The 504,056-nt window shown below is 47.1% G+C and overlaps 1 protein-coding gene and 1 long non-coding RNA gene across 2 annotated transcripts; both read right to left on the bottom strand.

Moving 5' to 3' along the window:
- Nucleotides 1–74,047: 74,047 nt before the first annotated feature.
- Nucleotides 74,048–76,541, bottom strand: LOC119169478 (uncharacterized). The gene is made up of 2 exons (XR_005109629.2): nt 76,184–76,541; nt 74,048–74,612 (listed from the first exon to the last, which is right to left on the bottom strand). It is a non-coding gene; the product is annotated as an uncharacterized LOC119169478 (long non-coding RNA).
- An 89,076-nt stretch (nt 76,542–165,617) lies between these two features.
- Nucleotides 165,618–412,711, bottom strand: LOC119169130 (serine/threonine-protein kinase RIO3). The gene is made up of 10 exons (XM_037420230.2): nt 412,573–412,711; nt 412,231–412,439; nt 396,787–396,956; nt 365,029–365,272; nt 333,572–333,725; nt 273,898–274,025; nt 224,495–224,677; nt 198,809–199,139; nt 196,291–196,395; nt 165,618–165,898 (listed from the first exon to the last, which is right to left on the bottom strand). Exons 2-10 carry the CDS (start codon nt 412,413–412,415, stop codon nt 165,728–165,730), a joined length of 1,671 nt encoding a protein of 556 aa, XP_037276127.1. The 5' UTR covers nt 412,416–412,439; nt 412,573–412,711; the 3' UTR covers nt 165,618–165,727.
- Between the last annotated feature and the right edge of the window lie 91,345 nt (nt 412,712–504,056).

Raw genomic sequence — 504,056 nt, 5'->3', positions numbered from 1 at the left:
CCCCCTTTCTCTCTCTCTCGTTTTGCCGTGGAGCGCAGTCCGTGAGAATACACTGGGGGAAGGGTTCCGAGAGAGCGGTTGATATTATGGGCTGTCCTCTGTATGTGCCACTACTCGAGTAACAACCTCCTCCTCCAGTTCGGCTGGCTTTCAAGGATGGATGTTGCTTCAAAATTTATTTTGTGATCCAACGTCTCAGCATGTTCAGCGACTGCGCTGCGCTCTTTGTAGAACTTCCGCACATCGTTGGCATGTTGCTTCAGTCGTTTTGGTAGGTTTTCGTTCTCGCCGATACACGACGAGGGGCACTCGGCAAACGGAATTTTGTAAACGACACCGGGGCGCCTGTCCATTGTTGGCCGATCTTTCGGGCAGCAGAGGAGGAGGCCCAGCGTACGCGATCGTGTACGCTGGGCCTCCTCCTCCCCCGCCCGAAAGGGGTTCGCATCGAGCACGTGCCTTCGAAGGCGCGTGCGCGAACGTGCGGTATGGAACCGGTACGCGTTTCGGGGAGCTGCCAATTGAGGTTGATGGGTGTTTTCGTATCCTCTGTTGCTCTGTGCGGCGGGTGGTGGATCTAATAAAGTTTTTGGGTATCCGTTTTTTCTGAGGTCAGCAATTACGCAGGCCTCCTCTTTCTTTCGCTCGGTGTCATTAGAGCAAAAGTTCCTAGCTCTCTTGTGTAGCGGGGTGACAACCAAGGCCTTGTGGCAGGCGGGGTGGAAATAATCGAATTGAAGGTAGCGGCCAGTGTGCATTGGCTTCCTATGAACGGAGAACTCCAGGCCGTTGCGCTTTGTTGTCACCTGGACGTCGAGAAAGCGCTGGCAGTGGTCGCTTTCACACTCGGTCGTGAATTGTATGGCTGGGTACACAGAATTTAGGTACTCTGTCAAGTTTTCAACTTCAACCGTCTTAATGACGCAAAAGCAATCGTCCATGTAACGCAGAAAAAGCTTGGGTCGTGACGAGAAGCTGAGTGCTTTCTCTTCTATGTACTCCATGGTCAGGTTTGCCATCGTGACGGAGATGGAAGCTCCCGTCGCGGTTCCACTGTTCTGCCTGAAAATAGTTCTGTCTAGGAGAAGTACGTACTGGAGAGGCAGAACTCAAGCAGACGACAGAGCTCGTCCACCGCCAAAGGAGTCCTTTCACTCAGGCTTGCGTCTTCCTCAAGTGCAACACGGGCAGCGGAGATAGCTAAGGGAACTGGCTCATTAGCGAACAATGAAATGACGTCCAATGAGACCATTCTCTCGTCATCGCCGATGCTCACATTTGACGCTAGCTGCACGAAGTGGCTGGCGTAACGGACATGAGTTGGTGTCTTCCGGTTTAGTGGGGCGAAGATTTGGTGTAGAAAATTTGAAAGGGCTCGGCATGGTGAGGAAGTGAAGTCTTCAATCGGTTGGAGAGGGATGTCAAGCTTGTGAATTTTTGGTAGTCCATAAAAACTCGGTGTGGACCCGTTATGGCAGATTAGTCGCAGGTAAAGTGTTCTGAGATCCAGCTAATGCTTGAAAATTTCCGCGAGTAGCTTGTTTAGCTGTGTCTGGGTTTGCTTCTTTGGGTCCTTTACTAGCGGCGTGTATGCGTCCCCTTCTAAAAGAGCTGAAACCTTCCGATCGTGGTCCCCGCTGTCGAACACCACCGTCGAATTGCCCTTGTCGGCGGGCAAGATGACAATGCTTCGATCTCGACGTAGTTCCCGATGTCTGGTTCTCCTCCGTGGTCAAGTTCTTTTTTTCTTTTTGACGGTATTTTTGAAAGGGTCGCAATTGATTTCAGCCTAATTTCCTCTCTGGTGCCCGGCCGCACGCTTTGGACGGCTTCCTGTACAGCCACGACAAGTTTCGGTCGACGGGGCGTCCTTGACATGTTGTCGCCATGTCCCTTTGCCAGGACAGAAGTTTCCCAATCAGTGAGTGGATGAGATGAAAGATTGGTGACAAAGGTTGAATTTGGGGTGCTTTGGGTGGAACTCCGGTCCAACAGGTGGGAGAGTTTCTCATCCTGAGTGGTCCGGTGCTTTTTTGCCGTCGATGCCACAGCGTATTCTGCGAACGCGTCGACCGCAGACATCAACTCAGGGATGCGGTCCTCAAGTTCACTTGAAAGTAAACAGTCGACAGAAGTCTGTCTGGTCGTATGAAACTGGGATATGATTTAGACTCCAACCAAAGGTTTTGAAGAAACCCTACGTTTCGGAACCGACTTGGTTCCTTCCTCAGGGGTGACTGTGGAGGCTACATAGCAGCGTCGTCTTCAAAGCACTCGCGGGGTGGCTAACGCCCCCTCCCTCTCTCTCTCTCTCTCTCTCTCTCTCTCTCTCTCTCTCTCGTTTTGCCGTGGTATGCAGTCCGCGTGAATACACTGGGGGAAGGGTTCCGAGAAAGCGGTTGATATTATGGGCTGTCCTCTGTATGTGCCACAACTCGAGTAACAACCTACTACTCCAGTTAGGCTCGCTTTCAAGGATGGCCGTCGCTTTAAAATTTATTTTGTGATCCAACGTCTCAGCGTGTTCAGCGACTGCGCTGCGCTCTTTGTAGAACTTCCGCACATCCTTGCGTGTTGCTTCAGTCATTCCGGTAGGTTTTTCGTCTCGCCGATATACGACGAGGGGCACTCGGCAAACGGAATTTCGTAAACGACGCCGGGGCGCCTTTCCATTGTTGGCCGGTCTTTCGGGCGGGGCAGGAGGCGGCTCAGGCACGTGCGCCGAACGAAGGCACGTGCGCGATGCGAACCCCTTCCTTCCTGAAGATTCCCGCTAACATCTCGCTGGTTCCCTGAATGTATGGAACCGGTACCCGTTTCGGGGGGCTGCCAATGGAGGTTGATCGGGTGTAAACTTGCTTGCCGCCAGAGGAAACACCTCATGGGTGTTTTTGGATACACCCTTCTGCTAACACCTTTCTGAAAAGGTGTTAGCTGAACGCCTTAGCCTAAGGGTGTCTAGCAAAATTAAACTTATAAGGTGTTAAGAGTGTTCTTATATTCTAACACCCTTCTACGAGGGTATTGGTAGGGTGTGTGCCACCTGCTATAAGAAGCCAGCGCTGCCCAAGGAGCGCGCCTACCATTCCTCTTTGCGCGCCCGGATGGATGGATGGATGGCCTACAATTTACATGATGCGCCGCCCTGGTGAACTTGCGAAAAACAGCTAGTCGCACAGCATGAGTATAGTTCTCTAAATAGGGGTATGGTGGCTAGTTCTAGCCACCATAATAGTACAGTGTACTATAACCTATTCAAGTACACTGTAATAATAGGGGTAGTAGGGCAAGCGGAGAGCGGAAGCCAGCAGCGGCGGTGAGGCGAAACACGGTAATTTTCGTGCATCGCGTGGTGGCACCACTGCGCCTTTCTCCTGAAGCTTCTTCCCTCACAGCAACGTTGTAATCGCTTGTGCGTGATATTTTTTGCTCGTGTGATTAAAGTAACGCTGAGTTAGATAGAAAAACCTTCGAAGAAGAAGTATTCTTTTGCGCCAGGTTGTAAAACTGGGTATAACAATGAAACTACTGCCATACGGACTACACTGAAAGACTGCGGTGGTCGTTTGTACCCTTCCCTCTAAAAAATATCGAGTAAAAAGGGTGTCTTTTTGTACCACAACAATAATCGTCATCAGGCTTGCGTGCGCTTCCTTTCTTGAAAACTCGGCGCTGGCCGCTTTCCTATCGAAAATGCAATGTAACCCTGATAATGGACATGTCGATCGTGACCGGAATGTACCGGGCACGGGGCGATAGCGCAAAGATGGAACGCAATATAGATGACGATTATTGTTGTGGGAGAAAAAGACACCCTTTTTACTCGCTCTTTTTTTAGAGTGTTCACGAAATTTGTAGTACAGGGCTGGAGAGTATCGCGATGCAGTAGTACCCCAGAGATACTTTTGAGTTCCAATACCGAGATATTTTTGAAAAATGTATTTGTAACGCAGTAGTGAATTACTTTTTCTTTGTATCGAATGTATAGAAATACTGCGAATACACGGTTATCCCACTACTCCTTTGTCGGAACTGAGCCGACGTACGTGTAGAGAATATACGCATAGCTAGGCAAAAGCGCCCCGCTAGTCAGCGACACATGGAGGTTAGCCAGAAATCATCCATACGCACAGAATGTTCTATATGGTTAAGTGTTTGACGCGACTTACGGCAGAATCCAGGGGGCAGTCTTGGACCTCACTGAAGGCTGTGAAGCACCGTCAGTTTTATTTTCGGTGACAATTTCGGTAATTAGTAGGTATAACACGAAGTTGTGTTCACCTACAATAATAGAGAGTTTTTTCTATATATCATATCGCCAGTCTTGAATTGAAACTTTACCGGCGCTCTGCCTACTGACAGTCTATTTTAGAAGCTTCTGTTATGGTATTAAGTGTAAACCTTCTCGGCAAAACAGGTCGATTATGTGTGGGAAATAAGGCCATACATTACTTCTCATCAGTGCTTTCTTATTGAATAGAGTGATACGGCTGACACCATTTTAATTATCTGCAGCATTATCGACAACGGTACGGTACACTTAATCAGTATACATGCGGAACATCAATACCCATGTAACTCTAAATATTTTAGTGTCTGTATTTTATATGTATTCCTGGAAGTGTATTCCAGGATACTTTTTTTTTTCATCTTTTTGCAAGACAATCTCCGTAATATCCCGCTATGCCTTCTATAAATATTTTGCAGTACTTGTATTTTTATGCTTGTTTTATATTTGTACTTTCAGAGTACTTTTATGAGTGTGTCTGCCCAGTCCTGAATTATGTGCATGACGCGCTCCATTGTCTCGGAGCTACTCAGGAACAGCATTCGTATGATTGTGGCTCTTGTGAAGAACAAGTTGGTTTGCTCCAATAGTTATTCTATGCGACACTCACTAGAGAGAGAAAAACGTGAGAATTTATTTCATCTGTCTCTTCACGCCCGTGCGCTTGAACAGAGAGCAAAAAAAAAAACTCAGCCGAACGACCTAGAAGCCTGGGTTTGTGTTAGCACATATAGTTGTGGTAGAGTGTTTTTGCGTTAACATGGTTTGATCCATTCTTTCAATTGTTTATCTGTCACTCTCTCTCTCTTAGTTTTTTTTTGCGTCGACAGCGTTGGCTGTGCAGGGCTGCACCCATTCTGTATGAGTAGCCATGCGCAGTTCCAAAAACTTTCTCACTGACAGGCTTGTGCCTAAAATCTCACGTCTCGGAGCTTCCAAGACCAAACTATTTATTCTCCTTTTGTTGACTCAGTGTACAATTTAGGCAATAAACACTCTGGCATCAATGTTAAACATGTCGCACTCGTCATTTGACAGTGCGGCAAACAAGCGCCCACTGCGGCGTGCTTCAGGACGGATGGATGGATTGATGTGGCTGTACCCTATAGATCGGGCAGTGGCTAACGCCACCTAGCCGCAATACTTAATGAACCAACAACTAGATTTATATTTTTTCCTCTTTAAATAGTGAAGTTGAGGACTGGCACTTTGCAGTGAAGGGTTTAATTTTCACTCGTGCCTTCACTTTAGCCACCAATCAGATAACCTCTTTCTAGTTAATTACACCCGCTTAAAGTCTAATTTGCCCTTCCTGTCCCTAAACACCAGCGCTTTGAAAAACTCTGCGCCATCATCCTGAACTATAGGGTGAAGCCATTTGCAGAACGTTATCAAGTGTTCGGCAGTTTCCTCCTCCTCTCCACATGTACTACATACCGTGTCTACCCCTTTGTAGTTGGCCCGACATATCTTGGTTCACAATACTGCCGTCCTGGCCTCAAACAGTAGAGAACTACCCCGAGTAATATTATAGTTCCTTTCCTTGGCAATTGCCTGCTTGAAAGTTCGATTGATCTTTAGTGCGGACTTCTTAATCATGCCGATTCTCCGCATGCTGGTCTCCGTTTCCTTCACCTTCTTCTTCACCTTCTTCTTCTCTTTTTGGTTTGGCACCCTGCTGTTTTCTAAGTATTTACCCGCCAATTTGCTGGTTCGCTTCCTAAATTTTGTATTGACATGTACAATTTTATTCTTCATGTATAAGTAGCTGAAAACCTTCCTAGCCCAAAGCTGCTCCCACATTTTTCTCAATCGCTTCTCAAATTTTATCTTGCTGCTAGTTTCCCTGCCTTCAAATGACGTACATCCCATATCACCTTGTACTCCTTGATTTGGTGTATTCCGGTGAACTCCTAAAGCAAGCCTACCTATTCCACGTTGCTTAATTTCTAAGCTTGCTTGAACTTCTGATCTCATGCACAAGACCGCATTGCCGAACGTCAGACTAGGAATCATGACGCCTTTCCGTATTGCTCTCACAACATCATACCTATTGTAATTCCACAGGGCCCTATTTTTCATTACTGCTGCATTCCTGTTACCTTTAGTCCTTACGTATATTACGTGTTCCCTTAGGTACTCGGCCCCATTGCTTATCCATATGCCCAGATAACTGTATTTATCTGTTATGTCTAGCGTGACCTTCTGTATTCTAAGCTCACTATCTTCATTGTCATTAAAAATCATGACTGCTGATTTTTTCTTTCTGAATCTGAAATCCAACCTATCTCCCTCATTACCGCAGATGTCCACCAATCTCTGCAAATCTTCTTTGTTATCGGCCATTAGCACTATATCATCTGCGTACATCAATGCTGGTAGTGCCTGTTTAATGAGTTTTCCTTGTTTGACGAAAAAGTATACTCGCGCAGTATACTCGTGCAGCGCCACCATGCGGCAGCAGCGAGCAGAGGAGGAGCGCGCGCTCGACGGCCTGAACAGAGCGTTCACCCGGGCACTGAAAAAAATAGAGGAGGCGCGACATGCCTTAAAGCAGTGATGTCACCGAGGTCTTCTGAATTGAAGCAATTTTTAGAGCAGCAGAATTTTCCATTTCGAACACTTTGGAGGAGCAAAATTTTCAATTTTGGAGCCCCTGGAGCAGCTAAGTTCAAATCTTGCTTGAACTTCTGATCTCATGCACAAGATCGCATTGCCGAACGTCAGACTAGGAATCATGACGCCTTTCCGTATTGCTCTCACAACATCATACCTATTGTAATTCCACAGGGCCCCATTTTTCATTACTGCTGCATTCCTGTTACCTTTAGTCGTCACGTATATTTCGTGTTCCCTTAGGTACTCGGTCCCATTGGTTATTCATACGCCCAGATATTTGTATTTACCTGTTATTTCTAGCGTGACCTCCTGCATCCTAGACTCACTACCTTCATTATCATAAAAAATCATGACTGCTGATTTTTCCTCTCTGAATCTGAAATCTTACCTATCTCCCTTATTACAGGAGATGTCCATCAATCTCTGCAAATCTTCCTCGTTGTCGGCCATTAGTACTATATCATCTGCGTACATCAATGCTGGTAGTGCCTGTTGAGTGAATTTTTCTTGTTTGACGAAAGAGAGGTTGAAGCCAAGTCCACTTCACTCTAATTTGGCCTCTAATCCTTGTAGGTACATCATGAATAACAAGGGTGACGGAGGACACCCTTGCCTAAGCCCCCGTTTTACCTCTGTGGGCTTGGATACCTGTTTTCCGCACTTTATAGCTACCTTGTTAGTTTTATAGATATCCTTTAAAAGATTAGTGACTCCTGCTTCCACACCTAGTGTGTTCAGTATTCCCCTCAAGTCCTCTTGAACCACGCTATCGCACGCCCCCTTGATATCCAAAAATGCTAGTCACAAGGGTCTGTGTTCCCTTTGTGCTATTTCGATGCACTGCGTCAGTGAGAATAGATTGTCTTCCAACCGCCTGTGTTTCCGAAACCCATTCTGCAGTTCCCCCAGCACCCCTCATCCGCAATCCATGCCTGCAGTCTTTCCTTTATAATCTGCATCACCAGCCTGTAGACCACTGAAGTCATTGTTATAGAACAATAGTTGTTTATGTCAGCTTTCTTCCCCTTTCCTTTATAGGTCATGCTCATCCTGCTAAGTTTCCATCCCCCGGGAACTTCACCAGTGATTATTGTTTTGCTCGCTGCCTCTCTCAAAGTCTGGTTAGACTTGGGAACCAATGTCTTTATCAGCATAATTGAGATGCCATCCGGGCCTGTTGTTGTACTACTAGGAACGCTCTTGTCAGTCCTTTCCCACTCTCGTTGTGAAAATGGAGCTATTGCGCCAGTTGATACATCCTTGTCTATTTTGGTGCATAAGGCACTTCTTTGTTGAAATTTTTCTGTCACCCTTGTTTTAATATATTCAATAGCTTCGCCCCCTACTAGCCTAATACCTTGAGCTGTAGTTATAAAACTCTGCTCTATGCTTGTCTCATTTCTTAGGGAGTTTAGATGATTCCGAAGTTTCGCAGCTGCCTTTCTATCCTTTTTATGTATTTCTGCCAGCCACTGAGCCCCCTTCTTCTAATTTTCTTATTGATCAGAACGAATGCCTCCCTTCTACAGCTCTGAAAGATGTTCTATTTTCTTTTAACACCATGTGTCGATTTACCTCGCTGCTTAGCATGTCTGTGTTCCCTAGAGCCTTCCTGACGTTTTGCTATGGCTCTCTTAACTCCCTCATCTCACCTACACTTGAGTTTGGGTCTTTTTTTCCGGGGTGACTTGCCACGTGCCTTAGCAAGCTCTAGCTCAAACAGTCTAGTTAGATTCGAGTATTTCCACACTGTTTTATTATCCTCAGTGATGACTTTATCAATTTGTATAGTAGCTATTTCTATTTGTCTTTCTGAATAAAAATTTTTCTGTAGTTGCTCATCTTGTCTCCTTCCTATATTTACTGCTCTTACAAAACTTAGCTTGATATTTTTGTGATCACTACCCAGACTTCTGGAGCCACATTCATCTATGTGCACTCTCCTGAGCCTATAATACATCCTATGTGGCATCATTGCATAATCTATCGTCGACTGCAGCCTTCCTACCTCCCCCGTTATTTGCCCTTCACACTTCTCAGTACTGCTGCAAAGGATCAAATCATGCCTTCCACTCAGATCCATGATCATTTTGCCTGTTGGGTCAGTATACCCATCTATATATTCTATGTGCGCATTCATATCTACTAGTATAATTATCTCGCGCTCTCCTCCTAATTCCTTAATGTCCTTTGATACACACTCTACCATTGCCTGGTTTTCCTCTCTGGCCTTTGCTCTCGTCCACAAGTACACCAAACCATGGAGTGTCATCTGCCCAGATGCTTTTCCTCTTAACCATAAATGTTCCATGCATCCCTGCTTGGATCTTTGCCAACCCATACTTTTATGTATGAATGCGCCAATTCCACCCCTCTTTTTGCTGCCTTCTGTTCTATTGCAGTATTCCCATACGTAGTCAGGATTGCAAGGTGGTTGCTCCATGTCCCGAAGATGTGTCTCCACAACACCATATATCATCAGGTCTTCCTGTCTCAACTGCTCTTCTATCTCTTCCCACTTTAACCAATCTCTGCCACCCTGAATGTTAGTATTGTTACGTGGAAAATAACAGTAGTCAGTCTACAGCCTCAACGCAGCTCACCGACAACCTACACTTCTTCATCCTCAGTCCGAGGCACCTTTCTAGGGTATGCCCCACTATGCCCTGTTTCAGTCAGCCGAAATCACGTAACACGACCCCCAGCGGCAAAAGCGCCGACCTGGCGAGTTTACGGGCCACAGCAGGAGCAGTGTGGTAATTCTTGAGCCTTGATACGTGGACGATGTCCCTTGACAGCAGAGCAGAAGAGGTTGATGGATTATCAGGGACAACTTCATATGTAGTGTCGGTCACTCGTCCAAGCACGCGGTATGGGCCCGTGAAACGAGAGAGAAGTTTTTCTGAAAGGCCTGCATGTCGCGTAGGGGACCAAAGAAGAACGAGGGAACCTGTTGGAAAGTGTTCGTCGCGATGCCGCTCGTCGTAACGATGCTTATGCGAGTCTTGGGACGCCATTAATTTGCTGCGGGCAAGATTACAAGCATGGTCAGCTCTGGTAATAACGTCGCTTGCATATTCAGAAGTAGACTGCGCAGAGGTTGGCAGGAAGGTATCCAACGGCAATGTTGGTTAGCGTCCAAACAGAAGGTAAAATGGTGAGTACCCAGCAGTGTCATGCCGGGAGGAATTGTATGCAAACGTAACGTAGGGTAGTGCAAGGTCCCAATCACGATGGTCGGCCGAGACGTATTTCGATAGCATGTCTGTCAGGTTGCGGTTTGAACGTTCTGTAAGCCCGTTTGTCTGGAGATGGTACGATGTCGTGAGCTTATGTTGGGTAGAGCAGGAACACAGGATATCGTCAACCACTTTCGAAAGGAACGTACGGCCTCGTTCTGTCAGCAGTTGACGAGGGGCTCCATGCACTAAAATGAGATCGCGTAGTAGAAAATCAGCAACGTCTGTAGCGCAGCTTGTTGGCATGGCTCGCGTAACTGCGTAACGGGTCGCGTAATTCGTAGCCACCGCGACCCACTTGTTTCCGGAGGCGGATGTTGGGAAGGGACCGAGAAGGTCCAAACCAACACGGAAGAATGGCTCCGATGGATGTCGATGGGCTGAAGATATCCGGAAGGGAGTCCCGACGGCTTTTTGTGACGCTGGCAAAGTTCACAAGCGTTGACATAGCGACGTACAGAGCGTGAAAGGCCAGGCCAGTAGAAGCGGTGGCGCACACGGTCATATGTGCGAGAGACACCAAGCTGACCGGCGGTTGGCGCGTCATGGAGCTCGAGTAGGACTGTGGAGTGCAGGTGCTTTGGTATGACCAGAAGTAGGTCGTGACCCATTGGGCGATAAATTACGCCGATATAAGGTGTGGTCCTTTAAGGTAAACGGGCGAACAGAAGCGTCTTGCAGTGAAGATTCGAGCTGCTGTATTAGGCGGCTGATATCCGGATCGCGACGCTGCTCGTCCCCGAGATGAAGCAGCTCGGAGATGGAAAGGACGCAACCCCCATAATCAGTGCTCGTAGGATTGCAGTCGGCCACAGGGTAGCGTGACAGACAATCCACATCTTTGTGCAGTTTTCCTGATTTATACACTATGGTGTAGGAATACTCCTGGAGGCGGAGTGTCCAGTGGGCGAGACGACCTGTGGGATCTTTGAGGGAGGCGAGCCAGCAAAGAGCGTGGTGGTCGGTGAGAACTATTATTGGTCGGCCGTATAAGTAAGGGCGAAATCTCGCGACTGCCCACACCAGCGCTAGGCATTCGCGCTCTGTGATGGAATAATTACGCTCCAAGGGGGACAGCAGCCTGCTGGCATAAGCTATCACGCGATGCTGTCCACGTTGTCGCTGAGCCAACACAGCGCCTATTCCGTAACCGCTGGCATCGGTGCGGACTTCGGTCGGTGCCGTAGGGTCTAAGTGAGCCAGCACAGGAGAAAAAGTGAGCAAAGTGGTCAGGTCGGAGAACGCTGCTGCTTGTGAGGGACCCCAGGTAAACGTCTCATCTGGTTTGAGTAAATCTGTTAGGGGCCGAGCGATTTCCGCGAAGTTCTTGATGAACCGCCGAAAATAGGAGCAGAGCCCCACAAAGCTACGGAAATCTTTGGCAGTTTTTGGCACAGGAAAGTCCTTCACAGCTCGAACTTTTTCTGGGTCAGGCTGTACGCCGTAAGCGTCAACAATATGTCCAAGTATTGTAATGCGACGGTGACCAAACCGGCACTTGGATGAATTCAGCTGAAGGCCGGCGAGACGCAATACATCAAGGATTTTCGACAGTTTCTCAAAGTGCGCTTCAAAAGCGGGAGCGAACACGATCACGTCATCCAGATAACAAAGACACGTAGTCCACTTGAATCCATGGAGCAGGGAGTCCATCATTCGTTCAAAGGTGGCGGGGGCATTACATAGGCCGAAAGGCATGACTTTGAATTGGTAGAGGCCATCGGGTGTTACAAAAGCCGTCTTCTCTCGGTCTATGGGGTCCACGGCAATCTGCCAATAACCAGAACGAATATCGATGGAAGAAAAGTAGGCAGCACCATGGAGGCAATCATGGGCGTCGTCAATGCGGGGCAGAAGGTATGCGTCTTTCTTGGTGATGTTGTTAAGGTGGCGATAGTCCACACAAAATCACCACGATCCGTCCTTCTTTTTAACTAATACCACCGGGGATGCCCAGGGACTGGAGGATGGTTCAAGAATGTCCTTCGCTATCATCTTGTTAACCTCCTTCTGAATTATGCTCCGCTCAAAAGCAGACACTCTGTAGGGACGGCGGTGAACAGTGTTGGCATCACCTGTGTGTATGTGATGCTGGACAAAGGACGTCTGCCCTAGAGGTCGGTCGCCAAAATCGAAAATATTCTGGTAGGCCTCGAGAAGATGTTGTAGGGCTTCAACTTGCGGAGGCGGAAGATCAGTGGCGATCATGTCCACAATTTGACGGCTGCCCAAATGTGTTGCGAGTGATGTGCGCTGCGGTGAAACAAGGGTGTCTAAGGCAAGCACTTTAATTTGTGAATCGAGCAACGGACACAGGTGGGCCACGGAAATGCCCTGTGGAAGCACATGATTCATGTAGCCGAAATTTACAAGTGGTAGACAAGTTCTGTTATCTGTGATGCTGAGCACCGTATAGGGCACTGCAACATTGTGCGCAAGGAGTACCAACGTTACTAGAATAGCTTCAGTTGTAAAACTCGACGGAGCTGCGCGGAACCGCCGCTTGTCCGTGTGCCTCGTGGCGCTGCAGTCGCATCGAGCTTCACCTCTCTCCTGCCGCCGGCCGCGTCGACGGGCGGCACCAGCGCCAGACCAGCGCAGCGTTCGCTCGCTCGCACGTGGTTTTCCGTTACTGCAGCCTTCGTCGCACACCAGCCGACGTGCTGTGTTCCCGACATCCATGCCGACGTGCTACGTTCCTGGCTGCACGAGCGGCTACAGGAACGATGCGAATAAGTCAGAACGCCACTTATTTTCTGCTCCCAGCGACGCGGCGCTTCTCTCGGCGTGGAACAAAGCGATTCCGCGTGCCCACCGGGAACTTGCGGAAAAATCAAAGGTGTGCGATTTGCATTTTTATGACCAGGACATACAAAAGTGTTATGTGCACACTATCAATGGAGAAACAGTCAAGGTGCCACTGGGCAAGTGGACGCTAGTAGAGGGTGCGGTGCCGAAAGTTTTCCCAAACCTTCCCTCGTACCTGTCGAAGCCACTGGACAAAAAACGGAAAGGAAGGGAACGTAGTACAGGTCAAACAGTTATCCCTTCGGTTTCGCCTTCTGATGGAGTTCAGGGTGAAGATGCGCAAGAAACTCAGACCGCTTAGAGCGCAGATTTTGAGGAAGTTACTTTGAGTGACCTGGAAAGCGTTCAGCTGCCGTCTTTGTGGCGAATGCTTGCTCTCGAGGACAGTGATGGAAAGTATATGGTGTGTTTCACGCTTGCAGCCCAACGAAGGCTCTCTCAAATTGAAAAATGTGTTGTGGTGGGGACTGACAACATAGCCACCGCCTGGCGCTCTTAAGCATCCATCTGCAGCTTTAACGTGCATGTTGTCAGGCATCGAGTGCGTCATAGAGCGGCACACTAAGTCAAACCAGGTTTTTGGCGACCTGTTCTGGAGAATTCTAGAAGAGTTGTCAGAAAATACGCTTAGTCGTGTTGGGTGCCCCTTGCACTTTCAGGAGCTCAGTGCACGCATTATTAAATTTTACCTTGCAACACGCATGCACTTCTACTCCAGATTTCTGGAGCAGCATCGAAGTTCCAGTGCTCAAGTAAAGGCAGCGAGAAAGCGGGCAAAGCTGCTGTAGGCTTCCACCATGGGGGTACTTTTCTTTGCCAGAAATTATATTGTACATAGCTTGTGTGAAGGAAATTTCATTGTTTGTCTGTTTTTGCTTAGGTGTTATAGCTATGTCCACTATATATATATATATATATATAAAGAACACAAGCGAGTACACGTACGAAAGAGCAATACTTTTATGCCAACGTTTCAGCCGTGGCACGGCCTTCGTCAGGGAATGACGAAGGCCGTGCCACGGTTGATTCCCTGACGAAGGCCGTGCCACGGCTGAAACGTTGGCATAAAAGTATTGCTCTTTCGTACGTGTACTCGCTTGTGTTCTTTATACGTACCAGACCCCTTGAACTTCCTGCTGAATATATATATATATATATATATATATTTATATATATATATATATATATATATATATATATATATATATATATATATATATATATATATATATATATATATTTGTGAAATTCTGGGATTGTAACCTGTAGTATTTGTCAGTTGTGCATTACTTCCTCTCTCTCTCCTCTTTCTTTTTATTTTTTTTTCCTTGGCAGTAAGTGTTCCTGCTCCGCTGCAGCCTGCCATCTCTTTTAGGGCCAGTCAAGTTGCGTACCCACAACCTTTTCCCCTGAATATCTCCCATAGAATAGCGCTTGTTTTTTTTTTTTGAAATAGTAATTTCATTTCAAAACGTGAGTTGTTGATTCTTAACGGTAGGGCTGTTCGTTTTCTGAATCGTAAAGCTAGTTGACAATTGACCCAAATAAGATTAAATCAAAGGTGTTTTCACTAGCTAGTTGACAACTGACCTCAATCACATTAAGTCGCAGTGTAACATACAGAGAACAAAAAACTCGCGAACCTTTCCATTCACGTAAAGGTGGATGACCACGAAAGCTTTTTAACACACGACATGGGATTGATACGGAGTATAGGAGAAAGGTAAGAACAATATTTCGTCGTGATCGTGGATGGCGATAATTTCTAATATAGAAATGCGTGTGCGCACGCGCACACACTTTTATTTCAACAACTTTGAAAATAGTGGTTACTAACTGTAATCACCTCAAAGTGCACATCGAAGGGTCAGTAGGTTAAAATCTAAGTCACATTGTAATGTTGACGGTGGTGCATATCCTGTTGATTAGCCGTATACGCTCGGGTTCTAAATCACACTTTTAACGGCGTGCGGCTTTGGTGGTGACCGCGTGTTATTAGCAAACACATCGGACGTTCCTTTTCCAACGCATCACGCGCTTTAGAGACAGTGGGAGCCCTCGTCCCCGGAACCGTAGCCATATAATCTCCGGAACCGTAGCCATATAATCTCCGCTTTAAAAATAGGGACGGAGATATTTTCCCATTACTTCTCAGGAGTGAATTAACCACCATTTGATAGTGGCGGAAACAGGCGAACGGCCGCACATCTTTCACAGGCACGCGATACCAGCCTGTAAAGAATGAAGTGTGAATTGGCCAGAGTGTAAACACTTTTCGTGCGCCTTTGGCACTTTCACAAACTTTATGCGGGCACCATCGAATTGCCTTTAAAAGTACCCGTGTATCTAACTGCTACATTCCTGAAACAGCGGCGGAGACCCAGTTTTGAAGTGAAATACGCGAGGAAATATACCAAGCCGCTGTGGGTAAATACCGGTTTCGCCTGGTATTACATATTCTTTAACGCAGAACGCCAGAAGACGTGAAAATACGCGTGAAACAGCCACAAACACTCCGTCCGCGAGAGATTTGGGCCGCAGCCGGCTGCGGTGGAGCGTCTGCTGCGGAGCAAGATGGAGCGGTGCCGCCATCTTGCAGAGGAGTGGAGACACCGGCAGCAGGGGCGCCGGCGGAGAGTTTTACAACTGAAGCTATTCTAGTTACGTTGAGGAGTACATCGTTGAGAGGCGTAGCGTAATAGCCACCGTCTGGCACAACTGGTGAGCACAGAAAATCGACGTACGTCACAGTTTTGGAGGGCAGGTGAACAAAGTCGCTGCATTGTAATCGGCATGTAGGTTGGTACGGGGCGTCACTGATTTATGGCAGTTCTAGGCGGAGCACACCAGTGGAGCAATCAATCAGAACAGAATTGGCGGCAAGAAAATCGAGGCCTAGTATGAGGTCGTGGGGACATGTTGCAAGCACGGTAAAAAGGACGACCACTTGATGACCGGCTACGGTAAGTTGAGCTGTGCACATACCGACGACAGGGACTGTTGCGCCATCTGCAACTTGGACGACACTGGTCAAGGGGGCGTGAGGACTTTCTTCATGCGACGACGAAAACGCGAACTCATAATGCAGACGTGAGCACCAGTATCTATCAAAGCTTCAACAGGTGTGCCATGAACATATACTTCTAGGGTGTTCCGGTTCAAACGTAAGGGCAACAGAGGATTTTTGGGTAAGGTCGACAGGGCAGCTTCACCTCCAGAAGCTGCGCAGCCTAGTTTTCTGGGGACATGCGGCGGTTAAACCATGGCGAGGGAGAGCGGCGACGCATATTTGAACGAGAAGGGCGGCTTTGAGGCGGTGGCGACGACGGGACAGGGTGGCCGTAGTCCTCAGGGGCAGTAAATGCTGTCGACTATATGTGCGGGTCGGATAACGGTGGTTTGGTGGACGGAATGAGTTACTGTAAGCGGGGTACGAGCCAGAAGACATAGATGGCCATTGGCTGCGGCAGTAACGAGTGATGTGTCCTGCGCGACCACAGCGGAAGCAGATTGGCTTATCATCAGCTGTTCGCCATTCAGACGGGTTCCTGGTTCGAATAGAGTACGGACGGCGATGTCCACAGAAGCTATCGAGGGACCAGTATTATTTGGGGTAGGTGCAGTCGACAGGATACCAAGGTTAGCGAATTCCTGGCGGACAACAGCCTGGATCAAGGCGACAGCTGGCGTTGAGGCGTCGGGCAACGTCGGTTTGTTGGCAGCCGGGTAAGCGGCCTCGAGTTCACGTCGGACGATGCGCGTCACGTCTTCGGTCGTAGACGGATGACAAAGAGTGGCTTCGCAAGACGACGTTGCCGTGGTGTTGGGTAGGCGCTGGAACTGCTTCAAAATGCGTCGACTCTTCGCCTGCCCGAGACGGCGGCACTCTTTGATCACGGCGTCGATGGTCTTTACGTTGGTAAATACAAGCAGGCTGAACGCATCGTCGGTGATTCCTTTTAAAACTTGCGAAATCTTGTCGGCCTCAGTCATGTTGGGATCGGCCCTTTGACACAACGCTAAGTCGTCTTGAATATAAGTAAAGTAGGGCTCAGTGGACGTCTGTGTACGTACGGTCAATTGGTTTCGGGCATCAAGCTGTTGACCAAACGGGTTGCCAAAGAGGTCGCGGAGCTGTTTAAACATTTCCCAGCCTGTGATTTCGTGCTCATGGGTCTCAAACCAGATGCGAGGGGTCTTGTAAAGATATAAAATGACATTGGCAAGCATAACGGTTGGGTCCCAGCCATATTGCTTGCTGACGCGCTCGTATATATTAAGCCACTTGTCCACATTCGCGTTTTTCTCTCCAGTAAAAGTGCCGGGATCACAGAGTTGTGTTAGGGCGACATACCGGGTTACTGTCGTTGCTGAGGTAGGTGGCGAAGCCGTATCCTCACCCGGAGACATGGTAGCAGTCTTAAGGAGGCGTCCACTGCGTAGCTCCGTCAAATTCATGCACAAGTAGCTGAATACCTTCTTAGCCCCCAGCACATCCACCGAAATGTTACGTGGAAAATAACAGTAGTCAGTCTACAGCCTCAACGCAGCTCACCGACACGTCCACTTCTTCACCCTCCGTCCGAGGCACCTTTCTTGGGTATGTCCCACTATGCCCTGTTTAAGTCAGCCGAAATCACGTAACAATATAGCCTACGCCTGACTTAGCTCGGCCCTTGTGCTTACATCGATTTCTTCTCCCACGGACTCCGTCTGGCTTGAATATTTGTGCCCCTTTAGAACCGTCTTTAGCTACACTGTTTGCCTCAGTGCTCTAGGCCCCATAAAAAAGCTGTGGCTTGACGACCCATACTATTACCAACTCTCCTGCCCGTCACACCACTGTATTGAATGCCATCCTGTGCAAAGAGGCGAGCGCCAGGCTCGTACACGTCTTGGTTCACCTCTATTACGCTGTATCCGAGTTGCTGGCTTATACCCTTGATCACACTTTCGGCCTCCACGACCCTCCTTTCAATCCCACGAGACTGCCCCAGACCTCAGGAACTGTGCATATGGTCCCACGCACACTCCGAGAGGCTTCTCGGAGCTTACGCATCCCATCCTCTAACTGTCTCGGAAGGTTCTGATCCTTACCCTTCAACACATAATTGAGGCTAGCAGGAATAATGACGAGATGTTCGCCCTCCATGCTGTCCTGTAAAACCTCCTGAGCTTTGGCCAGTGCATCCACCATGCTCTTTCATGGCTGGGCCTCCACCCTCACTCTCCCATCTTCCTTCACTGTCGTGAAGACGCCATCCGTAACCCTGGCCACGCTAGTCCCCCACCACTAGGACCCTTCTACGCTCCAATCGCTGGCTTCCTGTTTGTGATGGCGCCCCTGTTTGCTTCAACATGTTTCTCTCTCTGCCGTCTGTCCTGTGTTTCTGCCCTGCTTGAAGACTGCCGCGCCACCGAGCTGTATGTTCTCAGAGCCTCCATGCTTTGGCCAGACACATCGGCTCCCTGACCTCCCTTCTCGCCTGTTTCTTCCCGCCTGTCGCCTTCTCCGCTACCCACGCCTTCCGTCTCACGCCGCTCGCGGCCGTAGCAAAGCGCCATTAGCTCCTTTATCCGCTGCTCGAGCTCGGTCCGCCCTTCCCTTTCTTTTCGAAGGTCGCCCTCCATTTGCTCTAATAGGCTGGCAGTAGCCTCCTCCCGCTCACGCGACGCTCCGGGCTGTTTTAGGAGTTCTATCCTCTGCTCTCGTTCCGCCCCAAGCTCCCCTTGAAGCCCCTCGATGCTAACCTCCACACGCTGCACGGCCGCATTCAATGCCTCGCATAGCCTGCACATGAAGCTCGCCTTCTGCGCGTCGGCCAAACTCGTGAATGCCGTCTCGTCTAATTAGCACCGGCACTTGCATTCTTCGCACAGCGCCAGCTCACTCTCGCTCGTGGTTTTCCTAGCCTCCTTAGCCATCGTCGGCCCGACCATCAAACCGAGCGCCCGACAGCGCAAAGTTTAATCCTAATCCCACTCTCCAGCCATCTCCGCTAACTCTCCTACCTCAACAACTGTTTGAAGCTGCCGCTTACACCGCACACACACGTGTTCGATTTCACTAGTGGCCTCTCATCAAGTCCACTTCGTGTTCGCCTCTAGCTGTTTAACAACTGACCGGGCGCCCTGAACTTCTTCAAAACAGCCGCCTACCCTATTCACATGGTCAATGTCACTGCAACGTTGCCCGTGTCCCACACGTACAGTACTCGCAACCCAAGTTATTGATTATGAGAGACGAACTAATAATGGTGCTTACAAACACAAAACATAAAGGAAAACTTATTTCTCGCGTGGCGCTGCTTCTGCACCAACCCACCAGCTTGACCTTGCACAACCTTCAATTCTTGAATCAGGATGGAGGGATGGATGGATTAATATGGCTATACCCTTTAGATTGGGTGGTGGCTAACGCCACCAAGCCGTAATACTTTGTGAACCAAAACCTAGATTTATTTTTTTCCTTTAAATAGTGAGGTTGCGGATTCATACTTTGCAGTGAAGGGTTTAATTTTCACTCGTGCCTTGACTTTAGTCACCAATCAGATAACCTTCTTCTTGTTAATTCTACCCGCTTAAAGTCTATTTTGCCCTCCCTGACCCTGAACCCCAGTGCTTTGAAAAACTCTGAGCCATCATCCTGAACTATAGGGTGACGCCCTTTACAGAACATTATAAAGTGTTCGGTAGTTTCCTCTTCCTCTCCACACGCAATGCATACCGTGTCTACCTATTCGTATTTTGCCCGATATGTCTTGGTTCACAATACTCCCGTCCTAGCCTTAAACTACAGAGAACTACCCCAAGTATTATCATAGATTCTTTCCTTGACAATTTCTTGTTTAAAAGTTCGACAGATCATAGTGCAAGTTTTCTAATCATGCCAATTTTCCACATATCGGTCTCAGCTTACTTCACCTTCTTCTTAATCGAGAATTCTATCTGGTTTGGCCCCCTGCTGTTTTCTAAGTATTTACCAGTCAATTTTCTGGTTCGGTTTCTCCATTTTGTATCGACATTCTTCATGCACAAGTAGCTGAACACCTTTTTAGCCCAATGCTCCTCCCCCATTTCTCTTAATCACTTCTCGAATATTATTTTGCCTCTAGTTTCCCTGCCCTCAAATGATGTCCATCCCATATCACCCTGTACTCTCTGATTTGGTGTATACTCGTGAGCTCCCAAGGCAAGCCTACTTATTCCACGTTTCTTAATTTCTAATCTTGCTTGAACTTCTGATATCATGCACAAGACCACATTGCCGAACGTCAGACCAGGAACCATGACTCTTTCTTTATTCCTCTCAGAACATCCTACCTATTGTAATTGCACAGTGCCCTGTTTTTCATCACCACTGCATTCCTGTTACCTTTAGTCGTCACGTATATTTCGTGTTTCCCTAAGTACTCTGTCCCATTGCTTATCCTTACGCCCAGATATTTGTATTTATCTTTTATATTTAACGTGACCTCCTCTATTCTAATCTCACTACCTTCGTTATCATTAAAAATCATGACTGCTGATTTTTCCTTACTGAATCTGAAATCTAACCTATCTCCCTAATTACGGCAGATGTACATCAATCTCTGCAAATATTCCATGTTGTCAGCCATTAGCACTATATCATCTGCGTACATCAATGCTGGTGGTGCCTGTTTAATGAGTTTTCCTTGTTTTAGGAAAGAGAGGTTGAAGCCAAGTCCACTTCCACCTAATTTGGCCTCTAATCATTGTAGGTACATTATGAATAACAAGGGTGACAGAGGACACACCTGCCTAAGCCCCCGTTTTACCTCTGCAGGCTCGGATATCGGTTTTTCCCACTTTATAACTGCCTAGTTACCGTTATAAATATCCTTTAAAAGATTAGTGACTCCATCTTCCACACTTAGTGTGTCCAGTATTCCCCACAAGTCCTCTTGAACCACGCTATCGTACGCTCCCTTGATATCCAAAAATGCTAGCCACTGGGGCCTGTGTTCTTTTTCTGCTATTTCGATGCACTGCGTCAGTGAGAACAGATTGTCTTCCAACCTCCTGTGTTTCCAAAACCCATTCTGCAGTTCCCATAGCACCCCCTTATTCTCTATCCATGCCTGCAGTCTTTATTTATTTAGTTATGTATGATACCTAAAGGGAACTATTCAAAAGGTGTTACATGAGGGGGTAGACAGTTCACAAACAGATGATTTGTTCGATGGCTTCTTTGAAATGGGCGATGCTGGAGTGGTGCATAACGTCAGCAGGAAGATCGTTCCATTCTATTGATGTTTGCACAAAAAGTGAAGAGTGATGGGCAGTGATATGCATACGGGGTGGATAAACCACTTGGAATGGCTGATACGGCATGAAAGACGATGAGCTGGAACGATAACATGGTTTAGGTGCAATGCATAATAAATCTTATGATACAAACACAGTCTTCAAAGTTTACGGCGCGAAGCTAAGTTAGCCATGTAAGCACGAGATTTTAGCTCGGTGACGCTATTGTAATAGGAGAAGTCCGAATAAATGAATCTGGCTGTGCGATTTTGGATGGTTTCAAGTGTTTTATTTAGGGTGATTTGATGGGGATCCCAGATGTCACATGCATATTCTAGCTTCGGGCAGACTAGTGTTAGATAGGTTAAAAGTTTAACAGAAGTTAGAGTAGTTTTACGTTTCTTCGGAGATAGCCAAAAACGCGGTTTGAGTCATTAGTGATGTTCATTATGTGGGATGACCAGGTGAGATTCGTGGGCGGACCTCCGCGAGAGGACGAAGGACCTTCGTGGAATCCGCTCGAGAACGCCTGTTAGAGTGATACTGAGGTATTTACATGAAGTAGATGCTGTAATTCCTGAATCAAACAGGAAGTATATTTGGAGGAATAAGATTGCCGGCGATGGAAAGAAATGGCGCAGGTTTTCTTTATGTTAAGGGACATCAGCCAGTTTTCGCACCAAGAGTGAATCAAAGAAAGACCAGATTGTAGGATGACAACGTCGCTTTTATTGTAAATAGGACAATAAATGACACAGTCGTCTGCGAATAGACGAATGTTAGAAGCTAAGCTATTGGGGAGATCGTTAATATAGATTAAGAATAGCAGAGGACCAAGGACAGTGCCTTGAGGTGCACCAGAGGTTACGGCGGATAGGGAGGAGCAATGGTTGTTAGCACAAACGAATTGCTTACGGTTAGTCAAGAAGTCACATATCCAATTACAAACAAGAGAATTAAGGTTAAGACATGAAAGCTTCAAGAATAATTTATTAGGCGGAACTTTGTCGAAGGCTTTTACGAAATCAATGAAAATGGCGTCTGCAGGTATGTTATTATCCAGGCTAGAGGTTAGGTCGTTAACGAACAGGGCGAGTTGAGTGTCACATAAGTCCTTTTTGAAAACCGTGTTGGTTACGGTGAAAGAAATGCACTGAACGTAAGAAATGTACTTTGTGGGAATAAATTATATGCTCCATTATTTTGAGCAAACACTTGTGATCGACATGGGGCGATAATTACCCGGTGAGGATGATGGACCTTTCGCGACAAAAACGATCTTACCAAGTTTCCAGTCCTCCGGCACCACTTCTCGTGAAATGGACTGCTGAAATATGTACGAAAGAATAATGCTTGTTATAGGCTTAGTGTTCTTCAGTATTTTGGAAAGAATGCCGTCAATTCCCGTGGATGACGTCAGTTTCAATTCGTCGATTAGCTTTGCAGTTCTGTATGAATCGAATGTAATGACTGGCATGACAGGATAATCGAGAAATGGGGAATCTGGAAGCGGCCTGCAAGATTCAGCGGTAAATACGGAAGAGAAGGCAGAATTGAATACTTGAGGGATAATGTGATCTGGAATCAGATCACCATGTTTATCAAGTAATGATAATGGTTTGGCAGGATTGGGGTTAATGGCTCTCCAAAATTGTTTAGGATTATTGCGTAGCATATTAGGCAATGTAGAAGAGAAAAAAGAACGTTTAGCCTTCGCAGCAAGCTATTCAAATTAATTTGCTGTTCTGCGGTACCTATTCCAAGCACTCGTGGTGTTGGACCGTTTAGCCGAGCGATATATTCGCTTTTTTTTATTGCTAAGACGCTTAAGAGATGTGTTAAACCAAGGAGAAGACGCCCGTTCCGTAATTGTAATTGTGGGTATAAACCTAATTGTCAAATCATGAATTTTGCACTTGAACAAAGACCAGTTAATTTCAAGAGGGCGTTGGAAGAAGTCGTTTAAATACCAGTCACAAAATATGGATAGTTCATTGTTAACGGCGGCATAGTTACCCTTATCGTAGAGTGTTAGGGTTTTCTTGGAATGTTGGGCCTGGTAGTTGATTAGAAAACGAAGCGTGAAGTACAGCGTCATCACTTATCTTGGGAAGAGGAACTAGTAATACAAGATTGCCAAGGTGTGACGTGAGAATGAGGTCAAGAATTATTGAAGAGAGCTCAGTAACTTGCGTTGGAAAGGAAACAAGTTGAGATAAACCAAATGTTAGGCACATGTTAACAAAATCGCTTTCCACAGTGTGTTTACATATCGTGAGCGCGAGGTTAGTACAGTTTATACCTGGAGAGTTAAAGTCACCCATTATAATAACCGGTATGTTAGGATGAGAGGCATTCAGGAAGTTAAGATCACTGTGGAAGTTTGCAATAAATGAAGCATCTGTGTCAGGGGGGCGGAACAGACTCCAATGATAACCGGGGGGTATGAGTTTCTACAGCAGATAAACAATAATTCAAGGCTGGAAGGTACGACCACTGGGGAGCAGTTTAATCGACTGTGAGCAGCTATAAGAATCCCACCACCATGCTTACCATCACGATCTCGCCGAGAAATTGAAAAGCCTGGAAAGCATGGCGTTAATTCAGAATCGCATATTGAAGGGTTTAGCCACGTTTCAGTTAAGAGAACAAAGTTGCATTCTGTCGTGCTGATAAGATTAAAAAGCGAGTCGCGTTTCGGCAAGAGGCTTCTAATATTAGTATGTACAAGTGCACGGTTTAATTGACGATTCGCTGGGCTAGCAAAAGGTAGCTATGAGCTGAGGAAAATTACTTTTTCAGAAGAGTGATCGACAACGTAAGTAGTGCCATCAATGGTTAGCTTGTTGTACCGAAGTTTATACGTCTTGCGAGATGCTTTACCAAATTCAATGAGGTGCTTACAGGCCTTGCGTGTGTAGGGGGAAAGATCTTCACTAATGCTGTCATTGGAGTCTTTTAGTTTTTTAGCGTGGGACAACACGAGGTCTCCGTCCTTGAAATGGTAGAATCGGACAATGATGGGCCTGTTTTTCTTTGGTTGAAAACGCCCTATGCAGTGAGCCGTTCGATGTCTCTAGGTTGGACTGAAACTTCAAGATTGGCAAGACATAGATCGATGACGCGCTTCTCAGACAGTGCTCAAGTCTCGTCACTAACATTTTCAAAACCGTAAAAGACAAGGTTGGACCGTCGCTGTCTGTCCTCAGACTCGTCCATCCTGGCGACAAGGCTAGTGATATCACCGCAGTTTTGCTCAGTTAGTGTCTGCAAGCCGTCGACCTTTTCTTTTACCGTGGCTATTACAGAGCATTTGTCTTCAATTTTAGAGAGTATTTTAGTAATTTCTTCAAATTTCCCCTCGTGTTGCAGCAGCGTAGAACGAATACATTTCCTTTCGTTAAGGATGGCTGCCTGTCCGGACTGGATTTCGCTGAGGACAGACATAATGTCGCTAGAGGTTTCAGCATTAGCACACCGAGTTGTAGGGCCTGGATTAGTCTCGATGTCGCCACTTAATAGCAACAACACTCTCAGGGCATGAATACAACTACAAACAATCTATAAGCAACAGTTGGGGCTCGGCAGCATTAGCAAAGCAGCGTATTTGGTACGCTTGGAAAGCAGAGAACAGGAATTTTTTACCTGCACAAAAAGCAGGCGTTGCAAGTGAGTGCGGGCCATCGCTGGGGTGCTGCCGAGCCCACTGAAGAGCGCGCGGCCTTTGGTGAAGCTTTTATCGTAGTGGTGTGACGTCAATTCAGTTTCCGTGCCTCGTGACCATGAGGGGAGGGGCAGCAGCAGTGACGGAGGCACCGGCGGGAACATTAGGGAGTTTTAGAATATCGTTTGCGAGCGCTGCGTGCGTTGCGGGCGTAGCGGGCGCCATATGAGCTTTAGAGTAGCGTTTGCCCTACTGTGATCCACAACGCACGATCGCAGCGACAACGTAGCCTCGAAACCAGCGCTTGAGGGCCACATGCGGGCCGCCATCATTGCCCGTAGCCTCGAAACCAGCCCTTGCGGGCCACATACGGGCCGCCATTACCGCACGCAATTTTGGATTTTTTGCGTGCGGTCCGCGAATGCGAACGCCAACTTGCGTATGACGCATGCGCAGTGGCAGCGACCTCACCGCAAGGGCACGCGGTGCGCTATTCTAAAACTCCCTATTGAAGGGCATTCGTGCGGTGCGGGCGGCAGGGTATCCACGCCACAAGGCAGATGGTGAATCCTGGCTGATGGGTCCAAAGCGTGCAGCGGGCACTCAGCATGCGAGGCCGGGCTCCGATGAGCAGCGTACTGCGGTCCACCGGGGAAGGATTGAAGAGTGGCCGCGAAGAATATCTGCACAAAAAGCAGGCGTTGCAAGTGAGTGCGGGCCATCACTGGGGTGCTGCCGAGCCCACTTTGTAATCTGCATCACTAGCCTGTAGACGACTGATGTCACTATTATAGGACGGGTAGTTGTTGGTAGTTTTGTCCCCCTTTCCTTTACAGATCATGCTCATCCTGCTAAGTTTCCATCCATCGGGGACTTCACCATCGAATATTATTTTGCTCACTGCCTCTCTCAAAGCCTGCTTACACTTCGGACCTAATGTCTTTATCAGCACAATTGGAATGCCATATGGGCCTGTTGATGTACTACTAGGAACCCTCTTGTCAGCCCTTTCCCACTCTCGTTGTAAAAATGGAGCCATTGCGCTACTTGATTCATCATTGTCTATTGTGGGGCATAAATCACTTTGTCGAAATTTTTCTGTCACCCTTGTTCTTATATATTAAATAGCTTCGTCCCCTTCTAGCCTAGCACCTTGATCTTTAGTTATAAACCTCTGCTCTAGGCTCATCTAACTTCTTAGGAAGTTTAGATGGTTCCAAATTTTCGGAGTTGCCTTTCTATTTTTTTATGTACTTCTGTCAGCCACTGAGCTCCCTTCCTTCTAATCTTTTTGTTGATCAGAAGGGATGTATCCCTTCTACAGCTTAGAAAGGCATCCCATTTTCTTTCAACATCGTCTGTCGGTACATCCCGCTGCTTAGCATGTCTGTGTTTTGTAGGACTTCCTGACGTTTTGCTATAGCTCTCTTAACTTCCTCATCCTACAAACTCTTGGGTTTGTGTCTTTTTTTCAGGGTGGCTTGTCACGTGCCTTCGCAAGCTCTAGCTCAGTCTTATTAAATTCGTGTATGTCCGCAGTTTTATTATCCTCAGTAATTAATTTCTCGGTTTGTTTAATAGCTACTTCTACTTGCCATTCTGAATAAAATTTTTCCTGTAGATGCTCATCTTGTCTCCTTCCCACTTTTACTGCTATTTCAAAACTTAGCTTGATACGTTTGTGATCACTACCCAGACTTCGGGAGCCACCTTCATCTATTTGAATTCACCTGAGCTTATCATACATCCTATGTGACATCAGTGCGTAATCTATCGTCGACTGCAGCCTTCCTACCTCCCATTTTATTTGCCCTTCACACTTCTCGGTACTGTTGCAAATGATCAAATCATGCCTTTCACACATCCACGATCGTTTTGCCTGTTGAGTCAGTATACCCACCTATATCTTCTCTATATCTTCTATATAGATGGGTATACTGACTATATATATAGATGGGTATTCTATTTATATCTTCTATATAGGATGGATATGGCTATACCCTTCAGATTGGGCGGTGGCTAGCGCCACCAAGCCGTAATACCTAATGAACCAATGACTAGATTTATGTTTTCCTTTATATAGTGAGGTTGAGGATTCATACTTTGCAATGAAGGGTTAAAAAAAACCCGCGGGGAGCCTGAAAGTCGCCAGACGCATAGAGTTTTTTATTATACACTAGAGGGAACTCTGGCGCTAGTGTCTATGGGAGCTGCAACACACGGCGCTTCAGTGAGCATGGGAAAGATGAGTAACACACATTTGTATAGGTAGAGGTGTGCGCCGAGGCGATTTTGACCGGCGGCGGCGGGGGGGTCGTCCAGAGTCGGCGGCGGCGGCGGCGTCAGCGGCGCAGAAACCGAAACTGAAAATTCAAAAGGCTCCTCCGCCACAGGTAACTGAATTAGTTGAAATTCAGGAATTTTAATCCAAATAGCATAAATGACACTACACAGATGTGTCGACATCCCGATGAATGCAAAGCGTTTTGTGAAATAGTTTTTATTTCGCTTTCATGAAAAAATAACGCGTATTTCAATCTATGTCCATGTTCTACCGTAAATGTGCAGCACTTTGCTTTTTTTTTAATTTAGGATGCATCAGTTTGTTGTTGTTGTTGTTGGCAACGTCATACTTCATGAAACCTTTTTTCATTGAACAATGAGCAAGCAGTGACGCACCTCACTCATTTCGCTTTTTCCGGATCTGATCTTACTTTTACATTGTACGCTGCACAAAAGAAGCACCTCTGCTTCGAGTTTTCTTATTACGATTGCATGAAACCGCTTTTCTGAGTATCTGTCATGCTTTGAATATAACTTTCCTTCAAACGAATCAAAATACCTTCTTTTCACAATGTGAGAATCTTTTATGCAGCGGTATAGGATGCGGAAGGAGACAAATCTGCGCATTTATTCAACTAGTTCTCAGCGCGGTGTTCAATAAATGAAGTGTAGACATGGGCGTGGGCGAGGCGGGTGGTGCAACACGGACACTTGAACCCTTCAAGCTCCCACAGCACTTGCTACCCATTCTAGCGACACCAACACGACCCGCTCCCTCAGTCGTGATGCAAGTTGAAAGAAGGGTTTGCATCTCCCCAAGACAAAAACCTGTCGATGGTCATATGTGCAGATGAGAGCAAATGCAATATTTGCTCAGATACACAGCCCATACCGGTCACGAGCTGGGCATCCGTTGACCACGCCTGCAGAGAACGTTGACTCCCCGACCCCTTTATGCTGGTTGAGGGGAGGGGGACACCCCTTGCAAGTGGGCCCCATTAAAATTTTTCTTAAAAACGTCACAAATAAGAATGCTTGATAAGTATGTATAAAACATTCAACTTTCCGATGCTTTTTTTTTATAGCGTGTACACGTGCTCGATACCCATCAGATGTGTGAGACAATCGAAATAGCAACTGCCACTCTCGACTTGTTCCGGAAAAGACTCAATAGAAGAATGCAATTACGAGTGCTGGGAACCTATGTTCGTTTGTATATTTGATTTCTAGGCATGATTTAAATTCTTATGTAAACGAAAATAAAACCTGCAACATATTAAAAAAAAGGCTGCTATTGCAAGACGTGATTTTTCTAGACTTACATCACTGCAAGGCACATATGGTGTCACAAACTTGCAAGTGTCGTCCGCCCTTTTCCCCACAACATTTCCCAATCCCCCCCCCCCCCACCTCTCTAATAAAAAGGCCCCAATGTAGGCCTCCGTAGGCCTCCGTGATTGCATACTGGTGCGTGGCGGGCCATTCCGGTGGCTAGGACCAACAGTGCCGATTTCGACTTGCTTTATTGGAGGTGCTGAAGGATCAAGAAAAGAGCGATATTTGTAAATTTCTTGAGAGTTCAGTGATAGTTTCTTTTTGAATACCGTGGATTATTGAACCTCACTTTGAGTGTAATCCTCCAATGAAAAAAAAAAATGGTTTCATCCTGTGTCCCTGCAGAGTAAGAAGTCATCATATGTGCAGGCATCATTAAGCTTATATATAACATTGCTAAGATTCAGTACATTTGTACAAATAATTCTCCTTAATTGAACATTTATAGTATAATGCTTGCTTGGGTTAGTATGTGTGAAACATAAAGTTGAGTTTTAAAAATTATCCTAGTGGGTTTCTGCAGCAAAGACACATTGATTAAAACTGATGACTTCGGAGCTACACAGAGGTAACATTCGTTATGTTTTTTTCGGTTACGGTAACGGTAATGCGTTACCTTTTTATGTATTTATATAACATGGAGCCGTGAAACGTTCCCCTTTTTCTTATTAGAGTAACGAGTGAGGCATTTGGTTACTTTTTACTGTAATGGATACATCACTAAATAGACTTACAGGAGTGATGTCGGCCCACACCGTTAGTTGTTGTTGTGGTCTATAGGCTGGCTGTAAACATTACATGAATATATTCTTTTCACCCAGCACGTGATAAGGAAGGGTTGCTTGACCATTGAGGATCTCTACCTTTGAGGAATACACAACAGTTTCTTAATGATATGCATATCATCCCACCGAAGCGTGCACTTCGTTTCGATAAAGTTTACAGTCAACGTCAGTGCGGTCGTCACGCGGTATGTTTTAGGTAGAAACTTAGCCTTCTCAAAATACCCAAAGACGTCGATCCACCGTGCAACGCGTGGCCACCCGATGACGGTTCTGTATGAAAATGGCATCCACAGTGAAACGTGTTGCATCTGCTGAAATTTTATCACAACATTATTATACTGCCACGCTCGCTTGTATTTTTATGTCACAGTCTTGCGCAAAGGCACTGCCGTAGTGGTTCAGTAGCTAAGGTACTCGGCTGCTGACCCGCAGGTCGCGGGATCAAGTCCCACCTGCGGCTGCTTTATTTTCGATAGAGGCGAAAATGCTGTAGGCTTATGTGCTGGGATTTGGGTGCATGTTAAAGAAACCCAGGTTGTCAAAATTTCCGGAGTCCTCCACTACGGCATCTCTCATAATCATGTGGTGGTTTTGAAACGTTAAACACCACATATTAATCAGTTGCCTTGCGCAAAGGACGCTTGGCTGTCTGCGAACACTCTAGATTATTTTAGAATTTTCTGATAAGCTTGAGACACCTACGATATGGATGCTACGTGTATAAATGGCGACGTGCCTTCGCGCAGATCATATTACCAACGACCGATGCTCTGATTACCGCTATCTGTGTAAAGCACGAATTTCGAGCACTTTGCATTTTCCTATGCACATGTTCACTCAATAAAAAGTGTCGTCCTGAGCAACCCACGTACCATCTTCTTTGACGTCGCAACCACGCGGCAATACCGTAAGTGAAATGAGAACGCTGAAATGATTGATACAAAACAATGAGATGGGGCGTAAGTGCATGGCCAAGTTTTGTTTAAGATGTGTATACCACAAGCTATTGTCTTCTATAGAACCAATATGATGCAGATTTGTTAAAATACTGTGAAGTTGAATGTCAAGAAAGGAAGAACATGAACTTAGAAAGAGACAGTGGAGACGAAAAGAGATAGGTATCGACGTAAAGTTTGATCGGTCGTTCCCCGCCAAACGTCCTAAACGTTTTGTCGACTATCTCAGGTGTATTCGAAAAAAAAAGTCGGGCTGATTTACTCCATTGAAATCAGTCTATCGCGAAAATTCTTTCGAGAGAAATATATTTTTGGTGACCTATATGTGACTGAAATTTCAGCTATAGGCTGGGCCCTATATTGAGTCCTAAGATAAAAGCCTATTTACTGAGAGAGTCTATGTATAGGCTCTATTTATTTTGCCGACCTATAGTTTCGAATATTTAAAACCTACCACTATGGCGTGCCTTGGTGTCGTATTGACGTTCTGGCTTGTAAAGCCGAAAATTTGATTTTTCAAAATATAAACTGTTCATATCTCCCCCCTCCCCTCCCCGGCACTCGTTCTAGGGTTGGTCCTTTGATAAACACCAGTCACATATCTTTGAAAAAATGCTTGGATATCAACTATTCATAACTCTCATTTAAAGATGTGGAAATGAAATGACGCCACTAAATTACCGATGAGGTGAAATATTAACTTTAAAAGCACAGTAAACGTGACTAAAAAGCTAATTCAACGCTAAAACAATGTAACCTTAACTAATAATGTCACCACACTTCTAAAACCTCATGCAATGTATATTGCATACCTGCAAGGTGCAGTTATTCGAGCGCTTTTTGCAGTGAAACTTGGCCATAGAGTTAATCTCGTTCATGGCAGTGCTATTTCTAAATTTGACGTTTGAATATCTAACGAGGTTTACGAGTTTCTTTCGGTGAAATCCGCCTTTTTTTTTTGGCGATGTAATTGAGCATTTTATGCATTGTGCTGGCACGAAGTTTATTGTAGATGATGCGTTTATAGAGTACACCGTTCAACGACTGTGGTGAAATAGAAACAGCAATTTATGTTCATTCATGCTACACAACTCTCGTGATATGCTCCCAGAGAACAGAAAAACGCATAACGAAGTTTATTACTAACGAACGGAAGAATTAAATATTTCTCGGTCTTTTCATGTTGTTTCTGTAGTCCAATCTACAAACGTTCGTATTAAACGAGCATGACGGTACGAAGGCATGGAATTGGGTTCTGCAGCATGTTGTGACACATGTGCCACTCCAGGTCACCTTTATTACATGACATCGGAATCCACACTGAGCTTGATATATGATTATGTACCTAATCAACGGAGAATAAGAGCTAAGCTCCGGATTCATTATTATAGTGGCTTCAAAGACGAGAAAGCAGCATGATTCGTGAGCAATCGAGCGCCCGTTCTCTCTCTCTATTTCGTTGAACTGCTTGTGCCCTGAGATGCCACTTCAATTTCTTTTTGAATAAATGTGGCGATCTGGAAAGTTGTGAGCGCCAAACAAGGCGCTAACAAGACCGAGAGAGACAGGACGGATGCTTGTGAACGTCGTGTGGAACCATTAGTTATAGCGCTCAAAATTTCCCAATCGCAATGCGCCATCTGGCAGGATTTCAAGTTTTGTTAAAATGTAGCGATGACGCAGATCATGGGTTTTGTCATGTCATTTGCTACCAATTAAACAGTGGCTGCGTAATTTAGGTTACCATGAAAATTGTCGCGGCCATATTTCAAGAAGGAAGGATGCAGAAACGCACCACTCATGCCATACGTGATCCTTCGTCACTCGTGGAAATCAATTTATTCAAGCTGTAACGTGATTGATGAATTCTGTTACTTCTCGGCAAACAAAGAGGCCTTTAATTCTGCAGTCTCTTTATGAGATGTTGCTGCCATCTTTTTCCAACAGGCTTGGAGTTCTGTTGCACCAACATAGCAACACCCATGTTTTTGATGATTTTTTCATTCCCATTCAAAAACTTTTCCATTCATAGTCATTTTTTAAGCGCATAAGAACTGAATTCCTGTCGTTCGTCCCCCATCACTGTGTTCGTCCAGTACACACTGCAAAATGCTTGATGGCAAAGTCGTTTTCTATGTTCAAGTTCCTTGTACCCAACCTTTCGCGCTCTTTGTGCACTTCAAGGAATTCAGAAAGACTACAATACAACCCAACGAGCTGTACACCGTGCCGTCGGGACTGGTATGCATGACGCAAATATGTTGCGAGTGGTCTCGCAGTGTTCTGCCATTGTGCTTCGTTCCATGTTCCGTGAGCTCAAGTTTGGTCGACACGTGGCGTCGTTGCGGCGCCATTGGTGTTGTGTTTCCCGTGTCTTTTCTTATACACAGTGTTCTACGAAGAAATGCCTCTGTGTAGCCGCTGGTGCCGAGGTCGCGGATTACGTTTTTGCTTCTTTCCTTCCGCAGCTGTGGTGACAATTGGTGGTTAGATTATCGGTTATTTCTTTACTTATTTTAGCTTTCTCGTTTAGCTAGTTTTCTGTATTCTTGCCCAAGAAAGGTGATCCAGAATTTTTTTTGTGTGGGAATGACCATAGGTATCTGCGTACATGGTTGCAGCTCCACATTTCCAAGTTGTACGACTCGGACTGCCCTGCCGACGGCCCCTATTCTCTTTCTGCTCTAGCAGCCATGACCGTCACGTTCTTTCAAACCTTCTCCTCCTACCTACTTCTAAACTATTTTCTCCACTCTCCCCTTTCCCTTCAAGGGACTGAGCCGTGGTCTCGCAAGGAAAGATAGTGTCTTTTTCTTTTTCTTCAACCACACATTCATCCATTCAGGGGAAGGTTGCATGCAGTAACTTGTTTGGAAAGCAGGTAAGGTTCGCGGAAAGTCGCCTCACCTAGCCTGATTTGTTCCGGGTCAACGCTCTCGAGGTGCGCCAAAAGAGGCGACAACACGAAAGTCATACTTCGAATTCTTTAGGGCTGTTGGCTCCCCTCGTCAAAAACTCTTTGGACACGCCTGACTGACTGACGGCCTAGGAAGAGCTGTCGGAAATCGAGGCAGCTTGATGTGTTCGACGTGCCACGAGACGCGCTGAATAATTAGCCGAGAGGTTGGGATTCGTCGTCAGGTATGTTTCCCACACTCTGTGGTGCTTTCAAGTCTTTCACTCTCCCACGCCCTAGCCTGCCTAGCGCTGCAGGCCCTATTCTGCACGTGTGATGCAACGTTATCGCACTGTGCTGTGTTGTGGTGGTAGTGATTAGAATGAAGAGGAAAAAGGCACCTAATTTCTGTCTGCCTTCAGGCGACACGGCGCAGTGCCTTATAGGGGTGGGGGGAAGGAGGGATAAAAAGAATAGAAGGAAAGTAGAAGCAGAAGAAGACAGCCAACGAGAGGAAAAAAGAAGGAGATAGGAAAGTGGGGATCCGGTCGAAGCAGTCCAAGGGCGGGGTGCCACAATGCGAGAGCTGCACGGCGTCAGGAGACCGCGGAGGGCGAACCAGTCGGCGGGAGCTACGCTGAAGTCGGAGATCGCGAGGGCACAACCGTCCAGCTTGAAATCCTGCGAGCGAATCCCCTGTGCTGTGTTGTGCGTATTATTGCATTATGACCTAGGTTGTGTTTCTCTCTCGCCGTGTGACGAACTGAACGTGCATCCTTTCTATTTCCTGGGTAGAAAAGAAGGCAGTGTTTGACTTTCTCTCTCTTTCTCCTTCTCGTTTTTCTTTTATCTTTATTCGCTGCGCCGTGCTCCCTGCTGGGCTGCAGAAATTAGGCGCCTTCTTCTAACCACTACCCCCACCATTTGGGGGACGGAGATGAAGACGACAATTTCTTTTGGACTGCCCTGATGAGCCAAGATCTCCTAGCAGACAAGACAAGACAAGACTGCCCTGGACTGAATGGACATGCAGTCTGTCCATTTACAGTGATCTGCAAGGCGGCTTTCCTATAAGGTTTATTTTCTAGCCAAAAACTATCGTTCACAGACTGCTTTTCTCCCTCATTGTGTCTTTACCTCTTCGAATTCCAGCGAATGCACGCGAGTACAACAAAATGTCACCTCTCCAAATTCCAGCAAAGGCACGCGAGCACAAGATCTCAAAAAGGTGAATGGCAAAAGCAAAATGAGCGAGAAAAGCAGTCTGTGAACGAGAGTTTATGGTTGGAAAACTAACCTTACAGAAAAGCTGCCTTGCAGATTATTGCAAACTGTCTATTGTTTTCTCCTGCAGAGAATTTTAGGAAGATCACGGCTTAAACGCGAGCACCGAGACGCTCTGAACCAGCTCTCAGAAGCTCTCATCAAGCTTCCATGATGCTACCTTTAGTGTGTAAATAGTGAACATAAACGTTGCTCTTATCAGCCCCGGCTACTCTGCTTGACTTCTACCTGAGACTTGGCTAGCTCCTTCGAACACATCACGAGCAAGCAAAAGGGCACGGAGTTGTAAAGATGAAAATGTGCAACATCACATCGCTTTTATTACGTGACATATTCGTTCTCCGCCGCATTCGCCCGATCGTGTCCACATATAACTTTCCCGTTTTATAGCGACGACACACCGTTGATTGCGGTCACGTCATTGAATGTCATTTAAACAGCGGTTGCATTATTTATTTGAAAATTACTTCTTCATAAAGTATGGTGAAGTAATTTATTATTTGGCCACCTGAGGAGCTTTCTAACTTGACTTGTTTTTTATCAAGACTTGAATATAATGTTAAATTTTATTTGGTTGACTCTGAGCATTACCTTCGCAACAGAAGTACATCTGTCAGCGACAATCATTCTTAACCTCTCCCATAGTCGAGAGTTCGACGGAATGCCGTCTGGTCAGGTAAAGGCATTGTTGAATAAAACAGGTCACTGACCAATGTCAAACAAAACAATGACGTTTCGGGACCCGTACGGATCCCTTGTTCACAATCTAAAAAAAATAACCTCTCCCAGTGCCAGTAGGTCCGTTCAAGTTACGTGATGAAAACCAGTTTGCTGAACTATGTCATATATGACATGTCGCTCAAATGTCGGTATCTGCATTTTTGATGAATCTAGCCGTCTTTTGTAAATTGTCTACTGGCAAGTTTTTTTAAATTTTGTTTTGTTCTTTTTAAAACTGGTGGTCTCAGACAAGCTTATGACGCCTCTTCGCACCACTGGATAGCCGTTGTTACGCGCGGCGCCTGGGCCGACGGGGGAGGGCCGCGTTCTTTGTTCATCAAACAAGTCACCGAAGGGCTGCCAGCCTGCTGTCCGCCGTGTACTGCCCATCTTAGCCGGGAAGTGAGGTGGCATTCCGTCACCATAAGACGTTCGACGAGACGACCACAATGGTTTCTTGGTGTCACAGGTGCAGTGTGGTGGCCACGCCCTAATCAAAGACCTTGACTTGAGCGAGTGTGAGCGGCACCGTCAGAAATGGTGTGTGTGTCTCGTGATTCAACAGCGCATTCTGGACCGATTCCCTGATTAAGCCAAACGTACACTTTATAGTGAGCCACCCAGCTCATTCGCAAGAGACCTCTCGCCCTGTCTGTACAGAATGTAATAAATACTCTGTTAAGCTTGCCATCTTACTCCTGAGTGCACATGCGTTTTCTTTTCTGTCTCTCTACACGCCCTTTCTTGCCCCTATTTCTCAACCCTCAGTGCTAGGCAGCAAACCGGATGCCAAGATATGGTTAATCCCCCAGCCTTCCTTTCTCTCTCTTGCCATCTTACTGCCTTGGCATCTTCATCCCGGGTATCCAATGTCTTAAAAGGCCGGTACAAACAGACAAGTTAAAAATAAAACAGATGGTGAATATTTTCTGCAGCATGTTCAGACGCTGCATATAAGTGGTCATCCTCGAAAATTATCAACTTTAACACCGCGGACAGGTGCTGATATACCCTGAGTAGGTTCGAGCATGTATTATGCCTCGACGCTTTTAATCTTCATTAAACTTCTCCCTTTCGATTTCATCCTTCGGGGTTTTGTTTAGTTCTTCATCTAACGCCTAACCTCTATGTCCTTCCTAATTTATTCCTCCTCCTCCCTTCATCTAACGCGCTGCATTCGTGCTGCACTGCTACCACTTCATTTCTTCTTTATGTACGCCCTGTTTCGGGCACAATTATAGGCTGCCATCTTGGACTGATAATGATGCCGTTTTCCATCCGTATGAATATTCGAATTGTGCTATGGCGAACTCGCACGCATCAAAACGCTGGGCCATTACATTCAACGTCGTATCACCATAATCATAGCTAATTACGACACAAAAAACAGATAAATTGCTGCTAAGCCTAAGATGGCAGTGTCTATGCTTTACTGTAACTGTTACATTTATTTTTTGTTAATTTGTTCAATATGTCAGTTCATGCAGCGGCCGCCAAACTCGTTCCGCTGTTCATAGTGGTACTCTCGGTCTCTGAAGCTGGATAAAGATAACTAAGAAGCCTGGTTTTTACTGGCTACATAAAATGTGAAACGAAGCTATAAATCACGATGAAAAAGAAGACAAATCTGTGAAAAATCAGTACTGGCGCATAAATGGCGCGCCGATTGCGCCGATGAAAAACGTCGGCGGTGGCGGCGGCGGCGCGCCGATCAGTTCGCGTCGGCGGCGGCGGCGCGGCGAAAACTATCGGCGGCGGCGCGCCGACCAGTCGGCGCACACCTCTATGTATAGGTTTCGTACTTATGGCCTGCTTCTGGCTCCGTGTGTGTTCGTGTGGCTTGGAGCTGTTTTTTTACGAAAACATAGATTAGCAAATGTTCTCCGTTTGCGCTTCACAACCTTATTATTTTAGGCTTACCATTTCGAATCAAGTCACTAAGTTCAAAACGGCTTGCTTTTTCTTTCAAAACAAAACCGTAACCAGCAATAAACGAAGCCGCAAGTATGATTCGCCGCCCGCAAGTACGAAGTCTAGGCAAATGTGTGTACTGCCCCTCATTCCCATGGTCGCTGAACGATCGCAGCGCCAGCTAGAGTGTCCTCTAGTTAATTTCGGGAAACTCTATGGCCAGACGCTTCCAGTAAATTTAGTGGAGCTCTTCGATTTTCCACTTCTGGTTACCCGCGGGTTGCCAGTGCCAGCCAGAGCGTGCTCGTTTTTTTCGGATTGCTCCACCACCCGCGTCGCACTTCCGGTTGGTGCTCGTTTTTCTCGGGTCGGACGGTTCTTCTGGTGACCCGCGGGGCGCCCGAAGGCCGCCATACGCTTCCAGGACAATTTACCCCCGAATGCAGAGATGTTCCTTGGCTCGCGACTTCAACTTAACTTGAGCAAGTCGGTGTGAAGCAAGCAGCGGACTTCAAAACGCCCAAGTCAGCCTTCGCGTTTCATAGATGCTCAGGCTGTCTTGCTTGGTGAAGTCAAGAACGAGCTTCAAAGCAGAAACACGCTGCTCGCCTGCTAACGAGGGTAATAATGAAGTTGTTCGCGTAAGACACGCATTACACAAAAAAAGACCTTACGTTTTAAAATAACTATAAAAACGAAGGGCCACAAGCATATTCCTGCCATTTTACGGCTAACGAGCGGCACGTGGTGCCTGCCGTCAAAGCGATGCGCAGTGTTGCTTCTGTAAAGCGTTCGTTGCCCGCTGGTTTCAGTGGCCGCCCAAATGCTGCACGTTTCTCCACGGTTGCTTGTTTGGAGGCGAAGCAAGCATCGCGTTGGGTTCTTTCGTCGTATATTTTTTTTTTTCAATCGAACGCCACGGCATGTATTTGTGCTGGCCTGGCTCACGAGGTGATGCAATTTTCACGGTATTTGCCTTTCTGTTCGCCTGTGTGCACGCCTGTAGTGGGCTAGGTCGCAGTTATATACGAAAAAAAAAACAAGTTCTGGGAACAAATGTGATTCTGTCTGGTCGGCTCCCAAAATCAAGTGGTAGCTATTAGTGTCCACTTTGTTGTTGATTATCTTTTCTCACTATTTAAATCTTTGGTTTCTTTCTTTTTTTAACATACTTTCTTCACTATACAACTCCCCCCCTTTTTTTTCGTTGTAAGCAATAATGCAGTTATCGTCCATATGAGACTATATGTTCTCTTGGCCAATCCCCCAGAGTGGGTTCGAGCCATGGATTAGAGGATACAAACAAACAAACAAACAAACAAACAAACAAACAAACAAACAAACAAACAAACAAACAAACAAACAAACAAACAAATGTGATTCGTATCCCTTTGTTGAGCTTGGTAAACAAGAGAAAAAAGCGGGGGCCAGGATATTGCCCTCAGCAGAATTCTGTCTCGCGGGGTGCAGCAGTCTTGATGGTGAAGCGGATAAAAAACCCCGTGATAGGGGTACCTCTTTTTTATGTGTGTGGAATTTTACGTAGCGTTGTGCTATAAGCAATGCCTTTCTGATCAAGAAACAGCGCCCTAGACGGGACGAACGGATAGACGAGGCACACAGACACAGCACCGAGTCAATTTTGTACCGAAAGAGGGGGAAATTGTCATCGTGTCTAAGAAAAACAGAAATGGCCTTTGCACTTACGGAACACTTCGGCGTCGTCCCCACCGGAGCTATTAATACGCACGTGTGTGTAGTCGACACAGCCTGTAACACCTGATATGCCCGGGGAGGGGTTGAGGCTGCCAACCAGGATCCGGCGAAGGACGACTCTTGCGACGCGTCTCACAAACAAGTAGAAGATGCGTTTAATTTACATATTTGCAAGAGAAGTACACTGCAGCGAGAGCGTACTGTCGCGCCTTTCCATCACAAGGGCCCAGAGCGCACTCGAGACGAGCGGGCCAGCGAAGTCCAGAGAGAGAGAGAGAGCCCAGCGCACTCTCGACACGCTCCTTTTAGAGCCGTCCGTGCCCGCGCTAGACGCCGACTGCGTACAGCAGGCCTGCCGATGTGCGTTCCTCGCAGCACGCCAAAAGATTTCCCGCGTTCCTGTGGAACACGGACAGCGTATGGCAGGTACGCCGATGAGCGTCCCTTGCATGCAGGTTCCTTGTATTGCCGGTTATGACAGCTCGTCCGCCGTCCGAAGAGGTCACGTAAGGGCTCCAGTGGCGCTGCTCCCTGAAGTGGCCGTAGTCCGTCTCTGTAGGCGCAACACTGTCCACCACAACACAGAGACACTCACCACATAGCAGGTCTTACGGTAGGCGCACCTCGACGTCGTAAAGAGGCCCAGCACATCGCACGCTAGGTCACAGCATGGGACTGTCCACAGCTGCAAAGGCCCCGTCACCGCTGCCTGGTCGTCCACTGGCCGAAGGAAGCAGGAAGCCCTACCGAAAGGCCCCAGTCCGCAACAGCTGGTTCGTCGTGTCCACCATGCCATGCTGGTTGACCGGTAGGCATAGCAATCTTCTGCCTGCCTTTAGCGGGGAAGCGCTCTCAAACCGGACACCCACACTGAGAACACTCAGCTCTCCCGAGAATCACCAGGTGTAACTTGCTGCAAGGCTCGTAATTTATTGCACAACAGGAGACTACACTATGGTGGTGACCAAGTGAACTAGAACAAAGAAATAAAAACGCGCGCACACACGCACAAGGCTAAATAGTAGCACTTGCGTCTGACAAAGGACTCAAAAGAATTGTACAGTTCCGCGTTTCCTTTACCAAGCTACGGAAAACCTCGGCTCAGGCCATCGGCGTTACCGTTGTCTCTGCTTTTGCGGTACTTGAACTCAAAGCTATGCTCTTGCAACGCTAAACTCCAACGCAAAAGCCTTCCATTTTTCGACGACATACTATGCAGCCATGTTAAAGGACAATGATCTGTCTGGACCACGAAATGGGATCCAGCCAGATAGCATCGCAGTTTCTGTATTACCCATACGAGGCACGCACACTCTTTTTCCGACGCACTGTACGCCTGCTCACGAATCGTGAGTTTTCTACTCACAAATACCACGGGGTGTTCGTTCCCTTCAGCGTCGTTTTGACTGAGCACAGCTCCCAGTCCCCGATCACTAGCATCGCACTGCAGTACAAACGGGTGGTCAAAAGCAGCGTTCCTTCTGTTCACTCCACTGCACTTTCAGAGGTTCGTTCTTTTTCAAGCTATCTGTGAGTGGACTAGCAATCTCTGAAAAGTTGGCAATGTAATGCTGGTAGTACCCAACCAATCCAAGAAAGGATCGAATGTCAGTTTTACTGGTAGGTCTGGGTTAACCAGCTATTGCTGCGATTTTAACCTCTAGCGGACGCCGGTAACCTTGACCAACCTTGTGGCCGAGGTAGCTGACCTCTCCTCTTCCCAACTGACATTTCTCTGCCTTTACGGTCAGCCCCGAAATCTTCAAGCGCGTTAACACTTGTCGCAAATGCGAGAGGTGGTCCTCCCAGCTACCAGTAAAAATCGCAATGTCATCCAAGTATGGCAATGCGTATTCCTGCATGTCTTTGAGAACGTGATCCATTAGCCGGGAGAAACAAAATGGTGCATTCTTCAGCCCAAAGCTAAGGACTAAGGGACGGAAAGTTCCAAGAGGAGAAATAAACGTGGCATAGTGGCTTGCCCGTTCAGTTAGCGGAACCTGCCAGTAGCCTCTAGTCAGGTCAAGCGTCGATATATACCTTGCACGGCTTATGATTTCTACTCTCTCGTCTAGGTTAGGGATGGGGTAGGTTTGGTCCCGAGTTACTGCATTCAACTGACGATAATCAATGCATGGTCTAGGCTTTTTGCCTGGAGCTTCTACGAGAAATATAGGTGAGGTATACTCGCTATCTGTTTCGACAATCAAACGAAGCTCCAACATGCGTTTGATTTCACACTTCAACATTTCTTTCTGTCTAGGAGACCAACTATACTGTTTTGACCGAATGGGGTTGTTATAAATCAGTTCTATGTCGTGTTCTATTAGAGTGGTCTTCCCTGGCGTGTCACTAAAGGAACCTTCAAACTCGCGCACTAATTCACTGAGCTCCTGCCTTTCTTGGTTACTTAGGTGTGCATTCTCCCCAATATCTGCTAAGAGTATTTAGAACGAATTTTCATGTTTCTGTTCTGGATACTGAAAATTGGTTTCTACCTCCTCAGGTACATTCAGCGTCATTTGAACCACCGCTTCGCGTTCCTTATAAGGCTTCATTAAGTTGGAGTGGTAGATCTTAACCTCTTTACGCCATCCTGGCATTTTAAAGACATAGTTCGTGTCTGATAGCTTTTCTACCACTTCTGCGGGACCTTCCCACTGTACTTGCAATTTATTTTTTCGGGAAGTGTTTAACAATAACACCTTGTCTTTCACAGCGAAAGTTCTCTTGCGGGCATTTTTGTCATAGTACAGTTTGGCCCTAGCTTGGGCGCTTTTCATGTTGGCTTCCACCAACTCCTTACATGACTGAAGACGGTTTAGGAGCTTCAATACGTAGTCAACTACGGTATGATCTTCTCCGCGGCCTTCCCATGCTTCGCGCAGCATGCGGAGGGGTGACCTTAGAGACCTTTCATAAACTAGTTCGGCAGGACTGAACCCAGTAGACTCATGTGGCACAGATCTCAAGGCGAATAAAGTGGCAGGTAAACAAGCCTCCCAATCTTTCTTCTGTTCGTAACAAATAGCGCGGAGTACTCTTTTTAGCACAGCGTGCCACGCCTCCACACTATTACTCTGCGGGTGCTGCACTGAACTTTGAACAATGCGAATTCCGCACCGCTCCAGAAACGCCGTCGTCAGAGTGCTGGTAAATACGCTACCCTGATCGCTTTGGAGCTCTGCTGGAAAACATATTCTTGAGAAAACAGATAGAAGCGCATCCACCACATTTACTGAATTGACTTCACTCAGTAGAATAGCCTCGGGAAACTTTGTGGCTGGACAAATCATGGTTAAAAGGTACTTATAGCCTGATTTGGTCACGGGGAGCGGCCCTACTACATCTACAACAAGGCGCCTGAAAGGCTCTGTGATTAGCGGCACCAACTTCATGGGTGCTTTCCGGATTTCATGTGGTTTTCCTACTTTTTGGCATGCATCGCATGTTTGTACATACTTCTCGACATCTTTAAGACAACGAAGCCAATAGAACTCCCTTAACAACCTAGCCTTAGTTTTCTTCATTCTCAAGTGGCAAGCCCATCCCTCGCCATGTGACAGGCGAATAATCTGTTTCCGATACTTCTCAGGGACAACCAGCTGGTCGTAATGGACCCCTTTCTTATCTTTGTATTGACGATACAAAAGACCCGAACGGCGTTGGAAACCTATTCGCCTACGAGATACTCCTTCCTGGACAAGTTTCTTTAGATTTTGCATCGACGGGTCTAGATCTTGTTCGTGCACTAAAGTTTCCTTGTCGACATTGAGTAGGTCAAGTAAACTTTCAGAATGTGGTAGCACAATATAGGGAAACGCCTGTTCCATTGTGTAGCATGCGGGAACTTGCGTTGATGATTGAATAGCAGCGTCTGTAGCACTGCTATCGTCCACTGTCACAGGTGCTCCAGACATGCTTCCTTCCTCACGCGTACTAGTTGATGCTTGCTCACAGTGATCAGCTGGTACTGGCTGTTCGACTTCATTAGTCCTCACAGCGGCGAGCTCGCGCGCTTTGGAACGGGTAATAGCCTGTGCTACGAATTCCCCGAAGCTGAGACCTCTCTGCTTCAAAAGAATATCAGACTTGTTCGAAAAAAGGTACGGGTACTGCTTCAGTAGGTTTGGAGATACTGCTGCCTCAGTCTCCAGTACCCCAAATGGACCCTCAATTGTTACCTTTGCGATAGGCAGGCAAACGCTGTTCTTTTCTACTACCTGCTTTATCCACGCGCACTCACCCGTGAAGTGTTTAGCTTCAACGTATTCAGGATGGACAATGTCCATCGTAGCTGCGGAGTCACGAAGGACCTTACATTCTTTTCCGTTTACGACTAGGTCTCGAAGGTACGGTCTCAAAAGCTGCATATTTTCGTCGCCACTGCCCGTAAAAGAAAACACTACCTTCGGTTTCAGACAGCCGGCTGCTAGGTGTCCTGGCTCTTGGCACCGAAAACACAAAAGTGGCTTTTTCACCTCAAAACTCTTTTCCTTCCCCGAGTTTTCCTTTGCTTCGGTCTCGGGCGCATTCGTTGCACAGCTGGCGCCTTTACGCACAGAGCAACCTTTGAGCGGCTCTTTGCTGAATGGACGAACGCGTGCTTTTTCTGACTGGTGATGGACGGTGTACTCATCAGCTAGCTCAGCCGCGCGTTCCATGTTCCTCTCCCCAGGTCTATCTTGAATCCACAGGCGCATTTCCTCATCCAAGCACCCGTAAAATTGCTCAAGGCAGATCAAGTCCACCAGCTTATTCCGATCCTCGTAGACACCTTCTCCCTTTAGCCACTCCACCAAATCGGCCTTCATTTGAATGCGAACTCCTAAAATGTCTCGCCCGTTTTCTTTTGTGCGTCCCTAAACCGGCGGCGAAACGCTTCTGCTGAAAGCCGGAATTTCTTCAGGAGGGCAGCCTTCACTTTGTTATAGTCATCCGCATCTGTTGCTGGCAAACGCGCAAGCGTGTCCGCTGCTTCGCAGGGCAATACCATTAGTAGCTTTTGAGGCCACGTGGCACGATCAAACCCCATTCCTCACACAAGTTCTTTCGAAATTAACAAGGAACAACGCTATGTCCTCGCTCATTTTGTAAGGCTGCAAGAGGTCCCTCATGCTCACTCGTGCGCCTGCCTGAATCTCTGCATTTTCTGTTCTCAGATTACTAGCGCCTTTTGCCTCTGCAATCTTAAGCTGAAGCCGCAAGCGCTCAAGCTCCCTTTCTTGGCTTTCCGCTTCTTCTTTGCGCCTGACGGTTTCTCTTTCAAACATAAGGCGCTCTCGCTCTTTGACTTCTTGTGCCCTTTTCATCCTCTCCTGAATTAGGTACCAGTACTCGGCGAGCTCCTCCGCATCCGCGCCATAATCCTTAACCGCCTGTATTAAAAGTGGCTTTCTATGTATGGTCGCCACCTCAATCCCCAACTCCTGGCACGACAGCACTAAATCCGGTTTCCTCAATTTGTTCAAGTCCATGGTCACCCCCTGCAGACTTCCGTTGCTCAAACTGCCGTGAAGGTACCTCTAATAAACCCAATCCTTCACAAAGCAGCAACTAATCTACCCTTCTGGATAAACATCACCATCTATCCAAGACACCTGGCAGAATCTCTACGGAAAGTGAGCACTCACCAGCATCGGTACCAGGAAAGAACACGAACCGATCCCGCCGCTGCCAACCAGTTGATATGCCCGAGGAGGGGTTGAGGCTGCCACCCAGGATCCGGCGAAGGACGACTCTTGCGACGCGTCTCACGAACAAGTAGAAGATGCGTTTAATTTACGAATTTGCAAGAGAAGTACGTACATTGCAGCGAGAGCGTACTGACGCGCCTTTCCATCACAAGGGCCCAGAGCACACTCGAGACGAGTGGGCCAGCGAAGTCCAGAGAGAGAGAGAGAGAGAGCCCAGCGCACTCCCGACATGCTCCTTTTATAGCCATCCGTGCCCGCGCTAGACGCCGACTGTGTCTAGCGCGCATCGGCACGCCGAGCAGGCCTGCCGATGCGCGTTCCTCGCAGCGCGCCAAGAGATTTCCCGCGTTCCTGTGGAACGCGGACAGCGTATGGCAGGTACGCCGATGAGCGTCCCTTGCACGCCGGTTCCTTGTATTGCTGGTTATGACACACCAGGGAACTCGGCCACTTCATAAAAGTGCCGCATAACTATAGAAAGGGCTGCCAGCTGCGGAAAGCGCACCAGCATTGCGTACAGGTGCTTTGCGATGATTAGCGTAACTTTTCTTACTACATGGCAAACTGTCGACTACGAAATGCGGACGAGATTCCCGGTGACTGTTTGGAATGTGCCAGCGCCGTAAAACCCGAGAGCCATCAGTAGCTGTAACACTGGGGGTACAGGCTGTCCTCGGTTGTCCCCACTTTCACGGAGCAGCAACACACCCAGCAGCTGCCGCACGGCGTTCTTCGTGAATCTGTATCGAGCGTGGAATTGTTCCTCGTCGTACAACTCCATCGGATTTCCTCGCTCACGTAAAGCGGGTCCAAGATTCTTCGGCAGGCAGTACGCCTCAGAAAATGCTACGCTTATGGCGAGGCAAGCAAACTCAAAAGCGGCCACCCTCCGCGCGACGTCTATTCGAGAGGTGGCCATGTTGGAATAACGCATGAAGTCGCTTTCAAGCTAGCCCCGCAGCTGACTTGAAACTTGTCCTGACTTCGACCGGGCCAAGTCGCCTTCAAGTCATCCGCAAGTTCGAGAACGATTTATGGTGACCGGCAAGACTGTCTTGAGTCAAGAACGAGTCAAGTACGAGTCAAGTAACATCTCTGCATTCGAGGGTTAGTCGTGGAAGCTATCTGAGAGGATTTGGGCTGATTTTGAGCTAGCAGACGCCGAAAAAAGACGATGTGTGCTCGGTGCCATCTTTGTGAGGACTCGACGGATTGCAATGTGGGCGCTTGAGGACTGCGTTGCGCTTCTCATTACGCGTGGCGTTATCTTCTAAAGCGTGTTCCACTGTGCGAGATGAGGCGATTACGAGTGGTGGCGAGTGTTCGCAGCTACTGTTAATCGGTTTTGTTATGTTTTCCGTGAAGCTTCCTCCTTTGCAATGTGGCAAATTGTTGCCTGCTAACTGCGTCTTGCAAACGCTTCAAAAGTTATGTACTACACGTTCGTACGCATGCATGGAGACAACTTTGGAGTTATTCTCTTCTTTCGTAGTAGTAGTTTGTGAAGCTTATATTGCTACGTGCCATGGCATGGAGACGAAGAAGAAAAGCATATAAACTGGCGCGAGCTAATCTCTTTGGCTGGCGCTGCTCGCTTAACCAGCTGAAAATACATCTGCGACTACCCCTCCGAGTCGGTCTCTTTCTCGTAACATGTTTGGTGGAGTTGTGCAATGCTTGTCCTCGCCACGGAACTCCGAAGCGGACGCTCCCTCGCGTCATTCAACATGACCACTCAAGGCTAGGCTACATCCTCCCCGGTCACCCACCCTTCTACCCACCCGGCCTGTCAACCCAGCTCCCACAACAAATTTCGTGACGCTTCCCGCCCTCAAAGACCCTGGCGTGTTCTCGCGCTGCGAGGGTTCTGACGTCGACAAGTGGCTACGCCTCTACGAACGCGTCAGCGCCACTTACAGGTGGGATCCCACACTTATGCTCGCGAACGTCATTTTTTATCTCGACGGAACCCCTCGTGTTTTGTTTGACAATCACGAGCACGACAATACGAGCTGAGACAGCTTCAAGGAGAAGATGCGTGAGCTTTTTGACAACCCCCTTGGTCGTCGTGAAGCTGCATAGAATGAGTTGTCGACTCGCGCACAATCTTAGACGGGGTTCTACATCAGTTACATTCAGGATATCCTCTCACTATGCCGCCAAGCTGACGAAAACATGACGGAGCCTGACAAAGTTTCGCATATTCTGAAGGGTATCGCCGACGATGTGTTCAACCTGTTGGTATTTAACAATGTGTCATCTGTTGACGCGTTTATTCAAGAATGCCGCTGGTTCCATCAAGCTAAAAGCAGGCGCATCTTCCATCAGTTCCAGTGTCTTCCGAACACCGCCGTGACATCCTCGTGTCTGGACACATATCATCTACCAGACACCTGTGACAAATTGGCGTGACTCGTCAGGCGAGAACTTCAAGCGGCTGCTTCAGCTAATGTGGGACCAACGTCCCCTGATCTCTCTTCTACAATTACGTTGCCCCTCATTCAAGCAGTCATCCGGCAGGAAATCGCCAGCTTGGGAATTCGCTCTATTTCACCGCCTCCCCGCACCACCTTCCAGCTCCAATACACGCCTGCACGTCCCTTCCCGACCGGCTCTCCCTCAACGTTCCGTAATCCGTCCGCATGGCGAACACATGATGACAAGCTGATCTGCTTCTCGTGTCACCGAGTCGGGCACCTTTCTCGCCATCGCAGAAGTCATTGGGGCCCTTCTTCACAAGCCGCCTCTCGTCACTTCCATGCACGTCCTGTCTATCACCGTGAGACCAGCCGCGACCATTTTTCTCAAGAACATGCTACTAAACACCACTACTCCCGCTCTCCATCCCCCCAACGTCGCCAGTCTCGTTCTCCACAGCCCCGCCGACCATCTTCCCCCGCCTTCCCACAAGGTTCTTCGACGGAAAACTAAGTGTTGCAGCCCCCTGAGGTGGCGCTGCATCACTCGGACTGACAGAAAATCCTCTCTTGAAGATACGGACAAAACAGAACCTTATAGACGTACAAGTAGACTGCGTACATGTCACTGCTCTTGTCGACACTGGCGCACAACTTTCCGTGATGACGAGTGATTTTCGCCGCAAGCTCAAGAAGGTTCTCACACCTGCGACCACTCAGCTCGTCCGTGTTGCGAATGGTGAAATAGCATCTATCGTTTGAATGTGCTCCGCTCGGGTAAGCATTGCGGATCGACACACAGTTGTTGTCTTCACCGTCCTTGATAATTGCCCCGACGACGCAATCTTAGGCCTCGACTTTCTGTCCGCGCATTCTGCCCTCAGACTGTTCGACCAGTACGCTTCGTCTACACTTGCCCGCAACAGAACCTCTTGCGCAACGGCCGAGTCGCCTCTGTACAACGGGACATGCGCGCCTCCCTCCACAGACACTGGCCTACGTAGAGCTCGTCTCAACACCACCAGTTACCTACGGTGACTATAATCTGACCCCTTTCGCCGATGTCCTCATAAACGGTGGCATTACATTACCACACTCCATTCTGCCTGTCGCAGGAAATTCCACGTGTCTCCCAGTTGTCAACTTTAGCTTGACACCTCAAGTGCTGCCACAAGGGATCTCTTTGGCGTTGCTCTGCACCTTAGAAGACAACGTGGTAGATGTTTTCACGATGGCCGCTCCTTCTGACCCCCACACTCAACATCAATCTGACACTTGCTCCGACAGCGCTATTACGTCGATGATCGCCTCCAACTTAACGCCGCAGCAGACTGACGAGCTCCACCGGGTTCTGCTGTACTGCATCGACGTTTTTGACCTCAGTGGCCGTCCGTTGGGGAAAGCTACTGGTATGACTCACCGCATAAACATGGGTAATGAGCATCTTATTTATAGGCATCTATATTGAGGGTCGGCGGCCGAGCATTACATTATCCAAAGTGTGGTCGACAAAATGCTCGCTAATGACATCATTTAGCCATCCTGCAGTCCTTGGGCTCCTCCTGTAGTGCTAGTCTGCAAGAAAGATGGTGCATGGCGTTTCTGCGTTGATTATCTCCACCTCAACAATATCACAAAAAAGACGTGTACCCTCCGCCACGAATAGAAGATGCGCTTGATTGCCTGTATGGGTTCCACTATTTTTCCTCCATATACCTTCGTTCCGGGTACTGCCAGACAGAGGTAGATGAAATGGACCGTGAAAAGACAGCATTAATCACCCCCGATGGCCTATATCAGTTCAAGGTCATGCCCTTCGGCCTCTGTAACGCTCCAGCCACCTTCGTACGAATGATGGACTCCCTGCACAGAGGATTCAAATGGTCCACCTGTTCGTGCTACTTGGACGACGTCATCATTTTTTCACCAACAATTGAAACCCATATAGAGCGCCTATCATCCATCTTAGGCATCTTCCGTCGCGCTGGCCCGCAGCTCAACTCGTCAAAATGTCACTTTGGACGCCATAAAATTACAGTACTTGGCCATTTAGTAGACGCCAAGGATGTACAACTAGACGCGGCAAAAATCAGCGCCATCAAAAACTTTCCTGTACCACGATCTGCAAAGAATGTACACAGCTTTATAGAACTATGTTCCTACATCCGACGTTTCGTGAAAAATTTTGCGCACATAGCGAGGCCGCTGACGCAGCTCCTCAAGAAAGAAGTCCCGTTTTTACGGGGCTCCGAAGAGGCTTCTGCGTTCTCGACTCTCATCGATCTTTTCACTATTCCTTTGATTCTGGCACACTTCAACCCAACTGCCCCTACGGAAATCTGTACAGATGCAAGTGGACACGGCAATGGCGCAGTGCTGGCTCAGACACAACATGGCCATGATTGCGTTATTGCATATGTCAGCCGCCTCCTATCCGCACCTGAGCGTAACTATTCGACCCTAGAGCGTGAGTGCTTGGCTCTTGTGTGGGCGGTGGCGAAATGCCGACTTTATCTATACCGACGCCCATTCTTGGTAGTTACCGACCACCACGCGCTCTGCTGGCTCAACTCACTGAAAGATCCATCAGGCCGCCTTGGTCGCTGGGCTTTGCGCCTGCAAAAGTTTTCATATTCGGTAGTCTACAAATCTGGTCGTCTACACCATGATGCCGGTTGCCTCTCCCGGTACCCTGTCGACGATCCTGAGGACACTGACGAGCCCACAGAGAACTCTATCTTGTCAGTGTCCGACTTCTTTAACATTGGGGAAGAACAGCAGCGCGATCCAGTGCTGCTTGACATCAGCAGCCGCACAGAATGCTCCCCAAATGATGCTTCCGTCCGCTACTTTGTCATTGAAAAAGGTGTGCTATACCACCGCAATTTCTGATCAGACGGGCCTGACATTCTCATTGTTGTACCTAAGCATTTGCGCCGCTGTGTTCTCACCGAACTTCATGTCGCTCCCACGGTAAGACACTTTGGTGTATCCCGCACGTACGAGCGCGTCCGGTCTTCTGGCCAGGCCTTGCTCGCTCGGTATGCCAGTACGTCGTCACGTGAGACCTATGCCAACGTCGTAAAACACCGTTGCTGTTACCCGCTCGCCATCTTCAACCAATCGACATACCCGCGGAACCATTTTACCGCGTTGTGTTTGACCTGCTCGGTCCTTTTCCCACATCAACATTGGGAAACAAATGGATAGCCATAACGACAGACTACGCCACACGCTACGCTATTTATTACGCAAGCTCTACCGACCAGCTATGCAACCGACGTCGCTGACTTCTTGTTACGGGACGTTATATTGATTCACGGTGCTCCGCGACAACTCCTCACAGACCGTGGCCGTACATTTCTTTCCCAAGTCAACGCCGCCATTCTGCGTTCTTGTTCCACGCAACACACACTTACAACCACTTACCACTCTCAAACAAACGGCCCCACGGAACGATTTAACCGTACTCGAACAAATATGCTCGCTATGTACGTGTCGCCCAACCACCGAGACTGGGACCTTGCGTTACCCTACGCAACTTTCGCGTATAATTCATCCCGTCACGACACAGCGGATTTTTCGCCATTCTACTTATTGTACGGAAGAGAGCCGACTTTACCACTGGACACAGTCATCTCAGCTAACACCTCGTCCACCAACGAGAATGCCCGCGACGCGATTTCACGAGCCGATCATGCCCGTCAGCTCGCTCGCGCTCGGCTGATGGCGTCGCAAATCAACCAATGTCATCGGTACGATGCGGAACATAGAGACGTACATTTCACTCCCGGTACCCTCGTTTTACTCTGGTCCGCTCATCGTCGGCTGGGCCTATCAGAAAAACTTCTGTCTTATTATATGGGACCCTACCGTATATTGCGTCAAGTAACACCTGTCACTACGAGATCAGCCCCATCTATGCATCGTCATCTGCTGTGCGGTCCAGTGATATTGTACACTTATCGCGGATCAAGCCCTACAAGAATGCGTCAAATAACGACCTTTAAAGCACTGGGACAGTGCCTCTGCCGCCGGGGCTCATGCTACGTGCGAGTGCATGGAGAAGAAAAGCATATAGACTGGCGCGAGCTCTGTGGCTGGCACTGCTCGCTTAACCGGCTGAAAATACATCTGCGACTACCCCTCCTAGTTGGTCTCCTTCTCATAATAACCGACCCCACAGGTAGGCCCATTTAGCGAGTGGACCAGACTCACTGCAGCTATATCATCTAGTCGGGCCGTGCACGAAGTTTCGCCCGATCGGGCGGACACCCCGGTGTCCGAGAGCGTCTCGAACACGCCACTTTCGAGGTTTTCCAACGAGGGCGACAGCATCCTGGCGAGACTTCCGGACACGATCAACGCGGAAAACCAGGGAGCGGCACAAAGGCCCGTACCCGCTACGGGTGCGGCTCAAACAGGCGGTGACCGGCCCATACCCGCAGCCGAGGACGACTAAGAGGAAGATGCCCGCTCATCTGTATGGGAGGCAACTGCGGTGCCGATGGGGCTGAGGGCGGATCTCGGGTCTCGAGCGATGACCAGAGCCCAGAAGCTCGAGGACGACATCTAAAAGTTCTGTGTGGACCCGAGCAACCGACTAACGGTCAGTTGACGAAACTACATCCTGGCACGAGAGTCTGAGCTGGCGAGACTGTGCTCGGACTTGCCAGCTGATGTGGCCGCAGAGCATGCAGTCGTCGCTTCTTTTCTGAGCCAGCTCGTGGAGGCGCGCCGGGAGGCCACAACGATGCAGAGACGGGTCGCGGTGGCGGAGACACCAGTGGTTGGCGACGTCTTGGCCGGCGTTCCGGGCATGTTCTGTTCCGGCAGAGGCGGCTTGGCGGTTCCTGGAGGCCCGATGGAGGCTGGCGTAGGGGGCAGGATAGTCGCCCTTCCGGGTGCGGCCGACGCCATGAGCTTTGCCGCGGCTCTCGGTTCGGGAGTGACGCCGGGAGTTCAGGGGCCTTCGCGGAATGGCCCCACTGAACCGCAGGGGGCCGCTGCACTAGGCACGGGCCCCCGGCAGGATTACGTGGCTTTCCTGCTCGCCAATCAGGAGCACGGATGCACCGACGAAAGACGTTGCGAGGATACTAAAGTCCAAAATCGACCTGGTGGACAAGGGCATCAGGCACGTTCCCTACTGCACACGAGGTACAGCGTCATCGTCTTTTCGCACACAAGACAATCGTTGCTGAACATGAAACACGCCATTGAGGAGAATACTGTAACACGTACGGCATACGCGTCCCCGAAAAACGCAATCCGCACGCAAGGTTTTTGGAAGTCGACCCCAAAATAAGACAAGATTTTGTCCGTCTCTTGAGTGAGATAAACCTCGACCTGCAGCTCAGCATGGAGACGTGCAGGGTTAGAGTCTCTTTTCGGGAACGGGCGGGTACAATGGGGCACGTAGTCGAGATAGACCCGGAGGCGTTTAGGCGCATCATGCCGTCCTCGCACGTTTCCATAGGGTGGACGGTCGTCCGCGCGGGGCAAGACGTGCACATCCCCACGTGTACGCACTGCGCGTCCTACGGGCATAGTAGGAGCTCGTGCCTGGTATCAAACAGCGCCGCGAGGGCGACCTGTATGCGTTGTGCCACGAAGGGGCACACATGAAGGGAATGCACAGTCAGGGAAGGGGATCAAAGGCACCGCTTGTCAACGAGCGAGACTACCAGACGCCGGCCACCCTGCGAGACACCTGCAGTGCCCACTATTGAAGAAAAAGATGGCGAGGCTAAGAGCCCGAACTAGTTTTGGCGAATCCTTGGTTGCTGAATGATGGACTGGTTGGTGGATATGGTGGGAATAATAGTGGATATGGTGGAAATAATAGTGGACATGGTGGAAATATTAGTGGATATGGTGGAAGCTGTAGTGGGCACAATGGCTGATGACGGCAAGAGGGGTAAAAATGATGGCAGATGGTGGTTGTGGTGGTGAGTCAATGGTTGTGACGGTGGAAAAGGCTGGCTGATGACGGCTAGAGTGCGAAAAATGGTGGCAGCTGGTGGTGGTGGTGGCGAGCCTATGGTGGTGATGCTGGCGAGGCAAAACGTGTTTGTTGGAAGGCTTGGTGAGCAAGGTGGATGACGGTGACGTGATGGAAGCTTGGTGAATGATGGTGGCATGATGAACAAGCACATGACAGTATGTGAAATAACTTACCTGCTGTGTTTCATTCTTGAATGCACTGAGATATATGTTTACTCGTCAAAAGAAAGAAATGCTGCTCATTATGCTTTCTAGCACGTTTATTTTTTTATTCCTCTGTTGTCAACAACGCTTCAATTTTCGTGGAGCGTTGTATACACGGCCAGGAATATGTCTAAATTTCACGCACGTACTAACATCACGTTAACATCAGCGATGTGTTTCATTGTTGTGGTGTTTAGAAGACTAGAGATGTCACTGTGAACAGCCCCTTTCTGGGAAGACGCTTTTTTTAGAGCAGAACACAGCGGTCACTTGATGTCGCCACGCTAGATACGCAACTCTGGTAATTCTTGCACACTCTATTGCTTGAGCCGTACTTTTAACTTAACAAAGTGCGTGCGAATATGCATAAACTTTCACTTTCGACATGCGTCGAGATGAGCCCCAGCGAATTTGACTTTCAAGGCCAAACCTCATAACCACGAAAATGCTCGCGACAGTGACGAGCGACGCGACGTAGATTGCCTTCACGCGAACAGTCGCTAGCACAGGCAAACCTCATTCACGCGACGGCTTCGGCGAGCCAACTCCACCGTTGCTTGCATGAGGCCGTCTACTCGTACCAAGAAAACCACGTAGTGAGCGGTATGCAATTTAAAAATAGGATATATTGTTGCGTAGTGGAACGGAAAGTGCCTTGCAACACTGTTTTTTATATGCACGTGCATAAACATTTTTATTTCTTCGTTGTGCACGCGTGAATCGGTCGGAGAGGAGAGTGAGAGAAGGTGGCGATTTCGCGGCACATGAAGAGAACCGGCAGTACGTCAGTCATGTAGATCCTGTTTCGGTGCTTTGAGCACAGCACTTCCGCACGATGGGCGACAGTTTCCAAATATGGAGAAACGAGTGATCGCGCGAAAACTACCACGCGACACGTCGCGCGAACGCCCTGTTTTGTCGCTCATAGCATCGCTCGTCGCCGTCGCGTGCATTTTCGCGTTTATGAGGTTTGGCCTTCACCCTTCTGTTCTACCACCATGATTTCCACCAAAGGTTATTCATACCGACCGAGCCGGTACAAGTGTTATCGGCGCTTTTGGGTTTCAGAATACACAATTTTGATGAGTAAAAATGACAATACAGCAAACCTGTGGCATCATTTAACCTAAATGAAGCCTTTTTTATTGTGTACGGTGTCCGCGCAAGAAGCGACAAACATCCATGCGACGCGCTTGCAGCACTTCCACCAAATGTACGTCTCCCATCACCGACAGCCGCCGGTCGCACTCGCCGGCACTTCACTGGCTCTTATGCGAGAACATAGACACGTCAATTCGTATGCTTACTGAAATAATATGATGGACTAATGTTTCTGGCGCACTGCATTCGTTTTGCCAAGCCGTTATGTAGTTGTGTCTAACGACAGAGCAACAGCGGTGCACTGGCACGACTGCGCTGTGCGTTGCGCGTAAAACATCACAATCAATTGTGTGGGCGTATCTGTCGATTGAGCATAGAAGCGTCATAAAGCCTGAACAGATATCGCCCCTTGGAAGGAGCAAAAAACGGATATTAAACTTGGCAGTAACCGCTGATAAACTCTAGCTGCTCCTTAGTCCACTGAGTTGTTTTTTTTTCCTTGCAGTTGTAAATTGTAACAAGAACATAACGCTGTTGCCATTATCGCAGTGGAAGTCGTTATAGGCAGCCGTAGTTCGTGTTTATCAAATGTGCAAATTTTAGTAGCAGGAGCAGGACGATCCGTTCTGTCAACACATCGCTGATGAGCTCAACGAGATGAGCTCCCAAGTGGAGCGTGGCGGTCAAGCCGCCGGGCGTGAACAGACAGATGGTATTGCTGTCGGCGCCGAGTGCCGTACGCAGGCTGGTATTGTTGCGGGCACGTTGGACTCGTACCTGCTTGATGCCGACGGCGTTCTCCTGCACTACGTCCCATCTGAAGAAGCTCCCCAGGAGTCTTTCAAGGTGGTGATACCCCGCAGTCTAAGGTAAGCCACTTTAGGTTATTTCCACGACTCGCGGTTGGCAGGACACGCGAGTGGCCTTAAGACTTTTCAAAAGTTGTGCCGCTGCGCTACCTGGCCTGGCATGAAGCGCGACGCCCTTCACTACGCCCACTCATGCCACGCGTGCCAATGCGTGAAGCCTCGCGCGGGCAAGCCTTCCGGGCTCATGCAGCCGATCGACAGCCAACAGCCTTGGCAGGTCGCGGCCTGTCACATTATGGGACCTTTCCCAAGAAGCCGGAGAGGCCACGTTTTTCTCCTGGCTGTCACAGATCACTTCACGAAGTGGGTCGAATTGTTTCCCTTTCGGAAGTTAACGGCACGCATAATCGGGGACAAGTTGACCGAGGTCTTTACCCGCTTTAGCTTTCCCGCGGAGTTGATCGTGGACAATGCGTCCTATTTCACGGCCAAGGTGTTTGTGGATGCGTGTGCTGCCTTTGGCATTAAGCACCATAAAACAACCACGTATCACCCACAGGCCAACCCGACCGAGCGGATCAACCGGAACCTCAAGCTTTTGCTGACAGCCTTTGCGAAGCAACACAGGGATTGGGAGGCTTGTCTTAACGAGATCGGCTTCTCCTTGCGGTCTACGGTCAATCGCTCGACAGGGTACACGCCCGCTTTCCTCAACTTTGGGAAATAGCTGCCTAACCCCATGGACCGCGTCCTAAGGGGTGGAGGCTGGGCAAGCCCATCTGGCTACGCGGCGGAACTGCGCTACGCGGCGGAACGGATGCGCTACGCGGTGGCTGCGCGGCGGAACGGATGAACGCGGCCCTCGACCTGGCGTGTTCCAACCTGGCAAAAGCGCGAGCTGGTCAGAAGGCTCAATACGACCGATCACATCGGGATGTCCGTTACGATGTCGGTGATCTCGTCCTCAGGCGCAATCACGTCTTGAGTGACGCCGCCAGAGGCATCTCGGCCTCCCTTTCGGCCAAGTGGTTGGGCCCATACCAAGTGCACACCAAAGTGTCGCCCCTGGTATACAAGCTGGCCGACTCCCAAGGGAGACCAGTCGGCGGTGCAGTTAACGTCTCCGACCTCAAACCTTTCGTTGCCCGCAGACACGACTTCGGGGAGGGGGGGGGGCGGTCACCGAACCGCAGGGAAACCGGGATAAGGCTGGTTCCAAACCACGCCACTGATACAACGTGCGAAAACGCACCTAGGCTGATTTTCGCCCCTGGCATGTAACGGGACGTCATCCCCTCAATGTAAGGGAGCGGAGATTATAGCTGCTGTGCGATTGCCCATCCAGCAGCAACAGTAACGGCTACCTGGCGAGCTTTCTCCCTGGTAACAACATTACCCGCGCTGCGCACGGAATATCCACCCGGTTCCCAGCGCTCCCGGCTGCTCGAAAGAGAAAAGCCCTTTCCCCGGTGGCTCACTCTCTCACTGGGCATCTTCCGCGTAGTCGGCGGGAGAAGGGAAGCGTACGCCCTATTGGCTCACGCAACCTTCAATCCGACGGAGTAGGCTCTCTTTATTGGGCCAGCCTGTCGAGCCTCCGGGGCCTCATCTTCAGTGCGTTTCTGCTTTTCGCCGACACCCCAGCAATCGTGATGTCCTCCTTGATGGCCCGTTCCTCCAAGAAAAAAAGCCCGGGAGACCAGCCGCGTGCTCGGTCGTTCCTCAGGCACCGGCCGCGTCCATGCCGCCTCCGCCGAACGCTCCTCCGGCCCCGGCTAACAAGACACCGCCTCGTCGTGAAGTCGCTACGTGGACGTTCCAACAAGGCACTGAGGCCCCAGTCGCCTTCGTGTCGACTCGTCGCTGGTCCAAGCAACGCAGAGCTGGGTGGGGGTAGACCCCGAGTGCGTCCCGCGTCCTTTCTGTGGACGCACTCTTTCGGACCTGCTCGACGCTTTCGGAGGTGCCTCGATGCCACCTGTTTTTGAGGCCTCCTACTGCGACGCTTGTGGTGTCCTGCTGGTGCACGAGGCTACCCACCTCCGTTCGCGGGTTCACCGAGCGAAGTGTGGCGGTGCCCCTGCGGTCCTGTCCACTCCGGCGGTGCCGCCTGGCCCGGGCTTTCAACCATCTCTGTCAACCGACTCCAATAAGGCGGTCGTGGCGGCGCGCGTCATGGACTCTTCATTGAAGTCGGCCATCGCTGCTGCGGTGTCTGCCGCCCTCCCGCGGTTCGGGTTCCTGCTGATACGCCGTCGAACGAGGACACTGGGAGCCCCGTCGATCTCGTGGACGGCACAAAGCTGGACCTCAGTTTTTTCGGTGTCGGTGGATGCTGTTACTACGGCGTCTTTAGGGCGGCCTCGGTCTTAGGAGGGGGGATGTGGGAATCGAAAGCGCCCTCCTACCTGGCGCCTCGTTCCTCAGCTGCCACGCGCGCGCCGACAGCGTAGCCTGGGTGCGCATAAGCACTGGCATCCGCCAAGACGGCTGCCAGGGTGCCTCTTGGTCTGGGCCAGTCAACCGTCGGCTTCTTCCCGCGCTGGCATGTCCGGGCACGCTACGCTGGTGCGCTGCGCGGGCCTACTTCACAACGCAGCGCCATTTCCAATTGAGCGCGCGCGACATCCTCCTCTCCTTCGAGCTGTGTTGCGCCCGACGATTCGCTCGTCGCGGTAGATGCTCTCAGGCCTTCACGAGGGGTTGACGTGCTGCTAAGCAGATGGCTTCTCGTTCCTGCGTTCGACTTTGGCCCTTGTGCGGGAGTTGTCGCGCCCTAGGCAATCGTACTTGCTCGGTCTCGTGGAGTTTTCTATACGGCCTGCAAGCCCGTGACTGTCGCACTGTGCTGCATCTTTGGTTAATAAACCCGTTGTTGTTGTTATCCTGCCTCGTGCTTGGTTTCTGCGCCGTGCCGGAGAAAACGTTGAACCCGACCGCAACGTCTTCGCACGCAGCGGCAGTGGAGGACGTCGCATCCCTACACGGTTGCGCATAGTAGGTAAGCCTAGTGCAAACCTATCTCCACAAGCAACGTCAATCTAGATAGGTCGCGAAAGTCGGAACGAAAAATGGTCGGAAACCTATTGCGACAGACATCAACAAACGCGGGACGATTTAAGCGCGACTAGGTGAGGGGGGGACAAATATCGAAAACAAAAAAATATAAACGTTCTTTTTCAATCGTTTTAGTGCTATTTGTTGCAAAAAATTGTAGATTACTTTAATAAAGCTTTGGTATGTGGTTGAGCGCACATTTTTTCTTCGTTTGGTTTTAGAAAGGGTGGGCTCATGCTGACAGTCTGGTAACATGGGCCAAGGGATGTGGGGGCGTCTCCAGGCGATATGCTATCAGAGCTTGTGTTTAGTTCGGCCTGATATTTGGTTTGGTGCATTGACTGGTCAATGAGGAAAAATTTCAATTTGCGCCATGTAGGGCAAATGTGCAACGTCGCTACTGCTTCTGGTTGTGACGTAACATTTTTTTTGTTGTTAGCTGTCCCCTCCTCACGTAGATGGCGACAGTGACAGCGAGCCACCGAACATTGGATCCATGGGCTTCTATGGAAGTTACGCTACCAGTTTACGTATACCTTGCCTATACTTCGTAAAAGTACCACCATCTACTCTCCCCATCAGCGCCACCGCTCCGGCGCGTTGCTTTTTAGGGGCGAAGCTCCTTATAGCGGCACCTGTTCGTCCCTTGTAGTCGTAGTAGTAGCCGTAGTGTGTAACCAGTCTTATATTTTGACTTCCAAGGTGATACCAGTGAGAGATTTCTTCTGTGCGTTGTTGAACAATAAAAAAATTGCAGCGTGCGCGTTAACTAAAAGCCGAATTCTCCTGTCTCTCATTCTCCCTTAGCAGCCATTGGCATGTACATTGAGCACTATCTGACAAGAAAGGGTTGCTACGTTATACTTGCTGGGTATAACCTCCTTGGTTTTAGAAAGGTTTAGCGAGCGTTGGGCCGCAGTGCCATGAATACAGCGAATTAGTATATATCATGAACTCGAGGTGCTTAAAGGTGGGAAGTAGACACGAAGCGCAAGCCGTAAGAAAGTGTGCGTGTGCCACCTCTTGTTTAGTCCTTGGAATGTCCACTGGATGGCAGTGCATAAGCGAAATATATGATGAAAAGATGCGAGATGGTGGTACTTGTAGTGTTAAATAGATGGACGAACGGACACACAGACAGATGCATGAACGGACTCACGGATGGCTGCACCGACAGATGGACGCATGGACGGACGCAGGGCTGGATGCTTGGACGAACGCAGGGACGGGTGCACAGATGGACGTGCGGACGCACGAACAGATGCACGCACGGACGGGCGAATGGATGCACGGATGGTCACACAGACGGACGCATGGACGGACGGAAGCAAGAACGAATGGACGGACGGATGCTTCGCCCCACTCTCCATCATTCACTCTGTGAATATGTTGCCATTTTTCTCTTTCGCTTGCGGCAGTGGCGCCCCCTGTAACGCGCCACCAGCTTTCAGTTTGTTTTCGAGCCAGTGGCGTGGCCAGGGGCCGTATAACGTTCTGCTATTCCGTGTTCTTTATTCCGTTTCGACCCCCATTGGCGCTCCCTGATTGGTTGTTCAACCTGTCAGTCAAGTGACGAGCCAAAATCCCAAATTTTGGTGACGTCACAATTGAAAGCGCGCGCTCATTATGCAAAAAGAAACGTTTCCTGATTGGTCATTCCACCTGTCAATCAAGTGATGATTCGGAAGCCAAAATCGTGGTGATGCAAAATGACAAATATGCGCTTAATATGGAAAAATAAACGGAATGTTGAAAACGAAATGGGAAAAATGGCTGTGCCGGCTGAGCCAGCGACCATTGCTGTAACATTTGGATACATGAACGTGGCCAAGAACCAGTGCCGGACGGATGTTGATGTCGCGTTTGACATGCCAGACGAACAGCTTGGGCGTCACTTTTGGCTGAGTAAAGCAACGGTGTTGTGATTGCGCGATGATGTCGCCAATGGACTCGCGGGCTGCGCTCTCGGTTCAGCATCAAAGGGGTGCGCCGCACGTTTCTTCGCCCCCGGATCTCTGCAGTCATCGGTGGGAGGCGAGGAGAACGTAGCGGTGATGCAGTCCGCGGTCAGCATCTGTGTGCGACGCGTCACTCGAGCGATCGTCAACGCCGGGACCCGGAACAAGTGAGTCCGCTTGCCAAGAACGGCGGAGGAGAAGGCTGCCGCGAAGAAGGAATCCCTTCGGTTTGGACCCCTACCCGGCGTGATCGGATGCGTTGACGGCAGCTTCGTCGCATCGAGGAGTGAGCAGAAGGCGCCCTTTAGGCGCCTCGAAGGTAATTTTGCCCTCAACGTCGTGTTCGTAAGTAGCTGTGTTCCCATTTTCTCGTGCGCATTTTTTTGTTGGTCGCAGTGAAACGTGGCTCATATTGCTCTTTGTTTTCACAGATTTGCGTCGCGAACATGCCGATCCTCGCCGTGGACCCGCTGCGACCAGGATTGGACGACGACAGCCTCTTCTGCGTGGGTCTGCGAATCTGATTGGCGAGTACCTTCTCAATGAGAAGTAAATATATCCTCTTCATTTTACGTGTGATGCCAGTTTTTGTAGATCAAAAGATTTCCTCGCGGTATAGACAAAACTTCAGCGCACTGACAAGTGACATTATGCCACATGCTACCGATGCACAATCTCTCAGCTGTGGCTTAATTGCTGCAGTATTGTTAAGTGATGCGCTATATCATGACAACCTCATTGTAGTAGCCATGTTTTGCATAATACGGGGTCAATGTCAGGCTAGTCAGGTACCACGGATTCAGTTGTTTGTATCCTATGGTCAACTATTCTCAAGATATCATGGTCATTTTAGTAGTATTAACAACACAATTCATACTTCTGCAGGTGACGATGGCTACCCCCTCGAGCCTTGACTTGTGCTCCTGGTGAAAGGTTGTCCTCACATGGATAGTGCAGAAGTCAAGTACAAATCTGCACTTGCTTCACTGCGTTCCACAGTGGAGCATTGTATAGGGCTACTGAAGAACCGTTTTCGCTGTATTCAGTGGCACCGTACCCCCACTACTCATCGGGACGTTGTTACAGTATTGTTGCTGCATGCGCAGTGTTGCACAACCTTTCTTTTGAAGGTGACATAGGCTTTGACAGTCTCAGTGATGACATTTGTGACGAGAACAGCGAGCATGACAGCTCTCTCGATGATGACCTCCAACCTCGATTTAGACAGAGAAAGCCAGCGCACTGAATGAACTCACGTGGGCAAGGTAGGTAGGCAATCAACTTTATTGATTCACGAAGGAATCATTTCAGGGGGGGGGGGGGGTAGGGGAAGTGGAATCAGGATGACGACGAGCCCTCGGGCGGCTCTAGGTGGCCGGACACTGCTGTGCTTCGGCGACCCTTCTGGCCCAACTCACTGTCCGGAGCTGTAAACCCGGTTGCGAGCTGCGCAGAGCAGCCTCCCATCGCTCCTAGTGTTCTGACCCTTGCCACGGAGGCTTGGGTTTGTTTGGACAATTCAGAAATATGTGCTGGAAGTCGGCTCTGGTGCTAGGACATAAGTTGCAATGAGGCGAGGTTTCGCCATGTGTAAAAAGGGAGAGAAGAAAAGGAGTCGTCACTGTGGCCGTTTGAGGTCTGCGCCACAAAGCCTGGTCACTTCTGGAGAGAGATTTGTGTGTCGGGGGATACGTTAGGCGGGAATTTCGGTAAAATAGCGTGATATCGTGATAGCTGAGGAGTCGATCCCTGGTACCTCGAAGCGAAGGCAGGTCGCTGTGAGCCCGGTTGGCGAGTGCTCGGGTTTGGGTGTGAGCGGCCGCGTTGCCTGGGTGTCCACAGTGCGTAGGGACCCAGAGGAGGGTGATGAGGTGATCAGGCTGAAGAGATGATTCAAAATTTTAGCAGCCGGGGAATGAATTTGGAAAGTGGCGAAATTACGAATTGCAGTTTTGGAATCGGAAAAAAATATACTCAGCGGAGGAGTGAACAATGGCTAAAGCAATTGCCGCCTCCTCTGCTTCCAGAGATTCTGTTGAATTTGGAAGAGACGCACTAGCAACCAGTTTTTGAAATCCATCTACGACGGCTACCGCGAAAGCTCCATGATCTACATATTCGGCAGCGTCTACATAGACTGCGGCAGAATTAGGAGGGAAGCGCTTCTGAAGGGACTTGGCTCGAGCTTGCCGTTGCGCCCAATTATGTTCTGGGTGAGTATTTTTGTGGAGTGGTGGGATTAATAGGTTTCTGCTAACAGTGACGGTAACTGCGTGCGTGGCCGTGGTGTGACTAGGAACGTTGATTCCAAGTCGGCGCAGGAGTACTGTCCTGTTTCTGTGAGTGATAGTCTTTGATATTGGCTGAAAAGATGCACCTCTACAAGCCCTCCCAGAGTGTTGTGCACCCCAAGTTGAAGTAGTTTTTCCGTGGCTGTTAATTTAGGGAGATGGAGCGCAGTTTTATAGTCATTACAAATGAGTCTGTTAAGTTGCTCGATCTCCGTAAGTGAGAGATAGAGGTAGGGGCTAGAATGGGTAATCCTGCACAGTCAAAAGGCCTGTATGAGGCGGCGTGTGTCTGCTTCCCTCATGCCGCGATGACGATTGGATATACGCTTAATGAGGGAAACTGTATTTTGAACTGAGGTGCGGATTAACTTTATGGTGTCAGCGTTCGAACTATTGTCGGAAATATTAAAGCCTAAAATATTGATTTTATTGACCCTTCGAATAGGGGTGTCGTCAAGCATGACTTGAATGTGACATGTATCTTGCTTATTAAAGTCAATTACTAGCAGTTCCGATTTAGCCGCCGAGCAGGTGAGCCCAATATTGTTGGCGTGTTTAACAACAATGTCAGCGGCCAACTGAAGCTTTGATTCGATTTCGCCATGGTTGCCAGTATTGACCCAGATGGTGATGACATCCGCGTACAAGGAGTGATTGATGGAAGAAAGTTTGGCAAGTTCCCGCGCTAGCGGTATGAGAGTAACGTTAAAAAGGAACGGGGACAAAACCGATCCCTGGGACGTTCCCTTGCTACCTAGCGTGAAGGAATCGGTTTTGAAAGTGCCCAACTGTAGGCAGACGGACCTATTGCTGAGAAAGGCAGAGACATACCTGTGCGTGCGAGAGCCTACGTTTAGTTCACTAAGAGATTGTAAGATCGAGAAGTGAGAAACGTTATCAAAAGCCTTAGTCAGGTCCAATGCAAGGATGGCTCTGGTGATGTGTGGAAAAGTAGGACTTAGCACGTCCTTCTTAAGCTGCAGCATGACATCCTGAGTGGAGAGTCCCGCTCGGAAGCCGTACATGGTGGAGGGAAACAGTTTTTCTTATTCCATGCAGCGATTAAGACGATTGAGAATTACATGCTCCATCAGTTTTCCTGTACTTGAGGTAAGGGAGATCGGTCTCAAATTATTAAGGTCTAACGGCTTATTATGTTTGGGTATGAAAGTCACCTTAGCTGAGTTCCATTCCTGGGGCAGCGTGCCCTGCTCCCATTGTTGATTCATGTAATTGGTAAGAGCTGCCACTGACTTGGAGTCTAAATTTCGGAGTGTTTCGTTAGTAATTCCATCTAGTCCTGGTGCAGATGTGGTGCAAAGTTTGCTTAGGGCAGCCCAAACTTCCACCTCTGCAATCGGTACATCCAAGTCTGAATTGTGAGCTCTATTGTAGGTAGGTAACGATTCTCGCCTTGGGCCAGGGAAATACGTAGTTTTAAGAGCAGTTTCAACGTCTTGCCCTTGTTTTTCTACTTCAAACAAGAGTTTCGTAATTCGCTTATTACTTTCACATCACGAGGAGCATGGGTCTAACATATGGCGAAACAGGGACCAAGAGTTCTTCATATGTAGAGTACCGTCGAGTCGGTTTCATATCTGGTTCCATTGCTGCGATGAAAGTTCGGCCGCGTGTTCAGTGACAAGCTAAAGTGTTTGTGAAATTTTGCGTTTTAGTTTATGATTATATTTTTGCTTGAGCCATCGTTTTTCCAAGCCCTGATAGGCCTCCTATAGGTGGAGTAGCCTGCTGTCTACTGGATCACGGATATGTGCTGCTGGGGCTACTTTTTCGCTAAGAGCTACATTTTGTTTAAGCTGAGACGCCCAGTCTTTGTAGTCTTGAATTTCTTTTTTCTGGTTTCGGTCTCGGATTTCGCGAAATTTGTCCCAGTCAACAATAGTTTTTAAATGAAACTGTGGACGAAAATTGGCATGGGACAGTGTAATTGTTAGGATGTAATGATCACTGCCGAGGTTGACTCCGCTGTGTGTCCAGTTAGCTTGTCGCACATTTTTAGTGAAAGTAAGGTCAGGGGTGGTATCTCTGCTCACACTGTTGCCAGTTCGTGTTGGCAGCATGCAGTTAGTGACTAGAGTGCACCTGTTTCGCTGAATGTATTGAAAAAGGCTGGTGCCCTTCCGAGTGTTTCTCCTGTAAGCCCAATCTACGTGCGGGGCATTAAAGTCACCCGTTACAACTATGGGAGCAGAGTTTGCTATTTGGATGGCCCTATCGATTGCTTCAAAAACAGCAGTGAGGCCATCTCTAGGATGAGAATAAATATTCAAAATAAAATATGTGTCTTGTCCTGTACGACATGGGAGAAGTTAAATAAGAAGGCAGTCACTGTAAAGATCGGAAAGATCATGCGCTCTAAACGAGACATTCCTCTGTATATATGTGGTAGCCCATGGGGAGCTAGGATGCGAATGTACAGCCTGATAGCCGAGGAGTTTGCAAGCATTTAGAGGCTCCTGCACGGAGATGACATCAGGGGCCCGTGTAGACCACTGTATATAAAGTGAGAGGTTGTCTCTCTTGTTTCTTAATCCACGGCAATTCCATTGCCATATGCAGAGTGAAAAGGGTGAAGATGAGGCAAGGGTGCAGGAGGGGGTTATGGCTGCGAAGGCGCTGGAGAGGATTGAGATTGTGGGAGAGATTCGAGCTGAGCAACTATCACGTCTAGAATACTTTCTATCTTATTGAAGCGTACAGCAATTTGCGTAAAGCCTAAGCCAACCTTTTGTTTGAGTTCCCGGTGTTCTTTCCGAATTTTTTGACTGGTGCTTTAAAATCATCCTCCGATGACTCGGGTTGCTCTGTCCTTTTCTTTTTTGCTGGCTGTGGAGAGGAATCTATAATATCGGTCCCTGACTCGGCTGCCATATCAGGCTCTATGACAGAGGGTGAGATGGATAGGGGTGAGAAAGACACGGGTGGGGCAGCTCTAAGTGTACTTAAACGTTTCAGCACCAGCGCCAACTGTTGCTTTAACTCTTGATTCTCTCGCATTAGAAGTTTGATAGTCTCCTGAGTATTAGAATTTTCTTTAGCGTCAGAGAGCATACAACAGGAGCAGGAGGCTTGCTTTGCCCAGCTCACCTTTTCGGGTTTGGTGCTGAAGTCGCGGCTTTGTGATGCACTTCGTCCAGGGCTTTTGCCTTTGCTGCCGCGGTTTCGTCCAGGACTCCTGCTTCTGCTGCTACGGTTTTGTCCAAGACTCTTGCTTCTGCTGCTACGATTTCTATCGCCGACGCATGAAAAAAACTCCTTCTCGAGCTGGAACTCTGGCTGCTCCTGCTGGTGTTCTTGTTGTGACCTTTGTCGTAGCCGAGAGAGACGGCTGAAGCCACGCTGATAGCGTTGCTTGCATGCGCTGTCACCCGTCTTTTGAGCGTCCCCACAGATGACGCACTGCGGGGTGCAGGGATAGTCCTTCGGGTGTTTCTGTCCGCAGCTTGAGCAAGTGAGGCGATTTGGCAAAGGACATACATCTCGTCGGTGGCCGACTTGTCTGCAGTTTAGGCACGCTTCCACCTTCGGTCGAAAGTTGAAAACGGCGTAGAGGATGCCAAACATTTTGACTGACGGAGGAAGCTCCTCAGCCATGAAGTGAATGAGCACTGAGCGTGAGGTACGCCCCATGTCCCTTGCTTGGACTATTGGTAGAAGGGGATTTGCCCGACGTAATTCTTGAAGCAAGTCCTGAGGTGATTCACCATTCCAAGCGCGGTAGATGATCCCTGCCCGTGCCCCGTCCGGGGGAGCTATGTACGCATGAAATCCCAGTTTTTTACCACGTAGCGTGAGTTCTCGTATTTTTTCATTGTTGGCAACTCGGTCGGCGAAAGAATTGGACACGGTGAAAATATTCTTGGCCAGATTGGTGCACACAAGATCTTCGTCGGCACCCACAGAGTGCAGTCCGCTGTTGGTGACTACAGCCGCTCGTAACTCTCCATCGTTGCATTGGGCCAGATCTACACCCGCACTCGGACGAAAGACAATCTTCAAGTCATCGACTGGTAGCTGTGGCAGTCGTTCTAAGCGAGGACGCGCCACAGCTGTGTTGTCGAGCTTTGAGGAAACGCTGGGTGGTGATTCCGTTTTGCGTGCTGGCGTTTCGGCAGCTGGCGCCGCTTTACTTGACTGCGTTCCTTCAGTTTCTTTTGACTATTGTCAAGGTGAGCGTTGTCGGGCATTCAGGACTACACTCCATTCTTCTGGGTTAAATTCTATGGCAGGCAAATTCGTGCCACTCACCATGTATGCCATTGCGTTGCCGAATGAACTTGTGCACGCGCGTCGAAGCACGAGCCCGACGCCGGTGCCGGTGGCGTTAGGGCTGACGAGGCAGCGTTCTCCCGCTCAGCAAGAGTTGAAGTTTGCAAAGCTCCTCAAGAACAAAGAGGTTTGAGGCACTCACCAGCAGCGTCGGCAACTTGCTGAAGTTCAGGAGAGACCACTGTTGGCACCAAAAAAGCAGTCTTGGTTCAACAAAAACTTCACATAATACGGAGCCCATGCGAGGCACACCAGCCTTGCCTGGCCCCCTAGCGGACTCCCTGCTTGGGCAAGCTGTCCGCAGCTGTGTTATCAGCATGTTTGGCACGACAAGGCAGCAACACCTGCAGTATTTAAGAAGAGTTTGCAGGTGACTACACCGCCTGCAGCAGCAACTGCAGTGTTAAAATATTTGTGCTGCATTGCAAGAGCTTGACCATCTGTGGTTTCTTAACATCCACCTAATATGAAGTAAACCGATGTTTCCGCATTTCCCCCTCCGGTGCTCTCGTAACCGCTGCTGTCAGCACTAATGGGAAAGACGTCTAATAGTCTAGTAGCGTGACATCTTACGGGATCAGCTGCCATGGTGTTTCCAGTAACTTAGCAAGGAATTAAGAAGCAGCAACAGAGTCTAGCTTACTCACAGGGAATTAATCATTTTGGTAAAGTTTTTTTTTGTTGTTAAGCGGTTTATTGACGGACACTCAGCGATGATTCACGACAGCAACAGTCAATGCGGGGATCGATTCTCTGCACGAGCTGCTCTTCTTCTTAAGAAAAAGGGCGACCCACTAGAAGGCGCTGAAGAGGATGACCCACTGTTCAAAGGCTTTACCACAACTACCCCGGGTACGAAAAGGGAGCCGCCTGGTGACCTAACAGCTGGTTACAATGAGCGGGTCATGGTAGGCCTTGAGGCGCTCCACGTTAACAATGTCGCGTCCTCGACGACGCATGTCCGAAGATTGTTCGATGGGTTCAATCAAGTAGTTGACTGGGGAAGTGCATTTGACGACACGGTAGGGGCCTTCGTATTTAGGCAATAGTTTTGAAGATAGGCCAGTTGCAGTAGTAGGGATCGAGAGCCAGACGAGCGCTCCAGGGAGGAATGTGGGTGCAGTAGTACTGGCGTCAGCGCGAATGCTTTTTTGCCGCTCTTGATCATGCGCAGTAAAGGTCTTTGCAAGCTCTCGACATTCTTCAGCAAGCTTGGCTGTAGCAGAAATAGGTGCCCACTCAGACGGATCTGGCCTGTACGGAAGTATCGTGTCGATGGTGTGTGACGGGTGCCTTCCATATAATAAAAAGAAAGGTGAAAAGCCAGTAGTGCTCTGAGGGGCGGTATTATATGCGTAGGTGACGAAGGGTAGAATGGAATCCCAATTTGTGTGATCGGCGGTGACGTATTTGGAGAGCATGTCGCCCAGCGTACGGTTGAAGCGTTCTGTGAGGCCATTCGTCTGCGGGTGGTAAGCAGCAGTTTTGCGGTGAACAACGTTGCACTCTTTGAGAATGGCTTGAACGACTTCAGACAGGAAGACACGGCCTCGGTCACTGAGCAGTTCCTGGGGTGGGCCGTGTCGCAGGATGAATCGTTGGAGCAGAAAGGAAGCCACATCGCTCGCTGTAGCCGCGGGAAGAGCGGCCGTTTCGGCGTATCGCGTGAGGTGGTCCACAGCAACAATGGCCCAGCGGTTACCAGCCGACGTTAGTGGAAGTGGCCCATACAAATCGATGCCAACGCGCCCAAACGGCCTGGCAGGGCAAGGTAGAGGTTGCAGACCTACCGGCGACAGGTGCGTTGAAGTTTTGCGGCGCTGACATTCTATGCAGGAGCGAACGAATTTCTGCACGTAGCGGTACATGCCGCGCCAAAAGTACCGTTGGCGAATGCGGTGGTAAGTCTTCGATACCCCGGAGTGCGCACACTGCGGATCAGAATGAAATAATTCGCATATGTCAGAGCGCAGACTGCGAGGTATGACTAGTAGCCACTGGCGGCCGTCACCATTGTAATTGCGTCGATGGAGGAGGTCGTCGCGAACGGCGAAATGGTGGGCTTGACGACGCAACGCGCGAGTGGATGGAGTGGATGGATCAGCCAGCAAGTCTATCAGTGAGGCAATCCATTGATCCTTGCGCTGTTCAGTAGCAATAGCATAAATGCTAATCGAAGAAATGGCAAGGTGAGACACTGAGTTGTTGGCATTGTCGTCAGGCAAGGGAGAGCGCGACAGGGCGTCGGCGTCAGCATGTTGCCTTCCATTGCGGTACAGCACGCGGATGTCATAGTCTTGCAGGCGAAGTGCCCACCGGGCGAGACGGCCTGAGGGATCTTTCAATGACGACAACCAGCATAGTGCGTGGTGGTCGGTGACGACATCAAATGGGCGACCATACAAATAAGGTCGGAACTTTGCAAGGGCCCAGACGATTGCCAAACATTCTTTCTCGGTGACTGTGTAATTAGTCTCGGCTTTAGTAAGCGTACGGCTCGCGTACGCCACGACATATTCCGGGAACCCTGGTTTGCGCTGCGCAAGGACAGCGCCGAGGCCGACACCACTGGCATCCGTGTGTACCTCTGTAGGGGCCGTAGGGTCGTAGTGGCGGAGTATGGGAGGCGACGTCAACAAACGACGACGTGTTCTGAAAGCGTCGTCGCACTGTGATGACCACGAATGGAGAGGCCCGTTACTTCCGAGAAGCTTCGTCAGCGGCGATATGATAGTCGCGAAGTTTCGAATGAAGCGCCGAAAGTAGGAACACAGTCCTACGAAACTGCGCAGTTCCTTCACGGATGTCGGCTTGGGGAACTCGGTCACGGCCCGAAGCTTGGTTGGATCAGGGAGAATTCCGTCCTTGGACACGACGTAGCCGAGTATTGTCAGCTGCCGTGCTGCAAATTGGCACTTCTTTGGGTTCAGTTGCAGACTGGCGTTTCTCAGACGCGTTAAAACATGCCGAAGGCGTTGAAGGTGCGTCGAAAAGTCAGGAGCGAAAACGACGACGTTATCGAGGTAGCACAGGCACGTGTGCCATTTCAGGTCACGCAGAACTGTATCCATCATGCGCTCAAAGGTGGCGGGCGCATTGCACAGCCCAAACGGCATAACGTTAAACTCGTACAAGCCGTCGGGGGTGACAAAAGCGGTCTTTGGTCGAGCGTCCTCAGCCATAGGTACTTGCCAGTACCCTGAGCGCAAATCGAGGGATGAAAAGAATTCTGCTCCTTGCAGGCCGTCGATCGCGTCATCTACCCGCGGTAGTGGATACACGTCCTTACGAGTGATCTTGTTGAGGCGTCGGTAGTCCACACAGAACCGCACAGAACCGTCCTTCTTCGTGACGAGAACGACAGGAGATGCAGGGGCTGCTAGAGGGGCGAATAACATCGCGGCGAAGCATGTCGTCGACTTGCTCGTTGATTACACGGCGTTCTGTGGGAGATACGCGATATGGACGTTGCCGCAGCGGTGGCTGTGTGCCTGTGTCGATGCGATGCGTAACGGTGGATGTGCGGCCGAGAGAAGGTTGAGCGACATCGAAAGAAGAGCGGAATTCTTCCAACAGGCCCACAAGCTGGGAACGCTGGCCCTGCGTAAGGTCGTCGGGTATGCAGGGACCGAATATATCATCGGATGATGAAGCAGATGTCGAAACAGCACCAAGCGTACAGGAACTTGGGTAGTGCATGTCATCGGGTTGATCCATAACTTGCGCGTCTTCGATGGGTTCCACGCTGCCGAGACATTCTCCTCGCACCAACGTAACGCTGTACGGATACGGGTTCACAACAAAAATAGTGGTGCTGCCGTGAGTGAGTTGGACGGTCGCGAAAGGAACCAGCAAGCTTTTTCTTATGAAAACACGATGAGATGGCGAGAGGAGTGCAGCGGTGTCAGAAAGGCTTGCGCAGTAGAGCGACACCGCAACGGACGAGTTTGCAGGCACTTGAGTGTCGTCTCTGACGAGTAACTTGCTTGCAGCGGATGGACTGTCGGCCGGCGTCAAAGAAGAGAATGGCGCGAGTTCTATTTCTGCTGGTGCGCAATGAATGACGGCGTCGTGGCGGGAGAGAAAATCCCATCCTAGGATGACGTCGTGTGAGCATGAAGAAATTATGATGAATTCGACCGCATACATCACGTCCTGAATCATAAGGCGGGCTGTGCACATCGCTGTAGGGTGAATTTTTTGGGCGCTCTCTGTACGGAGGGAGAGCCCGCAAAGCGGCGTGGTCACTTTGCGCAGTAATCGGCAAAGTTTTTCGTCCATCACGGATACGGCGGCTCCAGTATCTACAAGGGCAGATGCACGAACGCCATCCACAAGCACGTCTATCACGTTTGACGGGCTTTCCTGAGGGCTTCCGCAGTTCGACAGCGTCGCAGCCCTTGCCTCGTGGACTGCGACGACTAGTTTTCCTGGTCGCCCTCGAGTGGACGTGGCCGCATCGGTGACAGTGAGCGACGTCGTGGAGATGGTGAACGGCGGGTAGACGGAACGGGGCGGGACGACGGTGACATAGGCGGCGGTTGGTCATAAGAGCGTCTTGACTGGCTGGGAAAGTTGGAGGCGACCTGCGGTTGCTGCACACGATTGCAATATCGTGCCACATGACCGACGCAACCGCAAGCAAAACAGATGGGGCGATTATTAGCAGTGCGCCATTGGTTTGCTGGTCGCATCCATGTCGCAGAACGCGATTGGCGAGCCGGCTGCTGATATGAGTGCATGGTAGGCGGCACTCGGGGCACGTGGGTGACGCCGGCGTATGTAGGCGAGACAGGTTCTCCAAAGGCCTGAGGCCTCGCGACGGTTTCGGTGTAATTTAGCGGAACAGTGACAGAAATCGGTGGGGGCGGCCTGGCAACAACTTGGGCGTAGCTGAGTGGCACAGATGCAGGAGGTGGCTTGTGGTATTCAGGGACGACCTCCGCGATTTCCTGCTGAATGGCTCGGCGGAGCGGAGGTAGAAGTGTACTTGATGGCTGTTGAGCTTGTTGTGGGGAAGCAAAAGCCAGTAGAGAGACCTGGCGGGCAACTTCCTCACGCACGAACGACTTGATTTCGGCGAGCAAGGTTGCGTGGTCTGGAACTGCTGACAAGGCCGAGAGATCAGCATCACGTGGTGGCGGACGACGGGTCATCAAGCGCTGCCGCCGCAGCTCGTCGTAACTTTGGCATAACATGATGACTTCTGCCACAGTGTGGGGGTTCTTTGCCAGGAGCATGGTGAAGGCATCGTCGGCGATGCCTTTTAGAACATGCGTGATTTTGTCAGCCTCTGACATGTTCGGGTCGACTTTCTTGCACAAGTCAAGGATGTCCTCGATATAACTTGTGAAGGACTCACCGGTCTGCTGGGCTCGTTCACGTAAACGCTGTTCAGCTTGCAGCTTACGAACTGCAGGGCGGCCGAACACGTCGACGACAGCGGTTTTAAAAGCGGACCAAGTCGGGAAATCAGATGCGTGGTTATTGTACCACATTCCGGCCACACCCGCAAGGTAGAAGAATAGGTTACCTAGTTTAGCTGCCTCATCCCAATGATTGGGGACGCTCACACGTTCGTACATGGCAAGCCAGTCCTCGACGTCGGTGCCATCCGCGCCGGTGAAGACAGGAGGGTCGCGGATGCGGGGGACACCGGGACATGGTGGCGACGTAGGAGGAAGGGTTTGCTGGGCGGCGTCTTGGTACATGGTTGGAGGCACGGTACGGGATCGAAGCTCCAAGGGCATCGAATGCTGACCGAAGGTGTTTGAAGGGCACAGCACTCTCAGCACTCTCCACCAAATTGTTAAGCGGTTTATTGACGGACACTCAGCGATGATTCACGACAGCGACAGTCAATGCGGGGATCGACTCTCTGCACGAGCTGCTCTTCTTCTTAAGAAAAAGGGCGACCCACTAGATGGCGCTGAAGAGGATGACCCACTGTTCAAAGGCTTTACCACATTGTAACTAAAATGTTTGCGTGGGTACTATGATCTGAAACCACAATATAATCACGAGGTACACTTCACTTCAGGTTTTTAGAAAAATCGAACACCTCAGGTTTTTTAATGCGTATGCAAATGCTACGCACGCCTCTTGCATTCCTCTTTCATCGAAGTACACCTCAGAAACTTTGATCATGCCCGTGTGATCCGGGTCCACAGTCAAGCACTGTAGCCACAGTGCACCAGAATCATTTTTAGGGGCGAAGCTCCTCATAGCGGCACTCGTTCATCCCTCGTAGCCGTTGTAGTAGTGTGTAACAAGTATAACATTTTGACCTCCAAGGTGGTGCCAGTGAGAGATTTCTTCTGTGCAATGTTGAACAATAATTATTGATTGATGTGTGGCGTTTAAGGTCCCAAAACCACCATATAATTATGAGAGACGCTGTAGTGGAAGGCTCCAGAAATTTAGACCCCCTGGGGTTATTTAACGTGCACCCAAATCTGAGAACACGGGCCTACAGCATTTCCACCTCCATCGGATTGTTGAACAATAAAAGATAGTGCTCAATGTACATGCCAATGGCTGCTAAGGGGAAATGAGAGACAGGAAAATTCCGCTTTTAGTTAACGCGCACGCTGCGAATTTTTTATTGTTCAACAACGCACAGAAGATAAGAAAGGGTTGCTACGTTATACTCGCTGGGCGTAACCTCCTAGGTTTTAGAAAGGTTTAGCCCGCGTTGGGCCGCAGTGCCATGAATACAGTGAAATAGTATATACCATGAACTCGAGGTGGTTAAAGGTGGGAAGTAGACACGAAGTGCAAGTCGTAAGAAAGTGTGCGTGTGCCACCTCTTGTTTAGTCCTTGGAATGTCCACTGGATGGCAGTGCATAAGCGAAATATATGATGAAAAGATGCGAGATGGTGGTACTTGTAGTGTTGAATAGATGGACGAACGGACACACAGACAGATGCATGGGCGGACTCACGGATGGCTGCACCGACAGATGGACGCATGGACGGACGCAGGGCTGGATGCTTGGACGAACGCAGGGACGGGTGCACAGATGGACGTGCGGACGCACGAATAGACGCACGCACGGACGGGTGAATGGATGCACGGATGGTCACACAGATGGACGCATAGACGGACGGAAGCAAGAATGAATGGACGGACGGATGCTTCGCCCCACCATCCATCATTCACTCCGTGGATATGCTGCCGTTTTTTGTCGCTGCTGCCATCCTGCATTTGCCGACACTTGTTACCGTCGTCTGCATCATGCCTGCGCACTGTCATCTCGCTTCATGTCTAAGCCACACACACCAACTACACTCTGTGACCTTCTTTGACACATCCCCCCAACTGTTCCTAGGGAATGGGACAACCCATACTGAAACAGATAGTCTAGCTTTTCAAGGACATTTTGCTTATTTGTAAATGCTGAAGTAATGTGAAAGATAAGTACGCAGCCTTTTTTTCAAGTCGGGACATTGTAAAAAAAGTTTTATTCATGCTCATGCCAATGCTAAGATGCATACACTTTTTGTAGATAAATTCGCGTTGTGAAATCATGGGGTCATGTTCTCAAATCAGAGATTTATAACGTTGCACACATTACAAGAAACATTATGCTGAATGAAACACTGCGTCAAATGGGTAATTAATACTAGAACATTATATATACATGATGCCAGGCTTGTCTGATGAAACGAAGCCACGTGATATCTGTTGTGTGCATCAGTTTAGAAGGCCGACAAGCACACGGAAAAGTAATGTGTGAAGATACCCTCTCATGACTGTGAAAAGGTGAATAATTGAACACTGTTATGCACCACACTTGTATTGAAAACCTTACTTGCAAGTAAAACACCACTAAAGAAAGAAAAGTTAAATGTGAAAAAATGATGATGCCCATAGTGGTTACTGAGGTGGTGACAGCAAAGACTGAGGAGTTCAAGGCACAACGACTGCCAGGGTAGCCGAACGCCAGCCCCTCACTTCATCGAGAAGCTCCAGATGATGTAGACAAATCTCGTGATGTATTGAAGACACTGTAATGCAAAAATATACAGGAAACAAAAGTGATGCATTTGTAAAAAACGTGGCATTTGTGATTGATTTAGAAAAGAAAGGTAATTATGAAGATAGAAAAAAGCCAACCTTTTTTTGCCCATTTATAACACATCCCAACCACAAAAAAGTGATACAGACTGGCTTCACTTGGCTTCTTCCAAACCTTGTCACAAGCACCTCAATGTAGCATTGTTAAGTATGACCTTGCACTTCAGCCTCATTTACAAAGTAAAAGGATTGCGGAACTTTTTAGGTGTACAGCATAAATCTATAGGCATGTTGTTAATTTATCAGTACCAGCAGTAAGCACAGCAAAGTTGCAGGGAGTGCGTAACCTGTGACATTCGAATGTTGCACCGATTTCAGCACCCCAATGATATTTTTTGTTTGTTCTATTGAAAAGTATGCCCCACCTGTCAATGGCGGGCATTATTTCACTTATTAGGTCTTGTCAATCAGCAGTCATCAAGAGAAGCCATAAATTCTTAATGGTTGCCCAGTAACTATGCAAAAGTTTTGTGCCTAGCTAATTCAGAGACACAACACAATAGTAACAGTATATGAAATGCATGCTGCAATGTGCGACATGCATTGTAATTACCACTGCAAATCTGATTTTTTGGTTCAGTGATCACTACCATATTAATTCCGAAAATATTGTCCCTTTCCTTACACTTTGAATATATATGTAGAAAGCTGGGGCTTTGACAATGTTCTACTCTGTATAGTAACAGTGGTCATTCTTTGTTATCTGTCTTTACCGTGCATTAGTTTGCTGTCTGCCAAAAAAATTATCTTTTCATGCCAATAATGCAAGCCAACTAAATAATCAAGTAATTTATGAGGTACGCTAAGTAGGCACATAATTCTTGTCTCTTGGATGGACCTCCTGGATTAGCAAAGTGCACACAGAATAGACCAATTAGCTAAGTAATCTCCATTTCAAAAACAGAGTGCATCGAACATGATGTCAACTGTACGCAGTGCTGCTCTGTCAACAGCCCTCAAAACTTGCCAACGAAGTCGTAGCCCTTCTGCTCGATAAGGACAAAAAAAAAAAAAACTGGCTCGCCGCTGCTAGGGAACCCTAACGAGTGGCTTCGTAAATGTTTTCGCCCCATTTTTCGCCAGTTCTCGCCACAACGTGGTAAAAAAACAATGGGAAGCATATATCATATAAATTATTAGCCGGCTAGAACAAATATGCTCATCAAATCTAATTGCTAAATCATCGCAAATGAAGATCCACGTACTGCAGATAAACATAAATGTTTTACGCAACAACATCCTTCTGCGAGAGTTCAATATGGTAAAGATGTACGTAAGATGCACTGGGTAAATACATGAATGCGCGCATCCGTTTTATGCATCGTGCTCTGTAACGACGCTCGCCCATGCACGATCGTTCCTTAAATTAAAAAAAAAGTGTTGCTTAGCTGTTAATAGAAGGCAAAAGTGCAGGCTTCTCCTGTTTATGCTTTGTTAGCTGTAAGAACAAAATCGAAGTAAATATATCGTGATCGAAGTATGTTGGGCTTTGTTTACTCACCTTACGACAAGAATGTTGCGATTTATCCTTGTTCATCGCAGCTTGCCATATCCTTCAGCGACGAAATTGCTCCTCAGTAGTCATAATTACATTCGTCTCGCAGATTTATATGCCACAGAATGCAAAACGCGGCTCGCAGAAATGATCAGCTGTTTTTTACACACAACGGCTATCATGTGACTTGGATTGGATGCAAAAATGACTAACATGTGGCTTCAACTCTCAAAACACAAAAGTTTATCATTTACTTTTAGCAATATAATTCATTCATGTCAGCGCTAAAAGCCTATAAATAAAATTTCTTTCAATTTATTTGGGATGGTTTTTTTATTACATGCTCGAAAATAAAATACATAGAATATACGGCCCCTTTGCGAGGGGATGGAGCTCCAACCCAAACCAGGTACGACCTCCGGGTACCTTGCAGTTCTACTCGCCGCGTCTGTGCAAAATGACATACTGGCTGTGGGAATGGGCAAACACCATCCGCTTCAGGTGAATTAGGCCACAGAACAGGTCCAAATTTTCTTAAACTTAGAAAAGTGGTTGATAACCAAATACGGCACAAACTTCACGTGCGTAGTCTCGAAGAATATGTACTGGCGGGCACGGCTCCGAAATGGTTGCGCTTGTCACTAACACCATCGATGTATAATTTTGACAAAGGGGAAATGAAACAATGGAACAAAATTCTCAATCACGCCACACAGGAGCTAACTAAGGTCACCATTCAACACAGTAGAAAGACTCTGAACGCACTAACAGAGGAGGAGCAGGATATGAGAAATAACTTTCCTCTGTAAGTGTGCGACTGAAGAGCTCGCCATATTTGAGCACAAAAAAACAGAGGAAATAGAAAAACATAAGAGAAAAAAATTTCTGCGGGCAATATCTCACCACAAACTATACCCACGGCTGCCTACATCAAAAAGACCAGGCCACCTCATGTTCAAAAAGATTTGCCACCACATTCCGAAGAACCAAACGTGAATAACCTTTTAGATAAAGAACTTAACAACGAAGAACTGAGTTTACTATCACGCGGACTTACATTCTGCCCTGGCAATGAAAAGTACGATGAATTCACGCTTCTAAAAGACCTGAACGACTTCGCACGAAATTCACGATTGGAGGAATATTTCTTCAATAAACCCCAAAAAGAAAACCCGCTATTTTGTGGGGTAATCAGACGGCAATTGACCCCAGACGCCAACAGAGACCGACATCTGGATCTATATATAGAAGTGGTTCAGAAAGATGTCGTACATGCGTACAAGGTGCACAAACCAGGTATGAATAACATATCAAGGAAAGAAAGAGAGGCACTACTCGCGTTGAGCAACCGCGAAGATCTCCTCCTTAAACTATCAGACAAAGGAGGCGCGATTGTTGTTCTGAATAAATCGGACTAAATCAAGGAATGCAGGCGACAACTAAATGAAAAACAATTCTACAAACCCCTCGACTCGGACCCTACCACCGAGCACAAGAAGACAATTCTAACAACCCTAGAGGATCTCACGCGTGAAGGCACCATTCATTCAAAGCTTCAAAAAGCACTTACTGCGGTACATTCGGCACCTGGTCGTTTTTACATGCTGCCGAAGATCCATAACGAAGGAAACCCTGGCAGACCCATTATATCAGGCACGGGAACGTTAACGGAACCCATTTCCAGTTATATTGACTCTTTACTCAAAAACATACCACCAACACATGAGTCCTTCTTGTGTGACACAAACCATTTCCTTCGGGAAATATCAGACGTGAAAATTCGAGAAGGTGCATTCTTTGTAACATTGGATGTTAATTCACTCTACAAAAATGTCCCAAATGACAATGGCGTAAGGGCACTTGTTGAATCGTATGGCACTCACAACCCTATCGCATATCCAAGCAAAAAAGTAATTGAAATTTTAACGAGACTTGTACTCGAATTGAACAGCTTTGAATTTAACAATTGGTACTACCTTCAAAACAACGGCACGGCAATGGGTACAAGAATGGCCTCAAACTGCGCTAACATATCCATGCACCATATAGAGTCCAATTTTATTTCATCTTGTGATATAAAACCTTTAATCTATAAACGGTACCTAGACGATATATTCATGATTTGGACACATTCGGAAAACGAGCTGCTCAAATTCATATAGGCAACCAAGTACACCCCAGCGTTTATTTTACACACTCCTACTCCAACACTGAATTAAGTTTCCTTGATGTACTTATTCGAATGGACGATGGTGCGTTGGTAACTAGCGTACACAGAAAACCTACAGGCTGGCAACAATACCTGCACCTCAAAAGCTGCCACCCGCGACACTGCAAGACCAACATTCTCTATTCCCACGCACACAGATTCCGACGAATCTGCTCCCGCACCGAGGACTTGCACAGAAACAGCACACATATGCGCGAAGTTCTCCTTCATCAAGAACACCCGTCAGCTCTCATTGATGGCGCCTTCAAAAAAGCGGAAAATCGGGACCACCAGACTCTTCTACACCACCAAAAAGATGCCGACCAGCACCGTAACAAAAATTTGCTATTAACTTTCACGAGCAACCCACCGAACACAGACAAGGTCCTAAGAAAACATTTTAACATATTGGAACAGAGCATGCGACTATCCAAACTTTTCACTTCTCCTCCTTGCGTGTTATACAGGTGGCCGAAAAGTATAAGTGATCAATTGACAAATTCAAAAATAGGCGTGAAACCTCAAACAGGGTGTCGCCCTTGCAGAAAAAGCAGATGCAACGTACACAAACATATGCAGACAACGACAGTGGCGGAAAGCACCCACTCGGATTTTAAGCACAGAATTAGAGGTGCACTGGACTGTGACTAAGATAACGTAATATACCTTCTGAATTGCGGGGTGTGTAACATGCAATACGTGGGCCAGACAGAAACACCGTTTACAATTAGATTCAACAAATATCGGGCACATGTACGTTCCCTGTCAGGCCTTCCACTTTCAAAACACAGTATATTAAAAGACCACAGCTTTGATGACATCAGAGTTACACTATTAGAAAGCAATTTTCGAACAATGAGAGAGCGGGAACAAAGAAAATCTTACTTTATCTACAAATTCAACATAATAAAAAACAGAATAAATGAACAGCCAGGCACTCTGTCAGCGCTGCTATCACTAAAAGACGCAAACGCCTGTCTTTAATGAATATTCTGCCCCTAGCCTCCCATTATAACGATAATATTAACCCCTAACAAATCTTTTAACGTACACATCTGATAATAGAGAAATGGTTTGCCACTTCAAGCACAGGCGGAACGCACAGATAAGTGGTCTCTAGTGTCATGCAAGTGCACCCCCCTTTTTTTTTTCTTTGTTTTTTCTTGCCCTTTTTTCTTCTTTTCCTTCACCGACAGGAGCCAATGCATATTATGAATACTGAAAGCGGCGCCATAATTACCGGTTCTCTCATATCCTCCAACGCCACCACCATGCACTTGAAGCACTTAAGCTCTCCCACTGTTTTGTCGTACACTTCAAAAGAGAGCAAGTTGCCAGCGGATTGCACCAGATGGTGAAATACAAAAACGGTGGTCAAAATGTCCACTTGGTGGAAGGGTGGGTGCTCGGGAGGTACTGACCATGCTGTTGACAAAAATGGCATATAGCTCGTTTACGTTCGCCTTTGTTGAGTTCCTGTTCCTTCCGAACCCCGCCTTGCCCCTTTTGCTTCTTTCTAACTTTTCTTTCTCCTCTTTTTTTGTTGATAATATTTTTCTTCTGTTCCCTTCCCTCCTGTCTCGAGAAGCTATAGGAAGGCACGAAAATGTGTAAATAGTATTATGCCTTGAAAAAGACGGGGCTCCCGTCGAAACATCGGCGAAATAAACAAGTGGTTTTGTGAAAGCGCATCTACTTTTATACTTATAACCTTGCGGGAAGTTATTCTTCTGCATATATATATAAATATATATATATATATATATATATATATATATATATATATATATATATATATATATATATATAATAAAATAGAGATGTTGTACGTCGAGAAAGGTTTCAGACGCAGCTTGGAAAAATGTGCTTTATCAGGCAGGTCTGGCTAATGGCGAGCGGCGTGCGCGAGCTACTACTACAGCCACAGATCATCATCGTCTTCTTCATTGCCAGCAGAGCGTCCGTTATTCAGATTCATTACAATTACTCCCCGCGAAATAAGGAGCCATCCTGGCGACCTATGGACAAGTAAACACGGGAGGGTCGTAGCAGGGCTTAAGTCTCGAGACGTGGACAATTTCCTGGCCACGACGACGTTGGTCAGAAGATGGTTCCAGTGTCTGAATGAGGTAGTTCACTGGTAATGTTTTTTGTAGCACATGATATGGGCCGTGATACTTGGGGACCAACTTGGTAGAAAGGCCAGGTGTAGCTGAAGGGACATGCAGCCAGGCGAGTGAACCTGGATCGTAAAAAGTAGTGTTATTTGATGCGTCATGGTGGTGCTTTTGGCGTCCTTGGTCTTGGGTTGTGAATGATCTTGCCAGTTGGTGGCATTATTCAGCGTATGTAGCGGCTTGAGACAAAGTCGTGGACACTGAGGAGTCAGGTTTGTACGAAAGAACGGTGTCCATTGTGCAAGAAGGTTCGCGTCCGTAAAGCAGGAAAACAGAAGAGAACCCAGTAGTGCTTTGAATGGCGGTATTATAGGCGAACGTGATAAACAGGAGCACTCGGTCCCAATTGGAGTGGTCTGACGAGATATACATGGACAGCATGTCACCAAGGGTGCGGTTGAAGCGTTCTGTCATTCCATTGATCTGGGGATGATAGCCGCTTGTAGTGCGGTGAACGACGTGGCACTCACGCAGCAATGCTGTGATGACGTCTGACAAGAATACGCGACCAGGATTGCTCAATAACTCCCGAGGTGCTCCATGACGTAATACGATGTTGTGAAGTACGAAAGTCGCGACGTCCTTTGCTGTAGACGAGGGAAGGGATGAAGTTTCGGCCTACCGCGTGAGATGGTCGACGGCAACTATGATCCAGCGGTTACCGTCAGCAGTGTTGGGAAGGGGACCATAGATATCGATGCCAACGCGGTCGAATGGACGGGATGGGCATGGTAAAGGTAACAAGGTACCACTGGCGTGATAAGGGGGAGTTTTTCGTCTCTGGCACGTCAAGCAGGCCCGAACGTATTGTCGTATAAAACGGTACATGCCACGCCAGTAATATCAGAGACGTATGCGAGAATAAGTCTTCAGAAAACCTGCGTGGCCACATTGGGGGTCGTCATGAAATGTGGAACAAATTTCGGATCGCAGATGACATGGAATGACGAGTAGCCACTGACGTCCACCGGGTGCGTAGTTGCGTCGGTACAGCACGTCGTCGCGAGTGGCGAAGTGCTCGACTTGCCGACGCAACGTGCGAGAAGGGGGGAAGCCGTCCGCCCAGCCAGGATGTCTAGAATCGAAGCAACCCAAGGGTCCTTGCGTTGCTCAGATGGCATGTCGGCGATGGTGACGGCAGTGGCATCACAGGTTAGACTTTGGCAACAGTCCGGGTCAGGGGGTAGGGGCGAACGGGATAGGGCGTCTGCGTCCGAGTGTTTCCGGCCGGAGCGATAGACCACGCGAATATTATATTCTTGGAGGCGTAATGCCCATCGGGCGAGGCGAGCGCTTGGATCCTTCAGTGACGACAACCATCAGAGGGCGTGGTGGTCAGTCACGACATCAAAAGGGCGCCCGTACACAAAGGTCGAAATTTCTCTATCGCCCAAATAATGGCGAGGCATTCCTTCTCAGTCACGGAATAGTTGATTTCGGCTTTGCTAAGAGTTCGGCTTGCGTAGGCAACCACGTACCTTCGAAAGCCATCTTTATTTTGTGCAAGAATAGCGCCTAGCCCGACACCACTAGCGTCGGTGTGGATATCTGTGGGTGCCGATGGGTCGTAGTGTCGCAGAATAGGCGGCGACGTGAGGAGGCGGTGCAGTTCATTAAAAAAATCGTCACAGGTGGCAGACCAGGCTGAAAGGTCTCTAGAGCCGGCGAGGAGCTTGGTCAAAGGTGCGATGATCGTCGCGAAATGGCGGACGAAGCGCCGGAAGTAAGAGCACAGGCCTATGAAGCTTCGGAGCACTTTCATGGTGGTCGGTTTGGGAAATGCTGAAACGGCGTAAGTTTGGCAGGGACAGGAATAATGCCGTCTTTTGAAACCACGTGGCCAAGAATCGTAAGCTTTCGAGCGGCGAAATGGCACTTCTTCAGATTCAGTTGCAGCCCCGCGGCCGAAATACACGCGAGGACTTTCTCTGGCGGGTTAAATGGGTTGCGAAATCAGTTGAAAAGACGACAATCTCATCTAAATAACAAAGGCAAACGTTCCATTTGAGACCTCGAAGGATAGACCCATCATTCGCTCGAGAGTAGCTGGCGCGTTGCCTAGGCTGATGGGCATGACTGTGAATTCGTAAAGCCCGTCGGGCGTGATGAAAGCTGTTTTCTCGCGATCGGCCTCTGCCATGGGTACCTGCCAGTATACAGAGTCCCTGGGCCTCTCCAGTACACAACTGGAGAGGCCCAGGGACTGCTTGACGGTTCGATTATGCCACGTGTCAGCATGTCGTCAACCTGTTCATTGATGGCACGGCGTTCGGTAGTTGACACACGATATGGACGCTGCCGTAATGGCGTCTCTTGACCGGTATCTATACGGTGAACAACAGATGACGCTCGACCTAAGGAAGGCTTATTGTGGTCAAACGAGGCTCGAAAACGCTGTAGGAGCTTGATCAGCTGTTCCTGCTGCCCAGGCGTGAGGTTGCAATCAATGGACTTGCGGAATACATCCATAAGTTCATTAGCGTCAGTTGCGGGTGTAATGGCACAAGTCGGTAAAAATGGCTTGTCTGGATAGATCGGGTCTTCGAAAATACAATTTAAGGTCTCGAGGCTTCCCAGACACTCGCCGAGTAGCAGGATGTACGGGCAAGCAGAAACGTTGCACGCATAAAGTACCGCCGAACCATTGGAAAAGTTGATGACGGCAAACGGGAGGACGATGGTTCGGTGTTGCAGACTAGCTATAGTTGGTTGGAACAGGAGCGTCGAGTTAGTGGCAGCAGGGGAAAACACAGGCACTAGGACGGCAGACAACGGCGCGATGCGGACGTCAGCTGCGGCAAACACTTTCGAGGGACTGTGGTGGTTGATATCAAGGCACGGATTTGTCAACGTAAGTTCAGCACGAGCGCAGTCAACGAGGGCCTGGTGGGTAGAAAGGAAATCCCATCCTAGTATGACGTCGTAAGATGAACGTGGGAGAACAACAAAGTTGACGGCGTACCAAACATCTTGAATAAGAACGCGTGCTGCGCACTAAGCTGTCGGCGCGATGAAATGGGAGGTGGCTGTACGCAGAGCAAGATTCGTAAGCGATGTTTTAACTTTTCTCAAATCGCGACATATTTTTCCCTAATTACAGAAACGACGACGCCTGTGTCGACAAGTGCACGTACAGCAACACCTTCTACTAGCACATCAATTTCATTGGTCGGACAAAGAGGAGGTCTTAGAAAGTTCGACGACGACGCAGTTCTTGCCTCCGGAACTGCGGCTGTGAGTTTTCCTCTCGAGCGGGGCTCGTGCGCCGAAGCATCGGGGAGACAGATCGGCGACGGGGTGGTAATGACCGGCGAGAATCGACAGGGCGTCGTGGGGACAATGAGTCGATGATAGGAGAAGATGGTCGCTGGGGATTCTGGGCAGCCTGGTAATTTGCAGAATTCCCATTGTCTGGAGGCTGGAAGTTGCGACGGCGACAGTAGTGTGCTATATCTCCCACGAAACCGCACGCGAAACTGATGGGTCGATTATGCAAGGTGCGCCATGGGTTAACGACAGAAGGTGCAGGGGGTGAAACGGGATGGGGTGCCGTGTATGTAGGCAGTGTCGTTTGGTAGGAAGACCCGGTGCCCCGGTATGCGCCAGAGACAGGTGGGGTTGAGGGTCTAGCAACGACGGCAGCGTAGGTCAGCGGCGTAGGTACAGATGGCGATGGAGGCAGTGCCTGCGTGACCTGTGTCTCGATGACCTGGCGTAGACGTGGGTCTAACGAGGTAACTGGCGCGGATGCTTTGGCCACAAGAGAGAGCTGACGCCCAACTTCTTCACGACTGAATTGTTTGATGTGAGGCAGTAAGACAGTGTGATCAGCAGCGACTTCGTGCACGAGGGCGGAAACTTCAGCCGTATCTTCAGCGGCCCTGCGCGTCGAGACACGCTGCTTACGCAACTCGTCGTACTCCTGACAGAGCTGGACAACATCGGTGACGATCTGTGGATTCCTAGCGACGAGCATCTGGAAGGTATCGTCGTCAACTCCTTTGATGATGTGCTTGATTTTGTCACGTTCGGATAGAGATTCATCGACGCACTTGCAAAGAGACAAGACATCTTCAATGTAACTTGTAAAGGTCTAGTCCCTGTGCTGGACTTGACTACGGAGACACTATTCCGCGCGAAGCCGGTGCACGGCGGGACGACCGAAGACCGCGGTGATGGTGGTCTTGACGGCGAACCAGTTGGTGATTTCGCCTTCGTGGTTCTTGAACCAGAGGCTGGCCACATCAGCGAGGTAAAAGCGCACATTTGTGAGCTGGTCGCAGGCGTTCCACTTGTTGGAAGCGCTTACGATTTTGTACTCGACGAGCCAGTCCTCGACGTCTTGTTCATCGTTGCCGCGAAAAATTGGTGGGTCGCGTTGCCGAGGCACGCCAGTACAGTAGACTGTCGTTAGTAAGGCAGCTTGAGAAGGGCCAGGAGCAGTCATGGTGAACGGTGAGGGTAGCGTCCGATTGCGAAGTTCCAGGTTGATGGAACACCGGCTCCTCCACCACTTAAAATAGAGATGTTGTACGTCGAGAAAGGTTCAGACGCAGCTTGGCAAAATGTGCTTTATCAGGCAGGTCTGGCTAATGGTGAGTGGCGTGCGCGAGCTACTACTACAGCCACCGATCATAGATCATCATCGTCTTCTTCATTTCCAGCAGAGCGTCCGTTACTCAGATTCATTACAATATATATATATATATATATATATATATATATATATATATATATATATATATATATATATATATATATATATATATATATATATTTCTTGAAAGTCTTTCTGGATTCCGGTCGAGTTATAAGTCACCAGAAGAAGCGAACGAGCAAACGAAAACGATGCTTATTGCCAACGTTACGGCCGGGGACCGGCCTTCGTCAGGGCATACGTATATATATATATATGTATATATATATATATATATATATATATATATATATATATATATATATATATATATATATATATATACGTATATATATATATATATATACGTATATATAATATATATATATATATATATATATATATATATATATATATATATATATATATATATATATATATATATATATATATATATATATATATATATATATATATATATATATATTTCTTGAAAGTCTTTCTGGATTCCGGTCGAGTTATAAGTCACCAGAAGAAGCGAACGAGCAAACGAAAAACGATGCTTATTGCCAACGTTACGGCCGGGGACCGGCCTTCGTCAGGGCATACGTATATATATATATATATACGTATATATATATATATATATATACGTATATATATATATATATATATATATATATATATATATATATATATATATATATATATATATATATATATATATATATTGTTATGCACAAGGAGGACCAGGACGTATACGGCTGAAGGGGGCCGTTTATTTTGTCGCGAAGAGAAGCGCCGGAGTGGCCAACAGGTTGATGATCGCAGTGTCGTCGTCTTCTTTTCTTCCTCCAGCTTGGGCCAGCCAGCATGTTCACCCATCTTCGTTTTCTTCCAAGGCATGCGTAACATTCCTCCCCTCGCAGACGAAGCCCGCCGGGCGAGGTAACCGATTCACCTTGGTGTGTACAACTTCAGTCGAGCGACATGGACTGCTTGGCTTTTAGCGGCTCTTCTACCACTTCTCGTGAGGCGAACTATTGTGTATGTGACTTCCGTGATTTTATCGAGAACGACAAACGGTCCGTCGTATGTGGCCAAGAACTTTTGGCATAACCCGCGTCTTCGTACCGGAGTCCACAGCCACACTAAGTGGCCTGGATGGTAAGTTACAGGCCGGTGGCGGATGTCATAGCGTACCTTCGATTTTTCCTGTGATGCCAAAGTGCGTAGACGAGCAATACGACGCGCCTCTTCTGCAAGGCAGAGGATTTCGGTGACTGAGAGGTTCTCGTGCGCCGAGAATGGCAAAACTGTGTCGAGTGTGTGCCGTGGCGGTCGTGCGTACATCAAGAAAAAGGGGCTATAGCCTGTTGTCTTGTGATTAGCGGTGTTGAACGCGTACGTTATAAATGGTAGCACGTCATCCCAGTTCTTGTGGTCGGATGCCACATACATAAAGAGCATGTTAACAATTGTTCGGTTGGTGCGCTCCGTGAGCCCATTTGTTTGCGGATGGTATGGCGACGAGTGACGAAGGCGGGACTCACTCTATCGAAGCAGCTCTTCTACTATGTCTGCCGTAGATTGTCGCCCACGATCACTGATGATCACGTGAGGTGGGCCATGTCGGATGATAACGTGCTGCAGCAGGAACACAGAGACGTCGCTGGCAGTTGCGGTTGGTATGGCCGCCGTCTCGCAGTAGCGCGTGAGGTAATCGACACATACAATTATCCAGCGATTGCCCTTAGCCGACTTTGGAAAAGGGCCCATGAGGTCAATGCCCACCTGTTGGAAAGGTGTGCTTGGAGGTGGCAAGGGCTGTAGAAGACCAGCCGGAGCAGTAGACGGGCGTTTGTGGAGTTGACACTGTGTGCAGCTGGCTACATACGCCTCGACTGACAGTCGCATTCCTGGCCAATAAAAGCGTTCCTTAGCACGGTAAAGCGTCCGCGCAGAACCTAAATGTCCGGACGTATGATCGTCGTGCATAGCACCTAAAATCGCTGTCCGAAGGGTTTCTGGCACTACCAGGAGGAAACGTGCGCCAGTGCTGGAAAAGTTCTTCTTATATAGGAGTCCGTTGCGTACACAGAAATGGCATGCCGTAGGAGCTGTGCAAAGCGATGATAGCCTGGTGTCCTTTCGCTGTTCATTTTTGAAAGTACTGAGGTCGGGAAACTTTGGTGACACAGAAGCTACGAGGTGATCGATGTCATCGGCGTCACACTCTGTAGTGCTCAGTGGCATGCGCGAAAGGCAATCTGCGTCGGCGTGTCGTCGACCACTTTTGTACGAGACTATGAAGTTATACTCTTGGAGCCGAAGTGCCTAGCGCGCTAGACGGCCGCAAGGATCCCGAAGGTTGACGAGCCAACACAATGAGTGGTGGTCGGTGACGACTGTAAAAGGGCGTCCGTATAAGTAAGACCGAAACCGCTGAATCGCAAATATTACCGCGAGGCATTCTTGTTCTGTGACAGTGTAATTCTGCTCGGGCCTACTCAAGGAGCGACTTGCGTATGCAATCACGTGCTCGCGGTTACCATTGCGTTGAACTAGGACGGCACCAATTCCTATGCCGCTGGCATCTGTGTGCAGTTCGGTTGGAGCTGATGGGTTGAAGTGTTGAAGAACAGGCCGCGACGTCAGGAGGAACTTCAGTTGACGAAAAGAGGAGTCGCACTCCGGAGTCCACTCGAAGGGAGCATTCTTCCGTAGCAAACATGTCAGCGGATACGCGACATCGGCAAATTTAGGTATAAAGCGGCGAAAATAGGAGCAAAGCCCCAAAAAACTGCGGAGCTCCTTCACAGAGCGCGGCACATTGAATGCTTCAACGGCTGCTGTCTTCTGGGGATCTGGACGGATGCCCTCCTGATCGACTAGGTGCCTGAGAACAAGAGTTTGTCGGTTTCCGAAGTGGCATTTATTTGAGTTAAGAACAAGGCCAGCGTTTCTTATGCAAGTCAGAACAGTATCCAGACGTGAATTGTGTTAGCTGAAGGTGCGGCCAAAGATGATGACGTCGTCGAGATAGCACATGCAAATACTCCACTTCAAGCCACGAAGAACAGTGTCCATAAAACGCTCGAACGTCGCCGGCGCGTTGCACAGTCCAAATGGCATCACGTTGAATTCAAAAAGGCCGTCAGGGGTTACAAAGGCTGTCTTTTTTTTATCTTCAGGATGCATGGGAATTCGCCAGTAGCCCGATCTTAAATCTACAGAGGAAAAGTAAGAGGCCGAATGCAGACAGTCTATGGCATCATCAATACGTGGAAGTGGGTACACGTCTTTTTTGATACAGCATTCAATCGGCGATAATCGACGCAAAATCTCCAAGATCCGTCTTTCTTTTTAACGAGAATTACTGGAGCTGCCCATGGACTTACCGACTCTTGAATGATACCGTTTTCAATCATTTCGTTCACCTGCTCATCAATAATCCGCCGCTTGGATGGCGAAACACGGTATGGCTTTTGTCTAATCGGATTGGCCGAAACCGTGTTGATAGTGTGACATGTCCGAGAAGCAGGGATTAGGGGCACTTTGTCTTTCTGCGCAAAGCCTAATGCAGAGACGTGCTTCGAAAGTACATTGACCAATGTTCGGCGTTCATTTGTGCTCAGCGACTTATTCACCATTGACAGAAGAGCCGTTTCAAAACTGTGACTACGATGCTCTTCCGGCGTATCTCTAAGCTCGGTCACCAGTAAGGCCTCGTGTTGTCCACTGACGACGGCTAACTTCAGACCATCTGGTAACATCACGGGTTCTGTAGAGCAATTGACAGTCCATAAACCAGCGCGTTCACGTCTGATCAACACCACACAATGTGGGATCAACACATTCTTTTTCATGCAGTTGGTGTACACTGGTTCTACGTTGGCATCAAAGTTGGCGGAATAGCTGTCGCTGCAACCAACAGGTACACGAACGGTTGATAACGGTGGTATGATAGTGTCGCCACAGACACACAATGCCGTCTCACCATCCACAGGGCTTTCCAAGAGTGCTGGCGGAACGTGATCCCTTAAGACTATTGTCCCTGTGCGGCAGTCAACAGTCGCACCACACTCCCTCAAAAAGTCCATACCCAAAATAACATCATGTGTCGCCTGCGGAATAATCACGAACTCCGTTGGGATAACGCGGCCTCCGGGAAATACGTCAGCTTGACACACACCAACAGGATGCAATGCCTCACCACTCACTCCGCAAAACTTCGCAGCTTGATTCCACCTAAATAAAACCTTCCGCCCCAAGGTATCTTTAAAACACGCACTCATGACCGAAATGGTTGCCCCCGTATCCACCAAAGCCATCACAGGCACACCGTCAACAAAAACACGTACCTTGTTCTTGAGCATCAACACAGGAGGTATTTCTGATATTAGCACGTCTCCGGCGACCTCACCTCCATCGACCGCGCCTGCTAGTTTTCCTGTGGCAAAGGAGACGTGTTGCGACGCCGTGGTGAAGGAGAACGGAAAAGACGAGGCGGTGGAGGCGTCAAGCTCCTGTCAGATCACGACGATAGTTATAGCGCGAGAACTATCGCGAAAACTATAGCGCGAGAACTATCGTCATGCCATACCAACTAGCCCAAGCTGCCACACTCCTGTCAGATGTAGGGGAGTGGTTCCGGAAGCTGCGTGTCCAGTAGTCGTCGCGAGGCAGCAGGTGTGTTGCCTTAGGGTCGTCGTATGGTCGATCAGACGATCGTGTGAAGTGTTGTGGTGGGCCATAGTACGTTGCTCGTGGGTCATCGCGAAGTCGTTCGGAAGGCCGTGCAAAGTGTGGTGGGTAGCCATACCGTGGGGCTACACGTCGACGGCGAAATATGTCCTGGTACACAACAGGAGTAGCAAACTGTGAGAGGTCGAAACTCTCTTAGTTCGTCGATGAATCGAGCATCGTCTTCCTTGGCGGAGTGGGTCGGTTCGTTCCGTATATCATAGGGATAGACCGGGCGTCGCGAAGAAGGCAGACGCTGGGGGCGTCGGTCATGGCGAGGAGCTGGCAAGCGTGGTGCTCTCCTTGGCTGTGGGGGTGCGCTGTACTCAACAGCTGCTGCACTAACCATCGATTGCCAAGGGGACGTAGAAGGTGGCGGCGCAGTCACAGCCTCACGTGGCACATATACCGAATGTTGGTCATTTACAGAATGGTGATCAACTGCTGAATGCGTCTGTTCTCTATAGCGAAAAAGTTCTTCACGAACAATCTTTTGAATCGTCGAGGACAGGTCTGGGCAGGTGCTCGTGTCGATGCTGGCAACCGTTGTAACATTTGTGAGCCGGCCGAACTTTGGAGCAATCCTGCGCATTTTCAGCTGTTCGAAAGTTCGGCAATGCCGAATCACGTCGGACACCGAGCTCAGGTGCTCTTTTCCGATGAGAAAATTATATACATCTTCGGCTATGCCTTTCAGCAAACGCCCTACTTTGTCGTCTTCTGACATCTGATTATTGACCACCTTGCAGAGCTTCAGCACATCCTCTATATACGTGGTACATGCCTCACCTGGAAGCTGTGCGCGTTGAGACAATGTCTGCTTTGCCCGCTTCCTTTTGACGCTCGAGTCGCCAAAACATGCTTTCAGCTCTGCAACAAAAACGTCCCACGTCGTCAGTGTGTCTTCGTGGTTTTCGTACCACACGAGCGCAGTATCCGTAAGGCAAAAGACCGCATTGCTGAGCTGAGCGGCGGCATTCCAGCCGTTGGACTTGCTGACTCGCTTGTACTCGCTTGTAAAAAGTTAACAAAAAAGTCCTTTATGGACGTGCTATGCATGCCACATTAAGCTTCTGTGCTAACTATACCCTTGCACTGGATATTAAAATGTTTACATGCTTACCCTCCGACGAAGAGATGGTCCTCTTATTTCTTTTAAACAAATCTGGAATGTTGGCCATGTTGTCGCTTGTGCCTCTAGACCAGGTAGTCGTGTCTGGACAACCAAGCAAACCAGCTTGATCTCCCTCATGCCCAGGGTCACACATCTTAATTCATGCGGCTACGATGTGCTGCTGCACTTCCACTAAGTATGAGTTGAATAAGTTCGCAAGTAGACTGCCATATAAAGCATTTGCAGGTGCTCTTCGGTTTTCTTTTTTTTAGCGCATTATAGTGCAGCGATTGGTTCGCAGGTAGGACTTGCAAACCTTGTACGGCTATAGACAGGGCTGACTATTGTAGCTTCGTATGCATGTAGAAACCTTTTCCAAGTAGAAAGGTTATTATCATCAACATAAGAGAAAGGTATACAAGCTGTTTTAATCCAACGTTTCTTCACAAATGAGATAAAAATGACTAACATATTACTACTTGAATTACTAGCCATACTGTACAGGTTGCCATCAATTTAATCAATGCAACGCCCAACATTAAAACCACACTAATTCATTAATTTCACCTGCGACGGCAATGTTAGTACAGTCAGCATTAGGCTAGCAATCCTGGCACTGCACGAAAGCCTCTTTCAATGTTGCGTATAGCAGCTAGATTACAAAAGCACTACAATTTTGTCGAAAAACTCACATGATCTACGAAGTCTTCACGTCTCGTTATTGGGGTGACCAGGGCATGGTTGGAAGTGCTGCGATCATATGTCTGACTAAGGAGCTGAAGAGCTTGCTTCATGTGTGATGCCTGTATTGCGTTGATTTGCTTGCATCGGATCCATGCATTCATTGTGCACGATGACCTAAACTGATACGAGACATGCACCTAAATCTCTCATAACATAGACAGATTAAGAGATGCCCTTCTTGCTACTTAGTCCATAACTGAAGCTCAACAGTGGCAGGACAAAAACATGTGGATCTAAAGGACCGGGCAAAATTCTCCTGACCTTATATGATGGTCTACTGATGAATTTTTTCTCCTCCTCACCTATGCCAAATTTAGTGTTAGTTATAAACGTTCGGCGATTTTAAACTTCCAGATGTCAGTTTTGTCACTTTATCTATTTCGGCTAGTGATAAGGTAGCACATGCCTTACTTTAAAAGCTTGTTCAGACTTTCGCCTAACTCAGTTTATTACGAAGCTTATACAAATTGTAGGGTCTGATTTTGATGAGATAAACCTTGACACTTCTTTTTCTGAGAGCCTTTTAGCTGTATGTTCTCCCCATTTTATTGAACAAAATTAGACGCTGCTCAAAACTACCCGAACTCATGATACGACACATACCTGTTACAAAAGTACGGTGTAGTAAATGTGCATTTTTGCCTCAAAGAGCCAATAAAAAGAAGCAACAAGAATGTCTGTGTAGGTCTACACTGTACCCTGTTAATCCTTGGGAATTCAACAGCAAGTGATATAAATTACAGAAAAATGCTCAAAGCCTCAAGCCGTCAGTTGAGGTGCTGAACACTATCATCATCATCATCATCATCATCATCATCAGCCTGACTACGTCCACTGCAGGACAAAGGCCTCTCCCATGTTCCGTCAGTTAACTCGGTCTTGTGCTGGCTGCTGCCACTTTACACCCACAAACTTCTTAATCTCATCTGCGCACCTAACCTTCTGTCTCCCCCTAACTCTCGTGTCTTCTCTGGTAATCCAGTTAGTTACCCTTAACGACCAGCAATTGTCCTGTCTACGCACTACATGACCAGCCCATGTCCATTTCCTCTTCTTGATTTCAACTATGATATCCTTAACCCCGTTTTGTTCCCTGATCCACTCTGCTCTCTTCTTTTCTCTTAAAGTTACACCTACCATTCTTTCCAATGCTCGCTGCATCATCCTCTATTCAAGCTGAACCCTCTTTGTAAGTCTTCAGGTTTCTGCTCCATAGCTAAGTACCGGCAAGATACAGCTGTTATATACCTTCCTCTTGAGGGATAGTGGCAATCTACCTGTCATAATTTGAGAGTGCTTGCCAAATGTGCTCCACACCACTTCTAATTACTTCAATCTCTCGGTTCGGGGGGGAGGGGGAAGAAGAAGAAGCCGAAGTGTGCGTGCGCTTCCACTACGGCTCCTGCTTTTTCAACGTTTTTGCGACGCCACTTTGTGATTTCAACGTCATATTAGTGCAACGACTTCCAGAAGACACAGGGACTCTGCCGACACAATTTGGGCGCAGTGAGTGCTTGCTTCTTGCATTTTATTTTGCCTCCACCATCGACGCTCGCCCACAGACAGCTAGCCCTGACGAGTGTCTTCTTTGCTCTAACGTGGCGCGTGCTTGCTCGCGCGCCCCGTAGCCGCACTGTCTCGCTGAGCGATGGAGTACCAAGTGACAGGGGAAGACATTGACCCTTAGGAAATAACGCCAGACCAAGGCTGGCAGACCACCTCGTGTCGCCGAGCAAAAAATGAAGGCTCCAAACGTGTGCCGTCATATAGCGCTTTGAAACGCAACGAGCACAAGCCCCGCAACAGAGAAAATGGGAAGAACGAGATTATTCGAGCAAGCCGAATGCCTCACCAACCAAAGAACGACATCCGCATTATCATTAGGCCCAGAGGGGGTCTTAACATCGCTAGGGTTGCCCAACGACAATCGCTGAAGCAATTTCGACTTCGGCAGGTATCAGCTCATCGGAACAGCAAGCAGACACGCTCTGCCCCAACATTAAACAGAATATCTTAGTAGCAAGCACGCCGAAGAGAGAAAATGCTAATCGCTACGTGCGCGTTAAAGAAATCCGCATCGCTGACAAGACCTATGAAGTTAGTGCCTACGAAGCGGCACCACATTCTACATGCAAAGGTGTCATTCGAGGGATTCCCGTGCAAGACGGTTCGGCGGACATTGATGCGAAGATTGTCAACGACCGCAATCCACTAGCTTTGGCTGCAAAGCGCATCGGAAGTACCACTGCAGTGATCGTGGCCTTCGATGGACATCGCGTGCCCAATTTTGTGCGATACGGATCGGTGCTACTTCAATGTACACTATACCGTAGACAGATATTTGCTACACCTGTGGTCGGCTCGGCCATCGAGCGGACGTGTGCCCGAACCCTGGAGACGTTATCTGCAGAGGCTGCAGCGTGCCGAACCCCGAAAAAGAACACCGCTGCACACCAACATGCAAGCTTTGCGGAGGAGCCCACCTCACTGCTGACAGGAAATGTAAAGAACGCTACCACATTCCATACGTGGTGCGCCGACGACGATGGGAGCGAGAACACTCGACGCGACACAACAGTTACGATGCAATGAACGAGTTCAACGCAACCGCTGACGACGACCAGGCCTTGAAGTTTTCTACAGATGGTCGGTCCGATGGCAGCCGATCCCGGTCCCGATCCCGGAATCGTCCCAGGAACCGCACCATGCGTGTTTCGAGGTCCCGGAGCCACCCTCGGACCCACTCCCGCAGCGTGCGAAGTGGGACCCCAACCAGATCTATATCGCGAGGCTACTCCAGGTCTCGTTCTGGTTCACGTCACGGTTCCCGTTCAGGTTCCCGGCCGGGGTCACGCTCCGGCTCCCACTCTGGTTCCGGGCGTCATGCCGGTTCCAGGCCTCACCCCAGTCTCACCGGGATCTCGCGTCAACGATCGCCAAGACCATCGGCACCACCATCGCCAGGGAACGCCAGCAAGAATTAGCGGGGACCTCTCACTTGAGCGGATGCCGTCCGGAGAAAAGGAAACACTACATCACAGGTAGGGTCGGGTTCACTCCCAGAGCATGATACACACAACACCTCTGAGATAGCGATCTTAAAGCACGAAAATGCGATGATGAAAGAAACAATACGCAAACTCACAGTCGCAATTGCCGAACTAAAAACTGACAGAAACGCACGCGCTGCTATGCCCACAACCGACAACGATGACAATGCAGTCACTCCGTTGCAGCCGCAACCCGTAGGCGCCGGTAACGACGACGGCGAGAGCGCACCCAAGAAACGCGCGGTCGCCCACGACCAGCCAGCTTTAAAGGCAGAGTTAGACGACATTAGGAGCACGCTATCGGCGATTAAGGAAAGCCCTCGCTTTCTTGGCGAAAGCATGGCTCTCGTGCAGTCTATTCTCGCGGTACACGGTAATCGTTTGGGCCAAGTGGAGCAATATCTTGATCACGTTGTCGCCCCTGCCATTGCCGCGGATGAGCCGTTGTCGCAACGTACAGCCGTGCCCAGTCCACCACATCACGCGGCCCTTATGCACCCGCCGGGTGCTGAGGCAAACTCCTAAATGCTTCAAGATGGCCAGGCCAATTGACGAGTTGCGAATCTGGCAATGGAACTGCAGGAGCTTCACCCACAAGAAAGCTTTCCTGCAGCAATACCTCCATAGCCACGAAGCCAAACCTCACATCATGCTATTAAAAGAGACTGTAGTACCAACCGCCACGTTTTCCGGATACTAGTGGTTGCCCGGCCCCTCGGGAAGACGCGGTATCGCCACCCTGGTCGCTAACAAGATTACCTGCACAGCGCACAGTCTCAATGAGCCCGAAATTGAGCACGTTATGGTCAAAATTCTCCCTGGCAACATATCACAACAAAGCGTATACATGCTCAATGTATACAGTAGTCCCAGCCACCATAGACAAAGTTTCACACGCTTGTTCCAAAAAGCTGTCCGTCTCGCGGGGCCTAACCCGCTAGTGATTGCAGGCGATTTTAACGCTGCGCATAGCGCCTGGGGCTACACGTACGACGCACCCAAAGGTAACGAGCTTTGGAAAAGTGCGAATGACATGGGCCTTATTCTCATTACGGACAAGGCCTTCCCCACTCGCACTGGTACGTCCACGCAAAGAGATACTACGCCGGATCTATGCTTCGTCAAGAATATCTCCGACGCCCGCTGGTCCAACCTCGCGGTAGATCTCGGTAGCGATCACTTCATATTGGCTGTACACCTCCCCGCAGTAAGCAGAAAGACCAAGTCGTACACGTGGGTCGACTGGGACCTCCTTCGTAAGACCCGCGCAGAACGAGCTCCTCCCGATACCCCACCAAGCCTCGAGACGTGGATGGCCCAGCTCAAAGCTGATGCAAACAAGGCAACGAAAACTATCAGCACAGACCTTCCAACCGAAAGGATGGACAGTCGTCTAGCCCACCTACTAGAGGCCAAACAGTCTCTTTTGGCCCGGTGGAAGGGCCAGTGCCTTAATCGGAGGTTACGCAAACGCATATCTCAGCTGAACAAGACCATGATGGATCACTGCCGCATCCTTTCAAAACAGCAGTGGGACGAAATTTGTAAGTCGATTGATGGTCAGGTTCGAAATGGCAAACCGTGGAACTTACTCAAACACCTCCTCAATGAAACCAACACCCGCACAAATCAGCGTCATTCGATCGTGAAGATACTTCATCAGGCGAAACGAACAGTGTCACCGGAAGATGTTGTCAAGAACCTCGTGGAAAAATATCTCCCGCTCCCCACGGGCCCTGTGACTCCTCACCCTGATTACTCTGGCAGCGACAACACTAACTTAGACGCCGACTTCTCTATTGAAGATGTGCGCCGAGCTCTCCATGAGCTCAATGGTCGCTCAGCCCCTGGCCCCGATGGCATCACCAACAAGCTCCTACGCAACCTGGACGATTCTTCGGTCACTTACCTCACTGACACTATCAACGAGATATGGAAAAAGGGTGAGATACCCGATGCTTGGAAACTAGCTCACACGGTTCTCATACCCAAACCGGGAAAGGCGCCGAGCCTAGATAACCTACGCCCCGTATCTCTCACGTCGTGCGTGGGCAAAGTGGCTGAGCACGTCGTCCTCAACAGGGTTGGTCGATACCTCGAAGATAACGACTGCATCCCGCACCACATGATTGGCTTCCGACCAGGGTTATCCACTCAAGACGCTATGTTACTCCTAGAGCATCAAAATCTAGATGGCGGAAACACTCGGGACACTCGTGCAATACTCGGTCTCGATTTAGAAAAGGCCTTAGAAATAACGCACTCGTCAATCTTGAAAGCGATCGCAGCCCTCGGCCTAGGTCATCGATTTTACTACTTTACCCGCTCGTTTCTCACTCGACGCAGAGTCGTCCTCCGCTTAGGGGACCTAGTGTCGGAAGAAGTGGAGCTCGGACAGCGGGCCACTCCTCAGGGATTTGTCCTCTCACCCACGCTCTTCAACCTCGTGATGATCAGGCTTTCCGAACGACTTTCAAAAATAGACGGGCTAAATCACACTATCTATGCAGATGATGTAACCATATGGTGCTACACAGGGTTGGATGGCTTCATTGAGTCCGCCCTGCAAGAGGCTATCGACACCACCGAGCCTTATCTCGACCACACCGGTCTCAGGTGCTCACCTGCGAAGTCGGAGCTGTTGATATATTTGCCCAAACGCCGGGGTGCCAAGCCCAAAGGGTGGAAACCTCCGGCGGAACGCAATATCCCCCTCCACACCAGAGATGGTCGTACTATACCCAGGGTCCTCGGCATGATCATCGAGTCCCGGGGAACCAACACCCAAATAGTACACAAGCTCAGGACTAAGACTGAGAAGGCCATACGACTCGTACGTAGAGTAGCCAACAGGCACCATGGCCTCAAAGAAGACAACCTACTGCGTCTCGTACACGCGTTTGTTTTGTGCCATTTTACCTACGTTGCCGCTATACACAAGTGGCTACGTGCTGAGCGCGATCAACTCAATGCGCTTATTCGCAAGGTGGTCAAACGAGCCCTTGGCCTCCCTATCACCACTCCCACGTACAAACTCCTCGAGCTTGGCGTACATAACACGCTAGAAGAGATCGCCGAAGCAGGAACGCGTGCAATTGACCCGACTCACTACCACCAAGGCGGGCCGCCATATTCAGTGCGAGCTTGGCTTCTCCTCGAGGGCCAGGTACCCCCCAGAGTTGACTCTAATTCCCCGTGAAATCCGCGACCTTATCACGATCGCTCCCATACCACGAAATGTACACCCCGAATACAACAAAGGCAGGCGCCTTGCGTGGGCGACCGCCATTCTCAAGCGCATAGACATGGAAGCGGACAACGTCTCGTTCGTGGACGCCGCTGCCTATCGCAACAACCAAGCTTTCGCCGCGGTCGCGGTATCATCCGCGCAGCAGACTCTTAACTCAGCCACAATTCTCACCCGAAAACCCGAAGTAGCGGAGCAAGTAGCTATAGCTATAGCTATGCTCGACAGCAAACGGGAATTCATCTACAGCGACTCCAGGCCAGCCGTCAAAGCCTTCGAACGCGGAGTCATCTCCGACCAGGCGTTACGTATCCTGCGCAATGCGGACCCGAGTGCCCTGAAGCACCACACTGTCATCTGGTTCCCCGCCCATCTCGGCCAGGTGCCGGGTGCCCTATGCAACCTCAACGAGATCGCCCATGATGCAGCGCACGCACTTACCGACCGCACTGCCACATGGCAACCTCATCTTGCTGGGTTGGATACCAATCGGGATGCACCAATTACGTACAATGAAGTTACAAAGCACTTTTACTCGGAACGCCGCCTTTTTCCACCCCCACATTTGAAACTTAACCGACCGCAGGCATTAACCCTACGCCTATTACAGACACACACGTACCCAAACCTTGCCACGCTTCACGTTTATTTATCCCGATGCATACCCCAGCGACACATGCCCATCATGTGGACACACAGCGACACTCGAACACATGCTCTGGGAGTGTAGAACAACTCCTTCCGATTCTACCTCAAGCAAGTGGGAGAGGTCCCTCAGGAGCTCACTTCTCGCCGACCAGCAATGGGCCGTCCAGCAGGCCCACGAAGCGGCCGCCAGGTACTTCCTGTCGGTCCCAACGTGGGAGACGCCCGCTACGCGCTAAGCGCGTCCTGCAGGACTCAAAATAAAGTTGTTTCATTCCATTCCATTCTCGGTTCGGCTCCGCGGTTATTACCTGCACTAAGTAGACATAGTCTTTTACTAAAAACTTGCGCTCAGCATGACGATTTAACTCATCGCTGCAGAACTGCCCGCCTTTCGCTTCTCCACAAACTCTATCATCACCCATACCTTCACCGCATTTTCGAAGCACCAACAGTCATCTTTCCACGCACAGACCATATCTTCAAGATAAAACGTAAAACTTGTCGCTCAGCTCATTATGCTAATTCCTTCATTCCCCGAACAATAGTTGCATGGAATAACTTGCCATCCCACATTGCCACTCAAGCAGATTTCACAACATTTCACAAACTTTTACTCAACATTTCCGACTAGATATCCACCGCGCGTACTCTAATTAAGCTTCTTCATATGTACATCAGTGTTTAATTTTCTTGTTATCATGTGTTAATGTTTTTCATGACCATTGTACACGCTTGATTTGTATTATTCATGTGTTAATTGCGAACTTTTGTATCTTAAGATCATGCCGTCGTTTTAGTTTTTTTTCCTTGTATACTGTATTTGTTAGGGTCCTTAATTTATGTTTCTAGTATTCAATATTCTATCTCTACTTATATTTCTTTTTTTCATAGTATCTGATTTTTGTTGTTGTTGTTGCTTTTTGTATTTAGCTCGCTTTCATTATTTTGTATAATCTTGTTTTTAGATTGTATAAGCGTACGAAGATTTGTTTCATGTGTCCGTTCCCCTATGTAATACCCCTTCGGGGGCCTTTAGGGGTATTATGAAATAAAAATAAATAAACAACTTTAAGTGCACTATTACCTATCTCGAAGCACTGCTCTCTTCCGAGGTTGTTGTACATTACTTTCGTTTTCTGCAAATTAATTCTAAGACCCACCTTTCTGCTCTCTTTGTCTAATTCTTTAATCATGAGTTGGAATTAGTCCACTGAGTTACTCAGCAATGAAATGTCATCGGCGAAGCGCAGGTTACTAAGGTATTCTCTATGAACTCTTATTCATAACTGTTCCCATTCTAGGCCTCTGAAAACCTCCTGTAAGCATCCGGTAAATAGCATTGGGGAGATTGTATCCCCCTGCCTTACACCATTCTTGATTGGTATTCTGTTGCTTTTTTTATGAAGCATTATGGTAGCAGTTGATCCCCTGTAGATGTATTCCAGGATGTTTGTATATGCTTCATCGACGCCCTGATTCCGCAGTGTCTGCATGACTGGTGATATTTCTACTGAATAAAACGCCTTCTTGTAATCTATGAAGGGTGTGAATAGTGTGAATAGTGGTTGGTTATATTCTGAGCATTTCTCTATTATTTGATTGATAGTATGAATGTGGTCGATTGTTGAGTAGCCTGTTCGAAATCCTGCTTGTTCCTTTGGTTGGTCGAATTCTAATGTTTTATTAACTCTGTTAGCAAGTACCTTTGTAAATAACTTTTATACTACGGAGAGCAACCTGGTTGGTCTGTAATTCTTTTAGTCCTTGTCATCTCCTTTCTTATGTATTAAGATGATGTTAGCATTCTTCCAAAACTCCAATACTCTTCCCATCAGGCGACACCTCGTAAATAGGGTGGCTAGTTTTTCTAACACAATTTGTTCTCCATCTTTCAGAAGATCTGATGTTACCTGATCCTCACCAGCAGCTTTGCCTCTTTGCATGCTCTCCAAAGATTTTCTGACTCCTTCTATCATAACTGGTGGGGTGTCATCTGGGTTACTGCAAGTTCTTATAGTATTAAGGTCGTGGTTGTCCTGGCTACTGTACAGATCTCTGTAAAACTCCTCCGTTATTTTAACTATCCTATCCATATTGGTAGTTATTTTGCCTTCTTTGTCCCTTAGTGCATATATCCAATTTTTCCCTATTCCAAGTTTCCTCTTCACTGTTTTGACGCTTCCTCCATTTTTCAGAGCATGTTCGATTCCCTCCATGTTATACATTCTTACATCGAATACCTTACGCCTATTAATCAACTTCGAAAACTCTGCCAGTTCTATTTTGTTTGTTGTACTTGAGACTTTCATGCTTTGACGCTCTTTAATGAGGTTATTCGTCTCTTGGGACAGCTTGCCAGTGTCCTGTCTAAGTACCGTATCTCCAACTTCCACTTCACACTCCATAATGATACTCTTCAGATTATTATTCATTGCGTCAACGCGAAGGCTGGTTTCCTCGATAAGAGCCGAGCATCTGTCCTGAAGGGAGACTCTCAATTCATCTACTTTCCCTCACAGTGCTAGCTAATTGATTGGCTTCTTGCGTATCAGTTTCTGTCGTTCCTTCTTCTAGTCTAGGTGAATTCGAGACCGTACCATTCTATAGTCACTGCATCATACCCTGCCAACCATTTCCACATCCTGCACGATGCCTGGGAGTGCACTCATTATAAAGTCTATTCTGTTCTTACTTTCCCCATTAGGGCTCCTCTATGGCCACTTACGGTTTTCTCGTTTTCGGTAGAAGGTATTCAAAATCCGTAAATTATCTCGTTCTGCAAATTCTACTAGTAGCTCTCCTTTGGCATTTGTAGTACCGATGCCATAATCTCCTACTGCCTGGTCTCCAGCCTGCCTTTTCCCTATCTTTGCATTAAAAGTCCGCCATCAGTATAGTATAGTGTGTTTTTACCTTACTCATTGCGGATTCCACGTCCGCCTTCATAGAAGCTTTCAACTGATGCGTCATAATGGCTGGATGTAGGCGCGTAAGGTTGTATCACCTTCATCTTGTATCTCTTATTGAGTTTAATTACGATACCTACCACCCTTTCATAAATGCTATAGTATTCTTATATGTTGCCAGCTATGTTTCTGTGAATTAGAAACCCCACTTCCAGTTATCTTCTGTCAGCCAAGCCTCGATAGCAAAGGACGTGCCCATTCTATAGCACCGTATAGGCCTCATCTGTCCTCCTAACCTCCCTGAGTTCTATTATATCCCATTTAACACCCTCTAGCTCCTCGAATAGTACAGCTAGGCTTCCCTCACTAGATAAGGTTGTAGTGGTAAACGTTGCCAAGTTCAGGTTCCAATGGCAGCCTGTCTGGATCCAGAAATTATTAGCACCCTCTTTTGCGTTGCAGATCTGACCACCGCCGTGGTCACTTGCTTCGCAGCTGCTGGGGACTGAGGGTCGTGAGTTATTTGACGTATGCATGAGGGAGGTAGTGGCAAGATACTGCACCAGGGTGGCCAATCTATCTCAGGTGAGAAACCCCCCCCCCCCCCCTTAGCTCGGGTCCGTGGTGTCGCTACACACCAAACTCCTGCTTACGCAGACGCCCCTGCGTGCCCACTATGCTATGTAATAAACCCTGGAGATTTTGGAATGTAATATAAGCCACATTTATGTCCTGATGCATCTGAACATTGACTAGCTGAATGGCGTCTTTTCTGCCTATCTTATTATAAAAGCGTTCTCATCTGTTTTCACTATTAAAAATGGTTACTACTTTTTGAATCTTCAGTTCATTTCATGATTTCTCTATTCTATGCAATAGATTTGTAGTCATCAGTAAAGATGGTATTTTTCTTTATTTACAAACAATAAAAATGCTGCAAGTATGGATCTTCTTGTTTTTAGCCACAATATATTAAAAATATATTTGGGAGTATTTTTGAAGCCTTTACTGCACTTTTTTTGTTGATCATTGTCCTTTTGCTGCATTCCCCATGACTGGTGTGAAGCCAAGTTATGCAATGTTCTAATCAGGCACCTGCCCGGATTCTCTAAACTACAGACCCATTCCTTTCACTTACACCTTTTCCAAGCTCCTCAAAGGCATCATTCAAACTCAAATAAATAATTATTTCAAAGATTACATCATATTTAAATAGCACAGTTTCTGTAGGAATTTACTTGTGATCATCAGCTGACATAATTTACTCATGGCTTATTAATAGACACTGGCTTTCAAGTTGAAACCTTGTTTCCCAGTTTTTTCAATGCATTGATTGGGTCTCCGACCATAGGCCTGTATTCACTAACCATCCTCGGTGTTACGTCAAGTTTTTGTTATCGGTTGTAAGCCTTTATTGCGCTTGATGTACAAAGTTGGTCAGTATTCGTGAACCAGTCTTGTTGTAGTTTTTTACCTCCTTACCATTTTTGTGCCTTTATAACACAAGTAGAGGGTACAGAAGCTTGAGGAGAACTCGAGGAAAGGCCAAGGTTGGTTTGTGAATACGGGCCATAGACACTGTAGTTAACACAACTGAACATTCAGACACACATCTTAGTATACAAGGGTTCCTCTGATATCGCAGTAAATTCACCTCTGTTAATGGCTCTAACTCTTCAACGGCTCAAGTAACATCCGGCACTCCGCAGGGAAGTTTCCTTGGTCCCCTGTTCTTTTCTAATATTTGTTAATGATTTGCCTAAATGTATTTTTTCTCAAACTAGACTTTTTCACTGATGACCACATTTGTAGTGTACTGAGCCATGAAAAGTAACTCTGGCTATCAGCTATTATAAAGCAACCTCTGTTCAATTACAACTTGGTGCTCATCATGGCTACATTTCTAAATAAGTGTAAGGCTAAAGTTGTCACGTTTACAAAAAGTTTCATGCTGCTTTCGGAACTTCACATACTCCTAATGATATAAATGTTGATTGAGCTTCCACTGACAACTATTTAAATGTTCATTCTATGTTCGACCTGACATGGAACCGTCATACCTATTTCGCTTTGTACTTGCCACTACCTCTCTGCCTCTCAAATTGTAATCTACAACATGCTCCTGCACAGGTGCATAAACTCACCCACTTTACTTCAATTCATCCTAAAATATAGAGTATACTTCATAGATGTGGCACCTGGATTAGGCCTACATCATAGGTAACATCGATCTCTCCAGAAAAATGCAACAGACTTTATTTTTTTTCTGATTACTACCATTTCATTGGTGTGTCAGTCCTAAAGACTTGTGCTGGTCTTGATAACCTTTACCATTATTGTACCCTAGTTTCTTTACCTCTTTTTTATAAAATATACTACCACTTGTTGTGTTCTCGGTTTTCGGTTTCGGTTTCGGATTGACAAGTGAGGATGCCAGGGGGCGCCGCTCTAGCATCTAGGATTTCAAGGCGACTGTAAAATAAAGACAGTGTGTGTTGGGTAACCGTAGAGTGCGGTTGTTCTTCTTTCCTTCCGCGTTTCGCGCCAACCCGCGTGTTCGGGCTGGTCGGCGTCCCCGCCAGCCGCGTACGTCTCCATCGGCCGTCTTCTTCTTCTGCTTCGTCGGGACCAGCCAGCCCCCAACACAGCACCACTCATTACTTCATTTTTTTCAATCATATTTCCACATCACCATCGTCCTTTCAAAATTAAACACATAGCTTGCTGTACTTCCAACTTAGCTAAATCATTCATCCCTAAAACCATTATCGAGATGATCTGGCTGCCTCCTTATATTGCAACTGAAATGAATACACTTAAGTTTAATAAACTTATTCAAAATATTACCCATTTGTAGGCTGTCTCACTAGAGCTTTTCTATTTTCAGAATTGCATTTTTTGTATATTTTGTTTGTTATGTCACACTTTTTTAGGTGTTTGATGAGTATTGTTGTTCTGCTTTTTATTGATACTACAGCTTATCTGCTCTTCCCTCCTCCATATGTAATATATCCCGACAAGTAAGGGCCTTGAGGCATTTCTTGCAATAAAATCAGTAAATGACAATTCTAATGTACCAAAGTCTCCTTCCCTTTTAAATGAAACCGCTTTATCAATTTTTAGGCTAGATAGTCATCATCAATAAAGTTTGTGAATTTCTTTTTTATGCCATTTCTAAGCCTAAAGAAAAAAAATTGCAAGAAAATACTTTAGCCACAAAAACATCAATTTTTATTCAAGAGAAGCGCTTGCATATATAGGCTGGTGCACATGTATCCACTTATAATTTCAGAGGTGGTGCCTCTTCAGTCGCTCATACAGTACTGGCCTACTCGCCCAATAGATGCAGCTTTGATTAATCCAGGCACCACGGTTGCATTTCTGTAGAAGTGAAATCCTAGAGAACCACGTAAAATGGAATACTAGGGCACAATAAAGAACCCAACGGGGTTCAAATTGTCTGGAGCCTTCCAATACACTGTCTCGAAAAGGTCGTACTAATTTGTTAAAGTCTGTATACTTAAATTTAGAGGCAAAACTCCAAAGTAAATCATAACAGTACACTCATGAAGTCATGCGATAAAAGTTTGGACACAGCATGTAGAGTTGACGTGTAGAGTTGATGGTGTGAAAGTATTTGAAAAGTGCCCCGCCGCGGTGGTCTAGTGGCTAAGGTACTCGGCTGCTGACCCGCAGGTCGCGGGTTCGAGTCCCGGCTGCGGTGGCTGCATTTCCGATGGAGGCGGAAATGTTGTAGGCCCGTGTGCTCAGATTTGGGTGCACGTTAAAGAACCCCAGGTGGTCGAAATTTCCGGAGCCCTCCACTACGGCGTCTCTCACAATCATATGGTGGTTTTGGGACGTTAAACCCCACATATCAATCAGTATTTGAAAAATGCAAGTAATATTGTGCAGTACCATTCGATTTGGTATTTTGTTTGAATAACTCTAGGGAAATATTTTTGATTGTTTAAAATTACAGCAAAATCTCAATAGTATCAAACAAACAGGAAATAAGGGTATAATAAATATAATCCAAAATGCCAGAATTTGTTAGATATATTGATAGCAATCACTTATACTTTTTAAGGAGAGTCACCAGATAATTTAGTCCCATGGCAAAGTAGCTCCAGTGCGTTACATGCCACAAAAGTGCTACTGACATTTTTTGGGGCCCCAAATCTAAATGAAACATCGTAAATATAGTAGTGCACGTGAGTGAGTACATGTGTTACGCATTTATCACTGCATATATCATAGTTATGCCCCAGTATCTGGAGCAACATGTCAGGTGAAAAGCCAGACAAACATCTCCAACTCTCCACTAAAATGATTCTCACTCTTAAACAGCTTTCTGCAAAATCTGGCTTAAAAATTACCACATTTATCTTTGTGTTTAAAACTTGCTCTGCTTGCTAAGTTCTGTAGACGACACGAGTGTTGAATATTGAGCGAGTTGGTTCGTCGTACTTGAACTGGTATAGCGCATTACGGGGAAGAAGAAACGGCCGAGCAGACCGACACAAGAGGACAGAGTGCTCTGTCCTCTTGCGCTCTGTCCTCTTGTGTCGGTCTGCTCGGCCGTTTCTTCTTCCCTGTGATGCGCTATACCAGTTCCTGTAGACGACAATTTTTCTGCCTGTTCGTGAAGTTTATAGCTTTTCGCCGACTCAGCTTATCAAACAACAATTCTCATTCAAAGGATGTCTATAGGATGCACTCGATAAAATGGTGTTTATGGCAAGCTAATGAGATAATGTAAATATAAATAAATTACTTTTTTATGTATATACACTCATTAAGGGATTTTGGCACGAGCCAAATTGAATAAATTTGTGAAATTCGATATTCACTGTAGAAGCATGTCAAAATAAAACGGCACAAATAATATGTGATAGCAGCCTGTTCAACAAGCTATGAAGTAAAAATGATTAAGGTGCTCACGATATATCGTCTGAAAAATAAATTCTAATTTCACTTTTTTTTAGTGTTCATTGAAAACCAACTTTGCTGGTCACTTAGTGGACTAAACGTATTCATAAAGTTATATATATTAGCTAAAGATATGTGAAGTTACAGGGAAGTATTGTTTTTTGAACTCGAGAAATACATTATTTTTTTCAATTTTGTAACACTGTAAGCTTTTTGACGATGTAATGCAAGTGGCAACACACGTTCGCAACAGCAGCCTTCAGCCCAAGCCCACTGATCTGGGATGTAGGCAGTAAACTTGGCACTGTCTATGAATGAAATAGGGTTAAGCTTGGCGTTTTATTACCAACAGAGGCAATACAAGCAATGTGGTCAGAGAGTGACAACATCCCAATGATTCATACAGCCATTACATATTTACGATCATAACATGCTACTTTCTTAAGAGGGTTCTGCAAATGAAATAGGCGTGTTTTGTATATTTATATAACAATAAATTAAATAATATGCATTTAATAAGCCAGATAGAGCACTGGTGCCATTCACGCAATGTACTAATAAAAGCTGACCTTTTACAATTGTTTAACTTCGAATGCAATGCATTTCTTAGTGAAATTCTGTGACTTAGAATCAATCAATCATACAATCTCTCTCTCTCTCTCTCTCTCTCTCTATATATATATATATATATATATTGTGGGCATTTAGTATACCAATCCTCTTCATCTGTACATTATCATCATTATCATGTATTGCTTATGCATCCTCATCGTTCTCACGTATCATCATCATCTTGGTTCGTGCATCTCCGCTGTCGGCTGCCGGTTCCTCGGGCCTGATAAAGGTCTTCCAAACCAAGACTTCATACGTGGTGACGCCTTATGATAGACCAACACTGGTTACAGCCCAGGGAACAATGATTCGCCCTTCCGCTCTCTGTACTGCCCGTGTGCTAATTGACGACATTCTTCATTATATACAATTCGCTGTGCTATCCCCGTGCTCCCACGAACTCATTTTAGGCTGGGACTTTCTTTCATCTGCTTCCGCGGCAATTTGTTGTGCACAACGTGTCGTCCATCTTACTGACACAGACCACTTGCTTAGTGACGAAACCTACAGGCCACTTCGACTCGTCGCTGCTGTAGACATCGAGTTACCCCCAAATGAACATCAATTAGTCACTGTTTTGTCCAACGACGTTGACTCTGGTGACATTTTGGTCACTCCATCGCCCCGTTGCCTCAATAAAGGCATAGCTCTCGCATCAGGTGTGGCTCGCTTCAACAATGGATCAGCTGTCCTCGCTGCTACGAACACCACACCAGATAAAATTTTACTGCCGCGGGGCACTACTGTCGCCTGCGTTGCCGATCTGGAGCCTGTGTGCGTCGTGCCTCTTACCCCTGCCTCCCCTAAAGGCCATCTAGGAGATCATACTGCTTCCTCAGCCTTTACAGCAGCCATCAACAAGGACTTGACAGACTCACAGAAGCAGCAGCTGCTTGATTTGTTGCAAAAGCATGCAAACTCTTTTGACATTCATTCATCCAGCCTGGGTCAGACAACTGCTACAGCACATCGTATTCAGACCGACGGAACATCCATTGTGCATCGTCGTCCTTACCGCGTCTCCCTAGCCGAACGGAAAATCATTGAGGAAAACGTACAGGATATGCTGCAACGGGAGATAATCCGACCCTCAACCAGTCCTTGGTCGTCTCCAGTGGTTCTGGTGCGTAAAAAAGACGGTTCCGTACGATTTTGCGTCGATTACCGAGCACTCAATAAGATCACTAGGAAGGACGTATACCCCATGCCACGTATCGACGACGCCCTCGATTCCTTACAAGGTGCTAAATTCTTTTCAAGCCCCGACTTGCGTTCCGGCTATTGGCAAATCCCCATGCACGAAGATGACAAAGAAAAAACGGCGTTTGCAACCCCGGACGGCCTATACGAATTCAATGTTATGCCGTTTGGTCTATGCAATGCGCCCGCAACTTTTGAGCGCTTGATTGGCACCGTGCTGCGTGGCCTGAAATGGAAGACTTGCCTATGTTACCTCGATGACATTGTTGTCTTTTCGTCGACGTTTCCTCAACATCTGCAACGCTTGGACGAGATCCTGACTTGCCTTGCGGGCGCTGGTCTTCAAATTAACACCAAAAAGTGCCATTTCGCCAGCAGATCTATCAAGGTCCTCGGTCATGTTGTGAGCAAGGACGGAATTCGTCCTGACCCTGAGAAAACTGCTGCGGTGCTTCGCTTCCCTCGCCCTGAGAAGCCGAAAGATTTGCGAAGTTTTCTTGGTCTCGCGTCTTACTTTCGGCGATTCATACAAAACTTTTCCTCCATAGCCGCACCACTCCATAAGCTACTTGCTTCTGGTACGCCCTTTCAGTGGTCTCAGGAATGTGAATCGGCTTTCGACAGGTTGAAGAGTGCCCTCACGACCGATCCTGTACTTTCTCATTTTCACGATGGTGCACCGACCTTCCTCCATACGGACGCTAGCGGCCACGGTTTAGGAGCCGTCCTCCTCCAGCGCGACAACTCTTCGCGAGAGCGAGTCATTGCGTACGCCAGCCACGTCCTCTCCGCAGCCGAGAGGAACTACATGATCACCGAGAAGGAATGCCTCGCCGTCGTTTGGTCAGTGCAGAAATTTCGTCCCTATCTTCACGGCCACCATTTCACAATTGTGACCGACCTATGTTGGCTTTCGACACTCAAGAACTTGTCGGGACGCCTCGGCCGCTGGATTCTACGCCTACAAGAACATGATTTTGCCATCGTATACAAGTGTGGCCGGAAACATAGTGACGCCGACGCTTTCTCGCTGCCCACTACCAGCGACTCCACTCGGGGTTTCCGCAATCAATTCGCACAACACGCCCTCGGAGTCCACGTCTACGGCGCTTTCCTCTCTCGCCTCTATGGACCAGCTGCCTTCGGACGACCCGCACGATTTTTTTTCTCGACAGCTGGCTGACCCATACTGTCGACGTATTATAAGCTACCTCACTGGCAGCTCCCGTCCACCTAATGCGAGGCTCCGTCGCCAACTCTCGCAGTTTAAGCTGGACAACTCGGTGCTGTACCGCAAAATTTACCATCCTGACGGTCAGCGCTGGGTTCCCGTTCTACCCCGATCGCTTTGGTCCGAAGTCCTCAGAGCACTTCATGACCATCCGACGGCTGGTCCCCTTGGTTACCACAAAACCTATGATCGCCTTCGAAGTCGGTTTTATTGGCCAGGTATTACCACTAGTGTAGCTCGGTACGTTGGGTCCTGCACTACCTGCCAATGTAGAAAACTACCCACATCTGCTCCAGCCGGTACACTACAGCCTCTTCCATGCCCAGCCACACCATTCGAAGTTGTAGGCATCGATCTTTATGGCCCCCTTCCAGCCAGTGCTGCTTGAAACCGATGGATAGTAACAGCCGTTGACCATTTGACGCGCTACGCCGAGACGGCATCTGTCACTACCGGTTCAGCTTCTGAAATTGCCGACTTCTTCCTCCGAGCCATGATACTGCGTCATGGTGCTCCACGTGTATTGCTCAGCGACCGTGGAAGGGCCTTGCTTTCACAACTAGTGAACGAACTTCTTCGCGCCTCTGGCACAACTCACAAGACTGCCTTTAGCTATCATCCCCAAACTAACGGCCTCACTGAGCGATTCCACCGCACTCTTGCTGACATGATCGCCGCCTACATTCAACCAGACCACAAGAACTGGGATGTAGTTCCACCATTCGTCACTTTCGCCTACAATACGGCTATTCAGCGGACAACCGGCTACTCACCATTTTACCTAGTTTATGGACGCTCCCCTACTTCTTTGCTGGACGTCTCCTTCTTTACCTGCCATGCGGATTCATCTCCATCCTCTTCAGAGGAATACGTTTTGCGGCTCTCCGAGAGCCGCCAATGTGCTCGTTTAAACACTGAAGCCCGACAGCAAGACAGAAAGCTGGTTTATGATGAGTCGCATCGTGCTGTATCCTTTCAACCTGGAGACGAAGTGCTCCTTTTGACGCCTATTCGCACACCTGGTTTGTGCGACAAGTTCCAACCACGATTTATCGGGCCGTACACAGTTCTTGAAGAAACTTCACCAGTAAATTATCGCGTGACGCCACTTGTAGCCCCAGCAGATCCCCGTTATCGAACTACTGAAGTCGTCCATGTCTCCCGTATGGAGCTCTTCATGCGACGTTCTTTGTCCCCTTGACTTGTCGCGGCCAGGCTGGCCGCTCTCAATATATATATATATATATATATATATATATATATATATATATATATATATATATATATATATATATATATATCTGGCCGCCTTTGACCTTGTGCACTCCTTAGCATATTGTCACGGGGTCGTGACGTGGCCAAAGACAGAAAACTTCGTGTCGGGATTTAACTGTTTATTTGGGCAAACCTGGGCCCGGTAAAGGGAAAGTCTAATTACAGCAGCAGTCTTGCACAGATAGCAGTCTCGGACTGATAGCGGCGAACGCAGCGTCGGCCTTCGATCAACAACTGACAAGCGGCGAAGCGCGTCGGCATTCATACCCTTGCCGTCGAATGTTCTAGCGTTATCGCTGGCGGTGGCGTAGGTTCCAGAACAATCTGTACCATTCGCACAGTGGGCGTGATCTTATCCAAATGATCTACTACAGTCCAGAACCTTCTCGAAAACTGCAGGCGCGGTTTGCGCTAAGAATCGTGTGGTGTTTTGGGACGATAACAAAAACTTGGGAAATGGAACGTGGCATTGCTCCCTCTGAAAAAAGGCATCGTCCCGATGCTTTAACTAAAGATGAAGGTACAATAATAATGCAAGAAAGTACAATGAATAAATTACGATACAACAATAATACAAAAAACACTGTTTCAGTTTGTTAACGCGCATGAAACGGCTTGAGGCGCACGACATGGACGACTTCAGGTCGCGATCGGCGTCGTTGAGAGTTCGTGATGCCGTCGGGGACAACCTCGTAATCAAGTGGGCCGAGACGTCGAACCACCTTGTACGGTCCGAAGTACCGTCGCAGAAGCTTTTCACTTAGTCCACGTCGGCGTATCGGCGTCCACACCCAAACACGTTCACCGGGCTGGTATTCCACGAAGCGTCGTCGAAGGTTGTAACGGTGGCTGTCGGTCGTCTGTTGATTCTTGATACGAAGACGCGCAAGTTGTCGGGCTTCTTCGGCGCGTTGAAGGTACTCGCTCACATCGAGGTTTTCTTCGTCGGTGACGTTGGGTAACATGGCATCGAGCGTCGTTGCCGGGCTCCTTCCGTAGACCAATTTGTATGGAGATATCTGCGTCGTCTCCTGCACTGCCGTGTTGTATGCGAAGGTCACATACGGAAGAATGGTGTCCCACGTCTTGTGTTCGACATCGATGTACATTGACAGCATGTCGGCGATCGTCTTGTTAAGGCCGCTCGGTGAGGCCGTTGGTCTGTGGGTGGTACGCTGTCGTCCGGCGGTGGTTTGTTTGGCTTTATCCCAAGACCGCTTGAGTTAAGTCGGCAGTGAATGCCGTTCCTCTGTCGGTGATAAGGACCTCCGGGGCGCCGTGACGTACGACGATATTTTCGAAGAAAAACTTAGCTACCTCGGATGCACTGCCTTTTGGCAGGGCTTTTGTCTCGGCGTAGCGGGTGAGGTAGTCGGTAGCTACCACGATCCACTTGTCCGAAAGCCGACGTTGGGAACGGCCTCAGTAGGTCCATACCAATCTGCTGGAAAGGTCGGCAAGGTGGATCAATTGGCTGCAGAAGTCCCGCTGGCCTTGTCGGCGGTGTCTTGCGTCGCTGACAGTCCCGGCATGTCCTCACATAACGAGTGACGTCGGTAGTAAGACGTGGCCAGTAGTACCTTTCTTGTATCCTCGCGAGCGTGCGAGAAACACCGAGGTGCCCTGCCGTCGGATCGTCGTGCAGAGCCTGCAGGAGTTCTGGTCACAGAGCTGAAGGCACCACAAGGAGGTACTTAGCTCGAAGCGGTGAAAAGTTTTTTTTTTGTAGAAGACCGTTTCGTAGAAAGAACGACGCAAGTGCGCGCTTGAATACCTTCGGGACTTTGGCGGTCCTGCCTTCGAGGTATTCTATTAGGGCTTTAAGTTCCGGGTCGGCCCACTGTCGTTCAGCGAAGTCGTCGGTAGTTATCGTTCCCAAGAAGTAGTCGTCATCCGAGTCATCGGGTAGCGGTTGGTCGACAGGCGCACGAGAGAGACAGTCAGCGTCGGAGTGTTTTTTGCCGGACTTGTAAATGACAGTAATGTCATATTCTTGAAGTCTCAGGCTCCATCGTGCGAGGCGACCTGAAGGGTCCTTCAAGGTGGCTAGCCAACACAAAGCGTGGTGGTCGCTCACAACTTTGAAGGGCCTGCCGTAGAGGTAGGGGCGAAATTTCGACGTAGCCCAGATGATGGCGAGGCACTCCTTTTCTGTTGTGGAATAATTTGCTTCTGCTTTGGATAGCGATCGGCTGGCGTATCTAATAACCCTTTCAAGTCCGTCAGCCCTCTGCACAAGAACGGCGCCAAGACCTACGCTGCTTGCGTCAGTATGTATTTCTGTCTCGGCGAATTCGTCGAAATGTGCAAGTAACGGAGGCGTCTAGAGGCGATGTTTAAGCTCCTGGAAAGCGTGTTCCTGTGGTGTTTCCCACTTGAACTCCGAGTCGGCCTTGGTAAGGTTAGTGAGAGGATCGGCGATGCGGGCGAAGTTTTTCACGAACCGCCTATAATAGGCGCACAGGCCCAGAAATCGGCGCACGGCCTTCTTGTCAGTGGGCGGCGGAAAATCGGCGATGGCGGCTGTTTTCCGTGGATCAGGACGAACTCCAGACTTGCTGATAATGTGCCCCAGAAACAAGAGCTCCTCATACGCAAATCTGCACTTTTCTGGCTTTAGTGTGAGTCCGGACGTCTTGATGGCTTGAAGTACAGCTTCAAGGCACCGAAGACGCTCGTCGAAACTCGAGGAAAACACGACGACGTCGTCCAAGTACACAAGGCAAGTCTGCCACTTCAATCCTGCCAGTACTGTATCCATAACGCGTTGAAAAATTGCAGGCGCTGAGCAAAGGCCGAAGGGCATCACCTTAAACTCGAAGAGGCCGTCCGGTGTTATAAACGCCGTCTTCTCTCGGTCTCTTTCGTCGACTTCGATTTGCCAATAGCCAGTCTTGAGGTCCATTGACGAGAAGTACTTGGCGTTATGGAGCCGATCAAGGGTGTCGTCTATTCGTGGGAGAGGATACACGTCCTTTCTTGTGATTTTGTTCAGGCGGCGATAATCGACGCAGAAACGTAGGGTCCCATCCTTTTTCTTCACTAACACCACAGGGGATGCCCACGGACTCTTGGACGGCTGAATAATGTCATCTCGCAGCATTTCATCAACTTATCTCTTCATTGTCTCACGTTTTCGCGTCGAAACCCTGTACGGACTCTGACGGAGTGGTCTGGCATTTTCTTCGGTTATGATTCGATGTTTCGTGATTGGGGTCTGCCGAATTTTCGATGACGACGAAAAGCAATCTTCGTATTGCAGGAGCAGGGCCTTGAGCTGTTCTTGCTTATCGTTCGGAAGTCTGGGATTGACGTCGAAAGCTATGGGAGGGGCTTGGTTCCTCTGAGCAGGTTCCGCAGAATCGGCGAGGGCGAAAGCACTGGTGGCTTCGACAATTTCTTCGATGTATACGACCGTTGTTCCTCTGTTCACATGTTTGTACTCATTGCTGAAATTCGTGAGCATAATTGTTGCTTTGCCTCCCCGCAGCTCTGCAATTCCTCTTGCGACGCAAATATTTCGGATGACCAACAGATGCTGTCTGCCTTCAACGACGCCTTCCAAGTCAGGTGATTTAGGAGCGCCGACTGAAATAATGACGCTTGAGCGAGGCGGAATGGTGACTTGTTCTTCCAGCACATTCAAGGCATGGTGTCCTGACGGCGTGCGCGGTGGTAGTGCTTCTTCTGTGGATAACGTTATCGACCTTGTTTTTAGCTTGATGACAGCACCATGGAGGCATAAGAAGTCCATGCCAAGGATGACATCTCTCGAGCAATGCTGTAGGACTACGAAGTCTGTAGGATAAATACGGCCGTTAATGGTGACTCTCGCTGTGCAGATTCCTGCAGGCGTTACGAGATGACCTCCGGCTGTGCGGATTTCAGGGCCTTTCCAAGCTGTCCTAACTTTCTTTAACTTCGCGGCGAACGACCCACTGATGAAGGAATAGTCGGCTCCAGTATCGACGAGAGCAGTCACACTGTGGCCGTCGATAAGAACACCGAGGTCGCTAGTTCGCCGTCTCGCATTACAGTTAGGGCGTGGCGTCGGGTCACGGCTGCGTCGGCTTGTTCCGCTGCTTCCATGTTGCGTCGTCCGGCCACCTTCGGTAAGTGAGCTTTTGCCTTCAGGGCTTTTCCTGGTTGGGGTTGTGTTCAAAAAGCTCCGTCGCGTCGGCGTCGTCGTCGGAGGATCTTCGGTAGTTCGTCGCACAGCAACCGCACCTCCATCGGTTGCTTCCCTTAGTTTCCCGGATACGGGCTAGGAGACCGGCCCCGCGTTGGGCCAGAGTACTGCCGGGGGAGCGGTGACATGCGGCGGCTGGGCGACGGCGAACGGGAAGGACTTCGTGGTGTCCATTGAGTTCCTGCCAGGTAGTCGGCGATGTCACGTGGCCGATCTCCTGGCTGCGGACGCGGTGCATTGACGGCGAAGCCACGCAGTCCCATCTGTCGGTACTGGCAACGACGGTATGTGTGCCCGGCCTCGCCGCAGTGGTAGCAGAGCGGGCGGTTGTCAGGTGCACGCCAAACGTCCGTTTTTCTCGGTGCACTGCGTTGGCCCGCTGGGGAACGGTAGGACGTCGGTTGGGGTGGTGGCGGCGGTGACGTCTGGCGACGGAAGTGTGACGGGGCGGCGTTTTGGCGTGGACGGGGAGGAGCGTTGTGGCGCACTGCAGCGGCGTAGCTCATAGTTTCTGGCTCGGGCGGCGGTGTTTTGGGAATTCGAAGCGATTGCCGGACTTCTCGCACAATGTCGGCGATCGAATCCACTTGAGGCTGCGCCGAAGGCAACAGTTTGCGCAGCTCTTCCCGCACGATCGCTCGGATCGTTTCACGCAGGTCGTCGGAGTCACTGGCTTGAGCAACAGCGCATTCTGGACTCAGGCGACGATTATACTGTCTGGTGCGCACGTCCAGCGTTTTTTCGATGGTGGTCGCCTCGGATACAAATTCTTGGACGGTGTTTGGTGGATTCCTCATTAGTCCCGCGAAGAGCTCCTGTTTGACCCCTCGCATGAGGAAACGAACTTTCTTTTCCTCAGGCATGTCTGGGTCAGCATGACGTAATAGGCGGGTCATCTCCTCTGTGAAAATTCCAACCTTTTCGTTTGGTAGCTGAACCCGGGTCTCGAGAAGAGCAGCGGCCCTCTCTTTGCAAGTGACGCTTGCGAACGTTTGAAGAAATGCGTCGCAGAAGACATCCCACGTTCGGAGCGTGGACTCCCGATTCTCTAGCCAGGTCCTTGCGGTGTCTTCCAGGTAGAAGTACACACGACGGAGCTTTTCTTCATTGTCCCAGTGGTTGAGGGCGGCCACACGGTCGTATGTTTCTAGCCAGGTTTCCGGGTCTTCAAACGATGAGCCATGGAACGTTGGTGGTTCCCTGGGTTGATGAATGACGATCGCGGGCTGGGACGCTCCGGTTGTCATTGTCGCTGCAGTCGAGGTCATGGTCTTGGTCTTCCGCGCCTTGTCTTGTAGCAGGCCGTACTCTGGTGGGAGACCTTGCTGTCGGCGGCTCGTTCGCTGCTCTTAGTTGGCGTCGGTGTCTTCTCCGCGAAGGGGGCTGGGTTCACGGCTTGACGGGGGCGTCCGGTACATGAACGAAGCAGCACCTCCACCAGATGTCACGGGGTCGTGACGTGGCCAAAGACAGAAAACATCGTGTCGGGATTTAAGTGTTTATTTGGGCGAACCTGGGTCCGGTAAAGGGAAAGTCTAATTAAAGCAGCAGTCTTGCACAGATAGCAGTCCCGGACTGATAGCGGCGAACGCAGCGTCGGCCTTCGATCAACAACTGACAAGCGGCGAAGCGCGTCGGCATTTATACCCTTGCCGTCGAATGTTCTAGCGTTATCGCTGGTGGTGGCGTAGGTTCCAGAACAATCTGTACCATTCGCACAGTGGGCGTGATCTTATCCAAATGATCTACTACAGTCCGGAACCTTCTCGAAACCTGCAGGCGCGGTTTGCGCCGAGAATCGTGTGGTGTTTCGGAACGACAACAATAACTTGTGAAAAATGAAACGTGGCAATATCATTAAAGGAATGTACACCGCAAAATTGGTATACATACCGTAATACATTGATTGGTACAGTCGCAGCCGTTTCATTAAATAGATATATGCCAAATATGATATGACGAAATATTTTTGTACAAATAACATAAATTGAGGGTGTGGTAATGGGAAAACCATGACATGCATGTCACGAATGGGCTCACATGCATGTCAGGCTCATGGTGTGCTTGCGGTTATTTTGCTAGCTTGATTTATAATGCCACGTTCCATTTCCCAAGTTTTTGTTATCGTCCCAAAACACCACACGATTCTCAGCGCAAACCGCGCCTGCAGTTTTCGAGAAGGTTCTGGACTGTAGTAGATCATTTCGATAAGATCACGCCCACTGTGCGAACGGTACAGATTGTTCTGGAACCTACGCCACCGCCAGCGATAACGCTCGAACATTCGACGGCAAGAGTATAAATGCCGACGCGCTTCGCCGCTTGTCAGTTTTTGATCGAAGGCCGACGCTCCGTTCGCCGCTATCAGTCCGAGACTGCTATCTGTGCGAGACTGCTGCTGTAATTGGACTTTCCGTTTACCGGGCACAGGTTCGCCCAAATAAACAGTTAAATCCGAACACTAAGTCTCCTGTCTTCGGCCATGTCACGACCCCGTGACGTCTGGTGGAGGTGCTGGGTACACGGCTTGACGGGCCGCGCAGGGCCGCTGTCACGGGCCGCGCAGGGCCGCTGGCGAACGGTATGACGTCGGTGGGGGTGGTGGGCGGCGGTGGCGTCTGTCGACGAAAGGGCGATGGGGCGGCGTTTTGGCGTGGACGGGGAGGAGCGTTGTGGCGCAGTGCAGCGGCGTAGCTCATAGCTTCTGGCTCAAGTAGCGGTGCGTGGGGAATTTGAAGCGATTGCCGAACTTCTTGTCACACAATGTCAAGAAGGCGGTGCGCCGATTTCTGGGCCTGTGCGCCTATTATAGGCGGTTCGTGAAAAACCTCCCCCGCATCGCCGATCCCCTCACTAACCTTACCAAGGCCGACGTGGAGTTTAAGTGGGAAACGCCGCAGGAACACTCTTTCCAGGAGCTTAGACATCGCCTCCAGACGCCTCCGTTACTTGCCCATTTCGACGAATTCGCCGACACAGAAATACATACTGACGCAAGCAGCGTAGGTCTTGGCGCCGTTCTTGTGCAGAGGGCTGACAGACTTGAAAGGGTTATCAGTTACGCCAGCCGATCGCTATCAAAAGCAGAAGCAAATTATTCCACAACAGAAAAGGAGTGCCTCGCCATCATCTGGGCTACGTCAAAATTTCGCCCCTACCTCTACGGCAGGCCCTTCAAAGTTGTGAGCGACCACCACGCATTGTGTTGGCTAGCCAGCTTGAAGGACCCTTCAGGTCGCCTCGCACGATGGAGCCTGAGACTTAAAGAATATGACATTACTGTCATTTACAAGTCCGGCAAAAACACTTCGACGCCGACTGTCTCTCTTGTGCGCCTGTCGACCAACCGCTACCCGACGACCCGGATGACGACTACTTCTTGAGAACGATAACTACAGACGACTTCGCTGAACGACAGCGGGCCGACCCGGAACTTAAGGCCCTAATAGAATACCTCGAAGGCAGGACCACCGAAGTCCCGAAGGTATTCAAGCGCGCACTTGCGTCGTTCTTCCTACGAAACGGTCTTCTACAAAAGAAAAACTTTTCACCGCTTCGCGCTAAGTACCTCTTTGTGGTGCCTTCAGCTCTGCGACCAGAACTCCTGCACGCCCTGCACGACGATCCGACGGTGGGCACCTCGGTGTTTCTCGCACGCTCGCGAGGATACAAGAAAGGTACTATTGGCCACGTCTTACCACCAACGTCACTCGTTATGTGAGAACATGCCGTGACTGTCAGCGACGCAAGACACCGCCGACAAGGCCAGCGGGACTTCTTCAGCCAATTGATCCACCTTGCCGTCCTTTGCAGCAGATTGGTATGGACCTACTGGGGCCGTTCCCGACGTCGGCTTTCGGAAACAAGTGGATCGTGGTAGCTACCGACTACCTCACCCGCTACGCCGAAACAAAAGCCCTGCCAAAAGGCAGTGCATCCGAGGTAGCTAAGTTCTTCGTCGAAAATATCGTCCTACGTCACGGCGCCCCGGAGGTCCTTATCACCGACAGAGGAACGGCATTCACTGCCGACTTAACTCAAGCGATCTTGGCATACAGCCAAACAAACCACCGCCGGACGACAGCGTACCACCCACAGACCAACGGCCTCACCGAGCGGCTTAACAAGACGATCGCCGACATGCTGTCAATGTACGTCGATGTCGAACACAAGACGTGGGACGCCATTCTTCCATATGTGACCTTCGCATACAACATGGCGGTGCAAGAGACGACGCAGATATCTCCGTACAAATTGGTCTACGGAAGGAGCCCGGCAACGACGCTCGATGCCATGTTACCCAACGTCACCGACGAAGAAAACCTCGATGTGAGCGAGTACCTTCAACGCGCCGAAGAAGCCCGACAACTTGCGCGTCTTTGTATCAAGAATCAACAGACGACCGACAGCCACCGTTACAACCTTCGACGACGCTTCGTGGAATACCAGCCCGGTGAACGTGTTTGGGTGTGGACGCCGATACGCCGACGTGGACTAAGTGAAAAGCTTCTGCGACGGTACTTCGGACCGTACAGGGTGGTTCGACGTCTCGGCCCACTTGATTACGAGGTTGTCCCCGACGGCATCACGAACTCTCAACGACGCCGATCGCGACCTGAAGTCGTCCATGTCGCGTGCCTCAAGCCGTTTCATGCGCGTTAACAAACTGAACCAGTGTTTTTTTTGTATTATTGTTGTATCGTAATTTATTCATTGTACTTTCTTGCATTATTGTCGTACCTTCATCTTTAGTGAAAGCATCGGGACGATGCCTTTTTTGGAGGGGGGCAACGCCACGTTCCATTTCCCAAGTTTTTGTTATCGTCCCAAAACACCACACGATTCTCAGCACAAAGCGCACCTGCAGTTTTCGAGAAGGTTCCGGACTGTAGTGGATCATTTCGATAAGATCACGCCCACTTTGCGAATGGTACATATTGTTCTGGAACCTACGCCACCGCCAGCGATAACGCTCGAACATTCGACGGCAAGAGTATAAATGCCGACGCGCTTCGCCGCTTGTGAGTTGTTGATCGAAGGCCGACGCTCCGTTCGCCGCTATCAGTCCGAGACTGCTATCTGTGCGAGACTGCTGCTGTAATTGGACTTTCCGTTTACCGGGCACAGGTTCGCCCAAATAAACAGTTAAATCCGAACACGACGTCTCCTGTCTTCGGCCACGTCACGACCCCGTGACAATATAAAAATTAATATGACATGACCATAGGTCAGCAAAACTTATGTAGCTCATTCAGACTGAGGCTCACGGCTTGATCTGAGTTTGATTGAGTCGACTCGTTTGTGGGTTCGTCAACCTATGGACGTGACTGCATGATGGACATAATGAGCAAACGGTAACATGTAAATTATGACATACAATTATGCACCACGTGATTTACATGCCGGGCTCTTGGTGTGCTTGCGGCAATTTCTCTAGCTTAATATACAGCGAAATTTGCATTGCATACCACTGTATGATGACCATAAATGACATTTCCTAACATGCAAATCATAATATCCACGTCCTAATTGTACAGCATGGTTTCCTCCTTCCTGGCTGCTTCACATTATGCATCGATTTCTGTATACTGTGCATGGGATCTGCCTTTTCTTTTTCTTTTCAAGAAGAGCATCCTGCTCCTTGAGAGCCAAAGAATGTCATAAAACTAAAATAAAGTCTAGCCTTATGACGCTGTGGTTTATGTTACAGTAACATGATGCACTGCGAAGGTCAACGAAAGCTTTTGTGCATGCTCCTCACAGCAGCCAACCCATGAGTGGGGCCATGTGTATGAATCAGGTTGTTAGAATGGCGTGTATGAATTGCTGTGTGAATATATATATAACAACTATATATATATATATATATATATATATATATATATATATATATATATATATATATATATATATATATATATATATATATATATATATATATATATATATATATATATATATATATATATTGCAAGGGGGTTTATTAGCGACGCCAGATAATAGACAGACAGCTGGTACAGAAACAAATGCTCGGGCAGTCCAGTGTCTACAGCTCGTGCTCGCGCTTCGCACTCAGCGATGGTCCCACTATCATTGCCTTGCGAATTCCCCACTACAATGCCCCGGCGACGAAGACGAGCCATCCTGGCGACTCAAGGTGACGAGAGAACAGGAGGGTCGTAACAGGGCTTGAGGCGACTGACGTGGACCGTCTCACGACCAAGGCGGCGCTTGTCCGTGGACGGCTTGAGTGGTTCAATCACATAGGTGACAGAAGAAGGGTGTTGTATGACGCGGTAAGGGCCCGTATACTTCGGTGCAAACTTGGGAGTCAGTCCAGGAGAGTGGAAAGGCAGTCGGAGCCACACGAGAGAACCGACGGGGAAGGTATTCTGAACAAGATCATGGTCGTGGCGATCTTTCTGGAGGGCTTGGTTATCGGCTGTGAAGGACCGTGCAAGTTGACGACACTCTTCGGCATGTTCAGCCATTTCAGAAACTGGGCTGAACTCTGAGGCATCAGGATTGTATGGCAAAATTGTGTCGAGTGTGTTGCATGGGTCACGACCATATAAAAGAAAAAATGGAGAAAAGCCTGTTGTTGATTGAATCGCCGTATTGTAGGCGTACGTCACGAAAGGAAGAACAACGTCCCAGTTGGAGTGGTCGGAATCAATATACATAGCGAGCATGTCTCCGAGGGTTCTGTTGAAACGTTCCGTTAGGCCGTTTGTCTGAGGGTGATAGGCTGTTGATGTGCGGTGTACCGTACGGCATGAATGTAGGAGCTGCTGCAGAACTTCGGACAAAAATACGCGTCCTCTGTCACTCAGGAGCTCCCGTGGTGCACCATGACGAAGAACAAACCGGTGCAAGATGAAGGTTGCAACGTCACGAGCACCAGCCGAAGGCAGCGCTGCCGTTTCGGCGTACCTTGTCAGATGGTCGGCAGCCACAATCACCCATCGATTACCACCAACAGAGCACGGTAGCGGGCCGTATAGGTCAATCCCAACACGGTCGAATGGGCGTGCAGGACATGGCAAAGGCTGCAGTTGACCGGGTGAATGAGGGAATGTCTTGCGCTGCTGACACTGGGAACATGAGCGAATGTGTTTGCGTACAAACGTGTACATACCCAGCCAGTAGTAACGTTGGCGGATCCGCTCATACGTCTTTAGCGCACCGGCGTGTGCGTGTTGCGGTTCAGCATGAAAATATTTGCAGATATCAGACCGCATATGGCTGGGTATGACTAGCAGCCATTTACGACCCGTCACTTGATAGTTGCGACGGTATAACAGGCCATCCCGTATGGCGAAATGCGTTGCTTGGCGGCGAAGAGCACGCGGGTAACCGGAAGTTGATGCGTCAGAAAGCATATTTAATAGCGAGGCGATCCAAGGGTCCTTGCGCTGTTCGGATGGCATGTCTGTGACGCTGACGGCAGAGAGGGGAAGGTCCAGGGCTGATATATCCGTATCATCGGATTTCACGGGTGATCGTGAAAGCGCATCTGCGTCAGAGTGCTTTCGCCCCGATCGGTAGACGACGCGTATGTCGAATTCCTGGAGGCGTAGTGCCCAACGTCCGAGGCGGCTGGAAGGATCTTTTAGCGAAGCCAACCAACAAAGTGCGTGATGGTCAGTTACCACATCAAAAGTTTGGCCGTACAAATAGGGGCGAAACTTGTTTAACGCCCACACAATCGCGAGGCACTCTTTTTCCGTAACAGAATAGTTGGCTTCTGCCTTAGTGAGGGCGCGGCTGGCATAGGCGACCACATACTCCGTAAAACCTGGCTTGCGTTGTGCGAGTACTGCACCAAGGCCAACGCCACTTGCATCCGTGTGTACTTCGGTTGGCGCAGTAGGGTCGTAATGGCGCAGTACGGGTGGTGAGGTAAGGAGTCGGCGCAGTGTTGCGAAGGATTCGTCACAGGCTGCTGTCCAATTAGAAAGATCTGCAGGGCCAGCAAGGAGTTTGGTGAGTGGAGCGATGATGGAGGCAAAGTTCCGGACAAAGCGACGAAAATAGGAGCACAGGCCCACAAAGCTCCGTAGTTCTTTAACAGTAGTCGGCTTAGGAAATTCGGCAACAGCACGAAGCTTGTCAGGGTCGGGAAGAATGCCGGCTTTCGAGACGACATGACCAAGTATGGTGAGTTGTTTAGCCCCGAAGTGACACTTCTTCAGGTTAAGCTGAAGCCTGGCGTTTGTAAGGCACTGTAGAATCTTGCGCAGACGAGTGAGATGCGAAGTGAAATCGGGTGAAAAAACCACAACGTCATCAAGATAGCACAAGCAAATGTTCCATTTGAGACCACGTAAAATGCTGTCCATCATTCGCTCGAATGTGGCAGGCGCATTGCAGAGTCCGAATGGCATCACGGTAAATTCATAGAGGCCATCCGGTGTGACAAACGCCGTTTTTGGACGATCAGACTCAGCCATTGGGACCTGCCAATAACCCGAGTGAAGGTCAAGCGAGGTAAAGAATTCTGCACCTTGGAGACAATCGAGAGCGTCGTCTATGCGGGGAAGAGGGTAAACATCTTTCCTCGTAATGTTGTTTAGGCGCCTGTAGTCTACGCAGAACCGGACTGAACCATCCTTTTTTTTTTTGACGAGTACAACTGGGGAAGACCAAGGACTACAAGAAGGCTTGATGACTCCGCGCTGTAGCATGTCGTCTACTTGTTCTGCAATTACCCGACGCTCTGCTGGTGACACACGATAAGGGCGCTGGCGCAAAGGAGTACTCTTTCCTGTGTCAATTGTGTGCACAACGGTGTTCGTTCTTCCTAGCACCGCTTGGGGAAAGTCAAACGAACGCTTGAATTCGTGCAGCAGGGTAACAAGCTGCTCTCGTTGAGCCGGCGCGAGATGGCTGTCAATAGAATGGTGAAATGCATCGCTAGACACGCTGTTCAAGGCAAAGTGAGGAACCAACGCGTTCAGCTCCATATTCGGCTTGGTGTCGAAGAAATCGGCAGGCACGATATTACCTTCATCGATGAGCTGAATGTGGCCGAGCGTCTCGTTGCGGCGCAAACTGAGGGGGCACGAGTTGGGATTGGAAATAAATATCCCGGTAGTGTCTTGACAAAGCTCAAGAACGGCGAATGGCAGCGATGTGTGGTGGCGGCTACCGAAGATGTCAGATGGCGTGAATAGGACGGTAGCGTCAGAAAGTAAATCACAGCAGGCAGGGACAAACTGGGCGCTGAAAGGAGGAAGGTCTATGTCCGTCGCGACGACAAGGTTAGCCACACTAGATACGGCCGCATCAACAGAAGGCGCATCACCAAACGGTAACAGCTCCACTTCGGCCCGAGCGCAGTCCACGACGGCGTGATGACGTGATAAAAAATCCCATCCTAAGATGACATCGTGGGAACATGAAGCCAACGCGTGAAATTCAATGGTGTACAACACGTCTCGAATCACAACTTTTGCTGTACATGACGCGACGGGCTCAATTTGTTGGGCGCTCGCAGTACTAAGAGAAACCACGGGAGAAAGCATCGTCACTTTACGAAGAGAGCGGCAGAGTCTCTCACTAATCACAGATATCGCGGCACCGGTATCGATGAGTGCGAGTGTTCGTGCACCTTCGACGATTACATCGATAAGATTGGCGGGAGACAGGCGAGGACTTGAACGATTAGACGATGACGCAGCTCGTGCCTCCGGAGCTGCGGCAGTTAGTTTTCCGTCTCAATGGAGGTGGGTCGTCGACGCATAGGCGACACGGAACGACGACTTGGTGAAGGTGAAGGCGAGCGGGAAGTAGAACGTCTAGAAGCGAATGTTCGGGCGCCGGAAGCAGTTTGCGCATCGCGTTCGTGAACTTCAGGTGGTACGTGAGGCGCGTGGTATGGAGGTCGAAACGAATAGTCAGGATATCTTGGTGCGTTAACTGTGAAGCGCCGACGACATAGACGTGCAACGTGACCTGGAATTCCGCAAAAGTAACATATAGGCCGGTTGTCAGCGGTGCGCCAAGGATTTCCAGCGTGTTGCTGTGGAAACGGCGCGGTGGACGGTCGCACAGGGTGTGGCGTATACATTGGCAGACGAGATGCAGGAGGCATTGCCGCGACGGCCGCATAAGTCAGTGGCGCGGCAACAGGCGTTGGTTGAGAGGCAGGCGTAGGTAATGGCAACGCCTCGGAGACCTGCTCCTGAATAGCCTGTCTTATTGTCGGCGTTAGGCGGTTCGTTGGTGCTTCGGTGGTCGGCAGATACGAGAGACATGAAAGTTGTCGTGCGACCTCTTCGCGTACATATTCTTTTATCTGCTCCAACAGGGAGCTGTCACCCCCGACGGCCAGGGCAGCGAGAGAGTCGTCTGCAGTCGTCGACCTCCGAACTGCTGCACGTTGTTTCCGAATCTCTTCCAAGCTCTGGCACAAGGTCACAAGTTCGGATACGGTACTTGGGCTCTTTGCCAGCAACATTTGATAGGCATCATCGTCTATGCCTTTCAAGATATGCCTGATCTTGTCATGTTCGGTCATCTCAGGGTTGAAGCGCCGGCATAAATCGATTACATCTTCAATATAGCTTGTGAATTTTTCGCCCTGCCTTTGTGCACGTCCGCGTAGGCGCTGCTCAGCACGCAGCTTGCGCACTACGGGGCGATCGAACACAGCTGCGAGGGTGGTCTTGAAACCGGCCCAAGTGATAAATTCAGTGCGGTGGTTTGTGAACCACAGGCTGGCGATGTCTTTGAGATAAAATGGGACATACTCTAATTTCGAGGGGTCGTCCCACTTGTTGGCGGCGCTCACCTTCTCAAACAGCTGCAACCAGTCCTCCACATCTTGGTCCTCGGTGCCACTGAAGAAGGGCGGATCTCGTTGGCGCAGGGTGGTAGGCACGATGACCAGTTGAGATTGGGCCGTGCTTTGCTGGGTGGTGCCTTGCTCGGTCGTCTGATCAGGCATTGCTGATGTAGTGGGCAGCTTCCGGCTTCGAAGTTCCAGGTTTGCGTACCCAGCACACTTCCACCACTTTGCAAGGGGGTTTATTAGCGACGCCAGATAATAGGCAGACAGCCGGTACGGAAACAAATGCTCGGGCAGTCCAGTGTCTACAGCTCGCGCGCGCTTCGCACTCGGCGATGGTCCCACTATCATTGCCTTGCGAATTCCCCACTACAATATATATATATATATATATATATATATATATATATATATATATATATATATATATATATATATATGACGTAAGAAGGCAGGGATGGTTAGGAGAAGTAGAGGAGGAAGAAGTGCACAGTAGAATAAACATGGCGTATGAGCCAGGCCACGTCTCCCAGTCATCATAGCGTCATATATATATATATATATATATATATATATATATATATATATATATATATATATATATATATATATATATATATATATATATATATATATATATATATATATATATATATATATGCACCTGCAGCAATGTTTTTCAGTGTTCTGCAGTAACAATGCTTCAGAAACAGGCGGGAACTCTGGATTAGTGTCCACCATGTAAATTTACAGGTGATTTTGCGGGCACATTTATAAAGTACACGTAGCTATAGTTCGTAGTATGCTCCTTGTAAATTAACTGATATTTTTAATATGCTGAACTGAATGGCAGCCCGTAATGTGATCTAGAGTCTGCAGTCTACATTTCTTTAGCGGAAAATCTTCGACTGCAGATCCAGCAATTTTCTCTCGTACACTGGGGCCATTTTAGATGCCAAGCATGTTATGGTCGAGTTCAATGCTGTGTGTGGCGTGACCACCCTTGCTGCGCATGCGCGTCCTCTCCCCGTCTCTCTTCTCTCCTACACTCCCCCTCTCTCGGCTCGCACCACCGACGCAAGCATCATCTGATAGCGAGTTCCTTGATAAAAAAAATGACTGCTAGCACTGCACAACCGTTCACTGGCCACCCCGTATTAGGCACTGGATATTGACCTCCAAGGTAGTGCTGGTGATAGATTTCTCTTGTGCGTTGTTGAACAATGAAAATGAGCAGAGTGCGCATTATACTTAGTTAAAAGTTTACTGAGGGTCTCTGCATTTAATAAGAGTCTTGTGTCTCTCACCCATTAGCAGTGATTGGCATGTTACAGTAAGAAACACCGGTCCATCACTGCGTGCTTAGCGCCTCGTCCCCAGGTTGATCTCCTGCGCAACGCCGCGATGAGAGCCAGCGTCAACGGCGCCGTCTGTGTAAGCGTTAGCGCCCGCTGCTTCACACGTATGCATGGTTCCCTTTAGTGGGAGAGAGTAATTTTTCTTCCATCATCAGTTTGTCTATCGGCGCAGATCGCAGACTGCGCAGCTCGTAAGCAGGAAACGTACATTAGGAATAATCCCTGCATGCCTGACCAAATGCATCGCGTACCACGACATTTTAAATATTTATTCCCAATCTGCAGCAGTTAACCTAAACAGCACTGCGCGCTCAATCAAAGCCACGCCACGTCAATCTATCTATATAACTTTGTGACAGCTAAGGCATCATGTGCAAAGATGGCACGTGGCTAAGTAACTCAAGGACTCATGCAAATTCAACTTGCAATCAACCAGCTATAGTTGCCAAAGTGAGCAATTAAAGAAATGTAACAGCTATTATCACATCAGGTATTGCCTCTCACTCACATAATAACCTGCCAAATGTGAGCAGCTTTAATACACCAACAGGTGGGTACGATGAATAAGGCATATATCCTTTGATTGCTGCACATCATTTACTTATAGGCTTTACTGGAATGCTTTCGCAATGCAGTGAAGCTTAATCATCTTCTGGTAATTGTCTTTTTGTCTGCTTGAAAAGGACGCGCCAAGATGCATATTTGGCCTGAGCAGTCGCAAATGCTTATATTTGTTTGATCCACAAATGGCCTGTGCATGCGTTCATTTCATATCGTGTTCTTATCATGTAATGCTCTTCTGCTCACGCTGGCTTTACCGCAGTGCTTTTGCGATGCAGTGAAGCTTGATCATATTTTAGTATTTGTCCTTTTGTTTGCCTGAAACGGACGTGCCAAGATGCATATTTGTCCTGAGCAGTCGCAAATGCTTTTATTTGTTTGATGCACAAGTGACCTGGGCATGCGTTCATTTCATATCGTGTTCTTATCATGTAATGCTCTTCTGCTCACGCTGGCTTTACCGCAGTGCTTTTGCGATGCAGTGAAGCTTGATCATATTTTAGTATTTGTCCTTTTGTTTGCCTGAAACGGACGTGCCAAGATGCATATTTGTCCTGAGCAGTCACAAATGCTTTTATTTGTTTGATGCACAAGTGGCCTGTGCATGCGTTCATTTCATATCGTGTTCTTATCATGTAGTGCTCTTCTGCTCACGCTGGCTTTACCGCAGTGCTTTTGCGATGCAGTGAAGCTTGATCATATTTTAGTATTTGTCCTTTTGTTTGCCTGAAACGGACGTGCCAAGATGCATATTTGTCCTGAGCAGTCGCAAATGCTTTTATTTGTTTGATGCACAAGTGGCCCGTGCATGCGTTCATTTCGTATCATGTAATGCTTTTCTACTCACGCTGGCTTTACCGCAGTGCTTTCGCGATGCAGTGAAGCTTAATCATCTTTTGGTAATTGTCTTTTTGTTTCCCTGAAACGGACGTGCCAAGATGAATATTTGTCCTGAGCAGTCGCAAATGCTTTTATTTGTTTGATGCACAAGTGGCCTGTGCATGCGTTCATTTCGTATCATGTAATGCTCTTCTGCTCACGCTGGCTTTACCGCAGGGCTTTTGCGATGCAGTGAAGCTTAATCATCTTTTGGTAATTGTCTTTTTGTTTCCCTGAAACGGACGTGCCAAGATGCATATTTGTCCTGAGCAGTCGCAAATGCTTTTATTTGTTTGATGCACAAGTGGCCTGTGCATGCGTTCATTTCGTATCATGTAATGCTCTTCTGCTCACGCTGGCTTTACCGCAGGGTTTTTGCGATGCAGTGAAGCTTAATCATCTTTTGGTAATTGTCTTTTTGTTTCCCTGAAACGGACGTGCCAAGATGCATATTTGTCCTGAGCAGTCGCAAATGCTTTTATTTGTTTGATGCACAAGTGGCCCGTGCATGCGTTCATTTCGTATCATGTAATGCTTTTCTACTCACGCTGGCTTTACCGCAGTGCTTCCGCGATGCAGTGAAGCTTAATTATCTTTTGGTAATTGTCTTTTTGTTTCCCTGAAACGGACGTGCCAAGATGCATATTTGTCCTGAGCAGTCGCAAATGCTTTTATTTGTTTGATGCACAAGTGACCTGTGCATGCGTTCATTTCGTATCATGTAATGCTCTTCTGCTCACGCTGGCTTTACCGCAGTGCTTTCGCGATGCAGTGAAGCTTAATCATCTTTTGGTAATTGTCTTTTTGTTTCCCTGAAACGGACGTGCCAAGATGCATATTTGTCCTGAGCAGTCGCAAATGCTTTTATTTGTTTGATGCACAAGTGGCCCGTGCATGCGTTCATTTAGTATCATGTAATGCTTTTCTACTCACGCTGGCTTTACCGCAGTGCTTTCGCGATGCAGTGAAGCTTAATCATCTTTTGGTAATTGTCTTTTTGTTTCCCTGAAACGGACGTGCCAAGATGCATATTTGTCCTGAGCAGTCGCAAATGCTTTTATTTGTTTGATGCACAAGTGGCCCGTGCATGCGTTCATTTCGTATCATGTAATGCTTTTCTACTCACGCTGGCTTTACCGCAGTGCTTTCGCGATGCAGTGAAGCTTAATCATCTTTTGGTAATTGTCTTTTTGTTTCCCTGAAACGGACGTGCCAAGATGCATATTTGTCCTGAGCAGTCGCAAATGCTTTTATTTGTTTGATGCACAAGTGGCCTGTGCATGCGTCCATTTCGTATCATGTAATGCTCTTCTGCTCACGCTGGCTTTACCGCAGTGCTTTCGCGATGCAGTGAAGCTTAATCATCTTTTGGTAATTGTCTTTTTGTTTCCCTGAAACGGACGTGCCAAGATGCATATTTGTCCTGAGCAGTCGCAAATGCTTTTATTTGTTTGATGCACAAGTGGCCTGTGCATGCGTTCATTTCGTATCATGTAATGCTCTTCTGCTCACGCTGGCTTTACCGCAGTGCTTTCGCGATGCAGTGAAGCTTAATCATCTTTTGGTAATTGTCTTTTTGTTTCCCTGAAACGGACGTGCCAAGATGCATATTTGTCCTGAGCAGTCGCAAATGCTTTTATTTGTTTGATGCACAAGTGGCCTGTGCATGCGTTCATTTCGTATCATGTAATGCTCTTCTGCTCACGCTGGCTTTACCGCAGTGCTTTCGCGATGCAGTGAAGCTTAATCATCTTTTGGTAATTGTCTTTTTGTTTCCCTGAAACGGACGTGCCAAGATGCATATTTGTCCTGAGCAGTCGCAAATGCTTTTATTTGTTTGATGCACAAGTGGCCCGTGCATGCGTTCATTTCGTATCATGTAATGCTTTTCTACTCACGCTGGCTTTACCGCAGTGCTTTCGCGATGCAGTGAAGCTTAATCATCTTTTGGTAATTGTCTTTTTGTTTCCCTGAAACGGACGTGCCAAGATGCATATTTGTCCTGAGCAGTCGCAAATGCTTATATTTGTTTGATGCACAAGTGGCCTGTGCATGCGTTCATTTCGTATCATGTAATGCTCTTCTGCTCACGCTGGCTTTACCGCAGTGCTTTCGCGATGCAGTGAAGCTTAATCATCTTTTGGTAATTGTCTTTTTGTTTCCCTGAAACGGACGTGCCAAGATGCATATTTGTCCTGAGCAGTCGCAAATGCTTTTATTTGTTTGATGCACAAGTGGCCCGTGCATGCGTTCATTTCGTATCATGTAATGCTTTTCTACTCACGCTGGCTTTACCGCAGTGCTTTCGCGATGCAGTGAAGCTTAATAATCTTTTGGTAATTGTCTTTTTGTCTCCCTGAAAGGACGTGCCAAGATGCATATTTGTCCTGAGCAGTCGCAAATGCTTATATTTGTTTGATGCACAAGTGGCCTGTGCATGCGTTCATTTTGTATCATATAATGCTCTTCTGCTCACGCTGGCTTTACCACAGTAATTACACAAGGCAGTGAAGCTTGACCATACTTGCTTTTGTGTGTATTGCGACTTATAAAAGTTTTGTAATAGCTCAACTGTTGACGCTAGAAGGGATGCATTCTATGTGAAAGTTTAATACTTAGCTTCGGGGATTCATGTTTTCATAAAGTTTTCACAATATTTCAGTAAGGTCGAGTTGGAAACTATGCATTCTTGGAAAACGGCCACGAACATGGTGGAGACACGAGATAAGAAAGACTCAGTACTTCGCCTTTGTATTGTGCCTCCGTCGTTTTCACGTTCATTTTCAAAGTATCTATCAAAATGCTGACAACGCTGTTTCACTGCCATCAACCTTCTGCGTGCAAAAAAGGGAGCTAAATTTTCTCTCAGCCTGTAAACCAATTAATCGCGGCTACTTGATGTGCGATAAATAAAAGACCAAAATTAAGAATGACCAGCTGATATTCATAACAGGTGCTCATAGTAGCACTTTTTTGCTGTGAACTTGAATTTCTGTCTTATGTAATGTTATGGTCCGTGAATACACAATGACACTACTACAACCAAGAAAAATTTTGCTAACATTTGTTTGTAAAATAACTGCTACAAATTATAATTCTCATCCCCTTCTTAGTAGTTGCATAATTTAGCTGGAAGAAAACAGCATCATCCAACTTCCTGACGACTTGACAACAGGGTGAGTCCACAATGTACTGGACCTTTACAAGATGAAGAAAACAGACGAAAAAAACAACAGATAAATCAAAGAGTTTAAAAATGGCAACTGAAACTTTCAACTTGCCCACCACAGCAGTGAAAAGACTCCTGTTACCATATGTGTTTTCTGCCTGTTGGTCCGCGGGCACAAGTGCAAGTCTTGTTTATTAATAGAAGCTGCTTAGCATCACTTCATTGCAAGACTTTTCTCTATCCACCACCCGAGAACGCGCTCTGTAGCGGTCAGGCTCCGCCTAGAAACTTGTGGCAGTGTGACGTTAATGTGGGCAATATATACACAGACTTTGGTTGCTTAATTTCTAGCAAACTCATTGTGAGCAAATTTCATAATTGAATTCATAAAATATTTGAGTGTAATATAACACCAAAATGCTGAGGCTTTAGAACATTACAAATTCAGCCTGCCTACAGTCAGCCTGCCAGTGCCACAGGCATGCAAGAACTGCTTGCATAATCATGAATCAACTAAACCATTTTAATATATTGACAGGTTTTCAAAAATGACTATTTTTGAAAATTTGATATTGTCACGGCATCGTGACGTGGCCGAAGACAGGAGACTTCGTGTTGGGGTTTAACTGTTTATTTGGGCGAACCTGTGCCCAGTAAACGGAAAGTCCAATTGCAACAGCAGTCTTGCACAGATAGCAGTCTCGGACTGATGGCGGCGAACGAAGCGTTGGCCTTCGTACAACAACTGACAAGCGGCGAAGCGCGTCGGCATTTATACTCTTGCCGCCGAATGTTCTAGCGTTATCGCTGGCAGTGGCGTAGGTTCCAGAATAATCTGTACCATTTGCACAGTAGGCGTGATCTTATCGAAATGATCTACTACAGTCCGGAACCTTCTCGAAAACTGCAGGTGCGCTTTGTGCTGAGAATCGTGTGGTGTTTTGGGACGATAACAAAAACTTGGGAAATGGAACGTGGCGTTGCCCCCCTCCAAAAAAGGCATCGTCCCGATGCTTTCACTAAAGATGAAGGTACGACAATAATGCAAGAAAGTACAATGAATAAATTACGATACAACAATAATACAAAAAACACTGGTTCAGTTTGTTAACGCGCATGAAACGCCTTGAGGCGCGCGACATGGATGACTTCAGGTCGCGATCGGCGTCGTTGAGAGTTCGTGATGCCGTCGGGGACAACCTCGTAATCAAGTGGGCCGAGACGTCGAACCACCCTGTACGGTCCGAAGTACCGTCGCAGAAGCTTTTCACTTAGTCCACGTCGGCTTATTGGCGTCCACATCCAAACACGTTCACCGGGCTGGTATTCCACTAAGCGTCGTCGAAGATTGTAACGGTGGCTGTCGGTCGTCTGTTGATTCTTGATACGGAGACGTGCAAGTTGTCGGGCTTCTTCGGCGCGTTGAAGGTACTCGCTCACATCGAAGTTTTCTTCGTCGGTGACGTTGGGTAACATGGCATCGAGCGTCGTTGCCGGGCTCCTTCCGTAGACCAATTTGTATGGAGATATCTGCGTCGTCTCCTGCACCGCCATGTTGTATGCGAAGGTCACATACGGAAGAATGGCGTCCCACGTCTTGTGTTCGACATCGACGTACATTGACAGCATGTCGGCGATCGTCTTGTTAAGCCACTCGGTGAGGCCGTTGGTCTGTGGGTGGTACGCTGTCGTCCGGCGGTGGTTTGTCTGGCTGTATGCCAAGATCGCTTGAGTTAAGTCGGCAGTGAATGCCGTTCCTCTGTCGGTGATAAGGACCTCCGGGGCGCCGTGACGTAGGACGATATTTTCGACGAAGAACTTAGCTACCTCGGATGCACTGCCTTTTGGCAGGGCTTTTGTCTCGGCGTAGCGGGTGAGGTAGTCGGTAGCTACCACGATCCACTTGTTTCCGAAAGCCGACGTCGGGAACGGCCCAAGTAGGTCTATACCAATCTGCTGCAAAGGACGGCAAGGTGGATCAATTGGCTGCAGAAGTCCCGCTGGCCTTGTCGGCGGTGTCTTGCGTCGCTGACAGTCACGGCATGTCCTCACATAACGAGTGACGTCGGTGGTAAGACGCGGCCAGTAGTACCTTTCTTGTATCCTCGCAAGCGTGCGAGAAACACCGAGGTGCCGTGCCGTCGGATCGTCGTGCAGGGCCTGCAGGAGTTCTGGTCGCGGAGCTGAAGGCACCACAAGGAGGTACTTAGCTCGAAGCGGTGAAAAGTTTTTCTTTTGTAAAAGACCGTTTCGTAGAAAGAACGACGCAAGTGCGCGCTTGAATACCTTCGCGACTTCGGCGGTCCTGCCTTCGAGGTATTCTATTAGGGCCTTCGGTTCCGGGTCGGCCCGCTGTCGTTCAGCGAAGTCGTCGGTAGTTATCGTTCCCAAGAAGTAGTCGTCATCCGGGTCGTCGGGTAGCGGTTGGTCGACAGGCGCACGAGAGAGACAGTCGGCGTCGGAGTGTTTTTTGCCGGACTTGTAAATGACAGTAATCTCATATTCTTGAAGTCTCAGGCTTCATCGTGCGAGGCGACCTGAAGGGTCCTTCAAGGTGGCTAGCCAACACAAGGCGTGGTGGTCGCTCACAACTTTGAAGGGTCTGCCGTAGAGGTAGGGGCAAAATTTCGACGTAGCTCAGTTGATGGCGAGGCACTCCTTTTCTGTTGTGGAATAATTTACTTCTGCTTTGGATAGCGATCGGCTGGCGTAACTTATAACCCTTTCAAGTCCGTCAGCCCTCTACACATGAACGGCGCCAAGACCTACGCTGCTTGCGTCAGTATGTATTTCTGTCTCGGCAAATTCGTCGAAATGGGTAAGTAACGGAGGCGTCTGGAGGTGATGTTTAAGCTCCTGGAAAGCGTGCTTCCTGTGGCGTTTCCCACTTGAACTCCACGTCAGCCTTGGTAAGGTTAGTGAGAGAATCGGCGATGCGGGCGAAGTTTTTCACGAACCGCCTATAATAGGCGCACGGGCCCAGAAATCGGCGCACCGCCTTCTTGTCAGTGGGCGGCGGGAAGTCGGCAATGGCGGCTGTTTTTCGTGGATTGGGACGAACTCCAGACTTGCTGATAACGTGCCCCAGAAACAAGAGCTCCTCGTACGCAAATCTGCACTTTTCTGGCTTCAGTGTGAGTCCGGATGTCTTGATGGCTTGAAGTACAGCTTCAAGGCGCCGGAGATGCTCGTCGAAACTCGAGGAAAACACGACGACGTCGTCCAAGTACACAAGGCAAGTCTGCCACTTCAATCCTGCCAGTACTGTATCTATAACGCGTTGAAAAGTTGCAGGCGCTGAGCAAAGGCCGAAGGGCATCACCTTAAACTCGAAGAGGCCATCCGGTGTTATAAACGCCGTCTTCTCTCGGTCTCTTTCGTCGACTTCGATTTGCCAATAGCAAATCTTGAGGTCCATTGACGAAACGTACATGGCGTTATGGAGCCGATCAAGTGCGTCGTCTATTCGTGGGAGAGGGTACACGTCCTTTCTTGTGATTTTGTTCAGGCAGCGATAATCGACGCAGAAACGTAGGGCCCCATCCTTTTTCTTCACTAACACCACGGGGGATGCCCATGGACTCTTGGACGGCTGGATAATGTCATCCCGCAGCATTTCATCAACTTGTCTCTTCATGGCCTCACGTTTTCGCGTCAAAACGCTGTACGGACTCTGACGGAGTGGTCTGGCATTTTCTTCGGTTATGAGGCGATGTTTCGTGATTGGGGTCGGCCGAATTTTCGATGACGACGAAAAGCAATCTTCGTATTGCAGGAGCAGGGCCTTGAGCTGTTCTTGCTTATCGTTCGGAAGTCTGGGATTGACGTCGAAAGCTATGGGAGAAGCTCGGTTCCTCTGAGCAGGTTCCACAGAATCGGCGAGGGCGAAAGCACTGGTGGCTTCGACAATTTCTTCGATGTATACGACCGTTGTTCCTCTGTTCACATGTTTGTACTCATTGCTGAAATTCGTGAGCATAATCGTTGTTCCTCCCCGCAGCTCTGCAATTCCTCTTGCGACGCAAATATTTCGGGTGACCAACAGATGCTGTCTGCCTTCAACGACGCCTTCCAAGTCAGGTGATTTAGGAGCGCCGACTGAAATAATGACGCTTGAGCGAGGCGGAATGGTGACTTGTTCTTCCAGCACATTCAAGGCATGGTGTCCTGACGGCGTGCGCGGTGGTAGTGCTTCTTCTGTGGATAACGTTATCGACCTTGTTTTTAGCTTGATGACAGCACCATGGAGGCATAAGAAGTCCATGCCAAGGATGACATCTCTCGAGCAATGCTGTAGGACTACGAAGTCTGTAGGATAAATACGGCCGTTAATGGTGACTCTCGCTGTGCAGATTCCTGCAGGCGTTACGAGATGACCTCCGGCTGTGCGGATTTCAGGGCCTTTCCAAGCTGTCCTAACTTTCTTTAACTTCGCGGCGAACGACCCACTGATGACCCACTGTGTTTGCGTACCTTGACGATGACATCGCCAGCCGCACACCTGAAGATCATGAGCACCATCTACGCGCTCTGTTCCAACGTCTTCAGCAATACGGCCTCGTTGTGAACGCTTCTAAGTGTACTTTCGGCGCATCTGAGCTCGAGTTCTTGGGCCATCACATATAATCCAAAGGAATACGCCCTCTCCGGTCCCACGTTAAAGCAATTCAGGATTATCCTTGGCCTTCAACACTGCGCCAATTACGCCAATTCCTGGGGCTTGTGAATTTTTCCAGGCGCTTCATACCACACTGTGCCGAACTGCTACGACCGCTCACCGACCTCCTTCCGTCGACCGCCGGCCCGTCCTCCACCATTCCTTGGTCGTCAGAGGCCCAGGCCGCCTTTGGTGCTGCTAAGCAAGCGGTCGCTAACGCCGTGCTTCTCATTCATCCACGCAGCAACGCCCCTACTCGGTTGATGGTGGACGCATCCAGCGTGGCCGTCGGAGCCGTCTTACAGCAGTGCGCTAACTCCGAGCGGAGACCCTTGTCGTTTTACTCTCGGAAGCTACTTCCTGCTGAGACCCGCTACAGCGTCTTTGGCCGGGAATTACTAGCCATCTACGCTGCAATACAGCACTTTCAGCATTTCCTGGAAGGATGCTCGTTTTACGTGCTGACTGACCATAAGCCACTGGTGTGTGTTTTCCGCACTAACTCATCCAAGTACGTGCCCCGTGAACTCCGCCATCTGGCTTATATATCGGAGTTCACGACTGACATCCGCCACGTGAAAGGAGCTGACAACACCGCCGCAGATGCCCTTTCTCGTATAGCCACGGTTGACTCTCCACCGCCAACCATCGACTGGGCCTCATTCTCCTCGGCACAGCAGGATGATAGAGAGCTTGCCGCTTTTCGGGAGAACCCCCGTTCTCTCCGACTACGCCTGGTGCTTCATCCATTATCATCTGAGCGCTTGTGGTGCGATGTCTCAGCTGACCTTCCCCGCCCTTTCGTTCCCGCTTCATTACGACGCACCGTTTTCCACTCCTTACACGACATCTGTCACCCTGGCATTCGGGCTACTCAACGTCTTCTCACCCAGCGCTATGTCTGGCCCGGAATCAACGGTGATGTGCGCGTTTGGACACGCATGTGCCTGCCCTGCCAGATGACAAAGGTCTCCCGTCATACTAAGACGCCGCCCCAACCTTTCCTTCCACCCGGCCGTCGTTTCGACCATGTTCATCTAGACATTGTGGGCCCTCTACCAGTGTCTCAGGGGTACCGTTATATATTGACCATGGTCGATCGCTTCACACGCTGGCCAGAGGCTGTTCCAATTCAAGATATCACAGCCGAGACAGTCGCCCGCGTTTTCATTTCTACGTGGGTATCCAGTTTTGGCTGTCCTGGCACAGTGACAACAGACCGTGGACGTCAGTTTGAGTCCTCGCTGTTTACTTGCCTTAATCGCATCCTCGGAGCCAGACATTGCCGTACCACGGCTTATCATCCCTGCGCCAACGGCATGGTGGAACGCCTTCACCGACAACTGAAGACCGCCTTGACTACCCGCCTCAATAGAGCCACCTGGGTTGATGCCTTGCCACTGGTGCTCTTAGGTTTACGAGCTGTCATCCGGGCAGACCTGCAGTGCTCAACAGCAGAGCCGGTGTATGGCACTTCCCTACGGCTTCCGGGAGACTTCTTCACGTCCACGAAGCTACCAGACCAGCCACAGCAATTCCTACAACGCCTCCTCGACTGCGTTCAAGACCTCCGGCCCACTCCACCCAGACCTTCCGAACACAAGACCATATTCGCCCACCCTGATCTGGCCACTGCAACACATGTTTTCGTACGCCACGACGCGGACAGACCGCCTTTGACACCAGCCTACGACGGACCATTCCGCGTCCTTCACCGCACCCCCAAAACTGCCACTCTACTTCAGAACGGCCGTGAAGAGACAGTCAGCTTGGACCGACTCAAGCCGGCGTACCTGGAGACCGCCCTAGAAAGCCTCTCATCTACGACTGATCTTCCGTTGGAATACCACAAACGGCATGTCACATTCCGACTTCCAGTCTACACGGGGTCCCTGTAGCGCCCTCGTTCGGGCGGCGCGCGAACCGGAGAGCGCGCGATGGCGACAGAAGAAAATAAGGAAGGCGCTAGGCCGTGGCACGTGAAGCCACGGCTCACGTTCCGGGCTGGCATCGGTTATCGTTCAGGCGGGTCTCTCTTTCGCTCCTGTGGCATAAGCCTACAACAGAATAGTCGGCTCCAGTATCGACGAGAGCGGTCACACTGTGGCCGTCGATAAGAACGTCGAGGTCGCTAGTTCGCCGTCTCGCATTACAGTTAGGGCATGGCGTCGGGTCACGGCTGCGTCGGCTTGTTCCGCTGCTTCCATGTGGCGTCATCAGGCCACCTTCGGTAAGTGAGCTTTCGCCGTCAGGGCTTTGCCTGGTTGGCGTTGTGTTCGGAAAGCTCCGTCGCGGCGTCGTCGTCGCCGGAGGATCTTCGGTAGTTCGTCGCACAGCAACCGCACCTCCACCGGTTGCTGCCCTTAGTTTTCCGGATACGGGCTAAGAGACCGGCCCCGCGTTGGGCCGGAGTACTGCCGGGGGTGCGGTGACATGCGGCGGCTGGGCGACGGCGAACGGGAAGGACTTCGTGGTGTCCATTGAGTTCCTGTCAGGTAGTCGGCGATGTCACGTGGCCGCTCCCCTGGCTGCGGACGTGGTGCATCGACGGCGAAGTCACGCAGTCCCATCTGCCGTTACTGGCAACGGCGGTAAGTGTGCCCGGCCTCGCCGCAGTGGTAGCACAGTGGGTGGTGGTCAAAGGTGCGCCAAACGTCGGTTTTCCTCGGCGCACTGCCCTGGCCCGCTGGCGAATGGTAGGTCGTCGGTGGGGGTGGTGGCGGCGGTGGTGTCTGGCGACGGAAGTGCGACGGGGCGGCGTTTTGGCGTGGACGGGGAGGAGCGCTGTGGCGCACAGCAGCGGCGTAGCTCATGGTTTCTGGCTCGGGCAGCGGTGTTTGGGGAATTCGAAGCGATTGCCGAACTTCTTCTCGCACAATGTCGGCGATCGAATCCACTTGAGGTTGCGCCGAAGGCAATAGTTTGCGCAGCTCTTCCCGCACGATCGCTCGGATCGTTTCACGCATGTTTTCGGAGTCACTGGCTTGAGCAGCAGCGCATTCTGGAGTCAAGCGACGATTATACTGTCTGGTGCGCATGTCCAGGGTTTTTTCGATGGTGGTCACCTCGGATACAAATTCTGGGACGGTGTTCGGTGGATTCCTCATTAGTCCCGCGAAGAGCTCCTGTTTGACCCCTCGCATGAGGAAACGAACTTTCTTCTCTTCAGGCATGTCTCGGTCAGCGTGACGAAATAGGCGGGTCATCTCCTCTGTGGAAATTCCAACCTTTTCATTTGGTAGCTGAACCCGGGTCTCTAGTAGAGCAGCGGCCCTCTCTTTGCGAGCGACGCTCGCGAACGTTTGCAGAAATGCGCCGGAGAAGACATCCCACGTTCGGAGCGTGGACTCCCGATTCTCTAGCCAGGTCCTTGCGGTGTCTTCCAGGTAGAAGTACACACGACGGAGCTTTTCTTCGTTGTCCCAGTGGTTGAGGGCAGCCACACGGTCGTATGTTTCTAGCCAGGTTTTCGGGTCTTCAAACGATGACCCATGAAACGTTGGTGGTTCCCTGGGTTGATGAATGACGATCGCGGGCTGGGACGCTCTGGTTGTCATTGTCGCTGCAGTAGAGGTCATGGTCTTCCGTGCCTTGTCTTGTAGAAGCCCGTACTCCGGTGGGAGACCTTGCTGTCAGCGGCTTGTTCGCTGCTCTTGGTTGGCGTCGCTGTCTTCTCCGCGACGTGGGCTGGGTTCACGGCTTGACGGGGGCGTCCGGTACATGAACGAAGAAGCACCTCCACCAGATGTCACGGAGTCGTGACGTGGCCGGAGACAGGAGACTTCGTGTTGGGGTTTAAGTGTTTATTTGGGCGAACCTGTGCCCAGTAAACGGAAAGTCCAATTACAGCAGCAGTCTTGCACAGATAGCAGTCTCGGACTGATAGCAGCGAACGGAGCGTCGGCCTTCGTTCAACAACTGACAAACGGCGAAGCGCGTCGGCATTTATACTCTTGCCGTCGAATGTTCTAGCGTTATCGCTGGCAGTTGTGTAGATTCCAGAATAATCTGTACCCTTTGCACAGTGGGCGTGATCTTATCGAAATGATCTACTACAGTCCGGAACCTTCTCGAAAACTGCAGGCGCGCTTTGCGCTGAGAATCGTGTGGTGTTTTGGGACGATAACAAAAACTTGGGAAATGGAACGTGGCAACAGTCATATTTTTCTCCTAAAGGGCAAGTTACTGTTGCTGAAAAGAAAAAAAGCAAATCATGTACAATATCAGATACCTTTTTTTTGCAGTTTACAGCTGCACATGGTAAAAGGCTGCATGCATGAGTGTTTGTTGTGTGCCATTCATGGTATTACTTCCGAAATCCTTATTCAGTTGACATTTAGCGATCAGCCTATAAATTTTCTTGTTTTTTATTTTTCATTCCGTGCATTAGATATGAATATATCTTAGTTCAGGAAAATTTGCTCAACGAAGGGCTTGGTTCCTCTGAGCAGGTTCCGCAGAATCGGCGAGGGCGAAAGCACTGGTGGCTTCGACAATTTATTCGATGCATGCGACCGTTGTTCCTTTTGAAAAGGGGTTTATTGGCGACTGTTGCGATGGTGGTCCTACGATGAAACATGATCGGGCAAGAGCAACGGTCAAGCAGATGCCGGCGATGATCAGCACGAGCCGAGCGAGCAAAGCCCAGCACCCAGCACCCAAGCGGTGGCGATGTTGCTTGCCAACGATGCTCTTTCTTCTTCACAATTTGCCCCCGCCGAAAAAGAGCCATCCTGGCGACCTATGAGTCTGGAGGCAGAGGGCTATGAAATGGCTTAAGGCGGGCGACGTGGACGATGTCACGTCCACGCCGGCGCATGTCGTCAGATGGGAAAGTGGCTCGATGAGAAAATTCACCGGCGAGGTTTGCTCCAAAACGCGGTATGGGCCCTCGTACTTTGGAACGAGTTTTGAGGAAATGCCGGGGGTTTGGTAAGGAATAGCCAGCCATACAAGTGATCCCGGGGAAGAGCTGAGGCTTCGTGAAGAGCCGGCGTTGTTTTCTTTCTGGCGCTGTTGTTCTTGTGAGGTAAAGGTGCGTGCGAGTTCACGGCACTCTTCCGCATTTCGGGCAGCTTCGGACACAGATGGGCATTCGGATGCGTCAGGACGGTATGGAAGGAGAGTGTCGATGGTGTGGGATGGTTCGCGTCCATAAAGAACAAAGAAAGGTGAAAATTCAGTGGTAGACTGTGCCGCGGTGTTATATGCGAACGTGATGAATGGAAGAATGCGATCCCAGTTAGTATGATCGGATGTCACACATGCGAGCATATCGCCAAGGGTGCGGTTAAATCTTTCCGTGAGCCCGTTAGTCTGCGGGTGGTATGCCGTGGTCTTGCGATGAACAACATGGCATTCAAAAAGCAGAGACGTGACGACTTCTGATAGGAAGGCTTGACCTCGGTCGCTTAGTAGTTCTCGAGGTGCACCATGTCGTAGTATGAAGCGATGAAGGATGAAGGATGCTACGTCCCGCGCAGTGGCACTTGGAAGGGCGGCGGTCTCAGCGTAGCGTGTTAAATAGTCCACAGCGACTATGATCCACCGATTTTCATCTGATGTTGTCGGTAGAGGGCCATAGAGATCAATTCCGATCCGATCGAAAGGTTTGGCAGGGCACGAATCGGTTGAAGCGCACTGGACGAGTGGAAAGGCGGTGATTTGCGGCGTTGACAGTCAGGGCAGCCCATAACGAATTTTCGAACAAAATTATACATTCCGTGCCAGTAGAAGCGATGGCGAATGCGCTCGTAAGTTTTGAGAACTCCGGCATGACCACATTGGGGATCGTCGTGAAAGGAGGCGCAGATTTGTGATCGCAAGCTGCGCGGGACAACCAAAAGCCACTTACGACCTTCGGGGGCGTAGTTGCGTCGGTGTAGCAGCCGATCACGAATGGCGAAATGAGCAGCTTGACGTCGGAGAGATCGTGGTACCGCAGTTGTAGACGATCCAGAGAGACAGTTAAAAAGGGAAGCGATCCACGGGTCCTTGTGTTGTTCACTGGTAAAGGAGTCGAGGTCGAGAGATGCGACGGAGTTGGTACCAGTGGTTCCGCAGGCTGAGTCGGGAGGTAAAGGCGAACGCGACAGGGCGTCGGCGTCAGAATACTTGCGTCCGCTGCGATAGATGACACGAATGTCGTACTCCTGGCATTGCAGTGCCCACCGAGCTAGGCGGCCAGAAGGGTCTTTCAATGTGGCGAGCCAACAAAGTGCATGGTGGTCCGTTACCAGGTCGAATGGGCGACCGTACAAGTAAGGGCGGAACTTGCGAAGCGCCCACACTAGCGCTAAGCACTCTTTTTCAGTGACGCTGTAATTGGCCTCAGCTTCAGTGAGTGTGCGACTCGCATAAGCGACGACGTTTTCGGAGTAACCCGGCTTGCGCTGGGCGAGGACAGCGCCAAGATCAACCCCGCTAGCGTCTGTGTGAACTTCCGTTGCAGCTGTCGGGTCAAAATGCCGTAGAATGGGAGGAGATGTTAGCAGACTACGGAGCGTGGCAAACGCGACGTCGCAGTCAGAAGACCTGGATGAAAGGTCTGCATCACCGCGTAGGAGGTTGGTCAGTGGTGACATAATCGACGCAAAATTTCGCACGATGCGCCGGAAGTACGAGCATAGTCCGACAAAACTGCGTAATTCTTTCAGTGTAGTCGGCTTCGGGAACTCAGCGACTGCTCGCAGTTTTGCAGGGTCGGGTCGAACACCATGCTTGGAGACGATGAGCTCTACGATGGACAGCTCTCGCGCGGCGAAGCGGCACTTTTTAAGGTTCAGTTGGAGCCCAGCGTTGGTTAAACACGTCAGAACCAGTTGGAGCCGAAGCAGATGCGTAGGAAAATCGGGAGAGAAAATGACAATGTCGTCGAGGTAGCATAGACACACAGACCACTTCAGTCCACGCAGTGTGTTGTCCATGAGTCGTTCAAACGTGGCAGGAGCATTACGAAGCCCAAATGGCATTATGTTAAATTCGTACAGGCCATCTGGTGTAATGAACGCAGTTTTCTGGTGATCAGCTTCTGCCATAGGAACCTGCAAGTATCCAGATCGTAAGTCTAAGGAGAAAAAGAATTCGGCTCCTTGGAGGCTGTCAAAATCGTCGTCTATGCGCGGTAATGGATAGACGTCTTTCCGCGTCACCTTGTTTAATCGCCGGTAGTCGACGCAAAATCGAATCGAACCATCTTTCTTTCGAACTAGAACGACAGGAGATGCCCAAGGACTGTGCGATGGTTGAATAACGCAACGGCGTAGCATCTCTTCGACCTGGTCGTTGATGACGTGACGTTCTGCAGCAGAGACACGGTACGGTCTTTGACGCAATGGCTGGTGCGAACCGGTGTCATGTAGTGGTGCACTGCGGAAGTCCGACCCAATTGCGGCTGAGAAACGTCGAATGAATTCGCGAAGTGCTGGAGGAGATTAAGAAGCTCGGCGCGTTCATGGGCACTTAAGGTGTCGGCGATGGAACTCGAGAAGGTGTCACTCGATGAGCATTCCAGTGAGGAAAGGGCACGAAGTTCGGTCGAGGCGCTACTGCACGATTCGTCTGGCATGTTAAGGAATAAAGAAGAATCAAGGTACTCCACTCAATTAAGACATTTGCCGGCAAGTAGCGTAAGCGGTGCAGAAAGGGGGTTGTGGACGAAAATATTGCTTCGGCCCGCAGTGACGTCGAGCGTAGCGAAAGGCAAGGAAACGGCTCTGCGGCTCATGAAAATGTCGGAAGGTGTTAACATTACTGTAGCATCGTTATAGTCATCGCAGCAAACCGGGACAACGGCAAGAGAGGCTGGCGGAATTTCAGTGTCCTCACGCATGACAAGTTTTGGCGACCGCTCAAGGGTTTCGTGCGAAGGTTCGTCACACAGGTGCGAAAATTGAACTTCAGCGCGTGCGCAGTCGATGATGGCATGATGATTTGACAGAAAGTCCCACCCGAGGATAACGTCATGCGAACACACCGAAAGTGCGATGAACTCGACAACGTACATAGAGCCTTGGATGAATATGCGGGCCGTACAGGTGCCGAGAGGTCGAACTGGTTGTGCGCTAGCTGTACGAAGCGATAGTCCAGAGAGCGGCGTGGTCACTTTGCGTAGGGAGCGGCAGAGCTGGGTGGCTATAACAGAAACGGCAGCACCTGTGTCGACGAGGGCATAGGTAGAAACACCATCGACAGATATGGCGACGACGTTAGCTGGTGAAGTGCGAGGACTTGAGCATTTCGACGACGGCGCAGTTCTTGCCTCTGGAACTGCGGCGTTCAGTTTTCCCGGTTGGAGGAAGCGGGTCTAGGACGCATTGGGGACAGTGATCGCCTGCGAGGAGATGGGGAGCGGGGAGAGTGAGTCTGAGGTGAGGGCTGGGGTGACCGAGACTCAGGAAGGTTAGTGTATCCATACTGCGGTGAGGGATAGGGAGCAGGTATGTGCATGGGCTGTGGGTCATACGGTAACGGCCGAGTAGCGTCATGGAGTGGTTGGAAGCGACGGCGACAATATCGTGCCACGTGTCCTGGAGTACCGCAGGCGTAGCAGATCGGTCGATTGTCAGGAGTGCGCCAGGAATTGCTGACTCGTGGTGTGGCCCAAGGTGTCGAAAAAAAGGCGGAGTGGGGAGCAGCTGAAGACATGGGTGGCAAATGCTGCTGGCGGGGTCTGCTGCGTACCACCTGGGCATACGTAAGAGGCGCGGCCACGGGCTGCATAGCCGGCGCATGGGCAACAGGCATGGCCACAGGCTGCTGGTGGGCAGCGACGGGAACAGCGGTGGCGATGTTGCTTGCCAACGATGCTCTTTCTTCTTCACACTTTGTTCACATATTTTTACTCATTGCTGAAATTCGTGAGCATTCCAAAAGTAGAAGGAATGTCACGGAAAGGATTGCCTCAACAAAGGAATTCGGTTCATCGGGGTAACATTACATTTGGCAATGTTTTTATGTACTCCTAGTTAACGCTCCACCACTAGCTTACAACAAGAGAGAAAAATAAGGTGGTGCATGCAGAAAGTTGACTCATCACATAACGTGAAAATTTTACCCAGAACAAGAGAAGGAACAAAGACGAGTGCTCACCTCCAACAAGATTTATCTTGAAGAGCAAACATATATACTCTTGAAATGCAAAAAACAGACAAATCATTCAAAAATCCCACAACTGCCATGCATGAAAACCTTACATCCTCAGAAAAGGCAATTCGTTTTGACAAATCCCTCGAGAGAGAGTGAGAGAAAGTGCTGATGCAGTTCAGCTCTAGTCTACAAATCTTTTTCGCCACGACAAAATCTCTTGTAGTTTTTTTTTCCAATGATAATGGTGTCACACTAAAGTGGTTTGGAGCCACACCTGCTGCGGTTCAAGGCCAAGAAACGATTGCGACCATTCTTAAGGTTACAAGCCTGTTCATTGCAGCACGTGTGGCTGCAAAATGATTTTGCACGACACCATTATTGCTGGAAGAAAAAACAACATATAAAATGACAAGAGAAATTATCGAGGCAAAGAGGATTTGTAGACTAGAGCGGAACTGCGTCAGCACTCTGTCTCGGGCTTGGTCAAAACAAATTGTCTTTTTTGAAAATGTAAGATATTTGTGCATGGCAGTTGTGGGCGTCTTGAATTATTTGCCTGATTTTCACATTTCAGGAGTATATATGTGTTTGCTCTTCAAGATAAATGTTCTTGGAAGTGAGCACTCGTGTTTGTTTCTTCTCTTGTCCTGGGTCAAATTTTTGTGCTATGTGATCAGTTATGCATTACCAATGTGTCTAACTTCATACTTTCGATCCCTGAAGTCAGTCCTTAAAGGGCCACTCACCAGGTCCGATAACAAATTTTAGTTAGACTGTGGAAGTTGTTGTGTATCTAACGAAGAGAATTATACCACAAAAAGTTTTTCAATCGGTTCATTACGAGCTGAGAAAACAGTTTCTTCTTTTTTTAACAGCAGGAAACAATGATGAAAGGAGGCAAGCTCAAAACCCTTGCCACTCCCCCGTGTAGCCTTCACAAGCCAATCTCTTTTCTACCCTGTCCAGCATTCAACCAAGAGGTCACGTGCACATGACGTGCTCAAACAAGCCCAACCCTCGAGCGTGCGAGCGGTGTTGTTTTGTTGACCAGCATTGTTTTGTGTCTACTGCCTGTTTTTGCGACATTGTTTGAAAACGCTGGCTTTGACGCGGTTGAAAAGATGAGCATAATGAGTGCTCGAATGCGCAGGACCATTAATTTCTTTTCCAGGACAGGCGTCTGCTTGATGCAGTAACCACGGAGACACGAACGCATGCGAAACGCCAGCAGATTAGCTCGGCATCTTGTTGCAATTCACGGGGGAAAAAATGAAAAAGACAAACACATTCTGCTATTGCGTCTCAATATGTATCCCAAGTTTTATTAATCTCTTCAAGCAACAAATTACATTAATTACGCATGTCACGCTAAATAATTTCCGCCATGTCACGTGCCACTGTTGGCAGCGTCAGAGCACAGACGCCTACATAGAGGACCAACGTCACTGCACTGCTGTGTACGTAGGGCGATTCATACGTGCACATCATACCCTTCTTTTCTAGGGGCGCGACCCATAAAGAAAGGGGGAGAAGCATTCGTCTTGAAATTTGACCCCTTTCCGCGGCGCATAGAGTTGCAATGTTTGGCAGACGTGATCATAAACTCCCGATTTACGCATTGCACTTGTCAGCTCAAAATCGTCCAACCCGGTGAGTGGCCCTTTAAAAAAAAGCAAAAATTAGAGGAGGAGACATGAAGAATGGTTAGAAATTTTGCCATACGTCTACACCAAAATGGAATGCTATTATTAATTAGGACAATGTATCTTTTCCTTGGCAACCAGCAAACATGGTTTAGAACACACGAATACTTTTTTGTCCAAGTTAGCTGCTAAAGAGCCGAGACAAGCTCCGTGAAATCCTCTTGAACAACCTGCACAAGTAACGTCCAATACTACCCCACTATATTGTGGTTGCCGGCAGACACAATGTAACTTGTAAATACTATCTCTTGGCTGTACGCGAGCAGCCATGGAGTTTATGAGGGGAAAGTCTTCGATCATACCATACTGTATGCATTGCAGCAAATGTTTGCGTAGCATAACTTGGTTAAGGTTCAAAGTTTCTGGTTTTCTGCCTGACGCTATATAATACATGTTAGCAATTGCAAAGAAGCCACAGTCAAGTGTGTTGCACTGGTTTTGTGCCTTCATTGTTTTAATGGTTAATGTTGGCGATTGTAATTTTAGAATATCACAGATTTGCCTAACAGCGTCACGAGGGGTATCTTGATCAATTGAATCATATATGAAGACTGTGTTTTTGTCCGCACCAACATTTGTTACTGTGAGCCAATGATTGGGGTTCTGAACATGCAAGATTTGAACTAAAGGGCCTTTGATTTGAGTGAATTGTAAACATCGGCCCAGTAAGACATCTTGAAAGCCGACACAAGTAGGATATTTTTTTTAATTAAATACTGTGCGACATTGATTACTCTAGCTGATATAAAAGTGCCCTGTACCAGAACATTTAAATCTGCATCTGAAAGAGAATACCGTTTGTAGACATTTAGCATGTCTACTTTAACCGTCGCAAGGCCTATCTTTTTTTACTTGATTTGGGAAAAATTTACGCTTGACAGCTCTCACTTTTTTTGGCCGCCCCCTTCTTGCTTTAAGCAAAGGTACCACAAGTTTTGTACTGTTACAATGCCCAAGATAACTTGTGGCAGTAGTTTGTGCTAACTGAGCTGGTGCAGCCTTTATGGCTGCTGAAGTTCGGTTACGAGGAAATGTGGTTAAATTTCTGAAGAAAGCCTCGCAGGACGAAAGTTTTTTCATTAACTCCTTCTCACCACAATTAGATACTACGTTAGCCACGGTTTTTGACATTTCGCAAAGACACCTATAAGCATAAGTATACTTCTCTTGTGCTGTGCCAAGCTTCACACAGGGTGGTGACTGAATGCTGCTTGTTACCACTGGTGTGGCACTAGTGGTTGTGCAGCTGTCACTCGGGAAATGATCCTTGCACCACCTGTCTGGTATGCAAGCCTTGTCGAAAAGATCTTGCTTAGTGAAGTCACGCACTGCTAAAATATGTGCGCAAGGCAGAGTGTACTGGTTATAAAAAGCACATGTGCAAGAAGTCAAGCACAATGAAACACTGTACTGTGATCTTGGTGAAACTACAACATAAGAATTAGGAGTGGAAGTGACTTGATAACTTGCATTTTTAAACTTCTCATACTGCTCTAGTACTTTACTTGTAGCCTCAGAAGTGCAATTACGGGACAATTCTAGCTGAAATGGGTCATTGAAATCATTTATGTTTAGGTTCAGCTTCATTTCTTTAAGCTTAGAGAACTGTAGAGATAAAGAATCATTATCAGTGCAACCTACCAATGCTTTTATTGCTTGAACCAAATGCATGCTTGAAGAGAGATAATTTTTAATCTTTTGATTGTGGCACTCAATACGATTATTAGTATTATTATCAAATGTAGGAAGGGCTTGCTGATATGCATGTACCCACATTTCCTTACACAAGTGCCAGTTATGTATATAGTAAGAAAAGAAATCTGTGCAAGTCATAGCTTGGAGGTCAGCAAGCTTATTGAAGTAGTCTTGCTCAGTGGGGTATAAACTAAGCTTTTTCAGAGAGGAAGCAACTGATCACGTTGCTGTCTAGCTTTTTCATTAACCTTTTGCTGAAAACAATGCAACACATGCCATGTACACAAAAGTATGTTAGAATTAGGAAGAATACTGGTTGAAATGCGCAGTTCATTGAGATCTTTATCAATCATCACTACTTTGCAAGCAGACACAACAAATGGGTTGAAATCTACAAACTTTGTGAACATGGGCTCAAGAATTTCAGTCGTCTCATTTCGTAAGAAGGCATAACACACAGGTCTGCCACGACCATCTTGAACTAATATAGAGTAAAGAATATAACCCTCAATATTCACTTTATACGTTTCATCAATAAATAGAATCTCTGGATACTTTTGCAAATTCTCACGCATGTGCGTTGTTTGAAGAAGTATGAATTGCAGGTTATTATTTTGATTCATTTGATAGTGAATAACTCAGTTTGGATTATATTTAGCAAAGTCTCTATCATCTCTGAAACCATTTCACCATGAGCCTGCTCATTGCGGATAGGAATAGAAAATCGTTGTTTGTAATTATTATTGTCCTTTGTAGTTAATTTTTTACCAGTTTTCTGCTCGACCAAGTTTTTTAAATCCTTTGCGCCAATATTACATTTAGCTAAGTCAAAGAATTCCTCTTTTTCTCCATAATTCAGGAGCCTCTTCTGAGGATACAAATCATAATATTCTGTGGGATGGTTATGCTTAGCTTGTAGTTTAGTTATCTTGTAGTGCAGAGTAGGCGATTTACATAGGCTTACCGATACTGTCATTTCACAGCCAGTACCATTGTAAGCTTGCTTTGGTCGCTTTCCTATCCCCCTGGGCTTTATTGTGCGACTGTGAATGCAGCTATATTTAATCCTAATATACTCAAAGTTCTTATCATCTGATGTGAATGGACTTTTATTACTCTTATTTATCATGACTACATGCCTGCCCTCCCTGCACCACTCATCAAAGCTTTTCTTAAAAGAAGGAAAGTTATCAAATGTTGCATTTAAATAAACTTTGCTACCCCCACCAGTGTATTTGCTGGGTTATTGAGGACAGTTGCGTTGGCACCAGTGTTTACACAAATCGCCTGGGCACCAGGGCTGGCAGGCCTGCTTCTGGATGTCAAAGCAGGCTCACAATACTTGTACCGCACAGCTGCAGTGCACCCAGCTTCCATAGGGTCACCAGCCTCTGTGCCAGGATCGCGCCCAACGAGCGTAAAGCCAATACCATGAATGGTACTGGCCAGTTGGTCAGTGTCGTGTCTCTGCATGAGAGCACTACTGGTTTTCCAGACAGGAGCTCGTGCAGCGGAAGGTCCACCTACTGCTGGAGAATATTGAACTGCATGCATACCAAGTGCAGGAAAATCGACTTCCAAGTTGATGGCAAAGTGCTCCTGCCAAGCCCACCCACTCCATACAGATGCCTTGGACTCCTTGTAGGACTGTTGGATGCGTCTCCTCTCTAGATGGGTAGACAAGGCACAGGCCTCCCGGTGCAGGAAGTCTGCCAGCACCTTGTTGCCAAGCCGGCTGGGGTGGACACCATCCCTGCTCAGGAATCCAGGCCAGCTGTCCACAAGACTATCCGAGATAGTGAAGCCCCTCTCCAGGCATAGCTGTGCGAGTGCGGCAATCACATTCCTGTAGTGGTCATTCAAATGACAAACATCAGACAACTGTTCACCTTCGCGGTACCAATTCTGCCCCCGAGGAAGAATGGCAGAAAAAGCTACAAGCAACATGGGATTGCTTTCGATGATTCCCTGAGCGAGCTGGCGATATTTGTCCATGCACATGTTGACACTGTCAACAGTGTTGTTCGTGCCAACATATACAATGACAACATCAAAACTGGCCAGCTTGTCAGCAATCATTGAGAGCAAGTGCTCAATCCTTATTACTTTGTGTGCGGCAACGCTAACAGACAAGCCACGGCGCGATGGGAAATACTGGTACACGTATTTCACCATCGAATTGCCAGCTACTAACACACGCGTCATGTTGCGCAAACTTTCAATTCAGAATTACACCATGAAAAAAAAGAAACAAGAAAGTGAATATTTCATCTAAAACACGGCTGTCAATTACGCAAATGCACTACGACACAGATACGAAGCACGTTAACACGGATGACCAAAGAAAGGACCGCGTACAGATACTGCTAAATCAGCCTATACGCGAAAAATCACAAAAATACGTATTGGAATGGATATAAACAACGTTAGTAAATATAAAATAGCAGTGAAAATGAGCGGTTGAGCTTAGATGAAGATGATGTTCGAGGCTTGCGAATATGTAGCAGAACAAGGCCTGTAGACAGCTCGCAGAAGCAGCAGCCAGCCGTACTCCAGCAGCCGCAGCAGCAAGTGAGCGTCTGCTGAGCAGCTGAGTCATGTTCCGATTCGGTAAATTCGAACAACGCACTAAATCGGAAACTACGTATGTCATGACGATTTTTGTGACGTCACTTCTGTGCGGCGCAGGAGCCGTCTCTGTGTGGGGGTGGCTCGTGCGCCGCTGATGATGAAACTCCGATGAAATCGTGGCCATGGCCTAGGCCACTCCCAAGGAGGGCTGGAGTGTCGTCGCTGCTTCATGTGATTGCTGGATGCTTAGTTGAACCTAATGGTTGGAGCTAGCGCGGCCGTCCACCGCGCCGCAGCTTCATCTGAGTGTGTGCGCCATAAAGTTTCTCTGTATGATGTGCGGATTACAGTCGTTGGACGTACTGCGTTTTCTAGATTGCAATGCCAAGCGTGGTGTTGTCAAAGGTGAAAGTGTTCTTCCTGCCGAGTTTTGCTTGTCGCGAAGTACAAGGTCGACGATGAAATAAATGCTTTCGCACGGTTCACGTGTGACTGACCGGACGCACATGCATGAAACCCCAGTGCGTCGGCAAAGTGTTAATTCATACGATGGATGGAAACAATTTTATTGTAATGTTCTTACGAAGCCTGTGATCTCCGAAGGCCAGAGCTACTGCACTGCCGTCTGTTTTGTCAAGTGCGAACACGTACGGCCGTTCTCATCCATTGCTACGTGAATGCTCCAGTGCTGTCACAGGCCGTGCGTGTTATTGAGCAAGGCAGACAAGCTGTTTTGTAGTTAGATGGGCTAACGCCGTCGGCACTTGCCCTTGGGCATTGTTTATTAAGTGCTGATCGCCTAGAACATTGCGGTGACACGTCAGTATTTTGAAAGAAAGCGGCCTGCCGGTTACTTCATCAGGTGATGGTACACTGAGCGACATAAAAAAAGTTGCCCGAGACTACGTTGCAGTGCACCTTTCTGCCATCAAAACTTTGATAAACCATGGAAATCAACATTCCTGACACCTGTGCCGAAGAAACCAATACAGCCAGCTGCATTCGAGTTTTTGGTGTCTTTTTGCGTCTCGCCTAATTCGCAAAACACTTCAAAATCCTGCAAGAGTCATCGAAGATCCAATAATAAAGGGCCTGTAGACGGGACCACCACCAATAGCAAGTCGGGCTGATGAGGAGGCGCAAATGTTAAAACAATACATGCGTGAACAAGAAAAAAGAGAAAGTATCGATAACTGCAATGGGACTTGAACCACCGACCTCACCAGTTGATGTGTTGCTTTAACCAACTGCGCCACAAATGCCGATCAGTTTGAGATGGCAAAGAGGCCGCTTTTGTATTGTTGTCAACCTAAACCTAACTGGCATTTTTGTTCACTTTTTCGTTTGGACGTAATTTTAACTGCTTTTATCGCTATGTCTAGACGTACCTCTAGACACTCCCGACTATTCAAACAAAGCGCCTAACCGAAAAATGCATGACGTCACTTCTGTGCGGCGCAGCAGTCGTTTCTGTGTTGGGGTGGCTTGTGCGCCGCGCGGCGCAGCAGTCTCTGCAAAAAAAAAAAAAAAAAAAAAAAAAAATGTGCGTGAAATTCAACAACATACGTGAAGCACGTCATCTAGATTAATTTTGGCAATTAGAGCTTTTTTAAGCGAACCTGAATTTAGAAACACTGAAGAGGCAATTAGAAAATTCAAATCCAAAATTGTATGACGGCACTGTAGTCAATGCTTGGTCCGGCTTTGAAACGTCCGTTTTCTGAATACTATTTCCGGTTGGAGTTTTCTAAATGCGTCATTCCAATCCCAACCAAGCAGACTTTTGCCAAATGTTCACCTTTGATAAGAACATGGGTGTGTCTGTATAAATTTCGTCCTATGTTGAAATTGCGCACAGCAATTCAAGTTTAATCAGCTCTGTGCCATTCAATTGAAGTACTGAAGTGTCAGAATTTACTATACAGCAGTATTGTGGGACTAGGACCGTATAATAAAAGGGTATCTCAAGCACAGTTAAAGCTTGTCGCATAACCGTGATAAGCACGAACGCCACAATTTCCTTTCAAGTAGACACCTAACAACAGTGCAAAACTTTGTTGACCCCTAAGTCGTTAAAACGCTAAATTCACACAATATTTATTATTCCTCATGGTTGGGACAATGCTAAGTGCACTTTACGATGGCCTTAAGCTAAAAAGCGGCACCTACACCAACAAGATCTTGGCGAAGAGAGGCTGCCACGACGATACACAGGACTCTCGCCAAGTGCTCGACCTTATCTTAATGCGGTACATATACAGCGGAGCTAGCCCAAATGCTTCTGTAAACAGTGCTAGGCAAACGCAGAAGCATTTACTCTTGCGCTAATAGAGTGAGACAAACTGCCCTTTGAGGACCGCACTGTGCGGCTGGATCAAGGAAAGGTAAGGAGAGGCCTTGACGTCACTCGTTGTGAAGCCAGAAGTCGGCCATATTGACTAGGAAAATTCTCCTCTCTTGTTTACATGTGAATGCTAAGCAGAAGGTGCGACTCCCTCTCTGTCTCAAAAAACACATGGTCTGCGCGCCGCGTGCGTCGGTGCTATTCGAAACCAACGGAACGGATTTCAACACGCTGTCTTGTTGCGATATGGTTGACGAAATTTCTGCGTATGGCTGTTGTACTCTTGCACTGCCGGCGTTAACGATAAACACGGCAAGTTGCACGTTCAGCTTTTTTTTATTTGATGTGTTCTTTGTGAAAATAAAGATTATTTCGAACATTGCCGCGCGACGAACCAGGCACCGAAATTTGTACAGCTTCTTTCAGATCACTTTCTTCCCCTTTTGCGCTTCTCTTTAGGTTTTATGAAATTTTCGGTCAGGCTGTGGGCTAGACACAACGATAAAAAAAAAAGAAAAATGTCTTCCCTGCAATAAACCCGGAGGTCCGTATAATTATGCCATTAAAGTCGGCGTCGATGGAGCTTGTGTGCGTGGCAGCCCGTTGAGTTTGCGCCGGCCTCTTTGTTTTTGCCCCTCTTTTGTCCGACGCGCACTGGTTCCTACTGGTATCCCAAAGGCCATGATTTCATTAGGACGAAAGCAGCGAAGAGCACCCGAAAGTGCGTGGCCAGGGAACACGTCTTCAGTGTGATTCACGCGCTCTAGTAGCTACGGAGAACAGAGACCAGGATCGCGTTAGGGTGAAAGGTGGGAAAGTTAGCCGAAGGAACACGCGAGAAAAGGTGAGCATCACTTGGTCAACATCGTTCGAACGGCTTTGTCAGCTTGTGAATGCACAAGCACGCGCATCTAGTGAGGTGCACCTAGTTACCTTGTGCAGGTGCGTGTAGACATTTTAACGAGTTTTGCTACAATACAGACAATATTGCGGAGAGCGAGACAATATTGCGAAGAGGGAGCATCTTAAGCGAAGCAGAACAGGAACTTTAATGCGCAGAAGTATGCCGTAACTGTACAAGAACATAAAAAGCAAGATTAGATTACGTCTTAATAAGGGCATGTGGATCGCAAGTGCATCGTCCGTTGTCATAAGAAGCAACACCGCATCACTGTCACTAACCTGCAAGGCATTCATTGAAAGAATTCTTGAGCACAGTCGTTATCTTCTATGATTGCTTTTCAGCATAATTTTGACGGACGCTGCAAATTCGGAGTACGTATACGCGCGCTCGTTCCGTGGTTTCTAGTTCAGACATCTGGTTACAACCACCACCGGAGGAAAGTCGCGTAGCTAACAATGCGGCACAAAGAATGCATGCTGTCGAACACCTGCATGCAGTATGCCACGGTTAGGTGCGAAGCCCATGAAAACGTGCACACCACTGCTGGACCACCTGAACGGTGCCGCACCGCACTACATCAATAATAACAAAACGCCGCCATTGTGCCTAGTGAATCTGGCCGCTGTGACGTAATTTCCACCACATTTTTTACGCCCTGCGCCGGCTGGGCATGCCCTCTCCTTACCTTTCCTTCCTCCGTGGGCTGGATGGATGGATTGGATGGATTGATATGGCTGTACCCTTGAGATCGGGCGGCGGCTAACGCGACCTAGCCATAATACTTAGTGCACCAACAACTAGATTTATCTTTTTTTTTCCCTTTAAATAGTGAAGTATAGGACTGGTACTTTGCAATGAATGGTTTAATTTTCGCTCGTTAAAGAACCCCAGGTGGTCTAAATTTCCGGAGCCCTTCACTACGGCGTCTCTCATATTCATATGGTGGTTTGGGAAGTTAAACCTCACAAATCAATCAATCAATCAATTTTCGCTCGTGCCTTGACTTCAGTCACCAATAAGGTAACCACCGTCTAGTTAATACTACCCGCTTAAAGCCTTTTTTGCCCTTTCTGTCTCTAAACCCTTGTACTTTGAATAAACCCCGGTGCTTTGAAAAACTCTGCGCCATCGTCCTCAACTAGAGGGTGAAGCCCTTTACAGAACATTTGTTCCGCAGCTTCCTCCTCCTCTCCGCATGCACTGCATACCGTGTCTGCCCCTACGTATTTGGCCCGACATGTCTTCGTTCGCAATACTCCTGTCCTGGCCTCAAACAGTAGACAACTACCCGAGTATAGTTATAGATCCTTTCCTTGGCAATTTCCTGCTTAAAAGTTTGACAGATCTCTAGCGCGGACTTAATCATGTCAATTCTCCACATGACAGTATCCATTTCCTTCACCTTCTTCTTAACCAATTGTTCTTTTTGGTTTGGCACCCTGCTGTTTTCTAACTATTTACCCATCAATTTTCTGGTTCGCTTCCTCTATTTTGTAACGACATTCCTCATGTACAATTAGCTGAAAAGATTCCTAGCCCTATGCTCCTCTCCCATTTCTCTCAATCGCTTCTCGAATTTTATTTTGCTGCTAGCTTCCCTGCCCTCAAATGATGTCCATCCCATATCACCTTGTACTCCCTGATTTGGTGTATTCCTGTGAGCTCCTAAAGCAAGCCTACATATTCCACGTTGCTTAATTCCTAATCTTGCTTGAACCTCTGATCTCATGCACCAGATCGCATAAGTCAGACCAGGAACCATTACCCTTTTCCATATTCCTCTCACATCATACCTACTGTAATTCCACAGTGCCCTATTTTTCATCACCGCTGCATTCCTGTTACCTTTAGTCGTCACGAATATTTCCTGTTCCCTGAGGTACTCGGCTTCATTGCTTATCCATACGCCCAGATAGTTGTATTTATCTGTTATCTCTAGCGTGACCTCCTGTATGCTAAGCTCACTACCTTCATTATCATTAAAAATCATAACTGCTGATTTTTCCTTACCAAATTTGAAATCTAACCTATCTCCCTCATTACCGCAGATGTTCATCAATATCTGCAAATCTTCTTTGTTGTCGGCCATTAGCACCATATCATCTGCGTATATCAATGCTGGTAGTGCCTGTTCAATGAGTTTTCCTTGTTTGATCAAAAGAGAGGTTGAAGCCAAGTCTACCTCCCTGTAATTTGGCCTCTAATCCTTGTAGGTACATCATGAATAACAAGGGTGACAGAGGACACCCCTGCCTAAGCCCCCGTTTTACCTCTGCAGGCTTGGATACCTGTTTTTCCCACTTTATAACTACCTTGTTACTTTTATAGATATCCTTTGAAAGATTAGTGACTCCATCTTCTACACATGGTGAGTCCAGTATTCCCCACAAGTGCTCTTGAACCACGCTATCGTAAGCTCCCTTGATATCCAAAAATGCTAGCCACAGAGGTCTGTGTTCCTTTTCTGCTATTTCGATGCACTGCGTCAGTGAGAACAGATTGTCTTCCAATCTCCTGTGTTTCCGAAACCCATTTTGGAGTTACCCCAGCACCCCCTCATTCTTTATCCATACCTGCAGAGCTTCCTTTATAATATGCATCGCCAGCCTGTAGACCAGCCCCGCCGCGGTGGTCTAGTGGCTAAGGTACTCGGCTGCTGACCCGCAGGTCGCGGGTTCGAATCCCAGCTGTGGCGGCTGCATTTCCAATGGAAGCGGAAATGTTGTAGGCCCGTGTGCTCAGATTTGGGTGAACGTTAAAGAACCCCAGGTAGTCAAAATTTCCGGAGCCCTCCACTACGGCGTCTCTCATAATCATATGGTGGTTTTGGGACGTTAAACCCCACATATCAATCAGCCTGTAGACCACTGATGTCACTGTATAGAACGATAGTTGTTTATGTCAGCGTTTTCCCCTTTTCTTCTATAGGTCATGCTCATTCTGCTAAGTTTCCATCCATCGGAGACTTCACCATCGATTATTGTTTTGCTCGCTGCCTCTGTCAAATTCTGCTTAGACTTCGGACCCAATGTCTTTATCAGCGTAATTGGAATGCCATCTAGGCCTGTTGATGTACTACTAGGAACCATCTTCTGAGCCCTTTCCCACTATCATTGTGAAAATGGAGCGTTGTGAAAATGGAGCAATTGCGCCACTTAATTGATTTATCCTTGTCTATTGTGGTGCATAAGGCACTTCTTTGTTGAAATTTTTCTCTCACCCCTGTTCTTATATATATAGCTTCACCCCCTTCTAGCCTAACACCTTGAGCTGTAGCTATAAATAAACCTCTGCTCTAGGCTTGCCTCATTTGTTAGGGAGTTTAGATGGTTTCAAAATTTTGCAGCTGGCTTTCTATCCTTTTTATGTACGGTACTTCTGCCAGCCACTGAGCACCCTTTCTTCTAATCTTTTCATTGATCAGGAGGGATGCTTCCCTTCTAGAGCTTAGAAAGATGTCCTATCTTCTTTCAACATCATCTGTCGGTTCACCCCACTGCTTAGCATGTCTGTGTTCCCTAAAAGCTTCCTGACGTTTTGCTGAGGCTCTCTTCCATATCCAACCAACTCTTGGTTTTGTGTCTTCTTTTCCGGGGTGACTTGTCATGTGCCTTTAGCAAGCTGTAGTTCAAACAGTCTAATTAGATTCATGTACGTTCAGACTGTTTTATTATCCTCAGCGATTACTTTCTCAATTTGTTTAGTAGCTATTTCAATTTGCCTTTCTGAATTAAAATTTCCCTGTGGTTGCTCATCTTGTCTCTTTCCAAATTTCATTGCTCTTTCAAAACTTAGCTTGATATGTTTGTGATCACTACCCAGACTTCTAGAGCCACATATGTGCGTTCCCCTAAGCCTATCGTACATCTTATGTGACATCAGTGCAAAATCTATCGTCGACTGCTGCCTTCCTACCTCTTATATCACGTGTGGTAGTTGACGGTTTGGAGCACTGTTGCAAATGATCACGAGAGAGAATTCACTTCAATCGATGGGAGTCTAGGTCATGAGGTGGGTTGGCGACTTGTAGGACACGCAGTAGCTTTATTGGGGGGCACGAGGACCCTTCGGGGTGCAGGATAGCTACTAACAAGGAAAACAACCAGGGGGACTCTTTGACAGGTGGTATACAGGTGGACAGATACGATTCCAAAGTGGCACCAATATCTAAGGCACATGGAGTCAGGGGCAGAAATCAACGTAGCCATGAAGGCAGCGCCAATTCAGACGTAGGGTATATTAACATGCAGGGTTGTAAAAATACGCTGAAGTGGGAGAGACAGAAGAATAGCTTAAGGAGGAGAGGCTGATGGTATATGGTTTTGTAGGAACACATGTTAGGGATATGGAACAACCTCCTAACAATCCGAACTATGCATTGGAATTTGGTAATAGAACAGAAGGCAGCAGAAAGGGGGGTGGTATTGGAACATTCGTTCATAAAAGTTCTGACTGGCAAAGGGTCAAGCAGGAGTGCAAGGAACATTTATGGCTAAAATGGAAAGTGGCAGGGCAAATGACGCTCTTGGGTTTTGTATACTTGTGGACAGGGGCAAAAACCAGAGAGGAAAATCAACAAATGGTGAAGTGCATAGAAAATGACATTGAAGAACTAGGAGAACAGTGCGAGGTAAATATATTAGGAGATATGAATGCACACATAGAAGATATAGATGGATATACTGACCCAACAAGCAGAATTCTAATGGATATGTGTGAAAGGCATGATTTAATCATTTGCAACAGCACTGAGAAATGGGAGGGGCAGATAACATGGGAGGTGGGAAGGCTGCAGTCGACGATAGATTACGCAATATTGTCACATAGGATGTATGATCGGCGAAAGGTGATGAACATAGATGAATATGGGTCCAGAAGCTTAGGTAGTGATCAAAAACGTATCAAGCTGAGTTTTCGAAGAGAAATTAAGTTGTCAAGGCGGCATTGCGAGCAACCACATGGTAATATTCATTCAGAAAGGAAAATGAAAATAGCAACTAAAGATATTAAGAAATTAATCACAGAGGATACTAAAACAGAGTGGACGTACAGAAATCTAACTCGATTGTTTGAGTTAGAGGTTGCTAAGGTACAAGTCAAATCGTCTGCGAAAAGCAGACTCAAACCCAAGAGCTGATGGAATGAGGAAGTTAAGAGAGCCATAATAAGACGTCAGGAAGCCTCCAGGGAATACAGGTATGCTAAACAGAAGGGTGAACTGGAAGATGATGTTAAAAAAAAGAGTGATAACTCTTTGAGCTGCAGAAAGGAAGCATCCGATTTGATCAGTAAAAATATTAGAAAAAAGGGGGCCCAATGAATGGCGGCAGTGAACGATAAAGATAGAACGGCAGCTACAAAGTTTTGGAATCATCTCAATTTTCTGAGTAAAAAGACAAGCATAAAACAGAGGTTTATAACTACAGTTCAAGGGGTTTGAATAGTTGGGGATGAGACAATCGAATATATAGAAACAATGGCAGAAAAATATAAACACCAAGAAAACACTGCATGCACCGTACCAGATGAGGATGGTCCAATTAGCTCAGTGGCTTCACTGGGACGAGAATAGGAAAGGGCAGAGAAAATAGTTTCTAATAGCACACCAGCAGGGCCTGACGGCATCCCAATCATGCTAGTAAAGAAACTAAGACCAAACTCTAAGCAAACATCAAGAGATGCAGCGAGCAAAACAATAATTGATAGTGAAGCTCCCAATGAATGGAAACTAAGCAGAATGAGCATGATCTATAAAAGAAAGGGGGACAAAGCCGATATAAACAACTACCGTCCTTTAAAAGTGGCATCAGTAGTTTACAGGCTGGTGATGCAGATAGTAAAGGAAAGACTACAGACATTAGTGGAGAAAGAGGGGGTGCTTGGAGAACTACAAAATGGGTTCCGGAAACAAAGGAGGTTGGAGGGCAATCTGTTTTCATTGACGCAGTGTATTTAAATAGCAGAAAAAGAACACAGGCCCCTGTGGCTGGCATTTCTAGATATCAAGGAAGCTTACGATAGTGTGATTCAAGAAGGCTTGTGGGGAATACTGGACACACTAGATGTGGAAGATGGAATAACTAATCTTCTAAAGGATATCTATAAAAGCAACAAGGTAGTTATCAAATGGGAAGAACAAGTATCTGAACCTATAGAAATACAATGCGGGCTTTGACAGGGATGTCCCTTGTCACCTTTGTTATTTATGCTGTACCATCACGGACTAGAAGCCGAATTATAGGGGAGTCAACTCGGCTTCAGCCTCTCTTTTGCCAAGAAAGGAAAACACATTGCACAGTCATTATTAGCATTGATGTATGCAGATGATATAGTATTAATAGCCGACAACAAGGAAGATCTGCAGGGATTGATAGACATCTGTGGTAATAAGGGAGACGGGTTAAACTTTAAGTTCAGCAGGGAAAAATTGGCAATCATGATTTTTATTGATAACAAAAGCAGTGAGCATAAGATACAGGAAGTCCTGTACCCTGACACCTGACGTCACTTGTTGTGAAGACGTGGTTAGAGTGTACTATAAGGTGCGCCGGCTGGGCATGCCCTCTCCTATCTTTCATTTCTCTGTGGGCTCCGCCCTATAGTCGAAGATAATGGCGCCGAATTTTTCTAAGCATTAGTATGTAGGAACAGTAAAGACAAAATAGAATTTAAACTGGTAGAAATAGCCAGGAGGAGGCTAACTGATTGGTGGCTACAATCGAGGCATCAGTGAGATTCAATCCTTAAACACAAAGTGAGGACGTTCGTCCTCGTTTTTCTTTTTTTTTTATTGCGGTGGCACTCTGACACCAATTTTTCTGTATGCACTTTTAAGGCGCGTGCCCCACTGCGGTTGCCTAGTGGCTAAAGTATTCGGCTGCTGACCCAATGGTCGCGGGTTCGAATCCCGGATGCATTTTTGATGGAGGCGGAAATGTTGTAGGCCCGTGTGCGGAGATGGGGTGCACGTTAAAGAACCCCAGGTGGTCGAAATTTCCGGAGCCCATCCACTACAGCGTCTCTCATAAACATAGGGTGGCTTTGGGACATTGAACCCCACATATATCATACTTTATGGCGCGAAAACAGTCACTGATTCGTCCCAGGGTGCACTACAGGCTACAAGTCACATAAATGAAGTATGCCTTGTTCGGCGTTCCAGAAAACGAAGCTTTGTGCAGTGGCGGAGAGCGATCCCGCGCGCTAACATGCTGTTAAAAAAAAAAAAAAAAACTCGGCTTTGTGCGAGCTGCACTACGACGAGAGGTACATCTTCCGGCACTTCGAGCAAACTGTGAATGGCGAAATTGTCCGCATTGAAAGGGGTAACCCACAGGCGTGCTTGCCATTTGGAGGGGGGGGGGGGGGCAAAGGTTCATTGCAGGGCGCCTCCTCCCTATTAATTCAGTGTATAAGGCAGATTTTGCGCCCACCTTTTAGATGACTAAGAGTGCCCCGCCACCTAGTCAATGGATACAGGAGATTTAGCGGCCACTTACCAGCTGGGTGACTAGGGGCCCGGGCACCCACCCCATTTGCCCACATTGTGCGAACGCCTATGGGTAGGCCTTTCGAAGAAGCTCTTTGCATTTGTAGACGCCCTTGAAATCTTTCGAAGTGGCTTAGCTAAAACGAACTTCACAGTGACAGCTTGGAAGAGCTTGTTTCTAGCTTAAAAAAGAGAAAAAGATGTCCCACCGGGCTGCGCACAGCATGGTCCGACCTCACCAATCAAGTGACCAAGTTTTTTCTGCTCACCCGTCATGCATTTTTACACAAAGGCACTCCCCAAGGAGCGAGCATCTTCCCGTGAAATGAGAAAATACCTGAAGCTTAGGCGCGTCCCTTAGGCTTGCAGCCCAACGTTCTGTGGGGCGCTTGTGAAACATGCTGCTGCCTCCTATAGCCCGATCTCATGGTGAGAATCGGAATGATGGGTAGTACATAGATTTGTCTAATATTCGTACTTTCATTTCCGACAATCAGCTAGATTAACCACCTTCACCTTTCAGGCTCATTAATCCAAATCGGGTCACGAAGGTAAAAAAAAAAACTGAAACAGTGCAATAAACAAAGCTACAAGTGCGTTCGAAGCCCACAAGCATGAAGACTAGGCAAATCTATGCATCACCCATCATTTCCATGGTCGCTGAACGAGTTCCCGCTGTACTGTGGAGAAACCGAACGCGTGCTTCCGGAGCGCTCGTACTGCAGCGCCAGAAATTGGGTTTATCCATTACAAGTTCAAATTATTTTGCTATAAAAATGCTGAAATACATGTGATTCCTTTTACTTTCTGGCTATAGTTTGACATAGCTAGCAATTCGTTATAGCCAGGTTAATTATATCGAGGATCGACTAGCAGTATTTGTCATACTGAGAGGATGGAATGTGCTGTAACAATATTTCGGTTTGAACGATTTAGTCCACACTGCAAGAAAATTAGACTGAAATTGGTTTCACTCTAGATGTTCAGGATTTGTACTATACCGTGACGCACGAAAGCATTGTGCGTGCAGTACGAGAAAAAAAATCAAAAGGTTAACTTGCTTTGCATAATTCAGTTTGCATGAACTGCGACAATTTTTTAACGGTGTTTGAATTTTATCTGCATTCGACAGCTATTATTCATATTGGTGTGGCCTTCATTCAAAGCACGGGCATTTGTATTGGTTCATTATTAGCCCCCATTTTTATGTGGCATTTTCTTAACATCCTTTGACAATTGTGTGAATGTGCGACAAACGGGAATGCCAATCATTTGTATTTTTAGATAGGTAGATGACTTTTTAATAGTCCTTAAAGATTACCCGGCCTTTTCCTTGACGATGCAACAGCAAACTGTCTTACCTTGTTCACCAACCTTTCTAAATGTTTCAGGTTTACATGCGCATTGTCGAATGAAAATGTCATCCAGTTTCAGGACACTCAGATTATTTCTCCATCATCTAGTCATGCTTGTTAGAGTTATAATCCTAAGTCAAAAAAAAGTATTTTGCCTTTTGACAGCACCCATTCTAAGCTAACAAAATATGAATCAGGAGAGCTGCTTGTTGGGCAAGTTGGTACATACTTAGTAAACTATAAAAGCCACAAAATGTCGAAATCTAAAAAAGCAGTGCATAGAAAAACAGACAGAGCAGAAACGAGGCACTAACAACAGTTGTTAGTGCCACATCTCTGTCTCTACTGCACTGCTTTTTCCGATTTCGACGTTTTGTGGCTTTAGTAGTTTACTATGTATTATGAATGCTTAGCGCAAATCATGTGTGCGCCAAACAGAGCAAAGTGTGTCCAAGCAAGTTCACAAATTAAAGAAGGCAGGTTTTCCTGTGTATGTTGTCACATTTGTTTGCGAGACTTTGCTTAAGAAATCAAAATTGCCAAATAAGCGGTCAACAAAAGTTCCCGAAAAAAGACCGGTGCTTGCGATTCCATACCTTCATAAAGTATCTCACAACTTGAAGAAGGTAGCTAACCGACATCATATCAATTTAGTTTTTTCAGTACCTTGAAAACTATCAGCCGTCTGCAACCTCAAAAACAAGCAAAAAACACACTCATGTATTGTCAAACCAATCACCGGACTGTTTACATTGTGTGTACCACAAATGTGATTTACCAGATCCCCTTGACTTGTGGTCGCGTTTACATTGGGCAGCCTAGTTAGTGCTTTATTGACAGGGCTATACAGCATAATAATAAAGTCAAGAAGGAATATGGTAGCCATTTAACAAAACATTTAAAGCAATGTGGGTGCCTTTATTTCAAAACACCACTTTTTTCAAAAAGGAACAAAAAAAAATTACAGCATATCCACGGAGTGAATGATGATTGGTGGGGTGCAGCGTTCGTCAGTCTGTCTGTCTATTCGTTCTTGCGTCCGCCTATCTGTGTGATCCTTGGTGCATCCGTCCGTTTGTTCATTCGTCTGTCTGTCCGTCCGTCTCTTTTTGCGGCCATCCCTCTGTCTGTCCATCCGTCCGTGCGCCCCTCTGTCTGTCCGTCCGTGCGTGAGTCAGTGCGTTCGTCCGTCCATATGTCTAGAGAAAACTCCCAGCACAGCCATCTCACATCTTTTCAACATGCATTCATCATATACAAGTGCCCCCATCCAGCAGACATTGTAAGGACCGCTATTTCGGGTATGTGCCACTGGTGGTTACGTACTATGAGGGACGCACAAGCCACGCCATAAGGAGCTTCGCCCCTAAAACAGAACGCGAATAGTCGATGCGTACTTGATCAAAAAAGAAGTGTGCCAACTGCCCATATTTGGCATTGCAAGATAGTGAGGTGGCTTTTCTTTCTACACATTTTGATGCTCAATTTCTTTTTTCACGCTGTAAGATTGACCCATGTTATCTCTTGTTGGATGATGTGTGCATATACAGGAGATTATTGCAAGCATATATTATGTTTTTTGATATAAATAACCGTAAGTTGCAAGTTGACGCTTATTTTTTCTTCCCCGGTGGTTTGTGTAGTCCGATTTTCTTGAAAGAAGACGAAACGTCACGCCCTAATTTCATCAAAGAATTGATTGATATGTGGTGCTTAACATCCCAAAACCACCATATGATTATAATAGATGCCTTAGTGGAGGGCTCTGGAAATTTCGACCACCTGGGGTTCTTTAACGTGCACTCAAGTCTGAGCACAAGAGCCTACAACATTTCCCCCTCCATCCGAAATGCAGCCGCCGCAGCCGGGATTCGATCCCGCGACCTGCAAGTCAGCAGCCGAGTACCTTAGCCACTAGACCACTGCGGCAGTGCAATTTCCTGAAAAAAGACAACCTGGCTCTCAAAATCACTAGAGTCTAAATTTATTTACACTTTAGTTTGTCACAGTTGACATAGTGATAAAAAATCTAAGAAAGAAACAAAAGGCAATAGGTTGCAGGCTTGGCTGTCAGTCAGACTGTGCCGTCTGACTGACTTGCTCTCCGGTTGCTTCTGGCTTGGCAGCAGATTCGTTGCCTATCCTTGATTTCTTCCCCTTCTCGAACAGTGTGTTGAAGAGATCTGCTCTCCGCTGGTTTTCCTTTGTCAGCAGCTCCTTGTTCTTCTCATAATTCTGAATCTACAATTGACAAGAAGTGAAAAACACCTTTTATTAATTTGATAAGAAATAACTGAAAGCACTATGGCATAATAGAATCTTACACAAATGCCTATTTTGTTCCTGGTGTTCCTATAGTGCCACATTGATATAAGAGCATGAATTAAGGGTTATGGAGGACTTTTATAGTGTTTTTAATGTGCCTATAAAGGCCACATTTTGGTGTTTGTGCCTAAATTCTGATATGTGCCAATTTTTGAATACAGTAAAGCCCATATATAACGGCCTCACTTAAAAGGAAGTTTCGTTTATAACAAATAATAATGGCATGACCATGAAAATATGCATTTCAATGGCACAAAATCGCACTCACAGTGAACAACTCTGAGCGCCACCAATCGGTTACAGCGAACAGAGTTTGCGCTCCGGCGACTTCCGGGAAACCACTTTTGACCGCGGAGAGACCATCGGCAAAGTGCCCATAAATTTTTATCGTTTATTGCCGACCCTGCCTCCGCAGCCCTCTAGTCACTCTGCCCAATCTTTTCTTGTTACGCACCCCTCTGCCGTTTGTACCTCCGCTACTCAGAGCTTGCCGTATCGCCAGATGAGGCCCGTGTTTTCATGTTAGAGAGTTAAAATTTACCGTTAGCATGATAATAAGAGATTAGTGTTGCCATGAAGCAAATGCTCGTTACGTACAGCGCCTTATAGTTTAGCGAGATAGCATAGGCGTGGTTTACGTATAGCACACTGGAATGGGACTGTGTGCCGTCTTCACAATAAACCAATAGGACAGCAGTGGTCGCTTTTGCGATGACGCCACCACAAGGGCACCACCATCGAACGGTGTGCCCAGAGTGCGTAATTCAAATTTGCATTGCCGACCTTTGTCAAATTTTGTGTAAAATAGTCACATATCACGATTGAAGTTAAAAGTACCTGTAAGATTAAAACACGTGCAACATATTTTAAAGCATTAATAGGATAAATAATGCTTTTTCTGCGTAGTGGAGCTCGTGCAACTCCTATCGCAAGATCGTCTGCTAGCTTACTATTTTAACTGCAGAAAGAAAAAAAAAAAGCACATCCCTATTCATTTAATCCGTATGCACCCCTGCCTGACTATCACACAAGCTTGAAGTAATGCGATGAAACAAATGAGGAGGCCCTGAAGGATAACGTTATCAGCCGGCGAGTTATGAACGGGTGAGTTAGGAAAGTAAGAAGTCGCATCATAAAAAAAATAACACTCAAGGAAGTATTCTTTTACTTCTTTATACATTTTTCTAACTATTTTTATACATTTTATGATTACTGCGGCAACTACAAGTACCAATATCGGAGGCTTTGTGTCTCAGCTGCACATAAATAGCGGTGTGCTTTGGCAGTGCTGGCCGTCATCACAAAAATAGCCATGTCTGGGGCGCGAGACGGTACACTGTCCCATTCCAGCAGATCATAGTTTACGTGCCCTAGCTGGGATGATAGCACCATTTAATCGGAGGGTTAATAAGTTAAAGAACAGCGAAAAAAAAACAAAACGAATGAGAATGATTGCCTGTGTCACCACACGAAGCAATGCTACCAATTTATTTTGTGATGAGGCTTATTTATTTTATTTTATTTATAATACCTCCCAGGCCCTGGAAGAGGCATAAGGTGGGGGGGGCATACAGTGCAGTACAATCTCTTAAATATGCATATTATCAGGAAGTCGCGACATAACAGAAAATATTGCGCAGGAGTAAATACAGATTGCAGTTACAGTACATAATATAATGCAGTCAAAATACGATTGTATCATTATACACCTTCCAATAAAAATTGGACTCGTATTTGCATGTTAATCTGCAAATGTCATCGAAAGACGACAGTCTTGCGTGTGGAGAGAGTGAACAATTTATTTGATGTTCTGCGCAAGAAAATCGGTGAATGGTATTCTGGAGGCGCTGCGTTAGAGTGCCTCGAGCATGCAGCGGAGACGAACGAGCCCATCAAGTCATGTCACACATGAGACATGAGCGCCATCTGGCAGTTTTCTTCGAAAACGAAGCGTGTGGCTTTGAGATGGGTGTGCGCGGCCGTCTCATAAGGGTGTAGAACGCAAAGCGACGGGTAGGTGCCGCCGCCATCTCGTCTTAGCAAAGCGTTGGAAACACTCGCCTTTTCGTGCAAGCGTTGCATGGTCAGCACAGCGTGATAAGCGCTACGGTCCTTAAAATTACTTATGTATGCCTTCTCCAGAAAAAGATGCATATGCAGAATATATACATGTTGTTATGGTGCCCCAGACATGCTCAATAATTGCTTATTATTTGAAAATTGCACAAGTATGAACGCTAAATCTTGAGCAACATTGGTGGGCGCTGCGGACGGGATCGGCCGTTTCAAGTATCCGATGCCCTTAAGAGTGAACAAACACAAATGTACAGACAGACAGACCAAAATTTTTGTGTTGAAGGTCCCCAAGAAAGATTATCGTCTTTAAAAGGAAAGCTTGCACCAATGCTATTAAAAGACAAATGTAATCAGAATGAAAAGCAATAGATACACACATACACACTCACATATGAAATAGATGAAACTAAGCGCAGAGTGTGGAAAAATGTTGGTTTAAGTTAAGGGAAAAGGCGTCATGGTCTCTAAGTCAAGCAATGTTTTCCGGTAGGCTGTTCCAGAGACCAATAGCGCGAGGTAATGGTGAAAAATTAAATGATTGCATTGCACCATATAGGCGGGTGTAACTGAGAGTGTTGTGTAATCTTCGCAAAGTGTGTACTTGATGATTCAAACATGGTAGTGATAATGCGTCAGAGTGAATGACCTTATGAAGCAATGACAGTAATGCAATATCACGGTGGGCACCTAACCTTAGTAATGATAGCTCGGTTTTAATCTGCGTGATACTAGACAAGTTACTGTAGTTTTGAACAATGAAATGGCTTGCCCTATTCTGAATGCTTTCCAATGCTTGAATAAAGTATTTCTTATGTGGTGACCAAATGGAAAACGCATATTCAAGCTGCGGTTGTACGAGAGTTAGGTACGCAAGTTTTCGCAAGAGGGGAGGTGCCCTGCGCATGTTCTGACGTAAAAATCCTAATGATTTGGATGCATTTGCACGTATGCAAGTTATGTGCTCTGACCATGATAGGTTAGGTGTGAGGTGCACGCCTAGATACTTATAGGTTGCAGTCAGTGGTATGACAATATTGTTAATGCGATAGGTAAACTGAGAATCAACAGGTTTGCGAGTGAAAGACATTTTACACTTCGACACATTTAATGTCATGAGCCATACGTTACACCATTTCTAGGTCTCATTGAAGTGTGGTATGATCATCAGTGTGGGTTATGGGGCCGTAAATTATGCAGTCATCATCAAATATTCGTATGCGAGAGGTGATGTTGTTGGGCAGATCATTTATATAAATTAAGAACAACAGAGGCCCAAGGACGCTTCCCTGTGGTACACCTGAAGAAATGACAAATTTGGGTGAATCAAACTCATTACCAGAAGTGAATTGGATAGGAAGTTACGCAGCCATGACAATGCACAGGAGTCTAATTTTAAGGCTGAAAGTTTTGATATGAGGTGGCAATGTGCAACACAATCAAACACTTTTGAAAAATCAAAGAATAAGCAGTCGGTTTGTAGGGAGAGGTTCATATTAAGGTGGATATCTGTTGTGAATTCGAGTAATTGTCTCGCAAGAACGGCCTTTTCTGAAACCGTGCTGATTCCCAAAGAAAAAAAAAAACTGTTCAATTCTAGATGTTTGTAAACGTGCGAATCAAAGATGTGTTCTAGTTATTTGCAGCAAATACAAGTAAGCGAGATGGGCCTGTAATATTCACATGCATTTTTACTACCATTTTTGAAATCAGCAATACTTTTGCTATTTTCCAGTCGGAGGGAAGCATACCGGACGATACAGACTGCCTGAAGATCTGAAACAGAATGATGCTTGAAATGGAAACAGTATTTTTTAATATCTTAGAATCTATTTCATCTACTCCGCACGTCGCAATGAGGTCGCAATGGAAAAGGGCCGTACGGCAAGGCTGGCAAAAGCGGCACAGGCTCTCACACAATCGGAGCGCGGGCTTTTCATCCTCTTCCGAAGGCTCATATGCGTTGGTGCATATGATCCACTACAATACCCCCCATGTGAAGCATAGCCATCCTGGTGACTTGAAGAGCAGGCAAAATTAGGGGGTCACAGCAGGCCTTGAAATGGTCAATGTGTACGGTCTCCCATCCTCGACGTTGCTAATCTGGTGACTGTGTGAGAGGCTCGACAACGTAATTCACCGGCGAGGTCACATATATGACACGGTATGGACCATGGTACCACGCCAGAACGTGCGGGGCACCCCGAGCCACATAAGAAAGCCAGCACGAAACGTAGGAGCTGGGTGATGAGTGTCGTCATGTCGAGTCTTTTGTCGACCATGAGCTTCACTTGTCAGAGAATGAGCCAACTGACGGCAGTCTTTGGCGTATCTGACGACTTCAGAAAGTGGAGAGCACTCAGATGCATCAAGGCGGTACAGAAGCATGGTGTCCAGTGCATACCTGCTAACTCTCCCCGACTGTCCGAGACACTCCCGGGTTTTCACCGTTTCTTCCATCTGTACGGTTTTCATAAAAATCTCCCGGAAATCGAAATTTTTGTGCATGATTTGGCCACATCGACGAAAATTCAGGTCAGCCCACTCCAGGCTTTTTGCGAACCCACCGCATTTTATTATAAACGAATTTAGAAGATGTTCATCTAAACGTACAATGTGAAACCGCGGTAGATACGAATTAGTGAAATTCTTTAGCCAAATTCCACTGTCTCCATTAGGCCGAAATTCGAATGTTTTGAACACTTTTCCAAATCCCGGCATGTGATATAAACTTTAATACCGAAACCGTCGAATGACAGCTGATCGAAAGCAGCGTGCTCGAAGTTTCAGAAATACGTGTGCGGCCAGAGCACGCATTGTCTACTAAAGTGCATGTGGTTGTTGCCACAGCCGCTGTGGACAAAATTGTCGTAGTTTTTCACAGGATCATGATTGGCAGCGATGATACGGACAGTGCTCCAAAAGTGTGCGCGTGTTTAATGCTCGACCAGTAAAAGCAACGCTGCTTTCCACAAACGGTGGACAAGACTTCCGCAGATGCAATCATAAATAGCATAAAACAAATGCGTTTTGAAGGAACATGCGCAGCCACCGCATGCGGTTTGAAAATGGACCTGCAGTTTGCCATAACTGCCTGCCACACAACCTCCCGCCACAAAACCACGGTCGTGGCGAGGCGATGGCGATCTACAAGCTTCTAGGGCACGTGGATAATGCAACGGTATATTAAAGGCAGTAAATATGTGAAAGAAGGCTAAAATCCTTTTGGTGTTTCTGTCCAAAGACAAAGACTCTAGTAGTGAACAAAGCCAAAGCTTTGACACGTGCTTTCGCAACAGCCAGCTACGCCGTCCCGTCCGTTCACGTGTACATGTGTCCTAGGAAGACATATGCAAGTTGTTTTGACGGAAATAAATTTTGCTAGTTGTATTGATGACATGAAATTTCCAGAGTATTTGCGCTGCCTTCTTAGTGGGAAACTTACCTTGTGTATTTGGCACTCCAAGCCATTAAGACTGCAACGCTGATGTTGGTGCTTGCGTTTGGGGCCCCACCCACGCCTCTTGTTTTTGCACAATAGCTTTTGTTTTCTTTTGGTAAAAAAAATGGGGTGAAACAATCAAGCACCCCTCCCCCCCCTGTTGTGAAAAAAATCTTCTGGATGCAGAATACTTGAACTTGGCAGGTATGCCAGTGGGTGGGAACGTTTGCGGCTGTGCAACAGAAAGAACGGAGAAAAGCAGGTAGTCGCTTGCATCGGGGCGCTGTAAGCGAAGGGTAACAAAAGGTAGTACAGCATCCCAGTTAGTGTGTCAGAGGAGGTGTACATCCTCAGCATGTCGCGAAGTGTGCAGTTGAACCACTCGGTGGGACAATTTGTCTGTAGATGATACGCGATAAATTTCCAGTGGATGATGTTGCTTGCATACAGCGAAAATAGCTTGGATGACCTCCAACAGGGACACGCAACCCCTATCACTGACTAGTTCTCGCGGAGCACCATGTTGTAGAATGAAGCTGCGGAAAGCGAAGAGTGCAACTTTGTGGGCGGTCGCTGCCGATAGAGCTGCTGTCTCAGTGTAGCGTGTCAGAAGATCAACGCCAACAATAATCCACCGCCCCTATATATAGGGCCGGTGGATTCAACACTGGATTCAACACTGGATTTTTAACAATTCCAGAGCCCCTATATATAGGGGGCAATAGAAGTCGATACCCACATGGTAAAATGGGGAAACCAAGCACGTCAGCGGTTGTAACATGCCAGTAAGATGCCGCGGAGGTGTCTCATTTTGTTGGCAAATATTGCAAGACTGAACGTACTTCTGTACAAAGCGATGCATCCCTCGCCAGTAATATCGCGGACGCAGCCTTTCGTAGGTTTTCAGGACACCGGCATGAGCACTTTGGGGATCTGCATAGAAATTTACGCAGATGTCAGAGCGCATATGACTAGGGACAACAAGGAGCCACTTCCGAACACCTGGCATGTAGTTGTGGCAGTACAGAGTGTTGTCTCCCATGGTAAAGTGGGCTGCTTGACGGCATAGCGCTCTCGTGGAATGGACAGCAGATGACTCGGTAAGGTAGTGGAGCAACAAGGCATGTGTCTTTATGCTGCTTCGAAAGCATGTCAGTAGGGCCGAGTGGTGACAAGGTGGTAAAAAGGGGTGACAGAGTAGCCACATCTAATGTTGATGGTGAGTGGGAAAGTGCATTGGCATCCACATGCTTGCGACCGGAACGATAAGCGGTACGAATACCATATTCCTGCAATCGTAGTGCTTAATGGACCAGGCGTCCCGACGGGACTTTCAAGTGGGAAGCCAACATCGAGCATGGTGGTCTGTGACCACATCAAAAGGATGGCGGTAAAGGTACGGGCGAAACTTTGTCAGCCCAGATTATCGCCAAACACTCCTCCTGTGTCATGGAGTAATTTAATTCAGCGTTCTTGAGCACATGACTTGCGTAAGCGACAACGTATTCAGCTTGGATGCCTTTCTGTTGTGCCAGAACTGCACCAAGAGCGACGCCACTTGCATCGGTGTGAATTTCTGTGGGTGCATAGGGTCGTAGTGACAAAGGATAGGTGGTGAGGTCAACAGGTGGTGCAGCTGGCGAAATGCGTCGACACATGCAGGCGACCATGTAGATATACCTTTGCTGGCGGCAAGAAGACTCGTCAAAGGTGCGATGATGGACACGAAGTTACGCACAAAGCGACGGAAGTAGGAGCAGAGACCAACGAAACTTCTGAGGGCTTTCAGCGATGCGGGCTTTGAGAATTCAGCGACAGCTCGAAGCTTATCGGGATCCGGAAGAACAGCGTCTCTTGACATGTTCCAAGATGGTTAGTTTGTGTGCTACACAGTGGCACTTCTTGGTCTTAAGTTGTAGGCCTGCAGAAGTTGGACACGTGAGAATTTCGTGGAGACGAGCAATGTGTGTCTAGAAATCAGCTGAAAAGACTTTGATGTTGTCCAGGTAATGCAAGCAAGTCTTCCACTTGTGGCCTCGCAAGATGGTATCGATCATGTGCTCAAATGTCGCAGGTGCTTGACAGAGCCCAAATGGCATGACACTGAACTCATATATGCCAAGAGGCATTACAAAGGCTGCTTTAGGGCAATCAAATTCAGCCATTGGCACCTGCCAATACCCCGAACGCAGATCCAATAATGCAAAGCACTCGGCACCTTGTTAACAGTCAAGAGCATCGTCTATTCGTGGTAGCGGGTACACATCTTTTTTCGTAATTTTGTTTGGGCGACGATATCGATGCAAAATCGAATGGTGCCATCTTTTTTCTTTACCAGTACCATAGGTGATGACCAAGGGCTTTGAGAAGGCTGTATGGCTTCATGTTAAAGCATGTCATCTACTTGCTCCGTATTGTTGTGGCGCTCTTTGGCGGAAACACGATGAGGATGATGTCGCAGGGGCGAGTGTGAGCCGGTGTCAATAGTATGAGTTATAGTCATAGTGCGGCATAAAAAAGGTTGTTGAAAGTCGAAAGAAGAGCCAAACTTGTTAAGACGAGCAACAAGTTAGCGATGATGAGAGGGGGGAAGGTCTGTGTTGATGGCATTGTCAAAAGCTGACGAACTTAATGGCGCAGACGCATGAGTGATTGTGGCAATGTGACAAAATTGGTTTTTATCAGGAAGATCAAAATCATCGATACGGTCAACAGGTGGCATATTCCCTAAAGTTTCACCAAGGAGTATGTCAATGGATTAGTTGCAGTGGTTGGTAAACAGCATTATGGTCGAACCAGACGCAATTGTGAGAACGGCATATGAGGGAACGATGCTCTTGCGTTCAGTAAACACTGGAGATGGTATGAACACCACCGTGGTGCCAGGTTGAGTAGCACATGAAAGGGTAATAAGGACTGAAGCTTCCGGAGGCAAGTTGGTGTCGTCATCCACGATGAGTTTGCAGGGCAGAGGAGAATGGTTGGGCGATGAAATTCACATGTAGGCACAAAGGACAATTCTGCGTGTGAACAATCGATGATAGCTTGATGACGTGATATGAAATTCCAACTCAGAATTAGGTCATGAAAGCAAGACACTAAAACGAGAAATTGGACGATGTACACAGTTTCTTTGATGACGATGCGCGCTGTACACACAGTCGAGGGATGAATGAGTTGCCGCTAGCCGTGGACAGCACTATGCCACAGAGAGATGTGGTCACTTTCTTGAGTCTCAGAGAAAAGTTTGCATTCATCACAGAAACGGCGGCGCTGGTATTAGCTAGCACTAGTGTTGCGATTCCCTCAACATCGACATCAATAACGTTTTGCAGCGGAAAATGGAGGCGTTGAGAATTTCGAGAAGTTGCAGTTCTTGCCTACAGAACTGCACTGATTACTTTCCCTTTTCAAATGGTCGACGACGCATAGGCGATGGCGATCGGTGACGAGGGGATGAGAAATGAGCACTTCATGAGCGGCGATCTGAGTCCGAATGCCTCCGTTCATATGCACGTGTGATGGCATGTTGCGGCACGTAGGTAGGAGTTCGAAAGGAGGCATGCGCAGTTGTGGGACGGCAGCGGCAGAAGCGTGCATTATGGCCAGCATTGCCACATGTAAAGAAGACAGGGCGGTTGTCGTTGGTGCGCCGTTCATCAGACGGATGGAAAAAGCCAGGTGGGGGCCCGTAAACTGGAGGCGAGGCGGGATGAGGTGCAGCCGATAATAAGCCTGGATGCGGCGGGTCCCACGCGACCGCAGCTGCGTAGCTGAGAGGTGAAGGTGGCGCAGGGGGTACGTAGCTGGCAGTCACGAGATGACATGGCACGGGAGTGAATGGGTAAGGGGCCGGAATCGCAGGGAGGGCATCACAAATTTCGGTGAGTATGGCATGCTGCAGTGTCGAAGGCAGGCTTGCGATGCGGGCGCCGCTATGCCGCAGCAGGGCGAGTTGTCGGGCTACTTTCTCTCTATTAAAGTCCTTGATCTGGTTTGACAGTGTTTCTTGGCGAAGGTTACCATTTGCGAGTGGGACGGCCTAGATCGAATCTGGTGGTGGGACACTCTGCCGGGCGATGAATCGCTGACAGTCGGTGCAATTTATCAAAGCTCTGGCACAGGAACGAGTTGTCGGGCTACTTTCTCTCTATTAAAGTCCTTGATCTGGTTTGACAGTGTTTCTTGGCAAAAATTACCATTTGCGAGTGGGACGGCCTAGATCGAATCTGGTGGTGGGACACTCTGCCGGGCGATGAATCGCTGACAGTCGGTGCAATTTATCAAAGCTCTGGCACAGGCTTACGAGGACTGCCACAGTGGTCGGGCTTTTCGCCAGCAACATATGGAATGCGCCGTCCTCGATACCTTTGAGAATGTTTCGAATCTTCTCTTCTTCAGGCATAGATGGGTTAACACGTCTGCAGAGGTCGAACACATTTTCAATGTAACTAGGAAAAGTCTCGCCAGGCTGCTGTGCTCAGTGGCGTAGATGCTGGCCAGTGTGGAGCTTGTTGACCTCTGGTCTACCGAATGCTTTGGTCATGAGGGTCTTCAAGATGGACTTGGCGATGGCGGTTTCGCGGTTGGTAAACCAAAGCTTAGCAACGTCAGCCAAGTAAAAGATACCGTAGGTGATCTTAGAGTCGTCCCATTTGTTGCTGGCACTTACGCGTTCGTACAAGGAGAGCAAGTCTTCGACGTCTCGCTCACCACTGCCGCTGACGACAGGTGGGTCCCGTTGACAGGTAGTGCTGCGGCAGATGGACGGGGCAGCCGATGGTGCTGGCTGTGCTGGGGTGCGCTGGTTGGTGACCGCGTCAGTCATGTTGTGCGGTGGTCTCTCAGTCAACTTTTGAGAGCGAAGCTCCAAGGCTGCTTGGGGATTTCGGCAACATCTACCAAATGTGATGAGGTTTATTTAACCAAAGAAGTCTCAACGAGGTCGCAATGAAAAGGGCCATACGGCAAGACTGGCTAAGGCAGCACAGGTTTTTGAAGAATCATAGCGCGGGACTTTTCTTCCTCTTCCAAAGGCGCACACGCGTTGGTGCATATGCTCCACTACAATTTCGGTAATAATAATGGTAGATAAATATGAACCACGAACAAAATGTGAAAATATTTATGCTGCTCACATCGATCTTAAAGTTAGGCTTAGACTTTCAAAATGGGAATCTATCTGAAAAATTACGCTGACTTATTCGTAATACTCGGTCACCGAAGCTATCTGATGGCAAGCGAAGCTATTTTAAGCAATCGTTCGCTGTGAACAAGGTGAATCTTTCAACAACTACGCCCAAACTACTTCGAAGCGGGTGTCCAAAAGCACCGCCGTGGTTATGTACGCTACATACAGCACGCTTACATGGTAACGTTAAATCTGAAAAGTACCATGCGCTCGGTGAGCAGGACGGGTTGTATACATTACTGCGCATGCGCACTTCAATCCCACTATCCCAGTAAGACCGCTATCCTGCTAAGCCCGGTAAACTATAAATGACCGGTCTTTCGAAAACCAGTCGGCTGACTTGTCACCCTCGAGTTTTGGTCACTATCGTTGGCGTCACCAGCCTAGAGTAACCAGACCACCTGCGAACATCGTTGGCTGCCGATTGTACCCGACCATCTGTGTGTTCTCTCACGAGAAATCGGTCAGTCAGTTGTTCTTCATTATCCTAATACATAGCATGTCTGTGCAGTGACGCGTTTGGCAGACGTCTAGCTGTTATCGTCATCACCCGTAAAAAACAGAGGAACAGTGGCTTCAAACTACACATGGTAGCTACGATTGCTGTCGTGCTAATCGGATGAAGAAAAATTCAGAGACAGTGATGTTCAAAGGCCATGTGACTCTCCGTGCTGCACCTATTCTGCTTTTCAGGTACTACAAACTGCACCTGGCTATTCTCAATCACTCTCGCTCTACCAATGGAAGACAGTGCTCCTGCACTTGTTCGACCATTGAAACACGCCAGCTTTCAAGAGAGCACATTTATGCTGTATATGGTGAGGATAGAAAAAGCGCCAAAAGGTAGCAACGTTGCGTTTAATCTGTCACACAAACAGGCTGGCACGATGGTTGAGCAGAAGCTTCCAGGTCTATTTTATGCAGACAATATTGTCCTATCTGCGGACAATCAAGATGATATACAGCGGCTGGTAGATATATGTGGATGAAAAGGCGACGCTCCTGAACTAGGATTTAGCGCAACAAGTTGTGGATTAATGGTATTCAATGATCACGAAGACCAGGCGGTCTCAATTCAGGGCCAAGAAATACAGAGGGTAAGCGAGTACAAGTACCTCGGCGTATGGGTAAATGAGGGAGATAGATATATGAAGGTACAGGAAAAAACATCGGCAGCAAAGGGAAAGAGGAACGCTGCAATAATTAAGCACAGAGCGTTATGTGGATACAAGAGGTGCGAAGTGCTTCGAGGTCTGTGGAACGGCGTAATGGTTCCAGGGCTTACATTTGAGAACTCAGTGTTGTGCATGAAGTCAGAGATGCAATCAGGAATGGATGTAAGTCAAAGGGCTGTGGGACACCTCGCATTGGGAGCTCACAGGAATGAGGCTGTAAAGGGGGATATGGGATGGACAGGCTTTGAAGTAACGGAAGCTTAGAGCAAAATGAGATTTGAAGAGAGGCTTAGAAAAATAAAGGAGAGTAGCTGAGGAGCAAAAGTGTTCAGGTATGTGTATAGAAAGAGGGTGAACACAAAGTGGAGAAAAAGAACTAGGAGGCTCACCAGTAAATATGTGGCTGGCGATGTAGGCGATATGACAACAAGAAGCATTAAGCGAAAAGTCAGAGAGGCAAAGAGGTTTTATTGGAAGACAGCAATGAAGAAGAAGCCGGCTTTCAGTAACTACCGAAAGGCAAGAATGAAATAAGGCGGGAGATGTTTTATGATAATTCGTGGGGCAGCTCTTTACTGTTTGAAGCAAGATCGGGTTGCCTCAGATTGCATAGTCATAAAGCGAGATTCAATAAAGAAGAACAATGCACATGCTGTGGAGGACATGCTGTGGAGGAGCCCCGCTTCTCCACTTTAGTTACTACTATCCACATGCACGTCTCGGAGGCACCACAACTGCGTTTCCACCATGCATGGTGTCCACTAAGGTGGACATAAAGAAATGATGAAGTATGTTCTGATTCAATGAGGTGATATCCACCCAGGTATATTGTCGTAACGTGAAGACAGAGGTCGTATTTGAAGAAGTTGAGAAAAGAGCAGCGGGTCGGTCTCTTTATTGATCGCACGCCAGAAAGTTCCTCGTCTTTCTCGTTGCTGCTTTCTACATAAAAGCACGCAGATGCGTGTATGCACTGCTGCCTTCATCTTTCTCGCAGGATGCATGTGACATTTGCCCCCTCCGAAAATGGCACCGTCCCAATGCGCAGCCAAGGCACCTACTTATAAAAACGCACATATGCACTGGCACCCAGAGGACAAGCGAGAGTTAGCTGAACAAGTAGGGTTTCATTTGGATGACATGCACGATCTCGGGTGAGCGATTTCGGTGACTGGAACTGCAATCACCGTCAGGAATAACTTCGTAGTTGGTGTCGTTTAGTCATCGAGTGACTCGATATGGTCCGAAGTATCGTCGTAATAGCTTGTCTGAAAGTCCGCGTCGACATAGTGGGATCCAGACACATACCTTGTCGCCTGGTGTGTAGGTTACAAATTTATGTCATAGGTCATACCGTTCCGCATCTTTGTGTTTCTGGTGACAAATACGCACGCAGGCTAGCTGTCAGGCTTCTCCGGCGTGCTGACCAAATTCTTCGGCGTCAGCATAAGTGTCGTCACACTCGTGCGGCAGCATAGCGTCCAACGTTATAGTGACTTCTCGACCGTGTAGTCCGTGTAGTGACACGGCGTCATTCCTGTAGTTTCCTGCTGGGCGGTGTTATAGGCGAAGGTCACATAAGGCAAGATTTCATCCCAGTTTTTGAGTTCTTTGTCGACATAGATGCAGCACATGTCTGCGAGGGTTTTATTAAGGTGCTTTGTTAGTCCGTTCGTTTGTGGATTATTTTTATTTCTTGCGTTTACATATATATAGATACGTATACGTATACAATGAGTGACAGCGGCGCTGGCAGCAAAATCCAGCTGAGAACAAAAAAGACACCGGTGTGCGAAATCGAACTTGGGACCTCTGTATCATGAGTGCAAGGCATTAACCAATGAGCCATGGAGGAGCACCTCCTTTAACGTTCAACAGCAAGCTATCTATATCTACCACTTATCACTGCTGACGGGCATCTCAGGAGAAACTATCGTGCTTTCAGCATTACCAGCAAGGTGGCGCAATGAGCGCGCGTTGCCACATCGTCACGACACGGCGGCGCACACTCTCATCTCCCACGCGTACTTCGTGCAGTGAAAAGAAGGAGGTTGATGCTCACTCATGCGCTTATCTCGCAGTGGGGAGGATCGAATGAATGTGTTGGCTGGCCTTCGGCTTTCACCAGAACGATTCTGTTGTAGTTATCAGGCACGCAAAGGTCACTGCTATCGTTGCACAGTCTCCATTTGCGAAGTAACACAGCGAAGTAAGAACTGAGATGCTTATTCGCGTTCATCTGTACCTGTGAGTACGTTTCGTGCGTCACTTGTGGATGACAAACCCAGGGCCCGTTTTGATCTGCTTGCCATTCTGCCAAGACCTTCCAATTTGTTGCTATCGCATTCAGTGCTTCACCTTTGGGGCAAAGCTGTGATTCTTTTTAGATGGCATCTTATACTCAAGGCAATGATCGCTATGCAATGTTCACATCCACAGTGTGTATGTGCCAGCTCTCCCTCGCTTCTTCCATGAGTGCGAAGAGGTGGAAAGAGCGCTGCTTTCGCTTCATTCTTCTCACCAAAGCTGTGCGCTCGTATATAATGTGGCACGCTCTTTTTTATGGCACTCTCCTTCGCTATGATGCTATGAACGCTCGCAAAGCTGAATGTAAATGGCAATGCCGGCAAGCAAGTCTCAAAGCTACGAGGCTGTGAAAGCACCCATTCACCGTGCTTCCTTCACTTTCTCTCTGTGCAACGGTTTGTGAAACGCCATGAACAACAACAATGTTGGCGCTAGTTGCAGCCGTAGTGCCACCGCAGCGGAGTAGAAGAAGGTTTGAGAAGCCAAATGCCAGATACAAACGTCAGGATGCAAGACAACACCGTCTCATAAGCCACATAAAAAAATAGAAACTTGATGTGCCCCCCCATCTCACCCCACAATGCTTTTGCATCCTGCCATGGTTGACCATAGGGGGAGATAATGTATACTTCATTTTGCACTCAAAGTAATGATTCTAGGGTGTTCCAGCTGGCAATCGATCATTACTATCGCCACGTTTCATTGCCTTGTGGCGTTAAAGACGATAGTTTCAGCGAATTCGGGGGCGAAATTGGGATAGGAAATCAGCACACAGCCCTCAAAGTATTATAATAAAATAGACTGATGCTGACTGCCACTTCAAATTATCCACTGAGACTTACAATGCAAAATACCAGACCGTAGAGATACTTTGAAGCAGGATTTTGAAACAACCGAGACATCCTGTCTTTTTCCTTTTTGCCCACAGATTGCTCTAGCTGCAGAATTTTCCACAAAATGCTTAGCTTATATCATTTATTTGGGTTATTGACATCTTACTGGTATTTTAAAAAGGTTAAAGGGGCCCTGCAACACTTTTGGGACTGCCTCACTTAGCACTGGAACGCGTGTAGCGATGATTACCGAGACGAATGCAAGAAGAATGATAAAAATTGGTGCACAGAAAGAGAAGTTATGAGTCATCAAAGTTCAAAACTCGAGCAGACGACGAGAAACATTCTCTTTTACATTTCACTCACCTGCTGACGTCAAAGAGCGCTTCCAATTACAGCGCGCGTCTCATAAAGACATTCTGGAAATGTCGCCTCATGGTGGCTTTCGCACAACACCTCGTTACCGCTCTTTTTGACAGCGTTGTTGACATGGTTACTGTGAAATACATGCATTGGGTAGCAGATGCTCCCACGGTCACCCTATGTAAGATACACACAAACGCTTTGGGCGGGGTCACTTCTTGGCTTGCATGCAAGACACGTTCTACGGCAATGCCAGCGCCCACCACCTGTTGCATTTTTGGCTCGCTAAAAACACGGCATGCATTTCCACTTTTAGTTGCGGCGTACCATAGCCTCGTTTGCAGGATAAGTGTTGTGTTTTTTGCTCTGAAAATACAAAATTGAAAAACAGGAATGATTCTTTCTGAAAAAGTGTAAAACAGGTTATTGCTGCTTGCAGCACTCACTCGTATAGCTTAGCTACTACCATATGAATATTGCAGGCTATTTCTTGCGTCAAGCAATCAAAAGCGAACAGTGTGGTCACGTCACATTACATGACATCATTTCCCATAACAAAAATAGCCGATGTGTATCGCCGTAGTCTGAAATCAAGGTAGTTTGTGTTATGAATTAAAATTATAAAAGTGTCGATTTCGGCGTTATGTGCGCAACGATATCGGCGCGGTCCACAGCACCAGCAGAACCGATGAAAAATATGCGTTCAAACAGAGTCGCAGGGCCCCTTTAAAAAACATTAATTCCCATATGCATGATTTTTTTTCTAAATAGGCACAAAACAATAACACCGTTGTAGTTTTGTTTTCAGAAAGGACTTTCGAGAAAACATGCTCTTCTGATACAAAATGAGAAAATACCTGATGTCTTCGAATGCGAGGAATGTGCACTGAGTATTTTTGTTGATTACTCTAAAATATTCGACCTCATTAAGTAAAAACTCAATCACTAGAGTTTCCGTGGTGTATTTTTTGGATTACTCCTCTTTTACTTCTTTTGCCGCCAGCAGAAAGTGATAATAAGCAACAATTCTTCTGGCTTGAGACCTCTAACCTTAGGAGTGCCACAAGAAAGCACCCTAGGACCGCCCTCATTTTGCTTATATATTAATGAACTCGCAAACATTGAAAATTCCGTTGACCCTGTCATTTACACTGATGAGAGCACTATATTAATTACATCGAGAAACCCAAATGATGTACTTCTGAATGAAAACAAAGTACTAAAAAAATTATCAGCCTGGTCTGCTGCCAATTCCCTTGTAATAAACGCTACTGAAACGCAAGCCATTCTTTTTAGACTCAATAATCGTAAAATTGACACTGAAATTGCGCTCAAGCTTCAGGATTCACATATTCATTTAGTACCTACATTTAAGTGTCGAGGTGTTCTTTTCAAAGAGCATGTCATGGGTCCTCACATAGAAGCTACAACATCCAAATTAGCTCGAGTAGCCAGTATAGTGTATAAGGCTAGTTATTCACTTCCCAAAAATGTGAAGCTTATTATTTACAACTCTTTATTAGTGTCAGTTTTACGTTACTTTTCCCTAGTATGGGGAGCTACAACTCCTTCTTACATGAGTAAATATACATTATACAAAAAAAACAAAACGATCAAGCTATTATGAATGCTTCATACGGAAGTCATTCAGCACCACTTTTCCACGAGTTGCATTGGGTTTCACTTCGAAGTCTACATGACTGTATCCTCATTCAACGCCATGGATCAGAGCTCATCAAAAAATGCCAGCCCCTTAAAAGCATCGTCTACTTGTCTCTTAAGAAATACGCACATGACACCAGATTTCTGGAAATGTGAGAGGTTCGCCTTGCAGAACTACTTAAGGGGAACAAAGATAGTGTTTACAGTTACCACGTCTTCTTTTGTAGCACGGGCATCAAATTGACTTTGTTTTCATGCTTTATATCTTTTGTGGGAATTGAGGCTGGCCCGCTGCCTTTGTGCGGGCTTTCCCGCCTTTCTGCCATTCTCATGTCCCGACATGTCTGCCCTCCTTTGCTGTCTGCCGCGCTGGGAAGGGCGGAGTGACGTTTAACTCCCTCACCCGGTAGCGGATGTTGACTGTGGCGCCGCGCGCGGGGTTTCCGTGAGGTTTTCGCGCGCTGCGTCGGGAGCGGCGAGTACAGTCCGGGACTTCAAACGGTGAGCCACGCATTCTTTTCCGTCCGTCGAGTCCCGTCGCTCGGGGCTCGTCGGACTTCGCTGACGGCGCCTCGCGCCCGATGCGAACGCTCACCTTTTGTTGCCCCGCTGCGTACTCACGGCCGAAGGGCAGTACGGTGTCCTAGTGCGTGGCCTAGCTACGCCGACCCGTCTCCCTCCGAAGCCAACGCGAGCGCCTTTGCCCTCGCTCGAGCAACCGGGCCCTTTGTCCCGGTGTCTCCGTGGATCACCTTTACCGCGGAGACGTGTTCGTGGCACCCCTGTGTAGTACTTTGTGCCCGTGGCGTGGATAAGCCTACTTGCTTTCCCACCGCGCCTATTTGCAACGGGCTGTACTGCGTTTGGTGTTGCCACAATAAAGTGTTGCGACTTGAGCAGTATCGTGTTTTCCGCCACGGCGACGGTTAACGCGTGCCCTGCGGCTCGCTAAGACCGAACCCACGCTGGTGGCCGTACTCCTTCGGGATACGTGTACACCACACTGGCGCCCAACGTGGGGCCAAAAGCTCTAGCTTTTGATTGCTCTTAGCGAGTCAGTTCGCCTGCGCGATTCGGGCTCGTCGCAACATGGCTGCTTCGCGGGACTTTTGTCCGCTGTCCCTTTTAGCGGATGCCGCGTTGCACACGGAGGCCATTGCCTCTATGGACGGGAACCCTTCTGCACCCGTCCGTGTCGGCACCCCCTATTGTGGTGACGACACGAGGCGCCTAGCCGCTCCCTTTGGAGATGGCGTGTCGCTTCGGAATGGGCCTCTTGCCCTACCTGAACGTTACGCACAAGCGCCTCCGACACCCGTCCGTGTCGGCACCCCCTATTGCGGTGACGACACGAGGCGCCTAGCCGCTCCCTTTGGAGATGGCGCGTCGCTTCGGAATGGGCCTCTTGCCCTACCCGAACGTTATGTCTGCTTCGTGGCATGCCGCGTTGCACCAAGAGGCCACCGCCTCTATCGACGGGCGCGCTTCGGCGCTCGCCTGTGTCGTCACCCCTTTTTGTGGTGAATACACCGCTACGTGGTAGCTGACGCGCTATCCCGTGCCCCCTGTTGTCTGCCGAGAACCTGGATTTCGGTGCGACGGCCGCTCGCGGTGCCTTAGCATATGCAAGCGTCGGGGGCGAAACAGCAGCTTCGCCGCCATTCGGCGAGAAGGGTGAGTCCCCATGCGGACAAACCTTGGCTGCTAACCAGGTAAGCGGCGCACCGCGAAGCGGCCGAGCGGGGGAGCTTTCCGAAGGCCACGAGGCCGAGAGCGAACCCGTGACGCCATGCACGCGGCCGTTGCTGCGGTCCTGAGTGGGCGCGATACCAGACTCCCTCATTTGGGAAAATGGGAATTGCTTTCGGCAGCGAAGAGCTACTGAGGGCTCAGCAGAGTGATCCGTTTCGAGTCTCGAAAGGACGGAGCGCCGTATACGCTGCTTGCTTTGCGGCGGGCGCCGTTAAACCGTCTTGAGAGGCGCGCCGTTACGCTGCTTGTTCTGCGGCGGGCGCGATTAGGGGGCTGTAACAGCGTGTGTCGCTGAGTCCCCGGCGGATTCATTTTGCTGGACCATGACGGGCTCCTGCTGAAGTATATAGCCACTGATTACGAGTCCAGCGACCCGTTTAAGGTGGTTATGCCCAAAAGTCTGAGAGCCGCACTGTTGCGATCCTCTCACGACGAATCCATGGCCGGTCACCTGAGTGGCTCGAAAGTTTTTGCAAACTGAGCAATGTTGTGACCTGGCCCGGCACGAAGCGTGGCTTTTATCGCTATTCCGTGCCTGCCACGTCTGACAAACGGTTGAGCCAAGGGTTGGAAAGCCGCCCGGTCTTATAAACCGATTGTCAGTGAGCGTCCGTGGCGCGTACTAGCTGAAAGATCCCCTTTGGGAAAACTCAGCCGTGCCCACATCGCAGACCTGAAGCCCTTTGTCACGGTCTGACGAGCTCGCGCCAGTGCCCTGCGGCACTTCGCGCAAGCAACGGGCACACCCGGAGCGACGGACCGCATTCGGACCCCGCGCCGGTATAATCTGAGGAAGCGGTCACCTTTGTGATTTCGCGCCGGACGGCGGACTTCTCCGCAACCGAAGGCCCTCAGTTTACTGTCTAGCCTCAGTATAGGTTAGCTTCTTTACGGCCTTTTCTCGTAAAGGAGTTGACCCCGCCCTGTCTGCTGCCAGTGTTTCTTTTTTTTTTTTGAAGTGTTCATGTGTATTTTGTTTCTTTTGTCTAATATTAAGTGTTATTTGAATTTTATGTTTTTTGCCAGATGTTGAGTGTCGTTTTTCTCTGTTTATACTTTTTTTTCGTGTTCGTTTCGTCTACCGCGAAGGGAGCTGTGTGTGACCTTGAGTGTCGGTGCTTGCCGGGAGGGAGAGAGACGAAGGACGCTTTGCGCCTACGCTCCCGCAGCCGTCGGCGGTGTGTGTGCGTGCGTGTGTAAGTGCGTGACGCTTCAGTGCGAGCCCGCGAAGAGTGCGTCATGGCTGCCCTCCATCGACGCGGACACTGGAGGTGCTGGGGGGTCATTGACCCACTGTCGTCAGACCATCTGGCTGTGCTCTGCTCTTGGCCGTCGCCGAAGAAGCCGTGCTGCCTTTTCCACCATGGCTCCTGCGCGAGGCCAGCTGAAAGCAGCTATATGCTGCCGGCCAACGCCAGGGCGCCTCGCAGCCAATTTTGGTTCGGCCTCCCTGACCACCGGAGAGGCCCGGCTTCCCGCAACGTCCAGCTTCGTCATCGAGCCGGAAATGCGGGGCCTCCGAACAACCGAAGCGGCTTTCGTCGGACTCGCGGCTTATCAAGAGCAGCAACAAGCCATCAGTGAGCCCCCTTCCGGTACCTGTGACCTCGCACTCGGGCATCGCACCCAGCGGACACTGTCACGCCTTTACCGCACCTCCGCGCACTGGACGCTATCCCCCTTTAGCACCACGAACACTAGTGCCACGTTGCTGTGCTCCCTTCTGCAGTATCTTTATAGTGTCGTGTGTTTATTTTGTTATTTATGTTTTTGTTTCTCCTTTGTAATCATATTTTTTTTTTAAAGTAGCAGGGCTGGACTGAGGTTAGCTACCGCTCATTGCAGTGTCATTTTAACTGCATGGGTGACGTCCGGCTGCCTTTTGCAGACCGGTAAAGGACAAGTTTAGGAGGGGGGGATGTGGGAATTGAGGCTGGCCCGCTGCCTTTGCGCGGGCTTTCCCGCCTTTCTGCCATTCTCATGTCCCGACATGTCTGCCCTCCTTTGCTGTCTGCCGCGCTGGGAAGGGCGGAGTGACGTTTAACTCCCTCACCCGGTAGCGGATGTTGACTGTGGCGCCGCGCGCGGGGTTTCCGTGAGGTTTTCGCGCGCTGCGTCGGGAGCGGCGAGTACAGTCCGGTACTTCAAACGGTGAGCCACGCATTCTTTTCCGTCCGTCAAGTCCCGTCGCTCGGGGCTCGTCGGACTTCGCTGACGGCGCCTCGCGCCCGATGCGAACGCTCACCTTTTGTTGCCCCGCTGCGTACTCACGGCCGAAGGGCAGTACGGTGTCCTAGTGCGTGGCCTAGCTACGCCGACCCGTCTCCCTCCGAAGCCAACGCGAGCGCCTTTGCCCTCGCTCGAGCAACCGGGCCCTTTGTCCCGGTGTCTCCGTGGATCACCTTTACCGCGGAGACGTGTTCGTGGCACCCCTGTGTAGTACTTTGTGCCCGTGGCGTGGATAAGCCTACTTGCTTTCCCGCCGCGCCTATTTGCAACGGGCTGTACTGCGTTTGGTGTTGCCACAATAAAGTGTTGCGACTTGAGCAGTATCGTGTTTCCCGCCACGGCGACGGTTAACGCGTGCCCTGCGGCTCGCTAAGACCGAACCCACGCTGGTGGCCGTACTCCTTCGGGATACGTGTACACCACACTTTTCTGTTGCTTTTCTCCTGTCTTCTTCCTTTTTGCCCACAGATTGCTCTAGCTGCAGAATTTTCCACATAAAGCTCAGCTTGTATCATTTATTTGGGTTATTGACTTCATTCAACATTTGCTTTACGATCTCTACACTTTCTGTAAAAACATTGTATCATATTATTTAGTAATATTGAATTTCTTGTAGTACATTGTTAATTTTTGTTGCATTTGCACTACTGTACCACACTAGGTTACTTGCTAGATGAATTTTTAGCTTTCTTTATACTGCTGTCTGTCAAATGATAGTGGATGCTTTCAAGCCCATTTTAGAGGCTTTTTGTCTACTGCCCGCATCACTGCACGTTATACCTTGATGTTTTTTAAACTAAAAGTAAATTCTAGGCAGCATGCTGTGCTATAATAGTTGGCTCGCGTGTTCTTGGGAGCCTCGACAACCTATTGGCAGTGTGACTATGCTAAAAAAATGTTGCAGGGCTCGTAACACTTTCAGAAAGTGCATTTATTTTTCAGCCAGGAAAGCCAACGAAAACATTACTGTCTTAAACAACTCATTGAAATCGGGCGGGTGTAGTATAACCAGCAAAGTTCAAATTTCGCATTTGGCAGATTAGTTCTAAAAAAGGGCTGAAGTTAAAGAAAAGATGGAGGTTTGTACCTCATCTTCTTTTGTTTTGGAGGAGACGGTACCCAGGTAGGCAGTAGCAGCCTTAAAGATGCAGGGCGGCCATTTCTCCTTTTCTGCTGATTGCATCCTCTTCTCATTCAATGCTCGCACAACCTATCACTACACACCGGTTCTCACTATGGTGCTGTGCACAGCCTTAAATATTTGGCAGGCACCGAGATGCACACATACTGGGACGACTCCCTCTGCCTAACCGGACTGCAGCTGGTCCAAGGTGCCCTTAGTGGGCATGTGTGCTAGCCCTAGTTCCGCACACCGGGGCAAAAGACCCATGCCTGGTGCTCGTGCATGGGCGTACCCTGCCGAGTCGCACTTGCCGGAAGTTTTGCCCTACCTCTCACTGCCAGATGCAGTGGTTATTGCAAGAGTCCACAGCACAACCAAAAGAGATCTTTTTAGGCGTGGCATATCAAGGCCGCCATTGTCAGCTGCGATGTGCTTGCAATTTCCCTTTTGTGTTACGTCCGTGCGCAGAAGCCCTTTGCTTCCTCATGCCATGGGAGTAGACGATGTGCTTTTTATTAGGGTTCTGCCAAAGGCAATAAAATGTTTTTTTTTTTCTGTGTGTGTTGTCAAAGCGAACACTGTGTATTTTTCTTGCGCGGCACTACATGCCTTTGCTAGCTGAGCACGGGCACAGCCAAAGGTGTAGGCTGCCCTGTGGCTCGCTAAGCCTGAAGCCATGATGGTCTCAACTCCGGTGAGTATGAAGGCTATCACAAAAAAGATAAAATTGCTAGTCAAAACAGCTCCAGCGGCACCTAATGTTCAATCATTTTTAATCACATCTATCAAAGGCTAACTTGAGGATCGGAATAGCAATACAGTCGATACAGGATATATTGAACTCAAAGGGAATCGCGAAATAGTTTGATATATGAAGATTTCGAAATGCAGCCTAATCTCGATAATTCGAACTCGAAGGGGCCTGAAAATTTGTTCCAACTGAAAGAAGTTCGAATTAATGAAAGCTAAATAAACAGGGGGCTCTCCATGCAGTGGCGCATGTGCATTGAGCTAACACACGAGGGGGAAGTTTTAGAAGACAACATTTATTCACAGATCACAGGACATCCGTCATTAATTGAAGTAATCGGTGATGCGCGTCTGCACACGTTTGCCTTGCAGCGAGTCAATCAGTTTCGCACGCAGCTTGCAAATCATTTCTACTTCGGCTTCAGCATTCTCCTGGCAAGAGAAGTTGCGCGCGGAAATGTCCAGCGCTGACGCTCTTTAAAGACGACGAAAGCAATGACTGCATAGCGGAGCCGCAGTATGGCCAGCACGTGACGAGAAAGGAGGAGCGTCTCCACACGGAGAGAAGCAGATCGGCATTTGAGAGAAAACCAACACTCCATGGCAGTTTTTTTTTTTTTTTGCTCTCTTCGCGCGTGTCGTTGAAAAAACAAGGGTTATGTGGCAGGGACGGGAAAGGGGGAAGCTTGGCACAGGCGCGTGAGAGACCCTCCCCCAAAGGCGCAGAGCCGTACTCCCTCAAGGCGCAAGAACTGCAGATGATAGTGCCTTTTTCCTTTCCTTCAACCACACAACCAACCCCGCGACAGCTCTCTTTCTTCTCTTTTTTTTTTTTTTCCTCTATAGGCGTGTGCGGTTGGAAGGAGAAGGGTCTTTATGTGGCGGGGACGGAAAAAGGAGAAGCGTCGCAGATTGGCATTTGAGAGAGAGCAAATATTCCACTGCAGTCTTTTCTTTCCTTTTCCTTTTTTTCGCACGCAGCGTCGAGGTGTCACAGGTGCCGCCGTGGGATTGGGCAGGGTGCTGAGAGCATTTTTGGAGCGCAGTATGTTTGAATTAACCGTCCCAAGTTCCTGCGCGTTCAAATTACGGGCGTTTTCGCCCATTGAAATACACATGGCTTTGATGCGACCTTATCGTGACTTCGAATTAACCGGAAGTTCGAATTAAATGTGTTCAAATTAATGAGATTCACCTGTATAAAATATGCATATATAAGGCCTAAATTGAAGAATTTCAGGCCTTAGGAGCTAACATTATGATTCGCTCAAACACAAGGTGCGAATTGCAGGCTACCCCCCTTTATTTAGTCTGTAAACTTGCCTTGCTTCTTGCACGCCGTCAAGTTCCAGTCATACTTCATATCATTGAAACTTTTCAAATATGCGAACTTAGCTTTTTCGGCCACAACGTTCATTGATACAGAACGCCGATGCAAGCTTCGTAGCGTGGCGAAAGCTTGATTAGCGGCGGAAGCGAAGGCATTGGCACATTCATAACCGCATGACTACACTTCCGCGGCACCGGCAATGGCAGCCAAAATCTAAGCATCGATGCAGTCAGAAATGTCATCATCTGTACCGATGAAGTTGCTACTGTCCAAGATGGTGCCCGGAAACGCTGATAAGTCGCAGAATTCACTGTCACCGCAGAATTCACTGTTCACTGTCAGCAGTCATGATGCACCCGAAGTCGTCACCTGGCCCGCAAAGAACGTTTATGACCGTGTTTTACTTGACATTGCTCCAAAGGCCAGTCGTAATTTTTATCGCTACGTGCAAGTCAACGTTCAGTTCAACTCTCGTATGAGGATTTATCAAGAATGAGGTGAGAAGACCACAAGGTGCAAAAAACACAACACCGAGTTCGTCGAACTGTCGACCTGTTAGCAATATTGATATCACTGTGGCATCGTAGCTGGCAGTCGCTGTTTTTAGCGGCTTTGATGCGAAACGATGAAAAAAAAAAAACGTAGCCTCCGAGACATGCGATCTGAAACCAAAAACACTTCAGGGGGGACACGGGTCATAAAAGGCCAAAAATAGCGAAAAAAAAAAAACACTTTTTGAAGTTGACATTTGCGGAATCTGCAACAATTTTTGCACTTATCTGAGAATTTTCAAGCTTCTCGCCTCATTATTTCTGACACAAAATCAATTTATAACACCCCTGTGATATGAATCTGAGCACAAATAGACGCTAAAGTTGTGCTTTTTCCACGCCGAACCGTTGCCGTTACACATGAGCTATCGTGGTCATCTTGGTCTCGTTTGAAAGGGACGTTCTTCATTTTCAATTTCCCGCCACATGTGGCTCGCCTTGATCATTGGTTTTTCAGCAGAAACGCGTCATCGAGAAGCACCACCGCGCGATTCTGTTGGCTGCTTGGGGCACGTGACAAAACCTACACACCCAATTGGTCAAGTGGCGTTTCCGGCGTCTGCTTTTTCATCGTGACGCGCATGGACATGCGCCATTTTGTCATGGTGCTGTCGACTGCCAACAGCAGTAAAGCCATTCCTCGTCCCAATAATTCATGAAGCCGGTGTGGTGATCGTTCGTTCGCTGTGAACTTCAGAAAGAGCCCCGCTATCACTCAGGACAGGGAAGATAGCAAACTCGCGCCGTTCAGTGGCGGTCGCTGAGTCATCCGTGTAGGCCTAACTCACGTACGAACCGGTCGGTCGTCGACAGCGTAGCTGGAAGCGGCAGTGTTTTGGAGCTTCAACAGTTACAGGACGGCAAGTAAAAAAGCAGAAGTGAAGCTACGAGAGATATCAATCTTTGCAACGATGGAACGGAAGCGCAGTCTTATCGCTGAACGCGCCGATGCCGCGGGTTCCCCCCGTCTGACGTGAACTGCGTGACGGGTCGTCAGAGTGAAGTTCGCCGCGCGTCGGCAAACAGAAAATCAATCTGTTTACGGTGAACGTGCTCGCCGCCAGTGCAATGAAGGCTACTGGAAACAGGTAGAGTGCTTGTAACGACGTGTCCGCAACGATGAACATATTGCGCCATGACCTCCACTCGAAAGTGTGGCAATCTTACGTGAAAAGGAAACTAACACCTCTCCAAGGAAACTAGCCCTTGGAGCCTTGAAATTGATGAGCGAGTGCACGAGTTCGGTCTCCGACATTAACAGCTCAATCTAGACAAGTCGGAAAACTGCTTTATTATATGACGGATCGCGGATTACGCGCGCACGTTCGTCGCACATAGGCGTCACCGAACTGGTAAGCGGCCTAGTCGGCAGACGAGCCCAAGGCGACCGCATCAGCTCGCAAGTGTGCCTCTGCGGAAAACATGCAGCGGGCATTGAAAAAACGCCATTTAGGTGACACAAAACATAAGGATTACATGCCTGGTGCCTACTGAGAAAGGTGAATATGCAAATCATTGTAAATAAACAGCTTTTCCATGCTACTGTCTGCCCAAAATGGACTTGTTCTGTTTTTGCATAATTTCTCAGGATTCAAATTCTGCTGCTGTTGCAGACTTGTCTAAAAGATATCTCTGCCTCCAGAGCAGCTAGTACTGTCATTTTCGTTGTGATATGTAGCTGTATCTTTAGTTTACACAATGGTAGGTGTGAATTTTTTATTGAGATCTCCAAAAAATTTTATTTTTGCCGGAATTTGGAGCATAAAGTGGGTGTGTCTGCAACACTGAAATGCAAGGTGCAACAAACCCTTGCTAAAATTATCAAATTAAAAAAAGCACTCCTACCGTTGTGTAGCTTATGTTCATTAGTACACAGGCATGTGCCAATAGTAGCTCTGCAATACAAATTTCTCTTGTAATTTAGCAGCAAACAACAGGTATTTAATTTTAGCATATCTCAAAAACTAATTAGTTTAGAGGAACAGTAATTACATTTTTAAAATCAGCATCAAAAACTCAATCACACGGCGAATTTCTTTATAAACACATGAAAATATCTGGCACTTCCTCTCAAGTACAATGTCCCTTCTTAAAGGGGGAGGCGGCATTAAAAAAAAAACTTTTTTGTTTGTTGAGCTACAGCAATAAAATTTGGCATGCTTACTCACAAGTGTCGCGAATAAGGAAATATGCAGTTTCATCATGATACCGTCAGAAGTTCTCAAGTTACATAATGCTACACGATCCAATTACATGGTCTGCTCGTGGAAAGCCTAGCACTGTAACAAAACATGCCAGGAAGCTGCGAATGGTGTTGATCTTCACTCAAAAGAAAGCTACAGGGTATGGCACTCTCAGAATTTTTTAATAAGTTCTCTCTTTTTTTTTAAAGATCATCATGGCTGCCGACACACATTGTCAGAAACAGTGGCATGGACAAATCATCGTCTAGAAAAAAAAAACAGGGCCATAAAACAGAAATTGAAGATTGCTGTACCCACAAGCAGCGTTCAGGGATTCAGGAAAAAAAAAACAGAATCAAAATCGGTCCGGTCACTCCCGTGCTACTCTTTCCACGAGCAATGCACAATGTCTAAAACACACTTGTGAGAAAAAGCCTGTCGAAGTTTTCAACAGGCTTTTTCGATGAACTTTATAGTTTCTCGTTGGATATTGATGGAAACTGGCACAGACACTAAGAATCACCTCACAGTGCTTCCATAAAAATTTTGAAGTGATACCAGGAATACTTTACGAGAGACAAATTATTTCTTCGTTGAACCACGTGGAGGGGCTGAGCATAATGTAAAAAAGAACAGTATTGAGAAAACAGCAATTAAAGTTTCAACTTTTCTTTACGCCTCTAAGACACCTAAAAATTGTGATCTCAGATTTGTCTTGAGATATTTCACTTTTTTCCATGATTTCTTCCTTTTCATGATTTACAAAGAACAATCATGGATTTCAAACCAAGTTCTTTGTATGAAGGAGAGGTGTGATAGGTATGACAGAAAAGACTGTAATTGAATAAGACCATATACTCAAATGATTAACCATATTTCTAGCGCTGAAATTGCAATTAGTGTAATTAAGTACTTGATTACAAATAATCACTGAACATTTCTTTATATGGAGTGAGGTTTATTACATCAGAAAAATAGATCACACCATGACGGCCTATGCCTTCTTTCCAAATAACGAAGTTATGAGCAGAAGACTGGTGGCACAGGAATTTTTAGCAGTATAATTAATGACGCGAAACGGGCATATAAAAATTTGTGCCCCTGATTCATACATGCTCTTTTGCCGCTCTAGCCAAGAAACGCATCATCATACAGCCGGTCGCGAAAACTCTAATCTAAGAGGCTTTCATTGCCTCAGGACATTCATAGACATTTGTGGCGATATCAACCACGGCTCCAAAGCACGTCTAAATTGCATCACAAAAGCTTATTGACAGCACTCCATATGACCGTGGGGTGCGCAGCCATGTGAACAGTGCAGCCGGCCCGTAATGCACTTGCCGGTGGCGTTCGGTGACGATGCGCGAAATGTGCAACTACAATGACAAAAAATTGGCACGCACTGCGCTTGGCATCGCATCGCAGTGGCGACGCACGAAACTGCTAGCCGCTCTTCCGAGCAATCCTTGGCAGCGAAGGGGGAGGGGGGGAGGTGACGAGCTTAACTGTGGTGTCCGCTGTCGATGAGTAAAATGCCTGTACGTGGTTCAGAGGAGCTAGCGAGTGATGTGCTTCATTCCTTGCGAAGAAGCAGGTCGCCAAGAGTGTGCTTACCCGTCGTTCCTGCCCGCAGTATCGCTGTCAGCGGAGTTAGGGCTAAAGCCGTCTCCGATGGCGCGCCGCTCGTAGTAATCTCATCGTGCATACAGTGCGGCCACTCGTAGTAATCAGATCGTGCCACCGCTTACAGCTTCGCTGCTTGCGAAGAAGCACGTCGCCACGAGTGCGCTAGTGCGTCGTTCCTGTCCGCAGTCTCGCTGTCGGCGAAGTTAGGGCTAAAGACGACTCCGATGACGCGCCACGCTTGTAGAACGCGCGCCCTCTCGTAGTAACCTGATCGCGCATCTGCTTACTGCTCGTAGCTAAACCGTAATTATATCTTAAGTAATCATCAAGCTGTGAACACGTCACGAAGTAGCGATTTTTGAGAGCCATGTTCTCGCCACGCACAAGCAGCAGTCGACGATCTCCTGGAGCGAGCATCGGGCCAATGGCGAGGCGAGCTGAGGCAACATGGTGGCCACAGCCAATCAAGGGCCTCAAAACGACCTTCATACATTTGCTTTTTGTGCGCTTGTTGTTAAAGAGAGGAGCCAGGTGAGGTGGGAAAGATAAACCAGGAGAAATGCTCTTTCCGATGAGCCCAAGAAGCCGGCTACCGGCCCAAGCATAGCGAAGCTATATTTTTTTAAACATGGCTGTTTTCTCACCATTTCCAGAAAAACTTTCGCTACCTTGTTGGGTGAAACAAATTTCCCGAAGCACTTCTGCGCAGTTTTCAGTGTAGATATTTTGAAACAAGATAGAAAAAGGGTTCTAGAAACTGAAAACTGGAGTTTCAGAAAATAGATTTTTTTTGCCATTTTTCGAGATCCCGAAGCCGCGTCCCCCCTTAAAAAATACGTCACGAGATTGCAGATACCGAAGGCCATGCTTTTCAGGCTCGCATACCATTGTGCGCTAACCAACAACGAAGGAAATGCGAACCACATGCGAACATTGCACTGAGATCTTCGAGTCATTTCGCATTCTCTTTCAGTGCCCTCGGCAATCGGTCTTTTGGAAAAACACTATGCCCGCGCGGTAAAACCTGCAGATTGCCCATTAAACGTACCGATGTACACGCAAGTGCTGCGTCACGAACCAGATCAGCGCGACGAAATGATGTCGCCTGAGTGTGAAAAAGGATCGAAACTTGTTAGAACGTGGCCTAAAATTTATCAATATTTGCTAGGAAAAATGCACTTTCTGGGCTTCGGCGCAGCACAGCGTTAGATATAGCAGATGTCCTGCTGTGCGGGAGTTCGATATACGGGTGCACCGGTCCCATACCTTTGCATGGGAAATTCAAGGGAATTTTTCAACTGTTCGATATAGCCAATAATTCTATATATCCGAGTTTAATAAATCCGGATCGACCGTAGCTTGGTCCTACTAAAAATGAGCAGGCACTGACTACCATATAGTGATCAGGGAAAAAAAGGAAGCAGTGAATAGGTCTGAGGGCCTTTCGTAGAAATCATATGCAAAATGAAACATACCAGAGTCGGCTTAGAAGAAGTATACTGTACTTAATTAAATTAGTTCTTAATCTAAATTTTTCGTTACTTTGGTTTTTAATTCAGATTACAAGGTACTCTACAATTAGCCTCTGGTCACGACATGCATATGCACTGTTTAATGACATCCAACTCTCATTAACCTAAACTCATTCGTTTGTGCACTGGTAATAAGTGCTAAAAGTGTGACACAAAGCAGCGTCTGCCACTGTGTGCAGGCATCACCTGGGAAAGCAATTCAGCCCCTTCACCAGGCAGGTTGAGGCCACAGACGCGCGTGAACAGATCCTTGGGGCTCAGGACGTCAGGTAGGCCTTGTCTTTGGAAGAACTGCACAACGCAAACACATTGATTCAGTTCGGCACTATAAGAAGACATGCACAAATGTCCCGCACATTTAGACAATGTCATCGATTACGGCACTGGGATATGTTTGGTGTTTCCTTTGGTTTGAAGCTTGGTACAGTTCAACCCCTTTATAAGATGCATGCTCCAGCAGCAGTTTTTGTCTTTTATATGAGATGTCTCTTATAAGCAGGGTACCTTGTAAGCATCTTTTTATCAAACCACATTTTACTGTATAGGCACACTGGTGTCTCTTATACCATTTGTCTCCTATATGACTGTCTCTTATAAAGGGGTTGGACTGTATTTGGAACAAATGATCGATAACTACCATCAAATGTGTTTTCTGAGCTGAGTAAGCAGCACTAAAAACTCCTTTTATCTAATACAAGAAACAGATAATAAACAAGAAACAAGTGAAGATATCTATCCTCTCCCTTGAAGTGCATCCACCGAAAAAAGTTTCGTATATTCTGTACAAAACCACAACATAGACTGCACAGGACCGCTACCGATATGCAACCAACACTGATTAGACCTAGCCTGCGCTTTCGCGTGTCGCGAGAAGTTTGTCCAAGACACAAAGATTGGGTGTCGAAAAGAGCGCACTCAAGCACTGAACTAAGAAGAGTGAACGTGTTACGAGGTTTCCATTTGCAACTGGGAGATCAACGACGACAAAAGTCCACGAAGCTTATGTAAGACCGTGCATTGCCGGCAAAGGCTAAAACTCACATGATAAAACCGCAAAAGCTTTAAATTTTACCAATGAGGTGGCAAACGCCATATCTGTAGCAAGCTCGATAAATACCGTATTTACTCGATTAATTGGTGCACTCGCATAATAGGCGCACCCCTAGTTTGGTCGCGGAAAATACGATTTTTTTTAATTCCGCGCATAATAGGCGCACCCCGAACTTGGCCGTGATCAGAAACGATTCTACCCCACAGCGGTACAGTTGGAACGCGGTCCCCGTACCCTGAAGAAAAAAAGAAGGCAAATCGACGAGCAAATAAAAAAAATTCGAAGTGCAACGACCTAACCAACGTGTTTGTCGAAATAAAACTTGAAAAAAAAAAAAAAAGCGTCCATGAGCGGAAAAAAAAAACGGCTGTTCCATCATTTATTGATACCCCCTTAATCGCCGCGCTTTTTGGAGGTCACGTGTACAACGCCGGGGGCTCGATCGCCGTCACCACCTTCAGAGAAAAAGAAAGAAACGCCATTTTGCAAGCGGTGTGCGTATGTTGTGGTCGTGTATTGAACTTTGGTTCCACCATGGGGAAGTACGCGAGCTACACGGCTGGGTTTAAACTGAAGGCAGTGCAGTACGTGCTGGAGCATGGCAACCGGGCTGCAAGCAGGCATTTTGGCGTTGGAGAAACCAGTATTTGGTACTGGTATCTCGAACGCACTGGATGCGAGTGAGGATGACATGTTGTGGGGTGCGGATGATTCGGACACCGAAAACGAATCCCCGCTCGACGAGGATGAATGTGTGATCTTGGACTCGGACTCCGAATAGGGAAAAGGAGGAACAGCTACGACTTTTGTGTAAATAAATTTTACGTGTGTGTGTGCAGTTGACGGCTCTCGCTTGTTCATTAAAAGGTACGTAGGTATGTTTGTTTTATGCTGAATTAATTGGTAAACGATAAAGTCGCCTTTTACTTGACAAGTGTGCAGATTTAAAGCGCGAGAACCGAGTTGAAAAAATTTTCGAAAATTTTACCCCGCGTAATTGGCGCACCCCTAACTTCGAGCTGGATTTTCTGAAAAAAAAAGTGCGCCTATTATGCGAGTAAATACGGTATATGATGCTCTTCCCGACAGGAAACTCTGAACGCAGTTCACGAGAATGAGTTTGCACATGTAGGGCGGCACGTGGCCGGCAAGCCAGAAAGCAGCAAAAGTGGTAGCCTGGTAGCCGCGCTGATACAAATGTCCATCCGTCGCCTAGGCAACTGCCCTCCTCATTCACTGAGACTGCACAGCGTGCCACAGTCTTGTTTCTTTTTTTGTTTCCTCCTTCTTCTCTTCCTTCAGCGTCTCCTTGTTTTCTGTAACGAACTTGTCACACCTAGCGCACCTCCTTCAGAGGTGCACTTACTAACGCGCTTGTCACAAAAGATTTGCCGGAAACCGCGTTATAACCAGTCTTTCATCTTAGGGGACTGCACAATAAGTGGTATGCGTACAAGTGCGGTTCCATGCGAGGTAAACGGCAGTTGAAAAAAACGCATTGTAACAGGTCTTGTACTATAGGCGGTTAAATCATAAGTGTTCTGCACTGTAAAAGATCTACACTGTAATAAACTAACACCACTTTTGGACAGCGGACCAAAGTCTTGTGGTGAGTGGTCAGAGAGATGGCTGTGACACAGCCACACAGCTCACCTTAGACACATTGGTGCAGTCTCTCAGGAGGAACTCGAGCGCGTGCGGGTGCATGCGGTCCACGGCCTGGCTCACGTCGATGATCACCACCCGGCCCTGGTGCCATAGCAAGTTGTACTCGCTTAGGTCCGCATGCACCAGCTGGCAGCAGTCGTACAGGTCGCTGGCCAGCTGCACTGTCTGCGCATACGCGCTCTCCAGTTGCTCCCCCACCAGAGCTGCCTCTCGCAGTTGTGGGGCTGGCACACCGTCCACACCCACGAACGACATCACCAGCAGGTGCTTCTTGAGCAGCACCACTGAAGGACAGGGCAGACCGGCACGCTCAATCCTGCAAATGTGCAATAAATTTCAAGATGGTGATGAAAACTATTTTTCTTATTACTGGGATGAAATTAGGCACGCTGATGATTTTTGATTCTGATATCAAAACTTGAACTGCTTTTTAGCTACCTGTTATAATTCTTGAATTAGAGCCAAATTTCTTTATAACGAATTCCGCTACAACAAAATTTTTGTCACAAAGAATAATTTTCCATTCCCCGTCAGCCGCCCCAAAAAAATGAGGTGAAAAATGTCTCGTCCCATCGCATAGCTTTCCTGGATATCTTCGCTTTAATGAAGTTTCCGTGAGTACCACCCCCATAAGAAAAAAGAACTTGCTTTAGATTGCCACGAAATTCCAATACCAACTCGGCCATTTCTCAATGGCTCATCACATCCAGAGCGCACGGCCATATCGAAACAACCGTGTTTTCATCGAATACACGCTTTCTGCCATCACAAGCACCTCCCGCTAAAGTTATCGCCACTGAGATGCTCGGCGACAGCGCGCCCATTCCCCATAAAGCTGCCGATGAATTTGATGCACATGCGGGCCGTGGGAGAATCCCGATCTTCAAGAATCCCTGTCGTACGTCGCGCTCATGACAAAACTACCGCTTGTCATGACTAGCCCTGCGATCGTGAACGACAACCATGCGTTGTGACGGCACACACGTGAGCGGTGCGCACCTAGTCCCAGCATAACTGCATTCTGCTGCAACTGCTGCATAAACAAATGGGGTCGAGTCGATCCCAATCATGGGCGACTACGAAAGTATGCACGTAGTCAACTGGCACCGACTCAACCCAATATTTCTTGCCGTAACAATGCGAACAAAGATAGCAACGATGCAGTTCTTAAGTCCCGTGCATGGCCAATGCAGCGTGCACAGCTTAAAAATGAAACTTCTGTTTGCCACAACCACTGCACAGGAAACAACGATCCCTATCATGTTGTTCATCAATACCGAGTACAATCTGAAAGTGTGCAGCTAAAATAGCCGTAGATTAACGGCAATAAAGCCATAAAATTACATGAAGCATTACGGCTTTCTTGTCGTTCACTTATGGCCACGGTAGTGTAAAACTTTCTCGCTTTCAGTTGCACTTACCAGAGGGCCTCTAGCAAAGCTTTGGCACACTCGTTCCTGGCACTGCGCAGTCGGCCAAGGTTTGTACAGGTTTACAATGCGAAAATTCAAGGATATTCAAGGACCTGTTGCAACTTCTTCAAAGACTCAAAGTGGCATGCTAATTCGAAATTTTTAAAATAAAAAAAATTACCAATTTTATTGCACTTACAATAAATATACGGATATTCCAATTATCACCAAAAAAATCTCTTCATAACTTCTTGCACCCTCTTCCTCACTCTCAATAAGAAGAGGGCACGATGCCATGTCAGAAAGTTATGCGCTGACGGGCTTCAACGCGTATGCGTAGTCAGGCCTTAAATGGGTGGTGCCACAATACTTGTGGCTTGCGCGCTCTTTGCTGCAAGCTTTAATTATAGCTCTAATAAGCACGATACACCCACCAAGATTCATTTATTCTCGCTATATAATTTGTTGCCTTTTTAATATGGACAATTTTCAGTTCCTGTTTGTAGAGACCGAGTTAAGCAGCTACATAGCAGTGTAGCTGACTTAATCACGTGGTAACAAAGCTTTGCACGCGTCATGCTGAGTATTGTCAGCTCTCGCAAGCATGTGCCACATAAACACCTGCAAAACAAAAGTGTCGCTAGCTGCAGCAGCCACGATGCTTTGCCGGTATGTACAGTATCATTTTTTATGAAAAGAAAGACGTGAGTGCAAGGCCTGCACTCTGCTGCTGCTGCCTACAGCCCCATCAGCCAACAGATAATGAAAGCGCATCCACTTTTGGCGACATCACCTGTTGTGACACCAGAGCAAGGCACAATTTAACAACGCTTTTCCAACGGTCATGACTAATTTCATTTGTTAACAGATGACGCAAAAGCCGATGCACCTTTTTTATTTGTCGGTTGATGGTGGTGTAGGCAGCCGCGACAGAGCACAGGCCATGTGTTTGTGTGTTCTTTTCCATAAACATTTGCACTGTTCGTGGCAAAAGTCCGGAGGTCGCTCCCCTGACTATACACCTGGTCGCTACAACCTTTCTATAGAGCTACGTGAGTGTTGGACGCGCTCGCGATGGGCCTCGATTTAAAGAATGAGTATATAGGTACACTTGGGGAGTGACTTAAAATATATTCTAAACATTTCCGAAGTCCCACAATTCATGAGGAGTGTCCTTGCTTGGAGAAAACCCACACGGTGCTTGCTATAGCCTAGAAATTTGATAGTGCCACCCCATTTAGAGCGCTGGCTAGTGCACAGTTGACACTTGTCGCACGTTGCTCAACAACCAAGAAGTAACGAATGTGACAGTGGTTAATTTACACTCATCCTGTGGATACATGTGTTCTTTTCTAGCATCATTCTTGGTTTGTCTAAGCAGCACGCTTCCAGTGTCGAGCTGTGACAAATGTTCATAGGCACTTGTCCTGTCCACTTTCCTTTCGTGCGCTCTTTGTGCTTGAGCGGCGCGTTGCATGTATGGGTTTGCTTGCCCTTCTTCGTGTGACATTGTAATTTCTTGCTATCACATTCAGCTGCTTCACCCTCACCACGAAACAAGGTTTTTTTTTTCCTTCACATGCATTTTTGTAAACACCGCATTACTGCTTCGGAAATGGGGAGCTTGACAGGTTGACACACCTATCTACCACATTTGGGAGGTGAGGTCGCGATGTCGATATGAGAGTGCACTGCTCATGAAATTCAAGGATTTTCAAGGATGGGGAAAAATTCCAGGACTTTCAGGCTTTGAAAATGCATTTTTCAAATTTAAAGGTTCTCAAAGATTTCAAGAACCTCTACAAACCCTGTTGGCAAGCCCCAAGGGTCATCTGAATATCGAATTTTCTTCTGTATAACCCACCCCTGCATATAACCGCCCCGGCCACGAACAGCGAGAAGAAAAAAAAAGCTACCTGTCAAGGCTGCCTTCTCTGCATTGCCGTACAGCCGTACCGCGAAGCCAACTTGTGCGACAAAATTATCGTATAACTTGCACCCCGACTTCAGCTCCAAATTTTCTGTATATTTTGATCACGTTATACGTGAGAAAATACATTCACTCAGTGTCCACGTACCAATGAGTTCATGAGCGTTCAATGCATGCGCTTGCAGGGACCAAAGGACGAGTCATAATTTTACCAATTTCGTGGTCTATTGATAAAATTTCGCTACAATGAAATTCCGCAACAAATTTTTTCATGCATCCCATCAATTTTGTTGTAGTGGGATTTGACTGTACAACTATTCATAGGCTAGCAGTGTAATCCTATAAATAATGATTACATTAGACATTCGTAAACATTCTTGCTTAACAATATTCCCAAAAGCCCATTCGATGCCGTAAAGCTAGAAGTTTAGTTTTCTATCTTCCAATAAGCAGGCAATTATTTTAGAAATGCCTTGTATATGTTGTATTAATTGAAAATTTTTTGAAGAGCCAATTACAAAAAACTGCATCATGTGGATACAAAGACAGCGTCATGACACTCACCAGTGTCTCAAGACCTAAGTGCAACAAAGAGAAGTATTTTATCTTCACTTTTCATCAAATGACACAGGGGTTACTAACAGCAACTACACAAAAATTGAAAACTAAAAAAACAGGGCGGAAAAAAAAGGAGTTTAAGGGGAGATGCAAGTAAAAAAACACAACTTCAAAAAGAATCAAATTTCTCATTTTTATTAGCTTTGACAAGTATAGCATTTCTTTTCAGGACAAGAAAACTGAAGATTGCAATTCAACTCAAAGTAGGTTAAAATCACTTTCAAAGAGCTCAAGGTGGCTACTAAAACTAAAAGGAGCTCATTTTCGAAATTGTCACCTGGCTACTTTGCCACTGCAATTTGCATGAGGAGTTTACTAAAGCCACATGCTGAAAATAACCATGATTGTCATGCTGTCATGATGATAGAAATCATCTAGAAAAACATCTCTTCTACATAAATGACCTTTCACTTGTACCTTTGAAATGCCTTTCCCAAGATCGATTTTTGGGCAACTTCTTGAGTTTAGACATCATATTTTTCGTATCTCTGATAGTCCGATAGGGATGATATTTTACCCACATATTTCTTAACGTGCGAAGGGTGCAAGTATTTTTTTTAATTTGTTATCACCTACCGTCTAACAATTAGATGGGCTGAGAATATTGAAAATCTAAAATGAACTATTAGTATGGGCTGAGAATTCATCTTCATATTACAATTTTTCTTGTCTATTAAAATGTCTTATAAATACTTTCTTGATAGTTATTTGCATTCTACAGTTAATGTAGGGAGCCATTATTGGCTGAGAACCATAAATGTCCGGTAGCAGAAAAAGTTGTCCAAAACCAACTATACATTACACATTGTCATGGCAAAAAACGAAAACTGCACAACTCAATATAAAACTAAATACATATTTGAAATCTGCATAACAACCTATATATATACAGCAAAAATCTCTTCACACTAGGCTACAAATTAATGCAGATTCTTTTCCGAATCGCATCTCCCTTTAACTCTCTCGTTGCCCCGCCTATCCAAATCGATCACCGGTGATCGACGCTTTGAATCATCGATTTTGGCATGCTGCATTTGTTTCTCGGGCACCCAGCACTTTCTACTAGTTAGTCTTACCACTCAACTTTCAGAATCAATTTGAATTTGCCCGTTTCGGCAACATAGGGATTTTTGACAAACATTTGCGTGAACCAATGTGCCTGTATTGTTGGAAAAGTGCACTAGGATGGGGAACTTGACAGAATGGTGAGCCCCTCGTGATTATGGTACAGTAACATCGAAGTTCTGTAATGAAAAGAACCCTTGCAAAACAAATATCACATTAAACTGTCAGCTTCGCAATTTGACTATTTTGAGCAGTAATTATAGCCAGAAATTTATGCCATATATTCAAAAGAAAGCTGTTCCTAGGAGTCAGGAAAAATTTGTGCTACAAAAAATACTTGCGAAGGTCCGCCGCATGTTTAAAAGTGTTAAGGTGGCCTTCTATGACAGTTTCTAGAAGCTTTGGTGTTGCTTCCATTGCTATATCAGACACAGGGTTGCATCTAGTATTACTAGTCGGTCCTATAAGATCATCGTCACGCGCCCATGGGTGCTCATCAACGCTGAAAAACACATGCTATGCTCGAAACTGTCTAGCACCAAATCTGATTTGAGTGACGACGAGCTCATTGTTCGAGGATGACAGCACCTCAGCTTCAAGCAATATGGCGACGATGTTTTGTGTCAGCCTGATACATCCACAGCCGTTCATGGGTTTGTTTTGTTTACACAGCACCTCAGCTTCAAGCAATATGGCGACGATGTTTTGTGTCAGCCTGATACATCCACAGCCGTTCATGGGTTTGTTTTGTTTACATCAAGTTGTTTTCTTCGCCGCAAGTGTGTATAGCTTCTGACCTTTGCGCACAATATTATAGCTACTCCGGTGACGTGCGTGGTCCACACTTCGCTGGGGCACAGTGTGCTGGCACTGGCTGCAGAGCTTCTCCTAACAACAAGAAGGCCCCCGGAGCACATCTTGGCCCAGACTACGGAGCAGTGCGAAACGCTTTATAACTGCGCGCAATACTGTCCTTTTTTAAATGCGATACGCGCAAAACTGCAAAAAAATATGCTTGACGCTAAATGAAATAGCAAAGTTCATCGGACATCTCTTTTATAGAGGGATTATTCACATCACGTACATCCAGCTATCAGGAGACTCTTATGGCAACACATCAAAAATTTACTGAGAAAAAGTGTACAGAAACACATGTGTCTCACGAAAAGCCATGCAATGCTTCACCGCACAGCACGAGCAACGAAGCAGCACCTTGGTTGTGAATTTATTCGTCTATGTGAAGAAAAGCTTTTTCGTACAACATTCATTATTTCATTATTTTTATACTGTTGCTGGGTCATTTATTTACAAAATGTATGTTCTGAATTTTCTTTGTTTTGAATATTTTTGCATATACAGTGAAATCTTGGCAGAACGAACCCCACATTAACAAACTTTTCAGACCAACGAAGTTTTAAAAAATCCCGTGCCGACTGCTAATAGTTTCAATGTAAAATTATTTCTCTACAACATATTTCAAAATACGGAACTTTTCAGAATAACGAGCATTAATTTAGTTCCGCATTATATTAACAACGCCTCAGTACTACGAACTTATGTTCTGAAATCCATCGCGACCATTGGAGCGGTACACAAGCAGACGACAAAGCGAACGGACGCCTTGCTTTTCAGAAGACGCGTGACGGCGTGGAGAAAAAAAAAACAACGAAAATGCGACTTTTTTCTTTTTGTTGAAACGCGGACGCTGCAGGTTTACAAGCGAGGGCAGAGGCGAGGGCAACACGGGAGGGCAATGTCAGCGAGGCAGAGTGGGAGTTACGAAGCAGAAAGCATGGGCGTGGGAAACCTGAGACAGCGAGAGAGCAGAAAAGTAAATGAGAGAAATTTTCTTTTTTAGCACTTTTTTTTTTTCGAAAGAGGCGATGACAGTCGTGACGCTTCGGGTTTTTCTTTGGAGGCCTTGTTTTTTTAGTCGTGTTCACCTGTTTTCGGTGATTACTTATCGCGTCCGCAAAGCAAGTCAGTGTTCGCGCTGCGGTGATACTACAAATGAGTTCATCTCTGCTTGCGACGATGAAGCGGAAGCAGTTTTCGTCAAGCGAGACAATGGATATTTTTTGGCAACTGGAAGGCAAAAAGCAGGCTGTTGTGACCAAAAAACCGAATCGCACCACAGGAATGTAGATGTGCTCAAGGCCTTTGCGCTGCAATGTTTGTGCTGCTCGCGTCAAAAAAAAAAAAAACGCAGACTTCTTTATAGTAAACAAGCATTTTTTAGTGTTTACTTGTGCATTTGTTTTTCCTCGTAAGAAACGAGTTCAAGGACCCACCGTTGTAAAGGTGGGTCGTTTTGGTCGGTGAAAAATAAGTATTTATGGTTAATTTTCGAGATTTCACTATGATGACCTTTCAAAATAAGGAACAAATTTCCACGGTCCCCTGAACTTCGTTACACCGAGATTTCACTGTATAGTGTTTTTTATTGCACTGTTCGCCAGCTTGTGACCAAAAATTTTACGCATTTTGCTTTTTTATTCATTCTAAAATATTTTCGTTGCTCGGCAACATACATTTTTTGAAAGAGCATTTCGTTGTGTAAAGTTTGGAATGCTGCAATGCGTGCTGGAGTACTTTTCCAACTGACCAAAAACGATCTTCCCGAGACATATGAAAAACAACCATTTTCACGCGGTCACCACAAGAAAATGGTTGACAACCAAATGCAGAACTGAGCTGGTCTTATTTTCCGTTGGAGAAATGCAAGACTGTGGCTATCTCAAGCTCTGATTAGTCCTCAATATCAATTGTTGGAGTTTAACATCCGAAAACCAAGATATGATCATAAAAAATGCTGCTGTGGAGTGCTTTAGAAATTTTGAGTGTGTGGTGTTGTTTAACGTGCACTGACATCGTACAGTAGTACAAAGGTTTCAAGTATTTTTACCTCCATCGAAAATGTGCTCACCATGGTCGGGATTCGTTCACAGAACCTGCAATGGTCTTGATCTCTCCTTGTTATGATGATGCCAATATGGTGGCACTGTGTCAAGGGACGCTGCAAAATTTACATTTTCTAAAGCTCGATTTTATCATGCTTTTTGTCAGCATGCATGTAAAGTGCTCTTTTCTTGACTTCACTTTGTTTTATTACTCAGCGTTGGAAGCAGTCTTTAGTCTTGTGGAGCAGCTTTGGGGGTGTGGCAGCTTTGGTTAGTTGGTTTGGCATGACGATAGTTATAGCGCGAGAACAAAATGGCGACACAGAGACAAAAAGGTGTCTTTCTTATCTCTGTGTCGTCGTTTTGTTCTCGCGCTATAACTATCGCTAACTTTGGGAGCAGGAATATTAAGGTTTTGTACCATATTTGGAGCAGTAAAAGGGGAGCTGATGATGTGTAGGGCTTAATGGCGCAAGGGCCAACTGATGGCCAAAGAGCGCCATTTCAGTGACTAGAATGTGGACATTGATATTGTTACAAGACTACATCACACTGAAGAATCAAGACAGGCAGTGAGAAAGACGACGTGATTCTGGGATGTGGGGCACGCTCTCGCTTGCCATCTTGGCTTAAGCTTGGCGTCGTGCAAATATATCTTAGCTGTAATCTCGTATCTCTGTGTGCCTTCCCGTAACATTTTGGTGGAGGTGCTGTGTAGCACAGCACGACGGAGCTTCGCAGCGGACGTCAAGTTGCCGCTTCTAACATGTCTACTGACAGGGATGCTGCGCCAACAGCCATACCTCGCGCATCAACGGCGCCCACCTCACCTGTGGTCATTGTGACCACTCCACCCCTCGATCCTGGCAACTTTTCGGGCACTGACGGCAAAGACGTCGATGAGTGGCTATTCTATGAGCTCAAGAGTGAAAAACCACAGATGGGACCCAACCATAATGCTGGCAAATCTTATCTTTTACTTGAAAGGTACGGCCAAGGCGTGGTTCAACAACGCAGAAGAGCTCACCAGCTGGGACGTCTGTAAGACGAAGTTGCCGCTATGAAAGAGCTTGGTATCCGTGTCCAGACATCCACGGAGTCTTACCTGGTCTATATTTAAGATGTCTTGACCTTCTTTCGTAAAGCTGATAACACCATGACCGAAGCTGACAAGTTTGCACATGTACTCAAGGGCATCGCTGATTATGCCTTTAGCCTCCTTGTATTCAAAGGCTGTTCGACAGTTCAAGACGTCATTAAGGAATGCCGACGCTTTCAAGAGGCTAAAAGCCGTCACATTGCCCACCACTTCGCCCGTCTTCCTAACACCGCAGCAACATCAACCTGTGAGGATCCGTGTCCAGACATCCACGGAGTCTTACCTGGTCTATATTTAAGATGTCTTGACCTTCTTTCGTAAAGCTGATAACACCATGACCGAAGCTGACAAGGTTGCACACGTACTCAAGGGCATCGCTGATTATGCCTTTAGCCTCCTTGTATTTAAAGGCTGTTCGACAGTTCAAGACGTCATTAAGGAGTGCCGACGCTTTCAAGAGGCTAAAAGCCGTCACATTGCCCACCACTTCACCCGTCCTCCTAACACCGCAGCAACATCAACCTGTGAGGACCTCTGTTTTAAGACCCAGCCCAATGCACCCTCTGCTGACATTACGAGGGTCGTTCAATGCGAAATCGAAGCGATGTCACCAGCATCCTAGAGGGCCCTGACGCCGAACAATCCTCAGCCCACCATATCCCTCATACAGAGCGTTGTGCGCCAAGAATGGGAAAACGCGGGCCTTCAGACGATTTGTTCTGTGCACCGACCTGATTTCCATCCGCCTACCTTGAACACACGTCAGCACTTCCGGTGCCCTGCTCCACGTAACCGAGATTCAAACGCATGGAGGACACCTGACAACAGGCCAATTTGCTTTTGTTGCGAACGAGTAGGACACATTTCACCTCATTGCCAAAGCACGTGGACCTCGCTCTCGCGCACAAGCCCAAACTTCACGAACTTCCATGCATCAGCCCGCCCTTCTGGCCAAGAACCACCCCGCTGTAATGACTCAGCTCATTACGACATGACCACCATGACCAATGCCTAGTACAGCCGCTTGCCTTCACCACGACGTAGGTTCTCGTGGTCTCTTCCGCCACCCCGTTCCCCATCCCTGTCCTTCGCTCGATGGTTTCCTTCAGAAAATTAACTTGTGCAGCTCCTGGAGGTGACGCTGCTGCTACAACTTGCCCTACAATTTCTCTCTTTACCCTCCCGATCAAATAGAACTTGATTGATGTAAAAGTGGATGGTTTATCTGTTGAAGCTTTAGTCGACACTGGCGCCCAAACTTCTGTTATGAGCTCGCACATTCGTGACCGCTTAAAGAAAGTCTCGACTCCAGCCCCTTCACGCTGTGTTCGTATTGCTGATGGCAGTGCAACTGCAGTCGTTGGTGTCTGCACAGCACGTGTTACTATAGCTGGCCATCAAACCTCCATTCTCTTCACTGTTGTCACCAAGTGCACCAATGATGCTTTCCCCCCATTCGGCCCTCATTGACTCTTCAGCTAGCACGGTGCAACTTGATCTGCCCTGTACGACTGATACGCCCAGTCCACCCCAAGTTCGTCTCTGCTCTGCTGAACATGTCCGTTTGTCACCGCAAACAGTTACCTACATTGCCGTAACAGCGTCGCCGCCTGTACCTGATGGAGACTACGTGCTCCCACCCATTACATCCGTCCTTCTGACTCGCAGTGTTACTTTTCCGCGCGCTATTATTACGTTACAGGAAAACGGTGCTTTCATCTCTTTGCTGAACTTTGCTCTGTGTCCGCAAGTGCTTCCATGTGGAATAGCCCTCGCCACACAGACAGCCTCTGAGGATTGCGTCATCTCAGCTTTGTACCCCAATAATGTGGGTCGCCCCAACTACACGCAAGCCTGTTCTTCGACAGAGAGTCTTTCTTCTAATGTGGAAAAAATGATCGCGGTGGACCTTTTGCCGCATCAAACTGACGTGCTCCGTCACGTCATGGAATCTTACTTGGACGTATTCGATTTCTGTGACCGTTCGTTAGGTCAAACCAGCATTGTTTGAAGAATCAACGCTGAAGAATCAAGACAGGCAGAGAGAAAGACGACGTGATTCTGGGATGTGGGGCATGCTCTCGCTTGCCATCTCGGTTTAGGCTTGGCGTCGTGCAAATATATCTTAGCTGTAACCTCGTTTCTCTGTGTGCCTTTCCGTAACAATATGGTGCGTAACTGTATAGGGGCCTTAAAATTCCTCGCGCTAATGCGGGTAAAAACATAACTATTAAAATCATGACAGTGGCGTGATATGTATAGTGAAATTGATTGACAAAAAGTTTTGATAATAAAAGCATATGTAAAAATATTTGGCACTAGCACAAATGCCTCATCAGCGCCTTTGTGTCCAAGGGCCGCGAGAAAAGTGCTTTTCAATGTAGTCACCGCAGGAGCAACCTCTCTTGAGAAGTCACGCTACGCAATGCCTGGGTATATTACATGGTAGAAACGGACATCTCTTAAAAACGCTAGCAATGATTTATGAGTGAAAAGTGGTTCCCTAACGACGAAGATTGCAGGGTGTAATGGTATATGTTGTCGGTAGGGTAATGGAAAGTGTTGTCCTCTGAGAGTGTCTAATTGTTCACACTGGATTAAAATGTGAAGAAGTGTTAGTACTTCACCACATCTGTCACACAATGGTGGATCGCCACCGGACAAAAGATATGAGTGTGTCGTGTATGTGTGTCCTATCCTGAGCCTTGTTAGTGTTACCTCTGTACGACGTGATTTTGATACTGGCCGCCAATGATCAAGGTGTGACTTAATAATGTGTAGTTTGTTTTGTGTGTGTCTATCCCACTCGCTCTGCCAGTAGTCCCTGAGCTTTCGTTTGAGAGATGGTTTAAGATCAAGGGCCGGGATTGATATGAGGGTAGTGGCAGTGCTTTCGTGGACGGATGCAGCAAGCTGATCCCCCATCACACTGCCTTGGATCTCGCGGTGTCCTGGCACCCAGCACATACAACATGTTGTTTGAGTGTGTACAGTGTGCATAAAATAGAGTAAAGTGAGATGAGGACAGGTTTTTTTTTGTTTTTTAAGAGTTTACAGAGCTGTTACCACACTGAGGGAGTCCGTATAAATGACTGCCTTTTGTAGCTGCAATTTTATGCGTTTAGCGGCCACAAGTATTGCGTAAGCTTCCGCTGTGAAGATATTTGTGTCTGAATGTAGAGGGCCAGCGTACGAAAAGGATGGGCCAACAGCAGCAGCAGGGACACAGAGGAGTTAGACTTAGAGGCATCTGTAAAGAACTTAGGACTTGTGTATTTGTGTTGAAGTTCCAGGAAGTATGTTCGGATATGGGCAATGGGCGCGTGTTTTGTAACTTCTAGGAAAGACACATCGCAGTCTATAGTCTGCCGCTGCCACGGTGGTGGGTATTCTACATGAGCCATTAAACTGTATTCAAGTGACACACCAGTTTCCTCAGGTAGACCTTTCAGGCAAACTGAGTAGGGCTGCCTCATCGAAGGCCTGTTTTGAAACAGAATGGAGCACGACAAATCATTAATAGTGGAGTATGAGAGGTGCTTCTCGTTTGCTTTCACCTTAAGGAAACATACAAAGGACATGTAAGTTCTCTGCAGATGAAGCGACCACTCATCTGACTCAACGTAAAGGCTTTCTACAGGGCTGGTGGGAAAAGCACCTGTAGAAAGGCGGATGCCCAAATGGTGCACGGGGTCCAGCATGTTCAAAGCACTTCGAGTCGCAGACTGATAAACAACGACCCCATAATCTAAGCGGGTGTGAATGAGGCCTCTATACAAATTCATGAGACATGGCCTGTCACTACCCCACGTTGTATGTCACAAAACTTTTAGAACATTTATGGCTTTTATACATTTTGTTTTTAGATACTTAATTTGCGGCATGAAGGTTAGCTTGTGGTCCAAAATTAGGCCTAAGAATTTATGTTCGGCATTAACAAACAGACGTTGACCATTCAATTGAATGTCAGGTTCTGAGTGCATACCTCTCTTTCGGGAGAACAAGACACATGTACTTTTCTGTGGGTTCAGTCGGAATCCGTTTTCTTCTGCCCATTGGGAGACCTTGTTCAAACCTAGCTGAACCTGCCGTTCACACATTGCCAGGTTGCATGACTTAAAGCCAAGCTGGACGTCATCGACATAAGTACAATAAAACATATTGGGGGGGGGATGGACAGGTGCAAGGAATTCATATTGATAATAAAAAGTGTACAACTAAGTACACCACCTTGCGGTACTCCCGTTTCTTGAACAAATGTTTGGAAAAGAACACTTCCTAGATGGACACAGAATGTCCTATTGGACAAGTAACTCTCGATTATGGAAAGCATTCTACCGTGCACACTTAGGTGAGACAAGTGTTTTAATATGCCAAAACGCCATGTTGTGTCGTAAGCCTTCTCGATATGGAGAAACACAGAGAGGAAGTATTGCTTCCTCTCTGTGTTTTGTCTGTGTTTCTGTGCCTCGATACAGAGGACCATCTAGGCAGAGATCCGAGACGAAAGCGTCTCGTATCTCTGCCTCGATACGCCCCAGATGGTCGGTGGTGGATCTATCCTCGCGAAACCGTCTCGGATCTCTACCTCAATACCCGCTATATGGTTGGTGGTGGATCGCTATATGGTCGGTGGTGGATCTACCCTCTCGAAACCCACACTGAAATCGGTCTAGCAGATTGTGTGTTTCAAGGAGATGTAAAAGTCGACAGTTTATCATATTGTTACGAATAAATATAGCACCTGGTACTATATAAACTCTTTATTTAGGGTGAACTTGTGCCCGTAAACTCAAAACTAAAAATGGTCAGCCAAAAACGTCTCTTTCTCGCTGACTACAACTTCGTCGGTCTCTTCCTCTGCCCTTCGAGTCTCGTGCCGGTCTCGTGGCGTAGCATCGTGACGCGTGCAGGATGGCGTTCCACGGCGTGGCTTTCTTGCTACTTGCTTGACGGCTTTTACGAACGCGAATTGTGGCACGTGTCTTCTACGATGGTCGAGCTGTGGCAATATCTTCAAAAAGTTTACAAAGGCAGCTTATAAGTGCAATGGGCCTATAACTCGAAATTGAGGAAGGGTCCTTGCCCTCTTTCAAAATGGGAATAGTTATAGCCCCTTTCCGGGAAATAGGTATAGCACCAGAGAACCAGATAGCATTGTACAAGCAAAGTAGGGTTTCTTGCGTTTTGATTGGTAGGTTTTTCAACATTTCGTACACCAGACGATCAGAGCCTGGGGCGGAATGACTGCAAGAGTTTAGTGATGTTTGGAGCTCAGCTAAGCTGAAAGCTTGGTTGTATGCTTAGTGTTTTGTACATTTGTGTTCTAGTTTCTGCGTTTCAATTATTGTTTTGTATGTTTGGGAGGCTTCACTATAGTGTGACGAGCTGGAGACATTGGAAATGTGTGCCGAGAAAGTTTGCTGGATCTTCTAAGCTGTTACCTTGTGTGTTCACGAGAGGGAGTGAATGCACTGGTCTTCCTGCTATTCTCCTAATCATGTTCCAGACTTAAGCCTCCTGTTTATTTGAATTGATGCCTGATATAATATTGTGCCAACTTTCCCTTCTGGCCTGTCAGCGCGTCCTCCTGCCTGGATGGTTAATTAAACCAATCCTCCTGCCTGGATGGTCATTGTGGATGATGCTTATTCGCATTCGATAACTGTTAGAGGTGTCTTTTGAATTTAGAGGACTTAGGACTCAGTACTTCCTGTTTTTTCTAGATTCACAAAATAAAGTATTCTAAATATAACGAGGGCAACAGACACGGAGCTTGAGTGGAAAAAGAAAAAGGAGACGTGATGTGAGTTCAAGCTTGCATCCAGTTAGCCCTTGCACTAAATAAATCTCTCATTCACCGAGTTGACTCCTGCTTATTCAACACCCAGTTTCAAATTTTTCATCTAAATATGCTGTCGAGGTACGAGCCCGGTGCTACCGACATGGTCGGGGAATAACTATGACTTCGGTAAACAGGCAGGATGACAACCAACTGGTTAGGTAGGAGGAATGCTACCATTTTTTTCTCTCTTTTATGTGTATGGGGGAAAACAAACAGCGGCTGCACTGAGCCTGCTTGCAAACGTAGTTATACACATGTGTGAGGGATTAGTTTTAATATGTTAACAGCACATAGACCGATTAGGAAAGGACGAGACTATAAAGGCAAAGAATGCTGACTTCCAACTAGTCTTCTTTCGATAAAAAGGGCATATATACAAGGCATGGGGAACAGTGCAAAACAAAAATCAAAGAAAAGAATGTACAGGTGCTTCCATCATTGCTCCATCCTTTTACATACTTCAAGCATGCCATTACATGCCACCACAAGTGCTCTAAAACACAGCCAGGAAATCAAATGCTTGATTTAAAAGCGCAATAAAGGGTGAGCTAGCACACTTGTGACCTAGCTTATGTATAAAGTCAGCTTGACAACATTGCAAGTTAGCTGAACCCTATGCTTTGTCATCACTTTGCTCTGATTGAAGCAAGGTGCACAGCCTCAGTCCCCACTATGGATGCCCGTGTGAACCTGCACTGTATTGAAGATGTTATTTTGGTGTTCACACAAGCGGTCATTTGGTCATCTGTCCAATACTGCTCTTCCCACACGTCAGTGACATTGAATAAACACTGCACAGATGACAAAACGTGTCCTGTGGTTCACAAAACATGCAGAACCCCATGAGGGCTGAGCGTTTCGCAACTTTTGAAGCCCAGAAAGCCACCTGCAAGTTGGCGTGCACTGTCATCTTCTGAGGCCTGTGTGACACATTGAGTACGTATGGCAACACAATGCGCTTTTTGTTGGTGCTTTCGCGCTCCTTGCAGAACCTGCTTCAGTAGCTTTTCAGCAACAGCAAAGCCTTAGGGTACCCAGCATCTTCGAGCCAGCCTACTTGCGCTTGTTGCTTCGTGGTGCACACGAGTCTCGCGGATAGATCGCATGAAGAGCCAACAATCATCCAGCGGTAGATGGTGCAGTGCTGGTGCCAAGAGTAACACCTGGCCGCGAGGCTGGATGGTGGCACGAGACATGAGTGGCTCTCATTCGCGGCTGGCATTGCCATAAAAGAAAAGGAAGCGTGGGCACGCGTGCTTCCCTAAAAACGCTGACAACCCAAACGTGTCAATGCATTCTTCGACATATAAAAGCAGTGGAAGCAAATAGTAAAAGGTCAATTGATAAAGCCTAAAACCATCTGTCACCAGTTTTCAAAAATTCCACCACAGTCTGGGATTTTATGACCAAAAAAAAGGATTGTCTGCAATTAGCAAGCTTAGTTTTTCTTGTAAAAATAAGCTGACCAACTTCTTCAAGGTGCATTGTTCGGTGAGAATAATTTGTAACGGACGGTCAGTTTTGTGGGTCTTGGCAGCAAAAAACATCCTAAGCAGAGCTTATTGCTTTTGTCAATAACTTTTGGAAGCTTGTGAAAACGTAGAGCACTATATAATTTTTGTGACTGTGATTTGACTTCGCCAACACGTGTAGCATTGTCACGTTTAAAAAGAGAATGCACTGCTTATGAGGCCTTGGGATTGAGCAGCAAGTTAGGCATAACAGCAAATCTGCCTTGTTTATTAGCTGGTAAAAGTGAAAAAGCCTGACTTTTCAAGTAGTTTACACTCTTTCATGCAGTTGGCACCATTCGGTTTGAAGATTTACATTGAAACAAAACTTTAACACCTTCAACTATACAACTGTCACACTTCGCCTCAGGGGCCTGCCGGGCCATTTGCCTGACCATTGTGAGAAGTTCATGTGGCGTGCTCAAAGAATCGACAGCAAACTTGGGTCTAAGGTTTAGTATACTGGTCACTTTATTGGAAAGGACGTCGTCACCAAACAATGATGCAATAACAGAGTCGTACTGCAAAATTTTCTTTCTTTCTTTTTTTCCAACGAGCAGATGCATGTTTGTATTTTATGTCGAAGATCCTCGGATGGCTGCAATGAAAGCTGGGCAGCGTTTCAAGTGCCGACATTTGAATACGTGGTGGCAAGAAGGAATCTGTCAAGGTGCAACAGCTTCCTTGATTCCACAGATGAATCACAAATTGCGGCACGTTAGCTTGATTTACGAACTCTGCTGTGGACATGACGGAGGAAAATAATTGGAGAATTATTTATACAATCTCATGAAACTGGAATTATAAATTCAGCTGAAGCAACCCAAGTGCTACCCTTGAAAAACGAGCTGTCAGCAATAGGTGTGTAGCTGAGGACGTTTGCTGTTGCATCACGAATAATATTAATAATAATGATGATAATATTAATAATAATAAAACATAACAGAGTCAACTCTCATAAATTTAAACTCTAAGGGACTTCTGAATTTTGTTTGAATTATCAGTTCTCAAATATACGACTCAGGGCAAGGTGACACATTGATTTTATCACATTTAAATTTTTTTAAAGTGTGTTTCAACCCTACCTGCACCCAATGAACAGAAAGCAGATGTTTATGGTCTACGAGTTTATTGGCCACTCATTACTGATCAGACCTTTTAAAAAAATCATGAATTGTCTACTGCTTCTTTGCTATATGTGCCTTCACAACAAAGGCCTTTACACAAGTTGGGAAGCATCACAGTTTAGCCCCGGCCCGAAGGTCTTGTGGCTAAGGTACTCGGCTGCTGACACGCAGGTCGCGGGATCGAATCCCGGCTGCGGCAGCTGCATTTCCGCCTCCATCGGAAATGTTGTAGGCCCGTGTGCTCAGATTTGGGTGCATGTTAAAGAACCCCAGGTGGTCGAAATTTCCGGAGCCCTCCACTACGGCGTCTCTCATAATCATATGGTGGTTTTGGGACGTTAAACCCCACATATCAATCAATCAATCAAGCATCACAGTTTACCATGTGTGTACCTCATTTAGAACATTGGTTTACTAGCAAAGCGTCTTTCCTTGAAGGCCTGGGGCATTTATTTTTCATTTTTATATTGTTAGGATTATACAGGCACACAAAATTTTAAATAGCAGTAGAAAGGCCAAAGATATTATCCGGTATAGAACTGCAAAAAGTATGAGTTATTCAATCGACAGAGTTTGAATTAAAAGGCTTTTAAATACATTGAAAAGGGCCAACCAAAGAATTGAATTTTGTTTGAATTAACCCAAAAGTATGAGTTATCAGAGCTCGAATTATCAAAAGGCTACTGTATTATGATTTGCCAGGATGGCTCGTCTTCGTCGCCGGGGTATTGTAGTGGGGAATTCGCAAGGCACTGACTAGTTGGACCATCTCTGAGTGCGCGAGCGTGTGCACGAGCTGTAGATGCTGGGCTGCTCGAGCATTTGTGCCCGTACCGGCTGCCTGCCTATTACCTGGTGTCGCTATTAAACTCCCTTGCAATAATATTAAAAGGCATGAGTAGCCCGCCATGCTTTTTTTGATGGCAGTTATGGCCTAGACAAACCAGGCGGCCTTCAAGCTGAGCCGAAATGGTGGCCTAAACAAACATGCATAAATTCACAGACGTCAGTAATGTTGTGGTTCGAAAGTCAGATACACCTTGTAATATGCAGAAGCAACAGACATCAAAATTGTGTATATACCAACATGGAAGCTAAGGAATGCTTTAGCATATGTGAAGGAAAAGTTAACGAGCAGAAATTTCCTTGATCTAGTTTATGCTATAGGGTGCCACAATTGTGACAACCAGTGCATCGGTGAAACTGGCGATTTCAAGAAAAGAGTTTAACAACACAAATATGACGCCACGAAATGAAGCGTGCCCTCGACTGCCCTCGCTGAACATGCGGCATCTAGAGACCATCAAATAGACTTGCAAAACACCTGTGTTCTGGACAAAGCAAAAACCCGCATCTTCCCACCGAGGGAGGGGGCACTGGAGTAAATGTGTCATGGAGTGGTGGGGGTATCGCAGGAGTGTTGCCTAATTGGGTATGGTTTGGAAATGATTAATTGTTATTTCGTCTTTAATATTTGTATTTATTGAATGAAAATGAAGTGTTACCTTCAACGAGCGCTCGGACACTGTTGCTTCCCTCACATCTACTTGAGACAAGCAAAGCGTTAAGCCAAGCGAAAGCCAAGTAAAGACACCCTTGACTGAATTCCGAACTCCCGATCCAGTGCCTACATATATGGGTGGTCAGTGAACGATTGTGCAGTGCGAGCAGTTGGTTTTCACTAGCATACACTTTTTGTGTTGGCCTTGCGAGGCGAGACAGAGGGGAGGAGTGACAGTTGGCCCGAGACGCGAGCATATGCAGTAGGGGTGTAGATGCCACCGCTGACGCCAGATCAACTGCCAGTAGGTGTGACTATAAAATGCTCTGCATTTAAAAGAAGCTTGCATCATGCCTGCACCTGGCATCCAGATACAGACGACTGTACATACGCTGAACAGGAAAGATGATAGGCTTCTCACAATGTACTCTCGCTGCTTATTTCACGTGTTTAGGCGTACTTAATCTTAAGGCTTTTATTGTCAACAAGGCTCCCTCCCATATCAGATGCTGAAACATCACTAAACTTTGAGTTCTATGGGTCGGTGTATCAATTCGAGTTTACACTATGAAGAAACAGTTATGCACTGTCTTTTTTTTTTTTTTCACATGCCTTCTAGCAGTTCCCTGTAGTTGCAGCTGAAAGAGTGGCTTTTTAAGCTTTGATCAATGGCAATGCTTATTTTTATGACGGTCGCACAGAACTGCTATCAGTTTCAATGACCTGGCCAAGTTTGTCAGAAATTCGCTGAATTTCCCATAACTTTTCAAGAAGGGCCCAAATTCCCTAACTTTTCCAGGTTTCTTAGGTTGCTGGACACCCTGCTCAGCCTCTACTACCGATCGGCAGTGTTTTATGACTATGCTCAAAAGGTGCTGCAGCCCTCCTTTAAGGGCAGGAGAATGTGCGAGAGCACGCGTTCTCATGCTTCATTCTGTTAGACAGAAGCGCGGCCACGAACACAGGCCCCTTCAAAAAAAGACACTGAAGCCTCTTTACAAGGGCCGTTCAGCTCGCGGTAGGCGGGCCCTTTCCCCCCTTCCTGGCTTGCAGGACAGCCTACTCTTCTTCAGTGGGGGATTCAGCTCTCGATTGGGTGAGCGAAACGGGAGGTGTTAGCAAAAGCAACAAAGCAACGAAAAGAAGGTCTCTCTTGGACCAGCCCCCGGACATGGAAGATTCACCGAGGAGCAGTTACACCACATCATACCAGATTCGCTCTACGTGGATATTTAGGCTTAACTTTACGATAAGCCTACCAAAAAACGTTGCGCTGCACGATTAAGAGGCATCTACCTAATAGTTTTTTTGCAAAATACAGTCGAATCTCGATAATTCGAACATGCAGAGGCCCGAAAATTCATTCCAATCGAAAGAAGTTCGAATTAATGAAAGCTAAGTAAACGAAGCGCTCCCAATGCAATGGCGCATGTGCATTAAGCTAACACACGAGGGGGAAGTTTCAGAAGACTTGCATTTGTTCACAAATCACAGGACATCCATCATTAACTGAAGTAATCGGTGAGGCGCGTCTGCAGACGTTTGCCTTGCAGCGAGTCAATGAATTTCGAACGTAGCTTGCAAAGCACGTCTACTTCGTGTTCAGAATTCTCCTAGTAAGAGAAGTCGCTCGTGGCAATGTCCAACGCCGACACTCTCTAAAGACGACAACAACGACTGCATCTCGCCTACAACCCCCTGCGCCAAAGCCGCAGCGTGGCCAGCACCTGACAATTAAGGAGGAGCGTCTCCATTAGGACAGAAGCAGATTGGCATTTGAGATAAACTAACACTCCATGGCAGCTTTTTTTTTTTTCTCTCTCTTTGCAAACGTCGTTGAAAAGAGATGGGTTACACATGGCAGGCACAAGAAAGAGGGAAGAGTGGCACCTGCGCGTGAGAGAGGGCCACACTCCTTGACAGCTTTATTTTTTTTCTCTCTGTCTCTTTGCTGGCGGCTTTGGAAGCAGAAGGGTCTTTATGTGGCAGGGGCGGAAAAGGGAGAACCGTGGCACAGGCGCGTCCCAGGTCGGCATTTTGACGGAAAGCAAACACTCCACCACCGCCTTTTTTTTTCTTTTCCTTTTCTTCGCGCACATCGTTGAGATGTCAGAGGTGCCGCCGCGGGATTAGGCGGGGTGCTGAGAACATTTTCGGAGTGGTGTATGTTCGAATTGACCGTTGTAAGTGCTTGCGTGTTTGAATTACCGGGCGTTTTCACCCATTGGAATACACATAACTTTGACGGGACCCTATCAAGAGTTCGAATTAACTGGAAGTTTGAATTAAGCAAGTTCAAATTAGGCGTGTTCAAATTAATGAGATTCTACTGTATCAAACAAAATGTTTCACGGCTGAAACTTAATTTGGGTGAACAGCCTGTTTATAGCAAACAGTGCCGAAACCTGTTGCCCATAGGCCAAGGTGGCTACATTACAGTACCCGGAGTGACTCGCAAATAAAAAAAAAAAGATCACTTTTTATGCATTATCACCAGTCAAATATGAGAAGCTATTGATGGCATGCTAAACTTTCAACAATGAAGATACATGCAGAGGCACAGATACTTTGGTGAGGCCGAATATAATGACGAAAAGTGCATCGCTAGAATGGAGCGAGTAGAGGGCATCGGCGAAATTATGGAAATGCTCTTATGGAAGTTGTGTTGTAGCAATGAAGAATAGTCTTGGGCCATAAACGGCTCACTCTAAACAGGTGGGACTGCAAGTGAACTTTGGCGTAGCTAGTGCAAGCTGCACTCAAATGTGCCCAGCAAGGCGCAGGGATATGGAATTGTAGCAAAATGACGCAGTGTGATCACCACTGACCTTACCTACTCCTAGCCCCTTTATTGTCACAGCATCAGCACTGTGCATCCTGTAACAGACCATTCACCCATACTCCCTAGACACTTGTCTCGTATGTACCGTGGCCTTGTCTTTCCCACCACCACTGAGCCCCACACATCATTCACTATGCCATCGTTCACCAATCAAAGTGCATTACGGCAAAGAATTTCTGTGCCTGTATTCCATTTACTTCCGTGTGTTATTTTCAATATGTTGCCAGCCCCAATGGCATTGGAATCGGCCTTAGAATTTCTTCTAGGGGCCAACTCAATGAAGACACCATTAACAATCAATAATTATGACTATAGAAAAGCTTGAGCAAATATCCAAATAATAGGGAGCCTAGAACAACGAGTTCACTCGGGGAAAAAAAAAGTGACATCATTTCATAAAATGGCAAGAAAACTTGTTATAACCTCGCCATTACACAAGCACTAAAGGGGCCCAGCAACACTTTTCCCAGTTACCATAGAATGGCTTCACTAAAGAAGTTTACTGCCTCCCATAATTGCCAAGTACGAGATACAGTGAAAGCTCGTTAATTTGAACTTCAATAATTCAAATTTATAGATAATCCGAACTGTAAGTTATGGTCCGGCCAAGCTCCATACAAGCCTATGAATAAAAAAGCCCGTTAATTCAAACGCGAGTAGGTTCTGCCGCGGATAATTCGAACTACGCGCCACGGCACCGGCGGCTTGGCAAGTCACTCGATAGCTGCTGCCCGAGTTACGAGGCGGCGTTGACAGGGAGCGGAGAGAAAAACGGAGAAACTGTCACGGAGGCCTGAGTGCAGAAAATAACACCACTTACTCTTCAACCCCCTCCCCCACAATCTCTCTCTCGCAGCGGCTGCCTGCTCTCCGTCTTACGTAACCTCCAAGATTTGTTTTTTTTTAAGCGTTGATCTCAGAGCCTTTGAAAAATCCTGCGTAGTTGTCGCTGTTAGACGACAGACGGCATGACCAGCACACAGCAAATCGAGTGCGTTGTAGCTTCGCCCAGCCTTCTCTGCAGTCTCTGTCTCGGGCGTGCGTCGTACACCTCGGTTGTTAGTGCCGGGAGTAGCTTCCGACTATCGCGATTCTTTGTGTTGGTGTTAGGCCTCGGCTAACGTTTGTTGCGGTAGCATCGATAGTAGCGTCTCGTCTGTCGTGATTCTGCTGCTCCGACTTGATGGCGTGTGCCCGCGGCAAATACCGTGTCAAAACACTTCAGGAGAAAGCTAATATTCTGCGGGAAGTGGACGCCGGACTCTTGCCTAAGCAAGATATCGCGAGAAAGCATGGGATACAGAAAACGACACTATCTACTTATATAAAAAATAGGAAGACTACTGAAGATGCCTTAGAGGCAGAAGTTGCGAGCAAAAGGAGGAGGTTGCGGCCCGCAAAGTATCCTGACCTCAAGAAAGCGCTTCTCATTTGGATAAAGAAAATGCGTTCGCAGCACATACCACTGAGTGGCCCAGTCATACTGGCAAAGGCAGCGGACTTCGCCCTGCAGCTAGACTACGACGACTTCACTGTTTCAGATGGGTGGTTGCACCATTCTCGCGAGCGCTACGACCTCGTTTTCCGTGCTGTGTCGGGTGAAATGAACGCCGTCAATATAAAAATGTGTCAAGGTTGGCGCTCCGAAGTGCTTCAAGGCTAGACGGAGAACTATTCTCCGCAGGACATATTTAATGCGGATGAAAGTGTCTTATTTTTCAAATCGCTGCCTGCCAAAACTATCACTTATAAAGGCGACAAGTGCACGGGAGGGAAGAAAAGAAAAGAACGAATAACTGTGATGGTTGCTGCGAACATGACCATGACCGAGAAGTTGCCTCTGTTTGTGATAGGCAAATCCAGAAGTCCTCGTTGCTTCAAGAACATCCGGTCCCTCCCATCAGACTACGCGGCTAACAAAAAGGCCTAGATGACGGGGGACTTGTTCGCGCAGTGACTGGGGAAGCTTGACAAGAAGTTCGAACGCTGTGGCCGCAAAGTCCTGCTTCTTGTGGACATCTGTACGGCTCATAAAGTCAATGTTGAGACTAAAGCCATTGAGCTGGCCTGCCTTCCAGTAAACATGAGAGCGATACTGCAGCCCAAGTACCAGATTATAATCAAAAATTTTAAATCATTTTATCGGCGTCATATGTTGGAACGAATTATTTTGCTATCACTACGAAGTGACGTTTCTGTGTGCACTACACATACTTGTGCGTGCTTGGGAGCAAAGGACAGCGCTTACGATAGGAAATTGCTTTCGCCACTGTGGCTTCAGCACCGAAGCTCTGCAAGCTGACGAGCCACCAGTGCTCGAGCACGGCGTCACCGCCCCCATGGCGGACATTTTGGAAGACGTCTGCTTTGCGGACTACGTCAATGTGGACTCAAGTGCAGTTGTGTGTGGTGCACTCACGGATGGCAACATAATATGTCAGGTGAGAAGTGCAGAACCTGTCGCTGCCAGTGACGATGATGAGGAGGAGGACGAAGCACCAGTGCAGCCCTCTGCTGCGGAAGTCATGGCCGGATTGAATGCCGCCCGTTTTTTCTTAAGTTTTGAAGAAGGCGGAGAAAAGACCTTCCGCTAAATTCACTTGTTAGAGCAAAAAGTGCTGGCTATCGCCATCAAGAAAAGAAGGCAGACCGCGATCACAGATTTTTTCAAAAAATAAATTGTTATGCCCTACTCGCAGTGTACTATCGTTGTTCTTCACTTTCGTTAGTTCGAACTTTCGTTAATTCAACTTGAGGTGGCTTCCCCTTGCGGTTCAAATTAACGAGCTTTTACTGTATGTAATTGCTTTATCTTCCCTCATCCCGACGAACGTGCTGGAAGCTAAGCAGGAAGGAAGGGAGGGAAAAGAAGTTAGACCACTTTTTTTTTCTATTCATGTGTGGCTAAGCTTGAGTGAGCCTTTTACGGACAGGCGCAATAACTATGCAGCCCACGATGCTCAAATCTGACAATGGACAGGATATCATTTGTAGAAAGAAAAAAACAATTTTCAGATAATTAGTTGTGAATTCCAGGCTGCTTCCTGTGTGTTCGAGGCTGTTTGGCTCGCGTGTTCTCAGGAGCCTCGTCGTACGATGAAGGTTTTTATGACCCTGCTGAAAGAGGTAGCAGCCTGCTTTTTGATACTGTCACCACATATCTCCAATAGTAGGATCAACATCACCTAATCTTTACTCCCTAGCAACAAAAAAAGCAGCATCACATTCTGGGGTGCTTCGAGTGTTCAATGCATTAGGATAATGTTTCTGTTCTGACTATGCCTAGTGGTGCAAGCAGGTCTAATTTGTCGACCAGGCACTTTTGTTGGTTTTACCGGAGCAAGACACAAAACAGCCTCCCTGAGGACTCATCACGGTCTGCTTCTCCAGGCCATATGCATTGCCGCAGAATAAAACTGTTACTCAATGTTCCCTACAAAACTGCCACTGAGAATATCACGGTGTTTCTAATCAAGAAGCTAACTATTACATTTTAGTCCACCAGCTAATTAACATGTCCTAGAGTATCCACGACTAGTTTGGAAGAGGGTTCTTATTTCTTTTTTTTTTTTTGATGAGCCCATATTTATGAATTTTCAGTAATACATTCTGGCAAATTAGTTGATTCATTGCTGTCAGGCATTCTAAAACTGCATGAAATAACCAGGACACAAGAAAACACTGCACTCACATTCTGTGTGCATAAATACCTGTTACAACAACCCACAAGAATGTTCTTCATGCAATGGTTCATTCTTATGACTGTTCTGTGCCTGGTGCAAAATGTGAGGCCACACTGTTCTGCTCATAGCAGCACTTACTTTCTCAGGTTGTGCATCTCCTTTTCTGCCCAGAGATGGATGACCTTCCGTGGGTTTAGCTTGTTAAAGCGCTCTCGAAAACGGAAGTCCTCACGGATGTACTGTTCCCGATTCTTGAACTCGTTCAGCGTTGTCTTGAACACCTTTACTGCACACTCCGGGGGCACCTTAAACTCCTCAGTCCTGCAGAAAAAAAAAAAGTCCCCTTACTTTGTAATTAAAGCAGTTCTCGAAGGAATGTGCTGATGCAAAAAAGCAAATATAAGCCAACATAGACTCCTGTTAAGGTGAATTTGAAGGGGTCGTGGCCATTTGTTCGTCTTATCAGTAGTTTGGCTTATAAGACGTGGCCTCCTGACATGTTGGCATGCTAACATGCCAAGTGTATTCAAATAAGTTTCTCAACAACACTGGATAGATTTACAATAGGGGATCGTTAATTAGTTAGATATAACAATGCCAGGACTGCGCGGAGGGTGCAACATAGTCACAGCGAAAGCTAGAAGAGCGGCCTTTCAGAGCCTTTTCTAAACACTTGTTTTTATTTTTGTTGACTTTCCCTTGTGGCTCATACCCACTGTGGGGATTGGCCAATAATTGAGTGGTCTTATAAAGTATTATTCGATTTTAGAGAAAAGGAAACTTATAAAATGAAAATGTTACAAACTTTAGAACAAAATTTCGACGATCACTGAGCTGTACCAGCTATGAAGATTTTGTATTATAAATAGATAATAACCTAGATAAAAACCTAATTAAAAAAAGGTATATGAATGTCGACACAGAAAAATAATAAGATTAGTTTGTCAGTCTTTTGGTTTCATTCAGATAATTCTGCACTGCCTCGCAAACACTCGCACTGGCAAACCCAGAAATAGAGGCTCTAAAGAAAGGAATCACGAGCATGGATAAATTCATTCCAATAGCACGTAAAGGATTTTCTTACTTGAATCTACAAGCTGTAGTAAATCGCCTACATGTCAAAAAGTAATGATCCATAGTTTCTGACTCGCCACAGACAGCGCACATTGAAGAAAGAGCCCGACCAGACCTGTGTTGGTAGAGATTTAGTTTCCGCACCCTACAGCGCAGCCTCGTAAATGCGACTAGTTTATGTGTGTCACAAAAGGATTAGCGCCAGGGGTATAAGTACCGGTATTCCATGAAATTTGTGAGTGTTGTACCGACAAAACTTTTCATAATGTTACGACTACGAAATCGCGCAGCCGTTATATAAGCGGATGGTAGAAAACACTGTAAAATTGGCCCACTTAATATGACTTCGCTAAAGATTCGGCCATTTCATTTAAGAGCAACCCTTTATGGCCCGGCACCCAAACTAATCTAACTTTTCTGAACGGGATTATTTATGTAGATAACGCCTTTATTGGGCAACTACTACAAGCACACTTGCTTGATACCCACTAGGGCATTAATAACAGAATGCTTTGGGTAGTGGGCCGGCATTCGCTATGCCATTTTTCGTCATTCTCCTGAGAAGTGCGCTATCCGGTAAACACTCGCCACGAATTTTGTGCCGATTGTTCATGCAGTGGCTGATGACAATCAGGAAATATGGCTGAAGTCGGTAGGTGCCACAGTTAATAGGGGAACAAGAACAAGCTTTTGTAATGGGTTGGAGCATTGGATGACCCACTCGTTACGCTATTCACAATGTGCGACGACTGGTTGTTCTTTCACTGTTTTAAAACGCTTTATAAGTCATATTAACGCAATTGTTTTCCCGACATCAAGCCTGCCTAAGGCAAGTTTGTCAACAAGTCTCAAGCACCGGTGTGGCTGAGTGGTAGAATGCTGGGTTGGCACCCAGCATTCCGGGTTTAAGCCCCACTGTGTCATTGGTGCTAGGTTGTTTTTTCTAATTTCACGCGATGTGGCTGTGGACACCAGCAGCAGCGGCGGCGGCGGACAACTGCGCGTGACCCTAGTTGCGATCTCATAACAGCTTTCGCTGTAAGAATATACAGGCCCCGAGAGCTTACCTGTATCAGACCATCACTTACAATAGGCGCATTCAGGAATGAGAACTGATTCTACATACACGCTGAAACAGAATGTTTTATTTGCATGAGAAAAAATTGCTTATCTTGGCCTGCTTCTTCATTTTCTAAATGAAGTTGAAAACACTGGTCTCGATCTTATCAAGGCTGTCTAGTTGCGACAGCCCAGTTGACTCCATGTCCGGCGAATGGATGCCGAACGCTGCCACAACTTCCGCGGTCTTGTTCGTCACTTGAGCTCTCAGCTGGGCATCCTGGGTCCCTGCGACCGCAGCTACGATGTCCTCGTCAGCGCAGGCTCGCAGTGACCTGAACATTGCAGTCCGCTTCCACGAAATCATCTGCAGACAGTTCGTGTGAAACAGCTATCAGGATGAGGGACGACAACTTGCGAAACGCGTTGTCTAAGCACTCGTCGTCATATTCACTGGTTTCCGCAAGTTCCGCCGTCCCACGACAATCTCCCGACGTATGCAGCTCGACCTCCTTTGCCTTGGTATATGCCTTGTTCTTCAACAACATACTAGGAGTGCTCCGTGGTATCCCGAAGTCGTCTGCGGCGATCGAACACTTCTCGCCCGCCTCAACCCGCTGATTAGCTTTCAACGTCGTCGCAAAGTCAAGGGTCTTGCGCTTCTTGACGCTGGCCATAACTACACGAAAATTCGACAATTCTAAGACTCAGCAGTGGCTTTGCACACCAAGCACACAAAAGAAGAATGCTGCACATGCGGTGGTACATAGACGACGCGACAATGAAAGCGGACTCTGCCAACAAAGCGCTCGGGAGACGATGGTTACTGGCGGTTAACAGCAACAGCGACGGTTAACAGCGATGGTTAACAGCAAAAGGCGCAAGCTGTGGTTGGCTGATCAAAACTCGCAAAACAGCAACTAAAATTAAAAGAAAAGGCGAATGGAGAAGGCCGTCAGCTCCTTTCTTCCTGCTCTTCAAGCCAACGAGAACACAGAGAAACCATGAGAGAAAGAAAAAAAAAAGCCGTTCCACAAGTTGGAGACCGTGCAGTTCGAGCCCTCTCGCCCATATCTTTTTTTGAGCGTTTCGGGTTTGGACAGAGGCGCAGGCCCGCTCAAAGGTCGACGGGTGCTGCGAGTGCCAAAGTGCACTTCCAACTCCATTGTGCAGTCGCGCTACCGGGGAGATCGTAGGGTGCGGTAAGTGCTGAAGCGCACCTTGCAGCTCACGCGGTGTTCGATGTGTCCGAAGGCAGAGAAAAATACGGTTCGATATAAACGTGCGAATTTCTATACTTTTACAAAGGAATTTCAAGGGGATAACTTGCGAGTTGGATATACCTAAAAGTTCTATATACATGGATTCGATATATCCGTGTGCGACTGTATTCATATTGCTTAGTGCTTTGGCAACACACGGCACATCCATTATGTACCGTTAGGCACCGTCGAAAAACCGTCTGCTAGCATCTCTACAAGGATAGGCCATGGAGAGGCTGAGCCACTCATTCACGTAGCTTTCTGACAGCTTTTTTTTTTTTTGTCAGCGTCGAACTGTCAGTGAACCTCATTGTGTTGCCACAAATTAACGAGGTCTGCGCACTGCAAAAATAATATAGATGGTAGCTGCATGAGGCACATTGCTTCGCAAAGCTGTACAGCTGTTCTCTAGTGACATGTATTTCTGATCTGAGGTAGGTGTTGCAAAAAATTGTTCATTGAAAAGGAGACGAATTTCTTAAACTTCTCAGATGACCTTCTGCAGCAATACATCTTCATTGTATTTCCTACTGCAATTATGATAACATGCTTCAGATATCGAAACAATTTTCTTTTTGTGCGACCTGTGCAATGCTATGCTGCACTCGTCAACTCATTTCTTCAGCCACAGATATCTCTACACCCTTTGCAATAGCGTGTGTCGTAGTTTTTATTTTAATAAACAAGTACTACGAACATATGCGTGAGCAGTGCACTGCTAACCAACAAAACTACTGATCGTACGTTTCAGTTGTATGCGGATAAAGCGTCCCGAGTAACGCTGTTTTAATACACACTGGCTGCTTGTAATGCCTTGTAGCCATAGTCTATCGCACGTATAGTGTGCTGTTGTTCTGGTTTTCTTGAATGCTATACATGTGGGTTCATAGACTTATCTTTCTAAAACATCGTGCTTTTTGCTTCCACACCATGGAGGCATGCATTATCGCACGCTGTAGAATCTTGCAAACATCATAAAAACATACAAGTGTCCAGGAGCAGCAGAAAAATGAGTACGACGACCTACTGAAAAAGTAGCCCCATCTACAGTACAGCAGAAATAGAAGAAAAAAATGAAAGACGATAGTGTAAGGAGAAGGGCAGAAGCGGCGTGCTGACCATATACGTACTTCGCACACACTGCCTTGCGAAGCTTACAGTGAGGTGGCTGTGTAAATTTTGTGAATAGGTCTTCAGTTTTTCAATTTTTTTTTTCAGTTTATTTCAGTTATTAGTACAGAAAAAGGAACAGTATACAAAGTATATATACAGGAGGAGGTCCGAAAGCACAAGGCTGCAGGGGGACCTCCTGTTCAAAATGGAATTACAAAATTTACTCAATTAGCAGTAGCAGCGAAAACAGAGAGATGAGTAAGTTGATAAAACCAACACTAACTAAGAAACAAGTAAAAAGAAGAGTGGAATAAACAATATAACAAGATAAAAACATCTAGTAGTTTATCAAGTACGAATACAATTGTTTTTTAAATGTGCCAATAGTCGAGTATTGCTTGATGTGAGATGGCAATGAATTCCATAATGATAATGCTGAGAAATATGCAGTGTGGCGACCAAAATTAGTGCGGATAGTAGGAAGTAGAAAATTTCCATTTGAAGCGAATCTAGTACGGTTTAAGTTAGACAAAGCATTAGGATAAAAGACGCTTGATGGGACAAGATGGTGCAAGGATTTGAACAGCATGATAATGAGGTGATATTTAAATAAACTAACAGTAGAAAGTATTTCGAAGTTACGAAGTAATGATGATGCACTAGAAAGATATGAACTGAAAGTCATTAGTATGATGGCTTGATTTTGAATGTGCTAAATGGGAGATAAGTGGGTGAGGTATGTATTTCCCAAAGTGGTGATGCAATAATTAATATGGCTGTGAATAAAAGCATAATATAACTTGATTAGAGTTGAAATGTTAAAGTAGTAATGTGCTCTGATTAGAATCCTGACACCAAATGCTAGTTTTTTGCGCAAATGAATAACATGATTAGAGTATTTTAGGTTGCTGTCGAGAACGATTCCTAAGAAAGAGCATTCACTGTCAGGGTTAATGAGTGAGCCATTTAGTTTAATAGAAATTTGGGAGGGAAGAACTTTGTTAGCTGAGTGGAATATCATGAACTTAGTTTTCTTAGGGTTAATACTGAGGGAATTTGTGAGACACCAGCTTAAGATGTTATTTAGATCTTTTTGTAATTTTAGCGTTAAAGAGTCAATTGATTTACCAGTGGCAAGTATTGTAGTGTCATCGGCATAAAGAAAAGGCAGAGAGAGAGTAACTGAGAGGGGAAGGTCATTCATGTAAATTAAAAATAAAAGCGGGCCAAGGATGGACCCTTGAGGAACACCCTGATTAGTAGTAAGAAAATCTGATAAAGTAGAGCGAACATAAACAGCCTGCTGTCTATTACAGAGGTAACTTTTAATGAGTGTAAGGGCAGGTCCAACAATACCAATGGCCGTGAGTTTGGTTTCCGGGATGCTGTGATTAAGTGAGTCGAAAGCTTTGGTTAGGTCAATGAACAATGCTCCAGCTAATTCACCAGAATCAATAGCTTTTTTAATCTTATCAGTGAAAGTTAACAATGCAAGATTAGTCGAGAAAGCAGGTCGAAAACCAAACTGACTAGGAGTTAAAATGAAAAACTTAGACAAGTAATTAGTTATACGTTTCTCAATACACTTTTCTATTATTTTACTAAAAGATGATAGGATAGCTATGGGGCGATAATTAGATATGAAAGTTCTCTCGCCTTTTTTGAACACTGGTATTATTTTGGCCTGTTTTAGTTGAGATGGGAATGTACCTGTCTTGAATATTAAATTGATAATGCGGGATAGAGGGACGGCAATATGGTTGGCAATTAGCTTAATGTAGGACGAGTGAATTCCGTCCAGTCCAGGAGAAGTTACTTTGGGATTATGAATAATGCTGATAATTTCGTTAGGGTCTGTTGGGAAGAGGTAGAAAGATTGTGAAGAGCGGACCTGAGATCTATTGGACAATGGGGGTGTACTAGAAGCTTGTTTACAGTAAAATGAGTTGAATTCATTCGCAATGTCAATTGGCTGATCTAAGACACGGTCAGCAATTTGAAGCTCAGTGATAGTTAATTCGGACGTGTTCTTGTTTAGAAAGGAGTTAATAATTTTCCATTGTTCTTTAGAGTTGTTGCCAGCTCGCGCTATTTTTTCTTCGTAATAACTTTTTCTAGCTGCTTTTAAGAGTCTATTGAGAGTATTAGAATAGAGGGTGTAATGATGTTTTAGATTCATATTGAAAGGACGGCGTTTGACTTTTTTGTAGAGGTTTTCTTTTTTAAGCATCCATGTCAATAGACTGTTCGTTATACAGGGATTATGGGGTGCTGAGTATATTCTTTTACATTTTACTACCGTGACGCTATCATGAATGCATTTGCATATGCGAGACGAAAGAAAATCAAAAGCTAAGTTGGCATCAGTGCATGTTCCAATGAAAGACCAGTCGACATTTGTTACGCGGTTCACATACTCTTCTTTGTTTAGAATTGATTTAGAAAATCTTAAATCGCGATTATGCTTCAAGTTTTTACATGAGAAGAAAACAGCGTAATGGTCAGTAATATTTACTTTAAGGACACCACTGTGTTCAGGTGAAAGAAAGTTAGACAGAACATGGTCAATGAGTGTGCTACTGCGGCCAAGAATGCATCTAGTTGGAAGTGTGATTAAGGACTTGTAACCAAAACCTTGGTAACAATTTGCATATTCAATGCGATTGGAAGTATCTTCAAGTAAATCAATGTTTAAGTCACCCACAATAACAACATTTTTACGTTCACATGATAATGTTTCAAGGACAGCATAGAGACTTGAACAGAACTCAGAAATGAGTGTGCGAAAAGAACTCAGAAATGAGTGTCTTGTGCCACGGAACCAATTTACTGCGGACATGTGCAGCAGCATCGGTGGCATTGCTTATACACGTATAAATATAAGTCTTTGCTTTTGTCATCTGAAACACTGACAAGCTATGTTGATCAACCATGCTCTCACTTGTAAATGCATGCAATGTTGGCCGTCTGTTTTAAAGTGCATATATTGTAATATTGTAATGCACAGTTCGAAGAACACTTTTAATAGACCAACATAGGTAGGGCGAACTTGTGCCCGAAAATGATAATGAAGCTAGAACGAAATCTCCTAGCAGTCTCAAGGACTCACTTCTTTTTCTTTTCCCCGCCTTCTTTTTTTTTTGTGTCGAGCGCGGGTCGCATGCAGGTGGGTCCCACAGGTCCGTTCGCCGGAAGCCATCCGGAGGGCATATATATCAGCTAGCTCGCGTAACTTGAAGTCACATGGTGTCATTGTCCCCCTTCCATGAGTGCATCATACCGATACTTGTGCCAAAATGGTTGCATGGCGGTCATTTATAACACCTGTCGTAGTTAACACTGAACAACGAGGTGTCCTCGACGTCTAATCGCCTGTCGCAATACGGTTTCATCCTGATGACATGCACAGTTGCCGTGCGATGCCGCCGGCGTGATGAAATATACTGTCCCTCTGGCATAACTTCGTAGTAGAGCGAGCTGACGCCGCGGAGCACTCTGTATGGACCGAATAACGGCAAAGCAGTTTTTCCGATAGGCCACACATTCGTATGAGAATATACACCCATAGCATGTCTCCTGGTGCCTACTGAACGTATTTTCATCGCAGATTGTATCGGTGCATGTCGGTTTTCTGCTGTCGAAAGTACGATATCGTGCCAGCTGTCTGGCTTCTTCTGCTCTTTGTATGTAGTCGTGAACATCATAGTCCTTCTCGGACGTCTCGTCAATAGGCAACATTGCATCTAAAGGTGTCATTACCGCCCGGCCAAAAACGAGTTCGAATGGCGTAATTCGTGTTGTCTCTTTTGCATCACGGTGTTTTAAGCGAATGTTGCATAGGATAATATTTTATCCCAAGTACAGTGTTCTATACCCATGTACATCGACAACATATCAGCCAGTGTTCTGTTCAGTCGTTCGGTAAAACCATTCGCTTGAGGATGATATGCCATCATTTTCTTATGACAGGTGTGGGTCAATTTCTTAATAGATTTCATCAGGTTGGCCGTAAATGCAGTTCATCGGTTCGTGATCAACGCTATTGGAGCTCCATGCCGCAGTACGATGCTGGAGACGAAAAATTCAGCTACTTCAGCGGGTGATCCTCTAACAAGTGTCTCGGCATATCAAACTAGATAGTCGGTCACAATTATTACTTACCGTTTTCATGACGACGATAAAGGAAATGCACCTAGTTAGTCCATTCCCACTTGTGTGAATGAGGCCTCTAGTGGTTCTATAAGTTGAAGGAGACCTGCTGGTTTTAGAGGTGGGGTTTTACGACTTTTGCAGTCCCGGCAAGTTCTGACAGTGTCGTACAGAGCTGAGCAACTTCGCCCAGTAGTAATTAGTGCAGATGTGGACTAACATTCTGCTTACTCCAAAATGTCTAGCTGATGAATCGTTGTGGCAAGCCTCCAAAATCTCTGGTTGCAGAAGTGAAGGGACGTCGAGCAGGAATGACGCTGTATTCTTGTCAAAGTTCCTTTTAAACACTATTTCGATTCGTGCAACTAACGCTGACAAGCCACAAGCAAAAGCTTGTGAAACATCTACAGACTGTCCTTGCAGGTACTTGAGCTTGGAGTTGGATTGCTGATGATGTGCCATCTCTGATGGAATCCCAGCTCCCAAGAAAACAAAGTCTTCCCCGTCTCGGTGGAAACAGAAGCAGCAGGTTGAAATGGAGCACGTGACAAACTATCCACGTCACTGTGCTTGCGACCTGACTAATATACAAGTGTGATATCATACTCTTGTAATCACAGGCTCCATCGTGCGAGCTGTCCACATGGGTCCTTGAGATTACCCAGCCAGCCTAGCGAATGATGGTCGCTTATAGCTCGAAAAGGCCTACCATATAAATATGGTCAAAACTTGCTGATAGCCCATATCACGGCAAAGCATTCTTTATCGATCACAGAGTAGTTCACCTAAGTTTCCGAAAGAGAGCGACTGGCCTATGCAATGACTCGTTTTTATTCATTTTGCTATTGGATGAGTGCGGCCCCAAGACCTAAATTGCTTGCATCCATGTGAACATCAATTTCCACTTCTTCGTCAAAATGCACCAGAACAGGATGATTTTGAAGAAATTTCCGTAGTTAATTGACGGCATCTTACTGTTCATCAAGCCATACAAAAGGCATGTCCTCTTTTGTCAGCCGCATCAGTGGTTCAGAGATTCGTAAAATAATTTTTAAAGAACCGTCGGTAGTAAGTGCAGAGAGCTAAAAATCACCTAACAGCCTTTTTGTTTGTTGGCATCGAAAATTTCACTACGGCCTCATTCTTTTCGGGGGTCTGGGTGGACGCCTTCTGCACTGATGACGTGGCCGAGAAAAAGGAGCTCACGGAAGTGGAAAATGACATTTCTGCAGTTTTATCGTCAAGCCAGTTAGCTTAATAGCAGTGAGCACGGCCCAGAACCTTTCCAAATGTTGCATGAAAGTAGCAGAGAAGACTACAACATCGTCGAGATAAACCAGGCACAACTGCCATTTTAGACTGGAAAGCATTGTGTCCATCATCTGTTGGAATGTGGTAGGTGCTGAATCTTTGCGAAAACGAAGTACCTTGAAGTCATAAACCGTCTGTTGTGTCAAATGCCATCTTTTCCAGATTTCTTTCGTCAACTTCTATCTGCCAATATCCACTTTTAAGATCCAGTGAGGAAAACACCTGGCATTTCACAGCCTATCCAGAGTGTCATCAATGCTTGGAAGAGGATAAACATCTCTTTTGGTGACAGCGTTGAGCTTCCAGTAATCAATGCAGAAACGTAGGGTTTGGTCTTTTTTTCTTAACAAGGACTACAGCTGATGCCCATGGGCTTGACGTAGGCTGGATTATGTCCTCCTTGAGCATTTAATTAACCTGATCACAATAGCTTCTTTTTCTCTTGTTGACACTCGGTGGTGTGATGCAGGTTTACGGTCGAGTAAATTGTTGCTCGGAGAGAAAGCCTTGGAGCTAAGAAATTATGACGCTGTTTAAAGCAAGAAAAGTAGAAACTTTAAGCGTAATTAAGGAGAAAAAAGATAAAGTTGCAATGTACACACACCGAGTCTAAGCTGACAAACTAAAACATGTCCTATAAGTTGCCCAGCTATAATGTTTGTGAAAATTAACAGTCGCCGGTGGCGCTGATGGTGACGGTGGATTGAGGCGGCGGACGCTGGCGATGTCTCAGCAACTGGAGTTACGCGCTGACCAGCACGTCTACGCTTGATGGAAGACGAGGTAGCCCTTACCCTAGCGAGAACTGCGGCTACTTACCGATGCTGGCTCATTGCGAGGAGGTGATCACTACCCGGAAGGTTCCAACGGTCACGACCCGAACACTGGAAGGCAGCGTACCTTCCAGTACACCATGGGCAGCTGGAGCGTCCTGGCCTTGCTATAATGTTTGTGAAAATTAACAGTCGCCGGTGGCGCTGATGGTGGCGGTGGCTTGGTGGATTGAGGCGGCGGATGCTGGCGATGTCTCAGCAACTGGAGTTACGCGCTGACCAGCACGTCTACGCTTGATGGAAGACGAGGTAGCCCTTACCCTAGCGAGAACTGCGGCTACTTAGCAATGCTGGCTCATTGCGAGGAGGTGATCACTACCCGGAAGGTTCCAACAGTCACAGCCCTAATACTGGAAGGCCGCCTACCTCCGAGTACACCATGGGTAGCTGGAGCGTCCTGGCCTTGCCTGACTTCACGCGTTCGGGTCAAGAGCCCGACACCACAGTCGCGCGACACCCAAGATCTTCACTCCAGCCTGCTCGATCATGTTCTGTCCTCGACTCGTCTTGGGCTGTCCTCCTCTTCTTTGCCCTCTACCTTGGCCGTGCAACCTTTCGCACAAACTTTCTCTTCCATTTGACGGGCCGCAGTTTCATGCGTGACGTTTCGCGACGACGTCATCATCGTCTCTCCACCGCTTAATCGAGAAGCACCACTGCCGACGCCTCTGGGCATGCTGTACATAACACCACGGTGCCACCACACTTCGCAGACACCACCACGTACGTCACTATACTACACCACAGTGGAGATGCTAGTATATTAACTTCACTGACTCGTCGACATTGATGAGATGTTTGGCGATAAGAGTGCGTCGAACTTCAGATGACAATGAGAAACATTCGGCGAATTCCTTCTAACCACAGTGGAGATGCTGGTATATTGACTTCACTGACTCGTCGACATTGATGTGATGTTTGGCGATAAGAGTGCGTCGAACTTCAGATGACAATGAGAAACATTCAGCGAATTCCTTAGAAGGCCCTCTATTTGCTCTTTTTGGCTTGGTAGTAGCCCTGGCACAATAAGGCTGGTGACGTGCGTGAAACTCCGTATTAAGACTCTTGCTGTGCATAATCCAGTTGGGTCGATGAAGTGCCTTCTTGCCGTGCGAACTTGTGGTCTGTCCCAAGGAGGCAGCACTTTCTTCAGTATTTAAGAAAGTCCGCTACTTATCACTGAATAATCTGCGCCCATGCGTGTTGCAGAAGTGTGAGCCCCTTTTTTTCGCTGTACATTCCATTCTAATATTAACAGATCGGACTCGATGGTGTCTCGAAAGGATGAAATTTGCGAGTTCGGACTCTAGGTAGATGTCATGCTCTCCCGAGGCAGCACACAAATGAGGCTCAGTTCAGTTGCCAACTGACATAAGCGGCCAGCAGCAAGTATTTTAATAATCACAAGAGCGATAAAAAGCGTCATCTTGAGGCGCTATGTGAAACTGATTAGTCTGCAGGCAGCAACATAACATTTCTTCCCCCCTTGATAAAAGAAGTACAAGAAGCGAAACAAACAAACAAAAATTTACGAGGCTATAATGGGCCATCACAGAGTTCAGCTTGATTCACAGCGTCCACTGCAGGACAAAGGCCTCTCCCATGTTCCGCCAGTTAACCCGGTCCTGTGCTTCCTGCTGCCAATTTATACCCGCAAACTTCTTAATCTCATTTGCCCACCTAACTTTCTGTCTCCCCCTAACCTGCTTCCCTTCTCTGGGAATCCAGTTAGTTACCCTTAATGACCAGCGGTTATCCTGTCTACGCGCTACATGCTTGGCCCATGTCCATTTCCTCTTCTTTATTTCAACTATGATATCCTTAACCCCCGTTTGTCCCCTAATCCACTCTGCTCTCTTCTAGTCTCTTAAGGTTACACCTACCATTTTTCTCGCTGCGTCGTCCTCAATTTAAGCTGAACCCTCTTTGTAAGTCTCCAGGTTTCTGCTCCGTAGCTAAGTACCGGCAAGATACAGCTGTTATATACCTTCCTCTTGAGGGATAGTGGCAATCTACCTGTCATAATTTGAGAGTGCCTGCCGAATGTGCTCCATCCCATTCTTATTCTTCTAGTTACTTCAATCTTGTGGTTTGGCTATGTGGTTATTACCTGCCCTAAGTAGACATAAGTCTTTTACAACTTCAAGTGCACTATTACCTATCTCGAAGGGCTGCTCTTTTCCGAGGTTGTTGTATATTACTTTCGTTTTCTGCAGATTAATTTTAAGACCCACCTTTCTGCTCTCCTTGTCTAACTCCGTAATCATGAGTTGCAATTCGTCCCCTGAGTTACTCAGCAATGCAATGTCATCGGCGAAGCGCAGGTTACTAAGGTATTCTCCATATCCTCTTATCCCCAACTGTTCCCATTCTAGGCTTCTGAAAACCTCCTGTAAGCACGCGGTAAATAGCATTGGGGAGATTGTGTCCCCCTGCCTTACACCCTTTTTGATTGGTATTCTGTTACTTTCTTTATCAAGCACTATGATAGCAGTTGATCCCCTGTAGATTTTTTCCAGAATGTTTATATATACTTCATATACGCCCTGATTCCGCAGTGTCTGCATGACGGCTCATATTTCTGCTGAATCAAACGCCTTCTCGTAATCTATGAAGGCTATGTATAGTGGTTGGTTATACTCTGAGCATTTTTCTATTACCTGATTGATACTATCAATCAGGTAATATCAATCAATCAGCTTGATTACTGGGCACATAATGCATAGCTGGTTTTCGCACTCGCGAGCTGCGGCGAAGTGGAGTCTGAAAACAGGCCCCTGGCTTTGAGGCATCCAGCAGCGCACTGCCACAACCACCCAGATCACTGGTGACACATGTGCCCTCGAATTCGCCAAACAAGGCCTCCATACTTACAGGGGTGCCATTGATTGATTTGTGGGGTTTAACGTCCCAAAACCACCCTATGGTTATGAGAGACGTCGTAGTGGAGGGCTCCGAAAATTTCGACCACCTGGGGTTCTTAAACGCGCACCCATATCTGACTACACGGGCTTACAACATTTCTGCCTCCATTGGAAATGCAGCCGCCACAGCCGGGAATTGATCCCATGACCTGCGGGTCAGCAGTTGAGTACCTTAGCCACTAGAACACTGTGGCGGGGCTTGCAGAGGTCTCAGTGTTTTCTGTGCGTAGGACGTGGCAGCACTTGCAGCATCTAGAGGCACAGCTGGTTTCATGCTTGAAGCATCAGGAGGGTCTGTGTGGGAGCCACCAGAATACTCTGACAGCATCGTGAACTTTCTTACAGCGCAACACCAGAAAAAATACAGGACAGGGAAGGAGTAGAACAGAAAGAAAAGACGGCGCTGACTCACAACTGTTGTTTATTGGAAAAAACGGGGTGAAAAATATTGGCAATATATATAGGTCCCGGCAGCCTACACCACAACATGTGCAGAATACGAGGTGCACCGAGGTGGCGTTATCACACTCATGGCAATAAAAAAGCATGGCCTAAATAACTTAATTCTTTTTCATGCAGTGTGACGGATGGTTCACTAACGCACTTGCTACCCCTAATCTTTATATGATATGCCTCAGCGATTTCTCTAGTTATCTGGTTAGGATGTTTGAAGATGATGGTGGTTCTCTCAAAAATGGGACGACAACCGCATGACCTGCAATGTTCCGGCAGATGAAGTCGCGCGATCCCTTGAAGAGATAACTCATGTTCTCTTAAACGAACATTCACACATCGTTTCGTTTGTCCCACGTACTCCCTGCCACACGATAATGGAGTTAAATACACAGCTTTCTTTACGCATGCGATGTATTTGTTTTTATGATTCACAGCGCATCTCCCTTTGGCCTGTTTGTTCCTCAGCGCATTATCAACCATCGGGCAAATGCGACCTACCTTATGTTTGGCGGAAAAAAGAACGTCGACACCATACCTTGAGCCTACATTTTTCAACCCATGCGCCAATTTGTGTACATAAGGAAAAACTGCTCTTTTTCTTTTTCCATCAGAATTTTCTTGAGCTCCTCTGCGTTTCACGAGCTTAATGCTCCGAACCATAGACTCACACACAGACGAAATCACTAAGGCCGCTAGTTGATTTTCTTTGTGAAAACAAACTGCATGTACTAGTAGCCGACAAAGAGGGATACTTTGCCATTATGAATTCTGAAGCGTATTCACAGAAGAGCGAGGCCGCAGTTAAGAAAAATTTCAGCCGTGTCAGTGTTAAGACCACAGAAGTAAAACACCGAGCGCTTTCCTTGTTAGAAGGAATGAATCTGCAACGTTTGGCAGCCAGCGTAAAGAGGGCGAAAAACCTGGAGTTAGAAGTTTTCTTTACGGTGAAATCGCACAAGGAAGACATGCCTTTCCGGGCCATAGTCTCGGAAAAAGGTAGCTGGCAGTTAGATATTTCACGTTTTCTGCAAAAGAGCCTAGCTTGCCTGAATATTGTTGACCCTTTCCGCATACCGAATTCGGATTCTGTGTGCGAGTACCTCAAAAATAACTCGATGAGCCTACGTAGTGCCTTCAGTGTTGACGTGGAAAATTTATATTATTCCCTTCCGCATTGCCAGGTTATGGAATGCGTAAAAGCCTGCATTGTGTTTGACAACGATGAACAATCTTTCATCGATGGTTGCGGTATTTCTTTAGAATCATTTCTTGAACTTTTGTCATTTTACCTTGAAAGTACCTTTGTGTCGTGGCGGGGGGATCTTTATGTACAAAAGTCTGGTGTCTGCATAGGGTCCAGCGTGGCCCCTATTATTAGTGACATTATTTTAGGCTACATTGACAGGCAGCTGGAAGGTCACCTTAGTAAGTGCTGCAGTGCTGTTTTTCGTTACGTCGATGATTTTGTAATTTTTTCCCACAATGACATTCACCATAAGGACATTGACCACATTCTTAAATTGTTCAGTCAGCATGGTATAGGCCTCACCTTCACCCACGAAGTCAGTAAGGATTACGAGCTACAGTTTCTTGACCTAAAGCTAACGTTTGGTAAAGATCACTTGTGTTGGAAATATGAGCCAAGATCAGTCAAGCCTATCTTAAACTATAAGTCTGGCCATTCTAAGATTGTGAAGAGAGCGATTGCAAAGACAATTTTAAATGCGTCGCTCAGGAAATCATGTGTGCACGTGTCGAATACTGCTTTTAATAACCAGGTAAAACGCTTAGTAGATGCTGGGTATCCCGACAAGGTGATTTCGTCTGTGTGTGAGTCTATGGTTCGGAGCATTAAGCTCGTGAAACGCAGAGGAGCTCAAGAAAATTCTGATGGAAAAAGAAAAAGAGCAGTTTTTCCTTATGTACACAAATTGGCGCATGGGTTGAAAAATGTAGGCTCAAGGTATGGTGTCGACGTTCTTTTTTCCGCCAAACATAAGGTAGGTCGCATTTGCCCGATGGTTGATAATGCGCTGAGGAACAAACAGGCCAAAGGGAGATGCGCTGTGAATCATAAAAACAAGTACATCGCATGCGTAAAGAAAGCTGTGTATTTAACTCCATTATCGTGTGGCAGGGAGTACGTGGGACAAACGAAACGATGTGTGAATGTTCGTTTAAGAGAACATGAGTTATCTCTTCAAGGGATCGCGCGACTTCATCTGCCGGAACATTGCAGGTCATGCGGTTGTCGTCCCATTTTTGAGAGAACCACCATCATCTTCAAACATCCTAACCAGATAACTAGAGAAATCGCTGAGGCATATCATATAAAGATTAGGGGTAGCAAGTGCGTTAGTGAACCATCCGTCACACTGCATGAAAAAGAATTAAGTTATTTAGGCCATGCTTTTTTATTGCCATGAGTGTGATAACGCCACCTCGGTGCACCTCGTATTCTGCGCATGTTGTGGTGTAGGCTGCCGGGACCTATATATATTGCCAATATTTTTCACCCCGTTTTTTCCAATAAACAACAGTTGTGAGTCAGCGCCGTCTTTTCTTTCTGTTCTACTCCTTCCCTGTCCTGTATTTTTTCTGGTGTTGCGCTGTAAGAAAGTTCACGATGGATCCTAACCAACTGGCCCGACTTACCGTCTTACTACTCTGACAGCTCAGGCTGCCACGGCACAGCCTGCGGATGATCATGGTGCCGTGTCCGTTAGCGGCCATCTGGTAGTCTTTGCACTGCTACATATCCTTTGTCCGCTTCTACCATTGTCGGTACCCAGGCAGGACCTGGACGAAAATTATTAGCGAAAACAGCCGTTCCTGGCGGTGTGACTACAGCTCCTACCAATCCTCTGTTGACCTGGAGACTCTGAGAGATTCGTTGAGACATCACCGTGGTCCGTAGTCAAGCCATAGTAAGTCTAATGCCGTTTTCTACTTTCGGCCCATGAGAAATTCAGTGGGACTATAACCCGTTACTTCATGCAAAGTGGTCTGGTATGTGAGCAAAATTCTGGCTATCTGTACTAGCAAATCATCTCCTGGCTGCGCTTTCTTCAGCTTATGTTTAATGGTCTGTACTGCACGCTTCGCTGCTCCATTAAACGCTGGGTTGTACGGTGGTACAAGAATTTGTCGGATGCTGTTTTTACCCAAGATTTTGTATTCTTCACTCAGAACGCTGGGCCATTGTCGGATACGACTACATCAGGGACTCCATGCGTAGCAAACATTTTTCGCAGGCAACTAGTAGTGGCTACAATCAATGGGCTGGATACGGGGAACACTTCTGTCCGGTTTGAGTATGTGTCGACCGCTATGAACAAGTGCGCATTCCTTAGTGGTCCAGCACAGTCTACATGAATACGGGACCAGGGTCTCTCCAGGAACAGCCATGGCTTGATTGGCACCCGTCTCGGCGCTCGCTAATTTTGTTGGCAGGTGTGGCATGCATGCACCGCTGCCGTGACGTCATCGTCCATGGCTGGCTGTCGAGCATCGCTATGGGCCACCACTTTAATTTTCACCACTCCTGGATGTCCTTCATGTAGAAGTCGCAGCACGTCGACCTGCATAGATAAGCGCACAACCATCCTGCTTTTCAGCAGAATGCAATCACTCTGCACAATATTTTCATGAAGGCGAGTGGCGTATTCTTTCCATGGAGATTCTAGGGGAACTCCCCTACCAGCCCAAAGTGCTTTGCGAAGGTGTGACAGCAGCGGGTCTTTGCTTGTAGCGGCTGCAGTAGCTTGAGCTGACATCACTCTGGGGTAAATACCCTTGAAGCATAAAAATCTCCGACAGATTCTTGATTTGAAAGTCAGCTCTTGGTAGCAGACGTCGGCTCCGAGCATCGCCGTGTGGAATGTGAACACCAGGTCTGTACTTCAACACGTAATCATAGCCCGACAGGAAAAGTGCCCAGCGGAGTAGTGGAGGTGAACAAGACTCTAGAATCAACTTGCTTGCCGCCAGAAGCCCCAAAAGTGCCGCCAGAAGCCCCAAAAGTGCCCCAAAGCCCCAAACGTGGCTTGTGATCGGTTGCTATCCCGAATCGCCGTCCCCAAAGGTACTGCTTGAAACGTGTTACCCCGAACACATCTGCTAAGGCTTCTTTATCAAGCTGGCTGTAGTTTGGCTTTGCTGTGGCCAAGCTTCCGGATGGAAAAGCGATCGGCCGCTCTTCTCCCGAAGCTTCCCGCTGGGCTAGAACTGAGCCAAGACCTTATAGCGATGCGCCTGTTACAAGCACTGTAGGCTTCCTTGGGCCAAAGTGCACCAATGCCTTTGCAGATGCCAAGAGCTGCTTACTTTCACATAAGGCCTCCTCCTGAAGTGGTGGCCAGGTCCATAGTGTACCTTGTACTAATAGACCATTCAATGGATTGAGTACCGCTGACAAGCGAGGGGAACACTCCCAAAAGTATGCCATGCCTCTACAATTTGTAGAGGCATCTGTTAAAAACTGTATTGGTCTTGTATATTTTTTGTTTGTACAACACCGTTTTTGCTCATGCGCAGTAATCATAATGTGCTGAAAAGAGTATATGTTCCGTTTATTTATTGAATCAAAATTAGTTGGTAGTGTGCGCTGGTCCCTGTGTCTCTATCATATTTGTCCTAGTGTGTGTGCGCTAAAGCTTCAGTATGCAAGAAAACCAACTAGCCTGTATTACCATATTACTGCGTCTTCTCAGGCTTGTCCAAATGCGGCGCCGATTCTCCTGAGCTGACTAGTGGCTCGTCCAAGCACACGTGTTCCGCCTGGACCTGTGATTGCTCTTCCACAGGCTGCAAGCGGACTTGATCGACATGCCATCAGACGATCGCCCTAGTTGTCTCTACGGTCACCGCTCGAGTCCCAGCTGAAGATACTACCTGTCCCGGTATCCATTTGCTTCCAGCCCCACAATTGCGCACGTGCACATGGCTGTTTACCTGAGGCACGCGTTTCTGCCTTTCACATGGTCTGATCTGATCCAGACACGATCTGATCTGGAAGCCTAGAAGCATTTCTGATGGTAACTTTCCACTTTGCTGGGGCTTTCTTCTGTAGCCTAATAACAGTCGCATCAGTCTGCGCTCCAATTTTCCTCCCTTCATCTTCAGAAGCCCATCTTTACCTGTTCGTACGGCTCATTCTGCAGCCCCATTAGATTGTGGGTGAAACGAGGCTGTCCCGTCCTGCGAGATGTTATTTTCCTCGACGAACGTTGCAAAATCACGCCTAGTGAATTGCATCCCGTTATCGTAAACAATCGTTCAGGGCACGCCAAACCGACTGAATATGTCTTGTAAACAGCTGACTGTAGCCACTGTGGTAGCTTTTTTTAAGAGGAATTGCTTTTATCCACTTTGTGAGGGAATCGATTGCAACCAGAACCATAATCACTTCTATTGGTCCGGCAAAATTCAACGTGAATATGTGACCCCTTCTCAAGTGTTTGTGGCCAGCTTGTTGGAGGTGCGATAGGAGACATGGGTGATTTGACGATGCAGTTCCTGATAGTTGCCAGCAGTCTCGATTTTTTGGTCCAGGCCTGGCCACCAAAACAAAGATCGTGCTATGGACTTCATCGCCGATGACCCTTGGTGATTTTCATGCAGGAGCTGCTGTAAATGTTTCTGCGCCCCAGTGGGCACAACAACTTGGTGGCCCCAATAAACTAACTCAGCCAAAAACAAATCTAGCCGGCGGTTAAAAAATGAGACTATGTCCGGTTCCATACTTTTGGCTTTTCTGAGCCAACCGTGCAGCACGCATTGCTTAATGCGCGCGAGTGTCGAGCCGTGGCCTGTCAGGTGTAGTAGTTCTTGCATCGTTACTGTGCCTTCCTCAAGGCTTTGCAAACAAAAGACATACTCTTGCGGCTCAACAGCGTGGCCACAAAATGGTAGTGGGAGCCTGCTGAGGGCGTCCGAATTCAGAAGTTGCTTTCCAGCAGTGTACTGAAGCTTGTAGCGAAAACCGCCGAGATAAAGCAGGCGTTGGGCGGTCGGATCTGAGTATTCCCACGAGTGGTTGGTGGTTTGTAATTAGCGTGAATTCATGACCAGAGAGATAGTCCCGCAACATAGTGATGCCAAGAACTAGTAGCAGCGCCTCACGCTCTAATTGCGAGTAGTTCCTTCCAGCTTTCATAAGAGTTCTTGAGATAAATCCGATTGATCGATGAGCGGTGCCTTCTGCGTGGAACAACACTGCACCAATGCCGTGTGGTGATGCATCACATTCTAATTTCAGTTCTTTCAATGAATTAAAATAAGCCAGTACTTCTGCATCCTTCAGACATTGTTTGGCTTGAACAAATGCTGTTTCCTGTGGGGGCTTCTACTCCCACCGTGCATTTTTTTTTTCCAGCAACTGATACAATGGCGATAACGTTGTTGACATGTTTGGTAAGAATCTAGAATAGAGTGTCAACATGCCGACTAACCACCGCAACTCGCTCACTTTACTAGGGCACGGTGTTTTCACGATCCCTTCCACATTCTTTTTGGTGGGATGCAGGCCACATTTGTCTGTCCGGTGTCCCAGATAAGTTACGGATTCTTGACTAAAACTGCATTTGTTGTACCTCAGCTTTACCACGTGTTCGCAAAAGCGCTGCAAAACTACTTTTAGGCGGGCTCTGTCGCCTGCCGCTTTTTCAGATACAAGTACATCGTCCAAGTACACTTGCACTCCAAAAAAAAAAAAAAAAAAAAAAAAAACCTGCCAGCATGGTATGAATTTTTCTTTGAAATGTGGCTGGAGCCGATAAAATGCCAAACGGCAGCCTGTTGTAGCAGAAGAGTCCCAGATGAGTGTTATTACGCACAACTTGCGTGCACCCTCAGAACCTGGTTGTAGGCATCTTTCAGGTCTAGTGTACTGAACACTTTATCTGTGCCTAATGACGCAAAAATGTCCTGAATCGCCGGAAGAGGATATTGCTCCGTCTCACAAGCTTGGTTCAACATGGCTTTAAAATCTCCACAAATATGAACTGTGCTATCCTTTTTAAGCAAGGGCACTATGTGAGCTGCCCAGTCCGAATGTTTCACGGGTGATATAATGCCCAGGGGCATCAACCGTTCCAACTCTTGAGCCACTTTGTCCCTAAAGGCATACGGAAGTGATCTTGCTCCACAAAACTTGGGAACAGCACCGTCCTTCAGCAACAAGCTAGCTAGCTGGGGTTTCTTGATTAGCCCTAATTCCTCTGAGAAGACATCCGTGTATTCGACGCAAGTGTTGTCGTGGCTGATGGCTTGCACTGTGCCTGGTGCCACCCCTCTTCCAACTTGTAGTACCAAAACTCCAGCCTTGTCCAGCATTTTTATGAGGTCTTGTCCTCCTAGGCTTGGTCCAACACAGTCTAGTACTACTAGCTTAAATTTATCGACAAGCCTTGGTACGTAACCAACAGTTCCAGTTCACCTTGTACCGGCAGCCTTCACGCGTAGCGCGAAAGGCTAAGCTGTGAAGGTCTCAACTTTGGCCAGTCTTTACGATGTTCTTCGAAAATATTCCTTGCCAAGACACACACAGGGGATCCTGTATCCACCTACATTGTCAGCTTCACACCGGCCCAATTGAACGCACAGTGAATCGGGGGCTCGAGCCTGTTCAATCATTCTCACAGCAACGTCCATATATGAGCATTCACATTGCAGTCTTTTGACGTTGTTTATTGCACTGTTAATGCTTTTCCGTGCTGGCCCGGCGCAGCGGACCCTGCTTCCCTGCTTCAGCGGCTGGGACACATTCTTGCAATATGCCCACGCTGACCACACTGATAACAATGCACGTTGCTCCAGCTGCAGCTGTTTGCTTCGTGTTTATTTAAAACTTCCACGTCTTCCGCATTCCTGGCCACCTCTGATTTCAGCTCTTGCTCTCAAAGGCGTTTTGTCGATGCACCTGCATTTTCAAAAGCGATGTTGCTTCAGCTGAAATGCTTTGCATATCCTTTCATGCGGCTTCGGCAGATGTTACTATCGCTTCAGTTTTTTCTAGTGTTAGCTCTTTCTGCGCCAGCAGCTGTTTTCTTACTGCACTTTAGCGTACATTGCAAACAATCCTGTCCCGGACCATTCTGTCAAGAGAGCTGCCAAAGTTGCAGTTGTCTGCAATGCGGCGGATCTTGATGAAAAACACGTGAACCGATTCACTGTCCAGTAGGGAGTGGCTGAAGAACAGTTAGCTCTACGCAAATTTGTAGCCTTTGGGGTCAAAATACTCATTCAAAGTTTTCGTAACTTCGTCACAAGTCAAGGTGTTTGGCTTTTGAGGAGCTACTCTTCTGGTAAGAATTTGAACAGTCTGCGTAATTAGCGCGGCCACGAAAAGTGCTCTCTTCGTGTTTGATTCCATAACACAGTTTGCTTCTACTTAGGTAAAATATGGGTTCCACTTATCTGTGCTGTCGTCAAAACTCGGAAGCATCGGGAAAGCCATGGACCTCGTTGACATGGCTGTCTGCAAGGTTTGAGTGTCAGGCTCTGCTGTAAGCAACAGCTCCAGAGATAGTGGGTTAAAGAAGAAGGTCAAGCAATCCTGCGTGTCACACCGCAGTTCCCGGCGAAGAGCGGAGAGCATCGAACATGCTGCTTGTATTGACCCTTCCTTCTAAAAATTAAAAGCTTTCGGCCCCTCTCGTTCGCTTACATATGGTGCAGTCGACTTCCAAAACCTGCTACAGCCACTTTGCCGCCAATTTAGTCGCCGTACCTTCGACCAAACTTTTGTTGAACGCCAAATGAGCGCTGAGCCTAACCAGACCGGTGTGTCAACGACAATGTCTTTCATCAACTGGCGTGTCGCCACCACCGAAGACCTTGCCCCGTGAGTGTACATTTAATTTGAACTGAATTGCAGCGCTGCGACCTCTCCACCACCAGCAACAAGGAGGAACTCATCGACCGACTTTTAGTTGCTATCGTGGCCGACTTTTAGTTGCTATCATGAAGATCCATCGCCAGCTCCTGAACCCGAGCCAAGCGCGTCCGACATTTCAACGCTGCTAGTGTCCACGCCAGCACCTACGGTGTCATTCCCAGCCATGCCCTCCTTCACGTCAGAGCCAGCAGAGAACATGCAATGTATGGCGGCCTTTCTTCACAAGAATATGGCCATTATGATGACAACGATGGCAAGTCATATGAACCAAGTACCTTTGACAACGCTGCTGGATCTATCAGCTTCACTGCCTACCTTCAACGGAAGTGGCACCCAGAGTTTCAAGCACTGGATAGAGAAGCTCAAGCGCTTTCAAGGGTTTGCACGATGGGAAGACGAGATTCTTCTTGCATGCACAAGCGAAGCTTCGTGGAGTCGCAGCAGACTGGAATGCCTAGGGCGTCAGCTTACCACCTGGACCATCTGGAAAGCAGGACTCCAAGAGCAATTCGATGAGCAACTTTCAATCATACTGCCGCCAGCACGTAGTGGATTGACAGCAAGAGTGGCTGTAAATCTGGAGGAAAAAAGAAGATCGCGTTCTTCTTGTACAGCACACCGTCTCGTAGGCAGAACGACGTCAACGAGCGGGATAAATGACGTGGTATGATTGCGCCCTGGCCCTCTAAATGATCAATGATTGGACGAATCTCTGCATCATCTCGCTGTCGTTTGCTCAAGTCTGATGCACTAACGGCGCCCAGAAAGCCTTCGTCTTCCTCTGCTTCCTGACTGACGACATGAAGGGGTGCGCGTGACAGTGTGTCAGCGTCTTCATGCTTACGGCCGGACTTATGGACGATGGTGACATCAAATTCCTGCAGCCGCAAGCTCCACCGTGCTAGCCGTCCTGAAGGGTCGCGCAGGCTTGCCAACCAGCAGAGGGCATGGTGGTCCGTCACTACCTTGAAGGTACGACCATAAAGGTACGGGCGAAACTTGGTGATTGCCCACACGACTGCGAGGCACTTTTTCTCCGTAGTGGAATAGGATGAATCTCTGCGTCATCCCGCTGCAGTTTACTCAAGTCTGATGAGCTAATGGCGCCCAGGAAGCCTTCGTCTTCCTCTGCTTCCTGACTGACGACATGAAGGGGTGCGCGTGACAGTGTGTCAGCGTCTTCATGCTTACGGCCGGACTTATGGACGATGGTGACGTCAAATTCCTGCAGCCGCAAGCTCCACCGTGCTAGCCGTCCTGAAGGGTCGCGCAGGCTTGCCAACCAGCAGAGGGCATGGTGGTCCGTCACTACCTTGAAGGGACGACCATAAAGGTACGGGCGAAACTTGGTGATTGCCCACACGACTGCGAGGCACTTTTTCTCCGTAGTGGAATAATTCGCCTCGGCACGGGATAGAGAGCGGCTGGCGTAGGCTATCACCCTTTCGATGTCGTCTTGACGCTGAACGAGCACTGCACCGAGCCCAGTGTTACTAGCGTCGGTATGGACCTCCGTGTCAGCATCATCGTCGAAATGAGCGAGAACGGGCGCTGATTGCATGCACTGTCGCAGCTCATCAAAAGCTGCTTGTTGCTCGTTTTCCCAGACAAACGGCGTGTCGTCCCTTGTGAGACGAGTCAGAGGTTCTGCTATCTGTGAAAAGCCATGAATGAATCGGCGATAGTAGGCGCACAAACCAAGGAAGCGCCGGACGGCTTTCTTATCGACAGGAGCTGGTAATTCGGCAACAGCGGCAATCTTGTCTGGATCAAGACGGATTCCTTCGGCGCTAACTACATGTCCAAGAAATTCTAGTTCTTTATAGCCGAAGTGGCACTTCTGTGGCTTTAGTGTGAGGTCCGCCGATCGGATAGCCTCCAGCACGCTGCGCAGGTGGTGAAGGTGCTGCTCAAACGTGGTAGAGAAGACCACCACATCATCAAGGTAGACAAGACAAGTCTGCCACTTGAGCCCTGTGAGGACAGTATCCATCATTCGCTGGAAAGTTGCCGGTGCTGAACACAAGCCAAAAGGGAGCACTCGAAATCGGTATAGGCCGTCTGGAGTCACAAAGGCTGTTTTCTCACGGTCTCGCTGATCTACTTCGATTTGCCAATACCCGCTTTTGAGATCGAGAGAAGTGAAATAATGGGCACGACGAAGTCTATCCAGCGAATCGTCGATACGTGGCAGCGGATACACATCCTTTTTCGTCACATTGTTAAGCTTTCCGTAGTCAACGCAGAAGCGTAGCGACCCGTCCTTCTTTTTGACAAGTACGACTGGAGATGACCACGGGCTGTTAGATGGTTCAATAACGCCATCGTCAAGCATCTCGGTGACTTGCGTACGTATTGCTTCACGTTCTTTGGCCGACACGCGGTAGGGGTTCTGGTGTATCGGACGTGCGTCCTCGTACGTGATGATCCTGTGTTGAGTGATGGACGTCTGGGGGATCTTTGAGCAAGTTGTGAAGCAAGACCTGAACTCAAACAAGAGCGCTCGTAGTGCAGTCTGGTTAACGGTAGACAGATCAGGATTGATGTCAATATTACTCATTGACGTGTCGGCGGTATCCACTATTTCCGACGTGAAACAGTTGGTGACGTTTGCTACTTCGTTGGCAAACGCTATCGAAGTGCCACGGAAAAGATGTCGATGCTCGTTGCTAAAGTTGGTTACGACATGCGAGACGACGTCCTCTTCGCTTGCCATGACGAACCCACATTCGGTCATCTGGGCTACTCAAGGACACTTGCCAGAGTGAGCGAGAGGTACTATTGGCCAGGACTTTCAGCAAGCATAAAGAAGTACGTAAAGAGCTGTCGGGAATGTCAGCGCCGAAAGCAACCATCTGTTAAGCCAACTGGTTTGCTTCAGCCCATTGAAGCACCCTGCACGCCGTTCGACCAAGTCGGCATGGACATTCTTGGGCCATTTCCTATGTCTGCGGACAGCAACAAATGGGTGATCGTCGCGACCGACTATTTGACACGCTACGCTGAAACCCAGGCGATCCCACGAGCCACAGCTTCTGAGGTAGCACAATTTTTCATGCGCCACATCGTGTTACGACACGGTGCTCCTTCCAGTGTAATAACGAACAGAGGGACGGCATTCACGGCGCAGCTTACGGACGAAGTTTTCAAACTGAGCAACACCAGACACCGAAGGACAACTGCATACCACCCGCAAACCAACGGACTTACTGAACGACTGAATAAGACCCTCGCAGACATGATCTCAATGTACATCGACGTACAGTACAAAACATGGGACCGGATCTTGCCTTACGTGACCTTCGCATATAATACCGCCGTGCAAGAGACCACGCGATTCACGCCATTTCGGCTTCTCTACGGCCGCGAAGTGCAGACCATGCTAGACTCAATGCTACCGTGTCAGGACGAAGACGAGTTGGCAACAGACGCCGAAGAATTCACAGAGCGTGCCGAGGAAGCCCGGCAGCTCGCGCGACTGCACATCGGCCAGCAACAGCAGGCAGACGCACGACGCTATAATACCCGCCACAGAGAAGTGTTTTACAGCCCCGGAGATCAAGTTTGGGTGCGGACGCCCGTCCGCCGCCGTGGCCTTAGTGAAAAGTTGCTGAGCCGGTACTTTGGCCCATATAAAGTGTTACGCCGCGTCAGTAACGTGAACTACGAAGTGGTTCCGGACTCAACACCCCATGCACGGAGCAGGACACGGCTGAGGCCGGACGTCGTTCATGTGTTGCGCATGAAGCCATTTATTGCGCGTTGTTTGTAACTTTTCCTTTACCGTACAGCGTTCTTTGTGTTTTTTTGTTTATTTTGTGAACTTACTTTCTCGTTCATTGACGTTTCCTATGTTGGCACGCTCTTCAATTTTTACTTTCACTTCATCCGAATTTCCATTTTTTTTTTCACGTGCCTATGTAGTAGCATCGCGGTGCTGCTATGTACTTTCCTTTCCTCTTTTTGGTACTTGTTTTTTTTTTCTTTTCGGAAGGGGGGATAATGCCGCCAGCACGCAGTGGATTGACAGCAAGAGTGGCTCTAAATTTGGAGGAAAAAAGAAGATCGCGTTCTTCTTTGCTCGAGAGCCAGCGACGACTGACGCATCGTCCTAGTGCTAGCTACCTGGTGGTTTAATAAATCCCCCAGTACTTGTGACTCATCGTGACAATACAGTGGCAACAGAAGGTCAAAGCCCTCACCCAGAAAGCTGGAGAGTCTGCAGCAGTATGCTTTTGGAAAACTCAAGATCGTGTCTCGCTGCCCAGTTCCCATTACTGACAAGGAACGCATCGAATACCTAGTACAAGGCATTCAAGACGAACAGGTAGCCACATCCATCCCTGTTCAAGGACCTCGTACTGTGGACGAATTTCTCAACATCGTAACAGAAGTAGATAGAACACTCGACCACGTGCGCCTGATCCGACATCCGCAGTCCACAGAGCAATTCGTATGACAGTGGAGACAGCCCCAGTTTCATAGTGCTACTGTTGGAACTGACAGTACTGCAGACACCCCACAGCATGCTCCACCATCTACGTTTCAGTATACCACACGTATGACGCAGCCTCCTCGCATTGCCAGCCTATCATATGATGACCAAGAATCAAGGTATGAAGCAATTTCAGCCAAGTATGGTTCCCCAGCATACAAAAGGGGACAAGACTTGAGAGACGCTGTTTGTTACAACTGCCAACAGAAGGGTCACCTTGGAAGTAAATGTACTGCACCAAAGCACCCTTCTCACGACAAGCAGACCGTCCCCAAAGAACCAAAAGCATTTGTGGGCCATGTCGACGACACCCTGTACGGATCCAAAGTCTGATGTGCCATGGTTACTGGGGAAGTCAACGGAGTGGGGGAAATCAGTGCCTTTCTTGACAGTAGCTCAAATATCACAATTGTTGCAGCTAGTGTTAGCTGCAACAATTGTTAGCTGCAACTGCAGTGTTAGCTGCAGTGTTAGCTGCAGTGTTAGCTGCAACAAAAAGTCTAGCATCAAACCTTAAAACTGAGCCGCGGACCAAACCACCTTTGCTCGTCGTCGGTGTAAACGCCATTGTGCCTGATGGACCTGCCTTTTTAAAAATTACCATTGGACCACTATCTGCAATTGTTGAAGCAGCCGTCCTTAAACCAAATGCTCTTCCCCTTATTCTAGGCAAAGATTGGTTTTACGCAGCTCAAGCCGAGCTCCACTTCAAACTTCCTAAGTTACCTGTCATCTGCCAGCCATCTACCAACGTTGTCGTGCAGTGCAAAGAACTATTGCCAAGGATGTCAAATGGAGTAACCTTGACGATGTCTGCATAGTCACGTTTTGACCCCTTGTGGTGAACAGCAGAGCCTCTCCAAGTCAAGTTTGAGCCCGACGAGAAGAAAGCCCTGTGGAGCCAGCTTAACAAAACTGCCCTAGTTCATCTCCAAACATCATGTCCCACAAGCCCATTTCAGACAAGCTCTTCCAGCCCATTGCCTTCAGAGGTTCCACGTTCATCGCCGCTCAAGAACGCTCCTATCCCAGAAGTACTACCCCTTTGCAAACCTCTGTGCATGAGCGAGCCCTCACAGCACAGCTACAGAAATTTGCTTGGACTGCATCCTAGCAAAGCGTACGGCACGGACCTTGCCACTTACTATTCGCCGTCTGAGATGACGACAAAACAGACACTGTAGCTGCTGACCACTCTAAGTACGACATGAAAAATGCACAAGAAAACAAAGCATTCGCACAGGCAGTGCCATTAGCTGATCTTCCGCCAGTGTCGCAGAATGCAGAGGTGGACTGCCACGTGTCTGTCATCATCTCAAAGAGATTGCAGTCTTTAAAGGTCTGCAAAGAGCAACTCAACGGCATCAATGTTGCGCAGACTAGCAAATATACTGCAGTGCTGTCAAACTGTTGCGCGATACCGACAGTGGCACACTCGATGCCTGCCCCTGTGCACCCGTCACTTGCAGTCCCCGTCACAGTGATGTCCTCCATGGAACAATTGCCTTCACACGTGCCACAGCAAGTTGCTCCCTCAACTTGTTTCTTTGCATTTTGCGCACAAATGTCAAAGCTGACCTCTGCCAATGTGCCCCCTAAGGTACATAAAGACTGCTTGAAGAAAAAGTGGTCAACACCGTCACACAATGCCTTACAGTCCACTTCCAAGTCTCACTTTTCAAACAGTGATGAGACTACCTCGAAGTTCGGAAAAAGTAGCACAACATTGGGCTCTTTCAACCACAAGAAACAGCGCAAGGAGCACAAGCACAAAGAAGACTGGCAGATGCACAGTCCCAAGTATAGTTCCAAGAAAGCAAGTACACACATCGAACCTTTGGACAATAAATTGACAATTTCAAGCAATATGACAGCCATATCATCAGGACAGAGCAGAAAGAAAGACCAGTTCCCACACGAGATGAAACCTCCACCCTGTCCTGTCATGACACGTACTGCAAACTCGGATGAGTCTCCTTCAGAAGAACGCGTCCCAGCTCATGACCCTGCTGATCTTGTAGATGCACACACCTTACCTTCATGCGCACATGAAGCCTCAGCCCAACCTTCAAGCCGACGACCCCAGATTTATTTATTTATTTATTTCAGTACCTGCAGGGTCCGAAGGCGTTACAGAAGGGAGTGGATAATAGTATACATAGTAGTAAGAACAATAAGAGTGAACAAAAAAAAAATGCTGCTAAGAGTAAACATCGCATTCAACAGCAGCCTTAAAAGCAGTTACATCGGTCAATTGGGCAACAGAGGAGGGTAGGTGGTTCCATTCGTTCGAGATAGTGGGAATAAAGGAATCGTGAAAGAACTTGGTATGTGAAGAAGGAATGTGTACTTTTGTGGGGATGGTCACATCTATATGACATGTAGTGTGGTTTGGAAAGAAGGTTTTGTTTTAGTTGTGAATTGTAGTAAATTTTATAAAAAAGAACAAGACGAGACCCTTTCCTACGCGAACAAAGAAGTGGAAAGCCCAAAACTGTTTTCATAGATGATACGCTAGATGTGCGTGCATAGTCTGAGAGGATGAAACGTGCACTCCGATTTTGGACGGATTCTAAGGTTTCAACTAGTGTGTTAATGCCGGGGTCCCATACAGCGCTTGCGTACTCAAGCTTAGGACGAACAAGGGTTTTATATAGAATGAGTTTAAGAGCTGAAGGTACCCTTGAAAAGTGTCTTCGTAGGTATCGAAGACTGCGATTGGCATTGTTAGTTACGTAGGTGACATGAGTGTGCCATGAGAGATTAGAGGTAAATTTTACTCCAAGATACTTGTAGCATGAAACACTTTCTAAAACACTATCGTTAATTAGATATTCGGGGATGTCAATAGAACCAGTGGTGCGAGAAACTCGCATTACCTTGCATTTATTAGCGTTAAGTAGCATGTTCCATCTAGTTCACCAGGAAAAAACTTCATTAAGATCTTGTTGCAGGAAATTAGTGTCAATATTAGTGCACGCATTTCTATAAATAACACAGTCATCAGCAAATAATTTATTGATGATAGATTATTATTAGGCAGGTCATTGATATAAACAAGAAAGAAAAGAGGGCCCAAAACTGACCCCTGTGGCACACCAGAAGTGACAGGAGACTCTTGCGAGTTGTTTTGTTGGTGGTGACAAACTGAGTTCGGTTAGCGAGAAAGTGTTCGATCCATCTTAATATATTGCGGTCAATGTTTAATTTAGTTAGCTCAAAACAGAGTAACTGATGAGAAACAAGATCAAAAGCCTTAGAGAAGTCCAAAAATATACAATCAATGATTGGTCCACTGTCCAATGCTGCGAAAAGGTCATGTGTAAACGAAACCAGTTGAGTTTCACATGAAAAATGTTTACGGAAGCCGTGTTGATTGGGAGGTAAGAATGAATTTGTATCTAAAAAGGCTATGAGATGCGAATAAATTATGCGTTTTAAAAGCTTACGAGGTACACTGGTGAGGGATATCGGTCGGTAATTCAAAGGGAACTGCATCATCAGATTTAAATAATGGTACCACCTTGCCCACCTTCCAGTCACGTGGTAAGGAACAAGACTCCAAGGACTGGGAAAACAGTTTGGACAAAAACATTGAGGAATAAACATCCGTACTTTTCAAAAACTTTGGAGTGATGCCGTCCACTCCGCAAGACGAAGACAAATTCAGGCCATGAATTAGCTTCTGTATACTATCAAAATCAATAACACGATCCATAACGAGGAAGGTATAATCAGTAATACAGGGAAAAGACACTGCTGATTATAAAAAAGATTTAGAAAATACATTATTGAGCACAGAACAACACTCAGAGCTCTGAATCGGTACGCCGTTGCTGTCACTTGAAGATATTATATTCTGTTTATGACCACCCACGACATTCCAAAACTTTTTCGCATTCGTTACAAGTAACGAGGAAAGTGTGTTCTTATCAAACGTTTCCTTGGCTTTCTCGGCTGCCTCTTTATACTGCGTAGTACATTCACGATAAGCGCTCCATCGAGCTGATTCATTACTCCATTTGGCTTTTTTAAGCGCACGCTTCTTCCTATTTAACAGGCGGTTTAACGAAGAGGTACACCAGGGGGACCAATGTTTACCTGAGATAGCATGCAGTGGGATGTACCTGTCAACCAAACTTGCGACATTATCTTTAAAAATATTCCAGTTGGTTTCAACCGACCGTTCTTCGAATTTTAGCATGTAGTCGTCAAGGAACACACTCAGTTCGCGGTTAATTGCAGTAAAATCTGCCCTGTTATAATTTCTAATAAGCTTCGGTTGGCGAACAGGGTGTTTAACTTTACCGTGAATGGTAAAGTATACGAAACAATGATCACTTAAACTGGGTAAAAAGCATTATTCATGAGCCATATCGGGGAAAGTAGTTAAGACGAGATTGAGTATATTTGCGCTTGTTGAAGTTGTTCGGGTTGGTTTGGTTATAACTTGTGAAAGATGAAAGTCATGGCACAAGTTTACAAATGCTGAGGATTCATCGTACTCAACCTGGACATTTGCAGGACTTCGACCTATCGACAAAAGATAAGTTTTTTTTTAAATTTTCCCAGTGGACTTGGACTTCTAAAGGGAGGTGGGATGCCAGATTAGTTTTCTCTTTTTTCAAGTGGACTAGGACTTCTAGGTGGGGTGGGATGTGAGCTCCAGCTCCAGAGATAGTGGGTTTAAGAAGGTCAAGCAACCCTGGGTGTCGCCCCACAGTTCCCAGCGAAGAGCAGAGAGCATCTAACATGCTGCTTGTATTGAGTCTTCCTTGTAACGATTAAAAGCTTTCGGCCCGTCTCGTCCGCTCACACTGCTTTGACTTCGTGGGTATCGATGCGACTCGTCGCCACTGCTAGGTCGCCGCGGCCTACTGGCCACGTCACAAAAGGAGCTCACGTTCACACGCTTTGAGAACAGGCAAAGAAATGATGAATGACGTTTATTATCATCCGTAGTGTGTTAATAGAAGATCATGGTGGGGGGAAAGGAGGAAAGGAATCGAGCAGAAAACTTCACGCATGCGCTGTGGACAGCCGGTCTGTGACACAGATAGCGATACTAGACTGATGTTATTAGCTTGTGCCAGAACTATGATGAATTGATCGCTCATCTTTTGCAGGCTGCATATTTTTAGATTTCTCAAAAACATTTGATAAAGTCCCTCATAATTTACTCATTCACAAACTATGCCATCTTAACATAGATCCCCAACTTCTCATTTGGCTTGAATCCTTCCCATCCTGTTGTTCTCAGTACGTTTCAGCTAACAACTCTGATTCACCCTCAAGACCCGTTTACTCGGGTGTTCCACAAGGCTCTGTTCTGGGGCCGCTGTAATTCCTAATTTATATTAATGACTTACCTTCCAGTGTTTCATCTAATATTCATCTTTTCGCTGACGACTCCGTAATGTTTAGAGAAATAACTTCTAATAATGATGCAACCATTCTTCAATCTGACCTTAACGCTATCAATACATGGTGTAACACTTGGCAGATGGAACTAAACATAACCAAATGCAAGGTAATGCATTACCGGGCGTACTAACCCTTCACCAGCCTATTATATCGCTAACGCCCCTCTAGATTGTGTTTCATCCTACAAATATCTTGGTGTCCACATTTCACCTGACCTTACCTGGAACGCGCACATTGCATTCCTAACAAGCAAAGCTAACAAATCATTCGGCTATCTCAGACAAAATTTTTCACGTGCACCACAATCACTCAAAGTAATTCTCTACAAAACACTTATCTGGCCTAAATTAGAATATGCAGCCTCTGTATGGAACCCCAGTCAGCATAAATTAATTCATTTAGTAGAAAAAAATCAGAACAATTCCACACGATTCATTTCACCTAACTATAACAGGACCGCTAACATCAGTTTAATGAAAAATAATCTAGAATTACCGCCCCTAGCTTTACGACGTAAAATCGTGCGCCTCTCTCTCTTTCATAGGATATATCACCACCCCTTTTCACGATGCCAACTCCTTTCTGCACCGCATTACATATCATCTCGCATTGATCACCAACACAAAGTAGACATTCCTTTTTGTAGGTCTTCCTCTTTCCCTCACTTATTTGTACCACACAAAAGTGATGAGTGGAATCGCCTTCCTCCAGATGTCACCATCAAAGATACTAACCAATTTAAAGTAGCTGTACGTGATATATTTCTCTAAGTTTTCTTTTTCTTTTGAACTAGGCAGCGCCATTCATAGTTATATTATGTGTCTATCTTCATTGATACACCAAGTTTTGACTCTCGTTCATACTTACCGTATTCTTGTATTTTGTTTTGTTTTTTGTGCCGCTATAATTTGTGTTACTTGTAATCTTTTAAAAATGTACTTGGAAACTGTTGCGAGTTCTTTTCTGTATTTTTTTTGTCTTGTGACCCTTTTTTTTTTTTTGAACTTTACCTCCAATTTTTTTGTATTTTTGAACCACCCCCTCTGTAGTGACATTGGCCTTGAGGGTATTCTAAATAAATAAATAAATTACGTAAAGAGGGAGCTCTAACAAGGCGAGTTGCACCACCCAATGCGGCGTCACTCTCTAGCCTTACCACTGGCCCTGAACAAGTGTCGCTTGTGGGAATTGAGGCTGGCCCGCTGCCTTTGCGCGGGCTTTGCCGCCTCTTTTCTCATGTCCCGACATGCCTACCCTCCTTTGCCGTCAGCCGCGCTGGGAAGGGCGGAGTGACGTTTAACTCCCTCACCCGGCAGCGGATGTTGACTGCGGCGCCGCGCGCGGGGGACCCCCCGAAAGGTTTACGCGCGCTGCGTCGGGAGCAGTGAGTACAGTCCGGGACTTCAAACGGTGAGCCACGCATTCTTTTCCGTCCGTCGAGTCCCGTCGCTCGGGGCTCGTCGGACTTCGCTGACGGCGCCTCGCGCCCGATGCGAACGCTCACCTTTTGTTGCCCCGCTGCGTACTCACGGCCGAAGGGTAGTACGGTGTCCTAGTGCGTGGCCTAGCTACGCCGACCCGTCTCCCTTCGAAGCCAACGCGAGCGCCTTTGCCCTCGCTCGAGCAACCGGGCCCTTTGTCCCGGTGTCTCCGTGGATCACCTTTACCGCGGAGACGTGCTCGTGGCACCCTGTGTAGTACTTTGTGCCCGTGGCGTGGATAAGCCTACTTGCTTTCCCGCCGCGCCTTTTGCAACGGGCTGTACTGCGTTTGGTGTTGCCACAATAAAGTGTTGCGACTTGAGCAGTATCGTGTTTCCCGCCACGGCGACGGTTAACGCGTGCCCTGCGGCTCGCTAAGACCGGACCCACGCTGGTGGCCGTACTCCTTCGGGATACGTGTACACCACACTGGCGCCCAACGCGGTATCAAAAGCTCTAGCTTTTGACTGCGCTTAGCGAGTCAGTTCGCCTGCGCGATTCGGGCTCGTCGCAACATGGCTGCCTCGCGGGACTTTTGTCCGCTGTCCCTTTTAGCGGATGCCGCGTTGCACACGGAGGCTATTGCCTCTATTGACGGGAACCCTTCTGCACCCGTCTGTGTCGGTACCCCCTATTGCGGTGACGACACGAGGCGCCTAGCCGCTCCCTTTGGAGATGGCGCGTCGCTTCGGAATGGGCCTCTTGCCCTACCCGAACGTTACGCACAAGCGCCTCCGACGCCCGTCCGTGTCGGCACCCCCTATTGCGGTGACGACACGAGGCGCCTAGCCGCTCCCTTTGGAGATGGCGCGTCGCTTCGGAATGGGCCTCTTGCCCTACCCGAACGTTATGTCTGCTTCGTGGCATGCCGCGTTGCACCAAGAGGCCACCGCCTCTATCGACGGGCGCCCTTCGGCGCTCGCCTGTGTCGTCACCCCTTTTTGTGGTGAATACACCGCTACGTGGTAGCTGACGCGCTATCTCGTGCCCCTTGTTGTCTGCCGAGAACCTGGATTTCGGTGCGACGGCCGCTCGCGGTGCCTTAGCACATGCAAGCGTCGGGGGCGAAACAGCAGCTTCGCCGCCATTCGGCGAGAAGGGTGAGTCCCCATGCGGACAAACCTTGGCTGCTAACCAGGTAAGCGGCGCACCGCGAAGCGGCCGAGCGGGGGAGCTTTCCGAAGGCCACGAGGCCGAGAGCGAACCCGTAACGCCGACTCACGCGGCGGTTGCTGCGGTCCTGAGTGGGCGCGATACCAGACTCCCCCATTTGGGAGAATGGGAATTGCTTTCGGCAGCGAAGAGCTACTGAAGGCTCAGCAGAGTGATCCGTTTCGAGTCTCGGAGGGACGGAGCGCCGTATACGCTGCTTGCTTTGCGGCGGGCGCCGTTAAACTGTTTTGACGAGGCGCGGAGCGCCGTTACGCTGCTTGTTCTGCGGCGGGCGCGATTAGGGGGCTGAAACAGCGTGTGTCGCTGAGTCCCCGGCGGATTCATTTTGCTGGACCATGACGGGCTCCTGCTGAAATATATAGCCACTGACGACGAGTCCATAGACCCGTTTAAGGTGGTTATGCCCAAAAGTCTGAGAGCCGCACTGTTGCGATCCTCTCACGACGAACCCATGGCCGGTCACCTGAGTGGCTCGAAAGTTTTTGCAAACTGAGCAATGTTGTGACCTGGCCCGGCACGAAGCGTGGCTTTTATCGCTATTCCGTGCCTGCCACGTCTGACAAACGGTTGAGCCAAGGGTTGGAAAGCCGCCCGGTCTTATGAACCGATTGTCAGTGAGCGTCCGTGGCGCGTACTAGCTGAAAGATCCCCTTTGGGAAAACTCAGCCGTGCCCACATCGCAGACCTGAAGCCCTTTGTCATGGTCTGACGAGCTTGCGCCAGTGCCCTGCGGCACTTCGCGCAAGCAACGGGCACACCCGGAGCGGCGGACCGCATTCGGACCCCGCACCGGTATAATCTGAGGAAGCGGTCACCTTTGTGATTTCGCGCCGGACGGCGGACTTCTCCGCAACCGAAGGCCCTCAGTTTTACTGTCTAGCCTTAGTATAGGTTAGCTTCTTTACGGCCTTTTCTCGTAAAGAAGTTAACCCCGCCCTGTCTGCTGCCAGTGTTTCTTTTTGAAGTGTTCATGTGTATTTTATGTTTTTTGTCTAATATTAAGTGTTATTTGTGTTTTATGTTTTTGGCAGATGTTGAGTGTCGTTTTGCTCTGTTTTTACTTTTTTTCGTGTTCGTTTCGTCTACCGCGAAGGGAGCTGTGTGTGACCTTGAGTGTCGGTGCTTGCCGGGGGAGAGACGAAGGACGCTTTGCGCCTACGCTCGCGCAGCCGTCGGCGGTGTGTGTGCGTGTGTAAGTGCGTGACGCTTCAGTGCGAGCCCGCGAAGAGTGCGTCATGGCTTCCCCCCATCGATGCGGACGCTGGAGGTGCTGGGGGGTCATTGACCCGCTGACGTCAGACCATCTGGCTGTGCTCTGCTCTTGGCCGTCGCCGAAGAAGCCGTGCTGCCTTTTCCACCATGGCTCCTGCGCGAGGCCAGCTGAAAGCAGCTATATGCTGCCGGCCAACGCCAGGGCGCCTCGCAGCCAATTTTGGTTCGGCCTCCCTGACCACCGGAGAGGCCCGGCTTCCCGCAACGTCCAGCTTCGTCATCGAGCCGGAAATGCGGGGCCTCCGAACAACCGAAGCGGCTTTCGTCGGACTCGCTGCTTATCAAGAGCAGCAACGAGCCATCAGTGAGCCCCCTCCCGTACCTCTGACCTCGCACTCGGGCATCGCACCCAGCGGACACTGTCACGCCTTTCCGCCCCTCCGCGCAGTGGACGCTATCCCCCTTCAGCACCACGAACACTAGTGCCACGTTTCTGTGCTCCCTTCCGCAGTTATTTGTATAGTGTCGTGTGTTTACTTTGTTATTTATGTTTTTGTTCCTCATTTGTAATCTTTTTTTTTTAAGCAGCAGTAGCAGGGCTGGACTGAGGTTAGCTGTCGCTCATAGCAGTGTCATTTTAACTGCATGGGTGACGTCCGGCTGCCTTTTGCAGACCGGTAAAGGGCAAATTTAGGAGAGGGGGATGTGGGAATTGAGGCTGGCCCGCTGCCTTTGCGCGGGCTTTGCCGCCTCTTTTCTCATGTCCCGACATGCCTACCCTCCTTTGCCGTCAGCCGCGCTGGGAAGGGCGGAGTGACGTTTAACTCCCTCACCCGGCAGCGGATGTTGACTGCGGCGCCGCGCGCGGGGGACCCCCCGAAAGGTTTACGCGCGCTGCGTCGGGAGCAGTGAGTACAGTCCGGGACTTCAAACGGTGAGCCACGCATTCTTTTCCGTCCGTCGAGTCCCGTCGCTCGGGGCTCGTCGGACTTCGCTGACGGCGCCTCGCGCCCGATGCGAACGCTCACCTTTTGTTGCCCCGCTGCGTACTCACGGCCGAAGGGTAGTACGGTGTCCTAGTGCGTGGCCTAGCTACGCCGACCCGTCTCCCTTCGAAGCCAACGCGAGCGCCTTTGCCCTCGCTCGAGCAACCGGGCCCTTTGTCCCGGTGTCTCCGTGGATCACCTTTACCGCGGAGACGTGCTCGTGGCACCCTGTGTAGTACTTTGTGCCCGTGGCGTGGATAAGCCTACTTGCTTTCCCGCCGCGCCTTTTGCAACGGGCTGTACTGCGTTTGGTGTTGCCACAATAAAGTGTTGCGACTTGAGCAGTATCGTGTTTCCCGCCACGGCGACGGTTAACGCGTGCCCTGCGGCTCGCTAAGACCGGACCCACGCTGGTGGCCGTACTCCTTCGGGATACGTGTACACCACACGCTTTTAGCAGAAATTAAGGCTTTGTCCATGAAGAAGTCGCAAGGTAGCTCTCTCTGGTGCTCTTCACCCATGAGCCACGGCCGCTGGATGAAAAACAAGGTGCGGCCTGCTGTGTGCCGCCAAAGCGGCGGGACGGGCCTAGTTTACCTCGCGCCCGCTTTGGTGCCATAACTTCTCTCACGAAAAACGGGTTCACACTCATTTTTACGCAACACGGTAGGCCACAAGTAACGCGTTTGGTAGCTGCACATCGCATGTTTGATTCTGAATCATTACTAGGATTACCCATTACACCACATACGTGAACAGTTTGCCCTAGGAGGGCCAATCATTCGTGGACTATAGGCCTCAATACTCTACATGAACGCTGCCAGTTTGACTTACTTGAAATGAAAAGGCTCACTGATACCGTTCATGGGGAGGCAATCACCGGGCTAATTGCAAGGACTGACGTATCCCCTACCGAAAAGCATCGCAAAAGCAAGCAAAATTTAAATCTTGGTTCTTTTAGTGCATTAACAACGCCAGTTGCGGTGCAAAAACAGAGTTTAAAAGCTAGATCTTACGACACAAAAAAAATATGTATTCTCAGCAAAGGCATCACACAAGCTTGCACACTCGGCAGCTATCTAGTACAACTCACAAAATCACTTAGAAGGTATTTAAAACAACAGGAGCAAACTTATCAAGCTACAAATGCAATCTCACAGATCATAAACTGTGCAAGACCACTTAGCGGCCCCAAATATTCACCACACACATGTACTCTGCTATTCTTCGAACGTGTCTCGAAATTTTTCTTCAAGGAAACACTGAAACGAACTCCAGCGCTGGTTGTCGTCCTGGTGACACTTTTCAACTAAGTACTCCCGCGGCATCATAACTCAATTCTTTAACATCTGCAGACTGCACTACACAACTCACTCACACCGCTCAAACATCAGAACTTCTTGACCGTAGTTCACCAGCCGTCCTGCCCTCCGACGCCTTTAGTTTGGATCGTTCCCAGTTTTGCGAACATTCCAAATAATTGTACTGCCCATAGCACGTATTCGTACCAGGGCGGCAGCCAAGCGAAATGACTTCTTCTCACCGATTCGTCTGTGAAAACAGTCGACCCTAAAGAGGCCCCATTTCGATGTCTTGATTTCTCCTCATCTGTGCTAGTTGGCTGTCGCATGTGTAGAGGCTGAGGGCACGCCCTGGTCACCTCTTTATGCTTATTTTCTTATTTCGTTGCGGGCGCCCGTGAGGAAAACGCTTGGCACGGTGATTTGATGCTGTGGTTTGGAGGCAGCAGCGCGTCTGTTTGAGCGTGCGTTCGTGACAAAAATAGGTGCTCTGTTATGAATAATACACATGCCGAAACGTTTCTTGAAGCTGTAGTTCGCAGGGGAATACGTTGTGCTTCATACGTCTTTTTCGGCGTTCGAGCTACTCAATGGCACACAAAAGCTTCCAACGTCAAAACACTAAAACACTATCTGCCACACACGCGTCCACCAAAGTATTGTACTCGATCACAGGAAACATGAGGCAAACTGCCCTCCACACACAATCGCACACAAAATAAGTACGAGAAAGTACACAAAAAAGCACATGGACACGCACAAACCCTCACGCAACCACATTGTAACACAGAAGTGCCATCCGCTTCCACGGGTAGAGTGTCAGCGCCATCCCCAAAAAGCGACCAAAACTGTCAACTCTGCCCGGACGCGCTTGCCCATTGACGGCGACGCGACACAGCAGACCACACCTTGCTATTTATCCAGTGGCCGTGCATGAGTCTGCACGGCCGCTGGATACACAAGCCTGCAGTTCTCCATCAGTGACGACATACAAGGAAAGATCGCTGAGGTGCTGCCGGCTGCCCGCGAGCAAAATCTTATGGCTGCCCCACTAACTTATGCTGTGGTAGCTTTCATGCCCGCCCGTTGAGGACCAGTACCACCTATCCACCATCCTGTGAGCCAACCCCCTCCCTCTTCTCTTCCTGTTTCCTGGCTTAACACTGGCCCCATAAACCCATGGCGCACGCCCGACAATCGCCCTATATGCTTCAGGTGTAGGTACGCTGGACACGTCACCAGGCATTACCGCCGCTGGTTCAGACGCTTGATGACAACCAGCAAGTGCCATACTTCTCAGTTGACTGCAACGCGCCTTGCACTCCCTTTACCGCACCAGAAACTCGCTACCACGCTGATCGCCACCCTCGGTTCCAACATCTCCGCTCGCCTTCCCTTCGTCGTCGATCACCTTTCCCATTGCAACAATGACCACCACTTACCAATGAGAGAAACTACACGACGCAGTTCCCGAGGTGAGAAATGCGCAACTTTCGGTCTACCCCAGTCCTAGTTCTTCGCCTACCAATGCGGTTGATGTAGTGATCCAAAATGTCACAACAGTCGCTCTTATCGATACCAGTGCCGCAGTATCTGTAATCGATGCCAGATTTTGACGCCCACTTTGTAAAGTCACAAAACCTCCTTTTGGATTGTTGCTTAAACAGCAAGCACTCAGCCCCGTCAACCGACCACAGCGTGTACAGCATGTGTGACCATTCAAGACATTGCGTACATGATAGAACTTATTGCACTTCCATCATACTCCCACGTCATCATCTTAGGATGGGACTTCCTCTCGCGTCACAACGCCATTATTGACTGCGCACGAGCTGAGGTTGAATTCTCCACTTCAGCGGACTTGATCCATAGAGAAATAAAAAAAGTTAAGAGCAGACACTCTGCAAAATTTGGCCTCACGAAATATGTCACGATTACGTAACAAACTAGTGCTCTCCCTAAACGACAGAGGACGCAAGTGCGAAAAGAAAAAAGTTATCATTAGTCCAACAGAATGTATTATACAAAATAATAAGTATACCCCCATATTTGGCATGCCTTTATACATAAAAGCAATTCATTCAACACACCTTACACTGGTATTTTTGTTAAGCTACACTGCCATAAACAGTATCTGTGCGCCAACTAGTGCAGACGCACGAACATCCGCTCCTGCTACTGTGTATGTTTTCGATGAGGAATGAGTCTCGTCTTCAGCGAGTTTTTTCATCATTGAATGCAGTTTTTCCAGAGTACCACACCGATACTAAGTTTGTGCCGGTAGGTGGTATTTTCGCCATTTTTCGAGAGTTTTCACTCCGACCCTCACGCATGGTTGTTTGACGCATCGAGGCCTAGCTCTTGAATGCCACCGTGCGCTCCCTACTTCCAAGTATGTTCTTGCAAGTGACGGTCCAGAGAAAGGACATCACCCCCCCAGAATACCTAAAATCCGGATGAACCACGGCTTTCTCAAAGCGCAAGTCGCAAAGCCAGCACGTAGTCAGCGTCGGGGCAAGTTTGACGCAACGCGGCGGGTCTCGCACCCCCATTGCCGAAGTCGTCAAGAAACGCCTCGCCGCCACCTCTAGGCTTCCCCACAGACCGAGGGAGCAATTTATGAACATTGTTTGCCCCAGGGGTGGAATGGGGGTCAGGAAGATCAGCCAGATTAAGGTGACCCAAGCTCTCTCCATGACTGCTCACCTCGCTCCGACCAAGACCGAAAAGAACATCATCGTTCGCACCAAAACGGTTCAAAACATACCCCGACAGAGAAGAATGTCGTGCTTATGCGAGAAAACAACCTTTACTCATAGGGTCCAACCAAAACGAAGTCAACTCGTACCTTGCAGGGCCGGATAACACATGCAAAGGGATAGTGTGGGGCGTCGACCTCGACTTTGACCACAACCAGCTGCGTGAAATGATCCTTTAGTCAAGAACCCGAAAGCCCTTGAAGTGAAACACATCAAGGACACGATCATTGTTCCGTTTGACGGACTCGAACTGCCGAATCATGTCATGTGCGGCACCAGCGTGCTTCGCTGTACGCTTTACAGACGCCAAACAAACATTTGCTACGTTGGTGGCAGACTGGGTCACTGTGCCGACGTGTGCCTGGCCCAGAAGAACATGATTTGCAGGGGATGTGGCACCGCGTCTCCTACAGCAGACCACGAGTGCTCGCACAAGTGTGCCTTCTGCGAGGGACCTGATATCACAGTGAACAAGGATTGCAAGCAACGCTTCCAAGTGCTCTATGAGTCCGTGGTGTAAACGCGCTACAGAAAGACCTGCGATCAAGGACATGGTCTAAGGAGCTGCCAAGGACATGATTACCTGCTCCTCTTTCTATTATAACTTAAGTCGAAATAAAAATTACGTCATGACTTCAATTCGCACAAACAATTTTGAGCTAGACAAAACAGGAAATCGCTAAATCAAAATGGCAAACAATTATTTTCTCAGCCGTTTGGGCTGAGAAAAGTGGTCTGAAGTCATTAACTTTCGCCATAGCCAAACGTCAGTTGCGCACAGTCATTAAAAATTCGCACCAGTGAAACCTAAACAGGAAATGCAGGTCAGTTGCTCTCACCAACCACATGGTGCGCTAGGGCGGATTGGGCCGCTGGGTCCATGGGAGTGTCCGCCCTTAAATTTTTCCTTTCTCTATGCTTGACCTCCGTCAACAATCAGCTTATCATGACAAAAGACACCAATATGGCACCGTACTCTTTGGCATTCGTACAAGTGTCAAACAGTGCCATATCTGACAAGACGGTCTTCTTCATGCAGTCTCAAAACTTTGTTACACATAGAGCCCTTTTGTTGCCTTTTGCTGCTCTTGATTTAGCCGCAGGTTTAGGGACAATGCCCATTTACAACCATCTTTCGTCACCGCTGTCACTGCTTCGTCGCGACTGCCTTGGTAATGTTGAGGTAGTCGACTCTCCATGAATTGTTTCCGTCAGCGATGATGTATCTTCTACAGAGGTTTATGAACTGGGTGTCCTCTCTCTGCCTGATGCAACGTCTACGGATATATTCAGCCCGTTCATCACCGATGATTTTACACCTTTGCAGCGATCGCAGCTTCTTACCGTGCTACAGCACTTCCGTTCGTTTTTTGACGATGCACAAACTTCACTGGGTTGAGCATGCACAGTTGAACACCCCGTCGACAATGGCTCTCACTCAACGCTGCGGCAACAGCCATAATGCCTGTCCTATACAGAACGTCAGGCTATTGCAGAGCACGTCGACGACATGCTCCGCCAAGGCGCCATCCGACCTTTGCAGAGCTCATGAGCTTCTCCAATGGTACTCGTCACAAAAAAAGATGGGTTCGTCTGGTTCTGTGTCGATTTTCGAAGATTGAATGGGATCACGCTAAAGGATGTTTACCTAGCACCTCCACCAAATATAAAGAAGATTTATAGCACTAGAGCTGTTGGCTGATTGCCCACAGTCCGCTAGCTCGTGGCTGTGCTGCACCCACGAAGTTACTGTCCTTGCACAGATCTACTTCCTCATCATTACAATATTCAATTGAATTCATTCAATTACATTACAATAGAATTCATTCATTCAAGTAACAGGGGTGCCACTCACCAGTGACGGCCTAGTAAAAGGGCTGAATTGTGGTGACCTCTACAGCCAAGAGTGAAATATATTCCATGTGCACTTCAATATAAATGTTGGTTTAAGGGGGGATGCGGCCCTTGAAAACCGAAAAATCGCGAAAAAGTCCGTTTTTAAAAAACCACATTTTTGGGTTGTATGTCTCATAAACTACCTATTCTGTAATTATCAGCACCTAATTCAACCGCAAAGTGCAAAAAAAAACTATTTTTGAGGCCGCCGCGGCGTCCAGAACAGGCGCAAATCTCGAAATCAAACCAAACTTCGCGCGCGCGCCATTACCGGACCATGCGGTCGTCCCGCGCCATCTTGATGTTGTTTTGACCGTGAATTCTTTCTCTCTCGTTCGCCGCCTTGCAAAATGGCGTCGGCAGCACAGTTGAGACGCTATTGCCGTTTGTTTTCCTGCGATGCGATGCGGAGCGCTGATTGGCTAGAGCAGCGCATTCATATCTCGCGGGAGAAAGCGTGCCCGCCATTGGCTGCTGTGCAGCAGCGGGGGCGGTCGCTCCTCTCGATGGCGCGCGCGTCCAGCGCGCTCACTTCGTTGTTGCTCTCTGCTCCGTCCGCCTCGACAGACGTCTGCTTACGAGCCGCTCTTCGCCTTGTGCTATCTTTTCGATCATTTTCTCTCGTTTTTTTTTTCTTTTTGCACTAGTTCTGTGCCTTTCGTCTTTGTTGTTGCGGGCGATGCCGGCAACGAAGCCGAAGTCAGTGCGGAAGTCCGGTGCGCGGAGGCGCGCTATGCGGCTTGTACGATCATCGAAATTCCGCTATTCTGCTGCGGGTGCCGACTGCGTAGACGCTTGCAGCGACGGAACTGTGTTGTCGGCTGTCGCCAGTCGAGAATCCGACACATCGAGTGTGGCTGGAGCCGCAAATGCACCGAGTGTTTCCGAGATCGCCGGGCTCGACACGTGCTCCGAATCGATGCCATCCAGTGTGACACCGAGTGCTTCTGATATCGCCGGACCCAGCACTTCGTCTGAATCGGTGCCGCCATCGAGCGTGAGTGGACCGTCGCTTCATCTGCGGACGCGTTTCCTAACGAAGGAAGAAATCGATGCGAATGCGAAACGTCGTGACGCCGTTCGCGCTGAACTCGAGTCTACGCCGGCGACGCAGAAGAAATTTCAACTGATGCAGCCGGCTCTTGCACCTGCAGTGACAGGTGAGGGCGAACATTTTTCGCTCGTTCAAATGAACATCTTTAACGTCGTGCTCAGCCGCACAGTGTGCAAAGAATGTTTGAAAGGTGCTATGACTGTCCGAGAGAGCACCAAGCTTGGACTTGCAACCAAACTTGAAGTTGTGTGCGCCTCTTGTGGCACCGTCGATAAATTATGGACATCACCCGGCAAAAAGGACACGCAGGCCTTTGATGTAAATGTCCGCGCCATAATGGCTATAAAGCAAATAGGCAAGGGGCAAACAGCTCTTAATGACTTTTGGGCTGCCATGAACGTCTCTTACAGAGGTCTTCACCACAAGACGTTTCAAAAGCACTTGAAAGAGACGTTCAGGAGGCCAGAGGCCACAGCTTTGGAGAAGTTTTATGCTGATTCTGCCAGAGCAGTGATCAAAACATATAAAGAAATGGACCCCAGCTTCTGCAAGGACATCACCGTAGTGTACGATGGCACATGGCATAAGCGGGGTCACACATCACACATCGGAGTGGGATCGGTAATTGACTTCTTTACAGGTCGCATCTTGGATGCTGTAGTTCTTTCAAACCACTGCCTCGGATGCCAAACAGGGCCCAAACCTGGAGATGTAGCATACGAAAGCTGGCAGAAGCACCACATTTGCCAGAAAAACACGGACGCAAAATCGGGAAGCATGGAAGTGGAGGCAGGCTTGACTCTCTTTGGGCGGTCTGTATCCAAGCATGGCCTGCGGTACACCACTCTTGTGTCCGACGGAAACAGCCGTACCTTCGCTGCCCTCACAGAAGAGAATGTGTACGGGCTAGTGCCAATTGTAAAAGAAGAATGTCTGGACCATGTTCAGAAAAGGATTGGAAGTGCTCTTCGAAACATTGTGCAGAAAAGTGATAAGCCACTGAGTGGGAAGGGGAAGCTGACTAAAGCCCTCATTGAAAAGCTGACAGGATATTATGGTTGGGCCCTGAGAAACAATTCAACTGACATAACAGCCATGCAGCGTGCAGTGATGGCAACATATCACCACGTCACATCGACTGACCAGGACCCTCATCATGAACTTTGCCCAGAGGGGGCTCAATCGTGGTGCCGCCATAGAACTGCAGAGGCAAAGCGTGAGCCACAGCCAAAACATAAACACAGCCTACCGGACTATGTCGCTGCAGCTATGCTGCCCATCTACGAAAGACTGTCACAAAAGTCGCTTCTTCAGCGCTGCCTGGGAGCGAAGACGCAAAATGCATCAAAATCATTCCACTCCATTCTGTGGTCTCTGATGCCGAAGGAACAACACTCATCCTTGATCGCGGTAGAAACAGCACTGCATGAAGCAGTGCTGCGCTACAATGCCGGCTGCTGCAAAGCAACCCAAGTGATATCAGACTCCATTGGACTTCAACCAGGTCATCTGGCCATCCAGCGAGCTCGTGAAAAAGACGCTTTACGCTTAAAAAAGAATTCTAAAAGACACCAAGAGAAGATGGAGGCCAGGCAAAAGAAGAAAAGAGTGCGCCAGGACACTTCTAGCTACTGTGCTGGAGCTTTTTGAAGAAAACACGTGTTTTGAACTTTCTCGGCCTGTTTTCTCAGAACGGATTTTTTTGCTAGTTGTGGTGCTGAGGAAAGCAAGAACTCGAAAACCGTTCATCAGATTTGTGTGCCGTTTTTTTTATTCTGTTCCTGAATGACCTTGCAAGGACGTAACAAGCTCCTTTTTTTTGAAAATTGGTGCTGTTAAATTATAATAAACAATTAATTTTTGATGAATCTGGTCATTACTGGTTACATCAAATTCAAAGTTGCGTGAAAATTTTTGGGGGGGGGGGGTGGAAATTAAAAAAAACGGCTTTGTAGCGCCCTGGGATAGCTATCAAGGAATGACCACAATGAATTTCAGCTTTCTACTATGTCCTGGGATTTCTCACGACTCTTCCTCAGGCACCCATGTGAAGCACCCAGTTAAACCTCAATAACTCTGGAACTAAGAAACACAGCTTCGTGAAACTTGGCAGTTGTGCTAGTTTCATTGTAGTGAACAACCCCTGAAAGTTTCATCCAGATATCTTAAAAAATAAAAAAGTTCGGTCTCCAGGGTAGCCTCCCTCCTTAAGGTCAGCATGTGTCATGTGTCACTTTTTTCATCTTTTTTGCCCTACAGTCTACACAATGAGTAAATGTGCAGCTTTATGAATTCTCCAAACTTTATTGATATGGGGGTTTAACATCCCAAAACCACCCTATGATTATGAGAGACGCCGTAGTGGAGGGCTCCGGAAACTTCAACCATCTGGGGTTCTTTAACATGCACCCAAATCTGAGCACACGGGCGTACAACATTTCCGCCTCCATCGGAAAACAAATCCTCCAAACTCGCCGCTGTTGTAAGAAATGAAAGGGGACATAACGGCTCGTGACTTCTTGCTATCAATAATAACTTGCTATTCTTGGCACATGATTAAGGAGGGACAGGGGTCTTATAACCGTAAAAAATGGTCAAAAAATATATTTTTTTGCAAAGCTAATTTTTTTGGCCTTTGTACTTCTGAGCACCTACTCTCAAATTGCTAATGTTGATTTCGGTCAGGAAACGCGATAAAAGCAGCCTTGAATACACACTGGTCGCACTTAAATGCCCTCAAAAGGACAAAATTGGTTCGAATTTCCCCTCGCATGCCATGTGCTTAGCAGCGGATCTAGCACCACCATCTTGGGTTTGATTTGAAGCTGTTTTCTTTGAGCAAATTTTGCGCCATCTCAAAATGGTGTCACTCAAGCGAAAGGGCTCTTCCGTCGTGGGTTTTCTGAAGGTCATTTCCAGATCTTCGATTGGCTCTCATGTGGCCCACCTTTAACGCAAGCCTTTCCGAGTCTCCCCCTTGACTAGCATGATCGACGCGTCATCTTTTTTTTTTCTTTGTGTTGCGTTCATCACCGGGGCTGTTTGTGTGCGTCTGCTTTTACGATCATGTGCGTTTTTCAACGCACCGTGTTTCCGCTTTGCACTGGTACTTTTTTACTGCGATCAAGATGCCCAGAAACTCTCGTCTGAAACTATCAATGCGACAAGCTTTTGGGAGCCGTAACAACAGCCTTGGAACAAGAAGGCGCTGGCTACAAGTGCACCTTTGGCAACTGAGTTGGAGTCGCGGCCGGACCCATTGGATCTGCCGGAAACTTTACCAATGTTGTCTACTGACGACGCCGTGGGACCAAGCTCGACGTGCGATGCACTTCGGATTGATGCTGCGCACAACTCAATGGCGGAGCAAATGCAACGAGCTGAAAAATCGGTGCAAATGAGGACCGTTTTGTTGTGAAAGTCGGCTACCCAGTGAAAGTTCGACCTCCTTGGAGACAGTGCTTATAGTCTTCGCTGTCAGATTTTCGGCAGCGCCTAGACTGCCAACAAGCGCAGAGATGACGCGAGCACTGATGACACTGTCATCGATGAACAGCGACAGCATGACGTGTAGCTGAAATTGAGGCAGGCATTATTGCAAGCAAGCGGATTGCCGTGCAAAAGAAAATAGGAGACTTTTTTGGGCCAACGTGTTTACCACTGAGGTAGCACCGGCCACATCGATTTTTTTTTAAATAAACGGCTCTTTTCAGAGCCACCTAAACGATGAGTTTGCAAGATTACAGTGAGCATTTTATACTCCTGCTGTGACCCTCTCTGTCAGCAAGAAATACCTGTAAAAAAAGTCCGGACATTTTTATGGTCCCTTGAGGGTCTGGGAAATCAGAACGTCAACTATATATTCTACTGGCTCAGCAACTTATTACCTATGGCAGCAAGCTGCCTAACAGCTAGTCGTTTGAGTCCCATGGCTTTTCCAGAACCCCCCAATAATTTTGTCATGGTTAATGCTTTCCACATCGGAAACATTTTTTAAAAATGATTCCTAGGTTAGAATAAGCGGCCTTTTCTTTTGTTTTGAGGGGGAATAGATGGGAAACATGTGTATAAAATTTGTGGCTAAAGTTCCTTATAGACAATATTCCAGTGCATGTCAAAGTTCAAAAGCAATTTTCTCAGCTTCACATTTTTTGCCAACCTGACCAGCCTTACATCATGTCTTTTTATCATGTTTTTGTGAAGTCTTTTTTTTTTAATCTCATACCGATGAACTCGTAAAAAACAGGAATGTGGAGCTATGCTATTTTTTGTGGCTAAGAGGGACATATGAAATGTTATGAACGATAATATGAGCTGATTAAATTTCAAAATTGTGGAGCATCAATGTAAATAAGAATTTTTATATGATGTTGTATTTCAGTGACAGTATAAATAGCATAGCTCCACATGGCAGGTAGCCACAGCTGCATCTTAAACAGAACCTAAAAACATTCATAGAAAGTGCTTTAACAATCCACAACAAATTACATAATTAGACTTCACTTATGCTCTCACAATTCGATAACTAGTTGGTATACATTAATGCTAATTACATTTTTTTAAAAGAGGAGGATAAAATACATATACACACCTAATTTCATTGCAATATCTCCAATAATAAAAAATTTATTTCAAGACAAGCATGTCCCCTTAAGTTGGGGAAGGTACGGTTAAACTTACTTTCCCCCAACAGCATAGAACACGCAAGACTCTTTGCCTGTGCTGATGCAGCCGTTCATCTCATAGAGGATCTCCCTGTTGAGCAGTTTGTAGAGCACCAGTCGTGTGTTGGGATCCAGTGATTGCTCCTGCATTACACAGAAACATCAGCTTTATAGCTTGGCTACAGCACAGAAGAGGCAAGCACTAGCATACAACAGGGACCTTTTTGCTGTTTACAGAGTCTTCATTAGACTAGTGAACCCACTTGTCAATTGATGTGGAACGGCCCATAGCAGGGAATTCTTTTTTTAAACTCGCCACATGTTTTTTTAAAATAAAGTTGCATCTCTTTCTCTGAGGGAGGACGTACTCGCTGAAGGCCTTAACCATTTAAAAAAACAAAAAAACAACAACTGTAAGCCTTATTTTTTTTCGATAACACACCTCCATCAAAATTTCAGGGAGAGCCTAGGCCCCTTGGGCGCCCCTGGCTATGGGCCCAGTTCTAGATTGCCCTGTACAGGCTGAAGAGTGAGAACAGAAATAACTGTATTGTCAGTGGAGGTCTCGTCAAACGCAAGCTTGAGTCTGTACTGACACTTTCTTTAGTAATAGTGGTTTGTAAGCATTTGAAGAAAACTGGCTTACAAATTCGCTTATACTGCAGTAAAACTCAGGGTGTCTACCAATTTGCTTTTTCGAAATTCCCTGACTTTTCCAAGTTTTCCATGATGATTTGAAGTAAATTCCATGACCCTTACATCTGCTTGGAAGACTCTGTGCACTGTAAACAGATACTTGAGTTATAGAAAAAATCAGGCACTCCTATAAAATAAGTAAATAAATGTACAAGTGCGATGAATGTTCTGAGCACATGGGGTAAATATGAAAAAATATGTTTATCTGGCCAAAATGACACCTCAGAGTGAGAGAGTAAGCAACTTAGTTGTTTAATGTTTGGAAGAACCAGAAAGCAAGCACACGAGTTGAAATCAACTGCAGTTAAAAATTTAAAGGAGCCCACGACAGTTTTACAACGCAGCCAAAGCTGCTAAAAAACGTAGAAGTGGCACCATCTCGTGGCATCTGCGTAAAAAAAGGATGCCGGCACCCGGTCGGTTCCACCACTGAAATATATTCTAGTTCCCTATAGTGGTTACAGCCCAGGCCGCTTAAGATGTAGATTGGATTAGATTAACCTGTATTTACTGATCTAACTGTTTATGATGTGGATCGAATTGGATGTGATTCGACGTGGATTGCTGTATTTAGTATTGCTTTGCATCCCCACCTAAATTGTACATCTCTAATATATGCTTTTCATGAAAAAATAATACTAATTATATACTACTCGTGTATTCTGTGCACTATGTGTCGACGAAGACTGACGTCGCAAAAACGGAGCCTACTGCACAATTTTCTTTCATTCATTCTTTGCTTTTCCGCAACGAGCCCATGCATACTGATGTTTTATTTCTCTGGGCTCTGACGCTTCGACAAAGTCCTAAGACGCCTGCAATGAAAGCTATGGGTAGTGTTTAAGGTGATGACATGTGCTGGCAAAAAGTAATCTATCAGGGCGCAACAGCTCCCGAGATTCCATAGATTTATCACAGATGCCGGCGAATTACCTTCGTTTGTGTACTCTCCTATGGATATAAGGCTAAAAAGTAATCAAAGATTTAATAATACCATCTCAAGAAACTGAAATGAAAAGTAACCGAACTCTACCCTTGAAATGTGAGTAACCAGCAATGAGTGTGTAGCTGAGGACGTTTGCCCTTGCATCGCCAAAAATAATAATATTAGTAATAATATTATTAATAAAAGGCATGACATAGCCTGGCAAGATTCTGCTAATGGCAGTCCTAGCCGAACCAGAGCGCCTTCAAGCCGTGTCAAATCATAGTCAAGACAAACATGCACAAATTTAACAATGTAAATTATGCTGTAGTTGGAAAGTCAGATATGCTGCGTGAAGCAACAGACATCAACATAGTGTATGTACAAATATGAAAGGTAGAAACTGCTTTAGATAACGTGAAGGAAAGTTGCCAAGTAAAAATTTCCACTGTCTTTATTTACATCAGGCTGCCACAATTGGGACAAGCAGTACCTGAGTGAGACCAGTGATTTCAAGAAAAGAGTTAACACCCCCCCCCCCACCCCCTAATTCATTATAACCCAGAATCAATTATCTACAAAAAGTTTATGTTTGTGTTCCTCGTTATTAAAACACAAATATGACGACAGGAAACTACGTGACTTCATATGTGGTTTCTACAAGCCACCAAACTGACTGGTCAAGTGTGCATGTTCTGGCCAAAGGAAAGCTTGCATCATGCCTGCACCTGGAATACCAGCACACGCAGACAAGTGCACATATGCTGAACAGGAGTGATGGGACACTTCCAACAATGCACGTCCAATGCTTACGTCACATACTTAGTTTTTTGTTTAAAAAAAATTACAAGATCAACAAATATACAGACAAGGATCCCAAAGGAAAATAACTGACAAAGTAAAATAACTGTAGTGGGACGCTGTGCCTTTTTTATGGCTACTATTTTGAACAAGGCTTTAGTAGCAGGTGGAATAATGTCAGTAAACTTTGTATTTTTTTGGTAGGGGTGTATCCTTTTGCGTTTTCACAAAGAAGCTGCTGTAGCACACTTTTTTTTTTTCACACATGTTTTAGCTGTTTACTGTGTTTGCAGTCAAAGGAGCGGCCTTTAAAGCTTTGAGCTATCGTAACGTTTATTTTTATCATGGCCGCACAGGCCGTGATAAAAATGGCTTTCTCAAAGCCGTCAGGTTTCCATGATCAGCCGTCAGGTTTCCCTGATCAGGCCAGATTTTTTAGAAGTTACCTGAATTTTTCAAAAGGGTCCAAATTACCTGACTTTTTCAGGTTTTCTAGGTTGGTAGACACCCTGAGCACAAACTACCTTAAAACAGCCACGTTAACCCCTAGTGGCACGTCTGCATCGTGACGACTACTACCCATGATCATGATTTAACCGTTCTGATAACTGAAATTTCGACATATACCTGAACCCAGCATATCGTAACACAGCACGCTGCTACTAGATATGCGCGTATTCAAAAATCATCAGTTACAGAAAGAAACAGCACAGTGTGTGCTCCTGAAAACTACACCAGCGCTCGCGAATACTGCACTTCAGTGCGCTCACACATACTGCACTTCAGTAACGCGGGACACAGAGGTTTGTAGCTTGAACCGCAAACGCACGCTTGCTTTCCACGTCCTGCTGGCCTCAATTTCACTCCACCAAGGACCAAGACACCAAGTCGACATCACTGCATTGCTGCAGTGTTTACTGCAACAGTTTTATTGAATAAGCTGGTGCTATCACATTCCAAGTAGTCTGTGGCGAAACATTGTTCATACATATGGATGCTGCATGACTTCAACGAGTTGTCACGTACTAACACAAAGCCAAAGGCAAAGAGCATAACTGCATCGGCGCCTCTCCTATGCTCGTTCAGTCAGGGTTTTTAACTCCAAGACTGAGCACCTGCACCACATCAGACACCATACTTTAACTGCATCTTCCCACGTTACAGTCAAACACAGATGTATCGAACTCGAAGGGGATCACGAGTTAGGTTTATATATTAAAAAAAAACTCTATATAACAGGAGCAGAGATATCTGTAGCAGACCATCACCTACAATGGGAACATTCAAGAATGACAACTAATTCCGCACACATGCCCCAACAGAATGATTTATTTGTGTGGAAAAAAATCACTTATCTTGGCCTGCTTCTTTTTTTTAAATAAAGTTTAAGTTCGTTTTTGAAATGAAGTTGAAGACGCTAGTCTGGATCTAATCGAGGCTATCCAGGAGTGACAGCCCGATTTCCTCCATGTGACCAATACAATGGCAGATGACGCCGAACACTGCCGCCACTTCAGCGGCCAAGTATGCGCGTGTAGCCAGCGCCTCGTTCAGACGATCCTCCTCGTCACATGAGCTGTTGGCCAGGCCATCTTGGGTCCCTGCGACCGCAGCTACGATGTTCTTGTCAGCGAGGCTGGCAATGACCTGGACATTGCAGTTCGCTTTCACAAAATCGTCCGCAGACACTTCCTGTGAAACTGCTGTCAGAAAGCGGGATGACAACTCGCGAAACGTGTCTTCTATGCGCTTGCCATTGTCTTCACGAATTTCCGCAAGTTCTGCCATCTCGAAGCCTGTCTTGCGGAAGCAGTTGACTACTGTGTCTGTCTTCAAATCTTTCCAGGCGTTCAAGATCTCCACGGGAAATAACTTTGCGGAGATTTCCGGCCACTCCTTCGTCATCCACTGCTGGATGTCCTGGCTGCTGACAGCTTTGCTTTCACCTGAAATGGTTTTGCCAACAATGTTGTAGCACTGCTTAAATCGGTGAAGCCACTCGTTGTTGTCAGCGAAGTTGTTTCACCGAGTGCAGCGGCAAGGCATTTGACCTTGGCCATAAGCATCGGGCCATCCACTGGAATGATCTTCGCACGCACTTTTAAAAAGCAGATGTAGAGTGCCTTTCCTTCATTCACGTGGGCAGGAGCTCGCACATGACATGGTCCCGATGTTCGCTGCTCCGCAGCCTTTGCTTTGAAATCAGCTTTTTTCTTGAACAAGGTACTCAGAGTGCTCTGTTTTATCCCGAAGTTATCCATGACGGTCAAAAATTTCTCACCTGCTTCAACATGCTGAATAGTTTTCAACTTTGTCGCAAAATCAAAGGACTTGCACTTCTTGACACCGGCCACACAAGAAGTTGACAATTGAAGGAGTCCACAGCGGCTTCACACCACGGATGCAAAAGAGAAATGCTGCACATGCAGTGACACGTAGGCGATGCGACAACAGTGGTAGTGGTTAGAAGAAGAAGAAGAAGGTGCCCAATTTCTGTAGCCCGGTAGAAAGCACGGCGCAGTGCCTACAGAAGCAACAAAACGCTCGCGAGGCGATGGCCGCCTGCGACGGCAACAGCAAGAGGCATGAGCTGTGGTTGGATAACTAAAGCTTGCAAAACATCAACAAAAAATAAAAGAAAAGACAAAAGAAAGAGGACGTGGCTCCTTCGTTCCTGCTCTCCGAGCTGACAAGTACACGAAGAAAGCATGAGAGAGAAAACCAATGAAAAAAGAAAAAAAAAGCCGTTCCACAAGTTAGAGATTGTGCAGTCCGAGCCATCTCGCCCTTACTTTTTTTTATTGTTTTGGGTTTTGACTGAGGCATGGTGCCGCGCGGAGTTCACCGAGCGCTGAAAGTCACATGAGGTGCACCTCATGTGACCTTGTGTTGAAGGTGCACCAAGGTGCACCTTCAACTTTCACATGCAGCCGCACTGCCGCGAATATCACGGGGTGCGGCGAGTGCCGAAGCGCACCTTCCAGCTCGCGAGCACTGCCGCGAATATCACGGGGTGCGGCGAGTGCCGAAGCGCACCTTCCAGCTCGCGAGCGTTCGATATATCCGAAGGCGGCTAAAAATACTCTTCGATATAATTTTATGAATTTCTATACTTATACGAAAAAATTTCAAGGAAATAACTTACGACTTCGATATACCCAAAAATTCTATATATGCAGGTTCGATATATCCGTGTTGGACTCTACTTCTCTTGAGCACTCACAGACAGTGGCATCGCCCCACTTCGCCAACAGAGAACATCCCATGCTCATTTGGTCATGGTTTAACACTCCAAGACTGCTCACCCGCATCATTTCGGATGCCATACTATAACTGCGACTTTCTACGTTACTTCTCTTGAGCCCTCACAGACGGCAGCACCACTCGGCTTCACCAGCAAGAGCATCCAATGCTCATTTGGTCAAGGTTTTTCACTACAAGACTGCGCACCCGCATCATTTCGGACGCCATACTTTAACTGCACCTTTCTACATTACTTCTCTTGAATACTCAAAGAAGGCAGCACCACCCCCCTTCACAAACAGAGAGTATGCCACATTCATATGGCCAGGGTTTTTCACTCCAAGAATGCGCACCCACGCCATCTCCGACGCCATACTTTAACTGCGTTTTTCCACATCTCTTCTCTTGAGCACTTACAGATGACGGCATCGCCCCGCTTTGCCAACAGAGAAGATGGAGCGAGAGAGAGTGCTTGAAAGATATAAGGCGCATTCGTGCGCCTCACAGCAATTGCCTAAGTGGCTCAGTCGGTAGAGCATCAGGTATTTTTTGTCGTTTCCCCTGAAGTCAGAGGTTCGACACCTGGCGGGATAACTTTTCCAGAATGTGCCGTTTTGAACATTTGGTAACGTAGCATTAATTTTACATCGTCACATCCATGATGGAAAAAGGTCTTTGAAATCTCTGCATAAAACACTTCCATGTTAGAAAGAAACATGTATGCGGAACCATAGTGTTCAGAAACCGAATTTCTGCTTTTGTGACAAATTTTTTTAAATAAGGCATTTTAGTTAGGCTAGTTGGTTAATCAATTTTGAAGACATATTTACCTTCCGCGAAGAAAACAACATGTCAGACACATGGAACCAATGCACACAAAGTGCAGACTGAACGTTTTATATTTCGTAAAGGTACAACATTCATAAATTTGGACAAGGAGCAATCACACAAGACTACATGCATGTTACTATCTCAAAAAGAACCTTATCTGCCCATCTAATATGCCCATCATTATCTTTATTACATGAAGACAATGATTTTTTTGATGGGTATATTAGCTGCTTCCTAAGATAGTAATGCTCACGTGGTCTTGTGCGATTGCTCCTTGTCCAAATTTATAAATGGTGTACCATCACGAAATATAAAGAGCTGGAAGTCAGCGCTTTGTGTGTCCGTATTCTATGTGTCTGACGTGTCTTCTTTGTGCAGTTGAAATATTTCTTCAAAAAGTGTCACATTTCTTGACTAGAAAACCATTTAAGGATGCCTTCCCATCAGGTGCAACGGCCACTAACTTAGCAGGCACACTTTCAGCAAGTGCGCTTAGCACAGCCCATACACATTCACTCGTCACAATCACGGAACATGGTAAGTTTGGTCAAGCACACACACACACAAAAACAAAAAAAAAAACGTGTGGACATTTGTGTCAAAAGCACGTTGTGACAAACAGCGAGGTGTTTCTTTCTGACAGCGTGACAGAAGACAGCAGTGATGCTGCCCATATTGAGGAGTGAGAAAGTCTTTTCGCATGCTATACACTGAGCCTTACTTGTGTTGCTTAGCACTGCTCTACTCCCTAAGGCTTCCTAGTATATTTCTGCATTCACCCAACCAGAGGTAAATGAACGATTCTTGGCGGGAAACGTTACAAGCAATTCTTAAACAGAATGGCAATGTGGCTGCAGCCAGGCAGCTTAAGGTGTAGAATGAATTTACTTCCATCTGATCCAACTCATTCATTTATTTAAATGCTATTTATTTGCGCAGTCTGCCACATGCACAGCAACGGTGGCTGTAGAATTTCAGACACCCAAAGTTATACTGGAAATATTCGAAGAGTGACAAGCCAGTATGTGGAGAGGCTGGGACAAAAGCAACTGGAACTCTTCGAGATTCACAGAATAAATTAGGAATATGTCAGCTCTCCTTCCGTTACTCTTTCTGGTGAGGAACGCAATAATCGGGGTGTTTCGCTTTGCTGGCGGTGCGCTGTGATTTTTCTTATTTATTGACTGTCTAGTGATAATAAAGTTGCTTCCTTCCGTTTTTGTCAGGTCTTGGCATGCTGTTCCATGCTCACTCTGTAGACCCTTCCCAGACAATGACCAACGACAACATCCGAAAAACGGAGCCACACTGCGAAGCTTCCTTTTTTTCACACGGGGGGGGGCACCTGTTTACATTTTGTTTCTCTGGACCATGATGCTTGGTGCACAACGCAAGTTCTGTAATGCCTTTTCCGAAAGCACAGGGTTGTGTTCAAAGCGCCGATGAATCTGTCAGGCCGCAACAGTCTGCGGGGCAGCATCATGGCTGTACAAGGAGGCAAGAACTTCGTATTTTCTGCAGATGAGTCACAGATGCCCACACGTTCCCTTACCTACATATTTTTATATGGACATAATGCTAGAGTAATCACACATTTAATAAACAAATCTCAAGACACAGAAATGACACTTCTGTCTATAGTTTCCCTGTGCTACCGTTGAAACGCGAGCTACCAGCAATAAGTGTGTAGCTGAAAATGTCTGCGCTTGCATTGCAAGTGAACAAGCTTGACATGGCCTGGCAAGCCTCTGCAGATGGCACTTTTTGCTTAACCAGAAGGCTTTCAAGCCAAGCCCAACACAAAGCTATCAGCATGAATAATGAGCTTGGAACATGAGATATGCAGTGCGATCAGCAGAAGCAGCAGCTATGCACTGCCTACTCTTTTTTTTGAACAACTGCTTAGCTGTTCACTGTGGCTGCAGCTGAAGGAGCAACTTTTTAAAGATTTGGTCAGTGGTAATAAGTTTTTTCGTGACGGTCGCACAGACTGCCGTCAGTATCCATGATCACGCTAAGTTTTTCAGATATTCCATGACTTTTCCTCGGATTTTTTTACAGAATGTCCCGATTCCCCGACTTTTCCGGTTTTCCAGGTTGGTAGACAGCTTGAACCTTGTGTTTTAGGTAGGATGGAGTACCCAGCTTCTTTACCTTGAAAAGCCATAAGCAGATGAACTGAGTATGCAGTTGTACTGAAGTGCCATGAACTGTGCTGTAGTATACTGATGATCTTCTTTAAAGACATTTCATACAACAACTGTATTAGTCTTCGATGTCACCATGATCAATCAGTAGTAGTTTCATTTGCCTTGGGAACCACTACACCATGCCATTTACTTTTGGATGGTATGTTATTAAGAAAAGAACTTTGATTATACGTCCCCCGGTTTCTCAACGACCCGCTTTTTACGACGAATCAGTTTGGTCTCAAAGTCTCCATTAAAATAATTATATAAGAAACCTTGGTTATACGATGCAGTTTTACACCAACCCTGCATTTTACGACCACTTTCAGACTGAGTATGAAAGAAAAAAGTCAAATATTTATGAGCACAGAATATGAACTTGCGTTTCCTACAGGTTGCCGACTAGAGAAGTGGAAAGTGTGACAGGATTTTTTCTTAGAATACAAAACTTATTCTCCTGGGATTTCATGCACGTCTACATACGCCTTGATCGCACGCGAACATATCCGAGGTGGTTACCTACTCAAGCTTTATCCACACGGAGCAGCTTCAGCCGGCTGAAAATCTGATATTTCATGTTTTAGATCTATAGGAACTTTTTCTCGTAGACATACAGCTGATTAACCTGCTTTTGTCACACTCGCAGTCACAAGCCTCCGCGCGCACAAGGGCATGACGCAGTTCTTTTCACCGTGCAAAATTACTTTCACTGAACTTGAACATTCATGAAATAGCGGGACATCATTGTTGAACTGCACAAGCCAGCAAATTATAACACCCACAGCTAAGTCGCCAACGAAGACATTCTAAGTAAACTCATGGTCCGTCGCCATTATGTGATAGCGACGACACTGTGTCTGACTCTTCTGACGGTAGGCTGTTGCCAACGCAGTTTTTGGTTTCGTGTTTGTGCTCAAGCAATTTCCGCACTTCGTTTATTGGTAGAAAGACATGCATTAAATTCGATTTTTTATTAAGCTGGAAATAAAGATTTGCTCGCACCTCCTTAAGCTATGTTATGCTTCATATTTGCACAGCCCAAGACTGCGAGTAGTTACGACGTAACCACAGAAGAAGAGACAAGGACAGAAAGAGCGTTCTTTCTGTCCACAGCGCTCTTTCTGTCCTTGTCTCTTCTTCTGTAGTTACGCCGTAACTACTCGTAGTCTTGCGCTGTGCAAATATGTTGATTCCCAATCACCAACTAGCCCAAGCATCTGTCTTATGTTATGCTGCCATTAGCTGCCACTGGCAAAAATAATTTAATCTACCTTCCTTGCAGAGGCACAAGGTTGTTCCGTGGGCTTATTAAAAATGTCTGTACCGTTTTTTAGGGCTGGCATTGTGTCACTACCCTGCCCTTAGTTTAGTTTTTCCATGATACAACGCCTGGATTATACTACAGTTATGGTCCCCTGATCGTGCTATAATCAAGGCTCCGCTGTATGAAGAATTTCTGACAGATGTAAAAGATGGTGGAAGAATGCAGTTTAAACTGTCTGCTTCAGTCGAAAACCACTTGTTTGGAAACTCCCCACAGCGGCCCCTAGGCGTTAAAAAAAGCATCACTAGCGACACTTGCTGCAGTGATACCACTGGCTGGCATTTCTTCTTGCCACCGGGTTGGACTTAGCACTCACATAAAACGAATGAATACAGCACAGCAAGCATGGTGCTGTAGAAATCATACTGCAAGCCTTCATTGGGCAACAACTGAAATGCGCTTCCGTCCTCTACCAGGACCGTTAGTGCTCCGTCCTCTACCAGAACCGTTAGTGTATCACAGAGTCCGCATCACGTGCAGGAACTTGGTTATCACAGTGTTGACCCAACTAGGTACTCGCCACAACTGTGCATTGTCTGCTGGGAGGTTGCCACAAAAAATATTCCCAAATAAATGCACAAATGCATGTGCACAGTACAGCAAACTGCCCAGCAGTGATGCTGTGAACAGAGTTAGTAAGTGATGCACACAACTAGCCAGAAGGCAATTGGCTCCATGCGGTCGTAGCACATTTTACTGAAACTGTGTCAGTTCTTGCTTAGTCACAGAGAGTGTGGTACAGACACAAGTTGCAGAAAGCCAACACTGAGTGCTCTTTTATTATGTCAGTTGCTGTGTATGCCAGCATCTGTAATAGTTTCAAAAGGCTCCTTGGTGTCATGCGCACTCTTGGACGGTCACGCGAGAGTGCAGAATTCTTTTTGCAGTATGACAAAAAAAATGAAAAAGCTTTGTGGTGGGTATTTTAGGCATTGCATATTGTGGCACTATGTTTCTTTGTTGCTTGCGGTGGCACGCGTCAGAGGATGCAAACTTGTTCATGATAGCTAATGTGCACTACCACTTAGTGCATAGTAATGCCGCATTTCCGGATGATGTTGCACTTTACAATCTACACTCATTATAACGGACCTATGTACAATAGACTTACAGATTACAGATACAACGAACCATTGTTCAGCCTAAGTTTGGTCTGTGTATTAAATTAATAGAGTGAAGTTCCCTTTTAGCAGACCGCGATACAACAAACTATTGGCTACAGTGGACGAAATTAGAAGTATTTTCCTTTGAAATTGGGTGCATGAAGCATACTTTTCACATCTTGATGTGGGCTTACAACAGACTTGACCACACCACTTTATGTGTGCTGAAGCCATGAAAATTATATATTGGGGCTGGCAACATTGCACGGTGGTTTCCAGCCAAGCCAGTCTTAAAGGACGCTGGTCATGCCAATGGTTCAAGTCTGTGGGGTCTCGAAATGGCGAGCGAGCACTACGCCACGCTCTTGGAATGAACGGCCACAGTTGACACGGTCGGTACAAACCAAACATACATTTATTTAACTAATTTACAACGACAATATCGCCTGCCGAATCCATACATCAGTAATGAACGCGCTAAAACATCGTTACACAATAACACAACAAGCACACAACATGACAAACACACTAACACACCCAAGGCGGCATCGCCAATGCTTGACTTACCACGTGGGCCTCCCGGCGCGCAGGCCCGCGGTGCCACGCGCCGAGGACCCACGCTAGAGACAATCGTTCACGGCAGCCGCCCTGTGCAGAGGAGACTCGCTCAACTCTCGCCCGCCACCAAGGCTCGCTTCCGCCAGGGGTCATTGCCGGCGCTGCCACTGTCACAACCATGATGATGACAGTGGTAATCAACGCCACCTACCACCCGGTAGCTGTAACCCGAAATGCGGCCCTTGGGCGAGACACGTGCGCCACACGGCACAAACAATGAGGCACCATAGTCCCTCAATAGCTTTTCCAGTCATCAAAGTGTCGCCTTCAACACAGAGCTAGTAGCGGGCTTTAGAGGCACCACAGTAAATGAAAGGCCACCTAGCGAGTGGCCACTGCAGGTGGCGTTGGTATTTTTTCTTTGCTGGTGCGTCTAAGCCGAAAGACCTGCTCCTTTTGGACTATATTGCCATATTCCTTCCTCAAGTTTTGTTATTGCTTCGTTACACTGCAAGTGCTGCCTTCGCGAACCCCGCCGATTTAGCAAGAACCATCAAGATAATTTTAGAGCCTTCCGATGCGATTATGTACACAATCGCAAACATTACAGTTTTTTCTAAAAATCATCGGACACTAGCAATATACGACGGCACATGTATGAATGCTCAAGCGCTTCAGCACTTGTCAATGTTTCGATGGGTGCCACTGTGTCTGCTGCTATCATTGCCAGTGGGCAAAGTCGACATTTGATTTCACGGATGCCCGAAATTCCGGATGTGTCTGATTTCCCGATTTCACCTGCGGCATCTTCAAGTTTCCCATAAAGTCAATCCATTAAAAAGTCCGAAATTTCAAATGTTTACATTTTTCGCCATCTTATTTTTCAGACTTTTTACCAGCACTGCACCGCAGCTGCCAACCTTCAGAACCGCAAATGCTGCAATCTAGCGCACACGAATCCGCTACCAGTCGTAGCTTAGTCAATCCTCTGGCAACAGCCACAGTAGGTAGACGATGCCTCACGAAAAGGGAAGGTAATAGAAAAAGTGCCTGCGCAGACGAAGTACTAAGCCGTTAACCTCTGCACGTGCCTTTGTTGCCAAAGCCAGTGAGCTTTTGTTCACCGCACCTGCGCCGGTGAGTCACCCGCATGACAGAAGTGTTCTCATGATGAGCCAGACTGAGAAACAAGTGGCCTCTGTTGTGACACCACTTTCAACAGAGATAATGTAGTGGTGTGCTGTCACAGTAAGAGTAGACATACGGCAGCATCGTGTGTACCAACTCTAGACAGCCCACCGGCACCGGCGGTCTAGCAAGGCTTGTTGTTGTGCGAAAGTATTTTAAGCTGCACGTTGAGGAAATGACGGAGTTCCTTCTTTAGCTGATTTATCGGAGGATGAAAACGGCAAAGTGTGGGAATGCACAGGCGGAGACATGTCTCTGAGGAAAAGAGAGTTGTTTGCTGCATTGGTGGAGAATCAAGAAGGGGTTCGTCCCCCGAGGCAATCTCAGATGAGAAAGGAGGTATTTAATGGAGAGAAATGGGGAGGAAAGAAGCTTGGTGCTCGAGAACTAGATCGGAAAGCGGGGACAGAGGTCGTGCTTGGCACCGACTCTGATCCAAGGTTGATACTACATCGAGAAGTTGTCAATCTGTAGAGTATACAAAGGGCTCGGCAAGTAATGCTGACATTAATACAGCCCAGTGCTTACTGTGTGGTCGGTTTAGTGGCCGCCCCGGCTTTTGTTTGTAAATAGGTGTCAATGTGTAAATAAATTGAAGTTTGCCAGAAAGTGAGCAACCGGGTCTGTACAGTCCTTCAACATGTCGTCGTGGCCATGTGAACCATCGGGATTACATCCATCATCCCAATTTTACCTGTCACCTTACTGCAGTAATGTAGTGTTCCTACTTGAAAGAACAGAACAGCATTAGAGCTTCAGTAGGAAACTGGCGTCTATCTTAATCTGCTTTATTTCTAACTTCATCCTTCTCTTCTTTCCTGCCCCCGGCTCTCGTGCTTCTTCTTTTCCTGTCCCAAGACTCATACCGCTTCACCCTTCCCGGTTTCTTTTAATTACCCCTCTATTTGCAGACATTTCCAATGGAAGCACATTCAACTGATCCACGTTCACCAGTGTACCAGACAGTCTTGAAAATTCCGTTTTGGGTGGCTGACTTGGTCACACAGTAAGGACTGTAAAATTTCGCACTGTCACCTCTTATTCCTTTCCTCACTAGTACGAGGTCGGTGACTTGAATGTCTGGCATGTCTGCTCGATGCCTCTTGTTGAAATTCTTTTTCATTCGTTTTCGGTATCTCTCCTCCTGTGATTTTTTTTTCTTGCCTCTCCTTGACGATCCTGATGTTTTCCAAGAGTCCCAACTCACGGTCTGCCTGCAGAATAGGGGTTTCTCCTGAAGAAGCGTACTGTGGACTGCACCCCAAGCCACTTGCATAGGATCGATTACGATGTTCCACAGCGGCTTCCAAAGAACATTTCCATCCAGCAGGAAAATTATCGTATATCTTGATGTACTGTTTCACATCTCATATGGCACGTTCTGCCAGCCCGTTCGCTACGGGATGGTATGGGACACAAAACTTGATCGATACATTGTGATCCCGAGCCCATATTGCTAGCTTTTCGCTCTTAAATGCAGGGTTGTTATCGCATACGATTGACCGCGTAGACTTAAACATGTCTCTTTTGAGGAGGGTTATGACACTATTTGCATCTTCTTTTCCTGCTCGTGCTGCGACCATCTTCGTGCATTCATCTATAGCCAGAAGAAAAGCTTGCGTTTTCTTGACTTTTTCCCATTTCTTACTTAGTTCGGCGAAATCAAGATGAACTACTTCTAAAGGCACATTCGAGTGGCAAGGTAGTATCATAGCATCCGTAGGCTGTTTATACTTGACTTTGTGTACATGACACACATGGCAGGAACGAACGTACTGACTGACGTCTTTTTTCATGAGAGGCCATGTAAATCTCTTGACCAATTTGTTGTAGGTGCGCCAAAATCTGTCGTGTCCTCCAGATCCTGGGCTGTCGTGATATAAATAAAGGACTCTGGAAACAAGTGTTGGTGGGACTTGATACCGACCTTCAGTAAAAACCAGTTGTTCGGAGCCTTCTCACAGCTTCTCTTCATTGATTTTTTCAGATTGTCCCAGGTTGCTTTGTACCATCAACCTTGATAGTGCATCTGCATATGTCTCGTTCCTTGCTATAGCCCCGACTAGAACCACATCATCCCAGTATACGTTGATCTTTGATTTCTTTATATGTGGTCTTGATAGCAAAAAGTCGTATGTCACGCCCTCTACCACCAAGACTTGGCTCTCTATTTTCTGACCCTGGAATTCGATGTTTACAAAAACCCACTGATTATGTAAGGTTACTTTTCTATCATAGCCTTGTACCCGTAGGACTCTCTCACTAAGCATGCAACGTGCATCCACCATCTTGGCATTTATAATAGACACAGATGCAGCTTGTTTCCTACTTTGACAGGAATGTGAAGTAGGCTAGAGCAACTTAAGCAGTCTCATTTGAAGTCATTGGGCGGGACTGATCACCCTCATTTATTAGTTTTTTTTCCTGTCAAATCCTCCTGAGCTTCAGTGTCGATATTATTCACTCGAACTCTTGGAGCGCGCCAGGTCAAGTTATCCATGCTACTTGTGAGGTGGCTCAGTTCTCGCTGATTGCAACTTGACCAGCCCGCTTTACTTCGGCTGAAACAGCTGCTTAAATTAGCGGTTATTCTTGTTTCTGATGTTGATGGTATGTGCTGAAGACACTCCAGGAGGTCATCTAGAGTTTTTGGTGACCGTATTTGCACCTGCTTCAAGACTTCAGTGTGCAATCCATGCAATATTAAGGCTACTACGGCCATAGATGGAAGCAAAGGCTCAGCTAGCTTTAAAAGACGGCGTTTCTCAAAAAAGTACTCAACAAGGGAGCTTTACTTGGACTTCAAATTAAGTGCTGTACTCCATCTATGTACTGGATTGCTTCCGAATGCGGTCAAAAGTTTATTCTTCCACTGACTCCACGAGTCACAACTGTCTTCCTGAATACATATTTCATACCACTTGAGCATAACGCCTTGTTAGCGATTTTATCCTCATCAGAGAGCCAGCTGTTTTTCTCAGCGGCATATTCGTAGAGCTCGAACCAACTTTCTAGACTTGAAGACATACCGTCGGAGGCATCAGGCTCTATGAATTTTGGCACCGGTTTCTCAGCATTTAGAGAGCTTATAAGGGTTGTCATTATTTCATGTTCATGTTACAACTAAAGAGCTTTCAAAATGGGGCTCACCTCTTACGTCGGAGACTGTGATCCTGAGTCTCTTCGACGCGCTGGTTCAAGAACTAGGTTGTAGAAGGCCACCACACGCAAGTTCACTTTTACAGCACCTTTCCATCATAGTTCAGTAGTGCCCACGGCTGCCTTTCCCACAACCAGGTTCAAGAGTTCTTCCGAGCAGAGCTCAAGAGATAGGTCCACCGCTGCTTCATCTTTAACTTGGTACTTCGAAAAGATGATCTTGTCCGTGAAGGTCTCGTCAACTAAGAATGTCTCCCACATGTAGGCTTCGATGGCCGGCTGCGCCAAAATAATGTAGTGTTCCTACTTAAAAGAACAGAACAGCATTACAGCTTCAGTATGAAACTGGCGTCCATCTTAATCTGCTGTATTCCTAACTTCATCCTTCTCTTCTTTCCTGCCCCCCCCCGGCTCTCGTACTTCTTCTTCTCCTGTTCCAAGGCTTATACCGCTTCATGTCAGAGTGTAAATAAATTGAAGTTTGCCAGGAAGTGAGCAACCGGGCCTGTACAGTCCTTTAACATGTCGTCGTGGCCATTTGAACCATCAGGATTACATCTATCACCCCAAATTTTACCTGTCACCTTCCTGCGGCGGGTCTGGGGAGACAGCATCGCGGGCCGTTTCCCATTGGTCCATCGTGGTGAGCCAAGTGTTGGCAACGCTGCCTTTGCGCTACCTTGTGTTTGTTCTTATGTATGATTGAGTGTATTAAAATACTGTATAAGGTTGTTTTAGGGTGTTGATCACTTGAGATGTATTTGATTCAACTGATAATTTGTCGATGTACAAGTACTTAAATAAATTTTAGTGTTTTGATTTGCTTCGACTGCGTATGCTGCCTCCGTTTGATTTGAGAGTCGGCTCTCATTACGAGACCCCACAAGTGTTTTCCGAAAATAACAATGGTCGAGCACACCAGAATGAAAATGAGAAGTGATTTAGCGATCTCTTTGCAATGTTCGCATTCTCTTCCTTGTTTGTTAGCACACAATGATATGCGAGCCTGAAAAGCATGGACTTTGGGATGTGCAACCTCACGAGATATTTTTATTGTTTTCCCGTTTTAAAACGCATGTCTTTGAGGCTACACTTTTTCAAGCTTTTCGCATCAAAGCAGCTGAAAGCAGCGGCTGCCGGCTACAAAGCTACAAGCAACATCGATATCGCCAACATGTCAAAGATGGAAACTACAGCGTTGGAACACGGAGTTTTTTGCGCCTTGACCAGTGTACTTCTTGACTCATTCCTGATGATTCCTCACTCGGGAGTTGAACAGAATGTTGACCCGCACGCAGCGATAAAATATATAACTAGCGCTATGAGTGACGTCAAGTAAACCACTGTTGTGCCGTCCCCTCTCGAACAGAGCGGCCAGGAGCCGTGTTTGCCTTTCAAGTGCCGCCAACGGAAGTGGGAGGAACGCTTAAGCCCCAAATAGGGGCTACTTCCACGTCCTGAAAACCCTTTTTCTTTTGTTATGGCCACTTTAAACGGGGGCCGCAAACGACTTTCCTTCAGAGCGTCATTGGTCATCTTCTCTGTCTGCTCACGGAGAAAGTGAAAGCACCGGTCGTCTACGGAAGAAGAAATGCCAGGCGGCAGGCAGACTCACCTTATCAGCACGAGCAACAGCACCGCTTTCTTACGTGAACTTACTGAGTGCTCGTGAATGTTTGTTAAAAATGTGACCCCGATTCCTGTTAATTAAAGTTACTTTTGTTTAAATGTTCACAAGTGTTCGACCGTTAACTGGCTGGATAGCAGACGCTTTGACCCGTCAAATGCGAGCTGCGAGACCAGCATAGTAAAAAAGCGCTTCAACTGCCATCAGCCGCCAACTCAACGTCCGCCGGCAATGGGATACGTTGACACGGTAAGAACCCCGGCTGAACCCAGACACACTCCCATTGCAAGGATTTCATCGCCAAGGAGTTGAGCAGCTGACAGCAGAAGGGCAGCAAGAAGGTGGGCTCATTTCATCTCTCAACGCTCAACGCCCAGCTTAGCAACATTTGTTTCACATACGTCCGCTCCGAGACAAAACGTGCAAGCAAGAATGGACCAAAACGAGCTGACGCATGAGTGTCCAAATGTCACACGACAAGGTGAAGCTTCCGCATCAAACATTCGGCCGCAAAGAAAAACAACCCTGTCGACGAGGGCTAAAGAAATGTATCAAACGAGCCGCGAAGAGCACTGCCGTAAACTAGATTCTGTTTGGAAAAACGTGGAGAGCGCTCTTCAGGCACTGTCACGCGCTAAGGGAGAACAGTTTACCGGCGCCAAAACGCAGCTTCGTGCAAGTTACGAGGGCTGCGAGCATGTTACCGCAAGATACTCAGCCTTTCTCAAGAAGGCGAAGACGTCTCAAGCCAGGCACGAATTACAGCTCCGACAGGCAATCGATGAAGACCGTGAGGCGATCGTGAGCGAAAAGTTACGAGAGGCTACGCCACAAGAACGCGACAAGGCACATGAAACAGCTTCGCAGTTCTCTTTATCGGCTCACTCAAGATCTTCCTCGCGATCACAACAATCGGGCTCCTCCATGATTAGCCTGGCTGCTGTGCAGGCCCGCGCGCAAGCAGAGGCCGTCAAAGCAAGAGCTCAGTTTGGTCGTAAAGAGGCCGCAATGCGCTTAGAGAAGGCAAGAATTGATGCCGATCTTGAGGTATTACAACATGAAAAAGAGGCAGCTGCTGCAGACGCGCACGCAAGTGCACTCGAGGCAGCTGTGGAACAGGATGGCGGGGAGTGCGTGCGCCCATACCCACCTTTAGACCAGACACTACGGGTTTCGAGCTACATCACTGACCAAGCCCCCATACGTGATGCCGAGCGTGCGTCTCTTCGGGCGCCTTTTGTTCATCCGAGAAGCCAGAGCTTGGAGCATGCCGAAGTAACCAACTACCTCACGGACTTGCGTAACTATCATCAGCCGCCTGCGTACACGCAAGCATATAACAGTTCCAGCTCAGAGCAGGCCGGCGTCCTTAAATTCCTGTGCCGCAAGGACCTCGTCTCTACAGGACTTACGAAGTTTGATGATCGACCTGAGAACTTTCCAGCTTGGAAGTCCTCTTTCAAACGCGTCATCACAGATGTAGACTTTTCTGCGCAAGAAGAGCTCGACCTTCTAATCAAATGGCTTGGTCCTGAGTCATCGCATCAAGTTCGAAGGTTGAAATCTGTTCATGTGGATGACTTCTTGAAGGGCTTAAACATCGTGTGGAAACAGCTTGACGACACCTTCGGACGTCCTAAGGCAATTGAGAATGCGCTGTTGAGGAGGTTGGAGGAATTCCCAAGAATATCGTACCGGGATAATGCCAAATTGCAAGAGCTCGGAGACCTTCTGCTGGAACTCGAAGCTGCCAAATCTTATCCCTACCTCGCCGGTCTTGACTGTTTGGGTAGCGCAAGAGGAATAAACAAAATAGTTTCCAGGTTACCATCTGGACTTGAAGAAAATTGGATGTCAGTGGGGACTAAATACAAAAAACAGAACAACACTGCGTTCCCACCCTTTGCGGTTTGTTCAAAGTTCGTTCAAGACCAGGCAAGCATGAGGAACGATCCCAGCCTCATCCTGCAACCACAATATGTTTCGCCTTCGATCACACAGCGAAAAGAAGAAACGACCACCAAGACCCCGCTGCACAAGTCATCTATGTAAGCAAGAAAAACAAACGTTGATCACGTCTTCGAGCAGGTTCAGGAAACCACTCCAAAGCAGCTACTTGAATCGAAGAGCTTCGAAAAACGGTGCCCGCATCACAAGAAACCTCATCCTCTTGCAAGATGTCACGTTTTCCGTGAAAGAACACTGGAAGAGCGGATGACCTTTCTTAAAGCGCATGGAATATGTCTACGATGTTGTTTATCGTCAAACCACACGCAGTGGCAATGCAAAGCGGTCCTAAAATGCTACATATGCAGCAGCGGTAATCATGCGACAGCGCTTCACCCATCAACTACGTGCTCAGAGTTGCCGAAGCCTACTGAACGCGATAACAGCTCTGCTCAGAATTTGGATGAAAGTCACATCTACGTGTACCGAGGTGGCAAACATGAACCACAACTACAGATCGTGCACTAAAATCTGCCTCGTGGATGTGACTCATCAATCTCAGCCTGACAAGATATTAAGAGCATACGCGATGCTCGATGAACAGAGTAATTGTTCGTTGGTTCGGCCAGAACTTCTCGACGAGTTCAGTGAGGAGGGCACACCTACCCAGTACACATTACGCACTTGTTCCGGCAGTACTGAGGTTGTTGGTAGGATCGCAAACGGCTTCTTTGTGCGGAGCGTATCGGGCAATGTCAAGCTCTCCCTTCCGCCTCTTCTTGAGTGCGATGAGATTCCGGACAACAGGGAAGAAATTCCAACGCCAGACGCAGCACGGAACTACCCGCACTCGAAGGCCAATGCCGCTCACATTCCACCTCTCGAAGAGGCAAGAATACTGCTCCTCCTCGGTCGAGACGTTCTTAGAGTCCACAAAGTTTGCCAGACCATTAACGGGCCGCTTGACGCTCCTTATGCACAGAGGCTCGATCTTGGATGGGTCATTGTCGGAAACGTCTGCCTGGGTCGAGCGCGTAAAACAGGCACCATAAATGTGTTAAAAATACACATTCTGGGCAATGGAAGACCATCCCTTTTCACCCCATGTACAAAACATTTTATGATGATGGAAGCGCTGGTTTTCTACACTGCGGATAGGCATCAGGTCAAGAATGATTTCTCATCAATAACAGCATCAGATGACACCTTGGCACCTAACCTCTTCAAGACAACGCGAGAAGACAACGAGCGATCCCTGTCTATAGAAGACAGAGCCTTCCTCAATATTATGGATAGGGAATTATACAGATAGGTCAAACAACTAGGTTGCCCCTCTACCTTTCCGCTCACCAAGAAGACGGCTTCCGAATAACCGAGAACAGGCTCTCTCTCGCCTGTACTCGCTGCGACGCACGTTGCGAAAAAACCCTGAGACAAAACAGCGCTTCGTGCACTTCATGAAAGAACTGTTCGTCAGGGGTCATGCAGAGGAAGCTCCACCACTTAACATCGACGAAGAGGGCTGGTACCTACCCATATTCGGCGTTCACCAATCTCAAAAACCCGATCAAATTCACGTGGTGTTTGACTCCAGCGCTCAGCACGAAGGAGTGTCTCTGAATGGTGTCCTTCTCACCGGACCCGACCTGACAAACAATCTTGTGGGAATACTGATACGCTTCCGGCAGGATTCAGTGGCGATAACTGCTGACAATGAGCAGATGTTTTACAATTTCGTCGTTCGTGAAGATCATCAGAACTACCTAAGGTTCCTCTGGTTTAAGGACAATGACATCTGCCGAAAAATCATGGAGTGCGAAATGAAGGTGCACGTTTTCGGCAACAGTCCCTCACCCGCGGTGGCAACATATGGGCTTCGGCGAACTGCTCAAGAGGCTGCTCAACAATTCAGTGAAGATGCCAGGAGGTTCGTCGAGTGAGACTTCTACGTTGATGATGCCCTCAAGTCTCTTTCGTGTGAGGAAGACGCCATCAGTCTGTTGCAGAGAATGGAAAAAATGCTTTCTACAGCTAACATAAGGCTGCACAAGATTGCCTCAAATAGGCAGAATGTGCTGAATGCATCTTCTCCACAAGACCATGCGCAGGGACTGAAAAGTCTTGACTTGAACAAAGACGCATCAAATATGCAGAGAAGCCTTGGTCTACTTTGGGATGTAGGCAACGACACCTTCGCCTTCAGAGCTGCTCTTCAAGACCAGCCCTATACATGCGAGGGGTGCTGTCGACCGTCAACAGTCTGTTTGACCCGCTGCGGTTCGTGGCACCTGTAACGGTTCAGGGAAAGCACCTGCTCCGTGACCTCGTGACGGGAGGTTATGGCTGGGACACGCCACTTTCGGATGCAAAGAAACAAAGTTGGGATGAATGGAAGAATTCTCTACAAGCACTTCATTGCCTACGTGTGCGGAGAACTTATGTACCGCACTCAACTTCTGAAGCCGCCACTAGAAAAATTCACGTGTTCTCAGATGCCTCCACGAGTGCCATCGCCGCGGTAGCGTATCTACGGGTAATCGACAAGCAGGGAAACAAACATGTCGAATTTGTGATGGGAAAGGCAAAGCTCGCACCGAAACTAGACCACACAATCCCAAGGCTGGAGTTGTGTGCAGCGGTCCTCGCTGCGAAAATGGCCGATGCCATACTACGGGAGTTAGACTTCCAGCCGGGTTCTGTCACATTTTACACAGACAGCAAGGTAGTTCTAGGATACATACACAATGAAACGCGAAGATTCTATGTGTATGTAGCTAACAGAGTTCAGCGCATACGTGCCAGCACACGACCTGATCAGTGGAAGTACGTGTGTACGGAAGAAAATTCAGCAGAGCACGCTACCAACCAACAGTGGCGTCTAACAAGCAGACACCAGACGGGGAGTGTGCCGTCCCCTCTCGAACAGAGCGGCCAGGAGCCATGTTTGCCTTTCAAGTGCCGCCAACGGAAGTGGGGGGGACGCTTAAGCCCCAAATAGGGGCTACTTCCACGTCTTGAAAACCCTTTTTCTTTTTTATGGCCACTTTAAACGGGCACCGCAAACCACCTTCAGAGCGTCATTGGTCATCTTATCTGTCTGCTCACGGAGAGAGTGAAAGCACCGGTCGTCGAAGGAAGAAAAAATGCCAGGCGGCGGGCAGACTCACTCTACCAGCCCGAGCAACAGCACCGTGCTCGTGAATGTTTGTTAAAATGTGACCCCAATTCCTGTTAATTAAAGTTACTTTTGTTCAAATGTTCACAAGTGTTCGACCGTTAACTGGCTGGGTAGCAGACACTTTGACCTGTCAAATGCGAGCTGCGAGACCAGCATAACTGTCGTAAACTTTTCTTGCACACCATCTGACGACTTTGGGTGCGTCATGACCACTGACAAGGCTGATAGTGATGTATGGTGCCTCAGTAAATTCCAAGACTTATCAGTGTTTCTGGACACCATATCAGAGAGTGAGTGACGTCATTGGTGCAGATGACGTAGCTGTTTCCGAATGCATCGATGCCGAGATCATGGCTGCCATTGCCAGTGCCATGAAAGTGTACCCGTGCTTACGAACATACCAACGAATTCACTACCGCCTTTAACCAACCTTTTGCCGCACTTCAAAGCTTACAACGATGTTCTGTGTCAGTCAACATTGTTGTGGCAGAAGGAGCTGAATTAGCCTATTTTGATAAGCTTCAATGATATTGAGGAGGACTGAAACTTGACGGTGCGCCAGAAGCAAGACAAGTTTACAGACCTTGTTCTTCATTATACTATGAGTGAATCATTGTGTTAGCACTTGTAACAATTTCCGAGGCTTCAGATGCTTTCATTTAGGCCTCACATGTGCATATTTTATATTTCATATTATCGATATATCGAACTATTTCACGATCACCTTCGAGTTCGATATATCCGGGATTCACTGTCTACGAATTAGGCTCGGAACTTTTAGAACGTTTTCATAAAAGAGACAAGGTGCATACAGAAAGTAAACACCTCAAATTAAGCTGGCAGCTCAGTGTGCCAGCAGACGATGTGCATAGACCTTTTCGTTACTGCGAAATTTACTTAAGTTGACTCAACAGGGCTCACAAAAAAAAAGAGAGGAGAGAGAGAAGAAGAAAGAAACTGACTTGACTGTGATGTGCTGTATAGACAATCGAACATCAGCGGCATTAGCATGCATGAGAACCTTAGCACAAGGTCAATAACTGTTAGGTAATGAACTTCCAACTGCATGCATGTCCAGGCCCGAAGCCAGAAAAGTTGTCCTAGCCCCCTCCCTCCCCCCTCGATATTTTGATGAAGGGGGATGTTTCACCAAGGTCAAATAATAAAAACAGTTTTTTTCAAAGCCTTCAACAAGTGCACCCCCCCCCCCCCTTTTTCCAGAAAAAAATTCCTGGTCAGTGTGTACAGCATTAGTGACGGACTATTTTTACACAACAGAAAGTGTTCTAAGGTACGAGCTTGCATTTGCCGGTAATCTAGGTGTTTGAAACAGATACATCAGCTCATCGTAACAGTAAATGAAATAATTTCTTGATGGCTGCTGCCGTCATTTTCAAGCCTCGAGAACTTGGCTAGTTTTTGTGGGCATCAGTTGAATAATGCAACGCAATTTTTAATGTGATTTTTGTTTCCAACATCCCCCAAAAACTGCATGAATAAATATGTCCCCCTGATTCTGTATTGTGCTTCACATAGGAGCAGTGTGATGAAAATAGATGCAGAATTGCATTCAGTGCTGTACTTCCTTGGAGAATCGGGACACTTGAAGGGGAACGAGGGTTTTAAAATAGCACGAAATTGTAAAAAATCTGACTTTCAGAAATTTATATAAGGTATTTATAGTCCAAACTAAGCTTTTGAAAAATCATATTATGGCAGAGTACCATTTCTTTTTGTGGAAAGCTTAAAGAGGAACTTCCAAGTTTTTAAAACTTGAAACGTAATTTTCTTCGCAATGTTATTTTTGTTAGGTGAATCTGCCTACGGAATTATTGACAAAGTTTCTGTGAAGGTACTATTTACACAAACTTGCTACCATTCTTTTCCATAGCACTTGAATTACAGGCTAAACTTTTCTCTTTTTTCTCAACCTTGACAGAATTGTAATTATATGATAAATACTAGCTAACTACTAGAAGCTTTTACTTTCCCAGTTTAAAAATCATTTCTGATCAAACGAATAGCCATTCTCACATTAGGTTTGCTTTAGCCTGAGGGATGGACCTTTTAGAGGAACAATGTAGTTTTGAAAACTAGGTAACTTTTTTATTCCGAGTTATCATATTGACCTGTAAAAATCTACCTACTGTATTTACTTGCGTAATCCTCGCACTCGCATAATTCTCGCACTCCTCACATCGCCCAACAAAAATACAATTTCTTTTTTCCTCGAGTAATTACCGCAGCCCCGAAAACTGCCGCAATAATGTCGTCTGCTTGTTCCAGCCACTGATGATGATAGCATGCGCCATCTCGTAAGCATCAAGCGTACTATTATTGCACGGAGATTCAATTCAATCTAAGCCAAGCCAAAGTGGCAAGTGCACATTGTAGCATGTTTTTTATGTCGTGTCGGTAATCTTGTGACGTTATGGGGCAATACTGAAGCTACATGGCTGCTTTCACGTTGAATGTGATAGATCATGCACTAAACAACGGCAACAGGGCCGCCGGTAGACCTTTCAGAGTCTACGAGTTTTGTGTTCGCTATTAGTGATGGCAGCTGAAAGCCACCAAGACACGTTGGGCCTGCTGTGTGCCTAGAACTGGGATTGATCATAATATTTATATCTTCAGAAGGAAACTGCGAACAATTCTGTTAAATAGCCATCAGCCCAATACTGACTTCCTACGCTTACTTTTTAAGGGTTTCTGTTGAGCAACAAACGCTACCGCTACGCCCGCAACGCCCACAAGTTTTATGTATGGTTTTTTAATTCTTGACTATTTGCTTGTGCTTTTTGTATCTCAAGTAAATCTAGCCTTGTGTTAAACCTGTGCTTTTACTGTTGAGGTAACTCTTAAGTAGCACTTCTCAAAGCTTGCTGTTAGTTGCTGGTGTGATAATCCCGTTTTGTGGCCACTTCGTTTTCTTCTTCGCTCTGTATGTTTTCGTGGCAAGTTCTCCCTGCGTAATTCTCACACCCCCCAACTTTGCATCGGTTTTCCGCCAAAAAAAAGTGCGAAGATTACGTGAGTACATACGGTAGTTATAATGTGGAAACTTGTCATTACTTCATTTCTAAATGAGATATTTGAAACCTGTTTGCAAATTTGAAATCTCCATTCAATGATACATATGCACCGTAGTTTTCATGATAAAAGTAAAACAAAACAAAACAAAACCACTTTTTTTATTTTAAGACATTCATCCCGCCTTAAGGCACCCGCTCTGCATTTTCGTTATTGTTTGCTGACGCACTACGCTTACTGCACTCACCGTATTGATGGGAATTTTATTATATTAGAAAGCTTATGTTCTCCACTTTCTAATGACAGCTAGTATTATCGCCTGGTCTAAAGCCGTATTGCATAGTAATAAAAACAGTGCACGACTTGCTGTACAAGCCTTTGTTGTACTGGCCGTGCAGAAAAACTGTTCAACATAACTAAATTAAATTTGCTGTGCCTCTTGATGAAGCATCATGCAAGGTTTTCATGAAGAGATATAGCCAGTAAAGCAATTATTAAGTGATGCAGGCTCCAATGAAAATGGGCAAAAGAATGCAAGCTTGAGTGAACAACTTTTTCTTCAGTTTTGTGTAGAACAACAATATTGAATGGGTTTCCAAGCTACAACATACTTAATGTCTGCGCGAAGTTGTTTTGCGTTCCGATGAATAGTTCATGAATTATTACTACAAAGTGTGTGAATTCGGCAATATACAGCTCCACATGTTTAGGCATTACCTACGAAGTGACAAAACTATCTAAGCTGAAAATCTGAAATTTTCAATATTCAAGCAACAAGCCTTTTTCTGGGTTTCTATGAAGAGAAAACTATCTTACGTTAATTAGAAAAATTGTAGGGCAGCAGTAAGTTTACCTCATTTTTCTGCTTGCTAGGTTCACACAAAGTTACTTTTATTTTTCCTTTACAGGCTAACTCTCGATAGGTATTGCAGATTAGCAGGACCATGCCATGTTTTGTATTTACTAGTATGGTACAGAAAAACTTTACTTAGGTCTCTGGACGTGAAATAGCACATAGCGGGCCGCTCCCATGTCGGGACAGATAGGTCTAATCTGTTCGCCACGTCCTGGGCCCATTGGACAGCCCATAACTGCGTCCTTAAATTCGTACTGTGAAGCGCAGCGTCCCACTTTGACGATGTAATGTTTTCAACATGTAACGCAGGGCCCCGCCAGTGCATATGACCTAAGCTGGCAAAGTTTGAGCAAAGCGCACATGTGTTAGATGTCCAAATTTCTGGGTAAATTTTGTGCAAGAGTGTGGGACTGGGATATGCCCCGACCTGCAGGAGTCAGAGTGTTAATGCCTGAGGCCTGTTCAGTTTACTGTGCGGTGGCGGACACTTTCGCCTCGTCAGATAAAAGTTATTGTAACGTTCATTGTACGTTGTTGGGGGATCTTTGTTGTTTAGAACCTTATCGTCATGCCATTCAGTAACTACGTGGTTGACGACTCCTCGCGCAGCTCTGTGGGCCTCGATCTATTACATGTGAGCTGAAAACCAGACGATTGTGTGTTGTTGTTCCTCCACATTTCACAGAATCTTCAAGGCTGATGGTGCCCTTACCCATAGAGTTTCATACAATATTACCTAGAGAGGAATCTGATGCTGCAATTGTGTACCCCCATGGGAATTATGGGAAGTGCAGGCTTCGGATTAGATAGCATTAGCTAGCAAACTGTCTACATATATTTTTTTACAGTTTCAGTTTCGTTTTTTATGCAGCGTGGGTAGTGGGGTGTGGTGAAAAGGGCTGAAGCAGTGCCTTTGTTGTTCGAAAAAGCAGAAGACCACTAGATCTGATTTGCTGCAACGTTATAGTTTTACGAGTCATATTTCTCATGTATGCGATAGCGCCACGTATTGTCGGTAGAGCGGCCAGCCCAGCTGCCAGTAATCATGTGACCCAACTGCGATCGGTATAAAGCTGCATGTCTAGGCTGCCACCCGCTCTCACCCTTTTCATTTGCTGTTGTACCGTCGTACTTGCGGCAATATGTAGCAATAAATCGTTTTGCTACTCTACGTTCGTCTCCGAACATTGGACATCACATCTGGCGACGAAGTGATTCGAACCTTCAGCGGCGTTGGCCGAACAGAAGAAAGATTCTACCTTATTTGAAGTTCCTGGGGCGGTCGCCGACACATAGCGAGCTACTGGAACAGCAGGGATGGCAGACCCAGTCACGCAAGTGGTAGGAAGAATTGGCCACATGGAGCCTTTTGACAACTCCTCAAGCAACTAGACTTCATACGACGAGCGGTTGACATTGTTACTCCACTTCAACAAAGTACCAGAGGCGAACAAGGTTCACGCATTCCTGAGCTTAATAGGGGCGAAGACGTACGCTCTACTCAAGTCACTTACCACCCCTCACCTTCCATAAACCAAGTCGTACAACACCCTCAGGCGATTGCTTGGCGACCATCTGGCACCGAAGCCTTCAGTAATTGGTGAGAGAGCCAAGTTTTATCGACGGTCTCAGCGTGAGACTGAATCCATTGCCGATTTTGTCACGAAACTGCGTTCCCTCTCGAGTTCGTGTGAGTTCGATAATTTCTTAGACGAGGCACTGAGGGACAGATTCGTTAGTGGTTTACAAAGACAAGATATTCAGCGAGTGCTGTTTGCTGAAGACAAGAAGTTAACCTTTCAAAAGGCAGTCAAAAAAGCTTTAGCATTGGGTTCAGCAACAAAAAGTGCAGCAGAAGTGCATGGTTCAACAAGCCTCTCTGACTTACACCATGTAACTGCACAAAAGCCGAGGCATAAAGCAGTCGCCGTAAAAGATGCCAGCGAAAAGAAAGCGTCAAACATGTGTTGGCGGTACGGTTCTTTTAAGCACGTGAGCAAAAACTGCAGACATGCGTAAGCGACGTGTTTCGGCTGTGGCGAGAAAGGGCATATCCAGCGTATATGTCAGTGTGATAAGAACGCGAAGTTATCTCAGGCGCGAGCCCGCAGCCTGAAAGTTCTTGACTGGAACAACAGAAATGATGCTAAACGGCACGACGTGCTCAGCAAAAGATGCCATAAAAGTACGCCTGTTGATAAACAAAATTCCACTTGAAATGGAGTTGGATACGGGAGCAGCGGTATCCGTAATTTCTTGCAGGCAACAGCAACAGTTGTTCCCCTTTTTGAGGCTGCGCACGACAAGATTGCGTCTACGCACTTACACAGGTGCATTAGTCGAACCAGCAGGAGTGGCTGAAGTTGTTGTTGAACATAATGGGCAAAGTGTTCTATTACTCTTGTATGTCACTGAGCAAGGAGGACCGGCACTTCTGGGCCGAGAGTGGTTACAGCACGTGCGCCTCGACTGGAACGCTGTTTTTTCCTGCAACAAGCTCTGCTTGGCACGGGAACTGACAAACAAGGAAGCAAAAGTAGAGGTTAGCAAGCTTTTGCAGAAGTACAGTAACCTTTTCAAGGAAGAATTGGGATGCATCACAGAGGAGAAGGCAGAACTCTTTCTCAAAACGGACGCTCGTCCAAAGTTTTTGAAGGCGCGCAGTGTGCCCTTCGCACTGGTTCCAGCAGTCGAAAAAGAGCTTGACAAAATGCATTCAATGGGTGTGATCACATCATTAGCCACGTGCGAGTATGCTACATCGGTAGTGCCTGTGGTAAAGAAAGACGGAAACATTTGCCTATGTGGCGACTATAAGACTACTGTCAACCCTATGCTAGACACTGATCGCTACCCTTTACCACGTATTGAAGAAGTTTTCGCTGCACTCAGTGAAGGAAAAGAATTTTCAAAAATTGACTTGAACAGGGCCTATCAACAGATAGTGCTAGCGGAACCGGCGCGTCGTCTTCTGGCGATAAACACGACGAAAGGACTGTTCGCTGTAAACCAGCTACCTTTCGGCGTGTCTTCGGCGCCTGGTATTTTTCAGCAAATAATGGACACCATGCTTGAGGGTCTCAAAGGTGTTGCATGCTATTCGGACGATATCCTAGTGACCGGAAGGACTGGAGTCGAACACCTACAGAACTTGCAAGCAGTTCTAAACCGTTTGGAAAGCCGAGGAGTTCGACTAAGAGCTAAGAAATGCGTTTTTTTTTTTTTTTTCAGAAGGAATTAACCTACTTGGGGCACAAGTTGAGTGCAGATGGCATACATCCCACGACGGACAAGACTGATGCCATTGTAGCTGCGCCAGCACCGGAGAACAAGCCGGAGCTTTGTTCTTTGCTCGGAGCCGTAAACTACTACGGAAAATTTCTACCTCAACTAGCTACGCTAGCCCACCCCTGTACAAACTCCTGCGTGACGACCAAGCTTGGGCATGGACCAGCGAATGTCAAACAGCCTTTGACGACATTAGGGCTGCGTTGGTATCCCCAGAGGTGCTGGCTCACTATGATCCGCAAAGACCGCTTCAAATGGCTTGCGACGCATCTCATTACGGGGTAGGTGCTGTGCTTTCTCATATTTTTGCTGATAGAACCGTAGAACAGTGGTTCACGCTGATAACGGATAATAAACCACTGCAGACTATTTTGGGTCCAAAGTCTGACGTACCAACCTTGGCAGCAGCAAGACTTAAACGTTGGGCAGTGACGTTATCTGCCTACACGTACACCTTGAAGTTTCGACCGACAAACGAGAATCTAGAGGCTGGCTGCTTGTCGCGCTTGGCGGTTCGTCGGGAATCTGCTGTGATGCAGAAGAAATGTTTTACTCGTTACGTTTGCAATGAATACTGGTGACGCACAAAGATATTGCACGTGCAACTTCACATGACCAGCTTCTTTGCAGAGCACTCGAGCTCACAAGTACGGGGTGGCCTAACTTTACGGACGATGCAGAGCTCAAGCCTTTCTTCGACAGGAGGACACAGCTTACCACACACCAAGGCTGTCTCCTGTGAGGAATGCGTGTAGTGATGCCTGCAAAGCTGAGGTCTCTGATGCTACAAGAACTTTACGACGGTCATCCAGGTATTGTGCGATCCAAAGAGTTGGCCCGCAGCTATGTTTGGTGCCTTTCAATTGACGCGGATCTCGAGTCTTATGTCAAAAGATGCAAACCTTGCCAGGAGCAGCGTAGTGCCCCTAACAGTGCTCCTTTGCACCCATGGTCGTGGCCAACATCCCCTTGGAAGCGAGTACACATCGATTTTGCTGGGCCTTTCCGGCATCACATGTTTCTATTTGTGGTTGATGCACATTCTAAATCGCCAGGGGTGTGCATCATGAAAAACACTACTAGCACGGCAACTATCGATCGTCTTCGCGAAATGTTTAGCCGTTTTGGTTATTTGGCAACGATCGTGTCGGACAACGGCCCACAATTTAAGTCTGCCGAGTTCCAAACGTTTGTTCGAGAGATAGGAGCACGCCACGTCACAACAGCGCCTTATCACCTAAGATCGAATGGCTTGGCAGAATGTTTTGTTCAGTCCCTAAAGACGGCCGTGAAGAAAGATTTAAATGCTGGAAACCTGCAGGCTAACCTTGACAGCTTCTTGCTTGCTTATCGGAATACACCCCACGCCACGACGAAAGAAGCGCCGGCTAACCTATGTTCAGTCGCCGTCTTCATTCCAAACTGGACATTCTCAAGCCAGAATTAGAAGAATTAGTTTGCCTCGAGCAATTTATTCAGTCCAGCCTATACAGCTCCAAAGCCCGACAATTTGCTGTAGGCGACGGTGTTCTTGTTCGAAATTACAGGGGACCACCCAGATGGCTTCCGGGTACTGTATTGCAGCAGAAAGGACCTGTTTCGTATGCCGTCAAAGTACACACGCCACGGGGCCTGGCCATGTGGCATCGTCACCAAGATCAGCTTCTCTTGGGTGCAGCTGACGTCTCCGATGGTGAGGAGAACAAGGGCACCTTCTGGCAGTTCTCGGATGCCACTGCGGAGACACCTACGGCAGCGCCCGCAGCCTCCGAGGCAGCACCACCAGTACGAAGATATACAGTACGCAGTCGACGAGCGCCAGATTGCATCACGCCATCTTAATTTTGTGCTACTGCAGCTCCCCACTATTTAAGTGGGAGGCAATGTCATGTATGCGATAGCACCATGTATTGTCAATAGAGCGGCCAGCCCAGCTGCCAGTAATCACGTGAACCGACTGCAATCGGTATAAAGCTGCATGTCTAGGCTGCCGCCCGCTCTCACCCTTTTCATTTGCTGTTGTACTGTCGTACTTGCGAGAATATGTAGCAATAAATCGTTTTGCAACTCTACGTTCGTCTCCGAACATTAGACATCACAATATTTGACAGTTTAAACGAAGCCTAGTCCACTCACTGCTGCACATAGATGTAGCGTCTCATGCCAGTGCACGACATTGCATTAGAGTTTTTCAGGAGTGCGCCTTGTCCAAAATAGTTAGAATTGACTGCTAAACGATGATGAAGCGAAACAGATGAACCGTCATGCTCCTACGACTTGACTTCAGAACAAAACGAGATGTGCGTTCGGGGCAAATTACTTGGACAGACACACCTGACATCGCAGCAGACGAAACGTTAAGGGTTTCTCATTTGATACTGTACTGTGATTTCCATAAATAAATAATGCGCATTTTCGAGAAAAAAACAAGCATGTTCGTTGTCAAGTGCTGTAAAAATATTTCATTATATCTCGGTGCCAAATATGGAACACAATGGCGGAGCAATGCACACCCTTGTGGTTAAATTTCTCCAGGTTTCATTTCTACTTCATGGCCACTGAAACCTTTTGTGATAAATTTTACGTACAAAATAATGAAGCAAGTTTCAGTTGAATATAATTTCATATCATTCTGTTTCATACTCGCCAAAGAAGCATTGCGAATCTCAAAGATGTAATCCATCCGTAGCACGTTTGAAGCCTGTACTTTATATCATTCCCATGGGGATACACGCGCTGCTGAAGGAACTGACATAGACACTAGCGCCAGATTCCCCTCTAAGTATCATTGTATGAAACTCTATGCCCCTACCGCATGCTCAAACTACTGATCTCGAGTCACTGTATATTATTCTCCCATCGTCTAGCAGGGCCAAGGCTATTGTGACCTGTTTGGCAACCTTGGCCGTTGTGGTCTGGACCGACGAGGAGTTCGTAAGAATGCCATCTTGATCAACAGTGACTGCAACGAATGCTTTTCCGTTTGGGTACCGTGAAGCGTCAACAAAGCAGCAACTCCGGGCATGTGCAAGGGCGCTCTCTAGAAAAGCTTTAGCCCTAGTCCGTCGTCTGCCTACATTTCATTCAGGGTGGACATTCCGACGTATGAACGCCACGGTAATACGCTCTTTTTGTTCTCGAGGAACGCTGAAGTAGCTGGTACTGATCTCTTTCGTGTAGGTGTTTCTCCCGGCACTCTCTTGTGACTCTGCTATCTTTTCCAGCATGTTGTGCACAGCAGGGTGAAGCAGCCTCTCCGAGTTCATATACATGGGAAGCCCGTGGGCTCCCTTTACAGCTTTTCTCAGCGTGTTCAATTTGTCCCGCTCCGGCTTCTGCCAGTTGTGCACTGCCGCTACGTAGGCGATGTAACACATCACGAAAGCAGGCACCAACCTGAGAAGGTTGTCCTCGCATAGTCCTTGCTGCCTGTTAGCAACCTTTCCTATCAATCTCGGGGCATTGTCTGTTTTCCTCGTAAGCTCCAGTACAGTCTGTTTATTTGAGCCATTAGATTTAATCATCATACCCATACCAAAGAGGGTGTCGACTCTGGGAATGATGCCGCCCTCACTTGTCCTTAGAGTGATGTTGATGTCCTCAACAGGTCTCCAACCTTTCGTTTTGGGGCCCCTGGACTTGGGGCTGTACAGTAGCAGCTTTGATTACTTGTGCTCGCTAACTTAACGAAGGCACACTTAAAAGAACATATTTCCAAGAAATAATAAATCTCGCAAGTATTTTTTGGTGGTGGCCCCATCTGTGAAAAAAATCATGAAGTTGCCTCGTGACAGTTCTGAGGTTTGTGAAAAGTGCTGCCACTAAACATGACTGCAAAGCACGTAAGGGTTATTTCTCCAGACTCCAGACATCAGTGTTTAGCCTAGGAGCTAAATCTAGTCGCTACGTCTTCAATGCACAATGTAACCCTTGTGGGGTTGCTAAAGAAAGAAAGAGATGGTGTGACATAAAGAAAGCATGTCACATTCCTGACGAAGAGGTTAGGCTATTTTGTCGAGGATTCCAGGACCAGCGTGGTTGCTCGCCCTTGTAGCCAGGGGACCATAGAAGCATTTTCGAAGTACACAAAGAACTTGACTTTGCCTTGAGACTCGTAGGACACTACCTGGTAAGAAGAGTCAACGTAGGGGCTAGCTGGTTGTACATGGTTGACACACATGGTTGTACATGGTTGACAACTAACAACTGTTTATTCGATGCAAACATGACAAATATGTATTGGGTGAAAGGGAAAGGAAAAGAAAGAAAGCGTAAAACTGCACACTGCCCACTACAAGAAAGCAACCATAAGTGTGGCATAAATCTGGCCTTGTCAACTATCTAAAATTTCCCCGTAAAAAAGCAAATTCATGGTTGGACAAATATATAGATGGCGCACCAACAAACCTGTCTTCGCCAAGTCTGCGCATCGTGAAAGCTTCAATCATTTCTTTTTCCTTCGTATCTTTAGATCTCGATAAAACAACGTTTTCAAAATCTGGCTTACAATGACACCTCCTGCAATGGGTAGCTAAGTTACCAGGGTGACTAATGTGGTCGTAGTTGTAATCATGCTAGCGTAAATGTGACTTTCGCACCTACCAGTTATGTCCAACATACTAATTTTTGGATGACAAAGGAATACGATACACATTTTTTTCACATGGTACAAACTTATTGACATGCTTAACAAACTATTATCGTTGTTCTTCTGATTGTTGCCGTTTATTTGGTGACAAAGTGAAAGTAGTTTGTGAGGCGCCGTAAAGGTCACGGGTATGTCATGCCTACTTCCAATCTTTTACAGTTCGTGCGAGATGCCGTGGATGTAGGGCATAACAATAGGCCTCTCCCTTGACCTCTCTTTTATATTATTAATCCTATGTTCATTTTATATGCATTTCTGACTGGCTTAGGAGTGAAGCTTCTTAGAATGTGGGTCTGTCCTTTCTTCATTGTTGTCGTACAATGGTGGCACATACCCACTCTAGGGCGGGTGTATGCCACAGGGGATGCGAGATGGGAGATGGCGGTACTTGGAGGAGTGTTCACTTGATGAATGCACAGACGGACATGTGTCCGTCTGTGCATCCCTACAAAGCTTTTGAGCTTTGTTCACGACGAGGCACGCAGGGTTTCAGAAGATGTGAAAAATGCTTGCATTGTAGAGGGCATCAATTGTGTCAACAAACACCTTATGCGCAGAAAGAGAGACGAGAATGTGAGAAACGTGGTAAAACTTTTAGAAGACCCGAAACTGATGTTACAATAGTCGGATAAGACAGGAATGTTTGTAGTTATGTCGGAAAAACAACACCAGGATAAGGCTAGGAAAGCGGTTGAAAAAACTTCTCAATAGTGGATCATGATGGCGCAGCGTTGAAGAATGTTCACAAGAAAGCTGCTAACTTGTGTAAGCGACTGGGACTAAAGAAGCCAAAAAAAGACTTTAAGGGTTGCAACCAGATGCATTGAGACCCTTCTTCGCTGCTAAAACACAGAAGCAAGACAATTCTTTTTGAATGATCGTTGAAGATAAAGGTACTTGGCGGCACATTTTAGCTAGCTTTCTCAAAGGAATGTTGGAACTTCTCGTAGTGGAAGACCCTTTTGGTGTGAGCAACTCAAGTGGTGTTATCGTATTCCTGAAAAAGGGACAGTTGGTTACGTGCATATCTATAGACATCAAGGACATGTATTACAACATCCCACAAACTGAGGCCATTAGAACGACGCAGGAATGTATAGACGCTTACGGGGTTATTAGGCTTGATGATATATAGTGCATCTTGGCGTAAGGGCCATGTGATGGCCAAAGAGCGCCAGTACATGGGGCAGAGGATGATAGCAACAGGTATGCTAACCGGCTGTATATGGGCCTGAAATTCCTCGCACTACAGGCAGGCAGAACAATTTTTAAAATCACGGGACTGACACATGAAACGTCTGCGGTGATGATGAGCGGCAAATAGTTGTGATAAAACTATGAAGGGATGGACAGTAGTACGGATACTTCCTCAAGCAATTGTGGCCAAAGGCTGGGAAGCAGGTGCGTTCTCTCATGTAACTATTGCAGCAACAACCTCTTTTCAGAGGTGATGCTGCAGGCTGCCTGGGTATATGACATGAAAACCTTGTAATTTCTTCATAAATGCAAACAATGATTCAAATCTAAAAAGCAGATCCTTACCAATGAGCATAGATGGGTGCATAGAAAATTGCATTCAATGAGGTGATGAAAAGTGCTTTTTCCTGATTCATAGCTCTGGGTCAGAATGTGGAGAATAGTAAGTGGTTCCCCACAGCTCTCGCAGCTCGGTTGATTACCACCAGACAAAAGATATGCATGTGTACTGTGCGTGTGTCCAATTCTTAACCAGGTAAATGTTATTTGTGTACAGCGAGACTTCGAAACTGGTGCCCAGTTTTCAAGAGTTGGCTTGATGACATGTAGCTTATTTTGTGTTCGCCTGTCCCATGATCATTGCCAGAAATCCCGGAGTTTTCGTTTTTGAAAGGATTTCAGGCCTAGTGCCAGGACCGCTATGGATCTGTTGGTAGCATTTTCGTGGACAGATGCAGCTACCTGCCGACACGTTTCCTTCGATTTAGGGATGACCTGGCACTCAGCATATCACGACATGTTGTTTAGATGCGCAAATTGTGAACAGCAGTGAGTAAAAGGATACGATTACAGGATTTTCGCGCCTTTCAGGAGCTTTCAAATCTTTTGCAACACTTAAGAAGTCCATGTTTATAACAGCCTCGTGTATGTTCATTTCTTTAATATGTCTAACTGCGGCCAGTATCGCGTAGGCTTCTGTTGTAAAAAATGCTCGAGTTGGGGCGGAGCACACTGGAATTCGAAAAGGAAGAACCGAATGCCGCATACGACACACCAAGGTGAGACTCCTACGCATCTGTAAAAAATTCTGGACAATTATGTTTCTGCTGCAGTTCCAACAAAAAAGTACGTATATGTGCAAGAGGCGGATGCTTCACAACTTTCTCGAATGATACATTGCAGTCTATGAGCTGCCACTGCAACGGCGGCAGGTGTACAGCAGGTGCCATAAGATGGTTTTCAAAGAGTGATACATCCATTTTCTCAGCAAGACGTAGTACACGTAGCAAATATCAAACTCTCAATGAAGGACGAACGTAGAACAGCTGTGAATAGGAAAATCATTTAAACACTGTATGTAGGATGTTCATTGTTTGCATTGGCTTTTATAAAATATATGAAGGAGGCATAGCATCTCTGCAAATGAAGGAACCATTCATTTGATTCGGTGGAAAGGCTTGTCTCAAGTGCACCTGTGGAAAGGCGAATGCCAAGATGGTGGATGGGGTCCAGCATCTTCAGTGCGCTCGATGTGGCAGAACTATGGCCCCGTATAGTCTAAGTGCGTGAGTATGAGACTTTTGTAGAGGTTCATAAGGCATATACGATCACATCCCCATGATGTTTGCGACAAAACCTTCAAAATATTCATACCTTAAAAGAACTTGTTTTTCAGGTATTTTATGTGTTGTACAAAAGATAACTTCGCGTCTAGAATTACGCTTAAAAACTTGGGCTCCGTTTCTACAGGTAGCGGAATGGCCCTGCAAATATATATTTGGATTGGGGTACAGACCTGTTTTCCTAGAAAAAAGTATGCAAGTGCTCTTTTGTGGACTGAGGCTGAAACTATTTTCATCGGCCCACTTCGACACTATATTAAGCGCAAGCTGAACTTGCCGTTCGCATATTGCGAGATTTCAGGATCTAAAAGCAATTTGTACATTATCAACATAGGTTGAATACAAGATATTGCGTGGGATGAACAAATGCAAGGAGTTCATTTTTATTATAAAAAGTGTGCAACTTAGCATACTACCCTGTGGCACTGCAGTCTCCTGTACAAATGGCCGTGAGAGAACGTTACCGACATGAACACAGAATGTTCGGTTGGACAGGTAGCCCTCTATTATGCTCAACATTTTTCCACGTATACCTAGTTGAGACAGGTCCCTTATTATACCAAACCGCCATGTAGTATATGCTTTTGCCATGTCAAGGAAGACAGAGAGGAAAAATTGTTTGTGTATAAAACCATCACAAACATTCGTCTCAATGCGTATGAGATAATCAGTTATAGAACGACCCTTTCGAAAATCGCACTGATGGGGGTCAAGCAATCTTTTCGATCCGAGGAAAAGTAGTAGCTGATGGTTGATCATCTTTTCAAAGAGTTTACACAGGCAGCTAGTTAAGGCTATGATCCTATACATTGCAATCGAAGATGGATCCTTTCCCTGTTTCAAAATAGGGATAACAATGGCTAGAGATAATAATGCCTCACGTTTTGTACATTTGCGTTCAATTTTCTGTTTTTATATTCCCATTTTATTCTGTTCAAAATCCACGGAATAGTGAAATGCGCTGAAAACGTGTTCAAAGTGCTCCCCCAGGAAGTTTGCCTGGTCTTCCAGGGTGTCGCCCTCGGTACCATTCACTAAAGTGAATACACTTCTCGCCCTCTTACTTTATTGAACCTGCTCCAGACCTTGCATTCGTTTGTATATGAGTTTATAGATGACAGAAACTTTTGCCAGCTTTTTTTTTTTGAGCCTGTCAGCGTGTCTTCCTGCACTGAGGTTTCGCATGTTTAAAACTGACCAACTTCTCCGCTGTTGGAGTCACGGAACACCCGCCGCGCCTTGCTTTGCATTCGCCGCGCGTTCCTGCCTTCATCATTTCACCATGGAACACTCTGTTTCCAACTTTTGCCGCTTGTTTCGGGAATACATTCCGAGGCAGCATAAATTATAAGTGCTGTAAAAAACTTTAGAGCGTCATCTAGGGTCAAGCCAGATAACTCAGCCTATGTCATGTGAGTAAGAGCTCAGTAATGCTCCGAATCGGCTGAGTCGAGTTTCCACCGAGGAACTTGCAGAGGAATGTCATTTTGTTCCGGCGTATTTAGCAGTATGTGAAAGTGGTCACTCCCATACGTGTTTTTTTAGGATACTCCATTTAAATTAAGGTAAAGGCATCATCGATCTATGGCAGAGTATGATTTGTTTGGGAGGTTAAAATATGTGGGCTATTTTGTGTTCAGGAGGCACACACCAGAGGAAAAAAAGAAATCGTTCAATAACGCGACCTTGAGCATTGCAGCGGGAGTCTCCCCACAAGCGGCTTAGTTAGTCTTTCAGGAGAAGATACAGTTCAGGAAGTTCACCAATGAGTGGCTGTAATTCGTGTTTATTCAGTTGATAGTGTGGAGGTATGTAAATACAGCAAATCGTGATCAGTTTGTTGAAGATAACAGCTCAGACAGCTGCTGCCTCAAGGGCTGTCTGAAGCGGCAAATGTGTACAGGCTGTTCCTTGATCAACTATAATGGCAACACCGCCGGATGATGTGACAGCGTCATGCCGGTACTTTAGAAAAAATGGTGTAACTGCAGAGGAAGTTACTGTCTTTGAATTTCAAGTGTTTTCCTTGTACACACAGGGCTTTTGGTGCATGTGTGTGTAAAAGTTGCTCCATATCATTGCGGTTTCTGAGCAGTCCGCTGATGTTAACTGTAGTATTTGTGTCATGTTAAAGCTGTGTGGTGCTTTGTGTACAAAAGTGTTGCCTTAGGTTACAGGGCCTTTTAAGGGCCCTGTAATTCGAAATTTTTCTTTTCTGGCATGCTCCTAAGAGTTGCGCCTATCCTTCGGCTTTTGAGGTGCCAGAGGAGTGCGGCTAGTATCGATCACCTCTTGTGAGGTGAAGGGTGGTTCCTGCTTGGCAGACACGTTCATAGATGTTTCCGACCTAACTGCGCTTGTAGTGGTCCAGGGTCTAGTAGGCTCTGAAGTCTGCTGGCCTTGCTTGGCAGGGGGCGGAGCAGCAGAGGCTGCTCCAGCCGGGGGTGCTGGTGGCGCGGCCACTGTCAAATTCCGTGGAACATTGGCGATCGCGAAGAGACGTGGCGCGGCGCCCCCAGCACATCACATTAGCAAAGGATGAAGAGAACTGGTTATGTGAGGCAAAACGCATATGTGCCTCTTGGAAAGGCAGGTTGAACTTTACTTTCAGCTCTATTATTTCTTTTTCTTTCTTCCATGAAGGGCAGGATCGTGAGTACGTCAGGTGGTCCCCTTCGCAGTTCGTACAACGGGCAGCAGAGTTGCATTTGTTGGACAGATGTTCAGTAGATGCACATTTGGCACATGTGGTACGTCTTCTGCAGCTCTGCGACCCATGTACAAATTGCTAACATTTAAAGCAACAGCAGGGCTTTGGTATATATGGTCTTACACAAAGTTTGCATTAGCTGGTTTTGATGGATGCAGAGAAGTTGCTGGTTCCAAATGTGCTTAGTTGGGATTTGCTTGTCATCCCGTCTTATTATGATCCTTTGTACTTTGACAACGTTCTCGTCCTGCCATCCTTCAAAGAGTTCATTTTCACTGATTTCAAGAAGGTCAACCTCAGAGACGACACCACACACAATATTCATGGATGTATGTGGGCCCACTCACAACAGATTTCTCCAAAAGCTAAAAGTTTTCACAGTCGCTCATACTGGTTCTTGTCGCAAACTGCCGATCACCACTTCCCATCTTTGTCACTTTACAGCCTGGATCGATTGCTTCCGTGAGGGATTTTGACACGAGCAATGGCGAGACTGTTCGGATGGCTTTTGTTGGATATTGACTGTGTATGACATGGCATTTAGGAAACAACTATTCGTTTAGGAAAAAAGTAAAGTTGTCTTCGGTGTGCCACATTTTCAGTCGCCGATCGGGTAGGGCGGAAAAAGAGTTTGCCATGAAAAGATGATAAGTTCGGCGGCGATGGCAGCCACCCACTACTGAGCCCAACAAGGAGACACTGCAAAGAAGAACACTTGAAGTCGCCAGCCATGCATTGCCGCTATAACCGAATATAACTACTCAAGGTTGGGCAACTACGCAGAGTTAACCCTCGCCGCCAGAAAATTTGGAAACAGAAAAGAGAAGATGACAGGGAAGATAAAAAGTGAGAGGTAAAGACAAAGATGTAGGAAGAGAGAGATAGGAAAAGGCTACTGCCGATTTCCCCTAGGTGAATCAGCCCAGGGGTGCTGTCTATGTGAAGCCGGAACAATGGGGGTGTGTTGCCTCTGCCAGGGGGCCGTAAAGGTCAAATCACCCGGCGTCGGCTCAACCCCCAGGGTCCTCTTTTTCCAGGACACAGCAAAGCCACGCACGGTGAGGTGTGGGAGGGTGTCGACCCCCCCCCCCCCCCCGTTAGCCTGGGTCAGTGGTATCTCTACACATCAAACTCCCGCTTGCACAAACGCTCCTGCAGGGGGGTTATTAGGTTTAAAAATGAGTGTGGGACTAGTGTTCGTAGTTTTTAGGATTTGCTGCGCATGTAGCTACAGTCGCTGTATGTGAAATTTCATGGATCCATTTTAGTTCAGAGGGACGATATCTGCATCAAATCGTGACTGGCGCCGATATTATCGAATTTGTACATGACGAAAGGGGAGTGCGATTTGCAACCTCGATTGCAAGAGTACGGCATTGTGGCGTGTTTTCATTACACTGACAATTTTTCATTATGTTTCCTAGGTGAAAAAATGCCAGCATAAAACCCGACGATATTGTTATGAGACAATGTCCCACTAAAGTGGTTAGATACGGGCCGAGGAAGACGACGTGATTTTGGTGTAGGGCACTGCTCTTGTTCTTTATCTTGGCTTGCGCATTGGCGCTGTGTAAATATAGCTTCGAACGCCTAGTTTCCTGTGAGCCTTCACAAAACAATATTGTCGTGATGTTCAAAACAACATATCGTGGTCTTAATTTCACTTACGAGTTGCCCACAACTGCTGGCATAAAACTTTCAGACATCATAATATTGCAAGATAAGGCACACGCGTGCTGGGAATATGATGTTAGAGGTGAAAAATTTTGTTCAGCTATAGCTCGGGTCACTCCAAGCTTGAGCAAAGAAGTGGCTCATGTGCATGCATGTTGAACAGCTGCCAAAAGTCATGTGACCACATGGAAGTTTGATGAAGCAAGTTGATCGACTTGGAGACAGCAATTACCGTATCCTGTTTCCTTGATCACAGTCTTGGCTGATAGGCTCTTAAAAACCATCAGCAACGTGTATAAAACAAACATAGGATTAAAAGAGAGGTCGAAGAAGAGGCCTATTGTTATGCCTTACGTCCACGGCATCTCGAATGAACTGAAAAAGATTGCAAGTAGGCATGGCATACCCATGACCTTTACAGCGCCTCACAAGCTACTTTCACTTTGTCACCAAATAAACGGCAACAATCAGAAGAACAACGATGCAGGGTCTGTTAAGCCAGATTTTGAAAACACCGTTGTTTTATAGAGATCTAAAGATACAATGGAAAGAGAAATCATTGAAGCTTTCACGATGCGCAGACTTGGCAAAGACAGGTTTGTTGGTGCGTCATCTATACATTTGTCTAAAGATGAACTTGCTTGTTTATGGGAAAATTTTAGATAGTTGACAAGGCCAGATATGATGTCACACTGATGGTTGCTTTCTTGTAGTGGGCAGTGTGAAGTTTTATGCTCTCTTTCTTTTCCTTTCCTTTTCTCTTTCACCCAATACATATTTGTCCTGTTTTCATCGAATAACCAGTTCTTAGTTCGCGCTCGTGTGTGTCCTACTTGTGCCTTCCGTGTGCAATTTAGTGCAATACATGTGTTTACCTGGTAGTCTGCTTTTCCTTCGCGGGGAGTTGACGAGTGTCTGGCAGTTTGTGTTTGACTATTTCACGTGATACCGGTCGAACGATGGTGTAACAATAAACTTTTCTCTAGAGGCTAGCCTGCGCATGCGAAGGGCTGGTGACTTCATGATGCGCACCATGTTGTTTGGGGAGCCAGAGGCCAAACAGCTTCTTGCACACGGTGGTGACACGTGCGAACCGAGGGGGCTCCTGGTATCGTTTGCAAATCATCCAAAAAATACCAAGCCCACGAAATGTTTTCTCCGGTGCATGGCGAATAACTTCAGAGGCCATGAACCCCCCATTTCAATTTCAGTGATCTCCTTGGAGGCACTGTTGAGGCTTGAAAAATGTTCAATGACAAGTTTGGGGATAGTTTGCGAGCAAGTTAGTGGAAAACAGTCTTGCTCGCATATGCGCAGTAACTATATTGTAAGCCGTGACTTAGCGAGCCATATTTCCCAGACTGCAGCGTTAAGTACGGATGGCTGCATAAGCTCTAGTGTTCCCAGCCGCGCACAACAAAACATATTTCACGAGTCCCGATGCCGTCAAAGGATGTATTTGCTAGCGTAATAATTACACTTGCATAATCTTAACACATGTGTTGCAAATGATCGTTGTGTTTTCGAAAATCATTGATGTCACTTGTTCAAGTGGGCGGCGACTGATCTAGCAGCGAAGCAGCAGGAATAACGCTTGAAGTGCACGAAACAGATAAGACGTGCACCATTTACCTCTAGCAAAACTTAAGTTTAGCAAATAATCTGTTTGCTCATGTAGGTCATGTTAAATCATATTTTCTATGCACTCGGCCTTCACTGATCAAAGAAGCGACGTAGCTCATTTACCCTTTTAGTATCAGCGGCATCGGCCACCATAGACACCTAGAAAATTAGACGTTCGCAAAAAACGAAGACACGTTCAAGCATGTCCCTCCGATGAGCTTTTTTAATAACTGCTCACTAGGAGCATTAAATTATGAGCTGCCTATTCCCACTCCCCCACCCCCCCTCTTGAATGATACATACGATACCCGGACTGGTTTTGCAGCTTCGACTCGCTAAGCCAAGGTTCTCAATTAGCTAGCATGCCGAGAAAACAAAGGAGAAAAAAAAATTTAACTTGAAAAAAAAAAAAAAAGAGCACTTTACGCGGGTTTTCGCAATAGTCAACCTATATGCTGGTGCTATAAGTGCTTAAATCGGTGAGCACTCATAAAAAAACTGTTTCGTGTGATCACGTCATCTACCACACCACTGTGCTGCAGTTCTGAAACTAGAATGAAAAGATCTGCAGTATTATGTGTGTGAACTGATCAGATATTGACAGGTGTGCCGTTGCATTCGCCAGATCCCGACAAGTGTGCAGAGTGTGTGCAAAAGTTCTATCCAAATAACACTCATAAGGTTCCTTATGCATTTGTCAAAGAGGAGTCAAACGCCAAAGCAGTCTCTTCTTCTCAGTCGACTGTATCCCCCCACCGAAAGCTTTCTGCTCCTCATGCGGTTTGTCAGTTTCTTTAGGTTTGGTCACTTTAGACCAAGCAGTGATGTCGCATGATGGCGTTATGATTTAAAAAATTTTGGTCACTTGTGACGTCAACTAAAGATTTTTTTAGCACTCGTGTAAACCGCGACGGACACTTTTTGCTCTTGATGAGTCCTCTAAGCTTTCGCAACTATGTGTACTGTGCTGTTTATTTATTAAGAGCGCGCGAATAATAAGTTTTAATACGGAATCGAGTATTGCCAAAGGCAAATCAGAAATACCTTCATTTTTGATTATAAATCGAAGTGAACATGATATGATTAGATTTGTTGTTCAAGGTGCTGAATATTTTGATGCCACCCCAATTTCATTTCCGAAGCACACAAGGAAAGTAATGCTGTTTGCGTGATAGTTATACGAGTAGAATACATGGTCAATTTAAAGATGAAGTGTTGAAATAAATGCATACAGTAAAGAAGTTATAGCATTTGCACATATACCGAATAAACCAGAATATAAGTCGAGATATTCTGAATAAAACAACGAGCTAAAGTCGCCCCTCGTCTTATATAGCGGTGTCTAGCCGACAGTGCACCGCTGTCTGGAAACATGTGGCTTGCATGTGCATAAGAAGCTGGACACGACCATATTTGCATTCAAATCCAATAGCAGGTTGCTTTTTTTCTTCTCTTGTCTGTTTTTTTGTGTTCGTGATTTGCCTCCGATCTGTTCTAAGTTCTCGCTCCGCTTGACAATGTGTTTCATTTTTAGTGGCCTTTTTTTCGTTTACTGAATATAAGTAGCGGTACGAGAAGGCAGTACTCGGCTGCGTTTAAACTAGAGGTTGTTGAGTTCGCAGAAGTGAATGGGAATATGGCTGCTCAGTGTTGCTTTGGTGTATCAGAAAAAAGCGTGTGCTATTGGAGGGTGCAGAAAGGAAAGCTGCAGATGTGCAATCCTCGGAAAATGTCATTTCGTGGGCGAAGTGCGGTTCATTCGCAGCTGGAGATTATGCTAGGGAACTTTGTGCAGGAAGTTCATGCGTGCTCCCTGCCAGTGATCGTGGATACCATTCGCAAGAAAGCTGTAGAACTCGCTCGAGAAGCTGGGCTAATGAGAAAAGAGTTTCGTGCACCAAAATCTTGGGTGCGTCGATTCATGAGACACAAAAGATTTTCTTTCCGGTGGCGCACATCCATCTGCCAGAAGTTTCCAGACGAGTTCAAGGACAAGCTTATAAACTTTCAGGGCTTTGTGAACCGGCTTCGGGAGCAGAACAACTACATAATGAGGCAGATTGACAATGCCGATGAGACCCCCGTGTGGTTTGACACGCCTTCGTCGACCACGACCACGCAGCGCGGTGCCAAGGATGTGAAGCTGTTGTCCACTGGCAACGAGCACTCGCGCTTCACCGTCATGCTGGCATGCATGGCAGATGGCAGAAAGCTTCCGCCCTTCATCATTTTCAAACGTAAGACCATGCCGAAGGAAGTGTTCCCGCCTAGTGTTGTTGTTCGCGTCAACAAAAAGGGATACATGGACGAGGCCATGATGCTCGAATGAATACGAGTAGTCTGGAACCGTCAGCCAGGTCCACTGCTGCAACTTTGCAGCATGCTGGTGTTAGATGCGTTTTGTGGTCACTTAACCGACGCTGTAAAGCACGCACTGGGCGATCGAAAAACGGACCTCCCCGTGATACCAGGTGGTATGACGTCCACCCTCCAACCGATTGACATTGCGCTAAACAAGCCGTTCAGGGACCGAGTGCGGCTGGAGTACCAAAAGTGGATGTTGGGCGACAACCCAAAGACACCGACGGGCCGCCTACAGAGGCCTCCGCTTGGGACTGTTTGTGGCTCGGTGCTTTCTGCCTGGCGTTCCTTGCCAGATTCCATGGTGGAAAATGCTTATAAGAAATGTTCCATCAGCAACTCCTTGTATGGCACAGAAGACGACGCACTGTGGGAGGCGGCCAGCAACAAACTCTTGCTTCAGAAGACAGTGGTTCTTCATCTGACGAATAGGAGCAGTTACGATGGTGGTTGTGGGGAGCTCCAATGATCGGGGTGAGGTGCGCCCAATTCGCAAATAAATGCTGTTCGGCAATTTTGGATTTTTTTTTTTCTTTTTCAGTAACCTGAACTTGTAGGGTTGACCTATGTTTCCACTCGACCTATAGTCCGGTTTATACGGTACGTATATTCGTAACTACATTGAGTGACAATCGCTTATTTACAAAGTATAGTCACACGTAATCACTGTCCTTTGACTCGCATTGCTTCCTTCATGTGTTTTGCTTGTCAATAAGATAATTTAGTTGCTTAGGCAGTGGTTGCAAATGAAGCACGTATTTATGTTTTATGTGGGACACACTTGTGCTAAGCAATTTTCAGGTAAGTTTTCGGGTATCAAATTTTGGCCTCTACAGATAGGTTGGGTTTCTCCTAGAAAGAAACCATACACATTTTTTTTTATTCAATACTCCCCAAAAAGGCGCAATTCACATCTGTTTTACGAATTAGCTGCAGTGCAAGGGGAATTCTTTTAATAGCTGTAAGAGTTGCTCTAATGCGTTTCTGCAAAGCTGAGCAGATCATTCATGTATATATGTGTGAGTGCACCTTCCAAGTATGAATGTCGCGTTGCCTGACCTGATTTTTCCCTCCGCCTGCTCGCCACGCTTGCACCACAACATGACCAATGTCCCCTTAATCCCCACTCACATTCTTAAAGGTTTCAAAGAAAGAGGAAGTGGCAACCTATACATCTGTTTAGGGATGCATGAGGCTTGTAATGTTTAAGCTGGCAAAAGGACAAATCCCTTCCGCCGTTCATGCACATAAATTCAGCATTGTTTGGCTTACTGCAAGGCACTGAAAAGGGACTTTGCATAGTAGTGAAAAGAAGCTTTCCGGGCAGCTTCTGAAAAGCGGACTATGCGCAACAATCGCACTGTATATACAGCCGAACCAAAGCTGGTGACTGCGGAAAAATCTTTAATTACTATGCATGTGCACAAGGTGGGGGCTGTTGCCCGTGACCCAACACTGCCTGTATTCAGGGCCACTGACCAACTTTCTCGTAAAGTTAGAGCCCAAAAGAATGGTCTTATACTCTATTTTTTTTTTAGAGGGAGAGAAGAGTCATTTCTGGAACCGACCCATTATTTCCAGCAATCCTTGCCGCCAACGTGGTTCCGTGAAAGTTAGCGCCTAACCTCTCAATTGTAAATAGTTATATGTTTCCAGGACAAAGAAAGGCTCCTCTTTTCTTGGCAGTTGCATGAGAGTACGACTCTTTGGGCTGCGCTTTTGTTTTTTGTTTTTACGCGGCAGAGAAACAGGTAGAGCGTCACACACATATGAAATGTTTCAAAAGAGATCATGGAAGCAGCAGCGCCCCAGAAAAAGAACAGATTAGTTATAGTAGGGACAGGCTCTTCACCTTCGCATGCAACGACGGTGGAGAGCGCACTTTTCTCTCTTTTTTTCGAAATGTGACTTAGTGGCGTCTTTTGGTAGCTCCAGGAGAAACTTCTCGCAAGATGGCATCAGTAGAGCTGCCACCTTAATAAAATTGTAACCACGATATTTCTTTGAAAAAAAAAAAAGAATTTAGAAGTATTTTCTGCTAAGGTAGCTGGTACATCACCATGAGGCAAAACTTGAGATGCCTAAAACACCATAAGAAGAATAAATAAATGGAGACTCTCTTTCCCCATGTTTTTTCATTCTTGTGGTGTTTTAGTCATCTAAAATTTTCCCTCATAAATAACATGAAGTAACACAAAATACTTAAAATCGAGATATAAAGAACAATTTTCCCCTTCCCTCAGCACTGGGGTAGCATAGAGTTCTACAAATGTCCTAAAAAACACTGACACAAACATCTTTCTTGTTTCTTTGTAACAGTAAGTAGCTAATGACCCATTTGATATGACTAAAAAACCTCTTAGCACACGATGGTTCTTGAGATTGTTACAGTGATTTTCACACTGTAAGTGGTCAGGACTTCCGATTTGTAAAGTGCGCTGGCAGGCCGTCGAACACACAAGAATTGACCTTGGGCCTGAAGCCCAGCTTGTCTCTCGGCAACAATATGGTGCCAGTGTATCATGCACATGAATATTGTCTGATAAATCAAAGTGCTTTGCACACCCACGCACATACTTGGAACCAATGCAGGAGTAGTCCGCTTTTTGCTGTGTTACAGCTCACTGCGAGCTCTTCTGAACACTTGGCATACAAAAATGATACCTTTTCAGTAGTGTTCTTAACAGCGTCTCAACGGCATCGTCACGCAAACCTGCGGCTTCAACAGTAAAATACCTCATCTTGGCCCTTACCTAAAAAAAGTCACAACTTTGTCCCAAACGCGAAGCAATGAACGTGATAGCAACAAATTGGAAGGTCACGCGCAGCATGGAAAACAGATTAAAATGTTTCTCGCGTTTCTCACGCATAAATGACGCACGAAACGTACTCACAGGTACGATCAGCGTCAAATGAAATCCGAACAGCAGCAAGCCTTTGCGACAGTGTAGTCCGTGCCATCCAGTTATCATGATTGATAGGCACGCGCATCCTGTTCGGCAGCTTTCCATATATATGCGTGCCTGTTCGTAGTGATAAGTGGACGGCGCGCAATATAGCATCACAAAGGCTTGCCAACTGTTCGGGTTTCATTTGACGCGGATAGTGCAGACGCACGAGAATGAGCGTCTCAGTTGTTACTTCGCTGGGTCTGAAAAGTGCGCGCTTTTTGCGAACAGAGACTGCAATGATTGCAGTGACCTTTGTGCGCCCGCTAACCAGAACAGACTTGTTCCAGGTGAAGCCAGAGGCCAGCCAAGACGTACGGTCCTCACCTCCTTTCCACCACGCGATAGGGGCGTGCAAGGAAGCATTGCTCCTCTCCTCTAAGTGGGGCAAAGTATGCGTGGAAAATTAGAGCGAGCGCCGCCGCATGATGTGGCGACACGCGCTTATTGCACCATCTTGCTGGTGATGCTCAAAACATGATAATTTCCCCAAGATGCCCGTGAGCAGCAATAAGTGGTAGATATAAATGGCTTGCCAGCTTGCCGTTTGAACGGTGAAGAACGTGCTCCTCGGTGGCTCAGTGGTTAACGCCGCGCGCTCACGATTGAGAAGACCGAAGTTCGATTTCGCGCGCCAGTCTTTTTCTGTTTTTTTTTCTTTCTTGCATTTTCATATATATAAATACGTATACTCATATGGTAAGTGACATCGACACCGGCAGCAAAATTTAGCCGAGAGTGTCCATATAATTGCTATCGTAATAAAAACAATCACAGATACAGAATACTACTATCTGCGTCAAATGAAACTCGAACAGTGGCAAGCCTTTGCGATACTATAGTGTGCGCCGTCCAGTTATCACGACTGACAGGTGCGCGCATCTTGTTCGGCAGCTCTGTGCATGATAAGTAGACGGTGCGCACTATACCGTAACGAAAGTTCACTGCTGTTCAGGTTTAATTTGATGCAAATAGTACACAGACAACCATAACTTTCATGTGCGGTGTGTCTGTCTCTGCGAAGTGAAACCGGGGGCCAGTGAAGTGGCCTCTAAATAATGGTGGTGCTATAGTTCAGCAGCTTTCCAAGCAATATTAAGCTCCCCCTTAGTGTGGCGGCAAATTTTCATAACCAGAAAGAGCACTGAAGGACTACGGTGGCCTTTGCATCAACTAAAGCAATTTCATCACTGCTCAAGGGGGCTCGCCAATTTTTCATCACAACTTTCTTTTCGAGCCGAGGGTACATAAATCTTATGTGTGTGTTTTGCGTAAGACGTTCCTCAATCATTGCGGCAATATTGTTGGGCATAGTAAGCAAAGTTTTGACAGAAAGATAATCTGGGGTGCTCCAACCAGGTGAGTTCTGCTGTCATATTAGAATATCAATGTGAGAAGTGCTTTGGTGCTGCTCTGTTCAAAACTCTCAGACCAACATGGGACCATCCAGGGAGCTGTGGAAGCTGCACAGGAACAAAAGCTCCCAGTGACCAACAGCTGACCCCATTTAAGCAGATATGGCTTCCCAGCCGCACAAATAAAAAAAAAATTATTCCATGCCAGCCAACAGCAGCGGCTGAGAAAGTCTGTAAAAACGATTGAGTATTGGGCTAACCGTTACTGCTGTGCAGAAGGCATATGGTGTCCCTGCACCTGTGATGGCACTCACTCGTCAATTAGAATTCACACTACAATTTTGTTGAATTTCTTTCAAAATTTTCATGCACCTTTCAAAGAATTGCTGTATTAGTACCTTTGCTTGCCGCACCGACAGGCTCGTCTTTTTGGTTATATTGACATCGACCAACATTCTTTAAAGCATCAAAAATGATATGGTGAGAAACATGAGGTACCTCCCACCTGTTTTTTCTGGCAATCTGCATGGTCACAATGAAACCTTTCAAGCTTAAAGCAGCAGCTACACCAAATTTCAGACCCGAGAAGTGGCAGTCGTTCGATTGCTTGGTACGCACGAGTTTCTTTAACGAAGTATGAATCATGCCAATTACATAGAAGTTATTCTATTTCAAGCGAACAGGCATCGAAGGCTCACCGGCGCGCTCGCGACCATGAGACATCAGCAGTATTTTGATGTGTTCAGCAAGCTCCAAGTCCTCATCTCGGACGCTATGTGACAATGAGCAAGCCGCGATAATGTCTACAATTTTACCCCCGTTTCAAACGCACTGTCCTTAGGTGATACCAAGGCAGAACAAACGCACAGATGCATTTCAAACGCACTGCATTGAAGGTGGTTTCAAGTCAAGTTCAAGTCAAGAAACGTTTCTGATGTTAAGACGTTTATTGGCGGACACTCGATGATACACGACAGCGACAGTCAATGCGGGGACCGACTCCCTGCACGAGCTGCTCTTCTTCTTATGAAAAGGGCGACCCACTAGAAGGCACTGGAGAGGACGACCCACTGTTCGAAGGCTTTGCCACAACTACCCCGGGTACGAAAAGGGAGCCACCTGGCGACATAACAGGTGGTTACAATGAGCGGGTCATGGTAGGCCTTGAGGCCCTCCACGTTAACAATGTCGCGTCCTCTACGGCGCATGTCCGAAGATGGGTCGATTGGTTCAATCAAGTAGTTTACAGGGGAAGTGCATTTGACGACACGGTAAGGGGCCTTGATGATTGATTGATATGTGGGGTTTAACGTCCCAAAACCACTATATGATTATGAGAGACGCCGTAGTGGAGGGCTCCGGAAATTTAGACCACCTGGGGTTCTTTAACGTGCACCCAAATCTGAGCACACGGGCCTCCAACATTTCCGCCTCCATAAAAGGGGGGGGGGGGGCCTTCGTATTTGGGCAATAGTTTTGAAGATAGGCCAGTTGCAGTGGAAAGGATCGAGAGCCAGACGAGCGCTCCAGGGAGGAACGTGGGCGCAGTAATGCAGGCGTCAGCGCGAATGCTTTTTTTTGCCGCTCTTGATCGTGCGCAGTAAAGGTCTTTACAAGCTCTCAACACTCTTCAGCAAGCTTGGCTGTAGCAGAAATAGGCGCCCACTCAGACGAATCTGGCTTGTACGAAAGTATCGTGTCGATGGTGTGCGACGGGTGCCTTCCATATAATAAAAAAAAGGTGAAAAGCCAGTGGGGCTCTGAGGGACAGTATTATATGCGTAAGTGACGAAGGGTAGATTGGAATCTCAATTTGTGTGATCGGCGGCGACGTACTTGGAGAGCATGTCGCCGAGCGTACGGCTGAAGCGTTCAGTGAGGCCGTTCGTCTGCGGGTGGTAAGCAGCAGTTTTGCGGTGAATAACGTTGCACTCTTTAAGAATGGCTTCAACGACTTCAGACAGGAAGACCCGGCCTCGGTCACTGAGCAGTTCCTGGGGTGGACCGTGTCACAAAATGAATCGGTGGAGCAAAAAGGAGGCCACATCGCTCGCTGCAGCCGCGGGGAGAGTGGCCGTTTCGGCGTATCGCGTGAGATGGTCCACAGCGACAATGGCCCAGCGGTTACCAGCCGACGTCAGTGGAAGTGGCCCATACAAATCGATGCCAACGCGCCCATAGAGTCTGGCAGGGCAAGGTAGACGTTGCAGACCTACCGGTGACAGGTGCATTGAAGCTTTTCGGCGCTGACAATCTATGCAGGAACGAACGAATTTCTGCACGTAGTGGTACATGCCGCGCCAAAAGTACCGTTGGCGAATGCGGTGGTAAGTCTTCGATACCCCGGAGTGCGCACATTGCGGATCGGAATGAAAGACCTCGCATATGTCAGAGCGCATACTGCGAGGTATGACTAGTAGCCACTGGCGGCCGTCACCGTTGTAATTGCGCCTGTGGAGGAGGTCGTCGCGAACGGCGAAATGGTGGGCTTGACGACGCAACGCGCGAGTGGATGGAGTGGATGGATCAGCCAGCAAGTCTATCAGTGAGGCGATCCATTGATCCTTGCACTGTTCAGTAGCAATGATATGAATGCTAATGGAAGAAATGGCAAGGTGAGACGCTGAGTTGTGGGCATTGTCGTCAGGCAAGGGAGACCGTGACAGGGCGTCGGCGTCAGCATGTTGCCTTCCATTGCGGTACAGCACGCGTATGTCGTAGTCTTGCAGGCGGAGTGCCCACCGGGCGAGACGGCCTGAGGGATCTTTCAATGACGACAACTAGCATAGTGCGTGATGGTCGGTGACATCAAATGGGCGACCATACAAATAAAGTCGGAACTTTGTAAGGGCCCAGACGATTGCCAAACATTCCTTCTCGGTGAAGGTGTAATTAGTCTCGGCCTTAGTAAGCGAACGCCTTGCATGCGCCACGACATATTCCGGGAACCCTGGTTTGCGCTTCGGAAGGACAGCGCCAAGGCCGACACCACTGGCATCCGTGTGTACCTCTGTAGGGGCCGTAGGGTCGTAGTGGCGGAGTATGGGAGGCGACGTCAACAAACGACGGAGCGTTGTGAAAGCGTCGTCGCACTGTGATGACCACGAATGGAGAGGCCCGTTACTTCCGAGGAGCTTCGTCAGCGGCGATATGATAGTCGCGAAGTTTGGAATGAAGCGCCAAAAGTAGGAACACAGCCCTACGAAACTGCGCAGTTCTTTGACGGATGTCGGCTTCGGAAACTCGGCCACGGCCCGAAGCTTAGCTGGATCAGGGAGAATTCCGTCCTTGGACACGATGTAGCAGAGTATTGTCAGCTGCCGAGCTGCAAATCGGCACTCCTTTAGGTTCAGTTGCAGACTGGCGTCACTCAGACGCGTTAAAACGTGCCATAGGCGTTGAAGATGCGTCGAGAAGTCCGGAGCGAAAACGACGACGTCATCGAGGTAGCACAGGCACGTGTTCCATTTCAGGTCACGCAGCGGTTACCAGCCGCTGCTACCAGCCACCGCAAAACTGCTGCTTACCACCCACAGTATCCATCATGCGCTCAAAGGTGGCGGGCACATTGCACAGCCCAAACGGCATGACGTTGAATTCGTACAAGCCGTCGGGGGTGACAAAAGCGGTCTTCGGTCGAGCGTCCTAAGCCATAGGTACTTGCCAGTACCCTGAGCGCAAATCGAGGGATGAAAAGAATTCTGCTCTTTGCACGCTGTCAATCGCGTCATCTACCCGCGGTAGTGGGTAAACGTCCTTACAAGTGATCTTGTTGAGGCGTCGATAGTCCACACAGAACCGCACAGAACCGTCCTTCTTCGTGACGAGAACGACAGGAAACGCCCAGGGGCTGCTAGAGGGTCGAATAACATCACGGCGAAGCATGTCGTCGACATGCTCGTTGATTACATGGCGTTCTGTGGGAGATACGCGATATGGACGTTGTAACAGTGGTGGCTGTGTGCCTGAGTCGACGCGATGCGTAACAATGAATGTGCGGCCGAGAGAAGGTTGGGCGACATCAAAAGAAGACCGGAATTCTTCCAACAGGCCCAGAAGCTGGGAACGCTGGCCTGGCGTAAGGTTGTCGGGAATGAAGGGACCGAATACATTATCGGATGATGAAGCACATGTCGAAACAGCACTAAGCGTACTGGAACTTGAGCAGTGCATGTCATTGGGTTGATCCATGACTTGTTCGTCTTCGATGGGTTCCACGCTGCCGAAACATTCCCCTCGCACCAACGTAACGCTGTACGGGGATGAGTTCACTACAAAAATAGTGGTGCTGCAGTGAGTGAGTTGCACGGTTGCGAAAGGAACCAGCAAGCCTTTTCTGAGGAAAACACGAGATGGCGAGAGGAGTGCAGCGGTGTCAGAAAGGCTTGCGCAGTAGACCGACACTGTCGCGGACGAATTCGCAGGCACTTGGGTGTCATCTCTGACGAATAACTTGCTTGCAGCAGATGAACTGTCGGCCGGTGTCAAAGAAGAGAATTGTGTGAGTTCTATTTCAGCTGGTGCGCAATGAATGACGGCGTCATGGCGGGAGAGAAAATCCCATCTTAGGATGACGTCGTGGGAGCATGAAGGAATTATGATGAATTCGACCGCATACATCATGTCCTGAATCTTAAGGCGGGCTGTGCACATCGCCATAGGGTGAATGCTTTGGGCGCTGGCTGTACGGAGGGAGAGCCCGGAGAGTGGCGTGGTCACTTTGCGCAGTAATCGGCTAAGTTTTGCGTCCATGACTGATACGGCGGCTCCAGTATCTACAAGGGCAGATGCACGAACGCCATCAACAAGTACGTCTATCACGTTCGATGGGCTTTCCTGAAGGCTTCCGCAGTTTGACAGCGTCGCAGCCCTTGCCTTGAGGGCTGCGACGACTAGTTTTCCTGGTCGCCCTCGAGTGGACGTGGCCGCATTAGCGACAATGTGCGAGGTCGCGGAGATGGTGAACGGCGGGTAGACGGAGCAGGGCGGGACGACGGTGACATAGGCGGCGGTTGGTCATAAGAGCGGCTTGATTGGCTTGGAAAGTTTGAGGCGACCTGCGGTTGCTGCACACGATTGCAATAGCGTGCTACGTGACCGACGCGACCACAAGCAAAGCAGATGGGGCGATCGTCAGCAGTGCGCCATCTGTTCGCGGGTCTCATCCATGTCGTAGAACGCGATGGGCGAGCCGGCTGCTGATATGAGTGCACGGTGGGCGGCACTCTGGGCACGTGGGTGACGTCGGCGTAAGTAGGCGACACAGTTTCTCCGAATGCTCGGAGCCTCGCGGTGGTTTCGGTTTTACTTAGAGGGCAAACCACAGAAATCGGTGGGGGCGGCCTGGCTACAACTTGGGCGTAGCTGAGTGGCGCAGATACAGGAGGCGGCTGGTGGTATTCAGGAACGACCTCCGCGATTTCCTGCTGAATGGCTCGGCGTAGCGGAGGTAGAAGTGTATTTGATGACTGCTGAGCATGTTGCGGCGGAGCAAATTCCAGTAAAGAGACCTGGCGGGCAACTTCCTCACGCACGAATGACTTGATTTCAGCGAGCAAGGTTGTGTGCTCAGGAACTGCTGACAAAGCCGAGAGACCAGCATCACGTAGTGGCGGTCGACAGGTCATCAAGCGCTGCCCCCCAAGCTCGTCGTAACTTTGGCATAATGTAATGACTTCTGTCACAGTGTGAGGGTTCTTGGCCAGGAGCATGGTGAAGGCATCATCGGCGATGCCTTTTAGAACATACGTGATTTTGTCAGCCTCTGACATGTTCAGGTCGACTTTCTTGCACAACTCAAGGATGTCCTCGATGTAACTTGTGAAGGACTCGCCGGTCTGCTGTGCTCGTTCACGTAAACAATGTTCGGCTTGCAGTTTACGAACGGCAGGACGGCCGAACACGTCGACGACAGCGGTCTTAAAAGCGGACCAAGTCGAGAAATCAGATGCGTGGTTGTTGTACCACATTCCGGCCACACCCGCGAGGTAGAAAAACAGGTTGCTGAGTTTACCTGCCTCGTCGCAATGGTTGGGGACGCTCACGCGTTCGTACATGGCCAGCCAGTCCTCGATGTCGGTGCCATCCGCGCCGGTGAAGACAGGAGGGTCGCGGATGCGGGGGACACCGGGACATGGCGTCGGGGCAAGAGAGAGCGTTTGCTGAGCGGCGTCCTGGTGCATGGTAGAAGGCACGGTACGGGATCGAAGCTCCAAGGGCATCGAATGTGAACCGAAGATGTTTGAAGGGCACAGCACTCTCAGCACTCTCCACCAAATTGTTAAGACGTTTATTGGCGGACACTCGATGATCCACAACAGCGACAGTCAATGCGGGGACCGACTCTCTGCACGAGCTGCTCTTCTTCTTATGAAAAGGGCGAACCACTAGAAGGCACTGGAGAGGACGACCCACTGTTCGAAGGCTTTGCCACACTGAATACAGGGGGTTAGTGTTTTGATAGCGGTGCTTACATGCGGTACCATCTGGCGGCGACGCCTGGCTGCCTAGCAACGGCTTCACTTACTTTGTTTTGCTTGCTCAGGGATGAGACTGCGGAGACTAAATTGAGAGCAGTTTATGGAGCAGCCAAATTTCAATTTTGGAGCAGGAAGACCTTGCTTCGGAGCAGTTAGCAGCATTTAATATGTCGTCCTGGGAGCTTGAAAATGCAAATGTTTAGTAACGTGGGGGCACCAGTGCATTGGCTTATAATAGAGATAACACTGAAATTGATTTCGACAAAAGTTTTTAAGCAGATAATCGCCGGGTATGACTTGCACTACGTTTTTACATACCACGCGACCTACCTAGCGCTTGTAACAAGCATGTGAAATAATACTAAAAAAAGGTTTTGTGAAAAACTAGGTTCCTTGGAAACATTTAAAAAGAAAACCGAATCACCCTAAAAAAAAACTTCTAGAATTGTAAGTGCACAAGAATTTCAGTTGCATAACAGGGGTCCTTCATTTAACGAAAAGCCCGACATGTGGGAACCACACACATCAACTATCAAGAGATAGCGCCCCGTGTTGCACAGTAGCAGTGCGCGTGGCCCACTTGCACTCTTCAAAAGCGCCAGCCTACGTGCTGCTCGGGGGAGAGACACCTTGGCTGTCACGAAGGACGGAGACTGTCACCCACGCTAGCCGATTGCTGCTGCCCTGAATAGTGGTTGTTGCGTAGCTGTCTCGTCCCTGGTCCGACTCCACCATATGTTTTGTCTAGCTGAATAAATGTTGTTTTTTTATGTGAAGCCTCCATCATCCTTGCTTTACTTATGGTTGAAGTGCAGCAAGCCCGATACCCACACACGATAGCGTTAAGAGCTTTCAACAGACAACAAAAGTGCGGTGCACCGCCGTTCGCGGCCAAATATGCAAGACCCCCTTCAAGAGTGCAGCGCGAGAGCCAAGACACCTTGCTGCACCGACTATCTCATAAAGCGTGTGCGTATGGCAAATAGTACTGATAATGCCTCTCCACGTGCACAACCATGTGTTATTATTACGGCACACATTGGCCAGTTCTGTTTTTTTTAATATCCTAAGTCATCCCCATCGGTCTAGAATTCCCGATAATACATGACTTGCGATTGCCACCCGCGCCGCAACTCGCGCAAAGCGCTCGCACTGCAAATAAAAAACCATGTCAATGCAAGCGAACCACCGAATGTACAAAGGATACTTTTGTTGCAAAGAAAGAATAAAAGAAGGAAAACGAAGTCGCACTTTGGAGTGGCCGCCTGCCGAAACACCGGTCGAACATAAAACTAAGCCTAAAAGCTCGTGTACCCCAGAGAAGGCACGCAGTGACACTTCTTAAAGCACTTATTGCGAGTTTCGATAACAAAACGAAGCAGTGGCAAATCACCCTTCATGAAAACTGTGCCATGTGATAACCAGAGAATCATGGGTCGCAAATGAAGCGCCGAGGTGCCTATTTATATAGTTTAAAATGGTTTGAATGCGCGTTCTGTCACCACAGCTTCGCAAATAACCAAGTGTTTCTCTTTACCTGCAAACACCGATGTGCCGATTTTACGCGCGATGGCCTTTTTAAATGCATTGACAACTCGCTAGTCTAAATAAATTAGTAGCTAATGGGCATAAACCAGGATTTGGTTGAAGGCGTCCTGTCACTCACAAAACCCATTTTGAGGACCCATGTGCACACGCCAGAGCATCCAGGAGACGCGTCGCATGCAGGGAAAGACTCCATGTTTGCAGTTACTCACTCAGGGCAAACGAGCACGCATAGGGAATCTCATGCAGCAGCATCGACATGAAAACCGCAGTGACCAGAGGAACATGCTACGCACAACAAAGAACCAGAGAGTCAACTCCGGTACGCTCGCCACTCGACTCAGTTGTTATTGCTAGGCGATAGAGGCACCGCAACACACAGCCTAGCTAGTAGAAGCAGCGCACTCGATGCATGGCAGCACATTTTTGCGGGGTCACGCATATTTATAACAAATTAGAAAGGATTATGGCGGCAGAATCCATGGGAACCTTCGACACCATAAAGGTGCAAAGTAAAAATAAACACCATTGGGCGCGTCTTACTAGTCAACTTGGTCTTTTTTCCCCACTGAAGCTAAGGTTGGCATCAAATTTCTAGCTTTCGAGTCCGTTTTCGAGCAGTTCGGTGTAATTTTCGTGATTTCTATGCTTTTGGAGCAGCTTGGGGCGAAAAAAGCAAACGTAACAAAATTACGCCATATGCGCAGCTGTCTCAGCCCTGCTTGCTTTGTGCAGCTCACTCGTGTGAATCCTTCACATTCCTTGAGCTTCTTCGATTAATTTGTCGTGGTGTCGTGAGCAAGGATGTGATTATTCGAAGGTATACGGTCATCGCAATCAAGTAAGATGCGCGCAAGGTTTGTATGTCTTATCAGAAAGCATGGCCCAGGCTTGTGTCTCCAGCTGCCTTGTTGCAGCTTGGTCTGGGGTCAATTTCACAACCACTGCTCAGAGGAGGGTCGAACCGGAAATGATTCGTCATGCCTCAAATCACCACGATTACATATTCCTCAGTGTTTTCATCATCGATTGTGGACGTTGATGGGGGCAACGACCATGGGGGTTGCGAAGACGTGCCTATACAAGTGCGTGCTGAGCAGACGAAATGTCAACTGAAGGTCGTGTCACTATTTCGTATGGCCATGTGATCAAGTAGTGTGGGACCGTGAGGTGAGACCGCTTTGCAGCGGTAGCGCTGAAAATCGGCGCGTTTCGCGCTCGTTTTGAATTGGATCCGAAACTGGTCATAGTAGTCAATAATACATATATTCCTCTCGCATTTTTAGTGCCGAATCACTACTAGGGGATCGGTAATTATGGGTTGATGCAAAAAACACGACATCCATAAAGTTGCAGTCACTGCTCCTTTAACAAGACAACACAATCCATAGCAACAAGAAAAAGGAAAGTACAATACCATTTCTGTAGCGACAGTAGGTACAGCTAGTGGCTCTTATAAAATTCTCATCACCCTTGAATGTTGTCAAGAGTGAGTATGACAGTATGTGACATCTCCTGTCTTAATGCATTTTTTACAGCCACTTGGGGTAGGCAATTCTTATAAAGCAAAACAAGAGCTCACAGCGGTGGCCTTCTCCCGCTTGTCGTGTAGCCGGGCAGCCCGGCGCCCTTCCTGGGCCGAGTGCACCTTGAGAGAATTGTACACGTGATTGGACAGACGCATGTCGAAACCACCACCGTCCCCCGTTGAGATGCCAGGGGGCAGCTCCATCACCCTGCACAACATCCCATACCACTAAGCAGAGGTGTGGGACCACACACAAACATTCATCACAAGGTGGGCCAGGCACCCACTTGTGTCATTCTCTTTAACTGTCGCCGTATCATGTTGCAGAATGGGTCTACACTGATTTGCTTCACAACGTGCAAACATTGTGGCCCTACGTGTCGATGGTGCCGCACTGCATTTGAGCTGAAGCCAATAAACACAAAGCGGTTCATTACTCTCTTACCTAGTGCCACCACTACAAATGATCAGGATCTAGGCTCCCATGTCCAGCAAGCAATCACTTTTGGCAATGTTTTCATGATATTTTCACCAGATGCATCAGCATCAATGAGCAATCATCAAAGAGTGATCAAGCTCTAGAGGATACAAAGATATTGAAGGCCTTACTTTTGTTCACTGCATGCATCAACATGCGTTTTTGAAGTTTGTCATATGTACCATTTTCAAGTTGCAATACCGAACAAAAAGGCCATGCTTTTGCTTTCAGGTAACCTGAAAATGTCATGGGTGTCAAAAATTTGGTGTGCAGTCATCAAGAAGAAAGACAGCTATTCTGATGACAAAATTTAGGGCTGCAGTACACACAGTTTCTCACAATTATGCCCAAAGGAAAATCTGGCACTAACGTATATGTGAATCTCTCTAAGGGGCATCGTGCTGTCAGAGAATGACAACACAGTAAAACTAATATGATACTAATAATGTTTGGTGTTTTGTGGTGCAAGAACCATTTGATGGCCAAAGAGCGCCAGGTCAGAGGACTAGACATGTGAACAATGATTATGCTAAGTGTCTGTATAAGGACCTTGGAATTTCTCACACTAAAGTGGATAAAATATAGAAGTAATAAAATTAACCATGACAATAAATGTGTGTAGTGTTAATAGATGGCAAAACTTTGTGATAATAAGACCATGGTGAACATCCAAGGGCCACGAGACAAGTGCTTTGTTCAATTTAACTACCGCAACAGCGACATCTCTTGAGAGGTCGTGCTGCGGAATGCCCAGGTACATGACATGAAAAGTATGGAAGTCTTTTTAAAAAATTGGTCCTGTATTTGCATGTTTCACTGCAAATGTTGTCAGAAGACGATAGTGTTACCTCTGGAGAGAGAGTGAAGAAAACGTTTATTTGATGTTCTGCATGAGAAAATTGATGAATTGTATTCTGGAGACGCTGCGTTAGAGTGCCTTGATTTGTGCAGCGAAGGCGAACGAGCACATAGAGGCACGTGAGACACGAATGCTTTCTGGCAGTTATCTTCAAAAATGAAGGAAAGCATGCGCACCTGTCTTAGAGGCGATAAGGTGTAGAATGCAAAGCAACGGGCAGGTGCCACCACCATGTCGTCTTAGCAAAGCGTTGGAAACACTTGCTTTTTTGTGCATAGCGTTGCATTGTCAGTCTAGCGTGATAAATGCTACGGTCTTTAGAATTACTTACGCATGCCTTTTCTAGTATTCTGAAGACACACATAGAGAATATTGATGCATTGTTTTGTGCCTCAGATATGCACAATAATTGCTTTTTAATTGACAATTGCACAAGTATGAACCTTGAAACTTGAGCACTGTTGGTGAACACTGCGGATTGGGTTGAATTTTGGCTATTTGGGGTATTATTTCGATGGACAAAAAGACAAATGTACAGCCAGACAGACAGACCAAATTTTTGCGTCGAAGTACCCTTTTAAAAGTCTTTAAAGGCCAAGAATGACCTGTGTGTGAAAAGTGGTTCCCTATTGTCAAACACTGCAGGATGAAGTGACATCTGCTGTCGGTAGGGTAATGAGAAGTGTTTTCTCAGCGTGTCTAATTTTTTTACACTGGATTAAAATTTGAAGTACGTTGAGTGCTTCTCCACATCTATCACACAAAGATGGATCACCACCAGACAAAATAAATGAATGTGTAGTTTGTGTATGTCCTGTTCCTAATCTTGTCAGTAGGCTTGAGCGAATAGTGATTTTTAGGTTCGAAGCAAATTTGAAGGAAATGGTGATTTCGATCAAATAATTTTGAAACGAATTTGAATTGACTATATGATGTACAAAGAAAAATGGCCATATTTATCATGACCTAACTAACCTGCAAAATACTTTTTTTATTTATTTAGGCTTCTTTGCAAGTGCTTTCTCTTCTTTCCGGTTCAAAAGATGTCGAAACAACTTCGAAAAGTAGCAGAATTCGACTCAGTAGGATGCAAGTGATAACCTGTAAAATACGTAACATTATTCATTACAGTTAGAGTGTATAAGTCGGCAAAGCAAGCTTTTAAGCTTAAAAAAATTATCAATCGATTTGAGGATCATATGTTGATTTAAAGGGTTCTTCAGCAACTTTTAAAGTATCCATAAAATAGATTCACTAATTGTGAATTCCAGGTCGCGTGCTGCGCTATAATATTAAGCTCATATGTTCTCGGTAGCCTCGACTACCGATTGACAGCGTTTGCTGGCCATGCTCGAACAGTGTTGCAGAGCCCCTTTAAATTTAAAGTGGGGCTTCGCCTCGGAGCAAATTTCTTCTGAATAAATGCTTTCACGGCTTAACACTCCTACACTGCAGCGAAAGCATCCTTACAGACAGTTACATATGGACTAATATAGACCTATTCGTTTGTACCGAATACTGAGTGCACGCTTTTGAGCGCCCCTCGGATTCACAAGCAGATACCACTGTTGTGGTTAAACGATTGAAAGAAAAGATAGCCCCAAAGCGTTTTTATTTTTACGGTGCGCAGGAAGGGGGGGGGGGGGCAGCTTGCAGAAGATAGCACCATCAACCACTGAAGATGAGTAAAATGCAACAGAGAAGGTGTTTCCAAACAGTGTACATGTATATAAATGCAAAAGGCTAAGCAACCTAACTTTTATTTTGCATTACCGCATTTTTTTCCTTCTCTCAAAAAAGTTTTCATAAAATTTACCCTGCATAATAAATACATCCCCCAACTTTGCCTTAATTTTTCGAGAAAAAAAGTGTCTTCATTATGTGAGTAAATACGGTATTTAAAAGACATGTAACATCTCTGCAGATAAAGCGACCATACTTTGATTCCGCGTACAAGCCTTCCACGGGGCTAGTGCGAAAAGCACCTGCAGAGAGGCGAATGCCTAGATGACGAACAGGGTCAAGTATTTTTAAGGCAGTAGGTGTTGCAGACTGATGGTTATTGCCCCATAGTCTAAGGGAGTGCGTATGAGGCTTTTATAAAGGTTCATCAGCAGGGGCGTAGCCAGAAATTTTTTTCGGGAGGGGTTCACACCGACCCAACTAGGAGGGGGGGGGGGGGGGGGGCAAAAATCTGCTTTCCTCTGTGACGTCATTATCAGGGGTAGTTTAAGCAGATTATGTACATGTACTGGTACATCCAAGTTATGAGACTATCCCCCCCACTCCCCATGGATATGCTTGTAAAGAGAGTGAGTAAAAGTAATCGCAGTAAAATACAGTGAACGACAGGCGATTGATTGATATGTGAGGTTTTTAACGTCCCGTAAACCCCCACATATGATTATGAGAGATGCCGTAGTGGAGGGCTCCAGAAATTACGACCACCTGGGGTTCTTCAATATGAGCACATGGACCTACAGCATTTTTGCCTGTATCGAAAAAGCACCTGGGATAACATAAAGGACAAGTAGAGTGACGGTTTGGAGCAACTGCCTCTCATTCCACCATTGAATGGAATAATTTTCGAAAGCACATCATAACGATGACCCGCCCAATAGGGGAAGACATTGTTCGTTAATCTCTGTTATGCATAGATGGCATAGTCCTCATCTGGTGAAGTGCGTTTCAGAAGTGAAGGACGCCTCCGCTTACAATGAGGAATGAGACGTACACGCAACATGTTTTTTTGCATGCATAGCTACACTTCAGTTTTGCTTACTTTGCTGAGCGAATCATTTCTTACTGTCAATGTTTGTGACTGCATGCCTATGGGAATGATTTTCATGTTAAGGTGTTAAGCTCTATATGCCAAGCAGCCCTGACACAGTGATAGCTTTTAGTCAACATTTTTAACTTCGCTGTGCGCATCCAAGCATGCTTGGAATACGCATTAAATACTTTTTTTCTAGTTACACTGCACGTTGGCAACACGATTTTGTACACGTTATGTTTCACACACACTTTTTCGCAATCTTGGTTGACATTAAAGTTGCTGTGTGACTGTTTATAGCAATTATGTACAACAGTCATGGCGTATTATCGTGCGATCTGCTAGGGCAAGGTAATCATTGTTGAGAAATGTTCAGTTGGTCTCAATCGAAAATGCACCTGGGACCAGGCTACGCCTATGCACAAAGAAATAGCTTGTTCGCTGCGTATATGCACTAGAAAATTTAAATACGTGCGAAAATGCATAATGCACAAGCTTTGTTTTTTTCGTAGATTTCGTCACTATAATCCATGAAACGATCGCATTGCGGCAGGGAGTCTTCCGTTGTTTGCAAGCGTGCGGCCGTCATTTTCTTTTACAATAACATATTCAGAACTACACAGAATATTTCACGGCACAGCCTAGATATGGCGTGCATACTGCTTTAACTAGTGCATGAGTTCATGTTTGCAGCACTTACACCAACGCAAACAGGAGCAGCCCCCGCACAAAATCTTGAGTGATCGGTTCACTAGTGGTGATAAAATGAACTGCGGTCTTCTTCTGAGCATACTGCACCATAATCGATTTCCCAGAACGCATGAACTTCAACGAGAAGTGCCAGCGTATGCAACACAAGTTTACTTACGCTGTACTGTGCACCATCCGTACCTGTCGGTTGTCTATTTCAGGCATTCTGATTCGAGGCGCTGGAAATTGTGGGGATCTGAAACGCGCCCGCGGCCATTTCGCGGGCATTTTGCCGTACAGCCGCTCTCTTTGTTCCTTTCCCGTTGCTCTGGCAACGACGCGTGGCAATAGACAGCGTCACACGCAGGCGCGGCACGTGTTCTCGGGAGGCCGAGTCACGTGTGCGCCAGCAGGGGCGGTCTTTCCTCCCTGGTCGGCGCCGGGTAAGCACGTGTTTCATTTGTTCACATCCCCTTTGAGAATCGCCGGACTATAGCCTGCCCTGGGGGGCCTTGGCATCCCGGCAGGCGTGTTTACTTGAGCTATAGCTTCGGTACAGTATGTTAAGCCAACAGCGGTGCCTAGTGCTTGAAGTGGTCGTATCGCACCAAGCCGCACTTGCCGTAGGCCTACGCGTACGAGGTTTGCCCTAACTCTCACGACCAGGCCCAGTGGCCATCGTGAGAGTGCGCAGCATAGCCGCAAGGGACCTTTTTCCCGACCGGCGTGTCAAAGCTCGCTATTGCCAGCTGCGACGTGCTCGCGGTTTCCCCTTATCATGAACGTCCGCGTGCGGGAGCCTTTGCTCTCCGCGTCCCTGAAGCGGACGTTGCACTGTTGGTCGGGGTGCCGCCAAAGGCGATAAAGTGTTGGGGTATTCCTGTTATTCGAACACTGTCTGTTTTGCCGCACCGCGCTAAACGCCTTGTTAGCTGAGCGTGCACAGAGCAGTGCGCTACAAGCGAGTAAATGACGGAGTCGCCGCCCTGTGGCTCGCTATGTGTGAACCCGCGGTGGTCGTCCGCTACGGTGAGTAGCGAGGTCATCATGAACTCGCTACTCGCATCAACACCATCGCGTTCATTCAAGTTTGTGGTCACAACGCAACAGAACCCACCAGCTTTCTGTTAGGGCGCAATCACAAACGCAAAACATTTCGCACATAAAGCAAAGGCGAAACCTCATAACTGCGAAAATGTTCGCAACAGCGATGAGTGACGCATTGTCGATTGCCTTCGGTGCGAACAGTTGCTTGCGCAGGCAAAGCTCATTCACGCGACGTCTTCGACGAGCGAACTCCTCTGTTGCCAGTATGAGGGCGTCTACTCGTAACGAAAATTCCACGTAGTTGGCAATATGCAATGGAAGTACGAAATGCGTATTGTTGAGTAATAAAACGTAAGGGGTTTATTATTGCCTTGCAGAACTTTTTTTGTATGAACGTGCATTAACATCACGTTATTTCTTCGCCGTGCACGCTTGACGTGGGCGGAGAGGAGCATGAGAGGAGGTGGTGGTTTCACGGCACATGAAGAGAACCGGCAGTACGTCAGTCATGTACGTACATGCACATCCTGTTCCAGAGCTTTTAGCACAACACTATCGGGCGATGGGCGATGGTTTCCAAATGAGGAGAACCAAGCGATCCCGCAAAAACTACTATGCGACACGCCGCCCGAACACCCTCTTTGGTCGCTCATAGCATCGCTCGTCACTGTTACGTGCATTTCCAGGTTTATGGGGTGACCTTACCGGCCACTGAAGGGAAGCGGAGGAAGTGTATATTGGCGAATCTTTCTGCCAGGGGAGAAACAAGAGCTAGTCTTTAAGGCGGAACATTACCAGCCGACATGTATCATCGTTTAAGCTCTTGTTTTTCGTATTCAGTGTCACTGCCCAAACTTTCTTGAGCGCGTCGCTTCCTAGCAATGCGAAGTCACCCCCTTGAAATACGCTGCCTACACCTATTGGTGGGTAGTTCGTGTTCTGTGTTAATCAGGACCCTTCTATAGAACTCAATGGTGGCGCCGAACGCCTTAAGATAACGCTTGATAATTATTTCACGAAAGGTGACGCTTGCCTCAGTGCACACTCGACAACTTGCGAAAAGGCTACAGCAGCCGAAGAAACGGTTCTCAGCTGTAGTTCTGAACTGCCTCAACACGATTAGGTTGTAGAAAGAACTCCCAGAAACCAATCAGAGCATGATGCATGCATGGAACCCGCGATTCCTGACAATGACATTAGTCTTTAAGTGTTCAACGGGCCAATACACTAGGACAACAAGACTAGACGATGTTTATTTATAACGTCATAGAATCCAGATGCTACATCTTTCCAATGAGGGTGGCGATTTGGGCTTGTTGGTATGGTTGCATGATGATGGATGGTAGCGCAGACAACGAACACGGACATGTCTCTATGTGCCTTCTCTTGTCCGTGTTCGTTGTCTGCGCTACCATCCATCATCATGCTACATCTTTCCCTCATGTTAGTAAGCGCTATACATGAGTTGCACGTGACGTCATTTCCTGCTGGAAAAGTGAGCGACCGCCATGTTTGTCAACAGTGAGTCAGGCTACTCAGGCTGCGCGTGCAGCTTACCCCCGGTTGGTAGTAAGTCGACGTCATTCGTGCAATATGGTGAAAGGAAACATGCATGCGCTTTGCCCGTCATACTTTGAACAGCTTCTGGGACCGACTCGTGTTTGTTACCGAACGAAAATTTCAATGCGCGATGGTAAATCGACTCGTACGAGCTGCGCATCGGGGAGGATGCTACACCGAAAGTCGATCTGCTGCCATCCGTGACACACTGCGACATCGTCAACTAGTGTTGCTTTCAACAAGTCACGTCAAGCAAATGAAGGTCTGCAAGTCGCTGCATGGCCACAACTACTTCCCCATGTAGTGGATGGGTGAAGAGCATAGCAGCTTTCATCACACAGTGTGGTCATCTTAATCAAGAATAGTTACGACGCTCTTTCCTGGTTGAAGTAAAACATGAGCTTCGACGGGATTTCGCGGTGAACAGTGAAAACCTGTGCTACATCGTGGTGGGGGAAATTTTGGTATTGTTTGCGAGGTGCTAGGGCCCCTTTTTCACTCTCCTACCTACGCCCTGTTCAGACGGCAGCGCAGTGGTGCTCATTTCATTAGTGTTGCCATCTTTGGTTTATTTTCCCCTCGTAAGCTACGGTTTCGTGGGATCTACTGTTGGTGGTACATCACGCTTTAGTTCTGTATCTATCGAGGCAGTTCGAGCGATGTTCCAGATTGCGTGGATGGCGTGCCCGCTGCGACTGCATCCAGCGTGTTCATCTGTCGCTTTTTATAGCCGTGAAATCACGCTAATGCTGTGGCAGTAGTCAGGTCATAACGGTCGTAGCCCAGCAACTAGTAGGCTCGGTGCTCAGTCGCGGTGCGCGTCATCCATGCAATTTGCGGGTTGAAAGAAGACACAATCACATATGTTGAACTGTTAACCTCCTCTAACAACATGAGACACAGCTATTCAAGTGGAAAAGGTCGGCTGTACATTGCTATGAATCTAGGTAGTATCACAAAAAAAGCGATGCGATCACGCAAGTAAACGTGACAAACTTGGACATCACTCAAAAATATCTCCACCTGTGATGAGTGATGACTGCAGTCACGGATTGGGATTCAACATACCAAAACCACTATATGATTATGAAAAGCACCGTAGTTGAGGGATCTGGAAATTTCTACCATCCGGGGTTCTTTAACGTGTGCCATAATCTAAGCCCACAAGTCAAAGCATTTTAGCCTCCACCGAAAATGCGGCTGCCGCGACCAGAATTCGGTTCCATGACCTGCAGATCAGCAGCCGAGTGCCTTAGTCACTAAACCACCGTGGCGGGTATAATTCTGCATCCAAAAGTGGCACAAATAGTATTGGTGAAGCCACTATAGCGACCGGAGACCAGATTTAGCTACTGTGCTCCCGACTATGCTTCCAGGCATCTGCTTATGTTGACAAACATGGCAGTTCTCGGTTCTCTCGTTCCCGGATGTGACGTGTGTGCGACCCACGTATAGCGCTTACTTACGAAGGTTGAAACTTTAGTTTTACCTGAAGGTTGAAACTTCAGAGAAATTGGAACTTCAGTTATAACTGAAGTTCGAATCTCTCTGGTTAGAAATGTTTTCCTGGCTGGTGTGTTCTAAATATTAGAAGGCTGGGCTCTGCGAGACACGTGCGCTTTTTAGAAAAGAAAGTTCAGACAAGGGGACTCAGCAAAATTTTTGTGCCTTAGTCCTCTTTCCATTCATGCATTGGAAGAACGGGCTCGAAAATTTAAGAAGCCACCATGAATGTGACTACCACATGACCACTGCTTTATACTTGAGTCAATCTTCATGTCAATCGAAAAAGATAATTAACACTATTCCAGCATGTCATGTGTCTCTTTGCTGCATGAAACGTTGCTTGTGAAGAGTTAATTTCATTTCTCGTAAAAGTTACGGTTACTATGTGATATTGTTCTTAATTTTACATGATAACAAGTCTACTCATGTTTTTTCATTCTCTGCATTTCTTGTTATGCATTCTGTCACTAGTTGCAGAAATCGCTCAGTGTGCCCTACTAGTCATGTCAATGTAAAGGGATGAACATATTGCTACGGGGTGCCACAAATGAACATTATAGGAAAGAGGACAATGTTTAGGGCGAGCTCGTGCAGACTGGGCTCCATATTGTATGCCTGCCTGTTTACCTAAAGTAAAGGTATTTTTCAGACACCTTCTCCCCGTAACATTTTGGTGGAGAGTGCGGGTCTTCCCACAGTCAACAACCACGACGATTCTACGCAGCAGACGTTCCTTGGCTGCCTGTGTGATGCCTGATCAAGACGAGAATGAGGATTCTTCTGAGACTACCCCCACCGTGCTTCGTCCAACTACGCAGCAACCAACAACACCGCATCCAGCCGCTACTAACCGCACCGTCGTCCTGACCCAACCGCGTGACCCAGGTACCTTTTCGGGTAGTGACAGTACTGACGTAGTGGAATGGCTTCAGCTGTACGAACGGGTGAGCGGTCTGTACAACTGGGATCTGACGCTCATGTTGGCCAATATTATTTTCTACCTTGATGGCACAGCTAAAGTTTGGTTCTCCAACCACGAGGAAGATATCTGGAGTTGGGACATCTGTATAGAAACTCATCGATCTCTTCGGCAAGCCCATTGGGCGTCGTGGTGCTGCGCAGAAAGAACTAGCGTGCCGACTCCAGTCCTGCACCGAGTCGTACGTTACATACATACATGTTCTCACCCTCTGCCGGAAGGTTGACGACAAGATGCCGGTATATGAAAAGGTCGCGCACAACCTCAAAGGAATCGCATATGACGCCTTCAATCTCCTCGTGTTTTGAAACTCATCGACTGTAGACGACGTTATTAATGAATGCCGACGATTCGAAGACGTGAAAAGTCGCCGTATCACTCCACACTTCTCGCGTCTTCCTAACACGGCTTCAACATCTACCTGCGAGGACGCCAGTTTGCCACCAGCCCCTACTGCTTCCGGCAACATTGTGTGCATCGTGCGCCACGAAATCGAGGCAGCATCTTCTCTGTCCAACCAAGTCCGGGGTCCCGACGACTCTCGCGCCATGATTTCTTTGATCAAGAGTGTCGTGCACCAGGAACTGGCCAAAGCCGGACTTCAGACGCTATGCCTCGTAAACCGACCTGACTACTGACTGCCCCAGTACACCTAATATGTCCCGCGGACCGAACAATCGCCCACGTTACTTAAACTCGGCAGAATGGCGAACTTCCAGTGACAAGCTGATCTGCATCAACTGTAGACGAGTCGGCCATATTTCACGTCATTGCCGCACTTCCTGGGATTGGCAACCATGGTCACATTGTGCCAACACCCGACGCCCACCTGCTGGTTCTCGGATGTCGATCTATGCGGAAAAAGACAATGCTTTGCCATCCAGGACCGCCCAACCAAACCGCTCCCCGTCGCCCTCTGGACGCATGTCCCGCTCAACTAACTGATGTCGCTCCCCCTCACCCTCCTACCGCCAGTCCTCGAAAAACTGACGGGCGCAGCTCCGAGGTGAGCCTGCTTCGACGACGTCACCCGAAATTCCTCTACACACGATACTGGGACACAACAACTTGATTAAAGTAAATGTTGATGGTACTTCTGTGGCAGCAGTCATTGACACCGGCGCTCGCATATCAGTCATGAACTCCAGCCTTTGTGCTCGACTCAAGAAAGTGCTCACTCCTGCTTCGATCACTGTTGTCCGAGTAGCCGATGGTGCAACACCAGCGGTCACTGGGATGTGTGCCACCCGCGTCACTGTTGCTGGATGTCATAACACTGTTCTGTTTTACGTACTGGACCACTGTCCACATGACATCATTTTGGGACTCGATTTTCTGTCAGAGCATTCCGCCCTGATTGACTGTTCTGCTGGTATTGTTCAGCTTGTCCAACCACACGCCGTTGACCCTCCTGATCCTGCGCCGCCAAAGCTATGCTCCGCCGACTTTGTTCGCCTATGTTGTCGAGCTGTGACATATATCGACGTCTCTTCTGATTCACCAGTGGCTGACGGCGATTATGTCATTTCACCAGATCCTATAGTCCTGTGTTCGCTCAATGTTGCGTTCCCCTACACCATCATCACAATGAAGGACAACGTGGCATGCCTCCCTATTGTGAACTTTGGACTTTGCTCTGAAGTGTTGCCACGAGGTGTATCCCTTGAAACCCTTTCCCTGGTCGGCAACTACCACATATCCGCCTTAACAGAGGATACACCGTCATCTGCCAGTATTCAGTCGGGCAGTACACTAGACCGCATAACTAAAATGATTGCCTCTGATCTCCCGGCCGACCATGTGTCTGCGCTTCGTGGCCTTCTTGCATCATATCAAGACGTCTTTGATCTCCAGGACCGACCCCCTAGGTCAAACGATCGTCGTAAAGCATCAGATCAACAACGGCGATGCAAATCCAGTACACCGATGACCTTATCGGGTTTCCTCCACCGAGTGCCACGTGATCCAGCAAGAAGTCGACAAGATGCTTGCCCGAGACATCACTGAACCTTCTTCAAGTCCTTGGGCTTCGCCCGTTGTGCTTGTGAGAAGGAATGATAACAGCTGGTGCATCTGTGTCGACTACAGAAATCTTAACAAAGTTACAAAAAAAGATGTGTATGCTCTGCCATGAAATAGATGACACTCTTGACTGCCTTAATGGAGCAAATTATTTCTCTTCTATCGACCTTCGTTCCGGGTACTGGCAGATATCAGTTGATGATCTGGACCGTGAAAAGACAGCATTCATAACTCCCGACGGGCTATATTAGTTCAAAGTAACGCCGTTCGGGTTATGCAATGCCCGGCTACATTCGAATGAATGATGTACGCTCTTCTTCACGGTTTCAAGTGGTCGATCTTATGCTACCTTGATGACGTCATTGTTTTTTCGCCAACTTTTGAAACTCACCTCGAGCGTCTCTCAACGATTTTTTCGATTTTCCGCAAAGCAGGATTCCAGCTAAACTCGTCGAAATGTCACTGTCCTTGGACACCTTGCAATTCTTCTGGTGTTCGTCCTAATCCTGAGACAGTCCGTGCCGTCAAGGATTTCCCTGTGCTAACCTCTGCGAACGACGTTCGAAGCTTTGTAGGCCTCTGTTCTTACTTTTGTAGATTTGTGCGGAATTTCGCTGACGTCGCACGCCCGCTCACGGAACTACTAAAAAAAAATGTGACCCTTGTGTGGGGACCTGAACAAGCCAGAGCATTAGTTGAACTGACGACTAGACTTACGACGCCACTGATTCTCAGCCACTTTGATATATGCGCTCCAAAGGAAGTGCGCACCGATGCCAGCGGCCATGGAATCGGAGCCGTTTTGGCACAACAACAGCATGGCTGCGAGCGCGGTATTGCATACGCTAGCTGTCTTTTATCGCCAGCAGGGGGAAATTACTCTATCACAGAACGCAAATGCCTCGCGCTCGTCTGGACAGTGGCTAAATTTCGGCCGTATTTGTATGGACGCCCGTTCACGGTTGTCACTGATCACTACGCCTTATGCTGGTTGTCGTCCTTAAAAGATCCAGGTGGACGTCTCGGCCGGTGGGCTCTACGGCTACAGGAATGTTCCTACACGGTTGTCTACAAACCAGGTCGCCACCATGAGGATGCCGATTGCTTGTCGCGTCATCCAGTAGACCCAGCAGACCTTTCGGAGAGCGATGAGTCTACTTGTGTTATGGCACTTTCCGCCTTCAGACACAGATTAGCAACACCGAGATCCTCACCTCAGAGATATAATCCTTCGGCTTGGTGGTCCCACAACTCCTCCGTCTCTCCGCATGTTCCTGCTCAAAGATGGCGTATTATATCGCTACAGCATGCATCCTGGCGGACCTAAGCTGCTGTTGGTCATACCACAACATATGCGTCAGACTATCCTCACACAGTTGCATGATATTCGGACAGCTGGTAACCTCAGAGTTTCAAGAACTTATGACCGCGTTCGACGTCGCTTCTTTTGGCCCGGTATTTACTGATCTGCCTGCCGTTATGTCGCCTCACACAAATCCTGTCAACACCGCAAAAAACCAGCCACCCTTCCAGCGGGACGCCTTCAGCCCATTCAGGTCCTATCCGAACCATTTTGCAGGGTAGGTGTTGACTTATTAGGACCGTTCCCTTTATCGGCCAGCGGAAACAAGTGGATAGCAGTCACCACGGATTACACCACTCGGTATGCCACCACTCGGTATGCCATCACGCGGGCCCTTCCTACCAGTTATGCGACTGAAGTCGCTGAATTTCTCCTAGAAGACGTCTTACTACATCATGGCACTCCTCGGCAACTGCTTACCGATCGGGGTCCCTACTTCTTATCACAAGTTATCCAAGACATATTAAACTCCTGCGCTACAAAGCACGAGTTCACAACGGCATATCATCCTCAAACTAACGGGCTCACAGAGCGGCTAAATAGGACCATCATGGACATGCTCGCCATGTATGTTTCTTCCGACCATCGTGACTGGGACTCCGCCCTCCCATTTGTGACATTTGCTTATAATACGTCCCGGCGTGATACTGCAGATTTCTCACCATTTTGCCTCCTGTACGGACGAGAACCTACGTTGCCTTTTGACACGCTCCTTCCTGCCGTTAGCCACACGCCAGAATATGCCCGCGATGTGATCTCTAGAGCTCTACAGGCACGTGAGATTGCTCGCCTGCGTCTGAGCGATTCGCAGGAACGACAACGACTGGTCTACAACCCGTGTCATCGTGATGCCCACTTCAGTCAAGGTGACACAGTCCTTCTCTGGACACCGTCACGGCCAGTTGGCCTGTGCGAAAAGCTGAATTCACCGTACTCGGGTCCGTACCGTGTGGTGTGCCAAGTCACCGACGTGACATACGAAGTTGAACGCTACGTGCGCGCAATCGGGTTCTGACGTTGTTCACGTCACTCGGCTGAAGCGTTATTACTCGGACCAACCAAGCACCGAGGCGGTGCCTTCACCGCCGGGGTTGATGCTACGGGGTGCCACAAATGAACATTATAGGAAAGAGGATGATGTTTAGGGCGAGCTTGTGCAGACTGAGCTCTATATTGTGTGCCTGCCTGTTTACCTAAACTAAAAGTATTTTTCAGACGCCTTCTCCGAGTAACAATATGAAACGAATATATATATATATATATATATATATATATATATATATACTCGTGCCGGTCTACTGTGGCGGCATCTGTTGCTTGGACTCGTTGATCGTAAGCGGAAAAACATACACGGCCTCCGAGATTCCTAACACTGGCCGTGTTTATCATGCAAGGGTGCTTTGCTGACAATCGAAACTATCAACCCGGAAATTTCTTGGCGCCAATAAAGTTCCTTTCGCTTCTGCGCTTGTGCTCGTGCGGGCCAGTCTGGCTTCCCGCGCAGCGCTTTCGCGAAGCGTTTGAGCACTTCTAACTAGAACTAACCGTCACACACCGATTTGGTCTGGCCACGCTGGCTATCTTGAATGTTTACCAGCGTCTTATCCGGAGTACCCGAGGCATCGTCGCCTGCCGTCGCGCTGTTTTGTTTACGCAGCCCACATGGTGTTTGGCTAGCCTAGTGCATGGTTGTGCGATCGTGTGAAGTGTACTCTGCAACACTAAGCCTAGGTGCTTCGACGCTCGTCAGCAAACTCCTTTGTTCACATCGTGAGGATTTCGCTTGCCTGCGATGGCCCCCACTCCGCCTTCGTCGTCTTCGCCGATGACATCGAAGAGCGAAAACAGTACCGTCGGTTAACAATGAAAAAAAGAAAGCCGCCATTATTATGTTCGTGAAGAGTGGCCGATCGCAGAGGTAACCGATCGCAGAGCTAACCGACATCGAAATAGTCAGTCAGGTTATGGCAGATTCAGACGACTCCGATGTCGAAAAAGAGGAACCAACGCTTGCGCCACCTACGACCGCCGAATTGATGCAAGCATTGATGACGCTGTCATCGGTGTACAGTGATGACATGACCCTTGCTGAGATCGAGGCGAATGCGATCACATGCAAGCGGAACGCCGTTCAAACAAGGATCAACAAGTTTTTCAAGCCACTGCAGCTCTAACACCGGCTGACCTGATGGCACCCGCTGTCAGCTGCATGCATTTTTTTGAACGGCTCTTTTCAGAGCCACTCCACTGATGCTTTGGCAGAGTTCCCGAAGTCTGGTACTTCGACCTTCACCCTCTTGATCTGAGAAATATCAATGAAATGGTGCGTTTTTTGCTTGCATTTAGAAATATTAGCAAAATGGTGCGTTATTTTGCTTGAATTGAAAATTATCAGTAAAATAATGCGTTTTTTGCTTGAATTCACTTTTTCGGAGTGCCCGAATTTTCGGACGGTTTTTCGCTCCCTAGAGGGTCCGAAAAATCGGCAGTTGACTGTATATATATATGTGTGATGTTACAAAATGGAGACACGTCGTGGTCCAGATGCCATGCGTTTTTGTTTGCTAACATGCACAATGTCAGAATTTCTACCTAAGGGTAGCACGGAGCGGTTGATCTCATAGTTCACTATTGACCCCTTGCGTAAAATTTTGTAAGGTCCTTCCATGACGGAACTCAGTTTGCCGTTGTTAGGATGCCATGGTGTCTCGTAAAGGACAAAGCCACCGACTTGGAAATCAATCAGAAGAAATTTTCTATCATAAATGACTTTGTTCTTATTGTGGTCGGCGATAGAATTGGTAACTGCAGTTTTTCACGCTTCATCGACAGTTTCTTCTCGTTGTTCCAGTACAGTAGGATAAGATGGAATTCCATACATCAGGAAGGAAGCGGCGTAGCCGGTCACTTCGTGGGGTGTTCTGTTGTATTCGTCAATTACCTCCGGAAGCAGCTAAGTCCAAGACTTGCGTGGTTCGTCATTGATCTTACATTTAAGTCTCGTTACGATAGTCTGGTTTGTTTGCTGATTCATGCCGTTGCATTGTGGATGATGAGATGAGGTGAATAGTTGGTGTATACGATTATGTTTTAAAAGCTGGTTGAATTTTCTTGCAGTAAATCCTGTTCCACGATCTGAAATGAGCTTCTGTGGTTTTCCAGAAGAAAAAATTGTTTTTAAGCATGAAATGTAGGCGTCGCTGTTCTCACGTTTATGAGCAAACGCCCATACGTAGCAAGTCGCATGATCAATAACCAAGTGTATAAACCTTTTTGACGAGCCATATCCAGAAAATCCTCCAATGGTCTCTATTGCAAAGAGGTCGAAGGGTTCTTCAGCTGGAGGCAGTGATTCAAGCGTCCCAAACTTTTTTGTTTTCGTCTTCTTGCATCTCTGGCATGTATCACAATGCCGAATGTAAGTGGAAACATCGGTTACCATATGTGGCCAATAATATTGCGGAGACAGGAGTGATAGCGTCTCCTTCACTCCGACATGCCCAAAATGTTGATGTGCATTCTTCAGAATGATTGGGCGTAGTTCATGGGGCACGTATATTTTTCGTAGTCCTTTTCTTTTGACGATGATGATGTTATTTTCCAATGAATGCGTTCCTTTTGGACGCTCACTGTTACATCGCTGAAGGTCGTCATGTGACAGGAGATTAACTATTCGGGCTCTGGAGAGCGCATCTGCTTCGACATTACTTGCGCCTTTTTGGTGTTTGACGTTCACATCATACATTGACAGTTTCAAAGACCACCAGAATAGACGACCTTGAGGATTTTTAACATTCTTCAGCCACTGGAGTGCAGAGTGATCTGTTACACAGTGAATGACTTTCCATGAAGATAGCAATGCTATTTATCAATGGCATCTACAATGGCATGGCATTCTCTTTCTGTAATTGCATAGTTCATCTTGTGCTTAAGTAGTTTGCGGGAATAGTAGGCAACAGGATGTTCTTAGCCTTCGTCATCAGGTTCTTTCAGCACTGCACCGATGCCTTCGCCAGATGCGTCACAGTACACAGTACATGGTCTCGAAGGGTCGTATATGTGAAGCACCGGTTCTTCAGCTATCTGCTCCTTCAGTTCACGAAAGGCTTGCTCGCATGCTTCTGTCCACACCCACTTACTGCCTTTGTGGAGTAGTTTTGTGAGTGGAAGAGCGATATCGCTGAAGTGGGGGATGTACTAACGGTAGGTGTTTACAGTGCCCAGAAAACGCTAGAGATCTTTTTCTCGTTTTGGTGTCAGAAATTTGAGTATGGCAGCCACATTACTTTGCTTAGGTGTCACTGTTCCTTGTGAAATTTTGTGGCCCAGGTATTCAATGCTGCAGCGTGCAAATTGGCACTTTTTTCGCTTGAGTTTTATGTTCTCAGTTTTGAGAGCTTTCAATAGCGCCTCAAGGTGTCGTATATGATCATATAATGTCTCTGAGTATACGACCACATCGTCAAAGTAATTACTAACATTGGTGAGCTGATGTTTCGCTACTATTGATTTTATGGCTCTTTCAAATGTAGCCGGAGCGTTCTTCCACCCAAACGGCATTACCAACCACTCAAAATGACCATCAGACGTGACAAATACAATTTTCTGAATATCGTCAGGATGCATTTGGACATGCCAGTATCCCGACGTTACGTCCAACATAGTGAAAAACTCCGCCTTTCCCAAGTGGTCAAGAATATCATCTATACGTAGAATTGGTTGAAAGTCTGGTACCGTTATGGCATTGAGTTTCCGGTAGTGAATACATAGACGAGTGCGTCCTTCACCTTTTTTTTCTGCTAAAATGACAGGTGCGGCGTAGGGCAATAATGAAGGCCTCACAACACTTTGCTTGAGGAGAGCGTCAACTTGTTTGTTGATCTCCACTTTGTCTGTCTGTGAACATCGGTATGGTGCTCGACGAATAGGGACAGCATTGGTAAGTGCGGTCATATATTTCTCAGCAGTGATGCACCCAATATCTGTCCGAGATTTCGAAAATATCTCGTCATACTTGCTTAAAAGAGAATCGAGCGCCGCAGGCTCATGCTCTGACAAGTTTTCTGAAGTCAGGGTTCGCATCAGCGAGGCTTGAATGGTTTTCTTTCATTGTGATGCAGAAGGTTCATATTCTCACGTGCTTATGTCACTGACTTGCTTTCCAGATTTACAGAAAGATTGAAGTACAAAGCGCTGTCTAGGCCAAAAATTAATTGCGTTCTCATGCCTCGCAGCACATGTGCATAAACTTTCTTTATGACGTTCCAAATTTGTAACTGAATGTTTACGCGACCCAAAGTTCAAATGCTTGATGCAACTTGCTGGACCACGATGCTGGAGTCTCTCATCAACTGAAGTTTTAGCTGTTTGTACACATCCTCGCTGATACAAGTAATTGTTGCTCCTGTATCGAGAATTGCATTTACTGGCTTTTCTTTGATGAGAGCACTGAAGTGTATTAATGAAACTCTGGTTTGCCCTCCTCGTTTTCCCGTTCAGTATCAATAGCGGACACATTGCCGCGGCACGGACATTCGTTGTGCCAGTGAAACTGTCGTGGGAAACCAGCAGCTGAGCAGTATCTACATTCGTTTTGCGGGGCACGCGGTTGAGGAGGTATTGTTGACTGCCGAAGTCTGCTGAAGAGACGTGGAGCTCTTGATGCGATACTAGCGTTACGAGCAAAAGAAACTCCTCTCACCCGTTTTAAAGATGTCTCGACCCGTTGAGCAGCGGTGAGCCACTCTAATCACGAGTTGAAAGACAGTCCGGCGAGCGCCAGTTTTACATCAGGAGGAACACCATCAGTCAGTCCAGAAATGATGTGGCACTCTTTCAGGTCAGCCGAGGAACCCAGTCGCTTTTTCTCGTCATAGTAGTCCTTGATGGTCTGCCCTCCTTTCAGTCGGTAGTGAATGAAGAGACGGAAGGCATCTCGGTCAGTCGTAGCAAAGCGGGCTTGCATGTCGTCCCAAGTTGTCTCGCCGTTGTCAAAAATCTCTGTCAGGTACCACTTGAACGTGTGGGAGCGCTGACACCCCCCTGTAAAGTTGTTTGTGCGGCGTGGCGCACGTGTCCCACACAGAAGCTGTAATTCAGGAGTGACAACCGCTGGACGATAGATGGCGTTGTGTTCATGTTGAGTACCACTGTTGGTAGAGTGGTAGCGCCGGCGGTGACCCCTGGCGGATGGCAGGCCTTGGTGGCGGGCGAGAGTTGAGCGAGTCTCTTCTGCGCGTGGCGGCTGCTGCGAACGGTTGTCTCTCGCGGTGGGTCTGCCGTGGATGGCACCGCGGCCGCCTGCGGTAGGCCCACGTGGTGAGTGAAGCGTTGGCGATACCGCTTTGGGTGTGTTATAGTGTGTTTTTCGTGTTGTGTGTTTGTCGTGTTATTGTGTAACGATGTCCTAACGTAATACATAACGAGTTATGAATCGATTCGGTGGACGATATCGTCGGTGTAAATTAGATAAATAAATGTATGTATATTGTTTGGTTTGTACCGACCGCGTCAACTGTGTCCGTTCACTACAAGAGCGTAGCGAGGCGCTCGCCTCGTCGAGACCCCACAAACGCTTCCCCTTCAATGTATTCACCGAAGTGACTGACCAAATCGCGGTGAGTCCATGATGCCTCGGCTGCCTTTATGTCAAAAAGAAGCCACTTGTCGATGGGGACGTCTTCTTGTGTTCCCTTGAACTTCTGTATGTTGAACGAAGGCTTTGGCCTAGCCATGGCACGTTGATGGGGTCGATCCTGTCGACTTGTGTGACGTTACAAAATGGAGACACGTCGTGGTCCAGATGCCATGCGTTTTTTCTAATGCACGCGCACTTCCTCTTCGTTGGCTTCTCCTAGAATCACCTTGTTAATGCGTCCCCCCCCCCACACACACACACACGCACGCGCGCACGCACGCACGCGCACACACACACACACACACACACACACACACACACACACACACACACATATTATATGTGTATGTAAGATGTAAATTTTTTGAGCATTATGTTCCTTATTCTAGCGCTGTTTGCTACACTGCTGAACAATAAATCTTGTGCTCACTATAGACTGCCCACTCATGCTACTTTACGTTTATGACCACCAGGTCATGGGATTCTATCCAGGTGGCAAAGGGAGAGGCGAAAATGCTGCAGGCTCGTGTGCTCAGGTTTGGGTGCACGTTAAAAAACCCTATGTGGTCTAAATTTCCGGACGCCCTAACTACGACGTGTCTCATAATGATATGGTGGTTTGGGGGCGTTAAAAACTGCATACCAATAAATCAATAAGGTTTATGGCTACCATACTTTAATTTATCAGCTTAAGTTACATGATGAGTATATTAGTAGGCCTTTCTAAGGTTATGATTGGCTTGAACTTTGCCTGCATTGCATTTTTGTCATTAGACACTTCGGAGTGCCTTTAGCCGTTAGGGCATAACAAAGATATGTATCAATAATTCTACACTCACACATAAATAAAGTCCGGTGGGTGAGCCCAATATTCTGTGCAGTGGATGAGCCAAATATTGTGTGCGTCCGCGAATGTGTGTCTGTGCTTAGATGTTAGTAGAACGTGCGAAGGTTCAATTGAAATCTTATCCTCTGGTCTAAGTATATCTTAGCACATGTACAAAGAGTCACACTGTAATATGCTTGAAAGTGGCCTAGCAGACCTTGGAACTGTGTCTGGCTTTTACCATTAAAACGAATCTCTGCCTAGTGAAAATTATCATAGTGATTGACTCCGGCGAGATCTATTCCGGCGAGATCTATTCCAGCGGGTACACGTATGACCACCGCTGAGTACACTCTAACCGCTGCAGCATTATTTTCGTCGCCGAGCCACCTTACAAGAATCGCGGCAGCGCTCAGAAATAATATTGTGATACTAGCACCGCTTGGTTTCTAATCATGTCAGCACGAAACAATGAAAAAGAAAAAAAAAAAACATGGGTGAGTAAAGGGGGGGAGGGGGGGTCACACAAAAAATTTTGGGGAGGGTTTCAACACCTATTGGCTAAGCCACTGTTCATCAGAGACTACTGGTCACTACCCCACATAGTGCGTGACAACACTTTTAGAACATTCACGGCTTTTATGAACTTTTTTCTTATATACTTGATGTGGGGTATGAAGGTTATCTTAGTGTCCAAGATTAGGAATAAGAATTTATATTCAGCATTAACAGAAATACGCTGCCCATGTAGTTGAATTTCAGGTTCAGAATGAATGCCTCTCTTCCTGAAGAACGAGACAAACATGCTTTTTTTGAAGATTTAGTTGGAACCCGTTTTCTTCTGCCCAATTGGAAACCTTGTTCAAACCAAGCTAAACTTGCCGCTCACACATTGCCGACTACAAGACTTAAAAAACCGAGCTGGCCGTCATCGAACTATGTGCAATGAAATATATTGCAGGGGTTAGACAATTGCAAGGAATTCATTTTGATAATAAAAAGTGTAAAACTAGGTACACCACCTAGCAGCACTTATGTTTCTTGAACAAATGTTTGGGAAATAACGTTGCGACATGAACAAATTGTTCGACTAGACAAGTAACTTTCCATAATGGCAAACATTCTACCATGCACACCAAGGTGGGACAGGTCTCTTAATATTCCAAAGCCCCATGTTGTATTGTAAGCTTTTTCGATATCGAGGAACACAGAAAGATAGTATTGTTTGTGGACGAAAGCGTCTCGAATCTGTACCTCGATATGAACAATGTGGTCGGTGGTGGATCTACCCTTTCGAAACCCACACTGCAATTGTTCGAGCAAATTGCATCTTTCAAGCAAATGTACAAGTAGGCAGTTTATCATCTTTTCAAAAAGTTTATGCAGGCAGCTTGTAATTGCAATGGGCCCATAACTCGAAACTGAGGAAGGGTCCTTGGCCTATTTCAAAATGAAAATAACAATAGCCTCGTTCCAGGAAATAGGAATAGTCCTAGAAAACGAGATAGCATTTCACAAGGAAAATAACATGGTTTGCAGTTCAATGGGTAGGTTTTTCAACATTTTATACACTCCACGGTCAGAACTAGGGGCGGCATTACTGCAAGAGTTATGGATGTTTGTAGCTAAGCTAAGCTAAAAGGTTGGTTGTATGCCTCGTATTTGTGCCTCGTATATGTGCCTCGTGTATGCCTGGTATATGTGCATTGGCATGCAAGAGGTGTTACAAAGGTCTCAGGTAATGCAAGTCGCTGTACAGATAGCGAACACAGCGCATACGAAAAGATTTTCACATGTGCGGTGAGTGCGCGGACCTTCGAAACAGCTACCCCACCACCAGTGCTCCTCACAAATGACATCTAGCTTTATTTACCTGATATAACAATAGAATTTGTGGGCATCTTTTGGACGTGCTATCGCGTTAAAGGGACTATAGCCACTCCAGGTTGGATGCGGTTTTCGTGGTGTTGGTTATCTAAAAGCGAAATAGAAAGTTAACAAGCAGCACCCCCCCCCCCCTACTCAAAAAAGCAATCAATTCGATGCCATGTTGTTTAATTTTTTTCAACCGTCAGCTTACTGACTCTGGAAAGCGAGGGGCAGACGTGTAATACGGCATAACCGCTTCACAGTATGCCGTTCGACACCAGGGCCAAGACCAATGGGCCCACTACTCAAAACTGTGCGTATTAAAACCAAATTACGGCTGCTCCTACCTAGAGCCATATTTTTATTAATTAAATGACATTGTTTGAAAAAAAGCCCGCGAGAAACTTGAACTTGGACTCTAACACTGACGAACTCGAGAGAGCAGGTTCTTTTAGGGGCTTTTACTGCAACAGCGATTACAAATGCATATGGTCTGGTAGAAGGAATTACAAAAAAGTTTTTTTCATAGATGAAGTATACACCTTAGAGAAAAAGTGTCAATGCGTTCCCACCATTCACGTGTTTTTCTATGGGAGCACAGAAAATTATATTGCGATGTCCTGAAATAGACGCGACACGTATTCAGCGGCACTAGAGAAGTTATTAGAGAAAATTGCTTTAATTACGTGCAGTGCGGCTCTTCAAACGAGCTATCAACAGTGTTCCTGGAGCTGATGACGTCCCCCGATAAATCGGCGCCACAGTTACACGCTACCACTTGGACTAGACATCACGAGCACTTGCGAAGAGCCTGTTTTGTCGTTCAGCTGACTTGCACAACTGAAGTTGTGTCGGCACTGGGCAAAGCATCGTGGATTTTTTTGGGCCATAGAGTTTCACACAGTAATACCTACAGAGGAATCTGGCACTACGATCGTGTACCTCCATGGAAATTATGGGAAGTACATTCTTTGTATTGGATAGTATTAGCTAGCAAACTGTCTACAGACTTTTTCCTACAGTTTCAGTTTCATTCTTTGCGCAGCGAGAGTAATGGCGTGTGGTGAAAAGAGCGGAAGCAGTGTTTTTGTTGTTCGAAGAGGCTGAAGACCACTTGATCTCGTGATTTGCTGCTACGTTCGAGCTTTATGAGTCGTACTTGACAGTTTAAAATCAGCATCGTCTACTGACCACTGTGCTAAGATGTAGCGTACCATGCCAGTGCAAGAGTTTACATTGAGTTAAAACTCCATACTTGGGGCGCACGCGTGACCGCAGTTTATTCAGCTGAAAAGTTCCAAGTACGCGATTACGACTTTGATGGCCCCACAAACAAGCTGCACAAGTTTGACGCGCCTGTGTGGCTATATTCGGTGATATATGCTCACAATTCTTACTTTTGCGTAGTTTGGCGCAATTTCTGCTGATATTATCAGGTTGGCACAGTATACCTGATTTGGCGTACTTTGGCACAGTTCGTGCAGAAGTGGAATAGCTGACATGCCTCCTTAGAATGTAAAATTTATTCTCCTGACAGTTAATTTACTTTTGCGATCCAGTTTCCTCGCTTTAAAAAGGCTGGTGCATATGACTCGAACATGCGTTTGCCTAAGCCTGTTACACAGACAAGCTTGGTCTACACAGAGTAGCTATGGCTAGTTGGCAAGCTTGATTTTATGTTGTGCCGTTCTCTACCAATAGAAACCTTTTCTGGTTGACCTATAGCTGAAAATCTCTTCCCTCTGTTAGCTGCAGTCTTTCACAGGCCTTGAGACAAAAAAAAAAACTATCCAGCTATTTTTAAAGTGTGAAAGAGCCTTCCCATAACTTGACTGTTTATGATATTGCCGCATCAGGTTGGCCACATTCAAGTAGCCCGCCGCAATCATCGTGGCACGAGCACAAGCAAGACTTGGCTGGCATGCACCACGCGTACGTGCATTCAGGCTACGAGGAACAGGAAGATAGTTGAATTTGTGCAACTTGGCTACTCGAACTCGACGACCATAGTCATTAGACTTGTGGGCACAAGTTCGCCCTAATAAAGACGCTTGTTTCTTTGGCCTGTCTGCCTCAGCATCGCTACTTTTCTGGTGGAGGCGCGGGGTAATGAATCGAAGCCCTGCGAGCTCAAGACAGTGTAGCCCCGACGACCAGCGTGTCAACCTCGTGGAGACTTCTGTACACCAGAGGGCAAGTCGCCATCTTCGAGATGATTCACCTGAGTTCAGTCCTCTTCACTTCACACCAAGGGGAATTCAAACGATGGACGCCACCACTATGACTAGCCAGGTAACACTGGCACAAGTGTTCATCATCCAACCGCACCAGCCGCCAGTATCCCACGGCGACTCGTATGAGGACGTGGAAGATTGGTTGGACCTGTTCAAGAGAGTGGCGAGCATGAAAGGATGAGACGAAAAAGAGAAGCTCCGTCGCATATACCTCGCCCTGGAAGACTTCGCAAAGACATGGTTTGAGAACCATGAAACCTCGTTGTCTACCTGGGAGGTATTTCGACGACAAGCGGTGGCTACGTTCGCGAACATAGACCAGAAATAAAAGGCGGAAACTGCTCTTCAATCGAAGAACCAGCTCACAAACGAGAGTGCTGCCATGTATATTGAGGACATGGTCCGTCTGTTCAAGCATGTACATTACAACATGGCTTAGGATAAGAAGGTGCGCCATCTAATGCGCGGAGTGAAGCAAGAGCTGTTCGCCGTTCTCGTCCGCAACCCTTCAAGCACAGTTGCTGAGTTTTATTCGAAAGCGACGGCCATCGAAAAAACACTGGAACAGTGGGCTCGGCAGTACAACCGCAATCTTAACTGCGCATCTGCACAGGTTTTTCCTGGAGGCGTGCGAAACGACGTTGAAGCCCTGCGAGAGCTCATTAGATCAGTTATTAGAGAAGAGCTGAGCAGACTGCAAATGCCCCAGACTCCAGCTGCACTATCTGTTACAGACATTGTTCGTGACGAACTGAGGCAGGTCATACGAGAGCCAGAGCGTGAGCTGCAGCTGGTTCGACCTATCTGAACATACTATGAAGTTCTTAGACAACCCACGGTACACAGCAATGCAGCAGTTGCGATGGCGGCGACTCCTCTCCCACCTGCAGCACGCAGCACATCTCGTCCACGGGAACCAACAGCTACCTATCTGCCCCCAGGAGCACGTAGCACACATCGCTATGTGGAGCACAGGCCCAAGAAAAGTGACATCTGGTGTGATCACGAGCGCAGGCCTCTGTGTTTTCATTGTGACGAAGCGGGTCATCTGTACAGATTCTGCCCTTACCGACAGGCTGGATTAAGAGGCTTCCCGTCGTATGTACCATGCCCCCGAAACGGCGAACGACCAGCAGAGATTAAGGAGTACTTGTCCACGCGCCAGAACTCACCACCTCTACGCCAACGTCGGTCACGGTCACCTGTTATGCGCGACCGGTCATCCAGCTTACGTGCACCTTCAAGGGAGCCTGGTCATCGCTCTCCAAGTCCACTCCCAGAAAGCTGAAGCAAGCGACCTGTGGAGGTAAGGCCGCTGATAACGTCAGTTACGAAGATCCTCCAATATGGTTTGAGGGCGACGACGGTGTATTTCCGGTAAATGGGTGCAGCAACGAAAGCGTTACTTCAGATTTGCGGTTGAGAATGGAAGGATGGGAGCTGAATACCTTAGTCGACGCCGGTGCTGATTATTCAGTGATAAGTCACAAGATGGTAAGAAGCTAAACAAAGTTGTGACACAGTGGAGTGGACCGCAGATACGCACGGCAGGCGGTCACATTATTATGCCCCTTGGCAGATGCACTGCAAGACTTGAAATACGGGACTTTATTTACATTGCCGATTTCATTGTGCTACCAGAATGTTCATGGGAACCCATTATAGAAATGAATATTTTGCGAGCTAATGGCACCGTAATTAACCTGCGTAGGCCCAGCGTGTCGTTTCCGACTGAACGAGCTATACCTGTGGAGGAATCTGAAGAACGCCGCCTAACTGCTCTACGCGTTGTTCATGATGATGTAACTGTGCCGCCACGCTGCAGTATAATGGTGCTTGTAGAGAATGATGCATTGTACAATCGCGAAGGCAGAGCGGATACAAATGTAGGGCTGTTTTTGAACAAAGGTGTCTGCGTAGCTTGGGGTCTTGTTGACTTGACGAATGGCCGTGCATATGTCCTACTCCCAAATTTCTCCAATGAACTTCAACACATCGCTCAAGGCACGGCTATTGCCTATTTACACGACTTCTGTATGGCGACCGAACTATGCAGCTTAACGAAGTCAACCACTCGATCAGTGGCCTGCTATGTCGGCACATCCGTGACCGTCAACCACTGCCTTCTGGACAGTAAAAAGAAACAGATTTAAGCCTTGGTAAAAGAATTCTCTGATTGCTTTTCAACTGTCTCGAAGGTCCAGCGCAGGTCAATAACGAAACACAGAATTATAACGCAAGACAACACGAGGTCTATGTGCCAGCATCCATACCGAGTGTCACAGAAAGAACGGGAAATTATCAAGAAGCAAGTGGAGGAGATGCTTTCAAATGATGTCATCCAGCCTTAGAATAGTCCATGGGCGTCCCCCGTAGTGCTTGTTAAGAAGAAAGACAACACACTTAGATTCCGTGTCGACTACGGAAAACTGAACAGTGTAACTAAAGGAGATGTCTACCCCTTGCCACGTATCGACGATACACTAGATCGGCTGCGATCCGCAAAGTTTTTCTCCTCCTTGGATCTGAAAAGCGGATATTGGCAAATAGAGGTCGACGAGTGGGACCGTGAAAAAATGGCATTCGCAACATTAGATGGCCTCTACGAATTCAAAGCGCTTCCATTCGGCCTCTGTTCCGCGCCAGCGACGTTCCAGCGAATGACAGACACTGTCCTCGCGGGATTGAAATGGCAGTCATGCCTAGTGTATTTGGATGATGTGGTGGTATTCTCTGCAATGTTTGACAAACATCTAAAGCGACTACGCACAGTATTGGAAGCCATCCGGTCAGCAAAATTGACAATCAAACCCGAAAAATGCCACTTCGGCTTCGAAGAGCTGCGATTCCTTGGACATGTCATTAGTTCCGATGGTGTTAGTCCTGATCCCGAAAAGACAGCTGCTGTTCGGAGGTTCCCCACACCCAGAGACAAAAAGTCAGTGCGTCGATTTTTGGGTTTATGTGCCTACTATAGGCGATTTGTTGAAAATTTCGCAAAGCTTGTGGATCCTCTTACAAAACTGACGAAAGACGACGTGCCCTTCACATGGGAAAGCGAACAACAAAAAGCTTTTGACGAATTAAGAAAACGACTACAGTGTTCACCAATACTTGCTCATTTTGATGAGACAGCCGACACTGAAGTCCATACCGATGCCAGCAATGTCGGCCTCGGCGCCATCCTTGTCCAATGGCAAAATGGTCAAAAGAAAGTGTTAGTCTATGCCAGCCGCAAACTATCAAAAGCTGAGGCTAACTACTCTGCAATTGAAAAAGAGTGCCTCGCAGTCATCTGGGCAATAAACAAGTTTCGACCATACCTTTATGGTAGACCGTTCAGAGCTGTCAGTGACCACCATGCTCTATGCTGGCTGGCAAATCTCAAGGACCCGTCAGGTCGACTAGCAAGATGGAGCCTCAGGCTGCAGGAGTATGACGTTACGGTCGTGTACAAATCTGGAAGGAAACACAGTGATGCCGACTGCCTGTCACGCTTTCCCTTCGATCCAAGTGTACCTGAAGAGGAAGACTTCCCGTTTCTAGGCGTTGTCGACGCATCCGAAATCGCTCAACTACAACGAGATGACCCGGATTTGCTGGCGCTTATACAACACCTGCAGGGTCTCGACGTTCAAGTCCCTCGCATATTCTCCAGAGGGCTCTCTGCATTCTGCCTTCGAGGAAGTGTGCTTTACAGGAGGAACTTCGAACCTAATGGTGAAACGTTTTTACTAGTCGTGCCCACAGCCATGCGAGAGGAACTTCTGCACGCATGCCACGACGAGCCAACATCTGGACACATGGGTGTGAGCCGAACATTCGCCAGGATTCGCCTGAAATACTATTGGCCTAAGTTGCTCGCATCAGTGCAGCACTACGTGAAAACTTGTCGTCAATGTCAACAGCCCAAAACTCCACTCGTAAAACCAGCCCGCCTTCTCCAGCCAATAGACACTTCGGATGCTCCATTCCAACAAGTCGGCATGGACTTCCTAGGACCTTTCCCGACATTGTGTGCAGGCAAGAAATGGATAGTCGTAGCCACACACTATCTGACCCGTTATACTGAGACTGACTCTGTACAGTGCGACAGCTGCCGAAGTCGCCAAGTTGTTTGTGAACAACATAGTGCTCAGACATGGTGCGCCCATCGTCGTCATTACGGATCGAGGCACCGCATTTACTCCAGACCTTATGCAATGCTTGATGCGCATGACAAATACCCATCACAGAAGAACAACGGCGTATCACCCTCAGTCAAATGGCTTAACCGAATGCCTCAACAGAACTCTGACCGACATGCTATCAATGTATGTCGATGTTGAACATAAACAGTGGGATGAAATATTACCCTACGTAACATTCGCATATAATACAGCCATTCAAGAAACAACCCACATTGCCCGTTTGGAACTAGTATTCGGCCGAAGAGTGACCACCCCACTGGATGCGATGTTACCACTACAGGATGAAAGCAGATATCCACCCAACTTAGATGACTTCTTGCAAAGAGCCGAAGAAGCACGACAAATGGCAAGATACCGAATACGCCGCCAACAGCACGTCGATTCTAGTTGGTACAACAAGCGAAGCAGTGACGCACTTTATCATCCCGGTGACAAAGTGCGGATATGGATCCCAGTGCGTTGCTGCGGAGTCTCTGAAAAGCTTCTTTGCCGATACTTCAGCCCCTATGAGGTACTCAACCGTATCAGCCACGTCACTTATGAAGTCAGATCCGCTGGACACATGAGCTCAAGACGCCGCAATCCTATGGAAGTGGTACACGTAGTCCGCATGAAGCCCTATCATGACAGATTAACGCAAAATGAGTGTGCGCATGTATCTTTTCACTGTCTCAAGCATCGGGACGATGCGTCTGAGGAAGGGGATAATGCCACGACAGGTTGGCCACGTTCAAGTAGCCCGCCGCAATAATCGTGGCACGAGCACCAGCAAGACACGGCTGGCATGCGCCACGCGTTCGCGCACTCGGGCTACGCGGAAGAGGAAGAAGTTGAATCTGTGAAACTTGGCTACTCAAACTTGACGACCATAGTCATTAGACTTGTGGGCACAAGTTCGCCCTAATAAAGACGCTTGTTTTTTTAGCCTGTCTCCCTCAGCATCGCTACAATATCAGCAGCACATTCCTAACTGGACTTCGCAAGGGAACAAACTCAACACGCTCAGCTCGATTGCACAAGGAGGCATCCTAACACTCTTAAAGGGCCAGTAAACAGCTCTGAGGTCCAAAAATTTTTAAAAAGAAATATATGTTTCTTTGCGAACATGCTGCCGCAAGAATTTTGCAAATACGTACTTTAATAAGGAAGTTACAAGGGTTAGAAGATTGGTCTAAGCTGGCTTCATATTTTTGCGCGGCCACGCCCCCCCTTCCTCCTTCAATAAAGGAGAAATCGCAGCCCATCGTCATGACTCCGCCCACTTCGGCAACGTGCCACCACGTCAGCGATCGACATCATCGGTGAACTCGATAGGTCGCAATGCACTTCCGCTTGCTGCGAAGCGTGGTTGTTTGTTTGCCGTTTGCCGCACCATCCGCGGGTCAACCGTTTAGGCATCAGGTGTGAAATGTCGACCACAAACGGTCAGGTCCCCGACGTTCGTAGCTGGATGGCCGATTCGCTTCAGCCATGCAGCGCACAGGGCCCCATCGTGAGGCACCCGGTGCCGATGCTTCTCCATTGTCCAGTCGCTCGATTTGCAGCCGACGACAGAGCAACGCTGTTTACCCGGGTTGCTCATGTCAAGGGCGAAGTACGTTCGTACGTGTGCACAGGCGCTGTAGTTGAGCGAGGAGTGTACACGTGCACGCGACAACTGCGAGGCTGATTTTTTCACCACAGGGCCAAGAAACAAAGGGCAGTTTCGCAGCTGTGGGAAGGAACACGAACTGACCTTGACTTCACTACTATTTTTTCAATCTTTATTTAGACCAATCGGCGAACTGTGTGCTACGTCACGTCGCCGATCGCCGAGTTGATGTCACTGCCCGTGCAAGGGGGTCAGTCAGGCGTAGGAAAGATGCGTGGGAATTGTTGTTGAAATAGAGGCTCTGCGCGGCGTGCAGTGCTGTAATATTCAGAAAAAGTGATCGCGGAGGTCTAATCTACTAATTGCTGAGCTTGTATAGGGGGTGTAAAAAAAGTCAGAAGCTGTTTACTGACCCTTTAAAAAAATGTGTTCTGTTTCCATTGGGTGATGGTGACAATGCTGTATCCAATTTTTCTGAAGGTTACGGTTTTACTTGTACATTCAGGGCCATTCTAAATTCAATTTATCGGAAAAAAATGCATGTTTGACAAGATTTTTTTTTGTTGAGAAAAAAGATTCATCCACACCTTCTTTAATTACAACTGCTTAGCTGTCATTTCTAAAAATTTATTTAATAATTCTACCTTTCTAGGAAAAGTGCAGGACCGTGCCGGGGGCTTGTTCAGGCAGTCTGGACCCGTTTTGCCAAAAAGGCTGAGCGTCACTGCCAATATTCTTTGTTTTTGTACGATGCCCAGATAATATGATGTGGTCCCCTCAAGGTCATACATATTTGGGCTTCCACTGTACTTTGGGTGAGATACAAAACTTTCTTAAACAACATTTGAAGCAAATAATCCAGGACAACTCATTTGCCATGCACTCACCGGCACGCATTGCGACGTCCACAGACAGTGGCATCATGCTTGGTGGTGAAGCCTCCGCCAGGCTGACGTGCTACACCAGAGCGGCCAATCGCCTGCGCTGCACGTTGGTCTCGCTCAAACGAGTCCCAGTGTCGGTTGCCCCCCAATCCCAGGCCACCGTCGAGCCCATCATCCTCGTCTTCATCCTCAGAGTCCGACAGCACTGGCTCCCGTGCTCGTCGGTAGTTGTCGAATGACACACTCACTGTGCAAAGGATACAGTCATCAATCAGCTGCATCCACAACAAATGGCTGACTGCCCTATTGCCAAGTGACTATTTCAATGTGTGGCACACACAATTTCAACACAGGCATTCGGAAGGATGTGCGAAAAAAATTCACATGAAGACATAACTTCACAACAAAAATAAAAAACTGTAAAATAAGTGGAAGAAGACAATTAATCAACACAAATGAAGCTTAACCCACTTATAATGATAACCATATCTAATTCATAGCAATGAGGAGCTGCTGCACTGTCCACTCTTATGCTTTCAATGGTGAAACAACCTAGATGCTTACAGTAATGCCCACATACTACAATATTGGTTCTAACAATAAATTCTGGCACTTAATTAGCTATCCATAACGAAAGATAATTGGTCACGAAATCCTTGAAAAGAAAGAAAAACACGAAAAGTTAAGCTACTGAACCACCGCTCAGAACCCCATATTGCCCAATGCCCCTTCAGTCTGTGGCCGTAAGCTTCTACGCACAGGAATCACATGTTGTGGCAAAGCTGACTTTCAAACTGCGCTATGGCGTTGTTGTGGCGGTGGCTTCTGTTAATGCACTTTCGAAAATACAATTTTAGCAAAAAGTTGAGACTTGGAAGAGTTTCAGCATCTAAAATTCATTACAACCATTTTATTACACAGGTGGCAACAATATGTACACACAGTCAAGAGGTCGAGGTGATGACACACAGAAAAGAAGAACAATTGATGGCGCATGCGCCAGAACATCTTATTCAAATCATGAAATGAAAATTTAACTAAAAAAATACTGGTATTCATTGTCCAACAAATTGACGGACAGGGCATTTACACACTCAGTTCCAGCTTTGCGAATAAAAAACGCCTCATGTATTTCAAGTGCCCTCTTGTCTTTTTATCTTGCCATTAATTGGCATTCATCAAACTTCGGGATGCACCTACAATTGGCACAGCGACTTACCAGGTGGCTGCCCACTGATCCACGCATGATATTTGCGTGCTCCCTAAGGTTATCATTCAGACAGCCACCGTCTGACTGATGTAGCATCGACCACATGATAATTAAATGAGATACACAACGCCTATATTATATTCTACGAACATTTGCGTGGTTCTTGCATGCTTCTTATTGCACCCGACACTTGAAAATCCTTTGTAGCTAACTCTTTTACACAGAAAGCATAGCTCGTTTTTAGGCACGAAGCTCTTTATAGCGTGGCTTATGCATTCTTGTTGTGGGTATAGTGAACTAGAATATGATCTAGTGGCGTGACCGGCTGGGCTGCGGCGTCAGCTTTCACATGGATGCCGCCATGTGGTGCCACTGCTACTTCTCACGTCAGCTTCGGCTGCGTTGTTGGGTCGTCGCAGACTTCTGCAGAGCTGCAGATGTGGTTACTTCTAACGCGCGTTTGCTTTCTGGTTCATGCAAACGTAAAATTGCGAGATTAGTTACTGCATGGACAACCTGGTAAATGCGTTGGCACAGCACCAGGAACCAGTTATAGTTTTCCTCGGGGAATGCGCACTTTACTGCCATTTATCACAGCACATATTCGCGCAGGATGTCTCTTGGCTCAAAATGATGTTCGCACACTGCTGAAGTTTAGGTCAGAGACTTGTCAGCCCTCTGGAGGTTGCACTCCCACTTTCTGCAGAGATCGTCATCTCTTGGTGCTGCAAACAGCGAAGCCTTCGGAGCGCCCCGGTTACCGATTGGGGAACCCGGAGCAAAGCAATGAGAATCCATTCTCCGCTTCGACATGTCGCGGGCTATATGTTTGTTGATGTGGGATATCTCACAAAGTACAGACTTTATTCTGGTACTGGCAAGAGAATGCAGCAGATTGCATTGGCACCCGTGCAGTAGAGTAGCTTGTTAGAACTGGAAATGCAATAATCAGGCCTGCAAGAGACACTCATCAGCTTCGCTCTCTTACGCGGCCCGCACCCCACAAGAGCAGGTACGCATACCACAAGAAAATTTGTTGAGAAGCACGCACATGAACCGTAAGAATAAAAAGCGCGTCTCGTGTGCGCTCGGATTTTCTTCTGGCCATTGCTGGCCCTCTCATCTATATCACTTGAGCTAAAAATTATTTCAAACATCTGCAAATGGCAAAAAGCGACCGCATTATGCTTCCCGTTTATGGTATTGGCCTTAACTCTTACTTCGAAAGCGCGCATGGGATAAAAGTGACACAGAATAACACGGTACTAGATGTAGCAAAATACAAAAAGTGAAAGAAAAGCAGCATATTTACTTTTTCATGTTTTGTTGGGCTGACACTATCCCTTAGGATAGCCTGTATATATGCCTTCCACGCGCCTTGGTCAGTCGAAAATACAAATACGTACACTAGCGGCCCAGATTCTCGGTTTCCACAAAAATGTGGACACAACACTACCTAGGCACTACAGCTGCTCGTAATCTGGTCACTCACCAACGAACGCGAGCACAACTACAAGCACCGCATAACACAACTTCGAAGAGCCCGACGGCACTCGGAAAACGATGTAACATTCATCGTTTCTCGTCGTAGCACAGTAATGCTGCAGGGACTGGAAGGCTGGTATCAGTTGCGTTGTGTGCCCCCACAGCGCACAACGCAACTAGCGTCGTCAGCCGATGACATATGCGGTAGAGCTTCCAGGCCTTGACGAATTTTCTTCAGGTGGCGGTGGCTCAGCGCGCCAAACTCAAACACATGCACTGATTGACTCCCGCGCTGCCAGCGCTATCTAGAGAAGAAATCGCGCCGGCAAGTGCTTGCTTCGCACACATGACATGAAAAGGCGCAGTGATGCCACGAGAAATCCTAGCCGCCATCTGTGTCATTTTGGACAGCCGAGATAGCAGCCAGGGTCTGCCGGTGGCACCACTAGATCATATTCTAGTTCACTATAGTTGTGGGTAACCAGTCCTCGTTAATTCTTGAACCGGCCATAGAGGGCGGTACTTTTACTAGTGGCTGAAAAATGCAAATGGTACGACACTAGAGGGTGTTACTTGTAGAAAAGAAGAATTGACGCCCCACGTACGGAAGGAAAGAGAGACTATCGCGCGTTCTTCGGCAGCGCCGTACACCAGGAGGCGCTCAATAGTACAATAAAAGCGCCGTTCTGGCGCGCGCGCATTCAGAGGCACGGCGACGGAGGATGGACAAAGCTGCTAAGCGGCATGCGCACAGGGCGCCGGTGGCTCGTACTCAAAGAAGAGATTCCGACGTGCGGGCGCGCGAGGCAGAAGCGCGCTGCGAGGACCCTGCAGTACGACAACAGGAGGCTAAAACGGCCGGCAGCGGCGTGCGCACAAAGCTTTGCCCCACTTTCCATCATTCATCCCATGGATATGCTGCATTTTTTTTTTCTGCCTTGAATATGAGCTTCACCCCTGTTTTTTACGACTCTTTTTAAGCAGTGCGAAGCTTTGTACACATAAGGAATGACAGACACTTTCGGCTTTGACTCGTCCTGAGATGCGTGCTGTGCATTCTTCCCCCGCTTCAATTTATTCAGAAGTGACATTGCCATGCCTGAGGGAAATTGATCAGGAAAGCCTGCTTTCTTAAATCTGTTAGCTTGATTGCCAAAACTGCTCTGAACCTGGTGATGACAAGACCTTGAGAGTGATGCCATCATGCATGCTTGTGAAATTCCTCGCTAAACAAGCTTGGTGAGAGCTGAACTAAAGGGTAACGGGGCTCTCTGGGAGCGGGAAGCGTATTGCCAGCACATGTGTTCTGGCAAGAAACGTAAGCTCTTGTACTTCAGTGAAAACCTAAGTTTGTTATTTTCAGGGAACTCAGTTGTAAGCTGCAGATTAATGTTCTCAGGAAAAGTGCTAAAAATCTCGGCGGGCTGCCTTGTGTCACACTGTTCTGCACTATAAAAGACTGAAAAATCATCAACATTACGGAATACCTTAATAATATGTCTCTCAGCTAGCCTCACTTGTATCTGTTTGTCAAAACAAGCTAATAAAATATCACTGAGGACTGGAGCTACACATGACCCAATACACATGCCCTGTCTTTGAATGTACCATTTATTGTTTCTCGTCAGGAACGTTGACTGCAAATAAAAGTTCAAAAGTTCAAGAAAGCTATCTACGCGAGTTCCAAAAGGTTTACAAAATTCATTCTCACCATAGTGTTGAATGCACTCTTTGACCTCCTCGCACAAAATGTTCTGTGGTAGGGAATAAAATAAGTTTTTAACGTCCATGAAAAAAGCACAAGCACTTTGGGTGCACCAATCACATAGTAAGTTTGAGACGTCCCGGGGGTTTTCTTACGATGAACAGATCTTCGATGGTCAGGGCTGCAATATGCATTTGCAGATACAGTAGAATCTCGATGATACGTTTACAGTTGATACGAATTTCATGATGATACGAATTTTGAAGTTGTGGCGGAATTTTGAGGTTGTGGCATTGTTTAAAATACGTCGTAATTCGGTGTTATACGAACAGTTTGCCTAGCCGATTCGAATGATGCGAACGCGCGACACCGCTGCACGCGAGTGGAGCGACGCAGCTGATTCCAAAGTGGGGAAGAGGCCACCACGGCTGCCGGCCGTTTTTTCCTTTTTCCCCACCTTGATTGCCTTCATTTCCTCAGCTTCCAGAGTCTCCCAGCGGAGAAGCGCCGAAATTTCTCCTCGCCTTCTCCCAGTGAAAACGGCTATGCCCTCCGACAAGAAAGGTAAAGCATCGCAAGCTTGGGCACGCTTGCTCGAGATACGAGCCTGCGAGGAGGAGAGTCGCGCCAAGATATGTGGCATAGTAGAGCGGGCCCTCCCATCTTGTTTCCATGCCAGGTCACGTGCCAGACAAGTTTGGTACGTCAGCTATTTTCTTGCAGATCATTGGCTAATGCGTGTGTGCGTGTTTTTTTTATTCATTATTGCTACATGACTACGCCGCGCGACCGCGACTTCACGTGGACGTGGTGCGGGCACGTGCATAGAAGCTCTCGTTCTCGTCACTCGTGTCACCGCCGCTGCATAATCCGTGCGAGTTGCTGCTCGTATACTGGGAGACCAAAATATGAGTGGACATGTCTTGGAAGCGGAAGGCCCTTTCCTTTTAAGAAGAAAATTGAAACAGCGAGCAAACTTGACGAAAACCTCAAGAGAAAACATGCTGTCTTGGCAAAGAAGTTAGGCATAGTGCCGTCGATGCTCTGCACCATTGTTGTGCAGTTAGATGTGTTAGGAATGCACAGCACTTCAGCACCAATGTGAAACAGGCAAAGACGGCTACCCCCGTGAAGCTCTAAGAGGTCCTGCTAACATGGTTATGCGAAGTTACAGCAGCTGGCGTCAACATAGACGGCAAGGTGATACGCGAAAAGGCAGACAACATTGTGCTTTCCCTTGGCATCGATAACTTCCAAGTTTTTGGCGGGTGACGGTATCGTTTTAAAGGACAGCAAGGCCTAGTGTACAAAGCTGTTAGCGGTGAAGGTAAGGAAGTGGACGAATCACAGGTCAGCGACTGGCTGAACACGCTGCCTGCACTCATTTAAGATTACGCTCCGCACAACATGTTCAACGCTGAAGTGGCCGGACTTTTTTTCAACCTTCAGCCGGAGAGAAGCTTGTACGTGAAAGGCCAGGCCTGCCAGGGGGGCCAGGAAAGTAAACAACGGGTCACCGTGCCATTTTGCACAAATGTCGACGGTTAGGAAAAAATTCAGCTGACGGTCGTTGGCAAATCGAAACAGCCAAGGTGCTTTCGATCAGCAGGACGTTTGCCTTGCCTGTACAAAGAAAATAAGAAAGCTTGGATGACTGCTAATTTTTTCGTGAGTTTTTGACTACTTTGGACCCGAAATTGGCAGCCAAAAATAGAAAGATTTTGCTTTTCCTCGATCAGTGTTCAGCCCATCCGAGAGAGTGCAACTTCACCAATGTCACCGTAAGGTTGCTGCCCGCAAATACTACAAGCCATCTGTAGCCGGTGGACGTGGGAATAATTCGAAACGTCACGCACCATTTCAAAGGGTTGCTTGTGCGAAGGCTCCTGGCAAAAACTGAGTGCAAAGTCGAAAATTTGCGGATCAGTCTGCTCGACGCATTACATTTTCTGGCCATGTCCTGGGATAATGTCACCCAGGACATGATTGCGAACTGTTTTTGCAAGTGCGGTTTTTTTGTGGGACAGCATGTTGCTCCAACGGAAGAAGACCAAGAGCCAGAGGGTGATATGAATATCGAGGGTTGAGAGAACCTTGAGACTCTAGCTTCGATGCAAGATTTCGTCACCGCGAACGACACTGTCGCAACCTGTGGGCTGCGATCTGTCGAAGAACGGGTCAAGGAGGCAAAGGAGACCATGTCCGACAGTGATGGAGAAGACGCTGACATGTCTAAAATCCCGCCTTCAATGTCGGACAGCCACCGCGCCCTTGATGTCCTGCGCCACACCGTAAGTGCCGGCATCGTGAGCGAAGAAGCCGCAGCACCGTTTTATGCCTTTCAGGTGGCTTCTTTGAGGGACAGCGAAGGCAAAAAAGTTGAAAACATCGTGGACTTCTTCACCAAGAATAGTTGACTTTAATAAAGTTCTTGTTCATCTTCATGATCAGCTTTACTTGTTTTGGTTCATAAGAATTCGAGATGATATGAATATTTTGTGTGCTCCCTACGAATTTGTTCTTGAGCCCATACAGCCCGGCAGCTTGCCCATGAACAGCTGCACTTGTCACAAGAGCACCAAAAAGACTGTTATGACAGTCGCCACCGAAGCGTGCACTTCCTCTGGTACTTCTCTGGACATCAAACCGCCAAGTCGGCTTATCAAAGTAGCTACTACCACACTACCAGGGCCCCTACAGAGTGTTACGATAACTCAGTGACGTGAACTACGAGACCACACCCCTAAACGATGCCTCTTCGACTCCCTCACTCCAGACTAACGTTGTCCACAGTTCCAGACTCAAACCATATCAACCTGCTAGTTCATCGCCGTTGTACCAAGCGCCGTGACGGTGCTTCCGCCGCGGGGGAGTGGTGTTTAAGTTCACCATTGGCAGAAGCAAGCGTAGCACTTTGCGAAGAGGACGAAGACGCCTGTGTGTTAGACGCTTGCGCGAGGGACAACTCAGCCATCTTGTTTGGCTGCCGATTCTCTGTGGACGCTATACTATAAACCTAGATCTCGCCCCGTCACAGTATCATTGAAATTCTACTGTACCTTCCAACAAGTTCTTGCCATCCTATATGATGACCCGAAAAGGACACAATTCCTTGTGGGTCTTGGCGGTGAAAAAGACAGGGACGCTGGTACTTTTTCACGTCCTCACCGACAGGGCCAACCTAGTGAGCCCCGCTGTTTCACACAGATTCTCAGCATCTCGTTTTACTTTTGCCAACGCTACTTTCGGCAGTTCTCTGAAGTTCCCTGATAACTCCACTGTCACCTTTTCTTCATAGAGTGGTTTGGTGGTTTGGAAACCAGGACAGTTCCTCCTCCTTTGTCAGACTAGAGCAACTTGATGTCGGCTTTTTTAAGAGCAGACACAACATGGCGAATTTTTCAAGTTTCTTCTTTCATGGGTTCCTTGGGCAGATACTTGACTCTGTTGAATGCAGCTTTCAAATTCATCAGCTTTTGTTCTTCCGAAAGCTTGCCTGACGAAACTGACCAATTCAGTCTTATCAAGCCTCGGATGGACACAGTACTTAGGACCGAGCTGCAGAAAACTCTCCACATCTTTGGGAATTTTTTCACTGCCAAGAACTACCACTTTCTGCCCAAAAATGGGTGCTCTCGATTTTTTTCTTTGGAAACCTTATCACCATGGAATGCCAAAGGAACTCAGCGGTTTACCTGGCATATTGCAGATTTTGCAAGAACACTTTCTTAGCTTTCTTGAAGGAACCCTGCTCTAGGTTAACGACAAGAAGACAATAGGAGAAGAATCTCGCATGTCTCCAAGCCTCTCCTTTTAGCATCCTGAAAATCCTTTTCTTGTGGACCCAGGAAGGTTCCAGTCCACCAATAAGGCGTGGTACTTCCCGTGATAGGTAAGCATTCTTCGCCGAAAAGGAGTAAAGCCTGGCTTGGCACGTTGCTTTTCTGAACGGTCTCGCTGTCGGATAAGACCCTGACTTCATGACCAGGCTTGAAAATAACTTCTCGGTGACAAAGATTGTCGCAGCGTGCGTCTGTGGTTTGGTGACACTGAATATGGCACCGAGCGAGTTGATGCGCCTCCTCTGCGTGCTGAGCGAACTTGGCGGCATCTGAGTAAAACACTGCCTGGCAAAAGCATGGCGTCGAGCATCGTGGTGATCTCGCGACCGTGGACTAAGCAAGAAGGGGTGCAACCAGTACTTTCTTAAACAGCATTATTATGTACAAATGTTATATAAGGAAGGACATCATCCCAGGTATTGTGGCATATGCCCACATACATTGACAGCATGTCTGAAATCTTCTTATTAAGTCGTTCACTGATCCTCTTTGTTTGCAGGTGGCAAGGCGTTGTTTTGCGATTTTCAGTGCCACTTAATCTCAACACTGCTTGCAGCATCTCTGTAGTGAAAGCTGTTCCACGATCAGCAATGACGACAGCTGGTTCTCCGTGACGGACATTGATGCTGATAACAAAAGAAATGAGCGATGTCTGCGGTGGTAGCTTTTGAAAGTGTCTTTGTTTCCTACTAGCACCTTAAGTAGTCAGTAGAGAGCACAATCTGCCGGTTTCCAAATGAAAACATGGGAAATGATGCCAGCAAGTCCATGTCAATCTGATAAAACAGTGCCCTCGGTGTGCCTATTTTTAAATTTTTTTTTTTTCATTTATACATACTGCAGGCCACATTCAAGCACAAGCAGGAGTGATGACAAAAAGTACAGGTAGATGAGTGGCCTAAACGGGCACATGGTCGATAAAAAAAAAGAAAAAAGTAGAAAAATACAAAAAATGTTAAACATACAGCGTTGCTTCCCGTATACGCAAAAGTTCGAAAGGATTTAAAGTAAATTATTCAACATTGGATCGTGAACACTTTACACAGCAAAGTTCATATTATGAATAATATTAACAAAGGAGTCTGCTGAGGCAGCGGATACCGCACTTTCAGGTAATTTATTCTAACTGTTGATGGTAGCTGGAAATACTGAATACTTGTGCGAATTTATGTGGCTTATAAATCCTCTCAACATTTTACTGTGGCCCGTTTGAGAGGAATGTCTCAGCAGACAATGTAAGTATCTAGAGTAATTTATTCTGAAGCGGCCATTAGAGAGATGATAGAGAAACTTTAACCTCGATATTAGTCTACGATGACCTAGCGTCTGTAGTTAGCTTGCAGAATGAAATGGCTAACGCTGCTCCTTCTTGAATAATCAGAAAGGCGAACCGAACCACCAGCCTTTGTATTCATTCCAGTTTATCAATTAGATAATTCTGGTTTGGGCTCCAAATCGAATCTGCGTACTCCAGGCCAAATCGCACTGAACATTTATGCACTTTCAGTTGGACGGATGTTGGTGCTCCACTCAGTTTTCTATTTAGCAATGTCAGTTTACCATGAGCTTCCCAACAAATGTCATTAACACGGGTATACCAACTTATAGTACTGGTCAATATTACCCCCAATATTTTATGGAGTGCTAGATAATGCTGCATTGTCTTGTGTGTAACCGAATTCAAGAGGAAATTTTTTATTAGTGAACGATACGTATATTATTTTCGTAGTGTTTAGCCTCATACCCCATACCTTGCACCAAGCCTGAATAGAACCTAAAGAGTCATTTTGCTTAAGTTCATCTGCATGACTGTCTATTGTCTTCTATATGATGCAATTATCCACGAACAAACGTGTCTGTACATCTGGGCGAACACATTCCTGTATGTCATTTATATGGATTAAAAGTAACATAAGTGTTAAAACCGACCTTTGTGGTACTCTAAAAAAACATGCTCAGTTTATCTGACGAACAGGAATTCACAGTGACACTTTGTTTTCTATTCGTAAGATAACATGAAATCCAAGACCCAGTGACTCTGTCCATACTATATGCACATAGTTTGATAATGAGGTCTACATGAAGAACAACATCAAACGCTTCTGATAAATAAAAAAATAGCACCGATTTGACCTCCTATATTAAGTTCGTAAGCAATGTCATGCGTTTATTCTCCTAATTCTGTCACGGTTGATAATCCAGACCTAAAGCTATGTTGGCAATGGCACAAAAGGTCGTTTTCGTTAAGGTGGGTAACAATGGCTTTATGAATCATCATCATCACCATCAGCCTGACTACGCCTACTGCAGGACAAAGGCCTCTCCCATGTTCCGCCAGTTAACACGGTCCTGTGCTTGCTGCTGCCAATTTATACCGGCAAGCTTCTCCATCTCATCTGCCCCCCTAATCTTCTGTCTCCCCTTTACCCGCTTGCCTTCTCTGGAAATCCAGTTAGTTACCCTTAATGACCAGCGGTTATCCTGTCTACGCGCTACATGCCCGGCCCATGTCCATTTCTTCTTCTTAATTTCAGCTATGGTATCCTTGACCCCCGTTTGTTCCCTAATCCACTCTGCTCTCTTCTTGTCTCTTAAGGCTTCATGAATAATGTGCTCCAAGACCCTGCAACACGTGCTCGTAAGTGATACTCATGAGCACGGCAGGCTCGTGAATATCATAAATCATATAAACCGATGGGCTCCCGGTTTATACGATGCTTGTGATGCTTCATAGTTAACATCACCACGCTCGCCATGTGATATCAATACGGCACATTTGGCAATGTGTAGGTAGAATGTTGAATGCTTTTGCCTACTTAAAGATGGCCGGTGGCTTCATCTAAGTATTCTTGATGTGGAAACAGGCCCTCTTGAATAGCGGCGAGCTTGGTCGGTCCGATGAGCCAAATGGCAAGCTGGACGAAAGACATGAAAGGATTAGCCATTTGTCCACAGCCGGTGCCACCAAGTCTACTGCCGAAGCCACCAAGTCTGTTAGTTTCAGCAGTCCTACTGGTCGTAACGATGGAGTCATACGTTGCTGACATAAGCGACATGTGGGAATGTAGTGCTTGACAGTCTTTGCAAGAGGTGGCCAGTAGTAGGATCAGCAAATCGGTTGCAACGTGCGTGTATAGCCGAGGTATCCAAGAACCACGTAAAATGTCACCATGAAGCGTGCTTGGTGCAACAAGCAGATACGTAGCTTGCGTGTGATCTAAGTTCTTTTTCTAAGAACTCCATTTCGGAAACACAAGGAGTGGGATGAGCTCACAAGGAGTCAATGAGTGGGATGAGCTCAGAGTCGTCGCACTGTTGCGAAGCCAAGCTGGTTGCAGAAACAGCAGAAAGAAAAAGATCACCGTCGTCAAGGTCAGTGTTTGCTTTGTCGACTGGTGCACATGAGAGGCAGTCAGCGTCAGTGCGTTTCCACCCAGACTTATCGACAGCAGTGACAATGAATTCTTGTAGCTGAAGGCTCCATCGTGCTAGACAACCTCAGGGATCTGCGAAAATTGGGGGCCAACAAAGGGAGTGGTGGTCACTAACTACCCTGAATTGGCAGCCATACAAGTATAGGTGGAACTTCGTTATGGCCCAGACAGCATCGAGGCATTCTTTTTCAGTGCAGAATAATTTTTCTCCACTAGAGACAACATTCCGCTCGCATAGGCGATAACACGCTCTGCCCCGTTATGCCGCTGAACTAATACTGTGCCTAGTCCAATGTTGCTGGCGTCTGTGTGCAACTCTGTGTCAGTGCTTTCATTGAAACGACCCAGTACAGATAGAGCCTGGCGGTAATTTTGAAGGGTGTTGAACCCATGGCGCTGGTTTGGACCTCAAACAAGCGGGATGCCGTCTTTTCCAAGCTTGTTGAGGGGTTAAGTGATATTCGAAAAGTTTTTCACAAAGTGCCCAGAAATCGGCATAGGTCGCACTTATTTGTGGGCATGGAAAATTTGGCAACGGCACAGGTTTTCTCTGGATCTGGGCGTATGCTGGCATGGCTCACAACATGGCCAAGCAATTGCAGTTCTTCATTTTCGAAATGGCACTTCTCAAGTTTGAGAGAAAGCCCAGCAGTTCCAAAGGCATGGCACGTGTTGTTCAAACGTGTCTGCAAAGACCACCACGTCGTCAAGACAGGGGTGCGACAACTAAAATAGAATTCGGGGCAATTTTTCAAGCAGCAAATTGTTACTTTTAGAGCACTAAAATCAAAATTTGGAGACGTTTATGAGGAACAAAACATTCTTTTTTTTTCCCGAAAATGTCAAATTTGGAGCTGTTTGAAAAACAAGTCTTTCATTAAAAAAAAAAAAAAAAATATGAACCATTCAACATGTTCTAAAACCTGTAGGGTGAGCAAGAACACTGCTATTTAAATAAAAGTAGTACTTTGAACTACCCCACTGTGCAAATAATGATAACATTCACATTATAAATTGCTCCCTCTGACTTTGCAAATTCAAATGTGAATGTGCCAAGCTAGTGACATTGAAATTCAGGGGATTTATGATGGTGGCGAAAAAATAAAAAAGCTGGCAAGCAGTTTTTTTTTAGGGCGCCAGAAATGTAATACACTGCTCCAAACGATTGCTAGTAGCTTTTTCAGATGTTATTGATCCTACTAGTACTTACAATTATGTGCCGTGTACATACGAGTAATTGGACAAAATGTGCTGTGTCCCATGATTAGTGCTAACAGCTCCTTTAAGATCGTAACACGCTTTTCCCCAGGGCACCAGTGTACTGTAACAAAGGTGAATAAAGCAGCGTTCTGCATGGGTTAAAACAACAAGTTATGAAACACTGCTACACCCCCCATCTTTTTTCCCCCTTTTTTTCGTGATGGGATTGGGTTTAGGGCACAACTTCTTGGCTCGCTTGGGAGGCACGTTCAACCAGACTAAGTAACAACAGCACGAGCTTGTTGGCCCGGTGACGGTACCGAATATATATCGCCGGGACGACGCAACTTCAAGACAGAAAAATGTGCTATGTGCCGTTGCTATGGCAACCAAGGCAGTCGCTGGCAACGCTGATTTTTGCAGCACACCAAGTCTGTATGGGCGCAGGAAATGCGACATATGCTTTCAGTGTTTAGTTGCTAACATGCCATAGCCACGTTTGCTGACCAGTAAGTTCACATTTCCCACCAAGCATTGGTGACTACTGCAACACTTTTTTGTCTTCAAGTTTCATTGTCCCGCCGATATGTACCCACAGCGGTGAGTGGACCGGTGGCGCATGGCTTTATTACTTCATCTGGTCGATCACATGTCGCAAGTACCCAGTGGTAATGGGAATATATCTTATACTGTGGTTTAGGGTTAGAGCCTGCACGTTTGGACTGATTATTGACGCAAACTGCAGAGAGCCAACGTGGCCGCCGTTTCTCGCTGAAATCAGCGCAACAGAGAAAACGTTAAGGCTGGTCGGGCATTTAGGCACAACCTGGCACAATTTCAGCAAATTTCATGGTTTCGGCGCAGCTCGGCGCAAAAATCGTGAATTGTATCAAATCGGCACAATTGGCGCAGTTGTTGCACCCCTGTCAAGGTCAACAAGACATGATTACCAATTGAGCCCCGTATCCATACCCATCATTTTTCGGAAAGTAGCTGGTGCTGAGCATAGACTGAAATGCAGGACTAAACTCGTAGAAGCCATCAGGAGAAATAAAAGCAGTTTTTTCGCCGTCACGCTCATCAACAACAATTTGCCAATAGCCACTACACAAATCGATGAAGGAATTGATTGATTGATATGTGGGGTTTAACGTCCCAAAACTACTATATGATTATGAGAGCAGCGTAGTGGAGGGCTCCGGAAATTTAGACCACCTGGGGTTCTTTAACGTGCACCCAAATCTGAGCACACGGGCCTACAACATTTCCGCCTCCATCGGAAATGCAGCCGCTGCAGCTGGGATTCGAACCCGCGCCCTGCGGGTCAGCAGCCGAGTACCTTAGCCACTAGACCACCGCGGCGGGGAATCGATGAAGGAAAGATATTTAGCATTGCGTATACAATCAAACGAGTCATCTATCCGGGGTAGAGAATAAACGTCATTTTTTGTGACCTTGTTCAATTTCCGATAATCAATGCAAAAGCACAACATACTATCCTTCTTTTTTATTAACCCAACCGGTGAAGCCCATGGACTGGTTCATGGCTGGATGACGTCATGCTGAAGCATCTGCTGGACTTGGTTGATTATCGCCCCTTGTTGCTTTTGGAACACCTCATAGGCATGTTGCCGAATGGGTTTCTCTGTGGGTTCTGTGATAATATGATGCTGAGCAAGTGCCGATGTGCAGAGCAATGAAGCAGTTTAGAAATGAGCCTAGTATACGCAGAAGGCTTGCTCATTGTGCTGAAAGTAGACCCTCGCTTACGTCAAGAGTGCTCGAGGAGGCCTCGGCAAGATGGTCGACTGATGAAAAGAAAGCTAACGTGGACAAACCTTGGGGGTCTGCAAGTTCTTGAAAGTATGCAATGGCAGTGTGTCTCATAAGGTAGGCAATATTCCTTGCTGAAGTTCGTAAATATTGACGTATGGGTTCGAATGCATGCCGTGCACATTCTAGCAGTCCTCACCAGATGGCCACCTGCCGTGTGCAACTGGAGACCTTGCCACGGTGTGGTAACCTTCCTCAGTTAAGATGACAGTGAGACGCTCATTACGGAATAGTCGGTGCCAGTGTCGACGAGGGCGCTGACAGCGCGATTCTGACGAAGACGGTGATTTCGGTGGAAACTAGCTTTTTGCTGTTGAGAAACACTGAAAAACCAAAGCGGTCGTTGTCACATCGTTGCGTCGAAGGAGGTTCTTTGACAGTACACCGGACCGAGACTTTAACCCCAAAAGTCGCCACTTCTAGTTTCCCCTGCGAGACTTCATGACCGGCTCCTGAAAGGAGCGGAAGATGACGAAAGCAAACTGGGGGATGTAGACCGGTGAGGCAGTAGTGATCTCGATTGACGGTACTGAATAGCCGAAAGAGTTCGCTGGCCCGTGAGATACGCTTCGATTTCACAGGGGCAATCACCGTAACGTGAGCATCGGGCATCATGGTGGCAGCCGCGTAGACCTAGTTGGCGATACTGACAGTAGCGGTACACGTGACCCGTTTCACCACAGTGATAGCAGAGCGGACGGTTATACGACGTGCGCCACATGCTTGCTTTGCTAGCACTGTGTCTTGAGGCAGAGGGCAAATAGGAGGGTGCGCTCGGAAACCTTGGTCTGGGAGGCGGACTCGAAGCAGTGTCCTGGGATGGGTGCACAGCCTGGTTCCGCATAGCGAGACTTGTAGGCAATGGGGCAGCAGATCGCAGTGCCGCCGCATATGTAATGACTCGGGCATCAGGTATTGGAGGTGCAATTGGGTAAGTGGTGCAACTGCCTGCCTGATTTCCTGTCTGATGACATCCGCTAGTGCTGGCACAGGTGGTTGAGTTCCCACTGCATGAAGCTGCCGTAGTTGTCCCGCACGATACTTTGAATGAAGTCTGTGAGGGCCTGCCTCTTGCTGTCAGACCCGACAGAGCATCCAGTGGCCGTGTCGTGGCATTCGTATTGTGACAACTGGTGCTGAAGAATACACTCTATCCTGGTTGCCTCACTGGTAAACTCGGTGACTGTTGCCGGGGGATTGCGCACAAGTCTATCGAATAGCTGTTATTTTACCCCACACATCAAAAGCAGCATTTCCTTTTCCTCCAACAATGCAGGGTCCACGTGCCTGAAGAGCCGAAGCATGTTCTCTACAAAGATGGAAACTCTTTCGTTCGGCCACTGGTTTCTGCAGATATGGCTTGTTCAGCCCACTCCTTTCTTTTGGCGTGACAGAGCTGTCGGCTAAACTCTTGCTATGTCGCAAAGGAGCCCTCGTGGTTCTTGTACCATGTTTTTGCAGAATCTTCCAAGACGAAGCAAACTCGGAGCAGTTTGTGGACATCGTCCCATTCGTTGATAATGGCAACCTGACCAAACTGATTGAGCAAGTCATCAAGATCCTCAAAAATGTCTCCATGAAAAAGCTTTGGTGTCAGTGGTGCATGAAAAACTTGCGCGAGAGGAGATCCATGGGCATCGCTGGTTTGAACCGCCTGGCTTGTCGTCGGAGTTGTCATCGTTCTGATCGATGCCAAGGAACCAAATTCGAGAGATAACCAATGAAGGGAGCTGCTGCATCTTGCTCTGGGAGCTCTAGTCATCTCCAAGGTGCTAGGACTCATGGCTGACACAGCCAAGGTACACATGCCCAGGGAGTCCACCAGTAATGTCGCAGGTAAAGCAAGACCGACAACCAGGAGTTGACGTCTGCCCAGAATCATAGCAACAAAACCATTGTATTCTTCAAACCCAAAACGCGCATGAACTACAGCAGATTGTTCATCAATGGTGGCACAAGTCAATACACTATATTGTGAGTTGCCTTTGCCTTGTTCAGTCAAAATCTTTAAAGTGACAGCTAGGATCACTGACGCTTTGCACAGGACGAGTAAATTCAGGGATGCATAGTGGCATAACATAAAAACAAAGTTCAGTAAGGTTGAGAGCTGGGCTAGCTGGTGAGATATCATTTCAACATATAGTGTAGTAGCGTGCACTCAACGGGGACACAGAGTACAAGAAAACACGACACTCGCTACACTCACTAATTAATTTTATTTCAGAAGTATATTTCAGTGCTGTATTGGGTTACATATGAACTGCTGCTTCTGAAATAAAATTAGTTGCGAGTGTAGCGAGTGTCGTGTTCTCTGTGTCCCTGTCGAATTTGCGCTACTACACCATATGTTAAAATGAAAACAAAGCCTTCAAAAAAAGTACCCTCCTTCATTCTTAATTCTTTGTTTTCCTTTACATATGTCCGGTAGGTATCACACGCCATTCTTCTGCACCAACACTATAATTGGTTGAAGTTCACACTCTGGTCACACCTATCCAAAAAGTTTGAAATATACCTGTAGGCCTAAAATATAGAGTTTACATAGCCTACCCTAATTGAGATTATTAGGAATGCTTTACGTCAATGTCTTTCCTGCCTCCTCGACAATCTATTTCCTCATAGCCAGAATCTTAAGTTTGTAACTGTGGTATTGCGGCGTGGTGAGCCGCTATCACGGAAGAGAGAAACTCGTACACATGACTGCCGCCATGGGCTACCGACAACTGCCGGTGTTTATTGTACGGTGGACTTATATACACAACAAACAGGTACATAGATCACAGCACCATTTCTGGTGGCGTCGCAGAACCAATACGAATACACAACATATTCTCTCTCATTTAACCATATGGTGTAGTAGCGCAAATTTACAGGGACGAAGAGGACAAGAAAACACGACACTCGCTACACTCGCAACTAATTTTTATTTCAGAAGCAGCACTTCATATATAACCCATAATACTAGCGACACAGAAAAGAACTACGAACACTGAATCATTGCCAACAGAAGCTTTTGCGCAGACTCAAGCGATAGTACACGGCAGTTACGCTTAGACACTTTAAAATGACATAACTAAAACAGCCTTGGGTAACATCAAATCAACAAACCAAAAAATTTTGCGGGAATTCACACGTGTTTGAAACAAAATTTTGCAACGACAAAAAGGAGAGTATGACACATGCGAACACTGATCTCAATTAAGTCCTTCGAGGTAGCTGGCTTCTCGGTTACTTAACGAAACCGATGACTGACTAATGCATCCTTCATTTCTTTTTTTAATGTGAAAGGCTTCGACAATCTCTCTGGTTAGTTGGTTTCCATGACGGAAGACTACGGTTGTGTCACTGTACAGTGGTGAGCAGCCACACTGGGAACAGTGTCTCTTTATGTGAGAATGAATGCCAGTTCCTAATGATCGCTTGTGTTCTAAAAGTCGGGTGTTCAAACAACGACCCGTCTGGCCGATGTATACCTTTCCACACGTTAGCGGCAAGCAATACACGACTGATAGGCTACACTTAACAAACTTTGTTGTGTAATTTACCGTACAACTACCAGCATTAGTGTTTACTGCTATGGAAACTTTACGGTCTAGTTTGGAACATATTTTACTAAGCTTGTTGGGTGCCGAAAAAACTAATTCTAGGCCATAGCGATTACCTACGTTTTTTAAGTTATGGGCAATCTTGTGCGCATATGGAACTGACACTATCTTCTTCCTATTTTCATTACTTGTCATTTTTTTATGAAAGTTGTTGCGTACGTGACTAATCAGCTTGTTAGCCGATCTACACAACACGTGTTTTTCGTACCCAGCATTTTTTAGCCTGATAATTTGTTGGTTGAAGCTTTTGCTAATCTTTTCTGGACATGACTTTGTTAAGGCTGCTCTCAAACATGAAAAGGCTATGCCACTCTTTACAACTTTAGAATGTGCCGTTCGGTAGCTAAGTAAGGGTTTTTCCGTTCGCGGATTGTATGACCAGCATACATGTTCTGCTGTGGCATCTAACTCAATATCCAAAAACTGCAGTTTGTGATTGACTGGTAATTCATGAGTAAATTCAAGCCCTCTACTATTTTTCAGGCTAAAAAATTCTGGGTACGAAAAACACGTGTTGTGTAGATAGGCTAACAAGCTGATTAGTCACGTACGCAACAACTTTCATAAAAAAATGACAAGTAATGAAAACAGGAAGAAGATAGTGTCAGTTCCATATGCGCACAAGATTGCCTATAACTTAAAAAACGTAGGTAATCGCTATGGCCTAGAATTAGTTTTTTCGGCACCCAACAAGCTTAGTAAAATATGTTCCAAACTAGACCGTAAAGTTTCCATAGCAGTAAACACTAATGCTGGTAGTTGTACGGTAAATCACACAACAAAGTTTGTTAAGTGTAGCCTATCAGTCGTTTATTGCTTGCCGCTAACGTGTGGAAAGGTATACATCGGCCAGACGGGTGGTTGTTTGAACACCCGACCTTTAGAACACAAGCGATCATTAGGAACTGGCATTCATTCTCACATAAAGAGACACTGTTCCCAGTGTGGCTGCTCACCACTGTACAGTGACACAACCGTAGTCTTCTGTCATGGAAACCTACTAACCAGAGAGATTGTCGAAGCCTTTCACATTAAAAAAAGAAATGAAGGATGCATTAGTCAGTCATCGGTTTCGTTAAGTAACCGAGAAGCCAGCTACCTCGAAGGACTTAATTGAGATCAGTGTTCGCATGTGTCATACTCTCCTTTTTGTCGTTTCAAAATTTTGTTTCAAACACGTGTGAATTCCCGCAAAATTTTTTGGTTTGTTGATTTGATGTTACCCAAGGCTGTTTTAGTTATGTCATTTTAAAGTGTCTAAGCGTAACTGCCGTGTACTATCGCTTGAGTCTGCGGAAAAGCTTCTGTTGGCAATGATTCAGTGTTCGTAGTTCTTTTCTGTGTCGCTAGGGTTATGGGTTATATATGAAGTGCTGCTTCTGAAATAAAAATTAGTTGCGAGTGTAGCGAGTGTCGTGTTTTCTTGTGCTCTTCGTCCCCGTAAATTTGCGCTACTACACCATATGGTTAAATGATGTCTCACCAACTAGCCCAGCTCTCAACCCTACTGATATTCTCTCCCTTTTTTTTTTTTTTTAGTTGTTTAGTAATTGTTAGTACGTGTTAGTGGAGAGGCATTTCATCTATATACAATAAGCATGGAATATTTACACAACTGTACACTCAAAATGCCAAAAACTTTACACCAAAATATACACTCAATTGCAGCAAGCACACCCGTTCATGTCACTGGATCCACTCTAAACGTAATCCATAAATCTTCGAGGCGGTCGTCTTGTCCTCGCGGGTAGCTCCCGACGAGAAGGCTGTTGTGGAGAGGGTGGAGAGGAGACAGCCTGTTGTGTCTCTTGCGATGCTACACAAGGGCTGTACAGAACACTAGGCACTGCACTGAGGGGGGTACCGAGTGGCACTGCTGATTGCCCACTGTCACAAGGCACAGGTGACGGGCTTGAAGGCTGTGCTGGGTGAGCGTGAACATCTGGCGTTTGGATGACTGGGTGAGGCTGGGCGGCCTGTGCTGGAACCTTGCTCAACTTGGAGGAGTTCCATGTTCGCCCATCGTCTAGGCAGAAAGAGGCTGGCCCTCGTTGTTCCACCACCTTCCGAGAACGACTGAACGAGAGGTCTCCTTTAAAAGAGACTGCCGGCTTCTTCACACGGACCATGTCTCCAACTGCTATGTTTGGTTTCTTGGCTGCACGGCGGAAGTCTGTGTACATCTTGCTGTATTTTTGCTTCTGTGCGACTCTCTTCCGAAGCTGGCCAAGTTCTTTGGCAGGGTCTGTGAAGAATGATGGGGATGGGTGCCCAATGATGTCCAGCCGTGTTCGGGGCAGTCGTCCATGTAGGAGCAAGGCTGGTGCTACTCCCGTGGTTGCGTAAGGTGTGCACCGGGAAACACCCAAGTACTCCAGTGCCACTTGTCGAAGAGGGCCATGTTCTAACGCAGCAACCTGTACAAAGTCCTTAAAAACACGATTAAACCTTTCGACATGTCCGTTGGCTTGAGGGTAATACACCGAAGAATGTGTCAGTCGGATACCACGCTCATCCAAGAATTGCGAAAATTCTCGTGAAGAAAATTGGGGCCCGTTGTCAGTGACTATCTCGTCAGGGTATCCCTCTCGAGAAAAAATTGACAGCAAGAAGTTGGTGATCGTTCTTGTAGATACCTCGTTGGAGAATTGTACTTCGGGCCACTTAGAAAAATAGTCAACCAGTGTAATGGCGAACCTACAATCTTGAGGAGCTCTTTCCAGAGGGCCAACAATGTCTATGGCGACTTTTTGCCAAGGGCGCTCTGGAAATGGAACAGGTTGCAGTGGAGCAGGTGCCGTTTTCGCACTCTTGTCGGCCTTCTGACAGACGCTGCAGTTTTGTATTGCGACTTCTGTTTGCCGGCCCATACCCGGCCACCAAAACCGTTCTTGAAGTCGCGCTTTCGTCCTGACGATGCCGGGATGAGCTTCATGCGCTGTGGAGATTACCTGATGCGCAAGGGACTGTGGAACTACAAGTCGCTCCCCACGAAGAAGTAAGTTGTTTACCACTGACAACTCGTTGCGTAGCATGAAGTACGGCAGCAGATGGCTTGGGACGAGCTTGTGCGGAGGCCATGACGAAGTAACGTATTCCTTGACTTTTGCCAGAGTGGTGTCGTCACTGGTGGACTGCTCGAACTGGTCCTTAGCGATGCACAGCGGCTCGACTAGGAACACAACTTCTGTAGAGTCGTCTTTAGGTTGAGGTGTGCATTCCGGCTTACCTTCCGCTGGAAGACGTGACAGCGCGTCTGCTACCTTGTTCTCCGAGCCCTTGCGGTATTCGACGGTGTAGTTGTAGCGTAGAAGTCGCTCAGCCCACCTTGCAATGCGAAAGGGACGTCGTCCTGTTCCCTTGTTAGACAGCAACGCTACCAATGCCTGGTGATCCGTCTGAAGAGTGAAAGGCCGTCCCCACAAATAAACATGCCACTTTTCGCATGCCCACACGCAAGCCAATGCTTCACGCTCGCTGGCGGAGTACTTCCTTTCTGCATTGGTTAGAGTGCGCGAAGCAAACGCAATAGTCAGGGTTTTCTGACCGTCCACTTGCTGCAAAACGGCACCTAGCCCGTATGCAGAAGCATCAGTTGCGACAGTCACTGGAAGAGCTGGGTCAAACATGTGCAACACCTTGTGGGAGGCCAGAAGAGTCTTCACTCTCTCAAAACTTGCTTGGGCGGCTGTGTGCCACTCAAAAGGTATGTCTTTGCGCAGCAGTCGATGCATAGGCTCGACTTCCTCGGCTAGCCTAGGAATGAACTTTGCGTAGTATTTGACAAGTCCTAAGAATGAACGGAGTGTGCCGGGTTCTGCTGGTGTGGGGGCGTGGACGATTGCATCGACTTTAGCTTGAAGGGGTGCTATGCCTTCCGCACTGACACGATGTCCAAGGAAAGAGAGTTCTGTTGCATTGAAAACACATTTTTCGTTAAGTTTCAGACCTGCTTTCGCAATGCGATGCAGAACTTCTTCCAGGTTCTTCGCATGTTCTTTCTCAGTCTTCCCGGAGACGATGATGTCGTCTATGTAACAAAGAACACCATGACAGCCTTGCAGGATTCTTGTCATGAGCTGCTGAAAGGCTGCTGGAGCCGACGCTAATCCAAAGCAGACCCTTTTAAACCGAAAAAGACCCTTGTGCGTAACAAACCCTGTGAGATCCCTGCTGTCCGGGTGCAGCAGGACTTGGTGGTACGCAGAGGCGAGGTCTAGCTTTGAGAAGTGGCGGGCTCCGTTTAAGGCATGCAGCAGTTCCTCAGTGTGAGGCAGCGGGAAGTTGTCGACCACAATGGCTTTGTTTGGCTCCCTTAGGTCAACACAAAGACGGATGCTTCCATCTTCCTTCTGGACTGCGACGATGGGAGAAACCCATTCGGAGGCATCGATCCTTTCGATGATGTCGGCAGAGAGCAGGGTCTGTAGTTGGTCGCTTACTGGTTGGCGTACTGAGAATGGGAGGCGCCTCAACTTTTGGGCGACTGGGGAGACTGCCTGTTTCATCTTCACCTTGAGCTGAAAACCTCTGACAAGGCCCAAACCTGGGGTAAACAGGTGAGAAAACCTGGCCCACAGCAATGCAGGCATGCCAAACTTTGGCTCACTCTGCGGTTGCTCTACGATAGCGCCTTGCGGTGGAATGCGCCCTTGTGCATCTGAGCTCATTGCGGGCAACGTTGAGGTTGCGGAGGCGGACGTTTGCTGAACGACCGTGTGCAGGCAACGTAGCTCCTTCCCTGAAATCGGAAAATTCAGGGCTTGCACAGCATCTAATCCCAAAAGGGAGGTCCCACTGCGCGTTACGTAAAGCGGTACGACGGCTGTTCGTGCCTTGTACGACAGCGTTGCTTCAAACAGGCCAAGCACAGGGATCCTCTGGCGTGAAAAGTCAAACAGAGTAATGCTGGGGGTCCTGAGTTGTACTTTACCTTGAAAAAGGTTTCGAAAGTAACCTTTTCCAGTTATTGACACTGCAGAGCCTGTGTCGATGAGAAACGAGACTTTGCGCGTGAGCGGCTTCGGGTTAATCACCGACACGTCGACGTCAACATACAGGCCTCTGCGTTTGTTTGTGCAGATGGTCAAAATACTGTGACCGCTCTCAGCGTCATCGTCGCAGAGGAGTTCGCGGACTGGTGCAGGCCTTCATGGTTGGCCGCGACGCGAGCTCCGACAAACGCTCTGGAAGTGTCCGCGGCGTCCGCAACCATAACAGGTGCGGCCGCGGGCGGGACAGCGCGACCGTTCGCATCCTGTTGCGCCGCAGTTATCGCAGTTATCACAAGATATGGCGTGCAGGAGGTCGGCAGCGGCAGTTTCCGGCTTGGGCTTGTAGTTTTGGCGAGTGCGCGACGAGCTATGACGATGCTGACTAGGGGGGCGGAAGCCGTTGAAGCGAAATAGGGGGCTATCATGCCTAGCTGGGTTGCGTCCGCGTTGGCGCTGCGTGATGCGGCGAATCGGGTTCGCGAAGGCTTCAGCTTCTTGGCGAGTTTGTTCGCGAAGTTTGGCAATTTCTACCGCTCGGTCGAATGTCAATGCGTCGCCTTCGAGGAGCAGTCGTTCTCTGAGTTGCGGGCAAGTTACTCCGGCAACGAACTGTTCGCACAAGTTATCATCCACGGTAGCGGCGATATTACACGGGGCTGCCAGTTCCCGGAGCGCCAAAGCAAATTCGGCAACCGACTCACTGGAAAGCTGTCGACGTTCACGAAAATGATGACGTTCCACTCGGACGTTGACGGTGGCGGTGAAGTAGTGTGCCAGTGTGTCGACGGCAACGTCGTATGGGTCCGGAGGGCTTGCGGCAGCGGTGTGCGTGGACGTCTGTTTTTCCGTCGACTCGCTGACCGTGGCTTCAGTTGAAAGTGGCGGCTGGGGTGGGGGCGGTGCCGGCAAGGCGTCGAAAATCCGTTGGCCCTCGGGGCCCAGGCAGTGAAGCAGGAGCGCGCGACGGCGGGTCGCTGGCCACTCGTCGGCGCTGGACGAGAGCACGAAGTTCTGGAACAACCGGAACCAGCGGTGCCAAGGAATCGCTGGCGTGCCCGGAGTCTCGAGCAACGGCGGCGGGGGAGATATACCGGTGGCCATCCTCGTCGCCAATGTGGTATTGCGGCGTGGTGAGCCGCTATCACGGAAGAGAGAAACTCGTACACATGACTGCCGCCATGGGCTACCGACGACTGCCGGTGTTTATTGTACGGTGGACTTATATACACGACAAACAGGTACATAAATCACAGCGCCATCTCTGGTGGCGTCGCAGAACCAATACGAATACACAACAGTAACATTACTATATTATCTGCACTCATCATTAAAACTCATTAGGCACAACAAAAGATGGTATGTACAATTAAGTTGCTTCTTGCACGTGTTGTTCTTGTACGAGTAAGTTGTTTTTTGCGTTTTATCTCTCGGTGAACTCAAGGACTGACAAGAAATTTTTTCGGATCCCAACTCTGTACAGTGCACCGAAAAGAAATTAAGCTAAATGCACTAGAACACATGCGCTACGAGTAGGCCATCCACAAAATGATTTCGATAACTCAAAGTTACCGCCTACAACTAATCACTAGTGATCGAACTAGCTGCAATTAAAGAGAACCTTCCGTGCATAAAGGGACGTAATGAAATGCTCCTTCTTCGTTTCTGTTTCATTTAGCGAAAAAAAACTATCGACATTACTTTGGAGAATGGCACCAGTGATTCAAAAGTTCCGATTTCACCTGGTTAAACTGGATAAGTCGGGCCATTTAGCGAGGTGCAGTTGAACCAGGCACACCTGCCATCTCGTAGGCCATGGCAGAAAATTGTTCAAAGACTGTTGCTGCTGCTACGGCTCCCACTACTTTCGCTCTGCTGCTACTAGTGTCGGCAGAGACGCCGTAAAGCCGGGCAATGTTATGCACAGCAACAGTGACATCAAAGTGCCACTTTGAAGCGGGTAATTTTAAGTGATGTAATGCGATGCGTACAACTAAAACCTGACTTTATTTTATTATATTTCAAAATAAGCCTGTCATTGGCACAAAAGCAGCACTATGAGGTTTCTGGATTGTATTTCAGCAATCAACACCGACTTATTATTTTCCTTCAGCCTCAAGCCCAAGCCATCATCATCATCATCAGCCTGACAACGCCCACTGCAGGACAAAGGCCTCTCCCATTTTGCGCTAGTTGACTCCGACCTGTGCTTGCTGCTGCCAATTTATAACCGCAAACTTATTAATCTCATCTGCCCTTCTAACTTTCTGTCTCCCCCTCACCCGCTTGCCTTCTCTAGGAATCCAGTCTGTGATCATTAAAAGCCCAATCGCATACACGCGATCTCTAGCCACAGCGACAAGCGGCGGCGACAGGATTTGCAAGCTATTTTCTAGTGACAGCGACAAGCGGCAAAAAGGAGCGACAGGATTTGCTGTCGCAGAATCCCATTCCTCACCACTGCTTGTTGCGTCGTGCATTTCTGTAAAACTAGAAAAGATCGCTTGTTGCCCGGAAGATAGCATGGCGATTTCCAGCAACATGGCTGGGCCCCTGGTCTTCGCTTCAGTTGCAGTTTCCTCTTGATGCTTGTTATCTGCGCATACTATAAGGAACTCAAGGTATCGACCACTTTTTTAACATTTGCATCTCACACAGAGAGTGAGAGAGCTGCCGTACTATCTCGTAAATCTTGTTATCAAAGGTTTGTTTTGATGTTTTGACAGTAGCTTGCAACAATTATGGTAGCTTGCTGCCATGCGAAATCCTGATGAGAAGTGCGTTGTGGCCATCGTAGCATATGTTGCTAGGTACCCTGTCGCGGTGAAACCAAATATTGTGAAAAAGGAAGTCCTTAATTGCTTTTGAGGCTTGCTTATACCACGCAAGACAGTAATAAATTTGGCATGTTGTTATCGACCAACATTAAACTTGTATTCGAAATTTAGAGGTAGGCATGCGATAGTTTTCATTCAAGCAATGAAACTTTCACCTACATGCAGTTGCAACCGTTGTGGCACCTCGAAGCAAGTTTATCCCTGCCGCTTGCCGCTATCACTAGAAAATCGCGCACATGTGATTGGGCCTTAATGACCAGCGGCCATCTTGTCTTTGCACTACGTGCCCTGCCCATGACCATTTCTTTTTCTTGATTTTGCCTGAGATGTCCTTAACACCCGTCTGTTCCCTGATACACTCTGCTCTTTTTCTTGTCCCTTAGGGTTACACATATCATTTTTTTTTCCATTGTTCGCTGCGTCGTCCTCAACTAAAGCTGAATCCTCTTCAGTATCCTGCACGTTTCTGGCACGTAGATAAGTACCGGTAAGATTCAGTTATATACCTGCCTTTTGAGGGATTGCGGCAATCTACCATTCACGATTTGAGAATGCTTGCCAAATGTGCTCCACTCTATTCTTATTTTTCTGGTTACATCAAACTTGTGGTTTGGCAATTTATAAATAAATAAATATAAATAATTTTATAAATAAATAAAAGAATAAACAAATTAGCCAGCAGCAGTTTATTTAAAAAGCACGTGGATATTTTGTAAGCAGAATTTTTCTATCTGAGCTGCCTCTAAAGATGTCCCTCTTCTGGCACTGCGGAAAAAGAATAGCAATGCCAACAGCCATCCTCACAAACTGTTCCTTACATTTAAAATTCGTTCTGCTTTCACAGGAGTGAGCACCACTGAGGCTAATTACTTTTATTGTGACATATTCAGCTGTTTTTAAAAATACAGAGCAATAAGGATAAGTCTTCTGAAAACACTTATCCTCACATGAAGTTCCTTTACCACCTAGTGAGCCAGGAACTTTCTCCAATTTGATGGCAGATACTGCTAGACACTCAGCTAACAACTTTTACGTTACTACTCATGATGTGATGGTGGTTCCACTAGCCTTCTCACTACAAAGGCATACTTTCACATTTTATGTTAAACAGATTACAAAAAGAAAGGAAGTGTCCGGCATTTCAACACTATAATTGCCTGCGGGCACTAATAAAAACATCATAAGATGATACTTTTCTGCATCTTCATTATTTTTGCCGCATCAGGCTCCAAAACTAATCTTTTGAGACTTTTGCTAAAGAAGTATACATCCACACCTGAGAAAAACAGGGCTCATTTCAGCCAATACAAGAGACGATCTTTCCATTAGTAGGGTCATCTCAATTAGTGTTCTGAAAGGTTGTGTATCCCTTTTGGCTTTGAAAATGTGGGACAAAATGTTACTCTTGTTTTCATTGTCTCATGAAGTTCAGTTGTCCCACAGGAAACAAATGATTGTGTCTTGAGACATGCAGCTACGAGAGATGGAGCAAGTGTCCCAATACCATCGTTTCCCAACAGTTCACCTTGAATATAAGAGAAACATGCTTTACAGCACAATGTCATAGCTTTGGAAGGCCTTCCTATAGAACATGGTATGTAAAGGAGAAACAGCTTGGAAACTGCCAAGCTTAAACGCCTTTGCATCTACAATTCATTGGTGACAGCAACAGCGGCCACTAACAAAGACAAGTGCAGTGCTGCTCAAGAAGTATGCCTCCTCGGCAGTGATGCCTCATAAAAAACAATGTTTTTCTGCATTTCAGCTTTATTGCCGACAGACTGAAGAGCCACCCCAACTTGTACACTCAATTCTCGTTATAACGAGGTTGAAGAGGAACCACAATTACTTGGTTATATCCATTATTTCGTTATATTGATTATAAAAGTTCGTGGCAATGTGCGATTTTGTGCCATCGAACCAATGTATATTTTCACGGTGTGGGAATTGAGGCTACCCCGCTGCCTTTGCGCGGGCTTTGCCGCCTTTTCTGCCGTTCTCATGTCCCAACATGTCTCCCTCCTTTGCAGTCTGCCGCGCTGGGAAAGAGGAGTGACGTTTAACCCCCTCACCCGGTAGCGGATGTTGAGTCTGACACCGCGCACGAAGTCTCCCGAGAGGTTTTCGCGCGCTGTGTCGGGAGCGGAGAGATACTCTCCGGGACTGCAAACGGTGAGCCACGCAATCTTTTTCGTCCGTCGACTCTCGTCGCTCGGGGCTCGTCGGACTTCGCTGACGGCGCCTCGCGCCCGAGGTGAACACTCACCTTTTGTTACCCCACTGCGTACGCACGGCCGAAGGGCGGTATGGTGTCATAGTGCGTGGCCTAGCTACGCCGACCCGTCTCCCTCCAAAGCCAATGCGAGCGCCTTTGCCCTCGCTCGAGCAACCGGGCCTTGGTCCCGGTGTCTCCGTGGATCACCTTTATCGTGGAGACGTGCTCGTGGCACCCTGTGTAGTACTTTTATGCCCGTGGCGTGAATAAGCCTATTTGCTTTCCCGTCGCGCCTTTGCAACAGGCTGTACTGCATTTGGTGTTGCCACAATAAAGCGTTGTGACTTTAAGCAGTATCATGTTCTCGCCACGGCGACGGTTAAGGCGTGGCCTGCGGCTCGCTAAGACCGGACCCACGCTGGTGGCCGTACTCCTTCAGGATACGTGTACACCACACTGGCGCCCAACGCGGTATCAAAAGCTCTAGCTTTTGACTGCTCTTAGCGAGTCAGTTCGCCTGCGCGATTCGGGCTCGTCGCAACATGGCTGCTTAGCGGGACTTTTGTCCGCTGTCCCTGTTAGCGGATGCCACGTTGCACAAGGAGGCCATTGCCTCTATTGACGGGAACTCTTCGGCACCCGTCCGTGTCACCACCCCCTATTGCGGTGACGACACGAGGTGCCTAGCCACTCCCTTTGGAGATGACGCGTCGCTTCGGAATGGGCCTCTTGCCCTACCCGAACGGTACGCACAAGCGCCTCCGACTGCTAATGCGCCCTTCGGCATGCATGGCAGTGCGTCGGCACAGCGCTCGCAGTCCGTTCCCTGCGGAAATGACGGGGCGCAGGCCTTGGCCCTCGCCGACTTTTGCCCGCCATCAGCCGTGCAACCGACACTTCGAACGCACGCTGAGCAGGCGCTTGAATTGTCGATGGTAGCCGCACCAAGTGCGCCTTTGGTTCGACAACAGGCCAATCCCACAAGAAGCCTATTTTGCTCTGGGAATGGCGCGCAGGGCAGTGGTCTGTTGATGCGTTAGCGGCGCTCGACCGCGCCGCTAACGCACCAACGGCTTCCTACGAAGCCGGTGCTACGTCGCAGACGTTGCTGCAAAAGGCCGTGCAGATGATCCAAGCACTCTTGGGAGCTGTGCAAACGCTTTCGGCTGGTCCGAAAAGCGGTAACCCCGCTGTTATCTTGCCTTTGCCAACCTACAGCGGATACGGTGATCAGCTCATCGCCCGAGATTACCTCGACTCTCTGTCACGTTATCGGAGAGCGATGGGTTTGGATGATAAGGTGGTGCTCGAACGTGTTGTTCCAGCTGCACTGACTGACATGGCGGCGCGATGGTATCGGCTTACCGGTTACCGTGCAGCAATCCTCGAGGAGTTTCGTGCGGGCTTTTTGCACGAATTCCTACCCGCTGGCTACGAAAGTAGGATGCGGCGAGAGCTCCTGACGAGTCTGACAAGCTCCTGACGAGTCTTTACAGGAGTATGTACGTGCGATGGATGAACTTATTTTTATCGCTGAGCCCAGAGCCTCGAACGAGGAGCGCGTCGAACGGGTGATACGGCAGGCACATCCGACTTCTTCGGCATACCTGCGCGGCAGCCGCTTCCGTGACTTGGAGGAGTTGGCCGCCAAGGCAAAGGGCATCCAAGGCGACATTCCCGCCGCGCGTGCCTATCGCCCGGCGCCGCCAGCCAGCGATGCCCTTGAGCCCCGCTGCGCTTGAAGAGGGGCCATGACCCTTCCCCAACGGCAACAGCCTCACGGTGCCTCCTTTGCGTCTGCAACCGGCAGTGCGTGGGAGTTGAGCGATCGCGCTCTTGACCCCTTTACGCATGAAAGACGGGCAGCCTGCGCTGCTCCACCTGAAACCTCCATACAGGGACGCTTTCCGACCCAACATAATGTAGGAGGTGCGGCTCGCAGAAACGTATGCTACGATAACGTAGCGAGCCGATAACGACAGCTCGAAGCTGCTCCGTCTGGGAATACAGACCGCGGTGGAGTGCGCTGTTACCGCTGCCGTGAAAGAGGGCACATAGCAAGGGAATGCACCGGATCCAGGCCTTCTGCAAGGCAGGGAAACGGGCTTCCGGGTCGTTCGCGAATGCACGAGCGACCCAACCTTTGCTTCCTCCCTCTGCGTGCAGGGCAAGCACTTTTCTTGCTGATACGCACGCGCCGTTCATTCAGGTCACCATTGCCACCATTAACGCGTGCCCTGCGGCTTGCTAAGACCAGACCGACCCTGGTGGCCGTACTTCTTTGAGATATGTGTACACCACAACGGTCACGCGGATATTGTTTGTTTTAAGTGAAAGTTCGTTTTAAGTGGGGCCGTTATATGTGGACTCGGCTGTATTCAAATTGTGAAGTTCACATGCTTCTCAAGTAATCAAGCATTTTGATTTCCTTCTGAAGTCACAAGCAAGCTCGCAATTCCACTGTGACAGTGGATGACCAGCGATGCTGTTTATGACGTGACACCCAGATGACACAGAATGACAAGTTCATCTTTTAAGGACTTGTGTAATCTGTTCTGCCCAATTTTTGTGGCATACGAATGTGCTCCATATTTTTGCACCCTTGCCATATACAGCTTCTCTGTAGATGTGTGTGTGTGTGTTTTTGCTTTTTTTTTCAGGGTGTAACAAGCAATCGTGATGCGCTAAAACGCAATAAATGTCTCATTTTTCAGACAACCAAGAAAGTAAAAAGTTGGGAAGGCCAGCTATGCATGCCTGCAAGTATGTTTATTGGGCATGTTTATACTGTGACAGGTTATGGCAGGTGCATGCATGCAATATTAAATAATACATGTGCATTACTCTATTTCTATTTTTTCTATGCATTTCTATTTCTATTTCTTATATGCATTACCATAATACACAGGATAGGCTTGACTGTGAAATATCTCTGCAATGTGGCACAGCTGACTTTCACAAACTTATTAGTTTGTAAAAGTCAGCTGTTCAATAATTGAGATAGAGACACCTTTGGGTAACAGCAGTTTTTACTTATCACACAAGGTAAAAAAAATACAGTTCTTGAGACTGAAGTCTAGGACGTCCTCACAAATGGGCCCTATATTGTACCCACAATCTGCTATAGCTGTATGTTGTAAAGGTTTCTAGTTAAGTGCCACAAAGGCACCAAAATTATGGCGCATATCTGAAAAACTCTGTGACAAAAACATAAGCTGCTGACAGTATTCAGTCCCCAGAAAATGCAATATCTCAGGTCGAATGAAGAATGAATAAGACAAACAAGCTATTTCCACCTGGCTTCCTTATTTTGCCACGCCTAGAGTAAAGGTTCACCTTTGGTATAGTGTGCATTGGTGACAAGAAAACCGCTTTGCATGATGACCTCCTGCCACCTAGCTTACCTTTGCTCTTTCCATTGAATTTTTTTTCCTCCACACCCAGCACAGTGTCATGCTCACGGTCGTACTCGGCTTGCAGCAACAGTGCTAGAGCATGGTCGTCACTGCAGTCCTCTGGCGATGCAAACACCTCTGCTGCAGCCGCAGCTTCACAAGGCACTGCCGGGTGGTCACTGCAAGCAGAAAAGGCACATGTTGAAAGAGCAAAACCAACAACTAGTGGTGCACACCGTACGAGTGTCGCAAGTATACCCTTCGCTGCACTTGCAGCCTGCACCCAATGCATGAGCACGTGTAACATGTGAGAAGGAGTTCCGGGATGCTTAAAGTTATGTTGTTGCATCCAACGATAGTTCAAGACCTGGTGTAAATGCAGTAGATGGTGCAGCGAATGCAGAGCCTTTTGCACACTGCTGATGTGGCAGCTCAGCAACTGACCTATATGACCACTTGAATTCGTGCGGATAGAGCACATACAAAATATACTGTCACGTGCGTTTCTTTTTGTACTTTCATGACCAGCCTGCTAAACTTTGAAGGACACTTTTACGATTCAAAATATCTCAAAATTTCAAAACATGTTGTAATAGTACACAGGTGACATTAAAAATGCTTTAACAAAATCTGGCAAATAACTTTGCAGAAAAGAGAGACAAAGAGGCAGAAAAATGTTTTTATTCCCATATTTTCTTATGCAAAAGCCTCTCTTGTTTTTATTCCCATATTTTCTCATGCGACAGCCTCTCTGAACACTGCCACCACTTCCTTCTTAGGATGGCCAGAAAGAAAGTGCGTTCTCTTGTCTCCAAACCTTATACTTCAGGTAGCCCAACCAAACAAGCACACAAAAAGCAAAAGCTTGAGAGGTCATTCTAAAATTACGATTCACTGTCTCCACAAAGTGGCCAGAGCGCACAGTCCCGAGTGAGCTGGCGTCTTCATCGCAGGAGCATAGCCCCTAATTCTTTAACCAAATTGACCGAGTTTATCTGGGAGCCTGTTTACTGAGGTTGTATTAAATGTGAAGCATTTCTTTCTGTGTTGCAGGCAGATTTAGCATCCATCCATTCATCTCTGTCTGTCTGTTTATCCACCTATGTCTGGGTGCTCTCGTGATTACCCTCTTAACAACTTGAGTTGAACCTAAGTTAGTATGGGAGGGTAAGATAGCTGGACAAATATGACTCGCTGGACATGACATGAAAAAATTGGTCACGTATTTGCATGCTTCTCTGCAAAGGACATCGAAATCTTCTTTAACGTGCACCCAAATCTGAAATCTTCTATCTAGAGAGAAAGAGAATAAAATGTTTATTTGACGTTCTCAGTGATGCTACCCAGGTCTGCTGACTTGGAGCAATTTTCGGAGCAGCAAAATCTACATAATGGAGCACTTTGGAGCAGCAATATTTTCCACTTTGGAGCAATGTAGAGCAGCTAGCTTCACATGCTGAAGGAGAAGCAAGCTGCATTTATATTCAAGGACATGAATAGTTATCTTGGGGCTTTTGTGAAGAGCGGGAAATATTTCAATTTATTGCAAACCTCATGAAGCCAGACATCTTAGGAGCACTCGCTATTCCAGTTGATTATGCGAAAATAATGTCATGCTGTTAAGCATTCTGAAAAAACTTGTTCAGTGATTATTTTAGTAGCAAATAAACAGAATACTGGTTCAAAAAAAAAAATTTGCCACGAATATGCATGTTACACTGCAAATGTCGAAAGACGATAGATTGTGTCTGGAGAGAGTGAACAAAACGTTTATTTCATGTTCTGTGTAAGAAAATCGGTGAATAGTATTCTGGAGGAGCTGCGTTAGAGTGCCTCAAGCGTGTAGTGGAGGCGAACGAGCGCATTGAGGCACATTAGACACGAGCGCCATCTGGCAGTTATCTTCGAAAACGAAGGCGTGCACGCCCGCGGAGAAAGATGCGCGCCTGTCTCGGAGGTAATAAGGTGTAGAATGCAAAGTGACGGGCAAGTGCCACCAGCGTGTCGTCTAAGCAAAGCGTTGGAAACACTTACCTTTTGAGCATCGCGTTGCACTGTCAGCGCAGCGCGGTTAATGCTACAGTCCTTAGAGTTACTTGTGTGTGCCTCTTCTAGTATAAAGGCAGACATACAAAACATTGACGTTTTGCTTTGTTATGGCACCTAAGATATGTGCAATTATTGCTTTTTAATTGACAATCGCACAACTATGAACGCTAAACCTTGAGAAATATTGGTGAACGCTGCCGATGGGGTCGGCTGTTAAGTGCCAATTGAGGTATCATTAACGGACAAACAGACAAATATGCAGACAGACAGACCAAAAATTTTTCATTGAAGGTCCTCAAGAAAGACTATCGTCTTTAAAAGTCTTTAAAATAGTACTTCATGAAATAACATTCTAAATACAGACATGTGGTTATCAGCAGATATGGTAGACAAACGCTGTGACGTACAATGCTAGAGACTCACACAGTTCCAACTGCATTTCTCTAAAATGAATTCAAAGGAAAAAAAATGTTCCTTTTCATCACAACTGATTATACTGCTGGGCATAACATGGCGTCATTTAGCTAATCTCATACAGCCAACCTCCTTTGCATCTCTCTGTGCTGAAACAACACCATTTAAAGGGCCAGAGGTCCAAAAGCCCAGAGGTTCAAAAATTTTTTAAAAGAGGTATATGTGCAATTTTTCTTTGCGAACATGCTTACGCAAGAATTTTGCCAATACGTGCTACATGAAGGAAGTTACAGGGGTTAAAACATCGGTCTAAGCTGGTTGCAAATTTTCACACGTCCTCACCCCCCCGCTATTCTCTCTTTTATGAAGGGGAAGGCTTAGCCCATCATTGTGACTCAGCTCACTTTGGCAACGTGACACCACACCAGCGATTGACGTAATCCGCAAACTCGATCAGTCGAAATGCACTTCCACTTGCTGCGAAGCGTGGTTGTTTGTTTACAGTTTGCTGCACCAGCCGCGGGTCAACCGTGTAAGCATCAGGTGCGAAATGTCGAACACAAGCGATCAGGTCCCCGACGTACGTCGCTGGATGGCCGATTCGCTTTAGCCATGCAGCGCGCAAGGCCCCATAGTGAAGCACCCGATGCCGATGCTTCTCCATTGCCCAGTCGCTCAATTTGCAGCTGACGACAAAGCAATGCTTTTTACCCGTGTTTCTCATGTCAAGGGCGAATTACATTCGTACGGGCGCACAGACGCAGTAGTTGAGCGAGAAGAGTACACGTGCATGCGACAACTGCGAGGCTGGTTCTTTCACCGCAGTGCCAAGAAACAAAAGGCAGTTTTGTAGCTGTGGACTCACTACTCTTTTTTCACACCTGATTTAGACCACTGCGTGCTACGTCACGTCGCCGATCGCCGAGTTAACGTCACTGCGCGTGCAAGGGGGTCGGTCAGGCGTAGGAAAGATGTGCGGGAATCGTTTTTCGAAATAGAGGCTCTGTCCGGCGCTGTAATATTCAGAGAACGTGATCGCTGCAGTCTATTCTAGGAATTGCGGAGCTTTTAGTAGGGTGTAAAAAAAAAACGTAGCCTGTTTACTGGCCCTTTAACAAACATCGTTTTTATTTTGTAGCGGTGTTTTATGTGGCTACGTCATTCTGTCTATACTTCAAAAACGTCCTATAGTGTCCTCTAAAAAGCAGAGCAAAAAGAAAAAAAAAAGGGGGGGGAGATGGGGGCTTGATTTGAAGGGGCGCCCGGCTGGCAAATGACCATTTTTAGCAATACATGCTGTAAGGAAAGGACTTAAAGACGCCGAGGAACATCAAACCAGAACTGAAGACGACGAGCGCAGGGCAGGTGGCATGAAGGCGACAACAAGAAATGAAGAAGAAGAGGAGAAGAAGAAGGAACGTGCGGGACAAGGCACGTTCGATTACGAGGCAACTGTGCTCCAATCAGCTGATGACCAGTCGTGGCCCATAGAGGTGGCGTGCCACGATTGGGCCATGTGTGACCATTACGTGGCGGTAGGCTTTGTGGCTGGGGACAAGCCGAAGCAGCGGCAGACGGAAGACAGCGGGCCGAAGCGTCGGACGCAGGCGATCCAGGTTCCAGCCAGGAAACGCGGCCGTCCACGCTGCTGCTGTCCAACCACCAGCTGGGGCGGCATTGCCGGCACGAGTACTGCATCTCGGGGCGCGGCCTGGCCTGCTGTTTTCTTCCTTGCCGAGGGCATCGCGGATCTCGGCGAGGCGCCTCCACGGTCAGCCGTTCGACACAGCGATGAACGTGGCCTGGCTAATGGTCACGATAGCGTCGAGCATCGCGTCTCGGCGCACGCTCTTCGCTGGACGGGCTGGCCATTCCCCGCATGGAGCATCGCGTCTCCGATGCGGGTTGACTGCTCTGTAGCCGCACCCATGCCATCAAGCGCCGGTGTCATCAGAGCGTCGCACATCGGCAAGGGACGAGCGAGACGTTCTGTCGGGCGAGACGCGGGCGTGTGTACGGAGGACCACAGAGCCGGGCGAGGTTCAGGGTGGCCGAGGATCCAGGTGCCAGGAGAGTTGCTGGCTGAATCGAGGATCGCCGAGCGGTGCCGAGCCGTACCGAGCGACGCGCCAGACTCGGACGTGGGCGACGAAGGCAGATGAAGCGGTGCGCCGCTCGAGAGGAGGAGTTCCTGGCAGCGTTCCTGAGCTGAACGTGGGACCCGTACGTGTCGGCCAGGTCGAGCGCCGGTGTGTCTGTTCGAGGTCGAGTCCGTCGGCCTGTACAAGGTCCAAAGACGGGGCCTGCTGAACGGCTCCTGCCTGGGTGCAGTGGCCGGGAGCAGGTTCGTGGGCGAGGCCTACCGGGTGTGGTCCTCGTGAGCCGTGGCCTGATCCTGGACCTCAAGAGTTGCGACCCTGACTGCTGGGTTGGCCGTGACGTCCGACTCAACGGCGCTGCACATGGTAGCGCATCCGTGTGCCGTCAGCCGTTCCAGCCGTGCCACCTTTGCCCTCGTGCACGTCGACGACCGCATCATGTCGGGACGATGGGGACCCAAACTGTGAGACAGCGGTTTCGTCTTGTGAACTGAGAACTATACGCGCTGGACACTGAGTTAGCGTAGCCGCGAGCTCTCCGCATAATAGGTCTGACTCTTGTGCAGGTTGCGTGATGCTTGGCGTGCAGGGTTGGATATATAGTTTTATTTTCACCTGTCACTTCCTCTCTAGTGTGCAATATAAAGCTTCTTTTATTCGCATCAATTGTTGATGTTAATCCTTTCTCGTCCGCTATTAACAAACATAGTGACGAACGTCCTTAACCATTACACATGCCATGGCAAAAAAATTTGGGGGGAGGGGGCAAATGTTCTTAATGTGCCTTTCCCTCTTGGCTATGCCACTGGCCATCATGTTTTTTATACCATTCAAATTGATAATATCCTCCAGCGTATCATGTTTTACATGCAGGTAAAAGCGCGCGAGCAGGGGTGACTAACGCAGCTAAAGCAGACATCAAAAGAACTGACCTATCTCCTTTGCAGGGAAAACGAATTCGATAACATCCCCGTGCGTGTCAGGCCTGCCATCGACTGTTACTCAAGCAGAGAGGAACACGCCACCCGTCTTCAAGGAGCAGGAAGGAACTAGGCCCGCAAGGAGAGGAGAGGGGGGCATTGTTATATGACATTAAGGGTGTGAACGCTGTCAAGCTCACTATTTCTGCAGGCATTAAAGACGACTGGTATACCCTTCTGCCTTTTACTCTCCATGCAAACATACTAACTGAAAGTGCTTCGCTTTCTGGAGCGGGCTTATAGGGGTGTGCACTGAGCCTTCAATGCAAGGCGGCCACACCACAGTTGTACGCCCTGTTCCCCGCTCGTAGGATCACACTTATCTAGAGCAGCAAAGCGCATGCCTGTCGACACAGTTCTTGGCCGTGCCTTCTACCTCACAATAGCCACAAGCTTTCATTGTTGCTTATACTATAGCACAAGAACTTAACACGCAGTATGACCATGTTTGGTATTATTACGACGTCTCTTTTTACATATTTCTGAAAAAAAAAAAACGGCAGCTGGAGTGGCTTTCTGGGCGCTCTAGACAAGCCTGATTCTATCTGTATGTGCCCAAGCGTGCAACGTGTTCCAGGGGTCTCTGGTCACCCAAGTAGCTGTACGAATATCCAACACCACGTCTGCAGCAAGTTTTCTGCGCATGCAGCGAGTGCACGAACCTCCAAACTGGAAACCCCGCCGCCAGGGCTTCTCATGAATGACGTCAGGCCTTATTATTTGGTATAACAATACAAGTTGTTGGTATCAAATTCATGGCTACGAGCTTAAGTGAAACTAACTATTTGTATCTTTTGGACCCGATGTCGCATTGTCGCATAACTCAACAGAACGCTGGCTCAAGGGACAATGAGTACCGTAATTACTCGAATCCAACGCGCACTTTTTTTCCGGTCAAGCCAGTTCATAAATCGCATGCGCGTTAGAATCGAGTACGAACAAAAAAATTAGGGTCAATCTATTGCCATCAGCAAATCCAAAATGGCCGCCCCCACGTGCGTCGGCACGGCGCGTCGGCCATTTCTGCCTATGTGATTCCCATGTGCGGCACTTCGTACGTGTGCTGAGTAGTTCGTCATCTAGTAGTGCATTAGCATCGACGGCGTGGAAAGGCCGACTCCAAAAACTCGAGTGAACCACGATGCCGCTTCTAAAAGAAAAGTCATCGCGTGTGCGGAAACGGACGGAAATCGGGTCGCATCGCGGTCGTTCGGAGTTCCCAAAACGTGCGTGCGGGACCAGCGGAAACAAAAGCAGAAGATTGTCGACCGCAAAGCTTCACGCAAAGGCTTCAGTGGACTACAGCAGGGTCGGTATCCGCAAATTAAAGAGCTGCTAGGCGAGTATGTGCTTGAGCAGCGAGTGGCACAGCAGCCCGTGACGACAGAACTGCTCCAAGAGCGGGCTATGCAATTAGTCTTAGAAAACGGTCTAATGCGGAGCCAGTTTAAAGCGAGCAGGTGCTGGCTAACTAACTTTATGAAGAGGAAAGGCTTCTCCCTCCGAAGGGGAACATGCATATGCGAAAAGTTTTGCGGAGGAGTACAATGAAAAGCTTTAGTTTTCAGAGGTTCGTCCTAAACTTGCGGCGCAACAACGGCTATCTGCTTGGGCAAATCGGGAATGCCGATCAGAGGCCTCTTTACTTTGACATGCCTGGCAACACAACCGTCGAGAAGAAGGGGGCGAAGCAAGTTCGTGTGCCGACATCAGTCCACGGTAAAACTACAGTGACGGCAATGCTCTGTTACACGTCAGATGGGCACAAGCTTCGCCCGTACCTCATATTTAAATGGAAGACGCTCCCGAAAGGAGTCGTTTTTTCGACTGGTGTGATTGTGCGGGCCAGCGAGCAAAATGGGTGCACGTTGCAATCGATGTCTTACGTTTTTTTTTTTTTTTTTGCGGTGGAAATCGGGTGCGCGTTACAATCGAGGGCGCGGTAGAATCGAGTAAATACGGTACTTCAGTTGCCAAAGCGGTTTTTGTGCGATCAGTTATCTGAATGTGAAGCCGAGATTAGTAGCACAGAAAGTTTAAGAGCAGTCCATTATGCCTTGTAATATGGTACACGCCAGCGACTGCACCCTTTGAGCGATGCAGCCTCCCCCCCCCCCCCCCCCATTGTAGAAAATAAATAAATGAAGCAATGAATGCGATGCCATGATGTTCAACTTTTTTTTTTCTTTTTTTACCATCAGCTACTTGACCAGGAAGGTGGGAGGCGTACGTGTAACATTCAGACAAGAGCCTCAAGGGATGGCCTCGCTACAGAATACTAAAACCGAATGGCAACTGCTCCGACCAGGAGGCATGCTTTCATTAATGAGATTACATTAAAAAAAAAAGCATGCGAAATTTTCAATTCCAACCCTTCAAATCTCGACTTCGAAAGGGCAGGGTTAAGGTCCCTAGGGGAGCCTTAAATGCAACAGCAGTTAAAGCCCTCGTTCATACTCACATTTTCTCTTCTTTAATGCTATTTGCTTATCTTGTTCTCTTTGAGCATTTTGAACAGCTTCAAGGTCTCCTCCTCAGTCATTCCTAGACTTTTAGCTATCGCTATCAAGTATTCCCAATCCATTTCCACACTCTCCGAGTATCAGTGACTGGGCAGGAAAAGAAATGATCGTGCGAACTTCTGATCCTAGCAATTTCTAATTCTGGCACAGGCTCACCAATTTTTCATCTTGGATCTCCGAGATGAGTAATAATGGTGATAGATCATGAAGACGCTGGGCAGCACAGCAAAAAATATTTGATAATAACCCAAGGAAGAAACTAAGCGAGAAACTGAACACTGAATAAAACACATCATACAGCGAAAACCCTATATGGAAACACATTATACAACTATCAACAAATAAACTATCAATGCAGTCAGTAGTAATCTCTAAATCCAACTGGAATGCATTACTAACGTTTGGACATTTAGGCACTCTCGTTTGATCGTAGACCGAATAGAACTCTTTCACTTTGCTTCGTTTTTCATTGTAACTCCAACCTCCGTTGTGCTGGATCTGCGATCGATGTTGCCGACCGTCCTCTTCTGTCGTCACTATGATGGATCATGGTCCGCCGCGCTGCTGGAAGTGTTTTCCCGGTCGTCGGCGGCGACGTATGTCGTCGTCCGTTAGGCCTGGGATAAGACCCGCCTTCTCGCAGTGACATGGTGACGTTCGGGGGATCGTTGCTGGCTGACGTTCAAAGGAGGGCTGTGGCACATCCATAGCAGTCGAAATATGCTGCAGCACTTCCAAGGAGCCTTGCTTGAGCATCATTGAGCTCAACGGCCACACCACAGAGTGTCAGTGTCGGGGCCTTCGTAACCCCCCATTGCACCCGTCAGCAGAACGTAGCTACTGATGCCACAGTCTTCTACCATATCCACACTAGCAGTGCCAGCTAATCGCGCAATCGTCTTCCATTACGGCTTGTATCACACCCATCGAGCCGCGTACTCCTCCATGCACGCGCTCGTGCCTCTTCCGTGTGCTTCTCCTCCTGCTTCGTCATTTACACCATCTCTTTACTCGTGACAGATATCGTCAGCCGAATCAGACAGATCATAGAGATCAGCACGCTGAAGACAACATTGTACAACATTCCAATATGCTCCATCAACATAACAAATACAAGGTAACGTGAAGGCAGCGGCGCCGATGTTCGACTTACCACGAAGGACATACAGAAGATGGCTCGCGGTCGCCGCATCCCGCCGGACCCCATCAGCAGACGGCCATCCCCGTCAGCCGCAACGCGCCCAAGAGACTCCCCAACCTTTTCTGTCTAGCCACCTAGCCTTGCCCCTGGGCGTCACTGCCAGCGCTACCGCGCCAACCATCGTGATGATGATAATCAGGCATGAGCACCACGACACCTCTCGCTCAGATGTTAAATATAAATGTGGTTTATACACAAGACACGTGCACGCCGCGAGGTGCCAACGGCTTTACAGGGGGTGATTGCACGCTCACAGTATAAGGCACAGTGTTTCACAGTAATTCACTGGCTCCGCAATCACGTGGTGACTGCTCCGACAGATGTTGCTCCGACGGGTCAAGATATATCTTGTTTTCTATATCTGTGGGAAAGTCGTATTCCTGGTATGGCTGTGCGTCGAGTACCAGCAATGTCCGAATTTGTGTAAGTCCAAGATGCTGAACTTGAGCGATGGCATAGTTTCATACAATAATACCTGGAGGCATACCTTCCAAGCTCAAGGATTCTGAATCCAGCAGATTTCGGCAATGAGGGGGGGGGGGGGGAGTCGGCACGCTGAATACAAGAAAAAGGTCGCAATCGCAAGCACGAACATCGGCCTTACGGCCTTATAATGGTTAGAAAACAATGTTTACTGTAGACCTGCGTGTGATGGCTTATAAATTTGTGGCACATGGCAAGCCATTTCTAAAAGTGACATATATGAAAAATGAGATTTTATCATTAACTTTCTTGGAAAGAAAACATTACAGATCTCGCACCAAGTCTTCTGAAACTGTGTTTTCACTAACGCATGAAACACTTTGCACAGATCTTGCAGGAAAGTGGGCATTTATTTATTTATTTATTTTTTACATACTGCCGGCCTCATATGGAGGCCTTAGACAGGAGTGGGGCATAAATACACAACACAGAACAAGTTCGAAATATTGAATAGAACATATTCTGAATAGAATAGAATGAATAGAATAGAATAGAATAGAAAGGTGCAACAGCTGAAATATAATATGGAGCAATTTTCGGAGCAGCAGAATCTTACTTTTTAAGCACTAAAATGCAAATTCGGAGCAGGTTCCGAAAAAATAAAATATCCATTTTTTATCGCAAAAGACCAAATTTGGAGCAGTATAAAAAGAGAAGGCTTATATTTAAAAAAAATTGAGTATGTACAAACCATTCAACATCGCCTGAATAATGCAGAGTAAACATGAGCATTGCTGTTTCAATAAAACTTGTATTTGATCTACCCCACTGAGCAATCAATGATAAAGTCCACATTAGCACTTGCAGTGTCTGTCAAATCCTTTGACAAAATCTGAGAATAAAAATGTAGATATGACAAGCTGGCAACCTTGAAACTCAAGAGATTCGTGAAACTGAGGGGTAGGGGCGGCGAAAAGACAAACAAAAAACTTTCGCAGTTTGGGGGTTTATGCAGTAGTATACACCCATGAGTAATTGAACGAATTTCGCTATCCCGTGAGCAGTGGTAACAGCCCCTTCCAAATCATAATATGCTTTTCATAGGTCACCGGTGTATTGCGACGAAGGTGGTTTAACACTTTCGGGACCAGGGAAAATCAGACAGTCACAAGGAGTGTTACGATAAATATTTTTAGTAAGTCAGATAAACAAGATATACTCATGTATTATATATCAAAATGAAGGTAATTGAGTGGTCTTTTAGATGCATGCTAAATATTACACAGAAAAAGTTTATACATAATAATAAAAAAGTGTCAAAAAGCAGGTGTCACAGAAAACAAACGTAAAAAAGTTTTAAAAGGCATGCATATACAAGTAAAATTGTGAACTAAAAAAATTTCAGCATATACAAAAAGTGGCAAAACGTCTTCTTTCTGTAAAATAAAACTTTGGTCCGCCTATCTACAACTGCCTTCGCTCAGCCTGCTTCACACTCGGAGCACTCGTGTGCCCGTCACAGCTGATGGCTCTCATGCCACTGCAAGAAACAATTTCTTGTCAATGTATAAAACAAGTAAACATCACAAGTTCTGCAAAAACAATTAGTTTTGAGTTCAACTTTCTTGCTGTTATAGCACAGCTTGCAGCTTCTGCACCTTTCTGCCTTTTCGGGCTTGTGGAGCGTTCGTTTAGTGGAGTGTGGAGGAGGAGTGCGTGCTGGCTTGGCACTATCAATGTTGAAGATCTGACAAACGAGTTCTCTGAATGCCAGGTGGTCGTATTCAGATTTTCTTTCAAGTTCGGGGATATCTGGGTGTGATGCGCGGTGTGCTTGAAATAAAATGAAACTATTCACAGAGGCAATATCAATGCAGTAGAAGAAGAGTGTCTTCCACCACCGAACACTTCTCATGAGGACATTGTAATAGCCAATCATCTGGTCCGATTTATCTACTCCTAGCATTCCAGCATTGTATTCATGTAAAAGCAATGGCTTTGGTACAAAAATTTGAGCCCAAGTATTTCCCTTTTTTTCCCTTCTTTTTGCTGTGACGGTCATATTGGCTGTGTGAATAGTGCTCATCATGTTGACAGCACGACGGTCCTTCCACTGGAGGTATAATATACCCCGATCACGGAGCCATCTTACGTCCCCATCCTTCCACTGGAGGTATAATATACCCCGATCACGGAGCCATCTTACGTCCCCACGTCGCGCTTTTTTTTCCCATCGTGAGTCTTTCAGTTCAACAGGAAATCCTCGCCGGTCTTTTCTTGTTGTACCGCAAGCCAATGTTTTTCGGTCAATCAGGTGACTGAACAAATGTGTCGACGTGTAAAAGTTATCCATAAATATTCGGTACCCCTGATCAAGATATTCGGCGCACAGCTGGCAAACTACATCAAATGCTAATCCATAAGGTCCTAGCTCATCCCACTTGCTGGTATAGACACTGAAACGTATCGTGTATCCGGTGCCGGGATCAGCTAGGACCCAGAGCTTATAGCCCCATTTTGTGACCTTATCTTTCATATACTGCCTGATTCCCGATCGCCCTTTAGAATTCACCATTCGTTCGTCCACGGAGAGATCAGGATTTGGCTGAAAAAGGTTCGCGGACACTTGATTCACATGCTCCATGAGCCACCACACGAACCGGAGTTTTCCTCTCAATAGATGGCTCGCATCGTCCAAGTCGGCAACATGGAGCATAGCGAGCAACACTATGAAGTGGCGTCTGGGCATTATTCGTCGTGAAAGCAGGCCACTGTAGAGCTCACCCTTGTTCCAGTAGAGCTTCAGGCGTGGAACCTTGACAATGCCCATGTAAATTATGAGGCCAATGAATTTCATCATCTCGTCCGGGGTCACCTCTTCCCCCGAACCATCGGGACGAGCATGCGTCGGTTTTTCTAGTATTTTCGTCCAGCCATATTTGTTCGAGTTTTCACATAGCATAGTGATCACTTGAGTTGTGAAAAAAAGAGCGAAGAAGTCGAGGGCCGTCAGAAATTTTTTTGGTCTGCTCCTGAGTGCTACGCCTACGTAGTCAGTGATGTAAACACCAGGTGCTCGACGCGCCGCAAAGACGATCCGCTGCTGCGCTGATGGCAGGAAGTCATTGCCGTACGTTGTAGAAACCCTGCCAAATCAACATAACACAATAAGAACGTCTAACGAGCGTGCAAGCATGCTCAAGAGCAAGCTGAAAGGAAAGCGAAACTAACCTTGGTCCACTTATTGAACTTCCAGGCTGATCGTCCCCCGACTCGCTGTCCGAACTGAAATCCGAACTTCCGAAGTCGTCTTCTGACTCTCCGCTGCTCGTATTATCAACGAAATCAGCCGTTGAGGCAGCGGAATCGCGAGATCCGGGCCGTTTTTCAAGCGCGCCGTGTCGCGAACTTGACGCCATTCTCTCAATCAGCTGACGCGACCGCACCCAAAAGAAACTGCGATTGTCCACCGCCACCTCCCGGAAAAAAAGCAAACTACTCGAAAAATGGAAGAGTGGTGTTAGAAATACCACGCAGATGGCGCTACATGTCAAAACGCGCAAAAAATTTAGTTTGAAAGTGCGTTAAAACCCATCGGTCGTATACGACCGATGGCCCTATGGGCTGGTCCTGAAAGTGTTAAGCAGCGTTCTGCACAGGTTAGAACAGGGACAATAAATTTTCTAACACTGCTACGCTCCCCCCTCCATTTTCTTTACAAAGGGGGGGGGGGGGGGGGTCAAGGTTTAGGGCACATCTCGACTCGCTTGCAAGTCGCGTTCTACCAGATAAAGTAACAGCGGCACATGTCCGTTGGTCCGGCAACAGCACCGATTATTTAGCACTAGTACGACGCAACTAACGCAACTTCAAGACACAAAAATGTTTTATGTGCCATTGCTATGGTGACCAACGTTCGCCGCACGTCGACTCTGTTCGTGCGCAGGAAACACGGTATGCACTCCCAGCTCTAGTTGCTAACATGCTATAGCCACTCTTGCCAACTAGGAAGTTCATATTTCCCGCGAGCCATTCATCGCTACAGCAATGCATTTTTGTCTTGATGTTGCATCTTCCCACCAATAGGTATCCGTTGCAGTCAGCTGACCAATGGGCGCACGGCTTCGTTACTTTGTCTGGTTGATCGCGTCTCGCGAGTGCCCTGACCTAATGGAATTAAGGGTAGCATGGTTAGTTTACCATAATTTAATGTTAGAGCCTGCACGCTTGCTTTAATTGATGACTCAAACTGCAGGTGGGCAATACACATGGCCTCCATTTCTAGCTGAAATTAGCGCAACTGAGAAAATTTTTGCTTGGTTGGGCATTTCGGCACAGTGTGGCGATATTTCAGCAAATTTCATGGTTTTGGTGCAGCTCTGTGAAAAAATTGGGAATTGTATCAAATCGGCAGAATTGGTGCAGCTGTTGCACTTCTGTTGAATTGCAGAGTCCTGGGAAAAAAATATTTGTAGCATAAATTATTCCTTCCCATTTAACCAACTTTATTCCCACGAAATTGCCACTGTTTAGGCAAACAAATTCAAGGTAAGCCTCAGTCATTCAGAAATTCAACAACCAGAAAGATAAACTAGCAGTTACAAGCAAATTTGATTTTGAAAACAGAACTGATAAACAGAGCTATAATACTGCAGAGACATCTTGCAAGCAATTTTTATTTTGAAAACAGAACTGATAAACAGAGCTATAATATTGCAGAGACAACTTGCTGACCACTACAGCTCACAGAATTCAAGTGGCAGCTGCCGTCGGACAGCATGCATCACTTTTTAACGAAGTTGTCTGCACCTACGATAAATAGGAGCTCAAGAGACATTAGACGATACTCTTATTGCTAACATCTGGCAGGCTGGCACCAGTGCGCCGCCGTGACCCAAGAATATCTCTGGGAATGTGAAACAGGTGTTGTGAAAGACATAATTGGAATGAAAAGCAAGTAGTAAAGTGACACCTCACGTTACCAAAAAATGTTAACATGAGCATGTTACCTATTACAGTCCAAAATGAATATACTACTAAATTGCCAAAATAACATTACCGGCATTACTTGCAACTGCCACCAATGCAACCAGGTGAGAATACGCCCATGTCGGCACCTTGTGTCGGATGGTGGCTGCAGCCTTGTTACACAGCTTGTGCACTGGCTCAAGGTGCTGCGACCGAATTCAAAGTACTGACCAGAATGACCGATTATTATAGTGCAAAGCAAAAGACTGTGAGTTACGGTTACCGCACAATTTTTGCTAGCTGATTGATTGTGTTCAAAAGTAACAAATACCGCAACGTCGCGCGCATGGCACAAGAACCATGAACCAGAAACATCGTTTTAATTACTTTGCTGTACGTAGTCTGATGCTTCTATGCGCACCAGAATCAGGCCCTAAAATTTGAATATCTTTGTTATTGTCCAACCTCATTTGCTTCTGTCCGGCTTATAAAATAAAAGAAGTCGAGCATGAAAAGTGTTCAAATATTGCGCTCATATGCGCAGCGCTGTCAAAGCGGTCGCACGCCTGTCAATGGTGATGACTGGAGGGGAGTTTCACTTGACGTCCATAGTACGTAAACATCACCTGCCACGTCAAGTGAAGCGCGCTGGCGTCAATCATGCTGTCGAAAAATCAGACTGCTCAGGCGAAACCTCCAGGATCACCCTATTTTTACGGGCTTCAAGCGGTCCATAGACGCCTTCCACGGCGCTATATCACTCGCCGAAGGATCACCGAACAGAAACTACGACCCACCCCTGCACTGAGGTCGCCAACTCCTCATTCTCCAAGGCACGGGCAAGCTGTTCACTCATCACGTCCGCGAAGGAGACGTTCTCTTGCGGCCTCGAAGACGGATCACCCCACGGACAAGTGCGCCTGCCAGCGTCCAATGGTCCAGTCGGAGGAGCCACGCGAACGAGAACCTCTGCGCCCTCCATTGCCGCCTGTTGGTCGCCGATTCCCTGCAATTGCAATTATTAGTACCGTAGCAGAATGGATCGTCCGAGGATGACACGCGACGGTGACATCAAGTCGGATTACTTTGGCGTCATTCACGCCGCCCAAGAATACGCTATTATTAGAAAGAGGACTCACCCGCTGCTAACCAATAATTGATACTGATGGTCAGTTTCGTTTACAACGTGAATTTAATTACTTTCGGTCGCACTTTTCTTTTACGGCCATGCAAGCCTCCTCGAGGAAGGAGGCTTACTATGGCTTACTTTTCAAGCCCTCTAGCCGTTTTCTCCGGCAAGCGCCTCACTGTTGCGGCTATATTCGGCATAGAATTAAAATGCACAATTCAGTATCACTTATATAAAAAATGTTATGTAATTTACAATAAACGTACCAGTTTAGATAACGGCAGCAATTTAAAGCTTTACTTTTCTTTCAATTTTTTTCTTGCACACTGCTGAAGTCTTCTGCAATGGTGAAGGGCATTTCTCCGTAGTGAAGAGGCTTCTTGACTGTAGCTGGCTCGCCGCCATATTGGTCAGGGCAAAAAGCAGATGGGCGCTTTGTAACGTAAGTGGCTTTCGCGTTGTTTTTGTGCTAGTAATGTTGCGTGTGGCACCTCTAATTGAACAAGACGGCTCTGAACACGTCTGTGATCACTTTTCGAGAAGACGATGGTGGGTTCTTGTGTTGCTGCACGAAGCACGTGAAGCGGCCAACTTTTGATGTGTAAGTATACGCGATGTGTAAGTATACGCGCGAGTATACTTACACCCATAGAGTTTCCTACAATAGTTAATTTTGAGAAACTCTATGCTTACACCAACTAGTAGCGTCACAGAAGGTAACGTTGATCTACACATCATATGTGTAGAGGTGTGCGCCGTGAGATCGGCGCGTCGGCGCCGACGCCAGCTGATCGGCGCGCCGCCGCCGATGTGTTTCTTTTTTTCGACGCGCATATTATATATATATATATATATATATATATATATATATATATATATATATATATATATATATATATATATATATATATATATATATATATATATATATATATATATATATATATATATATAAGTAAACCTGGCTTTCCTTGGCAGTTTATTCTGTCGCCAGTAAATTATCAGTCCAATCTTAATTATACCCTCTAGTAAACGCATCGCAATCATTTTGCCTGCCGATTACAGTTCAATAACTCGATCAGAAAAAACGCCAGGCGTGCGCGGGAGGCGCAGCACAGTCACAGCGAGAGCCAGAAGAGCGGCATTTCGAAGCCTTTATTAAACACTCATTGCGTAACTGCTGCAAGCATACTTGCTTGATACCCACTATGGCATTAATAATAAAAATTTTAGGGTAGTAGGCCGCCATTCGGTCTGCTATATTTCGTCATTTTTCTGAGAAGCGTGGTATCCGCTTAACACTTGCAAGGAATTTTGTGCCATTTGTTCATGAAGGGGCTGACGACGATGAGGAATTATGCCTGAAGTGGGTATGTGCCACAGTTAAGGTCAAACCTCATAAGCGCGAAAATGCACGCGACAGCGACAAGCGACGCGGCGTAGATCGGCTTCGCGCGATCAGTCGCTAGCGCAGGCAGACCTCATTCACGCGGCGAGGTTCCTTTTGGCGTTGCATAAGTGGTCGCCAGACTGGAAGGGTGGTTGTTGCCAGTTTGCCGCTAAATTTGGCAGATAGGTTATTTCCTGTAGTTGTGGCTTCTCCGTGAGAATTTGGTGCTATCCGCGGTGCATTTCTTGGCTGAAAATTTTTCTGCTGTAGTTGTGGCTTCTCCGTAAGAATTTGGTGCTATCCGCGGTGCATTTCTTGGTTGAAAATTTTTCTGCTGTAGTTGTGGCTTCTCCGTAAGAGTTTCGTGCTATCCGCGGTGCATTTGGCGAGTGCATGAGCGACGCTGGCCGTTTTAATTAACGGAATGAACCGAGCCTAGCAGAAGTCGAGCGTGGTGCTGTCGTGCAATTAAAAGGCCGTTTTAATTAACATAAGGAACCGAGCCTAGCAGAAGTCGAGCGTGGTGCTGCCGTGCAATTAAGAGGCCGTTTTAATTCTGTTTCAATTAACGGAATGAACCGAGCCTAGCAGAAGTCGAGCGCGGCGCTGCTGCGCAATTAAGAGGCCGTTTTAATTCTGTTTCAATTAACGGAATGAACCGAGCCTAGCAGAAGTCGAGTGCGGCGCTGCTGCGCAATTAAGAGGCCGTTTCAATTCTGTTTCAATTAACGGAAGTAACCGAGCTTGGCAGAAGTCGAGCGTGGTGCTGCCGTGCAATTAAGAGGCCGTTTTAATTCCGTTTCAATCAACGGAAGGAACCGCGCCTAGCAGAAGTCGAGCGCGGTGCTGTCGTGCAATTAAGAAGCCGTTTTAATTCCGTTTCAATTAACGGAATGAACCGAGCCTAGCAGAAGTCGAGCGTGGTGCTGCCATGCAATTAAGAGGCTGTTTTAATTCCGTTTTAATTAACGGAATGAACCGAGCCTAGCAGAAGTCGAGCGCGGCGCTGCTGCGCAATTAAGAGGCCGTTTTATCTAACGGAATGAACCTCCGATTACAGAAGTCGAGGCGCGTTCTCTTGCACACAGCTGTGCGATTAAGATATCGCGTCTCAGTATTAGGAATGACGGGGAAAACTGAATAAAGTCGCAGGAGGTGATGCGCTTCCCCCCTCCCCCCCTTACTTTTCTATTTTTTTTTCTCTCAGCTGATCGTGTCGCGTCGACCGAGCGCTACGACGGGGGACGCTACGCTTCCCCTAGCTGTGTCAGCACAAGACATATCGTTCGGACTCGTATATACTTGTGATGAATAAGCGTTCCAAGGCTGGCTAATCGGGGTACGTCAAATATGCTACAGCTATGTACGCCGGGAAGGCTGCTTTATCGAAGCAGATGGAGCGAATTAAGCGCGACTTGCGCGTACTTGTAAATAAGAACCGGCCGACAAGCCGCCGTCGCTTACAGGGCACCACCCACAATAAGCACAAATTGTTTCTCAGCTCAAGAGCGCAGTATAAAACAATAGGGTGGGTACATAAGAATAAAAGGGCATAATATGTCTCACTGCACGCTCATCACTCACGATATGGCAGGGATCCCTAAACGGGATATCGGCGAGCGATCACCTCCATTAATCGAAGGAAAAGGTCATTCACGTTGAGACGCGCAAGTACCAAGTACGTCTCGAGAGGCGAAAAAAAAAAGGAGCCTTGCCCCTGTCTACCCAGCATTGTGAGTGTCCCGCGGAGCTGGGACAGCTAGCTGTTTCCAGCAACCATTGTACCTGAAGTGTGGGTCTGCTTGTTTTTTTGCCGGGGCGATTGTACGTGACGACTTACTGCATCCTGGGTCACCATAATTTAGCCGAGGTCCTTGCGAATTCCCCATAACTCGGATGTCGGCGGGCGCTTCTGTGCTGTTCCCGACTGTCTGCAGGTCGAACTGCCGCTCGAAGCGATGGCGTCTTCGACAGTCCAATAACGCGACGGCTCCTGAAATGGTGACAATGTACTTTGCACAACTAACGTTACGGCATTTCATAAGAATCACGTTCGTAAAGCCTAGGGATTGCGACCGAGACAGGGAGCACCAAATAAGGAAATTTAAGAGGTTTACGTGAGCAAGTTTGGCCATGTGTCGACGCCCAATGCACCGAGGTGGAGTACGTGCCCTGGTTGGTGTACTGTTTACGTGATACGTGGGTCACATCACGTAGCATCACGTAACGTCGTTCGCACTCCCGCTCAAGTCACCGTTGCTGTGGAGAAGGAGGGGCACCGAAGTGGAGTACGTGACCTAGTTGTATGATTCGAGGGGTCTTCGCCTATCCCGTATTTTCACACATGTGCTCGCGTCGCGTCGGCGCCGTGACCCACCCCCTCTTTCTCCGCAGACACTCGCGTCGGGTCGGCGCCATGTTAACCAACGTTAGAGGTACAAAAAGTTTTTTTTTATGTTTTTTTATTCCAGGCGTCTTTGCCTGCCCTCTCTTTCTCCGCAGACACTCGCGTCGCGTCGGGTCGGCGCCACGTCAACCAACGTTAGAAGTCGAAAAAGGGTTTTTTATGATTTTTTTTTATTCCAGGCGTCTTTGCCCATCCCGTCTTTCTCCGCAGGTGCTCGCGTGGCGATAGGGCCGTGACCATCCACTCTTTCTCCGCAGATGCTCGCGCCACGTCGGCGCCGTGACCCACCCCCTCTTTCCCCGCTGATACTGCATCACGTAGGCGCCCTGTCAACGATAGAGCACTCTATCCCCCTTTCACCTCATGGCCCTTATAAAATGCCGTAACGTTAGCCATGCAAGCTACACTGTTACCAGTTCAGGAAGCGTGTCGTCATGACCACGCCACGGATAGACCCCAGCATTGTCGAAATCGCCGACATCATAAGGTACCCTGCCGCGGAAGTGGCCTTCCTTCGTGAAATCGGACTGTCGCCTGTGCCATCGCTTCGACCGGCAGCACATTCTTCCCGGGACGACGGTGTACAGCGACGAGTGGGCCGCGTACCAGTGCATACCCAGACTTGTGGATGCCAACGGAACACCGCTAAACTTAGACTGGCACACCGTGAACCACAGTGTCAACTTCGTTGATCCTACGACAGGCGCCAACACGCAAAGGATTGAAACTGAATGGCAAAAGGCCAAGCGCCGTCTCGTTCGCAACAGCAACAAGACGACTACCTCACTTATGCTGTCTCACCTCGCCTGGCTTTGGTGGAGATCAATTAACGCACGTCTCAACGTGAAAGACCCTTTTCTTCGATTAATGGAGGTAATTGCTCGCCGGTATCCAGTTTAATTGTGATTAGCGCGTAGTGAGACATATTGTCATTTTATTCTTATGTTTATGTTGTCATTATGTTGTATTATTATTATTGTCATTATTATGTTTATTATGTCATTTTATGCCTATTGTTGTATACTAAGCTCTTGAGCTGAGAAACAATACACAATCATTAATTGGAATTTTGGTAGTTTGTGCTTATTGTGGGTGGGGCCCTGTAAGCGACGGTGGCTCGTCGGCCGGGTCCCATTTACAGGTACGCGCAAGTCGCGCTTAATTCGCTCCATCTGCTTCGATAAAGCAGCCTTCCAGGCGTACATAGCTGTAGCATATCCGACATACCCCGATTAACCAGCCTTGGAACGCTTATTCATCACAAGTATACACGAGTCCGAACGATATGTCTTGTGCTGACACAGCTAGGGGAAGCGTAGCGTCCCCGTCGTAGCGCGCGCTCGACGCGACACGATCAGCTGAGAGAGGGAAAAAAAAAGAAAAGTAAGGGGGGAGGGGGCAGCGCATCACCTCCTGCGACTCTATTCACTTTTCCCCGTAATCCCTAATACTGAGACGCGACATCTTAATCGCACAGCTGCGCACACAGCAAGAGAACGTGCCTAGACTTCTGCTAGGCTTGGTTCATTCCGTTAATTAAAAACGAGTTCTGTAATGCGCGGTTCATACCGTTAATTAAAACGACCTCTTAATTGTGCAGCAGCGCCACGCTCGACTTCTGCTAGGCGCGGTTTATTCCGTAAATAAAACGAATTCTGTAACGCGCGGTTCATTCCGTTCATTAAAACGGAATTAAAACGGCCTCTTAATTTCACGGCAGCACAACGCTCGACTTCTACTAGGCGCGGTTCATTCCGTAAATAAAACGAATTCTGTAATGCGCGGTTCATTCCGTTAATTAAAATGGAATTAAAACGGCCTCTTAATTTCACGGCAGCACCACGCTCGACTTCTGCTAGGCTCGGTTCATTTCGTTAATTAAAACGGCCAGCGTTGCTCATGCACTCGCGAAATGCACCGCAGATAGCACCAAACTCTTACGGAGAAGCCACAACTACAGGAGAAAAATGTTCAACCAAAAAATGCACCACGGATAGCACCAAACTCGTACGGAGAAGCCACAACTACAGGAGAAAAATTTTCAGCCAAGAAATGCACCGCGGATAGCACCAAACTCTTACAAAAAAGCCACAACTACAAAAAAACTTTTTAGCCAAATTTAGCGGCAGTCTAACAACAACCACCCCAAAGTCTGGCAACAGACTTATGCAACGCCAAAAGGAACTTTGCCATTCACGCGACGGCTTCGGTAGAGTGCTAGGCACTCTAGCTTCGGCGAGCGAATTCCACTGTTGCTGGCATGAGGCCGCCTACTCGCACCAAGAAAAGCGCGTAGCGAGCGGTATGCAATTTAAAAATAAGATATATTGTTGTGTAATGAAACGGAAAGTGTTTATTATTGCCTTGCAGCACTTTTTTATATGCACATGCGTAATAAACATTGCGTTATTTTTTGTTGCGCTTACGTGACTCGGGCAGGGTCACGTGCACCTATGTAGTCTGTCTTTTTCGGTATTTAGCTATTGGCTGCTTGAGCCCAGCACTTCCGGGCGATGAGCGACGGTTTCCAAATCTGGAGAACCGAGCGATCGCGCGAAAACGAGCATGCGACACGTCGTGCGAACGCCCTGTTTCGTCGCTCATAGCGTCGCTCGTCGCTGTCGCGTGCATTTTCGCGCTTATGAGGTTTGACCCTAATGCCTTAACAAGAACAATCTTTTGTAATGTGTTGGAGCATTGCACGATCCACACGCTATGCTATTTGCATTGTGCGACAACTGGTTAATTGTTCTTCCAGTGTTCTAAAACAATTTATAAGCCGTATCAACGCGATTGCTTTCCCGACATCAACCTTGCCTAAGGCAAGCTTGCCAACAAGTCCCAAGCACTGGTGTGGCTCAGGCATTCTGTTTCTGGTCACCGTCGCGTGCGGACGCAGGATGGCAGGCTCGTCAAGAGCTGTTACAGCGGCCGACGCTGGCCGTGGTTTCTCGTGCACATCACTTCCCAAGGACTACCGTTTAATTCTGCCACCACTGCCCTCAAGAGAAGAACGCAGACGCGCGTTGGTTCTGCACTGTGACATCGCAGTGCGACCGTACGGGATTAATGACTTCCGAAAGCCGCTCAAGGAACTAGGCATCATTCAAGAGGTGAGCGGCATGGGAGCGTATCAGATGTCGCACGTCTGGCTTCTTAACACGAAGATAGATGAGGCCAAGAAGACACTTCTGGACGCTGGCCTAATCTCCGTGAAAGACCGGCCCTGCGTCGTCGTCGATCTAGAGAGGCAAGAGGTGCGTCTCAAGTTGCATTGGGTATATAGCCTTTGACGTCAACGTAGAGACAGTACGGCGTGCTTTCCGGGAGTATGGTGAAGTGAAAGAAGTCATCAGCGACAAGTGGAGAGACGAAGACTTTGAAGGCATTGAGTCAACCACAAGATTCGTTCGGCTATTACTTAAGGAAGGCGTCACTACGGATCGCATACCCCACCAGATGCGTCTCGGGAGCGGCACGGCACTAGTGGGCGTGCCAGGAAGAGTGCCGCTGTGCCTGCATTGCCGGAACAATGGACAAATTTGTCGCGACTGCAGGGTGCCCAGGTGTGCTGGTTGTCGCGCTTTTGGGCATGGGCAGGTGGACTTTACTCATTCCTACGCCAGTGCAGCAAGTCGAGCAACAAATGCCGATCACACTGGATCACTGATGGATGAAGAGGAAGCAGAGAGGGCCGTGGCGCCGAAGGCAGGAGTGGAGGCGTCTCAAGCGCTGGCAACCAGCGAGAGAGAGATGGAGACACCTAAGCAAGACACGTATGAAAATACGGTTATGGGCACCCCAACGCAACGGCGTTCGACTCGGACGGAAACCCAACACAAGCCTGAACCAGTCATCGGGTCAGACGCTACTTAGGACATGGATAAAGTCAAAACTACACCAGTAAAGCGACGCCTGAATAAGGGAGACGTGGCGTCCAACCCAGGAAGATCAAGGGCAGTGGCGAGTGGCTGGCTCCAAAAAGTCTCGGGGTGCTGGCCGCCTGCGTTCGTCGTCGTTTTCACGCGGCGGCGACGGGACGACGCCTTATGCGTTGGCCGGACCGTGGGGTAGGTATTTGTAAGGTAAGCGTCGTTCGCTCGGATTTTCCTCATCACGATGGCGACGATTAGATTCGCGATGCTAAATCTACGTGGGCTTTCTGCCAAACGGTGGCGAAACCAGCTTTACCGCCTGATTATAGAACAAGATCTAGACATCGTCACTGTACAGGAAACTAAAGTAGAGAGTGAAGAGCACACTGAGCGAATGTTGTAGCCTTTCACGAGACTGTTTAATGTGTGCGTTTTTCACGTGGTGGGTACATCTGCAGGCTGCCTCTTGTTTATTCGGCAGAGCCTAAATGCGAAAGTGGAGTCCGTAACTACCTGCGAGGCGTGTCGTTTTATTCTATGTGATTCATCCTTATCAAGAGAAAAATGGAGAGTCATCTGTGTGTACGCACCCACTGTGATTCAAGATTGAAAGGAGCTTTTTTTGAAAAACTTGATGTGTATTTGAAATGTGAACATAAACTAATTTTGGCCGGGGATTTCATCTGCGTTTGTTCGAGTATAAATAAATCGAATTCCAGGCCATACAAAGACTCAAGCACTGCCGTTCTAATCGATATGGTGGCGAAGGCTCAGTTAGAGAACGTGGCTGAATGTCTTTGCAGTGGAAAGGAGGTTACGTTTACTCACTTTCAGCTTTAAAGCCATGCTAGACTTGACAGAGTATACGTGTCTTCTGAAATCATTCCTTTGTGCCATGATTACAGAATTACACCTGTTACGTTTAGTGATCATTGTTTTGTTTCATTCTCAGTGGGTAAACATAAAAGGAATAACAAACATTTCTCTTGGGTCATCTGGAAATTTAATGTAAAGCTTTTAAAGGATGAAGAGTATAATCGCATTTTCTAGAGGGCATAGAAGACTTAGCAACTAGAACACTTGAATCCTGGGGACATAAGTGGGAACTATTTAAACAGACCATTAAACAGAAAGCACTTGAGAGAGCCAGTATCCTGAGACATGCTGAAAAAGAACTTGAAGTGCACTTGCGTGAAAACTTGCAACAGTTAGTAGCAGAAGAACGTACTCAGGCCGGCACATTTTCAGAGGAGATAAACAGAACTAAACAGAAGCTAGAGGTGATAGACCAAGAACGTTATCGTGTAGCATTGATTCGAGCTCGAGCAGAAAACTTGGTAGCGGGAGAAATGCCAACAAAACGAGCTCTTAGAGCTGAGAAGAGACATGCCTGTAAAAGTGAAATAAGAGAAATAGAATATAAAGGAACAATGTACCATAGAAAAGAAGCGATATCCGGCGCGTTTTTTGATTATTACAAATAATTATTCACACCAACCAGTGTACACGCAGATCGTTCTAATAGCGATTTCATTTCATTATTGCCAAGACTTGATGATGAAAGGAAGGAAATTTTAGAATTGCCTATAACAGAGCGAGAAGCTGAAAAAGAAATCGATAAGTTAAACGATGGTAAGTCTCCAGGACATGATGGCCTGAGCGCTGCAGTATACAAAAAATTCAAACACGTAATTTCACCTATTATGAGGGAGGTATTTAACGAGGCTTTGATTTGTAAACAACTTCCACCATCGTTTTTGTCAGCCCACACAGTCTTAATACCTAAAACAGAAGATCACGCAAAGTTAACAAGTGTTACTGCATATAGACCAATTAGCCTAACTAATGTTGATTATAAAATATCGATGAAAATATTGGCCAGAAGACTCCAGACAGTTATGACCTAACTGATTGGGTCCCACCAAACTTGTGGCATAAAGGGAAAAAAATAATGACCAACATAAACATAGCACGATCAATCTTAGAAAGTTGTGACGCTATGCATCTCAATGTTGCCATGCTTCAAATTGACCTCGAAATGGCATTTGATCGCGTGCCGCACGACTTGCTCCTTTCATTACTTGAGCACATTAACGTAGGAGTTGCAAAGTTGTTGATACTGCAAAGAACCTTGAAAAAATAATTACCGTTAAGTCCACATGGCATCCGTTTTCTTTCGGTTAAAAACGAGGCAGGTGTACCTTATGATCTCATCATGCTTCTGTGCCTGCACAGTATATGAAAAACCGATGTGCCTTTGAAAATGCGGATGTAGAAGTGCTAGCTGTGCGCCAATATTTTTGTGAATCTGTGTACCATTTTCTTGAAGTGCTGAAAGACCAAGAAGATGTGCCAGACTGAATTGGGCGCATTGAGCTATTGTTACGAATGCCCAAGTATTGATTAATAGTCAGCCAAGAGCTGACGGTACATCAACGAATTCTATGGGCGTATTTTGTGACGCACTTGAATTCGGACCAATATGTATATATGTAAAATGTGAACAGTCATGATATGCAAGGCATTAGAAAAAAAACAGGTGTGGCTCAGGGTAGACTACTGGGCAGACAACCAGGGTACCCGTGTTCGAGCCCCACTGTGTCATTAATGTTAGGTTTTTATTTTCTCAATTCATGCAATGCGGTTACGGACACCGGCGGTGTCGGATGACTTTGCGTGACCCGAGTTGTGAGCTACTAAAGAAACAGTTTTCGCTGTGAAACTTGTTCAGTAATCCTATAATAACGTAGGAAGGTAGTGTTGGACTCAAAATAAACATTAATTTTAGGCTACTTTCAAGCTCACTTTAATTAAGCGAATACAGGTAGGTGACAACGCCAACGGCAGTGTTTGGCGAGGGCTATATACGAACATATTCTGGCTGACGATCGAGTCAATACTCGCTTTCACACAATATGTATGAATAAAAGGTGTGGAAAGCCAGTGTTGGGATAACAATCAATGCGACTGTGAAAGCGAGTGAAGGAACATTTACAGCTCAAAATGGAAGATCGGCGCTAGTTAATGTAGAAGCCTCCTTATGTAATGCCCTTACAAGAAAGGGGGACCATTAAGATTATAAACTGAACTAAGCTGAATGCGCATGAAAGCAGTTGCTTATAGTTGCTTATAAACGAGCAAAAGCCAGCTGTTTGCGGCATGCGTCTTTAGAAAAAGTCCGTTAAGGAATTGGAACACAGCCTTTACTGAAGAGAGAAAGAGATGATCAACACAACAGATGAAGTATGCTCTATCAAACAATCGATTCAGTTGGCAGGTTCAGCAAGGTCGACCATTGGGTGAGATTAGGATCACCATCAAATTCATGTGAAACACTCCACAGAACATGAATACACGCGGATAAAACACTAAGTACGTAATGTCTTGTGTTTCCTCCGCTTTGTCGTGCACTCGTCAGACAATCAAACCAAGTAATTTGCGCCTTATTTCACCAGTGTTCTATCTTCGACTAAATTCGACTAACTAAATCTAGATGCCGATTTTTCTCAATGGTGTTTGAATTAAGCAGTACATCACTAATGCAGTCTGCTGTGCGAGTTGCTTCATAATATTCGGAAGAATAATCCAACGAAAGACACGAAGACAACAAAAGAAAACAACCACAGAGAGCAAGCATCGTATTTCAAACACAATGTTTATTGCAAAAAGCCCACCCATACACAACCCAGCAACACGCACATAAATTATGCTATCTGAGTGATTTCACAGTTGCACATTATGGTGACCCCGCTACTCACCGTAGCGGATATCCGCGGGTTCACGCTTAGCGAGCCACAGGGCCGCGACTCCATCCCCTACTCGCGTTTAGCGCACCATTCCGCGCGCGCTCTGCTAATAAGGCGTTTAGCGCGGCGCCGCAAAACAGACAGAGTTCCAATACAAAACACACAACACTTTATTGCCTCTGGCGGCACCCCGAACAACAGTACAACGTCTGCTCCCGGGACGCGGAGAGCAAAGGCCCCCGCACGCGGACGTTCACAATGTGAATGGAGGCCATCGCGACGGACCTTTTTCCGAGCTAAAGCCGTTCATCAGCCCCCCGGCGCTTTCTGTTGCCTGTGCAGTTGAAGCGTTGATACCGTGTCACGTGCAAACTTCGGGGACAGGCCCCTGCGCTATGCACTCATCGGCTCAAAATTCCCATCGTGATCTAGCGGCACGACACGAAGAGGCTCCGCATTCTTTGATAGCCTGTGCTACTCAATTGGATGATACACAGAAGGTTCGTTTGTTGGCACTGTTACGCGAATACGATGAGCTCTTCACCGATCAACCGGGCTGTACCGATTTGGTGAGCCATTCGATCGAAACTGGCGACGCGCTTCCTTTGAAGTGTAACCCCAGGCCCGTCAGCCAGACCAAGAGGCAGGTAATTGACGGCTTACTGGACAAGATGCTCTCAGCTGGCATTGTTCGCCGTTCGTCCCGCGCCTGGGCGTCCCCAATTGTTTTGGTGCCTAAGAAAGATGGCAGTCATCGCCTGTGCGTAGACTACCACCGTCTGAACGGAGTGACTCGTAACGATGCCTATCCGCTTCCCACGATTAGCTCCATCGTAGGAAACCTCGGCACTGCGCGGTATTTTACCACATTAGATGCCTCCAAAGGTTACCTACAGGTCCGGATGGATGAGCGTGACCGGTGCAAGACCGCGTTCACGTCCCACAGAGGGTTATTTGAGTTCACTCATATGCCCTTTGGTATTTGTAATGCTCCGGCAACTTTTCAGAGACTCATGGACCGCGTCCTCGGGGAAGCAAAGTGGTCTTACTGCATGTGCTACCTCGACGACATCGTGATTTATTCACGAACCTTCGAAGAGCACTTGGCCCGCATGGCCGATGTGCTCGAGAGTGTGAGAGCCGCTGGGATGACGTTAAATCCTGCAAAGGCCCAACTAGCGCAAACCCGAGTTCAGTTACTTGGCTTCGCGCTGAGCGAAGGCTCCATTGAGCCAGATCGGGAGAAACTTCGAGCAATCCTCGATTTCCCCGCGCCCGAGGACGTATGCGGCCTGCCCCGCTTTCTCGGAATGGCCAATTTTTACCGGTCGTTCATTCCGTCCTGTGCTCGAGTGCAGGCGCCCTTGACCGAGCTCTTGGGTAAGTCAGCTGAGTGGCGATGGGGACCTGAGCAGCAAGAGGCGTTTTGCCGTCTGTCTAGCGCCATTGCGGAGATGGCGTAGCTCAAGCTCCCCGACCTGACCAGACCGTTTGTTGTCCAGACTGACGCAAGCGATCTGGGATTAGGAGCAGTTCTTCTACAGGAATACGATGGCGTGTTGCAGCTGTTGGCCTTTATCAGCCGCTCGTTGATACCCGCGGAAAGGAATTATTCCGTGACCGAGAGGGAGTGTCACGCCATCGTGTTTGCACTGCGGAAGTTTGATGTCTACCTTGGTGGGTCAAAATTTGTGGTGCAAACAGATCACAGCGCGCTTAGCTGGCTGATGCTGCTCCGTGAGCATGCAGGCAGGCTAGCGCGCTGGGCTCTCCTAATACAGCATTATGACTTTTCAGTGCAGTATCGGAAGGGGAGCACTAACGTGGTAGCTGACGCGCTATCTCGTGCCCCAGTGTCTACCAGGAGCCTGGATCCCGGTGCGACAACCGCTAGCGGTGCCTTTGCGCAAGCGAGCGGCGCGGGCGACGGCAGAGCCACCAAGTGGGGAAAAGGGTGAGTATGCCGACGAGCAAACTCTTTCCCCGGGACAGGCAAGCAGCGCGCCGCGAAGCGTGCGAGAGGGGGAGCGAAAGGGAAGCGAACCCATGACGACAATGCGAACGGAGGCGATGGCTGTAGTCCTGAGCGGGAACGATACCAGGCTCCCCTTTGAGGGAATGGGAATCGCGTGCTGGATTCCGTGCCGACCTGATGTGCCCTCGCGATCTCCGGCGTTAGCGTAGCTCTGGCCGACTGGGCTCGCCCTACGTCACCTCCTGACGCCAACGACCTTCGACGACAGTGTAGCTCTGACCGACTGGACTTGCTCTACGCCATCTACTGACGCCGACAAGAGCTCTCGCAAGTGGTGCCCCGTGCTCGGACTCCTGTGACCGCGTTTCCATCTTTCCTATCTCTCCTATCCTCTTGGTTTGTCGTCGCTTCCTCTGGGTTACCACCTCACCTCTCTTCCTCTTTTCTACACCTTTACTCCTACCCTTTTTATCCCTCCTCACCCCCATCCCTTGTGAGCTACTGTTGAGGTGTCGCTCACTGAAGCAGACAGTTACGGGGCTCCCTTTTCTCTTTTCTCTCTTAAGAATCAACTTCTTTCAACAGACAAGAGTTACTGACGGCCCAGAAAGATGATCCGTTTTGTCGCGAGTCGAGCGACTTTCTCAGGGAGACGGAGTGCCGAGACGCTGCTGGTGCGGTGGGCGCAGGGGACGGGAACCGGCGTGTGTCGCTGGGTCCCCCATGGATACATACTTCCTGGACCATGATGGACTCCTGCTGAAATACATAGCCACGGATGAGGAGTCAGTGGACCCGTTTAAGGAGGTTGTGCCCAAAAGTCTGAGAGGCGCACTGTTGCGAGCCTCTCACGACGAGCTCATGGCCGGTCCCCTGAGTGGCTCTAAAGTTTTTGCGAAACTGAGAAAGGTTGTGACTTGACTTGGCATGAAGCGTGACATTTTCCGCTATTTTCGTTCCTGCCACGTCTGTCAAGCGGTGAAATCAAGGGTTGGCAAGCCGCCCGGCTTGATGAAACCGATTGTCAGTGAGCGTCCGTAGCAAGTAGTCACGTGCGATCTAGTGGGGCCGTTCCCCAGGAGTAAGCAGGGGTTCATACATCTGATGGAAGTCGTTGATCATTTTTCCAAATGGGTGGAGTTGTTTCCGCTGCGGAAAGTGACAGCGCGAGCGGTGCTAGAGAGGCTAGAGGAAGTGTTTTTTTCAGTTCGGCTTTCCGAAAAGATTAATCACGAACAACGTGTCGTATTTCGCCGCTCTGGTGTTTGGTGATAGGTGCCGTTCCCTAGGGATAGATCACTGCACCACTTCGCCCTACCATCCCCAGTCCAATTTGACGGAGCGAACCAATCGTGCGCTCAAACCGATGTTGGCGGCCTTTGCCGAAACTCAAAAGGACTGGGCAGACCATTTGAGTGAACTCGCGTTTGCAATCCGAACCTCCGAGAGTCGCTTAACTGGTTTCTCTCCCGCCTTCCTTAATTTCGGAAGAGAGTTTACAAATCCGGTGACCAGTTTTATGCAATGCCAGCTCGGGAACGAGGAAGAACCGGCAGGCCGTTCTGCTTACGCTTCGACACTTCAGGACAGGCTTTGTCGAGCTCTCAGTAGAGCGAGGCAGAATTTGGCATCGGCCAGGGCTGAGCAAAAGGCCCAGTACGACCGAAAACGTCACCACCTTTCATTTAGGGTAGGTGACCTCGTCCTGAAGCGCAACCACGCTCTTAGCGACGCGAGCAAGGGTTTCTCAGCTTCGCTCGCTGCAAAGTGGCTTGGTCTGTACCGAGTGGAGAAAGCTTGGACTCCACTCGCACACTTGCTGAAAGACCCGCTTTCGGGAAAACTCAGCCGTGCCCGCATCGCAGACCTGGAAGCCTTTGCGTCGAGGTCTGACGAGCCTACGCCAGCGCCCAGTGGCTCTTCGCGCAAGCAACGGCGCACACCCGGCGTGGCGGACCACGTTCGGATCGGAGGAAGTGGTCTCCTGAGTGATTTCGTGCCGGACTGCTGGCTTATTTCCGCAATAGAAGGCTCTCATTTTTACTGTCTAGTCTCAGTTAGCTAACTTCTTTACAGCCAGTACTTACAAAGAAGTCGGTTCCGCCCAGTTACTGCTGCTGATTGTCATTTGAGTGTTCTTGTTTACTTTTTTGTGTTTTATTTTCTTTTTATCTCCTCGCTGAAGGAGGGGATTGTGAATTGGTTCTTTTGCGTGGGGAGAGGGACAACGGACACTGCGCCTTCCTTTGCAGGGCGCTTTTGGAGAGACCCGGCAATCGGATGTGTGTACGTGCGTGTGGCGACAGCTTAAGAAGTCACCGACCCCTACACCACCTTGGACTCTGAAGGTGTTCGGAGACCTGCGGTCGTTAGGCAGCCCGGTTGTGCCCTGCTCCCGACCGTCGCTGATAAGCTCTGCTGGCCTTTCTATCATGGCTCCTGCACGAGGCCAGCTGTCGCAGACGCTGTGCACGACTCGACCGACGCCACAAGATGCCTCGCAGCCAGTGTATTTGGCGACCATGATTCCAGCAGAAGGACCGGCTGTCGCAGCGAGGTTCATCCGAATCTCCACCAAGGCGGCGTCCATCGGACTCGCAGGACTGTCGTCAACCTCGACGAGACGAAGGTGAGCCCATTCCTCGCATGAGGGCCTCAACCAGAACTCGCGCCTTGCACTCTCGCATCAACGCAGTCACCCAAGTCAAACATTGCGTGACGCTTCCCCTCCGAGCCGCGGACGCGCTCTTGCATGAGCATCATGAACTCCCGTTACCCCTCTTCCGCGGCGCCATTGTATTTCTCAAGGGTATTCTTGTGTTGTTCTTCTTTTTCTTCAGCAGCAGTTGCAGAGCGAGGCTGAGGCTAGCTGTCGCCCATTGCATGACGTCTTTGCATGCATGGGCGACGACTGGCTGCCTTTGCAGACCGGTATATAGGGTGAATTAAGGAGAGGAGGATGTGGGGATCTGAGGCGCGCCCGCGACCATTTCACGGGCATTCCGCCGCACGGCCACACCCTTTTGCCTTTTCTGCTCTGGTAACGGCGCGTGCCGATAGATGGCGCCACGTGAGGGCGCGGCACGGGTTACTTGCGCGCCGAGGGAGCTGCTCTCTCCGTGGTGGCAGGCGTGTTTAAACTTGAGTGCTAGCTTGGGTAGCGTACGCGAAGCCCACAGCGGTGCCTAGTGCTTGAAGTGATCGTACCACACCAAGCCGCACTTGCCGTAGGGCTATGCGTACGAGGTTTGCCCTAACACTCGCGACCAGGCCCAGTGGCCATCGTGAGAATGCGCAGCATAGCCGCGAGGGACCTTTTCCCGACCGGCGTGTCAAAGCTCGCCATTGCCAGCTGCGACGTGCTCACGGTTTCCCCTTATTGTGAACGTCCGCGTGCGGGTGGCTTTGCTCTCCGCGTCCCGGGAGCGGACGTTGTACTGTTGTTTGGGGTGCCGCCAAAGGCAATGAAGTGTTGTGTATTTTGTATTAGAACACTGTCTGTTTTGCCGCGCCGCGCTAAACACCTTATAGTTGAGCGCGCGTGGAGCGGTGCGCTACACGCGAGTAGGTGACGGAGTCGCGACCCTGTGGCTCGCTAAGCGTGAGCCCGCGGTGAGTAGCGGGGTCACCATACTGGCCCCACGTTGGGCGCCAGTGTGGGGTCTGGAATTGGCGAGTGAGCCCCACGCCACGCTCTCGGAGTGAACGGACACAGAAGACGCGTTCGGTACAAAGCAAACAATGTACATTTATTTAACTAATTTACAACGACGCTATCGTCCGCCGAATGATCCATAAATGGATCATTATCGTCCACTGAATGATCCATAAATGGATCATTTGGCGGACGATAATAATAAGATCCTAAGTTGTACATTTAGTCCCCTCAAGGGACTAAAAAGGGACATTTAGTCCCTTGAGGGGACTAAATGTTAGTCCCTTGAGGGGACTAACTGTTACACCCTGTGCCGTTAGCCCTTAAGGAGATTAATGGTTGTGGCAGCCCCATTAGTCCCCAAAAGAACGAACCACAACCGTTTTAACACCCTTTTACCTTAGAGTGTGCCTCGCATCGACGATGCTTTGGACTGCCTACAAGGAGCAGAGTTCTTTGTTAGATTTACGCTCCGGCTACTGGCAGGTGCCCATGGCAGAGGGTGACCGCCCGAAGACAGCCTATGTAACACCGGATGGACTAAATGAATTCACCGTGATGCCCTTTGGCCTCTGCAATGCGCCTGCCACTTTCGAAAGGATGATGGATACCATCCTGCGAGGTCTGAATTTGAAAACGTGCCTCTGTTATTTGGACGATATTGTGGTATTTTCATGCGACTTTGCGACCTACCTCAGCCGCCTCGAGCAAGTTTTTACGTGCGTTCCCACGGCGGGACTTCACCTTAACTTGAAGAAATGCCACTTCGGCGCTCGCAAGCTTGTAATCCTCAGCCATGTGGTTTCTAAGGACGGCATTCTTCCGCACCCTACAAAACTTAATGCAGTCGCGGCGTTCCAAAAACAAACCACCATCAAAGAGCTCTGAAGCTTCATCTGCCTATGTTCGTACTTCCGGTGCTACGTCCACAATTTCGCCTCCATTATCGCCCCTTGACCAATCTTGTCGCCGGAAGTTCTGATTTGTCAGCGTGGTCGCAGGCATGTGATGATGCATTACAGGAACTCACACAACTCCTCACAACGCCTCCCATACTTCGACATTTCGATCCATCTGCTCCAACGTAGCTTCATACGGATGCTAGTGGTGCCGGGCTAGTGGCCATACAGGCCAAACGCAAGGAAGGCTTTGACGAGTACGTCGTCGCCTATGCCAGCCGCACCCTCAGTAAAGCCAAGAAGAATTACAGTGTCACTGAAAAGGAGTGCCTGGTTATTATTTGGACAATCGAAAATTTCGGCCTTATTTATATGGACGTCCGTTTGAGATTGTGACAGACCACCATGCGCTTTGCTGGTTATCTTCACTAAAAGATCCGAATGGTCGGCTCGCTCGTTGGGCATTGCGGTTACAGGAATTCGATATCCGTGTTATCTGCCGTTCTGGCCGGAAGCGTTCCGACGGTGATGCCCTGTCACGCTCGCCGTCGGCTTCAGAGCCTGTCTGCTCGCCTATCTCCACCAGTGCTGCCTTGGCCATCAGCATTTCGGACATGCCTTCTGAGCAACGCAAAGACGCTTGGATTTCTTCCCTTTTGGACTTGCTCTCAAACCGGACACCCGCTCCAGTTTCCAGAACGCTTCGCCGTCAAGCACAACACTATGCTATTCGGGATAGCCTGCTTTACCGCCGGAACTACAGCTCGATCGGCTGTAAGTGGTTGCTGGTCATTCCCCGACATCTCCGATCTAACATCTGCGCCACGTTCCCCGATTATCTGCAATGTGGCTACGCCAGTGTGTTAAAAAGATACACTCGCTTGCAGCTGCGGTACTACTGGCGCGGTATGTACCGTTTCGTTCGCCGTTGCGTAAGGTCCTGCCTTATGTGCCAGCGACGCAAGATGCCTGCTCAAAATACCACTAGTCCCTTGCAGCCGTTGCCATGTCCCACACGTCCTTTCGATCGTGTCGGGATCGACCTTTACGGTCCGCTTCCCTATACTTCGAGTAGCAACCGCTGGGTCATTGTCGCCATCGACCACCTAACGCAGTACGCTTAAAGCTGCTTCACCTTCTGCTACAGCAAAAGGCGTGGCATGTTTTTCACTGCAAAACCTGGTTTAAGGCATGGAGCACCTCGGTAGTTACTAAGCGACCGCAGTTTTTTCTCCGATGCCATCAAAAAATTAAGCGTTGTTGAGCGAGTGTCGCATCACCCTCTAAGGCAAAAGGGTGTTAAAAGGTGTGTGGTTCGTACTTTTGGGGACTAATGGGGCTGCCACAACCATTAATCCCTTTAAGGACTAACGGCATTGGGTCTAAAAGTTAGTCCCCTCAAGGGACTAACATTTAGTCCTCACATTTACACCTTGGTGAGTGACCGTTAGTCCCACAGTTCACCCAAAAGGGCTAACATTTCGTCCTCACATTTGCACCTTATAGAGCAACATCGCAGACGCCGGCGATGTTGCAAAACAAACATCGCAGACGCCGGCGCACGCAGCCTTCTGCCTGTTGTGTTCCCACGGCTGCACGTACAATATGTGGGGTCTCGACGTGGCGAAGGAGGGCCATGCCACGCTCTTAGAGTGAACGGACAGAGCAGACACGGTCGGTACAAACCAACAACATACATTTATTTGACTAATTTATGAAGGACGATATCATTCGCCGAATTGATACATCAATCGTAATTAACACACTAGGACATCCTTACACAAAATTACGAAACACTCAAACATTATAACATAAGAGCACACAAAAGGCAGCGTCGCCAACGCTTCACTCACCACGTGGGCCTACCGCAGGCGGCCCGCGGTGCCGTCCATGGCAGACCCACCGACAGAGACAACCGTTCGCGGCCACCACCACGCGCAGAAGAGACCCGCACAACTCTCACCCGCCACCAAGGCTTGCTTTCCGCCAGGGGTCACTGCCGGCGCTACCACTCTACCAACAGTGGTACTCAACGCGCACACAACGCCATCTACCGCCCGGCGATTGTCACCCCCGAAAAATGGCTTTTGTGCGAGACACGTGCGTCACGCGGCGCAAACAACTTTACAGGGGGTGGCAGCACCCCCACAACACCTAACAGTGCACAGGTGTTAAGGTGTTACAAACAGCACATTTTTATGAAACACTATAGAGTCGACGCTACCATGCAATCACTATGTGGCATCACGAATTCTTTATCTCTAAGGAAAACTGATCGATGATTTACACATGACGCTTTGCCAAGTATTGTTTTATTTTAAAGACTTTAAATACTTTTCGTCCAAGCTAATTTTTTATTCCTTTGCCAATGACACTTACTGATTTGAAAGCAGGGACGTAGAGCCATTGCAGTGCAGCGGTGAGTTTCCACCAGTACCTGTAGGGAGTGTACAATGCGATGTTCAAGCAGTCTGTCATTGAAGCTGATCGGTTCTTCTTACCTTTGTAGACGCGGCCACATGACAAGGATGTTTCGAAACTCACGTACGTCTGTGCTGCAAAGGCTGTAGCTGCGCGCCCGTGATTTCAAATCAGGGTGCCATAAAAAAAGGAATTGAGAAATAACATTTAGTATGAAAGTTGCGAAACCTACCAATATAATAAACAAGGCAACGTGACAAATGTGATGCGATCCCTCTGTTTTCAGTCAACGGGCGCACGTGGCGCTGATATTTTGGCTCTGCGGAAATGCGCTGTTTGCGACACCTTGACATGCTTAATTCTTGGCTTTGTATTGTTAAATGTGCAACATACTAGGCTCAGATAGCCCATTTACGCATGCGCTGATTGTTCATGCGTGTGGGGAGCTTTATTTAATAGATATTTAGTTGTTAGTCAAGCACCTGTCTTGTCTGGTTCCCCAGTGAACCACAAATATTGTATGGACATCCATGGTATGTTTCTCAAGGACATTGTAAACGTCTCTTAGATATCCATAGAAATCCAAATTACGAAGATTATATGTATCCACAGCACTAAAATGGTCGTCCATATAAGGTTGCAGGTACGTTGCACATGGACACTGAACGGACATTCAATAGATATACATAGACATTGCCATTTAATAAATAAAAGCTTTTTTCACGCACTGTTCACACTTACTGCATGTAGTTGGTGTGTTAGAGCTGCAGTCCCATGGCAGTCTTGCTGATTGCTGCTCGGCTGTACTTAATAGTGGGTATCGAACACTATAAAGTACAGCCGAGCAGCAATCAGCAAGACTGCCATGGGACTGCAGCTCTAACACACCAACTACATGCGGTAAAGCATCAAAGACGTGAAGCTGGCCAGATTGCTGTCAGACATCAAACTTAATTAATAAGGCCAGTTTCACAGCGTTGACGCTTTCTATAAGTATACAACACCAGCTAAAAGCCAGACTGCAGTGGTAGCGCAGGCCTCTGGCACACAGAACTATACACGCAGCAAGCCTGAGGATGTGCATAGAAAAAAATTTCTCATTCACAAAATTTAGTAATGTTTGGTAAAGAAAGCCCAAACAGCCTGACATCATCAAGCACAAGCTGCCGTCTAACCAGCTTGTTTATACTGAGTCCTTAAAACATTAGAGATTTATGGCAGCAGACAGCACATTGTTTTCAAACACATTTATTGAACATAAAATTAAATTGGTCTTTGAATGTAAGTCAAGGTATGTGAATGAAAAATTATAGTACAAAATTATTCATTGAAGTTCGCCTTGAACGCTTCGAAGTGATGTTAATTAAAAATTGCTGACCAAAAATCTTTGACGAAGTTCCTCTTCAAAGTTTCAAAGTTAATGAGAATGCACAAAAGTCCAATGAAATTCACTTTGAAGTGCCGTGAATGAAAGATTGCTCAACGAAATTCCCCTTGAAAGCCTAAAGTTATGTGAATGAAAAATTACTGTACAAAAGTGTGCAATGAAGTTTGCCTCGAACGCTTCGAAGTGATGTGAACAAAAAATTGCTGCACAAAAATCTCCAAAGTTCCCCTTGAAAGCCTAAAGTTATGTGAATGAAAAATTACTGTACAAAAGTGTGCAATGAAGTTTGCCTCGAACGCTTCGAAGTGATGTGAACAAAAAATTGCTGCACAAAAATCTTCAAAGTTCCCCTTGAAAGCTTAAAAGTTATGAAAATTTACAGAAGTTCAATTAAGTTCACTTCGAACACTGTTGTGAATGAAAAATTGCCCAACAACAAAGTTCTTCTCGAAAGCTTTAAAGTTATCTGAGTGGAAAATTACTGTACAACAGTCTACAATGAAGTTCGCCTTGAACGCTTCGAAGTGATGTGAATAAAAAATTGCTGACCAAAAATCCTCGACGAAGTTCCCCTTGAAAGTTTCATAGTTATGAGAATGTATAAAGTTCAATGAAATTCGATTTGAATGCTTCAAGTGATTTGAGTGAAAAATTGCTGCATGAAATTCTTCAGCAAAGTTTCTCTTGAAAAGAAGGTCCCCTTGGAAGCTTCATAACGCACCACGGCTACTCATCACAACGAGTTTATCCTAAGAAGACAAGAAAAAAAAAGAGAATCAATATAAGCTATGCAGAAACAGTGAGAAGAAATACTATAAGACATTCCAAGCAAAAGCACACCAGCAGTACTGATACTCTATATTACCATGAGAAAAAAATGCTTGGCTTAAATTGTGATGCTCCACTTCTGAACTTACAGAATTGAGAAAGATGATGCCTACTTCAGAAACACAGCAAATGCAGATGACTAATGCATACATTAGCAATAACGATGTTACTCATTTCAGCATATGTAAGTATAGCTTGTTCTAGAACCTAGAAAGCACTTTGAAATGCCCTCGGGTCTTACGAGTATCAATACATACAAAGACATTTCAGTAATTTGTGCTTCATTGTAAATGTCAGTTTCGAAACATCCTACTACGAAAGAAAGGGATGTTCTCATACAGCAGTGCAGCATATAGTAGCTACACTGGACACAAACTTGAGTATCCAGCGTATGTGTAATTGTCTGCCATATGGTGTCATAAAGCTATCGGATAAGATTCATCTTGCTAACAATTTCTCAGAGGCGACTTAACGTCCAAGTATGATGAGAAACATAACCAATAAAGAGATCAACAATACATCAAAACATGTCACAAGATTCTAGTGGAAATGAAAACTAACTTTTGTGAATATTTCGATCATGCCGCTTGTAAATTAAGTAGGAAGTATATAGTGCGACTTAAAATTAAAGAAAATGCATGTACCGCTTATGCGGGGATGGCTTGGTAGTATGTGATTGAGATATAAAATTGAGATATATATGCAATTTCTTGTAATTTAATGCATTATACTTGTTCTTTAGAACTGTGGTCTTTATGCTACACAGCCATGTACAGTTTCTTTATTCGATAGCATAGTGAGATAAAATAATCTAGGAAGAAAAGCTGCCGTCATGGCAACAGTAGAGCAGCACACCTGCTGTGAACTGTGCTGTCCGAGATTGCATGGAGATGCACTTGAGTGCTTTTGTAGGCAAACTCAAGAGGGATTACATATTCTGTAGTCTTTATGTGAGATTCGAAAAGCTGCCTACTAGTTTTACCATAAATAGGTGCCTCCCCTGTATGAGCAGAACTACTGATATAGCCTGTTAACTTACACAAATGCTGGCACATGACCGTTATCATGCTCACACATCACAGTTTCTAGCTCATTTTCCAAGCACGAACTAATCCACACAGCAGATACAAAATTTTTTACAGTGCTTTTCAATTACATCACATTGACAGGATACTGAGACCAACAAGCTTCGATTGCAACAGAAAAAACTGGGCACTGCAGAAATTAGCTGCCAGTTTTTTTAAGCTTACTGCAAAATGCATAGCAGCTTTATTACCTCTTGCTGCATTCCCGTGCCTTGCCATTCTCGAACAGCTGCCTCTGGTGAATTCATTTGCAGGGTGAACCTTTTGCACAGCACCTGTGGTGGTGCTGACAACCCCCCCCCCCCTGTAAAGTTGTCTGCGCCGTGTGGCGCACATGTCTCGCCCCAAGGCCGCATTTCGGGTGACGAACCACGCGCGATAGATGGCGTTGTGTTCGCGTTGAGTACCACTGTTGGTAGTCGTGGGCTGTGTTCCAATATTTACCATAGACGGCTAAATAGACAGCTAAATGGACGTCGGCTTTTTAAGTCTCATTCCCATTCTCACGTAACTGGCAGAATCGACAGCTCCGAGAAGACCATATCGTAGACAAATATGATGCAAGCTACTTTGCTGTCTAAACAAGATGGCGGCTCATCAAATAACTCAGATAGATGAAGTCTCGCCGGAACGGTTGTCTACACCCAAACAGACGCTTTCCCAGACGCTCAATGAGAGTAACATTTATTTGTTTTTGATTTCATCACTAAACAAGCCAGAAAATACAACTGTTATGTTTGTTTATTTTAGCTTTTTCTTTTCGACACGAGATGGTGCGTCGTCGCGTAAAAGCTGTCCACCATGGAGGTCGAGGTGGATGGACGTGTCTTTTGAGCGCTCCGGATCGACTGCGCAGATAAGTGTTTTTGCATGTTTTGAGCTTGTCTTTATAATTATAAGGCAGCAGTTGAAATCTTCGTAGCACTTATTTTATGGTACGGCTTTTTCGGGGGCCAGTCACCAGGTATTTATTAGTTAGTGCGGGTGTGTGTGTTTAAATTTTTTGTTGTTTTTTTTCTTTTGCCACCCCGTGGGGAAGGTGCGCGTACATTGAACACGCAAATTTTTGTAGTAGAGCTTAGACTTTCTTTTTTTTTTCGTAGTGCAGGGCTCGAGTTTAGTAATTATCGAGTATAGGGACAATTGGTGTCAGAAAGGCATGGTTAAAAAGAGTGTAAAGTGTTCAGGATGTGGAGTGCGTTTGAAAGTGGACCCAAGCGTAGAAGCGGATGGAGAAGAGGCTGACGCGAAGTGTAGGATATGTGAGGTCGAGGAAAAAATGGAGAAAATGATGGTTGCCCAGAGTGAACTGCTGATGAGAATCGCCGAGCTCGAGACTGTGTTGGCGACAGAGCAAGAGAAAACGAGGGCAATGGGAGAAAGACTGAAGTCCACCGAGGAAGCACTAATGAAGCTGAACAAAGAAGCGGCCTACGGAGAGAACAGTAGAGAACCGGCAACCAGAACAGTGGAGAAGGAAGAGCAAGCAAGTTTGGAAAAAACAGGTTCAGCCGGTTCAACTGTCGCAAGGCCCAGCTTCAGCGAGGTAGTGGTGGGCCAGGGAGGGAACAAAGCAGCCGGCGTCACAGGTGCGAGTAGCCCCCAGGTGCAGAACGCTCCAGCTGAAAAGTCACAGCATGTGATAATCGCCGGGGACTCGAATTTAAATCGATGCACAGGAGCCATCAAAGAGAGGGTAAGAGGTGACGAAAGGGTGTCAGTAGGGGCGTTCCCAGGACGCAAGCTGGAAGCAGTCATGAGGCAAGCGAGCGCAAAGCTCAAAATGACAGCTAATAGTCGAAACCTCGTGATAATTTCAGGCGGTTTAAACGATGTCCTAAATGAAGATGCAGCAGGACTAGCAGCCACACTGGCGAAAGGCGTCGATGACATGCGCGCCACTTCTCCTAAGGTACAGGTAGTGATATGCACGATACCGGAGGTACCGGTGAGTGATAGCAACCTGCAAAGAGCGTTGGTCAACGCAAACCAAGAGATATGGCGGATGAGTCGAAAGAAAGGCATTGAGGTGTTGGAAATAAACAGAGAGTTGCATAGGTGGGGGGTTTTCAACGAGACAGAATTTACTTCGATGGGCGGCTAGGTCATGAGGTGGGTTGGTGGCTTGCAGGACGCGAAGTAGCTTTTTGGGGGGCAAGCGAGCCCTTCGTGGTGCAGGATAGCTAGTAACGAGGAAAACAACCAGGGAGACTCTTCGACAGGTGGTATGGACAGATACGATTCCAAAGTGGCACCAATATCTAAGATATGTGGAGTCCGGGGCATAAATAGACGTAGCCACGAGCGCCGAGCCAATTCAGACATAGGGTATATTAACATGCAGGGTGGTAGGAACAGGCTGAAGTGGGAATAGATAGAAGAACAGCTAAGGGAAGAAAGGCCGATGGTATACGGTTTTGTAGAAACACATCTCAGGGACATGGAACAACCTCCGAACAATCCGGACTACGCGTGGGAATATTGTAATAGAATAAAGGCAGCAGAAAGGGGGGTGGTATTGGGGCATTCATTCATAAAAGTACAGACTGGCAAAGGGTCAAGCAGGAGTGCAAGGAACATTTATGGCTAAAAGGGAAAGTGGCAGGTCAAATGACACTCCTTGGTTTTGTGTACTTGTGGACGGGAGCAAAGGCCAGAGAGGAAAACCAGGCAATGGTAGAGTGTATATCAAAGGACATCCAGGAGTTAGGAAGAGAGTGCGAGATAATTATACTAGGAGACATGAATGCGCACATAGAAGATATAGATGGGTATACCGACCCGACAGGCAAAATGATCATGGATATGTGTGAAAGGCTTGATTTGATCATTTGCAACAGTACCGAGAAGTGTGAAGGGCAAATAATATGGGAGGTAGGAAGGCTTCAGTCGACGATAGTATATGCACTGATGTCACATAGGATGTATGATAAGCTCAGGGGAATGCACATAGATGAAGGTGGCTCCAGAAGTCTGGGTAGCGATCACAAACGTATCAAGCTAAGTTTTGGAAGAGCAGTGAAAGTGGGAAGGAGACAAGATGAGCAACTACAGGAAAATTTTTATCCAGAAAGGCAAATTGAAATAGCCACTAAACAAATTGAGAAAGTAATCACGGAGAATAATAAGACAGTGCGGACATACACGAATCTAATTAGACTCTTTGAGCTAGAGCTTGCTAAGACGCGTGACAAGTCACTCCGGAAAAGAAGACACAAACCCAAAAGTTGGCGAGATGAGGAAGTTAAGAGAGCCATAGCAAAACGTCAGGAAGCCTCTAGGGAACACAGACATGCTAAGCAGCGGGGGGAACCGACTGACGATGTTGAAAGAAAATGGGCAACCTTTCTAAGCTGTAGAAGGGATGCATCCCTTCTGATCAATGAAAAGATTAGAAGGAAGGGAGCTCAGTGGCTGGCAGAAGTACATAAAAAAAGATAGAAAGGCAGCTGCGAAATTTCGGAACCATCTAAACTCCCTAAGAAATGAGACGAGCCTAGAGCAGAGTTTTATAACTACAGCCCAAGGTGCTAGGCTAGAAGAGAACGAAGCTATAGAATATATAAGAACAAGGGTGACAGAAAAAATTCAACAAAGAAGTACTTTATGCACGACAATAGACAAGGACGAATCAAGTGGTGCAATGGCTCCATTTTCACAACAAGAGTGGGAAAGGGCTGAGAAAAGGGTTCCTAGTAGTACATCAACAGGCCCAGAAGGCATTCCAATCAGGCTGATAAAGACATTAGGTCCGAAGTCTAAGCAGGCTTTGAGAGAGGCAGTGAGCACAATAATAATCGATGATGAAGTTCCCGATGGATGGAAACTTACCAGGATGAGCATGATCTATAAAGGAAAGGGGGACAAAGCTGACATAAACAACTACCGTCCTATAACAGTGACATCAGTGGTCTACAGGCTGGCGATGCAGATTATAAAGGAAAGACTGCAGGCGTGGATAGAGGATGAGAGGGTACTGGGGGAACTGCAGAACGGGTTTCGGAAACAGAGGAGGTTGGAAGACAATGTGTTCTCACTGACGCAGTGCATCGAAATAGCAGAAAAGGAACACAGGCCCCTGTGGCTGGCATTCTTGGATATCAAGGGAGCGTACGATAGCGTGGTTCAAGAGGAATTGTGGGGAATACTGGACACACTAGGCGTGGAACATGTAGTCACTAATCTTTTAAAGGGTATCTATAAAGGTAACAAGGTAGTTATAAAGTGTTAAAAACAGGTATCCAAGCCTGCAGAGGTAAAACGGGGGCTTAGGCAGGGGTGCCCCTTGTCACCCTTATTATTCATGATGTACCTACAAGGATTAGAGGCAAAATTAGAGGGAAGTGGACTGGGCTTCAACCTCTCTTTAGTCAAACAAGGAAAACTTATTGATAAGGCACTACCAGCATTTATGTACGCAGATGATATAGTGCTAATGGCCAACAACAAGGAAGATTTGCAGAGATTGATGGACATCTGCGGTAATGAGGGAGATAGGTTAGATTTTAGATTCAGTAAGGAAAAATCAGCAGTCATGATTTTCAATGACAACGAAGGTAGTGAGCTTAGAATACAGGGGGTCACGCTAGAGATAACAGATAAATACAAATATCTGGGCGTATGGATAAACAATGGGACCAAGTATCGGAGGGAACACGAAATATACGTGACGACTAAAGGTAACAGGAATGCAGCAGTCATGAAAAATAAGGCACTATGGAATTACAATAGGTATGATGTTGTGAGAGGAATATGGAAAGGGGTCATGGTTCCTGGGCTGACGTTCGGCAATGCGGTCTTGTGCATGAGATCAGAAGTTCAAGCAAGATTAGAAATTAAGCAACGTGGAATAGGTAGGCTTGCTTTAGGAGCTCATGGGAATACACCAAATCAGGGAGTACAAGGTGATATGGGATGGACATCATTTGAGGGCAGGGAAGCTAGCAGCAAGAACAAATTTGAGAAGCGATTGAGAGAAATGGGGGAAGAGCGTTGGGCTAGGAACGTTTTCAGCTACTTGTACATGAAGAATGTCGATACAAAATGGATGAAGCGAACCAGGAAGTTGACTGCTAAATACTTAGAAAACTGCAGGTGGCCAAACCAAAAAGAACTATCGGTTAAGAAGAAAGTGAAGAAAACGGAGACTGACATGTGGAGAATGGGCATGATCAAGAAGTCCGCACTAGAGATCTATCGAACTTTTAAGCAGGAAATTGCCAAGGAAAGGATCTATGATAATAATCGGGGTAGTTCTCTACTGTTTGAGGCCAGGACGGGAGTACTGCGAACCAAGACATATCGGGCCAAATACGAAGGGGTAGACACAGTATGCAGTGCGTGTGGAGAGGAAGAAGAAAGTGCCGAACACTTGATAATGTTCTGTAAAGGGCTTCGCCCTATAGTTCAGGATGAGGGCGCAGAGTTTTTCAAAGCACTGGGGTTTAGGGACCGGGAGGGCAAAATAAACTTTAAGTGGGTAGACTTAACTAGAAGGAGGTTATCTGATTGGTGGCTAAAGTCAAGGCACGAGTGAAAATTAAACTCTTCATTGGTAAGTACGAATCCTAAAACTCGCTTTTCAAGAAAAAAAAATAAATATAGTTTTTGGTTCGTTAGGTATTACGGCTTGGTGGCGCTAGCCACCGCCCGATCTAAAGGGTACAGCCATATCCATCCATCCATCCATCCAGCCGTGCAGAAGTGTTCCGATTCTCGGACAGCATGGGCTTAGTGCTGTCTTCTAAGCAGTCTGCGTAGACTGTCAACGTTCTGTCTAAGAATTGGAACACAACCATGGAGGAAGAAAAAAATATAGGAGAGGCCCTATTACAGTGTTCTAGAATAATGGGTAGTGAGCCCACTCTACGAGGAGAGGGTACGTTGCCGTGGCGCAAAAAAATGTCAACGAGTTTTTGTTTTCTTTAGTGCCCACGTGGCGGCGCTACCAACGTCAGCAATGGGAGTTTTCACCTTTTCACTCCGCTTCTGTGTTGGCTGTGTGTCGTCGTCGCTGCAGGTTTACGGCCAAGCAGTGCTTTGTCAATACGTTCCATTTTTCAGTTCTTATAGTTGTGAATAATGTAGATTGGCAGTTAACAGCTCGCGGTCATCGACACTTAGTGAGGAACGGCACCACGTCGCCAGAACCATTGTTATGCGCCCGGATGCCAGACGGGCTATGTTCACGTGAAAGGCGCTCCAAAACCGTCACTGTTCGTCGTCCCCAGGAATGAGAGACTCAGAAGACTGTGGGAGAATAATTTATACCGTGCGGACAAGCCACTCGAAGACACAAGTGTGGTTTGTGAGCTCCACTTCGAGCCTCGGTACGTAATTCGCGATTATGTACACACCATCGGCGGTAAAGAAGTGCGGATCCCACGCGGGAGGCCTATGTTGAGCAGTGACGCTGTTCCCACTATTTTGCCAAATTTGCCATCGTATCTCACCAAAAAAAGCAGTGAAAGAAAGGCCGCCTCGAAAAAGGAAGTCTGAGAGTCATGCTTCGCCAGTGAAGCGCTGGCTGTGCACGAGTGGAACTCGACAGTGTCACACAAACGCCGTGAATACTCCGGATCCAGACGCTGCAGCATCGAGGCCAGAAGACGAACAGCTGGCCATCGATGTAGATGTGAAATCCGCAGAAAGACCGCAAGTCTATGTCGTTATTTAGCTGTCTTGAGGTACCATCGCCGCACTGGACTAAGCACATCTTTCCAGATCACAAAGGCATTGTGTACTGCACGTCCGTGTTGACACCGAAGAATGAAGTACGATCGGAAAAAGTGGTAATGTTTTTTGAGTCACGCATTGCGAGCTACTGCAAAGTGCTCATCAGAGGTACCCTGTTGAAAGAAGGCACCGTGGAAACAGAGGCAGCAGCAGAAGAAGTGCTGAAAACAAGTGATCGTATGTGCATTTGCGTTGGAGCAATATCTCACGAAGACTATGAAGAACGAATTTTTACTAAGAAGCTAAAGGACCATGTGGTTACATGCAACGAAATGTACTTCAGCATTAAGTGTCTTGGCCAGGTTGATGGAAAAGATATTTATAATGTGCATTTTTACTAGTATGACAGCTATAACTCTTGTCGCTACGAAAGATTTCTTGCCAGTTATTGCAACCTAATTCACTGCACCTTTCTTTCAGGTGCACAATGTGTGTCTTGCCGCTATTTGAAAAGAGCACTGCAAATTGGACGAGCCCGAGTGAAGTGAACAGCAGCAAGGAACTGCCAATATGCAGCGCTGAAGTTGCGTGTTGTGGCCAGAAGAAACACTAGATTGTTTTCTCGCTTGAAAAGTGTGAAAAAGAAGCTGGAACAAATGCAAATTAGGAATGCTGCTATAAAAACGGAAACTTTAGAAGCACAGATTGCAAGGCTTCCACCAAGACAGCAGGAAGCAGTACGACAGTGCTTTGCAGCTTCAAGAGTAAAACCCAATGGGTTGCGCTATACGAAAAGCTGGGTTTTAGATTGTTTAATCATGAAGATGAAGAGCCCTCGCCTGTATGAACACTTTCGTCGCAATAACATCCTAGCCCTTCCATGTAAATCAACCCTGAAGCGCTATGTACATGCATACCGCACTGTTTTTGGCTTTAGTGAGACAGTTCTAAAGCAGCTAAAGAAAAAGACAGCGGAGCTTGATGTTTGGAAGAAACACGGTGGATTGGTCATCGACGAACTGAAACTGTCAGAACATTTTTCAGTGAAGAAGTCGGGTGCAATTGAGGGTTTTGTGGATTTAGGTCCATTTACAACTTCCAAGGACAAAGGTGTACCATGTGACCACGGTATGGTTATCCTTTTCGTCCCATTTCAAGGCAAATGGAGTCAAGCTATTGGTTACTTTGCTACACATGGAAACATGAAAGGTGACACACTCGCCAAAGTTGTCATTGAAGCAACGATATTAGCCAAAAAGAGTGGGCTCTTTGTGGATTTTATTACTTGCGATGGTGCAAGTTGGAATAGAAATATGTGGAAAGTACTTGGGATCCAAGCGACAGCTGACTCTACTACTTCGAAAATTGAACACCTTAGTGATGCATCACGGCACCTATATTTTATATCTCACTTCCCACATCTCATAAAATGCCTACGGAACTCGCTGCTGAAGTCTGGATTCGGCACCCCTGCAGTTCATGTAAGTCTGATGTTTTTTACGCATATCACACATTGGATTTCATATATGCTTTCATTATCTCCAAGCTTAACCAGGTGCATTTCAATATGGTCCACTTAATTTCATTGCAGGTTGATATGCAACATGTAAGGGAAGCTCACAAAATAGACTCCTCCAACGTGACCCTTAAAGTGATGCCGGGCATAACACGGTGTCACCTGGATCCTAATAGTTTGGAGAAGATGAGGGTCAGCTATGCCTTCCAGCTTTTTGGGACAAAAGTCCTCCAAGCTTTCCGCCTATATAAAGACAAGTTGGAAGCAACACTAGGAAGGATGGATGTAACACAAGAGTTCTTCAAGTGAGTCGTCTCTTGTCATATGCTGGTTAAAATTAGGTAGTGAAATGTCTGATATAACCAACTTGTAAATGAAAATTATATCTTAGTAGAATGCATCATTAGCACCGACATTTGGGCGAGTTGGTTTTGGTTCATAGTTATGAACGGCGCAAAACACACGAGACACAAAATGACGAAAAACACAAGGACGTCATTTTGTGTCTCGTGTGTTTTGCGCCGTTCATAACTATGAAGAATGCATCATGGAATGTAAACTACAAAATTATGAAAACAGCTGTGTTGCATATTTCAGCAAAATCCACCAGCTCATAAGAGTGGTTCCCTGCTGAAGCCCTCAGACCGTGTTCATTAGGAACAGCAGTGCTGCAGGTTTTTCTGTCCTACCTCAAAGCATGGGAGCAGCATACGAAAGATGGAGGAGACTTTTTGAGCAATTCCACTGCTGCTGGCCTACGTGTGACCATTTCGAGTACACTAGAGTTGCTTGACTATCTCACTGAAAATGTTGGCTTTAAATACCTAATGACTGCAAAAACTAGCCAGGATCCTTTGGAAAACCTTTTCGGTATTATCAGGCAATCTTCTGGCAGTAATGATCATCCAACACCAACTCAGTTTTTGATTACAGTAAACTACATGTCATTCTATGGTTTAGTTAAATGTGTCAATCAAGGAAACTGCGAAGAGGGCATGCTAGGTTCCCTTTTGGAAGTTAGTAGCCCACGAGACACATCGCAAAATGCAGCAGGCATGGATTTGGCACCGAGATCTTCTCCGAATGCGCAGGCGTTGGTTATACCTTCCCAGGACCACAGCCAGCACGTTGCGAGGAGCGACTCGAGAATTATATTTTACATTGCTGGCTACGTGGCACGAAAGTGCATTTTGAAAAGCAATTGTAAAGATTGTTTGATACTACTTACCGCGCCTGCCCCAGACGAAAGCTTTCAGCTTGCAAGGTTGACACTATTTCGTGACAACGGTGGACTTCTCTACCCAAGTGCTTGCCTATTTCGGTTCATAAAGAAGCTTGAAGACTTGTTCACGGGCTGCTTTTTTTGTGAAAAACTCCATGCAGACAGCATTTTAGATGTGCTGGCCATTGTGAAAGCAAGGCTTTGGCAAGAGGTTGGGTGCCCAAGCCATGTCTCAATGCTCTCTCAAAAAATAATACAATGCTATGTTGTTACACGACTTCATTTTTACATTAAGGGGCTAAATACAGACAGAGCAGGCAAACGCCAGAAAGCAAAGCACTTAAAGATAAGCCACTGCTGTTAAATATTTTTTCCTTGCTTTAGAAGATTTTTAAAAATTTAATATTGCTCCTGTGTAGATTTCACAAGTGTAGGTTAAACTTGATGTATAAATCCTTTCTGAATATTCTTTTTCTGTTTCACTGACCCAAATACAAAGAATGCCAAATTTGAAAAACAAGCAAAATAGTATGTTGCCACTCGCCATGCATACTATAGCAATAAACCCTTGACTAAGTGGCAACTCTGCTTAATTCAATTGTGAATGGTGACTTTGGTCCTAGGCGTACCATCAACAGTGCGATTAATATGATCTACGAGAACATCTGTAGATCTCTATAAAAATGCATGTTATTTGAATAGAAATGTGTCTATTATTTGTCATTTTCTGTATTTTTTCTGATTCAGTGTCTTTACTTATTGTGTGAACAATATGTGTTGAGTGTTGATGCGCTTTTGTGAGCTTTTTTATGCCAAGTTTGCTATTGAAAATATTTAGCATCTCTTTGTGATTACTTGTAGTTGTGAATATTTTTCTAGCATCTATTGGGCTGTTTTAGGAGACATGCTCTTTGTCGCACACGCTGATAAGTACATAAAGGGGCAAGGCCCACTTCAAGCTATTTCAGCTTTTTTCATCTGCTTTCTTTTTGAGAAAAAAAATTGAAAGTGATTGATATGCATGGCTTTTGTGGTGTACGGTCGTTGTGCTACCCCACCAAATAAACTTTTACTTATACCCGTGAACGATTGTTGTCTATATTTTTTTCCACACCTTCATTACAAATTCAGTTTTATTTCTTGGGCATGATTAGGATAGGTCTTTCCTTCTGTGCTCTACCACACATTTTCTTCCACTTTTCAGGAGAATATATCAGCTAAGAGCGCGTAAGGTGCTTAAGTTTGTAGTAATATTGTTCTATTTAGTGAGAGTACGACTTCACTAAAGTTACTATTGAGTACAAACGCTAGCATATTGGTGGAGAAATGTGAGCCACTTATATGCCACTCTGCGACTTATTAAATTAGTGATCATGAAAACATTAGTCTCTTTTATCTAAAGGCAATCGATGTCAGTGCACGTTAAAATTTCCGGAGTCCTCCACTACGGCGTACTTCATAAGCAGAAAGTGGTTTCATAAATCATTTAAAGGCAGTAAAACTGCGAGAGCGCAATACAAAACTGGCTGTTTACAGCGTATATTGCATCCCGCTGATGACGCGCCCATGTTTAGCGATACTTCATGCGCCAGAACGATGGCCAAAGCAAGAATATGCTCAGGCAAAAGAAGAAAAGCAACGAAAATGGCTATGAACAGGGCTTGCACAAGAGTAGTTTGTGCTTGAAGCGCTGGCAAACTAACCTTCGCGCTGCGTTGGCCGAGAGCAGCAACGCGTCGCTTCCATTGCAGGTGGCTGTGGCGCCATCTACCAGGTGAGACATAAAGGGCGTCAGTGCACGGCCTCCAGTCAGCCCACTACTTCTTTCTAGAACACTTTAGCCCTATCCTATCCCAATGCATTGCGAGAAGTGTGGCGGAAGTGACGTCAAAAATATGGAGCAAACAAAACAGCAGATGCTCAACGGCGTGGGTTCGTTCTTCCGCAGATTCGAAGGTTCGTTGAAATTTCGACGATTGATTTGCAGTCTATACGTTGTGAAATGTTGTAAGTATACATTCACCTGACTGTTCGTGAGTAAAAGGCCTGGCGTTGCAAGCCGAAATGCTGCGAGGAGCGACATTGTGCCACCGTCCAGATTGTCGTAATTGCGGAGGAGGCCGTAATAAAAATGCATTCAACGCCTGCAGCATCGTGTTCGAACTTACTCGGCAGAACTTTTGTGTTCTTCATGTGACCGCATTTAGAGAGGTGACGGATAAGCTATTAGAAATTATGGTGGGCGTTACAGAATTGTCAATATGGTTGATTGGGCGAGTTGGTGATGCACGACTGTTTGGAAATGAGAGCGCATTACTTAGACGCTGTCTTTCTGTCCGCGTCTAAGTAGTGCGCTCTCATTACAAAACAGTCACGTTAAAGAATATTTTTTTTCTTTTCACGTCGCCCAATCTTGCGATCGAGTGGCCGAACAGCCAGGTGTACGCTGCACGTGCATTTGCGAGTTGCATGCGGCCCTGAATTATCTTCAGCGCCGATTTAGTGGATGGTCGCCGCAACTCCGACATGCGCGTGATCGACCTCTTTGATCCAAAAAGTACGCACTGTGGTGATGTATGCGCACACTGCATAATAAGTCTACACAGTCCGACAACAAAACATTTATTGCATTTTAGTGTATTCAGCGCTACGTACTGAGCAGGAAACGATACAAACAGCGATTCATTGTGTGTGCAGTATCTCCGACTAAAGAGAAAAAAAGACAAAAACGATAAAGAAGTAATAGGTTCACAATCAGTGCTTCACATATAAGTTACAAGATTTTGTGGCCAATCCCCCAGAGTATATGTGTCAGTGCTCACAGGCAACAAACAAGCAGAAACAAACAGCATTGAAAAGACTTCTTATCAACCAGTACCCTACTAATTGGAGCAATTACAAGTACGCCAATGCATGCAGTGTTTAAAAGAACTGTTTCCATGGTGAAATCTCGACAGGAAACGATACAAACAGCGTTTCATTATGTGTGCAGTACCTCCAACTGAGGAGAAAAAAAAAGGAAATGCTGAGAAAGCAATAGGGTTCACAATCAGGGTATCACATATAAGCTACTACAAGCTTTCATGGCCCATCCCCCAGAGTGGGCATGAACCAGTGCTCACAGGCAACAAACAAACAGCATAGGAAAAAACTTCTTATCAACCAGTTCGCTACTAATTGGGGCTATTACAAATATACCAATGCATTGTTTCAAAAACTTATCGTGGTGAAATCTCTACAGAAAACGATACAAACAGCAATTCATCTTGTGTACATTATCTCTGAATGAAGAAAAAAATAAAACGCTGATGAAGTAATGAACAAAACCATTATGCACTTCTTTTATACAGCTGCAACAAAAACTTTTTAGATTTTTTTAGGTCTTAAAAACTTATTCCTTCATTCATAAATATAAAGTATGTTGTACTGACTTCTAAAGAATTGGCGGATCTCTTAGATGGAATCGCATTGGGATGACAAACGCGCTTTTCATCACATTCACAATGATTTTCCCCCAAACGTTGCTTTGTGGATAATTTTGTGACCTTAACTATAGAAGAACTTGCTCATGTTGTTCAGCCTCTTCCCAATCCAGCTTCTGGGCCAGATGGCATTACGACGTACATGCTAAATGCTACTTGAGGTGCCTCCTCAAGATCTCTTTAATCTCGTCAGCCATTAACTTGGAAAGGGCTGGATTCCTCCTGACTGAAGAATCGCAAAAATATTTCTCTTGCTTAAAAAAAAAAGAGCGGGTGCACATATCAATTGCATAAGACCGATTGCATTAACCTTTCATGTAATAAAATCATTGAAACAGCTTTATACTTTAGAATCTATAAATTTATTTCAAGCAACTCATTACTGAGCCTTTGTTAGATAAGATTCCGACCTGGATGTTTCATATGGGATGCACATATAGATTTAGAGGGATGCATCAAGCTTGCTCATCACAGGTGTCGATTTCCAGCATTAGCAACACTAGATTTCGCTAAGGCACATGACAGTGTTGAATACGCTATCCTGCTCAATTAACTAGAAAGCTCGAACTTCCTGGGACATATCATTAATTTGATGTACGAGTTGCTAATGGTTAAGGACATTTTATTTTTGCCACAGAGGTATATCTGCCCCAAAATATCACCAGTACAGAGGGGTCCCTCAATGTTCCGTCCTCTCTCACGTTCTATTTAATATTTTATTATTCAGTTCAGTCCCAATTGACAATAATGTCCCTGTGTACATATATGCAGACGACATTGCGTTCTTTGTTGCTGCAAGTGATATTAATTCTTCGCACGCAACATTAGAGTCATACTTAGGATCATTAGAATTATGGTTCCAAAATATTCGAATGTATCTACTCTTCTACTTTAATCGTACTTGACTTTAGTATTGTTAAATTTCGTATTCCTTAGATATCTTTTTTTTTCATTTTTAATAAAATTTAAAATTGTTTTCTCCTCAATATAACGACCGCTAGGTAAATGGCCAATCACCCGTAGTGGTTACGAGCCAAACATCAAGCAAGCAAACGAGATAGAGCAAGTCAATTGCTGTCTCCTTTGTGTCTTTTCTGTAAAGAGGAGTAAACAATTAGTCATTACTCTCTTTCCTGTCACCTGTACACCTCATTGAGAAAAAGATACATAGGAAGACCTCCTGGAAACTTGGGTCTGGAAATATCTGAATCAGTTACTCTATCATTTGGCACCTCTACTCTGGGCTACATCACACGGATGTTTACTGCACCATAGAAAAATTCACCAGTCAGACTTAAAGATTTTTTAGCTAAATTCTTCACCCTTTTAAACAGTGCAATACTAATACTCTGTAAGTATGTTTGTTGTATTAACTATTCCTAGCTTATACAAAAAGTATTGGAAGAAAGCACTTGAAAAAAATCACCTAACACTCGGCCGATCCTCTGCATTGGGTAAGAGCCATAAGAAGAGGCGAAGAAAAAGAAACTAGAAAAAGTTAAAATGTGTGACATAGGTCATTACTGCCCTTTGAATTGGGTCAGCTTCCTGTACATTTGTCGGACGCGACCATCTTGCAAACGTTGTGTTGTTTCTCTGCCAAGATGAAAAAGGCGCATATTTAAATAGCACTCGGCCACACTTCGCACAAGGTGAACATAATGGTTCTCCAGTGGGTTGTTATCGAACATGTGCCCATGGAGTTCATCAAAGATCTTTGTTCCGTGAAAATCTTCAAGAACCTCATGCAAGAGATCATGCAGTAATGTCTTCGATGCAAACATCTTACAGTGAAGTACCATTCGCACAAGTGACTCACGCTTGCGGCATATTCTGATGGCACTTTCTGAAGGGTACTGCAAACCTCCCCTAGTCCTTCTCTTTAGGAGAGAAAATAACATAGAATGAGGTTTATCTGCAAGTAAAGCGGAAGAGCACTGCTCGCACATTAGCTTGGTAGAGAGCTTATGGGCAACATAGCCGGCCATGTATGCAACTATGCGACTCCCACATTCACTGATGTTCTGGGGGGCAGGGACATAGTCTTGGTCAGTGGTATTACTTTTACGTACAGCCTCGCCATCAACAAGCCTTTTGTGCTGTGTCGAGGAATTCAAGAGGTGTGTAGGCGAAACTGTTGCAGAACTGCATGTTAATATGTTTACATTGTCAAGAAGAAGGCAGTTTCCCGTTGCAACATCAGAGAGCTCATTCTGAATAACAACTTTCTTGAATGCAGCACGAAACTGCTGCGTGTTAGGGTTGTCAATGTGGCCAACATGCGCTCTGATAAGACCAAAAAAAGTTCCAAGTGGTCCTGACAAATTTTATAAGCAGGAATATATTTCACAATTTTTTTTAGGATAAGGTAATTGAAAAGGGCAAGCAGGCTTTGCATACAGATTAAGAATCCAAGAAATCCAGTTTTTCAACTCACCTCTACTACTTTTATTTCATTTGGTGACTCCCTTAAAAAACACAAGTACTGTGTTGTCACTTTGAAAAGTTCTTCAATTTGTTTCACATTTTTTTCATTTATAGGTTTTTTCCAGCCTTTTTGATAAATGCTTCTTGAGATTAAGACATCAAAGGTGTTGTTAATGTTTTGGAGGAACTTCTCAGTTCCTGCGCTGTCTTCCAAACCCCTCTATCTTTAGTGCTCTGCACTCTGCTAGAGCACTTTCCACAGAAATGCTTAGTACTTGGGCAGCAAGCCTAACTTTCATTGGCTGCGTTTGCCATTCAATGTGTGCCTTGCGCAGCCTGTTGGCTAGGTGCAGGCCCTCTTTTTGCTGCAAAACATGTAGTTTTTTTATGTGCCTCCATGCCACGGTTCTGCCATATTGAACAAAAGACCCTTTATCAGTTAACGCATTTCGCACAAGCTTTAGCATATGGCATGGGTCTAAGAAGACTGCTATGGGGTGATGTGTGGCTGGTTGTGGAAAAGTTGTTTTAGAGTGGTTGAGGTTGCTAAGGTCATAGCCAAGTTCATGCAGCATTGCAATATTAGCAGCTGCTCCATCGCATGTAACAGCTCCAACTATAACCCCGGCATCATGCATAGGTAGCAGGCATTGCTTGACAAGATTCGCTCACGGTTCCCCAGCAATGCCATCCACTAAAAAATACCCTAAAGGCAGCTTCTATCTGCCATTTATACACACTGCCATTACAACAAAAGCTGCCTTTGCTTGTGGCAGTGAGTCGCTATCATCCCCAGCGCAGATATCGACAAAGCCTTCAAATCTACCAGTGTTTCATTGTATTTGTTGCCCGATCGACATCTCATCCAGAATTAGTGCACACTGTCTGGTGGCCTCTTGACTGTGTTTCATTGCACTTCATTTGCAGTGCACGAAAGGCCTCGGTTGAAAATCCAGGGTTACCATCAATAGTCTGATACCATTTCCTTATGGTTCTTGGGGTGTGGTAGGCACGTATCAAAAACCTTTCTCACATAGGTGTATGCATGAGGAGAATAAAAATTCAATGTGAGAGCAAATGACCTAGCCCAGAAGAATACTGCTTTGCTGTGGCGGCCCCTGTGCACTTTGCAATTTGTCTCTCAAGAAGGTGCTTGTTGGCAGATCCAACACTGTTGAGAGTGTCTACTTGTTCCTTCAGGAGGATGTTATCTTTGATCAGCGAGTCTAGGAATGACTTCATCACTGCATTTTTTTGAAGTCGCCGCCTTGATTGTTGCAATTTTTATGGTCTTTCTTGATGATGAATGAGGGCAGCAAACTGCGCTGCACGGGCTCGCAGGTATGCCTTCTCTGGTGTGTCCTCCTATGAAGTAGAATCAAGTCATTTGCATGACAGCTGGATCGAAAGAAAGGCAATTTTTTGGGGGGGGGGAGGAGGGGCTCATTTTGTTGTAAAAAACAACCTAATAAATTTAACAGATGAATAGACTAGTAAAATTGTAGGGGCCATTAACTGTTGTCTTTAACTGCAGTATTATTAATGTAATTTTTTTGAGTCAATGTGAACGAAATATCACCATTTCTTTCAGTGAATGACAACAGTGATTTTTTGTCTACTTTGACTGATCTTCTTGTATGACAGCTCATGACATACAACCATCATACGACACAATATTGCACTTTTTGATTGACTGTTTCATGCCTGGATCATTCTGTGCCCAGCCTTAAAGAATGGTGGACAAGTTCAACTCGTGCGCAGCAGTTTTTTTCTTCTACTGCCTTACACAAGCTGGCTTTATCTTGATGTTTTGCTGTGGTTTTGATAAGTTGTAGACACAATCATATTAAAGTAATAAAATCAGCACTGAGTTTATTTGTATAGATGACCTGACACATGCAGCAAAAATGCGAAATATAGAAATATACAAACGAATAGAAATATACAAACGTTTCTAGCCAGATATCAGGGAAACAGTGGGGCTCAGGAATAGCCAAATATTATAATTTGTGTCATTAGTGCTTACCAACAATCGTACAGTGATCCCCTGTTGCTAATTAAAAATGTTCTTTAACAGCCTCTACACATAAAAACGCAGGCAGATCACATGTAAGAAATCACTGGTTTATTGATTCATTTTTACATGCATGCATGATGCATGTTAGTACATTGTTATAAAAGTCATGGTGAGCCTGTTCATGTACGTTGAATGTTGCCTGAATATTCTTTGTCAGTCAGCTACATTTCAAGAATTGAGTCAACTTCACTAACACATACACAGACAGATGCAAATTTGCACATGCAGACATTCCTCATGACTGAGCATGTGACAATCAATTTCATTGGGAGCATCGTTTACCATGATCCGTTTCCTTTTTGTCCTTGGTGTTTGCAGCATGGCAGTTGGTATGGGCAGCTCCTGTGAATATTTAGATCTTACTGTAACTTAAATTGGTTCTTCTATTTGATGGGTAGGATGAACATTATGATGAGTCACTGAGAGCAAAATAGCGAAATCCTGTCTTGACTTATATCACTGTCATTACTCGACAGCACACCTACCTTCCCAGTTTGTCCCTCTGACAATAAAATGCCAGCAATAGAGGCAATACTGGTTAAAGACGAAGTAAGTAATCGTAAACATGCGCAAGGTCCTCACACTTTTTTAATGCAATAAGAGAATGCATGCGAGTAGCAAAGAATGTTTGCACTGTGACCTATACAGCACGCATATACTGTTGGATTGCCCAGCCTTTCCAACTGCACATATTTTTTACTGTAGGTTATGTCATCAATAGTGAGGCATTGCACAGAAATGCCAGCATATGCCATGGGTACATGCAAGAATGGTTACTTTGCTTATTTTATTCTTGGGGCTGTTTTCAAATGCTGGTCCTGATGGGCTTCTGTGAGATGGGCAGTGGCATCACAGAAGGAAAGTAAAGAAGAGAATAGAGCATGAAATTTTTATTTATACTACACAGTTGCGCTGGTGAGGTTTGCGTGATTGCAGTTTCCATTACTTTTGCAATCCCAATCCCAGTTTTTCAACTTGCTGTTGCAATAGCATGTATAGTCTATTACAGTCCCATAACCAGGTATTATATTCTGGACTAATGTATCCTTTTATTGGCCAATTCCACATTGTGTGTGTGAGTCTCTCTCATGTACTGAGGTGAGCTGAAGGATTCACACACACAGAAGATAACTATATATATGTTGCACATGTTTTACCTGCATTCCACAATGAATATTTTAATGTTACATTTTACGATTATATTGGCTCCTTTACCAGGTATCACATGTGTCTGATCTTGAAGTTACGGTGCTTGTGCTCTGGTACTGTAACCACACAAAGCTATGCCGATAATCTGAAGTAGCTGGGTTGGCTGATATGCCCTTGTGATAAGAATGCACGACTATTATTTTGCTGGTTGTCCTTCCAGTATTTTTCAATGGTTATTTCTCTAAATTTCTCTAAACATAACGTTATTGTCTAGCTCTTGTGCTGTTGTATAAAAAAATAAACTGTTTTTGTGGATGTCTAGGAGAGAGAGAGTGAAACGAATTAGGAGGACAGGGAAGTTAACAACCATGCTTGGCTCAATGTGTGGTAGGGGAAAGGTAGAGTAATAAGAAAAAATAGAAAAGAAACAACAAGAGAAAAAAATTCATGTCATGCCCATCTACGACAGATCATGTGCGTTATAAAAAATTATTATATGAATGATTGAAGGAACAGATGAAAATATAATACAATTGTGAAACACACATCTGGCATATGAGCAAAAAATTTGCTAGTTTCTCATAAAATGGTATCAAATTCGCTGGCACATATATCAGAGTCTCCTGCTTTCCATAGACTATGATTACCTTTGAAGGCTGCTCAGGTGCTAAAACTCTGCTGCAGAGTCCCGAGGGCCCTGGAAGCACTGTGTTGAGCTCCTCACTAATGACCGTGGTTGCCTGTGAAAAAGATGAGTGTCTCGATCATTTGTTTTGCGACTTGCGAAACTGTTATCATACTTCAAATGAAACGGAAGTTACATTGAGTAGAGTATTTGTTCAGGCAATTTCACAATTCATTGGTAGGGCCCTAGAATCATCAACAATTAAATACTCTTCCTATGTTTTTTTTGTTTTTGCGGTTGATTCATTGTAAAAAAGAAAAGCTCATATCCCAAGAACTGATACACACAAAAGAACCGATGTGTAGACAAATCAAACCTCATGAAATGCCACTAAAGCAATTTTTAACGCCCTAGATGAGGGGAAGCAAAATACTACAACACATGAACACAAGCCAATAATCGCAGATTTTCAAACTGAACATGTTCAAGCTGTTTAGCTTGAGGGTGTTACAATTGAGCCGGCACTGGTGTTTGCAGGTACATTGGGATCTTGGTGGCTGGTATCTATGTGAAAAGCTGTCAGTGCCTAACATACCTGTGGTTTCGATAGGGCACTATCACTGACCTGGCACTAATATTGTCTTTTTAAATACATTCGAATCACCACGAAAAGCAGTAGCAGAGAAAAATGAAATTATGCATTTTTGTACGTACTTCTGCACACAACAATACATCCGTGCAGGTTTCGAAGATTAAGGAAGGCCCCACAGCACCCTCCTCGCTTTCACTTTCAACAGTCATGGGCACCTAAAAGCAAGGCCCACACTTTGCAGTTTATTTTCAAGGCACACTCAGGAACAAAGTTGTTGCTTAATTTCAAATTGCAGTAAAGGAAAGGTAATAAACGTACAGGTGATACTTCTGTTGATGCAGCCTCTTTGGAATGTGCTGGCACCGATGTTGTGCTTTGAGCTGCTGCATATGTGTCTCCTGGTTGCTGTAGCCGAGACATGCGTAGAGAAATGCATTTACAGCAAACATTGTTATTATATATGAACCTGCTCAAAACGTACTGACGTCTGTAAATGAAGTTATATATAAGGGTTATATATAAGTGTGGGGATAAAAGCAATTTAAGAAACTACAGGCCAATTTCGATTTTACCAGTTTTCTCTAACGGGTGTGAAAAACTTATTTTCATTCGGTTATCTAATTTCTTTAATAAACACAACATTATTACGCCATCACAGTTCGGTTTTCAGTCAGGCCTCTCAACCGAAAGTGCCTTACTATACCAAAATGAATTGATTCTAAGAATAGAAGGAAAAAAACTTACCCAAGGAATATTTCTAGATTTCTCGAAAGCTTTTGATAGAATAAACCATGATATTGTGCTAGAAAAACTTGACTGTTATCGAGTTTGCGGTACCGTTTTAGCTTTATTAAGAAGCTACTTATCCAATAGAAAACATGGTGTATCAATCAATAAACGAGAGCTATCATCATTTATGAATGTTGAGAATGGTGTGCCTCACGGTAGCATTTTGGGACCCCTATTATTTAATATTTTTATCGACGATATTGTACGTATTGACAGCTCTGTAGAATATGTAATCTACGCGGACGATACCAGTATATTTTTTTCTGGGAAAACGGCTGATGACCTCATTGTTTCTGCTAATGAAATATTAAATAAAATATGTGCCTGGACTGTGGCGAATTCTCTACACCTAATTGCTCTAAAAGCAAGCCTGTACTGTTCCGTGCGAAAGCCAGGTCATTTGAAACGTCTCACAAACTAATACTTAACGTTGAAATTAAACTTTGTCAGACAGTTGAAACTCTCGGTGTCTATTTTCACGAACACATGGCATGAAATTACCATGACGAACACATCAGTCCCAAACTTTGTAAAGCTTTAGGTGTGTTGCCTCGATGCTAGAACATACTACCTGTGAAACAAAAAATATTAGTGTACAATGCTCTTTTTTCTTCACATTTACATTATTGTCATCTGGTCTGGTCTACAGGCTCTAAAGCATCTCTAAAGAACCTGGTCGTGTTACAAAAAAAATGCCTTGCGGTGCATTGAAGGTGTATCCTATAACGCACACACTGCTTCAATATTTGCGAAGCAGAAATTTAAGAAGAAGAAGAACATAAACTTTATTTGTCGAATCCAGACGATTCGAGTCCGGCGTTTTTTAGTGGGCCTGGGCACCCACCGCGGACGCGGTTCCGAGACCTCGTCTCGAAGCGGCTTCCTCGGCACGCTGGACGGCCCAGAGTTGTGCTGTCAGGTTCGAGCTGAGCAGTGCGGCCTTCCAACGCGAGCGGAGGCTGCCGGTGGAAGAGTGAGACGAATCGGCACTGTTCGAATTGTTTATTAGGCCCTGACACTCCCACAGCACAAGACTAAGGGTGGCAACCTCGCCACATGACGTGCATCTCTTTGTAGTGTATATGTCTGGATACATGGCGTGCATGAGTCTAGGGTTTCTGTATGAATCTGTTTGTAATTGTCTGAAGTGTACCGCTTGCGTTCTGTTTAGCCTTTCGCGAGGAGATGGGTATAAGCGTCTTTGTAACTGGTAATGTGTGGTGATGTCGTGAAACCTGGTCATACGATCCTCCCACGCCCAGATGTCTGCAGTTCCCCGCGGGGGCTCGTCGTCCTCCAGCGATGCTCGGTGAGTGAGGCCTCGAGCAACGCGGTGAGCCGCTTCGTTAGGGGTGCACAGTCCGGTGTGTGCCGGGATCCATAACAGGTCCCTTCGGTTATCGAAGTCGACCTCTCCTGGATGTATGGGATGTCGTTGGAGTATGTGAAACGCCTCTTCCGAGATGCGTCCGTTGGGAAAATTGCGAATCGCTGTTTGCGAATCACTAATCTCGTATGTGGTATTGGTCTGTGTGAGGGCCAGTGCTATAGCCGCTTCCGCGTGGGCCGTGTTCACAGTAAGGCTTGTGATGTACTTGTCACGATGGCCAGTAACTACCGCCACGAAACTCTTTTTATTGGTATAACGCGCAGCATCAGTGAAAACCGCTTCAGTGTCGTTGGAGTAGCTTTGAGTAATGCGTTGTGCCCTGGCTTTACGCCGTCCCGTATGGTGTTGGGGGTGCATGTAGCGAGGCAATGGGGGTACGTATACTTGCTCGCGTACCGATCTTGGAATTTCGACTTTGATGCCGTGCTGCGTATGGTACGTGATGCCAAGTTTTTCGAGTAGGTGTCGGCCTGGGCGGGTCTTGGATAGGCGTTCGAGCTGGGAAACTTGTTGCGCCTCCACGAGTTTCTCGAGGGTGTTATGCAACCCTAGCTCTAAGAGTTTGCTGGTGCTAACTCCGGGCGCCAATACCAACGCGAACTTGTACGTCTTGCGTATCAGGGCGTTAAGCTTGTCTTTTTCCGCAAGTGTCCATTTGTGAAACGGTGCCGTGTACATTATTTGTGAAATAACAAAGGCTTGTATGAGTCATATGACGCTGCCTTCGCGCATGCCCGCATGTTTGTTCTTGAAGCATCGGATGAGTTGTATCGTGCTGGTGGCCTTTGCCATTATCTTGCGCAGTGCTTCACCATTGCCGCCGTTCTGCTCAATCCTCATCCCCAGTACCCGCATCTTCTTTACCATTGGGATTGGTGAGCCGTTTGATTATGTTAGTTTAATTTTTTTGTTTTTCTGAAGGCACGTAGTTTTTGGGCGGGCGTTCCTTCTTCGCCGGTCGACTTATATAGCAGTAATTCAGAATTTTTGGCCGAGCAGGGGAGTCCCGTGCTTACGAGGTAATGTTCCACGCATTCTATGGCCACCTGTAAGCAATCCTCGATCTCTTCGACACTGCCAGTTGTCGTCCAGATCGTAATATCATCCGCGTATAGCGTGTGGTGCAGTCCATCAATTTGATGTAATTGCTCGGGTAACCCCAGCAGGACGAGGTTGAAGAGCATTGGCGAGATCACCGAGCCCTGCGGTGTACCCGAGCTTTTAATGTTGATTTGATTTGATTCTAGTTGTCCCACTCGCAGGTGTGCGGTTCTTCCCGTGAGGAAGTCTCGGACGTAGTTGTACACTCGCATTCCGAGGTTCAATCTGTCTATTGTTCGCAATATAGCGTCGTGACGAACGTTATCGAAGGCCTTCTTCAGGTCCAGGCCAGGGATGGCTCTCGTTGAGCTCCCAGGATTTTCCATGATTTGATGTTTTAGTTGCAGAAGAGCATCCTGTGTAGAAAGATGTCTTCTGAACCCAATCATTGTGTGTGGTAATAGGTTGTTGTCCTCGAGGTAATCTGTTAGTCTACTGAGGAACGCATGCTCCATCAATTTACCTACACATGATGTTAGGAAGATAAGGCGCAGGTTCTGCAGCTGCAATTTCTTGCCGGGTTTCGGTATAAGTATGATCTGCGCTTCTTTCCATGGCTGGGGTAACTTTCAATGCACCCAACACTCTTTAATATAATCTTTGAGTTTCTCCAGTGATCTGTAATCGAGGTTGCGCAGTGCCCTGTTCGATATTCGATCTAGGCCTGGGGCTGACTTGGTGTTGAGTTTGGCGAGGGCCACTTCGATTTCGGAAATTGAGAATTCTGCGTCTAGGATGACATTGCCTTCTCCCCTGTAGTCCGGATGTACTTGCGGGGGCGTTTGGGATATGTAATGGAGTTCCGCTTCCCGTAGGAAATCTTGCTCCATTCCCCCATAAGCGTGTATGATTTTGCATATGCCTTGCCTCTGTGAGGTCTTGGTGTTGGCGGGATCTATGAGGTACCGCAGTATCTGCCATGTGCGACTCGTAGTGAGCTGACCATCCATCTGCGCGCATTTCTCTTCCCATTGCTGCTGTTGCCGGTTAAGTGCGTGCTTTTCTATTTCTTTGTTGAGCTGTGCTATTCGTTTTCGCAGTCTCCTATTATGTCGTTGTCGTTTCCAACGGATGCAGTTGGGTCTTGGCTTGCCACATGTGCAGTAACCGGGTGTCTATTCTATCAAGCCCAGCTGTTGACGGCATCATTTGCGTCGCCCTCTCGATGTCGCACCAAAGTTGCTCGGTTCATTGCTTAGTGTCTTTGATGTCTTCAATCTGTTGCTTGTCTCGATTTTTTTGTAGTAGTTTCCAATTGGTGATCTTCATTTGGCGACCGGCATTGTGTTCCTGTGGGCCGCCTTCTGCTTCTATAGAGATAGTGTAATGGTCACTGCCCAAGTCTTGCATGGTTTTTCTCCAAGTCACCTTTCGTGTATTGCACGTAAAGGTAAGGTCCGGCGTAGTGTTAGTGCTGAGGCTGTTGCCCTGCCTAGTTGGTGCCGCTGGGTGAGTGACCAGCTCGAGGCCGGCGAGTTGCGCCGTTTCCCACAAATTCCTGCCTTTCGGCTGATCGTGTTTGTAACCCCACGCCGTATGCACTGCGTTGAAGTCGCCTCCTATGAAGAGTTGTTGCCCCTGGGTGATATCGAGTGCACGTTTGAAGAGGACGTGAAAGCGGTGTTGGCGGCATCTCGGACTGCTATAGACGTTGAGTACGAAGATGCTGTCAGGATTCTTACGCGGTGGAATTAGCTCTACGAGAATGGTTTCAATATCCTTGACTTGGGTGTCGTGTTCGATAACCGTGAGCTCTCGCTTGACCAGTGTGGTGACGTTTGGACTTTCCTCCTTGCCTGTTATAGACTGGTACCCTGAAAGTTTGGCGGGGCCGTTTGTTTCCTGCAGTATGATGACGTCTGGGCGTTCGGGGATCGTTTTCAGGTATTGTTGTAGGTGTGCTCGTTTGTTTTTGTAACTTCTGCAGTTCTACTGCCATAATGTATGTTTTTGTTTTGAAGGGTGTCTTGCCATGGTTATGCGGTACTACATGTGTGGCGCCGCTTCGCTATGCGACGGCACCAGCGCGCTGTTGGCGGCTTCTAATCTGAACAATATGAGATAAATGCTCTCCAAGCTCTGTTGAACCGTACGCGTGATAGTCGCGGTGATAGTTTCCTCGAGACTGCTCACGCGAGCTTCGAGTGCTTTCAGTCGGGTGTCGCCTGTTGCTGCGCGCGTACGCTTGGAACGTACTGACGTTTTAAGAGAGATAGCCGGCTCGCGTTTAGTATCAGGGCCTTCGACCTCACCGTCCTCTACGAGTTCTTCTTGTGTTTCCTGCATTGCCTGTTGATCTGTCTCGCTGTGAGCGGCAGACTGGAGCTTTTTTACGAGTTCGTCTTTTGCGTGAATCTGTGCCTGCATGCATTCAATTTGTTTTTGCATAGTTTGTATCGTCTGTGTTAACTGAACTATCTCCGCTTCTATCTTAGGGTGTGTTTTGCCGCCAGCCTCCGCGTTTGTTGCGCGTTTTCCTTTGACCGCATCTGCAAAGCTCACCGAATCAGTTGCCTTCGTGTCCTTCGTTGGGGTCCGTCCAGGTGTTCGGCTGCGAGCTCGGCGTTGCTGCTGCTTTCGGGGTCCCGGTGTGCGGCTACGAGATCGGGAGTGGCTTCGACTGGGTGTCCCGGATCTTAAGCGGGGCTTGCTGGTGTAATAGTTGGTGGCAGTGGCCTCTGCCTCCTCGTTGGCCCTGCGTCGTTCCCATTGTCTCTTCGTCACGATGTAGGGCGTTTTGTACTTTGCACGGAAGTTGCGGTCCGCCGTCATGTGTGCGCCCCCGCACAGCTTGCAATGGGGGGAACACTGGTGGTTGGGGCCTGGGTTAGGGGCGTCACAACCACGACACACTTTGTCCTCGGGCTTTGGGCACACGTCCATGCAGTGACCAAGTCTCCCGCAGCAGTGACACATGTCGATTTGCTTGCGATACAAGGTGCAGCGAAGGAGAGCGCCGCCATACCTGACGTAAGTGGGCACTCGCGGTCCTTCAAACGCCACTATGATGGTCGTGGTGTTACTGAGCCGTTTGGCTGCCAGGGCGTAAGGGTTACGTGCGTGAACGATGCTGGTATGGATGGACTTGGCGTCTTCTTCCAACAGGATTCCCTTGATTATTCCCTTCATCGTGTTGTCGGGGGCCGTCTCGTACGCACTAACCTCGTGGTGGTGGTCGCCGATGGTGATGGCTTGAAGCTGTCTGTACTTATCGGCGTAAGAGGCATAGGGTGTGCTCACGACGATGATATTTTGATTGTTGTTGGAACACACCGTGTCCTCCCCTGCTTCATAAGCCGGTACGTTGGCCGCGCGGTAAATCGCCGATGCGAGGCGCACGGTTCCAGTAGTGGCCACGTCGAGGCCTCCTCGTGGTCGTATTACGATCTTGAAATCCCTCTGGGGGAGTAGTTGCATTTTGCTCTTTCTAATGACTTGCTGCTTGATGTTACGCGAATTTCAAGAATTACCTGTTATTACGAATACCAGCTTCTGTCAGCTTTTAAGTCAGAAATACGCAGAGGAAGTATCTTTTTACGCACCTTGGCCACCTTGCAACCAAATCCTGCCAGTCGTGCTACTCGGTGTTCGGAGACTTGGCACATACCTTGTCCTCACAGAAACTATGGATTTGAAACACTACGTTAGCGCCTTCCAAGTGTGATGAACAAATGGATACTAACGAATGATAATCTACGTGTATTAATTGTCTAAAACATATATGTTAAATCGGATGTGCTGATTGTGCTGTAAATGAATGTTGGGTGATTTCTGTAATGGTTATTCAGTTTTTGTTCTTTCATACAGTGCTTTGTTATGAATATTATTTTATGTATTTCAGAGTTGTCATTATATTATTTGTTGTCATTGGCCACATGCGTGTTTCTTTTTGTATTGTCGCTTTCCGCTGCCTGTAATTTTAGATTTTTTCTGGGTTAAGGGGCCAGTCAAGCTGTGAAATGCAGCTTTTTTCCCCTTCGCATCAAACCACGTATACAGGGTATTTTCGTGTACTTGTCACGTGGTTGAATAAACTCGAACTCAAACTCAAACTCAAGTTTGCGAAAATGCTCAAGCAAACGTCCATGAAGCCTAAACTTTGGATGAATGCGTACGTAAGGTGCAACAACTAATTTGAATAATAATTAATTAGAATATTTTCACTGTGGTTACTTCCGGCTTAAAAACGGCAATCTTGCGACCTCAACTCCTAGTGTAGATGATGTCAAACTGTGTCACAGAAATAAATTTACGAGCTAGGGTACTTTCACAAAACGTGGTTGAGGAACGATTTCATCCGGGCTCAGTGCAAGTAATATTAAGTGATATCGAAAGAAAGATGGAACTGCGCAACCTGAAACAGTAGCAAAGCCATATATATTTTCCAGGAGCGGGGAAGGCGAAAACCCCTGTATACTGCGAACAACGTAGGTGCGGTACGGTCGGTGACTTTCACAGAGAGCAAAATATCGCTTGTTTGCCCCATTGGGCACACCAACCGCAGGTGCCGCGATAGCTATCTTCAGTTCGACACAAAGCGGTTAGCTCGCAGCGCCGTTAATTACATTAGTACATGATAGCGCCAAGGAGAGTCTCCTTAAGATAACTTCATCCGCTCTTTATCCAAAACGCGTGTTTTTGTTTATCCTATGCTTTAGTTTTTCACGCCGCACGTGTTTTGAGTTTCATGTTGGCCCACAACTGTCGGCATCGAAGGCCTGCCACACGAGTGCGCGCACATTTCTCGGCGTTTCGTATTCTATGGACACACTTGAAGCGCCGACACAGCCCGCCTAAGCATCCCGTGCAGCAAGATAGAGACGTACATTACGGAGCAGCAGTGCGTGGGCCTCAACAGATATGTGACAAGAAAAAAAAAGGAGGGGGGTGTTTTCAGAAAGACCCAATTTTTCACGATGCTTCGAACATATAAACGCAAATAAACAACGACTGAGACTACCTAAGCATTAAGTTACATGATCGGTATGGAAATGCTTATGGTGTCAAAATAATTCCTTTGCAGTTTTTTCTCACCAGAATTCTGGGAACAGCATCATCTCGCAGACGAGTTCTTAATGGGGATGGGGGATAGAAATCCTCTGGAGCAAAACGTTTTGAGGACACACGAAGAAACTTTGTTGGTCGCCAGTCACTATCGGGTGGCCGTACTGCAGAAGCCCATCTCCTTCGACATTCCTGATCACTGTGAAATCTGAGGACAGTATGGCAAGACGCACCAAAAACAACATTTGTGAGCATTTTAAGCTTAATCATGAGGCAAACAAAAACATAATGTGCGACAAAGAGCTTCGCATGCAATAATGGTTTCGTTACGGAATAAAATTTCAGATACGTACGCATGAAAAGTGACGCCTGCTTCTTTCCGTAGTTAGCGCGACTTGCACCCGGGTACACAAAACAGCTGAGCATTGCTTAGCTCTGCTACAAAATACAGCATGAACCTTGTACGCTTACTCACCGAGACATGCCAAAAAAGTTCTGTTTTATGCGCCGCCGCGCTTGTTAACAGCGCGCGAGAGATAGCAGACGACCTCGAAAAGAGAGAGGCAAAGGAGATGGGAAAAACTTCCGGCGCAGCAGTTTCTCCTTCGAGGCGCTGCAAATGGCGGCTTTGGATGCAGATTATAAAAGAAAGACTGCAGGCATGGATAGAGAATGAGGGGGTGCTGGGGGAACTGCAGGATGGGTTTCGGAAACACAGGAGGTTGGAAGACAATCTGTTCACACTGACGCAGTGCATCGAAATAGCAGAAAAGGAACTCAGGCCACTGTGGCTAGCAATTTTGGATATCAAGGGAGCATACGATAGCGTGGTTCAAGAGGACTTGTGGGGAATACTAGACACGCTGGGTGTGGAAGATGGAGTCACTAATCTTTTAAAGGGTGTCTATAAAGGTAACAAGGTAGTTATAAAGTGGGAAAAACAGGTATCCAAGCCTCCAGAGGTAAAACGGGGGCTTAGGCAGGGGTGCCCCCTGTCACCCTTCTTATTCATGATGTACCTACAAGTATTAGAGGCCGAATTAGAGGGACGTGAACTTGGCTTCAACCTCTCTTTACTCAAACAAGGAAAACTCTTCGATCAGGCACTACCAGCCTTAATGTACACAGATGATATAGTGCTGCTGGCTGACAACAAGGAAAATTTGCAGAGATTGATGGACATCTGCGGTAATGAGGGAGATAGGTTAGATTTTAGATTCAGTAAGGAAAATTAGCAGTCATGGTATTTAATGATAACGAATTGATTGATATGTGGGGTTTAACGTCCCAAAACCACCACATGATTATTTATTTATTTTATTTTTTATTTAAAAATACTGCCAATCCCTTGTCTCGATTTTCGCAGAAAGGACATCGGGAAAACACACAATAAAAACATCCGTAAGTTATACATCGTTTGGATGCGCGTTACATTGATGCTACTAAGTTCTCACAATTTCTAACAATCAAATTCAAACAAATTCTAACCAAATTCTAACAATAAAGTTCTAACAGTAATTGTACTATATCCAAATGATTACAGTGTGGAAGAGTCAAAATAACACAGTCTAAAACAATGGATTTTGCAAAGATGACCACAATAGCGCAATATTAGGGTTTCAAACGCAAATGTTCTTCAACAAGACGTGAAAAAATATTTAAAGAATTGCTGCTAGTAATCATAGCTGCTAAGCTGTTCCATTCCCTTATTGATGCTGGGAAGAATGAGCGTTTGAAACATTCCGTACGGAATGCGTATTCTTGTAACATTTCGGGGTGCTTCTTACGGGTGGGTCGTGATTGTTGAAGTGTAATGTACCTGGAGGCATCGATGTTGGTTTGCTTATGGCGTAGCTGGTACATGAATCGTAGGCGTGCTAGTCTTGCTCGTTTTTGCAGCGTTAGCATGCCCGCTTCTTCGAGCATTTCAGTTGGTGAGTCTGTTTGCCTAAACTTGTTAAAGATAAATCGAACAGCTTTTCTTTGCACGCCTTCTAGCTTCGCAATATGTTTTTTTGTGTACGGGAACCAAACAATTTTCGCATATTCAAGAACAGATCTCACGTACGTGTTGTAGGCTAACAGTTTAATTTCAGAAGGTGCTAGTCGAAGGCATCGTCTCAGAAAAAAAAGTCGTTTCAGTGCGGTAGCTGTAACGTTAGAAACGTGGGCATTCATCTCAGATCGCTAGTAAAGGTGAGGCCAAGGTACTTATGATGACTTGTTCTAGGAAGTGGGATACTATTGATGATATATGAGAACTCTGACCATTCCCTTTTTCTTGTTACTGTCATTATAGCTGATTTTTTAACATTAAGTATCATTTGCCAATCTGAACACCAGTTTGATACTATTTCGAGGGCTTTGTTTAAGGCAAGATGATCTTCTGCAGAGTTTATTTCATGATAAATTATACAATCATCCGTGAAAAGTCTGACGTGGACGGGAATTTGACAGGGTAGGTCATTGATAAAAATTAGGAATAAGGTCGGAGCAAGAACACAACCCTGGGGGACACCGGATTTGACGGGAACTGTTGTGGATACTTGTACATTGAAATCAACAAATTGTGTGCGACCGTTAAGATAGTTTTTTATCCATTTCGTAACGGAGCCATTGCCTAAGGTACATTCTAACTTTTGTACTAGTTTTTTATGCGAAACCTTATCAAAGGCTTTTGCAAAGTCCAATAGGATAAGGTCGACCTGTTTTTGGTTGTCCACACTTAGGATAAATCATGGGTTTGTTCTGTTGCGTGACTGTAGAAAGCCCCCTACGGAAACCGTGTTGAGAAGGCGACAGGATGCGTTCGTTTTCAAGATATATATTGATATGTTTTAAGATAATATGTTCAAGAAGTTTGCTGCAAGTGCAAGTAAGTTTGAGAGACGCCGTAGTGGAGGGCTCTGAAAATTTCGACCACCTGGGGTTCTTTAACGTGCACCCAAATCTGAGCACATGGGCCTACAACATTTCCGCCTCCATCGGAAATACAGCCGCCGCAACCGGGATTCGATCCCACGACCTGCGGTTCAGCAGCCGAGTACCTTAGCTACTAGACCACCATGGCGGTGCTAATGATAACGAAGGTAGTGAGCTTATATACATGAGGTCACGCTAGAGATAACAGATAAATAGAAATATCTTGGCGTATGGATTAGCAATGGGACCGAGTACCTAAAGCAACACGAAATATACGTGACGACTAAAGGTAAGAGGAATGCAGCAGTGGTGAAAAATAGGGCACTGTGGAATTACAATAGGTATGATGTTGTGAGAGGAATATGAAAAGGGGTCATGGTTCCTGGGCTGACGTTCGGCAATGCGGTCTTGTGCATGAGATCAGAAGTTCAAGCAAGATTAGAAATTAAGCAACGTGGAATAGGTAGGCTTGCTTCAGGAGCTCACGGGAATACACCAAATCTGGGAGTACAAGGTGATATGGGATGGACATCATTTGAGGGCAGGGAAGCCAGCAGCAAGATAAAATTTGAGAAGCGATTGAGAGAAATGGGGGAGGGGCGTTGGGCTAGGAAGGTTTTCAGCTACTTGTACATGAAGAATGTCGATACAAAATGAAGGAAGCGAACCAGGAAATTGACTGGTAAATACTTAGAAAACAGCAGGTGGCCAAACCAAAAAGAACTATCGATTAAGAAGAAAGTGAAGGAAACGGAGACTGACATGTGGAGAATGGGCATGATTAAGAAGTCCGCACTAGAGATCTATCGAACTTTTAAGCAGGAAATTGCCAAGGAAAGGACCTATGATAATACTCGCGGGGTAGTTCTCTACTGTTTGAGGCCAGGATGAGAGTATTGTGAACCAAGACATATCGGGCCAAATACGAAGGGGTAGACACAGTATGCAGTGCGTGTGGAGAGGAAGAAGAAACTTCCGAGCACTTGATAATGTTCTGTAAAGGGCTTCACCCTATAGTTCAACATCATGGCACAGAGTTTTTCAAAGCACTGGGGTTTAAGGAAAGGGAGGGCAAAATAGACTTTAAGCGGGTAGACTTAACTAGAAGGAGGTTATCTGATTGGTGGCTGAAGTCAAGGCACGAGTGAAAATTGAACCCTTCACTGCAGGAAAAAAAGATAAATGTAATGGTTAGTTCACTAAATATTACGGCTAGGTAACGTTAGCCGCCGCCCAATCTAAAGGGTAGAGCCACATCCATACATTCATCCATCAAAAACGCGACGTCATGCCCTCTCCTAGTTTTTTTACGTACAGTAGTAGCGCCGGCTGTGACCCCTGGCGGAAGGCATGCCTTGGTGGCGGGTGAGAGTTGAGCGAGCGTCTTCTGCGCGTGGCGGCTGCCGCGAACGGTCGTCTTTCAGGCACTGCACCGTGCTCCCGACCGGGTTGCATAAATTAGGTGTCTTTTCTCATTTCTAACCACCACCACTACCCACGGTTGTCTTTTGCGGTCTGCCGCGGACGGCTCCGCGGGCCGCCTGCGGTGGGCCCCCGGGGTGAGTCAAGCGTTGGCGACGCCGCTTTGGGTGCCTTAGTGTGTTTGTCTGTCGTGTTATTGGGTTTGCTTTGGAGTGTGTAAGGATGTCTTAGCGTATTACATAACGAGTTATGTATCAATTTGGCGGACGATATCGTCGTTGTAAATTAGGTAAATAAATGTATGTCGTTTGGTTTGTACCGACCGCGTCTGCTGTGTCCGTTCACTCCTAGAGCGTGGCGTGTGCTCAGTCGCCATTTATAGACCCGACACTGGCTGCCCACCGTGGAGCTCTTGGAGTATCAGACGACAGTTTTTGCGGTTCGGTACAAGCTCTTGTTAGCACCGGAGTAAAATAGGCCTAGGGGGCTCCTTTGCTAGCGTCGGCGGTGTGGTCTGTTGAGAAGCGAGGAGATTGGTTTTGTGACGTGTTTGAGTTTGTTGGCAGGTTAAGTTTTTATTTTTTGCTCGCAAGTGTTGTTCTTTATGTTGTTGTTAGTTTTCAAAAACGTTGTTGAATTAGGACGAGAGCCATGCGGTCTGCATCCTGGGGTGAGCAAGGCCTAGAGCACGTGGTTTGTAGGCCAGGCCCGAAGCGAGTGAATACGGAAGCCTCGTGGGTGGTCCGGTTTTCTGTAAATAGCTTCTTCTATCTCTTTGGGCTCAGAGAGCCGGGCGTCGTTGCTGACTTGTATTGCAGCTCGGCGCCGGGGCGTCGTGACACCGCCCGGGGCGGTGGACGCCGATCGCTTGGTAAGCTGCTGTGTGCGGCGAGCGATAGGGCCACCTCACAGAGTTGATGTCTTCTCGCGGCTGCCTCATCTTCGCCTAGGCTGGGTGCTGGGCGGATGCCGGTTGTTGTCGAGTGACTCATTAGGCCTAAGGCTCTGCGCAGCCGCCTGTCGCACGTGGCACAACTAGGTGGATCGTGGCGTTGAGGTGCTGCACTCTGCTTCCCTCACTTTTTTTGTATCTTGCGATGCACGAGTTAGCAAAAAGTGGCTTTTGTTTTATTTTGATGGGCGTCTCGGCCGCCGCCGATTTATTAGCTAGCTGTACTGACCATCGTACCACGTGGCCAAAAAGCCCGAAGCTCCTTTCATTGGCCTTGCTCTATTGTTTCTGTGGAGTTTTTTTTATGTATTCAGCGGGAGGGATGTCTTCCACGGCCGGCTGTCTTCTGCGCATCGTCAGCTTCGCTCGCCAGGAATGTGGTCGTGAGGTCGGGCGATGGAGATGCCTGGGACCTGCGCAACTACCTGCAGTCCGGCGCCCTCATGAGTGCTGGTCGAAACTGGAAGACGTGTAGGCGCTAGCGACGGTTCGTCTCGCCGACGGCAACGTTGCTGTTGCGGGGCCGGTACTGAGGTGAAGTCGAGCCAGACAGTGCATCAGTGTCGACCAGCGGCGGTGTCATGGTGCAAGGACATTATCGTCATATGACGTCATTTTTTTGTTAAAGCTTGTGTAGCTTATCTTTCTGTTTTCGGGATATGGTTTGATTTAAGGTTAGGGGAATGGGGGGGTGCTGACACCTCCTGTAAAGTTGTTTCGCCGCGTGGCGCACGTGTCTCACACAGAAGCCGTACTTCGGGGGTGACAACCGCCGGAAGATAGATGGCGTTATGTTCGCGTTGAGTACTACTATTGGTAGAGTGGTAGCGCCGGCGTTGACCTCTGGCAGAAGGCAGGCCTTGGTGGCGAGTGCGAGTTGAGCGAGTCTCTTCTATGCGTGGCGGCTGCCGCGAGCGGTTGCCTCTAGCGTGGGCGCTTGGCGTGGGCCTGCGCGCCGGGGGCCCTCGTGGTAAGTCAAGCGTTGACGCCGCCGCCTTGGGTGTGTTAGTGTGTTTGTCGTGTGATTGTGTAACGATGGCCTAGCGCTTTGATAACGACTGATGTATCATTCGGCGGACGATATCGTCGTTTTAAATTAGTTAAATAAATGTACATTGTTTGGTTTGTACCGAACGCGTCTTCTGTGTCCGTTAAATCCAAGATCGTGGCACGCGCTCGCTCGTCGAGACCCCACACACCTTTGAGAAAGTCAAAGCAATAATTGATTGAGAGACAAAAAGTGACACCAACTTAAACATTCAATCAAGCTAATAGCCTGATTTGGCCAACAGCCTGATTTCCTCTCAGATGACAATTGTCAAAGGCGGATACAAGATTGTGTCCAGGGGGAGGGGGCAGATATATAGAAGACTGATACTTAAAGGTTTTCGTTTGTAATAATTTTGTAAGTTCAAGTGACCTATTTAGTAATAATATGTGCACTGTGATTATATTCCCCATGTTGTTCCTTCATTGACCTTAGCTCGATTTTCATGTTGAAAAGTGTCTATATATATATATATATATATATATATATATATATATATATATATATATATATATATATATATATATATATATATATATATATATATATATATATATATATATATATATATAAACTTTTCTATTGGTATAGATATGCAACCGTGTCTGGGCTGCCATGACCCCATGCATGTGACGCTAGAGAGGCGCACTCTGCTAAAGCTTCAAACAGACTGTCAACCTCACAACGGGCCTTTTTCCGAACATGACTGTGAGAAATAAATTGTGACATTATAACACCAGTACGACACTACAAACTAACAAGCAAAATAGACTTTCGTGATTAAGAGCTTGACACGTGCACTACACACACTTCTTTGTGACTAACACATGAAACACTCAAAGTATAATTTCATTCACATCACAGCCCGCGAAGTATGCCAACTACAGCAGCTACTAACGCTACACATGCAATACCGCAACACACAGGTATAGTTGGAAACACAGGTATATTTGGTCTATGCCTTCATTGTTCACCACGAAGCACTGACTGTGACTGTGAGAAATAAATTGTGACATTATAACACCAGTACGACACTACAAACTAACAAGCAAAATAGACTTTCGTGATTAAGAGCTTGACACGTGCACTACACACACTTCTTAGTGACTAACACATGAAACACTCAAAGTATAATTTCATTCACATCACAGCCCGCGAAGTATGCCAACTACAGCAGCTACTAACGCTACACATGCAATACCGCAACACACAGGTATAGTTGGAAACACAGGTATATTTGGTCTATGCCTTCATTGTTCACCACGAAGCACTGAAGGCATAGTCGGCAACACTGCTTGCACAACAACACGTTAACTTTCAGCTACAAACGCTACACAGGCAATACCACGGCGCATATTCAGAAACATACTTTCCTGTTGATCTTTCCTTGCAGCGAAGAAGGTAGGGGGAAATCTGCTCAGAGTGGGCAAATCGGAAACAAATGCTGGGTGACTAGAGCCTGCTCGAAACGTGCTGGAAGTAGGCCTAGCAGGCACGACTTGCTGTACTCCTGATTTGCGCAGATGGTGGGGTTTCTACGGGAGCGCGAGTCTCCACTCTGATTCAACCGCTCGCCGTTGGTGGCGCTACCTGTATAACTTGTTCTCGTTTTCGCTACTTTGCGGATGGCATTGGAGTAAGAACGCCTGCATTCTGTTGATATTGTAATTAACTAATGGAATATACGCGTATGTAACTATAGCTTCACTGAAATGGCTATCCGAGTGAGCAGGCTAAGTATTTATTGCTGGTTGACAAACGTGGAAACCCGTAGAATTGTGTAGGTAAACCTATGTTTCTGAATGACTTTGAGTATATGCATTTTTGAAGTATATTTTGCATAAAAATTATGCAATATGTGGCCTCTGTTGCCCAAAATATCACCACAATCGCTGAAGTTGAGTGAACAGGTGCTGACTAGAACCACGCTTTTCGCAGGTTACCGCCCTAGCGGCAGAAGGTGCGAACTAGACGTGAGCATTCTAACCAATCACGCGTACCACGCTGCAAGCAGTAAAAAAATTAAAATGCTCGTTTGCAGTTTATTAACTTTTTGTTTTACTGTAATATTTATTTATTATTACGTAGTGCCCGCCCGCTACAAAGGTACAGTTTAGTAAACTGTAACAAAAAATGGTCTCACTATCTTCATCATCACACTAGCAAAGATGGCAGTCGGCTAAAAGTGCATGTGCGTATGTGCGGGTTGCTGTTGGAACTACTGTGTTTTGCAGATTGCGATGTTAAAACGCGGTGCATTAGCGCTGTGCCTTGAGTTTATTTTCTGTAGTTACCGTCTGCGTGTGGTTTTTTGTCAAAGGTGAAAGTGTCTTTGCTTCCGAGTACCTCATTTCGGTTGTCGCGATTTGCGAAGTCGACTATTAAATAAATATTGCACTCGCCGTGGTCGTAAATGATTGGTGAGAATTTGGACGCTCATGAAATAGTGGTGCTGCGAAGTGTTGTTACTGAGCCCGTGATCTCCGGCGGCCATTGCTCCTGCATTGCTCAATTTCGAGCGAAGTGTGTGTAAGTACTTCAACGCTGTCACTTGCGCGCATTGCTAGCTTTTTAGCGAAATGCGGAAGTACTTCAGCACTGTCAGGCCGTGTCAGTCGGCAAAGCAGACAAATTGTTCGGCAGTTTAATATAGTTAGGTGGACTAATGCGGTTAGCTGTGGGCATCGTTTAATAAATGCTGATTGCAGTGAGCAACACGGTGACACGTGAATACTTCGCAGCAACTTGGTCTGCCACTTACTGCCCCTCGTTCTCAGGGATTACAAAGAGGCCGATTTACACATACCTATAATGATACAACCTCGTCAAGCTGTAAATTCAAGCGGTTACGGTACACTGAGTGCAAATGCAAGGTTTCATGCTTCGTATTCGGTTCGCCTATTAGATGAGACAGAGAGAAATGATGGCAACAAAGTGGTTGACCATTTTTTTTGGGGGGGGGGGCGGACAGCTTTAACGATTTCTCCGTGTAATCACGTGTGTCTAAGCTGCATGGTATCCATACGTGGGCTGAATTTAGGAGGTTTCAAACAATATTACCTACCTGCTGCCACGAGGGTCATAATAGACCCATTCATTGTTTTTTAGTTCCATTTAGCTTTTTTCCCTTTGTTTCTACCTTTTTCTTTCCTATCTTTATCTCACTGTCTCTCCTATTTCTCATTTGCTTCATTTTATTTTCACGTTTTCCTCTATTTTGTTCTCTTTCCTTGGTTTTCTCCTTTTGCAATGACTTTCGTTTTTTTATATCTTTCATCCTGGCTCTCTTTCTTTCACTCTCCCAGTTACGTTTCTCTTCTCACCCATCAGATTTATTACAGGCCACACTGGAGAAATCGGCGTACGTGTAGGGGCATTTGTTTTGGAAGCGAAGCAGAAGATGAAAAACACTGAGAGATTAAAAAGGTTGAGGAAAGCGCATGCCAATTTATGTTGATCATTTCAAAAGTTCACATTAGCACTGTTAATGCCCTCCAACAATTCTATAATTCAATAGTCCATGTGATTACATTTAGATATATTTCAATAGTTTCTTGGCCAATCTGCCAGAGTGGATGTGAGCCAATCATTAAAGAATTCATCATTTCTGTTCGCTCTGCCTGGCCCAATGAAAAGCCTAAAGGAGTACCGACACAATTTTGAGGTGCAGCAAGACAGACGTTTTCAGTTTCCTTGACATGTAGTGTTAACGCTTTCCCGAACAGGAGCTGGGAAACACTTATAAAAAATGTCACTTTAATTTTAAAGTTTTCACCTCCCAGCAGGCGTATCAGTCAGTCAAAAACTTTATTATACGGTCCTGGGGAGTTTAAGTTTTAAGCCACCAGGGTGTCCACGAGGAACTCCAGAAATTTTTTTATGGGCGGGGCACCACCTTTATTTCTGGAAGAGCACCCCTTTGAAATGGTCATTTTCTCCTCTCTGTTCTTTGGCGAAAAAAATTTAGAAGAGGGAAGGAACGGGCTCGGTGTGCCACCCCCTGGCTATGCCCATGCCTCCCAGCATGTGCAAAACAGCTCCACCACCATCATAGTATTATGCCGTTTCGAAATAGCTCAGTAGGTTTGCGAAATATGTGTCCAGCATGCAGCCTAAATTGCAGAAATCACTTTTTGGGGGTGCTGGACAATTGTTCACTCATCATGAAACATGTGTGAGTGACAGCAAAGGACAGCAGGTGCATCTTTCACGAGTTGCAGTTTGCCCGTGACGTCACGGGAAGACTTTACACGTCACAGCAAAGCCTACCTTTCGATACCGAAACCAAAATAAGTTTTAATGTGGTGGTATTAAAAATACATTCAATGTATTCTCTTTTTTTGTGTTCACGACACTCGTGTTTTCATTCAGAGTGCGATGTGTAAACTGTATATTAAGGTTATATTGAAATTATGCATAGCGTTTCGAGCAACAATATACCTTTGGACTCTCTCCAACATTTTTTCGCATCAAAGGGCAACCATGCCCTGCACGCTCATCTATATCCAAGGTGAACACCTCATTCTAGCTTGTATTGAAGCCCTCGAATGAAGAAGCTGGTGTTGCATACATAAATTTAAGAAAATTGTTAGTGTGTTTATTGTCACTTTGATCAGAGGACATCTATGTTTCCTTCGTGAGGTTGAATAAATATTCTGGATTTACTGACTTGAATTCTGGATGTGGTCAACCTTGTATGTTTACTCAAACGGGGCAGTACGGGGGTTAAAAACATAAATTAAGGCAGCTTTGCACTAGAGGTGCCAAGAAGCCTGAAGAAAGAGGGCAAGTCTGCCTTGTTTTTCTTGAGCTATCTCTTGCCTCTTCTCTTTCTTTTTTTGTTTTTTTCTGTCTTTATTGCTCCTCTAATTATATATTTCCCTTGCCCTTTCTTTTTTTCTTTTTTTTCATCTCTTTCTAATTCTCGCTTGCTACCTCTTTTCTAATTGTACGCCAAGCTACGACCACACAGGCACCTAAAGTGCTTCACACCTAAAAGCGTGCATGACTTCGCGCTATCATGTACAGCAGCACTAACGCTGCGCATGCTAATTTTATGGCCACACATGTAAGTCTATGCATATTACATACGCTTGAGCATTACATGTCAATTTATTTCCGAGCACCTTCTAGATTTTACATGCCAGAACAAATTTAGCGTTATAAAAGAAATCTTAAGAAATTTTAAATGACAGAAAGTTCTGCAATGCATTTGATGTTGTGAGCACGTATAGGTGACATCATTGGCAACGCCTAGTTTTTGTGTAAGAGAGAAGTGCAGGCGACGTTAATAATACGTCGGCTCTCTAGACTGTAAGGATGGTACATTATGGGAATGTTGATTATATGTTATCGATAGACATAGACGTATGAATCTTATTTCTACGTTGCCAGTACATCGGTGGTTTACTGGGTTCTTCGCTGTTTTCGTGCTTTTGGATGGTTTCTTATAAAGTATAGCTCGCTAAAGATCATCACTTCGTCATGCGAGTGACGTAACAACTCTGCTCACACACTTCCTCTTTTCCTGATAACTTCCCATCATGCGAATATACGAATTGACTTCACCAACACACGACTTGTGGTGTTTCACCATTTATCCACAAACTATACAGACCGATCGAGCTCCTCTAAGCATGTTGTACGAAATATTCAGAAATATCATCTGAATTGTTCATAGTGTTTTACTGTAGATCATCGTTATGCTAGAAATTGAAGAATTCATAAAACTGCCAAATAAAAAAAGAACCCTCTATATGACAGATTACGAAACGGCAATAAACTCTCTAGAGATATATCAGCGGTTCTAAAAGTGTTGTGTCCGGTCGTTCTGGCACACGAGATTCGCAAAGATGGGGTCAGGGCAGCTTGAAGATAGTAAATTCACTTCAGTAGAGGGAAACCTGACGTTTATTTAGAATAATATACAGGGCAAGCATTTTGCTATATACGTTACGGACATATCATAAAACCAGACGAAGATGTCTCCACTGAGCCCACGCCCACCTGCAGGTCGACGTTTTAGACTAGGCATTGCCACCGCATTTTACCAACATGTCCCTTTCTTGATGTGAGAAGGGCTGGGGCATAGGTCTCACGTACGCTCGTGCAATGGAACAAAAAAAGAACCGCCACTCGACACGCTCAATTGTCGAGGCTGGTTGCCATCCGCCGTGACACCGCTCTCCTCAAGCAGGGTGGTGTGACTGGGAGCAGGGAACCATTGCAGTAGTCTTCGTCGAACTGCTTGCTTCGTCGGGCTGCATAGCGTCCACTTCCCGAGTCGGGAGCACACATTCGGACGGCCATCAGCAGGCCCATAGCCCTCCGGCAGCGTTTTTAGATATGGTCAGTTGGCAAAGCGCGTGGCTTTCCGGTGGAGCGAAGCCGCGTACTGCAATCGCCGAGCAGACAGTGGCGCTGCGGTACCGTTCAGATCGGTCTCGCTGCATCGTCTACTATTGCTTGACAGGCGCCGGCAGGAGTCTACCGCATCGTTTGGAAGCACAAGCGTAACATCACTCGCATTTAATCCGGCTTTAGTGAAAAGTGCTTTTTCGTTTTATCTAAGCGTTATAACCAAAAACAAACAGCACACACACACAAAAAAAAGATATAGAGAAGCAAGGACTGCACAGCGCCCTTACCTTCCTTCATTCTGCGTCCCGTTGTAACCAGTGCTTGTCCTTCGCCAATGCTCGTACAAATCGTGCTAGGATCCCATAATGCCCAATCATATTCTAACTTTACCAGAACACGCAATAAACGGCGCAAATCTGCTAAAAAGCCTCGAAAACCAAGGACAAGCAAGGAATCAAGAAAAATGCTTTGTAATTATCATTGCATGTCATAAAAGTGAATGCAACAGCTACATTTGTGGGCACATATTCAGAAGGGTCAAGGTGACAGTAATATAGTGCAAGCCTTCACATCAGCTTCACTTTTTTTTTTCTAGCAGATGCGACTTTTTCTGAAGAGCCGAGGCTTTTGCTTGTATTTCTGTAGGCAAAATGCAATCTTAGCACAATGTAGGAGTGCAGAAGCTCTGCAGTAGTGGTGTTCTTTTGAGCAGGACGCCGACGCTTAATGTTACACTCATAAAGGGCGTCGAGGAGGCTCCAGAAGCTGTCTGCACAGAGCCGGTTGTTGGACAGCTCATCTGAAATTTTGGCTTCGATGCCTCGAAACATACAGAAGAGCTCTCATGATGGCAATTTGAGGCTGACGAGCTTAAATTCCTTCTCCAAAGTGAGAAATGCCTCTGGGCACTCGGCATTTTCAGACTTGATACTATGTATACAGTCGGAACACCTCTTACGTTTGAGGTAAGAGTGCACAAAGTAGCCACACAAGTAGTAAATAACACAGTCCTGTGCTGGTGGGGTGAGATACCCATGATCAGGTGCTGTCAATGTGTCATTCTGTGCAGTACAAAAAAAATCTCCGCTAACTTCGCTGCAACAGCCTCTTGGAGTCTTTCATGAGATGACAGTGTGTCCTTCCTTCCCCTTTTGATGCTGTCTGCGACAGTGGCAAGCACAAAAGTCTCCTCATTGCTCACGTTCCCAGTGACACAAGTGCTGATTGGTGTATACAGGCTCAGAAGCCTATATATGTGTAAAAAGTCGATTAGGGTAGGGTGGTCTTCGTCACCTCCACAACTTCTTGTCACACTGAAAAACCTCTGGAAAGAAAAGAAGCGCTGTTAAATTTTTCAGACTTGTTAGCCGAGTCTGAATGTTTTCATCTTTCTCGGCGTACCTGCAAGGCGGAACAAGTACACCTCACGAACTAACTCCAACCACCAAGTCTTGCCAGATCACAACAGCCTTTTCAATGTTCACAACGCCCCCAGTCTCTTCGAGTTTGTAGAAAATAGACTGAGAGGCAGATTCTCTCACATTCTAGGAATCAAATATTAGGCTGACTTGCACAACAGCAAATTAGAGCGAACATCTAACATGCGAACTTCGGTACATTGATCAACATCCATGCTAGGGTGGCTAGAAAGGGAATGTGTGATGAGCGCGGCGCTTTTTGCTTGCCAGAGAAGACCCTTCGGCACGCCGATGCTGCTAGGGGCGCTGATGGCAGCAGCGTAAACTCCCAGAAGCCTCTGGGAGTGTGCAAGTGACTATAGGCACAGTCCCAGAGGTCTGGGAGCAGTCTCGTGGGATTGAAAGGAGGTTAGTGGAGGCCAACTGTGTGATCAAGGGTATGAGCCGGCAACTCGGATACAGCGTAATGGAGGTGAACCAAGACGTGTACAAGCCCGGCGCTCGCCCCTTTGCACAGGATGGCATTCACTACAATCGTGCGACGGGCAGGAGGGTTGGTAATAGGATAGGTCAACAAGCCACAGATTTTTTAGGGGGGCCAAGAGCTCTGAGACCAACAGTGCAGCCGAAGACGTTTCGAAAGAGGCACAAATATTTGAGCCACACGGAGTCCATGGAAGAAGAAATTGACGTAAGCACAAGGGCCAAGCTAAGTCAGGCACAGGCTATATTAACATTGAGTCTGGCAGGAATAGGTTAAAGTGGGAAGAGATAGAAGAGCAGTTGAGGCAGGAGGAACTGATGGTATATGGGGTTGTGGAGACACATCTTCGGGACATGGAGCAACCACCTTGGAATCCGGACTACGCGTGGGAATATTGTAACAGAACAGAAGGCAGCAGAAAGGGGGGGGGTATTGGGGCATTCATTCATAAAAGTACAGACTGCCAAATGGTCAAGCAGGAGTGCAAGGAACATTTATGGCTAAAAGAGAAAGTGGAATGGCAAATGACACTCCTTGGTTTGTTGTACTTGTGGACAGGAGCAAAGGCCAAAGAGGAAAACCAGGCAGTGGTCGAGTGTATATCAAAGGACGGTGAGGAATTAGGAGGAGAGTGCGAGATAATTGAACTAGGAGATACGAATGCACACATAGAAGATATAGATGAGTATACTGACTCAGCCGGCAAAATCACCATGGATATGTGTGAATGGCAAGATTTGATCATTTGCAACAGTACTGAGAAGTGTGAAGAGCAAATAACACGGGAGGTAGGAAGGCTATAGTCGACGATAGATTACGCACTGATGTCACATAGTGTCACATAGTGAAGTGATCACAAACGTATCAAGCTGAGTTTTGGAAGAGCGGTGAAAGTGGGAAGGCGACAAGATGAGCAACTACAGGAAAATTTTCATTCAGAAAGGCAAATAGCAATTGCTACTAAACGAATTGAGGAAGTATTCACTGAGGATAATAAAACAGTGTGGACATACACCAATTTACTTAGACTGTTTGAGCTAGAGCTTGCTAAGGCACGTGACAAGTCACCCCTGAAAAGAAGACACAAGTTGGTGGAATGAGGAAGTTAGGAGAGCAATAGCGAAACGTCCGGAGGCCTCTAGGGAACACAGACATGCTAAGCAGCAGGTGAAAGGCAGATGATGTTTGAAGAAAATAGGACACCTTTCTAAGCTCTAGAAGGAAAGCATCCCTCATGATCAATGAAAAGATTAGAAGAAAAGGGGCTCAGTGGTTGGCAGAAGTACATAAAAAGGATAGTAAGCCAGCTGCGAGATTATGGAACCATTTATACTCCCTAAAAAATGAGACAAGCCTAGAACAGAGGTTTATAACTACAGCACAGGTTGCTAGGCTAGGAGGGGCTGATGCTATTGAATATATAAGAACAAGGGTGACAGGAAAGTTTCAACAAAGAAGTGCCTTATGCACCACAATAGACAAGGATGCATCAAGTGGCGCAATGGCTCCATTTTCACAACGAGAGTGGGAAAAGGCTGAGAAGAGGGTTCCAAGTAGTACATCAACAGGCCCAGATGGCATTCCGATTATGCTGATGAAGACACTGGGTCTGAAGTCTAAACAGACTTTGAGAGAGGTAGTGAGCCAAACAATTATCGATGATGAAGTCCCCGATAGATGGAAACTTAGCAGGATGAGCATGATCTATAAAGGAAAAGGGGACAAAGCTGACATAAACAACTACCACCCTATAACAGTGACATCAGTCGTTTACAGGCTGGCAATGCACATTATAAAAGAAATACTGCAGGCATGAATAGAGGATGAGGGGGTGCTGGGGAAACTGCAGAATGGGTTTCGGAAACATAGGAGGTTGGAAGACAATCTGTTCTCACTGACGCAGTGCATCGAAATAGCAGAAAAGGAACACAGGCCCCTGTGGCTAGCATTTTTCGATATCAAGGGAGCGTACGATAGCGTGGTTCAAGAGAAATTGTGGGGAATACTGGACACACTAGGCGTAGAACATATAGTCACTAATCTTTTAAAGGGTGTCTATAAAGGTAACAAGGTAGTTATAAAGTGCGAAAAACAGGTATCTAAGCCCACAGAGGTGAAACAAGGGCTTAGGCCGGGGTGTTCTTTGTCCCCTTGTTATTCATGACGCACCTACAAGAATAAGAGGCCAAATTAGAGGAAATCGGACTTGGCTTCAACCTCTTTTTTGTCAAACAAGGGAAACGCATTGATCAGGCACTTCCAATAATAATGTATGCAGATGATATAGTGCTAATGGCCAACAACAAGGAAGATTTAACGAGATTGATGGGCATCTGCAGCAATGAGAGGGAATGGTTAGGTTTCAGATTCAGTATAGAAAAATCAGCTGTCATGATTTCAAGTGATAATGAAGGTTGTGAGCTTAGAATACAGGAAGTCACGCTAGAGATAACAGATAAATACAAATATCTGGGTGTATGGATAAGCGATGGGACCGAGTACCTAAGAAAACACGAAATATACGTAACGACTAAAGGTAACAGCAATTCAGTGGTGATGAAAATCAGGGCACTGTGGCATTATGGTAGGTATGATGTTGTGAGAGGAATGTGGAAAGAGGAAACGGTTCCTGGTCAGACTTTCGGCAATGCGGTCTTGTGCATGAGATGAGAGGTTCAAGCAATATTAGAAATTAAGCAACGTGGAATTGGTATATAGGCTTCCTTAAGGAGCTCACTGGAATACACTAAATCAGAGAGTACAAGGTGATATGGGATGGACATCATTTAGTTTAGAGCAAGGAAGCTAGCAGTAAGATACAATTTGAGAAGCGATTGAGAGTAACGGTGGAGGAACGTTGGGCTAGGAAGGTTTTCAGCTACTTGTACATGAGGAATGTCGATACAAGATGGAGGAAGCGAGCCAGGAAATTGACGGGCAAATATTTAGAAAAGATCAGGGAGCCAAATCAAAAAGAACTATCGGTAAGAAGGTGAAGGGAACAGAGACCGACATGAACATTGGCATGATTTAAAGTCTGCGCTAGAAATCTACCAAATTTTTAAGCAGGAACTTGACAAGGAAAGGATCCATGATAATACTCGAGGTAGTTCTCTACTTTTTGACGCCAGGACGGCAGTATTGCGAAGCAAGACTTATTTGGGCCAAATACGAATGGTAGACAGGGTATGCAGTGTGTGTAGAGAGGAGGAGGAAACTGCGAAACACTTGATAATGTTTTGTAAAGGGCTTCACCCTATGGTTCAGGATGATGGCACAGAGTTTTTCAAAGCACTCATGTTCAGGGACAGCGAGGGCAAAGTAGAAAGCTTTAAGTGTGTAGAAATAACTCGGCAGAGGTTATCTATTTGTTGGCTAAAATCAAGTGACGAGTGAAAATAAACCCTTCACTGCAATGTACCAGTCCTCAACTTCACCACTTAAAGGAGAGAAAAAAATAAAGTCTAGTGGTTTCTTCACTAAGTATACAGCTAGTAGGCGTCAGCCGCCGCGCGATCTAAAGTGTACAGCCACATCCATCCATCCATCCATCCATCCAACGATCCATCTATCCGTCCGTCCGTCCATCCGTCCGTCCGTCCATCCATCCATCCATCCATCCATCCATCTATCCATCCATCCATCCATCCATCCATCCATCGATCCATCCATCCATCCATCCATCCATCGATCCATCCATCCATCCATCCATCCATCCATCCATCCATCCATCCATCCATCCATCCATCCATCCATCCATCCATCCATCCATCCATCCATCCATCCATCGGTAGTGAGCGGCGCACTTCGCAGCAACGTTTGTAGACTAGAGCAAGTCTAGAAACGTTGCTTCGCAGAGTTACAGCCACTGTAGCAGAGTTTTCCTCGGGTGTGCTGCATTCGCTGTCGTCCCTAATACGTAGACGCGATCTCTTTATTCCACAGCGGCGCACACAGCAAGAGAACGCGCCCCGACGTCTGTAAACGCGTGGTTCATTGCGTTTATTACGTCGCACACACACTCGAGGACAATTTCATTGCACTCGCGAAATGCACGGTGGACGACGCGTCTTTGATTCCTTAACTCTGAGACACGATATCTTAACTGAACAGCAGCGCACACAACAAGAGAACATGCCCCAACGTCTGCAAGGCGTGGTCCATTCTGTGAATAAAACGGTCGTCGTCGCTCATGCACTCGCAAAATGCACCGCGGACGACACCAAACCCTCCCGTAGAAGCCATGAATACAGGAGCAAATTTTTCTGCCTAATTCAGCGGCAATCTGGGAACACTGATTTTCTAAGTCTGGCAACAGTTTATGCAACGCCAAACAGAACCCTGACATGCCACAGTGATGGGTAAATAGCAAACGCACTTCTTTGTACATGAATGCTATGTGGGATATCTTTCGGCTCGCAAAGAAGGGAAGAAAGCGTCTCTCTTCTCTGCTTCCGCCTACGATGAACGGCGCAAGGCTTGAGAGCGTGCGGTTCCTCACGCTGACACATCACTGGAAAAGAGCTGCGTTGTGTGTGAAGCTCATTTCGACGAAAGATTTGGTGTGCGTAGCTGCAGGTAATCAATGAGTTCTTAGCAACTTCGGAAAAAGCTGTTCCTAAGGATGGTGGGTTCTTGAGTGAATCAACTGCCGAAGGATTCCGCGTCTCTCTAACCAGCACCCTTTCCATCCTGCACAAGTCACAAAAACCTTGGGCTATATATAAATACTTGATGACGTCACACCTCTGCCAAGACGCGCTTAATATTTTTTTGGAATTCTGAAGCAAATGTCTGGCTCACATGATCACCCTTCACCGACACAATTTTTTATCTCTGTGCATTGCCTCAGTTTTTAGCGTTTGGCACAGTCACCCTCGAGTGGAAACATACATTCTAAAATTCTGAGCAGCTTTCTGTGTCCAAGAATCCAGAATATTTTAATAAAATTGCAGAATAAGCTGGATGAGCTGCTAGATGTGGGATGCCTCAATGAGGTTTATTAAATGAATGGGGCTTGTGAAGCCCTCCCTGACCACACTGATCTCAATGGACGCAAAAGAGACTCCCGGATCACTTATTACGACAGGGGCCATGTGGCCCGGAATATTGTGAAAATAAAACGAAGTGCAACGAATGTAGCAGGTTGTTGCTTCACTCGGAAAATTCCAGCTTGCTTCCTGCAGAATCATGCCTCCTGTACCCGTCCGAGTTCTTAACAGACCTGGTCAAAGCTATGGAAGATGCATTCACCTATTGCTTCAGCTTCAACAAGTTCAAAAGTGACAGTTATCTCTTGCCTGTCTGTGAAGAGGTTAAATATGGTTGGCTGTGAACACCACAAACAGGAAATGACAAATCAGATAATTAGATTCTTTACACTGACCAGAATGCATTTTCTCGTTGCTAAAGGAAATGCATTCAATAAAAAAAAGAGATTGAGACGTATCACTTCACTGTCATAGTGTTAAGTCAGCGAACAAAGTTTTGTTTTATGATATTGTACATTACTCACAATTATTGCTTGTGATTTTACTATTGTTCAGTTCAGTTCAGTTTCAGTTTTATTTCCTTAAAGGCCCCCATTCAGGGGGTGTTACATAAGGGGTGGGATTACAATTCAAAACAGCGGAGATTCAATTAACATTGCAAACAAAAAATTGAATTAACATGGCAGATGATCGGTGAGGCGTTCCAGGAAGGTAGATGATGAGGCAATTGTGACAATGTCGTAGGGCAGGCCGTTCCAGTCTGAAGCTGCTCTGAGGAAAAACGATGCAGCAAACGTAGTGGTGCGTGATGGCGGGCGGGCAACTTGAAGTGAATGACTGGTGCGGTGGGAAATGCGTGAGGCGGCTGTTATATAAGGAGCTTGATTGAGTGAAGAATAAAAAAACTTATGATAAAGAGTTAGGCTAGCAATGCGGCGACGATAAGAAAGGAGTGCTAGGCCAGATTCATGTTTCAATGGTGAAATGCTGATGTCATATGAATATGAGGAATGGATGAAACGGGTGGCCCGATTTTGAACACCTTCCAAGGCAGTGATTAGGTATGCTTGATGGGGGCTCCAGATGGCAGATGCGTATTCTAATTTTGGTCTTATAAGCGATTTATACGCGAGTAATCTAACATGTGGTGGGGAAAGGCGAAGGTGGCGTTTAAGAAAACCCAGTGTTTTGTTCGATGCTGAAATGATGTTTGTAATATGGGCGCGCCATGATAAATTAGAGCAAAGGGTGACTCCTAGATATTTATACGATTCTACTAATTCGATACACGATTTAGAAATAGAATACTGAAAGCGAGAGGGATTGTGACGACGAGAGAAGGACAAGAGTTTGCATTTAGTGGGGTTGAGAGTCATTAGCCAAATATTACACCAGTTTATTATATTGTTAAGGTTGCTCTGAAGGATGTGATGGTCATGACAATTAGTAATAGTATAATAGATTACGCAATCGTCAGCGAACATGCGAATGTTACAGGAAACATGCAATGGTAAGTCATTAATATATATTAGGAATAGGAGAGGACCGAGAAAAGACCCTTGTGGGACGCCTGAGGTGACTGGGAGTGGTTTAGACAGGTGGCCGTTAAGATAGACAGATTGCGAGCGGTTAGTTAGAAACTCCTCAAGCCACCTGAAGATGTTAGGATGCAAGTTTAGTTTTGAAAGTTTCAGTAACAGACGCTGGTGAGGAACCTTGTCGAAAGCTTTTGCAAAATCAAGGAATATTGAGTCGGTTTGGATATTACAGTCGAGATTAGTCTGTAGGTCATGAACGAATTGTGCTAATTGGGTTTCGCAAGAAAGGCCCTTTCGAAATCCGTGCTGTGAAGGATGAAAAAATTCGTTGGAGTCCAAAAAATTGAAGATTTGTGAGTAGATGACGTGTTCCATGATCTTACAAGGCACGCTGGTTAATGAAATGGGGCGGTAGTTCAAGGGTGAGTTTCTGTTACCTGATTTGTAGACTGGAACGACCTTGCCCGTTTTCCAATCATCCGGCATGATTCCTGAGGTGAGTGACTGTGAGAAGATAAGACATAAGTATGCTGCACAAGTCGATTTCACATTCTTGAGGAGTTTCGAGTTGATGGAATCCATACCAGCTGATGAAGAAAGTTTTAATTTGTGGATTATAGATGAAATGCCTTCTTCGAAGAAGGTGACAGCAGGCATGAAAGTTTCTACGCTAAATGATGGCGACTGTGAGGGCATGTCAAGTTCAGTAGTGAAGACAGATGCAAATGCTTCGTTGAATATTTCTGCGCAATCATGGTCAGTCACTGTCTCGTGTGAATCATTCGTTAGTTTAATATCGGAAGGATGTGTGGGGTTTAGAACTTGCCAGAATTGCTTGGGGTTCCTGATTAAGAGATTAGGTAAGTCTATATGGTAAAACGAGTATTTAGCTTTACGAACAGATAGCAAATATGATTTTTCAGCTTCGATGTATTTTTGCCATGCAGTAGGCTTGCCGTTGCGTTTGGCGGTACGAAAAAGTCGTTTCTTTTTGTTTTCAAGTTTTTTTAAATGCCGAGAAAACCATGGTTTATTGCGGTTAGTTTGAAAAGTAATCTTCGGGATAAACATATCAGAGAGGTGATTTACTTTGTCCTTAAAGATCAACCAGTTGTCATGAACTGAGCGCGTGTGAAATGTAGATTCATACTGATTAAAAGAGTTACTGAGATCTTCAGATATTACACTATAGTTACCCTTATCATAAAGAACAATTGTTTTATTAGTCGTCTGTTTTTTGGTCGAGGTAAATGAAAATAAAGCATGTATGACCTTGTGGTCGCTGATCTCAGGAAGGTAAGTGTCTTGTTCACATTGTTACAAATCTCCCATTAACAACTGTGATGTCACTGTCTGACTGTTCTTCACATATGCAGGGCGTCTCCCATAATCATAGAGTGGTTTTGGGACGTTAAACCCCACATATCAATCAATCAATCACATATGCAGAAATCATTTTTTTTCATGAACTGGTTTGTAACTGTATCTATGTTTGCATATCACATCTCAATGCCATGTGTGTATGTACGCCCATTGTATCATCGTATATTTACTGTTCTTTTGAGTTGCTTTATTCTCTTGCTTTCGCCGATTTTTGTATAACTTGCAGTTCTCTCCAACCTTAATGCATATATTGTTTATCTTTTATGTTGTCTTTCACTTTCGTGAAAATAAATGCTTTGCTTGTAAAATTAGACCTTAATTGCACCAGTGATAAAAATAACGGTTGCCGATACTTTTACGTGCATTGAGACTTCACAGAGAACACTACGGTATCAAAGTGAAAACTGCACGGACTTCGTTTTGGTGTCAAGCTCACGGCAAGTCTTTTGATTCTCTATTGGCTAAGCTTCGTAGTTCATATAAACTACGAAGTGAATTGAAAACACTAGTTTTCAGTGCCAATACACGCTTTGCAGCGCACCGCCATAATTGTTACAGGTAGACTTTGTTATAATACGCGGGGTTGCGCGAAATATTTGCAACGAAAAACGACTGATACGCACGCGCGGGCGAGAGGAGGGGCATCTCGAAAGCGACGGCAGTGCCGCCACATTCGGATGAATTCGCGCTCGCTCTTCGGCGCGCCGATGCTGACACCTCTACTACTACACACCACACCCGGATGGATGCATGGATGGATGGATATGGCTCTGCTCTTTAGATCGGGTGGTGGCTAGCGCCACCAAGCCGTATACTTAATGAACCAAAAACTATATTTTTTTTTGTTTAAAAGTCAGTTTGAGGATTCGTACTTTCCAGAGAAGAGTTTAAATCTCACTCGTGCCTTGAGTTTAGCCACCAATCAGATAACCTCCTTCCAGTTAGGTCTACACGCTTAAAGTCTATCTCGCCCTCCCGTTCCCTAAACCCCAGTGCTTTGAAAAACTCTGTGCCATCATCCTGAACTACAAGGTGAAGCCCTTTAAAGAACATTATCAAGTGTTCGGCAGTTTCTTCTTCCTCTCCACACGCACTGCATGCTGTGTCTACGCCTTCGTATTTGGCCCGATATGTCTTGGTTCGCAGTACTCCCGTCCTGGCCTCAAACAGTAGAGAACTACCCCGAGTATTATCATAGATCCTTTCCTTGGCAATTTTCTGCTTAAAACTTCGATAGATCTCTAGTGCCGACTTCTTAATCATGCCCATTCTTCACATGTCAATCTCCGTTTCCTTCACTTTCTTCTTAACCGAGAGTTCTTTTTGGTTCGGCCACCTGCTGTTTTCTAAGTATTTACCAGTCAACTTCCTGGTTCGCTTACTCAAATTTGTATCGACATTCTTCATGTACAAGTAGCTGAAAACCTTCCTAGCCCAACGCTCCTCCCCCATTTCTCTCAATCGCTTCTCAAATTTTATCTTGCTGCTAGCTTCCCTGCCCCCAAATGATGTCCATCCCATATCACGTTGTACTCCCTGATTTGGTGTATTCCCGTGAGCTCCTAAAGCAAGCCCACCTATTCCACGTTGCTCAATTTCTAATCTTGCTTGAACTTCTGATCTCATGCACAATACCACATTGCCAAACGTCAGCCCAGGAACCATGACCCTTTTCCATATTCCTCTCACAACATCATACCTATTGTAATTCCACAGTGCCCTATTTTTCATCACTGCTGCATTCCTGTTACCTTAAGTCGCCACGTATATTTCGTGTTCCCTCAGGCACTCGGTCCCATTGCTTATCCATACGCCCAGATATTGGTATTTATCTGTTATCTCCAGCGTGACCTCCTGTATTCTAAGCTCACTACCTTCGTTGTCATTGAAAGTCATGACTGCTGATTTTTCCTTACTGAATCTAAAATCTAACCTATCTCCCTCATTACCACAGATGTCCATCAATCTCTGCAAATCTTCCTTGTTGTTGGCCATTCGCACTATATCATCTGCGTACAATAATGCTGGTAGTGCCTGATCAATCAGTTTTCCTTGTTTGACTAAAGAGAGGTTGAAGCCCAGTCCACTTCCCTCTAATGTGGCCTCTAATGCTTGTAGGTAAATCATGAATAATAAGGGTGACAGGAGACACCCCTGCCTAAGCCCCCGTTTTACCTCTGCAGGCTTGGATACCTGTTTTTCCCACGTTATAACTACCTTGTTACCTTTATAGATATCCTTTAAAAGATTAGTGACTCCAAATTCCACGCCTAGTGTGTCCAGTATTCCCCACGATTTCTCTTGAACCACGCTATCGTACGCTCCCTTGATATCCAAAAATGCTAGCCACAGGGGCCTGTGTTCCTTTTCTGCTATTTTGATCCACTGCGTCAGTGAGAAGAGATTGTCTTCCAACCTCCTGTGTTTCCGAAACCCAATCTGCAGTTCGTCCAGCACCTTCTCATCCTCTATTCATGCCTGCAGTCTTTCCTTTATAATCTGCATCGCCAGCCTGTAGACCACTGATGTCACTGTTATAGGACGGTAGTTGTTTATGTCAGCTTTGTCCCCCTTTCCTTTATAAATCATGCTTATCCTGCTAAGTTTCCATCCTTCGGGAACTTCACCATCGATTATTATTTTGCTCACTGCCTCTCTCAAAGCCTGCTTAGACTTCGGACCTAATGTCTTTATCAGTATAATTGGAATGCCATCTGGGCCTGTTGATGTACAACTAGGAACCCTTTTCTCAGCCCTTTCCCACTCTCGTTGTGAAAATGGAGCCATTGCACCACTTGATTCGTCCTTGTCTATTGTGGTGCCTAAAGTACTTCTTTGTTGAAATTTTTCTGTCACCCTTGTTCTTATATATTCAATAGCTTCGTCCCCTTCTAGCCTAGCACCTTGGGCTGTAGTTATAAAACTCTGCTCTAGGCTCGTCTTATTTCTTATGTAGTTTAGATGGTTCCAAAATTTCGCAGCTGCCTTTCTATTTTTTATGTACTTCTGCCAGCCACTGAACTCCCTTTCTTCTAATCTTTTCATATATCAGAAGGGATGCATCCTTTCTACAGCTTAGAAAGGTTTCCCATTTTCTTTCAACATCATCTGTCAGTTCACCCCGCTGCGTAGCATGTCTGTCTGTGTTCCCTAAAGGCTTCCTGACGTTTTGCTATGGCTCTCTCAATTTCCTCATCCCACCAACTTTCGGGTTTGTGCCTTCTTTTTCGAGGTGACTTGTCACGCGTCTTAGCAAGCTCTAGCTCAAAGAGCCTAATTAGATTCGTGTACGTTCACACTGTCTTATTATCCTCCGTGATTACTTTGTCAATTTGTTTAGTGGCTATTTCAATTTGCCTTTCTGGATAAAAATTTTCCTGTAGTTGCTCATCTTGTCTCCTTGCCACTTTAACTGCTCTTCCAAAACTTAGCTTGATACGTTTGTGATCACTACCCAGACTTCTGGAGCCACCTTCATCTATGTGCATTCCCCTGAGCTTATCATACACCCTATGTGACATCAGTGCATAATCAATCGTGGACTGCAGCCTTCCTACCTCCCATGTTATTTGCCCTTCACATTTCTCGGTAATGTTGCAAATGATCAAATCAAGCCTTTCACACATATCCATGATGATTTTGCCTGTCGGGTTGGTATACCCATCTATATCTTCTATGTGCGCATTCATGTCATTAGTATAATTATCTTGCACTCTCTTCCTAACTCCTGAATTCCCTTTGATATACACTCTACCATTGCCTGGTTTGCCTCTAAAGCCTTTGCTCCCGTCCACAAGTACACAAAACCAAGGAGTGTCATTTGACCTGCCACTTTCCTTTTTAGCCATAAATGTTCTTTGCACTCCTGCTTGACCATTTGCTAGTCTCTACTTTTATAACTGAATGCCACAATACCACCCCCCTTTCTGCTGCCTTCTGTTTTATTACAATATTTCTACACGTAGTCCGGATTGTTAGGAGGTTGTTCCCTGTCCCTGAGATGTGTTTCTACAAAACCGTATACCATCGACCTCTCTTTCCTTAGCTGTTCTTCTATCTCTTCCCACTTCAGCCTGTTCCTAGCACCCTGCATGTTAATATACCCTATGTCTGAATTGGCTCGGCGCTCGTGGCTACGTCTATTTATGCCCCGGACTCTGCCTATCTTAGACATTGGTGCCACTTTGGAATCGTATCTGTCCATACCACCTGTCAAAGAGTCTCCCTGGTTGTTTTCCTCGTTACTAGCTATCCTGCACCCCGAAGGGCTGGCTTGCCCACCAAAAAAGCTACTGCGCGTCCTGCAATTCGCCAACCAACCTCATGACCTAGCCGCCCATTGAAAGGAATTCTGTCTCGTTGAAAACCACCCCACCTATGTACCTCTCTGTTTATTTCCACCACCTCAAAACTTTTCTCTCGACTCATCCGCCACATCTCTTGGTTTGCGCTGACAACCGCTCTTTTCAGGTTGCTATCGCGCACCGATACCTCCGGTATCGTGCATATCACTACCTGTACCTCAGGAGAAGTGGTGCGCATGTCATCGACGCCTTTCGCCAGTGTGGCTGCTAGTCCTGCTGTATCTTCATTTAAGACATCGTTTAAACCACCTGAAACTATTACGAGGTTTCGTCTATCAGCTGTAGTTTTGAGTTTCGCGCTCACTTGCCTCATCACTCCTTCAAGCTTGCGTCCTGGAAACGCCCCTACTGCAACCCTCTTGTCACCTCTTACCCTCTCTTTGACGGCTTCTGTGCATCGATTTAAATTCGAGTCCCCGGCGATTATCACATGTTGTGACTTTTCAGCTGGAGTGTCCTGCACCTGGGGGCTACTTGCGCCTGTGACGCCGGCTGCTTTGTCCCCTCCCAGCCCCACCACTACCTCGCTGAAGCTGGGCCTTGCGACAATTGAACCGGCTGAACCTGTTTTTTTCCAAACTTGCTTGCTCTTCCTTCTCCACCGTTCTGGTTGCCGGTTCCCTACTGTTCTCTTCGTAGGCCGCTTCTTTATTCAGCTTCGCTAGTGCTTCCTAGGCGGACTTCAGTCTTTCTCCTATTGCCCTCGTTTTCTCTTGCTCTGTCGCCAACGTAGTCTCGAGCTCGGCGATTCTAATCAGCAGTTCACTCTGGGCAACCATCATTTTCTCCATCCTTTCGTCGACCTCACATTGCCTACACTTCGGGTCAGCCTATTCTCCATCCGCTTCTACGCTTGGATCCACTTTCAAATCCACTCCACATCCCGAACGCTTTACAGTATTTTTAACCATATCTTTCTGACACCAATTGTCCCTATACACGATAATTACTAAACTCGAACCCTGCACCGGCGCTGCATCCATCCGCGCCGTGCATGCAGCGCCCCAAGCGGCATTGGCGCGTTTTGGGGACCGGTTTCGGCGGCCGCTTTTCCCAACTCCCCATTCTAGCCACCCTATTCATGCCATCACATGCGTCGATTTCGTCACATAAATATTCATCACTTTGGCGGCAAGCAACTTGGGACGGGACCACTGTCCTCACTCTGGGTTGTTTTCTCTCTTACTTTGACACCGTCTGTTTTGAGAGGTGCTCGGGTATGTTTAGAAAGATTCAGGGCACAGCGCGCTCCCTCAGAGTCCATCTGCCTCACAGTATCGTTACATTCTGACCATTCACGCTGTGCTGATAGCAACCTATGGTGCCGCAGGCTCGAAATGATTGTCACAGGCGTACGTTTTTGACGTTACCTTAAAGTTCTTCCGTGGGATCCCGTTTTACCATGCGTTCAGTAAGTCAGGGTCCTTTGGAGGCTTGAAAAAATGTCGCGGTGCAAGACTTGCCACTTCTGCCGAAGCGTACCCCAAACGGCAGCCCGGCGTGCTGCACGTCCGCATGACGAGAATTTTTGCTGACACTTCACGGTATCCACTGCAAAAAGTTAGTACCTTAGTAGAAAGCGTCCGAACTCGAAGTACAGGTGTGGGTAACGCGCCAGCACCATAAACACACCAAACGCACGTTGCTGAAGCAAGGGTCACTGCTGCTCACTGCTTCCCAACCGGTTGGATGGATGGATAGATGGATGGATGGATATGGCTGTACCCTTTAGATCGGGTGGTGGCTAGCGCCACCAAACCGTAATACTTAATGAACCAAAAAACTAGATTTATTTTTTTTCCTTAAATAGTGAGGTTTAGGATTCGTACTTTGCATCGAAGGGTTCAATATTCACTTGAGACGCGTCGCTCGGCAGAGCTGCGCAAGCGAACAACTCGCGTCCCAAACAACAACTGACTTTTATTATCACCGTTCCTCTCGAAGATAATTTTTTCGTGCGGGCGCATGCGCTCTCTGCACCGCACACAGAAGCACCGCTTTGCGTCGCCACAGTACTCCCCTCCCTAGTGAGTGCGCGCACAACGGCCGCACTCGGACGACCCACTGCGGTTCAAAAGTTCATGCGCACCGGGGGTCTCGTACACCGTCCACTCCGCGTAAACCGTTTGAGGACTTGTTGGGGCTGTGCTACGTGGTCGGCCGGGGGTGCCTGCGAAGATGCAGCTCGAGGTGGTGCAGGTGCTTCGCTGTCGGAGTCCACGTGTGCTGATTTTACGCGGTCTAGAGAAACCACGTCGTGTGACCACCTCTGTCGATTGTAATGTGCTTGTCTGCCCGTCGCAGCACCTTGAAAGGCCCGTCGTACGGGGGCCGGAGTGGAGGCTGTACGGCGTCGTGCCTCACAAATACGTGAGAGCAGGAGGAGAGTTCCCGGTCCACTTAGACTGGCCGGGCTGCGGGCGGACGCGGAGGAACAGCGCGTAGCTTGCTCATGATGTCTCGCAGTCGCACGGCGTAGTCCACGTTCGCGTACACGTTTTCGTCCTTGCTGGTAGTGAAAAACTCCCCTGGGAGGCGAAGCGTTGTTCCGTACACCAGTTCAGCGGAGCAGCATCCATTATCTGCTTTCAGAGCCGTCCTAACGCCCAACAGAACAAACGGCAGTGCCTCTACCCAACTGTGACTCGCAGTAGCCGTCAGGCTCGTCTTCAGATGGCGATGGAACCTTTCCACTATACCGTTGCTAATCGGATGGTAGGCAGTTGTTCTGATGCGGTGAGTACCCAAGAGCCGGGTGACGCTTGCGAACAGGGCGGACTCAAGCTGTGTTCCGCGATCCGTAGTCACGGTTGCCGGCACTCCGAAGCGGGCCCCCCAATGGAAGATAAATGCGCGGGCAACGGTATCAGCAGTCATGTCTGGAATGGGCACGGCCTCCGGCTATCGCGTGAAGCGATCGATGCAGGTTAGCAAGTAGCCTTGCCTCTGGCACAACGGCAGTGGTCCCACAATGTCAACATGCACATGGGCAAATCGACAGTCCGGCAGAGGGAAGGATCCCAAGAGGGTCACAGTATGTCACTGAACTTTGGAGCGCTGGCATGCGATGCACTTTCGTGTCCGGTATCGGACGTCCCGGTTTATTCCTGGCCACACGAACCTCGCTGTGCATAGCCGTTGCGTGGATCGAATCCCGGGATGCGCCAAGCTGTGCAGCAAGTCAAAGATGCTGCGACGGAGGTTCGAGGGGACGAACGGTCGGGCCTTGCCTGTAGACATGTCGCAGCATACGGATCCTGTGGGTTCTGCCAACCATTGCAGCTTCAAGGCGCTCGTTGAAGACATCAGTAGACGCTTCAACTCTCCATCACTGCGTTGAGCCGTCGTAAGTGTGATGAAGTCTACGCCGCTCAGCAGGCTGATGGCATTCACTGGAGCGCGCGAAAGAGCGTCGGCAGCAGCATTATCCGTGCCACTAACATGGCGTATATCTGTCGTGAATTCTGCGATGTACGACATTTGGCGGAGCTCCCGTGCCACGTGAGCACCAGAATCAGAAATCGCGCGGAATGCGTAGGTGAGTGGCTTGTGATCCATGAGCACAAAAAAATCTTGTCCTTCCACATAATATCGGAAATGCCGGATAGCCGCGTATATGGCCAGGAGTTCCCTACCGAAGGTGCTTTACCTTCGTTCGGACGGGCTCAGTTTCCTGGAGAAGAAGGAAATTGGTCGCCACACTCCGCTCACCCTCTGCTGCAACACGGCTCCAATCGCTGCATCGGAGGCGTCCACCATGACGCACTGAGGAACACCCAGCTGCGGGTACGTGAGCATGGTGGCATTTGCGAGGGCTTCCTTTATCATTCGGAATGCTTGTGTGGATTGGTCATCCCACTGAATGGCAGTTGCCTTAGATCCAGATGCCGCAAGTAGGCTGTGGAGAGGGTGAAGGATGTTGGCGCATTTCGGGATAAACGTACGGTAGAAATTCATGAGTCCCCGGAACTCTCGAAGCTGGCGGAGGTTTTTCGGCTGTGGAAACTGCCGTACTGCTTCCACCTTGTCCTTCTGGGGCTGTACTCCGGCACTTGAAATGCTGTGGCCCAAAGCTGATAGTGTCGGTACCCCAAACACGCACTTTGCCGTATTGATAACGATGCCATTCTCTGTCAGTCGCTGAAGTACGTAGCGCAGATGCCGCTCGTGCTCTTCAGGAGTGCTGCTAGCAATCAGAAGATCATCGAGGTATACCTTGCAAAAGTCGAGGCCACGGACAACGCCATCCATAAACCGTTGAAAAGTTTGGCCGGCGTTGCGTAAGCCGAAAGGCATGCGTAGGAACTCGAACATTCTGAACGGCGTTGTTATTGCGGTCTTGGGAATATCCTCTGGTGCTACGGGTATCTGATGATATGCTCGCACTAGATCTATTTTAAAGAAAATGGTAGCACCATGCAGGAAGGAGGTCCTGTCATGAATGTGCGGGACTGGGTAACGGTCTGGCACGGTTACCCGGTTCAGCGCTCGATAGTCCCCGCAAGGGCGCCAATCACCGTCTGTTGATTTTGGGACCATGTGAAGAGGTGACGCATATGGGCTGGATGAAGGACGTACTATCCTGAGTTCCATCATGTGGGCAAACGCCTGTCGAGCCAACCGCAGCTTCTCGGGTGACAGGCGTCGTGGTCGCGCATAGACCGGTGGGCCTGTGGTTTTGATGTGATGCAGGACGCCGTGCTTTACTTCTGGAAATGCCTGTGGCTGTCGTGTCAGCTCTGGGAACTCTTGTATATTGCGGTGAAGTACGCTTCTCCAGCCGGACTAAGCAATGCCGGGCTGATAGGGGGTGCCAACACGGCGTGCCTTGTACCGCTCCCCGAGAAACGGGATCTTGAAGCCGTTTGTTGCGGACGTCGACCAACAGACCGAAGAACTGGAGAAAGTCTGCGCCTAGTATGGCGAATTTGACATCAGCAGCTCTGAACACCCAGCTAAACGTTCTGCCGAAACCGAAGTTCAGCGACAGTGAACGATGGCCATATGTTGTTATCACCGTGTTATTGACAGCTTGCAAGGGCGATGAACTAGGTTTCTTTCTTTCAGCTTGTGACGCCGGTATAACGCTCACCTCGGCGCCTGTGTCCCCTAAGAAACGTACTCCGTTGTTGCAGTCGGTAATAAAAAATACTGAGGGACGACTTGGAGCCAACGTAGTAGCACTGGTCGCCCTCAGTGCCTGCCGCGGCTGTTTCCCGAGTGCGCGCACGGTGGGACACATTTACGCGCACTACTTCCGAACCTCCGATGATACCAGCAGATACACTCATGCTGCTCTTGCGATAGCGGCAGGTTAGGCTCGGTTATCGTTTGCGCCTTCCTGCTAGCGTGCAAAGCTGATACTGTTTCGGCAAGTCGAGCAATCTCCTCACGCATCTCTTGAAGTTCGTTTAGAGGCTCTTGCGCTTGCACGGCAGCCATGGGTGTGGGTGGTGTCATTGCTACCAGTTTGTCAGCAAGTTCGGCGGCTGCGGTTAAATCGTTGTGCTCTGAGGCCGCGATGACCATGCGGACGCCTGCAGGTAACTTTTGCAAAAAAATTTCTCGGAGCAATACTCCATCTATCGTGTTTGATGTTCCGACAAGCAACTGTTGCGTGTGCCGCAAAAGCTGACTAGGAGTATGGTCGCCGAGTTCCGTGCCGCGAAGCAATTGCTGCAGTCGTTGTGGTTCGGAGCGCGTAACTCGGCGAATAAGGGTTTCTTTTAGCGTTGCATATGCGTTTTCGACAGGTGGTGCGAGCAACAGATCCCTGATTTCACTGGCTACGGCGAGCGGCAGACTGCTGACTACGTAGTGTTATTTCGTAAGGTCTGCGGTAATTCGTCTGGCTGCGAACTGATATTCCACTTGTATGAACCAAAGTGCGGGGTCCGCAGTCCAAAAAGGGGGCAGCTTACCGTCGACTAAGGAGACTGTCGGAGGGGCGTCGGTCGTGGACGTTGAATCCATATTGCGGCTGGTTCGACACTCCGGTCGCTGTTTCTGTATTCCGAGTCCGGGTCACCAATGTTGAGACGCGTCGCTCGGCAGAGCTGCGCAAGTGAACAACTCGCGTCCCAAACAACAACTGACTTTTATTATCACCCTTCCTCTCGAAGATAACTTTCCCGTGCGGGCGCATGCGCTCTCTGCACCGCACACAGAAGCACCGTTTTGCGTCGCCACACACTAGTGCCTTAACTTTAGCCTCCAATCAGGTAACCTCCTTGTAGTTAATTCTACCCACTTAAAGTCTATTTTGCCCTCACTGTCCCTAAACCCCAGTGCTTTGAAAAACTCTGCGCCATGAATCTGAACTACAGGGTGAAGCCCTTTACAGAACATTATCAAGTGTTCGGCAGTTTCTTCTTTCTCTCCACACGCACTGCATACCATGTCTACCCCTTCGTATTTGGCCCGATATGTCTTTGTTCGTAATACTCCCGTCCTAGCCTCAAACAGTAGAAAACTACCCCGAGTATTATCATAGATCCTTTCCTTGGCTATTTCCTGCTTGAAAGTTCGATAGATCTCTAGTGCGGACTTCTTAATCATGCCAATTCTCCACATATCGGTCTCAGGGTCTTAACAGGACGCTAGTGCCACCTATCGCAACGGCGATAAAACGCCGCCTCCTCTCGCAGCGAGTTTGCAATCTGAATAGATCTTTAAACGCTGCCCTCCGGCTATCTCTTTCTTGTATTAGGAGGAAGAGGAAAGGGGTCAACGCTTTCTCCGTGACTCGGCACCGGACTGACCCAACAACGTGTTTAGTGGACAAGTACATGTGTTCGATTCTTTAGCTATACCACTTGAAGAAAAAAAAAGAAAAAAAAGCTGGAAAGTTCGTTTTGAGACTGGCAATGTAAATTCCTGTTTTGTAACCCTTGCCCCCCCCCCCCCACATCCCCCACTTTTTTGTTTGTTCAAAGGGACTCTTGGTAGGAAGAACGTGCATTTTTAGGCGGTCACGCATACCTACAATCTTGGAGGGAATTAGGCGGCACTTGGACACCCTTCGTTGAAAAGCTGTACCGTTTGAGTAACCCGTTGTAAGGCTGCAAGGTGGAGTTGAAACGAAAAGGAAGTTAAAAAATATCAAGATGAAACTTCTGGTACGCGTGAGAGTGGGTACAGTAGGCGAGCGGTAGTGCACGATTTCTGGTAGCATGAAAAAAAAAGTTGCCGAATTTTCGGTGCCATGCAATGCTTTTGCGATTTCGGGACATCATCAAATTCGGAAATCAAGGAGCACGTACAACTGGCCATGTAATAGATTAACCGAATTACTCGCAAACGTGAGGAAAGAAGCGTACATTTAAGGGCTCATTATTTTGTTATAAGTCATACGTATCGTATACCGTTTTCTTGTTGTATGAGGAAGAAGAAGAAGACAGGGATTTTAGCCATTCTTTTTTTTTTTGTGGCAGAGTGTGCATAGGCCAGGCGGGACACTCAAAGAACCTGAAATGTCTGTCACATCATCGGTAGGAGACTTGCCTGCTCGACTGCAGAAAGTGTGGTTGCTCGCCAGTTTTTAACGATACCCAGCAATGAAATGAATACGAGAGGGAATTGATGAAAGCATATATCAAATGCCAGGATATGCGATAGAGAACTGACTGAAGTATATAAAATTCAAAGAAAAAACATAGTCCTGATCGTGTACCTCCCGTAGCGTTATCATGAAAAGACGCTGATCATCTTTTTAGAGAAATGTAATTTAGAATGTATCGCATCCTGGGTTAAATCTCTATGGTTTCAATGGCGCATGGGCACGTGTTGGTTATTTATCACGTGATTGTCTCATGCGCAGTGTTTTCATCCGTACTAGCTGCATCACGTGTAGCACATGTTCGTCTTCATTTTCTTTTCGAACCACGTTGCTTCATTGGAAATAGTGACGTCCAAGCTTGCGTGTTGAATCTTGTTGTGTGCACGCGTCCTTTAAGGCTGGGTTCGTCATTCTTGCAAATGATATGCCAGCAGGTTACCGCCATGAATCTTGGGACACATGCAAAGACAGTACCAAAAAAAACATCATATCCACACAGTGAAAGATGATTGGTGGGGCGAAGTGTTCGTCAGTCCGTTCGTTTTTTCGTCCACCCATTCAATTTTGCTTCCGTCCGTCCATGCGTCTGTCCGTGCGTCCGTTTGTGCATCCGTCCCTCCGCGTTACCGTCGGTGCATCTGTCCGCCCATGCGTCCCACCTTGCACCAGTACGCCCGTTGTTCCGTCTGTCCATCCGTGCGTCTGTTCGTGCGGCAGTCTCTCTGTCTGTTTGTGAGTCTGTCAGTGCGTCCGTCTATCTGTACGTCTGTCCATCTATCTACTGAACACTCCCAAGTACAGCCATACAATGGAATAAAAAAACTTTACTTCAGTCCTGCACGAAATTCGCCAGGGTCGCCGAAGAGAGCGGACGCGCATCACGTCGGCTCCGTCTTCCAAGAACAATTTCCCAGTGATTTTCGATCATTCAGCCCATGAATTTTACAACAACGCGTGCGGAAAGTGACCAGGATTCCACTGACACCAAAATTCAAGGTGGGAAAAGACTTTTTGCCGGATTTAAGAGGTTTTCAACCCGCGCCCCTTTGGCCCGACGCTCACGAAAGCCGGCCACGCGACGAGACGCACTGAGCGTCTCCTCTGACGCGGGCGCTTTTTTCGCCCGACAACGATGGAAGTCCAAGTGAACGGGGTGAATATCTCCCCCGAAGAGTTTCTGGAGGGCACGGATTGGTGCACCATCGGATCTAAGACCCAAGTTAACCGCGCAAACGCGCAGAGCAACACCCAGAACGGAGCCCCCTCCTGCACCGGCGAAGGAGCGGACTTCAACCGACAGCGTTCGCGTCGACAACTACGTAACATCAAGCAGCAAGTCATTAGAAAGAGCAAAATGCCACTACTCTCATGGAGCGATTTCAAGATCGTGATACGACCACGAGGAGGCCTCGACGTGGCCACCACTGGAACCGTGCGCCTCGCATCGGCGATTTACCGCGCGGCCAACGTACCGGCTCATGAAGCAGGGAAGGACATGGTGTGTTCCAACAACAATCAAAACATCATCGTCGTGAGCACACCACATGCCTCTCACGCCGATAAGTACAGACAGCTTCAAGCCATCACCATCGGCGACCGCCACCACGAGGTTAGTGCGTACGAGACGGCTCCCGACAACACAGTGAAGGGAATAATCAAGGGCATCCCGTTGGAAGAAGACGCCAAGTCCATTCATACCAGCATCGTTCACGCACGTAACCCTTACGCCCTGGCAGCCAAACGGCTCAGTAACACCACGACCGTCATAGTGGCGTTTGAAGGATCGCGAGTGCCCACTCACGTCAATTATGGCGGCGCTCTCCTTCGCTGCACCTTGTATCGCAAGCAAATCGACATGTGTCACTGCTGCGGGAGACTTGGTCACCGCATGGACGTGTGCCCAAAGCCCAAGGACAAAGTGTGTCGTGGTTGTGACGCCCCTAACCCAGGCCCCAACCACCAGTGTTCCCCCCCCCCCCCATTGTAAGCTGTGCGGGGGCGCACACATGACGGCGGACCGCAACTGCCGTGCAAGGTACAAAACGCCCTACATCATGACGAAAAGACAGTGGGAACGACGCAGGTCCAACGAGGAGGCAGAGGCCACTGCCACTAACTATTCCACCAGCAAGCCCCGCTCAAGATCCAGGACATCCAGTCGAAGCCACTCCCGATCTCGTAGCCGCACACCGGGACCCCGAAAGCAGCAGCAACGCCGAGCTCGCAGCCGAACACCTGGACGGACCCCAACGAGGGACGCGAAGACAGCTGATTCGGTGAGCTTTGCAGATGCGGTCAAAGGAAAACGCGCAACAAACGCGGAGGCTGGCGGCAAAATACTCACTAAGATAGAGGCGGAGATAGCTCAGTTAACACAGACGATACAAACTATGCAAAAACAAATTGAATGCATGCAGGCACAGATTAATGCAAAGTACGAACTCATACAAGAGCTCCAGTCTGCCGCTCACAGCGAGACCGATCAACAGCTAATGCAGGAAACACAAGAAGAACTCATAGAGGACGGTGAGGTCGAAGGCCCTGATAATAAACGCGGGCCGGCTATCTCCCTTAAAAAGTCAGTACGTTCCAAGCGTACGCGCGCGGCAACAGACGACATCCGAGTGAAGGCACTCGAGGCTCGCGTGAGCAGTCTCGAGGAAACTATCACCGCGACTATCATGCGTACGATTCAACAGAGCTTAGAGCGCATTTATCTCAGATTGTCCAGATTAGAAGCTGCCAACAGCGCGCTGGTGACGTCGCATAGAGAAGCGGCGCCACACTTGTAGTACCACATAACCATGCCAAGACACCCTTCGAAAAAAAAGCATACTGCATGGCAGTGGAACTGCAGAAGTTACAAAAACAAACGAGCGCACCTACAACAATACCTGAAAACGATCCCCGAACGCCCAGACGTCATCATACTGCAGGAAACAAACGGCCCCGCCAAACTTTCAGGGTACCAGTTTATACCAGGCAAGGAGGAAAATCCAAATGTCACCACACTGGTCAAGCGAGAGCTCACGGTCATCGAACACGACACCCATGTCTAGGATATTGAAAACGTCCTCGTAGAGCTAATTCCACCGCGTAAGACACCCAACAGCATCTTCGTACTCAACGTCTATAGCAGTCCGAGATGCCGCAAACACCGCTTTCACGTCCTCTTCAAACGAGCACTCGATATCGCCCAGGGGCAACAACTCTTCATTGGAGGCGACTTCAACGCGGTGCATACGGCGTGGGGTTACAAACAAGATCAGCCGAAAGGCAGGCATTTGTGGGAAACGACGCAACTCGCCGGCCTCGAGCTGGTCACTGACCCAGCGGCACCAACTAGGCAGGGCAACAGCGTCAGCACTGACACCACGCCTGACCTTACCTTTACGTGCAATACACGAAAGGTGACTTGGAGAAACACCATGCAAGACTTAGGCAGTGACCATTACATTATTTCTATACAAGCAGAAGGCGGCCCACAGGAACACAATGCCGGTTGCCAAATGAAGATCACAAATTGGGAACTACTACGAAAAAATCAAGACAAGCAACCGATTGAAGACATCAAAGACATTGGGCAATGGACCGAGCAACTTCGGCGTGACATCGAGAGGGCGACGCAAATGATGCCGTCAACAGCTGGGCTTGATAGAATAGACACCCGGTTACTGCACATGTGGCAAGCCAAGACCCAACTGCATCGCCGTTGGAAACGACAACGACATAATAGGAGACTGCGAAAACGAATAGCACAGCTCAACAAAGAAATAGAAAAGCACGCACTTAACCTGCCACAACAGCAATGGGAAGAAAAATGCGCGCATATGTATGGTCAGCTCACTACGAGTCGCACATGGCAGATACTGCGGTACCTCATAGATCCCGCGAACACCGAGACCTCACAGAGGCAAGGCATGTGCAAAATCATACACGCTTACGGGGGAACGGAGCGAGATTTCCTGCAGGAAACGTAACTCCATTACATATCCCAAACGCCCCCGCAAGTACATCCGGACTACAGGGGAGAAGGCAACGCCATCCTAGACGCAGAATTCTCAAGTTCCGAAATCGCGGCGGCCCTCGTCAAACTCAATACCAAGTCAGCCCCAGGCCTAGATCGAATATCGAACAGGGCATTGCGCAACCTCGATTACAGATCTACGACGCTATACGACGATCTACGACGCTATATTGCGAACAATAGACAGATTGAACCTCGGAATGCGAGTGTACAACTACGTCCGAGACTTCCTCACGGGAAGAACCACACGCATGCGAGTGGGACAGCTAGAATCAAATCAAATCAACATTGGAAGCTCGGGTACACCACAGGGCTCGGTGATCTCGCCAATGCTCTTCAACCTCGTCCTGCTGGGGTTACCCGAGCGATTACATCGAATTGATGGACTGCACCACACGCTGTACGTGGATGATATTACGATCTGGACGACAACTGGCAGTGACGGAGAGATCGAGGATCGCTTACAGGCGGCCATAGAATGCGTGGAACATTACCCCGTAGGCACAGGACTCACCTGCTCGGCCGAAAAATCCGAATTACTGCTATATAGACTGGTGAAAAAGGGACGCCCGCCCAAAAACTACGTACCTTCAGAAAATCAAGAAATCAAACTAACATCATCAAACGGCTCACCAATCCCAATGGTAAAGAAGATCCGGGTACTGGGGATGATGATTGAGCAGAACGGCGGCAATGGTGAAGCACTGCGCAAGATAATGGCAAAGGCCACCAGCACGATACAACTCATCCGACGCATCACGAACAAACATGCGGGCATGCGCGAAGGCAGAGTCATATGACTCATACAAGCCTTTGTTATTTTACAACTAATGTACACGGCACAGTTTCACAAATGGACAGTTGCGGAAAAAGACAAGCTTAACGCCCTGATCGCAAGACGTACAAGTTCGCGTTGGGACTGGCGCCCGGAGTTAGCACCAGCAAACTCCTAGAGCTAGGGTTGCATAACACCCTCGAGGAACTCGTGGAGGTGGAACAAGTTTCCCAGCTCGAGCGCCTATCCAAGACCCGCCCCGGCCGACACCTACTCGAAAAACTTGGCATCACGTACCATACGCAGCACGGCATCAAAGTCGAAATTCCAAGATCGGTACGCGAGCAAGTATACGTACCCCCACTGCCTCGCAACATGCACCCCCAACACCATACGGGACGGCGTAAAGCCAGGGCACAACGCATTACTCAAAGCTACTCCAACGACACTGAAGCGGTTTTCACTGATGCTGCGCGTTATACCAATAAAAAGAGTTTCGTGGCGGTAGTTACCGGCCATCGTGGCAAGTACATCA

Source organism: Rhipicephalus microplus, chromosome 2 (assembly GCF_043290135.1).
Source record: "Rhipicephalus microplus isolate Deutch F79 chromosome 2, USDA_Rmic, whole genome shotgun sequence".
In the NCBI taxonomy this organism is placed as follows: Eukaryota; Metazoa; Arthropoda; class Arachnida; order Ixodida; family Ixodidae; genus Rhipicephalus; species Rhipicephalus microplus.
This window is presented reverse-complemented; position numbering and strand designations above follow the sequence as displayed.

Bases quoted from the DNA above. Each gene is read 5' to 3' on its own strand.
- LOC119169130 (XM_037420230.2), bottom strand. From the start codon at position 412,415: ATGGAGGGCGCAGAGGTTCTCGTTCGCGTGGCTCCTCCGACTGGACCA. The intron at 365,273-396,786 runs GTAAGCTAGGTG...TCCTTTGCACAG, and splicing joins ATTCAATGGAAAGAGCAAAG to TGAGTGTGTCATTCGACAAC. The intron at 199,140-224,494 runs GTAAGTGCTGCT...GCACATTTGCAG, and splicing joins GAGATGCACAACCTGAGAAA to GATTGAGCGTGCCGGTCTGC.